At 42.7% G+C, this 576716-nt stretch overlaps 11 protein-coding genes and 7 long non-coding RNA genes across 36 annotated transcripts in view; 9 read left to right on the top strand and 9 right to left on the bottom strand.

The window, feature by feature from the left end:
• Positions 1–16916: 16916 nt before the first annotated feature.
• On the bottom strand, positions 16917–20131 carry LOC309339390. Its single transcript, XR_014155285.1, has 3 exons — positions 18735–20131; positions 17502–17577; positions 16917–17026 (listed from the first exon to the last, which is right to left on the bottom strand). It is a non-coding gene; the product is annotated as an uncharacterized lncRNA (long non-coding RNA).
• Positions 20132–37262: 17131 nt separating this feature from the next.
• LOC309339420 lies at positions 37263–40469 on the top strand. Its single transcript, XR_014155326.1, has 2 exons — positions 37263–38133; positions 38228–40469. It is a non-coding gene; the product is annotated as an uncharacterized lncRNA (long non-coding RNA).
• Positions 40470–94181: 53712 nt separating this feature from the next.
• LOC309339354 lies at positions 94182–118148 on the bottom strand. Its single transcript, XR_014155224.1, has 4 exons — positions 117957–118148; positions 115409–115484; positions 99312–99435; positions 94182–94363 (listed from the first exon to the last, which is right to left on the bottom strand). It is a non-coding gene; the product is annotated as an uncharacterized lncRNA (long non-coding RNA).
• Positions 96058–103516, top strand: HPCAL1 (hippocalcin like 1). The gene is made up of 3 exons (XM_081857491.1): positions 96058–96738; positions 98405–98510; positions 102392–103516. The coding sequence occupies exons 1-3, from the start codon at positions 96361–96363 to the stop codon at positions 102487–102489; spliced, it is 582 nt and encodes a 193-aa protein (XP_081713617.1). The 5' UTR covers positions 96058–96360; the 3' UTR covers positions 102490–103516.
• Positions 118149–121079: 2931 nt separating the features above from the next.
• ODC1 (ornithine decarboxylase 1) lies at positions 121080–131755 on the bottom strand. Its single transcript, XM_081857244.1, has 11 exons — positions 131455–131755; positions 127263–127406; positions 126963–127136; positions 126647–126819; positions 126266–126400; positions 126076–126157; positions 125743–125826; positions 124123–124285; positions 123307–123419; positions 122518–122732; positions 121080–121557 (listed from the first exon to the last, which is right to left on the bottom strand). The coding sequence occupies exons 2-11, from the start codon at positions 127362–127364 to the stop codon at positions 121416–121418; spliced, it is 1383 nt and encodes a 460-aa protein (XP_081713370.1). The 5' UTR covers positions 127365–127406; positions 131455–131755; the 3' UTR covers positions 121080–121415.
• Positions 127413–129271, top strand: LOC309339469. The gene is made up of 2 exons (XR_014155385.1): positions 127413–128172; positions 129120–129271. It is a non-coding gene; the product is annotated as an uncharacterized lncRNA (long non-coding RNA).
• Positions 131756–163463: 31708 nt separating the features above from the next.
• On the bottom strand, positions 163464–204819 carry NOL10 (nucleolar protein 10). The gene is made up of 21 exons (XM_081857035.1): positions 204696–204819; positions 202314–202359; positions 201646–201744; positions 199987–200064; positions 197959–197996; positions 197048–197184; positions 196295–196360; positions 195655–195715; positions 194107–194192; positions 193850–193928; positions 191076–191225; positions 185389–185455; positions 182975–183027; positions 174668–174794; positions 173913–173992; positions 173728–173826; positions 172715–172801; positions 170544–170717; positions 168586–168833; positions 164743–164845; positions 163464–163824 (listed from the first exon to the last, which is right to left on the bottom strand). Exons 1-21 carry the CDS (start codon positions 204759–204761, stop codon positions 163705–163707), a joined length of 2064 nt encoding a protein of 687 aa, XP_081713161.1. The 5' UTR covers positions 204762–204819; the 3' UTR covers positions 163464–163704.
• A 3798-nt stretch (positions 204820–208617) lies between these two features.
• ATP6V1C2 (ATPase H+ transporting V1 subunit C2) lies at positions 208618–231219 on the top strand. Of its 4 annotated transcripts, XM_081857303.1 has the most exons (15): positions 208618–209237; positions 210839–210977; positions 211118–211290; positions 212812–212879; positions 216387–216472; positions 218454–218483; positions 221590–221684; positions 222327–222418; positions 223526–223624; positions 224811–224879; positions 226276–226368; positions 227778–227871; positions 229169–229266; positions 229833–229962; positions 230163–231219. In XM_081857303.1, the coding sequence occupies exons 3-15, from the start codon at positions 211162–211164 to the stop codon at positions 230256–230258; spliced, it is 1179 nt and encodes a 392-aa protein (XP_081713429.1). In that variant the 5' UTR covers positions 208618–209237; positions 210839–210977; positions 211118–211161; the 3' UTR covers positions 230259–231219. The 4 variants fall into 4 exon arrangements, with proteins under 4 accessions (XP_081713429.1, XP_081713428.1, XP_081713431.1 ...); XM_081857302.1 differs by lacking the exon at positions 210839–210977 and having other exon boundaries at positions 208619–209237; XM_081857305.1 differs by lacking the exons at positions 210839–210977; positions 218454–218483 and having other exon boundaries at positions 208623–209237.
• A 412-nt stretch (positions 231220–231631) lies between these two features.
• On the bottom strand, positions 231632–249513 carry PDIA6 (protein disulfide isomerase family A member 6). The gene is made up of 13 exons (XM_081857254.1): positions 249358–249513; positions 246271–246412; positions 244744–244801; positions 243166–243292; positions 242423–242529; positions 236949–237085; positions 236246–236360; positions 235451–235591; positions 235126–235210; positions 234941–235013; positions 234242–234400; positions 233749–233845; positions 231632–232140 (listed from the first exon to the last, which is right to left on the bottom strand). Exons 1-13 carry the CDS (start codon positions 249389–249391, stop codon positions 232066–232068), a joined length of 1350 nt encoding a protein of 449 aa, XP_081713380.1. The 5' UTR covers positions 249392–249513; the 3' UTR covers positions 231632–232065.
• On the bottom strand, positions 239397–241091 carry LOC309339436. The gene is made up of 2 exons (XR_014155347.1): positions 240175–241091; positions 239397–239918 (listed from the first exon to the last, which is right to left on the bottom strand). It is a non-coding gene; the product is annotated as an uncharacterized lncRNA (long non-coding RNA).
• A 106-nt stretch (positions 249514–249619) lies between the features above and the next one.
• Positions 249620–387513, bottom strand: LOC309339334. 3 transcript variants are annotated; one of them, XR_014155185.1, is made up of 4 exons: positions 387374–387513; positions 381016–381162; positions 260483–260613; positions 249620–249700 (listed from the first exon to the last, which is right to left on the bottom strand). It is a non-coding gene; the product is annotated as an uncharacterized lncRNA (long non-coding RNA). The 3 variants fall into 3 exon arrangements; XR_014155186.1 differs by lacking the exons at positions 249620–249700; positions 260483–260613 and adding an exon at positions 386649–386736 and having other exon boundaries at positions 380968–381162; positions 387374–387509; XR_014155187.1 differs by lacking the exons at positions 249620–249700; positions 260483–260613; positions 381016–381162 and adding exons at positions 385058–385741; positions 386649–386736 and having other exon boundaries at positions 387374–387506.
• Positions 283763–286704, top strand: KCNF1 (potassium voltage-gated channel modifier subfamily F member 1). 2 transcript variants are annotated; one of them, XM_081857203.1, is made up of 2 exons: positions 283763–284396; positions 284488–286704. In XM_081857203.1, the coding sequence occupies exons 1-2, from the start codon at positions 284309–284311 to the stop codon at positions 285984–285986; spliced, it is 1587 nt and encodes a 528-aa protein (XP_081713329.1). In that variant the 5' UTR covers positions 283763–284308; the 3' UTR covers positions 285987–286704. The 2 variants fall into 2 exon arrangements, with proteins under 2 accessions (XP_081713329.1, XP_081713328.1); XM_081857202.1 differs by having other exon boundaries at positions 284392–286704.
• On the top strand, positions 369989–380393 carry CIMIP5 (ciliary microtubule inner protein 5). Of its 2 annotated transcripts, XM_081857485.1 has the most exons (4): positions 369989–370192; positions 373558–373722; positions 376838–376877; positions 377971–380390. In XM_081857485.1, exons 1-4 carry the CDS (start codon positions 370131–370133, stop codon positions 378160–378162), a joined length of 459 nt encoding a protein of 152 aa, XP_081713611.1. In that variant the 5' UTR covers positions 369989–370130; the 3' UTR covers positions 378163–380390. The 2 variants fall into 2 exon arrangements, with proteins under 2 accessions (XP_081713611.1, XP_081713610.1); XM_081857484.1 differs by lacking the exon at positions 369989–370192 and having other exon boundaries at positions 372889–373722; positions 377971–380393.
• On the top strand, positions 387497–394198 carry SLC66A3 (solute carrier family 66 member 3). 2 transcript variants are annotated; one of them, XM_081857476.1, is made up of 7 exons: positions 387497–387725; positions 388946–389028; positions 389114–389183; positions 389987–390044; positions 391492–391612; positions 392272–392313; positions 393643–394198. In XM_081857476.1, exons 1-7 carry the CDS (start codon positions 387577–387579, stop codon positions 393732–393734), a joined length of 615 nt encoding a protein of 204 aa, XP_081713602.1. In that variant the 5' UTR covers positions 387497–387576; the 3' UTR covers positions 393735–394198. The 2 variants fall into 2 exon arrangements, with proteins under 2 accessions (XP_081713602.1, XP_081713603.1); XM_081857477.1 differs by lacking the exon at positions 387497–387725 and adding an exon at positions 387861–388027.
• A 3048-nt stretch (positions 394199–397246) lies between these two features.
• On the bottom strand, positions 397247–471150 carry ROCK2 (Rho associated coiled-coil containing protein kinase 2). 9 transcript variants are annotated; one of them, XM_081856764.1, is made up of 36 exons: positions 470864–471150; positions 463933–464004; positions 448025–448106; positions 446524–446624; positions 441193–441330; positions 438817–439077; positions 432560–432704; positions 431273–431411; positions 427394–427485; positions 426369–426528; positions 425806–425893; positions 425467–425478; positions 424491–424579; positions 423412–423460; positions 422034–422169; positions 421823–421914; positions 421391–421637; positions 421013–421119; positions 420039–420198; positions 418099–418259; positions 417088–417272; positions 414706–414775; positions 414027–414130; positions 413724–413910; positions 412260–412353; positions 412047–412141; positions 411467–411646; positions 410909–411059; positions 410446–410622; positions 407381–407451; positions 405322–405410; positions 404273–404351; positions 403274–403535; positions 402149–402386; positions 400545–400627; positions 397247–399444 (listed from the first exon to the last, which is right to left on the bottom strand). In XM_081856764.1, the coding sequence occupies exons 1-35, from the start codon at positions 471008–471010 to the stop codon at positions 400579–400581; spliced, it is 4509 nt and encodes a 1502-aa protein (XP_081712890.1). In that variant the 5' UTR covers positions 471011–471150; the 3' UTR covers positions 397247–399444; positions 400545–400578. The 9 variants fall into 9 exon arrangements, with proteins under 9 accessions (XP_081712890.1, XP_081712886.1, XP_081712888.1 ...); XM_081856760.1 differs by lacking the exon at positions 400545–400627 and adding an exon at positions 401089–401232; XM_081856762.1 differs by lacking the exons at positions 400545–400627; positions 463933–464004 and adding an exon at positions 401089–401232.
• Positions 471151–496652: 25502 nt separating this feature from the next.
• Positions 496653–503399, bottom strand: E2F6 (E2F transcription factor 6). Its single transcript, XM_081857427.1, has 7 exons — positions 503277–503399; positions 501808–501889; positions 500593–500809; positions 499242–499401; positions 498997–499110; positions 498070–498217; positions 496653–497519 (listed from the first exon to the last, which is right to left on the bottom strand). The coding sequence occupies exons 1-7, from the start codon at positions 503352–503354 to the stop codon at positions 497491–497493; spliced, it is 828 nt and encodes a 275-aa protein (XP_081713553.1). The 5' UTR covers positions 503355–503399; the 3' UTR covers positions 496653–497490.
• On the top strand, positions 498195–498686 carry LOC309339438. Its single transcript, XR_014155349.1, has 2 exons — positions 498195–498284; positions 498650–498686. It is a non-coding gene; the product is annotated as an uncharacterized lncRNA (long non-coding RNA).
• Positions 503400–503559: 160 nt separating the features above from the next.
• Positions 503560–576716, top strand: part of GREB1 (growth regulating estrogen receptor binding 1) — a 105221-nt gene continuing 32064 nt past the window's right edge. Inside the window, exons 1-14 of one of the 3 annotated variants that reach the window (XM_081856682.1) lie at positions 503560–503733; positions 511774–511897; positions 512451–512576; positions 513125–513187; positions 521539–521786; positions 523872–524000; positions 549758–549953; positions 554416–554544; positions 557410–557586; positions 569701–569883; positions 571176–571319; positions 572057–572170; positions 576068–576190; positions 576491–576652. In XM_081856682.1, the coding sequence (XP_081712808.1) occupies positions 549797–549953; positions 554416–554544; positions 557410–557586; positions 569701–569883; positions 571176–571319; positions 572057–572170; positions 576068–576190; positions 576491–576652 (1189 nt within the window). In that variant the 5' untranslated portion in view covers positions 503560–503733; positions 511774–511897; positions 512451–512576; ... (2 more) ...; positions 523872–524000; positions 549758–549796. Of the gene's footprint in view, positions 503734–511773; positions 511898–512450; positions 512577–513124; positions 513188–521538; positions 521787–523871; positions 524001–543594; positions 543786–545045; positions 545174–549757; positions 549954–554415; positions 554545–557409; positions 557587–569700; positions 569884–571175; positions 571320–572056; positions 572171–576067; positions 576191–576490; positions 576653–576716 lie in introns of those variants that run through there. The other 2 variants (XM_081856680.1, XM_081856681.1) reach the window with 2 other exon arrangements.

Raw genomic sequence — 576716 nt, forward strand, 5'->3', positions numbered from 1 at the left:
CAGGGAGATTATATTGGTTATGATATCCTCATCAGCGTAAGAGCTTACTTCACCTCCCCCTTTTTTGAAACTGGGTCTGGTTTCCTCCTCAAGATGGCATATTATGAGCATGTTTTCAGATATCCTTTTTTGTCATTTTAGATCAACTACTTAACAGAGCATGTTGTTTTTTCATGAACAAGGGAAATATCCAGCTAATAGATGCATTATCATATTATAGGGTAGTCGTTAGCAAAGTTTTACTCTGAGTAGACCCATTGAAATAAATAAACATGATTCATCTGGAACGCAGGTGGGGCTGTGGTCTAAACCACTGAGCCTCTTGGGCTTGCTGATCGGAAGGTTGGTGGTTCGAATCCCCGCGACGGGGTGAGCTCCTGTTGCTCTGTCCCAGCTACTGCCAACCTAGCAGTTCGACTTAACCATTCAGGGGTCCTTTACCCCCCCACACACCTTTTTAGTAATCCTGTCCTAAGTTTAATTGAAAAATGCAGATGTATTTTTGCAGCCTTAGTTTAACCTATAGACAGTGGCAGAGGAAGGGGGTGCGGGAGGTATGGTCCGCCCTGGGTATCATCACTGGGGTGTGTGTTACAAAATGACAAAAATATGTGTTTAAAAAAGAAAAGAGAAAAAAATGGGCTCAAAACTTTAGTTCAGTCAACAAACGCAACCAAATGTGGCTGGTATTGGGTGCCACACTGCGGGGGCCAGCACTTATCGCGGGGCCTACAGCGTGCCTGAGCCACGCGTCTCTCCTGGGAGTGACATGGGTGTTTGGGCGCCTGCAGGCTCGGCGCTGCCCCGCCCCTGGCTGCAGGACGTGTGTGCCGTACCGGGCACCCGAGCAGCTAGCTACACCTCTGCCTATAGATATCATCAGGCTGATATGTAGAGTAGGGTTGCCATATTTCAAAAAGTGAAGATCCTGACACAAAAGTTTCTGAACTTTTTTTTTTTTGCAAAATTTTGAGCGATTTTTAAGGAAATACACCCACACCCACAAAATCAACGCTTCCAACATTGGTTGCCATACAACCAGGTTCCCCCGGACATTACAACCGATTTTCAAAAATTCCTCCTGGATGCTATTTACGACAGAGAAATCCTGGGAATCTTGGATGTATGGCAGCCCTAAGTAGAGAGCCCTTCTGTTGTAGTGGCTAGAGTGTGGCCAATACTTAGACTGGGACATGGGTTCCAGTCCAGCCTACTCATCAGGACTGATTTGATTCCCTTTACCACCCTCAGCAACACAATCAAATCTTGAGGTGCTTCAAACTGAAGCTGAACATCAGTTGAAGACTGCTGGGAGTGAGGAATTATTATTTTAATTCACGCACCCCTGCCCTAAGGGTTTTCATTTTGATTACACACCTTGGCACAAATCTGCTCATGCAAAGGGCAAAGGGAAGCACAAGGGTGTTGTAATATAGGCTCCCCCCACCAAAAAAAAGCACTAAGAAACTTCCACACCGGCAGTGACTGCATATGTGTAACATCTTTACTTGATCGATTTTCCACAGTAATGGAAAATCTGAATTAAAGAGAGAAAAAGTCCAGCCTGCAATTTTGACTATGCTCTCATTATGTGGACGCTGTGGGTTTCTGAGCATGAGCATCAGTGAGTCCATAATAAATTACAGTGGTGCCTCGTAAGACGAAAATAATTCGTTCCGCGAGTTGCTTCATCTTGCGATTTTTTCGTCTTGCGGAGCGCGGATTCCCCGGGTATTAACGGTTTTACGAAAAAGGAAGCAAACCCGCAAGACGTTTTCGTCTTGCGAAGCAAGCCCATAGGGAAATTCGTCTTGCGAAGCACCTCGAAAAATGGAAAACCCTTTCGTCTAGCGAGTTTTTCGTCTTGCGAGGCGTTCGTCTTGCGGGGCACCACTGTATGTGTCAAGGCACTCTATTTAAAAAAGAGAGAGAGAGAGCAGGGGAGAAAAGAAAATATTTCATATACAGGATAAACATATCACCTGTCTTCAATCTTTCATATTTGCATTTCTGATATGCTGACCAGCATAGACTGGAGAGGTACTTTCCTGCCTCCCTGGATGGAGAATGACATGTTAATGGCTCTCAATAACACACACTGAGTCCTCCCTTTTATCTTGCAAGGTGCTAATATTGAAGACAATACATCAAAACTCACACTGACCTTTTGTCTTTATTAAAAAGGCATCTTTCCAGATGCTGGGCCAGATTTCTCAGCTGGGGCAAATTGGCACAAGGGCTATGTTAAGTCTGCAGTTTTGCAGCAAAAGCAACCGAAAATCTACCCTACTGACTTCTCTCTCTCTCTCTTTAATAAATCTAAGCGAAACGGAAATTAATAACTATTCAAGTAGATAATGGTCTTTTCCCTCCCAAGAGCTGTGAAATAGCTTTCCTACTTTCCCTTTTGATAAACTAAACAGGGTGGCCTTCTCAGACAAAGATTCAATTAAAATGCAAATACCTGATTTCAGAAGGCGGGGAGAGAATGTACTCACACTTCTGGTTCTTTGTGAATATCATTTGTAAAACATCACAAATTAAATGACTGGAGGAAAGGGGGTTGAAAAGCAGGTAATTGTAATTGGTGAGCACCTCTGAAGCTAGGAGTTTGATTTTTTTTTTAATGATAATAATCAGGGCACATCCTAGGGTAGGTAGGGGCTTTTCTCATACTTAGCTGAGGAAACAAAGATCTCCTGCTTTTCTCACAGTGTAGCCTCCAGCAGAGTCACCTCTGTCTTTCAGCCTAACCTGTTCTGAGGATACAATAGCAGAAACTCTTGGATACTGCCCTGACTTCCTTAGAAGACTGGCAGATTCAAATGCAATAAGCATAATAAAACTAAGTGAATAAGCCACATGAACTCAACCCTACCTGCTGGATTTATTGAATAAAAGCTTTGAACATCTTCCCACTAGAGTTGCACTCCTATGTTCCACTTACTTGGGAGCAAGCCCCATTGAAGTCAGTAGGACTCCCAGCATGTGTGCATAAAGTTGCATGCACATCTATGTATTTCTCAGGAAGCAATCCTATGAAATTACTGTTACCTGGAAGTAAGCTTCAGAGAACTCAGTGGGACTTAGACGTGCCTTGGATTTCACCGTTAAAGTGGTATTATCCACAGTAGGAAAAGAAAACTATATCTCGACTAATAATAGTGCTTTCCCTCACTGTCACAAATACAATGCTTTGCTTAAAGCAATCTAAAATACATCATTTGAGAAAAACCGTAGGTAATTTGTAGGCTTTTCTTGTTCTGTAATTTGTGCATTACATTTTCCTATCTGCGTTTCACTTTCTGGGATCTCTGTTTGCTTTACCTTTTATTCTACCCCAGCAGTACTCCCAATATTCCCCATACTCCACTTAAATTCTCAACCAAACTTACAAGCAGCTTTTTTTCCCCCTCCAGCTTTTGATTGGTTGGAAGTTGGAGAAGCGCATTCTCTAGTCCACCGTAAAATAAATTACTTTTCAACAACTCTCCAACCGATTATGCTTGTTTCTCTGCAGAAATAGCAAGTCATGGGTAAAAAGCGCTGCAGGCAACATCCCCTGTCTTATTGCAAATTCAGAGAACTCTGCCTTCTGTACTCTGAACTTCTGTATCTCTCAAACCTCAGTTGTAGCAAACTCATACATTCAGAATGTCCACATTATAGATATGGCAATAATGCTGGTTCCCTCGCTCCAGAAGCACTGTGATGATGCTTCCCTGGCTCCTGGTATCATCCTGGAGCTGTGATGCTTCCGCTGCAAACCCTGATGCCGATCTATTCATTACATTCTTCTGCTTTTTGTTTACTATCATGCCTCCGTTCCTTCTGGTATTCACAGTTCTGTTACTGAAACAATACCTGGCAGCTTCGGGTGGACTCTACAGGTGTGTGTGAGGATCTTTGTTAACCAACGGCCACGGTTCTCCCGCAGCTCTCAATAAAACGAAACATTTCTAGAAGAAATCCTGACAGCCATCCCACCCAAACACTTGTTCATGTAGGACTGGAAGGACCTGTCCAGCTCCCTTAATAGAGTATCCGGTACCAGGCAAAGTTTGAAGTACACAATGCCAGAGGTGTGATTGCACTGCAAATAATTTATGTTAGCAGGCCTGTGCCATTTATGTCCACCAAGTCAAAGACAAAATGCCATATTCACAATACTGTACACAGTTTTTATCTATGTATTCTTGATCTTCCCACCGCTATCCAACTAAGATAGTCAGTATTGCCATGGAATGGCTAAGATTATATACAGTCATATTTCTTTCAATCTAGGGGTTGCTTTCTCTAACTTAAGATCCCAGAAGTCTTATACAGTGGTACCTCTGGTTCCGAACGGGATGCGCTCCGGAGGCCCGTTCGCAACATGAGCAGAACACGCCCCGTGTCTGCATGTGCGCAGGTTGCAATTCACCGCTTCTGCGCATGCGCGTGACGTCATTTTGCACGTCTGCGCATCTGCGCATGCGCGAGCGGCAAAAGCCGGAAGTAACCCTTTTCGGTACTTCGGGGTCACCACGGGATACAACCTGAAAACGCTCAACTTGAAGCAAACGTAACATGAGGTATGTCTGTATTGTAAAAGCTTTAGTCCCTTTGAATGAACATCAGATCAGACTCCTGGTATTTACACCTTGTCTAACTAATCCAGATAAGGGAAGCAGGTGGCACTGTGGGTTAAACCTCAGAGCCTAGGACTTGCTGATCAGAAGGTCGGCGGTTCGAATCCCTGCGACGGGGTGAGCTCCCGTTGTTCGGTCCCTGCTCCTGCCAACCTAGCAGTTCAAAAGCACGTCAAAGTGCAAGTAGATAAATAGGTACCGCTCCGGTGGGAAAGTAAACAGCATTTCCGTGTGCTGCTTTGGTTCGCTAGAAGCGGCTTAGTCATGCTGGCCACATGACTCAGAAGTTGTCTGTGGACAAACGCCGGCTCCCTCGGCCTATAGAGCGAGATGAGCGCCGCAATCCCAGAGTCGGTCACGACTGGACCTAATGGTCAGGGGTCCCTTTACCTTTACCTATAACTAATCCAGAAGCTTCATGCTTCGATTGTTGTATTGCCCAGTTTAGAGGTTTTCAACTTTTTGAGTCCATGGCTCACTTGACCAACAACATTCTTTCTGTGGCACCCCTGTGGAGCCCAGGAGCCCAGTTATGCCACCCCTTGCCTGCAGAGCTGGCAGCCTCTCACCTTTTTTCAAACACCATCCCTTGTGCAGTGTTCCCTCAGCCTCCTCTCCTCTCTCCTACCTAGGGAGTCCACTGGGCAGCTGCAGCTGCCCTCCCCCCCCCCCCCCGGTCTCTGAGCTGCTCCTCCCCCCCCCCGTCCCAAAGAGAGGTGCCTCCTCAAACAGGGCCTGGGAAGCACCCCCTGGCCAACCCCAAAGGCATCATTTGCCTGGGAAGCTTGTAGTCAGGGCTGCTGCAACGAACAGCTGTGCAAGCCTTTGGGAGGCAGAGACACAAGAGAGCATCAGAAGAGGGAGGGAAGGAAAGGGGGCAGAGGCCAGTGTTGCCCGTGTTGAAAACCACTGGCCTAGTTGGTTGACTTTTGCCTGGACCACTAGTCATGCCACTTAGTGTCAGATGGTTAATATGAATGCTGTTTTTAAAAAATATTTATTTATTAAGTTCCTGGTTAGGTGAATTTGTCACTACCAACCTGCAAGGTCTGTCCTGTCTCTCTCCCCCCCACACACCCTCTTTCTCTCTCCCCCATGTGTACACACATACATACCAATTATCCTTTTATGAAAGCAACATTTTAGGCACAGAGATCTAACCAATATAGAAATGTGGCATTAAGAAGCGTTTGTTGCTGAGATTGAAGCTGTCTTTTGAGACAATAGACTTTCTTTTTTCAGTGACATGCATATAAAAAGACGTATTCATGGATCTCTTCATAAATGCATCTCTCCCAATTATGCAATATTGATGCACTGAGAATATTGGGATAAGTTATAGGTTCTTTTAAGAAGTCTATGTCTTTTCATCAGATACTCTTCACAGCTTTATGGGAGGGGGAGCTTACAGCCTCCTAATTGCATCTATTTTTTATATTTTGAGATATCTCATTTCCCCAAGTGAGGCAGCAATATCAGACCTTATTGTCATTCTTATATGAAAGAAGGAAAAACAATTTTAAGAAATTTAATATCTGACAATAAAAGGGGCAAGCGGTGAAACCCATTTGAAATGGTGATGATACTCATCAATATGGGAGAAAATTGAGTTAGCACAAACAATAGCTACATTGAATATAGCCTATCAAAATCCTGGGTCTTTGAAATTACTGAACAAAGGGAAAGTGAAGCTCTGGGGGGAAATTCAGTATTGTCAACAGAAAATAATGCTAAGGCCAGAAGCTGCACTGGCATCAGAGTAGATACCAGTGTTTGGCTTCTATTCTTTATGATACAAACATATTGTTGTATGCCATCCTAATCTCTAACTAGTGAGAGATTCCAGGAGTAACAGGTGCTTACCCAGGGTTCTGTTTCCTTGGAATGAGGGGCAGCAGAGGCTGTGCTGTCTCTATGATATATGGTTTATTTACAAATACATACAACCTGGTATAGGCAAACCTACAATGGAAGGGCTCGCAAGAGGTAGTGCTTCTCCTGTAGTCACAACCTTGGATTCAAGCAGAAATTGAGGATGGCTCTCTCACTTTCTGGCTTCTGCCAGCTTCTAGTCCAGCTGCATAGCTGGCCAGCCCATGAGGCAGGATGAAGCAGCTGCCTCAGACGGCACCCTGCAAGGAGTAGCATGCCTGTTCTGCTGTAAAGCTTTGCTGCCAGTCTCCGTGGCTTCTAGTGGCAGAGAGGGACTGGCAGCAAAGCTCTGCAAAATGTCTCTCCTCCTGCTGAGCCAGTGAGAGGGGAGGCATTCCACAACTCAGCTCTGCTGCTGGGCCAGGAGGAAGGCCTTTAAAGCCCTAAACGGCCTTGGCCCAGTATATCTGAAGTAGTGTCTGTCTCCACCCCCATCTTTCTACCCGGACACTGAGGTCCAGCACCGAGGGCCTTCTGGTGGTTCCCTCACTGCGAGAAGCCAAGTTATAGGGAACCAGGCAGAGGGCCTTCTCGGTAGTGGCGCCCGCCCTGTGGAATGCCCTTCCACCAGATGTCAAAGAGAACAACACCTACCAGACTTTTAGAAGACATCTGAAGGCAGCCCTGTTTAGGGAAGCTTTTAATGTTTGATGTATTACGGTATTTTAATATTTTGTTGGAAGCCCCGCAGAGCTGCCCAGATGAGTGGAGTATAAATAATAATAATAATTATTATTATTATTATTATTATTATTATTATATCATCATCATCATCATCATCATCATCATCACCCCTGGCAGTGTGGTGGGGCTTTGCAATGGCTTCTCCCTTCTAAGGGGGTATTGCAGAAAGGAGAAGCCTTTACAGAGTGTCCCCCCTGCCCCAATTGTGGGAGTGGCAGTGGGGTGTTTCACTTCTGTTCTGGATATTGGATCTGCCAACATTTCTGGTTCATGTGAACAAAGAGCAGATCGTAGAGAGCTATGATACCGCAAACTTCATTCCATTCAGTGTCACCTATAGTATCCTGGAAGTCCACTTCCCAACATTCCTTCAATTCCTGTATCATGGGCTAGCAGACTTCCTCACAGTTTGGAAACCAGACCTCTTTTGAGCCAGTGTGGTGTAGTGGTTAAGAGCGGTAGATTCGTAATCTGGGGAACCGGGTTTGCGTCTCCGCTCCTCCACATGCAGCTGCTGGGTGACCTTGGGCCAGTCACACTTCTCTGAAGTCTCTCAGCCCCACTCACCTCACAGAGTGTTTGTTGTGGGGGGCAAAGGGAAAGGAGAATGTTAGCCGCTTTGAGACTCCTGAAGGGGAGTGAAAGGCGGGATATCAAATCCAAACTCTTCTTCTTCTTCTTCTTCTTCTTCTTCATCTTCTTCTTTTGTTCACATTCACCAAGAGAAAAGAAGTTTCTCGAATTCCATGAGAGCCCTGGTTGTTCTGCTGTGAAAGAGGTGACCTGTCCGAAGAGCAACTAATTACTCCCAAGAGTTAAATTCCATAGCATCAAGCTAAATCATAGATTTAACTGAAATGTAGATGAAGCAACAAGGTGCCATCTAGAATGCCAGATATCTATATAAAGAAGCAATTTCGAATTAATTCTTATTTAGATTTATAGAAGTCAGTAATTACACCCAGAAAAGGTGTTAGTTACTTGTTGTTGTGACTAGGACCTATATTCCTTTCCTCAGAGGTGCAGTGCCTATTTCCATTTCTGGTACGAATTTTGTTTCTATAAAATCCCCCACAGTTACGATGACAATACAGCATTACTCACTCTCCATACTAAGTTGTTGCAGGAGGTCACTGTGTGCCACACAACAGATGCAGCTTTTCAGCAGCGTGCAAAGTTTTCCCTATAAATAGTTTGCAGGGAGCTCTGCGATCATTCAGAACAAAAAGCTCCTAAATATAACCACGCAAAGTAACAGTTTATACAGCATTTTTTATTTGCAGACCTCATATTCTTCAGTACACAAAATTATACTGAAGAATGCAAGTGTCATTCCATTTGCTTCCCCAAAAACCAAAATCTTTCAAGAGTTGCCATGAGGATGGATGATAACTATATTAATTTATATTTCCTGTTCGCACTATGACTTATATTTGTTTATATTCCACAGTCAATTCCATTACAATATTATTGCCACAGTAGTACTTCTTATCAGTTGGGCAGGGTGATCCTATGGTCCATCTATGCTAGGAGCAGATCTGTTTACTATCAGCAAACCACAATCTGAAGCGATGTTTGCTTACAGATCTTCATTTGTTTTAACAATTACATGTGAATGCAAAAATTGAGTTATGGGGACCTTATCCTTACCAGTGACCCACTGCAAATGTCCAAAGCAGCTAGACAAGGGCCAGTCCTACCATTAGACAGAGTGATCATCTCGGGCAACCAATATGGGGTTCCATAAAAGAGTGCCAAATTACTGTATTTTTACTCCTAGGAAGGGACATTGCCTCAGGTGCCAAAATAACTTGCCCAGCCATAGGCACTGTGTGCCTTGACTTGATGACAGGGGCCATGCTGTTCTGCCTCAGGCAGCAAAATATGTGTTATTGGCCCAAGTGTTATGGTGGAAGGCCTCCTGCTTAAACATGAAGGAAGCTGAGGAGACTAACAAGCAGAGTAAGGCTCCCACCCTGGATGTGGGTGGCACTGTTGTTTAAACCACTGTGCCGCTTGGACTTGCCGATCAGAAGGTCGGTGGTTTGAGGCCCTGCAACGGGGTGAGCTCCCGTTGTTCGGTCCCAGCTCCTGCCTACCTAGCAGTTTGAAAGCATGTCAAAATGCAAGTAGATAAATAGGTACCACTCCGGCGGGAAGGTAAACAGTGTTTCTGTGTGCTGCTCTGGCTTTGGCAGAAGCAGCTTAGTCATGATGGCCACATGAGCCAGAAAAACTGTCTGCTGAAGCGGACAAACGCCAGCTCCCTCAGTCTGTAAAGTGAGGTGAACGCTGCAACTCCAGAGTCATTTGCGACTGGACTTAACTGTCAGGGGTCCCTTTATCTTTACCTTTAAGGCTCCCACCCTATCTACTAACCATCATGGGACCAACCAGACACACTGCTGAAAGAGCCAAGGCTTCTCCTGACCCAAATCAGATGTGTGGCAATCCTGTTTCTCCCTCCTCCCTCCAATCACTGGGTAGAAAAACTATCATGCCCTAGGATTCCCCACCCCCCACTCCGTAGATAATTAAGTAGCGCCTCCCCTTCTAATTTCTTTTAAATTAAAAAATGAAGTTGGGAGACTGTTCCATACAGTTGTATTGTAACTTTTATCCTGGTCCTAAGGTAGGTCCTTATTTCCGAAAGAGGCATGTCTATTCCATTATGCTTTCTCTTTATGGGTAATATATCTTCCTTAGATCTGAGTGTTCTTCTGCCTCGTGCTATAATTATCGTAAAATTATACTTTCCCCCCTAACTCCATCCTCCGATAGGTTTTTTTAAAAATAGGTCTTTGAATAAATTATTCAGGCTGCTGAAGCTTGCTGCTGCTTTTTTTCCACTTGCTCTTATGGACTGCAGTGCTTTTAACTAATGTGAATTGATGTACGCTTGGCACACGCTTGGATTTTCCACACAGTAGAAAGAGAGTGAGCTACCTTTTGCTTCCCTCATCACCAGCACCTGCATGCTGCACTATTGCCTTTTGAGCCTCCTCACTCTCTAATGCTGGGAGCTGTTCCATTTTACTGTCCCAAGACCAAGAGATGTCCAATTTCTTTTACTTTGCCCTTTTTGAAATCATTGTCTCATTCTTCTGGTGAGGTTTTGGGTCTTAGTGAGAGGGAACAAGATGTATGGGGTGCTGTTAAGGGAGTACAATTCAGCTCGATCTAAAGACCCCCTTTTGCATATATTCAAGGTTCAACTATAAAAATTACAAAATGTTATAAAAAATATGTGTTGTGACTAGGAATGATGGAGGACGTCAATTAAGTTCACATTTAAAGCCAAATGTATCAAATTCACACATCCTGAAACAATATGAGAGCCTAAACACAGCCATCCTTTGAAATTTGCATGTCACCAAATTTTGAGATGCAATTCTCCAACCAACGAGTGTTTACAAAAATGCACATATTGCACACAGAAATGCATATGTTTCTGCAAATAACACAGAGAAATGCATTATATTAGGACAATTGTGTCCATTTGTCTAAACAACATACAAAATGAGTTTATTGGGAGAAATTCGCAGTAAAATGCTGAAGAATTTTCAGGAGGTGTTCTTTAAAAAATAATAATTGCAAATTGGTGCAGAAATGCAAAGAACTGAATTTAAGATTGAAAACATAAGAAACAGAGAGAACTGAATTGGCAACTCCTTTCTTCCCTAGTTGTGATTAATATATGTGTCATAATCATCTGAACATTTATAGCATCTCTGCAGTATAAGATTGCTAGAAATAATTACCTCACTGTCATTGATTTTTATGAAATCATCTTTCCAACTGAAGAACAACTCTAATAAAGTTTCTCAAGTCAATCTACTCTTTCCAGTCCAACCTATTCTGTTTGCAGCACCAAACGAAAACAGCTGCAGGAACACTTTTCATTGGAACTGTAGGTGGAAAGGTATGGTAGGCAAGGCCAAATCCATCTTCCAAGACAAGCTTATTTGGTCCCTAGGAACCCTACCATATTGAATCAAAAGAAGATATTTAAACCTATCCAGCATCCCATGAACTACGGTTATGTTTAAGGGGGCATGCGCAGTGCAGGAGAGACTGAGCCAGTGCAAACAGGAACAAAGCAGGAAGAGCAAACAGTCTCCCATGCATTTGCGGGGTAATTTACTGAGTTTTTGAGGTGTTATTTACTGAGGCCAAATCTTACCAGAAAATAGCAACAGCCTGAAAGCACCCAAAGTGGCTGAGCGTGACTTACAGAAGTGATTGAGAGCAGCGTAGAATGTAGCAGTGGGGAAAAAGAATGACCGCAGCTGAGATAATAAGACTGCAGCAATGATGTAAGATGGTGAGAGAACAGCTAAGTGGGTGGTCATGTGTATGACACAAACAGCAGTGGGACTTCTGTGCTATTTTGAGCACGGGATAAGCTTTAGAATTGGGCTGAGGGTGCAGTCCTGGTCAGGGCAAAATGGTGGGTGAATAGAGTGAGCGTTTGCTTTGGCACTAGTGGATTGTTCTCGCTCTCTCCCTCTCTCTGGTATTTGAGCTAGTAAACATTTTTATCCTATTTGCAAGGTTGAAGTATAAATGGCTACTTCATGCTTGCACAGTTATAAAAAAAATGATGCAACATGAGAATCAGTCAGCCATAACAGGATCTGTGTGAAAACAAGCAAAGGAACTCTTTCTGCCAAATGCTTTGATTCTTGGAATCTTATCGCTTCAGACTGTTTTTTTCCCTTCCTCTTTTCTTTTCTTGTTTTGATAATAAATAGGAAATTAATCTTGCTATCGGGAAAGCAGTTTCAGGCCAAACAGAGCTCAAGTAAAAGTGGACTTGTGCCTGAGCATTATACGAGCCTACAAAGCTCAGAATAACCTGGTCACACTAAATATTAAAGGAGCCAACAATTGCAAATGGAGCAGAGGAACTGGATGCACACTATACATTGAAAGCACATGGCTTCCCTCAAAGAATCCTGGGAACTGTGGTTTATTGACTACAGAGCTACCATTCCAGGCACTCTTAATAAACAGGATTCTTGATGAGGGGGAGGGGAGCCATATGCTATCAATGTATGATGTGTACACAGCCACATTCAACTTGAAGACAAAAGTGGTGTGTGGACAGAATGAACATCAGGCCAACTGAACTTGTTTATTATTTTTACAGTTCCTTTGATGAGAAGGGGATGCCGGTCACCCTGTCCTAAAAGTGGCCTTTGCAAAATTAGTCTCAGGTTATGGTCCTTGTGAATTACAGGCAGTCCAATTATATGCATGCCTACTCAGGAGGAAGCCCCTTTGAGTTCAGTGAGGCTTACTCCCAAAAAAGTAGATACAAGGATTACAGCCTGAAAGATTGCTATCCCATTTTTAGTGACACACCAGTTAAGTGAGCCGGTGGAAGTCATGCAGTAAGTCTTAGTTGGGAAGGCAAAACAGAACAATATCTATTTCATGCCTCATATTTATTTTTCATTTCAAAGATAACACTATTTTCTATCACGGTTGGTTTTTCTTTTTGCTGTCACTGTGGAATCTTTGCCGAATGCAAGCAAAATTGCATTCTGTGACGATACGCTTACATGGGAGAGATAACCAGAGTCTGCATTCTATTCAGATACTTTGGTGCCATGTTCATTAAATGGATACAAAACAGGTGTCACCCGGCACTTAATATGAAAGAGTAATGCAGCTAAGGATTTGGGAGATACCCATCTAGCAACTTTTTATTATTATTCTTTTCTTCCTGCCTGTCAGCCAACACAAACAGAGGGAAAACCATAGACGGTGCATAAAAGGCACTCGGCTATGTGAATATTATTTGATGTTAAATATGATACCTAGCATCACTCATGACACAATGGGATCTTTCAGCAGATTTGCATATAAGCTATGAGCTGGCCTGATGTTTTCTAATATTTGTGTGATACACGGTAAGGCAAGTCAACTGTGAATGAAACTGTTGTCTGTTGCCTGCCTGATCCTGTGTGGAAACCAGCTGAAACAGAGAACACTGCAACATGTTTTTGAGGTTTTGGCATGCTTTATTTTATTTGGGGTGTCCAAGGTTGCTTGGGTTAAGTGATCCATAAACACAGCAATGCAACCAGTTTGGTTTGATTGTGGTGAAGTGGCTGATCTGGTGTGTATTATTGAGACCTGGGGTTTCTGACCTTCCCAGTTGAACCCACCTGAGTATTCAGTGCAGCAGCAGTCAAGGTCAGAAGGAGAGGGAAGGGGCGTAGCAGTAATCCATAAAATTCCCATCGTTCTCACCAGGAGGCCAATCCATCAGGAAGCTGAATTCAAGAGTTTGTACTTGGTGTTGGGAAGCAGGGACAAAACCAAGATCTTGTTGGTGTACTGAGTCAGTCCCTGACTGAGTTGGCAGAGGAGGTCTCTGCTATGATGTTGGAGAATCCGAAGACTGAATTTGAAGAGATTCTTTATTCATTTCTACCTTTCTATTAGGCTGTAAGGGATGCCATATCTTCAACTGTATGAAACTACTATATGAAACTATATGTAACACTGCACCCCATGCGGCGCCGTCTCGCCTTGGTGCAACTCAGTGTGGGTGAACCAATCATGCGCCCCTAAATCCACCTCTGGGCTGGAGGAAGTCAAATTATTTTGCTGATGACGTCACAATGCTTTGTCTGGCTTGTTGAAGTCATGGACCAGAAGGTCCACAACTATCAATGAGGGAAAAGAAGTTGAAAAATGGCAGGATCCAAGGAAGCAAAAGGGCACTGACTGGCATTGGAACGAAGCAAATGTTCAGTGCTGTGGATGTCTTCTCATAATTTGTTAGGCTGCATCAAATATGCCACGTTTGAAGTGAAAGTCAAAACGGAAAAAAGATTGGCACAGCCTACAACCGGTAGATCTCACACAGCCCTCAGTTCAATTTCCTAATCTCTGTGTACCTTGCATTTCCTCTGCCCTCACATATTTGGCTCTTCATATCTCCTAACTTTCCATTACACGTTTGATTGTTTATGGTATTCACACGCTACTTTGCAGGCAAACCTCACAAAGTAGTTAACATAAGGTTATTATAACAATAAGCACTTTTTTAAAAAACAAGTTACAAGTTAAAATGAGAAAGACCACTGCAACCGATTCTTCTCCATCCCCTCAGAAAACCCTTGTGGTGACAGTTGGACAGTTGGAGGAGGAGGGAGCTGGAGCTGGACAGCAGCATCTAGCCGGGCTCTTTATTTTCTTCTCCATGCTTCAGGAGCCACACATAGAAATGTTGTAAAAGCTAAGTTGCCCTATAAAGCCCAGCAGCCATTGCCATAAGGCATATAAACAGGTCTCAAAAAATCCCAGGCATTTTGTCACTCAGCTCGTAAAAACAACAACAACCAATGCTGGAAGCTAAGGATGTTTACTCCCCTCCATCCACCTCACATGTCTGCACTGGGTTTCTGCTAGTTATGGATTCCTGTTACCCCTCCAAGTAGGCATGGCCTCAAGGCCTCCAGAAATAGGAGCAGCCATTTCAGGGAGAAGGGGCCAAAACTGGTATCTTCCCCCACCCCCCTGGTGGCATCTTTTTATGAAATGATTTAGAAGAGAAAGAAAGAGGAAGCTGCCTCCTACAAGCATTACTCTGGAAAAGGCACCCTCCAAACTCAAACCTTGGGACAAAAAACAAATGGCTAACCCAGTTTGCCACCTGCAAGCAGAGGCAGCCATTTCAGACGTGCAACTTGACAGAAATAATTTGGAAGGCAGGAGTTCTGAAGTAGTTGAAAACATCCACAGCTAAGCAAATAAAAACAGTTCTGCTTCTTTGCTTTCTCTAGCAACCTTATACATATCACCTTTGTGCCTTTCTTTCAACCATTCAAAACAGAAGCAATAAGCTTCTGCTGCTCAACAAAAAGGATTTTTGCTACCCATTTCCTGAGAGCCTCGTCGGCACTTTTGATTTCTTTCCTGCTGGGTTACTTTTGGCTTCTACTCTTGGCCGCCACTCAACCACCCCTCATAAAGCAGAGCTGGTCCTGCAGCAGCTTGAAGCTCCTCACCTGATCACCAAGAGCCAGCACAACTCCTTTGTTTATATCATTTGAACATTTGCAGAAGCAGCATCATTAGATCAGAAGCAGTGGCTTACATCTCAGCTCCTTGCTGGCCCAGGAAGGCTTTTCTCCAGAAAAGTACAAAGAGCCTATCTGGCACCTGCTCTCAATAGAAGTGGTCACAGAGCTCACTCTAAACCTCTTGTGGCTGGCTGTGAGTGTGTGTTATCTTAGGGTTAGCAGATGTCACCAGTTCCCGGGGACAGTCCCCGTATTTGCAAATCTGTCCCTGGGAAATGTGGCAGCGGCAGCCTCAGGAGCCCAGAGCCAGCTCGCTGCTGTGGTGCCCACCATTTTTCCTTGCCGGAACTTCTGGCGAGGAAAAATGGCGGACACCATGGCAGCGAGTAGTTCCTGAAGCCAGTCAGAGCCAACTGCACTACCAGGCTGACTCCAGGCTGCTGACTGCCGCTGCCACTGCCGAAGGGGAACCGGGGACGTCCGGCAGTACAGATCTCCTGCCCCCTGCCCCCTTTGTTTTGACTGAACAGGGGAGGCTTGCGAGTTGTGGGCGGGTGGCTGTTGCCCAGTTTTTTAAAAACTCTGTGCATTTATGTTTCAGAGGGTGCAAAGAAGGGCTTTGCACCTTTATACAATATGCATGTGTGCTTGGGCCCAGGGTCTTTTGCCTCACCATCCCCACTTACTGACTCCCTGTTGCTACTCAGCTTCAAAAAAAAATTTTAGAACATGTTCCTGGATTCATTGAAAAAAATCTGGCAACTGTAGTGTATCTCTGTGTTTATATATTATTCCAGTGAGGCAGGGCAGTTGCCCTCTGTTGCCCATTCCCCCTGCAGATACTCATGATGTCAGGTTAGCCCAAGTTTATACTGTACCTACAAATTGGAGAATGGAGCCCAGCCATGATATTTTGTTTCCAGACCAGCTTATGAGTGAATTGGATTCACTCAGCACTAAGCATTACTCAGCACTGATGGTTTTTATCAGAATGTGTTTGTTGTGTTATCTTACGAAAGCCCTTAGGGATGGGCATACTTTCTATTTTCGATACTGTCACAATTTCTTATCACTGAACTGAAAAGCATTTCTCTTTTTCTTTTTTGTGAGCAACTTTATGGCTTGGTCTTATCATATATTCATACTTCCGCATGACAGTGTCCCCCGGGGCACGTTCACACAAAAGTCGGGACTGAAATGCAACCTATTTTCTTTGTCTAGCTGTGCAAGTCTGTATCTCACGTGTGTCATGCTGGGTGCATGAAAAAATACACAACGGTGGCTATTCTGAGAACTTGGGGAGGGAAATGAGGCAGGCAGACATTCTCAGGAAGGCAACTGTGCACTATAAAGCATTACCACGAACACTGTATTTTCTGACTGACAATCTTTTACGTTGTGGATAATGTGGAGTTAACTAAAAACATTACAGCTTAACATGGATCTGTTAACATTTGGTGAATCCTCACAGAATCTTTGGGAGTTTGTAGAGATGTGCTTCAGGTATGATACGATAATAAGACCCATTGAGACTCTACCGTTAACTAATTCACTGTCATGCATATTTAACTTGCCGTGAGAAGCAGCTGGTTTTCTGGGGGAGGAGAAATAAACACAACACATCTGCTCCTGTAACCAGATCTTAAACATATTCAGTTGTAAGCAAGCCCCATTCATTTCAGTGGAATTTACATCCAAACAACATGCTTGTCTCTGCTTGCAGATGGAAATTTTGAGCTGAAGGGAAATAAAAATGAAAATCCCATTAGCTGTTTCTCATCTGCTGTCAAACAAATAACTATTCAGAAATCCCGCCTGCCTTTAGCTTAACTGATAAACTACAACTAGACACCAATTCTTCTTGCAATAAACTAACCTTTGCTGTCTGATCAAAAAATCCACATATGCAACTAGCATCTCAAAGACCTATTTATGTACACTCTAAGCCCAGGTTAGCAATCCGGAGGGATCAGGAAGTGCTGAAGAGCCGAACTGAAATGGGCAAAGGTTCAAGTATCAGCATCTGCCAGCAACAAATGTCAGGCATTTTGTTAATTTACAGTGAATACTCATCTAGTTCTATTATTCCAGGAAAATATTGTCCTGCAGAAGAAAATGGTGCTTTTAGGACAGACTTCCTTGAGATTTCCCCAAACACCACCATTAAAGATGAATGCTTTTGACTTCATTGCACTAAAAGTGGGTTGATTACCTCAGCTGGTGATGCTGCTTGGCATGCATTTGAAATCCCCCAGAGTATCTTCCTTTAAGAATTTTGCATGAGCAATCTGAAAGTAGGAAGAATGATCATTGCAGAATGTGATCAGACGGTAGTAGTGAAGATGTGATTAAAAAGTGGCACCCCCCCAAAAAAAACCCATTTCATTCTTTTTGAGGTCAAAACCCAGGTCTTCTGCTAACTGTACATTTGGCAGGAAACCACAGTCTACACCAGTTGCCAAATAATGTACAATACACGTGCTTGAAAATACATGTATGTTTTTACGTATACTGCACATTTCTTAAAAAGCAGCTTGGCTCTCTCATTTAAATGAAGCCTGCCTAGGATGACTGCTGCACTGTAATTATTTTGGTGAATATAGGAGGACCAGTTGGTTCACATGCGTGGAGTCAATGGACCAGTTCACACGAAGAGGTGGCTGGCTCAGTTAAACCATAGTGACTCCTTCAGTTCGCAACTGAATTAGCTGGTTAGTCAAATACAGTGGCACCTCGGGTTACATACGCTTCAGGTTACAGACTCTGCTAACCCAGAAATAGTACCTCGGGTTAAGAACTTTGCTTCAGGATGAGAACAGAAATCGTGCTCTGGCCACGCGGTGGCAGCAGGAGGCCCCATCAGCTAAAGTGGTGCTTCAGGTTAAGAGCAGTTTCAGGTTAAGAACGTACCTCCGGAACGAATTAAGTACCTAACCCAAGGTACCACTGTAAAAGGGGCAGGGCGCTATAGAGATTTGGAATTAGAGGGACTCCCCAAAACATTATTTCCTGCAATCTGTATAGCAATGCTCAAACAGAAACTGGATTATGTGTAACTCTTCTATATCTGTGGTTCATGCCATGTGTCGCCCCCATGAACACATACACTTCCACTTCATACTTTAGTGTTTACCATGGAAACAGTGGTTGACACATGATCAATGCATGCAGCATGTGGGTGTGATGGATCACCATCTATGGATTCAAGAAGAAATCCCTTTTCCTTGCACACATCAACTAGCCAGTGTGTGTGTTCTGTAAGAATTCAGAAAAGGACATGCAGGATCAAACAAACAAGAAGGAAAAGCCAAAAGACATGCATTTTACATTACTAATAACAAGAAGAACAAGCAATAGATCCAAGAGCCTTTAACCGAAAAGCATGCTCTTCTAGTGACTAAATCCAACCTCATTTGTTCATACAACAAAATTCTATTAATATTACCATTGTTGGGAAGCACACGGGCAAACAGCCATTCATGGAGAGGTCCCTGCTGGCTAATCTGTCCGATCTTATCCTGGCTTGCCAACAGCTTCAACTCACAACTCTAGAAGAAATATAACAAGAAGGTATTGGAACAAAACTTAGAGAAGGTGGCCAAGTTTCTTTTTCTCTGTAGCTACTACAATAAGGTTATATAATGATCTTCCCTTTTAAATACATGACTTTCCTCCGATTTGGTGTATACTTATTTTAAAATAAGTCCTAAAATAAGCCTAATGGGTTCAGTGGAGCTTACTCCATAGGATTAGGCTTCATTTCTGGTATCTCTCTTTTATACACTTTCCCAAAAAAATAATTAAAAAAAATCTGATGGTTACACAATAAAGAACCTAGAAATTCATTAAAATCAAACCAGGCTCCATAACCTCCATTTTCCCCCTTCCTCTGCCCTGGCTCTTGATGGTATACAGCCAAACAGTTCTCCTTTTCAAGATTAGTCTTGGCATAATTCCTAGGATCAGCTCTTAGCTATAGCTACTTCTGCCAAATAATCACAATATTAGTACTGAGTGCTCTTGATTATATACAACAGTTTAGATTGCTCTAATTTTAGAAAATGAGGGATAGTGCAGATGTTTGGCTTGTGTAGTTTGAAAATTATTCTCTCCGGTGATTCTTTGATAGTCGCATGTATGCTCCACATGCTAAATTATTTTACAAGAGGGCATTAATTTGCAAGAAGACACTTTTCAATTAAGGGTTGCATTCAGCTATTTTTTAAGAATTGCATTAACCTTAGTTGTGCCTATTAACTTTGTTGGGTCTACTCTGAGTGCCACTAGTATAGGATTTGTACAAAACGTTTTTGCACAAGATAATTTTCTGAGACTGGGATTATTGGGGTGCATATAAAGAACTGAAAGCAAACATCCCCTTCCGAGAAGTGGTCTTAACAAATGTCAGGTTTTATATAAAATTTGTTTCTGACAGAAGTTTCATTAGATGATTTCATGCCTTATATTTCAAGGTGCACCCGAAGCCCCGCAGACCTGTGCAAAGTCTCCTCATGTTATCTTTCTGTCCATACAACAGCTATAATAAATTGTAGGTTGTGCTGCCAGAGAGAAGAGCCAGCAATGTGTGCAGGGCGAAGGGGCACAAATCATACCATATTTCTTTCTGAGTGCTGCTTCCTAGATAAGTATAGAGAGGACTGCTACTGACCTGCCTTACAAGATTATTGCAATTCCAAAGCACAACTGAGGGCTGTGCGGCAAGGAAGTATGCAGGCCTTCACAACAAGCCTGCGTATATGAGGCTGAGTTAGCTTGTAGACAACCTGTTTATTGAGCATTCATCATTTGCACAAGTTTGTGGGAAGGTTAGACAATATTACCTGTTTAAAGGTAAAGATAAAGGTACCCCTGCCCGTACGGGCCAGTCGTGTCCGACTCTAGGGTTCTGCGCCCATCTCACTTAAGAGGCCGGGGGCCAGCGCTGTCCGGAGACACTTCCGGGTCACGTGGCCAGCGTGACGAAACTGCTCTGGCGAGCCGGCACCAGCGCAGCACACGGAAACGCCGTTTACCTTCCCGCTATAAAGCAGTACCGCTTTATCTACTTGCACTTAGATAAATAGGTGAAATATTTATCTACTTGCACTTAGGGGTGCTTTCGAACTGCTAGGTGGGCAGGAGCTGGGACCGAAAGACGGGAGCTCACCCCGCTGTGGGGATTCGAACCGCCGACCATGCGATCGGCAAGCCCTAGGTGCCACCCACAGCACCACCCACATCCCTGTTTAGTGAACATTTATTCTGATTTCTTTGTAGGGGAGCTATAGGACGCTGTATCAAGCAATTGTTATCCCACACTTTCCCGTCACTTTCCTTACTGCAAAAAGTCTGATTTTGACGGGGGGGGGGGAGTGGGTCTGTTATACAGGTGCACCAAATCCACTTTAATTAAGCAATGTGAATTTGCTAGTAGGTTAAGCTAAAAGGTAAATGACCCTGGACGGTTCAGTCCATTCAAAGGCGACTATGGGGTTGCGGCGCTTATTTCGCTTTCAGGCCAAGGGAGCTGGCGTTTGTCCACAGACAGCTTTCCAGGTCATGTGGCCAACATGACTAAACCGCTTCTGGTGCAACGGAACACCGTGATGGAAACCAGAGCACACAGAAACACTGTTTACCTTCCTGCTGCAGCGGTACTTATTTATCTACTTGAACTGACATTCTTTCGAACTGCTAGGTTAGCAGAAGCTGGGACAGAGAAATGGGAGCTCACTCTGTTGCCAGGATTCGAACCACGAACCTTTCAATTGGCAAGCCCAAGAGGCTCAGTGGTTTAACCCACAGCACCACCTGTGTTTGCTAGTATGTGAGTGGGAGACAGAGGAAATGTGTCACTGTTAATTCTCCTTGACCTCTCAGCAGCTTTTGATACAATTGCCTGAAGTGTCCTTCTGGTGTCCACCCCTAAAGTTAGGGGTGGTTGGCACCGCTTTGTGAAGGTTGCAGTCCTACCTGGATGGACATTTCCAAAGGGTGATGCTTGGGGGGTGCTCTGCAGCCTCATGGCACCTTCAATGTGGGGTTGCTCAGGGTGATAAGAGAAACATTTTTGCCTGGTGCCTAAAGATATGCTGGCTCCAGTGACTGAACTAGTCAAGCAGATCTATATATCTGTATCATCTATATATTTATCTATATAGTAAGGTGATCCTTCAAGTAAACTAGTTCCAAGCTGTTGAGAGCTTTTATATACTAATAGTAACACCTTAAATTTGGTCCTGTAACAAACTGTCAGCTAGTGCAGATCTCTGATTTATGCAGTCAGACGGTGTCTATTCTTTGATTCAGTGTTCTTAGCATCAAATTGCCAGCCTGCCTGCCCCCATAATTTAATCCAGATTTACCCTTTCCAGGAAAAATAGTTAGGGGTGCTTCCAGGTAACCTGTTTATTCATTCTGATTTGTTTGCAGGGAGCTTAAATGCTGTGGCTATTTAATTCCTTCCGATTCGTTTGCAGGATAATGTGTCAAAGCAGGTATTACCTCACACTTTCTAGTGCAGTTATAACAAGTCTGATCTGTTGAGAAAGCAAGTTCATTGTGCGAGACCTCCCTATCAGCTACAACTGCAGAACCTGACTCTGCCAGTATATTATCAAATCCCACTCAAAACGAGTGAGTCTGGAAGCACCCTAAGTTGAGAAAAAGACCTGTTGCCAACCACCCATTTTCAATAGCTGACCAACCCTTTACAATATTAAGCCCCCTTCTGGAAGCCACATAGGATATTGCTTAACAACTAGGGAGATCTGAGTTCTGATCCTCAGCTAAACTTAAGAGAGCTTTTGGACAGGAGCTTAATATTTTAAGGGAAGTCTGGATACCACAGGCAAGTGGTTGGCAACAGGTTTTGGGTTTTTTTAATTTATGAGATTTTCCCCAGGAAAGTTGTACGTCTAGGGATTAAGCTGGGTGGGCAGAAATACTGCTACAGTGGCAAAATAGGTCAGTGCACCTGACTGTTAACCAGTGGTTGGAGTCCACCCAGAGATGGCTGTGGACAGGATCCCTGTATCGCAGAATATTGGACTGGATGACCCTCAGGGTCCCTTCCAATTCTACGATTCTGCAAAAATATATAAAATAAAATGTGTATGCAGAAAGAACCCACACCCCACAATAAACACCCTGTAAACCCCAGCGTTCCAAGACTACCCACCATGCTAGTCTTCATCCTGATGTGTTTCCACTTAATGATTTCAGGGCCAACTCGCCCATGAAGTGGATGGAGGCAGCTGCTTCAGGCAGCGAAACCGCAAGAGGTGGCACGCAATCTGCCCTGTTGCTGGCAGAGAAGCGACAAGTGGCACCAGCGGCTTTCAGTGTGAGATCTTGCAAGATCTCCCTGAAATTTCATGAGATCTTATGCACTCCACAGGATCTCACCAGAACCTGTTGCCACCACTGTGCAACCCAGGTAATGGAGGCTTGGGCAGGGGTAGAGCAAGGCATGGCACTTTTCCTGATTTTCTTCAGGTAGCAAAACAGGACACGCTGCCCTTGCATAACTTATCATTTCCCTTTTGTTGTTTGGCTGCTTCTTTTTTTCAAAAAAGGAAGGTGAAACACGGTGGAGTGGAGTGGGAAGTAAACATGTAAACCAGGGATGGGGAACAATCCTCATCCACGATGTGTGTCATTGCCTGTGGTACCTTCCTCAACCTGGTGCCCTGCAGATGGTGTTAGACTACTACAGCTCCCATCATTCTTGACCTCTGGCCATGGTAGCTGGATCTGATGCGAGTGGAGAGTTAAAAACATGGAGAGAAGGGGAAGGAATGACGACAACAGATTTCCCATCCTTATCAACAACTGAGGGTGTGATGTTGCACGTGAGCGGCAATAGAAAGGCTAACCGCTGCACTGCAGAAGCGTTTCTGTTTTAATTGCCTTGCAGAATGTTAACTTGAAACCGTCGTCCTTCCACAGAACGGGCACTGCTCAATAAAGAAGCATCATTAATAAGGATTCAGGGGTAACAGGGTAACAGACTGACATAGAATCATAGAACAGTGGAAGGGACCCTAAGGATCATCCAGTCCGACCCCTGCAATGCAGGAGTAAGCGGCTATCCCATAATACGAGATCAAACCTGCAACCTCGGCGCTATCAGCACTGTGCTGTGCTCTAACCAACTGAGCTATCTAGCTGGCAACCTTAAGGAGCGAGGAAGCTACAGCCGTTTGCGCTGGGACTGCGAGGCAACGCAGCTGCCTCTGCACGGAGTCGAAAGCAGCCGGGCTTCTTCCTGGGCGCGAGCCGAGCTCCCGCTGCCGCCCCCTCCGCCCCTGCCCGGCCGCTTCCTTGCACACTTGTTTTCCCACGCGGGCAGCGCCGGCGCACCAACTCCCCTCCGCCCTCCACTCGAGCGGCGGCAGCGAGTCACTTTTGTTTTTCTCGGGACTTCCTCGCAACTTCCTCCCCGCCGTCGGGCTGGGCAGCGTGGTATCTGCGGGGCGTGGAGGGCGATACCAAGCGCGGCGCAGCGGCGGGAGGCGCCAACTCGCTCCGAGCCCCAGCCCGGCCGCTTGGCAGAGCCGCGCTGCCCGGTCCCTGCAGGCGAGCCCTCCCGCGGCGGAGGAGACCCGGAGGGCAGGTGAGGAGAAGGCGACGCGGAGCGGGCGCGCGGGAGCCGAGAGCCGCCTGGCTAAGCCGCTACCCCTCCCGGGCCGCGCGTGGTCCGCCCCCTAATCCAATATGAGCGCGGCTTCTTTTCCCCGTCGGGCGTAAACCAGCGCGGAGGCTGCGAGCGGCTCCCGAGGGCTTGGCTGTGCGCGCTATGGGGAAGTGAGCGCTGCTGGGCGCCCGGCCCTTTTTCCGCGCCTGGCAACTTCTGTCTCTCAGACGCACTTTTCTTTCTCTCTATCTTCCTCCGCTTGCTCCTCCCCTCCCTTCACTTGGGCCGCTCGTTTCCTTTCAGGCTGCATCTGCCGCCGCCGCTGCCTCCTCGCCCTTCCCGCTCTCCCTCCCTCGCTCGGCTCCCTTCCTCGCCGACGCCGAGGCGCGGCTGCAGCTGCGAGGGAGCAGAAGGCAGCCAGAAAGAGAGAAAGGCGGACTCGCCGGTCGCAAGCAACTCCCATCTTCCCGGTCGGTCTCGGGGCCCCACCGCGCCCTGCGAAGAGCGAGGAAGAAGAGTCCGGTAAGGGGGCTTTGGAGCGGGCTGGCGGGGTCTTCGTCCTCTCTCGGCTCTCTCCCTCGCCAAGGCGACTCTTTGAACCGAATGGGGAACTTTCCTTGGTTTTGCAGCCATGGCACGGGACTCGAACCGGAGGCATTGCGTTTTTGCAGGTATCCTCGCGCAAAAAAAAAGAGAGATGCCCAGACTCGTAAAACGAGGCGGGGTTGACCGCTATGGAGCGAGGTGTGTTCTCACAAGCCTCTGGGCCAACTTGAATTGATGTGACCAGTTCGGGGGAGAAAAGAGCTTTACACGCTTCTCAGGCTGCCTTCCAGGATTCCTGGCAGCAGCTTTTATTCCACCCCCACCCCGGTGTGTGCTTGGTTTCAATTCATTTTGCAACAACGCTGTGGTGTTTTTGGCTGCCGCTTTGTGATTCGTGGTTGTTGAGGCAAACTCCTACATTTCTCTCTTTCCTGAGAGAGACTTGGTTCGCTAGGGAGATGAACGGCTCTTCCAACTTCGTGCTGCACCCGGGGTGGTGGGGGAAACCTGTGGCCCTCCCGATGTTATTGGGACTACAACTCCCATCACTCCTGACCCTTGAAGGTGCTGGCTGGAGCGAGTTGGAGAGGCATATAGGTTCCCCACCCCTTTCCCTTATAGACGCCAGTACTTGGAGTACTTTCTCTACCCGTCCCCCATCTCCTGCTTTCTGAAAGGTGACAGTCCTTTGCTTTGGGCTGTAGGAAAAGGAAATGTGTGGTATTTTTGTGACTGTGAGCATGCAAGCTGTCCCGTGCCGCAAAAGAATACTAGCGTTAAAGTTATTCAGTACCCACAAGGCTTGTGTTAAGGGTAGTTAATATTTGACTGGTCAATGTACAAATGCATAAATATTAAGCTGCTACTAACTTCAAAACAAAGACTCCTAGCTGCTGTTCTCCAAACTGTCTTGTCAAAACCTCTTGGTCCCCCCCCTCCTCTTAAAACACAGATCTTGACTTCTTCCAGATGTGTATATTGATAAGAGACAGTTATAAATCTAGGGTTTGTGAAGGAAATTTCAAGGAACCCTTGTAAACTGTTTCTGCTTGAATTGGCTAGATAGTTTATGGAGACAACATACTTGAGCTTCTGAAAAGATCTTTGACATTTGGAGTTTCTTAGGGAATGACGTGTAAAATAATCCACTTGTCCTTTTCAAACAACTTTCCATACAAACAGATTTAACGACAGAATAAGCAGCAAAATGTAACCTGTCAGCATCTGAAATAACACTCTCCTCTCCTTGTGAGTTCGCATAACAGCTAGATGACTTTGCATCTCTCTTGAGGATATATCTCTAACTTAAACTCATCTGCTTCTTATAAGTAGCACTAATTTCAGTGGAAACTATTTGAATATATCTGTACTTAGGATCACAGCCATCAAGACTTGTTTGTTTGTTTGTTTGTTTGTTTGAAATGATTTCTATGCAGCTTTTTACTTACACACACACACAAAAGTGCCACGGTGCTTCACATCATTAAAAAAAAAGAAAACAACCCATCAGTAATTGAGTAATTGTACTCAGGTATTAAGCCCTGCTCAGATCAGTGGAGCCTGCTGGCAAGTCTGTGTTTATAGCATTGTTATCCATAATATGTGTTCATGAAATATTGGCAGCAGCAACAGAAAAGCTTCCAATGGGCATGTCAGGCAGTGCAAATGCTTCTTGCAATAAAAAGGACTGGGCAGCGCACTAGTCCAGTCCTTACATTAGCAACACATTCTGCAAGTTAAGGCACCATCTTGAGCTCGAACCTTCCAGTGTTTGAAATTAAGCTACAGTGTTGGGAGCACAGGGAATATCCTGTAAACCATTATTGTGATAAAGCTTGGCTTGCATGGGTTCTTGCCAATGTCCCGTCAGTGCTTCCTGCTGCCACTAAAAAAGAAAAGCCGTGACAACAGTTAATCTGCTATGACTTTGAAGTGCCCTGCCTATTGGTCTTTGAGAACTGCTTTCAGGCTTGTATGACTGACCCATGCCTGTTGCACACACATATATGTGCTTTTGCAAGCTCCAGACTGTCTGGGTGCAAGCCAATCCAAAAAAAGGCTTTAACTGACTGAGTAGTCAACATTCTCCTTTTATCAGGGAAAATCCATCCTAGGCTTGTCCCACCTGCCCCTCAGTTGTCTGGATGTCCCTCCTCATGGGGCCTGTTCCTCATAAATTCTCAGATCTTGGTCTAGTTCCAGTCTTGATGTAGATTGTGAAGTCTTCTGGGGAAGGGTCCCTGTCACGTGTGAGTTTTGTATAGTATAACTGGCACTAAACAATTCTTTTGCAGGAGAGACATGAAGAGGACCCTGAGATTCTCAATTTTTAGTGTGTTGATAATTCAGTATGTCAGTTGCCTTTTGCACTTAGTGGTTGTGGTGCTTCTGTGCATCTCATACAAGCAAATTTAAGAATGACGGAGTCCTCTTCTATCAAGGGGTACATGATTCAGTGGAAAGGGAATGTTCCAGAGAAGTAGACCTGAGCTATAAGAAAGAAATTAGTTTGCGTCACATTTCTTTTCTGGCAGAGGCAGAAATGCTAGTTAGAAGTATTTGACCCCTATTAATGTGATGCTGGTGAGCATTTCCAGTACTTTGAAAATTGTTTTTAACTGCAAGAAAGTAACCATTTGAGTTTAATGTGACAGAAGATCTCAGAGCATTGCTTATGGATTTGTAATTTACTTGCTAAAATAAGATGATTTATCCCAAAGCAAAGTCAGTTAAAGGAGAAAATAGTTTAGCATCAGTTCTTTCCAGCAAGGGAAACGCTTGCTGATTATAGCCCAACAAATTTGGAAAGTACCTATTTTGGGAGAGAATCAGTAGTTACATTGCCCATCCTTCCCCCCCACCCCCATTAAATCCTGTTGTAATTTTCTAATTTTGGAATACTTTGAAAAACTCTTTGTAATAGTGCAGTCCTATGCATGTCCACTCAGGAATAAGACCAAATAAGTTCAATGAGGCTTACTCCCAGGTGAATGTGCATTTGTAAGCATGTGTGCTCGGGAGCAAGTTGCATTGAATTCAATTCAATTTACTCCCAGGTAAGTAGAGTTAGTGTCTGTTTAATGTGTTTTTAATATCCCTATGATGTTGCTTAATTTTGCAAAGGCTATAAATGAAAGCCTTGCATTCTGCTCTGTTCACTTACTCCCACTGAAACCAGTTTGGGTTTCTGGTATATAACCGATTATAGAATTCCATCTGAAAACTAGCTTGCGGAAAATATTAATGCCTTAAGAAAGAAGATTTTGAATGTTCTGGGAAGTTGTGATGTATTATGGGTGTTAATTTGTAGTAATTGGAATTGTTTTTCGTTACTGGATTGAAAGATCAATTATTTTGTTGTTATTCGGCAAGCTTTTAAGTTTCTGATATTTAATAATACTTCATCTTGAGTCAAAAATATATATACCTTTAGGGCATATGAGGCAATGAGAAGCGAGGGAGCTTAACCCTCAGTAGAGTTAATTTCTGCTGGCAAGATGTCATTTATCTCTTGCTCAGGTTGACCGTATTAGTAAGGTAATGTTGGCTACCCCTGGTGGCTGAGCTATAAATTCTTTACCAATGCAAAAAGGCTTTTGCATGCAGAAACCCATCAATTAAACTTCAATGAGTATTGTATGTTTTAAGTTAATTCTGGATTTTTCAGTATTCTGCCTGTTTGCAATCGAACAAATGTGCAGGACAACAAATGATCTTCACTCTAGCAGCTTATTGCTAATTGCAAATCTCTGCTGGCATATTGATTTTACATGTGCTTGCTTGCTTTGATTGATGTAGTCCAAAGTCTTCCTCCAGTTGTCATCTTCCATACTACAGAGAAAAAGCGAAAGAAAAAAATTGTGAAAGAATATTAATGGGGTGGAATGCTTTCCTACCCTCCTTCCAAGAGTAAAGAAAAAAGCAAACTCTAAAAAGTAACGGGAGGGAGAACTATTGATTGATTTCTACACATGGGACATGGAACCTTCAGGTGCCTACTAATTTTGGCTGAACGTTCTTTGTGATCTCTGAATTCATTAGTGCTGCGGCATTCATGTCTGAAAACTAAGTAGCTTTTTCCATAGGGGAAGTGCATTAATTCCCCCAGAGTGCACTATCTAGGGCAGGTAGTTCCAGCTAAAATATTACGTATTACTCATAATTGGAATAATGAGGCCTATCAGTCTTACAGGAAGCCAAACTGCTTACCAAAACGTGGAATAGTTCAGTCGGTAGAGCAGAAGACTCTTAATCTCAGGGTCTTGTGTCCAAGCCCCATGTTGGGCAAAAGATTCCTGCATCACAGGGGGTTGGGCTGCTAGATGGCCCTTGTGATCCCCTCCAACTCTACAATTCTGTGATCTCTGATGTCTAACAAACAGAATACTTTATTGTCTAGACAAAAATGGGCACCTTCCTGGTCAATAGAGGCAGGGTAGGAAACCTGTGGTTATTCAGATTTTGCTGGATTAAAACTCCATCCATCACTGACCATTGACCATCCTGGCTGGGGGCTAATGGGAGTTGGAACATTTGAAACTTCCTTACAAATGAATTGTACTGAGGAAAACACATTCTCCCCCACGTTGTAACTTCAAATGACTATGATGGTGTTGGGAACCATTCTGGTTGACCAACAGACTCTCCAGTCATAGAACCACTTTAAAACCACAAGAGTATGAGTAACCAAATTTACTTGACCACTCAGTTCTAACTGCTTCACTCCAGTTATAATATACTTTATTTTAATTAAAGTAGCTTTAAGAAATAACACTAGGGTTTTATGCACATGTTCCTCAGTTATTCTACATGGCTTTCCAAATGACTTGAGCTGCGACCCTTTTTCTCTGTCATATTGGAAATAATACATAAGTACCGTATTTTTTGCTCTATAAGACACACTTCCCCCTCCTAAAAAGTAAGGGGAAATGTGTGTGCGTCTTATGGAGCAAATGCAGGCAGGAGGCTCTGCTCAGTGCTCCCTTTAAAGAGCCACATGGAGCATGTGTGGGGCTCTTTGGGGCTTTTCCCCGAGGAGGGAAAAGGGCTTTAAAGGGAGCGCAGTTCTTGGGGGAGCCTTAGCCGCACGCAGCCTCTCCCGGGCAGGGGGAGCCTTCATCCCCTGCCCGGGAGAGGCCGCGCAAAGCTATCCCATAAGCCAGGGCAGCAAGCGGGATCGCTGCTCAGTGATCCTGCTTGCTGTCCTGGCTTCTGAGATTCCAAATATGTTTTTTTCCTTGTTTTCCTCTTCCAAAAACTAGGTGCATCTTATGATCTGGTGCGTCCTATAGAGCGAAAAATACGGTAGCTCAAAAGGCAAATGTATACAAGCAACAGAAGACTTTGCAGGAATCTGAGTTCTGAATAACTCTGGGCCAAATTAAAAAATAAATAAATACTGGGGGAAAATATTTATTTCAGAAAACCAGGACACAAATTAAAGCATAGTTGAAAGTTTGAAACACACACACATATACACACATTCCTGCAGTTTCACACTGTCCTATTTTAGACATCAAAGGCTGGAAAATAAGGCAGACAAATACACAAGTTTGCAACATTCTTCCTTGGCTCACGATAAAAAGATCAGGGATTTGCCTTTGCTTTTCAAACTTAAGAGGTTTGGAAGTACATTCATCTGATGGGTGTAAAAAAAGCAACAATATTGACCAAAGCAGGAGCTGTGCATACCTCTGTGCTTAAGATAAAACGAGATTATAGGGGCTTCTTTAATCGTTGTGGTCTTGCATCCTAATTGGAGTCTATCCATCCACAAGAAATTGTTTGACAGTCTTCCTAATCACAACAAGTTACATCTTATTTAGACAAATTAGATAGGAGATTAGGTAGAAGAAGGTGCCGCCACTCTAATGGGCAGGAAGGCATACCACTGTATTTCATAAGAGGGAGGAAATCTTCCACTGTGGCTTTAAAGTGATTTCATAATCAATATAAATATTTTAAAGTAGTATAAGTGCATGCTGCAATTGTTTGCTGATAAAGAATTCAAATTAAAGCCAAATGCGTTGTGTACCAAGTGCAACATCCTTAGTTGCCAGAGCAACACACTGTAGTGTACTTTGTGAGTTGAAAAAAAATAAGCCAAGAAAGTTTGGGTAGAGGCACTTTTAATGGCGTATCCTATCTGTAGAACATCTGGGGCCTGGTTAGCCTTGAACTTCAGTCTTCCGTGTAAATATACAGCAAGCAGGCTAGAACATGAATTGGATTTGTCATCAAGATGGCAGTATAATACCAATATGTTTAGATATTCAATGTGTGTGTGAAGACTTCTGAGAGTGACTGATAGGAATTTTAACAGTAAGTTGAAATGTTGTGTGCAAAGAATAATCTGAGATTCAGTAGAAAAGTTGAAAAAATGGGAGACTTCTGTATCTAATGGTCAAAAATGCACAGCAGACTCCTAAGTAATAGTCCACGCCACACCAACAGTGAACGAACCAAACCACATGGAACACAAAATGCCTCAGACTTTAGCAGCAGTCACTCATATTTTCTAGTAGTTCTGTATATCAGTGCACACACTGTTGCAAGCACATCCTTTAAAAGGGGGGTGGGGAGCCGTATTATGAGCAGACCTGAATCAGATTCTCTTCACACATTACTCAGAGCTGTGAGGCCATGTGGCTCATCTCCCTCTTACCCATTACATGTTGAGTAATTTCTGAACTGAGGAGCATTTTCTATTCCTGTAGGCTCGCTGTGTGGTTTAGGGCCCTGTTTGAGGATTCTAAATATTTCACTGATAGAAAAAGCTTCCTACTTCAGAAGCTATCCTTCACCCCTGGAAGGGGATATTGAGTAACTGTGCAACCTCAGGGGCAGAACTAAATGTCCAGATTTATTGCCCCTTATAATCTGTGTTGCCCGTTCACTCAAATAACACACCAGGAAGGCTTTTGCACTGAGTCCAATGTGTAGACAACAGCATGGGAACGAAGAGAAAGGGAAATCTTGCTGGGAGGGGCGGGAGAGGGATTACCTGTATGATACACGGGGCCAGCCCTACTATTGGGTAGAGTGAGGCAGCTGACAATAGAGGAGAATGACGTGCATGTTCCATGCATAGCCTGGCCTGCATCTGATGCCATGAGATGTAGTAGATGTCTCTTTCCCATTAGCTGTGCTCTCTGCATCAAGACAAGGCCTGACTGGGGTGTTGGGACAAGGTTCCTTGCTGGAGGCAAGGTTGGGGTTCAGGCTGTGCTCTGGGGAAGCGAGGAACAAACTGAAACTGAACCCTGATACTGAGCGGTAGAAGTAACAGTAGCAGCAGTCACCTATTTGTTGGCAGCATTTATGCTGCAAGCTGCTGCTCTGTATATGAGGGACACAGCCTTCTTCTACTACAGGTCTTCCTGGGTTGCTGTCCCTGATTAAATTTAGCACACATTACAAGAGTTTTCATCTCGGCGGTGGTGCTCCTGCATTTGTATTGAATATAATGGGACATACGACCAGAGGAGGCTCTTGCAGTTTCAATGTACTGCTTCAGTGTTAAACTTGAGCAATGGGAAGCAATGCCTGTGAACAGGAAGGAGTATATGGGACGAGCGTTGCACAACCACCTTCTGTTTGAGGTGTGCCACCCATACTGCCCTGACAGTTTTTCTGGGCTGCTATATAGACGGGGAGATGGCATGTGTGAGTTGCATCAGATCTGCATGTCAGGTCCTGCTGAACCATCTGCAAATGAGCTGTAATGTTTAATCTCTTCTATGAAACAAAACAAAACAAAAAAAACCCTTTACTGCGAGCAAGCTTGGCAGCTAGATTTCTGTCAAAATAACAGATATTATTTTCCTTTTTTTTTTTTAGTCAGAGATCTAGGGAATGGCCAGGATAAGGAAATGCATTTTGCCGAGGTCATTCATTTTTGGCATGTATATTGTATAAACTTCATTTGGAGTTTTTGGTTGGGAATATGGGCAGAGGCAGGGAGGAGAGCATCTTCTTGAGCCACAAATCAGGTGTGTGGGTGGGGGGAAAGCAAAGTCAGCCTGGCTTTCCATGATTTTTAAGTTCATTTTGGGTATGAGCATTCATTCTGCTTTACTCCCTTTATTTCAGTTTTACATAAGTGTGTTAAATATAAATCCTTTGCTTACTGTTCGCATGTGTGAGAGAACCCCGGTTGGTTTCCAGCTGCTATAATATCTGCAATCAGTCTTAACTTTACTCAGCTGGCTATGTTGTTGTTGTTATTTTGTTCTTTTAAGTAACCTTTCTGTAATAGTGTATTATTAGAATTTGCTTCTGCATGTTGTTGTTGGCCTTGCATTTTATATCTCTGCACGGTAAAAAGCAGCTGTTTCCACTTGGTCTCCTTTGGAGGTTCAGTTCACTGTCTTGTGTATGTGTGAGGGATACCCACCATTTCACCCTCTTGTTCATTGCATCTTCTCTGGCCTTCTTCTGTAGCTACATCGTGGCAGCCTATCCCATCCACATAATCCCAGCTGATCAGTATAGTCTACCCGAAGCCTTTGTCAATACAGCTTTCCATTCCTCCTAGGGCTCTTAAGATGTGCGCTAAATTCACCGTAGCTTACAGAATGATTTGGAATGTGAGAGTGTATAGTAGAGCAGTCTTCAACCTTTTTATACCCAGGACCACCCAGTTTTAACCCAAAACTGTTTGGTTTTAACCTAGACATGCGTGTGTGTGTGGGGGGGGGGCTTTCTGAATCTTTCCCCATACAGTATATTTGCATTGTTGCAGCGCTCCTCTTGCAACCCACCTTAGATCAGGCCATGGCTTTAGCAGTGTATCCTGACCTACCAGTTGAAGACCAGTGAATTAATATAAAAAAAATTGTAATACGTTAAATCTATGAATGCACACCCACTTTCCCCACTGAGGATTCCATAGCGTTACAAAACCTTGCCGTGACACAGACAGCACAGAATAGAAAGAGAAGTGAAAGACGGATGGGAAATTGATAGGAGCAACCTCCTAGAACACTGCTTGCCCTGCAATCCCATGATATTTACTCATAAGCAAGTCTTCCTGGGTATAGTGGAGCTTACTTACAGATAAACGTGAAGAGGATTATAGCCCTGATAGATAAATAGGAAACAAAATGTGACATTCACCATTTTCATCTCTCCTGTTCTAATTTTCTGCGGTTGGAGCTTGTGCGTGCATTTTCAAAAAAAGGAGACAATGGAACACGAGCATATATTTTCCTAACAGCCACAAATTATTTGTAGTGTACACAGTATTTGGGGTTGTATGTAATGAAGATAATTAAGCAGTAGCACTCCTTTCTGGCACCCCCTTCTCTGATGGTGATAAAGCTGTTAAAGAGTGTGAATGGAAAGAGCACAAAAATCAACTGCCTTGCAAAACAGTCCATGTTGAACTGCTGAAAATGAGTGGATTGAGAACTCTGGACTTGGTATGCTGTGACTTCAACATAATGGCCTCCCCCACATACTCACGATGTTGAACAAAACACTCATTATAATGATATGGGCTCTCTTTGCTATTACCTCCTAAATGTGTAGGCATGTAAAATCTTATAAATGTCTACACTAGATGATTTACTTGTTGAAACAGTATTTTCTGAGCACTGTAGCCAAGAGCTAACTGCTTGGCTGTCTTCCACATGATATTTTTGCAGAGAAGCTGGTAAAATTTGGTCTGGGTGTGGTAACTGGTAGGTGTATTCGTAGCTCCTTCCTTTTTAACATGCAAGATGTACTTGCATGTAATCGTGAGGGGTGCATCCTTCTAGGCCAGTGATGGCCAAACTTGGCCCTCCAGCTGTTTTGGGACTACAGTTCCCATCATCCCTGACCACTGGTCCTGTTAGCTAGGGATGGTGGGAGTTGTAGTTCCAAAACAGCTGGAGGGCCAAGTTTGGCCATCACTGTTCTAGGCAGTTCAGGCAATTGCAACTCACATTGCAACTTCCCTAGGGGGAAGGGACAAATCTCAGTGTGGTTTGCATGCAAAAGGTATTGCATTCAGTCACTGGCCTCTCTGGGTAGGGTTGGGAAAGACCTTTCTCTGAAATCCCGGAGAGAGCTTTCCAGTCACTGTAAGCAATGCTAAGCTACAAAGACTACTGGTCTGACTTGGCTTAAGGGAAAGCTTCCTATGTTCCAAATATTGTTGGGGGGAAATGTGGCTGATAGGCCCATGTGTTTCCACAGCATATAAATTTTATTGTCGTGTGTAAAATGGCTCCATGGTTCAGTATCAGATTCATTTTCACCCCTTGTGCTATGCAGTGTTCTGCCTAGAACTACAATATGATGATTATTTCAAGCACTTCTCCTTATTTTTGGGTCTGTTCCTTATTTCAGAATGGCATCAGACATGTCTGTTCAAACTAAATTTGAAATCGTCAATTTCATAGGGCAACCTGAATTTTGGATAGGCGGCGAAGGATAGGGTTATGCAAAGCTAACCGGTTAAGCTGAAAACATAGCAATGGAAGCTGTTGAAATATTTAGTCTTTCTTGTTTTAAAGTTAGTTTCAGCCGCAACCTTAAGGGTCATGCTACTTGGCATCCTGGAGCAGAAACTGTCCCAGTGGCCTGGAACATTTTACAGCGGCTGAGTTAAGTGACGTGTAAATATTTCAGCATGTGAAAAGTTGGGAGGCTACTCCTGACCCAGTTAATGGCTGTTTCAGAAAAGTTCTTGGAATTGGCAGGCTGTTGCCGTCGATCCTCTGCCTCTTAGAAGCAAGCGCCATGTAAAATGGGATTTGCTCCTAATTAATAGTTGTTGCTTGGGATGAAAGCATTTTTAGTGCAGAAGCCAGAAAAGAAAACGTGGATGGAAAGGCGTGTGGGAATGTTTTCCCAAAAGAAAAAAGGCAGAGTCAGAAGAAAGCCAGAATCATTGTTTGGGGTGTCAATATTCATTTATTGTAATCTGACTTTGAAGACAGTACAAATGCTACTGTATTGCCAAGTAATAGTGAATTAAGTCAGACCTCAAAGAGGAAGAGTAAACCCTTTTTTATTGCCATTAATAGGAAAATTGTGGTACCAGAAGGTAATGAAATGTATTTATGCTTTAAATTAGGAACTAATTAATTCCTCCTTCCCTGGCCTTGGAGAAAAAATGTTTCTCCTCAGAGTGATTAAAAAACACACCCTGGACAACCATGACCTGCTTATTCACCTTATTCCAGCTCAGTACATTCGGTTGCAATAGAACAGGTATGGCAAGTGCTTGTGGCCTGCTCCCCGCCATCATCCCTGACCGTCAGCCATGTTGTCTGGGGTCGATGGGAGCTGGAGCACCTGTGAGGCCGCAGGTTTCCCCATCCCTTCCATAGAACTCTGTGGAGACTTTCTGGGACAGATGCAGTCCCTGCAATCCCTTTCCCCTCCTTGTTCCCTTGTTTGGGATTTACTGCACATACAGAGAAGAGAGGACTCCATTTCTGAAGTTTTTGACATGGCAACCCTAAGCATTGTGCTTCTACCTCTTCCCATGCCTCTTGCCATGCTTCATATATTATTCCCAGCTTGGGTAAAAGGTATAATCTATGTATGGAAAGCCTGCATGTGTTCTGCAGTGTAGATTTTGTATGGGAAGTGGCTTTTGCAATGCTGGTACGGACCAGCTATTGCACTCTGATTGAAAGCTGTTTTGCTGCATGCCTTCTTAACAGTATGTTTGGGTTTGCTTATTTCTCTTCTCTGCCCCATCCCATTTCATCTTCCATTTATCTTTCTCCTTCAACCTGCTTTTCTTCAGTGATAGACAAGTACCATCCGCTGTCAGAAATATCAGTTTTTGGAATTGGCTCGAGTATTTTAAAATGAAGACCTCTTATTTCAGAGCCTCTTGGGAATTTCATGGTCCTGTTTCTCCTAATTGATAGCAAGGCCTGTTTGATGAAAGGACGCGGCCCCATCAACCCAGTGCTTCTTCAGAGGGGCTGCACCGCTCTTTCCTTTCCCTTAAAACTTCCATGGCACTGAGGACAGCAGTCTCACAATAAGGAGGGCTGACCCAGAGCCTCCATTATGTCTTAGAATGCTGCTGCTGCTGAAGCAGCATCCCAAATGTTAGGACCCCTGGGAAGCATAATGAATTATATATTGTTTTAAATTGTGCTGTTTTCTGTAACCCTGCCCTCGGACCATTTGGCGAAGGGAGGATAGTAAGCATAACTTATATATAAAACAAAAGGCACCCTAACTTCTTTCCCAAAGGGCAAAGAGGAGGGGGGGGGGGAAGGACAGCTGTAGATTATACCTTAAAGGCTTATTATGATGAGCTTCTCAAAACAAATAACTCACTGCTTGGATCAGCCCCAATGTGGTTGGGTTTAATAGAGCCAAATAAAGCTGTTCAGCCAAATAAACTGGTCTGAAGGGTGTAGCACAAAGGGTTTTGGCTCCTATGCACTCAGGTTTGCCCAGAAGGCTGGTGCAATGTGATATTACAAATGCGGAATGAGAGTGCTACAGAAAGGTCAAGTCTTATATAGGCAGAAGCTGTGGGAACTTCCTCTAACAGAGCTCGCTGTTTCTAGCTCCTTTCTCCTTTCTTTGGTTTGTTTTTTTTTAAAAAAAAGATGTGCCCATAGCAGCTGCTGAACCTGCCACAGAGTATGACGGGGCATGCAGTCTGCTCTTCACTGAGCAATCCTGACCACGTCTTCACACACACACACACACACACACACACACAAACACACACACACACACACACACACACACACACACACACCCCAGTGTAATAATTTTATCCATTTCTTGGCTTTTCAGACCTCCCGTCGTCACTCTTGTCTGCTTTTGGTTTCCACAACAGTCTTAGAAGTTCAATTGTGTACATGAAATGCATGTTCCAACTAATTGTTGGAAGGAGTTGAGAGAAATAATTCTCACAGTGGAAGATTTGGGGTGCCTTTATGAACTGGTGCCCAAACAATTCCCTGAAACATTTTCTGCTTTGGAGCGGAAAATAGCAGTAGAGGCAGAGTTGCCCATTTGTACCATACACAAACCCTCCCTAGACAGTAGAGCATTGTTTCCCAAACTTGGGTCTCCGGCTGTTTCTGGACTACAGTTCCCATCATTCCTGACCACTGGTCCTGCTAACTAGGGATGTTGGAAGTTGTAGTCCAAAAACAGCCGGAGACCCAAGTTTGGAAAACGCTGCAGTAGAGGATCCACCTAACTGTGGAAGACCTGGTTTACAAATCCTCAAATATATTACAAATACACTTTCCTCCCTAAAAATTTCACTTGACGCCATAAAACCTTTAGTAATACTGTGTCCCCTTAGTACACCATCAGTGATACAGATATTGTGTGATAGCATTCTGCTGCTGCTTCCTCAGTCTCTTCCTTCCACAAAATGCCCCCACTAATCACACAGACCATGCTGACACCAAATTGTCCTTTTCTGCAATTTCAACCAGGACCCTCTGACCAGTGACCTCCATGTCTGTAGTTTCCAGATCGCTGGCCTATAGCTATGAGCCAAGGGAGTGTCCATTAAGTGGCCTATCAGCACTTGACCTTTGGAATTTTCCTGTCTAGAATATAAGCTGATAGGTTGGACTGTAAACCAGTAAGGCCTGCAACAGCTTCCTTATAACTGTAGCAACTGATCATTAGCAGGCTACATAACAAAGTAACAGCCAGGCTTCAGCTACAGGTAATGTTTTCGCCTCTCAATTTTGTCAACAATATCACATTTGTAACATTCATTATCATGCAGCTGCTGAGATTATTCTCACCCATCTCTGCAGGTTCAAGGTTCAGAGAGAACAAGAGTTCACAGAAATAGTTGATACACTTGAAATAAGCCGAACTGCACCTGCATTTCTACAGAGTTGGACGCTACTGTCTTACAGCCGTACAAATTTTAAGAGAATTCTGTGATAAAATCAAGATTGTAGAGTACAGCACCATTAATTGCAAAATCATTACAGTTAGCACTGTGGAGTACTTTAATATATGTTTATAAATGCATGCATACTGTACTATTATACTGCAGGTGAATAACATGCTACAAACATTTTCTAAAATCTTCTTCTGTTCAGCAGTTCTCATCTGAAATGTTCTCTCTGGTTATTTTTAAATCTGTCGCTTTCCAGATGTTCCAAACTATGAAATGGCTGGCTTTTTATGACTTTCCTATTCACGTTAACAGAAATTCATTTAGCCCTTTCAATCTAATTTTCAAATGTTATTTAATTGAGATTCTACTTGGAAAATTTTATGGTAGCCGATTAATTTCCTACTTTCCCTCAATTTCTTCCTCCCCACAAAGCTGTTATTACATTTTATCTGCTGAAGAAATAACTGTGGCAGTTAGGTTCCTGGGCAACTGGAATTGCAGTTGATAGGGAAATGATAAACTTCCTGAGTAATTAATGTGCATAGATATAATTGTGTTAACCTTATTGGAAACGCTTTAACATTAAAAAATGGAAAATCAAATTAATGGGCACAGTTCTATTGTATGCTGCCTATTTACTCTCCCCCATCGGCCCCCTTTCTTCCTTGGTAGTTGATCAATTTATTTAACAGAATTTGAATATTGCTTAAATAAAACGTCTGAATGGTTCACAAGGAACTACAGTATGCTGCCAACTGCCAACTAACAAATATATTGTAGCCTTAGTAGAGAAAGAAGGGAAATAATAAATCTCATGTGTGATCTTCAAAAGCTGAAGGATGTGACTAAATGAGATGTAACACAGCATTACAACATTTTACATGAACTGCTTCTGAAGAAAGTGGTTTGAGGGAAGTATCAAGTTCAGTATATTCTACTCGGTGTAGTAAGTGGCTTATACATTTATTTCATGTAAACCTCTTAGAAGTTTTGGTGATTAAGCGGTATAGAAACATTGTTAAATGCAAAAGTGGAGGGTTACCATAAAATATATTGAATCAGTTTTCACATAGTAAAACAGGCACAGAAAGGTTCTTGGTAGTTACTGCTAAATATTTAGAGACCAACGAGAAAAGCTGGTAGGAAATGAGGTTGTTGTTTTTTTGTTAGTGGTAATATTAGCATAGGTTTACTCCTTCTGTCGCTCTGCTTGACATATGAATATATGAAGTGGGCTTACTCCAAGTCAGACAATTGGTTCAGCAAGCCTCAGTGGTGTCTACTCTGACAGCAGCTCTCTGAGGTCTCATTCAGAGAGATCTTCCCCTGCACTGTTCCCTGAGATGCTAGGGATAGTACCTGCATTTATATATGCAATGCTTGTGCTCTACATCATTGAGCTAAGCGCCCAAGAAGAGCAGAAAGAGGTCCAAGCACCTGTTTCCCCAATGAACATGTTTGAAGACTATGATATCTATGTAATGCATTCCATTGGCCGAGTTTGCTAACCATGGTGGTATTGCACAATGTTAGAACCATGCCAGTTAATGTATATGCAAGTTCATGTTACGTGGAGGGCTCCTCATTCCCAAGGAGTTTACATTCTAAACAATAGGAAAACAAGAGGGGTTGGGAGGAAGAGATAGACAAGGACAGGGGCAGGAAAACGTCAGCAAATTCTGTTACATGTAATTGAAACATGTCCCGAAAGCTAATCCAAAAGTCACACAAAAAATGTGGTTTTGAGGAGGAATTTGAAGGAAGCGGGAGAGGTTGACAGAGTTGCTTCATCCTGAACCTCCTGAATATTTCATCTTGCTGTGATGATGGATTGAGTGGCACAGAATTTTATTACGTAATGCAAGGTTGAGGAAGCCATGGCCTTCAAATTCCCATCAGCGCTTGCTAGCATGACCAGTGGTCGGGGTGCTGATGCAGCCAAGCAACACCTAGAATGCATCAGGTTCCCCTCCTCGTCTTGTGGGGTAAGATCAGTTCCATGGTAAACAACAAGTCAGCCTACCCTTCTGAAGCATAAGAAAACTGTATCTGATGTCAGAGCATGTCTATTTAAAATGCTGCTGTGGAATGTCTGATTATACAATTCAACAGTCATGAGTTATGCAGTGAATAAAGCTTGCCTAAATCCACATGTCTGTCTTAAAGGATTTGTTGCTGTTTCTTATGGGAGTAGTTCCATAAAGCTGTGTAATCTTATGAACGCACTCTTCAAAGACAGCTCCAATAAATCCTTGGGCCATACTTCCAAATAAATGTTTGCCACAGGATTTTTGTAATTGGTAAACATTTTAATAACGTGCCTATTTAAAAATGGATGGTTTTTCCTAAGTATGTAATGTTAATTTTAGATTGAGGGCTAAATGCCCTGTACGAGAAATCTTTTCCCTGGGTGGCTGTAACACATTGAGCATAAAAGGGCGGTTATGTGCTAACCTTTTCTTCTTCTTAAAGCATTTGTTAGTAGTGTTGACTCAAGTTATCTTACAGTAGCTTAAAGAAGCAATCCTCCCCTTCTAACTTGAAGGGCTTCCTGCCCTAGTTCATGAAGCTAAATGTGGATAAGCATCAATAGGGCCTCCACTGCTTTGCTTCAACGCACTTAAAATTGAGCCTGACCAAGCAGGAATGTTGCTGGTACTTCTCTTTGAAGCCATCCATCTTTTCCTTGTAGCTGCATGTTATATGAACTTATCAAAGATGGGGGGAGGTTCTGTGTTTTTATAGCAGTATTTAGACGGTACAATTGAAAGCCAAGGATTGTTTAATATTTATCAATGTTTGATTGACCATTGATTTGCAGTATTTTATTGTTGTTAGCTAAGAAGACACCACAATGTCTTATTAGCAAAAATCGAAAGCTAGAGGCGAAATAAAATTGCAAATGGCCATGCAGTTAAGCTCCACAATCTCAGCGTGATCACCATAAAAATAACAGTGCCAGCAAATGGCCTCAAAGTTGCGGCAATAAAATCAACAATTAAATACCTGAGAGAAGATATTGATGCTGGTTCTGAGATGGTGGCAAAGATGGAGCCAGGCAGGCCTCTTTGGGAAAAACTTTCCACATCCAAGGAGCCCCCTCTTGTGTCCTCACTTCTGCTGGAGGGAACATTTTTGCAGAAAGGGTCTTAGTCTAATTATTAAACTTTCTGTGTAGTATGACTAGCTTTTGATATTTTCTTAGAGCCTCTGCAGCCTGGAGACAGTTCATGAATCATTATCAGAAGCTTTGGTTTAAAATTCATTAACACTGTACTTTTGCTTTCGAAGAGCAAACAGACTTGAAATGAGGTCTATTAGATGGGATATTTAATAACAAGATTTGGTGTTGCTGAAATACTGTGTGAATCATACTGTTGTCTGTCTTTCTTTAAGCATGTGCACACACAGAGAGAAACATAAAGTAGTCACATGCCTGATACCTTTTAGATTTCCTCTTCTACACAACTGTCAAAAACTACAGAAAAATTACTCTTTTGTTATGGGAATATTGTATATTCCAATGGTGCCATAGTAGACTCTGTACCCAAGCCTTAATAGCTGGTTTCTCTTACTGGAAGTCAGTGAAATACTAACACTACCCTTTTCAAGAAGTTTTGTTTTTCTATGGCATCTGCTCTGGAGAAATAACAAGCTGTTTCAATCCCATGCAAATTGGTACTGTCATCTGATGTTAACTAATCATTTTAAAGGAACAAATTATATCACTTGCATTATTTGTTGCATTATTTGGGAAGACTGTGTTTTCTTGATTTTATGTGCCCCTTGATGAATTGGTTAAAATTGTATTTCGCTTGTATACAAGAGATGTGTGTGTTGTGCCTTCATATCCCCCTGATTTCAAGAACAATATACTTAATTCATTGATATTGATATCTAAAGTAAAAGGTTTACCTTCCCACCACAGTAGTATGTTTTTATCTACTTGAACTGGTATGCTTTCAAATGCTAGGCTGGGACAGAGCAACGGGAGCACACCCTGTCACACGTGGATTCGAACTGCCAACCTTCCGATCGGCAAGCCCAAGAGGCTGAGTGGTTTAGACTAAGGTTACCAGACGTCCTCATTTCCCAGGGACAGTCACCTTAGTTTACACCACAGTGCCACCCGTGTCCCTATTGATGTCTATGTCCATGGAGGTGGGTTAAAAATACCAGAATTTATTTAATTCCCCAGCAGTGAAGTGTGTTAATAGGACACACTTTTCTGTGAAGGTTGTTGTTGTTCTGTTGTATTTATTCTGTGTATTTGATTTTAAATGGTTGGCACGTTGTGTGATATTTTATATATTTGTGTTGCTTTGAGGCGTGTTATGTAGAAAGCAATCACTAAATGCAATTAATAATAATTGGGGGTGGGGGTCAGTGAAACTGACAGGTGCACTGTTTTAATGTAACATGAATATGGCTTGTTAATTATTAGGTTATAGGAATTTAACAGCCTTACAGAGTTTTTAGCAAACCTATTTGTTTTGTTTATACTATTCATGTTTACACAGTCATGCCTGACAAATTGTTTTGTAGTGTCCTAGATTATTGCATTTTAAAATAATACATAATGAAGCTTTTGTGGCTAAGAGATTTCTTCCCTACATAGTTTTCTTTGCGGATTTTCTTTGTGTAGCTGGCTGCAAACAAGACGTGCAATTAGTGTGTGCCCTTTGGGTATTTGTAATGTGTTTCAGGGAAGCACTTTGTAGTGTCATTCATTCAGGTAGCACATAATAATGTTCAGCCATTGCAATAAGCAAGTAATGTGAAATGGTATGAGTAGATTGGAGAGAGGGGAATTTGAGGGGACCAGAACAAGCAGCATAAGGTAATGATAAAAACTGACAAGGGTTTTTTTAAAAAGTCTACAACATTTCAGTTGTCACTGTGATGAGAAATAAGTATCAAGATGGATTTTAAGCTGCTCTGCAGGTTTACGCTTGGCTCTTGAAATAGTTTGTATTTGAGACTACTGCTAACAGGGTAGATGAGGAGGCTGACAAGCAAAAACTAAAGTAAGTACCGTGTTAGAAATAAAAGAAATAACTTGGAAACTTGGGGTATGTGAACGAAGTTGAAGGCTTGGAAAAAAGAAGAGAGTTTGTTTGTTTTTTTCAAAAACCCTGAATAATTTCCATACATGGGAAATTGGACTGGCCGGGTTGTAGAAAGAGAAAGTCATTATAATGAGTATCAGTGTCTTACAAGTAACAAATGGCTGAAGAAACCCAAGGCCTGTTGTTTAAATGTGAGATAGAGCGTGTAATAATCTGAACTGTGTGAGATCCTCTGCATCAAAACAAGATTCTGTTTTGAACCAGGTGACTTCTTCTGGGTGTAGATAGTTTAGTATGTCAGAGATAAAGTGCTTAGGTGGGCACCATGTCTGTGAACATTATAGAGCCCAACTTAAGTAAGGCATTGGGTGTGGGGAATGCTGCACAGGTAAGATCTCTGCTGCCTTGGAACCTTGTATCTTGAGCTAGTTGTGACTTCACATTGCCTAAACTTCCTATAGAATTTTATATAGCAATGGAAAAGGGGGTGTAAAGTATGACAAACCATTGCACTGTCATTTAATGACTCCTTGGAGGTTACAGGATTTTAGGTAATTTTACTAGATTTTTATACAAGAATGAGACTTGAACTTTGAGTGCTCTTCCCACACTTTCTTCCATGCATATTCCATGTAAATTCCACTTTGCATTAATAATAGTTCCCTGTTGTATCTGAACTTGAACTTAGGGAATTTAGATGGTGGTTCTAACGATGGATAGTTTTAAAGAGACCTGGATATTAAACCAGAGGTTTCAGGAACATGAATGCAAAAAATAGGAAATATAAATAGGTTTTAAAAACCAGTCCACTCCATTCTTAATCTTTGTGAACCCTGCAAAGTTGTAGGGTTGTGTGTGTGTGTGTGTGTGTGTGTGTGTGTAGATGCTTGGAGAGGAGTTGGGGACATTACCACTAATTCTCCATCACTTTTTTTATTTTACTTTTCTAGCATTGTATTAGCATTCACAAGTATATTTATGACTGAGTACTTACACATTGTAGGGACGGGGTGGCGCTGTGGGTTAAACCATAGAGCCTAGGACTTGCTGATCAGAAGGTCTGGTTCATCAGAAGTGGCTTTGTCATGCTGGCCACATGACCCTGAAGCTGTACGCCGGCTCCCTCGGCCAATAAAGCGAGATGAGCGCCGCAACCCCAGAGTCCGTCATGTCCGTCAATGGCCCCTTTACCTTTACTTACGCATTGTAAAGAACAGGATGTGAAGGACAGTCTCTCCTGGTGATCCAGCAACTCATGAGATCTGGTGTGACCATCAGCCAAACAGGGGAGAGGGTGTGGAATTTAAGTTAGTTGCTGACGGTTCCACAGTGGGATAGGAACTTTGTCTGGGTGGGCAGACTATCTGAGTGCAATCAAATATGGACTTCCTGTCTTGAGGCAGTGCAGGCAGGGGTTGTTTGTGGGATCAGAAAGTGAATTGGCTCTGTTACAGATAAGGATTGTGGGCAGGCCAAGTTCTGTTTACCTGAGTGGGGTTAGCTAGGCAGGCCAACCAGATTTTGATTCCCAGTGGAGAGGTTAAATCCTAGAAGGGGCTGGCTAGGTGTTGCTGGTTAGAACACAGATAACCCGTGAGAAAAGTCTACCTGAGACTTGGTTTGATAAAGTGCACTGTTTAAAAACTTACCTGTTTTTAACAAAGTTTTGAGCCTTACTTACGAAACCATCAAACGTAATTAAATAAATATACAGTTCTGTTCCAGAAGTGCCTCCTCATATTTTGAACCTCTGACTGGGGAGTGGATGCTGGGCATCCTTCACAGAAGTTTATAATAATTCTGCTGTGAGATCGTAAATGCTACCACAAACAGTTAAATGAACTCTGCTTTTGAATACAAGGGAAGTTTTATCTATTCACACACCCAAAATATTGGCCAGCACCCATCTTCAGTGAGGGATGTTTGTCCCACAAGGGCTTATGTTGTAACAGGGAAGTATGGTGAGGAAAGACTGTGATGATGTGTCTTTGATTGCTATTCTACAGGATGATTTCTAGCTTTAATTTTAGCTTTTATACATATATATGTTTGGGGTCCTCAAGTGCATGCATAATGGCTGTTTCCTCACATTGCTGCATTAGGAATTGTGGCATAGAATCATAGAATTGCAAAGTTGAAAGGGACCCTGAGGGTCATCTCATTTAACCCCTGCTATGCAGGAATTGGCAGTTAGGGCACTTTTCTTTTATGTGCACTTTTTATTATTTAGAATTACCTGGCATTTTCAAAAAGGAAAAATTAAAATTCTTCGCTTTTCCAAAAGGAGTTTATGCGCTTCTTCATCAGACATAGACTTACCAAAAGAAATCTTGCCCAGTCAAAAAAATAATAGCAGATCTGAATTTCTCACACCCAAAAACATATTTTTAAAGACCCCTCCTCCCTGAAGAAATTTGTAAAAATTACATTTCGCCCCCCCCCCCCATCACACTCCTTACTGGAGTATTTAAGGTGACTCTCTGCAGCAAAGTTTGGAAGCCTGTGCTTTTTACACAACTCTCCTGTCGCAATTCTTGTTTGCTGCTCTACCCGTCTGTGTATCATTTATGCACAAGTTTCAGTGGTGGGTTTATGCCTGTAGAGCATTTTCATGGTTTATTATTAGTGAACACTGCTAACAGTACTTCTTAAAATAGGGCTGATATAGCAACTAAATATAGACCTTTGAAGACTTGAGAGAGTCTCCTTTCCACTTAACCCCAGTTACTCAAAGTTAGTTGCAAAAGAAAACATTGGACCATTCCACTTGCTAGAAATGCATGTCTGGTCTTTTCCCAGGTGGAAGCAATTCCATAGCTGCAAGTTTAGGAACGTGTATATTAAGAAGGGGCTCCTGGCACATTATGGAGATGGCAGCAAGCCATAGAGTAGATAGCAGTTTCTTAAGTCCTATAGGTTCTGAGCTATTCAGGGTGTCTGTAGAGCAAAGCTTGCACTTTCCCCAGCAGCCTTAGTCTTTATGGATCTCATGCATACCATACAATAAAGGATAGCTGATGCTCCAGTGCATTTATTATATTCAAACTTCCTGGAACAAACAGTTACGACCAATTCCATTGTGATTTTTCAGCCCCTCTGAGGTTTCAAAATAAAGTAATATAGTGGATAAATAGAGCAATTTGTACATGTTTTAATTGCAGCATCTTTTATATTGGTAGTTTTGTATTTACCCAGCTTGCTTTTTCGTGTGTGTTTAAATATTGCATCTTTTTATAGGCATTTTTGTACTTACCCAGATTGCTTTATTGTACTCCATAATTTTATTGACTTTTTCTGGTCTCTAAAGTTAATTGTGCAATAAATATATCACAAATTGCTTTGGAAAGTCTCCGACTTTCAAAAAGCAGTTTTCTATGTGAGAGGGGGAGCTACTGTTTCAGAATGTAGCCCAAAGTTCCCTTGTGGGCACAGAAATACTTGCGGGATTCTCAGGAACATTGTCATTACAAGGTTTATAAATATACTAAACAGAGCCTTTATTGTGCTTACAATGTATTTTGGGTTCTCTAATTTCTCTCCAAATCCCTCCCCCCCCCACCCAAAGACACTATTTTGTATGGCTTGAACATTTCTGAGGAAATTTTACATCTCTTGGACACTGGTGTTTTTCAGGAGACGTTTACAAGCAAAGGTGACAACTAAGGCTTTGGAATCTTTTAATCAACATATTTGTGTATATAGAAGGTTTCTATCTTAGTACCATTATCCTAAACTTGTCTACTTGAAAGCAGTTCCCATTGCTCCTCATGGGAATAGTTTAAAATAAAAATGAAGGCTGTTTAGAACATAAACTTCTGGTTGTTCACTCTTGTTATAAATGCTCTAAGTTTGGCTAAAACCAAATATATGGGATTCCTTTTTGCCATATACTGAACATTTTCAAAATTGAGCGTATGAGAAGGAAGAAAAGGATGAACTCTGTCCTCCTACAGGCCTGTGCTGCTGTTTCACTGCTATTACAATGCTCATCCTTTAATAGCATGGGATTACACAGTATTATCATCTTCAGATTGACTCAGGTGGCACTATTTTTATTTAATCTGTATTAAGGTATCGCTGGGCATCTTTGGTCTTGCAGTATAGTGGTAATGCGATTTGCTATTTTTATAAAAGTGAACATGGCTGAATAAATCCAGCCACTACCAAGAACTGAAAAGATTATAGGCATGAATTTAGGGTTTTCAGTTTCTTTCTATTGGTGAGAAGTTGCATTCTTTGATTTTTCTTTACAATTAAAACGCTGATGGACGGTCTCAGAACAGTCTAATCCAGGGGTCAGCAAACTTTTTCAGCAGGGGGCCGATCCACTCTCCCTCAGAACTTGTGGGAGGCTGGACTAGATTTTTTTTGGGGGGGGTGAACAAATTCCTATGCCCCACAAATAACCCAGAGATGCATTTTAAACAAAAGGGCACACATTCTACTCATGTCAAAACACGCTGATTCCCGGACCGTCTACTAGCCAGATTGAAAAGACAATTGGGCCGGATCCACCCCCCAGGCCTTAGTTTGCCTACCCATGTCTAATCCAGCCTTTCTCAACCTGTGGGCCCCCAGATGTTGTTGAATTACAACTCCCATCACCCCTAGCTAGCAAGGTCAGAGCTCAGGGATGATGGGAGTTGTAGTCCAACAACATCTGGGGACCCACAGCTTGAGAACCGCTGGATCCCCTTATGAAATTGTGGTGCAACATTTCCTCCTACCGGAAGTGAAAACTCCTTAAGATACCCAAACAAGTGTATTTAATTTTTGAAATTCATGAAAATGAACATTTTCTTACCATTGCATAGATATAAATGCATGATTTTTAGGCAGTGCAAAACTGCTTAACATCCATTGCAAGTATTCATTTATTTGCATTAAGTAAAGAGAGGTAAGTACTGTGCATGTCTTTGCAGCATGACAGCCTTAACTGACCTCTTGAACTGTATCCTTTAAGTATAGGTTTGCATTGTGTTAAATGTTCCATCAGTCTTTATTTCTTGCTTAAATGAACTCTGAGCAAGAAAAAAGGATAATATAAACCCTCTGGTTATAAGACTCCAAGGACTTTCCTACATGGATATCCTTTTCAGAGTATTAAAGTTTAAATTGTATGTACCCAAGATTGAAATGGATCTAAATAATCCATTTCACCCAAGAGAAATTGCAGTTGATCCACTTTATCACCTTGCTAGTGAATGAAATGTTTTGAGCCTAGCATTTAATTTCCAAGATTTTATAGAAAATCCAAGGGGGGTTTCTTCAAACTGGGTTTTTTGTCTGCTTCCACTACTGTTTATTTATAAGCCGCCTTTCCACCAAAAAGACCCCCAAGGCAGTTCACAAAGGATAAACACACACAATCAAATACAAATGATACAGATTATGAAAAAATTCAAACTAAGCTTCCTTAACTGTGGAACCCACCCCTTCACTGAGCCTTCTCTTGGCTTGTTATATTTGAAAGGTTTGTACAAGGGCCTAAAACAAAGATTGTGGATGGACAAGCTGCAACAGTTGAAACTCAAGTAGTTCTAATAGAATGATGCCATTGACATCCAGTTTGATGCTGCTTAATTTTTATAATGAAAATATAATAAGAACAAAGAAGAAGCAAGCTATTATTAATAAGCACAGTATCCAAGTCAGAATGGATTTTAACAATTTTATCCAGGTGTCCTAAAATGGAATGGAATCTGATGTCTGGCTGCCCCCAGTCCTACACTAAAATTTCCACTGAATTCTGGCCGAAAACTTTTATCATTCACAATAACTGAAGCTTGATGACATAGCATCACTCATCAGGCTACGGCAAAGAGGTATTTTCTGGAACAGAAACTGTCTACAAATTGGTGTCTTGAGTTTTGATTTTGTTTGTCCTCTTTCCTTGTTCCTTTTCCCTTGTGTGTTGTGGTTTTTAGATTGTAAGCCTGTGGGTAAGGAGTGGCTTGTTTTTATCTAATGTGAGCTGCTCTGAGACCCCTTTTGGCTGAAGACTGGGGTACGAATTCTGTCAGTAAGTAAATGTCTACCCTTAAGGAAGGCATAAATATAACAATGCTGCCTTTCTCCCATGGTACTAATGAAAGGGTCCTGGACCTGAGTTGATCCATGCTAGAGAGATTTCAACAACTTGATGCATATTTTAAAAAGTCTCTTCCAGCTTAAGTGGAAGCAGTATTTCATTAACAATTCAAAGGATGCTTGCACATTTGTCGCTAGTTATACTGAGCTATGCTCTGCCAAGTTGTCTGCCTTTGCACCTGCCGGTTCATAGGGTGCTCACTGCTCATCTGGTGTATGATAGTGGGAACAGCAGTGCCAACTGGATTTTAAGTTGCTCTCATAATTTATTCATTTTGTCTGTTAATGCTGTTCAACCACCCCAGTTAAAACAAAACAAATTCCGGACAACACCATTACTGGCCCCAACAACATCACACATACCATCTCGGGACTATTTAATTGCTCATCGTCTAACATTGTGTATGCCATAAAATGCCAACAGTGTCCTTCAGCTCTCTATATTGGACAAACAGGCCAGACCTTACGCCAAAGAATAAACGGACATAAATCGGACATCAGGAATCACAAGACAGAGAAACCAGTAGGAGAACATTTCAATCTCCCAGGACATTCTATACAAGATCTCAAAGTAGCTGTTTTACTACAAAGGAATTTCAGAAATAGACTGGAAAGAGAAGCTGCTGAATTACAACTTATCACCAAACTCAAAACCATGGAGAAACCTGGTCTGAACAAAGACCTTGGATTCTTATCTCATTATACATGACAAAGCCATTTTTCACCTTTTCACCCCTTGCTTTTTCCTGTAAGACCTATTGCAGTCGTTAAGAGTCGTCAACAGGCTCATCACAGCTATCTGCCAATCACCCATTCCCACCACCCTTCTGAGTAATACCCCTCCCCACCTTCTCACTATATAGAAGGGTCTGGAAACTTCTGTTTCAGTGTATCTGAAGAAGTGTGCATGCACACGAAAGCTCATACCAAGAACTGACTTAGTTGGTCTTTAAGGTGCTACTGGAAGGAATTTGTTTTGTTTTGACTATGGCAGACCAACATGGCTACCTATCTGTAACTGGAACTATGGAAGGCACCCCAGTTAAGATTGCTTTATGTTTGTATATTAAGTAAAAAATGCTGCTTTGGTCAGTTTATTCCCCCCCCTCCCCCATATTTTAAGTGTGGTGGAATAGTTAATTCACAAAGGAAACTCGGCTTTGAGAATTCTAATGAGAACTGAGTTGCTTTCAGCCAGTCACCTTGCAAGTGTTTGGGTTCCATTGTTCTTTAACAGCATTTAAGAAATGAAATGCACACTTGGTAAAACCAGGGAATAGTTTTTTGATAATATACCTGAGAATGGCCCATAGCTCATTAGAACATCTGCTTTGCACGCAGAATGTCTCTGACTCATCCCGTATATATCCAGGTAAGGCTGGGGAAAACTCCATCTGAAACCCTAGCAAGTCATTACCATTCAGTGTAGACAATCCTGAGCTAGATGAACCAATAACTTCACTCTATAAAGACAGCTTCCTGTGTTCCTATGCACAATGCTTTCATGCACAACAACGGCTTAGGAGTGGGTGGTAGTATGTCTGCAATCCATCTTGGATGTCCTACCATAATATGCCAGCTGAGATTCATGCTTCATTTTGCTAGGTAATAGACAGGGAATATGGATTAGAGAAGGGGCATTGTTGAGTGTCTTGGACTAGCTGGGCACAGAGGAATGGTGGGAGGCACCAGCTGGGCAACCTACAAAGGAAGAAGGCCCAGAGCCTGGGAATTAGTGGTGGGACAATGCTGAGTAGTCTGAGGGAGAAGGAGAAGCCTCGGAGGAGGAGGTGACAGAAGCTGAAGAGGTAACAGGCTTTAGTGAGGAGGGAGAGTCTATGGAACAGAAGTCCAGAATGAGAAGCAGAAGCAGGAGAGGAGAGGAGAGGATAGGAGAGAGGCCAAGAGGCAGATATGAGTCAGGCTGGTGAGGGTGTCTTCCCCTCCTGTCGTGACAAGCTCCCCTCCACCCTGGTCTCCCAGGACCAGGAGATGTATGAAGAGAGAGTAGCAGAGATCGACACGTTGGCATAGTCTCAGATTGCTTGAGAAGGACCCAAGGGAGAAGAAGATTTAGGCAACTGTGAAGGCAGGGATCTTCAGCCTCCACAACTATCTCATAGAGATTTTAGAGTAGGTTATATTGAAGATAGTGTAATGCTTCTGATAATGATTTTTGTCAGTGGTTCTTTCTCCTCTCTCCAAGTGATAAATGGAAAAGTACATCAGTATTGCAGCACTTGAATGAACACATGACAGGATTCATCCCAGTTATATGCCAACTATCTCACAAGCATTCTTCCAGTAATGCCCTATCGAAGCTTCATTTCAAATAATTTTTAGTCAATAAGTAAAACGGCAATAGAACAATCATTTAATTCCTCTACCACCGATGATTACCAGAAGGGACCACATTATAAGGAATGTCCCATGTGCAAGTTATGCTGGAATACAAATAATCCAGCTATGGGAACTTCCTCCTGCCACTCAGCACCCATTTCACAACATGCAGTTGGATCATGCAAGCGTTGCTCATGTAGACAACTTGGGGTGATACTCTTGATCTGCTGGTCAAGAAGAAATACTAAATATTATTTTTTTAAATAAAAAGTTCTCTTTCTTAGCTCAATAGACTCAGTCCTCCAGGACTCCTGAATTTCGCAGGAGTTGGAGGTATTGAACCTACAACTCTTGTGGGAGTTCGCTTTGAAGTGTTTGAAGTTTTGTGGCCTGGGACCTTGAGCGTGTTTCAAAGTCTTGTAGATAGGCTGATCAAATTCATAAAGTCTTGATAGTTGATAAGATTTGGTTGCGTCCTGAAACCCCTGGATGATGAAGGCAGTAATAATATATCTTACAACATTCCTCTTTCTCTCTCTTTCTTTCTTTCTTTCTTTCTTTCTTTCTTTCTTTCTTTCTTTCTTTTTTGCATTGATATTCTCTTCTCTGTCCTCCAAAAAATGTTCCCAAGACTATCTTACTTGGAAAGAGATGAGGAAATGTAATGTACTGTACTACTTAAAAAGGGAGAACACTGTATTAAGTCCTGATTCCCGTCTCACAATCTGAAGTTCTGCTTAAACTTTGCTCTGGTTCCCATACATTTTTAAACCTTTGTCTGTGCAGTGATGTGGGGCTGAGATACTTTATTTTATATGCTAGATTGTCTGCCCAAAATAAAACACATGCTTGTGCGCTACAACAGGGCAGAATGAACACGGCCATGGAAAAGACACTCAGTGTGATGATGTGCCAGAGTTCTATGAGCTCTCAACCATTGTAGAATGAAAATCATTCAAACAACCAAAACCTACACTGTTTTCTATTCATACTGGCATTGCCACACATCCAGCACTAGTAGCACAATTTCAAATTGCCATGGATGCAGTATATCTGGCATGTCCAACCAATCCATATTTTTTGTCCATCTTCCCCCCCCAAAGCGCAACAACTCTGGTCCACCCTTGCCCCAAAAAGCTGATAGGGGGAGGTGATACACTGAAGAATGCTCATTCTAAAAAATATTTAGAAGGGATCAAAGCATCGTCAGTCATGTTACAGGCGTTCAGTGGGAGGTGCCTGTGACATTCATGCAGCCACATTCTACATAGCACTCAAAAGTAATCTTCCCTCAAACAAAATATTGTGGTTTGGGTACTGGGGGAATATGATGTTGCCACAGCAGGAATATTTTTAGGGAAGGATGTTTCAATCATCCCCTCCTTGATGAATGAGTAACTGATGCACAATTATCACACAGCAAAGTTAACAGTGACAGGTATGTTTCAACAGATGGTTGATCTTTTGTGTTGAACTAGAATTTAATTTTAGCACATCTTGGAGGATGGTTGAGGCATGATCTGAAAAAGAATAGTCATCAATCTCATTTACTGTAAATATCCTGCTCTTTTGAGGACCTTGTTCTGGATTCTTCCATTGCCTTATTCATTTTGCCTGGAAACAACCCCACCACGTTGGCTTCTAGAAATCTTCAGTGAAAATAACTTGGATGTTTGTTGATGGTCCTGATAGCATGGATGAAGAAAACTTTAAAAAGGGAAGGTTTTTGTGTGTGGTTGTAATATCCTGTTGTTGGCATTCCATCTGCCTTGGGAGACAATGGAGGAGTCCATCTTTGGGGTGAAGTCAAACCACTGGAGACTTACAGCGCCTGCTGTGGCTGTAGAGGCTGATACAGGAGTGACATGTTTTGTTGAGCTGGGGCAGATGAAGGCATCCAGCCTTCATGTCATGTATGCAGACATGCACCATTCAGACACCACTTCCTTTTATCACCTATTCCTGCCATCTCATGTTGCCACCTTGCTGTGTTGACAGAGCCTGTCTGTTTCGATCTCTAAAGACTTTAAGAAACTATTTGACTGAAGCACCCATGGTTTTTCCAATCAGGAACAAGCTGCAGGAGCTCCCTCTCTTGCTCGGTGCCCTCCAATTGTTGCTGCTGTTGTTAGGTTTTAATTTCCATCTGCCCCAGTAAGCATGTCCAATAGCCAGGGGTCATGTTAGTTGTAGATCCACATAACATGTGGAGGGTACTAGGTTGGGAAAGGCTGGCATAAATTAACATATGCATCTAAATTCAGGTAGGTAGCCGTGTTGGTCTGACGCAGTAGAAATATATATATAAAAAAATATAAAAATTATCCAGTAGCACCTCAGAGACCAACTAAGTTTGTTCTTGGTATGACCTTTCGTGTGCATGCACACTTCTTCACATACCAAGCTTATACCAAGAACAAACTTAGTTGGTCTCTAAGGTGCTACTGGACAATTTTGTTTTTATTTATTTTTATTTCATATGCATCTAAAGACATCTTAGGGTCAGTTCCCCCATAGCTCAATTTGACATTGAGCAGTGACTCTTTTGTGAGTGAGCGAGCTTTCAGATCAAACACAGCAATCGGAGCTTTCAGAGCCTCCTGGGAATTCCTCAAGCACGTCATTTATTTATTTTATAAAATTTATACACCGCTTTATTGTAAAAAATATAATAAATACATCAAAGCACTTTACAGAAAGGTAAAACAACAAAACGCAGAAAAATTCACAACCTTACCTTAAAACATGCGAAAGTTAAAATGCTAAAACAAATTAAAATTACTTCAACTTTGTAAGCACCTGGGTAAACTTGTCTGAACAAGAATGCTTAAGCAGGCGCCAAAAAGAGTACAGTGAAGGTGCCTGCTTGATTTCAGCGGTTGGGGAATTCCGAAGTGCAAGTGCTGCCACAGTAAAAATCAAATTTTTACGAGTGCGGAATGGGTATTATTATGTGGCACCTGTAGTAGTGCCAATTCCGCTGATCAAAGTGGTTGAGTGGGCCCATGCAGGGTGGATAGCCACATTCCTTGAGCCTCGGAGGGCTAAGCTGGCTGGGGAGAGCACCAGGTGACTGCCAGACCTTCTCAGTGTGGCCTGGTCAAGACTCCTGCCTCAGGCCTCAGGCAAACTCTGCATGGGCCTGGATAAAGCAGTCTTATAGGTAAACTGGTCCCAAGTTGTCAAGGGCTTTACATGCTAATAGTAACACCTTGAACTTCGCCCAGCAGCAAATCGGCCACCAATGCAGATATCTGAGCACAGGTGTTATATGTTGACCAGGTCTCACTCCTGTCAGCAGTTGTGCTGCAGAATTCTGCACTAACTGCAGCTTCTGGATCAAGCACAAGGGAACCAGTTCACATGCCCATCTGCAAGTTTGCAGTTGCCAAGGTGCTGAGGGATGTTCACGTGTGTGTCAGTTTCAGGTTCCAAGACCCAACTGTTCCATTGTTAGGTGTACTTGATGCATTAAAAACAAATTAAAAACAAATGTCACATCTGTTTGTAATATATGGCTTAATGCCGCAAATAAAACAATACTAATTTGTTTACCTTCCTTCTCAGCCAAAGAAATAAGTTAATACACAACCATTAAATAGTTACTTTATAACATTTACGATTGCCAGTTCAGTCAACTTTCCAGTTGTGTGCAATAAGTCTCCATAAATGACTGTATTTTTCGCCCCATAGGACGCACTTTTCCCCCTCCAAAAATGAAGGGGAAATGTGTGTGCGTCCTATGGGGCGAATGCAGGCTTTCGCTGAAGCCTGGAGAGCGAGGGGCATCGGTGCGCACTGACCCCTCTCGCTCTCCAGGCTTCAGGAAGCTATCCGCAAGCCTTGAAAGCCCGGCGGGAGTTCCCGCGGGCTCACAAGGCTTGCGGGCAGCAGCCTGCAGCCTGAAGCACGGGGCGCCCTCCGGAGGGCTCCCCGTGCTTTGGGCGGGTGTGCGCAAGGCTTGGGGCGGCAGCCGCGGCTGGGGGGGGGAATATATTTTTTTTATTCATTTCCCCCCCAAAAAAAACAACCCCGAGGTGCGTCCTATGGGCCGGTGCGCCCTATAGGACGAAAAAAAGGTAAGTTTCCAGTCAGCAACTGGGAAGTCAGCAGGAGTTTAAAAAGAGAGATTATATGTATTTACATTTTTTTATCAGATAGCTAAAAGTGCACCTAAATAGCATCCTTCAGCATTGCTGTTTTAAGAAAAAAATCCTACCTTCTATGTTAAAATACACCCCTATTATTCTATAGGCTTGGAGGGAATTTAAATAGGATCAGACCCAATATCAAAGGAGAACCAATTCTCTCTCCAAGATGTGACCTTTATGGTATGAAATATATTTTCAGCATTTGTCAGTGTTGGAAGAACAAGTTGAGACAGCTAAGCCTACAGCATTATTACTTTCCATTGAAACTGAGATGCAAAATTCTAGTTCTACTTACTGTATATATACTTTGAGCATGCAGCGCATTACAGAAGTGCATAAAGCATGCAGCATATCTGAAAACAGGGTGTGGCACAATAATATCTACTGGTCTAGGTTATTCTTGCTATTTGTACACTATTTGGGCTAAAAGAATATTGTTAGAAAAAGAAATGCATTCAAAGTCTTCAGTTGTTTTGTTTGTTTGTGGGGAGGTACAGGTGACGTTGCATCTAATCTACCTATTTCATTGGTACAAATAAGAACATACTGAACAAAGGTATAATTTAAATTGAGAACCAGGAAAATTTGAAAATTTTGTAAGGAGAGGGGAAGAAAATGTTTTCTAAACTCTACAAAATAATAACAGAGGAAAAAATAATCTGCAGAGATTACAGAGAGAGTTCTTCCATTTATGGTATGGGTGAATTAAAGCAAAGTGTTTTAGAACTGTGTACAGTAGCTGAAATTATAAGAAAAAACTTGCAAATTGATCTCCTGTTAAGTCCCCTAGTCTGCTTATAAAATTTTGTAAAGAGACAGTCCCAATATTTATATAAGATCCAGAGTCTACATGTTTTGACTGTTGCAAGGCTGTTATATGCCAAAGCATGGCATACAACCAACAAAGCAGAATATCATCAAAAATATCTGGGAGCAGCTGAGCTTGATTAAATTGTCAGCAATGTTAAAGTACGCAGTTAATTAGCAAGAAGAATTAAATAAATGGAGTCAGCTAACTACTTATGTAAAAAGAGAATTGGGTATTTCCAGTGGTGGAGTGGACTACTTGATATTATAAAAAATATAGAGAGCAAGGCAAGGGTAGGAAAATACAAATAAAATGTTAGCATTTGAGATGTGTTTGAGAGTAACTTGTTGTATTATAAAAAAAGATTTTCCTCTTTTATTGTTGTATATATTTTATTTGTTAATAAAGTTTTAATTAAATGAGAGAGAAAGGATAAACTTGGTTTCCTTGAGTGAATGGGAATTGCGCTTCAGTGGAAGGGATTTGATGAAGTGTTTTTTTTTCCAGCCCTACAGAATTGACAGATGGGAGTCTGGTTTTCTGTATAGCTAATTAGCTTGAATTATGTTGAACTGCAGCTTGTTCACTCATATGTTTCTTTTTGTTTAGAAGCAAAATAGCTCCTAAGCACACATGGATGTGTTTAAAAATGAAAGAACCCTGTTGAGTTAAATATGCTTTGCAGTAACCATGCCAAAGATGCTTAAACCTGCAGTGTGTGGATTTAGCATATTGGTACGCCAGCTAATTATGAATAGAGATAATCTTTTCATTAAAGGAAATATTCTGTTGGATCTATATAATTCATTCACAGAGCCATTCACTGAAGACCAAACTTTGCTAAAAGTATTGTGATGTTCTTCATAAAGAACCTTACCAGGCTACAGAGCTGAAAAGGACAGGGCAGGGAACGTCTTTGCAGTACTACAATAAAAGCATGTATGCAACATGCTTAATTGTCTGAATTGTATTCTCTTCCAGCTGGTATTCTGTTCCAGTTAGTTTGTTTTATAAAATAATTGGCTAACGTACAGCCATGTATAGCTCTAGTGACAGAGGTTGCATGTCTTTTAAAGAGGCGATCAGTCATCATAGTAGACAGAGCATGTCTGCAAATAAAACTTTTAAACCCATGTGAAGGGATTACCACTGAAAAAAGCCCCCACAATAGTCCCAGGAAGGTGGTGTGGTGTAGAATTTCTCTGCAGTAGTGCCATTCAACTGGTTACCCTCTTAATATACAGTCAACGACCATTTCATATGGGAGTTCTGTTCCTGGCCCCTGCGTGCATCAGCAGAACACATATAAGTCTGCCCTGCCCTGTTACGCCCCCATTGCACCATTTTTGTGATGTGTTGAGTGACTTTTTGGTCACTTCCGAGTTTAGTGCCATTCGCACGTGCGTCATCAATTGTCTTTCAGACGTGCGTTAATTGGTCGTTGCCTGTAGGTCATGACACCTTGGGTGGAGGTGTTGCCATGCAGAAGTGTGTGTGTGTGTGTGTGTGTGTGTGTTGTAATGTATATACTACTACCACAGTGCATGAAGCAGCCTTAATTCTCCAACCACAATTCATTTAATATTTAATGGATATGTTATCACTAATGTTCTCTGTAGGGTGCTGATTTTATCTTGCCCTTTTGGTTTGTGTTGGAGTATTTATACCACACCTACTAACTAGAGCAGTGGTTGGCAAGGCTTACATTGCCTGGGCCAATTCACTGCCACAGAGCCCCCTCTGTGGGCCGGATTGTGGGTGTGTGTGAGCGTGCACGACCGCAATTTCCAGCGTCTGCGTTTGCGCAGGCACGATTTCCGGTGCTGCAAAAACAAGTCCCTGTGCTGCGCTGCGTTGCACTGGTTTAGTGCAGCGCGCAGAGACTCACTGAACGGGCAACTTGGTTCAGGGGTGGCTCATAGGCTGGTAAAACAACCCCCATGGGCCACTTATGGCCCATGGGCCTTAGGTTGCTGACCCCTGAACTAGAGTTCTTGAGTTGGCTTGCAATCTCTATAAAATGCAACAAAGCAGAGAACAGTTAATTGGGAAGGGGGAAATGTGATCACAGGTTTACCTCCAGTCCTTCGATATTCCCTGCTGCTGAATATCTAGTTCTGCAAGAAATATTCCCAGCCCAGAATTAGCTATCGATTTGACACTGTAATGTTGAGGGAGTGGAAATTTTTTTTTAAAAAAATAATTTTTATTAATTTTCATAAAACCAAAAAACACACAAATAAACAACACATGACTTCCCCACGCCTCCCCTTCACTGCACCCCTGTTTCAGAAATTTTTAGCAATCCTTCATTCCTTTTCAATATTTCGTTTCCCTCAAAATTTTCTTAACTTAACTATTTACAGCTATAGTTCTTTATTTCTTGACCCTTAACATTTTATCAGTCCGAAATTTTGCAACAGTTCTTAAGATATAGTTTAAATTTTTTCCAGTCTTCTTCCACCGTCTCTCTCCTTTGATCACGGATTCTGCCGGTCATCTCTGCCAGTCCCATAAATTCAGTCACCTTCGTCTGCCATTCTTCCAGAGTAGGTAATTCTTGCATCTTCCAATACTTTGCCAGGAGAATTCTTGCTGCTGTGGTTGCGTACATAAAAAAGGTTTTATCTTTCTTTGGTACCAATTGGCCGACCATGCCCAAGAGAAAAGCCTCCGGTTTCTTTGCAAATGTCCACTTAAGGACTTTCTTAATTTCATTATAGATCATTTCCCAGTAGGCTTTAACCTTTGGGCAGGTCCACCAAAGATGATAGAAAGTTCCTTCGCATTCATTACATTTCCAGCATTTATTATTGGGCAAATGATATATCTTTGCAAGCTTGACTGGAGTCATGTACCACCTATAGATCATTTTCATTATGTTTTCTTTCAAGGCACTACATGCCGTAAATTTAAGGCCTGTGGTCCATAACTGCTCCCAGTCAGCAAACATAATATCATGACCAACATCTTGTGCCCACTTAATCATAGCTGATTTAACTGTTTCATCCTGTGTATTCCATTTCAGCAACAAGTTATACATTTTAGACAAATTCTTAATATTGGTCTCTAACAGTTCTGTTTCCAATTTTGACCTCTCTTTCTGAAATCCTAATTTCTTGTCCTGCTTAAAAGTCTCATTTATCTGATAATAATGTAACCAGTCTCGAACTTTGGATTTTAATTTCTCAAAGCTCTGTAATTTGACTTTTTCACCATCATACTCTATAATTTCACTATATTTTGGCCAATTTGAATCCATATTAAGTTTTTTAACTGCTCTAGCTTCCATTGGTGACAACCATCTGGGTGTTTTATTTTCCAACAAATCCTTATATCGATTCCAAACATTATATAAAGCTTTCCTGACAATATGATTTTTAAAGCCTTTATAGATCTTTGCCTTGTCATACCATAAATATGCATGCCAGCCAAAATTGTTATCATACCCTTCCAAATCTAAAATATCTGTGTCTTCAAGAAGTAGCCATTGCTTCAGCCAGCAGAAAGCTGCTGCTTCATAATAGAGTCTTAAGTCCGGCAGCGCAAAACCCCCCCTTTCTTTTGCATCAGTTAAAATCTTAAATTTTATTCTGGGTTTTTTGCCCTGCCAGACAAATTTTGATATATCTTTCTGCCACTTCTTGAAACAATCCATCTTATCTATAATTTGTAGTGTCTGGAACAAAAACAACAATCTCGGCAATACATTCATCTTAATAACAGCAATTCGGCCTAACAAGGATAATCTCAATCTAGACCATGTGTCAAAATCTTTCTTCACTTCCGACCAACATTTCTCATAATTGTCTTTAAACAAATTCATATTTTTAGATGTTAGATTCACCCCTAGATATTTCACCTTTTTTGTTATCTCCAAGCCAGTTTCTCTTTGAAAACTATCTTTTCCCCCCATCGTTAGATTTTTTTCCAGTACCTTTGTCTTTTGTTTGTTTAATTTAAAACCAGCCACCTGACCAAATATTTCAATTAACTCTAAAACTCTTTTTGTGCTGGCTCCTGGCTGTTGTAAAGTCAAAACTAGATCATCTGCAAATGCTCTTAACTTATATTGTTTAGCTCCGAGGTGTATTCCTTCAACCAGCTGGTCCCTTCTAATCATATTCAACAACACCTCCAGGACCGATATAAACAATAGAGGGGATATTGGGCAACCCTGTCGTGTCCCTTTTTCTATTGGAATTTCATCCATGGCTACACCATTCACAATTAATTTAGCTTTTTGCTCTGAATATATTGCACCTATACCGTTTTCAAAGTTTTGGCCTACCCCCATCCCATGGAGATTCCTCTTCATAAAACTCCAAGAGATATTGTCAAAGGCTTTCTCCGCATCCACAAAAATTAAAACTGCTTTTCTATTTATATCAGTCTCCAGTAGTTCCAAAATATCTATAATATTCCTTACATTATCTGACATATGTCTCCCTGGGAGAAAGCCTGTTTGATCTTTATGAATCTCCTCTAACAACACTTTTTAAAATCTTTTTGCTAAAATGTCTGCAAAAATTTTATAATCCACATTTAAGAGTGATATAGGGCGGTAGTTCTTAACTTGATGTTTCTCAGTTTCTGTCTTCGGTATAAGTGAGATGAATGCTTCTTTCCACGATTCGGGAGCCTTTTTCCCCTCCAAAATTTGGTTACACACTTCTTTCAGTGGTTGTATTAACCATTCCTTCATTTCTTTATAATATCTTACCGTCAGTCCATCTGGCCCTGGTGATTTTCCTAATTGCATATTCTGGATGGCACCCTCGATTTCCTGATTCGTAATTTTTTCATTTAAACTCCTCTTATTTTTTTCCGAGATCTTTGATAGTCCATATTTTTTAATAAATTCTTCTATCTCTTGTTCATCTTTCGGCCCTTGTGCATATAATTTCTTAAAGAAACTTTGAAAACAATTACTAATTTCATTTGGTTTATTTATAAATTTTCCCTCTACTTCAAGGGACGTCACAGTGTTCAGCTTTTGTCTCTTTTTCAATTGCCATGACAGCAATTTCCCACATTTGTCAGCTGATTCAAAAGTTTTTTGCCTCATTTGTTTTATTTTCCATTCTATTTCTTGGTTCATCAGTTCCATGTATTGGGTCTGGTAGTATTTTATTTCTCTTAAAATCTCCTGAGATTTTGGTTTTGACCTCAGTTTCTTCTCTCCTTCTTTCATCTGATTCCAAATTTTTTCTTTCTTCTCATTCTGTTGTTTCCTTTTTATCGAATTTTGTTGAATTAGGAAACCACGCATGACAGCCTTACTTGCGTCCCATATTATTCTTCTTTCCAGGTCTGTTCCTAGATTTATTTCAAAGTAATCTTTCAGAGTCTTTTGGGCCTTTTTTACAATTGCTTCATCTCTAAAAAGGGTGTCATTCATTCTCCATCTAAAAGTTCCAGCTGTTGTCAATTTCATTTCCATCTTTACTGCGTTATGATCAGAGCAAGTTTTTGGGCAGATTTCTGTATTTTTAACCCTTGGTGCCAGATTACTAGAAATCCATATTTGGTCAATCCTGGTCCATGTCATTTTTGCTTCAGAGAAGAAGGTCCCCTCTCTTTCCAGAGGGAGGGAGTGGAAATTAGAGGAATAAAGAGTTGATGTAGTACTCCAGTTTTGCAAGGATTTTGTCTCTAGCATAAATTCACTCGATGGCCTTAAAAAGCTGCAGCTACCCGCCTGCAATATGGTGATGATAATGATGTTGACTTACTTCAGAGTTCTTTGGATTACTGTGATAATGCCTGGGAGGGAGTGCTTTGAACTTTCTAAAGCACTATATAATTCTCAATTTATTAATAAAATTGTTTTTTTAATTACTCTTAATTGTTTAGGCCATAGCTTCAGTCCATATTTTGCTCAAGTTTTCCCCTACAGTGGTACCTCGGGTTAAGAACTTAATTCGTTCTGGAGGTCCGTTCTTAACCTGAAACTGTTCTTAACATGAGGTACCACTTTAGCTAATGGGGCCTCCTGCTGCCGCCACACCGCCACCGCGATTTCTGTTCTCATCCTGAAGCAAAGTTCTTAACCCGAGGTACTATTTCTGGGTTAGCGGAGTCTGTAACCTGAAGTGTCTGTAACCTGAAGCGCCTGTATTTCTCTTTATGTGAAACTGTATGAGTAATATAAATGTTCCTAGCATGCAAGGTCCAAGGGACACTGGTTAGATTGTTTTGTTGTCTCAAGTCCTGAAGAAAAGTATGCTTAATAAGAAACAAATATTGGATCCTATTAGCCCATAGGGGAAAGAGGTTCCAAGAAAGCAATAAGGCTCAAGAGTTTCTGTTCCTTCTTTTATGTGCAAGAGTAGAGAACCTTATTGCTTCCTTGCAGCAGGCTGGAATCGAGGTGAGGCTTCTCACCATCATGCTATCCTTTACTGTACTGTTTTTTAAGGGTGTTTTATGTTTTGTTGAATGCACATTGTTGTGCACCACCTTGATATTTTATGACATGACAGTATATAAATACTTTTTAAGATAAACATTGAGCTTCTTGTGTCTCTTAATAGTCCCTAGTTGAAAGACTACTTAATTCCTGCACCTCTTTGTCTTATTTATAAAAAATACTTGTTTCGATGGGCGATATGACTCATTGGCCTTCCTGGAGCACGAATTCTCTTAGTGTACAATACAGATAATTTTATTATCAGTCAGGAAAGTGCTGCTGTGCTGAAGTGGCGTGTAAATGGTGTGGCATTCTATTGCCTTGTTTCCTTCCTTGAACAGAGGCCAACCTGAAATCTGCTGTAACTGGTTTGGGCTACCCAGCAAATCCTATTATGTCTGAAGCGTCTTTAATACAATGTGTATAAAACTTCAGTTCAGATGGGTCTATTTTTAGCCCTGGTTTTAAGAGTATTTCAGACACACAGCTTCCCCTTATATACGCCTACGCGGCCTAGGGCATTTGGAGTCTTGTCCTTTTAACAAGTCTGGGTTTTGGCTACCTCTAACGTGATTTGTGAACTATAATGAAGGTAGTGGATGTACTCTGCAAAAAAAAAATGGGGGAGGGGACCAATTGTTCTTACTAATTTTGAACTTCATAAATGTGTGCTTTGCATTTTAAAGCAGAAAACATAATATTTTGTATGGATTTTCAAAGAACATAGAGTATATATGGAAGAGCTAGTATAATAAAAAGTCAGGGAGAAGCTATAAATGGAAGGAGCCAATAAGCATTGATAGAACAGTAGGCACACCAGCTGAACTCAGGAAGCTCCTGCAGCCAATCGGAAGCCATAGAAGTTGCATCAGACGTTCGGGTTCCAAAGAATGTTCGCAAACCGAAACACTCACGTCCGGGTTTGCGGCATTCGGGAGCCAAAACATTTGACTCGCAAAGCATTTGGGATCCAAGGTACGACTGTACCGCACAAGAATCCATACTCACACAGCAGACTTACAGACAAGGAAACCATCATATCCCTAAATGGAAAAACCCTAGAAATGATCATTGAAAACAGATGTTAAGAGCCAAGTCCTTTGTCCTTCTCTTTGATATGTTGATATGAAGTATGGGGAGCCAGCATCTCTCATAGGTTGTGCATGTCCATGGAGCTGCAGTGGCGCTAACTTGGGGGGGGGGGCTCTTGCAGCCCAAGGGATGCATTCCCTTTTGTGCAACATTGTGAGCTCCACATGCCCGCAGTGGGTGGGGCTGGACACAGAAGTGGGCAGGGCAACAAATGTAAATTTTTACCTATGCGCGATAGGCCAGTTTCCATGCACACTCACACCCCCTTCAGTACCCTTTATCCAGACAATCAAAGAAACAGCCAGGCAACAAAACATGCAAGGAGGTTGCAAAGCAGGGCCAGGAATGACTGTGACCTAGAGAGGATCCCTAGGGCAAAAAAATTGACATCCAGGCCTGAGGTTCACTTATCTGGACCATCTTCCAAACGCCTCCTCTTCCACTGCTGTCACGAAGGTAGTACAGCAAAGCACCCAAATGATGCAGCAGATGGATCATCTGCTTCAGCTATAATAAGCTACAATAAAAATGGTAGTAGTGATGTAAATATAGTGCAAGTTTTATCGAAAGAGGATATAGAGACCAAAAGGAAACCTTTCTGAATGCCAGTGTTTAGCAGTCTTCCCACCAACACACAGAGTTCAACATAGAAGCAAGATGTGTGTAAACTCCCTGCTTCCACAGAATCTGCAGCATGCAGATAGTATGTCCATTTCCTCATTTTTGTAATCTCAATTCTGAAAGTCATGCCCTTTCTTTTTAAAAAAATTCAACTGTATATTGCCATCTGTGGCAGCAATTATCTTCTTCCTAAGGAGTTCACTTTTGGGTCAATAGCATAGCAGGAGCGGCTGAGAGAAGAGACACTTTCTATAAATTGCTTTCTGCCTAAAGGGCCTCCTTGCAGATTTTAAGTTTGTAGACATCTCTACAAACAATAGTTTTGTTCTTACTTTTGAAACACTGCTGGAAACTTGAGGAAATTACTGCTGTGATTGAATGGCGGGAACTTCTTTCTTTTCCTTCATGTTACTTCATTGTGATGAAAGGGGGAGGGAGATTTTCTTATGACAACCTTCTCAAACATTTGCTGAATTATCCAGAGTGTTCTGCTTCATGAAGAGACTTTGTACTACTGGTGGGCATGCCTAGTCAAAGTTCTAAAGCTTTATGGAGTCTTCCATAAAGCTTCTCCATGGGCAGTGGTGGAAGAGTAGCAGTCTATTCCATTGGGGCTGAATGTGAGGAAGACCCAGTCGGAACAGACGTGTTAGTTTCTCCAAATTTTGTGATTTTCGTTTTGAATTACTTCCCAGGAATTGACAGTTTAAACCCACTTTTGAGTTTTGATGGATGTAGAGTTCTGGCTTTTCTTAGCTTGGTTAAATAATATTGAAAGTAGTGAAAAAGTTTTTTTCTGACATTGACTTGCTACATGAAGAAGAAGAAGAAGAAGAGTTTGGATTTGATATCCCACCTTTCACTCGCTTTTTAAGGAGTCTCAAAGCGGCTAACATTCTCCTTTCCCTTCCTCCCCCACAACAAACACTCTGTGAGGTGAGTGGGGCTGAGAGACTTCAAAGAAGTGTGAATAGCCCAAGGTCACCCAGCAGCTGCATGTGGAGGAGCAGAGATTCGAACCCGGTTCACCAGATCACGAGTCCACCGCTCTTAACCACTACACCATACTGGCTCCATACATGTTGCCTGGGGCAAGTCGCTTTTTTTTCAGTGTCAATTCCTCATCTGTACATGAGAATAATAATTTCCAGGGTGTTTTTAGGGGGGCAGCATGACCGAAATTGGAGGGAGAACAATTTGGTTGTGAAGGCATTGCTTTTATTTTGAACACTGGGTTGTATGTAACACAGCGCTACAGCCAAGATTCTGTCAGGGTAAGGATTTCGCCTTGCACAACAGATCGTTTTTACATTGTCCTCACACACATGCCCCCTAAATCTGTTCTGGGGATTCCCCCAAACCTTGGGATCTGATTTGGAAATGGCACAGGGCACACACTGGGGGAGGAGAGGTGGGAAGCCTTTGGACTGGCCTGGGTGCTGCTTCTGTTTAGATAAAACCGAGTATAGTTAGGATTGCAGTCGTAAATATACTGATCAGAAAACCAGTCACTCTAAATTTGTTTGCACCCAGCAGTCAAAACTGGGAGTGTAGTCGGTGGTGGGGAGAGGGACTGTTTAATGCTTTTCCCCACCCATTGCCCTCCTCCAACATTTGGGGCTGAAGAAAGGGGGACTATCCACTTGGCAACAAAAAGCTGGTAGTCTGAAAATAGAGTTGCTGTTCCTCTTTCAGCTTAAAGCAGAATGATGAGTGGGTGTGGCTAAATCAGCCATGTATGGATGCATCCCCAGTGGGATATATTCCCAGGGCAAAATAATTAGGATCAAGGTTGTAGTAATGCTCACCCCCAACCGCTTGCCCCTCCCTGCTCCTGCCTCTGCTCTCCGGCCAGGCCAGGACGCCCAGGGCAAGGTTGGCAGGTGAGATTACCTTTTTTTGCATAACAGAACAAGTAAGACCCGGTAGGGCTGCCACCACTCCCTCTTGTCCAGGGGACTCCGAATCACAACCCAGGGAGCAGGCTGCGACCCATTTAACCTGGCTGTCCCCTTACTCCACAAGCTGCATCCACAGACTTGCAGGCAGAAGTTCTACGGTAGAGCGTAACAAAGCGTAAGGCTAGGACTTAGCTATTCCCTCCGGAAAGGCACACAAACTAAAACAGTTTCATTCTTAAAAGGTTTATTTTAAAATAACATAAGAAAACATGCTAGAATAGCAGGCACTCTTTTGGGCGTTACAGATAAGAAAAATAACAAAGTTACATAGTATAGCTAACTATACATACTCACAAGGTCTAACTCAAGATAGGATAGCTGAGGTCTTTAGGACTCTGCAAGTTGAAAGCTTTTGAAGATCTCCATTTCAAAAGACGAAACGACGGCCATTAGGATGGAACAATAGAGCCGGCATCTTTGCGGATTGCAGAGCAAAGGCAGAGAGCGCAGATCAGGATAATTCCCTGATCCTTTATTCACAATTTGCACAAGGCGTCGTAACTTTCAAACCAATCATAAGACTCAAATTATTTTTGAATACACCAATGACCGGTTTGCTGGTCAATTATTTTACTTCTTGACAGCTGGGCCAATTTGGCATCCAAACTTTAAATCAAAGGGTTCCTCCCTTCCGTGGAAATTAGCCAGAGACACATTCCCAAGCAATTCAAGGACAGATAGCATCACTGAGGGGGGATGTTTACACCCTCAAACTCAGGTGTTAGATCTTTTCATTAAATCAAGACTTCTTTGGGTTCAATAAAGCTTTCAGCTGAGGAGCCAACTAGTCTAGGGGTTAAAGATACACAACTTCTTTCCCAGGGCCCCTGTGGCTGATGAAACTCCCACAAGGCTTCACTCCTTTTACTTGACCAAAGAATAATTTCTAAATAATACTAACTTTACTACAAAGGTGTTAAGTGAGTTGCTTTACTGGTGTACAGTGGTACCTCGGGTTAAGTACTTAATTCATTCCGGAGGTCTGTTCTTAACCTGAAACTGTTCTTAACCTGAAGCACCACTTTAGCTAATGGGGCCTCCTGCTGCCGCCGCGCCACTGGAGCACGATTTCTGTTCTCATCCTGAAGCAAAGTTCTTAACCCGAGGTACTATTTCTGGGTTAGCAGAGTCTGTAACCTGAAGCATATGTAACCTGAGGCACCACTGTATTTGCCACGTCTGAATATTTGGAAGCATTTCTACTTATATAATTTGTTTACATGGTTTTTTCACTACAAAAATGTCAGAGAGTTGTGTGGAAATACGTTGGGAGCCAACTGTTCTTGCTGAAGGGCATTTTATGGTGCTTGGCATGCTCAATAGTAACACTGGATCATGTCCTCTTACAGGGTTTGCCTCCTGGGTAAAGATGTTCTTAACTGGCTATAAATATAAAAGTTAAATAGCATTACTTCTTTGAAGAACTGTATTAGCTCATATAAAGTTTACTGCTATGATAGTGTTACGTATTTCACTTTTTATATAAAAGATAGGATAGGACACATACAGAAACCCGATTAGTTCATGCATACAATTTGGTGTGAAGTGAATGGTGCTGGAGTCTGGAAGCTTCTTCCCACACCCACTTAGCCTAAATAGCCACATATGCCGATCTATCTCCCTCCTACCTTGCTTGTGGTCAAAACCAACTCTAGCTTCATATCTTAAAATGTTTCTGGCTGGCAATATCCCTTGCATTTTATTTCTGCTTCTAACACAGTGTCTAGATATTGTCTAGTGTCACTCTAAATATTGTTGGACTACAACTCCAGTCAATTGTAACCAGCATGACCAGTGGGAACTGCAGCACAGCAACCTTTTAAGAGCCACAGGCTCCCCATTCCCAGGCCAGGGTTTCTGAACACCAGGAGGTCCTAGTTGTGGGATGGGGGCAGGAATAGATAATATATCGCCCATGTGGGACAATAAAAGAACTGACTGGATCCCTAGATTCTAGTTGTTGTTGTTTAGTCGTTTAGTCGTGTCCGACTCTTCGTGACCCCATGGACCAGAGCACGCCAGGCACTTCTGTCTTCCACTGCCTCCCGCAGTTTGGTCAAACACATGTTCGTAGCTTTGAGAACACTATCCAACCATCTCGTCCTCTGTCGTCCCCTTCTCCTTGTGCCCTCCATCTTTCCCAACATCAGGGTCTTTTCCAGGGAGTCTTCTCTTCTCATGAAGTGGCCAAAATATGGGAGTCTCAGCTTCAGGATCTGTCCTTCCAGTGACTAAACATGCTCTTCACCCAGAGAGAAGCCCCCGGCAAAGTTTAAAAGTACAGAATCATGCAGCACAGTGAAGCCCAATATGGCTGTTAGACTTTTTAAATATCCCATTCTGGCAATGACCCCACCATCATAGCAGCAGCACTTTATGAACATTCTTGAGAAACCAGCTTTGCCAAATAATAGACACACCCTGTTTAGTTGGTGAACTGCTTCCATCCCTTCTCCTTGCTTTATAATATCTTAAGGTAGAGTAGAGGGTCTTTCAAAGACAAGACATCAGTTCATCCAGTTTCAAAATATTCAGGAGTGGCATGCACCTTAGTTGTTTACCTAGGAGAACACATCTCACTATCTTTTTCCGTCTTGTATTCAGGGAAAGTTCCATAATCCATGCTTCTCTGTCAGATTGCCGCATAAAGTTGTCACTAATTGACATCTGAAAAATCTAGATCCCCTCCATTTCAGAATTACGCCTATGATTTCGTTCCAGGAGGGCATAAGAATCAATCTGTCAGTCACCCAAGAAAAGGTTCCTGGGGTTGTGGTGGACAGCTCACTCGCATAAATGTTAATAACCAGTGGCAATGAAAAAGGCAAACTGCATGTCAGAAGTTATTAGGGAAAGGATTGATAATAAAATTTCCAGTATCATAATCCTTTTTCTATTACTTAGAGCACAGACACATTTGGAATACTGTGTACAATTCTGGTCACCTCATATCCAAAAGGATAAAAGGGGTACAGTAAAGAACAGAAAACAATTCATTGGTTGGAACATCTTCCCTTATGAGAAAAGGTTAAAGCTTTGGGAGACATGATGGAGTTTGATAAAATTATTAAAAGGATAGTTTTTTATATTAAAAAAATCTTCTCCTTATAAAGCTAGAAACTAAGAGTTATCCCATAAAATTGTTTGGCACTGGATTCACGACAGATAAAAATATAGAAGTGAGTCACACAACACATACTGTAATTAAAGATTATGTTTCCTGGTGGTATTGGTATGAGGAGCGAAGTATCTACTTGCAGCCCTGCATGACAGTAGATACGTTACAAAATAATCTGTTATAGCCAAACATGGAGCTTTCTGAGGAAGCTGTTTCTTTATTGCATTGAACGCTATTCTACCTACACACAACACACACACACATGAAAGAGAGAGAAATTGTGAGCCTGAAGCCCTGCAAGCTCCTATTGCATTGTTTTATTTCTTCTGCATATCTATCCTATGTTCTTTTACCTTTTACCTATTTAATTTTCTTTCTGCAGATCTAAAAAGACTTCCTGGCAGTTCATTCTGTAGTTAAAAGGGCAAATGGCTCAGGTATGAGAGATCACAAGAACTGCCCTTCTCATCCTTAACTGCATGCTTTTTCCTAGTAAACTAGCAATGACCTTTCCTGGCAGAGGACTCATCCAAAGCAGAGTTTAATGTGGATTTTGCAGCTGCTGGTTTCTCAAAATACACAAAATATTTCAGCCAGGTTGCTGACTTGGGGCTAGGTATCCAGAACATATTGCACCATTTTGCTCACTCCACACTGGCTGATAATTTGTGTCCAGGCTCAATTCAAGATGCTGGCTTTAAGTGTTAGGTCCTGAATGGTTGAGAGCTGTGTATTCAAAGGAGAAACATACGTTTCTCCCTGCATAATGTGTTCAGCATCTGAAGTCTTACTCCAGGTTCCACAGACTAACAAGATACAGTGGGTACCCACCATAAGTAGGATGGTTTGGGTAGTAGCCCTCACTTTAGTGGAATGCCCTCCTAATTGTTTTGCATATCTTGCCCAAACATGTCCGTATCAGAAGGCTTTTAGTTTATTGTTTTCTTGGCTTTGTTGTTCTAGTTTTGTTCCTCCATAATTCATATTTCGTTTGGGGTTTTTTGTAATGTTTCTGGGGTATGGCTTTATGTAGTTATGTTTATGCTATAAACCTTGTTGAGTTCACTTTTGAAAAAAAGGTAGGGTATTCAGTTTTTTAAACAAGTACTTTTACTATAAAGTAGCCAGGTGACTCATCTTTGGAAACTGATCGCTCAGTAGTCCCCATGTTATTAGTCTCTTTCAGGAGAGAGTGAGAAGGCAAGTTCAGTAATCTTGGTAAGCGGTTCAGTAATCTTTACTTTCCAGCTAATAATCGTGATTCACAGGGCTGATTACCAACTTTTATTATTAGTTGGCTTACTGACACTGGCTTCCTACTCGTTTGAGTGAAGAAGACTATAGAAGATGTAAAGAAAATGTATTAATCTGGGGATAGCCAACCTGGTGCCCTCCAGATGTTGTTGGACTACAACACCCACCCATCATCCATTGGTCATCCTGGCTGGGGCTGATGGGAGTTGTAGTGCACCAGCATCTGGAAAACACCACATTGGCTACCTCTATAAGAATCCAATAAAACAATTGGAGTCAAATAGTAACATGGGGGCTGTCTTAAAACTTTTGCAAGTCTCCCTGTGCTCCCCTTTTTAAACCTTGAATACCAGGAGCTTAAAGTTGGAGCAAGGGGTGGCTTGCAAGGCTGCACAAAGGTGGGCACCCCCTAACCACCTGCCATATTCATCCTGCAAGACTAATCTTGATAAGGATCTGTCCCATTGAGCCAGAATAATGATGCAAGTGAAGTGGGCACTGCTTCTCCATGTTTTCTTCTACTCCTGTAATGGGAGACTTGAATACAGGAAACTCTTGGGCAGGGCTGATCTGGTGGGACAGACTTCTGTAATCAGCCACTCCCCTTTGGTTGCTGTGTCCAGCTGTTCACCACTGTGGCACTAGATCTCAGTACAGGAGAGTCGCTCCCACATTGTTAGAGATAGTGTGAAACTGCTAGCCATAATGATAATTTGTTGAGGTGGGATAGATATGGACATTCAGATGATACCCACAAAATGTTTTGTCATTGCCCAGCACAAGCAGAGTGCACAGTTTGTGAAATTTGGTGCTTTAAGAATTATGTCCTTTTAGATTAAAGCAAGGGTTCCCAAACTGTCATCCGTGGATCACAACAGCACATAACAATTGCTACAACAGGCAAAAACATCAATAAGTGGTCCACCCAGACCCTCAGTAATTTTCCAGTGGTCCATAAGTTTCAAAGTTTGGGAATCAATGGACTAAAGTGGCTGAGAGCCACAAACCACTCATGCTGAGGCATGCCGGCCCTGCTTGTCTAACTAATAGTACAATAAAAAGTACAAAATTAAGACAAAGGATAGGGTCAGTTTGAAATTTTTACTTTGGGTGTTATTGCAAGCTAGATACCCTGTTCTGCTGTGTGTTGACTGAGCAAGGTATGAATGCTGAGGTAATGTTTCTCTTTTGTCATTCTGTTTGTAATATGACTCCAGTTAACGTCAATATCCAACTGCAATTTACCTGATATGTGTGTGTTTAGGATAGAATTCTGCATTTCATGCTTGAGCCTCAGCCATGACTTACCCATTTTCCAAGGTGGCCAGGAAAGATACTTTAAAAAACTCACAAAGTGCAATGCTGTATTTGCCTTGAAAAAAATAAAATATATAAATGAAACTTCTAGCCTGCTTTTGATTCTCCATTTGAAGTTTAAACACTAGCTTGATCTCTGTACCCATGCAAATAAGCAAAGTGGTATAATAATAGGGTATCCGCAACAAAATCTGTCAAATACTGTAGTCTGTGAAGGACAGTAACCACTTCCCTTCCGTTTGCAGTGACTGATTTAGCACTGTAGTTTGCTCTATGTGTCACTGCTGCTGCTGTTGCTGCTGAATTTGGCAGCTGGCCTCCCTAAGCCAGATGGGCTCTGTGTAATATGTGTCGTGTGCATAATTAACCTGGCAGAGTAAAATTTAAGACAAGTTGTTGTTAAACAGGGCCTAAATGAAAGAGGACTGAATCTATATTTTCTTCCCTCCTTCCCCTAAACAGAATCTTTATGTGAAATCTCAGTTAAAGCCGAACTGGAAGGGAACCTTTCATAAATAAATAAATCAGGTTAACTGCTCAGACTAAAAATTTCCCTGAAAATATGGGTGTGGTGGTATACTTAGTGGCTCCAGCTTGAATGAATCATGGACGTTGGCTCAAATTTTAATGAATCATGGACACACAAAGCAAAGATCTGAAAAGGGTTGAACTGCTTTTACTTTATCCAGGTTTTGGTACTTCATCATCTTCAGGAAGCAGACAGGATGGAAACCTGTTGTTTCAAGGCTATAATCCACCATAGGGGATTATGAAGGGGATTGTGAAGTTAAATGGCATTTGTGCCTTAAGAGTTCCTACCCAATGCCATAGTGCTCAATGAATAGCCTTGCTGGGACAATTGTATCTTACAAGTCAAGATGCAAGCAGGCCTTGTGTCGTATGAGCCAAGCCAAGAAACAGCCTCCCAAACGTGGCCACATCTCTGTAGCTGTTTTATTTCTAACTGGATAATGGTACCTGTGTGTCTTCACTTAGCAGTCTGCCAAGAAATAAAAGTACTGATGCAGATGTTAAGAGGTAGCTTTGTTTCTGGGTTTTTTGTTATATCGTTAGGCATCACAGACCATTGTTTTAATCTGGGTTAGTGGAATCAGGAAGATCAGGCTGCGATAGATCCTTCAGTGCACATTCCATTTGAAATAATTGGTCCTTATTTAAAAAACAATGAGATACTGCATTATCCGAGCATAACCTTTGGTTGAAAGACTGGCTGAAGAGAATAAAAAGGCAGACACAGCATTGCAGGAGCTAAAATGAAGCAGCCAGAGGAAGAATCTATGGCAGGGCTAGTGCTGAACGGTTACTGTTGTTGTTTCAATTTATATACCACCCTTTCTCAGAAGATCCCGGGGCGGTGTACAACATCAAAAACACATTGCAGAACATCAATGATAAAAACATAATAAAAAGCATAATAAAAAGCATACTGACAGACAGCCTAATAATAAAATAGTCATCATAATAGCAGTCCTTTCCCCCCAAACTTTCACAGGCCATAGATGATTTAATAGCCATAGGCATGGGTAAAGAAGAATGTTTTTGCCTGGCACCTAAAGACATGTAATGATGGTACCAGGCGAACCTCTCTGGGGAGAGCATTCCACAATCGGGGAGCCACCACAGAAAAGGCCGCGTTCTCTTGTTGCCACCCTCCAAACCTTTCCCTGGTGGGGGACAAAGAGAAGGGCCTCAGAAGACAAGTGCAGGGTCTGGGTCAGTTATAGTGGCAGCAGGTGGTGACTGTCCAAGAAATAAGAACTTTGCTCACCAGGGCTGAAATTGTATAAGGCTGAAGCTGAGACCGTCTGCAGGAAAGAAGGACTCCAGTGAGGCGGGTGTGTGGGTGTGTTGATATATATATATATATATATATATATATATATATATATATATATGCTTTCGTAGATTTTCACGGGTACAGGAATGCAGGTTTTGGTGTCCTCGGGTGTCTTCCCGTGTAAAAGTTGGGGTGTCTAGGCGACGTTTCGACGAGGTCTCACTCGTCATCTTCAGGCTGGTGCTTTCGGCTTCTTGTTACTGGAACAGAGCAGGATCTCAGTGTTTGAGTTCCTATAAATACTGTAGAGGGGGTGTGGTGTATAGCCTCCAATGTTCTGGGCAGAGAGGAAGTTCCCAGGCTAGTGTGCCTTTTCTTCTTTTGTTCCTTAATTACTTGAGAGATATCTTGAGTGATTTCTTGAGTGATATCCTGAGTACCACTTAGGTGGGTCATTAGGTGTGGATTAGTTGTTAAAGTCTTTGTGTCTTGACCTCTTGAACTTTGTGAAGAGTTTTCCTGAGAAGATGGCTGTACTGTACTTAGTTGTGCTCTGGCTTGGCTTCGTGTATAGGGGCGAGCTGTGGTTTTGTGGCTTGTGTCAGCCAGATCTGTGTAGGGATTGCAGGGGGGTGCAGCATCCGGAGGTGCCACCATGGATTGGCTACTGGATGGTGTCTGTAATTCATCTGTGGAGAGGGTCTGGGTTTGGGTCTGGTGTGGTTGATTGGTGTTGGCGTTCTGTGTGCCTCTGGATCTGGTGTCAGTTTTTGTGGGGAGGGCTAATTTCCAGATGTCTGGCAAGCGGGATGTGTCGTCACGCTTGTTCATGTTGTGAGGGTGTTTCTCTATCTCGATGGCTTCCATGATTATTCTCTTGTGGTGATGTTCCGTGTTAAAGAGCAATTTGGAATCTGCAAAATTAATTTCGTGTCCTGTTTCTTTCATGTGTTGGAAAAGAGAGGAAGTTTTTTCTTCTTTTTTGACGGCATTCTTGTGTTCTGCGATACGTGCATTTATTCGTCTGTTTGTTTGTCCAATGTACGTGGCTGGGCAGACTTTGCAGGGTATTTCATAGATCCCTTGGTTTTCCAACTGGATTTTATCCTTGGGGTTTCTGAGGATATTGGCTATTTTTTGGTTGGTGCAAAAGGTGCAAAAGGCTGTTTTGATATTGTGTTTATGGAGGATTTTGCTAATTTTATCTGTAGTGCCCTTGATATAAGGAAGGAGGGCCATGCCATTGTTTTCTTCTGTGTCTTGGTTTTTGGGAGGTGTTTCCTTTTGGATTAGCTTCGTAATCCTGTTTTGCTGGTATCCATTGGCAATTAACACGTTTGAGAGATTCTGTAACTCAGTTGTCAAGTGGTCTTTGTCAGCCAGGCGTTTGGTTCTGGAGATGAGAGTCTTGGCTACGGAGTTTATTTGTGCAGGGTGGTGGTGTGATTGTGCATGTAAGTAGCGGTTGGTGTGTGTTTTTTTCCGGTAGATAGTGTGTCCTAGGGAGCCATCAGGTTTTTTGTAGATTAGGACGTCAAGGAAGGGAAGTTGGTTGTTGGCTTCTATTTCCATAGTGAATTGTATTTTGGGGTGTAAGTTGTTGAGATGTGTGAGGAAGCTATCCCGTGAAAATCTACGAAAGCATATATATATATATATATATATATATATATATATATATATATCAACACACCCACACACCCGCCTCACTGGAGTCCTTCTTTCCTGCAGACGGTCTCAGCTTCAGCCTTATACAATTTCAGCCCTGGTGAGCAAAGTTCTTATTTCTTGGACAGTCACCACCTGCTGCCACTATAACTGACCCAGACCCTGCACTTGTCTTCTGAGGCCCTTCTCTTTGTCCCCCAGCAGGGAAAGGTTTGGAGGGTGGCAACAAGAGAACGCGGCCTTTTCTGTGGTGGCTCCCCGATTGTGGAATGCTCTCCCCAGAGAGGTTCGCCTGGTACCATCATTACATGTCTTTAGGTGCCAGGCAAACTCAAGAAATCACTCAAGATATCTCTCAAGTAATTAAGGAACAAAAGAAGAAAAGGCACACTAGCCTGGGAACTTCCTCTCTGCCCAGAACATTGGAGGCTATACACCACACCCCCTCTACAGTATTTATAGGAACTCAAACACTGAGATCCTGCTCTGTTCCAGTAACAAGAAGCCGAAAGCACCAGCCTGAAGATGACGAGTGAGACCTCGTCGAAACGTCGCCTAGACACCCCAACTTTTACACGGGAAGACACCCGAGGACACCAAAACCTGCATATATATATATATATATATATAATGTTAAGTTTTATCCAAGAAAAAGGTTACATAAAGAAAAACACAAAGTAATATAAACGTACAAAAAACATCAGAATACATTAAAAACAAGCAGTTGACATATAAAAATAAAAAGAAAAAAATCAAAAAGAAAAGAAAAGAGTTAAAACACTAAAAGAAAATTCAAAAAGTTAAAAAAGAAAATCCCTCTCTTTGCTTTCTTACCATTCATAAACCTATTTTCTTGACTTCCTCACACACCCCTTTCTTGTATTCCAATTTGAAATTAATTAGCAAATTCCTTCTTATTAAATTTATCCTTAATTATCTTTCTTTACATATTGTTTGTTCCTAATTTTCATCTAATATCTATCCCTTCTTTCATATTCTTATTTTACCTTTTTTACTAGAACCCATTCATTTGTGTGGGTGTGTTGTTGTCTGGGCAGCCCAGGACCTCCAAGCACACTGTCTTGGCTTGCGCCCTGGTGAGGTCACTTTGGTGCTACAAATGCAGCCAAAACAACTCAGGAGGCAGCAGTTATGAATTTATATGTACACTGGACCTATGACTATGTTGACACTGCATTCATGAGGTCCTACTACAAATACTTAATCATTTTCTGTGTGGAGGACTTAAAATAATGAGTAAAATCCATAATAGCAAAGCACAGAACAAACAGAAAAGCCTCTCCTATGTAACACATAGAATGAATACAGTATACAGCAAGCATGAGTGCACGCTGAGCATTTGAAAGTACACAACAACACTATATGCTGGCGGCTCCTAATAGTTTCATGTGTGAAAAGATAAGCCAAAGCCAGTTTTTGATGCTCTGTTATTTTAAGGCATTAATGTACTATTTGTACATTTGCCAGTAACCTTATCTCGCTCCTGCACATGATAATTACAGCAAGGTCCTCACCACCAGAGACCGTGAGCATGGCTTCACTTTCAGTCTTATTTTTGCAAGACTCCTCTGGTTCCAGTAAAAGCTCTTTATGAGCTTTTCGCAGCTCACACTTCAGCTGTTGTTCAGATATGTACTGTAGTGGTTCTCCTGCCCTTTCACCCTACAGCTTCTTAGTTACATAAGCGACTTAAGCCATGCATTGCATCAGCCGGAGACATTTTGCACTTGATCTCTTTATTTCATTGTTGTTGAATCAGTACTCTTGTCTGTGTGGATGTAATTAAAATACTGTTTTATGAGAATGAAGTTATGCACTTAAGGACAGGGCCCAGCATAGGCCTGTGCAGGGGGTACACCATACCGCTGCCTGGGGTCGAAAGGCGGCCAGGGAGCTGAAGGAGGGGAGGCAGAAGTTTTCTGGGACCTCAGAAAATGTTTGCATATATTGTGTCAAGACTAGCATTTGCATTTTGTGTAAGACTACATAAAGAGCCGGGGGACGCGGGTGGCGCTGTGGGTTAAACTACTGAGCCTAAACCACTTGCCAATCAGAAGGTCAGCGGTTTGAATCCCCATGACAGGGTGATCTCCCGTTGCTCGGTCCCAGATCCTGCCAACCTAGCAGTTCGAAAGCACCTCAAAGTGCAAGGGAAGGTAAACGGCGTTTCCGTGCGCTGCTCTGGTTCGCAGGAAGCAGCTTAGTCATGCTGGCCACATGACCTGGAAGCTGTACACTGGCTCCCTCGGCCAATAAAGTGAGATGAGCGCCACAACCCCAGAGTTGTCTGCGACTAGACCTAATGGTCAGGGATCCCTTTACCTTTACCTTTTACATAAAGAGCCATGACCCTTATTCCCCCATCACCTTCCTCTTCTGCCAATGTGCCGCCGCTTACTTCTCCCAGGCAATTCAGAGAGGCGGCAGGGAAATCCCAGGGAAAGAGAAAGCGAGTGAGCAAGGGAAGAAGGTGGGCTTGCCTTGTCTCTCACGCTCCACCTACGGAGGGGACTCCATCTGCCAGTGAAGGGCAGCAGGTGTTGGCTCCGACAGTGGCCCACCTTCAAGTAGAGGAGGGCAAAGCAGCTCATTGCCACCATTATCATCATAAACAGATGAAGAACTGACTACATCAGTAGAATTATCTTTTGCAGACAACTCTCCTAAGAATCCGGAGATTAAATTAAAATCAGGAGATGGGCGGGGTATAAATAATAAATTATTATTATTATATTTGCATTGATTCAAGTTATATTAGTTAAGGTATAATAAAAGGGGGTGGGGAGCCACTCAAGAAAAGAAAAGAAACTCACCCAGGATATTTCATAGTGCTCTGCTTCATTAATACTATGAATAGATGACTGGAATTATTCATCTCTATGTATTTTAATTTGGACTTTCTCTGACAAAAGGAGTAGTTAATTTGGAATTATTGGTTAAATTAAGAAACAGTGTTGCTCAGATATAATACACAAGGAAATGTAAAGTCTCTTTTACAGCTGAGCACAACTCAAGTTATTTCAAAGTTTGCAGGGGAGCTCTTGTTGCATTGTTGTCATTTTGATCAAACGAACACAGGAGCTGCAATTTTTACTTATATTTATAATATTGCTTCCAAATCTGAAACTGACTGAAAGAATGGTGAAGACTGGAGAACATTTTAAAAGCTGGAACAGAGGGAGATCAGATATAGCATGAGGTAAAGGGCAGTTTTAGACAGTCAGGATTAGGACCTCTGTGTCTAAGTCTGTACTGGTATCTGCTGAAGGTTGGGATTCTAATGGGAAGTGGCAGAAACTTCCCTACAGGATCCAAAAACATGAAAAAGGCAAGTCACAGAGAATGTTACCTAGCTTAATGAGTGCTAGAAAGGTGCCTGCTGTCTGAGACAGGAGTTTACATCATCTTAGAAGCAGCAATCAAAACTGAAATGGTAGAAACTTTTAAAGTGCATCATCAATGTTCTATTCTTGAGAGAACGTGGTCTAGCATTTACTGGTTTCATCCCCTAGAATTGGAGATTCAAACAATAGCAAATTTTTAGACTCATTAAACTGCTTTCTATGTGGGACCCATCCTTCAAGAAAACTTGCTAAGTGTAGAAGAGTCACAGAAAAGGAGCGAGCGGCTTGAAATTCATTATCTGTCCCCTGGCTCACAAAATGAACTTATTGCAGAATGCTTGAATCTTGTGAAACAACACATTTTGCTTGAGAGCCAATCAGCAAAGTACTTTGCAGTAATAGTATATTCCACACACCCATTTTGAACAAACAACATTTCTTTTCAGATATATACTTTTAAAAGAAACACAGTGTGAGATAGAAAAAAAAATTTCTCAAGTTTGCAGATTGTGGCAACAAACGCAGGGAAGAAATTGCTCAGTTGATAACTGATACATTGGAAGAACATGTCGTTCCTCTCAGTGATTGTAGAGCTCAAGCCTACAATAATGGGGCAAATATGGCCAGAAAATACAACAGAGCACAAGCAAGGATACAAGAACAATGCTCAACAGCATTTTTTTTAACCTTGCAGTTGTCTCACATTAAACTTATCTGGAAATGCTGATGCTGAAGACATACATGAAGCAAATGTTTTTTGGAACAATTCAAATTGTTCAGTTCTTTTCATTGTATGTCTGAAACATGTTGGCCAGATTGTGTTGAATGTGTAAAACCTTTTGCAACTCACTTGCTTGGCATGAAATTGGCACTGGAATACCCCCTAGAACTAAATTTGATGGACAAAACAATAAATGAAGTCCATGGAGTTTTATTATATGTGACATCTTTTGCCTGTGTGTTAATGTCAGCCGTGTGGTACAAAATATTAGCTGGCATAACAAAACACCCCCCCCAAAAAAATAAATTAGCTGGCATAAATGCAACAAGGTCATTCAAGCTAGAGATGCCACATTGGATGTTGAAGTAGCAAACATAGAAGCTCTTCTCACAGAGCTCTTGGAAACAAGAAATAAAACTCTACCGTATATCACAGCACACCTGATGCTCACTTGAAAGAAAGGAATGACACAGATGATACTCCAGAAGAGGCCTGCTTCCGAAAACGTGTGTTTGACATTTTGATAGACCATGTTATAGCAGGATTAACCATTCATTTCAATGCTGTTAAGCAGTTGACCAAAAAAATTGATTTCTTGTGGAAATGTCTCACAATGTCTGTAAATGATTTGGAGAGAAAAGCTCTATCACAGCAATATCCTGCTGACCTTAATGGAGATGATTTTGGAAAGAAAATGAAACATTTTACCCACAGCACATAACACACATTTGTAAATGCACAGTTAAAGCCATTAGATCTGTTGAACTTGTTAACAGAATATAGAACTTGCCGACCTGTTTCCAAATGTTTGTGTTATCTTAAGAATACTGTTAACAATTCCAGCAACAGTAGCTTCTGGAGAGAGGTCATTTAGCAAACTTAAGCTAATTAAGAATTATTTAAGGTCTGCAATGTCTCAGGAACATCTTGTGGATTTGGCCTGGCTAAGTATTAAATCAAACCTTGCCAGAACAATTAATTTTCATGCTTTGAATCATTTTTTTTTTTCACATGAAAGTCCAGAAAAGCTTTTTTTTTTTTAAGTAAATAGTAAGTTTATCCACCTTTTTAAAACTAATACTAATGTCTTCTGATAAAGTGCTCTGCATTGCAATATAAAAGGATGTTTCAGTGTAATTCTTTCTCCTTATCTGTATTGTAGCATAAACAAAGATGTTCAAATCAAATGTGCTTTCTTATCTCTGCTCTTCTTTTATTTTATATATATTTATTTGTGGTAACAAGTACTGTTGGTGCATCTGGTGCATATTTGCCAGAGGTAATTTAGAAAATTTCAATCAAGATTGGGTTGGGGGGGGGGAGATCTTGTTGCTTTTTAAATGGAATGTTTACCTTTAAATATTTTGTTGGATCTCATATCTGCCTGGCTTAAACTGAAATCAAGTATTGGTGGTTGTTCTGAGTGCCTCAAAAAATAATTCAGGTCTTTGAAGACTATTGAGTGTTGTATAAATTTACTTACGGTCAGGCAGCATTGCGGCCTGGTCAACGATCCAACAGCCGGCTGAGGAGGGCGGCAGGCCTGCTTGCAGATTGGCCTATGGCAGCAGGCCTGGGCCCGGGGGTCCATCCCCTGGGAAACAAATTGAGGCGAGCCCAGCACGGTTGTATTAGTGTTGCGGTGTTTGACAAGTGGTGCGCGTGTACATTTTTGTAATGAATTTGTTTCCAGGGCAGAACTAGACATTACAAACAAAACGACTGTGGAGAACAATGGTTGGGGCGGGGGACTTGCAGGGGAGGACTGGCAAGTCAGGAGGGGTGCTTCCCCTACTGCCTGTCAATTCTGTCCTGCAAATGCCCCTCCTGGCCGTGATCAGACTTTCTTTTCCGCCGTCGGCGCTCCAAAACCGAAAGAGAGCTTGGCCACATAGAGCACAAAGGGGAGAAACTGCTCGAGGCAAGAAGTTGTGGTGGAGGGAAAGGGTTGAGCATCTCTCTTTCCTGCCTGCTGACTCTCACCTGCAAGCATCTCCTATCCCGTTGCTGTTATCTCTGCAAACACAAGCTTACAAACATGTATTTGTCAAATTCCTGTACAGTGGTACCTCAGTTTACAGACGCTTCAGGTTACAGACTCCACTAACCCAGAAATAGTACCTTGGGTTAAGAACTTTGCTTCAGGATGAGAACAGAAATTGTGTGGCAGCAGCAGGAGGCCCCATTAGCTAAAGTGGTGCTTCAGGTTAAGAACAGTTTCAGGTTAAGAACAGACCTCTGGAACGAATTAAGTTCTTAACCCGAGGTACCACTGTATTGGGAAACATGTATGGACAATCAAACACATTTCAGTTCAAGGTAAAAATACATTAATTATTTCTAGGAACATGTTCCTTGCACCTTCACTTCCATTTAGGAAGAACGAACGAATTAAGTATGTAACCAGAGGTACCACTGTATACAGGTCTACCCAAAGATGTAAAATGGCTGTTCTTTTCCAAGAGAGCAGTTAGGCTGAATTGTGTTGAACATACTAATTGTAAGGCATAGCCCTCTCAACCTATTAGCATTTTTTCTATATCCCAACTGTAAACTTTTATATCTGTTAAAAGGAATTCTCTTTTTTTCCACCCGCCCCCCCCACCGACTTCTCCCCCGCCAGTCTCTCTATTTGTTTAAAAACAATCATTGTGAGATTGAGAACATTTGTCTTGGAGGCTGTGCTGTATTCCAGGTCGGTGTAACCTCAGGAAGCTGCCTAATAAAAGATGTCCTATGTCATCTGAGCCAAAGGATCTGTCAGCAGATCAGCTGGATCTCCCTGTATTGACAAGATCACAGATGACTGAGCATGGAGATATGTAAAGAAATACCCATGCCCTCTAGATACATCCAAGTGTGCCTCCCTTTCATAACACCATCTCTCTCATCGTCACCCTAACAAGGCACAGTGTCTATTGTGCTTTTCCACGCCATTTTAAGTGTTTTCTTGCTGCAAGTCTTTTCCAGTGATGCTCTTAGTAATCTTTATTTGCCTTCAGCAGGCTTTTTAGAAATTAGCTTCTTTTTAGAAAGCTGGCTGCCATATGGTCTCTTTTATATTTTAGCTTAATTTAATCTTGAGGTCATTACTATTGGAAAATATTCTCCTCTTTGTCAGTTTCGCCCCCTCTTCAGCAAGACAGCAGAATGATTTCACTGTCGGTACATAAACATGAATGGCAACTCACTGTGACTGCATACCCTCATCTGCTCTTCAGGACAACTTTGTGCACTAGGTTGTATACAGCTCCTATTAGTTAATTGCACAGGATTTTATGCTAATTGTCAGATATACAGTAAATGATTTCTTAGTTTTGCTTTATATTGCTTGCTTTGAAACACTCTCTGCGGAACTGGGTTGTAAATCATTGCAGAAAACTATTTAAGTTTTGATTTATTCAGATAAAAGAGGTGATGGCTAATTAACAATGACTTTATTGTAATGCATATACAGCATTTTTTATTCCCTTCAGCATACTCATTTCAGTACCAAGGGATGGTAGTTTTATGCATGTGTTGGAAAAAATGCTTAGAATATTGGAAAAAACCCAATATTAATATTGGAGGATGACGTATTTTGCAGCAAATGTGTGCCTGGCCTATTCCAGGTGACCTACATTTAGGCAAAACAACCTAAAGGGAGGTAAAGAGATGCACATTCGTTTGTTCTTGGATGCATATGAGTAACTCAAGATGAAACCGCATAATGTAGATATTTACAATGAAACAAAACCAAAGATGTGTTTTTAACTGGCTCTTTTCATCTTATAGTATTACTTACAGGTGTAATGGGTCGAAATAAATTAAAAAATTGTCCAGTAGCACCTTAGAGACCAGCTAAGTTAGTTCTGGGTATAAGCTTTCATGTGCATGGACACTTCTTCAGATACAGTGGTATCTCAGGTTAAGAACTTAATTCGTTCTGGCAGACTGTTCTTAACCTGAAACTGTTCTTAACCTGAGGTATCACTTTAGCTAATGGGGCCTCCCGCTGCCGCTGCGCAATTTCTGTTCTCATCCTGAAGCAAAGTTCTTAACCCAAGGTCCTATTTCTGCGTTAGTGGAGTCTGTAACCTGAAGGGTCTGTAACCCAAGGTACTAATGTACACTGAAACAGAAGTCACCAGACGTTATATATAGTCGGAGGGTGGTGTGGTGTAATGGGTATCGTTCACCATCCATGACCTTGTAGATCAGGCATAGGCAAACTCGGCCCTCCAGATGTTTTGGGACTACAACTCCCATCATCCCTAGCTAACAGGATCAGTGGTCAGGGATGATGGGACTTGTAGGAGCCACATCTGGAAGGCCAAGTTTGCCTATGCCTGTTGTAGATTATATTTGTTTCTTCAAATTCCTTTGTATGCTTCTGGCATAATAAAATCATGACTTCGTTCTCAGTGAGAAACTCTGGGCGTTGTGTGTGTTTGCTCTGTTAACTGTGAATAGAGTGCAGGAAAAGAAAAGATAGAGCTCAAAAGCCCTTGATTATGTGTGATGTATTACTGTTTTCCCTGCATAATGTAGAAATTGTGAGAATCTTCTTCTCCCCGCAACTTGTCAGAAAGTACCTGTATATCACATATCTTTCAAGGCAAAGCAATAGAAGGACATGGCGGCATAAAGCTCTGAAGATTGAGACTTATTTAAAATTCTTTATTCCATTCAAGTAACAAGGGAAGTATGAACTATTTCCTTCCAGCAGGTTTTTCTGCCCAAATTCCATTGATTCCCCCCCCCCTTTCCCTGCCTCCTCCAGCCCTGCTTGGAACTTTTCCAATCCCAGTCTCTACAGAAGTTCCAATGGGTACATAGATTCTCCTAAGATTTATATCTTCTCTTGTCTAAAGCAAAATGTTTTATAATGCCTATTGGAGCATTGGGCTTAGCTGTTTTGAACAACTGTGTAATTTCCACCCCGATTCTCTTGCTTCTTTCTTCCCTTTTGAAATTAAGGAGCTGCCACTCGTTTGGAATTTCCCTACATTACTTTGTGTTCATTGGAGTGCTGCCATTCTTGAAGGGAAATGTTCAGCTTCCGCAGAGTCTCTATTTCTGGTTCTTTGTTTTCTTTGCATGTTTTCTATAATAATAATAATGATAACAACAACAGTCATCAACATCAACCACCAGGCCATTGAACTCATATATTGTGATAACCAGTAATGGTTTCAGGCTGGTATTTAGGCTGCCTTTTCGGAGCTTCTTGTGGAATGTTTTTGGGAACCATGGGGATAGCTACAAGTTAGTATTTTTGTCAGCAAAATGTAGCAAGAATATATCTCATTACTTAATCTCCTTGAGAAGGCAATGGGTGCTATGATTTGCTGGTATTTTCATTTTAAAAGGAAATAATAACAAAAGAGGAGTTTTCCCCCATTGCAAATGGACTCACTGCAACTTGACTTATAGGAGTCTTGCTAACTAGAATGTCAGGTCTTATACACAAGACAAGATCTCTTAGCATTTGATCTAAAATGTCCAATTCACTTTTTCATTCTACTTGCACTGCTAAAAATTAGTATAAAGACCTGTTGAATATCTGGCTACATGTGAACACATATATGCATGAACCCCTCTAAAAACATCTACATGTGCATTATCATAAAATGTCTCAAGTATTCACTTGATTGCCCTCATTATTTTCTACTGAATTTGCTTTTTACATATTTGGATAATAAGGACAGCAGAGCCTGCCATTTTCAAAATGGTGTAAGTTCTACATTAGATCAAGTTCTGCCCTCTTCTAGACCTGTGTGTTGAACTAGCCTGAGGAATGAAGTGTGATTAATCTGCCTTTGATTCTAACCACCTTTGGGCCATCAATTTCCCCCATTTTCTCTGGATTTATTTTCTCTATTTATAACTAGCAATTTAAAGAGTTGAGATACAGTCAGACACACCACTAGTCATTTTGAACATTTTGAACCTTTTTTGGCCAGAAGGCTCAACCCCTGGCCCAACCTCTGGTGGACCAAGTTTGACAAGTGAGCAGGGCCATCCAGCTGTCATCTGATGTCATGATGACATTGGATGATGCTGCACATTGAAGCCCTGTTTGTTGGGACTAAATAGCACAAAGCACAGGGCAAGGCAGTTGCAACGTCCTTTTGCAAACAGCCCTGTGTTGCCTTTTGAGTGGTGTGGTTTGGGGGAAATGACCTCAAGGGCCAATTGTTACCCTGAGCAGGCCAAGTTTGGCCCATGAACCAGATATTCTGCCCCCCTGGACTACACAGTAAAGTTATTCTGTGCCTGAAGTTGGTAGAGAAGGTGATACTCATTTGACATGGGGAAAGCTCATTGGAGGTTGCTACTTGGTTTGTCATGTTTTTCCTAAATCCTTTTCAAGATGTTGTCACATTATGCAATGTGTTGTAGATGGAGCTGTTTTTGAAAATGATCTAGAAACTTCAGTTTGGGATATAGTGGCAACTGTTAACTGGGACTGGGTGATATAAGCACATCACGCCCGTGCTTTGCCACCTTCACTGGCTTCCAGCCCGTTTCCAATCCTAATGGAAGATTTTGCAAAGTTTTTATTGGTTGTTATACATAGGGTATAGTGCAAACGTAGCCATGCTCTGATGTGATCCAGGTGAATTCACCTGGGTGACTTTATGCCAGGGGTTGTCAACCTGGTTCCTGCCGCCCACTAGTGGGCGTTTCAGGATTCTAGGTGGGCGGTAGGGGGTTCTACGGCACAAGCTGAATCCTCCTTCCATCGAGCACTGGTGGGCGGTAAGGAAATTTTACGATCAAGAAAGATGCATTAGTGGGCGGTAGGTATAAAAAGGTTGACTACCCCTGCTTTATGCAATGAAACAAATGACTGTAAACAACCCTAAAAGTGTAACAACGTGCAACTTGGCTCCCTTAGCTAGGAAGATTCTCTTTTAAGACAGAGGAATTTTAAAAGGCAAGGGGAAAATGGTAACTGACGGCTGATGATAAGACTGTGTACACATGTAGCAAGTAGTTCTGGGGAGGAATGTGTCGTAGTTATTTTATCACAGTGAACACACTTGGAAGTCTTTAAATATAAAATATGAAATGTGCCTCTTAGAACAAAGCAGGGAGGAGAACTAATGCGTTTTATATATCTTCATGCTCCATGGTACTAGATGGCGTGGCACAGCACAGAAAATCTCTTACTAATGCACAGTGTATTTTGATGTGTGTTGCTGGCAACTCATAGATACAACATACACAGTGAGCAGAGCTCTTCCACTGACCCTGTACGCAAGAATGCTAAGCCCTAAAGAGGCTTTGGTTCTGACAGTTAAAGGACATCTGGCATGGAAAGAATATGAACACTGCTATGATCTAATGGGTAACTTGTATTGAAAATATCTGAGAAGCAAACAACAGAACTTTGATTTTGATTCACTTTCTTTTATTGTGCATTTACTTTTAGCTGATGCTCCTTTTCATGCTCTTTTCAATAACGTCAAAGGCAAACAAAAAAGCGATAGGAGGATCACATATTTCTGCCCAGTTCGTATTGTGAACTTGTCACTTTCTTGAAATCTTACAAACAAAATTATATATTTCTGAATGGCACTTTACAGTAAAAATGTTTAAATAAAAAGTGCAAAAGCTTGGGGCAAATCCTTGGCGTATTTGATTCTGTCCTCAAAATATACTCAGTGGTAAGCCTGCTCCCCCAGCTAACATGCATTTCTTTCCTTTTGGTAACTGTGTAGCTCACAAAATAAAACAGAAAACCTTAACCTTGTTTTTAAGTAAATGCAGTACATGAAAAATTGAAGTATTTTGCAATTTTCATGTATGTTCACCGAACATTTGTATAAATTGTACTTCAGGGCAGGGATAGGTGTGTTCTTCCAAGGGTTGCTATGGCAAAGAGAATGAGACTCTGGGAAGTGATTTGATAAAAGCCTTTTAGAGCTATTGAAGGAAATGTTAACTTGGATGCCAGCAGCAAGACTTCTTTTCTTCGTCACAATTAATGAGATTTAGGGGCATTTAATTTTGTAGGAACTATCTGAAGCACAAGTTATGCTCAAGGGCATGACATGTGCCTTAATAAATTAATTTAAATAACAGTTATGGGTTAATTTCTCTTAATAAATTGATTATACAACAGAAGGCTTATACTAAAGCCCATCACACTGAAAGAACCAGGGCTTTTTAAACAAAACACTGAGTACAAAGTTAACAACTGAAACAATTCAGTTGTTAGGCATTTTCCTCACCAGGGATGGGGAACCTGTGGCAACAGATGTTGTTGGGCTCCAGTTCCCATCAGCCCCAGCCAGCGTGGCAAACAGACAGGGATGATGGGAGCTGGAGTCCAGCATTATCTAAATGGCCATAGGCCCCTGAGCTAAACAATGAAAAGTATACTGGATGTTATTCCTGTTTCTTTAGATTACAGAGTCTTCCTGTGACCAATCAGGCACACAGGGAGCACTTTAAATATTCTGTAAGGTCATTGGAAGCATACTGCTCAGGTAAGGTTGCAAGAAGATGTTCTTAACAAGCTATGCAGAATTCTTCTTTTTTCCATTAACACAAACTGTGTCTGAACTTGTGACTGCAGCTGAGTCAATATTTAAAATGGGGAGCAGCCCTTTGATATTCAGGTAGTGGCTCTTACCTATTTCGTGAATTGATCGAAACGATCTAGCAGAGACACACTTCCATGTAAGGACTGACATTATTTTTGCCAGGTAGTGAGGTTTCTGAAAATGAAGCATTAGAAGTTGCCTTCTTGAACATGTGACTAAAATACGGCAGTGGGGGATGTTAGGTGTGCAACATCACACATGCACTGTGCATACTTAGTGCAGGTGTTGGAATTGCATGAGTGTGCCACACAGTGCCACAACCATTGCAAGAGATTAAAAATGATTACAAAAGCCAACTTGGAAAATGTTTGTATGTATGACCTATGAGGAATATCCTAAGTTATTTTGCCTAACCCCTGTGTTGGAAAAGGGAGCGTGGGAAAAGTAGATAATATAAGACCAATGCGCTTTAACAATGTGAGGCAAAATTGGAACAAAATAAAGGGGATATCCTGCAGCGGAAAAAGTCTTTCTCATAGACAGCTGCCCATTTCAGTTTCCATTGCTTCAGAGAACATTAAGCTGGGTGAGTTTCTTCTTCCTTTCCCATTTCAGTTTCATTGGACATGTAATATAGATACATAGATAGATGGATTAATTTCAATGTGGTTTACAAGTTGCTAATGCACACAGTGGACATCTTTCACAGAGTGTTGCTCTTTGGATCTAAAGATTTGTTTGGAGGCATGTCTTAAATGGCTTGTTCCACCATACTTGTGGAAAAACAAGCATGAGTTCTAGTGCCTCTTTTGCCATTGTTTCACCCCCAATTTGCCCTCCATTGGACCCTTCATGTGGCCCACACTCTTTGCCTCTGCCATGTCCCTTACAACCACATCCATATCCCATTGAATCGTATCCACAAAGACCTTTCCCTTCAGAAATGATGGGAGTATAGCCAAACAATGTCTGGAGAGCCCCAACTTCCCCATCTCTGACATAGGGCATTTTTGCTCTGAGCAGCTGACGGCCTCTGGGCCAAATCTGACCAGCCTAGTGTGGAAGTAAGTGGCACTGGTAGCAATAGAGCCTGTTGGCAGGCCATTGTGAGGTGTTGCTGTTGACTTTGCTGATCCAGGGTTTTATGCTGCATTAGGGACAAAGAAAAAAATGGCAGCTTTCTTCAGAAAGTAAATGGTGTGGGGTGTGTGTGTGGAAATACAAGATGCCCATTATTTGTCTTTTTAAAGTAGCCTCTCTGATAGTCCCATTCATGCAAAGTTTGTCCTTGTTTCCATAGTGAGGCTGGTAATTACAACTGCCCTTTAGCATACTCGAGAATGGAAAGGGTTTGGCTTCTTTCTTTCTTCTCCCCACCCTTTTGTGCAAGCAGTACATCTTATGTAGCATTCTGAAATAAGGATAGAGAGCCAGGTATTTGCCTAGATGTCAATGTGTGCAATTAGCTGGAGAGTTCCTCTGTGCTCTTTACATGGCTTATGGCTCTACCAGCTGGGAGCTTAGTTTAAACATTTCAACATTTGGGAAGCAAGCAGGGCTCCATTAGAGCAAACAGTGAATAGAAATAAAGCTAGGAGGCTGGGATGTTTATGGTTTCCTTCAGTGCAGAAGTAGCTAATGATATAAACACAGGTTTCTGTTTAAACCTGATGTGTTTTATTAATGAGCAGCTGGCTGCTTTTTCTTTTTCTTCTTTCTGTTTCTGAGCAGGATAAAGATTTTGTATTGCCAATGCTGGGTAGAAAATAAATGGAGTATTAATAGCATACCAGAGTGTGTCATTTCTGAGAACTCTGGTTATGTCACCATTTCTTGATAACAGTCCTGCCCCACCCCCAGCCCCCACTTTTGATGCTCATATGCAACTTGGCCTGAGAAACTACATGCATGTCTGTCTTGGGTTGCTTGTTTTGTTCGTGTTTGTGAGATTGTCAGGCCCATAGTCTGTTGTCAATCCCTCTGTTAGTCAAGAGAAACTCAGTAGGTGGCGAGGAAATCAGAAATAAAACCAGGAATGTGTTTCTGTATAGTAGAGAGCCCCAAACTGTACAAGCAAATTCACGTGATGTGTATGTAATCTAAAAACATTCTCTCTCTGCCCCCCCCCCCAAATCCCAGTGGAAGCACAGTAGCACTGCCAAAATGCTTCTTCCAAATGTTGGCAGCAGAAGAGCACACAGGTGCAAGCTTCAGATGGCTGAGAGTCAAGCAGAAGAGTGGCTGACTGCTTGCCAGCCTGGGAACCAAATACATGAGAAAGGTGCTTCTTCCAGACCATCCTGGCCATGTCTTAAGATCTTCTACAGGAAACCCGGTTGCCTTCCCTATCCAGACTATGTTATCCAGCCACAAAAGAGGGTTGTTGTTGTTTTGCAGTGACGACACTCTGGCTTTGCTAGCCGGGCACCCACACGACAATCCTTTGGCTGCCAGGTTAAAAGACTTTATTTACTCAGTTATGTTGTTTAAGACAGGAGCGACTAACCCAGTGGCCCTCCAGATGATGGATTCTGATTCCCATCATCCCTAGCTAGCATGGCCAGTAGTCGGGGATAAGGCAAGTTGTAGTCCATTAAAACCTAAAGAGCCACAGATTAGCCGCCTCTGGTCTAAGGTTTAGCTTACATAACAGTTTTAATTGCTGCCTTTTCTCATATTTGTTGTGGATAAATTATGTGTTATTAGTTTTTGTTGTACACTGTCATAGGGTGGATCTAGACCAGGGGTCAGCAACCTTTTTCAGCCGTGGGCTGTTCTATCGTCCTTCAGACCATGCAGTGGGCTGGACAATATTTTGAAAGAAAAGAAAAAATGAACGAATTCCTATGCCCCACAAATAACCCAGAGATGCATTTTAAATAAAAGCACACATTCTACTCGTGTAAAAACCAGACAGGCCCCACAAATAACCGAGAGATGCTTTTTAAATAAAAGGACACATTCTACTTATGTAAAAACACACTGATTCCCAGACCGTCCACGGGCTGGATTGAGAAGGCAATTGGGCTGCATCCAGCCCATGGACCTTAGGTTGCCTCATCTAGACAATGGAAAAATCTGCTAGAAATAAGTCAGAAATTAGATTGTTATAACAAAAGAAAAAATTCTCTATGGAAAATTGTGTTTTAACATTTTCTGCTCTCTGGCGCCATCTGGTGCTGCATGTTTTTAGCGCATTCAAATTGCTGTTTCTTTACTAATGTCCTTGGATTCTGAACCCAACAAAAAGTGGCATATAAATGTTTACAAATAAATATTTCAGTAGACTGCTTGGGCTCTGAAGTTTAAATGGAGAGTAGATTTTGTGGGAAATTGTGGAGAAATCATCAGTTCCTGGAAGCTCTGTGGAAGAGCTTTTTTAAAGCTGAAGCTGCATATTGCGTTCTGTTGTGTACAGAATTGTGGTATTTTTAATAGTGTAATTTAAGCTTGTGTTTTCTGTGGTGTTTATGATGAAAAGCTGTGTAGGATGGTTTTTAGAAAAGGTGCTAAAATAGTCTTTTGAATTGCATTAAACTGTATGTAAATAATGGTGTGGTAGTATGTGAGAGTGAGTTTGCATTCTTTTGCACTTGGGTGCTAGTGTTGCATTGATAACCCAGTTCTAACAATATCAATATCCATGGAGTGGTTATCTAGATTATTTTTTTATGATTTGGCTGTGATTTTAACAAAGAGCACACACTGGAGATAAGTGTTAGGGGAAGTGATTCTGTTCCATCAGGAGCAGACATGGACTGTTAAAAAGAGAGAGATCTCACTTCCCAATTTGCTTTTCCTGCTTTTAAGGCTTTTCTCGGGTTTCTAATTATTATTATTATATTTATTTATTTATACCCCACCCATCTGGCTGGGTTTCCCCAGCCACTCTGGGTGGCTTCCAACAAAGTATTAAAATACAGTAATACATCAAACATTAAAAGCTTCCCTAAACAGGGCTGCCTTCAGATGTCTTCTAAAAGTCTGGTAGTTGTTCTTCTCTTTGACATCTGGTGGGAGGGCATTCCACAGGGCAGGTGCCACTACCGAGAAGGTACAGTCATACCTTGGGTTGAAGTAGCTTCGGGATGAATATTTTAGGGTTGCGCTCCGCGGCGACCTGGAAGTAACGGAGCGCATTACTTCCGTGTTTCGCCGCATGTGCAGACGCTCAAAATGACGTCCCGCACATGCACAGATGCGCAGTCGCGTGTTATGTTCGCTTCAGGATGCGAACGGGGCTCCGGAACAGATCCCATTTGCATCCAGAGGTACCACTGTATATGTAATAGTTGGATGCTTTACAAGCATAATGTTGCACCAGGCACAATACATATTCCTTCTTGATAGCTGAATTACTTGCCCTGAAAAGTTCTTTGAAATAATGATAAACCTTCAAAAGAGATCCAGGTTAAAGGTATGTAATGTGTAATGTGTTTTCCGTACACTCCCCCCTCCCCCCATGGAATGGCGTATAAATCGAAATTTTGACTGCAGGAAAATAATTTACAGGCAGCTTGCTTTTGTTTAAAGACTTATTTCTCATGAGGCTTTATATTTCAAATATGATTGTACATGTGTTCACTTGTGTACATGAATTCTTATATCTGAAGAAAGGTATCCTTTGTTGTTGCTTGAGGCTCAGGTGGCCACAGTGTCACGAAGTGCCTTCCGTCAGCTTTGGCTAGTGTTCCAGCTGTGCCCCTATCTGGACAGGGACTGCTGTTGTTTATGCTCTGGTAACCTCTAGGTTAGATTACTGCAACGCGTTATACATAGAGCTGCCTCTGAAGATGGCTCAGAAACTTCAGCTGATTCAGAATTTGGTGGCCAGGTTGCTTTGAACCTATTCCCAGCCAGACTGCACTGGCTGCCATTATCTTATCATTAAAACATTCTACTTCACAGACAAACTAGCCCATTTGTACACATCACTTTTGAAATAAAGGGTTGCATTCAGATTGCAATGACTTATTATTGTTAATTATTTCTTCATGCAGGTAATGTTTCCCTAACATTCAGTTTGCATATTACCGTGGCTGCTTGCTAACGTATATGCAAACTTTATGTAATGTCTTTTTTCAAATCTCTGCTTGCATACACTGTAAATACAGTGGCTCTCGTGACATTGGGAAGAACAGTTGCTCTTAGCATCCTAAAGTATTTAGCTGCTTTGACAACTCATGACCAGAGTCCATACAGTCCATTCCGTCATTGTTTCCAATTATTCCAGTGTGTGCATTAAAGCTCTCTTTATTTTCCCCTCTCCAAATGTAGCTCAAGAGTACTGCACTCAGTGCTACTCCAATCGATATTTATCGGGGTTTTTAAACAAATGATTTGTGTATGATTCGTTTTGCCAATCACAAATCCCCTTGATGTTGCTGAATGAACTGGATTGGGGAATGAGAGGAACATAGCAAATTTCACAGCTAAGAGAGAAAGAGGTGTTTGTATCTATTTGTAATCCTGTTTAATGAGAGCGGCCTTTTCCTTTTGTAGATATATGTATGAATCATGTTAACCCTTAGGAAAAAAAATTGTTCAGTGTAGCAAGCTACTAAAAGTTTATTTTGCACTCTCAGTCTGTTGTTATGACTCTTCAGATTGGCCCACTGCCATGAACACCCCCCAAAACCTGGAAGCAGGCAGAGTTTGGTTTCCCACAGATCCCTTTCAGAGGGGTTTTGATGCATGGTCTTCGCAAATTGACACTGTCATCCTGCAATGAATGATAGTACAGAGAGTTACCGTTTCCTTTTCAAACTGTAAAGAATGCTTAGTGGTCGCATTGAAGCAGGATGGATAGATCAGGTCCTGGGCTTATTATCCTGGCTTGTTAAATACATGTTAAATCAGGTTAATCACTCTGTATGCTCACAAATGAATTTTCCTTGAGAACTTCTGTGTAATGTGATAGTGAGTGTGAGAGAAGTGCTCCTCTAGAGTAATCCCATTAAACGGGGTGGCTGTTAGCCCAGGCCTCCCAGTGAATTTATCATATTTCCTTCTGTTCTTCCTGTATCCTGCTTATTTGTTTTGGAATTCTTCAATCAACTTTCAAAACATTTCTAAAATCTTTGGCCTTCCAACTGTGTATGCTTGTTTAGCTAGAACAAAAGGTTGAGCGAAAAGAAAGCCCAACGTTCAATGTCTAAATTATACAATATTTTTATGATGGGAGGAAGAAACTTATATGCTAAAATGGCACCACATTGACAGTATTGGTTGATACCTTTGGGTATTAGAAATTCCTGTAAAATACTGTATATTGCCACTTTGTTCATACACCTGAGGTGATAAAGATGTACATGTAGATATGAAATTGTGCTTGAATATAATCATGACAAACATGGGAAATGATTTCAGAACAGATCTGATGAAGCTGCAGTAAGTATGTCTAGAAATATTGTCCTAAGAGTGTTAAAAGTAATAAGAATAATAGGTCTTCTTAGGAGGTGGCAAATGAAGTAGTAGCAGTAGGACTGCAATCATCATGATTGGGTACACAAAGTGTTGGGAGAACAAAATTCTATGCTTGAGGAATAGTTTGTTATAATGGTTTTTGTAACTTGTTACACAAAGAATAAGTTTGTATGTCCAATTGTGCTCTTCTGTTTGTGAAAAGACTTTTGACCCACTGAAGCCTTCCACAAGTGGAAGTTGTGGGAGGGTGATTTTTGCTGATTTCCCCCTCCTTCATTTAGACATGTGTTTCTCAAACTTGAATCTTCAGCTGTTTTTGGGCTAAAACTCTCATCATCCCTAGCTAGCAGTACCAGTGGTCAGGTATAATGGGAGTTGTAGTCCAACAACAGCTGGAGAAATACTCATAGCCCCCCCCCCCAAAAAAAAAACCTGCTCCAGAGTGTTTAGGAAACTTTCCAGAAAAGTGTGGGAGTGTGGAAAGTAGCAAAAAAGAACCTCACTAAATCAAAGTCGCAAAGTAGCAAAAAAAGAGCCGTCACTAAATCAAAAGAAGATTCTTTTATTTTTATGGAAGCAACTCACAATGGAGGGGTGGACTCAGAACTCTTTATGTTCAGTACAAGTAGGTAAAGGGACCCCTGACCATTAAGTCCAGACATGGACGACTCTGGGGTTGCGGTGCTCATCTCACTTTAAAGGATGAGGGAGCCAGCATCTGCAGACAGCTTCCGGGTCATGTGGCCAGCATGACTAAGCCGCTTTTGGCAAACCAGAGCAGCGCACGGAAATGCCGTACCTATTTATCTACTTGCACTTTGACGTGCTTTTGAACTGCTAGGTTGGCAGGAGCTGGGACCAAGCAACGGGAACTCACCCCTTCGCCGGGATTTGAACTGCCGACCTTCTTATTGGCAAGCCCTAGGCTCTGTGGTTTAGACCACAGCACCACCCACAATCAAAATGGAAGAGAAAGAAACTATTGCATAGTGATCCACATTGTGCCACTGTGGAATATGAAGGAGATACAGACAGCAAAAATAAACTTGGGCAAAAGTGGAAAAAGGATGTTGGCTGTTTATTCTGATTTTTTTTTTTTAATCAAACGTGCCCTCTCTTTGCATGAAATAATCCATTTTCTCTTAAATTCAGTATATATGCATCACCCTTTTCTGCCATCCCATATGTTTAATATCTGTGTTTAAAACACAGTGTTTTGTATGTCACCAGGGGCTTTAAGAATGACCGGATTTTTGTTGTTGTTGCAGCTCTTAGGCATTAACCAAGAACAAAATGGGGAAACAGAACAGTAAACTGAGACCCGAAGTGCTCCAGGACCTCCGAGAGAACACAGAATTCACAGACCATGAACTGCAAGAGTGGTACAAAGGCTTCCTAAAAGATTGCCCAACTGGCCATTTGACTGTTGAAGAGTTCAAAAAGATATATGCTAACTTCTTTCCCTACGGCGATGCCTCAAAATTTGCAGAGCACGTGTTCCGCACTTTTGATACCAATGGCGATGGGACGATTGACTTTCGGGAATTTATAATCGCATTGAGTGTCACTTCACGGGGGAAACTTGAGCAGAAGCTGAAATGGGCATTTAGCATGTATGACCTTGATGGCAATGGCTACATCAGCCGTGCAGAAATGCTTGAGATAGTGCAGGTAAGTAAATCGATACAGGAAGGGCACAGGAAGTTCACTCAGTACAGTATAATTCATTTACCGTATATACTCGAGTATAAGCTGACTTATCAGCACATTTTTTATGCTGAAAATGCCCCTCTCGGCTTATACTTGAGTGAGGCAGCGGCGGGACGAGCGGCCCAAAAGGAGCCCTTTCTCGCCGCTGGTCCCGCTGCTGTCACCCACCTCTCGCAAGGGCAGGCACAGGAAGCCGCGGTTGGAAGAAGGCGCTGCGCTGTGCCTCTCCCAATCACAGCTCCTATGCCTGCTCTTACGAGAGGCAGAGGCGGTGGCAGAGGGACGAGCAGCCCGAAAGCAGCCCTTTCGGGCTGCTCATTCCTCCTCCGTTGCCTTTGCCGCTGTCAGCAGCGGAGGAGGAGGAACAAGCAGCCGGCTTCCTCCGCCACTGTCGCCACCACCAGGTTTGTGGTGTGGTGAACCGGCTTATACTCGAGTCAATAAGTTTTCCCAGTTTTTTGTTCTAAAATTGGGTATCTTTTGTTAACAAACATGCATACTACCGTATTTTTCGTCCCATAGGACGCTCCGTGCTATATACTTTGGGGGGGGGGAATAAAGGAATTTCCCCCCCTTTATTTCCCCCCCAAAACCAGGTCGGGGAACAGTGGGATGGCGGCGCTGCGCCTCCCCGCTGTCCCCCGAGCTTGTGGGGCTGGCCGATGTCTGTCCGGCGCACGGGGCGCTCTGCTTCAGGGCGCCCCGGGCGGCAGGCTGCTATCCGCAGCGTGGGGAGCCCTGCAGGGAACTCCTACAGGGCTCCCCACGCTGCGGATGTTTGTCCGGCGCGCGGGGCGCTCTGCTTCAGGGCGCCCCGCCCCCCGGGCGGCAGGCTGCGGACACCTGCGCGAAGCATGGGGCGTCCTCCAAAGGGCGCCCCCGTGCTCCGCGCTGCCGGCTGCCGCCCGCAAGCCTTGCGCGCCCGGGGGGGAGTTTCCCCGGGCATGCAAGGCTTGCGGATAGCTTCCTGGAGCCTGGAGAGCGAGAGGTGTCGGTGCGCACCGACGCCTCTCGCTCTCCAGGCTTCAGCGAAAGCCTGCATTCGCCCCATAGGACGCACACAAATTTCCCCTTCATTTTTGGAGGGGGAAAAAGTGCGTCCTATGGGGCGAAAAATACGGTACATATTTTAACACTTAAAGGTGTGCATAATCCTGATCAGTGTGCCACATGCCTGGAGCACATTCCAGATTAAATTATTCTCATCTTGTACCAGACTACCAAACAGAAAATATTTAGGTACTTATTATATATTTTACAGACACAAATCTTAGACCCAGTTCCAAATGTGCAGCCCTCTGCATTCACGCATCATTCCTCCCAATGAGTAAACAAAACGCACACACAGTCTATCAAAATGATGGGCATTTTCTAGGAAAACATAAGGGCTGTGTATTTGTTATGCCTAAAAATGTAAGTTGGCATATAAACAAGCAAATGCAGTATCTGGAGAATACATTATGTATTATCATAGTGAGTGTCCTGATTTTTTTTGCAACAACATAAACAATGACCAACATGTTCTGCTTTTTGTTTATCACTTATTTCCCATAAACTTGCAAAATAAGCTTCCACTACTTCCTTCAAGGATGCAAAACTGACTTTCTGTATTTTGCTGGTCCTGTAGGCAATCTACAAAATGGTGTCTTCAGTAATGAAAATGCCAGAGGATGAATCAACTCCAGAGAAACGAACAGACAAAATATTCAGACAGATGGACACAAACAATGATGGTATGTTTTTTGCAGCAAGTTACTATAACAAACAAAATTGGAACACTGGTGCGTGTATCCATGTGCTCATCACTCCTTAATCTCTAGGGTCTAGAGATCTACATGGCCACAATCTGCGACAAATACATTTAAAAAACAAAAAGAAAAAACCTGAAAATCTTACATTTCCATTTTTTACAACCAAACCATGTTCTAGCCCTTTGGCTGCAGAAAAAGTAGTCTGCTGAAAGCAGCATTTGTGAGGAGTGACGCCTGGGCATGCATTTTTAACCCTTTCTCCTTGCCCTAACTTTTCTCCTCCAGGACCACAGTCCCTGCCAAGCAATGCTTTGCAACTGAAATAAATTTAGGGCATAAGTGCCAACCTAGCAGTTCAAAAGCACGTCAAAGTGCAAGGCGGGAAGGTAAACGGTGTTTCTGTGCGCTGCTCTGGTTTTGCCAGAAGCAGCTTAGTCATGCTGGCCACTTGACCCAGAAGCTGTACGCCGGCTCCCTCGGCCAATAAAGCGAGATGAGCGCCACAACCCCAGAGTCGTCCACAACTGGACCTAATGGTCAGGGGTCCCTTTACCTTTAGTACTTTTAACCTCATTTGTACAGTTTATTCTCACTGCAGTATTTTGAGCATTTTAGCACATATATTTAGTTAGCTACTCTTTTGCATAACACAGCACTTGTACAGGTTAAAATATTGTGTCAAATCCATTTTACCCAGTGCAGCACAGTTAAAACTGTCAGTGTGCTGCATCATATGAAAAGGGTAACAATTCAGTAATAACTTCGAGTCAAACGATACATTACCCAAGAGAGCCCAACTGCATCACCAAGTGTCTCTTTTTTTTCGCTTTTAAAAACTGCTGTGGTGGAGGACTCCAATTCTTATTAAGAAGTGGGAAAGTCTTCTTCCAGGTGTTTTGTTAATGTCCTGAAGAAAAGGGGGAAGGACCAAGATGTTATTTGACAGTTGCCACTTAGTTGGACTCTTACCCATCTATAAAGAAGTGAACTGAGATTTGATAGGACAGTGGGTGTGACTGCTCTGAGACCGTAGTTTGAGACCAGCCTAACCTCAGGGGAAATTTGGAGCTGGTATTTAATTACAGACATATCCCCAAATGGGGTTTCTCCAACCCATGACTCGTATCCCAAACTGTGGAGCCATTCTCAAATACTGATGGTGCCTTCAGGGAGATTGTGACCATCAAGAAAGACTTATTTGGGTATAAATCACCAGTGCAGCTCATAACATGAGCATGTGGCTAATACAGCAATCGCTGAATTATAACTGTTGCAGCAGAACTTAAGAATAGCTAAGATTTTCATTCCATGAAATGTTACCTCTCTAATGGCATAAGAGAATGCCTAAAAATATAGTAGTTATCAAAATAGGAAGTAATATTTATAAGGTAGGAAGAACATAAACCTAACTGTGATTATTTTGTTGGGGGCGGGTAAAATCCCACAAGGGTAGAAGTGTCCTAGCCTTGCAAAGATTTAACATCTCAGTTGATAACAATGGCATGAACAAAGCCCCTTTCATGCTAGGTATTACATGACTTCCAAAATTAATAACCTCCCCTCTGGCAAAATAAATGTGATGGAAGTTATTCTCATAATAGGAACAATCAAAACTGGGACAAAAATTGCCTTAAAATGGGTGGGTTTTTTTACTTAGTAGGTTTTTTTTTAAAAAAAAAAAAATTGTCTCCAAATGCAAATGTGCATCAATGATTCAAAGTGAATTTTTAAAATAAAATCTACCTATTAGTAAACACAGTGTTCAAACAGCTTTGGAAAAGGAAGAACCCTACCTTATGCAGTACGTAGACATTGTTAAGAAACAGTCATATTTCGAGAAAGGGTGAGAATATTAAACTGAGGCGCTCAACTATGAGACCACCCCTGCTCAAATCACTGTGAGCGGAATTAAAACCAGATACAACCTATCTCAAGCAGCGTCCCCAACTTTTCTGCTTCATCCCAATCCTCCCAGCTCCTACCCTGTTCCCCAACGACAACCCCCCCCCCCAACTTCAATTGGAAGGGGAGAATACAGTAGTAGTTATTGGAGGACTTCACCAAAATCAGGAGAGTAGTAATTATGCCTAGAATGTCATTTTTTTCCCTGCTAGGAAAATGATGGGAGGAATTACAGGCTCTATGATTTCCTGGCTGGCAGTTATGCTATACCTTTCATTTGCTGACTCCCCAGTTTTCACTGAAGTCCTCTGCTGGCTGGTACTCTTAGAAGAACATTTATCCTAGGAGAGGTGGGGTAACAGTTGTTGGATGTATTTGTACTCTTTGAATGCTCGGAGAGCTTCCTCAAGTTTTTACAAGCATTTCATTAACACTTCAGGCGCCAGTGCATTTTGGAGTAAGCACAATGCATCTGTCTCTCTCTAGTAGCATCAAGTTGTGGGAGAAATTAATTGAAGGGCAAGTATAACAATTTTAAGGCAGAGATCCTGCTACTTTTAATAGTGATTTTCTGAAAAGCTATAAAAGAGAAATAGATGCATGTTTCGATTGTGTAACTTCTGTCCTGCTGTATCCCTGGGATTCTAGGATGATTTGATCAAGCACAGATGGCCTCCACAGTATGTGATGTCTGTGGAGGTTATATCTGTGTTCAACCAAATCATCCTAGAAATATAACTGTATCACTTCTAGGGCTGTGAGATATATTGATATATCGTCCAAAACCAGTTTGAAGTTCACATCATGATAAGCTTCATAATATTTGACCTAGCAATATATCGTGAACCACAATGCATGTGAGGGTTAGGTGATACCTGGTTTTGTAATCTACCATAATGCCTGAAATAAGGATGGAACTATGCAGAGGCGAACAAGCTAATGTCCTGGCAACTGCTACTGCTTAGGGGTCTAAAACAGCTAAATGACAATATTATCAATCACCACACAATTTCATCAGCAGGCAAGCCAAAATGCATCCACAGGACTTTGGGTTTGGGGCTTGGCTACCAAATGGTGGTATTCAGGACAATCCAAAGTACGGCAATGAGTCATAGTGAATTCAAATAATCTGGGACTGCCAGCAAGGGTGTCACTTTCAGAGGTTGCCCTGTGTTTCTCATAATGTGTAGTTCTGCTCTAATTTGGAATTAATGTAAGCCATTTATTGAACCACAAATATTTCCATTGATGCAGATAGCCAAGCATGCAAATAAGCTAAACTAGAGTAGTTGGTTTTTATGTCTACTTAGTTACAAATAGATCAACATCACTGGTTTGTATGCCATAGTCCAAGAGCAAGGGAGGTGTTCTACATTTGTTTCAAAAACATATATGTCTGAGTGAGGTTCAGCTGCTGTCTGGATTTATTCAGGTTCACACCTCTACAAGGTGTCAGTTCAAGGAAGCAGTGAATCACTACTGAGATTAAATATGCTTTTCATGTCAGTTCCATTAAAAATATCTGCATTTGTCTTGAGTGTTTGGGATATGCAAACGGATGTGAAAGTCTTATCTGGTTCACACTCTTGATTATTGTTCTATTGTCTACATCATATCAAGATTTCCTTACACAGCCCATCCCAAGAACAGCCTGCTAGGATCTTTGGAATAAGGATTATTAGGAGGACCTAGAAGTATTGTTAGTACCGTCATTTGGAGTGCAAAGTTCACAATCCTATCTAAATGCACCCAGAACTGGAAATGTTAGATCTGTCGTAATAATTGCCTGGCTCATCTTTTCAAGATTATATATTTCATCTTTAAACTCATTGGCAACTAATTAGGTATATTAAAAGCCAATAATTGAGAGGCTAAGTTTATTTTTGTAAGTTACTTTTGGCTGCCATTTATTGGCAGAGAAAATGATTTGATTTTGTATCTTTCTCTTGTTTCCCTTCAAGGTAAACTATCTCTCGAAGAGTTTATTAAAGGTGCCAAGAGTGATCCCTCTATCGTGCGGTTGTTACAATGTGATCCAAGCAGTGCAAGTCAGTTCTAATTAAACTCTGGACAGTTTGCAAAGAAAATTACTGGCTTGTTCAAGCTTTACTCGTAAATGGATGCCTTCTCAACCATTCCTCAGTGGCTAGTGGATGAGATTCCACTGCCAGATTGTCTGTGTATCCAAGTGAAAAAGAGCCTCACTCCTCTCACCAACATTGATACAAATTCCTCCTTCCACTATCCCGTCCTTTGTTTCTTCCCCTTATGATTCACTCTACACATCTAACATAATTGAAGGGTATGTTTACAATGGCAGGTTAAAGAGAGGTTTATTGCACACCACTTGGTTAATATGAACAGATGACTTTCTAGTTAGCTCCGAAGAAAGAGATGCCATGTGTTCCTTTTGACCAACACAAATGGCAGGCATTTTAATTTGCTTCCCAGAAAATGGATATAAAATGTGGAATAAATTGAGTAGAATTTTCTTAAAGAGCATGATACCAGTTTCCTGCTATGAGGAAAATTGCTTGCACTTACTTAATGGTCTTTCCATTCATATATATATATATATATATATATATATATATATATATATATGGTGAAGTAAATTTTTTAATATTTAGGTCATATTTAATATATCAAGTAGAATCCATGCTTCATTTCTTCTAGTTGTCTGTGATTATTCAAATCTTTTTTTTTTTTAAGTGATATTTATGCATAGCAAGGTTGCCATTAAGGCACTGCATGACTAGCTGTTTGTGGATAATAACACTGTTTAATTACCAGTTGCAACACTTTGTTCATTTTTACTGTTGATTGTTCAAGCGATTTACTGTGTTAATGAAATTTAAAAGGAATATTTTTCCTTCTGTGTTTATCAGTGAAGTGCCACTTTACTGTGGCTGCAGCGTTTTTAAAATGGCATTTGAGTGAAGTGAGGTGATTTGACACACACTTGCTATGGCCGTCCTACCTTGTTGCGGTCCATCTCTGTTAATAGTCTTGTGCATTCCAGTGTTATTTAATATCTGCCTAATGCCAAGAAATGTTAATTGAAATAAAGACTTGATTTTCTTGTCTCTCTGTGTCATACTTCAATGTTTCAGGATTGTGCATGGCAAATCCTGAAAAGCAATAAAAGGGCCAGTTTTGAGGAGCTAAATGCTTGGTTTAAAATATCGTTCTCCCAGTTTAGGAAAAGTGTGGGGGATAGCTATAGTGCTCAGCAGAGACCTACATTTCAAAGCCACAATATTAAAAGACAAAGAAAGGCAGATTCATTTTTGCCAAGGAATCACTAGATGGAAAAAAATAAACTGACAATTGGTTCCGTATATGCCCCAAACTGAAAACAGATAGACTTCAGTTCCTTATCTGAAGGGAAGCAATTCTAGGAGGCAACCTCAACTTAGATGGGAGAGGCATCTCCCTGAGAGACATCCACTACACATCCCCATGGGCAACATTCCTCTGAGAACCCTGCCCAAATCAAAAAACCCTATAGACTACTAAAAATGCTTTTAAAAATAGAAGACCTATATGATATATGAGATCAAAGAACCCAGGCAACACCAGCCACACATTCCATTCTGGGCACCATAGCACAATGTCCAGACTGGATAGCATTTTGCTCACACCAGGTCTGATCCCCCTGGTTGAAGCAACAAACATCACTAAGGTTAAAATCACAGACCATGCCACAGTAGAAGCTACCCTCAAAATAGGGGAGGAAATACAAACCACCTCATCATGGTTCTTTAGCCCCATACTGCCCACAAATCAAGTAACAAGAGAGAGCCTCAAAGACCCTCCAAAACAATGGTGTAGCTAACATAACAACCCCCCTCTGGGATGCAATGAAAGCAGTTGCCAGAGGAGCTTGTATAAAAGAAAAGGCATCCCTTAAAAAACAAACAAACCTCCTGAGTAATTAGCAAGCTAGAACAGGGTATCACGGCTCTCTCAACATGCTACAAACAAACAGGAGAGAAAAAAAACCAACCTCATAGAACAAAAAAGAAGGGAGATTTGACTCATTAGAAATTAATAAAACAATGATCAACATCCTATACTTGAAACAACCCTTTTACGAATATGGAGGGGGAAACTCCAGACTATTAGCAAACAGGTGCAGGGGGGCAAATCACTCCAAGCATGAATACATTACCATCCTTTTTGGTGATGCAATGTAACATTCTCCTCCAAGAAATAATAGCAGGTTTTGCTAGATTCTCCTCTAACCTATATACCTCCCACAACCTGACCAAACAGGAAATGAAAAATTTCCTAACAGGACTGACCATCCTAACCCTAACTGCAGAGAAACAAGAATTATTGGACAGTCCTAATACCACAGAGGAAATGGAGACGGTCCTCAAAAACCTAAAGCCACACAAATCCCCAGGCACAGATGGCTTTACAACAGAATTCTACAAGAAATTCAAAGAAATCCTGATGCTCTACATGATCCGCATGTTTAACAACATCATAAAGGGGCCCCCAACCCTAAAACTTGCATGTCCTCCAAAACAGTCTCTATCCCAAAGCCATTCAAAGATAGTCTCAAAGTAGAATCATACTACCCAATCTCACTGATAAATCAAGACTATAAAATATTCTCATCAATCCTGGCCAACCATTTAAAATGCTTCCTACAGAAACTTAATAACCCCAGACCAGCCTGGCGTTGTCCCTAGTTGCAAATTAGGAAATTAGTGGATTTGCTTGAACACAGCAAAACAACCAAATCCCCACTGATGATTGTGTCCCTGGGCTTCCTTAAAGCCTTTGCTTGTTTGGAATGGAAATACCTATTGGAGGTATTAACCAATATGAAATTTGGCCCCAACTTACAAATCCCTAAACAATTTTACTCTAAAGCTTCAGCAAAAACCAGGATTAACAGAATGGACTCCAATACCATAGCAATCCAAAGAGGCACAAAACAGGAATGTCCACTATCTCCCTTTCTATTCATCCTAACCCTTGAACCCTTAGCATTCTGACTCTGAGCAGCCCCTGACATCAAGGGAGTGGGAATAAAAGACAAAACCTGATGGTCACAACAACAGACCCCATAAACACAGCAACCACCTTAACCAAAGAACTCAACATCTTCACAACGTTGTTGGGCCTACAAGTGAATTTCGCAAAATCTGAGGCTATGTGTTTCAACACCCTTCACCCGCATATCCCAAAAGAATTCACCGACACCAGAAAGATAAACTGTGCTGTTCCTAATTCAATACCTTGGGGTACAAATAACCAGAAACCTCATCAAACTATACCACTCCCTAGGGCAGGAAATCAACAAAGACTTAAATAAATGGAACAAAACCAACCTCTCAGACAAGATAGCCATGATCAAAATGATAATTTTCTCAAAAGTGACCTGCTTATAACAAACCCTTCCAATCTGGATTCTCCCAACCCAACTCTAGGTGGCAGAAAAAACATTTATATTCTCACACAAAAAGCTATGAATAAACTCCCTTAGAAGGAGGATGGGGAATTCCCAGTATGGAACTATACTACATCGCCAGCTAAGTGCACCCATTCCTCCCAAACAAACTAAGGAAAATTCCCACAACATTAAACAGGTTCACACAGTCCATGGACGGAAAAAGTAGAGAAAATGTCCCCAAAACTATTCCCAGTAATCCCCTCAGCCCACCACCCATTATTCCATCATGAAGCTCCCAAATAAAAACATGGCAAGCCAAAGGCTTACACCGCCTAACAGACTTCTACAAAAATGACAAACCCTTGCCGACACAAGAAATACAAGACAAACTAGAGGGCATCTAAATATTCTGGCTGATACATCACCAACTATATGCCTTCTTAAATAATCCAGCAATAAAAGCAGCAGCCACCAGACCCCCAACCACCTTAGAAAAACTTCTGACACAACAGAGGGACATAGTAAGGGGTTAGCATCAACAATATACAAAATACTACTCCAAGACCCCACAAACCCAATGGTCTAAACTCTGGCCTAAACCAGTGTTTCAAGACAACAATGCACACTCACACTATAAAGAACTCATGAGCCACCTACTCTCAGCTGCTAGAAGTGTCCTAACTAGACATTGGAGGGACCTGTCAAGAATGAACATAGACCACCGGTACCAAACTATATGGGAAACAGCCAGACTAGAAAAGCTAACCAAGCAATTGAAATTAGCACAGGGACAAGAGGATGCCTTTACCCTGGTGCGGCTTCCTTTTATTACATATACAACATAGCCCAGCAATACAACAGCATAACTCCCCTGGCAGTATACAGATTGATATGGCTAATTTGACCCAACAACTCCCACCCCCTTACACACAAACAAAATTTGCTGCAACCAACCAAATGCAACCAACCATGTTCTGGGCTCCCCAATTTCCCACAGAGCCAACAAAAATAAATGAATAGAGAACCTATCCATGCAATGCTGACAGAAAACTCTGTACATACATTATGCAAAAGATGGAAACAGCAATGACATTCTCAGCTGCTGTCAGACACATTTAGTGCAGACAACTGGTTTGCCTATATAGCAGCTTCCATGTGCAGGCACAGACAGAAACTGCTCAGAAACGGCTCATGCCAATGAAATTCCCTGTCACAAAATGTGTCTAGAACAATGGGAGTTTCGAAAACTGTTTGCATTGTATTTGTTTATAATCTGTTGTAAGCCGTTTAGAGACCGTTTGAGCAAAAAGGGTACACATTTTTAAACAGGCACTAATGTCTAGTTGAAAAAATCTAACAACATGCCTCTGAGTTGCTGCAAATGTGCAAATAACAGCAAAGGGGTTAAAAGGAAAAACAAAGCTGCTAATAATGCCAGTGAACTAGGAAGGACTAGGAAGACTTATTTGTTGTTTTGCCTCATTTCCCACACAGTGCAGTTGGAAATCCAAGAGACGCAACCACTGAAGTTGTATGAACAAAACTCACCACAATAAAATCTCTGCATAAATCATTGCAATTTCCCACAGGCAGAAGAGATGAAATATTTTTTAGGTAACTTCGTAGTACTCTCCTCCATACTTCATATTCCAAGGTCAACCTATTCTCTCCATTCTTGGGAGTGATGCTGAGGGCAGGAATCAGCTAGCTAGTCCTGCTAGTGGAAGCCCACACAAAGACTTAGGCTGGGGCAATGGGACTTCCCATTCGGTACCCGATCCCAATTTCCTCAGGGGGTAGGGAGACTTCCCAGAACAGGGGGAAGAGAAGGGCTCGTTCCATCTGGCAAGCTGAAAACTTGTGCAGATGGAACAATTGACATAGTGCTCCCTGTGCAAATATTGGCATTGAACAGGAGGACCACCTGCGGGCAAATGTTTTTGGTTGATATAAAAACTATTACAGATAGGTAGCCGTGTTGGTCTGCCATAGTCAAAACAAAAAAATTCCTTCCAGTAGCACCTTAAAGACCAGTTGGTCTTTAAGGTGCTACTATAAAAACTATTGTTCATAAGATGTCGGAAATACATGGGAGATGCAGCATACTGTATATTGAGATGAAATTGCTCACTTAGCTGTACTCTTTGAGCGTACATAATTGGATAAATGGCTCGGCCAGGAAGCATAAATAGGCCATGGTCCCAACATTATATACCATGGAAAACTAATGAGATGTGTGGACATACAGTTTGTTCAGGGTTAGGGTTTTTCACTAGGACTATTCTTACTAGCGTCGCACCAGGCGTTTATCAAATTGTGGGCTATCCATTCCAGCACAGGGTCCTGTTCTAGCTAGCAGGATCAGTGGTCAGGGTTGATGGGAACTGCAGTCCAAAAACAGGTGGAGACCCAAGTTTGGGAAATGCTGTTTTAGCCTGCTGTTTCCCCCAAATAGTGGGCTATGTAGGAAAGTAAGCTTGTTTTAGGAAAATGGTGGACACCACTGAATACTACAAATCAGGTCTTTAGAGTCTGATTTACTCATTCATGTCCAGATGGCTGCAGTATTGTGTGATGTGTGTGTGTTTGTGTGTGAAAGAGAGAATGAATGAATCAGCCATCTTAGAACAAAAGCAACAGAAAGAATCTTCATTTTGCCTCAAGTACAACGTTTTACAACTGAGCTGGGTCACACATTCATCATCCCTGAGTCACCAAGTGTGAACCAGCCTATAGTCATAAATAAACAGGTAATATTGCCATATAACGGCCCAGAAGGCACAGCGTGTTTGGGAACAACCAGAACATACTAAGTAATTAGGACTGTCTGCCCAAAGAGAAGGCTCACCCATAAGTGCCCAGGTTCTTTTTAGCATATAGGGTCTTGATTACAGAAGGAGCAGCACAATTAGAACTGGCAAAGCTTTGCCAGTTAAAATAGCAAAATCACAAACCCCACGTCACAACACTTGTAGCTTCCTCTGGCCGCATCCAACAAAGTCAGCCCACAGCCTGATACTGTATTTTTTATGCATTTGCCTCAGCATTTAATCACTTGCTGTGCCACTTTCTAGAACAGATCCTAGAGGTAGGCTGTGCTCCCAACTCCCATCCTGCAAAGTCTGGCCAGTAAGATACCATGGTCAACCATATCTAAATCATCAGAGAGAACTAGGAAAATCAATAGAGTCACAGTCTTTCTTCCACATAAGGTCCTCAGTTAGGACCTGTTTCTGTCACAAACCCAAGCCTGAAACCAGAATGGAATGAGACTAGATAATCCATTTCCTCCAAGAAACCAAGCTTTATGAGGAATGATTGAAGGAGCTTGATATGTTTAGCCTGGAAAAGAGGAGACTGAAAGGAGATATGATAGCCATCTTCACATATCTCAAGGGCTGCCCTATGGAAGAGGGAATAAGTTTGTTTTCCCCTGCTCTGGAGGGTAGGACTCAAAGTTACAAGAAATGAGATTCCAACAAAACAGCAGGAAAGGCTTTCTAACAGTAAGAGCTGTTTGACAATGGAATGGTCTCTTTTGGGAGGCTGTGGAATCTCTTTCCTTGGAGGTTTTAAGCAGAGGTTGGATGGCCATCTGTCAAGGATGCTTTAGTTGAGATTCCTGCATTGCAAGGGGTTGGAGTAGATGACCCTTGGGGTCCCTTCCAACTCTACAATCCTATGATTTTAAGGGGTTATTTGCAACTTAGTGGTAGTTGTCATGCACCTCTGGGTCCACTGTCTCTTTAAAGGCTGCACACTTTGGGCACCCCCCACCATGACGTAAGGAGAGTCAACCCCGTACCCTCTGCAACATCAACTAGTGTCAGATTATAGCCAATATTGTGAAATCCATTAAATTAAATTAAGTCCATATCATACAAAATCTACCAATGCTAACATTGCAAATAGGCCTATAAAAGTTACCGGCTTACTAAAATGTTATCTAGTTTTACTGCCAATGCAGTAAATTATAATCATATATGAACTGTGCTGCTTTGGTCAGAGGTAGATTTAGGGCAGCACAACAGGTTCCCAAGCCAAGGGACACGCTGCAGGGCATCACAACTATGACATAGTGCACATGCAGAACAGAAGGTGAGAGGCAGGGGCCCCTGAATTTTGGCCTTGCACAGGGTGCCGCTAAAATTTGAAATGCACCTGCATTGGTGGCCTTACATCTCTTTAATTAACAAAATCTTCCAAGCTCAGCAATACTTATTTGCCATAGACCACCAGGCAAGTTTCTCCCTGCAGATCTGTCCTATGCAATGCTGCATGGTTCACTAACAGAATATTTGTTTTGCACATGATATTACTAAGAATAAGATGACTGGTTGAGGTAGCCAAGTCCAGGAGCCCAAAATAGTGGGACCATTAACACATCACCCAAAAAAGGGAAATACAATACAAAAAATGGGGGGGGGGGGCAAAGGTGGATTCAGATTTGCATATGCTGATGTTTGTGCATAGCAGCAAATTGAAGGAGAAATACTCTAATTAAAACAGAAATATAATTCACTGCATACTGGGCAAGACAGTGCTCAGCTGATCTGTAAATCTACTCGGTCTGGTGTTTAGGTGCTAACTGTTGATGTGCAACTTCTAGGCCCCTATTCCTCACTGTTTTTATAGTTCCTTATCTTTAAGACTTGGCCTGGACAGCTCTTCAAGCAGAGGAGCTTTTCAAATAGAGAAGTATCCCCTTTAAAGTAGGACACAAGGACAACTTGACCATTGTAGTCCATGCATCAATAACCTCAACTGGATTGCTGCAATGTGTTCTTTGTTGGGCTGTCCTTGGGTCTGGTCCAGAGCTTTAGCTAGTGCAGAATACTGCAACTAGACCGGTGATGGCAACAGATTGCTTCCAACACATTACATCAGTGTTAAAAGACCTTCCCATCTGCTACCAGACTAGGTTTTTGTACTAGTCCAGAATATCTTAAGCTCTGAATACCTTAAGGAACACCTTACTCGTATGTCCCAGATCAATCCCTGAAATTATCAGGGAGAGGACTGTGAGTGGTCCCTCAAGACCAGAAACACAAGTGCCTTCAGTGCAGTGGGTGCAACTCTATGGAATTTATGGGTCAACGATGCAAAAAGCTCCATGAATGATTCAGCACAGGAGCCCTGTGTGTGTTGATCTGTGCCCAAATGCCTGGATACTATGGATTTTAAAATATTCATTGTCTGCATCTATAAAATACACAATGCATAATGTATCATTTAGATGGTTTTTTCCTGAACTCTTCCAACCAAAAGCTCATTCAGTAGCCACCTTTGCTCATCATGCTACAACAGGTCTTCTGCGGGGCAACATTTGAGGCCAGGTACAAGTGAAAAGGACACATATAATCCTGGCTCCAATATAAGTCTGGGAATGGAGAGATTTACATGTTCTAAGAACATAGAAGACACTTGCTCTCAGACCAAAGGTCCTTCTAGTCCGTAACAAATTGTGGTAACCAGAGTGCTATTCAACCTGAAACACACATCTTAACGTAGTGCCAGCTAGCATCCTTTTATAAGAGTAAGATATATATTATCTGGTTGAAATGCATATATTTAAATACTCTTGTTCCAGGTACCCTAGCCAAATTCTCCAGAATATATACTTAGTTCCTTGCTATGTAGCAGTATAGTGTCATTATACATGGTTAAATAATGAATGCTTTTTGCTCCAGTGCTGATTGCATTTCACTGGTCAGTGGGCTGTATAGTGCTTGCTCAGAGTTTTACGTTTACTCGTGGCCTGTGTATGCACGCACACATGTACGCCATTTCTAGCCCTGCCAGGCAATTCAAACATTGCAACTGGGTCTCTACTCTTCTTGTTGTTCTTTCACTAGTAAACCACTAACTTTAACCACCTCTTCACAGTGCCTTCAGTAAGAAGTGACTTTTTTTGTTTTTTGCAAATGTGAACGTATAGCACATAGTCTTCATTGTATTTTACCACTCTTTGCTTACCTGGTGGCCTTCAGCTCTTTTGTACTACAGCTCCCATCAGCTCCAGCTGTGTAGGCTGTGGCTGATGAGAGTTGTAGTCCAAACCACCAGGTTGTCAAAGGCAGTGCTAAACCATTCAGAGCACAGGTGGGAGGTCCTATGATTGAATGCTCACTCCTGTAAAAACGTTTTTATATATGATGTGTTTAACCCCATCTCAAAAATTCCAGGGAGTAAAATGCTGGCCTTCTTTTTGACACACTAAATATGAACACCTTGATGTACCCATGAAAAATTCTTTTTCCTGCTTCATATGTATGGAGTTGGGACAGGGGTGGCGCTGTGGGTTAAACCACAGAGCCTAGGACTTGCCGATCAGAAGGTCGGCGGTTCAAATCCCCACGACAGGCTGAGCTCCTGTTGCTCGGTCCCTGCTCCTGCCAACCTAGCAATTCGAAAGCATTTCAAAGTACATGTATATAAATAGGTACCGCTCTGGCAGGAAGGTAAACGGCGTTTCCGTGCGCTGCTCTGTTTCACCAGAAGCGACTTAGTTATGCTGGCCACATGACCCGGAAGCTGTACGCCGGCTGCCTCAGCCAATAAAGCGAGATGAGCACCGCAAGCCCAGAGTCAGTCACGACTGGACCTAATGGTCAGGGGTACCTTTACCTTTATATGTGTGGAGTTAGTGAGGCAGACGGAAAGGCCCCACAAAAGAACAGACTTTTCTGCCTGGCTCAGCGTGTACCTGGACAGATTAGCAAGAAAGGGCAAGAAAGAGGTTTAGGGATATGAGTGAGATGCTTCAGTTTGAACCTTCTAATATTGGGATAACCAATAGGGTGCTTTCCAGATGATCTTATTTTCATCAGCCATAGCCAGTATGGCCAATCATCAGGGATGACAACATCGGGACTACAATGAAAACGTAACACATAAAAAAGTAAGATGTCTGAATATTATCCATTAGCTCTGATGCAGAGCTATGGAATGTGCACTCCAGTATTTTGCTTAGGACAAAGCTAAGGCTTCCGTGTGAGATTGTGGAACAATGGAGCACACAACTTACGGCACCTTCTGCATTTTTTATATGCAACCACCACCACCCCTCAAAAAAAAACCCCAGCAAACAGCTTTCACCTTTACCAAACACAGGATGGTATATGCATTGCATATTAATGAGATCATTGCATCACGTGTGTTTCTGCATGAATGCAATTTTCTTTCTTTCTCACAGAATCACACTTTTACAGATGGATGGAACAGTCTCCAGACAAGCAGTTGGCAAACAACATATGAATCACTTGAAATGTTTAATGAATATACTTTCAATGCCTTAGGTTTAGGCTGGAATCTTAAAAGATTTAGAGCCTAATTGTCATCTCCCATGCGTGCACTTTATGCTACTGTTTACTACAGGGTTGGCTGACATGGTGCCTTCCAGATGTTGCTGAACTACAACCAGGGGTGTAGGAAAGGGGGGTCTGCCCCAGGTGCCATCATGGAGGGGGGTTACAAATTATCAAGGAACAATTGTTCCGAAGGTCTTATCTTACTACGCTAGGAATTATATAGCTATATATGAAATTTCACGCATATCAGTTAATATCTTGACCCTCCTCCACGAAAATAGCTGTTTACTTGGCCGTTTTCCTATGTCGTGAAGACTGAAATTTCAATTCAGTGGAGCAGGGTCAAGATATTAACTGATATGCATGAAATTTCAGATATAGCCATATAATCCCTAGTTTAGTAAGATAAGACCTTTGGAGCAGGCAAAAAGTTTTCAATGAACCACCCTACTGCCCTACCCGGGTCCTGGAAAGTTGGCCTATGTGAAGAAAATGAGACTAGGCCGAGTAGATTAGGCCTTGCCTTGCCTTGCCTTTGCCCCACCTTCTGCACGCAGCCGATTTTTCTTGATTTTACTGCTGTGGCATTTTTGTTTGTTTGTTTTGGTAAACCACTTTGCAGGTTGTTTTTTTTTAAAAAAAATTATTAAATAAACAAACAATAAATATAAATAAAATAACACAAGCCAAAACACAATCCATCCTGCAGATTTAAGCATCTGTCCATAGTCGCCTACTTATTATCTGAGGCCCCGAATCCACATTCCTTTGTAAGAAAATATGAAATAACGTAAAACCATTTTTGCAGGCAAAAAAATAAAAATAAAAATCAATGTGTGGGGAGGGGGGTGACAAGAAATTTTCTGCACCAGGTACCACCTGACCTTCCTACGCCTCTGACTACAACTCACCTCATTATTGGACATGCTGCCTGGGACTGATGTGAGCAGCATCTGGAGGGCACCACATTGGCTGCCCCTGGTTTACTACATCACATTCAGTGAACTGGACCTTCCATTTGAAACAGCAGCTTCCAATGAACTCTAGTAGGAGCTGGTGCTCTTACCCAGGACTGAAAGGATTTCTGCTTTAATATTAGGATTCAGCTGTGCATCTAGAAATCCTACTGTGGACTCCACATTCATTCTACAGATTATCTGGGGATTTGGATAATCTTGCATTGTTTTCTAAAAGTCCGACACACACGGACACACGGCTGCTATGAGCAGGCATGCTGGTGCCCTAAGGATGTGAGCCAATACATTTTGTTCTTCCTCCCTCTATGCAGCTTTGAGTTATGAGAGTTCAAGTGGTCCTCTGAATCTACCGCCTGCATTCTGACATGCTGAAGTGTAAGGGACATTTTGTTAGACAGTCTTGTTTTGCATTTGGTTTAGGTCTCAAAGGCCAGCTGGAAAGTAGCATTTTACAGTCTTGTTTCTCACAGGGGTTTAGGGAGCAGCTATAGTTCACTGGTAGGGTGCTTTATATGCCAGAGATCACAGGTTCAATCCCAAGCATCTCTATTTTGCCTAAAATAAAGGAAAGCTGTCGCTAGTCAGTTCAGACAATACTGAACTAGATAGACCAGTGGTCTGACTTCATATTGGACAGATTCCTAGGCTTCTGATCATTTTATTTGTTTGGAATCTGAGTATTTTCCCATTCTGGTTTGTAGAGGTGATGAGCCAAGCTAGAAATTCAGATAATACCACACATCTCTTTTAGTGGGTCAGCTTTTACTAATGTAATGCTAGTTCAATCTATATGCCATTACAGATGCAGAAAATTGGTCCCTTGAAAGGTGTCACCTTAGCTATTTTATCTCTTCGCAGTTTTCTGGGACTAACCTGGCAACAGTTTTTTGTATACGGTTATTTTGCTTATTGAATAGTGGACCAGAAACCAGTGCAGCTCCCTGACCTGAGAACAGGTGAGATATGCCCTGTACACTTGCTACTGTGTTTGGCACAAATTGTAGTTAATAAAAGGTCCTTAGCAACAGTCCTAAGTACAGCATGTTGTCCCAAGTGCAACACATTGTAATAATCTGAACAAGATTTACCACGGCATAGATAACTGGGACTAGGCTATCTCTATCTAAAAGGACCTGTTCTATGCAGACCTCTGAAAGATATTTTATGCTGCAGAAAAACCCACGAGTTTCTGTAGATAAGGCTGAAGTTAACAGGTGGTGTGCAAAGTCATCCAAAAACAGGTTGAATACTAGATGAACCACCAACCCACAGAACCTCTACCTTATCTGGTGTGGATTGAGCTTGTTTTCTGGTCTCCATGCTGATCACAGACAATTCAGAATTTCCACAGCTTCATCTGTATTTAATGAAAAAGAGAAAAAGAAGCAAGTGTCATTAGCATACTGATAATGCCTCACAATGAAACTTCCAACATAGAGCCAATGTTGCCATTCCACTTACACGACAGACTTTACTTTCTCCTCCGCCTCCTCCTTTGTAGCCCCATCCCCTCAAAATCACTGGAAAGTGTAGGCTAACACTTGCCCTCCAGCCCTGAAGGAGCAGCTCCAGAAGAAGAAGAACTGTGAGGGGAGAGAGACTTTCTGCTGCTCATTAGGCAATGGCTTTTTCCACCTGCCTTGCCCCACCCTCCAGGCCTAGGAACCTTTCTCATGCCATTACTTTGAGAACAGCAGAAACAGCTGGGAAGAGAGGAATGCAGGGACATAAAAAATAATAATTTTGTAAGTTGTGTGCCCTTGTTTCTGAATTTGATCCATTTACATGGTTTTGTATGCTTTGTGTTATTTTATGCACTGTGACTTGCTGTTATTTTTATTGATTATAGTTTAGTAATTCTTTATTGTCATTGATAAGTGTAAACTTTAATTATTTGCCAATATTTAATTTTACGTTTACTATTATATTCTAATGTATTATTGAATGTTGCTTTATTTGATATAAATTTAAAACTATGCCCTTTTAAAATGTGTTTTCGTGGGGGTGGCTATTGGGTTGTTGTTTTTATTTTTATTATGTATTTTGTGGTTTTATATCTTGGTTTTATTCTGTGAACCGCCCTGAGACCCCCGGGTATAGGGCAGTATATAAATTCAATAAACAAAATAATATAAATAAATAAATTGTTTATTTTAAAGCTATTGTGACTTTTTTTGTAATGGATCAGATTGTTATTACGTGTGTGAACTTGTTTCTTCAGCTTATAAACCACCTTGCATATAGTAATGTAGAAAGGCGGTATACAATTTAAAAGTGAAATGAAATAAAATGAAATGTCAGTTTATCTCCCTGCAAACCAATCAGAATGAATACTCAATAAACAGGTTGTCTGGAGGCATCATTATTGATTTACATCCTGAAAGGAGAAAATAGAAGAAAATACAAAGTGGCACTTTAATGACATCAGTGTCATGTAGATGCTGCAAAAAAACCTGTATGTGTAAGATAAAGCCATCTGACTTTGCAGGGAATTAGATTAGACGACCCACAGGTAAAAGATAAAGGACCCTTGGACAGTTAAATCCAGTCAAAGGCAACTATGGGGTTGCAATGCAGATCTCACTTTTCAGGCAGAGAGAGCCAGTGTTTGTCCACAGACAGGTTTCCAGGTCATGTGTCCAGCATGACTAAACCGCTTCTGGTGCAACAGGACACCGTGATGGAAGCCAGAGCACATGGAAACACCATTTACCTTCCTGCCACAGGGTACCTATTTATCTACTCGAACTGGCGTGCTTTTGAACTGCGAGGTTGGCAGGAGCTGGGACAGAACAACAGGAGCTCACCCCGTCGCGGGGGTTCAAACCACCGACCTTCTGATCGGCAAGCCCAAGAGGCCCAGTGGTTTAGACCACAGCACCACCCGCATCCCATAGTGTCCCATCCAACCCTACAATTCTATGATAAAAACACTCATCTGGAATCACCCAAAACTGAACTTCTTCAGCTATGTTAAAGCTCTTGCCTTCTCATCTCCCATCATTGGTGAGCTTATCTGGCTCAAGATATGAACCGTGGGAAAACATGTTTGTGATTCCAAAAATGTAGCTAAGCAAGGAGCAGACAGAAATAAGTACTGCATGTAGCACTGCTGCCACCTACTGGCAAATGACATCAAAACTGCATAAAATTTTAAATTCAAGGGTTCTCAATATTTTCCTGCCCTGACCAATTTTGTATGTTAAGTCTACTCTTCCTGGTGTTCACCCTCAGACCCAGATGTAACTTTTGAGCGTATCTAAAGTTTCTGGCCATGTAATAAAACCAACACAGATGAAATTAAGGATTTAATGATGGAGCCTGATATTGTTTATGGTTTTGTTTCTGAAATGTATACCCAGTCTTTAAATGGCCAATTACCATTCCTAGGACAGGTTTGGCAAAAAGAAAAAGAAAAGGTTATAAATACAAATATTACAAAACAGCTAACGCAACAACAAAACAATTGCTGAGGATAACAATTGCTCCACTCCCCACTCCACTTTAGCACTCCAGTATCCTTTCTCAATTTTTTCCGTTAGTGTGCTTCCTCCATCTCTCCTCCACTGGCTTTATTGCACCCTTCCTCTCAGGCGCCTACTTTATTATTATTATTTATTAAATTTATATACCGCCCTATACCCAGAGCTCTCAGGACGGTTCACAGACACCTTCCTCTGTCCCCTTTCCCTGCCCCATCTTCCCCTTCCTTTCCTACGTCCTCCTCCCGCCATCTTCCCACCTTTCCTAGTCTCCCCTGTCTCAGCCTGCACTTCTTTCCCTCAGGCCCTTGCTTATTTTATTTATTAATTTAATTTGTTTGCCTCACTCGCTTTTCTTTATCCCCATTGAGCGTTAACTACGGTCCATCCCAGTTTTCATACATAGTGGTATTTGTGAAGAAACCCTGTTTAGCTGAAACGGTTAATGGGCGTTGCCACGCATTCTGTCGTTTGTATTGTCATGTGTTTGATGGGGAAAGCCGAGTAAAATTCGGTTTAACTGCCGCTGAGGAACCTCAACTGACAACTGAGGCGGCGTTGGAGAGAGAACTCTCCGTATGCAAAAGAACAGAAGGCAAGACACATTCTGGTTGGTTAACGGCAGGTTTAGAATTTTCAGTTCGGCAGCGTGATTGGCTGAGGATAGACAATGAGAATCAGAAGAAGATACTAAAAGCCTGGGAGCAACTCAGTCCGGGGTCAGTCTGTGTTGGTTGGTGCTTGATATTTGTAATGGGTAGCCCAAAGTAGACGGCAGCAGAGGAAGGGGAATGAGGAAGCAGACCTGAAAGGGAGCAAGAGTGGCTTGGTGGCCAAAGACTTGCAAAGGTAGACAAATCGCTTGGCTCAGAAATAATGGGAGAACCAGCCTCCCAACACTGAAGGCTAGGCTTGTTGGGATCCTGAAAGCCAAGTTTGGGGCAAGAACTCTTTGGTGAGAGAACCACAACAGATATTTAACTTTGCAAAACATGCAGCAAAGAACAAAGTGTGGAAATATAGGCTGCAAAACCTTTAAAATGTGCCCTGGTACTGAGGTAGACCGCCCACTTGGTAAGTCAAAAAATGGTTTACTTACAAAACTCTTCCAAGGTCAGATCCATGTGTTTTTCCATACAGCTGTAATATGTTGCTTAGTTACAAAAGATAAGTTTCTAAACTATTGGTATAGAAAAAATACTAGTTTCAAGCTCCATTCTTGTCTGAAACAAAAGAAGCTGGTTGAAAAATAATTAAGGCTGGCTGCCTCAGACCTCCTCACATGTTGGAGTGGGATAAAAAAAGGCTTGATTACCTATTTCCTCCCAAGGTGAGGGGAAGTGACATAGGCTAAGCCTCACAGGGCAGCTTGCTCTATGGTTTTAACCCCTTCATGCACTAATTAAGAGTCAAGCATACTTGTTTTGAGGCGGTTTACCCTTTCTGGTGTCTAGTAGGAGAGCCAGAACAAGATTTCAGGATATTATAGCAGGAGACCTATGCTTCAATAGGTCAGTAGGGGTTGTAACAGATTTTAACCCAAGTCTTCAGTTATAGTGTTGGTGAGGCTTAACTGGGATGGGATAAGTCTGGCAACAGAGTTTTAATAAAGTTCTTCAAAACTGTCCAGACTTAGTAATAATATAAGCTTAGGGTATAAGTGATATTAAATGATAGCAGTGGTATGGTTTAGAAAAAACATTGGCATGGAAGTTGGGTTTTCTTAATAATTATGGAAATAGCCCCATTCCATCCACAACAGTAATTGTGCAAATCTAGCAGATAGAGCAAGGGAGAGAGCACCCATTGATATTTTTAATGTCTGCATATCTATAGCAGATAACACCTATGGAAGATGGAATGCATTTTTAATTAACCTTGTCCAGTGCAGAGCTCCAAATGTTTGGGTAACTGCAGTGCTGCATAAAGTAGGAAGCAACTGCTTTTGGCAGCTTGATATAGTTTTTGGATAATCATAGCTCACTTTGTAAGTCCAAGGAACAGAATGCACCATGTGGGACAATATGCTATTATGCTCCAAGTACTAATAAAGGTGTAGTGACTTTGACCCTTAATATCTCGTTTTAGGTTATCTGTCTGCTTTTCCTGTTCTGTTGTATTTTAAAACTTAAATAACCTCTTCTCGTATAATTTATACTCAGTTGACCAGCAAAGCTATGCATGTCTAACTATTGCAGAACTCCATTGCCCTAGAGATCCAAGGAAAATCAGAAATTGAATACTAGTGCCAGCTCTAGTGAGCTCTTTCCCTGCAGGACACCCAGCTCCTCGATACTGCCTGCTCATCCTCAGGATCCTGTACAGGTAAAACTACTTCTCTACCAGCTTAATAGCTGTCTTAAGTATGTTTTCTAAGTGCTTTTGGGCTTTAACCCATCATTCATAGCTGAAATTAAGGAAAAAATGTGTTGCAAATAGCTTGCTTATCAAAATGTTTGATTTACATGCTATAATTCACATCCTGGTTTTTAGAAAACATGCTTTAGTTATTTTGTTTTATAGCTATTATACACCATTCAGAACACCAGGAATCATAGAATCTGAATCAAGTATTAATTTGTAAGTTCCTGCTGATCAAGATGATGCTTGTGCAAAGCTCCCCTCCCCCCAGTTTTGTGGTGCTAACACCACTATGAAAGGGTGAGACATACAAGAAAATCCAGATTCTGATGTGGCAAAGGCAAAAGCAGCATTTCATTTACACTTAAGCGGTCAAAACCAAAACTCATTCTCATGAGGATTGCAAACATGCTGTTGTGCTTCCAAGTCTTACTTTGAAATCAAGATGCATTTACTTTCAAGCCTATGTTTTATAGTGGAATCCAATTCTGAGCTACAATTCATACTAAACTTTTTTTAAAAAAAAATACCTGCCTTGAAAAAGCAGTTCAGCAGATTCTTAAAGTGTTTTCATTAGCTAAATGCTACATACGGGCCATTTTCCCACACAAATGCTTTGCAGAGAACATTTTTATTGTTCAACAGAATAAACCAAAGAAACCATACAAGCTTATGTGCCTGGACAATTTACAAAAGTTCTGTATGCAAAGTATAGTTGACTGGCATTTCTGTAATTTGAGAGAAGCAGGCTTGTATTGGATTAAAATTTAGGTAGCCAAGAACTAAAAGATACTTCATATACTTTAAATAGGATGTTACAGGTATATACATAATTACAACATGCAAGCCTTATCTCAAGAGTCCCTTCCCTTCATTTTGTGTGTGTCTTATCATCAAGTATGATTTTAAAAAAAATCAAAGGCAGAAAACAAAAAGCAACACACAGTGAAAGCTAGCTTGAGGGGAACCACCTAGTTGTTTTCTGGGAAGGCCTAATTATGTAGAAATACCAAAATAATGTTCAAGCCCAGAGCTGGTGACAACGCAAGATCTTAAAATCTATTCAGCCCAGATTTTTGTTCATATATAGACAAGGAACAGCTACCCAGTTATTTCAATAGACTTTATTGTAAAACAGTCAGGTCACAATACTACGTCCAGACCATTCTGCCAGATATGCAAGCTACAATGCTTGACAGGCAGAAAGGATCAGTTTTAGTAGTATACTTGAGAAGTGAATAAAAATCCATATAAAACAATATTCAAATAGTTTCCATAGGAACACAGATAAATGTGACCTCCCCGTCTCCTAGTTGTCTATTCAAGTTACATTTACGCCACCCTAGCCATTCAAAAACATTTAAAAATTCTAGCAAGAATTAAGTTAATGGTCCCAAAAGCCCTAAAAATCCATTCCTAAACTTGCATGTTAGCCAAAACTGTATCTATACATTAATGCTAGCTGAAGCACAAGCTGCTGGATAGTGTTCAATGCCACTTTCCCAGGCACATGAGAGTGGCAAAGTGACATCTTGCTCTTCCACTTCAGCTTGAAAACCTTGCTCCTTTATCCGCTGCATCAATTGCCTAATAAGGGGGAGAGAAAGAAATAGAGTAAGTAACCTAGACGGCCTAGATAACCATGACTGTGTGTACCCTCTACTAATCTCTTGCTAGATTCTGCACCAAAAAGGATTGTGAACAGTACAAATCACTGCTCTTCCTAGCTATGGGAAAGTGAAAACTATGCACCACAAACCTTATTTTGAAAATGCTCTGCCTTCTGAGTTTTAGCCAAGCACTGCACTCGCACCCTTGAGGATTTTTTTTTAAGATTATGCTGAGTTTCTCAAACAGGTGAATTCTGCACTCAACGAGAGTTTCTGCACTTTCATAGAACTGTGACGAAGCCATAATGATAAAGCAAGCCTTCCAAACAGCAGCCCCCCTGAACTAGAGAAAACATGACAGCAAATTTGGCTGTCCAGATCTCTCACAACGTTAAACTATGGTTTAACATGCATGCTCCTGACTGCCATGTGTGGGAGGAAACAAACCTGTCTTGTCTATTGTGAGATATGAACCCAGGCTTGCGTTTAATTTTCTTCTACAAACAGGAATCAAGGTTTGTTCTTAGCTTACCCCTCATGCTGTTTGAAAGACACAAGCCCACAGTCACAACTCGTAACGAACCAAACTGGCTTGTTCCCTCCCCAAGGCAGTCAAGAGTGGGGGGGGGGGAGAGAATAATAATAATAAAAAAATTAATACCCCGCCCATCTGGCTGGGTTTCCCCAGCCACGACTGTTAAAATGAACTAAGGATTAAAACTGCATGCAAACCAGGCAACTAGCTAGTGAGGCAGGCTATTAAGTAAGTCAACCAAAGAATCTCAATGTGTTCTGTGCACTCAGGGTGGGATTATTAAGCCCCAGTCTATTTATATTCTATCCTATCATAATAATCTACATAACCTTTTTCAAACAAGTTTACTCACACTTAAGTCAAACTTAAGAGTGTACTTTCATTAAAAGCAGAACTACTAACCATGCTGGTCTTGACATTACATAGTGTATTGTTGGCCTCTGGAATCCATTGAAAGTAGAAGCAGCTGCCACTGTGTAGGCACCCATGTTTTCAAACAACATCCAGTCTCCAACCTGCAACTCTGGCAAGCCACAGCGCTCAACAATGCGATCTAGGCCATCACAGGTTGGTCCCCATATGCTGCAGGAATAGTACCTCTCATCTGGCTTAGGTCTCTGGAAAGAATTTAAAATTTAAGTAGTTATTGCATACTTACTGCCACAGCAATCAACAATAGGACAATCGCAAATAATATGGTATTTAGAATGTGCTCCCTTACTACATAATGCTGAGACGAATTAGAATAGGATTGCTCAAACTGTGGTTTGTGTCATCTGTGGATTTTTAGCTGAAGATGGGAAGAGGAACATCCATCACATTGAATAGTCATACTGATGTTTAAATTGTATTTTATTGCTTTTATTTCTTATATTGTATTTTATTGCATCACATTTTGAATTCTATGGAATTGCAGCTGTTACAACAGGCAGAACAACAACTGAGATCCACCAAGATCCATAGTAATTTTCAAAAGGTCCTGGGGGATGTGGGGAGTCAAAGTCGCTGAGTTAGATCTACATTATACCAGTCCTGCAAGAACTGATGCCCTTTTGTTTTTCCTGTTTCAAGTATCTGGCATAGATAAATGACAAGTAACAGTTACCTACAGCACAAATGGGCTTAAGTTTAACAGTATACTTTTATACAGAAATACACTATATAATAGAATATAAAATATACACATAGTACCTTTTGCAAAACTGGTTTGACATGTGCATGATCATACAGGATGCAGTTAAAAGAGCCATAAACCCCATCATTTACATAGTACATAAGAGTTTTGTCATTTGGTTCTTCTTCATCTATTTGGGGGAGAGGGGGAAAAAGAATATTAGAGCAATTGGCTAGATATTGAAAAGACAGTTTCCAACTTTGTCATGCTTTGCCATTACCAAGGAACAGAAACCTGGGATAGTGCTGTGCATGGTTACTGTCATCAGGAAAAATTGCCCGCCTAGCCCCTGCTTTTGAAATTCTTATGAAGAAAACAAAACACTGACCAACTTTCACTCCAACACTGGGTGGTCCAGCCCCCTCTAAGGACCTCTCCTCTGTTCCCACCATCAATTATGAGTATTTGCAAAACTAACAGAAAGACTTTGAGATAGACAATAGAGATTTTAAGGAGGACTGGGAACCATTTATGTTATATATACAGAATCAATGTAAAGAAATTGACTCACTTGCAGGGTTTGATTAAACACCTGCAATTTACAAAATAAATGTAGAACTAGCAACAAGATGTTAAAATGGTAAGTGAAGAATAATTAAGAGTTAACCAATAAGCAGGATGAGATAATATGGCAAAAGAATCAAAAAAGGAAGTTGAGGGAAGTCACAGGGGAGGGGGAAGCAGAGGATTTATAATGTATTTTGTTTTTGAAATAATGATTGTGGTGATGATAAAATTGTAAAGATCAATAATTTTTTTTTTTTTTTTAAAAAATCAATTGTATTTAGCCAGTTAACATGTAAGGTCCAGGATGTGATTTAAGTATTACATACCATCTGATCCAGTGTGTTCTTTTATTACTACTTTCTTTGCAATGATATTAACAGCAAGTGTAAAAGCTGATGCAACATAATATCTGCCAGGCTCTGCAATAATTCTCACTCCAGAATCAGAAGGAAAATACTTGTCCAAGGCAGGATTGATTACATTAGTTATCTTTTGTGAGAGAGAGAGAGAGAGAGAGAAATAGGTTTAATAGAGTTGTTAAGCAACATGGATATCCAATAAACAATTAGCTTGCACTACATTCTCAATGCAAGAGACTGATGGGTTGGAATCCAGCTACAAACTATTGGCTCTTTGCTGAATAATCTACTAAAAACTTGGATATGATTTAGAACAGAAACATAGAACTTCCACACTAGGGAAAGGAGGTTGCTTTGAATTTGATAAATCATTCACAACGGTGCTCTAAGAAAAATTATGACTTGGAAAATCAGTTCATGATTTCCCAAGCAATCTCAACTCGATTTAAAGCCAACAGAAAGCTTTTGTGAACTTTCAGCTATGCACATCTGGATTGCTCAAATGAACTAGAATGTGAAGGACTGACTTTGGTTGCAATCCAAACTCCCTTTGCACTGTTGGGGGGTGAGAATGGGACAGAGATGTCCCCTCTACCCAGAGCGACACCAGAATCACATTATTTTCAGTGGTTTGTACTGTGCCCCAGTGTCGGGTGTTTTGGTGGCAAGGACAGGGAGTCAGCCCCACTGTCTGCATCAGCTCCAGGCTAGCATAGCAATTTGCCTCCCCCTCGCTTCAGTGTGAACAATGGAGTTGAGAGATGTGGCAGCGGCTATCTCCTTCCATTGTTATCCCATCCCTCCATTCACCCTGCCCACTTCAGCTACTGTTAACTCATTCTAGAGTGTATTCACTTATACTAGCTGTCTAATTTAAGACTGAAGGTTCAATGTTTTACAGCAGAACTGAAACAGCCATATATGGACGAGTTCCTGTAAGCATTTTTTTCAAGCTTAACACAGTATGGAGGCTATGCAACATAGCAATTTCTACTATGCTGTAAGATGTATCACGGTGTAGCCCAGAAATTGATGTTGCTGTATAGCTAAGTATTTGAACTTGAAAATCACGATGCAGATTTCTCTTCCACAGAGGCAAGGTAAAAGTTATTCATGTAGCTAAAGCTATTACTTAGTACAAGTTGTTTTAGACTTGTAAACTGCCTATAAGCTACATCTATTAAGCAGTATAAGTAATGAAGTAAATATATATATTAGAAATAATTGAACTGGTGGCTTCACTCTAAGCAATACTCTTAAATTTAGGCTGACAAACCTTTTTAGACTCACAGGCACATTTGCAAACTGGAGAAGCTGTCATGGGCACCACACATGCTACAACCTGTTCTACTGGCTACAATAAAAGGCCTCTTTCAAGTCTCGTTTCAGTGGGAGAAGGAAACCTGCAGCCGCCATAGACTCATGTGCTTTTTGGTACTTCAAGAAACTTATACAAACATCTTTTGCCTATAATAGTGAAATCCCCTCCATGTCAATTGGAAGCAGATGCTGGAAGTTGTTTAATAAGATCTGGGGAGCAAAATCTGAAGAATGCTCTTCACAAACAAAGCACTTAAGGTTATGTACCTCTTCAAACTTAAGTTTCACATCTTCGGAGCCAGGAAAACCACCACCAATATCAAGCAGGTACATGTTGAAACCAAGCTCAACCTAAAAGGCAGAAATATTGAAATGTGATTCAAATCATGCTTTTATTGATAGTATTGATCAGTTTCACCATCTGAACTAATGAAGCAAACAAGAATTTTAACTAATCTGAATTAGCATCTTAGACCAACAGCACAAAAATGCAGGTTTCCCAAGTTTACTTTAAATATTTTGTATTTCAGACACATTCTGGCAATCTCACAGTACTACGACTAGTTAGTGCTATAGGAAATGCTCTTAAAATGTACTTACTCCCATATCAAAGACACAACGGGCATCAGAAATAGCTTGCACAAACGTCTCGGGATCTGTACAGCCACTTCCAACATGGAAACTAGAAAAGATGGGTTAAGTTAGTGGGAGTTTTGCCCATCCTTCTTAACAAAAGCAGAATTTGTAAGTAGCAAGTGTGCAATTTCTTCCACACAACCCTGCTGCTCACCTCACTCCAATTATGTTGATATCAAGTTCTTTTGCCCGTTCAAGCAGCAACCTGCTGGTTTTTAGTGTAGCTCCAAACTTAACACTTAGGCGACAAACAGCCTTTGAATCATCTGTTGCAATGCGCAAGACCAGCCTAGAAAACATTTTAGAACATATAAGTACATGCACGTGTATTTCAGAACACACATTTGTAATTGCTCTGAGAAAAAGTAGCTTAATAGTTGGGGGTGGGGAGCTACTTTTATTCTGTCAAAAACAGCAATGCCACCTGTTTTTTGCACAGATCTGCCTAAATGGTCAACATCTGTTATCTGGGGCCTCACATTTACCTAGAGAGAACATATAGATTGTACTAAAATAAATTGTAAATGTTTCTTACTTTGCTTTTGGATGGGCTCTTGTAACTTTCATCAGCTCAACTTCACTATCAAATGTCATCATCTGCACACCATTGTTTGCAGCATGCTTAATTTGAGAGACTTGCTTGCATGGATTTGCATATATTATACGCTCTGGAGGCACACCAGCACTCTGGACCAGCTGTATTTCAGTCTGGAAAAAAATCCATTTTTTAGTTTGCACATTAGTTACTAGAAATGGTTTCTCTGGAAATAAGACAATTTAAATCAAAGGCAGACATATTTTAATTTCTAATACACAGTATTTAATCTAAATATTTAAAAGCAGTCACTTACTTTACTGGCACAATCAAATCCTGCCCCAAGAGCAGCCAGAGTTTTCACTAGAGCTATGCTATCATTACATTTGACGGCATAGAAAGGAGATACCCTAGGGAGGGCCTTGTACCACCGCAAATGTTTTTTGAGAACATCCCCAAGGTCAGCAACATAGAATGCATCTTTATCATCCTGGAAACAAAGAAAACATTCATCTGTCAATATGCAGTTGCCTACTAGTGTATATTACAATAGCAACAACCCTACGTTTAGTATAAAACATTTTTAAAAAATATTCAATCTATCTACCATACTCACCGAGGAAGAAACTTCATTTATTTTTTGGTCTAGGATATCCTTTGCAGTAAAGCCTTCGTCAAGGAAAGAAAAATTGAATTCCTCACCACTGAAGTCATTCATCTTGCTTGATGTTGTTATACCAAAGTGATTTTCAGTGGAAAACTGCAAAGACATAGGAAAGAGTTTATTAGTTCTCCCACCCGTCATAGTGAGACAAGGGGAATGGAAAATACAGTGGTACGTCGGGTTAATAACTTAATTCATTCTGGAGGTCCGTTCTTAACCTGAAACTGTTCTTAACCTGAGGTACCACTTTAGCAAGTGGGGCTCCCCGCTGTCGCCATGCGATTTCTGTTCTTATCCTGAAGCAAGGTTCTTAACCCGAGGTACTATTTCTGGGTTAGCGGAGTCTTAACCTGAAGCATCTGTAACCCGAGGTATCACTGTACAGCAACTTAAAAAGCCATCTCTCACAGTTCAAGGTGCAATTTTGAAGGCAACTACTTTTAGTTGTGCTCCAAGGAAGTCTCTCCAGGAAAGGAAGATCCTGAAACAGGAAAGTAACCTTTATGCTCCCTAAGCAATTTTCATATGAGAGCTACATGAACTGTACTGGATTATAAAAGGCTTTTAGGCATCAACATTTATGCCAAAATGTGTCTTTTAAAGAAATTGGACCTAGGAGCTTCCTGAGTAAACCAGTACCAAAAGACAAACAAACTTTCTTGCAGTGAACATTGAGATTAGAAGAGGCAAACAATAGGAAGACAGACAGAGCTTCCTGTGTTTGTTTCTGTTTTACTCATAAAAGAAGAAGTCTGTCTACAGGTGCATGTAGTTGCTACAATTTAAGTGTCCATTTTCTTCCATAGCTTTCCGAAAACTCAAGTTCTCCATGGAATTTAATTAAGCTACTACAAAAAGTCAAGTGAGTTGTCACACTTGAGAATTTCATGTAGTATTGCTTTGACTCAACTAAAAGGGGGAGCCTAGAGTACGGAAAAAGCATAAGTGTTTGTGAGGAATTGCAAATACAACTGCCAAATACACAGTCCATGCTGGTCACTCAGAAGGAGTTTAAATATACTCCTGGCATGAGCCCAGACAAGAGAGGGGGGGGGGGGACTGGTTGGCAGAAAAATGGAGGAGAGAAGGCACTCTGTAGCTGGTAGCTACAGATTGAGGGTCAAGAACTAGCAGCTGTGTACACAAAATCTGTATAACATTAGAGAAAACAGCCTGTTTCTTTGCTCTAATATCACTACAGATTTAAGGCTGAAATCCTTGGAGTAAGTTCCATTAAAGACAGTGGGAACATGCTGCCTATACTGTAATTCTGCTGTCACTCCAAGTGAATAACAGCACACGTTTTCACACACCTGGTGATAAAAGCAATAAAAAGCTGAATTATGGCATTAAACAGATTGACCCACTCTGGTTTGGCTTGATGCCAGACTCCTGCACGAATGCCTGCAGGGCATAATGTCAAAACATTCCTGCCACCTCCAGGCCCTTAACAGTAAAACAACTGGAAGATGTAGAGATCCTAGGGGAATGAATGGCATAATTGGGGACAAAGCAGCTAATGCAACATAGAAACAATCTGCTGTTGTGCTAGCACAATCTCTGCAGTTCTGCAGTCCAACTTGCTTCAAAGACAGACAAGAAACAATTTGTGCTTGAATTCACTGGCACATTCCACCATGCCTTTTGTAAACAGCCACAGGAAACAGAGAACAGTGATGTAAAAGTTTTAGAGACTTAACAAATATAAATAAAATTCCCAAGGTGATATCAATTTTTATATTTAATAAGCATTTGATATGCATTGATTTTAATTATGTAATTAATAATCTTTTATTCTTTCATTGTAAGATGCTTAGGGAGGATCTACAATTCTGAAAAACAGCATAAAAATAATTTAAACAGAGCAAAATCTACAGGCCTGAAATTTAACTCAAATTTCAATTTATTATCAAGGAACAACAAGATGGATGCTATTAAAATGACTAATTGTGTTTGAATTCCTAATTTGCATTCAGTTCAGTCTACTTTCCATGTCTGAAATCACCATTAAAAGATTGGGAGGGAAAGAACAGATGAGAAAATGTCTGAGATGTCACTAATGTGGTACATTACAGCCTGCACAAATGATTTTAGAACACAAGATTTGAAAATACACTGTGCTTTTCCAATGTTTGACCCATATTTTGAAAGTGTATCTTAGCAACCAACCAAGTATGCTGAAAAGCAATAATTTCACTGAAGGAGCAAGGTAAGCAATTTTTTTTTAGTATGTCCCTACTGGCTCAATCTTTCTATGCCCTTTCATCAATTATACAGTATCTTTTATAGCCTTATGCTTATGCTCCACTAATAACATTGAACCTTGGGCATAAATGGAAGCTATTTCACTAATACCAATGGCCTTCCAATTGTATAACAATAGAATTTGAACTCTTAAATTCTTATGGTGGGCAAACCCATAGTAAACTGAACGTATCTTTTTGCTATAGATCCTGCTTAAGAAATATAAATCAACAGAAATTCAGGAGTACATGCTCACATGCCACTTCAAATTCCACAGAAGCAAACCCTGTGCATAAAACTTTCCAAATAAATCCATACATCATTTTATGGAGAATTCTTCCAAGTAACCCACACACAATAGTATCATTTATACTTATTCAACAGCTTTAAGTAACAGCATACACATTTTAGTTTAAACACTAACTGTTCCTAGGATTGTAGCAGTCACTATTTACCACCATCAAGATGGCAAAGAGTCCCTTCTTTGGAACAGAGGAGGAAGGCCAGCCCATAAGCTTTACTGGCTCACATTTGAAAAATGCTGTTTACTCTTAAGCACTAGACATAACAAGCCATCTCCTTTCCAGCACTCAACTTCAGCTGTATACCCGGCAGACAATTCCTACAACCCAAGCAACTCCTCCTCCCTCTTGCCTTAAACATATGTCCAGCTGTCACCACTTTGCCAGATCTCCTAGCAAATTCTGTTGAGGAAGGTCAGGCTTTGTCTTTTGTACATGTGGCCGCCAAGAATGACTAAGTGCTACCTCTCTCCTCCTCCCCTAACTGATAAGATAACTGTGGCAGGGTGAAGCACACACCAGCTCCAACATGTGAAGGGGGTGGAGCAGAGAGATCAAGAAGAATAGAGCCGCATCGGCAGTCGCCCTTTATATTGCAGGGGGGTGGGGAGAGAGAGAGAAATAGAATGAGAATGGGTTGGCCCAAGTCTGGGGCTCTGTAACCCAGTTCAAACTGACTTCTTGAAACCATGCCATCATTAATGCTAGCTTTCTGGACAGAAACATGCAAAAAAACCGGCTTCTCAACCTCCATCCCAGACCCCACCTGAACAGCAGCTGCTCAGGCTAGAACCTACCCCCATTAATATTTCCATTTCCAAAGGTTTCTCCCACCCCACCCCCTCATTATCCCCACTACCCCCTCGTACCAGTGCTGAACTATCTACTGCAGTGAGACCGAAGAGGAAAAAGCACTGCAGTATTTCCTTTCTCCCTCCCTACCCGGTACAAATAAGGAATAAAAGCCCGCAGTTCCGTATACACACCGTCTCCCCACAAGGCCAACCTCGGAATGGTAGTTACCCTACCAGGAACAGTAAGTCATCCTCTTTACCGCAACGACAATAAAGGATATTGGATCTTAGGGAGATGGGAGGGGGGGAGAGACGCGCAAAAAGGGGGGGGGGTTAAAGTGGAACTTCCAATACATTACTAATCTCACCGGGGGAGGGGCAAGTTAGAAAAAATATGGGGTGGGAGAGAAAAGAAATACTTTAAAGGCCAACTTAGAATCTCAACGGGACGAATCTGCTAATAAAGTTAATTAGGAGACGGCCATTATGTACCGAAATTGGGGGACCATAAACAATCGTTCTTAATTAAATGTGCGTGCGGGCAAGTATTAAGACCCATAACGAATACTACTACTACTACTAATAATAATAATAACAACTAATAATCATCCAAGCCCCTATTTATGGGAGCGCGGTGGGCCACGCCACGTTGTTTCGCAGGGCTCGCCAAAATCCTCCACATTCACCCCTCGATTCGGCCCCGCTTCCTCCGCCATCCACAGGGCGGCCCGGCCTGCTCGGCGGCTGCTCTTCCGCCCACCCCACCATCCACGTGGCCGGCTTGCCTGCTTAGGCCGGCCTTACCTCAGACTGCGGCGGCGGCGGCGGCGGTTTCTTGTCCTTCAGCAGCAGCAGCCTCTCCTACCCTGCGCGGCAGCCGGTGGCGGGGGGACGACGACGGGCGGGTCGAGTCTACCCAGTCGCACCCTGCGGGACTTGGGGGAAGAACCGGCCGCTGTGGAGGAGAGAAGGAGCCGGAGCCCGCTCGCCCGCCGCGCAGGATAGCGGCTGCTGCTGCTGCTTCTGTGGCCGCCTCACTGACAAAGCCTCGCCAGCCCCGCAGAGCCTGTATTTATAGGCCCGGCGGTGTCGCCATGACGACGCACCAGCTCAAACCAGCCGCGTTCGGCTGCGACCGGGCCAAAGGCATTCGCCAACCGCTATTATGACGTCAGGCGAGAGGTGGCGAAGGCGAGCGTGGCATGCTAGGAGACATGGGGCCGTCATCCCCGCCCATCTTCAAAGGGGAGGGGAAGTGTAGGCGAGGCGGGGGAGGAAAGCTTCACGTCCACGTTCACATTCTAATCCTTCATATGCGGTGCAAGAGTAGTGAGAGGATCAATATACAGTAGAAGGAGCAGTGTAGACGTTTAAATTAATGTATTAATGAAATGCTAATAATATTTTTCCACATACACACACTTTATGTTTCATTTATAGCCTACTTTTGTTACTGCCAGAAGCCCCCTGGGAGCTGTGTAAAGGAGGGCGGTCGAAATCTTTTAAATACAGTGCTGTCATTTCCTGGGCCCTTAAGTTCAACTAGGGTAAGTCATAGCTGGCAACCTTCCCTTTTTTTGTGGGAAATTCCCTTATTCCAGCGCCGTTTCCTGCTATCCCGGATTGTTAGATATCCCGTAGACTGTCCCCGGGACAGGTGAGGCTGCTGATCCTTTATTTTCGAGGCTGCTGATCCCTTATTTTCAAATCTGAAAGTTGACAGCTATGGGATAAGTAGTGTCCAGCTGGCAACATGATTAAAACAACACATCACTTCTTACTTGGGATTCTACTATTTGTAAGAGGGACAGTTACAGTGTTACCTTGGGTTAAGTACTTCATTCGTTCCGGAGGTCCGTTCTTAACCTGAAACTGTTTTTAACCTGAAGCACCACTTTAGCTAATGGGGCCTCCTGCTGCCACCGCGCGGCTGGAGCACGATTTCTGTTCTCATCCTGAAGTAAAGTTCTTAACCCGAGGAACTATTTCTGGGTTAGTGGAGTCTGTAACCTGAAGCGTATGTAACCTGAAGCATATGTAACCTGAGGTACCACTGTACAAAGGAGAAAGAATGGGGGTGGCGCTGTGGGTTAAACCACAGAGCCTAGGGCTTGCTGATCAGAAGGTCGGCGGTTCAAATCCCCGCAACGGGGTGAGCTCCTGCCCTGCTCAGTCCCTGCTCCTGCCAACCTAGCACTTCAAAAGCACGTCAAAGTGCAAGTAGATAAATAGGTACCGCTCCGGCAGGAAGGTAAACGGCGTTTCTGTGCACTGCTCTGGTTTGCCAGAAGCGGCTTCGTCATGCTGGCCACATGACCCGGAAGCTGCACACCGGTTCCCTCGGCCAATAAAGTGAGATGAGCATCGCAACCCCAGAGTTGGTCATGACTGGACCTAATAGTCAGGGATCCCTTTACCTTTACCTTTAGAAAAGGGGACTTAGCTGGATAATGGCAGAAGAGGCAGAAATTTGACTGGTAGCTGGGCTGCATGTGTTGCATTTTCTGACTAACATAATACACAGCCTAGAACAGCACAGAAGTCTGCCTCCTTCCCCCAATTTAAAGCCTATATAGTTTTTGTGGGGGGAAATATATGATCCTGTTTGTGGGGCAAATAACAAAAGAATTTGCTGGGTGCCTTCTGGAGCCACCCTACTCAATTCTACCACCGGCCTTTCTCCTCCTTAGTAATAATTCAAGCTGCTGCCAGCACCATATTTAGGGCGGTGTGGCAGTTCCCCACACAGGTAAAATGGTAAAGGACCCCTGGACTGTTAAGTCCAGTCAAAGGCAACTATGGGGTGTGGCACTCATCTTGCTTTCAGGCCGAGGGAGCCAGCACTTGTCCACAGACAGCTTTCCGGGTCATGTGACCAGCATGACTAAATTGCTACTGGCGCAAGGAGGACCGTGACGAGTGCCAGAGCGCATGGAAATGCCATTTACCTTCCCGCCGCAATGGTACCTACTAATCTGCTTGTGCTGGTATGATTTTGAACTGCTAGGTTGGCATAACCCTGTACAGGTCACCAAGCTGACAGGTGCAAAATTGAGAAGATCCATCACTGTGAAGATCCATTTGGGGGTGCAAAATTTTGGCCTCGCACAGGATTCCATATTACGAAAGATTACACAAGTCGACCCCTGCTGTTGCCCTTCCTGTGACTTTTACATTTCTACAATCCAAGAAGAATATAGTATTTCAACACAGTTTTGAATGTGTTTGTGCAACAGCCTCCTTTCAGCTTCCTCAGCTACAAGGTTAGTCATGCTCCAAATGCAGGAAACAGGGTCATTGGTTTGGGCCTAAAGCAAAGCCAACCACTTCAAGCTAAAATTGGCAGGAGGAGGAGTTGATGGACTTTGAAGAATCTGCGCTCTCTGTCTTTTTTAGACTTACTGTATATATAGCCTTGGCCTGAAGTCAGGCTTTGAACAAGAAATTCTCCAGATCATTGTGGACGATATACTATGTTTTATCGTCCTCATCTAAGATGCTGGTTGATTTCTAAGAATGCAAGTTGCATAGAATTCTTTTTTAAGAATAATTTTTTAAAAATTGTACCAGACAAAGCATTCTGTGCAAACATTGGTGTCACATTCCACAGAGTTACAAATAATAATTTCTTCAGACAGGAAATTTTAAAAGGCTTCTGTGTAACTTGAAAGCTCACAAGACTGCTAACATATTGTTTGTCTAAGCGCCAAGGTTGCAGGTTTGATCTCTGTATGGGACAGCTGCATATTCCTGCATTGCAGGGGGCTGGACTAGATGTTTCTCAGGGTCCTTTCCAATTCTACAGTTCTACAATTCAATGATTCTACAAAAGCAGCACTTTTTCTGGAGGTACTCAACGATATGCAGGCACCTCCCCACCGCCTATGCTAAAAGTGTGGCACTTACAGTAACAACTACAGTAACAACCTTTTTTTTCTTTTTTTATAAAAAGCACTGTATAAAAGTGCATCTGAAGCACTAGACAGAAATTTGTTATTGGGCCTTGCAGTATCTCCACCGACTTCCCAGAGGCAACGTGATCAGACAATACAGATCTGCTGTCTACCCACGACTCACATGCATACCCATGAAATTCAAGGCAAAAAAAGAAGAAGCATGGATCCAACATTTCATGATGCTTCTACCGTACGAAAACATAGATGGAGACGATTTCACCATGAAAATCAGATTCAGTGTTTCATGGTACTGTGGTGGATCAAAAATTAAGACCCGAGGCACAGAGCTTCATGGTTTTTATAGTCAAGCCAAACAAATCCAGTTTCTAATCATAGAACACATCAGATGTGGGCTTTCGCACCCACAGTACAGTGGGCCTCTTATTTTCACCAGGCAGTCTGGGGGCATGGATGTAAGTGATGACTAGATGATGCATTTGAAGCATCCAATTATAAGCGTGAGGATCTACATGCGTTTCCTACTTTAAATATATCTAGGTTTACGTGCCATGGCAGGCCACAATTTAATCTATCTGTGATTCCCATGAAGCAAGAGGAACTGCGATTAGCTGGCGAGTGTCCTTAGGGTTTGTGTTCTCCTAGTAGAGCTCAGTTCGTGTTCTCCTAGTAGAACTCAGCAAGTGGTAGGATTGAGATAAAACTTGAATGAATTGGCTCTACCTGTCATTCACTCTGGCCCATGCCTACTGTTGGTCTACCTGCCTTTCCGCCCTACCAGTCCCAAAGACACTAGCCACTGTGGAGCTCTCCCCCCATGAAACAATGTTTGTCAGCCATTTTTCTCCCCATGAGGCTGGGTGATCAGAAATAATTGCCACTGGCATGGGTGGAAAAGATTAGAAAATGAGTCCAGGTGGGTGGGTGAGTGTGGACTGAACTGCCTTCTACCCATTCTGCTTTACAATCCTGTCCACAGAGGTTGCCCACTTGCAGCCTGAATCAAGCCTTTTGAACTCTGTGACTGGAACCAAAACATCCTCTTTGAGGCAAGAAGCAAGTCCAGCTAATGAGAAAATTGGCACGGAGATCCAAATTTGATGAAGTTATCTTTCCTGTAAAATTGGCTCTTAGAAGTAGTCTAAGTAACACGAAATGCACAAATGCGGCCCAGTGTGTTTAATTCCCGTTTTACCATTTGTAGTGACTGGATTTCCCAGAAGTAGAATTAAAATGGGGGTCTGAGCAGGAGAGTGGTGCAGGTTGCATGGAGTCCTGGTTATCAGTTGCCCTTTGTGTGCATTTCCAGTGCTACCTGATCCTCCCCTTCTTTACAGAGGAGTTTCAGAGGACAGGCTGCTTCTTTGTTAGGCGAGACGAGAGGCAACGCAGGTGAGACACATATTACTGGCCCAGTTCCTTTGGCAAAAGTTGTGTCAAACATCCTCATGTGGAGCAGTCCGCACAGGAATTCAGTGTGTCACGTAACACTTTTGGAAAGAACTTTCTCACCAATTTATTCCTTTAGTCCATCTTTATCTGATCCCATCCATCTTCCGAGAATCTCACAGCAGCATACACTGATCCTCTCTCCCCAACCCACTGCCGATGCCTTGCTTTATCCTCACAACTCTGTGTGGTAGGTTAGGCTGAGAAATTGTACCAGCTTGCCCAGGGTTACTCAGTCATGGTTGGGGGGGTGGTGAACTTGAACTTAACTCTTGCTTTAACCTCTGCACCTCACAGGAACTGTTAGGTACAGAGTTGGTGTAGTGTAGGGACTAGGAGTATGAAGAATATCTCTGCTTCGAATCTCACTCAGCTATTGTTGGTTATGATTGGTTTGAAGAAGAATTCCCTGGATCCAGACGTGGGGCATGCACTCTCCAATAAGAGAACTCGAGCAGAGGTTTAAAATCACAAAAACATGCAGCAAAGTAAAGTGTGGAAATATATGAGTTTGACCAAACTGCAGGAGGCAGTGGAAGACAGGAGTGCCTGGCGTGCTCTGGTCCATGGGGTCAAAAAGAGTCGGACACGACTAAACGACTAAACAACAAATACCTTTAAAATACCCAGTTTTTAGAATCATAGAATCGTAGAGTGGGAAGGGACCTTGAGGGTCATCTAGTCCAACCCCCTGTAATGCAGGATTATGCAGCTGACCCCTATGGGGATCAAACCCATGACATTGACATTATCAGCACCACGCTCTAACCAACTGAGCCACCTTCTTTAAAGTCTCTTTCAAAGCAACTTTAGTATAGAAAAAACTACAGAGTTTGGTAAGTAAAAAAAAAAAAAAAGGTTTACTTTCAAACCATTCAAAGGTCACATTCATGTGCTTTTTCATATAGCAGCAAGAAAACACAGGCAAAAAAGGTTAGTCGTGCTTCTAAATACACAGTCTGGGCTTGGAGTGATTAGCCCAGATGTCTTCTCTGGTCAGATTCACATGGTGGAAGAGAGCACTGCTAATGCAGTGGTTTGACTTCACCCCTGGAGGAGCACTCCATTGTCTCTCAAGACAGATGGATGCCAGAAATGTCCTTAGGTAAGATCTCTCAGCCTGAGTTCTCTCCCTCATATCTGCAATAAGTCAATAATTCCAATCTGCTCCACAAGATTGTTGTTGCTGGGACAAAGTATGAGAAGAGCTTCAAACAAATTGCCATTGTCTGATATTTAGTTACTTCTTTTTTTTGAAAAGGAAATACCTGGCTCTGTGCATATTGCAGTGAGGAACGTCAGGCAGCTGCCAATTTAAATACACTCCCTATGAGAAGCGTGTCCATCAAACATAATGGGAGTTGCTTCTGACTAAACATGTATGGGGTTGCCCTTTCTGCTTTAAAGTGCTCAGATTCATTCAAAAACAAATATTTATTCCACTAACCTCATGTGCTTTCCACAAAGTTTTGAAACCTGGTTGTTGGGTTTTTTCCATTCCCTTTGAAACAAATGCAATTTTTGGTGTCTGAAAGTCAAAGCTGCCAGAGGGTGACTGGAAGTCTGCAAGAGATCAAATAACAGAGAGGTGACTGAATCTGAAGCAGAAATTTTCATTGATGGTGGGGGGAAATGTATCTTCTGAGTAAAGATGCACAGGTTTGACTTGGTATGATGAGGAGGAGGAGGAGGAGGAGGAAGAGAAAGGTAATAAACAGCTTTATGAAGTATGACACGCAACATTTTATGCAGCATCATGGAGACATGGATATAGATGTTCACTTGTTTGTTTTTCAAAAAACATTTTCACAGTGAGAACTCCCCTACCCCTAACTGGATTGGAGTTGTTTTGAACAGATGTACTTAATTACCCATCTTATTTATTCATCTTGTTTCAAACCAGTGGAGGTTTTGTGGGTGGGAAAACAAGGGTTCCTTGCCCATCTTAATTTGGTGATTTACTCATGTAGCTGCACAGCACACCTTGAAGCAAAACCCAGTAGCTGATCTTGGGTGGTTAACAACTACGAATGAATATTTGCATCTCTATAGTCTTCTAGGACACGGGTGGTGCTGTGGGTTAAACCACTGTGCTGCTTGGGCTTGCTGATCAAAAGGTCGGTGTTTCGAATCCCTGCAACAGGGTGAGCTCCCGTTGTTCGGTCCCAGCTCCTGCCAACCTAGCAGTTCAAAAGCACACAGTGCAAGTAGATAAATAGGTGCCGCTCTGGTGGGAAGGTAAACAGCATTTTCATGCACTGCTCTGGTTTTGCTAGAAGCGGCTTAGTCATACTGGCCACATGACCCGGAAAAAACTGTCTGTGGACAAACGCCGGCTCCCTCGGCCTTTAAAGCGAGATGAACGCCGCAACCCCAGAGTCGTTCACGACTGGACTTCATTGTCAGGGGTCCCTTTACCTTTATAGTCTTCTATTGTAGGAAGTTTTTTTTTTTAAAGTTGATTAAAAACATTGTAGTTCAGAGGACTTTATAAAATTCTGATTGATTCAACTCCCCCACACCTCTGCAAAGATGAATAAGTAGGGATTATTAAGGAGATACGTTTGAAGCTACTTTCTATAGCTTTGCATTTCCCTCTCCTTTATTTGTCAAGATTGATTCAGCACTTTACATTTCACATGCGTAGTCCTGTTGTAAGGCAGGCTCTTTCTCTTCATTTTAAAGCAAGCTTGAAAGATGCCCTGAAGGAGCTCAAGCTGCACATACCTGTTGATAAAGGGCTCTAGGTAGGTATGTTGCTGACATCATTTCCTATTATCACCATCAGGGGGTTCGCAATAGCACAAAGCTTTTGCCATGGCAACTGCCTTGCGATATGATGAACCTTTGTCTTGTGATGTAGGAAATTGTTGTCAACTGATTTTTTGTTTTGTTTTGTTCTGATGTTATAAGGAGGTGGCATGCATCAGATGCTAGAAGACTCTCGTATAGCAAAATAGATGAGGGGGGAAATCAAGGACAGAATAAATATGACTCCCAAGCTGTCCTGAAATCATACTGAATGCTGGGCAGGGTATAAATAAATTATTATTATTACTATTATTATTATTATTACTGTGTGTTGCTTGTATCATGAAGTACAGCATTATTCTAGAGCTTAAGCAACAGGTAACCTTGTGTCTAGAAACCCCAAAAGGGCATGTGGATCAGAATTAGATTTGATTCAGAATGTTATGGAACAGGGCTTTGAGCCTTCAGGCTCCATCCTGGATTGGAAGGGGCTGAAATGCCCTGATATTTTTCCCCAGAGAGGATTTTCCCACAAGATTTCTGTAAGTTTCTCTCAATGGGTGTCTTCTTCTTTGGCGAACACTTGTAGCCGAGAAAGACTGTCTTCCATAAACACGGTTTTAACAGTGAGTCTGTAAGTGACTGTGGAGGCCAATTCTGGAAGCTTCACAAGGTCGTTTTCGATAGTGAAGCCTACCCCATGTATTCGATGTTCTTGTTCAGATAGACCTTTCCAGAAGAATGTGTAGCCTCCTTTTTCTTCCTTCAGTTGTCCCTCGCCTGCTCTTCGAGTCTCTTGAAGCGCTGCAATATCGATGTTAAAACATCGCAGTTCTCTTGCAATGGGTGTATCACGTTTCCAGTCAGTGTGGTATTTTCCACACAGGACTTCCTTACCAGTGTCCAGTTTGTTGATGCTTATTAAATAGAATTTCCCCTACACTCAGTAATTCAATTTAACTCCCGCACCCCTCCACACACAAAAATAAGAGAATCAATTATGGTGCTGATATATACAACTGCAAGTTCAGAGCACTATGAAGCCTACAAAAAGGCCTTACACACTAGCAGACTAACTTCCCTCCCGGAAAAAGCAAAGGTTGTTTTTAGGCCCATGAGAATAATTGCAAAATCCACAGTTGGGCAATACTCAGACGTCTTGGGTGTTCTCACTTCCATTTCTTTAAATGAAAATCTTAGGCATTTTTGCACTACAAAACGTGGCAAAAAGAGAGAGAGAGCTTTGTGCTGACATCTGAAACTCCTGTAGGACAAGGCGTGAGCACAAGCATAAATATTTTGGCCACAAGGCCCTTGACAGTATACATCTCATCCACCGGAACACCCAAGGTTTGTTCTTAATTTCCTTAACAGTAATTCCCAGTGCTGACATATCAAATTACTTTTACTTTAAAAAGCAGGTCAATGGTTTAGTAGTGAGAGCAACTGAGGTGAACATTAGAAGGAAAGCAGGAGCAAGTTAGCACATGGCAAGCTATTGCTTATGCAACAGGCTTCTCCGGAACATATCTATGTACGTCAAAGTAAATATCACTAGTTTCAGTATAACTTGCTTCTTAGGAAAGGCTTGTCACATTACCAAAAGTCTACCATTCACACCCTAAACAGACAGGTGTGTGGTGGAAGTATCAGGGAATGAGGTTTCCAGTCAGTCAGTGTGCTAGATTCACTTCAGGTGATCCTGTGTAAAGGGTGATTTTTGTTCCAAGTGGATCACCCCAAACCCTATTTATTTTGTAGTCTGTGACTGTAGGTACACTTTCAACATTATCTGGGCATGAATTCACCATTACAGTGGTGCCCCGCAAGACGAACGCCTCGCAAGACGGAAAACCCGCTAGACGAAAGGGTTTTCCGTTTTGGAGGCGCTTCGCAAGACGAATTTCCCTATGGGCTTGCTTCGCAAGACGACAGCCCATAGGGAAATCTCCGGGACAGTGGGGAAGCGCAGCTCGTCTTCCCCGCTGTCCTCGGACCTCCTCCGAAGCCTGGCGGCGGGGCGGGGACACCTCCTCCCGCCGCCGGGCTTCGGAAGGATGCCCCGATGCCGGGCGGCGAGGCGGGAACGCCTCCCCCCGCCGCCCGGCATCGGAACGATGTCCCGAAGCCGAGCGGCGGGGCGGGAACGCCTCCCCCCGCCGCCCGGCTTCGGGGCGGGAAAGCCTCCCCCCGCCGCCCGGCTTCGGGGCGGGAAAGCCTCCCCCCGCCGCCCGGCTTCGGGGCATCGTCCCGATGCCGGGCGGCGGGGCGAGAAAGCCTCCCCCCGCCGCCTGGCATCGGAACGATGTCCCGAAGCCGGGCGGCGGGGCCGCGAAGCCTGGGCGCGCTGGCAACTCTCCGCAAGGAGCGCTCCCGCTGCTTGCGGAGAGGTCCGCGAAGCCTGTCCTGGACCTCTTCTGAAGGCAGGCGGGGGGCAAAAGTCTTTGTCCCCCCTGCTTGCCTTCCCAGGGGCTTTTAAATCGCCCGGACAGCGGAGAAGTCCTCCGCTGTCCTGGGCGATTTTAAAATGCCGCCCGCCAGAAGAGGTCGGGGGAAGGCGGTTTCCATAGGAACGCATTAATTGATTTTCAATGCATTCCTATGGAAAACCGTGCATCGCAAGACGAAAAACTCGCAAGACGAAGAGACTTGCGGAACGAATTAATTTCGTCTTGCGAGGCACCACTGTACTAGGTATTTATAATATTTATCTTGAAACGAGCTCATACTGCTAAAGTTCTAAATCGTATTGCCAGGGCTCCAAATCAATTTTTATTGCATAACCTGAGTTTTACCCATATATGAATGAATCCCACCCAAAAATAGCAACAATCTGGAACAACAACAACAACAACAACTTTTTTATTTATACCCTGCCCAACTGGCTGGGTTTCCGCAGCCACTCTGGGTGGCTCCCAACAGATTAAAAACAGATTAAAACATCAAACATTAAAAACTTCCCTAAACAGGGCTGCCTTCAGATGTCTTCTAAAATCTGATAGTTGTTTATTTCCTTGACATCTGAAGAGAGGGTGTTCCACAGGGAGGGCGCCACTACCAAGAAGGCCCTTTGCCTGGAGCAGCCATTACTTTCAAGTAAAGATTAGTTGCTTGTGCATTAAAAATGAGGTTCTTGTGGATAGTAGATAGCAATTTAATAACTTCACAACTGGTGGCAGTGGGTTTTCCTTTTGAACTACTTTGTTTCCAGAGCATTAATCAACAGTACTCCCATTTTGAAGGGGGGGGGGAATAACGAATTCCTATGCCCCACAAATAACACAAAATCAAATCAAATCAAATCAAATCACACATTCTACTCATGTAAAAACACCAGGCAGGCCCCACAAATAACCCAGAGATGCATTTTAAATAAAAGGACACATTCTACTCATATAAAAACACACTGATTCCCGGACCGTCCGTGGGCCGGATTTAGAAGGTGATTGGGCTGGATCTGGCTCCCGGGCCTTAGTTTGCCTACCCATGATATAGTTGTTCCCCATAAACCCACAGTTGTGTGCTTCAAGTTTGCATTCAAAGAGATGCACACTTTTTCCTCCTTACACCATTTGTTTTTGTTTTTAATTAAAGATTTTCTTGATTTACAAAAGTGTGTGCAATGTCTCTCTCTCGTATTCCCCCCCCCCCATGTAACATTTTTACAAATCAGTTTTATTTGTTGAGACATTAGGAAGAAGGGGGGGGAGATGGGGGTGGGGGCGGGGGGCGATGTTTCTATTTTACTTACTATATGTAAGGTTTGGTGTCAGCGTTGCTTGTGCAGGTTCTTTGTTGTTCACTTGTGTTCCTTTGGTGGTGAGAGAGGTTGGGGTTGGCCTGTGGTGTGGTTATTCATTTGTGGTTGGCTGTGGTGGTCTTTGTTTTCATGTGTGAGTGGGGTGGGTGGGTGTTTCGGATCAGGTTAGCCATATTGATTTGTATGCTGTTGATGGATTTTTCTCATTTTTTTCTCTCGGCTTTTTCTCTTGTTGGGCTGTGCATAAAGGGGAACCATAACTGGGTGAAGGTCTCTTCTTCTATTTGTCCCCGTGTCAGTTTCGGTTTACTTACACCATTTGTTAACTTACATTTAGCCACTCTTTTCCCTTTTTTAAATCTCTTCCTACACTTCCACAGACATGCCCCAATTTTTAATCGTGTAAAATGTTTGCGGGCACATTCTATGCAAGGGGAGCTACACCTTCCATGAAAGAAAATGAAGACGCACATGCACAGATTGCACAAAAGTTGAAGGCCATTACTGTTGGGAGAAGGGTGGTTTAATTGTGGCAGTGCTATACCAAATCCCATGTGCCTGCTATGACGGTGGACAGCAAAATGAGGACAGGTTTCGCTCAAGACAGAAAGATCTCACCTGGCACAGAAAGGTGAAAAATATACCTTGTCAGCAAGAAGTGCCCTTCAGCATGCATACGTCTGGAACTTAACACACCCAAGGTACGCATAGACCTGCTGAATGACACACACCCAAGAGCGTCAAACACAGCTTATTAACTTATTTAATGGTGCCCATAACTTTTGAAAATAGAAGACATTAACAGGCTATTAATTCATGCGAGCAAATGGTCATAAAATAAAAAGAGACTATAAATATAAAAGCCTGTCATTAAATGCAAATGAACTCATAAATAATAAAAGACAGAGATGCTGGTGAAATCTGAGCTCGGGTCAAGAGCCAACAGAGATTAGGTTTCTCTTTTCTTTAGATACCTAGTTTCACTTCACAGTGCGTGCAGTACCTATACTTGAATGACATAAGGATGAAAAAAGAGCTTCGCTAGATCAGCCCAACAATCTGTCTAGCACCGTCTCCTGTTTATAACAGTGGGCAGCCCAATTCACCTGGGAAATTTCACAAGCAGAGCATGAATAACAGTTGCATGAGCTAATTTGCTAGATGTGACTGCAATCCAACAAGGCATCCATATGTATGCGCAGGTAGGGCCTTCCCCTTTGCCTGCTATGGAAATGAAAAATGCCCGAGGACTCAAAAAGCTTTGGATGGCATAATTGCCCCTACTATCTCCATTATATGTGCAATCACTGATTTCCACCATCACCTCCGAGAGCATTCTAAATTGGAAGTGGTTATGATGTTTCCCGATCACTTCCACTCATTATTGACTTGTGAACGATCAAAGACATGCAAGATCATCCACATCACCTGTTGCTATAAATTATTTAGACGACAACTGGATTCATTCCATTGGCAGAAATCTAGCACTCTTCTCCTTCACTGGTTAAATGGGCAGAGCATCCTCATATGATTGGCTGGCGCTGTTCAGAAAATCATTGTCATATATCCATGAGCTGAACCAAGAGAAAGCTCAGCATACTTAAGGGCCAGTTCCTAACATCTCAAACGCGGAAATAACTGCACAAGAGATAGAACATTGGGTTTATGCATCTCCAGCGTACAGCTGACATAATGTGATATGACAGGTGGACCCTAGGGATTATCTGAAGTCAAAGGAACCTATCACTTTGCTAAAAGTTAACCAGGTTTGAGCTTGGTCAGTGCTTGGATGAGAGACCTCCTGGGACAGGATCCAATCCCATGGCAGAAGAAAGAAAATAAATAAATGTACAATATTTAGAATATCTGTAACGCCGCCATCCTCTTTTGAGAGGGAAGCATTGCTAAAGAGGTCTAGTCATTTGTACAAGCTTAGCCAGGCAAATTTGTTAGAAGTGAGGGGTTTGGCCATAGAAGATCCTTCCTTTGGGAAGGGAGCAGGCTTCCCGCAGACTACCGCGCTCCCTGGCTAGAGGTGATGTCATCAAGGTGGCTGTGGTTAAATAAATGATCCAGATAAAAAGCCACTGTAGCCACACCCCTATCCTACAGAATGACGTTTTAAATAATTTCTCCTCTTCTTGGCAATATTGCTAAAAATGCTGCTCCTTTTTTGTGGCCTGTGAAACTGAGCTGCAAAAGTGGGGCGGCATCTTTGACTCAACACTAAGTAGTTGGAACATTTCCACATTAAGGACATGGGAACTTAGGAACAGGGCCTTTTGGGGGATGGCCCCAGCACTGTGGATACGCCTCCTTTAGGAGCTGGAACCGTATACTGCAGTCCTGATTTTAGATGGCCATGGTCATTTAGGAGAGCCTTCAGGCACTGAATAATTTCAAGGGGGCGCAGGTAATGCTGGATGGTTTTATTGCTTCTGTTGTGTGTCATTTGAGGCTTTATAAGGGCTTGTTTTTAGTATTGTTCGTCATTCTTTTAATACATCTTGAGACACTAGGAAAAGCAGGGTAGAAATGTTTTAAAGAAATAAATAAATGAAAAACGAAAGGCCAACAAAAAGCCTCACAACAGCCACCTTTATTTTCTTAAACACATCATCCGCTGAAACGGAAATGCACAGCACTTTGGCACCTGGTAAAAGGAACTGAATTGGCTTTGACTGATCTCTTTGACAGAAAGAAGACCGTAAGCAAATGCAGACTAATAATATACTGGCAGGTGTATGTGGCTGTGTCTTTTTTTTTTTTTTAAGAGTGAGGCTTAGTGAATCATCAATGTCCTAGTTTTAAACTTTTGTAATCAACTGCAAGATCTCCAGTAATTTTGACTACAGGTGTATGACTCAACACTCCTTACTAACACACATTATGTAACTCTACACAACAAACTGTACCTTGCTAATCAGTCAGTGTGTATTCAGTGGGTGCCACTGAGATCCCCACAAGACCTACATCTGCTGGCTACTTTACTGCCTTTAGGAGTTCCAAAGGTTGCTTAAACACTAAGGCAGATACAATAAGTAAAATTGGCATTTTCAGATGCTAAGAAAACTGGTTCAGTCATGGATTCCAGAAACTGGCTCATGATCTAATGCTGCTATCAAGTTTTCCAGTCATCTTTTATCCTAATCATCCATTGTGTCCACTATTCATGCAATTGTATTTCATCCATTCTTCTGAAGTTTAGCTATCTGTTTTTGCAGTGTACCTACTGAATACATTTGTACACACAGATTTCTTGTTTTACTTTGTAGTTTTGTAAGCTGCCTTTCAAAAAAAAACCCCAAAATTCCTTACAAGGCAAGTCACCAAAAATTAACAGCAATATATGAGGCAACACAATTAAAGACACACAATAACACCGCAGTCAATAAATAACAGCACCCAGCACAATAAAACCATAAACACATGAAAGAATGAAGCACCACAATAACATTGGCTGCAATTCCTCATGCAGCTGGGTTTCAACTGTGATGCCATATGCTAGCTTCTGTATAAGTGTGTGTTTCTTATCTCAGCTTTCCTGTTGCAGTCTATGCTATATTAAATTACACACACACACCCCTGATCTCCGTTGTGCTTTTCTCCTCATCCTGTCATTTAGCGAGATCTCTGAGGGCTTCACTAGAGGTTGGAAGAGATACTCAGAGACGTCACCACACTGTGCCTCTCCCTTTCCTCTTCACTGAGGTAAACTCAGTGTGTGCTGCGATATCCGTATGCACAAACACATTCTTGTGTCTCCCTGTTGGCAGCAGGGATTGCACAGCAGCACACAGTGTGATGATGACACATCTAAAGTTTTCCTAGACGTCACTAGGTGCCAGGGACTGGGCAGAGGAGGAAGAGGAGTGGTATAGACTTGCCTCCCCATCCTGACACTTCCAGGGAGGAGGTGGAAGAAGAAAGTATAGATTTACAACAGTAGTCTGCGGGAGGTCACAACTCAGAGGGGGGAAATTGGAAAATAATGGGAGAGGAGGAGCAGGCAGAGCCAGAGCAGCAGCTGGCTGACATGTTGTCAATAGAAAGCATTCCAGGCCCACCATCTCCCAGAACCTGGCAAACCTTGAAAGTAGGAGAGCAAAGAACTTCAAGATAGAGGGCACTTAAAGGTAAAGGGACCCCTGACCATTAGGTCCAGTCGTGACCGACTCTGGGGTTGCGGCGCTCATCTTGCTTTATTGGCCGAGGGAGCCGGCGTTCAGCTTCCGGGTCATGTGGCCAGCATGACTAAGCCGCTTCTGGCAAACTAGAGTAGTGCACAGAAATGCCGTTTACCTTCCCGCCAGAGCGGTACCTATTTATCTACTTGCACTTTGACGTGCTTTCGAACTGCTAGGTTGGCAGGAGCTGGGACCGAGCAAAGAGAGCTCACCCTGTCACGGGGATTCGAACCGCCGACCTTCTGATCGGCATGTCCTAGGCTCTGTGGTTTAACCCACAGCGCTACCCACATCCCTAGAGGGCATTTAGGAGCATCCATATGATGATGAATGAGGAAGTGGGAGAAAAGGAGGGGTGGAGATTCACTTGGGAGAACGCCATTATCCAAGAGGCTGGGGACTATAGCCTCTCTCTGTAAAGTTTGAAATAAAAAGGGATTGTAAGACACTTTTCCCTGTCTTTATACTTTCCTGGGCAACTGGCCGGGAGCCACTGACAGTACCCTGACACTAGGGCGGGAAAAGGAGACAGTGTGGCTGGAGCTCCGTGCTTCTTGTAAAATCTACTCATGGCTAGTGTTACAGAGGGTTGCTCTTGGCATCACTGGCTGAGGCCCAAACTCCAACAAGGGGTCCATTGCTGACCTGACTGAGCTCTCTTTTTTGCTGTTGCCACCTGCCCTCTTGAAGTATGAGAGGAGCGAAGTAAATGAACATTTTTGACCACTGTGAGGACAAAGTGCTGGACTATATGGACCTTTGTTCTGATCCTGCAGGCCCTTCTTAAGTTCTCATGTAGAAGCTGCCGCCACTCGCTTTGCCCTCTCCTTCTAGGCAGTGGTCCAAATTGGGCCTATAGGGAGAAGGCATATGTATGGGGCATCGGTAAGTACATAAGCGTATATTCCAACTTTTCCAGAGCCAAAACTGGGAAGCACATCTTTAGTTGGGGGCATATATTTTTTCCCCGTGTGAGATCACAACCCCGAAAAAGTGCTTTTGGGAGGCAAGTGTACGGCAGAACAGCATGCGAGATCATGTCACCCAAAATGGCTGCCACAATCTCACAGAAAAAAAAATGGGATGTTTTTTCAGGCACTTGGGAGGTATGCATAAATAAAGCCATGCTGGATGAGGCCAGGTGATCACAGGAAGCCCACAAACAGCATTTCCCAAGTGCTCAGGTCTTGCTTTTGGGCTTCCCATAGAGCTTCTAGTTGGCCACTGTGAGATCAGGATTGCCAAGGAGAATGGTTTGTCAGTGCAAGGATTTCTACTTGCGCTACAAAACATTATTTCCTTCTCCTCCCACCCCGCCCTGGAAACCCCCTTAATGTCTTCTGGGCATGGCATGAGGCCTCTGTGGGGGCATGAGGAGATAAAGTCCTGTTGCACTAGTGCTAATCGTGGCAAAGATCCCCCATCTGTTACCTTAAATGCCCTCTGCCTCTGCCTCTCTCCTCCTCCCTTTCATGCCATTTGTTATGTACTGAGTTGAATAGGATCCAAAATGCAGCAGTCTGATTGGTCCTAGAACAATAGGATCCAAAATGCAGCAGTCTGATTGGTCCTAGAACAATGCAGCAGTATGATTGGTCCACAGGAGCCATCCAATCCAGCTCCAGGTGGAAGTGAATCCGCAACCTGATTGGCCTACAGGAGAATCCCGGAATTAGCCAATCACGTGCGGCCCATTGTGTAAATAATGTATATAAAGCAGATATTTTGGGGGAACTTTCATTCCTCACTGCTATGAGCTGAATAAAGAGCATGAAATCCACACTCGACTCCGAGTATATTTCACCATTAGTAGCAGTGCTCTTTCTCCTTGGCTTAATTAATGCTGTGCTTTGTGGATTCTCCACACAACTTACTTTATATTTCCTTACGCATGCCACTTCCGCTCTGCTTTGCTCTAAGGAAAGGAGGAGATAGAAAGCCTCACTTGGGTTGGTGGGATGTGGCAGGGCTGAAACAGAGCTGCTGACCATGGTGTCAGGCATGTCCCCCCCGCTTCCAAAGAAGGGCCTGAGGCAGTCACCACTATTCTACGCTCTCCCAGTGAAGGTGATTCTCTTTTATTGTACTTCTCCAACTTCCAGATTTATTGGAAGGAAGTGGTGATTGTGGTGGGTTCATAGAAGACAACGCTGAAGCTCTGACGCACAGACAGATACACGCAGACACACACAGACAAAAATCCGGATCTAACATTGAATTCGAGATAAACTACTACAGTGTTCTTTCTTTAGAATGAATGACAGAGAACCTAGCCTATGGTTCCTAGAAATAAGGAGCTTCCCGCAATACTCCACTTGAAAGAAGTTCAGTTTTACTGATCACATAGAACACACTCCAAGGTAGATAAAAACTACAAAACGCGGGAAAGGGCTTGATCATGGGCAAGAATATCATTGTAACAACAGAATTTGACAGAACAAAAAAAGCTGTCACTCCCTGCTTGCTGGCCAGTCTTTCTGGCGGACAACTTCACAGTTTGGATCACAAAAGATGGTTTCTGTGTACTGTAGGCACCTCTTTGATGTACCATAATTTGTATTAGAAAAGGGGGATCAAAAGCTTCCCAAGAAGTAAGTAAGCGGTCCCTATTTATCTACTTGCACTTAGGGGTACTTTCGAACTGCTAGGTGGGCAGGAGCTGGGACCGAATGGCGGGAGCTCACCCCGCTGCGGGGATTCGAACTGCCAACCTTACGATCAGCAAGTCCTAGGCACTGAGGTTTTACCCACAGCGCCACCCACGTCCCCTTAGATTGAGTAGTAAGGATAAATTAAGCACCCACTCCTGTTGAAACGATACAGAATGATACGGGAATACAATGAAACCTAAGAGTTCCATGTGCTGACAATTGGCTGATTCACCAAATCCCAATAATGCAGCACACAGTCGTACCTTGGTTCTTGAACGCCATGGTACTTGTACATTTTGAAATACCGTATTTTTTGCTCTATAAGACTCACTTTTTTCTTCCTAAAAAGTAAGGGGAAATGTGTGTGTGCTTCTTATGTAGCGAATGCAGGCTGCGCACCTATCCCAGAAGCCAGAACAGCAAGAGGGATTGCTGCTTTCAGTGCGCAGCGATCCCTCTTGCTGTTCTGTCTTCTGAGATTCAGAATATTTTTTTTCTTGTTTTCCTCCTCCAAAAACTAGGTGCGTCTTGTGGTCTGGTGCGTCTTATAGAGCGAAAAATACGGTAAGTGTTCCGGTTTTTGAACGTTCTTTGGAAGGCAAACATCCAACACGGCTTCCACGGCTTCAGACTGAGCACAGGAAGCTCCTGCAGCCAATCATAAGCAGCACCTTGGTTTTTGAATTATTCTGGTAATCGAATGGACTCCTAGAATGGGTTAAGTTCGACAGCCAAGATACCACTCTATTTGAGGGCATGTAATCTCCCCTCTCCCCTGCAGCTGGAATTATGGGGAAATGTGATTCTCCTCCCCATGCCCTTCAAGCAGAAATGTTATCTTACAGAAAGCCTGGATCCTGCACAATATCTCAGTAACAATTATGTAGTCATTGCATTTTAAAAAATACGGAATATGATTCAGCCAATGTTAGGTGCTTTTAAATCCTATGGTTTTATATGGGAGGAATTTAAACAGATACTTAACTCTTCCACCAAATTTAATTGGGCTTTAGAAACGTATAACTTGGCAGCATCAGGTCTACTGTCTAGGCATGGTTGGTACCAAACGCATACTCATATGATACTACGATAGTAGCACAGATCATGATTTTTATCTTCTTTATATTTATGGCCCTTGCAGCCATAGAACCTCCCTGAAATAAGTAATCGCCTTCTTATTAAAGTAGACAACATAGTCAGTGTATTCAGTATTCAGTTCGTTGCCTAACATAGAGAGCAAGCCCACTTAGGAAACTCTTCTGATTCATCCATGTTAATAACATTTAAATATTTTACAGCTTGCTGCTTTGCATGCATAAAATGAATCAGCCATCACTCTTGTAAAGTTAATTGGTGATGCAACCTGATTCGTTTAGAAGAGAAAGAAATGTGCTACCCCAAACCATTGTTATTAGGAGATCCTGTTTGTTTTTCCTGACTCCCTTGTGCGGTACCTGTTCCTGTCTTTAAACAAGGGAATCTTGAATGGCAGAACCAACAGTGAGTTTTGAGAGTCAGCTACTAGGACCCAACGGACCAAATCAGGCCCTGTGAAGTTAGTGTCTGCTCTGCCACACCACCCCTCCATTTTCCAGAAATGTCTGTTTCAGGCAGTAGAAGAAGGAGGGAAGTATAAAACAGGAAAACATGTTACGAGGACGAGCAAGGCATCTTTTTACACAGCCCATGCCTTTTCCTTTTCCTGCTTATACATGCCTGCTTTAATCTCTCTCACACACACATAAACTAGCGAGATGCAGACAGAGAGTGTGTAGGGCCATTGCTCAACTTCACAGATCTATGGTTGCCTATTACAGATGAGAAGGAGATATAATGCGCCCTAAGGCACCTCCATATTGACACATGTGCATTGCAGCAAAATCAGCATGTGTATAATTATCACACAACTCATGTGATGGAGGTTCTTTTTATTCAAGATTACTTTCACACCTGGGATTTCTTGTGTTGCTTAGGCAAACATCTGACCAGCGTCAGTGTGGAAGAGAAAGTGAAAGAGGGGCCATTTGTAAACGTATAGCATGTGTATACAGAATGCGGTAGCTAGACTGGTGACTGGGAGTGGCTGCTGGGACCACATAACACCGGTCCTGAGAGATCTGCATTGGCTCCCAGTACGTTTCCAAGCACAATTCAAAGGGTTGGTGCTGACCTTTAAAGCCCTAAATGGCCTCAGTCCTGTATACCTGAAGGAGCGTCTCCACCCACATCGTTCAGCCCGGAAACTGAGATCCCGCGCCGAGGGCCTTCTGGCGGTTCCCTCATTGCGAGAAGTGAGGTTACAGGGAACCAGGCAGAGGGCCTTCTCGGTAGTGGCGCCTGCCCTGTGGAACGCCCTCCCACCAGATGTCAAGGAAATAAGCAGCTACCCTATTTTTAAAGGACATCTGAAGGCAGCCCTGTTTAGGGAAGTTTTTAATGTTTAATGCTGTATTGTTTTTAACACACAATTGGGAGCTGCCCAGAGTGGCTGGGGAAACTCAGCCAGATGGGCGGGGTATAAATAAATTATTATTATTATTATTATCAGTGCAGCATTCATGTCTGAAGGAACATGAGCTTTCAACCTAATCAGTCAGCCTTGGGTGTCTCTGACGTAGAGAAGGCAGGCGTGTAGGGTATAGAAAGATTTCCTGAAAAACACTGGACCGCTGCATTAAGCTGGCTGCCAGTAAGAAAGCAGCAAATGTGGAACGTAAGATCTGCCTTTGAGAGATACTGCGAGAGAAAACAATCAGATGTGATGGCTTTCCACTCCCACAAGATGTATTATGTGAGTTTGTTGAGTCTTTCGGCTGGATGCTGAGAAAATATGCCCTTATCTTAAGCTGACTGGCTCTATAGCATCACCCACCAAATCTAGCCTGCTTCCACAGAAAGCGCAGCTCCAGCTCCAGCGCTGTATGTCTGCTGTGCCACTTACAATAAATCTATTTGCACACACACAGAGATTAGAACAGGAGCCAGCTTGGAGAGATCGGGGTCATTTGTTGGGTTACTAACCCTCAGAAAATACAAGGCAAGGTCAGCAATGGGAGCACAGCTTGGCTTTAGAGTTACTCACATCATTAAGTATCTCTTTGCTTCAAAGAACCTCTTTCTGATTATTCAACAGGCACAACAAACCCCAGGAGAGGACCCCAAAGAACATTAATTTATAAAACCCAAGCGAACAAGATTTTAAAACACAATATTGCTCCTGAAATTTGCTATGTGTGTGTGTGTGTTTTCATCATCATCATCATCATCATTTATTATTTATACCCCGCCCATCTGGCTGGGTTTCCCCAGCCACTCTGGGTGGCTCCCAACAGATTAAAAACAGATTAAAACATCAAATATTAAAAACTTCCCTAAACAGGGCTGCCTTCAGGTGTCTCCTAAAAGTCAGATAGTTGTTTATTTCCTTGACATGTGATGGGAGGGCATTCTACAGGGCGGGTGCCACCACCGAGAAGGCCCTCTCCCTGGTTCCCTGTAACCTCACATCTCACAGTAACTTGTAACTCAATCAACACTTGCTATCCCTCCCCCTTCCCCCCCATTTTTGCTTCAGTTTTCTCCATTTAATATGAATACCATCCCTGGGTCAGTGATATATTTATGAGCACTATTTCTAGGTTCTTTAAGAGCCCCTCCAGACTGCACAGTTTGTTTGTTTGTTTGTTTGTTTGTTTGTTTGTTTGTTTGTTTGTTTGTTTTGCCAGTGTATTGTCCAGCATGTCATTGATGCAATAATAATGTGATAATAGTGGATTTATACTAGACAGTGCATACATCATTCTGATTTATTAATTCGGTGGTGCTTCCTCAATATTATTGCCATCTGAACAAGCACTCTACAGTGCAACAACCACCAGGAACATTTGTGGTAAAAAAAAACTCTAGAAGCTATGGGGCATGCACTTAATGGAAACAAAGCAGCATGTCTAGCCCAAAAACAGTATTGACAGTGGGATCATGTGTAACACCACGAAACCATCATGAGCGCAAATAATCATGAATGTGCAATGAATGCGGAGGGGCCCCAAGGTTTTCCTAAGTGATGTAGAAGTCATATCTGGAGTAGAGAGAACCTCATCATAAAATAACTAAGTTGCTAATTTATAGTGTTCTCAACATAGCCATCCTCCATTGAAAAGTGGGATGCAGATCTGATAAAATAAATTTAAAATGTCAAGGTAGACACAGCCTTCATTATTGCTGTTGTTCTTCTAGTTTTTCTGGTCATCATTGATGGCATAATACCAGGATATGGTTTATACTTAGCCTACAAAATGAATTCTGCCTTTAACTCTACACAATGAAGTGAGGCATGCCATGTTAAGCTTATGACACACATCTGGATGCAATACAATACAGTGCACGTGAGCAAGTGCATAGTGCCTTTCCGAAACTGTTGAACAAACACAATCAGCAGCACCACATCTGGATTAGACAGAAGTGTTTCAGAATCAATGGGAACAACTTTCAAGCGGGGTTGAGTCCCTGTTCGTCCTGACCTAGCACTGGTTTCAGCAGGGAAATTTGCTTGGCAAACTTGTGTATTTTAATTAGGCAAACTTGAATTTTAAAACCGTTTATATGAGGAGAGATTTGTACTAAAATGCTGATGAATTTTCATGAGGACGTTGTTAAAAAAATGCAAACTGATGTGGAAATGTGGAGGAATGAACCCGAGACTGGAAAAATGAACCAAAACTGACATATTCAATTCATCCCCACACCAAAGGAGCTCTCTAAAAGCTTCCCATGAAACATTTCTAAATCAGTACTTAGGAGAGATCCAAAAGTTCTCCAAGAAGTGGCTGACAAGCACCAGCAGACCAGTGCAAAGAAGCCTCCATGGCTGCAGATTGCTTCTGTAAAGAAATCCTAATCTCTTGCTTTCATGAGCATCAAAAGGCATAAAAAGGCTCTCACCAAATTCACCGAAAAGAAAACAGTAAATTAAAACTGAAAAGGAGAAAGAGATCCTGAGGTTTGGCTCAACTCTGTACACTGTACATGTATTAGCTTTGATGCATTATTAGAACTGAAATAACTTTCACCCATTTCAAGGAAAAGGGTTTCTTTTTTCAGGCATGAGATCAAAGCGAAAGGGGCAAAAGGGTATTTTGGATCTCAAGCACAAGGAACTTTCAAACAAGTGAGTCATGATTGTTTATGTACCTAGAAATGTTGTGATAGAGAAAGCTCTTTTTATGGGGTGCAGTAACAACAGCGTAAATCAAGCATTAACCAGAAGTAGACAGCAAATTCTCTATATTTTTCAAAAGACCTCTACGGGAGCAGAATTTTAGGGAAGGCCCAAAGTAGTTCTGTTTTTAGTAGCATAAAGGCAGTCAGACAAGAGGCGCCACTGTATCTTTGTCCCAAAGCATAACAGTGTTTAATATAAAAGAATAACCAAAACAATACAAAGCAGCTGATCAAGCCACTTGCAGGGAAGTGGCCATGAAGGTTGAAGCTCACATCTGACGTTTATTGGCTCTTCAAGTCCTTGCATAAGGAAGTAATTGGGCTAAAAAATTAACACCCATATACTGAGCTGCATGGGACTTGTCCACAAAGCAAGTCAGAGTGCAAAATTAATGTGTTCCCGTTAGACCAACAATTCAATTTCCAACATACCCTTTGGTGACAAAACTTGCAGACCCATGAATCCATAGCAGTGTCCAGCTAAAAGTTCAGAGCCAATCAGTCTCTGACACCCAGCCGATTCTAAACACAACACTGTATGCCGAATGCCTCCACAATAAACTAATTGCCACTTTTCTTGAAAGGCCAGACTAAGTATTAATCATTTGTAAATTATCTTTTATTCTTAAGTATGCACATGTAAAACAACCAACTAACACCGAGACCATGCAAAGGGTAAAAAATATGGATGGCAAACTCATGATACATGGAGGGACTTTCTTAATGTACTGAACATGACAAAGCTTTAGATTTTCAGTTTCATTTTAAAATGAAGGACACATGGGGGGCGGAATGGCAGCTATTCCTTCGATATACTGGGAGCCATTCATCATATACAGACGAAACACAGAAACTGCTATGAGAGATCACCGTAATTGTCCACAGAAGCTTCCCCTCTTCTTTCTGCAATTTCGTTAACTTGTTTGCTTCATCCCATTCTATCTTCCCCTTTGCTTCTATCATTCATTTTGTTTTAGTTTCTTTAACTCATTGGTCTCTCACTTTCCAGGTGAATTTACTTCCATCTTTAAGCCTAAAACTCTCTCTTTATCCAGTTAGCACTGCGTTTCTTTTCCTTCATTTTTCCCTTGCATGTATTTTATTCCTGTTGTCTTGGATATCTTACTACTTTCTAATTGACTGATAAAAATATTTATATACAGCTATGTCATGAAAATATTTCAAAGTGATTTACAGCAATAAAACAAAAACAAAAAACTGCAATAAAAAATATTACAAAGTTTTTAAATTTCTTTAAAAATTGCTCTTCTTCTCTCCGATCTGGATTTTATTCTCTTCAGTCTAATAATATTGCCCTTACTAAATTATCTATCACACAAAAAAAGTCAAAACCCTCTTCCTTCTCCTCTTTATTCCTCCTTCCTCTTGATACTACTGTATTGACTGTTTTCTTTATAATTATCTTCTTAGCCTTCATTTCTGCTGTCTTGCACAGAAAGAAGTTAAAAAATACTAAGATCCCTCCAGACTGGTGCTTCATTGTGGGTGGATTCTGTAATTTGTTACAGCAGTTGTGCCCTAATGGTGGATTTGTGCTGGACTGCCAACACATCTTTCTACTTCATTAGTTATTCGGTGATGCTTCCCCAGTTTTACTACATTATTGTTTTCTGAAAGGTCACTCCTGCACTATAGTGCAACAAACGTGGGCCAATACCTCCCACCCCCCAACCTGGAATGTTTATGGTATTAAAAAAACCCACAGGATTTTGGCAGGAAGCTACAGTTCATTCACCAGCTGGAAATGAACCCTTGCTATGTTTAAAAGTGCAGTGAGATAATAGGTTTTGTTTTTTTCTTGAATGGGTCAGTAAATCTTTGACAAAAACAAAAGTCAAGGATGAGATGAGCTCTCGTTAGAAAAATGAGATTGCAGGAGAAAGTTTAAAAAAACACACCACACAATCCCAGGATACTCCCCTTAAGGTCATTAACTCAGGTTCATGAAGTGTGGCCACAGATTTTAAAAATACAAATTGCAAAAATACCTAGAACACGCACAAGCAAAATATACGATGTGAGCAAGTTCCCAAAATATAATCTGAGCGCATTCACAGCCCATGGGCTATATGTCACCCAAATCCACTACATATAAATATGGTAGGTTATAAGTGACCATGTATATTTTGGATTCAGCCAAGAGATCATAGGATGCAGCATAAGTAGAGAAAGACCTGATCTGCCATGAGATGGACCCGATGCCATTGGAGATCCACTGATACACCTGCAGAAAGCTCCTGTGGTGTAGACAGCAGTATTCCGTTCCTGGTGGGGGTCAGAATGGGGCAATTTGGGAGTGGAGGTAGCTGAGGTCCTCCTCCATGGGTCTTATGCTGGTTCCCTCACTGCAAGAAGCGAAGTTGCAGGCAGAGGGCCTTCTAGGTGGTGGCACCCGCCCTGTGGAACACCCTCCCTTCAGATGTCAAGGAGATAAAGAACTATACGACTTTTAGAAGACATCTGAAGGTGGCCCTGTATCAGGAAGTTTTTAATGTTTGTCATTTTATTATGTTTTTATATATGCTTTAAGCCACCCAGAGTGGCTGGGGAAATGCAGCCAGATGGGTGGAGTATGAATAATAAAATTAGTAGTAGTAGTAGTAGCTTTGGGAGTGCAGACTCCCAAGCTCCCACATTCTCTGACATATCCCTCCACACAAAATATACTAGTGAGGATCTGGGAATCATCACAATGCACAGATTTTCAGGGGATCCTAGTTGTTACCCCTCTTTTATTTGCATATTTATATCCTACTTGTAAAGATGAGCCTTCACAAAGCGTCTGGCAGTAACTTAATGAACACAAAGCAATAATAACCTGCTTTATTTTCCTTTATTTTCACGCCGCCACAGGCAGGTATGCTGATTCGGTTTCAGATGAATAAATGCTAGCAATGGTTTTAGGAAACATATGTCCTCTTCTTGGAAATCCCCATCCTCTAATACGGAATGCAGTTATCTTCCCTGGACACTTGGTATGTGGAAACATCTTGAGAAAGGAAGCGTGATCCCAGCTGAACTGATAAACAGCTCCCTTTACCTAATTTTTAAAATACACACACACTCACACAATCACACCGTCATCATCCCTTTCCGATAGGATTGCCAAATTTTAAGTTTCTTCCCTGATTTGTGTATCCTGCAGATGTGTCTCCTTGAATTCCCCACACTATTAAACTTTTGGCATTATATTAAAGGAAACAAGTATTTACCTGGACCAGAAAGCTAACCCCTTTTTTACATCAGTAAGAGCTGACCTAGTTTTTGCTGAGGAAGTAAGCCTGTGTCAGGGCTGCGCCACTTCAGACTGAAGGTGTGGCCTAGATCAGAGATACACAACCATTTCCTTGCCCCACATGCACCCTGCACATAGAAAAACGGGACGTCTGAGAGAAGGTTACACACTGGAACTTTCCTCCCGAACGTCTAGTTTATTATGTGCAGCAAAATGTTGCATGAAGGACGGTCCAGTGAGCCTCCGTAGGCAGCCTGAATTGGTACAACCCGCACATATTTGCTACCTCTCTGTGAAAGCTAGGCCACAACTGGAGGCATCAAATGGATCAAATGTCGCACGTGAAATGCCAGAAATGAGCAGGGCATGATTTAGCCAAAGCTAAGCACATTTATATCCCACTGCTTTCAGTCGGAGAAAGCGACATACAGTATGTGCTTAAAACTCCAATTGAAATTAATGGTGCTGAAAAAGCTTAACTTGGGACAGGATTTTGTCCGCTGTACCTGCAGCACTTCAGTTAAGCCTGTTAAAAGCTGGAACAAAGCCTAAAATATACATAATGATTATTGGCCCATGGTTATTTGCAGCACAGTCCTGTGTGTCCTGCTAAATTCAATAGGAATTACTTCTAGGTAAATGTGTATAGGATTGCCTGCCTTTTGGTGCCTCAACTGCCACTGTTTTGCTCTCTATTACAGGGAATGGGGAACTAAGTCATGTTATGTAAAAAGAAAAATGAAAACATTTTTCGCAATCCCATCTTTATTTTCACCTCTCTACTTAATTCTGAATGGAGCTCCATCAATTTGTTTTGTTTTGTTTAATTAAATTCTGGCCAGATCAGTGAAATTCAAGCTGATGGGCAATCATATTTCCACGCTGGGGTATGAACAAAAAAAAATTGATCACATGTTTGACTCACATATTCTGCATTTCCAGTACTGTTAAATTCCTTATCCACTTCTGATGTCACCACTAGGTATGCTTGGTAGGCAGGTGTTTACTATGTTATTCCCTGAATCCAGCGAGCCGCCTCTCAAAAGTGATTGTGGCTAGCACCCACTGAAACTGGTAGGCCAGAAGGTAGGAAGACCAACAGTAGGTGGCGATAGAGCCAATGAAAGGCAGACTCACTCCATGACTGATTGTAAATAAGAAGGCAGGAAGGTAGGGGTTGCTAAGGGCAAAGTTTGATCTGGCAGTGCCCCTTTCCTCTAAAGGATCAGCCCCCACTGCTCAATGGGTTGGTTGGTTTTTGTTTGTTTGCTTGTTTTTTAATGGTCCAGGGATACAACTACTGAAATAGGAGTGAGATACACTTTCTTCATACTGATCATCACAGAAGGAAGGGCAGGAAGAAGAGGGAGCAGTCTCCCTGAGCATAAAAGCCTCTATTCTTGCTCAAACTCTTCATTTGCAAACTAGCACCCAACCTCTTCACCCTCTTCTGTTGTCCTCTTAACCCTCTACAAAGGACAGTGAAAACTACCACAAGTTAATTTGTGACTTCACTGGAACACCATGCATTGAATTATTGAAGAACCACATCCAGTCTCCAAAGTGCTTTTCTATATGATGTGGTTGTGACACTTGTGATTTCCTTCCCTGCCATAAAAGCCGGGTTTCTCGTTTTTCAAAGAGTGGTGATCTGCAATTATGTGGCTTTAACTTCAGATAGATTCTCACATGCAATTTAGTGCTGGAAATTTCAAAATGGCTGACATTAAAAGTTAGCAAGTCTGACAAGTTGGTGGGGAAGAAAACAGAAAATGCCAGAGCTGGATATTGCTGGTGGGGCAAGTGCTACTGCACTCTGATCTTGCTTTTGAACTTCCCATGGACATCTGATTGGCTGGACTAGGATGCTGGACTAGGTGGGCCTTTGGCCTGATCCAGCTGGCTCTCTGTGTGTTCTTATGATGTGTGTATTGTTCTGGTGCAAACAAAGGCTAATCCCTGGAAATGGAAGCATGGAGGCATTATCTGGCATAAACTGTGAGCTAAGTGGCAGCTGGAAAGGAGTATTGCATCCCCTCACGTTAATCCAGCCTTTCTCAACCTGTGGGTCCCCAGATGTTGTTGAACTACAACTCCCATCACCCCCAGCTAGCAAGGCCAGAGCTCAGTGATGATGGGAGTTGTAGTCCAACAACATCTGGGGACCCACAGGTTGAGAACCGCTGCCGGTTAATCCAACATCTTCAGGTGTGTGTAACATAAAGGTGCCGTTTGGGTGGGGCAGAGGGGTGGAGAATTTTCTCCTCACATTGACTCTACATAGTAGGAATGGTCTATTATTGTTTGCTTCTCATGTTCGAACCACAATGGTGTCACCGTCACCACAGTTCTGGCCCTACCATTAGGCAAGGTGAGGCAGCCACTTCAGGGAGCGGCTGTTAGTCCCACCCTTCCTGAGTTGGTGCTCCACTTGTCTTGGTGCTTCTGTTTGCTTGTATCATGATTATATGTGAAATCTATGGATATATCTGGAAAAATGAAAACAGAATGGCACTGAGCTCCAAAGGTGGGGGTGGGGCTTATAAAGGAGACACCTACCCCCTTCCCCTTCTGTAGTGACTCACAGGAGACCCATTCTGCTCCCATTTGCAAAGGGGTCCCAGGGCCTAATTTGGCCTGGAACAAGGTTTCTTATTTACGACAACCTCAAGGAAGATGCAGCTCTCTCTTTCTACAAAAGAGCACAGCTCCTTCCTAGCCTGCCACTCTAAGCAGCTTACAAGAGTCATCACACTAAAGAGAGATCATGGCGCAAGGTGACAAAATAAGTGTCTTAAGTGGGCCAGGCTGGTGCCTGATGCTCCACTGGATAGCTGCCTCACGTGGGTGCTTATAACATCACACGGTCAACCAGCCCTGTGCTTTTCTAGGTTACGGAATCACTGTGACCAATTAATCATGACTTGGAATTAAAGCAGATAACGGGTGATAATCCACACTGAGGAAACCATTAGAAAAGGAAAAGAGGAGGGATAAAGAGAAGCGAAACATGGAAGGAGAAGTGAAGCAGCAACTTGCATGAAGATGTTAAACACAGAACGTGAGGGTTATAATTTTTGGGAAGTAACTTAAGCACAAAGCTCTAATTGCCCATCAACATGCACAAGAACCGCAAAGCTGCATCATGACCACTGATTTGACACAAGAGTTGGTGTTGGTTAATGCTCTGGTGGAAACAAATTCATTTATAAAAGGAACACTACCCAGAGTCTTGGGGCTATTTACAGCATCACCCAGAAGCATTGCAAACTGGAACTGAAAATAGTTTTAACGCCAGTCATTAACAATCCATCTCCCACATCACACTGCTCCCACATCACATAAAGGGGGCTTCATGCCCCTTTGTGGGAGGCTGATCTATGGGCCGTTAGTTCTTCCCACATAAACATATAATCATAGCCACATCAATCTGTTAGTCACAGATTGCCCATGGCAGCCAAGAATAAAAGCTATATTCATTGATACAAATCTGTGACAACTATGTTAAAACTCTTAAATGCATGCAGAAATAAGCATTATGACTATTCACAAGGCTAGTAACTGATGATATCACAAACATCCTAGCTTGTTAAGTTACCGGTAATTAACTCTGGTCATCAAGTAAAGCCCAATGAGAACTGATCACAGACACTTTGTAGTTTTCCTCTTTGGAGTTCGTGACACAACTACATTTTTTAAGTTGTTGATGCTCATTTTATTTCACCCCATGTCTTTTTTATTTACCTTCTTTTATTCATTTTTTTTGTCTTGTACACATTTGGATGATTTATTTTATGTGCTTCTTATTTTGTTTGCTTGGCGTTGGTCATTCACCATATCAATTAAATAAGATGTGATTTAATTTGAGTCACCCGCCAGCAGAGGGATAAAAACCCACTGGCACAATTCAACCCAGAGGTGATAAAATTGAACTTATCAACTGGTACAAAACCATTTAAATACAACTTGAGGCTACCTTTGAATTTCTTTTGATTTGAGAATGACCAGATTCAGGCCAGTGATCCGAGTGTTCTGGGCCGGCTGTGCTCTCCCTGCTGGTTTCTGATTATTGTTAGACAGTTACACTCTAAATAATGCTAACTCTGGTTTTCTATTTGCAAAGATTTGATTAAAAGTTTCTGATTGCAGTTAAGGGGGGAACCGAGATTTGTGTTAGCTGTGGCTAAGATAGTTACTATACCCTTTTTATTATTACCATAAATGTAGAACACACACAAGAAGCACATTATTTTAAGTGGCGAAAACAACACTGAGACCGTCATTGTCCCACAAGTTCTCATTTCAATGGTTTATGAAGAAAAATTTATCGCTCTGTAGATGTAACCAGTGACGTTACTTCTTTTATAACAGAAATAATGTACACACAGAATGGTGAACACACATTTTTGAAATGGCATGTTCCGTGTTCTGATTTTCAGTTTGAAATCTCTTGCCCAGGGGCAGGAATGCCTTCTGAAAGCATTCTGGTACTAAGTGTCACTAATAAATTCCAATAAATAATTCTCATAAATGTCTCAGCTAAAGGGGGAAAGTAGCAAAATGGAAGAAAAAGCACCCACTGCTTGATCAGCAACAATCCACACCGATGCACTATTTTTAAGGGAGCTATTTCATAATACCTTGCACTTTTAATAAAGAACATCTCTTGGCTCAAGGTGCCATAGGCGACTTCATGTGTGAAGTGGGCCTCTCTCCTCATGTGTGTGGGGCAGGAAATTGGTTCAGTGCCAAGGACTGCTCTGAAAACTTACCATGGTACAGATCGCTATAGCCTGTTTGATTACTTTAGCGTACCTCTTAAAATACCTTGTTTTCATTCAGACTTTTTGCAGATATACTTTGGTGGTGGTGGCACATCGTAAGCGTGCAGGAAACCATTCCTGACCTGTGGAATTGTCTTTTTTCTTTTTTTTATAAGAAGTCCTCCTGTTTGCTGACTCTGGGTCTAACATAAACATGGATCGCTTGCTATCCTTCACTAGGAATGGAAAGCTGATGGCTTTCCCAGCTGTTGGTGGGGCTGCAACTCCCATCATCTCTGACTCCTGGTTGGGGCTGATGGGAGCTAATTAGAATAATTTATTTTTTAATACAGTGCCATCTATATGCATGGAAGTTTTCAAAGATGAAATACAACAGGGTGAACTGGATGAGAGTGTACGTGACAAGAATGAACATGCAGAGAGGGAAAGCACTGTGAGGCCATGGAGGATTCTGAGGACAATAAGCTTGGTACAGGATCCAGGAGTAGCTAGGAAGCCATTGCAGGGATTTAAGGAGGAGTCACAAGACAAGAGTTTGAGAATTTGAGTTCTCTTCATAGAATCATAGAATTGTAGGGGGACCCTGAAGATTCATCTAGTCCAACACCCCTGCAATGCAGAAATATGCAGCTGTCCCATAGGGGGATCGAACAAGCAACCTTGGCGTTATCGGCACCATGCTCTCACACTGTCCAAGCTGACGATAATTAATGATCTTTGTTATCGACTTCAGAATTTCTTGTCATATAATCCCCATTCCTACCCCTCATCATCTTGTTAAAAGACTTGGCAGATCAAAGTTTTTCAGTCCTTGACAGCTGGAGTCTTTTGAAACAGCGCATTATTATTAAAATTTATTTTTTTTAAAGGTGAAGTCTACTCAGCACAGGAATGGTTGTATCTGAAACAAACACCAGGTCTACGATCAGCAGTTTAGAAACATAAGTGTCTCCATTCCAAATCAGCAGCTTTCCCTGGTTTTGTTCTTTCTTCGCCACCCAGTTGTGCCATGGACAGTTCTTCTCTGTCAAATGTAATTTGAAGAGTTTTGACTTGTGTCTATGAAAAGCAGAATTGTCCAATTAATGGAAGGGCCTCCCTCTTCCTCTTTTACTTTTGAGATGGCCAGCTGAACGCCTGAGTTTTTGCCTTTCTTGATGATGGTGTTTCTCTGCTTCCTGCTGCTTTTTCTGTTGTTCTGACTGAAAACAATGCAGAAAATACCCACGTGAATACAGCACTTCCAAACCATACTGATGTACCAAGAGAGATGGAGAAAATATTACTTTATTCTAGTCAAATCCAAAAAAACCACAATTTACTAAGTGGTCACCCAAGAATTCTTACTGCAACGTTGTCTTGGGTGTATCAACAAGCTATTAACTCTATCTTCTAGTTTCATGTACAAGCACATTTAATTATATTTAATCCTGTGTACCCCTCGTTTGTTCTGATTTTAAAATAGATAAATAAATAAATAAATAAAGTGCATTTTGGGGGAAATCTAATAAAAACAACCACAGATAGATCAATAGATCGAAAGATAGTACAAGCTCAATTAAGGGTGCAATCCTGTGCCCACTTATTTGGGAGTAAGCCTTATTGAACTGAGTAGACATGTACAAGATTATACTGCAAGGCACTTTGTTTAAAGACACCCATGTTTCCATCTGTTCCCAATTTCCTTCTCACCATCAGTGTGTAGTCATCAGTAGGTTGGGGATACTACTAGAAAAATATTTGATGCTGGGCGGAACATTCTTCCGCCCCCAACTTGTGCCTTCAGTTTGTGCTAGAGCTGTGCTGGGTTCAAACTAACCCCCCCCCCCTTCACCATCCCATATAAATGACTGAATAGAATTCCTAGCTTCCAAGGAGAGTCCTCCAGCAGCTTATGGAGATTCGGCAGCTTGCCTAGCTCACTGCTCATACCCACAGCCAGAAGCAACGAAATAAATTATATAAAGCAAGCAGAGGTATGCAAATCTGCTGAAGTTGCACAACACAAACACAGCCCAGCCCTTGAAACAATCCAAGTTGTACCAGAAGGCTGACTTAGCCCTTCTATTGCATTGCAATTAACACCGCATTAACGTGCACCATTAAGACTTTAAGCTTACCTTTTTTAATTTAAAGGTAACTTGTTTACTTCCTACTGTGGTGTCATGTACGCTAAGTGCACCAACTCTCTCTTCGAGCTGCAAACGATCTCCGAGTGTTTTTCTGCAGACAAGAGGGGGAAAGTCAGTTTCTTAGTATTTCTAGTCAGCATATTAAAAGCACATAGAGGGGAGAAATAACCACCTCTCTGTGCACAGAAGTTATTTCCAAATATGATCACTAAAAATTTTTCTGAACATTTCACTCTTATTTTCCCAAATATTACACACATACAAACACGAGATTTGTATGCTCCACACACACTGTATGTTTAAGATCCATTTCTACAGAATGCATAGGTGCTCCAGCAGAACTATTATATGCAAACAACAGTCTACAAAATACGCTTTAAAAACCCCAGAGCTCTACATAACCACATTTCTAATCGTTTATATGCCACATAAAATAAATCTCTTTTGTTTGGACAAAACACAAAGCAAATTTTAGGTGAAAGCGAAAAAAGCAGGTGAAGCAGCCTGAAGCGTAGTTTATATATCAACATTTGTACCTCAGATAAGAGGATACATTAGCACTAAGCAATTTTTGCACAAATCTTTTAACAGGGGCTCTCACATGTAATTTATAGGGTACAAGAAGCTAAGACACTGTAATCCTGCATTTCAAATCCAGATACAAAGTTTAATCTAGGAATACCCCTAGAATATGTACATTCCTGTTTCTCCAGATGAATGCAACCCTATCAAGAGCTGGCCATCTACACAATACCTAGATCCAAGAATCACCAAGAACACCCCCATGCTGCTATCTGAAAGCAGTGGAACCACAGTAACCCTGTGACCCTTACTCTTCACCCACAGAGCCAATTCAGTGAGATATTATAGCTGATGGTCTCAAAAGGTACTGAGAAGTCCAAGAGATTCGATAGGATCACACCTCCCAATTTTGCTCCTGAAGGAAGCCATTTGCCAGGGCGACCAAGGCGAATTCAGTTTCAAAATGGAGTCTAAAGCCAGGCTGTGTGTAGATAATCTGTCTTCTCTACGAGCATCTGAAGTTGGCTAACCACCAACCTCTTGAGCACTTTGCTCAATAAGGGCAATAGTTTTGCAAACTGCTGGAATACTGGATACTTTGCCATTGCCACTTTCCCCTCGTTTTCTCCCCCTCCGTACCGCTGTTTACTGTTCAGTGTGTGTGTGTTTTATGGTTGTTAAGGGAGAACTTAATACAGTATTAATATAAGCTTGGAGCAACACTGAGTCAGGAATATGATAAAGCAACACCCAGTCTTATATAAAAGAGTCATAAATCTCTTCAAAATGCCATAATAAAAAGCAAAATGTCTAGCCATTAGGTGGATTGGGGAGACATTAAGACAGTCACGATTCGGGGGGGGGGGACACTGAGCCCTGTTAGCACCTTAACAAATTTATTGTGCCATAAGCTTTTCTGGATCAGAGTCTACTTCATCAGATGTGAAACTTTATGCCACAATACATTAAATTAGTTACAGGACTTTTGTTGTTTTTGCTACAGCAACTAATATGGTGGCCCTTCTTGGAGATTGAGGAAGTTACGTTACATATGCTACAATGAAAAGAAGAAATATAGAAAGAGGCATATATATCTGGCATCAACTAGATATCTTGAAGATTACCACATTTTACCATTCAAGAGTGGCATCCTCAGCTGGAGTAACATGATTTTATACACCTGAAGATGGGACTTTACTCTCTGAAGGGACATTCCATGCAGCCACTAGGTAAAGGTGTTCTCATTTGGCTTCCACTGACTTTTTTAAAAACCACATGAAATTAATCTCCAGTTTTGCCAATACAGTGGTACCTCAGGTTAAGTACTAAATTCGTTCCGGAGGTCCGTTCTTAACCTGAAGCACCACTTTAGCTAATGGGGCCTCCTGCTGCTGCCGCGCCGCTGGAGCACAATTTCTGTTCTCATCCTGAAGCAAAGTTCTTAACCTGAAGCACTATTTCTGGGTTAGCGGAGTCTGTAACCTGAAGCGTATGTAACCTGAGGTACCACTGTATAAAAATTGCCATGTTTCTCTTTCTTGCTGGTTTTCAGCCACAAGAAACCTGTGTGTTTTGCTTAACTTTTGAGACAGATACAGAGAACTCTTTAGATTTTGTATGTTTTAAGAATGAGGAATCAGCCATTGTGTATTTCTTCATCCCAATATCCCTAGATGTAACTGGAAACCTGCACAGCTCGTAGCAATGCCTTAAGACTGATACTAAAATGCAGACTTTAATGGTTTCTAACACCAAGCCAGTTTTTCTACTTCCCTTAATAGCCAATTTGATGAAGAGTTATAGAACTTGAAAGCATTCTCACTATTTTGTTACATTATGGTTGGTCTAATAAAAGTATAGCCCTCTTGTGAATCCTGGAATTATGACTAACCAGAAATTCTTCTTTCTGTGTGACAGGTTTCATGGACAGCAGACCAACTAATTAGCATCTAGTTTTTGAGGTAATTATTTGGCTAGCATAAGTATCACTTTTCCGGGGGAGGGGGGAGAGAGAGAGAGAAGGAAAGGCCCATCCAAGTTCAGCATTTTGTCACCAACAGTGACCAGCTAGATGCTTCCTGGGATGTTCCCAAGCAGGGCGTGTTTGCTTCCAGAGTTTGTAATTACAGGAAAACTGTATATGGTGGTTCTGTTCTTGAGTACCATGGCTAACAGGCACTGAGACAGCTGTTTTGCCGTGAATTTGTCTAATCCCCAAGCTAATACTCACCATTACACCTTGCAGCAATTAATTCTATAACTACAGTAACCGCGATATTCCCTATTGTATCTTTGCTATTTAAAGCAACCATATTCAGAAGCTGTTTTCTAGAACAGCCTAAACCTGTTTCCCTCAAAACATGCAGGTGACCTGAAGAATACTAATAAAATCCTTTCACTTAAAAGATACAATTCTTAGGTTGATTCAAGGTGCTATTATGATAATATGAAACAGAGTAATGTAAGATATTACAATCATAGGTAATAAGTTGTGGGGTATACACACACACACACACACACACACACACCTTCTGTTAATAATGATTATACTCCAATATAAATAATTAAATCTACTGAACTTTCTTCAGGACAAACTTCAGTAAGAACTATTGTTTAATGCTAATAGCAAGTTCCTGCAGTAGACGAAACTAAGAGTGAAAATGGGGCATCTCAAAATGTGCTTGTCTTAACAACAAAGAAAAAAAAAACTACCAAGCCCATGAGGTGAAAGACTAAAAGTCAAGCCCTGTTCTAATAAATGTATAAGCAATTCTAATCTCCAAGGGTTTTCTGAGGGGCGGGGGGGCCAACACTGGTAAGCTTCTGGTGTAGAGAAATTAAATTAGCCACCGGTTCAAGCAAAAAATTGGATATGGATTGTAAAAATTTGATTGCCAGTTATAAACAGAACAATATGAAGTTGATTAATAAGCCAAGGGATGCAGCAAAGTTTGGAGATGTTCTTTAGACTGGTTCAGACAGGCTGACAGCTAACTGGAAACAGGTCTTGTGACCAATCAGCATGGGTGCACATTAGGGTTTAAGGGGCTGCAATCCATGCACAATTACACCACACACTGCTGAGTCTCTCTGAGTGTAGCCCTATGTTGTATTTTTAGACAGCGGACTGGTGTGTGTCCAAGAGGGGCACCTCCTTTGATCCTTCCCCAGCACCATGTCTGGCTGTAGAAACAACCATCCCCAGAAGAAATCAGTGCAACATCCAAATGAGCCTCTCAAACACAATTCAAGGGGAGAGGGTGGAATTAACTGCAAGCCCGGTGAATGAAACAGAGGTGTTAGCCTTACTTCATTAACTTTTGCCTTTTGGCGGTGTCCTTGAAACTTCTAAACTCTTCTCCAGCTTTAATCTCAAAGAACTTAGGTTCCAGGACTGTTTGCTGATCCTCCTTGAACCACTTCTGCTGTTTTAATTTTTCCTCTTGGCGTAGAAGTCTGCGCTGTTTCCTGACCTCTTCAACCCAACCTTTTTCATCATCTGAAGTCTCAGAACTTTCTGCATCACTTGGTTTTCCTTCTGGTTCTTCCTCTTCTTCCTGCAGACAAAAATAACTACTTTAAAAAAAGAAAGAAGAAAAACAGCAACAAGCCACCCCTCCCCACAACATACTAGTTAATGTTCCTTAGAAGAACAATTTATCCAATTAGAGTACGTGACACTCTACAGATGCACTATTTGGAGAGGGCTATAATTCTAACGGTGGGGGTCGGGGTGGTTAAATGGCATGGAACACAAGGAAACAGAATGCATTTGCAACAGTGTTCTTCATAAAACTATTGATGTTGATATGTTATTAAATAAACAGTTCTAGATCGGATATATACAACTCTCAGAAAGATAAGGAGCGGAATAAATTTAATAATTTGGATGCAATCTTCATAGAAGAGAGGAACACACAACAACAAAATCTATTTTTGTCTAATATTCACTGATCCCATCTCCAGTCTCACCCCCACACCCGTAGCATGTGATTTAGCCTGGCTCCATTTGAACATCTCACAACAACAACAACCATTACTACTGGGTTACAAAACCACTTAGATCACAGTTACACAACTACAGTACCTATTTGCCTGCTTATAAGAGGAAAGGGACACTGGCAACCAGCTGGTAATAATTAAGATCTTCTGAGTCCAGAGTAGGCTTCTTCAGGAACAAATGAACCACTGCCTCTTTTAAATTAAATGGAACTGCTCCCTTGCTCAAGGAGACACTGAACACTTCCTGGACCCAGCTGGTCAACCCCTCCCTGCTCACTGCAACGAGCCCAAGAAGGACAGGTAGCCACAAAGTGGGCAACACTTGGTCAAGCATATTTGTCCACATCCTCAGGCCTCAAAAGCTGGAATATATTTAAAGACACAAGACCAGATAGAAGTAATCCAAACATGAAAAAAGAGTTGGAGTAAAATCCCCAGCTTGACCATCATTCTCATGCATATTGAGAAAAACAAATCAAGAGTTGGTCCTGCTACATAGAGATTAGGTCAACAAAATGTTGGGCCAGCTTCCAGAGTCCTCAGCCTCCTCTGTCAAGGTAGCCTTGGTATGAATGCTGAGGTCTTTCAGGACCAACACCCTGCGGTCCTAAACATCAAATCAGAGAGAACCTCTATCACTTCAGGCTGAGAAAGGCAGAATCTCTTAGCGGGCCCAATTGCCCAACATACCACACACAGAGTGGAGACTGTGACCCATCTCAACAGGAAATCTGGAGAGGGAGAAGGGATTCTTATACATGACAGAAACACCACCTCCTAAGCTTATCCTGGTACTGAATGGAGCATCCAGGTGAACACAACTGAAAGATCAACTCCACCTAACTCATCCACCCAGGTTTGGGTGATCCAAGCTAGTTCAAGCTCATCATCCATAATTTATTGAAGCACAGAGTTTTTAGTATGTATAAATATTCTTGCATGCTCATAGACATTTTAAAGCAGGGCTGACTTGCACCCCAAATGCAGTGCCTCTCATATCTGTGCCTTGCATGTTATCTGTGCTCAGAGCATAACTATGGAACATTCCTCACATGTTATGTGAGGGAGGCAAATACTCCCCTTGTTGGATTGCCTGGATGTGTTCCTTAAGGCATGGTTAGGCTGAGAAAATAAGGCTATACGGAGTCCTATTGGGAATCCTCTGTATAAGGGCACTGAGCCCACAATGTGATTGGATGGTGTTCACATTCTTGCAAATGTATGTTAAAGAACAGAAGGCAAATCCTAAAACCTCACAGATTTACCTCTCCCAGGGTTTCTTGGTGCTCCAAGATCTTTAATTTCTGTTTCCTTTTCTCACTTATTTTGGAAACAAGTGGATTAAGCAGTCTGAACTCTTCACTCTTCTCATCCACCTGGAAATCTGGGTTCTCAAACATGACTTTGAAGCGATCGTCATTAAGAATGCTAGGCATTTTCTAGAAGGAAACAGAACAATAACAAAGTCAAGAGCTGGTTATAAAACTTACAATGTTCTAACAAACCTGGTTTTCCGTCGGGTTTCACAAAGCAAGAAGGCCTTCTGTGAAATAAAGGCTATATTTTCTTCACCAGAAGGGGAAAGGGAATAATTAAAATTGCCATTCTGCCAAGAGATTCCTTTGTCATTCAATGAGCAACACTGGACACCACACACTGAACTTCATATTGCATATAGCACATGTTTCATATACTGGACATAACTATTGAAGTTAAAACACCCCAAAAAAGTTTAAAAACATTGGATGGACACAAAATGTGACCAAGGATGACTCACCAACAGCATCTAAATACTTTTCACCTACCACAGAGCCAAGTCATGGGAAGGGTAGGAAATATTTTGGATGTCTAACTATTTTAAGCTGTTGTCTAGAAATGTGAAATCAAAATTTTCCAGACTTGCTTATGATATGATCACAAGCTACTAGAATAGGATGGCTACCAACACATGGAATACATCTGCCCCACAAAGGTTGTCTATTGTAACTCTTCATGTACCTGTCAAACACACATGTATCCATGCCTGTTTCTGCATATGTGCATTTCCGCATAACTCATCTTAAATATTTCAAAAGGAAATAACATTTGAAAAATCTACAGCAGGAAGAAGAATAGCTATGTAGAATATATCAGGTAGACATGGTGTTGGCAGCCTGCACAGACTTTTTTGAGGAACATGAAAAGGATGGAAGTCGATGCCCACCTGGTGCTTGGCAATATGTCTGTATGAACCATTAAACAGACATTACTGGAAAGTTTGGAACCAAATCTTTTAGTCACAGACACCATTAAATTAAGGAAGCCTAGTATGGGAAAACTTGGACAGCTGGAATGCCTCACTTACAAACTTCAGCAAGCGTGGCAGCTTCATCTTTAAAGTGAGCTACATTTTTAATTGAGATTATGACGCTTTAATGAGTAGCTTAGTAACAAATGCTCATTTTTTTATTAGTTAGGAAAATGCCATTTGACTGCTGCCGTTGGAAAAGTACTAACACCTGGGAATCGATCTGGTCCAACAGCATGTTTGTACAGCTGCCCAGAAAGGAAAATTCTTTGAGCAGCAATGGTAGGTCTAAAAATATGCAGAAAGAACAACTAAGAGGAATATTACTAAGGCCAGCTGCTTTATGGCCCATCGGGGAAACAGTCAGGTACTGACGCCATAATTTATTTTAAAGTGAGAAAGCTGTAAAGGCCAAGTTTAAAATATCAGACGAGCCAAGGATGTAATGCTTATGTGATAAAAGCTGTTGCTACTCCCACTCTGCCTATCACAGTCATGCTGCCTAGATTTTGACTTTCCCCTGCAGAGAAGTTGGGTTGGGGCTAATGGCGATGAAAGCAAACTCAGGCTATCATGCATGACAATTTGAGTTAACTTTTATCACAATATTAACTCCACACCAACTTCTGCATAGCGGGATGCTCTTGGTACTCTTGATAATTTCCTCAATTATACAAAATTTTGCCTTAGCTCAATGGTAATATGCTTAATAATAGGCTCAGATTATAAATATAGTAGAAACAGAGGCTTGTGAGCAATGTAACCTATTAGTACTATTCAAGTGCTGATTAACTGCAAACACGTTATGTTCCGCCAAGTCAAGTAAGCATATGAAGTGAACTTATACCTGTTCAAACTACTGGTTCATTAGTTCCAGTACTGTCTACCATGGCTGGGGCTAGGGCAAATATCTTTCCTAGCCCTGCCAGCAGAGACCCTTTAACCAGAGTTTGAACCAGGGGAAATGACTGCAAGGGACATTCTCTGTCATGGCTCTACAGCTCCCCACCCAACTGCATACAGAAACACGCTTACCCTGAAAATAGAAGCACTGATTCAGTTTGGCATGTCTTAATATCTGAAGGCCCCTCCCATTTTACTATTGCAGTACAAAAGCAATGGCAGAAACAGGGAAGGGTATCCTCTTACCTTTTGCTTCTTTTTTCTTGCATTTTGTGGCTCTTCTCCTTCCTCGATCAACTTCAGTGCAAGTTCTTTATTAACCTTGGGAAGTTTCTAGTGAATGAAAGAAATGTTAAAACTATGCGCTACTGAACAAACTGCATTTAAGCCAAAGGACATTCTGCAGCCATGGTTTGTTTCAGCTTACTCTGCTCCGCTTCCACCGCTCTCTCGTTACCCTTAAGACTTTACGGTGCCCAAATACTGGCACTGCCTTCCATGTCCCCGTTGCCCTTTTTGTTGCTGGCTGCAGGAGCAAGGGTGTGAAAAGCTTCTTGGCAGTCTTATAAGGCTATTGTCAAACAGCTACTCTCCCCTTCCATTCCTCCAGAAACACCCATACTCCTTTGCCACTTGATTCTTTCATCAATTCACAATCTGTCTTTACCATATATTTAGACTTGAGTTTAGTAAGTGTTGCTTAAGTTGGTACCACCTTCAACCTGTTTCCCCCTACGCTCTGTGCTGCCAGGGGCTTTTAATTTTAGTAATGCATTTTATTAATGCACACTTAAGCAGCTTCATCTGTTAGTTGTAATGGCTGTCAGAAACCGAACCTCTTTTAAATTAGATGCTTTGCTGTCTTTAGATGCTTTGCAAGTATTTACTCTGTTTATTTCTCCTCACTTAATCGGAGTTCCATATTCTGACAAGATCCGAGAGGGTGTTGATCACGTGTGACATCCAACAGCATCCTCCCACCAAGGTGAAAGATTTCTGCTTGGGCAATAGTAACCTCCTTTCTTCTTCTTCTTCTTCTTCCCCCTCCAAATCTGCTCTGGAGGTTTCGGGGACCCTTCCCAGAGGAGATATGTGAATGTGCATGGCAGGGAGAGGAAAGGGGTCTGTGGAACACTAAATATCACCCAGTGTATCTCAGGGTATCACAAATGTACAGGATTGTTAGGGTAGCTTCTCCCATCACTCCATAATGGACTGTTTATGGAAACTTCCATGAACAGTTAAAACTGCACCTTTACCTTAAGTTGCACTCTTTGTGCCCGCGTTTCTTCAATCTTCTGCCTAATTTTCTCTCTTCTGTATTCCTCGTAGGCAAAAGGATTCACCATCATTTTTACCTGCAAACACAAAACAGTTAAGTGGAGAAAAGGAAAGAACTCATAAGATGCCCTATTTCTAAGCAGCCTTATTTTGCCCAGTTTACCTTGTGATACAGTCGTATGTCCATGAAAAAGCCATGCATATATGCTCGGAGAAGTGGCGATCCAATCAGATGAGCCAGCCCTGAGGTGGAGGGGGTGGAGGGAAGAGAGAGAGAGAAAGAGACACAGACAGAAAATATTAATGTATCAGGAAATATTTTGGCTACATCACAGAGGTGTTTTTTTAAAAAAAAGTAAAATAAAATTGGGGTTGTAATTTTCTTGGGGGATGGTTGTACGTAATCATTTGCCAAAATTGTGAAAGTTCCTAGTTTGCAGCTTTCACATATGTTCAGAACCTGGCACACTGGACAGACATAATGGAATGTATTTACACCTTCACTGCATACAAAGGTTTGCCCATTTCTTCAACAACAATTATTGGGAGTGTGCCATGTGTGAAAGGACCCCTTTGAATGGGTTGCTTTTCCAACATGGGAATAGGGAGAAAATGTACACTTAATATACGTTGCCAGGTAAAAAGTTGCAAACTGTCACGTAAAATTTCTTGCTACCTTGATGTAGGCTTTGTAGACAAAAGGAAAAAGACAAGGAGTCGTGTGTTGTACCCACAACTCCATCACGTCAAAAAGAGATGGGCTAGGACAGGCAAACCATCACTGCTCCCTCTCTCAGCAGCAGGAGGCAGCAAATATAGCAGCATGTAAACAAAATAAGTAACTGAGAGCAGAATTAATGAAAAAGAACAAGAAAGAATAAAGAAATTCTTGCATCTTTCAAGGCAGCAATACTGTACCTAAATTGTCAAGGTCTTTTCTTGTTACGAACTTGTAGTCATCATATACAGTTGTCTCTGGGTTTTCCTCCAGCTCTTCTGTCAAGTTATCAAGAAACGAGCACCATTTTGGAGCAGGACCTAAAACCTGTAAATGCACCAAGGTTAGTCGTAAACACTGTTTCTGTGACATTCCAACAGCTGTTATTACATAATTTGTCATTACTTTAACCAGAACACTGAACTTCTAACTTTGCAGACAAGAGGACAGCCAGATGAGTAAGCCTGTTAAGACTGTACAAGTCCTGTTAAGATGCAAGTCTGAACGGTGTAAGTGACGTACAGTCAAACCATTAAAGTATAGTAATTGTGTGGTGAACTGTGGTTCAAAAACAAATACAGGGGATTCAGTCCACCCACTATATAATGGTGTTTCAATTTCTCCCCTAAAAAGAAAGAGAGAGATTGCAAAGTAATTAGTGAACCTAACGAAGCTGTTCCAGGATTTAAACATATGAAGGATCACGGAAAACTACAGCTTTGCTGGAGAAGTTGTTATAGTTGTAAGTGCACCCTGAACAGATACAAAAGTGCGTAGATACCATTTCTTAAGGCTAGGTGCATTAATGAAGGTATTTGCACAGACATGGAAAATTCATGCAAATGGCTTTGCCACATATTGCTAAAAGAGCAACACAATTAAATTAAAAATAAAATTGATTTGTAGGTTTGTTTTTCGGTCGTCTACTAGACTCATGTAAATCCATGTCAATCAGCACAATATTTATTGCAGCACTCCAAACCATTTATGGTGATGAAGCGTTTGCTGATTTAAACTCCTCCCCCCCTTGCTGGAATCAAATAGATTCCAGTATGTGCAAGATGTTGCAGGGGGTGGTAGGGAGGTCACAGAAGGTTTTCAGCTCCCTGATTTTAGAGGTCAGGGGGTCTTCCATAAAAAGTCTGCCATCGCAAGCCCACCCACCCCACAATACATATACAACTTTCTCGGGATCCCAGTCAAGCCTACATGCAAACATAGGCCCTGCTGGAACTAGGTCAGCAACTCTTTTTTTGGGTAAAACCTTCTGAAGGTTGTGTGTAGATATAGAGACGGATAAAAGTAGTGTACATAAAGATCCCATTCACCTGGTCAAATGCACTGCTTAATAAACAGATATGCATCAGCTTCAGACATCCACACATAACCAGTTTCTGCAAGCAAGTGAAAAACCCAGGAAACTGCAGGTAACCATAGCTTCCTGTTACACCCCAAACCGAGAAACTGTGATGAATGGCTTCTCAACAATCCAGAATATATTAAGCCATGGTTTTAAATTTGGTTTCAAGATTCTGGCTTGCTTGGAAGCCATTACTCATAGCTTCCCTGTTTGGATGCAAAAGGAAGCTACAATGTTAACTGCAATTTCCTGGCTTGTCTGAAGCTTGTGCATATCTTGACTGATTAAGCAAAGATTTGACCATGCAAACGTGAAGATTGTGGCACTAAATGCACATTTTCATTGTGCTGACCTTAAAGCTGATCCTCCATGTTTTGGAAATGCAATGTTTCATTCCCCTTTCCTCCACTTTTGAGACTGATGCTAATGACATTATATGCCGAAATACTCAAATTAAACACAGGGGGCAGGTTGAATACCACAATAATGCATGGAATATGGATGAAAACATTGTATGGATTCATATAGCCCGGGGGGGGGGGTCAGTTATGACCCCTGATGCCACACTACTGATGTATCTCAAAATTAGGTTTCCATTTCCTCCAAAATTCAGACCGACTGAACTCTTTTCCACTGTTGATATCAATCTCTCTCCCACTTCATGTGCACACAGTCACACCCAGTGAAGCTAGATTATTTGAGTAACCGGAGAATGCATCAAGGTAAACATCAAAAGCCCTCTCTCCAAGGGAAGGAAACAGGAAATAATGGCAAGTTCGGAATACCCAAAGCACCTACAAAATGGAACGTTAGAAGGTCTGCTTCCTTTTTTAAAATGTTATCAGTGGTGATAATTTAAGTGAAAACAAACAAGGAATTCTAAAAGGTCATGGTCACTATCCAAATGCACTACTTGATTAACCAAAAAAAGTATATGTATCTTTGCTGTGCTGTACATATATGCTCTGAGTACAATGACTGAGACAATGTCCACTTGAACTACTGTATACTATGCGAACAACTGTTCTACATTGGGAAGGGGTGTGGATTAACAAAAATGTCAATATTATAACACGTGGGAAAAACAGTAATCACAAAATATTACAGTACTTTAAAAACAAACATGGTTTCTGGATATTGAATGTCAGCTGTTTCTAGTGGACACATTTTCCAATTCCGAGCTGTTTAAAAATATTTCCTTGGCATCATTAACATTTATTTTGTGTATCCACACAATGTTTGGGGGAGAACTACCAATGACTAAAGATGAGTTGCATTTATACAACAGGCTGAGTTAAAAACTACTCATCCAAATATGCTATGTCTGTTAAATTTAACTGCTGACATTTCTTGCAAAGCAAGCTGTTGTATCTCAGTGGACCACAATTTATGGGATTTTTTTAGTGTGTCGTTGGTGCAATCTTAAAAGAAAAAGGTAACAGGGGGTACTTGCACCAGAGTTGCAGAAAACTGCCACAACGGAGAGCTACGCATATAATGAAATGGGAAGATTCAGACATATCTTTGTCCCTTTCAGAATGAGAAGAATCTTCAGCCACTAGCCATAGCAATAAAATAAAATAAAATAAATGTACTGAAGATAGAGATAAAACCCTAACTATGCAAAATACATTTTGGAGGTTTGCATCAATAATCAAATAATAGATCTTATCCTAATTGCCCCTGCTAAACACCTTTCAGTCTTTGTCCCTTTTTTCCCTTTGCTAAATATCCTTAACTGACTACACAAAAAACCCCTACTCCTCATTTTTCCATAACAACGTCCTTGACATTAAATCCACCCCACCCACAAATATCCTGCTATGAGAAAGTGCCTGAGCCAAGCATATTGTAGTTCTATTAAATTTATTTTTCAGCCTTATATGATAACCAGCACAATTAAAGCTGCCCATTCTAGCTTTATACTTTCTGGGTCACCCTTAGATCTCTTTGAGTTTGGTTGCATGTGTGTATTTTGTCCTCTTCCAGTCACTGCTAATTATCTAGAGATCAAACTTTTTTTTCTTTTACTTTTAAAGGATTATGGATGCATTGCTCATCGTCTGAGCAAGCTGCTCCAAAGAAGAGGATGCATTAACAATTTGTCAGAAGCTGACAAAGTAAATTGCTCCTTAGAACTCTAAACAACACATAAAGGTCTTCCATAGACAATTTCCACTCATTTCCTTCTTGCCGGGCATCTTTTATTTCCCTTCTCTACAGCTGTCCTAAATAACCATCTCTGGAAGCCCTTGAGTGTCCCCATTACAAGATTCCTGCCCACCCCCAGTCCAAACACTTAATAGGCATTGAGACATAAAGGTTTCAAAAGAGTACATATGGCCCACATCCAGCTTGCCAAGGTCTTTCTTCCCCTTCTTCATGATAACCTGCCTGCAAGTTGGTAGGTCTTGGTAGGTCTGAAATAGGCTACAAGCCATACATTGGCTCCCCAACCCAAGACTAAAGGGCGAAACCTTCTACAGACTCACCAGAACTCCTCAATATTTCACAGGCATGCTAGACTGGCTTATTTGGGTCTTAGGTTATTCACATCCATGCAGTGCAATATCACATGTTTACTCAGAATATAATAGGATTCATTGTGAATAAATAACTTGCCAGAGAAATTATACAGGCCATTACCGACCATAGGCCATTTACATGTGGGAAATGGCACTGGATTTTTTTTAAAAGGCAGTTTTGCTGAGCTTTGGGTGGTGGGTGGGGTGGAGATGAGAGAGGGATGTTTTGTTCATTATCTTATGCAGATGTCCCATAAAAAAAGGTGAGCGAACAAAAGTATAGTTATTCCACAGTAAAGGCGCGGGTGGCACTGTGGGTTAAACCAGAGCCTAGGACTTGCCAATCAGAAGGTCGGTGGTTCAAATCCCTGCGATGGGGTGAGCTCCCGTTGCTCCATCCCTGCTCCTGCCCACCTAGCAGTTCAAAAGCACATCAAAGTGCATGTAGATAAATAGATACAGCTCCAGCGGGAAGGTAAACGGCATTTCCACGCGCTGCTCTGGTTCGCCAGAAGCGGCTTAATCCTGCTGGCCACATGACCCGGAAGCTGTACGCTGGCTACCTCAGCCATTAAAGCGAGATGAGCGCCGAAACCCCAGAGTCGGTCACGACTGGACCTAATGGTCAGGGGTCCCTCTACCTTTACCTTTAAAGGCCCAGTTTGGAAGCATCTCAAATCTCCAATACCTTTGTAAACAGAACAAGACCTTTCACTTTAAAACATTTAAGTGGAACAAATGAATCCCATGGGCAGTATGTGGTCTGCCCCTGAATGAGGCTGTTTGGCATCCCTTGGAAGTAAGGCAATGTAGCGTTTTTAACACTCTGCAGGCATAAGCAACCCATTTCCTCTACTTCCCAAACTCTAGAGCAGGGATGGGGAACCTGTGGTCCTCCGGATTAAATGCTGGACTATGGTTCCCATCATCCTTGACTACTGTCCATGCTGGCTGGGGCTGATGGAGTCCAACAACATATGGAGGGCTAGAGTTTCCTCATCCCTGCTGTAGAGCTTTCTACTGTCATCTAGGCCAGAGTTGTTCTACTTGAGCCAAACTGTAGCAGCCATTTATGAACTGGATCGTATTCACTAATGCAGTGCCTCACTTCTAACAGCAGTATCTGCGCTTCACATCCGCTTATCGGGCGCACAGACACTTCCCAACGGAGCATCCAAATGTGTTAAGAGATTCTACCGGATGGCCCCCACAAAATTACTTCCCGAGTGTCACACATTGGATGGTTTCCGCACCTATGCCCACACGCGCGCATTTCCTTTGAGGCAACCTGTTTTGATGGGAAGTGGAGGATTTCCTTTGTTGTGAATAAGCCCAACGTGCTACTTTTGAGATTGAAAGTATTTATCTGAAAACAGATAGGAAACCCATGCTTCCTGTTTTGAGAAGGAAAAACAATCGTCCAACAGGTTACACTTAAAAATACTAGCAGAAAAACCACATCCTTTCACTTGAAATCCATACAGTATTACTCTATGCAGACACAGATGCAGAAGAGAGACAGAGACCTAATATTGTATGAGCGTAATTTACAACGTTCGTCATATTTTAAAATCTGTATGAAAATGCCCTTAGGATACACCCATTAAATGGCGCGTCCATTAAATCCCACATCTGTACCTCCTTTAATAGTTTATGCAAGAATTCATCTAAGTTGTGGGTGGAAAGACTAGGGTTTTAAACGGGGGGGGGGGGGAGGGAGAGACATCTTGTGAAAACAGAATTTAAACATTGACTGTTTTGTACTTCGCCACTATAGAAAAAGTACAACCAAACAATAACTGTTATCAAGCTTTCCATCAAGTGAAAAGAAGGAAGAGTTATTAACAAAGCCATCAGTGGCTGATACAACTTTTCCCCTGAACAAATTATTTTAAAAACAACCATGGTCCTTCTCAGCTTAGATCTTTTAAAAGCACAAAATAAAATGGTACAGTGGTACCTCAGGTTAAGTACTTAATTCGTTCCAGTGGTCCGTACTTAACCTGAAACTGTTCTTAACCTGAAGCAGCACTTCAGCTAATGGGGCCTCCCGCTGCTGTCGGAGCATGATTTCTGTTCTCATCCTGAAGCAAAGTTCTTAACCTGAGGTAATATTTCTAGGTTAGCAGAGTCTGTAACCTGAAGCGTATGTAACCCGAGGTACCACTGTAATGTCCTGCAATTCTCTTTCACTGCCCTATCATAGCCTTTTCCCATCCTTAATATGAGCTTCACTCAAGGCATTTGGCAGTTCAGTGCTCTTGCAATACTCAACAGATTCTTTCCAGAAGTTGCAGGGCTGTAATTCTGATCATTCATGACCATTAGCCATACTGCATAGAGCTAGTGGATATTGGGAGTCCAACAACATCCCGAGGGCCACAGGTTGGCAACCCCTGCCACACCTTCTGGAAGGCTGATTTCAGCCATTTTCCAGCATCCTGTTTATGGAAAACAATTCAGGTTTCCACAGCCAACATAACACAACACCAACCAGAGTTGTTCTCTAATTTTCAGATCATTACATCCCCATGTTGTGTCCCGGAATGAAGTCCAAGAAACAAGTTGACAAAACATGCAACTAATTTGTATTAGTTTGTCTGCGGTTTCTCCCTTTTAATTTATATAACTGTGATCTTAAATTATTGTAAGGCATGTACACAGGCACTAGATGGGTATGGCGGAAATTGAGCAATTCAAGGGAAAACCTTTCAGCTATGCAAATTAAAGTGGAGCTTTCTGCAACTTGAATCCACGAGTAAGCACCTTTATACTTTTGCACTTTCTAGCCGGGGTGCATAAATCAAAGTTTTGGGGGTTTTTTTGTATCTGGTGTAGGAGGTAGAAGACTGGATTAAGTTACAAACCTAGGAAAGCCAAGAAATGCAAGTACGGCTGCAGGCAAAATAAATGCAAACCTATCTTGTGGAATTTGGGGGATTTCACAGCACTCCTCTTCCTAATAATCCTAAAGGGAGGCTGTGATTGGCCGCACTAAATTCTATGATATGCTTTCAAGTTCTGTCGAAGTTCAGCAAAGTAAAAAAAAAAAACCAACCCAAGTCATTAACCATTTACGTTAATGTGAACTGGAAATAAAACAGCACCTTCTTCCCTTTCTGCACATGCCAATTTGCACTTACTGTGTGAAACCAAAACTGAACGTGGTCTTTATTTTATTTTTCCTCCCCTCCTCTGGCATATTTCATTAAGGCAAAAAACCTGTGCTTTAAAATATTACCTGGCCACAATTGCATGCCCTCAACCACGCTTTGGCCTTCTGCTTCTCAAACAAGACTCCCAATTTATGCCACGTGACAAACCACTTTTGAAACTAGGGTGGCTTTCAACACCAGTTTGTATTGTGGAATGGGAAAACTTGCAGCCTGGCCAGTGCAATGGATGATGGGAGTTGTAGTTCAAAACATCTGGAGGGCACCAAGTTGAGGGAAGGCTGCCTCAAGCCTTCTGGGATTAGTGTTTCTCAAGAACCACCTCCTGCAGCCCATATGAAATGCAGCAGGTGGGGGATCTGAGACAGGCCTTTTTGACTATGATGCTCAAATTCCGAAACTCCCTTCCAAAAACGGCCATTTTGTCATGCTTGCTGCTCGCACTGGCTGCATTTGAACACCATACTATGCCCATTTTATCTTGATGGGAGTTAGCCATAGCGAACCTTGGGCTCACCTGCTGTCCCCTCTCAGGCATGGTTGGGAGGAGAATGGAAGCTTCTGTGACCGTTTTTTATTAAATACATCTTAGTTTTATATTAAAACCTTAAGCTGTGGTTATAATCTTGATTATGGTTTGTTGAAACAATCCAGTTTCGTAATCAGTCATTTGAAGCTGGCTGGTTTCTAACAAATCATAATTAAGATTAACCAGAGTTTGATGGCTTCAGAGGAAGCAACAAATTGCAACTATATATGGACATTTAACCTCCTTAATGCCTTGTGGCACACCAGAGGAGAAGGGTTATCCATGGTTTACCATGTCATCTGAACACTGATATTTGAAGCTTTTGAAGAAAGTCTTTATTGTAAGGCTCATTAATAAATTGACCTTTATTGTAAGGCTCATTAATTAATTACTCTTTCATGAGCTTCTTTCTTTTAATTCTGTATACTGCTGGTTGCATTATCATTGTTTTAATGATATTTTCATTTTCTTGTTTTTAATTTGTGAGCTGTGTGTTTCAATAAACTATGATTAAAAAGTAACTCGCTTGATCCCAGAAGTAATATTTATGCAGGTTTTAGATGTGCTTCATTTTAACAGAAAACTGATACTTTCTCTCTCAGTAGTTTTTTCCAGTTCTGCTAATTCAAAACTAAATTGTAATGAGTAAGAGAAAAGCTTCAAGGTTAGTTCAAAGCAATTCTACTCTTTTAAAACCAATATAGTTGCATTATTACAAAAGGGTGAGTGTGAAATGTATCCAAGATAAATTTCTGGAATATACTTTTCAGTAGCAAGTTTACACCACAGACTCAAACATACATGTTAAAATGTACTGTACAGTACAAATACAGAATTGTATTACAATCGAAAACAAAGCACAGGGCTATTTCTCGGTGTCCAGAGATCATAATAGCAGAGAAAATGTTTGCTTTACTTACTGGTATGTAGTAGATGCTCATTTTGGGGGCTTCATTGGCCGTGAACAGCATTCCTAAAGATTATAAGAGAATCTTGTAAAAGACAGGACATCCCCTCCCATTTTTAACTTTCAGAAATTAGAACTAAACACACTTGGTGAGAACATGAATTCCAAAGCTATTACTAAAAAGAAATCAGAGAGTACTATAGACATACCAGCTCTGGGCTCAGTAAAAGCTCCACTCTTTTGAGTGCCCAGAGCTGTTCCCGTTTCCTCTTCTTCTCTTACCACATACACCCTCACCCAGTCAAATACCATTTTATTTTATTCAGAAAGTCACCTTTCCAGACCAATCCTCAATACCATCCAAGTATCTGAAAAATGGGGGTTAATTTTTGTTCTCCCTTGAAAGCAACAACAGATGCAGTCCTCCCATGAAATCAGTAGCAAAATGACCACAGATTTTAAGGGAGAAGGAATGAAAATGGTCAAATTTTCTGTTGCAGAGTTAATTATTAGTAGCTCCAGATGGTTTATATGAAATCTAGTCAGCTCTTATACAATCTAGCGGTATATAAATTTTATGAAATAAATAAATAAAATAGAAATGTAAGATAGGGCTACCATACATCCAGATTTTTTAAAAAACTCAATAACTTTTGGGGTGTCCTGGCTTTTACTTTTTGAAATATGGCAACCCTATGTAAGAACCCATATGTGCCCATCTGAATTGTTTCAGGAAACCTACCCAGGCATGTGATTTCAGTAAGTATAATTGTTTTAAAATTATTTGTTTTATATTTTTTTAAATGTAATGTAACTTGTTTTTAATGTTTGCTTTTATTGGTATTTTTAATGAACCAGATTGTGTTTTGTAACATATTTAGAGGTCTGTTGTTTGAATAAATGATATAGTAAGCAAATAAACTCTGCAGTTGGAGTCACTTTTCTCACCCTTCTGCTATGTCACAAGAGTGAACAGAAGACGAGTGGAAAAGCACCTTTGAAATCAAGCCATTTTCTTTCATCTTCTCACAGGAACAAATGATAATTTTTTTTCTCAGCAGTCAGTGAAGAGGAGGTGAAAGGGAGGATTCGGTTTAATAATAATTTCAAAAGTTTCTAATAGTTCTGTCAAGAAAAGGAAAACAACTTCCTAATGGAAGCAATATTCCCACAGACTGAAGGTGTGCACTCTTTGGGGGCAGGGGCTGGATGCAGATATACGATAGGGAGAAATCTGAGTTAAAGAGATTCCTAGAGCTCTTTTGTTTAAACACGCTAATCCTGATCACTGTTTACAGGAAGAGGGACACACCTATTAAACCACAGAGCAGACTAATCAGATTACATGAAGAAGCATTTCAGACTTGTTTGAATAACCTCCTCATTACTAAAATACTGACACCTGAAATTATGCTGAGGAATGAGATCTTGTAGGTGTTTCATGATGAAGCCAGAGGATAAAAGAATGAAACACCCAGTTTTGACAAGGATATGATTTTTATGAGAAACGAAGGATTTGGAATGTAGGAATGAGCTGAAGTGTGTAAGATAAAACATTGGAGACACAACTGACCGCTTGCTGTTTCTTGGATATAGATATTTATTCTGACAGGAAGAACCTTTTTAGACAGGCACTATTCTGCTTGTTCCATCACAAGCATTTCTGCTTGCTAAATGGAACGATCCCTGTTCTCCACCCCCCCATGCTGTTTTGTGGGTTCACCAGACCTGCCAGTCGATTTGGGGGTGTGGGATGTGAAGCCACATTGCACTAGCAAAAGCCCTTGTACTGACTTCCACTAGCATGCTGGCTCAGTTGAATCTAGCCCCTAGTCTCGTATAGGATTCCACAAACGGGCCTAGACATGGGATGACTTTCCACCTTTGGCTAATGTGGCTGGGAATTTTGAAGTCGCCATTTATCTCAAAACTTGCAAGGAGCAACCATACATACTAACATCACTCTCAGTTCTCTTGAGGGCTGGTCCTTATGTAGCTAAATCAACACAACGGGGCAGTGTCAGCTGGCCTGGAGAAACTCCGGAGGTTTGCTGACGTTAACTGGTAAGGGTGGAACACAGCCTGTGGAGAGGCAGTGTTGCCACACATGCACTCTATGCAACAACACAGTCTTGCCCTGGCTGTTGGAATGAGGGGCCCATCAGTAGCACATGAAGTCTGGTGCTGGCTCTGGAGAAACTGTTTGGGGTGGGGCTGGGAGCCAGAAAACAAGGGGAACGGAATGATTTCAGGAATCCTGAACAAAAGCCCTCCATACTGCAATATTATGTTGCAGGTCCCCCTTCTGATTATCTACAACCCATCAGAGGACCAAAATCAACCACACCCAGGTAGGAAAGTTACCAGATGCAATCATGTTTGGACCAGCATGGTTACCTATCACCTGGTGAAGAATTTTCCACATACCTGAATTAGGATATATGCAAACATCATTAATATCATGTTCAGGCTCCAAGGAAGTGAATACCTTCCCCTGAAACAAACAAAAAAAAGCAACATAAAGGATTAACCCAGCTCTTTTAAAAGAGCCAGTTGGGCAATATAATAACCTCTCCATTGCATGTAAAAAGCTCCAGGTTCGACTCCTGCCATCTTCATTTGGGCTGGAAAGGACTCCTGCCTATAACACTGGAGAGGTGCTGCTAATCAGTGTTGATGATACTGGGCAGCTTTCCTATGTCAATTAATTGGAGTGACCTTAATTAATTGGAAGAAAATGTTTTTAATCAACTGATTGATTAATCCATCAGAAGTGGTAGACCTAACATATTTCATGTCTCGCCTATCCAAACAGATTCTGAAGGCAGCTTACTCCAATTGAAAAATACATAGGACCCACCCCCTTTAAAAAACAAGGTTTCAACAACCAAGCAAATATAAACAGTCTGAATCACTCGCACTTTAGCCTGCCTTTACTGAAGACATTCTCAAAGGAATCTTACATAATTTTCACCTGCTAATATTCACTGTTTGTGAAAGTGGTCAGCTCACGTGAAAGTTTTATTTCCTGCACGGTAAGGACTGAACTGCAGAAGAGGAACTCTCCGGAGCAGAGCTTTCCAAACTGTGTGTCGCGACACGTTAGTGTGCTGGCTGCACTGTGTAGGTGTATCATGCGAATGCTCCCTGCACCGGGGCTGGAAAGAGGTTAGTTTAACCTCTGGCTTGCTAGTAAAACTGAATTACCGTGTCGCGAAACGATGCATGTCTAAAAAGTGTGCCGCCAACATGCAAAGTTTGAAAAGCTCTGCTCTGGACAGTTATAACTTTTGCAAATAAGGTGTCATCAGTGGGTCCCAGAAAAAGCAAAGTAGAACAGGAAGGAAGATGAGGACAAAAGAGGAAAGATGAGAAGGTGTGTGACTATCCGTCTGTCTGTGCTGGGAGGCCCTGGGGGAGGAAAGGAGCAGAAGAGAACAGGTTTGATAGGCCCTTCTTGCATTTTGCACCAGTTGCATTAGTGGCAGTTTGCTGCCTACTGAATAACATGGCCATTATGCATTGCTTTACACTGAAATTGAGAGAATTTGGGGGAGAACAGTAAAATTCAGTGGTAGAGTTTATCTGCTCTGCATGCAGAGGGTCCCAGGTTCCATCTTCAGCATCTCTAGGTAGGGATGAGAGAGACTCCCTCCCTGCCTGAAACCCTGGAGAGCCACTGCTAGTCATTGCAGACAAGACGGACTGAGCTAGATGCACCAAAGATCTGGCTCATTATAAGTCACCTTCTTGCACTTCCAAAATAGGAGACAAAACACTGATATTATTCAACTTGTACATTCATAATGTTCTCACTTAGAACACCTGAATGTTAAACACCATTGTAAAAACACAATATGACCAGAGCCCAAATTCCTGTAATGCAAAATGCGTACTACGGTCATAAGCATAAAACTTTATTGCAGGGCAGAGGATGTTAAAAGAAACACTCTTACACCCCATCCATTTCAGTGGGAGAGTGAAGCATATCAAACTTCTTCCAGTGAAAGCAGCAGGACTTGAGTGCTTAAGCTTTGGCTGGATCTTGACTGATAAGAGAGGACATTTTCGGCACCCAAGCTACAGAATAGCCTCTTCAGAAAGGCTTGTTGTTGTTTAGTCGTGTCCGACTCTTCATGACCCCATGGGCCAGAGCACACCAGGCCCTCCTGTCTTCCACTGCCTCCCGCAGTTTGGTCAAACTCATGCTGGTAGCTTCGAGAACACTGTCCAACCATCTCCTCCTCTGTCGTCCCCTTCTCCTTGTGCCCTCCACCTTTCCCAACATCAGGGTCTTTTCCAGGGAGTCTTCTCTCCTCATGCCTGCTACCATCTTCTTTATGGTCTTTTCAGCAGCAAATGGAAGATTGTTTTACTCTCCGAGACTTCAAAAACCCCTGCTCTCACAAATCCGATTTTCTAGTCCCACTGATATTGTGTGTGTGTGTGTGTGTGTGTGTGTGTGTGTGTGTGTGTGTGTGTATTGTGATCTGGCTCTACTGCTGCAAGGGTTTTTTTTCTATGCTACAACTGTTTTGAGAAATTTTTAATATTGTATTTTATCTTTTTGAGCTGCTAGGAGACCTAGACTATCGGGCAGCCAATAAAAATACAATCAATAAATCAATTAATAATTTCATGGGAGTGTATGGCTAACAATGGCTACTAGCCATGATGGTTATATTACCATCTGTGCTCAGCATCCCTTTGAATGCTAGTTGCTGAGGACCATGAACATTGAGAGTACTATTGTGCTCACTTCCTGCTTTTCAGCCTCCCACAGTGAGTGAGTCACTGTGAGCCTTTGGACCAGGCTTCCTCAAACTCGGCCCTCCAAATGTTTTGAGACTACAATTCCCATCATCCCTGACCACTGGTCCTGCTAGATAGGGATCATGGGAGTTGTAGGCCAAAAACATATAGAGGGCCGAGTTTGAGGAAGCCTGCTTTGGACTGATCCAGCACGGTTCCTCTTATGCTCTTAAGCATCCTTATTTGCTCTCTAATACTTTCAAGGTGTGGGCTACAGTCTTTTCCGTTCAGAAGGCAACAGTGCATGTTAAGACATGCAGTTCTTTAGCCCAGTACTCTGCAGTTAGGATGAAGCAGTCTGCAACAGGCTCCATTTTATTTTATATAAACTTGGGCGAGGCCACCCAAATCGCTTCAGGCAATTTCCCGCTATAGCCATTTGGGCAGAAACGCTGAACGTCCAAGTTCTATGCAGCCTCTTCGTTATATAAAAGAAGACTGATGAAAAATACAGACTTTATAAATGCTTACGACCTGCAGTATACCTACACTTTAAGAGGCGCAATAAATATGATCCAGTTGCAAGTAATTCAAGAACTGAGAACTATAAGTAAGCAGTTCTTAAAATACCAGGATATGTGTTGTGCTGTGCTCTGTGTGTGTGTTTAAGCACAGACATCCAAGACATACATACTGCACCACTGGCATAAAACTGCCTTCCACTGACAGCCAGGTCCTGTATATTAAAAAGAAGGCAATCGGCTGATTATGTTGTTGCATATGTGAAAGAAAGAATGGAAATCAGCTCCTTCATTGAGAAATGAAACAAGGCCCAAATGGTGCATGTTAGGTGGCTGGATTTGCAATGGAGTTGCAAATTGGGACATTTAAGAAACTTGTGTGTAATGGTGAGAGAAATGACTGCAAGGCTCCTAAAGTGGCCTCCTCCTTCTAACAGGTGCCAGTGAGGAGCCCCCCCCCCCATCGCAAACATGCAATCTTTTGCTGAGGTGGGACAAACTTCCTGCCTGTGGCGATAGGAATCGGCCTCATGCTTTTCGTGCCTTGTGTGGACACGGCCTTGCTGGACCGCTAAGGAAAAGACAAGTAATGGATTTTCCCCCCTTCCATGGGAAGTGTGTGGATTTCCCATTCCACTATAACATTTTCCACATATGTATCCCAGGGGGAAATCACTCACGTAGAAAGGAAAAGAAGTTTGGTCACAACCAGTCCTGATTCGCAAGTGGGGAGGGGGGCAGAAGGAGGAAGGAGAGCGGCTGCTTTGAAGCTAGCATCATGTCGCCTGACCCAGTCGTTCACTTCTAGGCATTAACTCCTCCTTAACTCGCTTCCACCGTCCGCAGCAATGATCTCCCATGTACCAGCAAAATGCAATGGCCTTTTAAGGCCTTTTTATTGTTTTATCACCTGTTGTTTGCTGCCACAGACTCCTTTGGGTAAATAATAAACTTGGTAAATAATAAGATAATGAATGCTAAATCAGGGCTGGGGAACTGGTGGCCTTTGAGATCCTGTTGTTCTCCCAACTCCCATCGGCCAGGGATGATGGGATTTTGGAGTGCAGCAACACCTGGAGGACCATAGGTTCTCCATCCCTTAGCTGAATCATGGCTGTTGCTTGCCTGCTGAGTGGCACATGCTGGGACAGCAGCAGGAAGGCCCGTATCCCTGGCTCAGACATGACATCAGGCCGATGCTGAGCCTCATTAGAGCAGAGGGAAAACCACACCAAAGTCCAGGGGTCAAACTAGCAAAGATTTATCATAACTGTGATAACCTATGTTGGAAATGTAAAGAAAAAGAAGGAACCTTTTATCACACGTGGTGGACTTGCCCCAAGGTGAAAGACTTCTGGGGAAAGATTTATAATGAATTGAAAAAAATGTTGAAATATACATTTGTAAAGAAACCAGAGGTCTTTCTCCTTGGAATAACAGGTTTGGATTTGCCCAAGAAAAATGTTAAATTATTTTTGTATGCCACAACTGCTGCTCGAATATTACTAGTTAAGAAGTGGAAAATGCAAGAACTACCAACTGTGGAAGGATGGCAGATGAAGATGATGGACATTTCGGAGCTAGCCGAACTGATCAGAATGAGGAGGAGTATCAGGAAGAATGGACAAAATTTAATGACTACTTAGTTAAATACATCAAGTTAGAATAATTGGAAAAAGCTTAGCTTAGGGTATAAATAAGTAATATGAGGATTTATTATGTATAATGCTGAATTGGGAAGAAAGACTGATGTTAAGTGATTAAGTTAAGATTTTAAGAACTTTGATTTGGAAAACTGTGAAAATGATATCCACTGAAATTCAACTAGGCGGATACGAGGAAGTCACTTAACAATGTTAAGGAGATTAGTTTTAATAAGGATATGATTTATGTTTGTCTGTTTATTTGTTAGTGTGTTTTTTAATTTTGTGAAAATCAATAAAACTTTTTGAAGAAAATAAAAAGTCAGGGGTGGACAGAGCAGCTAGGCTGTAGAAGCAAGAAAGTACAGACTTAAAGTGGCCATTGATTCGGAGTGGAAAGAGAGAGATCTGGCCTAAACCTGTTCAATGCTGAATCTTCAATGATTCAGCTAATTAAGCAGATAAAAGGGTACAAAGCAGTTTATTTCCTTTTGCACTCCTCCCTTTTTCCCCCTTGTGTGGTTGACAGCTTCACCTCCCTCCTGGGTGCTTCCTTTCCCGCCCTGTTTAATTTTGCCACCCCACCCACTTCTGCTGCCTTCCGCCTTGGTAATTAACAGGAGGAAGGGTCTTCCCCCACCTCCGCGCTTTTGGAAAACAAAAGAGCTGGATGCTCCCCCGCTGCAGGCAAGTCTCTGTAGGTCCTCTCTGCCACACACCCTTCCTCTTTTCGCCACTGATTTCCAGCCAGAGACAGTTAAAGGAACCAGCATCAGAGGAGAGGCCAGTGGGAACACATCACCTGCCAAGGAAGAACAACTGCATCTGCCTTGCAGCCAGAAATCTCCTCATTTGGCACTCCACAAGCCACTTTGAACTCTTGCAGGTGCAATTTGGAGAGACAAAATATATTGATTCTTGTTGCCTAGGACTGCAAGACGGTCACATTCGAATACAGAATTAAACACATCCGCACAAACATGCACTGGGCTGCAGTCTATGGGTTGGATCCAGATTAGAGTCACATGGAATGGGGTTGGCGGAAAGTGACTACCCTTCTCCCAGCCCCACAAAGGATTCTCCCAGGGAGACACAAGTTTTTTTGGAGTGATACTTCTGGAAATATTAGAAAAAATTTATAATGGAATGGGAAATCAAAGGAGAAACTCAAAAGAAAGACAAAAGGAATTTGACTTACTGTGTCCTTGTTCCATAGCTTTATGATTCTTGAATCAGCAGAAATAATTAAATCTAATGAATTGTGGAACTGGATTGATTTGATAGGCAGGCCATATTGGTGATCCTTCACTATTAATGGGCTGCTTGATCGGAGGTCATAAAAAAGAACCTGGAAACAAGTAAAGGTCACTGGATTACATGTTCAACATTCAAAAGGTCTAAAAATTACTGTATTTTTCGCTCTATAAGACGCACTTTTCCCCCTCCAAAAATGAAGGGGAAATGTGTGTGCGTCCTATGGAGCGAATGCAGGCTCCTTGGCTTCGCCCCGACGTGCCTGTCCTGGAAGCGGAGGAGGAACAGAAGGGTCTCCTGTTCCTCCTCCCACTTTGCAGTGACGCGCCTGTCCAGCGAAGCCCGAGGAGGAACAGAAGGGTCTCCTTCTGTTCCTTCTCCAGCTTCCCTGAAGGGCGCTGCCCCTTCTCCTTCTCTGCGCAACGCCTCTCCTGTGAAGGAGAGGCGCTGCGCAGAGAGAGAGAGAAGGCGCAGCGCCCCTTGAGCAACGCGCCTGTCCTGGAAGCCGGAGGAGGAACAGAAGGGTCTCCTTCTGTTCCTTCTCCAGCTTCGCTGAAGGGCGCTGCCCCTTCTCCCTCTCTGCGCAGCGCTGAAGGAGAGGCGCTGCGCAGAGAGAGAGAGAGAAGGAGCAGCGCCCCTTGAGCAACGCGCCTGTCCTGGAAGCCGGAGGAGGAACAGAAGGGTCTCCTTCTGTTCCTTCTCCAGCTTCCCTGAAGGGCGCTACCCCTTCTCCCTCTCTGCGCAGCGCCTCTCCTGTGAAGGAGGGGCGCTACGCAGAGAGAGAGAGAGAGAAGGCGCAGCGCCCCTTGAGCAACGCGTCTGTCCTGGCTTCTGCTTTAGCCCTGCGCAGCCTCTTTGGGCAGGGGGAGCCTTCATCCCGCTGCCCTGAAGAGGCTTGTCGCGCTTACCCCAGAAGCCAGAACAGCCACACGGTATCCCGGAAGCCAGATCCCTCTTGCTGTTCTGGCTTCTGGGGTTCAGAATAATTTTTTCTTGTTTTCCGTCTCCCAAAACTATGTGCGCCCTATGGTGCGAAAAATACGGTATGTTAAGTTTTCAATAGGTGAATAATTATCAGATAAATATAGAGGATTTCCACAGTATTTCTGAAGAGGAACGAATAACAGCGTCATAGAATCACGAGATGTGTTTATTCTGTAAGAATTAAGCATGAGCCTTCAAACACTGAGATCTATAAAAAGAAAAGATCTCTATAGATGAACAGAGCAGAGAAGCAGTTTTAAGCTTTGTCCTGGTTTGCACATCATGGTAAGACAGAGCAAAATGGGTGTGATCTCCTCTTCAGGAGCCAGTACATTCACACTAAGCCATAGTTTGGCTTGTGTGAGAACGCAACTTTTAGCTTTTCTTAAGCATAACTCATGTTTGAACTTAGCATAACTCACATTTTTCAGCCTGCAGGGCAGCAGAAAAGCTGTTGAACCCCCAGATCTGCCAAATTCTCATCCCACTGTATGCTTTACAAATCCCCCATTTGTATGTCGCGTGGTTGAAAAGAAGAGGTGTGTGTGGAATTGGTCAGGTTGTAACAAGCTAATCTTAGAATCATCCACTTATGAGTCTGGCCTTGCACTACTGTGCCTCCATATAAAAAACATTTATATTTCATTCACTCTTAAACATTTGAAGAAATAAATCCATCCTCCTCTGCAATTATTATTATTACTACTACTACTACAATTATTAACACTGATCCACAAAAACGCCTCAAAGCAACTTGCTATACAGAAATCAAGACAATGTTGCTATCAGTTCCCCATATGGGGAACCTTTGTAACACGAGCATATAGACAGCAAACCATCACCAAACTGGGCGTGCAACAGATTGCCATAGTTTTCCATGTATAACAAGACTCCTACTTTTGGGAGCCCAAAATTAAGGAAACAGTATTTTAAAGTTGTTCAGTTTTGGGGGGGAATTTGCCAAAAAAGTTGTTGAACTTTTTGGGGGCAATCCATGGTGGGGGAATCTACTGCTCCCCAGATGTTATTGAACTACAAGTCCCATCATCCCTGTTCATTGGCCATGCTTGCTAGAGCTAGTGGAAGTTGTAGTTTGGCAATTTCTGGAGAGCCACAGGTTCCCTATACCTGCCCTAAAGAAAAGCACAGCATGAAACAAATGAGCACTAGTTGCATTGGAACTGAAACTTCCTTGGGAAGGTGAGGCAGGAGGCAATTTCAACTGCAAAGCGTCAACAGGGTCCCCCATCACACAGTGTCTCCTACTTTGATCACATGCAGCTCAAGATCGATTTGACACATTCCACAGAACGTATGGCCCACAATTTATATGCCAATAGAAGACCTGGACACAGTCTTGCACACCAGCCCAGTTTGCACATAAAGGTAAACCATAGTTAATGGTTTACGATGAACACATTCAGTTGCTCTCTAGCCAGCAGCAGCAACAAACCACAATACCCGGCTTAGCATTATGCTCAAACAAGATTTTGTGGTTTGTTTCACTCAGATAAACTTTGGCTTAACCTCGTGGCTTGTTTGGAGTGAAACAAACCACAAAATTTGTTTGGATGTAGCACTAAGGCCCTTGCTAGAAAGAAGATCTCAACCATGTTCCGAGTAAACCATTATTTATTATTTACATGTGACATTTAAGAATCTGACAATGTGGCCCTAGCTCAGCACATAAATGTAGCACAAAGCCCATAGCAACTAAGCTGACAGCATAGCTACCTGTCCCGTGGATGTTCCAACAGCCATATTCAATGTTCCATCAAACTTCAGGGCCGAAATAGATGGCAGACCATCTATCCTGAAAGAATTTGAGAAAAACCTCATTCTAGTTAATTGCCATAATCATTAACTCTTAAGGCTCAGCACCAACCAAAGGATGGTACGTAATTCTGAAAAGCTGCAGCATGTAAAAAAAAAAAATGTTACTTAAGAAAATTTACTTAAGTTAAGAGGCAAGATAAATATATTTTCCATACTCCTTATCAGCTGTCACACTGCTTAAAGCGCAATCCAGCACCCCGACTCTGTTTCTTGTTCTAGGGTCCCAGCATTCCACCTTCCCCTGAGGAAAGCAAAGAAAATACCATTTAGTGCTTTCAAACAATTCACCATGCTTTCATCAGTTTACTCATCTGCCGTTTATTGAAGCCACTTATTTAGCATTCAGTCTCGAAAGACTGATTCCTAGGCTTTCAGTTTTTTTTGTTGCATTTAAAAACAATCTGATCTTCACATACTTGCAATGAGCAATTCCTTATGTAACCCGGGGCTGGGGCGGGCTGGGGTGAGTCAACAGCTGGGACTACAGACATGACACATGTTGCAGCATGTGAACCAGCTCTATTACATACCAGAGTTGGCAGAGTCTGCTGCTGGGCTCCATCCAGGTTAAAAATAGGGGACTCATAGAAAACATAGATTCCCAGCACAGCCTCAGCAACTCCCCACAACCATCCACTTGCTTTCTGCCTTTTTGTCACTTTAGAGAAGACGCCAATAGAAGGCTCTCCCAGCCCCGCTCCCAGTGTAAATAAGCACTTTGAAAAAGAAAACTTTGACCCTTGGGAAGATGGGGTGAAAGTGCCCTTGAATGGCACATATCCATGGCAGAAACATTGCTAGCATGGCAACGATTGCCTCGTTTTAAACAGGGCCCACGTTAAACCAAAGGACACAGACTGGCAGTAAACCATTATTTCACCCTGCAATTATGCCATGCCCACTCCTCAAAAGCATGCCTGAGCCTGCTGAAGCAGCATTGTCAATGGTGCACAATGCAAATGCATCACAACTCAACAGAAGGTTTATTCTCCTGTCTTTCGTCTCCATCGTCACAACAACTCCGCTGCTCCCTAGTGATATAGCACCTCAATGGAGCCTCACTGTTTTGACCTCCCAAAGAGCTATTCCTCTTCTTCAGTTGACATACCCGATGTCATGATGCCCAACACATCTTGTGTCCTTTGCACGCAGGATTGGTTTCCCTAAATTTACAGAGAAATCTGTGCATATCTGCTCAGAAGTCAGTCCCAAGCAAATAAGAAAAGAACTGCAACCTTAGTAAATGTGATGGAAATATATTCTGCTGCATTTTGGTGTATATTTTTTTGAATGCCTCCTGTAATAAATTGGCACAACAAAATGTTGCAGTGTGAGATCTTTCTATGTAGGATTGCTGTCAGCCAGCCATGCCTTTTCTACAACACACACTCCATTGCAGTACGGTTCCTTCCACAAGGTTTTCCATTTTCTTCCCTCCAAAAGTTAATCTATTTTGGAGTTCCTCCCTTGTTAGAGTCCCCAGCCTTGAAATATTCTCTGAACTACTCCAACGCTGATTGGGTTCTTCCAAGCCTGGTATTACCGCCTCCTTTTTCAGGGGAGGAACTACTTTGGCTTCATAATGAGCCACACTCAGAGAATGAATTTGCTATTAGTATACAGGATATTGCAGTCCTGTGTCAATGATCTTGTTTTTTAAACAGAAAATGGTGCTATATTTCTTAGTAAGGTGAAACATTTACCTCAACCGTGCCAGTGGCAAATAAACCATGTGCAGGATTTATGTCACAGACGTGATTCTCCCTAGAGGAGAAGGAAAAAGAAATTTAATGACTGACAGGGAGATAAAATATTAAAATAAGCAAGCTAATACCATCTGTGAAATGTTCTAAAATCAACTCAAACCTATAAGGCTACGAAGAGTAAATGCAATTTTACGTGCAGTGTTTCTTTGTTCAATCGCTATATTTTAATCACTATATTTTGGTTCTGTTAGGAAGTATAACTAAAAGCATAACTAACGGCTATGCAAATTTGAAACAAAGAACAATTCATCGCAGATAGCAGGTCTATTGGTTTATCGGTTGCACCTATTTAAAACTATTTGCCATCTTCTTCTAAGATACTTCAAAATATCCAATGAGGTATTTTCTCGACTGAGCAACTTAATGAATGGAAATATTAAAACCTTTGTTTATTAGAGTAATTAAAGTAGACATTATACTTTAAAATATAAACAGAGCACCCCCAATTTATAAGTGCAATCTGCAATGCATTTGGGATATTCAGATTACAGATCTTATGACAATTTTTTTAAAAAAAATCAATCCTGTGGCTCCACCTGCTGGAATAAGATGCACCTAGTGAACTGAAGATACTCACGAAGCGTCGGTCTGTAAGGAATTCAGGTACCTTCCTTGTTCCAGATTTAGCCTGTATATTTCAGAGCTGCAACAACAACAACAACTGTACTTACACATTTCCCTTTCGATAAGAGTAAGTGACAATAAGTGTATATATTTAACATTCATATAAATGTATGTATGTCTACATATGCCCAAGTCATAAATAAATCTACTCTTTTCTTACGTTGCAGCAGCAAGTAGTCAATTCCAACCCCTCCTTCTCCCTATTTTCATTTAGTGTACAGGCAACACCCATTTTAGGCACAAATGATATGTGTGTGATCACATATACATGTACAGCGCCAAACCTGGAAGTGACCTGGGAACGTCATAAAGACATCATTGAAACGTTACTAGAAGGATGGGGCAGAAAAAGGTGCTTGCAGGCTTTTTCAACGGGTTTTTGGTTTCACACAATTAAATGCTTTTCAAATGCCTTAAAATTCCTAAAATAAACTTAAAACCATCACTAAATTACAATAAAATTGAAATGGCCCACATATTTTTCAGAACTCAATTGCTTTTTAACAGAGCTTCTCAACAATTCAGCTTAACCACTTCCTACAAAATATTTCCAACAAAACTCATTTGTTTTGTGAACTACTCATTCAGAGTTCTCTCCCAATATATTTATGAATGTTTAGTAAATCTGCTTTTGTAGGATATTCATCATAAAAACTAAATAAAAATGTATGCACAGTTAAGGAAGGAATCAGCTCATCTTAAATACCTTGCTCCTACAAAGTATAAGTCACATGATGGATAATGATATGAGAAATCTCTACCAAACTTTGGTATTCTTGTCCTGTAGTAACGGCCATGTTGGGAATGAAATTCTACGTATCTGTCACACAGCAGAAAGACTATCTGAAAAATATAGAGCACAGGATTGAGATCTGGAGGGGAGTAACTCTCCCGCCTTGCTTAACCTTTAAAAGTGGGGAATGATTATTTTCCTAGAGGCATAATCAAGTGGGCTCAGATCTGGAACTGCTGTTCTGCAAATGTGTCCATTCTAGAGGAGGCTCCCACGCCTCAAACTAGATGCTTTCTGAGGCAGAAGTGAGAAGAGAGGCTATTTTCTCCAAAGCTCCCTCCACCAGACTTCTCAGTAGTGGCACCCTCCCTGTGGAACACCCTCCCTTCAGATGTCAAGGAATTAAACAACTAGCTGGCTTTTAGAAGATATCTGAAGGCAGCCCTGTTTAGGGAAGTTTTTTTCAGTCCATGGAAGTGCAACTTTGGATACATTTGACTGGTGTAAACAAAATAATGGCAGATTGATCATCCATGATACTAATTTAGCAACTATGTGAAGTCTGTTTCATGTGATCAATGACACATCAGGAGAGATATAACTTACACATTGGTAAGAATGTTTTAGTGCTACTTGAGTACTTTTTATTTTTTTAAAAATGTACCACACTATGGAGGATAATTTTAATTCCAGCTTTTCAACAAACAAACAAGACATTCAAAAGAATGTCAGCAGAGGATAAAGAGCAATTTTCCTTCAGGTTTCTGTTGCTCAAGGAAACGGCGGGTAATTGCACACTACAGCAGATGGATCCTTTTAAACATTTTGAAATGCAAATTCTTCTAAAGCTTCCTACATGATATAAACATTAAAAGGAGACTTACCTTTGAGTAATCATCTGACAAAATATCAAACGTAATGACTGTGGAGATGAAAAACAATTATAAATAGGAGTCACTAAGAAACTCTTAAATAAACCGCACAACCTCAATTTTCATCGCACAATGCTCCTGTCTGTCTGTCTCCCTTCTTCCCTTAAAACCAAAGACAGAGTGTGTAATGAAACAAGCAAAACCATTAGCAATGCTCTGTTTGCAGTCTGCTGCGAGAACAGCCACCTTAGTGCTGTTTCTGTCCATGCCACCATCTCACTGGGATCTGAGAGCCCACTGAAGGGGACAGTGACCAATTATTAAGTCCATCCTCCTGCCATAGGAGGAAGGTTTTCCGCTGTTACTCATTTTGGGGTTCAAAGGTCCAAGGGAAGTGTTGGCGAGCTCTTGCAACCTCCATGGCTAACTTCTATTTGCCTTACAGAATCAGTAGCATACAAATCAGGGATGACCTTCCAGATGTTGTATCCCTGGCTATCAACCATGCTAGCTAGGGCTGATGGGAGTCCAAAAACATCTGAATGGCTACAGATTCCCCATCCCTGTTAATAGCCAGGAAGGTGTTAGGTTTCTGTGTGTTGCCACTGTCCAGGTTTATCAGGATAACAAAGCATGTTTGGCTTTGCTGACTTCTGAAGGTTGTAAGCAAAGCACAAAGCACTTGCAATTGAAGCTGCAACATGCTAGAGAATGTGTTCAGAAAGGACTCGTAACGGTGACCTACATGCCAGGTAATGAAATTCCTGCTGATTTATTGTCCAAGGTTGTTCAAAGGGATCAAGACTGTACCTATGTACAGAAATTGGGTTTGTACTAAGATTGTACATGATACACTGCCCAGTGGTGTTCACAGAAAGGGGGAGGATGTTAGGTTTCTGTGTGTTGCCACTGTGCAGTGCTTGAAGTCACAAGACTCTGTTTTGCATTCCAGGCATTCCAGACTGTTGGAAGCCTCACGGAATACAGGAGCCGGATGTGATGTTACTAGTTTCCTGTTTCTTTGTTTTCCAGTTGCTCTCACAGAGAGAGGATGTTTCTTTTCTGACTGCGTAACTAGAAATAAAACTCTTTACATTGTAGCTCATATTTCTCGTCCTTCCCTGCTGCTGGATACTCTGTGTAATGAGGGAACTTGCTTGGAGCCTTATCAAAGGCTCAGGTCGTGGTTCTGGAGGACTCGACTGGAGGATGAGCTTTTCCAGCTCGGTCGTAGCGCAAGTTCCAACAGAAGGAAGCAGAGCCACATGCATGAATTAACATGATGGCAGCTGCCGCTGGCTCCCATTTCAAGCAACACTAAACATGTGACAGTGTACTCTTGGCAGGTACCATAGCTTACCACCATCCATGCTACTTGCTCCAGATAAGCAACAAACACAAGCCAATATAGTAGCACAATATCCTGCCAAGGACTGATCATTATCTCGATTTCACAAAAATACAACCTCCAATACACTCTCAAATTTCTTTAGACTATACATACTAATGTATAACTTTTTGCATTAATGTGTATACTAACATACTTTCCAAAGAAAGGCAAATGGCACGTGCTCTACTCAAAAAAACCACCACCCTGATCTACATGGAAAGCACAATTGGGGCAAGTAGCAACACAGGATCTAGTAACTTAGCAAGCAATTCTGTACATCAGTCTTCTCCCGCCTGGTGCCTTCCAGCCCTTTTGGACTACAAATCCCATCAGTCTCAGTAAGCATGGTCAATGGCTAAGGATGGTGGGAACTGTAATCAAAAAGATCTGGAGGGCATCAGGTTGTAGAAGAATGATACACACACTTATCTGTGAATAAGTCCAGCTATAATACTACTGAGTTATCGTTTGTTATGTTCGTTGGTTGCTTTTTATTTTTTTTAGAGTCACAAAGCAACTTAGCTCAATATTATAACATTGTACGAAGTGGGATTTCCCTCCTAATAAAGATGCATAGGATTGTACTGTTTTCTACTGCCCTGTTGATATGTTTTATATATTAGTTTCCATCATAATTAGGGTTTACTTACCATCAGCGTCTATGCATCTTTCAAATTTCATCGATAACTGGTAAGTATCGTAACATCGAATCCTTGGTTTGTACGTCCCTGTTCAAAACACAAAATAAAATAGTGTTTTTGACATGTGAGAAATTTTGCTTTAATACTCTTGAATTGATTTGTCTCACAGAGAAAATATGATTCGGGTCTTGGAAAAGTTTCTTACCTGGACATGAATGGTTGTTCAAAAAGAGCTGCAACTCTGCCCCTATAAGTGTGTTTTTTTGTTCCTTCGTGACAATAACACCAATCAACCAATATAACTTATTTTTAGGAGTGTGGCACAATTTATTTTTAGGATCCTGATTGAGCAGGGAGATCCTCTATTGCGCAGCAAGCCTCTACAAGCAGAGGTTACCCACTGAAAACCTTCACTCTTGGATTCATGGAAGACTCTCTAAACCAGGCATGTCTAAAGTCTGTTTCAGGGGCCTAATCTGGCCTGCCGGTTGGTTTAATCCAGCCCCTGTAGCAGTTTATTTCCTGGGGTAAAATCCCAAAAAAAGCTCAACAACTTCAGTTGGCCCTTACGCATGTTCACTACATTAAATTTGGCCCTCTTTGAAAAAAGTTTGGGCACCCCTGCCTAAACCATGGGTAGGCAAACTACGGCCGGGGGCTAGATCTAGCCCAATTGCCCTCTAAATCCAGCCCGCGGACGGTCCAGGAATCAGCGTGTTTTTACATGTGTAGAATGTGTCCTTTTATTTAAAATGCATCTCTGGGTTATTTGTGGGGCATAGGAATTCGTTCATTTCCCCCCCTCTAAAATACAGTCCGGCCCACCACAAGGTCTGAGGGACAGTGGACTGGCCCCCTGCTGAAAAAGTTTGCTGACCCCTGCTCTAAACTATGGAGAGATGATACTCTGGAGGGATGTGATTGCAACACGCAAGTGTTGTAAATGAGCAGAAGGGACTAGAAGGTAAGTGAGATATGATATTGAGTCCAGACTCAGTTAGCTGTGCTTTGTTCCAATTGTAATCAATCCAAATTGAGTCATAACTAACTTGTACCACTGAACTGAAGGACATCTGAGTGCAACTAACCAAACAATCCAATAGCTCCCAGCCTTATGCTGAGTTTGGGAGGGGATCGCCCCCTGCCAGCTGCCAAACATGTTGAAAGGAAGCCCACTGCTGGGATTCCTGTCAGTAGGAGCCAGCAGAAACCCCAAAATGTGGTTGGATCCTGAGGCAATCTCACTACCATTACATGATGGCACTAGGCCCAATTTGGGGCTGATCATCCTGTCCCCACACCCTCTGTTGCTGTGAACAGTGGGCCTGTGGATGCTGCGGTAACACCATAAAGCCTTATCACTGGGAGGGGTGAACTTGGATTGAGACATACCTTTTCTGAATCTAACTCATTGTTTGCAGGTCCCCAAAGTCCCATTTTAATACTACAAAAGGAAATTTTAAGCCCTCAAACAAAGATATGCTTCCTGCCATGCTATCCTTTGCCAGCTACTAGCTTTGCTGTCCAACAGAAGTTTCAATCTCAGAGCCCAGTCTTCCTCAACCATAATATATCCAATGCGAGAGTTACTAGTGCTTTACAACTCAGTGCAGACACACTGTTACAGCTAGCAGCAGACTGAAAAAACCTGAATGTTCGCATACTCACCAGCTGCCATCACGTACTGCCCATCCCGTGATACCTTGATCTTGGAGCTAACAGCAGGCATGTCAAAATCTTGGATAAGTTCAATTCTCCTAGAAATACCTTTAAAATAAAAAAGTTAAATGAAACATTGCCTAATCAACACATCACAATAAAAAGTTTTCAATTCCAAAAGTACTGCCAAAAGTACTTAAGGGGAAAAAAGCTGAACGTAGGGATGGGGGAAAGGGGTGCCCTAATGCTCTTGGACTCCATCTTCCTGTTGGGATTCCATTCCACCTTTTGCTGCAGACATGGGATTGTTGCGTGCCACATGTCTGTTTACATTCCAGCACAGATTGCTGGCGTGAGCCGAACTTCCGCTCTGTATTGCTTTTGCTTTTCAGTCCGAGAAGATGGCAAGAAGAGATGCCATGTTTTCTTTTTCCTGATTTATGCCGGAATAGGCAATAGTCGGAGAGAATCAAAGCTGTAGTCCAGCACCATTCAGCGTGTCACTAGTTTCCCATGCCTGGCTTAAAGTTTAGCATAAAACAAACTGTTCCAGCTTTAAGGCAAGATCCAAGCAACCCCCTTCCAGCTAAGCACCATCAGATGACTCTTTGAAAACAGTAATGGCACCCAAGCTAATCTTGCAGTGCCCTTTACATTGTACAATGAGGGTAACTCACCAACATCTTTCTTTTGCAGTGCTCTCTTCTTTCTATCAGAAAGCCACTGTAAGAAAAAGAAAAGAACATAGAGGGTTAGTGTTAAATGGGCAAAAATATAAATAGCTGAGCCTGGTGAGTACAAAGGTTCCCAGACCCCATAGTCATAATTTACGAGTTGCCTTCTAATCTTATTTGATTTTTATCCGATCTTAAGCTGTATTTCAGTCGATTGCTGAATTGTATGTTATAATGTATTTATATTTTGATGTTAGCCCGGTTATGGCTGGGGAGGGCGGGATATAAATAAAATTTATTACTATATTATTAAAAACTCTGTTTATTAAAAACAGAGATGGTACTATATAGCCTTCAAAATAAGATTGATAATCAAACTATTATGCTCTATAAGCCCTATTTCACATATATTTAAGGAAGTTCAGCCAAAGAGCTCCCATGCAGTCCATATGAGGTTAAAAACAAAATGCAATAAATGCAAGCAAACAAACAATTATGCAGCAGGGTAGTTAAAAGTTCCAGTACTAAATCAATATAAAACAGAGAAAATCACTTTGAAGATGTGATAGGAATTTTGAGGTCTTAGATATATGGTAATGTTCATAAGTGTACCAACTAAGCACGTACAGGAAGACTGACCTGAAACCATTTTGATTCCCAAACTGACCAAATGTTTTCCCTGCAAGGGGGGGGGAGGTCAGGGAGCCTTCCCATTGACTCAGGAATTGAGAAATCAGCATTTTCATGGGTGACAGACTATTAAGAAAGGCAATCAGATAATGGGTGACAGACTATCAGGGAAGGCAATCAGGAAAGGCAATCAGATAACCTGGCAAACAGGAAAAACATTCAAATTTCTGTTTTAGACCGCCTTTTCTGTGATGTAGGTATGATGTATCTGGGGGTGGTCTTAGTTTACACCCCTTCTGTGATGTATGTATGATGTTTCTGGGGGTGGTCTTGATTTACAGGGTGGCAATTTCAAAAGTCATAAAGGCCTTGCACACCATTGTTCTGGGTTCCTCCTCCTTTCCTGTGTGAGGGGAGCACCCTGTTGCAGCAGATCAATAAATATCAAGCTTACTAGCTGCTTTGCTTCTCAATATGCTCTAGTTGGCCTCTGTTATTTTCTCCTACCAATAAGGAACCTACATAAGGACTCTATATGGGCTCATGGATACCCCGTAAGGGAAAAAGGGCAGAGATTTTGTTTACAACAAAGATCACTGTGCTGTAGCAGAGACCAAAAGACACATTTCATGGGCATGGTTTTGAATACGGAAAGGTGGCATGGCAAATCAAACGATGATGATGATCTGTGAAATGTGTCTTAGATTGAGCATTCAAATGTACTGCTGAACAGCCACTGACCTAGGCACCCAGGCACACCACTAAAATTCCACAATATTTTAGAATAAATATGTATAGCAACCTGCTACAAACAGACACTCCCACTGGTAATGAAACTTTAAGCTCCCCAGCTGTTTTGCTCAGAAAAATGAAAGCAAGCGAACAAGCAACTGTTCCGAGCTTAGAAGCTTGTGCACACTAGGCAAATGCAAATTTTTAATTATTATTTTTTTCAGCCAGCAGACCCAGCAAACTGAGTAGCCAATGCAGGAAGGAGCTGTTTAAAATAAAATAAATGACTGTCCGTCCAACATTAAGAAAAGAAAAAACCTTGCAGGATTCTTTTCGCGAGGAGGACGGGGAACCCACGTGCTTTAAAATTTGGTGTTATGGATGTGACTTGTGCCTCTTTAAAAGGGTGCAGAAAACAGAATTGGACAAAATGACAGGAAGGATTTGAAACCTGCGGGACTAGAGATTTACAGAAGATTGGAAGAAGTATATGAATTATTTGAAGAGCAACTGTAATCAAGAAATTACGCTAGTAGGACTACAATAAGTTTTGTAAGGAGAAATATACGAAGTGTTACAAAGTAGAAAAAGATAGAGATATTGGCTATGAGTTTGAAATGTAATAGGGAAGATAATAAATGCATACTGAGAGATTAGATTGGGAATTTTTCAGACAGTATTGATGGAAGTCAAAAATTTGAATAAGATGTAAAAGTACGTTTAATTACTGTTGAAAATATGTTTTAAAAAAACCTAATAAAAAATTATATATAAAAAATAAAAGGGTGCAGAAAGCAAGAGATGCTTAGCAGTCGCTCGGGATCATTTACAGACCCCTGTTGGTACCTATGTACTTTCTGCGCATCCATCGGGAACTGAAAAAGGGGTGGAGGAAGAGAAGGGAGAGAGAAGGGAAGGCACGGGGCGCGTGGGAAGGAGCTCGCTCGTGGGTAGAGGAAGGAGGCGCGCGAGGGGGAACCGACGGGGGGGAGAGAGAGGCAGGCGGGGCTCCGGTGTTCTCACCTCAGGCAGGCTCCGTCCGGCGCTCAAGCTGTAGATCTTCACCTCGTTGAGGCTGGAGACCTGCATGCTTCTTTTTCCTCCTGAGCGACGGCAAGAGGGCTTCACTTCCGGGGTCAGAGAGGAACACATCCGGTCATAGAATTCAGAGGCAGGAAAAAAAAAAAACCCTAGATAAGCAGGAAGTTACACACTGGCAGTCCTTCCCTCCCACACATTTACTCCAGAGGAAATAGGGACTGCTCCTTTCTGTAATGGTCATTTTACTGTTTATGCTCTACGCATCTGACTGGGTGGCCTGGGCAGCCTCCAACATATATAAAAACATAATAATACATTAAACATTTAAAAAAACCATCCCTATGAATCAGTCCTTTTTTCCCGGGAGTATACCCTTAAACATTTTGTGAATCTTTGCACTTTTGTCCATTGTACTGTATTTATTGCCTTCAGATAGCTTGGGGGTCGGATAACTCCATACCCTCCAGCATTTCTGCAATGAATATAGGGACATCCTAAGGAAAAATGGGACATTCCAGGATCAAATCTGAAACTGGGGTGCCTTCTCTAAATTAGGGACGTCCCTGGAAAATACAGACACTTGGAGGGTCTGCTATCACTATCACTATAATTGTATTATTATTATTAAATTTCATCCATCTGAGGATCACAGGGCAGTTTACAGTATAAAAACACAAAAATACATAATATACTAATGAAACAATAACACCACACTTTTTAAAAGGTCATAGATTTGTTTAATTAGCCAAAGGCCTGAGGGAAGATGAAACCTTTTTGCCTGACTCCTAAAGATACATAAGGAAGGCACTAAGTGAGCCTCCCTAGGGAGAACATTCCACAAGCGGGGAGCTACCACAGAAAAGGCCCCTTACACGTGTTGCGGCCCTCTGGACCTCTTGCAGAGGAGGCACGTGAATAAGGATCTCATACAGAATCAGAATTGTAGAGAGTTGGAAGGGACCTTTTCCGACCCCCTGCCTACAGCCGTGCCTGGAAGGAGGGGGGAGCTCAAACCACCAACCTTCGGGTTAACAGATGATGATTGCAGGGTCAAGGTCAGTTCATATGGGGAGAGGCAGTCCTATAGGCATAATAAGGTAAAAAATGGGAGCAGGTGGTGCTGTGGTTTAAACTACTGAGCCTCTTGGGCTTGCCGATCGGTTGGCAGTTCGAATCTGTGCAATGGGGTGAACTCCCATTGCTCTGTCCCAGCTCCTGCCAACCTAGCGGTTCAAAAGCACACCAGTGCAAGTAGATAAATAGGTACCACTGCGGCAGGAAGGTAAACTCTGTTTCCATGCGCTTTGGCTTCTGTCACTGTGTCCTGTTGCACCAGAAGTAGTTTAGTCATGCTGGCCACATGACCCGGAAAGCTGTCTGTGCACAAACGCAAGCTCCCTCAGCCTGAAAGCAAGATGAGCACCACAACCCCATAGTCACCTTTGACTGGACTTAACTCGAAGCTACCAGCATGAGTTTGACCAAACTGTGGGAGGCTGTGGAAGACTCTGGCATGCTCTGGTCCATGGGGTCACGAAGAGTTGGACACGACTAAACGACTAAACAAGAACAACAAAACCGTCCAGGGGTCCTTTACCTTTACCTTATAGGCATAATAATTTAATTGGCCTGCTGACCTGCCTTATATATGGAGACAGACACTACAGCATCTCCCCACCTAAGCCCCACATGACCACAGGATTAGGATTTTCATCAAGGGAGCTTCTCTGGGTTCATATAAAGAAAATATTTGGAGTCACACAAAGCTGTATTTTTAGCTCCCTCCCTTGTACTCCCCCTCCTTTGCAGTCCCTTCTTTCAAATAAATATGTGTGGAGTAACATTATATAATAAACAAATGCACTGCTGAGCATGTAAGGGGTGCCTTTTCTTGCCTGCTGAGTGGAGTTACTGATTTCTTGAAATAAACCTCTAAAGAATTGGTCAGAAGCTGGGGCTGACACTCCAATGGTGGAGGCAGGGGACATAGCCAAGTGATATTTTGCTGGGTCTGGGGTGGGGGAGGCCTGTGGTTTTGGGTGGGTCTGAGAGTGGACCTCAACTCCATAGCCATTCATATTGGAAATTTCTACCAAATCAGTCCATTGTTCCATTAAGCCCAATGCGGTTGACAGTTTCAGGCAAGGGCCCTCCCAGTCCCAGCCCTGTTTGGAGAAAACAGGGATGCAGCCTGGGTCCTCTAACGTAAAAAATATGTGGTCTCCTTCTAAACGATGGCTCTTAAAGTGCACAGCTTACATAAAACAAAAACCAGCCGTGCTCTTAATCGACTGTAGACCACAAAAGCTTGTGCGGTAATAAACTGGTTAATCTTTGAGGTGCCACAAGTCCTTTGGTTTTTTTCACTGCAGTACACTAACCTCCACTGGAAATCGCCATTTTGTTAACTGTTATTCTCTGTACTGTTTCCAGCCAGTGGACAGTGTGACAAGCTAGGACGTGGGAGTACAGGCTTCTAGTCCCCATTTGACTATGACTTTGGGCCACTCAGTGTCTGTCAGCCTAACCTACATCACAGGATTTTGCAGTGATAACATGCAGGCTTGGAAGAAAAGGTCAGATATAAATGTAATAAATGGTTGGCATCTGTTTGTCTTGGGAGACAATGGAAGAGTGTGCCTGCAGGGGTGTTGTCAAACCGTTGGAGAGTTACAGCGCCTGCTGTGGCTGTAGAGACTGGTATGGGAGAGATACGTTTTATTGCAGCTGGGGCAGATGAAGGTGTCCGGTTGTGCTGCTGCAGATGGACCATTGCATTTTTTCTCTCTGCGCTCCTCCCAGCGATCATTCCTTCTTTGGTCACTTGTGGTCACAGCCTGACTGGCTGTCTGTCTGTCTCCAAGCGTTGCAGTCGTCTGCAAGGGATTCCCACATGCGGAGGTCAATGTTGCCAGCCTTCATGTTTCGTTTGCAGACTTCTTTGTAATGCAGAGTTGGTCTGCCAATGGGCCTAGTGCCTGAAGCCAGCTCCACGTCCTTGGGGATCCGGCCATCTTCCATTCTGTGGACATGACCAAGCCAGGGCAGATGTCGCTGAGACAGGAGTGCAAACGTGTTGGAAAAGTGGGCTTGGGAGAGCACATCTTTGTTTGAGACTCTGTCCTGCCATGTGATGCCCAAAATGTTCCTGACACAGCACACATGGAAGGCATTGAGGCGTTAATAAATAAATATTGTGTTGTGTCAAGTGCACTAGGCGTTTGGGGGTCCTTCCTGTGTGGAACCCAAAATGCATCCCTGTAAATAGCCATGTACAGTGGTACCTCGGGTTACATACGCTTCAGGTTACAGACGCTTCAGTTTACAGACTCTGCTAACCCAGAAATAGTACCTCGGGTTAAGAACTTTGCTTCAGGATGAGAACAGAAATCGTGCTCCGGCGGTGCGGCGGCAGTGGGAGGCCCCATTAGCTAAAGTGGTCTTCAGGTTAAGAACAGTTTCAGGTTGATAACGGACCTCCAGAACAAATTAAGTACTTAATCCGAGGTACCACTGTATAGCTAACCACACTTCCATACGTGGTATTAAGTTCAGGAAACGTTTTTAGTGTGTGATGTCGTATTGTGCTTTTACTATTTTTTGTTGAGAGCCCCCAGAGTGGCTGGGGCAACCCAGTCAGGTGGGCGGCATATAAATAATAATTTGTTGTTGTTGTTGTCGTCATCATTAGAGTCACCCACAGTTTTGCTTCCTTGAATAAGTTTGGACACCATCCACATTTGTGTGTGCCCACCACACACCTGAAACCTGACGATGGGACAGTTGGGGGGGGGGGTAGAGTTAACCCGTGGCAAATGCCCCTTAAATTGATACGCCAGTTAGGGGGATGGGGAGGCGGGAAAGCTGCGGAAGGGGGCGGGGCGTCCAGGTAGCACCTCCTGGGTGCAAAATAACCCCCGAGGCTGCTCAAGACATGCAGAGCTCGGAGCAGAAAGAAGCCCCGCCGGCGACTATTGCACGCGAGGAGGTGGAGGAGAAGGCGCCTCCGAGCTCCGCCCGCTGCGGGGGGCTCAGCGGGCCGGCCGTTGGCCGGGAAGGGGAGCCGCCAGCCCGTGCAAATACCCGAAGGTCTTCTTCGGTGGCTAAGGCAGCAGAAAACTTTATCCGCGGCTCTTCGCCGCCGCCGCCGCCCTTTAAGGTGGTTTGGACGCCTTTGCGCAAAAGCCTCTGCGTTTCGCTCGGCTGAAGAATCCTATTGGGAAAAGGCTCCGGTGGGCTCAGCTTTGGATAATCTTCGAGGGGGGCGAGCCGTCGTGGGTGGACTCCCCCCCCCGCCCTGCACCTCCGTCTGTTAAGTTAAAACAAAATATTCGTGTTTAAGATAGCTGCTTAATGAGAATAGATTAATAGAATGCTCTAATTATCGGACGTTGGGCGCTTGTGTGTGGCTTTGGTCGTTCTCTGGCTCTTTTCCTGAAAACAGCCGAGGTGGTGATGATGGGAGACAAACTGAGCTCCAGCCTTTCCGAGTTTGAAGAGCCACAATGAAAAGCGAAATGTAATGTAAGTTGCAGCTGGTGAAACGGTAGCCAAGAATCCATATAAAAAGTTATTAGGTAGGGTCTTAAGGTTTGGAGGGGAGGGTGGGGTTCACAGAGCTCCTAAATGGTGAAGTTGAGAGGCAATGTGCAGTTTATAATGCCAAACGGGAGATGAAAAGGGTCAAGGTTTAATAATAATAATAATAATAATAATAAAATAATTGTTTTATTATTATTTATACGCCACCCATCTGGCTAGGTTTCCCCAGTCACTCGTGTGACGCTTCCAGCAGAATCTAAAAAACATAGGTAACATTTGTTTAGGTAACAAAATGCAAAATTCAAAGGCTATACAAGGGTGTCCTTGGGGGAGGGGGTTCAGAACAGGAATCCTTACCAGGATAAATTGAATATTGAATTGTTGAAAGCAACACTGTTTAAAGAGTATTTGTAGTAGTATGTTTATGTCCATTAAAATTAAGTCATTCTCCCCTCCTTTTTAGTGCCTTTGATATGTATTCCTAGAGCAGAAGCTAATTTGTCTGCTAATGTAATATTTGGTGTGTCAAACGAGTAAGTTGGCTACAGGTGTGTTCCTGATGAAAAACCACCTGATGAATGAGCTGAAACCTGATGGAAGGAGAAAACTCTCTGCTCTATCCTTCCTAATGGTACGTTAGTGGTGTTGTATGCATGTCGTTAGCTTGATTTTGCTACAGTTAACAGGAACAGGTTTAGAAATGAGTGCTGGGCATGCCCGCTTGGTGACAAGCGTCATGTATTATTTGCCTGCCATTTATTCCGAACTTTTAAAGATGGAATTCATTTTTATTCTTGGCTGACTTGGGCACTTCTAGTGAAAAGATGGGATAGAAATGTTGCTAATAAAAAATACCTTGTTTGATCACACACCAGCCCTGTGAGATGGATTACCATCATACCTGTTTTGCAGTTTGGGCAAGTAGGCAGCAGGGCTTCTGATCCAGAGTTAGGGATACAGGTATGGAAGCCTTACTTGCACACAAGGAGACTGAGGCAAGAACATACTATTTTTCATTTTTACTGTACAGTATTGTTTTATTGTGTTTCATTTTTCATTCTTATTGTATTATTGAGAAGTTAGCCACTGAGTTCTAAATCTGGGACAGAAGAGCGGGCTCCTTTAGTTTTTAATTACTAAATAGATCCCCCCCCTTTTAAGATATCTATTGGTTACATTATGTACATTTTTTGCTCACTTTTTTGCCATTTTCAGTTTCCAGTGCCTAGCCTTCACTAACCTCCTGCCTGAGATGAACAGTAATAGAGTGTCAGTGACCTAGCAGCAGGTATCTTTTTTCCCAAGAGTAAAGATTGGTTTACACTTACATTTTCTCACAGTGAAGTTTTAAATGTCCTAAAATATGATTTGTATTTTAACTTGAAGAAAAGTCTATAAGGTTTTCCAATTTTCAATGCCATTTTTGAGAAGGTTTCCCTCCCCCTTTTCTTACTCTAATCAAAATCCTTTAGCTTGCAGTCCATGATAGGTTTATTTTAGAATAGTTGTACAGTACTCCAATCAATGTGACAGGACTTAGAATTTGGTTTTATTACTTTTGCAAATGTTGTGGATTGCTTCAGGCATCGGTGACCTTGTGACTGCAGACTCCTCCCCATGGACCAGATGAAACAACCCAGAGCAGGAAAAAAAGGAACCACTGTACTGCCCTATGATAACATTCAGGGAAAGGTCACATTTAGTCAAGATCTGGATTGAAAGGTGACTAGGCAGAAATACTAATCGTCTTGCTGCTTTTGAAAAACTTACTCTACATCGAAGATAATTTCCTCTGACCTGATCTATTGTGGGGGCTTTTTTGCTCCAGGGTGATTTTCTTTTTCTTTTTCTGGTTACCTTAGTTTTTGGCTACAGTGATTTAAGAGTGAAGGGAACTGCTTGCACCATGTCAGAATTCTGGTTAATTTCGGCACCTGGAGATAAGGCAAACCTAATAGCCTGGGACAGGATGAACACAGTGACTGCCAAAGCCAACCTGTCCTGCAACAGCAAGTTCATCATCCCTGACCTCAAGGTAAAGATGGGAGAATGGGGCGGGGGGGACGGATGGACGGACTCAGAACAACAACATGAAGAAAGGGGCAGGGATGAGGCAGATTTTTCTTCGTGAGGTGGCTCTGCTGCAATATTAAAATGACTATAAAGGGTCAAGCAAAGATTATATACTTTGTTTTTGAGGTGTCTTGAGATCAGGAATGAAAATAGGAAGCCATTTTTGTACAGCTAATCAATGGATTAATTCTTCATAGGGGGGAAAAGATTTTAAACTTTCCATCAGAGCTGTCATCTCTGGGAAGGCTTGAAATCCTTTTTGTAAATAATGAAGTTTATGGGTAACTTTTGACTGGTCAAAGCCCTGAGATGAGCAATGTGCAGCCCTCATATATGTTTGGAAAATTGACTTCCATGAGGGTTTACTCCCAGGTAAGTGTTGCAGCACAAACACTTGCATAACAGTAAATGCCGCCAAACTCAGTTGAACTTACTTCCAGTAAGATTGGTTTGCAAAAGGTCTGTTGCAAAAGGTTTCTATACATGTTGAGATTAAGTCCCATTTAATTCAATGGGAGGCTTCTTCTAAGTTAAGCTTGTTAGCTTTTGTTACATTAATATAGCTGAAGCCAGTTTGAATCTCCTGAATGTTTGAGCTCAACTATTTGCTCTTTTAGAAAGAGGATTGCCTAATTTGCAGAAGTATTCAAATATCAATTGGTGGTTAAAATTGGCTATGTTCCTGACAGAGAAGTCTGATCTCACCATTCAATATGAGCTATGACCTTGCTGTCCAGATGGTCTCAAATTCATGTGTGGATTTTTCTGTCAATTGGCAAGCTGCTTTCGTTTGATGAGCATTCATCGATTTTCACTTTCCTTGCAGACGTAGACATATTAGAAGGCTATAATGTAAGCATGCAACTATGACAGAAATGCTTGTTCATATCTTAAAAACAGCTGTTCTGTTTGTAACAGGTATTTTTAATATAAAAAAATAGAAATCATCAATTTAATTGAAAGAATTGCTCCCCCACAAGTAAGGATCATTCATCTCTAAGGATGAGAATTCTGACTATAATGCTATACATACTCTCTCACCTTGAAGCAAGGCCCATTGAATTTAGTGGGATTTTCTTCTGAGTAGATATGTATAAGACTTGGCAGTAAAGTCAGTGGCAAAACTTGTACTGACTTTAGTGGCTCAGGGAGACAGTGTTTTACATGATGAGCAAGAAGGTTTTAAGGAACTTAAAAACTGGGAAGAATTCCACTGTGGCTTTTGATCATGAGACTTCAGCATAGAATCTTTTCCTGACTTAGAACAGGCTTTTAAAAACTTCTTTAAAAGTTGGTTTTGAACCATTGCAACCATTTTCCACTGGAGGAAAACGTTCCCTTGAACTTCCCATGAATTTACTTATTTGATAGCAAGAAGTTCTCATTTGCTAAAGAAAGGTCACTTTGAAAAATTAAATGTCTGGTAAAATATGCCCTGCGGCTGGCTAGCTTAAGCTTAATGTGTTTGTACTCCCTTCTCCAGGTGGGGACCCTGGATGCTCTCGTTGGCCTCTCAGATGAGTTGGGGAAACTTGATAGCTTTGCTGAAAGGTAAAATAGAACTTATTTACTACACACAAAGAGCAAATGGGTGTTGTTTTTACAAGACACAGTGTTCCTGTGTCAACCTAACACAGGCATCTTTAACCTTAGCCTTAGGATTCAGCCAGGGTGAGTAGGTGTGACTTTATTTTCTTTAGAAAAGGATTACCCCTAAATAAGGCTTCGTCCAACAGTTATACAGGAAATGTCAGGGATTAGTGCAGGTGGTGGACTTCACATTGGGAGTAGGTGGGCAAATACCTGTGAAACTTGGTACTTTCCCTCCTATATTCTGTGTTCTTTGCAGTGGCATGGAACTGGGACACTTCTGCACAGGCTGGCTCTGGGCAAGGAAACAGCATTTTCCAGCCACATGGGCAGGGAAACCCAGCCAGATGGGTGGGGTATAAATAATAAAGTTGTTGTTGTTGCATTTTGCAATATAATCAGCCCAGTGGTTACAGCAATAATCCTCTTCTTCTTTCACCTCCTATTTTGTTTAAAGACGGTATCCACTGGCAGGTCTTACCTCCCAGAAAACATCCTCACATTCAGACTCTACATGTCTGTAGGGCTGCCACTTCTTGTTGGGCCCTGAGGGGCGGAAATATTTTGTCAACCCAGAACCTGAGACGGATTGGTGTATTCCAGATACCAAGGTTGGCTTTGCCAGTGAGCAGCCACTAGCCAAATCCAGTTCTTTGGCAGTGTGTGTGTGTGTGTGTGTGTGCTGCCCGACCCCTTTCCTGTTTCCAGTTGAAAAGTGTGAAAGGAGGAGTCAAGTAAGCAGGATGAATGAATGAATGGAAAACCCTGACTCTACTTGCTTGCTCCTTTGTGCGTCACTGTTTCCCTTCCCTCTTCTCTCCTTGTTAGCCTATTTAGTGGAAAGTATACTATAGCCTGCCATTTTTCTCCAGGCTTTCAGGCTATCCTGAAGAAGTAATGGAGCATTCGGAGCCTGTTGCTAGGCAACGAGCCCCGATTCCCCCCCCCCCCAGGAAGGAGAGCCTCCACACTAGAGAGTGAAGAAAAGAGGCTTGGGTGTGGTCATGGAGCCTTGAGGAGCCACAAAGAAAAAAATGAGGCACCTTACCCACAGCTGCCACCTTCTCATTGTGGCTCTGTAGCAAAACTATTTTCTGACTGGGATCCTAATACTGTTAGGTGCCAAATTTGGATTACAAATCAACGACATTTAGATGCCTTTTTGAAGGCAATTATTCCAGCAGGTCTTTGGCCTGCTTGCCTTATGATTTTATCATCTCCCATGATGGCAGTTGATCTGAAGCTATGCAAATGAGCGAGGCCATGCATTTACATTTTTGCTCCGCTGAAACACCCTGCTGCCAGAGCTGTTATTGGATCAACACACCGAGAGAGTAAACCTAGCTAGGCAGCAGAAACCTGTCAGCACTGCTTCTGGCCAGGACAGCAGAGAAGGGGCAAGAGTTTTCAGGGTCTATTGTTTCCATGTACTTTTATTACTTATTTACATAGGGAGACTGGGTAATTTTCCATGTCACTATAAAGCAGCATTTGGCATTCAGATGCCTTTCTGCCTGGTCATTCTTGATTTATTTCCTTATCAAGTGGCACATTCCTTTTTAAACCCATTTTAAAAATTGCTGGGGAAAGATGTGGGCGAAAGCCAAGGGTTATGGGACACCTGGCAATCAACATAAATCTTCAGAAGGAAGGCTAAAATGAACTCTTGACCTTGGGGTTCCATTTATTTATTGGAGACCCATTTATTTATTACATTCTGTCTTTCATTCAGAGATCTCGGTATATTTTATTCTAGCTTCAAAATGACCTTGCCGAGGGATACTGATTGGCCCAAAGTCTCGTTTTGCCCATTGTAAAAACAAAAACATGATAACTAAGGCTGGCAAGAATCTTGTGCACTTCTGGGATTTTTTTCTTTTCAAACAAGATATTCATGCACAGGTACAGAAATACCTGTGGTCTTGACCAGAACAGAAAAAGGTACATGAGTATAGGGGAGGGACCATGGGCATAGCCAGGATTTATGTTAGAGGGGGCAGGACTTTTGTTGTGGGGGGCAGAACTGAGCTATCTGTGACTCGATTGGTCAGTTAAATATTTTTATTTACTTGATGGGGGGAGCTGCCCCCTGCAGCCCTGGCTAGGCCCATGGCCGAGGGACGGACAAATACACCTCAGGTGATGATGTTGGGGGCTGGACTGAGGAGGAATGATGGGGGCCGTCCCCTCCCTTCTCCTGAACCTTCCCTAGAACAGGAGGACAGTATAGATTTAGAACAGTGGTTTGCAGAAGGGCATAGTTCAGAGGCTGCAGTGGGGAGAAGCTGGGAAATATTGGGAGAGGAGCAGCAGGAAGAAACACCAGGGAAGAGACAGCGGACAGACTCAGTATCTTTGGAAAGCATTCCTGACCCTCCCCCTCCCAGGACCAGGCGAGCACTGAGGGTAATAGAACAGAAAGCTCAGAGGCAGAAAGCTCAGATTAGCTGACACAGGGTGACGTAGAATAGGAGAGACGTAGTGGGAGGGGGACTTTACTTGCAGCAACACCATTATCTAGGAGAGACTGCATTCCTTCATCTTTCTCTGTGAATATGTAATAAATTACTTGATAAGAACTTTTATTGTTTATCTGCTTCTTGGCCGCCACTGTGAGAGGGATCGGATTCTCCGAAGCCTGAGAGGTAAATTCTGTCACACTGCACCCACTGGTGTGGATGGCAAGTAGTGAATATTCATAACAGGGGTGGGGACGGGAGCAGGAATGTGTGGGGGCCAACATGCCAAACAGCAGAGAAAAATCAAAATCTTTATGACCTGTTTGCAGTATAAGGTGCCGCCTAGAACTTCTGCTAGAGCACAGGTTACAAGTACAGTGGTACCTCTGGTTACGTACTTAATTTATTCCAGAGATCCATTCTTAACCTGAAACTGTTCTTAACCTGAAGACCACTTTAGCTAATGGGGCCTCCCACAGCTGCCGCACCACCAGAGCACGATTTCTGCTCTCATCCTGAAGCAAAGTTCTTAACCCAAGGTACTGTTTCTGGGTTAGCGGAGTCTATAACCTGAAGCGTATGTAACCCGAGGTACCACTGTAACTCAGACTCAAGCCCCAGCTGTGCTTTCCTTATCATGATCCTGCACTGATGGGACAAGTCAGGCCTTGTATAGTTCTGTGTGCAACTCTACCTACTATGAAAAGGAGCTGAAGAATTGGGTACTTGGAGCCATCTGAGGATATGGACCTGGTGACTCTAAAAACATTCGCATTGAGCATCCTGCTGTAAGTTTTTTTTTTTTAAATAATGTATTTTTTTTTTAAAATAACTTATTTGACTTATCTTAAAGGCTTCTACAGACTTGTTCATCTGACGGACCTCCTTTTGCCTGCTCTTTTCTTCTTTTTATTCTTATTTTTATTTTTAATTCTTGTATAGCTGTGGCCTGTTGGCTTTGCTAATAAAGTTTTGATCTGATCTTAAAGGCTTCTCTCCTTGCCTTTAGTGTAATAAAGAAAATTGCCCAGTATATTGGAGAGGTTATGGAAGACTCAAAAGACAAAGTTCAGGAAAACCTCTTGGCAAATGGAGGTAGGTCCTGCAAAGTATTTAGATGTGGGGTTTTTTGTTTTTTGTTTAATTGCTGCCGGTTTTCATCCAGTTTCCAATGGGAAAAGCTGGACTTAATACATCCATATGCTTACAAATTGGGTTGCTACTCCAGTTTTAGAAAAGAACCCTTTCAGATAGTCAGCAGCCTCTGTTTCTGCCGGCATCAGGGAACACAATTTTTGCTCCTTGGTGAGATGTAGGTGGCGTGGTTTGGTTTTCTTCCTCCTCTGGTTGCTTGACAAAGGGATCTTGTGACTATTCCATCATGAGTTCAGATTTTCAGAGGTGGCTGTTAATCACTTCCTCCCATCATCTACTTCTTGTTAATGGCATGGAGAAATATGCCACAATCACTCTGCATCAGAAGTGGGGGGGAACTGCTAATCCACAGGCCAGCCAAGGCCTACCACTGGTCCCATTTTGGTCCAGGAGGCCATTTTTTCTCTCAAAATCACAGCCACTCGTCATTCAGCTGATATCACACTGATGGGTGGGTGACATGAGCTGTTGGCCCGTGGGCTCATTTCTGTGTTGGCTGTACATGCCAGTGCCCTGCAGGGAAAGGGGCACATGCAGCCAGTGCAGCAGGATTTAACCCACTTCTCACGAGTTCAGGGTTAAATCCTGCTCAATTTGACATAATCCGTTGCTAATCCCTTACTCATCAGAAAGGGGTTTGGGTTGAATGTTTTTACCCCCACTTCAGAACTTTGAAGTGACAGAGCTCCTGACATAATTGCGCTGTCAGGTGATTGCCCACTCTTCAGATTTGGCCCGTGAGACCAATCCTGGGAAGATCTGGTCTATGTAGCCCAGTAGAGCAGGGGTGGGGAACCGATGTGCTTTTATTGTGCTGTATTATATTAGATTATATCTGGCAACTGGCAGCATTTGAGGCTTGATGAGGAAAATCGGCCTGGGTGTGCAATAAACCCCGAAGATGCAGTATTGAGAGCCATGTAATCAGGTAGAAGATCTGCAAGACTCATAACAGGAAGTTAATTGCATCTTACGCGATTTTGGTTGGTGCTTGTGAGCGGAAGCCTTTAATGCCTAATCTATTCAGTTTCCATTTTATTTCGCTTAAAACATTAAAAGGTGCTAAGGAAAAGAAGGAAACAGGGTTGAATTATCTAGGCTTAATAATGCTTAAAGCAGACCTACTGAAATAGTGGTGACTAACTTTAGTCGCATTCAGCGCCATTTTTATAGATAAAGAGGCACCGGAACTCACTGTGAACACCTCCCCCTTAGAATGGCAATGGTGCCCAACTGAGAGGTGCCAGAACTGAGTTTCGGCTGAAAAAGAAGCCCTGGTTGCATTGGTTTTGATGGATCTAATCTCAGCATGATGGGAATATAGATCCAAGCCAAGATCTTTAGTCTGTTAATAGACAATGGATGGAGCAAGCAGATCTGTCTTCTGTAGCTTCCTTTCCCCACTGGCTAACCAGTTATTTGGTGGGAACAGAAGAAGTACTAATTCCAAAACACTTTCCCCCATCCCAAACAAAAGCTGTTTCTAGGGATCAGGACTGGTGTTGGCCCCTGGCATTCTTGGTCACACTGCTGTCTTGTCCCCCCTTAATTTCCCCCCATGGCCTGGCACCCTAAAACAGACTAGATGGTTGGATCAAAAGCACCTTTTAATTTTCCTTGATGACCCTGACCTAACACCCACTTGCCTTCCCACATCACAGTAGGGGAAATTAAGAGAGTTGACTAGACCTGGTTGCCTGGTTTTGCTTATAGCATGACTACCATAACCAGGTAAGCCTGCCAGGGACCAGTTTGTTCAGGGCCAGCTGAGACCTAGAGTTGCCCCCAAGTGGGATTTCAGCTTTTAAAGACTAGAACATAATCCCACTCTTTTGACATCCATCTTGTTGTATGCAATAGACTTAATTTTAAATCTAACCTGTCTTTTTCATGTTTAATAATCACAATTACTATATTTCAGGAGCGAAGGCTAAACTGCAATTACTAAAGAGTATGTTGAGCATGGGTGATTGTTGTGTTCTTGCAAGCATGTGCTGGTGTGTTTAATGAAAGAGTTGCCTCCACATCTGGTTGTAGGGGTACAGTGATCAGGTTACGATGGATTTCTCTAGTAACAACCTCGTAGCTCGATCACCATCTCCCTATGACTCAGATAACAGCAGGTTTGACATCCTCCCCTTTTCACACTTTCCCTGGATATATTTTTCTTTCTTTCCTTCTTAACCAGTCGCTGCATGTAAAACAAGAGGATGTAGGGACTATTGGATTGTGTGAAAACTTCCTATGCATGTCTGTTTTCAGGGGCGTTGTTAGGGTGGGGCCCGAGCCCCAGGACCTGGATCTTCTAGCCCATTAGTCTTCAACTTTTGCAAATCTGGGACCTACCTTTTACTCAAACAATACGTTTCAGGGAACCCCCTCCCAACTTTTTAACCATCTATTTGTATGGTGGCAGTGCTGCTGTTGGGACCCACCTTAGATCACGCCACAACCTGGTAGTGGACCCCAACTCACCAGCTGAAGACCCAGTTCCTAGCCTTTCCTGTTCCTGTCCCCACCCCCTTGCTTCGCTTACAAAGTGGGTGTGATGCAAAGCACGGGGCAAATGAGACTCTAGCTGCCACCATCTTAATTGCCCCAGAGGCAAATTAAGCATTGTCAGAAAGAGTCAGAGTTGGGTTTCCTGCCCCACCTGGAAGTGGGATAAATTTGCATTGCTGCATGAAAATTAGCATATGCAAATTTATGCCATAGGCCTGTGCTCCAAGTCTTTTAGATTCCTAGCAACGCCTCTGTTTGTACTCGTTGGTCCTGTGCTGAAGACTTCAAATGTTTATCCTCCCAAGACTATTTTGTCTTAGCCTGATTTTTCCCGCTCAATAGACTAGTTAATTAGGCAGTCACCACTAACTGGGGGCCAAACTAGGCATGGCAGTGGCTGCAAGAAATGGCTGTGGGGTGTGTGTGTGTGCACACACCTTATCCCCGCCCTGGGTAGCATACAGAGTAGATGTCACAAAATTTTGTGTCTTTTCCTTTTATTGGCTACCATTGGCCCAGGGCAGGCAATGTGGGCCATTGTCATGTGACCTGGGGTAAGTTCAACTTGGTATTACAAGGGGAAGAGGAATTAAACGCGCAGCTGTTGTTTTTGATGGCAGCTACACATTTAACATCATGCCTAGTTTGGCCCTGCATTTGTGGCAATAAAATCCAGATAGGAGCTTACCTGGTAGGAGTTTTGCTGTTGACTTTAAAGGGCTATACCACAACTTTGCTCTCAGGGTGTGAGTCCAGGTTCTCTCCACCATCGAATTGCCTCTTGTATTCCTTTTGCATTTTTTTTTAAAAAAAAAATCCCCTGTGCATCAAATTCATTCCTTGCCTGCAAAAATGGCCAAGGTTGTGTGCTACATTATAGGTGCCAGCCAATCAGCACCGTGCAGGGCGAGCATCTCTGGTGAGCATCGTGAGTGCACTTACAGAGCCTAACAAACCCTACTTCTTTTGTATGGGCCGCTGTTTGTTCTCTTATGCTTGTATTGGCCGTCTCATATATACTTTATGGAACTGTGGTAAAGATGGCAGCTGCTGACTCCAGAACATTCTGCATGCTCTTTCTGTGTGCATGCTATACTTTCCATACCCATGAAACCTAAAACTGTAAGGTGACTCTTTCGAAGACGAGAGAAACTCTAGGGAAGGAAATTCAGATCCTCCGGAGGGAACAAGTTTCACGTCATGAAAGAGGAAGCTGCTGAAATGTGCCGGCTCTGACTGTTAGAAAGAAACGGCATTCTCGCGGCGGAAGCACAGCCAAAAAACTAGACTTCCGTTAAAGATGTGCTTTTAAAAAAACATCCTCTCCTAAGATCAGCAGGCTTTATATCAGTTTTGCATTACTTCACTAAGGTGCAAATTTTAGTAAACATGCAAGCCAAGCTCAGCATCAGTGCAGGATATCCGGTTAAAAGTCTGACCCACATTCATGTTGAGTTGGGTGTATGGGACGGGGGGAAGGGAAGCTGAGGAGAGTATTACCGGTAGGCATTCAAGCGAGTCAGATAAAAATAAAAAAGCTGAACAGCAATAGACTATTCCCCATCCCCAAGCACTTAAGCATAAGTCACAACCAATAGGTGACCATTGGAAGTTTTTCACACCAGAGCCCCATCACATGCCCATTTTTTTCCAGATGCAGTCTAGATTGTTTTTGGGCGAAGGCTGAACATTTTGACAGCAAACAGGAGTGTAAAAAAAGCAGTAAAAATAAAGCATCGGCGAGGTTTCCCATCACACATTATTAGTGCAGTTAGATGATCAAAACCTGCTTTCCAGTGTACTCTCCCCTGTCAAAAAACCCCACAATTGCACAAAATATAGAAAATTGCTTGACAGATTATGTTTCGAGGACTTAATCTCAAAGCAAAGTTTCAAAGGATTAATGAACAGAGGAGTTGTTATATTTTGCTGGGGGGAGGGGAAACACCCCTCAATATCCACATATTTTACTTTTCAAACCAAGTAAGTTTTGAAACAAAAGACCATTCACACAATTGCCTGAATGGTGGTCACATTTAGTTTGGCCTGTAGGCAAGTCTCTTTCGGGAGGGAGTTCCAAAACTCTAGGTGCCACAACTGAAAAGTCCCTACTTCAAGCCTTTGCTGATGGTACCCATTTAGGATACAATCCATGCCATCACAAAGTCAGCAGCAAAACTCCTATATAGTTAAAGTTTAAAGACTTAAGTTCCCTTGGATTGGAAGCCATCTGTGATGAGAACACTTTAGCAGCTGTGGCAGGTGTTACAGGATAGTTATTCTGAGCATTGCTTTTTTAATTCATGCAGAACTTTTATTTGAATAGCTAATCTACACAGCGTGTCTGAAAATGATCAAGTGAGTTGAAGATGGATTTTAAAACCATCCACTTTTATATGGTGCCTATAATAGCATTGAAAATATGGAAATGATAGCAAAAGCCAGGTGTCAGATGGAAACTGTTAATATTAGATCAGCCCCTGAATGGAGAACAATGCATCCTGGTGGTTCTTCTTCTTCTCCTCAACTCATTGGAGGTACTCATATCTTTTCAGTTGACTTGATCAGTTATCTGACGAGGTTTGAGTGGGACATGGCTAAGTATCCTATCAAACAGCCACTGAAGAACATTTCAGAAGCATTAGCAAAGGTAATATGATCTCTTTTGGAAAAGCACCCTCATGAAAGCTAGTTTTCAGGACTTACAATAGATATGATTATTTTCTTATTGGAAGCAGTGAGAGTTTTGTGGATTATTTCTGCAGAAAGAAATCTGGGCAACATATACCGGTATATATATATGGGCTATGAGTTTGATATTAAATCAGGCTATCATACTATATACAGCACAAAATCCAAAGCAATGGCTTTTTCAGATGGGCAAATTGCAGGAATCAAATAATCTTTCCCCTGCATGTTTTCTTCCTGAGAGGAGAGAGGGGTACTTCCTTCTTAAGACATACATTTGGACCTAAGAAATCTCATAAAATCATGAGTATGTTTTGGGCCTAGGTGGTAGTTTTAAGCAAATAGCTGTTTTATTCTGTCATTTGTAAAATTAATAATTATCTGCTCCATAAAGTTTTGAGAATGACTGAAATACTGTTTGAAACACACTTGCCAAGGTGCTGTGTGTGCTGAAAGCTTGATGGTGGAATCTAGCCATATTGGTGAATTTAGCAATAAAATCCACATTTTGTTGTAGTATTTTGCATTTGTGATATGTAAAACTGTTAACATGTGCAGAGTCAGTTTTGCTCAGTTGGATTTCTCCCCCTCCTTTTATATTTAGCAAATTACGCAAATAGAAACAGACATGAAAAACCGAGCAGCTGTGTACAACAACATCAAAGGAAACCTTCAGAATCTGGAAAGGAAAACTGTGTATGTATAGTATTTACATATATATACTTATGCATATGTATAGTGTGTGTGTGTGTGTGTGTGTGTGTGTGTGTGTGTGTGTATGCATGCATGCATGTGTGCACTGCTTCTAAATATGTATTGGGCAATATTTACTTGCCATGATGATGCCCCAACACGTCAGTGGATTTAGCTGTACTAGAACATAGCCTTACAGACAGGTGTGGCTCTGACAGTGGATGTGGCGATCACACAGGGTCCCCAGACGTTTAACGGTCTATTGATCCCTGTGCCGCCACTGTGCTCGCTTCCCCGCTGCCACCAACCAGTTACTCTCTGGTAAAACACTGAGTCCAGACAGTTGTTAAAAGTGAACCAAAAAAACCCCATTTTATTTTACAAACATTAACAAGTTTATGGTTTCTCCGATAATATTCCTGTCAGTACCTTAACTTTAATTTCTTTACCGGCCTATACCTTCCTAATACCTTCTGACTGATTATCTCAACTGTTTGACTGACTCCTCTTAACAAATTCTCTCTCTCTCTCACACCAGACTAGCCCAACCCACAGACTTGACTTATCTGTCTCTTCTAACTCCAGACTGTCTTCTCAACCACCCTAACTCTCTCTCCAAAAAAACCCCCTGTGCTTAAACCTTATACACAGTTAACTCTGCCCCCTGGGTTCCCGTTGGTTAGTCATTTTACAATTAGTTAACCCTTTCCTTATGAACCCAGTATGATGTCACACACCTAGGAGGGCAAACGCCACGGTGGGAAAGCAGGATACAAATTGGATAGATAATACAAAACCATCTAGACTCAGGTTAAATACATTTCAAGGAATGGTGAACAGCAAGAGTAAATGCAAGCTTTGGGGAAGTTGAAGGGAGCCCAATTTTTTACAAACCTACAAAGCAACCATAATTTGATCTTAAGTTGTGGGGAGGCATGGGGGCACAGTGTGTTCTGAAGTCAGGAAAACATTTCCTTCCCCAAAACTCAAACCAGTGGCTCCTTTTCTAGTTCTGATACAACGAACACCACTGTCACTAGTAAACATTTGTAAAGAGTGAGCAGTAAATGCACGAATCTCATCATTTTTGGCTTTTGTGTCTTCTCTTAGGGGAAATCTTTTGACACGTACGCTAACGGATATCGTGAACAAAGAAGACTTTGTGTTGAATTCAGAGTATCTCATCACTCTCCTTGTTGTAGTTCCCAAGTAAGATAAATTAAGTCCATCCGCAGCAGGCTCAAGTGTCTTAACACTTAGCATGTTTATAGAGAAATTAAAGTACGTACGATATTGCATTATCTCAGCAGCCCTCACAAGGAAGGCCACTATGACTGCCATCCTCATTTTGCAGATATGAAGTTGAGAGAAGAAAGTAGAAACTAGCCACCTAGAGAGTTCATGACAAAGACATGTTTGAACCAGGGTTGTATGGTTCACTGCTCAGTCTCAGAGCCACTGCCCTGAACTAATTCACGTAAGCATTTTGGATACAAAATGTGAATGCAGTGAGAGAGAGGGAGACCCTGAGCAGATGGAAACCAGGGTTTGTTTGTTTCTATGTTTTAATTATTGAAGATAAAAGGTGGTTGTAGAATTTAAACTCAAAGCAGCAAACATACAATGCTCCCACATGCATGTAAAACGGTGAAGGTGTTGCTAAAAAATGAGAAAGAGAACTGGGTTTTGTCAGTATATCAGCCCGTATTTCCAGACACCTTTACTCAACGGTTTCATGTAGGTGTTGAAAAGCGGTGGGTGATGGGTGGGCAGATATCAATTGGGAAAAGCCCATGGATGTCACATGGTCTATTAAATCTGGTATCGCTCAAGATAAAGGGGCACCTGTGCGAATGGCAATGCCCCATCCCCTAAGACAATAAATGTTGGGGTTTCTAACAGCTCTTCAGACCAACTCCTGTCAGCTTAGGCAGAGATACTGTTTAGGCAGTGGGGTGGACAGCACACCTGCAGAATCCCTAAACAAAATGATATGACCTCTGGACCCTGGAAAAGGAGACGGAATTGTGATGGACTGTGGCAATGCTCCCTTCCTGCTTTTTCTGCTTATGGCAAAAGCTGGACCTCACTATCCTGATCCTCCCTGGTTTTGGAGTTGTAAGCCAGGCCAGCGTGTTCACTCCAGGTCTAACCCCAGATGGTAGCTGGTTTCCCATTCATCAGTCTTGCATGAAAGTGTTAACACTCAATGAATTCCAAGCATGCTAACCATAAGGACCCTGTCTTGAATTTGGACCCAATATATAATACTAGGTAAGATACATAAGGCTTGAGGTTCCAATGTTGTTACTATGAGCAAGGCAGTCAGCCATACAATTTTGTACTAAAAGTCATACAGATGCTACCGTATAAAATTTAATCTTTCTCGTTTCAGATCAAGCTATGTACAATGGCAAAAAACGTATGAATCACTCTCTGATATGGTGGTTCCTCGCTCTACGAAGTAAGTGAGATTTCTGGCTCATTTCTCTGGTCAGCTTTATCTTAAGCCTTCTCCTCATATTGTAGATTCTGACATATAAGGCAACTTTTAACCCCGGAAAATCCTCTAAAAAGTCAGGGGTTGTCTTATATGCCGAATATGGGTTCGCTGGGCAGCGGCAGTGGGTGGCAGGCTCTGCGCAGAGAGGAAGCGATGCTAAGGCGGTTTTGCTGGGCGGCTTCCTCCCGGCACGGAGCGGAGCACACTCTGATCTTGGGAGGGTACTTCCCTGGCACAAACAAAAGAAAAATAGTGAGGGGTTTGTAGATGAGTGACTGTCTTTGGATTTTTCCGGTGGGTGTGTTATTTCTTGTACGTATCCCTTCTCCTGTGGGACGTGGGTTGCGCTGTGGGTTTAACCACAGAGCCTAGGGCTTGCCGATTGGAAGGTTGGCGGTTCGAATCCCCGCGACGGGGTGAGCTCCCGTTCCTCGGTCCCTGCTTCTGCCAACCTAGCAGTTCGAAAGCACATCAAAGTGCAAGTAGATAAATAGGTACCGCTCTGGCGGGAAGGTAAACAGCGTTTCCGTGTGCTGCTCTGGTTCGCCAGAAGTGGCTTAGTCATGCTGGCCACGTGACCCAGAATCTGTACGCCGGCTTCCTCGGCCAATAAAGCGAGACGAGTGCTGCAACTCCAGAGTCGGTCACGACTGGACCTAATGGTCAGGGGCCCCTTTACCTTTTTATCCCTTCTCCTATAGGCTCTAGGAAACCAGTCAGTAGGAGCCCCTCCCCTACTTGTTTTATTTATCCTGATTTGCTTGTGCTGTGTTTTCACACCTTCTCATTAATCAAATTAATTCACTTCTCCCACTTGGTTCAATGCATTTCTGCATCACTTTCCAAACCACAAAAGTCTGCTGGTGCTTGCTTGCTTGCTTGCTTGTTTGTTTTTTTGAAGTGGGTTTGTTGTACTAGGATGGCAGTTTTCTTTAATCCACTTTAAATGGCAAAACCTCAAGTTCTGGTATACTCGAATCGCTCTGCAAAATACACAGACTGGAGGCACCCTCAGTTCACTCGTGAAGATAAGACTGGAATTAGGTGGCAATAGGGCATTGTGCTCTCACCTCCTCCAAGGCCTTTGACAGCTGCTTGTTTTTCTCTTATTAGTGTCCCTTGCTCTAGTGATGCTTTGCTTAATGTGATACATGTCTTTTTAGTATGCTCCTGATCTCAAGAATGAAAGCTGAAATCGACATATAAATAACATAAAATGCCTGTAGTGTGCCCTAATTAAGAGCCAGCTCTGCTCATAATTAGATATTTTTGTTGTTATTGGCTCTCCTGGGTGCAGAGTGTAAAATGGCAGAATATTTTTTTCAACCAAGAAATGAACGTTTTCTTTTTTGTACAGGATGATTACTGAAGATGCAGAGGGAGGACTCTTCACAGTAACACTGTTCCGAAAAGTGATTGATGACTTTAAAGCCAAAGCAAGAGAGAACAAGTACTGACCACTTTTCATTCGTAATGCCATGTCAGAATGCTTAGCCTTATTGGACAGAAGCTAGGAACATGCATGCTTAATAATTACATGAGTCCTTCTGAATTCTTTGCTTAACTAGTTTCAAATCTGTTTAATTGCGTTTTCATACATGGTATTATTTGTATGTATGTACAAATAATGATTGGGGGTAGAAAGGAGAAAAACCTAATGCATTCTAACCAAGTATATTTGTATTGCATAAATAGGAAGTTAGTAACAAATGTGTTTAGGCTAACACGTGAAAGTGTATTAAAATGCTATAGCTCGCAATCAAGGAACATTGGGAGCTGTAGCTCTGCAAGGGGGTAAAGATGTTGATCAAAACATTTTCAGCATTTACACAGATTTACGGAATTTCTGGAAAGGCAAGAAATCATGGAGTAAAACTGTTTCTGTATCATTTCCAAGTACTGTACAATCAATGTCTCCTATGGCAATTTACCAGCCGAATTTTATATGAGACTGTACAATCAGTGACTCCATTCTAAGTTACATTGGAACCAATGGGAAAAAATCAGTTGTACCTAACCAGGGTCTTATTTTGTTAAAAGTACTTTTCGCCCCACTCTTTTAAGCCAAAAATGGCTTCCAGAGCGTGCTACAATAAATTAGAAAACATTCCCCATCCAAAAAACAGGCCACTAAAGGAAAATCACTTGGAAAGGCGGGGAGAAGGCAGGTTGCTCCTCCTTTGGTCAGAACTAGGGTGGTTTCCACCCTTATCATGCTGTCCTTCCTGAAAGCAGGGGTCAGTTGCCTTTGGTCCCCCTGATGGCAGAGGCCACTGTATATTACATTTATTCGTTTCAGTTCTAGTTACAATGCAATCCTATGTGTGCCTGCTCAGAATTAAGTCCCACTGTGTTCAGTGGAGTGTACTCTCTAGTGAGGTGTGTTATAGAATTGTACCTAAAGGGTGCAATTAGAACCCCACGTACCTGGCTGTGAGCCCCACTGAATTCAAGGCAAGTTATTTCTGAGTACATGTGGTCAGGAACTTAGTAGAGCGTGACCACTATCTCTCAACAAACCTCACAGAGCCGTTGTGAAGTTAAAGCCATGCTGAGTTTTCTGAAGGAGTCAGTTTCCCCTCTGCTGATGCATCCTTGTGGGTGTACAGACCCATTAGAGAAAGAAATGCACGCTAATTGCAAGAGCTCCTGGAAAGCTTTTATGATAGGTCTGACGTGACTTGCCTGCTTAAGAGGACCTGCTGTGCCAACATGGCCTGGCATAGCTTTTTAATTTGTAATTTTTGACATGTTGCACAGCTGAATAACGCAGGCAAGGCAGGCAAACAGAATGCAGAGGTTTCAATAAGACACAGCCTTCTGAATCCCAATCTATTCTCATTTGCTTTTTGCTTCAAGGTTCATGGTGCGGGAATTTTATTACGATGAGAAAGAGCTGAAATGTGAAAAGGAAGAAATGAGGAAGTTGGCTTCTGATAAGAAGCAACAGTATGTGAGTACACAAATTAAGTTCATGCCCCTGTCTTTTCTCTTAAGTATTGGTTTCTAGGCCGTAGGTTAGAGCAGGTCTAAGTAAGAGATACAATGATTCAAGAGACCTTCCTATATTACCCAAGGATGACAACTCTCATGTCAATTGAATACCCTAAGGGTATGGTGGTGGTATTTTCAGTGAAACAACTGTGCAGTTAACTGGATGTCTTTCCACAATATAATGTTTTTGACAGCACATTTCCCACAACTCTCTGAGCTGTGTTCTGGTTCCCTCCTTTTCCTTCACTAGTTCATCAGTTACTGTCTTAAGCACTGTGTGTGATGTTGGTTCCACAAGCATCACACCTACTTGTTGGTAGTTCCTGTGAATTCACTGGTGATAGATGACACAGTTCCTCCCGCCCATCATGACTATGCTGGAGCTGAGCTAAAATTTCTCAGTTTTTCGTTGTTGTTGAGAAAATGTGAAATTTAGGGTAAAATGAGAACCTATGCTACTGCTAATCCTGGGCAGATATTTCCTCAGGAGAAATTTGGTGAAATGATTCTTCCCTCTGCCCACAAATAGGCTGAATAATACTGAGAGGCCATTTGTACCCAAGGTCTGACATAGGTTATTTCATTCCCGTTGGTTGTTGCTGAAAGGCTTCCTAACATTCCAGCATAGGAGCACTTACTTAATTTAAAGCAGGAGCAAGACAGTGCCTCCATCATTATATTCAATTGATTCAAGGCCAGGTACTTCTCCTTCCTAGAAGAGGAACAAATACCTCCAAGTGAAGCCCTGCTCTTGCAACAATACATGGAGAAGGTTGCTAGCATTCAGAAGCCGTCCAATATATGTTTAGGCCAGGGCAGAGAAATTTGTGGCCCTGCAGTTGTTAAGATGCCAACTCTCATGCCAGTGGACAGGAATGATGGGAGCTTCTAGTTCAACACCTAAAGGCCACAGCCTCCCCACACGTTTTAGGAAGCAAATACATACCACCACCACCCCCCCCGCAATCATGATAAACTAAATTCATGACAGATTGCTACCATTTAATGGTATTTCACATTCTTCCATTTTACCTGACCTAGTTATAGAACAAGAGCATTTTCAGGGACGAGAGGACTGTCCCCTATTAGGTATATCAATATATTGCATAAAGAACTACAATTTCTATGGACAGTAATGTGGTGACTTAAGCCATACAGATCCCCATAGCAGAGTTTGGTGGGTGTCTTAAAAATATTACAGTGTGCCTCTAAACAAATCTAAGCACGGTGTGCCGCTTTTGTTTTTCCTCTCAAAGGGTCCACTATTACGTTGGTTAAAGGTGAACTTCAGTGAATCATTTGTGGCCTGGATTCACATAAAGGCTCTTAGAGTTTTCTCAGAATCTGTCCTCAGGTAGGTTGCACTTGAAAACTTTCTGCATTGAAACAGGTAGCGCTCTCAGGGACTCTACCCATAACACAAAAAGGACTACGCCTACAAAACTAGAAACAGGTAGCTTGTTCCATAATCAGTAATAATATTTTTATTTATACCTTGCCCATTTGGCCGGGTTGCTCCAGCCAGTAAGAGAAATGTCAACAGAAATAGCGGAACTAGACCAGATTTGTGGCATCTCATTATTATTATTATTAAAGCCTTCAGATGCCATTGGCTGAAGCCAAGTGAAAACCAGTGGCTCTGGGGAGCCAAGACAGACTTAAGGAACAGAGAGGGAATTGAACACTCAGTCCTTTTATGGAAATATTAACTCCTCGTTTCCCCCCAGGCTTTTAATTTGGAAAGGGTCATCCCCCCCCCATATTTATTGCTGTTACGCAACAACTGATAACCATAAACCCTTACTGATCTACTGGTGGATCACTGCATGATTTGCAGTTAGCTACCGTCCCCCACTTTTTTAAATAGTTGTATCAAGTTATCTGCTTGACAGTTTACCACATTACTTTCCATTTATAAAGGTATGGCCTACCAGTGAATTTCCAAGCAATGCTAATTCAGCCCAACAAGAAGTCCACAAAGAGACTGAGAGACGTCCTTAATGCAGTCTTCAAACATCTGGATGAAGTAGCAGCAGCCAGTATAATGGATGTAAGTGTCTACTGAATGAAAAGTGCCATTTCTGCTCTGTGAGCGAATCACAAAAACCGGGGGGTGGGGGTGGGGGGTTGGACTAGATGACCCTTAGGATCCCTCCCAACTTGCAGTATATAATCTTACTCTCACCTAACCCCTAATGTACCTACCTGGGCAGTTTGGCACTAGTTACATTGTTGAATCTTTCTCCCCAGACTTCTATGGACATTCCTGGCTTGCAACTAGGCAATCAAGACTACTATCCTTATGTCTACTTCAAGATTGACCTCAGTATTCTTGAGTGCAGCTAATAATTGCCTGACTTGGGAGCATCATTTGTCCTCTAGCATTTTAGGATTCGGTTGTTCACGAGCAATGAAACTGATGTGGCAAGCACCTCTACTCCACGCTGCTTTTTTAAGAACCCAAGTTCTGAGGGGACCATGCGATAGGCGCCTTTTTTCATGCAGGAGGATTAAATAACTGTAAGCAAGTATTCATTTGTAGTTCCCAGGCTTTACAGATACAGTAATTTTCCCCTCTTCCATTTTGAAAGTATTAAGATTCTGGAGCCTCTTCTGATCATGTTAGAAAACATGCTTCACAAGGCAGTTGTGTTACAGTTGTATTTATTCTTCTTTTTTTTGTAAATTGAAGTTCTGAACCAGAATTTTAAATAAAAATCAAGCACTATCCGATGGTTAAGATGATAAAAGTACTCCTTAAATCTGTAACATTTGGAATCAGTCAAAGGTACAAACTCTTGCATGAAAGTAAATCAGATTCTTAATTTTGGGGATGGGTGAGCTGTTTCAATGTAGGACTTGCAAATAAATAAGATACTTAATCCCTCCACTAATCTAATGTGTGGTGAAAAGGAGAAACTTGGCTGGCAATAGATTAATAAAATACAGTGCTGGAAAATCTAATCCATTTTGACAGTTTGGTGGAAGTAGTTTCTCTGACAAGGGCAGAGTATATGTGTCCCCCCTTACAGCCAAGTTCAAGATTAATCCCTAAGTCGAAGTAAATTTGTAACACATATTATAGCAACCTCAATGTAACAATTAAGTCTGTACAGAATTTAAGACTGGCAATATTGACATTAGTAAACTTCTCAAAGGGTAATTGGCAGAAAAAATACACAAAAGAGATAGCTCTCTATAGAAAGGCTGTCAAGTATTTCTTACCGGGAAGTTCTCTACTTCTTGCGGAAGAAAACATTGGTTTAATACTGGAAACCTAGATTCCTTTGCACAACCCCTCTGAGGGGGGAAAAAAGCCAAACACTGTACATCAAATCAACCTGGATTACCTGGTTCTGTATCAGACAATAGGAACGATGTATTAGGAAACCTTTTCTTCCTGTGAAATAACCGCTAAGCAGTCACTGCAGATCAGCCTTTTCCGTATCGCCAGCATCAATGCAACATTACTCCTAGAAGATTCCAACTCCAAATAACATCCATTTAAGAGTTATGCCTGCAACAGACATTCCCCCAGGACACCTTCAAGCAATATGGTGCTTCTGTAAACCTGTAAGGCTCCAAAAAGGTGAGATGAAACGGAAGTATCCTAAGTAAAATAGCTCCTCTGGTGCTGTTAAGCACTTACCGAGTGACACCAGAAACACTGTGCTGCTTATCAAAAGATAGTGCTGCATACAATGTACAACACTGACACGGTGTGTCAAAAATATTTGTTTTATTCTTTCATTGAAACGAAGGCTGGCAAAACCTAGATTTGGGAGGGGGAGAGAATTAGATCACGTTTTAAAACTAGTTAAACAAAGTCTTGAGTCACGGTCAACCACATACCAGCTGGAGAAAAGCTAAACAGGAGTATTTCAATGAAAGATCAGCGTCCCGTCCCCCCCTGCAAATATCTGTTGCACAGGATACAATCAATTTTACTCGATACCAAAAAAAAATAATTCACAGAATTTTAAAGATGGGCTTTCTTGAGAGGCACACAGTTCACTTGCAACAGTGCTTACGGGTAGCTGGCCGAGGGGGCTTCTCTCGGCAAAAAGGCCACTGGAGTATCCGTGGGATGCAAAGAGATGTTCCGTCAAACTACTGCTCAAAGTCTCTCAAGAAATAAAGTGTCTTCCTGCTCTCACAATTCGTCCTTCTGGGTATCCCAGTCATCGAGATCTACATCACTGAGATCGATATCCTCTTCGACTGGCAGCTATAAGAAGAAGAAGAAGAGTTTGGATTTGATATCCCGCCTTTCACTCCCTTTAAGGAGTCTCAAAGCGGCTAACATTCTCCTTTCCCTTCCTCCCCCACAACAAACACTCTGTGAGGTGAGTGGGGCTGAGAGACTTCAAAGAAGTGTGACTGGCCCAAGGTCACCCAGCAGCTGCATGTGGAGGAGCGGAGACGCGAACCCAGTTCCCCAGATTACGAGACTACCGCTCTTAACCACCACACCACACTGGCAACCAAGCAGAGTGTGAATCAAGTTTACAGGTATCCAGATGCGTCAACTGGTGTCTCCATGTGCTTCTTTGAACGAATTCAGAAACCGTGTGCTTGAACCATGACAGGAAGCTCAAACACTCATGGCCAACACAAATAAGACTCTTAGCTCTGCCAGCCATTGTTGCAGGAGACTGCTTTGCTTTAAAACAAAGCTTTAGCTACCTTTCAGTTTGTGCACCTCGACCAACACCCTTTTTAAATGTGTCCTCAAATTAGAGGATATACTTATGCAATTTAACTAGAGCAAGAAGAGCCAAAGTGGTGCCTTTATGGCATTGTGGGCTACAACTCCAACCATCCACTTGCCCTTGACTATACTGCCTGAGGCTGATGGGAGCTGTACTCCTAAACAGCTGAACTGCACCACGTTGGCAGCCCTTGAACAGACAACTCTCACTCATACACAAAGATGTATGCAGCTCATTAAAACTTTGATATTGGAAGGTGGTTCAGTCTTCCTGTGAACTTGCTTCACTCTCAATGCCATCAGCAAGTAGAAAACACTAACCAGAGAAATTTATAAACTGAAGTTAGCAGGTATACGGTATATTGAGAGAGTACTCTTTTATTTAGCACAGTGGTTTGTTGCAAGAGTTTTGTTAATAGAGCATCAAACGCAGGGAAGTTGCCAAAACCATCTATAGCAGTATATAAGACCAAAAAACGGGTGGAAAGTTTTAAAAGAGAACTGCAATCAAAGAAATATGAAATAGACTGACTTCAAGCGGGGGGGAAAAAAGAGGTTTTCTGATGAGCTAAACAGCAGGAGATGTGGCAATACTATAGATCAGGCATGTCCAACAGGTCGATCGTGGTATTAAGTAAAGTGATCGCTTGTGTGGTCCTCAACAATTTCTGGCAATGACAATGGGTAGATCACAGCCAGGTTTTTTTTATACTGGGAGTAGATTGCAGTCTCTTGGAAGTTGGATATGCCTGCTATAGATGAATAATGAGAATTGGGATTTTAGCAAAGTCTATGACAGACAATGTAGTACTCCTTCAGATGTTGTGGACAACAACTCCATCAGCTGCAGACAGCATGGTCAATAGTGACAGATGGCTCGAGTTGTAGTCCGGCAACAAAAGGGGGGCACCAGGTTGGCTATCCATAGTCTACGTGAAGACACTACAGATGTTTACAATGCTATTAAATCTGATCTGGTAACAGGCAGCCTGGGGGAAGACACCCCAAAACGCCCCATCCAAAATCACAAGCTATGGAGTGGATTCCAAAAGAGTACAGTTTATCCCCAAACAAGCACTAAAACAAAATGCTCTGATGCGCACAGTTCAATAAGGCACTTCTTACCTCGCCATCTTTGCCGTCCCATGGCTCTACTGTGTTAACTTTTGGGAAAGCCCCTCCACCTACAGGTGCTGTGGACCCTCGACCAACGGAGAGTTCCCTAAAAGGAGAAGGTTCCGTCATGTTTAGAATTTGCTTTTGTTCTTTTGAGTGGGTGAAAAAATACCAAACCATTAGCAAGTCTGAGATGGCATAATTGTTTTCCACCACCCAGTGGGCAATATATGGTCTCCTTGTTTCATTTGCTACACCTAAAAAACGGTTACCTAACACACTCAGAAGGTTTACACAAAACCAAGCACACATAACCTTTAAAGGGTTCATGTAAAAATTAGCTCCGATATAATGAGAAAATAAAAAGCAACTCTAAGAATGATTTTCAAGCATTCTTCTACCAATGCAAAAGAACAACTTGTGTCCAAAACTCGAGGGGAAAATGGTTCTTGCTATTTGGATACCATCAAATGGAGCAAAACGTACGCAGATATTTCCGTACCTTAGGAACTCGTTAATTCCTTGCTCACTGAAAGATCCTTTCAGCAGTGCAAATTTCATCTTCCGAGCGTTCACGGCTGCCATAGCTGGGTAGCCAAACCCTCCAATTCCAAAGGAGTTTTCAAGATCAGACTGAGCTCCAGCTTCCGTCCACAACCACCTGGGGGGGCAAAAAAACCCACATCACCACCACTGTATATGAAGGTCAGTTCACATCTGTATGCCTTAAAAAAACAAGTTTTTCCTTCCTTTGCTTCGACACCTTGGTTAATGCTCGTGAAATGGAACACCAAAGCAGGACAAGGGTGAGGGAGGGAGAGAGAGAAAGCTGGCTGGAGTGTGCAGTCATACAATCCACTCCTAATCCCTGATTCCCTGAACATAGGAAGTTGCCTTATCCTGAGTCAGAGCATTGCTCTATCTTGCAGTGTACTGACTAGCAACAGGTTCTGCTGGGTTTCAGGCAGGGAACTTTCCTAGCTCTAACTGGAGAGGCCAGGGATTGAACTAGGACCTTCCACATGCAAGGCAAATACACTATCACTGAGTTACTGCCTTTCCCACGTGTTACATTCATAATAGCTGCCTTTGCATGTCTGAATGGGGCACGTTCTTTTGCAGAATACAAATGACCTGTCCACTAAAAAAGTAACAGGTCTGGCAGCATTTCTTCCCTTCTTTGCGTTTTGATGTGACTTACCCCCACATCTTCTTTTTGTATTTATCTGCCAATTTCAGCATGACTTCCAGGTAGGAGTTTCTACCTGCGGCTCCTGTTATGACAAGACAGGGAAGGGCAAAAGTGTTTGAGGCACTTATTACAAACATGATTGGGGGGGGGAGGGGAGGGGAGAGACGACAAGTTTTTTTCTCGCTTTTATTTACCTGTGTCAAGAATATGGGGCAAGACGGAAATGATGCATAGCTGGTGAGCATCGCAAGTTTGTTTCAGAACATCTTCATTGATGATCTGAGAGAGAGAGAAACACACACATGCCTCATCACCCATGAAATTACTAATGGTTAAAGCAGGCGTGGGGAAACCTGTGTCACAGGCCTGATCTGGCCAAGCGCACTTCTTTATCTAGCTCCATCACTCTCCCCAAGACATGCTCCCTTGTCCCATCCCATTCTACAATGAGTTGGCCGTGCAGATGAGATCTACATGGCCCGTTTGCTTCATTTCATCAGATTATCAGGACAAGAATACCTCCAGCAGTTCAGGTGGTGGAGCATTATCTGAGAACAGGTCTAGAGCGCGAGCAACAATATCCGATTTTGTCCTTCCACCTTCGTAATCGACGGGCTCTTCTCCCTTCTGGAAGACCTTTATTGTCGGGAACCCACGGATCTGGGAGGTTTCAAATAGTAACAAATCAGAGCCACAAACCTGACAAAGCAGCGATAGCCACTGGGAGGCTACACACTTTCTACATAAAGCTGCTTTCCTGCATAGCAGGAGCGACATCCGAGCACATATAGGTAAAGGGACCCCTGACCATTAGGTCCAGTCGTGGCCGACTGGGGTTGCGGTGCTCATCTCGCTTTACTGGCCGAGGGAGCCGGCATACAGCTTCCGGGTCATGTGGCCAGCATGACTAAGCCACTTCTGGCGAACCAGAGCAGCACACAGAAACGCCGTTTACCTTCCCGCCGGAGTGGTACCTATTTATCTACTTGCACTTTGATGTGCTTTTGAACTGCTAGGTTGGCAGGAGCAGGGACCGCCAACCTTCCAATCGGCAGGTCCTAGGCTCTGTGGTTTAACCCACAGCGCCACCCACGTCCCCCCCGAGCACATATACCTGCATTTAAAAAATACTAATTCCTGGCATGGGATGTAAAAAACTGGCTGTGCTCTCACTGCTTGTTTTAAAATGCAGTACATTAACTCGCTGAAGCAAAGTGCTTATCAATAATGTATCTTTTAAACTCCCCCGCAAAACCCTAATCGAGACAACTTTCACATATTTTGAGGAAAAGAACACTGCTCTGCTCAACTCACCCCATAGCGGCTTGCTAACATCTGGTTCACTGTAGCATCTACAGCAGCCAATTTCACTTTTCCCTTTGTCTGCTCCTTCACTTCTGTTGCAGCTGCTGCCCATTCTGGCTCTAAACTGTGGGAAGAAAGGTGGGGTTTTTGCGTGTTTGTTCCTTTTATTTTATTTTAAAGATCACTACTAATTAGCAGTGGCATCCAAAATCTTACTATTTTAAATCACCTTTTGTCACAACTGCAAAAAGAGTGCAATTAAACCAGGGGTAAAAGCAAGGGGGGTCCCCTCAGGAGGTTGTCAGACTCCACCTCTACAAGTCCCAGCCAGCATGGCAAATGGTCAGGAATGAGGAAGAGTTGTAGTTCATAAATGTCTAAGGGCCTGCTCTGTAAGATATGAGCTTTCCAGATTTGTTTGTGAAGAACATGAGGGTAACTGGCACCAAGGGGACCGCACTGAAATCAAGAGAGAAAACCCCAGCATAAGGGAAGCAGAAGATGTTCATCATTTTCAGCTCTCACAAGGCTGCAATCCTTTACACTGTCCATGCGTTCAGTTCCACTGCAGTGGGGTTCACTTCTGAGCAGATGTGATACATAGGATTGTGCTTGCACCGGAGTACTAAATAAACATTTCAGACACCCGCCGAGAAATTTTGACTCTTACTTTGCACCTGTAGCAAGTAAACGGTGCCTTCAATCCACTTACTTTTTGCAATGCCCGCACCAAGGAGCATAAAACTCTACCAGCCAGATATCTTCGCTGTTCAAGACGTTCTTATCAAAGGTGTCGTCCGTCAGGTCAATCACATCCTTTTTGCCTGAGCCACCGCTTTCCCGGCTGCTCTGTAGTTCAAAACACAAAAGGCCTCAAATTTAGTTTGAACGCCGTTGCCACAGTCTAGCAGTAGTCACTCCACATGGGCACATGGGAGTTGCAATTGTAAGCTACAAGTCTGTGGAGCGCTCTCTGCATGTGTCTATGCCAGGGCAGCCAATGTGGGGCCTTCCAAGTGTTGCTGAACTACAGCTCCCATCATCCTTGGCCACTGGTCATGCTGGCCAGGGCTGATGGGAACTGTAATCTTATCATCTGGCAGGTGCCATGTTCGCTATCCTTGGTCTATACAGTGGTACCTCGGGTTAAGTACTTAATTTGTTCCGGAGGTCCGTACTTAACCTGAAACTGTTCTTAACCTGAAGCACCACTTTAGCTAATGGGGCCTCCTGCTGCTGCTGCGCCGCGGGAGCACGATTTCTGTTTTCATCCTGAGGTAAAGTTCTTAACCTGAAGCCCTATTTCTGGGTTAGTGGAGTCTGTAACCTGAAGCATATGTAACGCGAGGTACCACTGTACTCTATGGCAGACACGTCCAACGCGTAGATAGTGAGATGGATTTTGGTCGATCGCACTACGGTGGTATTTTGTGTGTGTCCTCTTTCCTCCTCAGAAAGAGAACTTTTGCCTCCCCCCCCCACCTTAAAGTCTCTCATTGGCTCTTAGTCCCGGCACTGCCATCCCCGCTCATATTCCCCATTAGTTGGCAGCCGTGCCAAGCTATGCAGCCTTCCTTTAATTTGCTGCCATCCCCATTGGAGGAGCTCTGGCTCAGAGGAAAACAATTCGGCTTTGTTCCTGGCGTATAGGTCTTCGATGTCTGTCGATCAAGCGCCACTGATGCTTATCACTGGAGAATATACGTATGGTTAAGGCTGACCTGCTTTAATAACTTGTGTTTTATTTCTCTGGGCTGACTGCTAGGGCGACCAAGTGCTGCCAACGATTGGCTGAAAATGAGCCTCTTCTAGCTGCCTAGCAGGTTAGGTTGCGAGGCCTCCATCCGCCTCCTTTTCTACGCTTATTTATTTATTTATTTATTTAACTTGAATGACCTCGGAGGGGTGAGAGAAGGGAACGCTTCCTGAAGTCTAATGCCCAATAGCAGATCGGCCATGGAAGGAGTCACGAGAGGCATTGACCAATGGCACTGGAGTACAGTTAGCAATCTGCCAGCCAATCAAATTCTGCTGCGTTAATCGCTGTCTGGATTTGGCAAAGGAACTGGACTGTACTATTCACAGATAAGGGGGTTCTAGGCAGCGGGAGCAGTGGACTGATCCATTCTCAAATTAAGGGGAATGAATTTAAGCACAAGCGAAAAAAGAAGATCCCGCAGAAGCAAATGAAGGATGGAAAAGCTGAATTGGTTTTCCTTCTTGTCTGGGTGCCTGGTAGCTCAAAGGCTGTCACACTTTCCAAAGCAGGTAGCATTCTGTCTTGCTGAGTTAAGACAATAAAGCTATATATGCCATTATTATATTATCATCACCAGTATTACTATTAATAATGATTTGCTAGTCGCTGACTGCAAACAGGTCTCTTAAGAAATTTACCAGATATGAAAAACCATAAACAGCAATTGCTTGGCTTGGGAACCAATACATGCCATTCTCATTTCCGAAACCTGGAAAGGGAAGACGTGATTCCTTGCGCTTTAAACTGAGGCGTAGTCTTTGCACAGTCATAGTTTTTAAATCAATTATTTCAGAAGGCCTAGGCCCTATTGTAAAAAAAATTAGTGCCCAAAAGAAGTCCAAAACTTATCATTTTCACGACAAATGGGAAATTGAGTATTCCTTTGTGATGGTGAAAGACAAGTGTTGTTGTTTAATTTGTAACACCTCAGTGTCCTTACCCAAAAAAAAGGTAACTTGGAATGCCACTATAATGCTCTCCACTGTAGTAAATTGCCTGTTGATTTTCCACTCAAAAGTGAAATACGTAAACTTAAGCTCAAAGCACTTAAATCAAAATTAGCTGCTCAGCAACAATTACTAGCTAAATCCAGCTCACATTCTAACAATGCAACCATTTCATCCTTCAAGGTGAGCAATCTGATTGCTAAAAATTGCAAACCTTTCACCGAAGGGAGTGCTTGTGAAAGTGTTTTCTTGCAATAGCTGATAATCATTTTGAAGGTTTTAAATATAAAAAAGGAGATCACAGCTGCTATCCAAGATCATCGAGAAACACGGTTGTGCGCTTAATGGGGAAAAAATGTGTAAAAATATAAATGAACAGCCGTTGAAAGATGTGTCCAATTGTGTTGCTTTCTTTACTCCAAGTGGATGAATCTACAGAGATCAGCGACACGGCTCAGATGCTAGTTTTTATTCATATTATTTTTTAAGATTTCGGCACCAAAGAAGAACTACTTGGGATGGTTTCTTTAAGAGAAAGAACTACAGGTCAGCAAATATTTAATTCTTTCTATTCCTTCATCCTTGCTGCCATCACTACTGATGGAGTAGAAGGCATGACAGGTCAGGTTAATGGATTTATTGCCTTTTGTCAACAGCATGGCGATTTCCCTGACTTCCTTGCATATCACTGTATCATTCACCAGCAAGTTCTGGCGAGCAAAAGGCTGAACGCAAAGAATGTCATGGACATAGCTTTTAAATTTTAAATTCAATTTGTGGAAAATCACTTCAAAGGCACCTTTTCAATCTCTCTCTTGAGGAAGGGCAACCACAAGTAATTTTACACACAGGCGGCTCAGTAGGCACAAATTTTTGCTAAGATTTCGCAGTTTGTTCAAAGAAATAATATCCTTTTTGAAGGAGAGGGGGGATGAGTACGCTCAGTTAGAAGTTGAAGAGTGTTTGTTTGATCTGGCTTTCCTTGCAGATTTCAAGGAGCCAGTGTGGTGTAGTGGTTAAGAGCGGTAGTCTTGTAATCTGGGGAACCGGGTTCGCGTCTCCGCTCCTCCACATGCAGCTGCTGGGTGACCTTGGGCCAGTCACACTTCTTTGAAGTCTCTCAGCCCCAGTCACCTCACAGAGCGTTTGTTGTGGGGGAGGAAGGGAAAGGAGATTGTTAGCCGCTTTGAGACTCCTTAAAGCGAGTGAAAGGCGGGATATCAAATCCAAACTCTTCTTCTTCTTCTTCACAGGTAAACTTAGTGATATGAACCTAGTACTACAAGGTAAAGATAAACGCATTGGAGAGTTTATGAACATAGTTTCATCCTACAGAACCAAATTTAAGCTAATGATGGCTGACCTTACAATCAATACCTCTGATCACTTTTCCTAACATGCAAGACCACCTGAGGAAAAAATCCTGCCTTTGTTTTTCAAACAGAGAAGGTATGTGATCAAAATTGGTTCTGTTATTCAGGAGTTCAAAAAGAGATTTGGTGACTTCCAAAAAATTCAATTAATTGTAGAGTACATGTCGTTTCCATTCAAATCCGATTTGGACATTAAAAGAAACTGCAGTCACTATCAGTAAAAATTACTCATTGCGCAAACTAGCTCTTGAAAATGAGATACTAAGTCTGAAAAACGACATTTTTCTGAAGGCCCGTGCAAGAGAAAAATGATTTTGGAGGTTTGTGCCTAGACAAAAATTTCCTAATTTGAGAAGATGCAGTGAAATTCTACACTCATGTTTTGGTTCAACTTATTTGCATGAATCTGCATTTTCATATCTAAAAATGATGAAGAGTAAGCAACATTCCAACATGACAGATAAACACCTTAAGGATTCTCTGAAGCTGGCTCTCACCCAGGATTTGCCTGATATCTAACAGATGGTTAACGAAATGCAAACCCAGGCCAGGTGTCACACTAACAACGGAGGCAAGCATGTATTTTAAAATATATATTGATTTATAATGAACTTTTCAGGTTTCATAGAAGCTGCTATCATTTCTTATTATTTTTTTATCATAGGTAAAGGTAAAGGGACCCCTGACCATTAGGTCCAGTCGTGGCCGACTCTGGGGTTGCGGCGCTCATCTTGCTTTACTGGCCAAGGGAGCCGGCATACAGCTTCCGGGTCATGTGGCCAGCATGACTAAGCCACTTCTGGTGAACCAGAGCAGCACACAGAAACGCCGTTTACCTTCCCGCCAGAGTGGTACCTATTTATCTACTTGCACTTTGACATACTTTCAAACTGCTAAGTTGTCAGGAGCAGGGACCGAGCAATGGGAGCTCACCTGGTCGCGGGATTCGAACCGCCAACCTTCTGATCGGCAAGTCCTAGGCTCTGTGGTTTAACCCACAGCGCCACCGCTCAGCCAAATATTATGTGTTTAAGTTGAGGAATAACAATGGGAGAGTGTGGTAGATCACTGCCAGTTTTTTTATACTGGGTAGTAGATCGCAGCCTACTTGGACATGCCTGCTCTATGGCATCTTTACAATTTAATTGATTTACAAATCTGCTTTCGTTCTTGTCTATTTTAACTACGTTTATATGGCCACCCAACAGACCGTGTTATCTAGGCGGCTCACTTAAGACAAAAACAGCAGTATCAGAACTGTAGAAAGTGGCACAAAATGGTTCTTTTTGATAGAAAAAAATAAAAATAAATGGATGCAAAATAAAACAAAAACAACATAAACGATAAGCCTAGGTCGCAAAACATGTGAGTTATTTGAAAGGTATAGGTTAGAGGTAGCCAATGTGGTGCCACTCCACACACCCCTCCCGGCCATGTCGTTGGGACTCCCAACACCAACCAGCCCCGGCCAGATTGGCCGAGGGTCAGGGATGATGGGGAGCTGTGATCCACCAACACCTGGTGAGTACGATTTTGGCCACCTGGCCCAGGTGAATAACTGGTTTTGGAAAGTCCATAAAGATGACCACTGATGGGACTTTTTACCTTGCAAGCCTTGAATGGGCGATGCCACTAAGATCCAGAAGCATTTCAATTCCATTCCCCCCCCCCCCGTCTGCTATTTCATTCTTTGCCAGCCATTGATCCCAAAACACACTTTTATTTCCCCCACTTAACCTTCTGCTGTCGCTACTTCCCACCAAACTTTATTTTGATACTTATACAATATGCCACAAATACTTCACAGGCAAAGACCAATCCTGCTAGTTACTCAACGTGCATTAAGTTTGCCACATGTGCTTATGTTCTAGTTTTAAATGGGCAAACACACTGCACTGCTTTGCACTTTACAACAGCTTACCTTCCCAGACTTATTTTTTTAAAATTCTTTTTAAACCTATAATTAAAATCCTTATACACTAAGCATTTTTTTTTTAATGCAGACCAATCCTCACCAAACTGCTCTCCAATTATAGCTTGAGGGATGTGCCTAGAAAACACATTCACGAAAGGAAACCATCTGTTGCTTCTTTCTGCCTGGACGTACCTGTTTTCCGTAGCTTTGGCCACCTCCTCTGCCACTAAGACGATCTTTCACCATTGACTGGATGGCACTTAAAGCAACATCAACGATCGCGTCGCTTGTCCTGCCCCCTAAGAACGTAAGGGAAAGACGGCAGAATGTTTAGACTGGCTCCAGGTCAGATTCTGTCAGCATTGTCTTGTGATGCGATGGAGCCTTCCAACAGGCAGGCTCCTCTGATCACTGCAGTGCTGCACTGGGAGAAAGCACAGATGCCAGAAAGAATGAGTCACAGATGAGATGCAGTGGAACATCCTGCCTCCTTGCAAGTAGGCTTGAAAACAGCCTTCTCTCAAGCCCAGTTACAATAAAGGAGGGTCAAAAGAACACAGTTGGGGAGGGAACAGTTACCCCTTCCTCTCTCAGCTGTGACTCCCTAACTACCACGCCCACTTCTGGCAATTTTAGTATAAGAAAATAAGAAGGTGTGATGATTACCTTTACAATACATGGCCTGATTAGTTAGGAAACAAGACGGGGCTGTAAGAAGTTTCATTTAATATGCTCATCAGTGAATCAGTGTTTCCCAAACTTGGGTTTGGTTTTTTTTGAACTACAATTCCCATCATCCCTGACCACTGGCCCTGCTAACTGGGGTGATGGGAGTTGTAGTCCAAAAACAGCTGGAGACCCGAGTTTGGGAAATACCGAGTGAAGTGTATAAGACTCAACAATCCTAGTAAAAACCACCACTTTTACAGAAGTACCTTTGTAATCTTCTGGTCTGTTCTTGTTGGCACCAAATATCTTGATAGTGGGGAATCCTCTGACACCATACTGACCACCTATGGAATTATGTTTATCTGCATCCACCGCCCCAACTTTCACAATACCCTGCAAGAAAGAGACTTTCAGATGAGGTAGGATTGATCCATTTGAGAATGAAAACTAAGCACCACCTTTAAAATGGGGTTGAGAGGGGTTAATAGGGTTCTATGTAGGATGTCACTGCTCATGAACACAGAGTATGTGCTTGCCTTGAACATTAATAAAGCTGATTTCAATTAAGGGCTATTTCTAGTTCCTAAGAGAGTAACTTTTTCCGAGTTCCAAAAATGAGAAATAAAGCTGTATGAAACTGATTCTCCATTTAAATGTAATCAGAGGAATGATGCATTGATGGGGACAGTCTTGAAAGGATTTGTATTCTGAAACACAGGGTCAAATTTTAGTGTTAACCATCCTGATCACAGGATAACATGATGGAGAAGATCTAGAACAGGCTTCCTCAAACTTGGCCCTCCAGATATTTTGAGACTACAATTCCCATCATCCCTGACCACTGGTCCTGCTAGCTAGGGATCATGGGAGTTGTAGGCCAAAAAAAACATCTGGAGGGCAGAGCCTGAGGAAGCTTCATCTACAATAATATAGGTATTGCTACAATGATGCCATTAAGGTAAGAAGAATTTAAGATGAAATAAAAGTACAATGGACACTCGGGTTGCGAACGTGATCCATGCAGGATGGATCCCACATCTGCACATGCACGGGTTGCGATTCAGTGCTTCTGTGCATGTGCAAAGCGCGATTTAGCGCATCAGTGCATGCACGACCGCCGAAACCCGAAAGTAACCCATTCGGGTACTTCTGGGTTTTGGTGGTCTGCAACCTGAAAAAACGCAACCTGAAGCGTTTGTAACCCAAGGTATGACTGCACTGCTTAGTAGCATATAGTCTTGGGGGTGGCCCACTTCAGACAATGTAACAACTCTAAGGAATTATGGTTTATTGTAGCAAGAACAAGCAACAAGCTAAAGCACTCCCTTCGCTTCTCTTTGCACACCCAGCAGCAAAGGGGACTTCCTAGTTTTGTTGAGCTGCATCTGACTCGGGAAACTGTGGTTTGAATGCTCCTTTACAAACCAGGGAGATCTTCTTTATGAAACGGGACATCGCACACGCCACTTTTGCAATCGCAAAACTGTCAAGTTAAGGCTCCCGAGTGTTTAAAATGAAGATTTCAAAAAAATATGCTTGTTCAAAGCAAATAAGAAACGCGTGTTACAAAAGGCAGCCACCTTCCAAACACAAAGAGAGAAAAAGGCCACTGCAGTGCCATAGGGCACGTGCTTTTCCAGGTCCATGCCCCGGCAGGGCTGCAAACACTCCTGTCCAAAACCCTGGAGAGTAGCTGCCAGTCAACACAGACTGGCCTCTCCCAATCTCCAAATGCCTTGGACTACAACCCACATCATCCCATGCTAGCATGGCCAATGGAATCAGGGACAATGCCACCAGGTTACAGAAGGCTGCGCCAGAAATGTCATGTTGCGGTTACTCACTTTCAGTGCTGTTGCAGCTTTCTTCCATTCAGGTGCCAGTCTTTGGCAGTGGCCACACCTTAAAGGGGAAGAAGAAAACACACACACAGATTTAAGAACTCTTTTGAATCCAAGGTGCACAGGAATCCAGCCACTTAGAATATTTTGCAGGAACAGGGAACACAAAGAACATTCATTGAATTTCAAGCAACACCACAGGTTTCCATTTGTTTTATAGTTTGGTATCAGTGCGTCCGTGGCAAGTGGAGACACGGAGTTTGGGTGCAGCAGGAGCTGATGTGGCAGGCTGGTTTTTGTGTCTGTCTTTAGTGTTGATAAAGGGGGGGGGGAGCAAACAAAACAGCAGAGGCAGCTGGGATGGCGCCATTTACAACCACCTTATAAATCAGGTGTGTTGCAAAGGTTGAGAGGAGAGATGGCAGCAGGGCCAGCTCTATGAAAAGCAGCCAGTTGAAGGGGATGCCAAGCCAGATGGTAAAGGAGGGGTAAGAATGAGGAGGCTTGATGGCTACAGAAACAGAGAGAGAAAGAGAGAGAATGAAACCCAGGCTCCGTCTGGCCTCACTATTATAGTCAGCATGACCTTGACAGAAAGAGACAACAGAACCAGTTTAAACCAGCTGTACTCAGCTTCTCAGAAGGAATAACCCAAACATCAGTAACCTTCTGCTTGCTTCTTTCACACAGAGAACATTGTCGAATGCGGAAACAAGTTTGCTGTAGCGCTGCGTGCGATAGTCAGTGTTTTTATTCACCCCCCCATAAAATGCTCAACATCTCAGGTCAGGCCCCCCTAAAAAAAGCTCAACAAGTCTTGCCCCCCCCCCTGAAAGCTCAACAACTCTGGCCAACGCCCCTGCCTAAAAAATGCACTCTCCTCCCTCCAAAGACAATGGGTAGATCGCAGTCTCTTGGGTGTTGGACATTCCTGGTCTAGAATGACCAGAACCCTCCCTGCCATGATGGAGAATGCAGATCAAACCCTCCTGGCTCATCAGGTGAGTGAGGAAGAGGCAATGCAGGGATCAGCTGAGGAAGGGGGTGCTCTGTGCTTTATGTGTGGGTGATGTCATGTATTCATGGGGTGCCCCACCCATTGCGAATATGCAGCCTCCAGAGGAGTGGGCTAAGGGTGATTATAGCTGTCATTCTCGGAGGAGGGGAAACCAACTGTTGACCTATACATATGCTCAACGTTTGTGGAGGAAAAATGACAACACCACTGGCCACACCCTGCAAATATGATGCACTGGCTGTATGCAACTAAGAACTCTAAACAGACAAGGTCCCCACACACCATCTCTCACTTTTTATTGGTGTGCAAGTGGCCACTGAGGGAACATGGGCAGCAAGAAAATGAAGACTGAAAGTTGCAGCCCTGCTCCTCACTCACACGTAAGAGCTTGATGCCCTTCAGACATTTTGGACTACAACTTCCATCGGCACCAAGCTGGTGAATGTTGGTGCAGACAGAACACACCCCAACAGTAATTATTCGCCAGAAGATGTGGCTCAATCGTTACTCACCATGGTGCATAGAACTCTACGAGCCACAAACTGTCGCTGTTGATGACCTCTTTGTGGAAGTTTGTAGGTGTCAGCTCTATAACATCGTCGCTGGGAGAATATAAGCCGTTGACAGCAAGGAAGAACGAGCAGCTTACCATTCCTAAAATGCAAAATTTGAACAAAAGTTAATATCCTTTCAGAGAGACAAGCATCACCGTTGCTGCTTTTATGGCAAAGAGAATTCATGCGTGTTAAAGCAAGGGGGAAAAGTGATGCCAGAGAGCACCACCAATCCCAACAGAAGAATTGTTATTAGGCTACGTGGCACACCCATGCCCCACCTTTGCCATTAATTTGGTGCTGCCTCTCTCTTCACACAACCACAGTCACCAGAGCTCAAAGCACAAGGGGGGCTTCCAACTGGTTTGTGTCACATACATTGTGTGCCCTTTTACAGGTTAGCAGGTATTGTACGCGGCCTGACAACACATCATTCTATAGTTGGTGCTGTACAGAGATAATTCTCCTGATGGCTTATTCTTTCATGGAGTCCAAGTCAGGGTTCTGTAAAGACTGGATTCACTGCAGCTCAGGCTGCAATCCTCTTAAGACACAACAGACATGCACAGATGTGTGTTGTATCTCAAGCTTCTTGGAACTCAAGGCACTAAGCACTTCTGCTTCCAGTGTTGACTGCACCAACCGGCACAATTTATCACACCACATATCATTTCACCAGTATGCATTTGCAGTGGCTTTATTCCAATAAAAATGGCTGTTAATTAAAAAACTGTAGTTCATTACTAGAATAATATGCCTAACATGCCTTCCTGCCTTTCTTTCTTTTTTAAAAAAAGGACAGCAATAAAACTACCTCTGACTTAAGCAATAAAACTCCTAGCCCTTTTGCAAAGCTAAGCAAGGTCTGGTATGGTTTCAAATTGGATGGAGAACCATGTGTTGAGATTCCTGCACAGCAAGGTATTATCCCTTGGGGGTCCCTTCCAACCCTACAATTCTATGTTCAGCACCACATCCCATTTGAAAAAATCCAGTCTTTAGTACGTATGTATTAGTAGAGCCCAGGGTAATTGTTTGCAGCCCAATAATTCTGCTCATCAGCAGTTGTAGTTGGCCCCATGAGCACGATTCCAGGATAAAACAGTTAATGGGTTTCACATGAGTGAGCTACAGGGACAAATCATTCCAACATATACCAACCAACCGGACATTTTATGAAGACCTAAAAGAACTTTGCCTGCTAGCATTAATCTCTTCCAAAACCTGAGTCCAGAAGACAAGAGTGGGGTGTGGGTGTGTTTAAACATGTAGCTGTTATCCACAGCAAAGCAGACTGACCATCCTTGTTCTTTCTATTCTTAAAACTAGCAAAGGGTCTGCTTTAACATGTGAAAAGAGATGCCTTTGCAAAAGCCGGTAGCATCAAGCCATTTTGACCTCACCCCCCTTTTTAACAAGATCTCATCACAGAAAATTGGAATGTCTGCTCTATGCGTTGCATTTTTAGGAGTATTTGCCTAGCTTGGCATACCTAAGAGGGATCACCGCACTGGATAGGCTGACGACTTGAGATGACACACCTTCCACCTCATAATGTTTACGTTTGCTTAGGAGTAGGGAGACTACTTGCACTGTGCTAACAATGAATATACTCAAGAGCAGAGGTAGGCAACCTAAGGCCCAGGGGCCGGATCCGGCCCACGGACGGTCCAGGAGTCAATGTGTTTTTACATGAGTAGAATGTGTCCTTTTATTTAAAATGCATCTCTGTGTTATTTGTGGGGCCTGCCTGGTGTTTTGACATGAGTTTTGACATGTGCTTTTATTTAAAATGCATCTCTGTGTTAATTGTGGGGCATAGGAATTTGTTCATCCCCCCCCCCAAAAAAAATATAGTCCGGCCCACCACATGGTCTGAGGGACAGTAGACTGGCCCACAGCTGAAAAAGCTTGCTGCTCAAGAGGCTCACAGAGGTTGAGAGGACTTATATCAAAATAAGAAAGTGCAAGCAGGACCAAAGCAACAATTATGTGGTATGCGTCTTGCCTACTGGCTAGAGCACCCTTTCTCAACCATCTGGGTCCCCGGATGTTGTTGGACTACAGTTCCCATCATCCCTGACCCCCCACTAGCTAGCAATGATGGGAGTTGTAGTCCAACATCTGGGGATCCAAGGTTGAGAAAGGCTGGGCTGAAGTATTGTCCTAGGGAGGACCAGGTTCAAAACCCTGTTCAGCCATGAAGCTCACTCTAGACCACCCATCAGCCAAAGTCACCTCACAGGGTTGTTGCAAGAATGAACAGGTATGGGGAGAAATCATGTACGCAACCCTGAGAGCTCCTGGGAGGAAGGGTGGGACAAAAAAATGCATATAATACAGTACACTCATGATCTTTCACAGCAAAGCCCTAAATCAGGCATCCCCAAACTCCACCCTCCAGGTGTTTTGGGACTACAATTCCCATCACCCCTGACCACTGGACCTATTAGCTAGGGATGATGGGAGTTGTAGTCCCAAAACACCTGGAGGGCTGAGTTTGGGGATGCCTGCACTAGACGGACCATTGGTTTGACTCTGTATTAGGCTGCTTCCTAGGTTCCTGCTCTAAGGAAACCCCCAACCAGCAGCAAAAATTGAGAAAGATGCAACGTCTCTCTTCTTCTAAAGGGATACTTGAGCTTTATTTTAAAACGTAGTTCAAAAGAAAGCAATTTGGCGCACCCACTCCCATGATCCAAAATATTGAGCACTCCCATGATCTAAGATATTGATCACTCCCATGATCCAAAATATTGATCACTCCCACGATCCAAAATATTGATCACTCCCATGATCCAAAATATTGATCACTCCCATGATCCAAAATATTGATTCTGGCCAGGTATAGAAACCACGACCCGTTTTCAGCCTGGACAATAGAGCTGGCTTCTTCCACCCACCCAAACCACAGCCGCCCAAGAGGCCTGGACTTCCCCCATATGCTATTAATAAGCTTGCAAATACCCCCATCCTCCCCGACCTTACAATTAATTAAAGCCCCTGCACCTCTTTCCTACCCCACCACCCGCGCGCGCCCCTTACCAAGCAGAAACCGCCTCATGCCGAACGCGCCCATGTTGCACTCTTAACAAGCTCCTGCGCTCTCTCTCCACGCTCCTGCGACTTCCCCTCCGGTTAAGGGCACCCAAAGCTTCGCCGATTCCAGCCGTGGCCGCCGCTCATTGGCGCTCCCGACGTTCCCTCTTTTGCATAGCCAATAGGAATCGGACGGATCAACGCCGCCGAGAGAAGGTTCGGCAGGGAGGAGCTAACCCCGTTCGGGAGAAAGAAAGAAAAGAAGAGCCGCGAGGGGGAGGAGCCGGCGCGAAGATCCGCTTCCTCTAAGCCATAGAGTTAAGGGAAGGAGGAAGGCGCCCGCCGCCACCTGCAAGCGCAGGGTTCTTTTCAATGGTGGTGGTGGGGTCCCCCCTACGCTGTGGGTTTCTGGATCCCGCGACAGCCCCTATCTACATCACTGTTGGCATCAGTATGTTAAAGGACGCCTCCTTGGTCTGTTTTTGTTTGGGGTCGGCTCCAAGTGCAGCTGCAAGATCTCTTAATCATGAGGCTAAATCCCATTATAGTGGTAGTTACAGGTAGGTAGCCGTCTTGGTCTGTCGTAGTCGAAACAAAATGAAAAGATTCCTTCCAGTAGCACCTTAGAGACCAACTAAGTTTGTTATTGGTATGAGCTTTCGTGTGCATGCACACGTATCTGAAGAAGTGTGCATGCACATGAAAGCTTATACCAATAACAAACTTAGTTGGTCTCTAAGGTGCTACTGGAAGGAATTTTTTCATTTTGTTTCCATTATAGTGGAAATCTCCTTTTCTAGATGAGGTCACACTCCCTTAAGGAAGGAGGGTTACTCCTTGGCCCACCGCCTTACGTTTTGGGCATCGGGTGGCAGTGGTGCATTTTCACACTACTTGTCACATTTGCACCAGATACTGGCTTCCTCGCCTCCAAGAAGCATGGGAACTTTCAAAGTGTGAGATGGCCCTGGGTCTTATATACCTTAGGTGCCTTAATACATATACAGTGGTACCTCGGGTTAAGTACTTAATTTGTTCCAGAGGTCCGTTCTTAACCTGAAACTATTCTTAAGTACCACTTTAGCTAATGGGGCCTCCTGCTGCCACCGCGTTGCCGGAGCACAATTTCTGTTCTCACCCTGAAGCAAAGTTCTTAACCCGAGGTATTATTTCTGGGTTAGCGAAGTCTGTAACATGAAGCGTATGTGACCCGAGGTACCACTGTACTGTACAGGGTGTTCGAAAAGTAAGTATTACACCTTTGGCCAATGTAATACATATGGTAGGTGTATAGTTCCTTTTCGAACACCCTGTTTATCTTCTAACACCTTATGACGTTCCAGTGGGGCTCTCTGCTTGTGGTTCTGTTTGCTCAGCCCAGTTCTCAAGCAATACACACCAAAGCCTTTTCAGTGGTGGCTCCTTCTGTCTTGAACTTACTTTCTAGGGCACTCGCAAATACTCCTTCCTTATATGCCTTCCATCGCATGGGCGTAACCAGAATTTTTGTTAGGGGGCAGCATTTTGTTGGGGGGGGGGGAAGAACTTTTGTTAGGGGGCAGAATCGACGTGGTTGGTCAGTTAGTTAAGTATTTCTATCGTTTTACTTGATCAGGGGGCAGCTGCCCCCCTCCGGCTATGCCCATGTTCCATCGTAATCCTATATACTTCTTACAGAGGCATTTGTTACCTGATGGCATCTTACTTGATGGATTCCTAGTTTTTTCTTCAGATCTATTAAACATGTTTTATGTTTACATTTTAGGGTTTTTTTGCAGTTTTCTTTTAATTCTGTTTTCTCTGTATGTTGCTTTGAGCACAGTTTCTATGGGAAAGCAATAGATAAACTTAATCAATGGGTGGTTTCCAAGCCTAGCAATGAAATGGCACTGAACTGGGCTTTAATTTTGCAAATGTACAATGAGCCTTACTTTATTTTTAGTCGCAAAGTGTTACAGCACTAAACAAAAAGCAAAACAAAAAACCACGGGGTGGATAAATCTATTTACCGTATTTTTCGCTCTATAAGATGCACCAGACCACAAGATGCAACTAGTTTTTGGAGGAGGAAAACAAGAAAAAAAATATTCTGAATGTCAGAAGCCAGAACAGCAAGAGGGATCACTGCACAACGATCCCTCTTGCTGTTCTGGCTTCAGTGATAGCTGCGCAGCCTGCATTCGCTCCATAAGATGCACACACATTTCCCCTTACTTTTTAGGAGGGAAAAAGTGAGTCTTATAGAGCAAAAAATACGGTATTTGTTTTTAATGTATGCAATTGCAAAAGCTAAATGCATCCCAGCATTCAGTGTGCTCTGCAGCAGAAAGTCGTATTTTGCCTGAATTGACACGTCATCCCTAACAGATTTGCTTCTGTACTAGAGGGAAAAGGTAATTGCTCTTTGGTTAACTGCAAATGGTGGGTGGGCAGTTCAAAAGCTGCAAGTGGGTGGGCAGTTCAAAAGTGCAAGTGGTGGGTGGGCAGTTCAAAAGCCTGGAGCAGCAAACAAAGAACGCCAAAAGAGTAGGAACTGGTTCTTCGCATTTCTCCTGTAAAACTGCCAGAATTGAAGGTGATTGAGAGGTTAGATCAAGTCTTAACAATTTATGAGCAACAGGTGGCAGTCTTGATTCCCATAAATACTATTCTAAAGCATTTGAACCACATGAAACGATCAAGTCAAACATTTGTTTCATTAAGCTTGTTTGTTCTGACCATGGCTTGGATGGCACATAATGCTAAACCAGGGTTAAGATTAACCATAGTTAAACCTAAGTTGTCAGACAATCACTTGGTTTATTACATCATAGAATAGTTAAAAGTACCAGTGACAGCAGATGAATCTTGAGAGCAGTTTGTAAAAATTTTTGCTGCTCTCCACTTGTGGATCTATAGCTATTGAGTGATGATGGTTCCTTAACCATAGTTAAGAAGGAGCTTCAGGTTTTAACATAACACTAAGCTATGGCTAACGTTAACTAAGGTTTGTAAACCAACTGCGATTCTTGGTCAACAAGTGACAATTAACCATATTTAATAAACCATAGTTAAGCTGCTGCACTGGGTTCACATGTGGGCACGTGGAATGCTATGTTATAGTTCAACAAACCTAAGTTTAATAAACTGGTTTGGTGTCATGCGTGAACTTTCTCAGACCTCCCATCTCCCTAGCTGGAGGGGCTGGGGGCTGGACTTTCAGCCTTATGAATGCAAGATAAGTGCTCTGCCACTGAGCTATGAGCCTTCTATTGCCATCAAAGCGATTAACACACTGTGGCCACCAGAAACAGCTGCATGAGCTTTGCAACCCACAAATCCCACTTCAAAAGAAAATACTTATCTTGAAATTGAGAAAAAAAAAATGAGGAAGTGCTGCTCAAGAACAATCCATTACTGGTGGCAGTGGGCATGTGGAATAATTTAAAATAGTCTCTTTTCCACATGGCCATATACTGTATTTTTTGCTCTATAAGACTCACTTTTTCCCTCCTAAAAAGTAAGGGGAAACGTGTGTCCGTCTTATGGAGTGAATGCAGGCTGCGCAGCTATCACAGAAGCCAGAACAGCAAGAGGGATTGCTGCTTTCACTGCACAGCGATCCCTCTTGCTGTTCTGGCTTCTGAGATTCAGAATATTTTTTTTCTTGTTTTTCTTCTCCAAAAACTAGGTGCGTCTTGTGGTCTGGTGCATCTTATAGACCAAAAAATACGTGTGTGTGTGTATATATCTATCTATCTGAGAGATTGGTTCTGTACAATTTCGGAATGTTAAGATGTCGAGGGATTGGATATAAAGAATTACAGCTGTAAAAATTGAAATTTTTTAAAAAAAAGCCTTAAAGAGAATTAAATATAAAAAGGGATGAAGGATTGCTAAAAAAATTTAAAATAAGGATGCAGTGAAGGGGAGGTTTGGGGAAGTCGTGTTATGTTTTGTCTGTTTTTTTTGTTTATGTTGTAAAATTAATAAAAATTATTTAAAAAAAAAAAAGAGAGAGATTGGTTCTGTACAACACACCCAATGTTTATTGCTTATAGCCATAAGTTATTGTGTACAATACAGATAAAAGAAAAATGTCTGAAAACACATGCAATTAAGTTTCTAATTAACGGCACACAAACCATGATAAAGGTAACTCCTGGTTGACAACGTCTTACTTGTTAAGGGTGGAGGATACAAATGCAGTTCACTGCCACATTATTCAAGAAACCTGTATGAGTTTTCTTTGGGGAAGCTGAAACAGTGCGAATTGGCAAGATCTGTGTTCAGATTCATCTGGGAGTAGACAAACCATTATATCTTGTGTAGACCAGTGCATTGGGACACATGGTGAAATGACAGTTTAATTGTAGCATAGGCACAAAGTAGAGAAAACAGTAAATAATTTACATAAATGAAGCCAGTTCCACAGATGCATTATCTCTATGTCACGGCAGTATGCATACATTCTAAAGAGGTAGTGGTAATCTGCTGAAATCTTAAGTTCAGCTGTGAGAAAATAATGTTCCATAGGTACCTTCTGACTTGATGATCTTTTTATTGGTAGCACACCACTAAGAAGAATATTATGCTGTTAATTTGCTTTCCTTCCTGTAACTGTATGGAAGTTGGTAATCTGCTCACATAGTCTCTAGTCTGAAGACCATGAACAGCTACATACACTCCCAGATTTGAATACAGCTGCATTTTATCTTGACAGATCTGTGCCGATTGCCCTGATCTTATTTTTCCATAGAAGCGTTTCTTCAGAACTCCTTGAGTCAGCCGTTTCATTTAATTTGCACCAATACAGAATTGTACTCTTGTTCATTCTTGATTCGGTTGAGCAGGTGTGGGCAACCTGTGGCCATCCATATGTTGCTAGACTACAGTTCTTTCCATACCTGACCATTGGTCAGGCCGACTGGGGCTGATGGACACAGTTGTCCAACAATCCAGCTGAAGAAAGGTGTGTGGAGGGAGAAAGGTGTGTGGAGTCATAGGACCTACCAGCAAACCATTATACGGAGAACAATTCTGTAGGAACGTAAGAACGTAAAACCTCAAGCAGGACTCAAGCATGAGAGCCCTCTCCCCTCCTTCACTACTCCACCCACTCCTCAAAAAAGGCATTCAGGAAAAAAAACTAGTTGTTGACAAAGTGCTGTAGGCTCATCTCATTTTTTATCTACAGCAGAATGTAAGTTATTAACAGTCATTAGACTTCTGCACTCTCCAGATTAAAAAAAATCATTGTTTTTCTCATCACTGTTATTGCTACAATCATTTTTTTTGAAAGATTTTTTAAATTTATCATGTTGCCATTTCTTTAAAAGCAGGTATCTGGTATCCTTTTGATGAGGTGGAATGAACCTCTTTCAATCCTTATTGGACACTCTCGTAAAGTGCCTTACCAATTGCCGAAAGCCAGCTCTTCACGTTTTAATTGCTAACTCACGAAAGCCAAATGACACAAATTGGCACATATCCTAAGATGTATTAAGTTTGTCCCGGTGCAAGCCAGTAATATTTCATCACAGGTAGCATTGTGCAACATCCAAATAGGTTCGAGGTCACAACTACTGGCTCAGCATTAACCTGTAAGAAGTTTGGTGGTTTTTTTAACCCCCATTTGGGCGATATTTGGACCATGAACAAGCATGGTTTATCTTCACCCAGCAGCTGGGACTGTGCTGTTAGTTACTAATATGAAAGCATACAAGCATGAAATACATTTTTGGTTGTGATAATGCTGTTCTTTCAGAAGATTGGAATTTTTAAGACCCCAAGGTACTATTTCTTTCCATTTCCAATTCCATGCACCAAGTAGGTCCCAATGACTTACTTTCTGGCTCCACATCTCTGTAGTAAACACACAACACAGGCCTGGCTTTGATGCAAGAGGAGCCTGCAGTATTATTCATTCATAAACCTGTACATCTGATTCAAGCAAAATATTGCATTTGTTTGTGATCTTCCATTTCTCTGCTTCCAGGGACAGCTCCAGAGACAGGTTTGGACTTGCAGCATCAATTTTCCCCTGCAGGGGTGGGAGATCAGTTAGGTTGATCCTCTCCCAGAAACTGATAGAATCTGATAGATTTCTGACTGCTCTGGGGTTTTACCCCCCAGTGGATAGAGCTGGTTGAGGTTGTGGTTTCACTATGGAATTGCGAGGCTTGTAGGGTCATTGACACGATTGCTGCTGGTGCCATAGATCCCACTTTACTCCTTGGTATACTGAGGAGCTGAGGTCGATGAAAATGACCAATTGAGGGCTGCAGCAGAAGTGGTATCGATCTTGCTCCAGAGCCAACTGAGCACATGTTCAGGCTTGTAAACAGGCCTATCACAAGGCTGTGGGTTTAGCGTCCATTGTGTTTTCAAGAAACCACCAAGAAGATTGGCTCTCTGTCATCCAAAGAATGGTCATTCCTTACCAGGGGTGTGGAGCTCTGGAGCACACAGCGTCTGCCTGTAATTGGATGGCTAAACGCTTCAAGAAAGAAGTTACTCAACTCTGCAATTAATTTCAATGCTAATATTGTGGCAGCGGCAGCCATGGAATTCTACTCAGTATTGATCCAGAGTAGATTCCAATGTATAGTTAGCAGAGCAAAAACTTAAACATATTACATATTACCTTGGTTTACAGACACTTCAGGTTACAGACTCCCCTAACCCAGAAATAGTACCTCAAGTCAAGAACTTTGCTTCAGGATGAGAACAGAAATCGCATGGCGGCAGCAGCAGGAGGCCCCATTAGCTAAAGTGGTACCTCAGGTTAAGAACAGTTTCAGGTTAAGAACGGACCTCCAGAATGAATTAAGTTCTTAACCCAAGGTACCACTGTACAAGATTCCCCAAAAATAGACCAGAGGCAATTATATTTCATCCAGCAGATCTTTACTGCTACTGAAGGCAAATGAGCTTAATGGTCACAAATCGAATACATTCAGGATTGACACTGTCCATAAGTATGCTGCAACTGGATTTCTTAACTTATAGTTACAATAACTTATAAGTCTAAACCTTAGCACTAAGCATACTATGTACAGAACACCACACCAGAAGGAAAAGAGATAGGAAGAGAGAGAGAGAGAATGAAACCCAGGCTCCTTCTGACCTCACTATGATAGTCAGCATGACCTTGACAGAAAGAGATACAGTGGTGCCCCGCAAGACGAACGCCTCGCAAGACGGAAAACCCGCTAGACGAAAGGGTTTTCCGTTTTGGAGGCGCTTCGCAAAACAAATTTCCCTATGGGCTTGCTTCGCAAGACGAAAATGTCTTGCGAGTTCCTGCGGGTTTTTCCCCTCCCCCCCCTTTCCTAAGCCGCTAAGCCGCTTATCAGCTGATCCGCTAAAAGCCGCTAAACCGCTAATAGCGCTAATCCGCTAAGCTGTCAATGGGCTTGCTTCGCAAGACGAAAAAACCGCTATACGAAGAGCCTCACGGAACGGATTAATTTCGTCTTGCGAGACACCACTGTAACAGAACCTGCTGTACTCAGCTTCTCAGAAGGAATAACCCACACATCAGTAATCTTCTGCTTGCTTCTTTCACACAGAGCAGCTTTCAGAACTCTCTTGAATTAATTAGAATAGGAAAGACCTCTACACATCAATCAATACTTGATCTGAGCACAATTTAAAGTGTTGGTGCTGACCTTTAAAGCCCTAAACAGCCTCAACCCAGCATACCTGAAGAAGCGTCTCCACCCCCATCGTTCAACCCAGACATTGAGGTCGAACGCGAGGGCCTTCTGGCCGTTCCCTCACTGCGAGAAGTGAGGTTACAGGAAACCAGGTAGAGGGCCTTCTCGGTAGTGGTGTCTGCCCTGTGGAACACCCACCAGATGTCAAAGAAATAAACAACTATCTGACGTTTAGAAGACATCTGAAGGCAGCTCTGTTTAGGGAAGCTTTTAATGACTGATGTTTTAATGTATTTTTAATTTTTTGTTGGAAGCCTCCCAGAGTGGCTGGGGAAACCCAGCCAGATGCGGGGTATAAATAAATTATTATTATTATTATTATTATTATTATTACTACTACTCAACCCATCTCTCAACCTAACCTACCTCACAGGGTTGTTGTGACCATGTACCTTGAGCTTCTTGGAGGAAAGGTGGGGGTATAAATGCAATAAAAAATAAATGAAAAGCGGTGCACAGTTGCATCTTGCCATATGATGGAGAGGATGCCAAAGTCTTTTACACGCACTTTTTCGCTAACACACCCAGTAATGTTAGAGAGCAACTATTGTGAAAACGCAGCCATTTCCCATAGCAAAAAGGACACACACACGGACGGGGACACACACACACACACGTGTTGTTTTTTGTTGTTTTTTGTGTGTGTGTGTGTTTTGTTGCCATTTCCAGAGGCTCAGTGCAAGGGGTCACAACGCCAGCAGGTGGTGCTGTTTGCTTTGATTCGGCAATGCATAGGGCACACAGATGTTGACGATGAATATTACAGGAAGGAATAATTCATATGTTACTGATGAAGAGTGTTTGCTGGAAAACTGCCCCCCTGCCAGCCACATTTCCTAAAGTGCCCATTGGAAGACATCACAATTCAAGCATTCCAGGAAGCGCAGGAAGCTGTGGAATCACCAGAGACCTGTGGAATTTTTAAAGCTAAAAGCAAGAGCACTGCATGACCATCTCATAATGTTATTAGCACCAAAGCAAAAAAAGTCAACCTCTTTGCAAAATTTCACTGAGTTTCTCTCTCATCCCCTTACCATTTTGGGGAGGCAATTTATTTCTTCCCCCTTGAATGGTCAAGAAAAATAAATAAATCAACCAACAAGATCAGTTCAGTCCTACTATTTAATGTTTTAGATAATGTAGTGTAATAACCCCATGCCATTATTTATTTATTTATAACCCACCAACTGACTGAAAATAATAGTAGTAATAACGGTAGTGTCCAATAAAATCATTCAAAATTGTAATGCCACAAAAATGAAGAACCAGAGACCAATAACAACAATAAAATTAATTCTCAAAATGACAAAACAGGAACATAAGCAGGCGACCAAATATAAAAATTATAGGTGCCTATCTGATTTCAAAAGCATTCCACTATGCTAAAAGCCTTAGCCTACGCAGAAAATAACAGATACGTGTTGTAATATTAGCACTGTGTCTGTCAAAAACCTGACACACAAACTTACCAAGCCATGTGCTGACATCCAACAGTTCTGAGCTCATGGGGGGCTCAGACAATATAGCAGAAGTAAGCAGCCACCTTTCCCAGCCCACAGAAGTCCAAGAAAGTAAGCCTCAGAACAAAGCACTATCAAACCAGGCTTATGTCTCAGAACAGTAGGAGGAAATACAAAACACAAAAAAGGGACAAGTCTTGTTTCATTAGTTATCCATGGGAATGAAAAGGAAGCTATACAGTACAGTCCTAGGCATGTCTAAGGTAAAGGGTCCAGTTGCGAATGACTCTGGGGTTGCGGCGCTCATCTCGCTTTATTGGCCGAGGGAGCCGGCATACAGCTTCCGGGTCATGTGGCCAGCATGACTAAGTCGCTTCTGGTGAACCAGAGCAGCACACGGAAACGCCGTTTACCTTCCCGCCAGAGCGGTACCTATTTATCTACTTGCACTTTGACGTGCTTTTGAACTGCTAAGTTGGCAGGAGCAGGGACCGAGCAACGGGAGCTCACCCTGTCGTGGGGATTCGAACCGCCAATCTTCTGATCGGTAAGTCCTAGGTTCTGTGGTTTAACCCACAGTGCCATCCGCATCCCTGACACGTCTACTCAGAAGTAAATCCCAATAAATTTCACAGGGCTTACTCCTAGGTAAGTGGGTATAAGGATTGCACTTCTTAAAACTTAATGCGGCAAGTTGCTGTTGAGAGTATTTTGGGGAAGTGTTTTGCAAAGCAGTAGAATTAAGATTAGGACAGGGTGGTTGATCAACCACGTGGCGTTTAATGGCTTCCACTTAAATGATTGATTAGATTATTATTATTTTTAAAGTACATATTACCAAAAGCTCAGTAAATGCGCCTTTGTGAATAATTCTGGATAAGTATTATATAACTTACTTTGAATGAGCTGTTCTGCATAGTTGTAATGACTGCATTTAACAAATCCTTATTACAACAATATCCCAGATCCAGACTTGTTCATTTCTCTTTAAAAACTGCAGTGGGTTGTGAACGAAAGCTGCTTTTGTGAACGTTTAAGGCTCTTGATGCTTAGTTTAGAGGGACGGTCTGTCCTTTTCTCTTTGGCTAAAATACCACCCTCTGATGTGGCTTTAAACGAATTCTAACCTTTCTCTAGTCACCTGAGAAACAATTGCTTCCACATAGACTGTGAAGTTCTCACAATTCCCTTAGGAGGAAAGGTGCCAAGAACAGTGTCTTGCAAATGGCACTAAATTGTACCTTTGGGACTTGTAAGAGGGCAGAAATCCCCTCAGACGACCTCTAAACAAATGCTTTGAGTTTGAATCTCCCAGAGCATTCTTTTTGCAGGAACCAGCCTCACATCAGTCTTGCTGAGGGCATTTATGGCACTACAAAGCTCCACCCACACTGCAAATGTACAATTTAGTCAACATTTTGGTAAATTATGGCCAGGTCTCAGGAGTTTCGGAATACAGCCGTGCTCATGGGCTTATCTCTTCAACCCTAATTCCTGGTCTGTTTGGTAACATAGAAAGCTGCCTTGTATCAGGGTCACACCATTGGGTCCACCTAGCTAAGTATTGTCTATACTGATTGGCAGAAGCTTTCCAGGTTTTCCAAGAAGGAATATTCCTGTATCAGAATGCAGCAGTCTGATTGGTCCTAGAACAATAGGATCCAGAATGCACCAGTCTGATTGGTCCTCAGGAGCCACCCAATCCAGCTCCAGGTGGAAGGGAATCCGCAACCTGATTGGCCTACAGGAGAATCCCGGAATTAGCCAATCATGTGGGGCCCATTGTGTAAATAATGTATATAAAGCAGACATTCTGGGGGAACTTCCATTCCTCCTCACCACTATGAGCTGAATAAAGAGCATGAAATCCACTCGCCACTCCGAGTATATTTCATGGATGCAAAGCAGATGCTCTACCACTGAACGACAGCCCTTGCCCTTGATACAGCCATCAGTATGATACAGTCGTACCTTCAATCCCGAATGCCTTGCGAGTCGAACGTTTTGACTCCCAAATGTCGCAAACCCAAAGTGAGTGTTCCGGTTTGTGAACGTTCTTTGGCACCCAAACGTCTGACGTGGCTTCTGCAGCTTCCGATGGGCTGCAGTTAAAAAACAAAACAAAACAAAACCTTAAACATTTCAAAAGAAAACATTGCTAAGTGAAGCCAAATATAAAATGCACATTTAAAACAGCATAATTAACAAGAGAATAAAATATTATAAGCATGACACGGCTGTTTGGCAGGCACAAAAAGATGGGGCAAAAGAATCCAATAATTAGGATTTGTTGTCAGGCATAGCGATGTCCCTCCGTCTTCCCCAGGCCTTTGGGGAATATACTCCCTGGGGGCGATCTGCTCTGAGTGAGCTGGGATTTATGGGAATTGGAGTAAGGTTACCAGACATCCCTGTTTCCTGGGGACAGTTCCCAGATTTACAAATCAGTCCCCTGACAAAATCCTATCATTTCTACTGAAGTTGAAAAGTGTCCCCGGATGCATTGAAAAAAATCTGGCAACCTTAAATTGGAGCCCAACAATAAATGGAGGGCACCATGTTGGTTGTCCCTAGATAATAAAACTCAGCTACCAAAATGAGAGCTGGAGAGAGCGGCAACATCGCTGTTACCATTCCATTTGTGCAATCTTTCCACTCCCCCCCCTTTTTTTTGAGGACCAGCTTTCTGCCAAGTCTACCATGCAACTAGCTGCTCATGGTGGAATACTCAATTCCTAGTAGACATTTGCCAAATGGCTGATGGGAAGAGGGTACCAAGGCCACTTCTCCACCATGTGAGGACTATACCAGCCCTGACTAATGTATGGAGAAACGTATTATGGATAAACCTCCTGACATTCTGCAGACTTCTGGGATAGCTCAGTTGGCAGAGCCTGAGACTTATAATCTCAGGGTCAGGAGTTCTAGCCCCATATTGGGCTAAACCATTGCAAGGGCTTGGACCCTTGTGGTCCTTTCCAACTCTACAATTCTATGATTATGTCCCTTCTAAGGTCTGCAAGTGCAAATCCCAGCCATTTCAGTGAGGAATTATTTGCACAGGAGAGGAGATGGACTGAGTCTTTAGTCATGAACACTGTGGTCATATTCATACCATAAATTCAAAACACTCCAATACCACTTTTACAATCCTGGCTTCCCCCAAAGAATCCTGGGAACTGTTTGTGAAGGCTGCCAGGAGTTGTTAGGAGATCCCTCACAGAGCTATAGTTTCCAGCAACCTTAACAAACTACAGTTCCCAGGATTATTATTTTTGGGGGGGAGGGGAGTCATGATTGTCAAAGTGGTGTAACATAAAAGTGCTTTAAATGTATGATGTGGATTTGACCAAAGTGTTGACGTCAATTAAACTGCTCCACTGTGAGGGAGGATCTGCTGTTATTCATTTGCAACTGAAGGAAGCTATAGTTCTGGATCCAGAAAGCTGGAAAAGCAGAGAGTGAAAAGTAAAAAGAAAAGAAGATAAGATAAGATAAAATGCTAACGGAAAGGGCAAAGCAATTTTTAACTTTCAGCCAGAGTAAAAATAGGGGGCCAATTAGCCGTCTGTCTCCAAGGGGAACATCTTCAGCACTTGGGGGGGGGGGGGAATCCATTATTAGACGTTATTCAAATCATCTGAAGGCTAACTGGGAAAATTACTTATCGTATTATAGATTCCAAGGAGAGGCACTGGTACTACTGGGGCAAACTGGTTAGCACACCCTATTCGTTATGGGCCTTATAGCTTTGTCCTCATGTTTATGAATTAATATCTGGGTTTTGTAATCACAAAGTTGCCTCAACTAGATCGCACTTAGTGTTATTACACCTCACCTGCCCATAGCAGTCACCCTCTTCCCCCTGTTCAAGCCGCGCTAGGGAAATATAAGAAATCCGATTCAGTTCACATTTAAAGGCACTTCTGCACCTTCCGAAACTTGCGTGACTTTGCAATTCCATATACCTTGCAGCTGAGGTAGTTGAATATATTTTTGTATTCTTGAGTTTTGTCATGGCTTAAGGCCAACACAAATGCACAGGAACTGAACTGATTTTTATTTTAGCACATTCAGTATTGAAAGAAATGCTCTCCAACTGAAGCCTAGCTCTCACTGAGTCAGCATAAATGGGTTTGGATCACACCTGACTGCATACACCTTCCATACCAAAAAATAAAAAGGAATCCTTGCATATAGAAAACTAGCACATCAGGGAGATGGATTCTAGCTTACCCCTCTCCTTGGCAGTGTACTGTTTTTGTGTGTGCCGATGGTGCTGTATTTTTCCAAAGAGACTCTTCATGCTTTAAAAATACCATGGAAAAGCCCAGAGTACATCTACCACTCTGTAAAAAGACTGACTTGTGTTGGATATGCTGAACTGATCTTTGCCTTGAGACCTAAGACCTTCTTATTTTGCAACAAATTATTCCCCTTATATGTTCTCGAATCATGTAGTGTTTGCTGAAGGAAAAAAACCCCTCCTACTTTCCCCCTGAGAAATGATGAACTTCATTCAAGCCCATTAAGTGAAGCGAAAATACGGTAGATACACTGTATTGAACTGTAAAGGACAGGAATCAAAACTCCTATATGCTTCCAATACAGTGCAATCTGCTCAGATAGCAAACAGCATATGAGCCCTATTTGTAACAGAGGAAACTGTGAAAGGGTTGTCACCATCTCATTTCTTTCCAATATACACTTAACTCTCCTTTGGCAGTTGCCTGACATAGCCCTCAGCTCATTTTTGAGCAACGTCTTTGGGAGGCAGGAGTGTCAGAAGTATTTTCTAAAGTTCCCCCATAATAATTATTTCATTAACCACCTTTCAAGACCCATTAGTGGAAAGCCAGGCTAGCAATATTTCAAAGTACAGTAATGCATACTTTTAAATCCCATTTATTTCACTATTAACAACAAGTTAGATGCCTGTAAAAATTCTCTAGGTGACATGCTCCTCTATAACAAAATCCGAAGTGGAAAAGGACATACATATAGCAAATGTGAAATCAGCAGAGATATCAGGAATGGTTTAGGTGATGTTTTGTTTTTAAAGATCTGAAAGGGAAAGTCATCGGCGTGTACATTGTGCCAAACAGATAATGCATAAAGTGGCCCTCATTTTGAGCCTGTCTTGTTTGAGTTTGGAAGTAAGTAAGTTTGATCTCAAATCTGACCTATTTGTTACTAATATGCACAGTCCTTCAACTTCAAAAAAATATTTTTTTAATAGCAGCATGCAATTCAGAAATACAGCTGTACGTCAGAGGATAGAAAATGAAAAGGCATTTAATGGTTCTTTCTTGACATATTCCTGATTGTGTGCAATGTGGTTATTTTAACTGCTTTTTTTTCTTTTTTTGCAAAAACCTCCCCAAGAACAATGTACTATTGGTATCCATGCCCTGACTAACTTTGGAGTTGGCTGTCTTCAGTATGCTGTCCCTCTCCCTCCCTAATATATCCTACAAATGTCAGCATTCTTCCACTCTGGGACCTCGGATATCATTAGATGACAAACCCCCTCATCCCCAGACAGCTTAGCCAATGGTCATGGGTGATACGACTGACCCAAAATTGAAAAAAAACCTCTGCAATACAGGAAAGGGTTTATGGCCTAAACATGTCCAGAGTTCTCTGCATCACGGAGCAGCTCCCTTATAGAGCTGAAGTGGTACTCTTGTCAGCGTCATAGATGTGAAAAGGATTCCCTGAAGGAAGGCAGAAAGTCTGAAAACACTGTTTTAGGATGAAGTTTCTCTAGACACTATTGCTCTCCAGAAAAATATTGCTCTGAGTAGGAATGGGCAGATGATAAGAAGCTGGTGCCTTTTGGGGTGCTGCTGCTGTGAGCCTCTCCATAAGTAGGCTCAGGTTGTATATATGTTCAAATAAACCATACATCATAAAGACACTGTAGTCTCCGTTGTGCCTCATTCCTGAAGGAAAGACAAACCCGGGTTAAATGCCAAGACCCTGGAATCTCCTGTACCGCTCATTGGAGACAAGAGATTGGACTGTACTGTTAGGACACTGTCCTATAAAGGGGCCTAAAAACCTTATAAATAAATATAATGAATTAGTTAATTAATTCACAGGGTTGTTGGGAATTGTTGTATGCCTGGCTTTTTTTTAAGGATATAAATATGTTAATTTATATAATACTATAAATAGTTTGATTGCCTGGTACCCACCAAGCCATGCAGAATATGCCATCCTTCTTATTTATTTTTTTAAATCACCAAGTACATATGTAATAGCTTGCCTTTATATGAATATAAGGGGTTGGATGGTACAGAGTAGACTGTGAACCTAGTTGTCAACATAGTTGTCTCTGGTAAAAAGTTACCAAATTTAAGAAGCTATCTCTAGTAAAATATGCACAGTGGGTTTAGAAAGTTTACAACCCGCCACAGTGCATGCTCTCTCTCTTTGCCTCTGTTGATCACTTCAGAACTTTTTTGGGTAGAAAATGATAATGGAGAGTATAAATTTAATAATTCTAACCAAACCAGCCATGTATGGTGACCCACCGGGGCCAACTTCTGCTCTTAACGTTTCCTCAACGAAGCGTCCCAAGGTGGGCACCCCCCCCGCCCCGGTCATAGATGGACCTTTTCCTTTAAAAAAGGAACACAGCCATTTTGATTTCCCAAAAAGCCCTGGAGCAATGATGTGGGCACCATCTGCTCTGGTTGCTTCTCTCTCCCACTCTCCCGACATAAAGAGAGAGGGGAAAAAACATTCACAGAGTATATTCAAGTTATGTCTTCATAACAAACCAGAAAAAAAAAACGGATTGCTGGTTAGTTGGTGTTATCAACAGTGGCCTTGAAAGATCCGTCAAACAAGGCACTGCAGGATACAGCAAAGCTATAATTCTTATGTTGCCTGGTGTTTAACTGCTCTGAGGAGAGATGGTTTTAATCCTCCAGAGTTGACTCATTTCTATTTCATATTTTTTTAAAAAGGAAAAACAAAACCCAGACAAATCCAGAGTGATCTGAAGAGACGCAAGATTTTTCTGGTGACCGATGGGAATCTTTTGCACACTCAAAATGATTGCTCAATCCATTCTGTTGTAAACTGTCCAGTTCTAGGGAGATGACAGGCTATGTTATGCAGCTCCCATTAAATCTATAATCAGAGGCCAGGCCAAGCAGCTCCTAGAGATCATAAAACCATTAGCAAAGATTGACTGCCGTTGCTACTGTGGAATTCTTAAATAACCCCAAGCATGCAAGAGAGGGGCACCACTGCTTCCAGGTATATAGATACAGATATATATATTAAAAAACACAAAAACACCAGAGTAATCTACATTAAATATTCTACCTACATTGCATATCACTGAATACTAGCTGCTGGAAATAGCTGCTGAGTAGAGTTGTTACACTTAGGTCTTGCTTGTAGGGTTGCCCTATGCCCTATGTCCAGAATTTCCCTGACATAGTCATCGGAAACAGTGTCCAGGTGAAAATAGCTAAAAAAGGCATATTCCTAGCTAACAGGACCAGTGGTCAGGGATGATGGGAGTTGTAGTCTCAAAACATCTGGAGGGCCGGAGTTTGCCTATGCCTGAAGTAAAATGTCAAGGAAAATCCGGATGTATGGCAACGCATGTCAGCAGTGTAATTTTTGGCGATTTTCTTTAAAAATAGCTCAACAACTACTTCTTTTTCACTTACAGGCTTCCCATAGGCATCTGATTGGCCACTGTGACAACAGGATTCTGGAATAGATAAGCCTTTGCTCTCAGCTCATACAGCAGGGCTCTTCTACTGTTTTTATACTCCAGAACATTGTCTCTACTTTCCTTGTCTTTTATTGGGGAGGATTGTCCCATTTTGCAATTTAAAAATAAAATAAAAATTCCATGAGAAGTAATTTATTACAACAGAAATGTGTGGTAATAAAACACACACACACACACACGCCAGGAAAAGAAACTGACATGGGGCAATTCAAAGAGTGGCTATTCAAGGGGGAATTGCTCACTAATTCCCCAGTGTGGATAAAACCTTCAAATAAAGTTTAAAACGCATGGGAGCCCTCAGCCCTAAAGATCCTTAATAGCAACTTGCATGTCCACATCAGAAAGGCTGAAACTAAATTTTATCCCCACCCACAAAAAAGTCACCACAATCAGGTCCAAAAACACACACACACACAAAAAAAACTTGGAAAGTGAACTGTTAAATTCATGTTGTGCAAGTGCTATAGCCTAAAATTAACAAGGATCCTGACATACTCAGGAGTAGGAAGATGCCAGGTTTATTTTAAAATTTATCTTTTGATTTTAAGTGTCAAGACACATTTGTCTCATATTTTTGTTATGAAAAATAAATCTTTGCAATCACCAAGAAAGTGAAATGAATTGCTTGAAATGAACCTTGTGTTATTCACTGCCTGGGGAGAAAGGCCTTTCGTATAAACAGGCTTTGGATAACATTGGCAGAATGTTGCCATGGTGCAATTGCTGGGTCTGTTTTCTCCTGATATCAAGCTGCCGTCCTGATGAGGGGAGCTGATTCTCTTCATCACTGTAACAGCTCTGAGGGCCATCTGCAGTTCAGCAGGGTTAGGAGCAGCTAATGGCTTGTTTGACCCTCCCTTGGTGAATCAAAGGCTACACTCTGTTCCTCTCGTAAGCCAGAGGGAGGATAATTTCAGAAGAGTGTGATGCACTTTAACAGGAAGGTTGCCTTCTCTTGGCCTCTGGAAATTACACCAAGAAAATGAGAGACATTTATTTCCCCACTTTCTAAAAATAAAAGCCGGCTGGTTTCAAGTAAGAAAAAACAAGTCTGTTTCAAAACTCTTTGACATTACAACTGCCTGTCATTTTTACCCCATTTTCTGATTATCTGCGTTGTGCGTTTCCTCCTCCCCTCATGAATCGAACACATATAGATCTTTCATCAGCCTGGTGCCCCCCAGAGTTTTTGGACTACAACTCCCATCAGCCCACAGGTCGCCGAAGGCCCCATATTGAATGCAATATGTTCCATTGGCATTACAATGGCATAATCTCCCGGTTGTAATGTTAGTCGATTGCTCAAGTAGAATCCTTCGTTATAAAACATGTCTAACGAAAGCCTATCTCTATATTTTTATTCGGCGGATGCTTTCATAATAGCTTGCCTCCTGACTTTGACTGCATGATTAAATTCAGCATGTAAGGTATGGCATTTAAATAAAAAGGGACTTAACTCTAAATGTCAGCTGGATTCAGAACATCCTAGATCCTAAGGGAGCATGTAAATTTGTGGTCCTCAACTGTTGACTGATACCCAATTATCTTAATGGAATGCAACTGTGGAATTCTGAGTTTGTACCATCACCTTCCTTGGGACCAACCCAGACATAATGCAGAATTATATCAAATGTGCTTTTTAGTCCATTGTCCCACGGGAGCCCCAACCAGGAGTTTCCCTCCATAGGCAAATTCCTTTGGGAGTGCGGTAATCTTCACCGGGACCACAGAAAGGGGGAAAGGGCTAAATTCACCCTGCTTGCACAGTATGGTTCTGATCCCACCTACCTATGCACATTAAATGCAATCCAGTATTTAACCCATCAAGCTCAGTATTTCTCTAAACGGAATAGACAGGACCCTCCAGGGTTTCACACAAGGGGTCTCTCCAAACCCTACCTGAATCTTTTACTTGCATGATGTGCTGCACCACTAAGCTATGTGTACAGCACCCTACCCTCTTATCCTCAATACTGGCCTTTTAAGGTATACTGCTTCTGGAAATTGAAGTTGTATTTCAGTCTGGTGTCGAGAGCCAGTGTGGTGTAGTGGTTAAGAGCGATAGACTCGTAATCTGGGGAACCGGGTTCGCATCTCCGCTCCTCCACATGCAGCTGCTGGGTGACCTTGGGCTAGTCACACTTCTTTGAAGTCTCTCAGCCCCACTCACCTCACAGAGTGTTTGTTGTGGGGGAGGAAGGGAAAGGAGAATGTTAGCCGCTTTGAGACTCCTTAGGGTAGTGATAAAGCAGGATATCAAATCCAAACTCCTCCTCCTCCTGTCTAATAGCTGCTGATAGAACTAACCTCTCTAAATTTCTTTGTCCCCCCCCCCCTTTTAAAGCCAACTAACAGAGGCCACCAGCACATTTTGTGGCAGTGAGTTCCATAAGTTGGGTAACATTTTCCTGCCCAAGAGATGTAAATAGAATAGTTACTGAGGACCTCACTAGTAACTGTATCTGAGAAATATTCCATATTTCTGATGTTTACATTTACATCATAGACTGGCCATGTGCTGGATTTTTTTCCAGCTCAAGAGTCAAAGAAAGTTGTTAGACTGAGGCAGGAGATGAGGGAAGACAACCATATCTGAAACACCTTTCCCCTGAAACATATAATCTTGCTATTTAGGACAATGTTGTTTTTTCCTGGCTGATTCATACGGCTCTCCTGTGAACTGATTGCAAGGTTATCAGTAATTACTGTCAAATTAATGTATCCAGCTGGCTCTTTTAACCTCCATTAACTATATAAATATGATGGCAAAGCAGGAGCCTAGCAGCTTATAAAGAGATGAGAATTGTGAGGATGGCAAAATAAAGGTTTTATAAGGTCCTTTTGAGAGAAAAAAATCAAAATCTAATACACAGTAGATTGCAGGCATCACACTGGCTCCCTGCAGACTTGCACATCAGGCATCACTTACTGGAATAACTTATTATTCCGGTTTCCCCTTTTCTCCAGAGCAATTTCCCATTGTTTCACTTCTCGCCACTAGCCATGATTTCACAGGGCATGTGCAGCAGCAAAACTATGGTTCATGGAAATGAGATTCCCTTTGAATCATGGTTTGCAAACTCAGATTAAACCATGGTTTCAAATCAGATTTATGAGAAAATCATGGTTTGCACTAACCATGAGTTTTGGCAGTACATTTCTAATATGAAACGATAATGCACAGCAAGGATAGAGAGAGGGAGAGAGAACAAACACTTCCAAGGTTGGCTCACAATCTGCAAACCTGGGTTTGCAGGGAACCAACATTAGATTTGTCCCAGGTTTATGTATGAAAAGCTTACTATCAGTTCTATTATAAAATTGTTCACACATTCCATTTCACGATGGTTGCACCCCATCCCATCTGTTGTCAGATTCCCAATACCAATCCACAGAGGATATTTAAAACCACGAATCTTCTTTTAAAATAAACCGAGGAGCTTTTGCCTAATGAAAAGTAAGGACTGGAACACAAAAGGCAGAGTGAACACAGCTGTTTCCACCAAGGTTATGTATGTACACGTTAGTGCAGCAAAGTCATGGATTTTGTTTTCAAAATGGTCCAAGGTGTTTTGACTAGTTACCAATTAATGAGAACGAGGGATAAATCCTACAGAGATCTCTGAAGGCTGTTTTTTTTCCAGTCTATCCTCTGAAGGCGGCCTTTAAACAATAATTTACTCAACATGTGTTGGGCTGTTTAGAAAATAAAATTCATTTTTTCCCAGCATATTGAGACATATCCTCTTTTGTTTTGGAGTTCACTTTGGGTACTCTTTGGGTTTTGCATTTTCTACTGTTTTTTAATGGTGACAGAAAAAGAAGAACATCTACATGGCAGAAGCATTGGCAGTTCAGCAGACACCTTGTGGCTTGCAGGGAAATGTGCCCCAAGGGATCACACCAGAAGAAGTCTGTCCTCCAGCATTGCCAATATGTTCGTAGATGTGTAACATCCCCCCTCCCATTGTTACCTGGTTCTTTGTGATGTAATCACGTCCGCATTCTTCCTGATGACACAGGCATTTCTTTTAAGTTTTGCTTGTGGAAATAAGGAACAGGATAGCACAGGAATCGCAGCCTGAGCATAAACATTTTAGAAGTGCAAAAATTAAAGCATGGCGGCATGGCATCATCGTGCAACTAACCTTACACTTGAGGGGGGGAGGGCGGATTTGGGATGACGAAAGCACAGAAAGCAGAACAATGGTCATGATGTTTCACTTTCTTCAACTTTAGCTTCCACCCCTTATTTCAAACATCTGCCTGTCATTTACACACCAGCACTGCCGCATAATATGTAATGGGTGCTCTTTATTACCCAGAACATTCCTCATAACATAAATGTTGATTGGGCATGCCTACACTGAAATCAGCTTTTGCTAAATATTTTTTTTAAAGAAACCTACCGGTACTTTTAGTCTTTCTCTCCAGAGTTGCACCGTTCCATTTGGAACTGAACTGAAATTACACTGTTTCCATGACAGATTACTTCATAGCGCTCTCACAGCACAAGCCACGCTGAACTAAACAATGTTTGTGCCTTAGGCTGTAATATTTGAAGTAATTACTGTTGTTTAGCATCAGTGGAACTAATCTAGAAAATAGATACACGGACGATTGTCTACTTCCACTGCAGCCCAAAAAAGGGCTGTGTAGAATTCCCCTTAAATTGTTCCAGTTTGTGGGAGGCAAAAACTTCAGCAGTGTAGGAGGTGCTACTCCTTATTTTCCGCTACACATATTTGGCTTGGGCATGGCAGCTGGAATGCCCACTAAAAGGAAATGATATTGGCCTCCACAGATATGGAAATGGCACTTGAACACTATGCAGAACCCTACGAACTTGAAATATTTGCATCCTCCTTGCCAACAATTCTGTTCTTCCCCGAAAGCTTTGGTTTACAAACTGGAATAGATCCAAGAAACTTGCAGCTGCTGAAAATGGGCATTTCTTCTTCAGTATTGAATTACACCACTATTAATCATTTGCAATATAAGTTGGATCCATCTTAAAAGTGACTTCATTAATACAGTATGTTCTGACTTGCTCATATTTATAACTCACCATACCACAAGGGAGCCTAAGGACAGTATATAGACACACCGGGATTATTAGCTAATCTGCTTTTCCAGGTTTAGAGGGAGTGGCAGGGGCAAAGTCACCCAGGCCACATTCACAACATATTGTCGTACACCACCCCAATCTATGAGCGGTGTGAGATTCCAGGGGTTCCAGATGTTTACCCAGCGTTTGTGTTTTCTTTTGGAATAAGGCACAAATATCTTTATGATATATTGCTTATTTACACACACACACACACACACACACACACACAATCTGAGCCTACAATGGAGGGGTTCAAATCATTAGCAAATGTGAGTGGGGAACGTGTTCAATCCACCTGAGCAGCCACTGGGGTGGGGAATGTATGAGTAACCCTTTAAAAGAAAAAGATTTATTAAGTGCTAAGCACATGTTTAAGAATGATTGCACACCTATGTCACCCATGTCACAATGCCTTTGACATAAGCAAAATGCTTAACATCTGTATTGGATCGGGATGTAGATTGGAAGTGTTTAATTAGGGGGAGTGATAGAGTCCTAGAATGGCAATGACTGGAAAGGTGTTTTCTCATATCTTTTTTTAAAATTAGCATTATAGTGTGATAGCACTGTAACACTTCGGTTTAAGCAGCATTTTGCTAATACTGAAGATTGGATTAGAAGTGTTCAATTAGGTGAAACACCCTAATGTTGCTGAGGCAGCAATGACCAGGTGGGATTTTATAACACTAAAACATTGTTTCATTTATGAGGCGGTGTTTCCCTAACATATTAGAAGAAGAAGAAAGAGGAGAAGCTAGAAAAGCATTCCACTGCTAAGCACTTAGTTTAGATGTATCGCTAACGCACAACCGCTGTGGATCGTTTTCTCTTACCTATGCCATATCCTAACAAAACTGCACAGTATTTGAAACAACCCCCTTCAAAATGAAAGGGAGAGCAATGTGTTTCAAGGTCGCTGATTATAGTGTTTTATTTCTCAACAGTTTTCAGCAATACAGTCTTCAGTACTTGTTTTCATGGCCTAACAGATGCTGCTTCTGTGTAATAATTATACCTTTGTTAACGAATGGGAAGAAGATTTTAAATGTCTGTTGCTTTTTATTCTGAAAGCATTTATTTAAAAGTGCCATTGATTCTGCTTATTTTTTAAGCTACATGATCAGCAGGATTACATGGTTTAGTTGGAAATAGGGTAGGGTTTTGGTTCGCCATGCAATTTGGAGCAACCCTCCCCATTTGGCACCTGCTGGATCATGCTCAGATAGGAATATACAGTGGTGCCCCGCAAGACGAATGCCTCGCAAGACGGAAAACCCGCTAGACGAAAGAGTTTTCCATTTTGGAGGCGCTTCGCAAAACGAATTTCCTATGGGCTTGCTTCGCAAGACGAAAATGTCTTGCGAGTTCCTGCACGTTTTTTCCCCTTCCCCCCCTTTTTCTAAGCCGCTAAGCCGCTTATCCACTAAGCCGATAAGCCACTAAAAGCCGCTAAACCACTAATAGCGCTAATCCGCTAAACCGTCAATGGGCTTGCTTCGCAAGACAAAAAAACCGCTAGACGAAGAGACTCGCGGAACGGATTCTTTTCGTCTTGCGAGGCACCACTGTAGACATGTGGATTAGATTGGAGCACAGTTTGTCACGATTTACATTTACGTGAGGGGGTCCAAAGGCTTCCCAGATTCTTTCTTTCCTTTAAACAACAGAGGCAGCTGGAAAGCGACTCCAAAGCACCTGGAAGCAGCAGTGTGTTATGACATGCAACCCCTTCCTGGGTAACTGTACAGAGCAAAAGAGGTCTGCTCCCAATTTCTGATGGGAGTCACTATCTTTCTTTCCTCCTGTAGGAGGCTTACAGGCCACTTTGTAAGTTCTTCAAATCAGCTTAAATCTCCTTAAAGTGTGCAGAATTTTAAGGACCTTTCTGAAAAAATATATGCATGGAATAGACTTGCCTGGCTACTCGTATGTTTAGTCCATCCCTAGGTGTAGCTCTTGCTGGACTGTACCACCTCAACTGGTGGTGGTGGGCTCATGTATTTTCCTTCTCCCTGCCACACTAATTTTCTGCGTGGGAGAAGGTTTTCCTATGGGATCAAAATTGAACTGGCAACCCTTAGGGATGGGGAGCAATGTGATTCACTTCACATTTAAAGGAGAACTTACTTGCTAACCCCAACCTCTCTCACTACCAAAGGAACACAGGTCAATAGCAGAGAACCTGCACAAGCGACGCTGACACAAAAACCCACATATAGTAAGTAAAATAGAAACATCGCCACGTGACCCCACCCTCACTCACCTTTCCCCCACTCCACCTCTTTCTCCCTTTTCTTCCTAATGTCTCAACAAATGAAACTGATCCATAGAAAATGTTATTTGGGGAGAGAGAGAAAAGAGAGAGAGGGAGAGAGAGATTGCACATACTTTTGTAAACAAATAAAATCTTTAATAAAAATACATTTTTTTAAAAAAAGGAGAACTTACCAAATCCACTTTCTGAAACACAGCCATCTTTCAAAATTTACACTTCGCTGAATTTTGCAATGTAGTTGGGTCCAGTCAAGCAACGTGTACTAAAAATGCATATACTAGGGTGTCAGGGACTATCTGGATGAGGAAGAGTAAGAGTGGTGGCTGTTGCCCACCCAAGAGGCCCCCAGGGATGACACAGATGATAATGACTTAGACCCTGGATAGCGGTGGTGGGACACTGGGGACTAGTTTGTGGAAGGGAAGAGCTGGGAGGTGCTAGAAGCAGGTGGTTTGAGTGATAAATGGGGTCAGGAGAAGGAGGGCCTTCCAGGACAGGACTGGGTGCTGAGAGTCTCAGTGTGAGTGTAGACTTAGGAAGAGAGGAGTCAAGAGGTTGCCCCTGCTGCCTGGCAGCTGGATAGTCCCAGTCCTGCTGGGTCTCTTCCTCTCCTGACACCCCACTCAAGGAGAGTCCTGCACGTTACTGAGCAACAGGCCAGACAAACCCAGAGGAAAAGTTCAGCCCCTCGCCACAGTCTACGTTTACTTGGGAGGGATCCAGAGTGAGAGGCTAGAGGGGGAAGGCGGGCCAGTGGTCAGTTCCAACAACATCTTCAGTGAGGTAAGATGAGCAAGAGAAACTCTGCTGTGTTGTTTACTTTCTATGAATAAAAGCTTAATTGCATTCAGTGTCTCAAGTTCTTTCCTGCCCTATGGATGACCTGTACTCAGCTGACAGCTCCTTGACAAAGTGTGCATAAAAATGCATTTATTAAGTGAAAACAACATATAGAAAAGCATTATACATGGGGGAATTGCTCTGCAAAGATGCATTTATATTAGACAAAAGTGCATTTGAAAATGTGTATGTAAGGAGAAATTTGCACACAAAAATGCTGTTGAATTTTCATGGGGACTTTTTTTAAAAAAAATTGCAAACAGTAAGTGGAATTGTGAATAACTGAACTGAATACTGTGTAAGATGAAGAAGTTGCTTTGCGGGCTGAATGTCCAACTCAAGAGCTTCATGGTACAGGACTGAGTGAGCATACTTGAAAGAACTAAGTGCTTATATTTGTTGATCCAAGTTTACCCAAATACCACAGCAGTTATTACTAATAATGCCTACAACATTTGCTCATGTAAATGCTTGACAAAAAGCAGTTGCTGTTTCTATGAGTGTCTAAAAGTGCAAAGTGAGACTGTAGGTGGAGAATGCAGTAATGCATCTGACAGAACAATGAAGAAGTCAATATCTAAACAACTAATTTGGCCTAGTATGAAGGACCTTCCGACTCTGTCGTCTGTGCTATATAAATCTAGCCTGGAATGACAGAGATTTTGAGGTGGAATTCAAATGCTCCTCTGCTTTTATAGCAAGGTCACATTGTTGGGGTGTGATGTTGGCCGGCCGTAAATGAATCAGCTGTTGCCTGGGCAAAAAGCCTCAAGCCCTGAAGCCAGTGGATGTACCATGCAATGATGACAGGAGAAACCAGGCAGGGTCGGTGTAACTCAATCTGGATGCTCATTCAAAATGTTAAATTATCTTTGCAAAGGGATAGAAGGCTTAGAAGGATTTGCAAGAGGCTCCCCTGGGCTGTGACCTTTCTTTTTCCTGAAGATAGGGGCAGCAGCTGGCTCCTGCTTTGGGGAAGGGGGCTGGGAATGAACCTGAAGATGAACTAGAAAACTAGAAACCATTCTACATTCTGCCGCCCAAATGAACTTTTTTTGCGTTTAGCTCACCCAGCAATTATGGAGAATATTTTCAGGTGTAGTTCAGAGATTTTTGAACTTCATTCAAATGAACTAGTTCGTTTCAAGCACTGGACCTGACTAGCAACCACATGGGGGCGGTGTTTCTTTAAATTAACTATCAGATGTGGGGGTCGAATAGTCATTGGCACCATTGCATATCCAGCAGGGAGGTCTAAGCCGCCCTTCCTAACTGTGATATCAGTACAGTGGTACCTTGGGTTACATACGCTTCAGGTTACAGACTCCGCTAACCCAGAAATAGTACCTCGGGTTAAGAACTTTGCTTCAGGATGAGAACAGAATTCATGCTCTGGCGGCGTGGCAGCAGAAGGCCTCATTAGCTAAAGTGGTGCTTTCAGGTTAAGAACGGACCTCCGGAACGAATTAAGTACTTAACCCAAGGTACCACTGTAAATTCCCCCTGTCGTGGCACAGCAGTCTCCTCCATGCTATCTGTGGCATGGTGGCAATGATTTTTTTTTTTACGAAGATCATCGCTCAACCCTCCCTGCCCTATGTGCCACAGTGCTATTGACTACCCCGCAACACATTTAAATAATGTTATTGGTGTCATGTTTAGTCAGGCCTGAGACTATCCCTGACTTGGCTGATAGTATGTGAGAGTCACATACTGCTTTCAGTCCTTTTTGAGAGAAATGGGAAATCACCCTAGGGAGAAGTGAGCACCCTGCTCTCTCTCGCTCTCTCTTTTTTGAAGAGGGTTGTTTGCAAGGTAATGTAAAGAGCTGTTTCCTATATCCACTCTTTTTCTTTTTTTAAAAAAAGAAAATATTAAAAATTTCCAATCAAACCTAATGATATATTCCAAATTATACAAATTATCCAATAATCAAATATTGTGCCTAATTATCAATTATTAATGTTTTTTAGCTAACTTCTCATGCTTCCAGATCGAATGAATCCTTATCATCAAACTGCATTTCAAAATATTACAATAATTCCCTTAATATCCACTTTTTTTTAAACCTTTGAAGGACTCTGAGCAGCAGCAGAGCCATACTCTAATAAAGGGAGTGGGAATTTTCTTCACCAACCAGGGCTCCCCCCCCCCCCAGTCAGAACTCGCTGAAACTCAGTTCTGGCACCTCTCAGGTGGATGCCACTGCCATTATAAGGGAACAAGGGAGGTGTTCTTGGTGAGTTCTGGCACCTCTTTTTTCTAGAAAAAATAGCACTTCCGAGACCCACATTCCCTCCCTGGAGAATCTTCTAGGGACTGCATGCTAGGAGCAGTGGGCGGGGCCAGAAACGAAAGTGGGTGGAGCAATGGATGTGATGTTTACCTTTGTACTGAAGACTGTGTTCCAGCACCACAAATGTCAAGCATTTCTACATAGACACACACATACATCTCTGCATCCTCCCATCCAGGCAAACAAGGAAGCCAAATATGGCAGCGCCTACAAATCATCCCATAAGGCAGTGTTTCCCAACCTTGGGCCTCCAGCTGTTTTTGGACTACAACTCCCATCATCCCTAGCTAGCAAGACCAGTGGTCAGGGATGATGGGAATTGTAGTTCAAAAACAGCTGGAGGCCCAAGGTTGGGAAACATTGCCATAAGGTATAGCTGGGCTTGAAAAGGCCTCTTGGAGCAAACATAAAGGTTACAGCACTCAAGTGCAACCATCTAGCATGGGTCCACGTGAACATTCTCGCAAACCAGCCTTCGGTCAGTAGCACTATCTCCTTGCTGCCTGGTTGCGAACATGGCCTCGGGGGAGATGTCGGCAAATAACAGCTCTGCCTAATTAGATACTTATCTGAAGATAGACAGCTCTTTCATATCAACCATCACGTCACAGAGAACATCAACTTTACGTTTCCCAAGAGAGTAAATTTCCAGCATCTGCCTAGGGCACGGCTAGAGATGCTTTTGTTTGTTGAATTAATCTTCTAATGATGACATTCGTAATTGCTTCATGGTAAAACAGAGGAAAACCATCACACGCTATGTATTCATTAGCAGAAATTGCCGGCCTGTAGATAGGATATCCGCTTGATGGGGCAAAATGTTAATGGAGAGAAAGGCGGCAGCAAAGGGAACGTTAAAAGGCAAAAATAAAAATGCAGGTGGTCCAATTAGTAGCAAAGTAGCCTTTGCCAAACTTGTGCCCTCCTAATTTGCATCAGCCCAAGTCAGTAGGTCTTTGGGCTCATGATGACACTTTCCACCAGCTGCTATAAATTGTCAGGGGTACGCACCACCAAAATCCTCAATACTATCACGTGGCTGCAACTGACATGTGAATGGTGTACATTATTCAGCAGTAAAAAGGACAAAAGGAGAGCCCTGATGGATCAGAGCCCATCTAGTCCAACATCCTGTTCCATAGTGCGTAGCCCACCAGATGCTTCTTGAGAGGTTGACAGGTAGGAACACGGGCATCAAAGTGCTCTTCAGTTCATGTTCCCCAGTTAAGTTTACACGTGTGATGTTTAGAAATACAGTCCAGGTTCCCTATTAGTTTCACCATATCAATAGCTGAAGTAGTTCTGTCTCAGGTTCTGCTGACAACAGGCTAGGTCTCCCTCTAAATACTTGTTTGCTCTAAAGTTGTTATAATCAAACAAGATTTTGCTTCAAACTCCTGCCTATATTTTTCACGGCCCATGAAGAACCTTAACATGTGAAATCCGAGCTTTGTAGTAAAACTTCTACAGACCTCAGTGGTGGCATTCAGGCTCTCAAATTTCAGTGGTGCCTGGGCGACGCTAAAATTCGGTGCCTCCTTTGCCGCCTCTCACGCTTCGTTCTACAGTATTGTTTTGGCACCCCGTGCATTGCGGCGTCTGGTGGAGCCACACTGAAACTGCCTCTGCAGATGTAAGCAGCAACTGTCAGGTTGCTATTGCAAAAGCCTCGCTCACCACGTGGCAATGACAAGACGAAGCCACCACATTGGTGAGGATGCGAGGTTGGGTCGTTTGCTGCCCTGATTGCATTCAGTCCTTTAGAAATGAAATTCCATTTCACCACGACCAACAAATCCCTTCATGGGGTGCGGTTTTGTTATCGGAGGGACAACAGCAAACCCAGCAAAAGGGAAGTAGATTGTTAACAAGTACAAAGTTGGGGGTTACAAACCTCAGAAACTGAAATCTCGAGGCACACAGCTCAGGCCAAACAAAAATTCAGAAACGTCAGCTATGTCAAGTTTGCTGGGGAGGGATGAACTGGAACTTCCTGGTTGATAGTACATTTTTTTGTAATCAACTTAACTTCCCCAGTGTCTCATGAGGGTAAAAGGGTTGTAGAGGGGTGGGGTCACTCACACAAGCCCTGTCCCTAATAGCACCTCCCAAGCACATCCCCACCCCCAATTCCACTACCCTGATTCCAATCCCTTTCCCCAGTAGTTTTTAAAGAAGAACATAAATGTCAGGATATCTGACTGCAGCTCTCTGTCTCTATCTAGTTTTGCCCACTCTTTAACTCCAGAGTTGGGGGTTCGAACCCCACGTTGGGTGAAAGATTCCTGCATTGCATGGGGTTGGACTAGATGACCCTCAAGGCCCCTTCCAACTCTACGATTCTGATAACTACCCTGGGTGGCAAATTATCAACCAGCACCTGCCTTTGTTACAAAATCCAGTCTTAAGACAGTGAGTCCATTTTAATTTTGTTTATTTCCTGAAGAATGATACTGACAGCTCAGGATTGGATGTCAATTCTCATTTGGCTAGCAAACACTGAATCAGTAATTCTAAAGCTTTGGTTTTAAAATGCTAGTTGTGTTCTACAAAGTGCTTCAGGTTTGTCTATTCTGGGGTTATAATTATTCCCTCCACTAGCCATGGCCAATTGCATATGAAATGCCATGAAATCAGAGAAACCTTAAGGCGCATACATAAAGGAACTTGTGCTGCCTGCTAATGTGTGATATTTTTGGTCCAGTACTTTGGATTTAAAGTGTTATGAGGAAACTAACCCTGAAGCTGGAGGAAATTCAGCCTATGTGAGAAATGCAGCAACCGACTTAAAATTCTTTCTAGAAATGTATGCGAATAAATACATATAATGTAATGAATATATAGATAACCAACTAACAATTAAAAACATAGGAACAATATATAGTGGCAGGCCTTCTGCACACAATACAGTGGTACCTCAGGTTTCAGACGCTTCAGGTTACAGACGCTTCAGATTACAGAGTCTGCTAACCCAGAAATAGTACCTCGGGTTAAGAACTTTGCTTCAGGATGAGAACAGAAATCGTGCTCTGGTGGCGCGGTGGCAGCGGGAGGCCCCATTAGCTAAAGTGGTACCTCAGGTTAAGAACAGTTTCAGGTTAAGAACGGACCTCCGGAATGAATTAAGTTCTCAACCCGAGGTACCACTGTAATATACAGTGGTACCTCTAGTTGCGGTCACAATCTGTTCCGGGGTGCTGTTCGCACCCCGAAAAGTCTGCAACTAGAGCGGCACTCCTGTGCAAGCACGGAGCACGATAGAGAGCTTCTGTGCATGTGCGAAGTGCGCTGAATGCCTCTGCGCGTGCAGCAAAACCCGGAAGTATACACATCCGGGTATGCCGCGTTTGCAACCCGAAAATCTGCAACGCGAAGGGAACGTAACAAGAGGTATGACTGTACATTATGTGCATTCTGGCTGTATACACACCACATATTTAAAGCACATGACATACCTCAAAGAATTCTGGGAATGGTAGTTTAAGGGTACTGGGGATTGTAACTCTGAGGGGCAAACTAGTTTACCCAGAATTCTTGGGTGGAAGTCAATGGAGGAAATAAGATCCCTGATTGACACAAAGCTTACTGGGCAACCTTGCCTGTTTGTTTCAACCTTATTTACCCCACAGGGATCTTGTGAGGATAAAGTGAGAGGGACCATGTATGAATGCTCTGGATGAAAAGTGAGGCAAATGTATTAGATTGACAGACAGAATAATATATATCTGCCAAGAAGAAGATTAATTTGCCCTGGGGAAGAAAAAAGAACATTTTTTTAAAAAAATCCATAATTACAGCACATTTTCTTTATACATCTATTTCTACCTATAGCTATGTATCTTTGCAAATAACTGGTACTTCCAGATGAAATTGTACATTTAATGGTATGAGTAAGATGCAGAAATGTTTTAGGAAGTATGCACCATATGTTTCATGCCTTGCTTTTTGCTTGATTTATGGAATTATTTATAGGACCATGCCATAATTAATTATTTTGTTCAGAGCATCCCACAAGTGACAGTAATTATCCAGCAGTCTAGCTTTTTCTTTTACATTTTTTCAATCCCCCACACTGGTAAATTTGATATAAAAAAAGAGGAAAGGGGGGGTTAGATCTCTCCTGTGCAAGGAAAATTATGGGTGCGTGGGCACAGCATTGCTTTAGTTTTTTGTTTTGGTACCTTGTTATGCCAATGTCCTCAGAGACTTTGCAGAGAAATTGAAGGCAGGGGAATGAATAAATAAATGAATAAGTGACACAGAAAATACAAACTGTATTGAACTTGGCTTGTGTTATGTGATAATTAACTCCTAATTCAGGTCACATCCATGCCATGCATTTATAGCACACAGCTTCCCCACAAAGAATCCCAGGGACTGTATTTTACCCCCACAGAGCAACAATTCTCACCACCCTTGGGGGAAAAACACTACAGTTCCCAAGATTCTTTGGGGGAAGCCATGTGCTTTAAAAGAAGTTTGAAAGCAAGTTTGCTAGTGGGACACTGCATGCTCATTGCACAAATGGCAAGGGAGACTTTGCATTGGTGTGAAGAATTTACAATGTGTTGATTTTAACTGGTCACACTTAGAATGTTGACTTTGCAAATACCGCTTCTTGGCTTATCAAGTGCAGCTCCTCAACATCCACTGGACTTTGCAAACGTGTTACATCTGTCATGCATTCAGCATTCCTTCGAATGAGCTTATATGCTTAAATTAGCCCAGCAAAACCTTTTGCGTGGTTATTTTAGAACCATCTATCATTAACATGTCAGATAGGAATCAGAAGAGCTTTCTGTAGGCCATGGGCTTTTTAAAAAGGGAAGACATTTACAGTGGGGAGGGAAGGCCATTGCAGAGGGAGTAAAGGACCCCTGGACAGTTAGGTAAAGGTAAAGGGACCCCTAACCATTAGGTCCAGTCGTGACCGACTCTGGGGTTGCGCGCTCATCTCGCTCTACAGGCCGAGGGAGCCGGCGTTTTGTCCGCAGACAGCTTCTGGGTCATGTGGCCAGCATGACTAAGCCGCTTCTGGCGAACCAGAGCAGCACACGGAAACACCGTTTACCTTCCCGCCGGAGCAGTACCCATTTATCTACTTGCACTTTGACGTGCTTTCGAACTGCTAGGTTGGCAGGAGCAGGGACCAAGCAACGGGAGCTCACCTCGTTGCGGGGAGTCGAACCGCCGACCTTCTGATCGGCAAGTCCTAGGCTCTGTGGTTTAACCCACAGCACCACCCGCGTCCCTAAGCGCCACCCGCGTCCCTGGACAGTTAAGTTCAGTCAAATTTGACTATGGGGTGTGGCGCTCATCTCGCTTTCAGGCCGAGGGAGCTGGCGTTTGTCAGCAGACAGCTTTCCGGGTCATGTGGCCAGCATGACCAAACCGCTTCTGGCACAACGGGACACCGTGATGGAAGCCAGAGTGCACGGAAACACTGTTTACTTTCCCGCCACAGCGGTACTTATTTATCTACTCACGCCAATATGATTTTGAACTGCTAGGTTGGCAAGAAGGCAGGTCAGTCCAACATCAGCATGGACCACCCCTGGATCGCTTCTGGGGTCTCCGCAGCCTGGCATGCCCTGCTGCTAACACTTCTCCGGCCCACAGTGCAAACACCTTCTTATTTCCAACCAGAAGCACTGCATCAAACTGGGGGCAAAACCAGATGAGATAAAACATGCCTGCCTCATTCACATGTGAAGCACAGAAATGGGAGGCCTTCAAGAGAGATTGCCACGGGCTTGTGTGAATTAGCAGTCTCCAAGCTACACTTGAGTAGATCAACCACGTGAGCCACCTTTTTTTTAGGGCAAGTTGGCCCTGGTGAATCTCTGGGACTGACTCAGAGCAAACTAGGCATCACATCCTTCACACAATTAGGAATGGCCAGATTTTTTATTTTTTAATTAGTGAATAGCAGGAGCAGAGGCCTCCAGACCAGATCAGGCCCATGGCAGGGAGGGAAGGTGGGATATAACCCTTTGTCCGACTGTGGTCCTGGATTCCCTCTGCAACTGCCATTTGAATTTGGGGTGCGTAATGGCATAATAAAAATGAGTAACCAAATTATACCATGCTATTAAGGATGCCCAAACTATAGGGCCAACATGCCTGAAAAATGTGGTTGCTTTGGCTTCTTTTTTGTTTGTTTACCTACACTGGCCTGGAGCAGAGGATGTTGTTGTTTTAACCACCAACTGCAAGGAATTTATTTGTGTGGCTCTCTTGACTGGTCATTGAAAACAAGCCCCAGAATTTAGCAAAACAGGCTCATTTAACATCACAAAGGGAATGATTAAAACCCACTGCGTTATTATGAGCCTTTCATGTACCCTGCGTGAAATAACTTGGAGAGCACAACAAACAGAGGAAGTGCTGTTTCCCGTGAAAGCATGAAAACTTCTGCAGCTGAATTTTTGCTCAGTGTGTCTTGGACCAGCTATTGGCACCCAAGTTCTGTTCACTCATTTTATTTATTTCATAAAACTTATACATAAGCTTGATTATGTAAAAACAAAGAACCAAACCAAACCAAAAACCTAAAAGCAAGCTCCCTGTCAAAGACCGGTAAAATTGCCCACTTGACTGAGGTATTGCAAGAGACAGCAAAATATGAATTCAGTTTGATATAGAAAAAAATTAACCATTAGTGTAACTGATCTCTGCAAGGGTCGCAGCAACCCAAAGGCGGAAACTCAACTGCGCTCACATGGTGGAAGGTTGTTCTGAAAACTTGCCCACTGCCAAATTCTCACTGTAGCTAAGAACAGAATGCCTCATAACTTATACTCTTGCACTGAAATGAATCTGTTCCTCCATCTAGTTGGCTTGAGTTGGACGTAGATTCTTCTTCAGAGAAACAGGACTGGTGCTGGTAAAAAGGAGGAAGCAACAACATTTTGGCATCCCATGATGTAAATTCCTCTTCAAAAGCAAAAAAAAAAAAAAAACCCACCTTGCAGTACTGCTCCTGTTTTTACTGCATTTCACCAGAAGAGGGTAGAGTTTGGAAAGCACTTGACGGCAGCCTGGAAGTCCTATTGTGCTTGTAAACAGCAAGGGGGATAACAAGCACAACTTTATCCTTCGCACACTTCAAGCCCTTGTGTGAGGGAGCTGCTGCAAAACTCCAGAATACCTTTGTAGCAAAAGACACACAATAGAATTCCCTCTGTGAGCCTCTCTGAAGCCAAGACATCACAAAAGCAGCTGATGGGACTTGTCTCTTTTTTTCCTCTCTTTCTCTCTCAGAACTGTTTCGTTCACTTTTGTTGTTATTTAGGCATAAGGGACTTATTGTAGGAACCAGAATCTCCGATGGCAAATCAATGCCATTTCAGGAAATAAAGAAAAGCTGAAAACAGCAATGGGTGAGTTTCCTTAAGTGTTCCTCTGTCTCCCTGTCTGTCTGTCTCTCTCTCTCTCCCCGACTCCTCGTTCAAATCTATTGGAGCAACTGCTGCTACTCAAACAACCGCGCTCTCTCACTCGCAAGCAGACAGATGACTTGCCTCTCCACTGCAGCTTGTTGCAGACTTCGCAAGGTTTCGCAGCCTGCAGGTTTTCCTTTTGCAGTCTATTTTTCCCCCAGTCCTGTTCAAAGTCGTTGCCACTTAAGGTTTTGCTAATGAACAGCTGACTTGATTTATCGCAAAGCTTCTCCCGTAATAACCTGTGGGAGGAGAAGGCTGTTGGAAACAAGGCAATAACGTTAAAATGGCAGATGACATTAGTTTTCAAGAGCTGGAAAGTGACGGGTCAGAGAACAGTGAAGAAACAGAGATTGTCGTCAATGTCGGTGGGGTGAGGCAGGTGCTGTACGGAGACCACCTCAATCAGTACCCAAAAACGAGACTAGCAGAGCTTGTGAACTGTTTATCAGGGGGATATGACACCATTTTCTCACTTTGCGATGACTATGATCCTGGGAAGAGAGAATTTTACTTCGACAGAGATCCGGATGCTTTTAAATGCATAATTGATCTGTATTATTTCGGGGAGGTTCACATGAAGAAAGGGATATGTCCCATTTGTTTTAAGAACGAAATGGAGTTTTGGAAAGTGGATCTCAAATTCCTGGATGACTGCTGCAAAACTCACCTCAGTGAAAAAAAGGAAGAGCTAGAAGAGATTGCCCGCAGGGTCCAGCTGATTTTGGACGACTTGGGACTGGACACCTCCGAAAACCGCTGGAAAAAATGTCAAAAGTACATTTGGAAATTCATGGAAAAACCAGAATCTTCGTACCCAGCTAGAGTAATAGCAGTTGTGTCTTTTCTACTCATCCTAACCTCATCGGTAGTGATGTGTGTGGGGACCATCCCAGAATTGCAGGTGGAGGACTCTGAAGGAAAATCTGTTGAGCACCCAGTGCTGGATAAGATTGAGACAGCTTGCATAGTCTGGTTTACTCTCGAGTACATCCTCAGACTCATCTCATCCCCTAACAAATTACACTTTGCTCTTTCTTTCATGAACACTGTCGACATATTTGCAATACTTCCCTTCTATGTCAGCCTGATATTGACCCACTTAGGTGCCAAACTGATGGAGCTAACGAACGTGCAACAAGCCATCCAAGCGCTTCGGATCATGAGGATCGCAAGGATTTTCAAGCTGGCACGGCACTCCTCGGGTCTACAGACTTTGACCTACGCTCTTAAAAGAAGCTTTAAGGAGTTGGGGCTCCTCCTGATGTATTTGGCTGTTGGGATATTTGTGTTTTCTGCCCTCGGTTATACGGTAGAGCAAAGCCACCCCGAGACGATGTTTAAGAGCATCCCCCAGTCCTTTTGGTGGGCCATCATAACCATGACCACGGTGGGTTACGGGGACATTTACCCAAAGACCACATTGGGCAAGCTCAACGCTGCCATCAGTTTCCTTTGCGGGGTCATAGCCATTGCACTACCGATCCACCCTATCATTAATAACTTTGTCAGATACTATAACAAGCAGAGAGTGTTGGAGACAGCTGCCAAGCATGAACTGGAACTGATGGAGCTAAATGCAGGCGATAACAAGAAAGGTGGAAGCCCCAGGTGTGAAGCTGCATCTCTTCTGGAGACAGAAAAGGAAGATCCCCGATGGAGCAGCCATCTCAGATTCTCCAACAGTGATACCGTCATTCACCTCCTGTCAGATAACCACCACCGAACCAGACTTCAGAGCTGTAAGTAGGCTGTGAGTTTGCCTCCATTTGGTGGAAATCTGGAATACAAGTGACAATCTCGTCTTGAAATAAGAATAAAAGGGACTCCTTTGAGGTCAGCCGCTCTGTTTCATGTGCATATATTTATACATAGGCAGACATATATGTATATATATGTGTGTGTGTATAGACACACACACACACACACACCTCAACAACTCCATCTCAGCTTAGTAAGCCATTGTTTATAAAACACAAGAACACAATGAATGTATGGCCAGATATAATGACTGCATCCTGACTCATCCCTTTGTAAACATTTCAGAGGGGTAAAAAAAAAGCATACCAGTCAGTATATATAAAACGGATGTAAATTCTTACAGAGTCAGAAAAAAATGTATGTATAATAATAAAGGGGGGTGGGAAGAGAACAACGCTGAAAAAGCAAGTTCTGTCAAATGTTTCTCTAGTTGGGAAGTGCTGTTTGAAAGAAAAATTAAACTGAACTGTCACTTTAAACCACGTGTTCTGCCTAGCAAAATGCTACTAGAGAGATATGATGCTCTGGGAGATAAAGCAAATGTAAAGAAGCCTCTGAACCTTAATGTTTGGAGAATTCCACCTTCGTTTTTAATAGAGAAAAATGTTTATCGTTCTAGCCAGATTTTTGAAAGAGAAAAGTATGCAGAGCCAATGTGTTAATGATAGAAATATAACAGCAAATAAAAAAGTCTTGATTAAAATGCAGTGGGCATGATTTTCTTTAAGTAACTTCCTTCAGTTCTTCACAGGGAAGTTGCATACTATATGTATATATATCCCAAAGCTGAACACTTACCAAAACCTGTGAGCATTCTAAATCTTTCAAAATAAATATTAAGTAACTGCAATGTATATTCTACTTATAATGATCAACTATTAGTACAGCAACACAGCACATGTTTTCTTAAGATGAGGAAAGGAATTTTGTGTGCCTGATGTCCTGTGTTTCATCGGCACAGCACATAAATTGCCCATTGTATATCAATGGGCAATTTATGATGTGATGTATTTGGATAGCTAAGTAAAGAATCTTAGAAAATCAACAGGATTTTAAACTGCCCAGGCTATCCCTGCTTTATGTTGGAAAGGCTTTATGATGCTTAGAACTTCCTGGCTCGAATGCAGTGGTGCAATTGCTGTACAAAATGCCAGCGGCTGGCTTTCCCCCTATGGGAGGGCACAATCAAGGGGGCAAAAAGCATAAAAGCCTGCCAATCCAAATGGGTGGGGAGAAACCCATGCCAAATTATGTGTTTGTTGCCATACGTCTGGAATTTCCTGGAAATAGCTGGGATTCAGCCGTGAATTTCCATAAAAATAGCTCAAACAACTTCTTTTTTAAAAAGAAAAATAGCTCAACAACTTTGGCCAAAAAAAACCGCTCAACTAGTTTTGTGTCCGGACTTCTACTTTTTGAAAATATGGCAACCCTAATCAACATTTTCATCATTGTGGGAGTGGATTGGGCATTGGGTGCCCTGAAAACAAATGCATAAGAAAGAAGGCAGCAAATGTATGTGCGCACCACTTCCCACCACACTTTAACATGTTATGCCATTGTGTTCACCTGAAGAATGTCTCTGTGGTTTCAATGTAATTGTTTGGAACTGGGGGTTTGAAAGCACTTATTTGAATAACCTCATTCACATTTTCTTGGAACTTTTTCCCACAAAGGAGCCATGTTAGTCTTTTTGAGGATCTAGACCATTGGTCGGCAAACTAAGGCCCGGAGGCCAGATCCGGCCCAATTAACTTCTGGATGCGGCCTGTGGATGCTGATTGTTTGGGCTGCACCATTTCCCCCCTCCCTCCCACACACTGTGGCGGCACCTCCTCCCTCCCTCCTCCTGGCTTCTCCCCGCCCTGCCTAGAGGAGGAAGGGGGTTGGGCTTTGTTGAGCCGCGGTTGGCTGAGCGCCATTTTAAGCAGCCCCTCCCCAGAGCCAGCCCTTTCATGCCACTCATTATCCCTCCGCCGCCACTGCCGCCAGCCCCCGCCGCTTGCAAGGCACAGGTAAGCAGCCACTGGGGCTCATCCAGTGCTGTGGAGAAGGGAGGGGAGAGTCGTGGGAGGGGATTCCCCCCCAAAAAAATATAGTCCAGCCCCTCACAAGGTGTGAGGGACAGTGGACCGCCCCCTGTAGAAACAGTTTGCTGACCCCTGATCTAGACCAACATCCCACAAACTTCTAAGAGCTGAGGCACACCTTTGTTTCTGAATTACAACAGGAGGCACATTTCGGCTTTGTGCCTGAATCTATAGCCCTCTACTGTCCAGATAAAACAGGGAAATCCCATTTTGTGTGTGTGAGAGCACGGCAGCCATGTTGGGTGCCGTGATCTCACCCTGAAAAAAGTGCATCCTTTGATGCCACGATCTTGTGTGGGTCACATGATTCGCACAGGAGTATGGCCCCAGAAGACGGGCGTTTTTCGCCCGAGTGTGTTGGAGAGTACCTGAGAGTGCTTAGTTTCAGAGTATGTAAGACTAAGAATTTTGGTCTCTTGTGCCCTCAGTGTTTTGCCTTAGCATTTCTGAAAGAAAACCCAGAGCCCAATTTTATTTGGGATGAAACAGGAAGTTTCTTCTGGAGCACAAAGAGGAGACTGTAGTCATACTGGCAGACCCATGACTCCTCTGCCCCCCTCCCCCACTGGCCATATGTTTATTTTATTGTATATAATTACATACTTATGGGGCAGTTTCCAACTAACATATCCCACCAGTGCAGGGATTTTCGCTTGCGCAGTGGAATTTCTCCTCCTTCTCTTCGCCCTACATGCACCCAAAACCTTCCCTAAATCTGCTCTGGAGAGTTGGGGAAGATATTTTTTTGAGGGGGCAGGCAGGGCTCAAAGGAAAAGTCCCATTGCACAAGCAGAATTTCCCCCCCAATGGAACATGACAGCTGGAGACTGCCCATAGGCTGGACACTGTGATAGCGACCAAAGAGTTGGAATTCATAGAATTGTAGAGTTGGAAGGGACCACGATGGGTCATCTAGTCCAACCCCTGCAATGCCCAGAGTGGGCCTCAAACCCACAACCCTGAGTTTAACAGTCCCGTGCACTACCAAACTAAGTTATCTCTTTAAAATTGTTATTATAATCATTTTCTGTTCTCCTGTATTTGTACACTAGGCCTCACTATTACAGGATAAAAACAAGCAACAATTAGAGGGACAAATGCCCAAATCATGATGCAATACTTAAACCCATTGTTTTATTTTGGCTGTTGTTAATTACATTTTTATCCCACACTTTCGCCAAAGATTTTAGGGTGGCATAGATGAGTCTTCCCCTCTTCGGAATGGCAAACCCAAGGTCCGCCGTCCCCCAACATTTGAGCTGCATGGTTGAGTGGGGATTTCAGCCCTAGTACAGCAAGGGACGCGAGTGGCGCTGTGGGTTAAACCACAGAGCCTAGGACTTGCTGATCAGAAAGTCGGTGGTTCGAATCCCTGCGACAGGGTGAGCTCCCGTTGCTCGGTCCCTGCTCCTGCCCACCTAGCAGTTCAAAAGCACGTCAAAGTGCAAGTAGCGAAATAGGTACCGCTCCGGCGGGAACGGCGTTTCCATGCGCTGCTCTGGTTCGCCAGAAGTGGCTTAGTCATTCTGGCCACATGACCTGAAAGTTGTACGCCTGCTCCCTCGGCCAGTAAAGCGAGATGAGTGCCGCAACCCCAGAGTCGGTCACAACTGGACCTAATGGTCAGTTTACCTTTACCTTTACAGCAATCTAAGCACTGCTCCACATAGTGCGTGGCTGCCACATATAGGGACAAATAATTACGACCAACTTTATTACAGTATATGAAGGTGGTGGGGAGATGCTAAATAAAACTGTCAAATGCTCACTGCTATAGTCTCTAGGCCCAACAGTTCTTATTAAACATGACATTCAACATGGCAATGACTCATTTTATTAATGGTAATTATTTCTTTAGTTAGACACAGCCTGGAGCAAGAAGGGATGTGTAAATTATGCCACTTTGGAAAGAGATTAGGAAGGCAGGTAGCTCAGAGGCACACTGCTTCTCTAGAAACAGAGATAGTAGTAGCTCCAGAGTCTTTGAAAGGCATCCTTTCCCCCACCCTGCAGGGGATCTGGGTCCAGGACAAGGACAAAAAGATGGAGCAAAGTCTGTATAGCTCAATTGGTTAGAGCGTGGTGCTGATAACACCAAGGCTGCAGGTTCGATCCCTGTATGGGACAGCTGCCTATTCCTGCATTGCGGGGGGGTTGGACTAGATGAATCCTCAGGGTCCCTTCCAACTCTACAATTCTATGAAAGTCTCAAGGGATGCTATAAGCAAAACCGATAATGGAAACAGAATTGCAAAGTTGGAAGGGACCACAAGGGTCATCTAGTCCAACCCCCTGCAATGCAGCAATCTTTTTGCCCAATGTGAAGCTCAAACCCACAACTCTCAGATTAAGAGTCACAGGCTCTCCCAATGGAGGATTGGTTTTCTTGAGGAAAGAATACTGGTTTGTGCTCTTTTTTTCAGATTGATTATTGGCTCTTCAGATCTTAAAGGAATACAATGTTTTTTTGCTTTGCTATTCATTTGTTATAATCACATTTGTTTCACTGTGCATTTATTTTCAGTACATTCGTTTTCACTACCCACTTTTAAAAAGTGTCTTTATCTTAACTTCTTCTACCACTCCTTTTTTTGCCATAGCCTGGTTTGGTGGCAGCAGTGGAACTGACTCTGGCAATTGTCTTGTGGTACCCACCATTTTCTCTTCTTGGAATACAACAGATGTGGCATTATTCCAGAACATTCTGAGAGAAATATGTTTGCCCTGTCATATCTAAGCTCGGTGAAAGCATAATTCTAAACAATTTTCTGAGAGAAAATGGCGGCCACCACACACAAAAAAGCAATACCCATTGATGGTTTTCATTTCCCTCTAAGAATGACCTCCATGTTGCAATGTTCTGGGGCATGCTGTGGGTGATGGCAGGCACCATTTTTGTGTGTGCGCTGGCCACTAATTCCCCCTCAGAATGTTCTGGAACAATGCGACATTACAGGTTAGCAGGAATGGTGGCTGCCTAGAGGGGAAAAACCCAAAGGTAAATCAAATACATGATGGATGGAATAACATAAAGGAACCTAGGTGTAGCAGTTGTGATGTGATGCAAGTACAGGGTGAGGATGTACAAAACTATGGTCACATTCATAGCCTACCTTTAAAGCACTCATACTACTGTCATGGCTTTTCTCTGTTAATCCTTGGATCTGCAGTTTGTTAAGGTTCTCCTTAAATCCTCAGCAGCTTTTACAAACTACAATTCCCAGGCTTCTTTGAGGGGTTCCATGACAGTTAAAGTGATATAACAGTGTTTCAAACAAATGCTGTAGGTGTGAACAGTATTTTAATCCACTTTCACATCCTCTTCAGCATACTGTCTGAAACACTGTTTTGTCTTAATATGCAGACCTGGGAATCGAAGGGTCGTATGATCACACCTCCTCTGTGCCCTTAAAGCCTCCCTCCCACTAGATCCCTACAACTGAAAGAGGCAAGTAGTTCAAATTCATGACAGTGCAGGCAAGTTTCCCCGGTTATCCTTGCATTCCAGCTCTACTCTCTCTGCTACGAATTTAGACCACAAGCAAAAGGCAGGTGCAGTAACAGAAGGGCAATTATGGAGCAAATAGCTCGAATTGACATCTGCAAGCAGAAGTCATTTCACTTTGCTGCAGGGGAAGGCAAAAAATAACCCCACTGAGGGTTACTGGCCAATCTGACCTAAGGCAAAAACTCCTTGCCAACTCCAGACACGGGGATCAGTAAGACTTTGAGCAGGAGCCAATCCCAGCCAAGAGAAAGGCTGTGAATGCGTCTTTATGTCATGCAACAATTAATGCCTAGTTTTAGCTAGCTGCTATTTTAAATTCACATAAAAAGCAGCATCAGCATCTCAGCTTTAGGACCAAAAAGTGCAGTATGTGCTGGCCAAACCTCACACAAATTCAATGAAGGTGGGGAGTCCACCTGCAGAATGGGAGACGGCCAACAATGGCAGATGATGACACACCGCAGCTGAAGAGCCTGCTAAGAAGTTTAAATATGAACTACATAAGTCCAACCATGCCTAAAGGTAAAGGGACCCCTGACCATTAGGTCCAGTCGCAGACAACTCTGGGGTTGTGGCGCTCATCTCGCTTTATTGGCCGAGGGAGCTGGCGTACAGCTTCCGGGTGATGTAGCCAGCATGACTAAGCCGCTTCTGGTGAACCAGAGCAGTGCACGAAAACGCCCTTTACCTTCCCGCCAGAGTGGTACCTATTTATCTACTTGCACTTTGACGTGATTTCGAACTGATGGGTTGGCAGGAGCAGGGACCGAGCAACTGGAGGTCACCCCGTCGCGGGGATTCGAATGCCGACCTTCTGATCAGCATGTCCTAGGCTCTGTGGTTTAACCCACAGCGCCACCCGCATCCCACTGAAGTCAATGGGATTAACTCTAAGGTAAGTGGAGCTAGGATTTCAGCCAGAGTCTGTCTGTACCCTATGGGAGACAACTTATGAAAACGCACATGCTCACTAAGCTCTGTTTATACTGTATATCCAAGTTGCACATGGAAGGAAGGATATAGGATCATGTTTACTGTCCCCATGACCAAACCTCCGCATGTGCATCAGGTCTTCTGTGCAGAGGCTACACAGGTACACGTTCAACATGTGTAGGTTCTGCACAGATGAGCTGAACGCACAGAGGTTGGAGACTGGCGATAGAAGACATGTCCGATTCCTGTCCTTCACCCTGGCTTCACCTCTTCCTTGCACTCACCTGAACAGGGCTCAAAACACTGCAAACTCTGAGTGGAACAGAATCAGCCCACTGCCTGCAACGGTGCTGTGCAAGAGCAACAGACTTCTGAAGAATTCAGCTTCAGGTGCAGGGAACCAATTACGGAAGTACCCTACTTAAGGAAGGAGACGCACAATCTTTCTTGGAATGCTGCTGTTCCATCAAGCTGTATTGATTACTAGAGTCATTCTCACTGTGAGCAAAGCATGCTCTAGCCCCTTGGATGATCCGTAGTCTTTCATCAAGCACATAACAACAACAACAGTGCCTTACATTGTATTTTAAGCAACCAGCACAATATTCTTATGGGAATGAGATTAAAAACAGATGGGTTCAGAATTTGTGGGAGAGTGGTATTAAAATCATGGAGGAACAATCAGCCTGCAAAACGAAGAAAAATGAAAACTTGCAGCACAATGCTTTGCATTTTTACTCATCCCTCATCTACAAAGATGCTTACTCTCAGGAAAGCATGCATCAAACAACAGCCGTATAGCCCAATCCTATAAACACGCCCAATGGCTACATCCTATCAGCGTCCATGGAACTTACTCCAAGGTAAGCGTGTATTGGGTCGCCAACGCTGTCTTAGGGACCAATTCAGGCTATATGGATGTGACATACATACTCATTTAACACATCTAGTCCCTTTTATCCAGCTGCCCTGGGAGCTTCAGACCACCCAGGTTGACCCCCCCACCCTCCTCACCATCTCCATGGCTGATGGCGAGAGTGGTAGGGCTACTACAAACCTGCACTCTGCAGAATAAATCATTATCATTTTATTCGTGTGTAGTTTTATTGCTTACTTCCTTTGTTTTGTTTTAGATTTTGCAATATTCATCTAAAAATTTGGGACTTAATTTTATAAAATGAAGCAAAGTAAGACTACCCTACCAGTGTTAGCATTGGAGTTCCCCCTTGTGGAGAAAGGCACTCAGATTTGCTTTTATTTTCATGGCATCCAATTAGCAAGTGTGGCAATCTTAAGTTTATACAATCAGCATGCAATCAGGAAAAGGTTCTCAGTCCTTGGTAGCAGTGTGGGACCAGTTCTGCCATACATTGCATTTTATAAAACACCTCAGCTTCTCCTGCAACATGCTCTACTATTTGATAACATATTAGAAACAGCGTGATCCCTTATATACTGGGAAAAAAAAGAGAGTAACAGTATGGACAAAATGAATGTTGACTTTAAACCACTTTTCAGAAGTTCAGGGCAATGACCGTACATGAGCCATTATGTTTTCTTACTGAGAATAAGGGGTTAGGTGATAAGGGCATACCATTATTTAATTTTGACACATTGTGAGGGAATCCACTATTGGTCCACAAGATATCGGCCCTAAAGCTTCTGTGTCATTTCACAGAATCATCGTAGAGTTGGAAGAGACCCTGAGGACCATCTAGTCCAACCCCCCTGCAACGCAGGAATAAACAGCTGACCCTGAACTTGCAACCTTGGTGTTATCAGCACCACACTCTAGCCAACTGAGCTATCCAGCTGTAGCATTCATTGCTCTCTAGTTCATATTGCTCTGATTCATCCTTGCATGTAAAGCATATTAGCTGGAGCTCATTCCATGTTCTTGTGTCTTACCTCTGCATGGCAGGATCCTAATCCTAGGCAGAATCTCTGGGCATTGTCTAGGTAACCCTCCCTTCAAGAGGGATGCATGACCATGTAGGAGAGCCCCACTCCTAACACCTTGAGGCTATGCTTCACACCATGCTTGCTTTTGCTGTATTTGAGAAGGAGCTCTGTGCATGCTGTGTGTGGAATCACTCCATTCCAGGATGGAGGTTCAGATGGGTCCAGTATCTACCTCCCCCAAAACAATATGGAGTTGTTCTACATACATATGTCGTCAGATGCACAGAGCTGCTTCTCCTGTATGTTGGAGATGCATGGATGGCAGAGCACCTACTTGGCAGGCAGATTGGGAGCAGCCCACTCCCCACTTCAAAGCATGGGGGGGGGGATGTGCAACATCCTAGCCTTTTACCCACAAAATCTAGATACTGGTCACACAGACCTAGCTGAACGGTTTGTTATCACATCACATAGGCCCAAGGGTCTGTTGCCGCTGTCACACGACTACCAGATCATGGTGGAAATGCAAACATGTGAAAACCACGTGGGTCGTTCATGTCATGCAGAAACTTCCCATAGCAACACCTGCAGATGGTGCTGCAGCTCAGTAGCAGAGAATGCATGAAGTCCCAAATTTTAATCTCTGGCTTCTCCCATTTAAAACAGTCTTGGGTAACAGAGTTGGGGGGGAAATATCTGCTTGAGGCCCTGGAGAGCTGCTGCCAGTTGCAATACATAGTGCTACACGAGATGTACCAATGGTTTGGCTCGGTATACTGCAGAGTACATGCGAGGGCTGTGCAGCTATCTATGGTCTCATCGTGGCACTGCTGCGTTCCACAGGCAAGCTACCACAGAGGGTATTGGAACGGCTACTCTCTCCAGTCAAATACCACAAGCACATTTGCGCAGGAACAAAGCACCAACACCCCTTGCCAACAGAGTTTTTTGTTTCTACTGTTTTTCGTCAAGTATAATAAATCAGAACGAAACTGCAGTTCCTAGACGACTCTTTTGAGGGGCAAATATAAACTAACTGGCAAATGGCCTTTCAGATTTGAGCGTTGTGCCAATTAGCCATTTGTACAGGGGATAGAAATGCTTTCCAGGGGTGGGGGTGGGGAATGCACACACACACAAACCCACCTGCAGCTGTGGAGATGGAGTGTTTACCCTCAAGAGCAAATTAATCCCCCCCAGCACGCCATTTATTCCTGCTTCCTTCTATACCCCTTCAGCAAAAGAAATACAAACCAGGACAGTCCTGCAAATTGTGTTCAGCTAATGTCCAAAAAAGGCAGCGTGCGCTAAGGACAGTGGCAGGCATCCAGGAAGAAAGCAGTCCGTTTCCAGGTCTTTAAATCTCCTCCAAGCACTGCAAAAGCAGTAAGCCTCCTTTCTCTCTCTCCCCCCAAGTTGACTGAGGTGGGAGTGAGAAGAACAGCATGGACTAGCCTGTGGACACATATTCCAAAGCTTCTGGAATATGTGTCCCCCCAAACTCCCTCTCTCATCACAGCTTGCCCCATTCCCAAGATCCCACTGCTGCCACCACCTGCAGAGCAGGGGAGCATGAAGAGTACAAAGAATCTTGCCCTGTGTCACCACCACACCATACATTCCCTGCCCCCCAAATCCTGGAAAATATAGGTTACCCCCCCCCAACACAAAGCTACAATTCCCAGCACACTTAAATAACAACTCCTAGGATTATTGGGTGGGTGTGCGTGCGCATGTGCTTTAAATATATGGTGTGTACATGCCCACTGCTGGTATTCAGGAGGGCAGAGAAGGAAGTGTACTACAGACATTTACTGCTCCTCTTTTGGAGATGAGATAAAACCATGTTTCCTCCCTGTTGTCGATATCTGTACTTGTTTTCCAAAGCCTGAAAGCACTAAATAATTATGATGCCTTAAGGCCATAAAGTGTTTAAAAAACAACAGCCTATTTAACTTGGCTTTTCAAAGGGAGTTATGGTTTTAATAGCTTGATCTCATGAGGATAACCCAGCAGGTGCTATTTTTTTTATAACAATAAGTTTATGATCTTTTTTTATGAGGAGCTGTCCAGCTCTTTCATCTTGGGACCTTTTATGCTGCCTTCTTTATGAAGGTGGCTTATTTTCGTGTGAAGCCTACTGAGCACCAAGCTCACTTTTCCATCTGGGTTTTATCCCAGAGCCACTAGCTCAACTATATGGTGAAGTCCAGAGCTCAGGAGGCAACTTGAACTTAAACCTCAGCTGTTGCAGCGTGGACAAATTGACAGCGAGGGATGCAGTGGCAGAGCAGGAGATCTACTTCGTAAGAGCAAATGCAATATGAAGGAGAACAAAAGTCAAAGGTGGGTCTCCCACCTGGAGCAGAATTTCCCACACTATGTTGGTGACATGTTTGAGGGAAGAACTGTATCTTATTGGTTTGCATGCAGAAGGTCCCATGTTCCACCCTTGGAATCCAGCTAGGAATGGGAACATCTCCAGTCTAAAACCCTGGATGGCACTGCCCAATCAGTGTAGACAATGTTGAACGAGATAGACCAATGGTCTGACTTGGTATAAGGCAACTTTCTATGTTCCTTGCGAAGGCGTGTACAACAAAGGCTTCTGCAACAATCTGCCAAGCGCTCAGAAACAAGTCATCAGCCATATTGTTTAGCTGGTGGTGAGAGAAGACGTGTTGTTTTCATCTCTCAGCGTAAACACCAAACGGTGGGAAATGTTGCTTGAAAGCAGCGCCATATCCAAAGGCCCAGAACATCCTGAACTCAAAAAACTTTTATTTTTAAAATAAAATATTATTATTTTTGCTTCGCCTTCACTATGATGGATATATCCAGAATTTCACTTATTTTTATCCTGAATGTGGGCAGCTCTGCACGTCAGAGAAGCTGCAGGTGAAACATCTGCCCCTCATTTCAGAAGCACCAGGTGGGAATTTGTGCTCAGGTGGCTTGTTTTTCAATACGCCCATACACAAGAGAGAAAGAGAGAGAGAAAATGCTTGACACTTATCTTATGGCCCACCTCAGACAACCCTGTTCTGTTTAGGAACACAGCAGGCCTTGCTTGATTTTGTTCCAACGCTAGGCACCAAGGCTAATTTACAATGTTTTAATCGCTTTCTTTCACTCTTCTCAGTTGGCAGACCACTCCGCACCTCAGTGTTCATGTTTGACATTTGTGTTCCTGAGACCTGCGGCAGAGCTACATAATGCTGTTTTATTCCTATGATCTCTGCAGGTCACAAATCAGGTCTACTAATCATTATTTACTTCCCTCAACGCCCTCCTCTAAACTTTCCACTGCTGCCAGAGATTAGCATCTACTTATGTCAATTGTGCCTGCTTGTATTCTGCCTAGTTCTAAGTCATTTCCTTTAAAAGCTGATCCTTACAAAATGATGGAGTCACACACACACACACACACACACACACACACACACACACAGGTGCGGGGACAGACACAGGCAGAGATGTTACACATATCACCTACTTTTGCCTCTGCTCACACCCACAGCTGGCATGTGGTGCCCAACACAACACCCTCCCACAAAATGCGGCCTTCAGCAGGAGAAAAAAGAGAGAGGTCCTCACCTTGTCATAAAATCTTGGCCATAGATGTTGCAGATTTGGGATAGTGGAGATAACATTTAGTAGTGATAGGACATAACAAGACTATCCACCCACCCGCTTCTTGAGGCTCTAGCATTAGATGTCCCTCTGATATAGAGAACCTCTGGACAATTTTCCTATGCTTTTCCTCTCTCTAGCTCAGGCTTCCTCAAACTCGGCCCTCATCTGGAGGCTACAATTCCCATCATCCCTGACCACTGGTCCTGCTAGCTAGGGATCATGGGAGTTGTAGGCCAAAAAACATCTGGAAGGCTGAGTTTGAGGAAGTCTGCTCTAGCTAGTGAAGGGGAAGACAAGGAGTCTCTCTGGACGGGTGCTCCTTTTGCAGGTATATTCTGCAACATTTAAATGGTGCAATAATAGTGAATTCCTGGTGGATTTGTACAGGAATGGCCACATGTTTTTTTCTGTTGTTCTATAATATATGTATTTATTTTCCACAAACAAAAAAAATCATCAAAACAATACAAGATATCAAAAACACACCAAAAAACAGAAGAAAAAATTAAAAATAAAAACTCCAATTTTTAAACACATGTTTTCAAAGCTTTCTTTCTTGACTTCCTCACGCCTCCCTTTTTTGTGTTCCTCTTTGTCCAATCAGATACAGCAAATCCTTACCCTCCTTCAAAACTCATTTCTAGTTATTGTATTTACTTCTATTATGTCTCCGATCTTTCCTCCTTATGGTTAAACACCTTTAACATATTGTTTACTTTTTGACTTTCTGTTGTTCTATTGGGTGTTTTGAGATGCTTCCCCACACGACTGCTGTGCTGAGAGGCTACAGCGCAACAGGACATGTACAGCCCAACAACACAACAACAGAAACCCTCTGATAGCATTTGAATCAATATGGTTGACCCAACAACCCCCTCACACAAACACAACTCACTGCAGCCAACTGAAGGCAACCCATCATGTCCCCGCCCCCCGCACCAAATCTCTCTCACTGCCAGCAAAAACTAAAAAATGAATAGAAAAAGAACCTGTCCACATGATGCTGACACAAAAGCCCTGTGCAAGCACTATGTAAAAGGATGAAAGTTTACTACCCCCCCTTTCTCTCTTCCACTCCTCACACTGTTCCATGACATTATTGTCTCACATCAAATGTAACTGATCTGTAGAAAGGTCTGAAAGCAGAGGCACTGCGTGTACTTTTGTTACCCAAGAAAATCTTTAATAAAAATAATTTGAAAACAACAAGGAAGAAACTGGACATCTGTGGTATGAAAAGGGCTGTATCTGGAAGTTACAGGAGATGTCAAATCTATCTATCTATCTATCTATCTATCTATCTATCTATCTATCTATCTATAGATATAGATATTTAGATAGGTAGAAACAAAACAAATTCCTTCCAGTAGCACCTTAAAGACCAACTAAGTCAGTTCTTGGTATGAGCTTTCGTGTGCATGCACACTTCTTCAGATACCACTTCTTCAGTGTGCATGCACACGAAAGCTCATACCAAGAACTGACTTAGTTGGTCTTTAAGGTGCTACTGGAAGGAATTTGTTTTGTTTTGACTATGGCAGACCAACACGGCTACCTATCTGTAACTAGATAGGTAGAGATATATTTGACATCTTTCCGCAGGGCCTGCAAGACGGAGCTGTTCCACCAGGCCTTTGGCCAAGGTACAGTCTGACCCCCTCTCTCCTTCTGCAATCCTCATAGAACTTTAGCCCAATGGTTGCCATTAATTTGATTTTAGAATGTATTTTAATTAATTGACTGTGATTTTATGTACACTGTGCTATTTTTACATGTTGTTAGCTGCTCTGCCCCCGCCTTTGGCCGGGGAGGGCAGGATATAAATAAAAATTTATTATTATTATAATTATTATACACACACGCGCAAAATGAAATAGTATGACTGGACCCAAAACCGTATTAAAAGGATTGCATATGACCGCCTCACCCCCATGGCATCAGATAAATGTTTGTGGTTAAGCAACGTATAAATGCCTTGTATAATATAATTAATAAAATGATGATCATGAATGAACACTAAAAAGGACACATGGAAGATCACTAGTCTCTAGTACAGCCTTCCCCAACATGATGCCCAACATATGAGGCTGATGGGAATTGTAGTCCAAAAACAAAGGCACCAGGTTGGGGGGGTCTCCTCCTGCAGTATTTGTTCTGCGATTGCCGCAAACTGCAAACATGTCTCCTGCGGTAGACATGTTTATCAGCAGAGCCCACAAAGCTTTGTTCATATGGAAGATGTACTGACTCTGTTTTTGTTTTCTTTTTCCTGATGGATTCATAAAAGCTGTATGGATGAGTCAAAACTCGAGGAAAACATTTTTGGTGTTAAATAGCCTTCATCTGAACAAACACTTGGCTGCTCAAATCCATATGGATGATGCTCTTCAGCACGTAGAGAAAAAGAAATTGAAAGCAAAATAAATTGCAGGCAGAGGCACAAATAATTCATAGGGTGGAGATGAACACATACTTCTGAGATAGCACTGACTCCATTCTGTCCTCATGAGAAATGCATGAGAAGAAAAACCTCTCAACTAGACTGTCACGCTGATACAGTCACAGCCAGCCAGATGTCATCATAACAACTTTTTGAAACCGCAGCACATTAATTGATAAACAAGATGCTCCATTTGTATCAACTGAACTCAACACGGTTAGCAAAATATTTTTATTTATTTGTATTGTTGAAAATGAGTCTGCTACTGTGCCTAGTCCAAACTTTTTATTTCTTTCTCACATGCATATTCTTCCCATCACTCAATCATCCATCCTTTTAGGATCAGGACCACAAACACATCTGAAGTGGATCGCAACTACTTTTAACGAAGCCTAAATTAGAAACCTTAAAATCAAACTCTCCAGAACACAGTTTCTCTAAGTGGTTGATATTGACCTCCTGGGGTCGATGGGGCTGTGCATGGGGTGAATTAAAGACCATGGGGTTGAAAAGGGCCTACAGGTGGAATACAAGTTTACTAGGTATTGTGCAAAAAATAATAATTACAAAATATGAGCCTTAGAAATGCACAGATTCAACAAACCCCTTCTCGCCCATTGCCAGCAAGAAACCTCTGTATTTAACAAGGTGATTCCACAATATATGAGTATTTTTACACTTCATTATTCCCAGTAATGTTGACTGATGATCAGTAACTACTGAATACAAATTGATATTTCCCGACTTTAATTTCAGTTACATTTGCAAGAGTTTGGGTTGGGGTCGACGACAACTTTAAAAGCTCACCAGAGGCTCATTGAACTCAGAGGTTTGCTGCAGGGGTGTCCCGGACAGAGTTCCTTCTCTTCTCAAGCTATCTGATCAATCAAATTGAAGATGCCAATAACTGAACCTGGGAATGGCCCCACCCTTATGGTCTACTCTAACCAGCGGTGCCCCCCAAGGTCTCAGGCCTAGGTCTTACATGACAACCCCCCTCCCCAGTGCCTACTGTTCTATGTGGTCGTTTTAATGGTAAACATCATTAGAAGAAGAGCTATGGATTAAGTCATTTGTTTGCCATCCTGTCTGATTTAGTTGAGATTTCTGCATCACAGGCGGTTGGACTAGATAACCCTACGGATCCCTTCCAACTCTACAATTCTATGGTTCTACACCTATCTATATAGGTATGTTGTTTACTATTCTTATAAAAGGGCCCAGAGTGGTATACAGTGATCATGCCCTTTGGTTAGTGGGTGGAGTTGTATTATTTGGGCTGATGATTACCCCGTGACAGAAGCTCTCAAGAGTCCTATTCACAAATTTTGTATGGACGAATGGGAGTGTGAGGAGCTTGACCGTGTGTGTCCCACCTCCATGAATTCATAACAATGCTACACGCTCTCACCCAGTAGCTCATATGTGGAAGCAAACAGCTTCCATGCTTCAGGTGGGGGGAGAGATTGGCTACCCACATGACATCTCCAAAGAGACAAACTGGCTGTTGTCCATCTGTCAGCTAGCTGTCTCCCTCAGTTTTTCCCTGACTCAAAGTTAATTTCATGCTCCACACACAGACCTCTGCCCCTTCCCTTCACCTTTTCCAAAGCCATGGCTCTCTCCATTCAGAACATGCCAGAGCAATTAGCCAGCAGTTGCTCTAATAATTAACGCCACCATCCTATTCAGATGCTTTCTCCTAACACCCTAGGCCATTCATTACCAAGCAATTTGCCTCACAAAAGGTACGGTCAGGCTAGCATTATTCATGACATTAGGTCTGAAGGGAGAAAAAAGTGTACAACCAGGGCTTTTTTTTCAGCTGGAACTTGCCGGAACTGAGTTCTGGCATCCCTCAGGTGGGCGCCACTGCCATTATAACAGAACAAGGGAGGAGTTCATGGTGAGCTCTGGTGCTTCTTTTTTCAAGAAAAATAGCACAGTGTACAACTGTTTGAAGAATGCAGCCAGCACAGTCATTCACACAGTTGTTTTCCTGAGCCACCGGACTAGACAAGCATACACAGGCCCAGGTCTGCTGTGTCTGCTCATTCTGGAACAGCTAACACCACATCCTTAGCAATGGGGCAGAGTTGACATGGCTGCATCACTGTCTGTTCTAGCCTCAGAAGCCGCACCGAAGGAGGGGAGCACTTCGCTGACAGGAAGTCGTGGCAAGTCATGAGGCTCTACTGTATTGGTTAGAGTTTCCAATGTCCCTGGGACAGTCCTCTCCTCTGACAACCTGTTTGAACTTTCCCAAGCATCTAGATAATTGCCTCCCAAGCCCCTCCTGCCCCATTCTTCCTTTCCCTCTGACCAGCCCTGCTAAGACATTTCCATGGCGCTCACATCAAAAAGAGAAATCACTTTCTGGCAAATGAATTGTCCCGTGTTCATGGACTTCAGGGAGTGAGCTTGCAGTCCTCTACATGCGATTTAAGAAGAAGAAGAAGAAGAGTTTGGATTTGATATCCCGCCTTTCACTCCCTTTCAGGAGTCTCAAAGCGGCTAACATTCTCCTTTCCCTTCCTCCCCCACAACAAACACTCTGTGAGGTGAGTGGGGCTGAGAGACTTCAAAGAAGTGTGACTGGCCCAAGGTCACCCAGCAGCTGCATGTGGAGGAGCGGAGACGCGAACCCAGTTCCCCAGATTAGGAGACTACCACTCTTAACCACTACACCACACTGGCTCTCGCCACATTAAGCTTCCCCAGAGACAAAGGGTGAAGGAAAATGTCTGCAGCGAGAGACCTCCTGCAAATAAATATTCACTCTCTTCCATAGAAACATCACATTCATAAGTCGCAGAAAGTGTTGCCTACCTTTCTGTAGCCAGAAATCAATTATTACAGTGCTCTTGAGCTAGATTTCAAATTAGGGGTTGGCTGCAGACAGATAAGTTAGCTGAACTTGGGTCCCATTGACGTTGACAACAACCAACAACAACATTATTTATATACCACCCATCTGCTGTGGCCTACCTGGCAGCAGGTCAATCAATCAATTTTCCTTTATTCGACCGATAGTCAGAAATAAAACACAATACAGAATTATAAACTAAAACATCATAGGGGTACATAAATAAGGTAGGGCCACAGTACTAAACCTCTCACAGATAACCCGCATCAAGGCATTCAATTATACGTTTCCGACACTTGAGTGCCAGGAAAAGGAATTTAGCCACTGACAAAAGTTGTTTTCCCAGAAGACTTATTTAGCAGATATGCTGTCTGCTTTCCTCTTTGTCGGGGACTAAGCTGGGGTAAGTATGGGGTTATAAGATACTGTCTTAAATCGTTGTAGAAGGGACAGCTCAGTAAAATGTGCTCTGTGGATTCTACCTCACCCAACGCACAATGGCATAATCTCTGGTCATATGGGACTCCTCCATATCTTCCCTTCAGAACCGCCGAGTCAAGAACATTCAGCCTAGCCGCGGTAAATAGTCTGCGGTATTCCACGTAGTGGATATCCGCCAGGTAGCGAGCTGGAGCAGCTCGGTACATCTGCTCCCCCAGAAACAACCCAGGTTTCACACGGGCTATGTCCTCCTGTCTGGCAATATCCCTTAATCTTTGGGCGATCACCGCCTTTGCGTGGCTATACGTCATGGACTCTATATAAAGGGAGGACAACCCGCACTTCTGCACTATTATTTATATACCACCCATCTGCTGTGGCCTACCTGGCAGCAGGTCAGTATGTCAAGTCCAAAGTCCAAAGACCAGGGGTCAGTCAACGCAACCGAAGTCCAAAGGTCGGGAAACACAATCCTGGGTCAATCCAAGTAAGCTAAGTCAGGTTTCAGTCCAGAATCAAACCCAAAGCACAGTCCTATAGAGATCCAATCCAAGGTCCATCAACGTGGACAGTTGAGCAAACACAGCCCCTCAACTCTGCTTCCCTTTTGGACTTTGCATGCTGATTGCAGCACCTGGGCCTGATGAGGCAGGTGACCCTCACCTGTTCTAAGCCTACTCCAGCTGAGGAATCACACACCTCCTCCCAGAGCTAGCAAGCTTCCTACGCTTCAGAGCCCATCGTATTTGAGGAGACAGGGGCCCCTATGGTTCTGGTGATGGGTCCTGCTGCTCTGACCCCCCTCTCCTCCCCATCCCCTGTCATACTGTATTTCCCAGCTTGCCCCAGCGTGTCCCAGTTCTGGCCACATCCATCACTGGAATCCTCTTCCCTGTGTTGTCCTGTCAGTTCATGACACCATCTGACTGGGTTGGCCCAGCCACTTTGGGACTCTTTCAACAAATTAAAACATCAAGCACAGTACAGCATCAAACATTAAGAGCTTCCCTATACAGGGCTGCCTTCAGATGTCTTCTAAAAGTCAGATAGTTGTTTATTTCCTTGACATCTGATTGGAGGGCATTCCACAGGGTGGGTGCCACTACCGAGAAGGCCCCTCTGCCTGGTTCCCTGAGACCTCACTTTGTGCAGTGAGGGAACCACCAGAAGGCCTTCAAAGCTGGATCTCAGAACAGGTAAGCCAACTGAGCCCTGGATCCAGGAGTTCTTTCCCTGGACAATCCCCTCCATTGCACCAAAAGTTGATATGGGGTTGCAGCTGGGGAAAAGTTACCGTACTTTATGAACATATTTGACTATTCCCAGAAAAGCAGAGGACAATTTGTCAGCAATGCTTATTTTTAAAATGTGTGGTTTTTCTTCTCAGAAAAGTAGATAGCATAATCTTGATTCTGATGTAAAAATACTTTCCAGCAATTTCAAACTAGCAATTTATTCTCTAGAGCCTAAAGCTCAAATGACATGCTACACATAAATACGTGTAATAATAACCTGATGGCCTGTTCTGGAGGGAGAAAAAACTTCTTTTTCCAGCAGGGGACAATCAGAAGCAGAGAAGTACTTAACCCTTTCTGTACCTATCATTTCCCAAGTCACCTCTCAATAGCTTTTCACCATGACATTTAAAAACTGTGTTGTTGTTTTTTAAAAAAATGAGAGCGAAAGCCACAGGGGAATGGGGAGGAATTGAAATGGGAAAATAGTTGGTGGGGAAAAGGTGAAAATCAGGTTCCTTCCACCATCAGCCTCCACCAAAAGTGGCCCTTCCAACAAAACATTGTACTACTGTTCCTTTTTTTTATATTTTTATTTTTTTACAAACACGTAGTTTGGCCCTAATTAATCTGAAACAACCAAAAGGCGTTTTTAAATCCAAATTGGGAGCCTGGAATAAATTGTCAGCAGTAAAACAGATATTAAAGTGTGGTCTAATTGGTTATTTGTTATTTACTGTAAAACACTTTTAATCTCCAGGAAGAGCTCTTCAAAATCCTTTTTCTTATCCACATTTTGGAAATGAAGACCAAGATTACGTCTTTCCCCCCAGAATTCTACAGAGTCTTCAAAAGTATGAATTCCCTGTGATAGCTACCCACATTCAGGTTGGAAAGAGCCTTTTATAAGAGGTTCAAGAAAACTGTATATTCTTCCACAGCTGGATGGGACCAGGCTCTTATCTTAGGCTGTGTACACACACTATACCAGTGGTGGCGAACCTTGGCACTCCAGATGTTTTGGAACTATCATCCCTAGCTAATAGGACCAGTGGTCAGGGATGATGGGAGTTGTAGTTCCAAAACATCTGGAGCACCAAGTTTCGCCACCACTGCACTATACTTTTAAGGCACATTCTTTCCCTCAGAGAATTGTGGGTACTGTAGTTCGTTCAGGGTTGCTGGCAGTGATATTTTTCTAGGAAAAGAGGTGCCGGAACTCACCATGAACGCCTCTCCTTTTCTCTTATAATGGCAAAGGTATCCACCTGAGAGGGGCTGGAACTGAGTTTCGGTGAGTTCCAGGTGGAAAAAACCCAGGCTGCTGTAACTCTGTGAGGGGTAAACGACAGTACCCAGAATTCTTTGAGGGGGGAAATGTACTTCAAATGTGCTTTAGAAGGATACAGGGCAGTTAATATTTAATACAGGATTTCTGTTCTATCCTCAACAGCCTCACACTACAGCTAAGGTTAGCTCCCAAGAGGTATTATGTCAATCTGCCCTTCTCCAACTTGGTGACTTTTAGACTATAACTCCCATCAGGCTGATACAGCAAGGCCATTGGTCAGGAACTATGGAAGCTGCAGTCCAACAACATCATGAAAGTGCCCGGCAGGGGATGCCTTGTGGCATTTTAAAAAGACTAACTGGTTTATTGTTGGCTTGAGTGTTCATAGACTAAAGACCTCAGGGATTTCTCCTATTATAACTGCATCAACAACGTCCACAAAGGGGTGAGAAACAAGAATTGCTGCTGCAGGCATTAGATTGAAAACACCCTTCATTTGCTGACATTTTTATGACACCACTGCTCAGTTACTCCATTACTCTAATGCTGATCAGTCTCCAGGCTATTTAGACTGAAGCCACATCTGCACCGCATATTTAAAGCACTATTATAGCAGTCATGGATTCTCCTAAAGAATTCTGGGAGTCGTAGTTCGTTAAGGATGCTGAGAGTTGTTAGAATTCCATTCCCCTCATGAGGCTACAATTCCCAGAGTTCCTTGATTGTTAATCCCTCTAGGAATTTTAGCTTTTGGGGGAAATGGGAGTCTCCTAACAACTCTGTTAAAGTGGTATAATAGTGCTTGAAACTTATGGCACAGATGGGCTCTGAGTGACAATGGGGCTAAGTAGGTGTAGATATTTTCATTAGCAGCTGCAAGAGTTGAGTGATGGTGTCATAATCTTGTCAGCCAACAAGAGGGTGCTTTCAGTCTCTCTCTGGGACTGCAGGATTCCTGTGTCTTGAATAGCTGCAAGGAAGGGGGGAGGGGAGAAGACAAAACAGAATTTCAGCAGTTGAAGCCTTTCCCTGTATGGAGATGCAGCAACAGAAAAACCTTCCCCCGTTTATTTTCTGCTTGTTGCCATGAAGCTGCTAAAGGCAGGCAATCTCTTTTAAGGAAGAGAAGAAGGTGGCAACCCTAATTACAATATATGCTGCTGAGCCTAGTATAGCATCTGACAGATTTCACTAGAAAAATGTCAGCAGGAAACAAGAATTCCATTTGAGCTCCATAATTAAACCTGGAAACAGCTTTCTAAGTGTTCTGATGTGTGGAAAACTCACTTGCTTCTGTTCTTGGCTTAAAAAAAACCCCAGAGCCTTGTTGGCATGACAAAAAAACATTGGTCCAGTTGGCATGCAGCTCTTGATGAGGGAAGGGTCAGCACTGCATCTGTCTGCTAGTCACACCATGTTGATATTCTATGTGCAGGTGGGAGCTTACCTGTAACTACAGTGGTACCTCGGGTTACAAACGCTTCAGGTTACAAACACTTTGGGTTACAGACTCCGCTAACCCAGAAATAGTACCTCAGCTTAAGAATTTTACCTCAGGATGAGAATAGAAATAGCACGGCAGCAGCAATAGGCCCCATTAGCTAAAGTGGTACCTCAGGTTAAGAACGGTTTCAGGTTAAGAACAGACCTCCGGAATGAATTAAGTTTGTAACCAGAGGTACTACTTTATTTCCCTCTTCCAGCCCTGACCCTAGTGGAAGGCCTGGACTCCTAACTTACATTTTCTAAAAGAACATCAATCTGTTATCTCGCAAGAAAATTAGAAAGCAAAATGTTGAGGCAACATTCTAAGACTTATTATGCAGCTAAGGAGGAATTGCTGTTGCTAAAGATGCTTAGTCACTTAATCACTGTTGCTAAGCAGTCAGACCCCCTTCATGGATCACTGCCTTGCCGTGGCAAAGGGGCTTAAATAACTCGGAGAAGCTATGAGCTATGCCGTGCAGGCCATCCAAGATGGACAGGTCATAGTGGAGAGTTTTGACCAAATGTGATCCACCTGGAGCAGGAACCGGCAAGCCACTCCAGTATCCCTGCCAAGAAAACTCCATGGACAAAGACAAAAGGCATATAAAAGTTATGACGCTGGAAGATGAGCCCCTCAGGTCGGAAGGCGTCCAACATGCTACTGAGGAAGAGCGGAGGACAAGTACAAGTAGATTCAGAGCTGATGAAGCGGCTGGGCCAAAGCCGAAAGGACGCTCAGTTGCGGATATGCCTGGAAGCAAAAGGAAAGTCCAATGCTGTAAAGAAAAATATTGCATAGGAACCTGGAATGTAAGAACCATGAACCTTGGTAAGTTGGATGTGGTCAAAAATGAGATGGCAAGAATAAATATTGACATCCTGGGCATCAGTGAACTAAAATGGACGGGAATGGGCGAATTCAGTTCGGATGACCATCATATCTACTATTGTGGGCAAGAATCCCGTATAAGAAATGGAGTGGCCCTCATAGTCAACAAAAAAGTGGCGAAAGCTGTTCTGGGATGCAATCTCAAAAATGATAGAATGATCTTGATACGAATCCAAGGCAGACCTTTTAACATCACAGTAATCCAAGTTAATGCACCAACCACTGGTGCTGAAGAAACTGAAAATGACCAATTCTATGAAGACTTACAACACCTTATAGAATTGACACCAAAGAATGATCTTCTTCTCATTATAGGGGATTGGAATGCTAAAGTAGGGAGTCAAGAGATAAAAGGAACAACTGGCAAGTTTGGCCTTGGAGTTCAAAACGATGCAGGGCAAAGGCTAATAGAGTTCTGCCAAGAGAACAAGCTGGTCATCACAAACACTCTATTCAAACAACACAAGAGACGACTCTACACATGGACATCACCAGATGGGCAGCATCGAAATCAGATTGATTATATTCTCTGCAGCCAAAGATGGAAAAGCTCTATACAGTCAGCAAAAACAAGACCTGGAGCTGACTGTGGCTCAGATCATCAGCTGCTTATAGCAAAATTCAAGCTTAAACTGAAGAAAGTAGGAAAAACCACTGGGCCGGTAAGATACAATCTAAGTCAAATCCCTTATGAATACACAGTGGAAGTGAGGAACAGGTTTAAGGATTTAGATTTGGTGGACAGAGTGCCTGAAGAACTATGGATGGAGGCTCGCAACATTATACAAGAGGCAGCAACCAAAACCATCCCAACGAAAAGGAAATGCAAGAAAGCAAAGTGGCTGTCCAATGAGGCCTTACAAATAGCAGGGGAGAGAAGGCAAGCAAAGTGCGAGGGAGATAGTGAAAGATACAGGAAATTGAATGCAGATTTCCAAAGAATATCAAAGAGAGACAAGAAGGCCTTCTTAAACGAGCAATGCAAAGAAATAGAGGAAAACAACAGAATGGGAAGAACCAGAGATCTGTTCAAAAAAATTGGAGATATGAAAGGGACATTTCGTACAAAGATTACCATAATAAAGGACAAAAGTGGTAAGGACCTAACAGAAGCAGAAGACATCAAGAAGAGGTGGCAAGAATACACAGAGGAATTATACCAGAAAGATATGGATGGCTCATGCACCCCAGGTAGTGTGGTTGCTGACCTTGAGCCAGACATCCTGGAGAGTGAAGTCAAATGGGCCTTAGAAAGCACTGCTAATAACAAGGCCAGTGGAAGTGATGATATTCCAGCTGAACAACTTAAAATTTTAAAAGATGATGCTGTTAAGGTGCTACACTCAATATGCCAGCAAGTTTGGAAAACTCAGCAATGGCCAGAGGATTGGAGAAGATCAGTCTACATCCCAATCCCAAAGAAGGGCAGTGCCAAAGAATGCTCCAACTACCACACAATTGCACTCATTTCACACGCTAGCAAGGTTATGCTTAAAATTCTACAAGGTAGGCTCAAGCAGTATATGGACCGAGAACTCCCAGAAGTGCAAGCTGGATTTAGAAGAGGCAGAGGAACCAGAGACCAAATTGCAAACATGTGCTGGATTATGGAGAAAGCTAGAGAGTTCCAGAAAGACATCTACTTTTGCTTCATTGACTATGCAAAAGCCTTTGACTGTGTCGACCACAGCAAACTATGGCAAGTTCTTAAAGAAATGGGAGTGCCTGATCACCTCATCTGTCTCCTGAGAAATCTCTATGTGGGACAAGAAGCTACAGTTAGAACTGGATATGGAACAACTGATTGGTTCAAAATTGGGAAAGGAGTACGACAAGGCTGCATATTGTCTCCCTGCTTATTTAACTTATATGCAGAATTCATCATGCGAAAGGCTGGGCTGGATGAATCCCAAGCCGGAATTAAGATTGCCGGAAGAAATATCAACAACCTCAGATATGCAGATGACACAACCTTGATGGCAGAAAGTGAGGAGGAATTAAAGAACCTTTTAATGAGGGTGAAAGAGGAGAGCGCAAAATATGGTCTGAAGCTGAACAAAAAAACGAAGATCATGGCCACTGGTCCCATCACCTCCTGGCAAATAGAAGGGGAAGAAATGGAGGCAGTGAGAGATTTTACTTTCTTGGGCTCCATGATGGTGACAGCAGATGGTGACAGCAGTCACAAAATTAAAAGATGCCTGCTCCTTGGGAGAAAGGCGATGGCAAACCTAGACAGCGTCTTTAAAAGCAGAGACAAAGGTCCGTATAGTTAAAGCCATGGTTTTCCCAGTAGTGAGAGCTGGACCATAAAGAAGGCTGATCGCCGAAGAATTGATGCTTTTGAATTATGGTGCTGGAGGAGACTCTTGAGAGTCCCATGGACTGCAAGAAGATCAAATGCATCCATTCTTAAGGAAATCAGCCCTGAGTGCTCACTGGAAGGGCAGATCGTGACGCTGAGGCTCCAATACTTTGGCCACCTCATGAGAAGAGACGACTCCCTGGAAAAGACCCTGATGTTGGGAAAGATTGAGGGCACAAGAAGAAGGGGACGACAGAGGACGAGATGGTTGGACAGTGTTCTCGAAGCTACAAACATGAGTCTGACCAAACTGCGGGAGACAGTGGAAGACAGGAGTGCCTGCGTGCTCTGGTCCATGGGGTCACGACTAAACGACTAAACAACAACAACAAAGCAGTCAGAAGGAAGGGATGTGAGGCATTTCTTGCATCTTCCCTGCTGAAGAGATGTGCTCTCTGCCAACAGGAGCAGCTTGCAGAGAGAACAGTCAGACAATGCATGAATCACTTTTGGGTGGTGTTTACCCATATGCATTCACCACCCAATCATTACTGTATATTATTATTTTTTATGGTTGGTTGATTAATAATCTGGTATGCTTCTGCATAAATTTTTACTGCTTATTTTTGCTTTCATATAATTATGCATGTTTTCCATGTCTTTTTGATGCTCTGAGGACCCCCCTTTAAGCCTGACTCCACAGAGTTTAAATTACTACAGGCAGCAACCATTTTAGGTGCGTCCAATTGACACCCGATCACCGGGGCGTGGGTCCTTTTGGACCTGTAAGAGGGAGGAGCATGGGGTGGAACGGGGTGGGGCATGCTCCGCTGATGCGCACGGGGGCCAGGAACAAAACCTCCACACGAAATAGTCTCTGCCTGTATTTCTGTGACGTTGGACCCAGCAATTCACTGGTAGAAGGGGGAAAAAGGCTGGGGATATTTCTGCTCCATCTTCCATGAGCTGATGAGTAAACATTTTCAACAGACTGTTCAGTGCTCAAACCACCTTGAATTGCACAGATGTATGAATGGCTGTGGCACAGTGAATTATATAGACTGCTGTGGGCGTTCCTTTAATGCTAAGTGGAGAGAAGAAGAGTTTGATTTTGATATCTCGCTTTATCACTACCCTAAGGAGTCTCAAAGTGGCTAACATTCTCCTTTCCCTTCCTCCCCCACAACTAACACTCTGTGAGGTGAGCGAGGCTGAGAGACTTCAGAGAAGTGTGACTAGCCCAAGGTCACCAAGCAGCTGCATGTGGAGGAGTGGGGAAGCGAACCCGGTTCACCAGATTACGAGGCCACTGCTCTTAACCACTACACCACACTGGCTCTCAGTGCTGCTGTTCTGTGTGGTGAGGCACTGCGGTAGGCACTTTGATCGTAGGGCAGAAAGCAATGAGCTCAACAATAAGTGGACAGGCAGAGCTAACTAAATCCAGCATTGGAGGAGAAAGCTGATAAGCAGTGCAGAGACAGATTTAGGGGTGCATGGACACAGTTGCGGAGGAAGGGGCTTTGGTACCCGGAGTGACGGGGGTGTGGCACATCGCACATGCGAGCGTCCCAATGGGGCAGTGCCCACCCGTAGCGATGTCACCCCAGGCTGGCACCCAGGGCGGCCCACCTCCTTCCTCCGCCACTGCATGGACAGTTTGCCCACACTGGGCCCTGAGCCGAGAGGATGTCACAGGGGGAGCCACAAGGATGACCTAGAACAGAAAGCAAGAGGGGAGGGGGCACCAAATTTTGGTATCACACAGGGCGCAGCTGAAATTTGAAAGCCCAAAGTTCGCCACTGAGCAGTGCCACTTCCTGGACTGTTTGTGAGCAAGGAGGCAGGCAGGTGGGAGCTAGTTGAGGGTACACTGAGGGTGGTAGGGCAGTGTCCTGTTTGCCCTTATGCAGCAGCCTCCATTGTTTGAAAGTGTACTGGTCAGTTTTAATGTTTTTAATTTGCGTGAACTGACTGTTTTACTTTACAGCAAGATTACAATGGAGATCTCTTTCCTTTAATAAGCTCCGGAAGATTATGGCACAGACATAGCCAGGATGGGGGACATGGGGCCTGGGTACAGCTTACTCGACATGTTGCTGGCTGCCCAAGACTCATGCAAGGTATGTGGACTCAGGATCGCGCTACCTGCTGAATGCAACAACAATAACACAAGGAACAGATGCAGCAGCTGCAGAATACTCTCTTAGTGGGAAAACCACAAGGGCCACAACCGATAATGAAAGAAACACTTTAGGAGAAGCATTATACGAGTCCCAAGAAATGCTGCCCCCTTTTCTTTTAATAGTAAAAAGCAGCAAATGATGCTTTTGCTAGCATGGAGACAAGAAGTGAGTAAAACATCCCCTGCTACATATCCTGTGTTTAGGCTGCTGATAAAGGTGTAGAAGAAAGATTTTAAAAAGGAGACAGCTACCCTACCATTCCACAAAACAACACCATGTTGGCTACTGGATGATTGATCTGTGATCCATAGGGGCAGTTTGAAATTGCAGGCTTGATTTGTTGTCATCGACTTCCAAACTTGCAGTTCCTAAATAATACCTCCAGTACATCCCTTTCTGCCGACAAAATATACACTGTTGCATACGCACCTATCACTTCTATTTTTGTTGAGCTACATATTCAGTGTTGGGAACCAAAGTCTTTCTTAACTGAGCAATCCCGCAAAAGCCTGCTGAAATTCCCTCTGCTACACAACTGTGAAAGGCGCAGGAGTCCTGCTGTCTTGCGCAATTGAACACCCCACTGCTGAGATTCCTACCACCTGACACATTTCTGTTCCAGTGATGAGGTCACATCCATACTAAATATTTGAAGCACACAGTTTTCCAAAAAGAATTCTGGGGAACTATAGTTTACGCCTCCCAGAGCTACAATTTCCAGCACCTTTAACAAACAATTAGATTCTTTGTCTAAAAAAAATAAAAGAAAAATGTCTAAAATAATGTTTTATGGTGAAATCCTGTGCATGTTTAATTGTGTGCGTTTTTTTAAATGACTCCTTTTTTAAAAAAATATGTTTTTAGCTGTTTTCAGGGGGAAAGGAGGGATAGAAATAATTATGAATTAATTATATATCAGCTACTCGAGCAGTTTGTCTTGACTGTTTGTTACACCTTGCCACAATTGCCTACAAGTTATACCACATTAGCTAATTGCAAACAGTGCCATCTTAAGCATGTTTGCAATTTGTCATGAAAAAGGAATTGCTAACACCTTTGTATCTTGTTCCAAATATTGCTTTTAGGAATAGAGACTGCCTTATGCCCTTGGTCCATTTAGAACAGTACTGTCTGCAAGAGGAGTACTGAGCATGGCTCCTTCTAGAAATAAAGGTAAAGGTAAAGGGACCCCTGACAGTTAAGTCCAGTTGTGGCCGACTCTGGGGTTGCGTGCTCATCTCACTTTATTGGCCAAGGGAGCCGACAGTACAGCTTCCGGGTCATGTGGCCAGCATGACTAAGCCACTTCTGGCAAACCAGAGCAGCGCACGGAAACGGCGTTTACCTTCCTGCCGGAGTGGTACCTATTTATCTACTTGCACTTTGATGTGCTTTTGAACTGCTAGGTTGGCAGGAGCAGGGACTGAGCAACGGGAGCTCACCCCGTCGCAGGGATTCGAACTGCCAACCTTCTGATCAGCAAGTCCTAGGCTCTGTGGTTTAACCCACAGCACCACCCGCACCCTAGTAGATACAGATGTAGCTGGACTACAAATTCTATGTGCCAAATCCAGGAGTGTAAGTAAGCCCCCTTGTGCCCTTGGTAAGGAGATGTGCCTGTTCAGCCCTCCCGTCGCCAGAAAAAAACCATGATGTAATTCAGTAATCACAAATGACTCTTAAACTGAGTGTTTAGCATCACAATCCTATAAATGTCTAGTCAAATGTAATTCCCAGCAAGTTCAAAGGGGCTTACTCCCAGGAAACTGGGTCCACAGCCTAAATCCAACAAGTCAGAGGCAGGAACTTCTGACAATATCTTGTTTGCCTTTTCATTACTTCCACCAAGGTGCAAGCAGAAAGACCCTAACTTGGAGGTTGTGCCCCAGTGCACACTTTACTCAAAAGTAAGCCTCATTTAAGCCAATGGTCTCTGGGGCAATTGGCCAGGGACCCTTGGGATAACCACATAGTTATGGGGTGGGGCAGATTTCCCCACCTCCAGCTAGTTCTGGGAAGCCAGTGTTTTGCACCCCATGGAAGTTAATAGAGAAGCCCCTCTCTCCTTTAATCTGCACTATCTATCAGTGCGCCAGTGCTGGTATTCATGCATGAAGCTATCATAGAATCACAGAACTTGAATAAAAGAAAGAAGAAATGACCTTTAAAGCAGAACCCTTTTAACTCAGAATTGCAATGTTGTCTGTGAAGATGCTCGCACTTTCATTGCACTTTACAGTGGTGTGCAGTGCTGAATGGAACCATAAACAAGCGATATACACAGTGTTGTATTCTGTACATGTAATTTTTAGCCTTTTGGCCTTTTAACTAACGAACGAACAAAAAACAAAAAACGGATAGCATCAGAATTAGCAGCATTGTCTGGGAGGGAAATGTGTTTTACACCAGTTGTCTAGCCTGATTTCCATAGAAGCTTATTTCCAGCTTCCCAGACTTGAAAGAAATGCTAAATACGTCGGCAGTTCGCACATTTCAGCTGCCTCTGCCAAAGGGAATCTAACACTTCCCTTTAAAAAGAGAACTGTTTGCTTTGAGCAGAATGGGAGTAAATAGACCTGATTATCATGATTTCACTGGAGCCTTGCATCAGATGGATTTCATCACAGAGCCAGAAAAACAGCACCTCTAGTTCTGGAAATATACACTGAAAGGAGCAAGTACTTGGGGGGGGATTTGTTTGCAAAGAATCATTTGATGGTGTAAGCATTATCTTACTGCAAATGGGATTGGTTGGCAAAGAAAACAGCCACAAAATATGCAATATAGAGAATTTTATGGCGATTTCTAGTATCTGCCACCATTTTCAGACTCTTGTATAAATGATCTTTGTACTGACATACAAAGAGTACATGGGATGCAGGTGGCGCTGTGGTCTAAACCACAGAGCCTAGGGCTTGCCAATCAGAAGGTCGGTAGTTCGAATCCCCACAACGGGGTGAGCTCCCGTTGCTCGGTCCCTGCTCCTGCCAACCTAGCAGTTCGAAAGCATGTCAAAGTGCAAGTAGATAAATAGGTACCACTCCGGCGGGAAGGTAAACGGCGTTTCTGTGCGCTGCTCTGGTTCGCCAGAAACGGCTTAGTCATGCTGGTCACATACGCCAGAAGCTGTCTGCGGACAAACACCAGCTCCCTCGGTCTGTAAAGCGAGATGAGCACTGCAACGCCAGAGTCGTCCATGACTGGACTTAACAGTCAGGGGTCCCTTTACCTTTACCTTTAACAAGAGTACATTACTCTCCCTGGGACCATCCTTCAATACAAAAATGTGGGTATTTTAAAGTTGCATTATGTTGTATGTCTGTACAGTGGTACCTCGGGTTACATACGCGTCAGGTTACATACGCTTCAGGTTACAGACTCCGCTAACCCAGAAATAGTACCTCAGGTTAAGAACTTTGCTTCAGGATGAGAACAGAAATCGTGCTCCGGAGGCGCGGCGGCAGCGGGAGGCCCCATTAGCTAAAGTGGTACCTCAGGTTAAGAACAGTTTCAGGTTAAGAACGGACCTCCGGAATGAATTAAGTATGTAACCAGAGATACCACTGTACTTTCCTGAATGAGAACACTCAGGTGTCGTCATCCTGCTCCAAAGTACCACTCCAAGTGGAGAATGTGGTCGCTTAAGCTGTGAGAGCAGTGACATCTTGTGTGATCAATGCATTTTGTACTGCTGGGTATAGGAAGACGAGATGCTGCTGCTTTTGACCAATTTTGTTATTTAACACCATTCTCGTTTACTAGGCTTTCTGTTTGCCTGTCCTGTTAATGCCTTCAATTTATTTGGAAATTACTACATAGTGGTCCACCTTTCTGACACACGAACAGAAGTGTACCTCTGCAACCACTCACCTGGTAAAGTGTACATCTATGCTTGTGATCTCAGGGAGACAGTGTCCTAAGACAGTACAGTCAGTTTGGTCATAGATATCAGTTTTATTATGTTTCCATAAATGTACTTCCATTTTAACATGTGGAATTAGTTTATGGAAATCATATTCCCTTTGGATGAATCTAATAAAGCGACTCGTCTGCCTTGAAGGATTTCACTAAAGAAAAAGTAAACAAAAGACAGCCATCTCAAATTACATGTAATTTTCGAAATATGCTCAAGGCTCACTAACAGCCGGAGAAACCTTTCCCAGAACACAATTTATTTTAATGAATAAGGAATCCTAGTTATGCCTTTCTAATATGTCACCCCTAATGAACAAATAAAAAATAGCATATCTCATTTTCTGCCTTTAAGATTGAAATGTACGTACAATCCACCACAAAAGCGGCTATACTTTTAATAACTCATTTGCCTGTTTTTTCCCCATTGTCTTCAAGGCATGCAGATGATGTGATACACGAAACAGTAGCTAAAATATAAAGTTGAATATATAAAGCTGATGCTTTCTTTAATAAGGCATTATTAAAACTGCCAAATGCTTTGCATTTTTTATAAGAATAGCTATCTTACATAAGACTTATTTTATTTCAGAACTGCTGTATATAACCTGCCTTTGCTTTATGTACTTACCGCTAAAACCCTTCACATGAAATTCTAGCTGGCTGGCTTTCTCTTTTGCTATCGCTTCCATCTCCAGACCATTCACCCCAGATTGAGTGCTCAAAGTGTAGTGGGATGGTGATTTCACTTCTTTTCCAGTGCACTGAAAAATATACCACTTTTTTTCATCCTATCCATTTATTTTATTCTATTTCCTGTCTACAGTTGTACCTCAGAAATCGAACAGAATCCGTTCAACTTCTGAAACGTTCGACTTCCAAAGTGCGGCTTCTGATTGCTTCCTGCAGCCAATCGGAAGCCACGGAACCCTGTCAGACGTTCTGCTTCCAAAAGAACGTTCGAAAACCGGAATACTCACTTCCGGTTTTCGATCGTTTGGGGAGCTGAAACATTCTACTCCCAAGGCGTTTGGGAGCTAAGGTACGACTGTACTTTGAAACCATGCAAAGAGGAATGAGTCGGGCCTCTGTAATATAGGTCACCATTATATATCTGTACACGATATTCCCCTGTTGTGCTATGCTTCAACTTCCAAGGCCATAGTCCTTCTTTCTAAAACCATTCTCTGTTCTGCCACATCCCTTACTTTTTTCCTTACAGAAATACACTTCCACCATTTACAAAAGCTCATTTAACTGCGGAGGCAAGCCTACGTGCTACCTGAAGGATGTGAAACCATGTTCATAATAATGGCTTCCCTGACATCACATGTGCAAAACCTTCCAACTTCTTTTCTGCATATATTTTTGCCTTCCCAAATATTAGCACTGCATGTCTGGGGCAATCTTTGCAGACAGGCGATTTTAGTTTTTGCTCTTGGTTTCCAAAAGCACCAGCTGGCTACTGAATGCACTTCTTGCAGGGCCATTGCTCAAATTCCCCACTGAAGACACTTACCTGGCTGGCTATTCCTCATCATTAATTCCCTGTTCAAAGCACCAATTACCTATTGCGTTCAAAAGTGAATGCTTAGTTGCAGAAGCATTTCTGCAGCAAGTTGCTACGTCTATTCTTTTTATGGCTTTCCTTGTGTTTTTTCCTATAACCTGTCAGCCCTAAATTCTTGAAATCTGAGGATTAATATTTTTACATGGGGACACCCCAGTTTGCTCTCTCCACACGTCCTAGTATCATGTCTCCCACAGATTGCGAGTTGATTCCAAATCCACAAACACTTGTTCTCAAGGAAAATCCATGTCTGTGTGACCAGACATATGAGCTACGGCAGCCAGCTAGGCTTCGATTTGGAGAGCTGTATGAAGTTCAGAATCAGCCAATCAGAATCCGAGGCACCAGAAAGATTGTCTACTGCCGTCATGGCACAGGGTGACATTTCTGATGTGAAAAAAGTTACCAGAGGCTTTGGAATAGGAAAATATAAATGAAGCCACATATTTACTGCTAGGTAGATTTCAGAAACATCCATACAAGAAATAATATATATTTTTAAAGGTCCGTAAAACTGGCTATTATAAAAATCAGATTCACATTCCTTCGGTGAGGTAATTTGGCCAGTCTGTAAATAAGACTAATTAGCCATCTGTACAAACCTTCCTAGCGTCATTAAGGAACTCTCTCTCTCCTAGTGCTGATGGATAAAACAAAATTAGCCAGGAAATGAAGCGATCAAATCGTTCATGTTGATTGGAATGGTTACAGGTGCCATGTTTATTAGGTTTTTGGGAACTGCAAGTAATTTTTATATCTTCCATTGCTCTATAATTTTAAATTTGATTCACAGTATTAGCTAGACAAAGAATGCCTGCCACTTTTTAATTTTTCTTTTACTTCTAGATGAAAGCAAACATGTTTGAAGTGAAGCTCAGCTCTGACACTGTACACAGGTGATGAGCGCCGGAACATATGAGTTGAGTAAGAACAAAAAGAACCTGCCTGAGCATACACAGAGTGCATTTCTTTCTGGGTAACCCACAGGCAGCCCCTAAACATGTGGAACTTCAGAAAGATCTCTGTTTTGAGAAAGCCATTTCCATTGAACATAGCTCAGTCAGTAGAGCATGAGACTCTTAATCTCAGGGTTGTGGGTTCGAGCCCAAGGCAGGGCGAAAGATTCCCTTGTGGGGCTAGATGTCTCTTGTGCTCCCTTCTATCTCTACAATTCCATGATTCTACTTACCGTAACCTTCAATACTGTATACTGTATATATGTTCACTGCTGAGGTTGTGCTGATGCAGTCAGAGGGTACAAACAGATGTTGCTTTATGAAAACCAGACTTTATTTTGTCTGGGTTTTTTTGCTTCCACAAAAGTGAGAATGCAGCAAGCACTTTTCTCTCTGTTCTGGATGTAGATAGATATATAAAATGTGAAAAACTATTCTGCTGTGCTCTTGAGAATGATGAGTTTGTTTGGTTGATGTGAAATAAGTGAATGATCTTCATCCTCCTTAGTCTTCTATCCGACTGCTGACTGAGCTAACAAGACTAAGGCATTTCCAAGATTAATGAAACTTGGCTCTTTCATTCTGTTCATAACAAATTCATAATATCATTGGGTACTCTCCCTATCTTTTTAAGCCTGAAGCAGTGATTGAATAGATGCTTGACGTGGTGCAGCCCCTCTAAGTGTTTGGACCACATCAGTCTAAATCACCCAGTGGGTATATTATTCATGGAAATCATAGAATTGTAGAGTTGGAAGGGATCCTGTGGATCATCCAGTCCAAACCCTTGAAATGCAAGAATATGCAGTTGTACCATACCGTGGTACCTTGGTTCTCAAACAACTTTGAACCCAAACACTGCAAACCCGGAAGTGTTCCGGTTTGCGAACTTTCTTTGGATGTCGAATGTGCTCCATTTTGTGTGTGTGTGACTGTTTGGAACCCAGCTACTGATTGATTGTGTGACTGTAGTACATTGTTTACGGCTTTCATTTTATGGATTAATGGTCACGTTAGATAGTAAAATTCATGTTAAATTGCTGTTTTGGGGATTGCTATTAAAAGTCTGGAACGGATTAATCCATTTTGCACAACTTTCTATGGGAAAGCGCGCCTTGGTTTTGGAACGGACTTCCAGAATGGATTAAGTTTGAGAACCAACGTACCACTGTACAGGGATCAATCCTGCATCCTTGGCATTATCAGCACCATGCTGTAAACAACTGAGCTATCAAGGACGATCATGTCCATTATTTCCAGTGGGGTTTACTCTTGAGTAGAATCAATCCCTTCTTCTGTAAAATAATTTTTTAATGTAAACTTAACAATGAGGCTTGTGATCCCTTAGAAAACTCTGAAGAGATTTATTGAGCGTAAGCGTTCAAGGGCGAAAGTTTACTTTAGTGGATGCATGGAGTGTTATTCCACAGATGCACACGCAAGCACCATCATATATGTGATCCATCCTGCATAATAGCCACATGGACATGTCCACAAGAGAGCTGTCCATGTTTCCAGTTGAACACAATCTTATAATTGTAAAATATGTCATCCCCCTCCAATCCTGGCTCTGCTCTCCTTACTCCAGAATCAGTCCCTCTAAGAGTTGCTTCACACATCATGCTTGTAAAGTACAGTGTACATGCATGGAGAAACAGATGAACTGTCAGGCTTCAGGAATCAGCTTCCTCCCCGTAACAGTAAATAAGATCAAATGAAAGGAACATCTTACTAGTTAGATTCTTTAATAATCACAGTGAGAGACAAAGAACATATCTCCTTTAGAAATGGCGGTGCTCCCAATTAAGGCTCACACCCCCTCCGTCCCTATTAGTCTACATCACTTCTTTGTTTGAGCTTGTACCCGCTGCGCTTTCTGTTCTGAGACTTTCTGAGCTCTTCGTGACTTTGGGGAGGGCGGTGGAGGAATGCTGTCCAACGACTGTGAATCTGTTAACCCTCTCTCTTCCAGTGTGTCTTCTCCTAACTGTTCCCCATCCAGTATTTCCCAGCTTTTGCCTTTTGAACTATGCCCCTCTGCAAGCCACTGTTCCAAATCTATACTGTCTTCCTGCTGCTGGGAAGATTCAGAATTGGGGGGGGGGATGGGGGCTCCCACCATTCCTCCTCAGTGCAGTCCCTGACACGAATACAGTCACTTCAGATGTGATGGTATTGCATACATTTTGAGTTTTAAAATGTGTAAAATAGCCCTAGAGGGATGTGTGTGGATAAAATGTACATTATCACATGTGAAGATTGCATATGCCTGTTTGCTGCATGTATGACCTGGGAGTATGCTACCAACCATAACTTCCCACCTGTACACATCTGTGGACAATCCTGCCCCCTCTGCAGCAAATTTCATAGAAGCCCTAACTTGTATTTACTAGGAATGGTGCTCAATTTAAGAGTCAGTTTCGCTCTAAAACTAAACACTTTCCCTCTGGTATTAGCTATGCATGCATTGGGCCTCCAAAGGAATAGAGGGGGAAGCGTCAAAAGAAGGTGGAGGGGATGTTATGAGGTTAGTAATACTGCAGGAAATGACACAGAACAAGACAGGGCACTGAAATGAGTTTTATTGGATTGGATATGTGAAATGACTTGCCGTTGTCCCTTTTATGGAAGGTTATTTGGTTCGCTGATCTCCTGAATGCGCACAGCCAAGTCGTTTAAGGTGAAACATTTAAGAGCAGAAATGCAGAGGGATGTGTGATGCATCTCACATGGCTACATCAGCAACCAGCTGCTATCTCAGACTGATCTGTTAGCTAGAGCAGTTCAGAACATTTGCTTTGACCTCTCTAAAGAAGGGATGGGGAATCTGTGGCCCTGCAGATACTGTTGGACCCCCAATTCCTATCAGCCCCCACCTAGCACAACCAGTGGCCCTGCTAGGAGTTGTTTCTTTTTGTTTTCCAATGTATTTCTTATATATTAAAAAATTGGGGTTGCGCAATTATTCTGAAAGTGTGGCCCAAATAAAAAAGTTTGAGAACCACTGTCCTAGCTAGAATGGAGTGACCAACCCACTGTTTTGGGACTACAATTCCCATCATCCCTGACTACTGGTCCTGTTAGCTAGGGATGATGGGAGTTGTAGTCCCAAAACAGCTGGAGGGCCAAGTTTGGGTATGCCTGCTCTTGATGGTTGCATGGACCAGACACCGCTTTTTTTGCACCTCTGTGCTACTTGAAATAATAGTCCTCACATCTGTCTTTTATATTGCCAGTTTTACTTTTTGGCTTATGGCCAGCCTGAGCAATGGTGTCTCTTTAAAAGGTTACTGAGGAGGAGCAGAGAGAAAGCACCAACGTTTATAATTCACATGAGCCAGTTGTCTATACCAAATAAAGTATTTACTGTAGCCTTTGCGTAGAGAGACATGGAACATGGAACTAATCACATTTAATCTGAAAGTCCATATACAAACGCTCTCCCTTTTTTTTGGCTTACAGTTTGGAGCAATGGTTTCATGGCAACTGTTTGGAACAGAACTTGTCTTCCCCTGCTTGATGGGGCCAATGGAAATCCAAACTGGGAGCTGTGAGGGTAGCCAAAAAAGAAAGGGGCTGCTTTCGCAATGTTGTTTAAATGGGTTTTTTTACAAAAATAAAAACACCTGAACTTAGAACTGTTAACGTACAGTGGTACCTCAGGTTACATACACTTCAGGTTACATACGCTTCAGGTTACAGACTCCACTAACCCAGAAATAGTGCTTCAGGTTAAGAACTTTGCTTCAGGATGAGAACAGAAATCGCGCAGCAGCGGCGCGGCGGCAGCAGGAGGCCCCATTAGCTAAAGTGGTGCTTCAGGTTAAGAACAGTGTCAGATTAAGAACGGACCTCCGGAACGAATTAAGTACTTAACCTGAGGTACCACTGTACTTGGATGTTTACCACCTGGCACCAGTAAAATAATTTCATTTTCCTTACTGAGGGCAAACAGCAGGGTCCTTCCCCATCACCCCCCCCCCCCCGGTCTTGACAGTAGCTTGAAAGAGGGACCACTGCTCTTAGTGTGTACCTTCATTGTGCTGTTGCCTCTGGCCAAAGAGGATTTGCAGCTAGTTGTGGAATTTCATAAGCTTGTACAACAGTGCGGCAAAGGAAATGTGTATATGTAACATGGGAAGGGAAACTTCAGCTTCCTCAGTAACCGTGCCTTGCATCCAGAGTTACCTTTCTGCAAACAAGCTCCTTCAATTCCACAGAATGGCCTTTGTTCCAGCAATGGTTCCCATTGGAAGATGTGGAAGTGATGTTGATTATTCTTTTTGCCCACGACAGCCTCTGTGTCACCACCCAGCCATTTCTGGATATTCCCCCAACGTTCTGAAGCAGATTGGGCAGGGTGTAAGGAGATGTAAGTAAAAATTGCTTCCTCTGTCTTCCACCAGGAGGTAGAGTTCCACTAACATCATCTTAGGAGCCAATCTTATGGCCTGGTTCTTTCATATTATTAAGCCACAGTTAAGAGCTACACGTACATGCCTCGGGCATATAAATTCACCTTTCCTTCTCCTCTTAGCGTAGTCACCAGGAGGAGACTAGGATCTTCTGCCTCCATTTTCAGCTAGTTGCAGTTTCTCATTATGAATGAACCAGAACCAATGAACCAGTTCGTATTAACCATGGTTTACTGAAACAAGCCACAATCCCATTGAAGCTGGGTCTTTTCAATAATCTATTGTTAACGCTAATCACCATTTGTTCTAGTACATACCTAATGAGATTCCCCAGTTAGCTGAAAATAGAAGCAAAAATTTCCATTCTCCTCCTCTTGGCTGCACAAATAAAACCTATGCTTCCATCCAAAAGTGTTTACATTCACGTTTTTTTCCTAGGATGATCTTGTCATTGGAAAGTGTAAGATTACATTTGAATATTTATCGTAGGTCTTTAAAACCAATTTGGCCCTGGCGTAAAGTGGGAGGGGGTGGGGTGGGGAATGGGCTGGAAGAACTTAAAAATGAGTAAAGCAGCCCAGCTATGGTCAAAGAGAAGGACGAATAGCCGAAGAGAGAATGTAGTCTGGGAGTAATGCCAGTAAGAGGTACCACTGAGCGGAATAACACTTAAGACATTTTTGGCCCATGGATTCTAGGTTTGCTGCTTTTAATAGGCAGAAAACCTGTTCCTTTAAGAAAAAGGAAGGGCCGTAGCTCAGTGGTAGAAGACATGCTTGGTAGGAAGACAATCTTGGGTTCAATTCCTAGGATTTCCTGGTGGGGCTGGTAGAGATCCCTGTCTGAGATCCTGGTCAGTACCAGTCAATGTAGACTAACATTGATGTGACTTGGAATAGATGGCTTCCTAATCTCATGTCGGGTAGAAGTGAACTAAGTGTGGCCCCCATCCTTGCATCCCCATGCTACAAAAAGCTGCATGTTCAGTTTCTGCACACATTTTGTGTATATGCAGCAATTCAAGACTTGCTCGTGTTACATGCTTATGAGAAAAGGATAGAGTGAGCAGGAAAATTAGGGCACGGTGACAAAGACACATTGTTTTGCTCATGGGCTGGTTTTAAAACCATTATTTTAAAAAGGGTCTAGCATCTGAGTGGAGACCTCTCTGCAGGCTTGTTAATGCCTGTTACGCAGATGATTTCTCTCATATTAACAGTCAGGAACAAAAGCAAACAGATGATTAAACTTATTTGTTCAGTATAATTAAAAGACATACTCTAGGTAACACCATCATATTTTTAGCCCGCTACCTTGAGGATAATGTCCAAACACCAAATGTGCTACACTTTGGGGGGAAGAATTCAGATTAATTAAAGCAACACCTGTGATCAGGTAGACAGATATTAACAGCTGGCATTGTTCTGCATTTAAAGAAACCCAATAGGTAATAATTTTCGAGAAAATCCTAAATGTACTTTGTACCAAAGTAATTATCCCATGTACATTTTTTGTTTAAGATTGGTTTTCCAAATCAATTCATACATTTTGAATTAGATTAAAAATGTTTTCTGGATGAATGTCAGTGTACAATGTAGGATTGCAGTCTTTAAAGTAAATTAGGAATAAATAGCTTAAGGGGCCAGAAAGGATTATTTTTGAAACAGGCGACAGACATGGAAAACAGAAAATTATTTATAAAGGTGAAAAGGACACACAGAATTTAAATGACTTACCTGAGAGCAATCTCTGGGAGAGAGAGAAAAACAACTCCAGTGCTACCAAGCCCTCTTTCATATATTGCATAAATCAAAAAGTAATTTTCTCCCTCTGTTAAACGGATTCTGTTCTCAGTATGAAGAGGCAAACCAAATAATGTTTTCCAGCTGTATACTACATACAGTATTAGAAGGAAGCCGTTGCATCACTGAGCCTAATCATCTGAAATATTCAAATCCCATAAAATGGTATTAGGGCCCTGCTAGCATGCAAACTGAAACGGAGCCCCCAGAATCCTTTGCAGGAACCTTTCCAAGGGTTGTGGGGCACACTCCCAGATTTGCAATAGGCACCGCTCATACCCAAACCACCATAAAAGCCAGATTCTCATGCTGCTTTGTGGATATCTACCCCGAGAACTTTGTTGCAAGGTGGCCTATTAATATTTCGGGTAGTATTCAACTAATTAGGGGTCAGCAAACTTTTTCAGCAGGGGGCCAGTCCACTGTCCCTCAGATCTTGGGGGGGGGGGGGGGCGGACTATATTTTGAAAAAAATAATGAATGAATTCCTATGCCCCACAAATAACCCAGAGATGCATTTTAAATAAAAGGACACATTCTACTCAAGTAAAAACACGCTGATTCCCGGACCATCTGCGGGCCAGATTGAGAAGGCAATTGGGCTGGATCCGGCACCCTGGCCTTAGTTTGCCTACCCATGAACTAAGTGTTACTCATACTCATTGAAAGTAATGGGCATTGCCTAGTCGTATTTATTAATTTCAGTGTGTCTGTTCTGGGTCAAACATAGTTGAGTACCGCCCTGTATCTTTTACTTACAGTGTTTTATTATAGGTCACTCTGCAATAAAACATTCTAAATAAGCAGCAATTATGGGGAAATCAGTACCTGGTGCAAATATGCATTTATGCAGTTTATATTCTCCCCTCCCCACCTTTTCACCCACACCCTGCAGTAGTGGACTTTGGGCTCTCAAATTCCAGCGGTGCCCTGTGCTGTTGCTAACATTTGGCAATATCACACCTCTCGCACTGCATCGTGCAGCATTGTTGTGCTGCTCCCTGCAACACGATGCCCAGTACGGCCGAACCGGTTGCACTCCCCGAAACCGCCTCTGTACACTGTACAGTGGTGCCTCGCAAGACGAAAAGAATCCGTTCTGCGAGTCTCTTCGTCTAGCGGTTTTTCGTCTTGCGAAGCAAGCCCATTGACGGATTAGCGGATTAGCGCTATTAGCACTATTAGCGGCTTTTAGCGGCTTATCGGCTTAGCAGATAAGCAGATAAGTGGCTTAGAAAAAGGGGGGGAGGAAAAAACCCCCGCAGGAACTCGCAAGACATTTTCGTCTTGCAAAGCAAGCCCATAGGAAATTCGTTTTGCGAAGCACCTCCAAAACGGAAAACCCTTTCGGCTAGCGGGTTTTTCGTCTTGAGAGGCATTCGTCTTGCGGGGCACCACTGTATATGGACATAAGAAGAGCCCTGCTGGATGAGAGGAAAAGCTCATCCAGCGCAGCATTCTGTTCTCACAGTGGTCCACCGAAATGCCTCTTGGGAAACCCACAAGCAGACATCAGTGTAATGTCCCTCACCCTCTGTTCTGCAGCACATGCTGTTCTGTAAGCAGACTGCCTCTGATTATACTGTTAGGTTTCTGTTTATTGCCACTGTGCAGTGCTTGGAGTCTCAAGATTCTGTTTACATTCCAGAGTTTCCGGACTGTTGGAAGTCTCGCGGGAGACGGATGTTGATATTACTGGTTTCCTGTTCCTTTGTTCAAGTTGCCTCTCTGCTTTCACAGAGAGAGGATGTATGTTTTATTTCTGTCTGCGCAGTTAGAAATAAAACTCTTAGCATGTAGCTCATATTTCTCGCCCTTCCCTGCTGCTGTATACTCTGCGTAATGAGGGAACGTGCCTGGAGCCTCATCAAAGGCTCAGGTCGTTAATCTCGTCAGAGGACTTGACCGGAGGAGTAGCTCGGTCGAACGCAAGTCCGACATATACAAGTAGCATATTGCCATCCAAATATAATCATATGTATAATATTATATTTAGTACCATCATTATATTGCATTCAAATATGTCCTTGGTCTATCAGGTTAAGAGATATTCCTACTGCTATGTTACACCGTCACTGATACTGCCATTAGCATACTTAAAATTTGAGAAACAAGAAGGGTTCATACTCTGCTCCTTGTCAACTCTGCACCATTTGCACTTAGCAAGCAGCTGTGGTCCCTGAAAATATGCTGGTTAGCAGCATTGACATGACATGTTATTCCTAGTTTCTTAATGCACTCCTCTGTGATATTCTTGCTTGCCAGTCTCACTGTCTTGATTATATATCCTTCAGCTTTTTTCTTTTATTTTTTTAAGGTAAGAGTAAGAAAAATCAGGGCAGCACTGCTGGTATACAGAATGTGTATCATTTCACAAGAGAGAAGTCTGATGAAAATGTTTAGTTGAAAGCATAGCCGCTGAATATTTATCGTGGCCCAGGATCTCGTTTTAATTGAAAACTGTAATTAATTTAGTTTTTGCCATCTCACTTGAATCCTTAGGAGATCTATATCTCTGTTTCTATCATTTCAGGAAGAAAAAGTTAAGCTGCTATTTCTGATTGGTGGCTGATTTGAGGGAGAACCTCGTATTGCAACTGCAGCTGCCCTGAGGCCAAAACAAATGTTGGCACCCTAGATTTAAATCTGAAATGAGATTTCTGCTTTATTCGCTTTGTTTTGAATTGGTCGTTCTAAGGCGCCAGCCCTAGAACTTCACTAATAATTCGTGAATTTCCCTTCATCAATCGCAGTTTAGGCCAAATTGCCCAATTGTTGTGTCCATTCATTTTACCACTCAGCAGTTAGGCATGCTGGGAGGGGGGACTCTGAGGCCGGGCATGCAAATAGAAAATATTAGGGAATAAATTTTGTGAATTACATAGCTGCCTTCACTTGCCCTAAAGGCAGGGACCTGCAAGCTTTCACTGAAAGGCAGGAATCAGGTTTCTAGGAAAGTGAAATTTTCAACTTTATCAAATGATTAAAATTCACATATAGGGGCCTGAGTTTTCAGAAATGGAAAAAACGCACCTTTTGAAGTGAACCAGATAAAGAATGAAGTTGTGTTGTGCAGTTCCTCTTCAAAGCTTTCCTTCTTTTATACACTCAGCCTCATAGAAAAGAGAGCAAAAGAATAATGAAATCGGAATCCACTCACTTTCCCCTCTTGGAGGTATTGCTTCAATCATATTGTTACGCTTTCCTTGCCGGAGAATAGTTCCAGATAAATGCATTTTCTTTCAAATCAGCCTGTCAGGCTTTTTTAATGCTGCAATTTAGATGTTGTCTGATTAGCACAACAGCCAGTCATGTAGTGCAAGATCTCTATGACCGATAAGTGTGTCAAGGAATAAAAATGGTACACATAGGTGATTCTTATAAATCACGCCTGCTCTCATGCTGACAGAACTACAGATATTTGCTCCCATAGATAGCAAGCGTTAGGATGAGCTTCTTTAGTTGTTTGGAATTGTTATTGTTCACTTGTATACATTGTGAGTAACCTTGAGCACAATTTTGTGGGAAAGTGGTATGCAAATAAACAGACGTTGAGGGATTACTTTCCTTACAGCAACTAAATCATATCTCTCTTTTCCTGTCATGTCATTTTATTGTATTTTGCCCTTAAATTATATTTCTAGGAGCTCTGAGGTGCTTGATCTGTGATAATATATTTACTTGGGTAAGAGCACCCCAGATACTGTTGAGGGGCATTTGTTAAAGCAAGCTTTAATACTCTTTAAATTGTGTTGTTTTATCATGTCCTATAGTTTTCAGAAAATCAAATGAATTCCTTAGGGAAACACTGGTCTGCTTTACTTGACTTACAGCCTGCTCCCATGAAATCTACAATCTTATGCAGACTTACAGACTCTGAATTCAGTGGAAGGCCGGCCCTAACGTTAGGCAAAGTGAGATGTCCGCCTCAGGGAGCTGAACTTGGGTGTCATGAAAGGGCAAATTATTAGTTGCTTAATTCATTACTATTGTATGTTTAACTGCCAGGAAAAGAGGGCAGATCTTGTGGGATTTTCTGTCTCAGGTGCTGGAATAACTTGGCGCATGCATCTTGACTTTGCAAGGGGGCAGACTTTGCTTCTGGCAGCAAAATTCCTTAAGCCAGCACCAGGTTTTGCTTATTATGGTGAATGTCCCATTAGCACAAACACTGCAGTTTGTCAGATGGAACACTTCTCGTTTTCTTCTTCCTTTGTGCTGTTTGCAGAGCTTTGGAGAGTGCTATGAGTGGAGCAGGAGAGAGGGAAATCCCCCTTGCACAAGCAGAAGACCTCAGATAAGGCTTGTACTGACAGGGCTGTTGGATGAATCCTGCCCTAAATTTAAAGTTTAGAGCAGATATTGTTAGGACTGAACTGTAACCATTTTCATCAATAGATCATCCCTCCCAGCCATTGTCATCAGAAGCAGGTAACATCCTTATGCTAGCTGGGGAATGATACTTTTCCAAATGAACCAGGCCTTTTCTTTACTTGTGAAAATTATTAGCAGCCACCCCCCCACCCACGGTTTTACAAAACAGCCAATCCTTACAGTTCTGTTGGGCTGCTTCCCTCAAGCCCAGCCTTCCCAAGTAATTACCGTTTCAGAAGATAAGATTGCCAACTCTTTAGACCTGTAAATGGAAAGCAGGAGGTTTCAAAGAAACTGCGGCTGGCACCCAAGTTTATCTAAGCTGTCTAGGGGGTACTTTTCCCTTCTTGTGAGCATTTAGTTAGATAAGCCATATTTGAATATTAAGCTGCTGTATCTCAAGCAAGCATTTGAAATGCATTTGCCCTATCTACTTTTTTATATACAATGTGTAGTGTCTACTTTTTAAACTAACAGCTGTTCAAAATGAAGGATGCAAAATGACTTACGCAGTGAGAGTAAGGGATAAATCGTTGCATTATAATGGTGCAAGAGAAATTATATTCATTTGTATTCTTTAGTCTAGTTGACTGTGTGGCTTTAGTATCATTCTATTAGAATGCACTGAAAATCATTATTCAGCAGTGGGGGTATCACATCTAACAATGTATAGAAAGCCCAAGGCACCCAGATTTAAAACACATTGAAGGAGAGAAGAAGAAAAAACTGAATAACCACCTTGGGTGGTTGTCGCCAATGGAAGCAAAGGCTTTGAAAAGACTCAATATGGAGTCCAAATGGCCGAAATATTGGGAAATATTGGAACAAGAAGGAGACAAATTGAAATTGCAGAGTTATGAGAAACTAAAAGATAAAGTGCGAGACTGGCTTCATTATTACCAGATAATGGAGGCTTTTAAATTGGATAGGAAAATCGGCTTCCAGATGGAAAAATCAAAATTGGAAACAGAATTGTTAGATCCTAAAACTAAGAATTAGTCAAGGATGTATAACTTGCTGTTGAAATGGAATACTCAAGATGAAACGGTGAAGTCTGCTATGATTAAATGGGCACAAGATGTTGGACATAACATTATGTTTGCTGACTGGGAACAGTTGTGGACCACAGGTATGAAATTTACGGCATGTAATGCCTTAAGAGAGAATATTATGAAAATGATATACAGGTGGTACATAACCCCAGTCAAGCTTGCAAAAATTTATCACTTGCCCGATAATAAATGTTGGAAATGTAAAGAAACTGATGGAACATTCTTTCACCTTTGGTGGACGTGCCCAAGGATTAAGGCTTTCTGGGAAATGATCTATAATGAACTGAAAAAGGTATTTAAATATACCTTCCTGAAGAAACCAGAGGCCTTTCTCCTGGGCATGGTCGGCCAACTGGTGTTAAAGAAAGATAGAACTTTTTTTATGTATGCAACAGCAGCAGCAAGAATACTCATTGCGAAGTATTGGAAGAAACAAGAACTACCCACTCTGGAAGAATGGCAGATGAAGGTGATAGACTATATGGGACTAGCAGAAATGACCGGCAGAATCCGAGACCAGGGAAAAGAGTTGGCGGAAGAAGACTGGAAGAGATTTATAGATTACTTACAGAAGCATTGTAAAATTAATGGATGTTAGAATGATGTTGGACAGAAATTAAGTGGTTACCAGCTGTAATGTAAAGGCTGAGAAATAAGTTATAATAAGTTATAATAAGTTATAAGTTACAATAAGGATTTGCTGAGCTAATAATTTGAACTGGAATACAAAAAGGGGAGGTGAGAGGAGGTCTGGGAAATAAGTTAATAGAAAATAAGTAATGGAAATTGTATCTGTTTTTAATTGTTTTCAATTTTGTATTTTTGTATCTCTGTTATTTTTTGTGTGTTTTTTTTCGTTTTTGTATTATTTTGGAAATGTTAATAAATATTCTTTAAAAAATAAAGAAAAAAACTGAATAAATCCAGGGGCGCCATTTCTTATTTCAGTAGAGTACCAGAGAATCTGCTTATGCTCTTACACTCCTCTAATGTGTCTCTTTTATATGGTGAGCCCATTGCAAAGTCCCTCCTGTTCTTAAATGGTATGCAGTGTGTATTTTTTAAAATCACTGTATACAGAATGTATATCATACTATCACTAATCTTGATCAAACCAATATTGAAATCTAGTTTTCAATGCCGTTACTTGTTTGGAAAGTTTCTCCATTAGAGCAACTGTCCATACTTTTTGCCTCCAGTTATGCGCCGGCAAATTGTCTGTGGTTTTCTAGTGTCAAGCTATTAATTGCCATTCTGAAACCAAAAGAAAAGTTATCAGCTCCTTGTGAGGAAGATTATATTGTTCTCTAAGGAAGATTATTAATAAAGCAAGCCGAGGAGTACTTTGTATGTCTAGTGATGTTAGTAGGCTTAGTTCCTTAAATACATTTGTCCAGAAAGCTTTAATCCATATCACATGCCAACCAGTAAGGAAACAGTACTGTTATGAGAGAGAGAAACGTGTGTATGCGTATTATATATATATATAATAAAAACCAATTGATTGAAAAGTTACTGTCAGGGAACTGCCATCGGTTCAGGAGGGAGAGAGGAAAAGCCGGATGGATTACAGAGAGCTCCCAAAGATCGTGGGAAGCAGCTCCTCCTCAGCGGAGGAGAGTAACCACACCTCCAGTGGAGAGGAACTGCAGGGCTCGGAGGAGGCGAGGCGGTGCCAGACACCCTGCCTGGGCAAAGCGGGGAGGAGAGAGGTCCTCCGTTACCCATGCCCTCCTTGCGCAGTAAGCTTTTGCGCCGAGAGGGGAGGCGCAGACTGGGCGTCAAGAAATTACTTTGCTGGGGAAGGTTTAAGGACCGCCCACTCACAGATTCTGCCAGTGAACGGGCCAGCCACGGGAGAGTGGCACTCTGGACAGATAAAGTTTATTTTGGCATCAAAAGCAAGGCTTCACAGCCAAGCAGGGAGGTATTTGCCTGCTTGCTCTCGAGCAACCCCTTGGAACCCTAACAGTTACCTAACCAAAGGAGCAACTATTTGCCATTGGGTTATGGCTTGCTTGGTGCTCACACCAACATACTGTGCTGACAAATTTGGATACAGAGACAAGTTCATTTTAAATTAAATACTCCATGTACAGCATTTTTCAGAAGCTGATGCTCTTATACCTAACTATAATTTCTGATATGGACTCCTGGTAATATTTTGTAATGTATGCTGTGTTCCTTGACACTAAAGGCGCAGGGCAAGGTCTGAAGCCACGTAAAACACAATGATCTTGCTTTCAGCTCCATGGAAGAAAGGCAGAGGATAAATGCAAATTATAACATGCAATCTGTTACGATGGCATGAAAATGCTTTCTATCAGTAGCCTCTTGGCTTTTCAGTATGTTAGAGCTCTAGGGGCACGTCCAGATGATGTGTGCATTCGTTCTTATTTGTTTTCAGGGAGGTTAGATGCTGCTGTATCAAAAAGTGTCCTTTTGGGCAACTAGGTTTTTTTTGACAAACCTGGTATGAGATTGAATCCCTCTTGAAAACAGCGATAGTGTGATGGGATGATGAGCTGCTTGTGCGTAAAAGCTTAGTCCCTCAGAGCTTGGGCATGGTTCTCAAACTCTGTCTTTAGCAGAGCCCCTTAAACATGACTCCCTTAATCGCTGGCAGAATCCGACAGTGGGCGTTTACGGAATCTACTCCAGCATAAAAGCTCCTTAACGGAAACGCGTCTTCGGGATTCTCGGCGCAACAGTTTCCGGCGAGGAGTGGGTGTACCTATAGGAGGTCCTGAGACTTCTCCACTGTTTTCGCTGGAAGACTCCCTGAGCCATCCCTTCGCCTCCCTTTCTCTCTGATCTCCCTCTCTCCCCCTGCTGGCACCTTCCTCCGCTGCTGAGTCTCTCCTAGCTTCCGAGAGCCCCTCCACCACCTGCCTTTCCGATGGCAGTTCCCTGACAGATAGCTTCGGAGAGCTCAGCTGCTTTGAAGTGATTGCATTGATCTGATTGCTTGAGTGAGAAAGAGAGGACAAACTGGTGATACTTTCCCTTAATTTGCCGTCATCTTTTAAACGAGAGCAAATTATTCCTCTGGCATTCTCTTTTTGTCTTCAAAGCATAATCTACAAGCCATCATTTTCACATAAATAGAAACTCAACTAAAAATAACTCTTAAATGTTTTATCAGACATCTGGTTTTGTCTGCTGACACCTGTTTTTTTGAAACTCAAGCGCACCTGTCCTTTGCTGCATGCATTTCTGTGTAGTCTTTAATTAAAAAAAAGCTAATGGGATTTAAAAGGACAAAGTTGAAGTCTCAGGGATAGTCCAACCATCTCACTAAATTACTGTTTTTTGCTTGAAGGTAGGTGTCAGAGAGAGAGAGAGAGAGAGAGAGAGAGAGAGAGAGAGAGAACAACAAAATATCTCAGAATATTTATTGTGGAAAAGAGCCTTTTGCTAACATAACATGCAGCCTGGATTTGGGCATTGAGCAGTGCTGAATGGGACGTTGTTGTGGACAGCCTGAGAAAGCTCCATCAGGCCTGCCAACAACCCTTAGAGTGAAATGAAGCTTAGTTACAAAGTAGTAAAAGTTCCTAGATTATTGGTATAGGAACTCATGAGTGGTTGTTGAGAGCCATGCGGTTGAGCTGGATCAAGCAGCTCAAACCTCTTCACATGCTGAGCTGCTCAGGTAGACTGGGTACAACAACAGGCTTGACTACCTATTTCCTCCCAACGTAAGGGAAGTGACATAGCTCAGCCCAGCAGGACAACTTACTCTATGGAGTGGTACCTCGGGTTAAGAACTTAATTCGTTCTGGAGGTCTGTTCTTAAGCTGAAACTGTTCTTAAACTGAGGTACCACTTTAGCTAATGGGGCCTATTGCTGCTGCCGTGCGATTTCTGTTCTCATCCTGAAGCAAAGTTCTTAACCCGAGGTACTATTTCTGGGTTAGTGGAGTCTGTAACCTGAAGTTTCTGTAACCTGAAGCGTCTGTAACCCGAGGTACCACTGTATTAACCCCTTCATGTATTTATTAGACTTCAGCATGTTGCCTAAATGAGGCTGGTTATCTCACACTAATGTCCTCACACGGTGCCGATTTCATCTGCACAGCTGTTCCACTGAAATGAATGGGAAAGTTGTTGAGGGCAGGGGAACTGTAAGCATGCACTGCAATTCCTGACACTGGAACAAACTGCAGTTATCACAATAGCCATGTACAGGAGCCCCCCGTTACTTTGTGATGTTCAAAGTATATTTCAACAGAGAGGAGAATGTAGGAGGTTTGTCTGAATATAGAAGGCCCCTCTTGGGAGAACTCCAATTAGTGGTGTTCAACGCACACTTTTACCTGTAAGCTCTATTGATGGCAACAAGATCAGAGCTATGCTTTTTTACTACTGTGCAGGTACCACTGAGAAAATGTGTTTTTTTCAGTGCTGAACAATATCAGCATGCTTTTAGATATATATTAAAGCTGTCAGAAGACTTCTTTTTACCTGCTGTATATCTTGTGATGTGACTGTATGAACACAGCAGTAAGAAAAAAGGCCATTTTAAGTCTCCTTTCATGCATTATCTTCTTCCTTTCCATATTTATAATTTTATTTTCTTTTGTTCTGCTTTGTGGGTGTACAAAGTCACGGATGAGATAATAACTAATTAATGTTTGTAACATGCCTTTTAAAACCTGGGATAGAAAGCGTTACACATGCTTTTATTAGTGTTTGGTACAGCCTCCAGGGTAGTTATTTCTGGCTCGTTAATTTGCAATCTAATCTGAAATTTCTATGGGTAATTTGAAAAGGCATTTGAAGTAACTACAAGCTGTTTGTTTTAAAGCATATTATTCCCCAATTTTTTGAAAGAAAGAAGGCAGAACAAAGCAAGACCATTAGAATGTTAACATTGCTGCATTAAAGAAAACCAACTGTGGTACAGAGAAGTTGCCTTGGGGGAAAAAGGCATTTGGAAACAGAAAGATATTAAGGTCGGTCATTAAACAACCCTTTGTGAAACCAAGCAGCCAGAGCCGGCCCACTCATGAGGCAAGGTGACCACGGGGCAGCAGATCCTGATATAAATCTTTATCCCATCCCACCCCACTGCCGTTCTTGATGTAGATCTCCACTTACCCCTCCTTCCCTGGTGGAGAGGTGGGGCGCCATTTTGTGCTTTGCCTCAGGTGCCAAAGTGTCTTGGGCCAACCCTGCCAGCAGCATTTAATAAATTGCACTCTTTTATGACACTTACTCTAAATTGCTATATTCGCCCTATTAGTCAAATGTGACTTTGTACAAGGATAATTATGGCTACAAACAAATAAAAATACCATACTTTTCCGTCTATAAGACACCCCCATGTATAAGACGCCCCCTTTTGGGGGGACTCAAATTTAAGAAAATGGGGGGGGGGGGAGCTGGCACAGAGTTGTTGAGCATGCATCCAAATATCCGCTTCTCATCTGTCCCCTCGCCAGCAGAAGCTGCCAATCGCCTGCCCAATTGCCACAGCGTCACCCAATCAACACCAGCCATTCACGCAGTGACCAATAACGCGCCCAATAGCCTCTGACAGCCATGGCAGCAACCAATCAAATGTCCACCCTATGCACTATCCCTGTATAAGATGACACACCCTTTTTAGCATAATTTTAAAAGAAAAAAACCTAGTCTTATACACCGAAAAGTACGGTAAGTCCCTCTGCCACTGCCCAAGGATTGAAGGTGATGCTATGGGGCAGCCTTTGCCTATCATGTGCATACCGTATTTTTCACTCTATAAGACGCACTTTTCCCCTCCTAAAAAGTAAGGGGAAATGTGTGTGCGTCTTATAAAGCAAATGCAGGTGGGAGGCTCTGTTAGCGCTCCCTTTAAAGAGCCGTGTGAAGCGTGTGTGCGGCTCTTGGGGGCTTTTCCAGAGGAGGGAGAAGGGCTGCCCTTCTTCCTCCTCGGGAAAAGCCCCCAAGAGCTGTACACACACTACACATGCTCTTTAAAAGGAGTGCAGCTCTTGGGGGAGCCTTAGCCATGCACAGCCTCTCCTGGGCAGCGGGATGAAGGCTCCCCTTGCCCGGGAGAGGTTGCGCGCGGCTAAAGAGGAAGCCAGGACAGCAAGCGGGATGCGCAACCTATCCGGCCGTGAGAATTATCTTGGAGGCATAGGGCTGGCAAAAACCGCCACAGAATGTAATGGGACAGTAGAAATTAAATACTGGTATTCAAACCATGGGCAACAATGCCTCCATCCAATACAATTACCAAACTTCACACAAACGAAAGTCACAGCTAGTTTGGTCCTTAACTGTATGATGTGGAGTCCTGTGGCATTTTGAAGTCTGGTCATTTACAGAAGCATAACTTTTCGTAAACACAACATGTACTTGAGGGCATGAGGAGATAGTTTTGCCTCCCTCATCAGTGTCCCTAAATTCCTCTGCTGATGTAGAAGTGTCAGGGGCCATGACACTTTCTGAGCCAACTTGGGCTCTTATTACATTTTTGAAAGATGTGCTGTTTCTTACTGGCCCCGGACTTCCTTCTCTTATCCTTTCCCCTTCTAAATAGCACATGCGCACAATCCCGCACCAAAAAGGGAATTTGTAAGCTGCACAACAATGTTCTCATTGGCAACTGCCTGCTCTTGGCAGCCTTTATTTTTTAACATTTCTTTGACTGCCTTTTTGTCGATTTGAACAGGGAGTCTGATGAAGCTTGTCACATAACCACTACGCTAGGATAATAAAAGAGAGAAAGAAAATAAAACTGAGCTGTTCTAATGAAAACAGCAAATACCTTCAGATTTACATCAGCATCATCATTCTACTGCAAAATGGCAAATAATGCATTGTCCCCCAATGCTGCTCTATTGGGGGCTCTTCCACAGGTAGAATTGCACCAGCATCCTGGTTATGTGTTCCAATGCTTGCGTGTTTCCCCACAGTCATATAGGCTTGGAATCCACCAAAGTCCAGTCAAAGGCGACTGTAGGGTTGCAACGCTCACCTCGCTTTCAGGCTGTGGGAGCTGGCATTTGTCCACAGACAGCTTTCCAGGTCATGTGGCCAGCATGACTAAATGGCTTCTGGCACAACGGAACACTGTGACGAAAACCAGAGCACATGGAAATGCTGTTTACCTTCCCGCCACAGCAGTACCTATTTATCTACTTGCCCTGGTGTGCTTTCGAACTGCCAGGTTGGCAGGAGCTGGGACAGAGCAACGGGTGCTCACCCTGTCACGGGGATTCAAACCACCAACCTTCCGATCAGCAAGCCCAAGAGGCTCAGTGGTTTAGACCACAGCGCCACCCGTGTCCTTTTTAATATTCTACAGAGGGCTGGGAACCCTGTCTGAAACCCTGGACAACCACTGCAAGTCAGTGTAGATCTTACTGAGCTAGACAATTAAGTGAGAGGTTCCCAAACCTATTTTGCCTACTGCCCCCTTTTCAGAAAAAAATAAATACTCAGCACACCCCTGGGAATCTATCTTCTTTAACCAAAGGGGAGGGGCTGGCGTCGCAGCAAGCTTGTAACTGGCCAAATAGGCAGGCAAGCTGCCATCCACTTTCCAGGCCTGGGTGAAGCCAAAAAGGGTTCCACCCAAGCCTGGGTAAACCCTTCACGACCGCCAGATCCAGGGGAGGTTGTTGTTGCCATCCTGCAACAGCACCCAACATGGCGGTAAGTGTCATTACACAACAGATGCAACCTGTACAAATGGTTTTCCAAAATTTTCTTTTCTTCCTTCTTTATGCTCGCACCGCCCCCCGCCCCCCAAATTGCACCTGAGGCCACTACTGCACTGCACTCTGAATCGTTCCAGCGCCACCCAGGGGGCGTTATTGCTCACTTTGGGAAACACTGGGCTACGTATAAAGCTGCCACCTATGTACTTAGGATCCATGTGAATGTCAGCATAGAGAGGTAAGTTGTTGTTTAGTCATTTAGTCGTGTCTGACTCTTCGTGACCCCATGGACCAGAGCACGCCAGGCACTTCTGTCTTCCACTGCCTCCCACAGTTTGGTCAAACTCATGCTGGTAGCTTCAAGAACACTGTCCAACCATCTCGTCCTCTGTCGTCCCCTTCTCCTTGTGCCCTCCATCTTTCCCAACATCAGGGTCTTTTCCAGGGATTATTCTCTTCTCATGAGGTGGCCAAAGTATTGGAGCCTCAGCTTCACGCTCTGTCCTTCCAGTGAGCACTCAGGGCTGATTTCTTTCAGAATGGAGAGGTTTGATTTCTTGCAGTCCATGGGACTCTCAAGAGTCTCCTCCAACACCATAATTCAAAAGCATCAATTCTTCGGCGATCAGCCTTCTTTATGGTCCAGCTCTCACTTCCGTAAGTTAAGTAACAGCTTGTATATCTGCATTCCACCTATGTTCTTACTGTTTGGTAGGATTCCCACCAGTATCAAATGATTTGCCATCCCTGAATTTTCCAACCTGAATTAATTACAATTCCCAGCTTCATTTTTTTAGTTCACATAATATCAAGAGGGTCTGGTTATTTTCGGAGGGGTGGGGTGGGGTGGAACCAACTTTTAAAAGGACGATCTTCCAATATGCATCTCTCAGGAAATTCAATTTCACTCTGTGCCAAAGGACTTTGTAACAAGCCCCCATGGGCATCTGAATCAGTCATATTGCATAATATCGAAACTGATGTGATGGAGGCATTCTTTTAGTACAGAGAAAATAAGTTGGCACTTATAGACGTTTTACCATGGAAGACTGACAGTGCTGCAGACTTGCAAGAAGGAATTATTTGTATGTTAGTTCTGTGACGGGCACCATGGCTCAGCCTAGTGACAAGGAGAAAAGCTAAAAGCTTTCATTAGAAGAGAAGCTGTTGCAGACGTCTGGGCAAAACGAGGCACGAAGTATAAATAGCTCGTTCAGTTGCTAACCAGTGCCAAGTTTCTGTTAAGGTAAACATCTTATTGGCTGGAATGCCCTAGCAATTGCCTCCCATTGCAATGTTGCATAGGTTACCAATGCATTGGAAGGAGGGCCACCAAAGGCGGAAAACCTACCATGTCTCAAGAGAAGGGATGTAAGAAGGCAGAGGTTTCTGTTCCAACCTGTATTCATCGCAATCAGCGCCCTTTCCATTCTGCTGCTGTTCGGGTTCCGCTACATTATTAGTGTTGGATTGAGGCACAGCTGATGTGCAGTTCAACACTGGAAGGTTCAGCAAGTCTGATCCTAGCTACTTGAGCAGCTCCGCAATTACCAGTCCTGGTTCACTGCAGAGAGCAGAATCTGATACAAACACTTGGACTTTTTAGCAGCATCACTCCCTTGACAAATTAAAACAAAAACAAAAACTTTCCCCAGTATACTATACTGGCCATGACTTTAAGAACAGCAGAATTAGCAGTTGGGAAGGGAGAAGATGAGTTCATGCGGGGGCGTGGGGTTAGATGTCTTTGTTTCTCAGTTTGATCCTTTTACGTAGTTTTGTAGGCATTGTGGTATTTCGTGCATTGCAGTTATTTTTATTGATCAAATTTTAGTAATTATTTATTGTAATTATTAAGAGAGAATTTCTGTATTGTTTGCTGATGTTTTGAGAGTCAATTTTACTGTGCACTGTTACATTCTAATAGATTATTGAGTATTACTTTATTTGATGTAAGTTCTTCCATTTTAAAGTTATGTTTCATTATGGCTTTTTTGTATTGGATCAGAGTATTATAAGGCACATGTTCTTTGTTGTATATCCTGTTGCTGTAAACCGCCTTGTGCGTAGCAATGTAGGAAGGCAGTATAGAAATTAAAAGTGAAATGAAATGGGGGAAGAGCTTCCTTTGGCTAATGTTCTTTTTGCAAGGTCAAATGACCAGCGCCTGTACCCACTCACACTTATGGAATTAGAGGAAGAACAAGCAGAGCATTTCACTGAGGACACAAGCTGGGCTGTTTGCAAAGAGCATAACAAACAAGGTATTTTTGGAATCCGTGAAGAATGTCACAAACTTTGCAGGAAAGGTAGAAATTTTCTAATCGCTTCATGTTTAATTTATGCTGTCAACTTCTAGAAGCTACAAAATGCAATTAGTCGGCAACTTCTTGCTGCTGTTCCCGTTTCAACTAGAGAACCCATGAACGCAAAATACAAAACGTCCTATTAGTAAGACAGAGCTAAGAATTTTCAAGTCCAATTGATTTCAGTGCGAGGGAGTTAATACATGTGCAGAGTGATTCCTTCTGTATTTTTAAATTAGAAGGGGTGTCCCACCATGTTCTATGGACATTACTCACAAGAAAGCAGGTACAGGACTGCAACCTCTTATAAGACTTTCGCTGGATCGTATCCATACTCATGCTGTCAGTATGTTTTTCTTGTCGCTGACTATCTTCAGCCAGTCTACTTTATGCTTGTCTCAGATACTGGCTGCCAATGTCAAGGGTCTTCTGCTGGTTCCCTCACTGTGAGAAGCGAGGTTACAGGGAATCAGGCAGAGGGCCTTCTTGGTGGTGGCGCCCACCCTGTGGAACGCCCTCCCATCAGATGTCAAAGAAATAAACAACTATCTGACTTTTAGAAGACATCTGAAGGCAGCCCTGTTTAGGGAAGTTTTTAACGTTTGATGTTTTATCATGTTTTTAATATTCCGCTAGGAGCCGCACAGAGTGCCTAGGGAAACCCAGCCAGATGGGCAGGGTATATATTTATTATTATTATTAGGTCTATTTTAGTGATCCCCCCTGAGCACTGCATCCAACTAAGTTAAACTCAGAGGAGACCCATTAAATCAGCAAATTTCCGTTGACCCACTGCAATCCTAACACATGTTAAGTTTGTTAGGGAAATGTAGCTCCGTGAGGGGAAAATAACCTTCACAAAAACAGGAGGACAGTATAGATTTAGAACAGTGGTTTGCAGAAGGACAGAGGGGGAAAGCTGGGAAATATTGGGAGAGGAACAGCAGGAAGAAGAAACACCGGGGGAGAGACAGCTGACAGTGTCTTTGGAGAGCATTCCTGAGCCCCCCTCTCCAAGGACTAGGCGTGCATTGAGAGTAGCCAAACAGAAAGCTAGAGGCAGAAAACCCCAATCAGCCGGTGCAGGGATGACATAGGATAAGAGAGACAGATGGGGTTGGGCTTTACTCGGAGCAACGCCATTATTGAATAGGGACTACATTTCTTTCTCTCTCTTTCTGTGAACACTGAATAAATCACGTGGTAAGGGCTCTTTGTGTTTATCTGCTTCTTTTGGCTGCCACCGGGGGGAGGGATAGGATTCCCTGAACCTTGACAAGAGGGGGCAGATTCATTCATTGATCTATCTCCACTTCCATCTTCTCTTCTACCATCTCTGCTCCCCTCCCTCCTTATAGGTGTCGTGTGGCAAGCTGCATTTTAAGCATCCCATAATTAAAACAAAAACAAAAACAGCTTCTGATGTTGACCAAAAGGAAAGTGGGCAGCTAGGTATTTCAGAGCAGGAAAAGCCCAGAGGCAGATTCAGGGGAGCGCGGCCGATTCAGTCACATTGTGTGCCAAGCTTCGGGGGGGGGGGGCACAGACTTAGAACAGAGCAAAAGAGTCAGGGGGTGGGCGAATTTTGGTGTCGCACAGGGCGCCACTGAAATTTGAGACCCCAAGATACGTCACTGACACAAACCCATGCTTACGGAGAAGCTTCAATTAGGCTCATTTATATACACCATGAAGGGACGCGGGTGGCGCTGTGGGTTAAACCACAGAGCCTAGGACTTGCCGATCAGAAGGTTGGCGGTTTGAATCCCGGCGACGGGGTGAGCTCCCGTCGCTCGGTCCCTGCTCCTGCCAACCTAGCAGTTCGAAAGCACGTTAAAGTGCAAGTAGATAAATAGGTACCGCTCCGGCAGGAAGGTAAACGGATTTCTGTGCGCTGCTGTGGTTTGCCAGAAGCGGCTTAGTCATGCTGGCCACATGACCCGGAAGCTGTACGCCGGCTCCCTCGACCAATAAAGCGAGATGAGCACCGCAATCCCAGAGTAATCCACGACTGGACCTAATGGTCAGGGGTCCCTTTACCTTTATATACACCATGCTGACTGCTTATTGATTCAAAAACCCAGGGGAAACAGAGATATATTATATATACCATTTACCTAGCAAGAACTGGAAGCTGTAAGGTGCCGATGGGCTGCCAGTACCTCTGAGGAGAGACTCTGGAATGCCTGCTGCACCAAATGCCTGTTTCACCTCCTACTGGTTGAGCCAGTTGCAGAAGCTCTGCCAATACTGCCAGCTATGTCTCTTCCATTTAAGGCGTTAGTGAACTCATCCTGGAAACTTGAACAATAATAATTGCAAAGTAAGGTTTAGTCAAAACAAAGGAATTCATTTGAGGGAGCTTTTCTCTTTTGTTATGTAGGAGAACAGGAGGCATAAAGGAATAATTAATTACTCCGTAACCATTACTACTCAAAGCAATTCTCTCTTTGGTACTTTGGGAAAGTGTGGGGAGGCTAATGAGGAGGTCACAGAATACTGCACACGTCCACTGACTTCTTATTATTGCTGTTGTTGTTGCTGTTATTGTTACTATTCATTTCTGTAGCGCAAACTCAGAAAAAATAAATCTATGAAATATACAGAACCTCAGTTAAAACCAAAACAGTGCAACGATGAAATTGAAGTAAAATTCAAAGAAACAGAAGTACAGAATGGTAAATCTGACAGGAAGTTGTAAGAAGAGTGAAGTTTCCGTCTACACACTTTGGTTTTGGCTCAACACAGAATTAAGTATGCTTAAGGCCACCGTTTTCCTCTAACACTAGTGCAGCCTTTGTTTTTAACACTGGCACTGGAGTAGCCAGTGCGATGGGGGGGGGTGTGCCACAGAATCACCCTCCACTGCCACATACCTGGGCTGTGCTTACCCTGCTAGTGAGCCTCTGCAGACTCAACCTTGCCCCTGCAGCAATGCCGGTGTGGGGATGGTGGTTCTGCGGCACTGCCCCATCAGACTGACTTCTCCTGGCCTAGTAGAAGGAATTTGATGCAGGTAATTGGCAAAGGAGGCATGGCTTCAAAAAACAGAAAGCAAGATTCAGGTTGTAAATGAATTCTGTGCCTGGCACCAAGCTCTAAGCCAGTTTGTAAAAAAAATAATAGAAATCACACATGTAACCCTTCTGTGACGAGGAGAAACCAAAACATTTCCCCCTGCCCATCTGTCCTGAGCAAGGTGCAGCTTCACCTGCATGGACCCACAAAGACTACCCCTCTCTGCATTCCATTCTGCTTTGTTGCATTCATGGCACTATACAGTGGTACCTCGGGTTACAGACGCTTCAGGTTACAGACTCCGCTAACCCAGAAGTAGTACCTCGGGTTAAGAACTTTGCTTCAGGATGAGAACAGAAATCATGCACCGGTGACGCAGCAGCAGTGGGAGGCCCCATTAGCTAAAGCGGTACCTCATGTTAAGAACAGTTTCAGGTTAAGAACGGACCTCCAGAACGAATTAAGTTCTTAACGTGAGGTACCACTGTATTACAGAGCATTTTGAGGTTAGTGACCGTGTCATTTCCCTCAAACTCCAGCTGTTCTGCATATTTATTTACATTGCATTGTGTTCCTTGGCTACTTTGATTCTTCTTTGCCTCAAGGCACCTCCTGCAAAGGCGCACCTTACGCAGTTTGCTCATGGCACGCTATGCGTGAGCAAGTAACGAAAAGGGCATCTGAGCACAGTGCAGAACCTTCAGTCCAGAGCAGCTCCAAGCTGTGGGTGGCCCTGGGGGAGTTGCCCTTGGAGGGTCTGTCCAGCGGCACCAATGAATCTTCTCTCAGGGCTCAGCCACACTTCCATTTGCTCCACCACTTTCCCCCTGGGGAATCTCGTGGTTGAATCGGAACAAACAGCAGTCGGATTTCCATTTGTTCCGATTTAGAGCTAAAGAGCAGGAAGGATTGGGGGAGGAAACAGCAGAGCAAAGGCAAAACCACTTGGACCCAGGCTTTCTAGGGACGATACAAGCATAAGTGTGGACGAGCCCTCAGTGGCCCTTGCTCCTGCTACTTACTAGCTGCCTGCCTGCTTCCCTCTGATGATGTTAGCACCAGGTAGAGCTTCAGGCCCATATTACCACATGCCTGTAACCATCTTCAGTACAGTATCTGTCATGTTCATAGTGCACATAAAATACCTTAGGCATACATCTTTAAAATGTAACCAAGACTAGTGGTTTAAAAGACTAACAACGTTATTATTAGGACAGGGTGATATACTGATATATATACTGATATATATCTCACAATGTCTGAAATAAGGATGGAAGTATGTAGAGGCGAACAGTAGGGCTGGTTTTCTACTTTGTGATATATCATAGGCTTGCCATACATCAGGAAAATTCCTGACACGTCCTGGTTTTTAAGTGTTAAAAATGGCATCGGGAATTTTGTTGAATTGGCGAAATGTCAGTGGAAACCTGGATGTTTGGCAACGCGATAGAAAAAGCAGCGGAATCAGCTCAACAAGCTTAAAATCACTATTTTGGGGTTAGGTTTATCCCCACAAAAAACTCAACAACTTTGCAGGTGTCAGGAATTTTACTTTCTGAAATATGGCAACCCAGCTAAACATCGCAATATACTGATATATCGCAATGTCAAAAATAAGGATGAAACTATGTAGAGGCCTTAGCTGGCTTCCTGGTTTTTCCTGCAGCGTGATTTTTGCATAGCACACACACACACATCATGATTCGCTCCAAGATATTGCCAGGTCAAAAACAATGAAATCCATATCGCGATATAGACTTCAAACAGGTTTTGGACGATATACAGTGATACCTCTGGTTACGAACTTAATTCATTCCAGAGGTCTGTTCTTAACCTGAAACCGTTCTTAACCTGAGGTACCACTTCAGATAATGGGGCCTCCCACTGCCGCCACACGATTTCTGTTCTCATCCTGAGGTAAAGTTCTCAACCTGAGGTACTACTTCCGGGTTAGCGGAGTCTGTAACCCGAGGTGTTTGTATATCAATATATTGTCCATCCCTGGTTATAGTGTAAACTTTCATGGACTGACCTTTGAAAGCTCATGCCACAATAAATGTATTTAAGGTGCCACCAGGTTCTTGTTTTTGCTACAACAGACTAACAGAACTTAAAGAACTGTAATGCTTGAAGTTGCATTAAGGGGAGGAAGAGACAGGAATGATGTTCCAGAAAAGCATTAGTGCTTGAACGAAACATCAACTGGTGTGTTGTTGTTGTTTTTACTTTGATCTGCTATAACATTTCCTACGAAAAATAAAATCCATGTCCCAGAAAAGAATGTTGAAGCAGAAAACACCAAACCCATTTCCATCACTAGAACATATCATCCATTTCTAAAACAGCCTTGATGACTTAGGTGCTTTGTTCAGAGTTTTATACTAGCGAAACTGAACAAACAAAATGGACATGGGGGTTCAAGTCGGCAGCGCAATGTTCTATGGGGGAGGCGGGAGCGAGTTCAGCCTTTTGTGTCTATCCCTTTCCCTTCTACTTTCTGAATACACTGATACAATCAATGTCAACCTTAATTGAGGCTCCTGCCATTCCACACAATGCCAGCTGAAATAGAAAGGCTTTTATGTCATAATTGCTGGCTTCCCAAAGTCCTTGAGGGGAGGGCTAGCTGTGCTCCTGCGCCCGCTGTTGTGCTGCTTTGCTCAGTTTTTAGTGCACCATGGAAGGAAGGAGCAACGTGGTGCAGAAATCTGAAAGCGGTCGGTCGTAGCCAGGTTTATTGTGCTAAGTATGAGAGACATCTGAAGGGGTAAAAAACATTGGGCCAGCCATGGGAGGCATGTGAGAGCTAATGGAGGCAGCTCTGTTTGGACAAAAGGAGCACTGCTCCACCAACCTCATTCTGCACTCTCCTCAACCCACCTCCCTTTTCCCCGTTGTCTTACAACCAGCCCAGGATGGGATAAACTGCCTGCCACCTTCCTCCTCCTTAATCTCAGTGTTGCCCCTTTTAGAACTCATCAGGTAGGGAAAATGGGACAAAACCAGCGTTCCCAAGAGCCAGTGTGGTGTAGTGGTTAAGAGCGATAGACTCATAATCTGGTGAACCGGGTTCGCGTCTCCGCTCCTCCACATGCAGCTGCTGGGTGACCTTGGGCCAGTCACACTTCTCTGACATCTCTCAGCCCCACTCACCTCACAGAGTGTTTGTTGTGGGGGAGGAAGGGAAAGGAGAATGTTAGCCGCTTTGAGACTCCTCCGGGTAGTGATAAAGCGGAATATCAAATCCAAATCCAAACTCCTCAACACACCAGCCACCGGTGGTGAGAACTGGCTCGGGCAGCTGCTAAGCCTGGTTGCAAACCAGGAGGGCCAGTGTACGTACACACTACAGTATGTATGTGAACAGAAGAGCTACAGCAAAGATGCATATGCACACCTGCACACACATTCCTGAAAGGAGGGGTGCATCTGCCCCCCACTTTCCTCGCAAGCATTCCTGAATCAGGATGGGTCTTACCAGAAGGAAGTGGTCCGTTTCCACCTCCCTCCCCCTGATATTGTACGAACCAGTCTCTAGTTCTAGATTTGGAGCTAGGGGGCATTAAGATTGCTCTCTGATGAAAGAGAAACATTCTGCATGCACACTGCCCAAGGTTACTTCCGGCCTGTCTCTTAACAGAATTTTCAACACCCTCACTAAACTACCATTAGCAAGATTCTTTGGGAGAAACTAAACATACTCCCCCTATACCCCAATATAAACTGAAAAACAATATTTCTTCAGAGTGGTTCTGGCTGTTACAGCACAGACAGCCACCTCGATTCACCAAGTCCCTGTATGCAGCAGGGTTTCAAGAGGAACTTGAATAGGAAACATCTGCAGCCTGGGTGCCTGTTCATGATACAGCACTATAGGTGTTGGCTTTGCTAATCCCTTGAGGAAGTGAAGGAAGCAAAGGAAGGAGGAATATTAAGATGGAAAGTTATTTCTATCCTTGCAAGAAATCCTAATGTCTGCCCATGTGGGCAGCATGTAGAGATGGAAATCAGTCAATTGCAGCCACCCACTCACTTTCCCAAATTTTACTCAAAGCTGCTTTTTTTTTTTTTTTTTAAAGTAATTCAAGAGCAATTCTGAGAGTTCATAAATGGATTTTGACATTTCAAACAAACTGGGGGGGGGCAGAGGCAGACACACAGCACTCTGCTGTTAAAAACAAGTGACATAAGAAACTAGTGGAAATACTTTAAAGGTAAAGGGACACCTGACCGTTAGGTCCAGTCGTGACCGACTCTGGGGTTGCGGCGCTCATCTCGCTTTATTAGCCAAGGGAGCTGGCGTTCAGCTTCCGGGTCATGTGGCCAGCATGACGAAGCCGCTTCTGGCGAACCAGAGCAGCGCACGGAAACACCGTTTACCTTCCCATCGGAGCAGTACCTATTTATCTACTTGCACTTCGATGTGCTTTTGAACTGCTAGGTAGCCAGAAGCAGGGACCAAGCAACGGGAGCTCACCCCGCCGCGTGGATTCGAACCGCTGACCTTCTGATCAGCAAGTTTTAGGCTCTATGGTTTAACCCACAGCACCACCCACGTCCCTGGAAATACTTTATAACCTGATAAAAGAGAAGCTTTGTCCTGGATGGCATTCAAAGACAACTATTAACAGTGCTACGTCACGATATGAAAAAATAAAATACAATGAGCAACAAAAAACTTGCTCACACTGCAAAAGAAAATGTCACGGGCCAATTCACAGATAGGCTACTCGAGGTTAAAATATTTCCTCAGACCTCAGCTATGATCAATAGGAAGCAATAAAGCCAAAAGCAACACCCTTTTATTGGCAACTGCTAGGGATTTTTGCTGAACATAACTACATTCACATCATACATTTATAGCTCATGCCTTCCCCCAAAGAAAACTGTAGTTTCCTCCTCACAGAGCTACAGCGCCCAAGATTATCTGAGGGAACCATGTGCTTTAATTGCGTTTTAAATGTGTAGTATGGCTGTGACTTTTGAGTAGACTGAGCAGATCTTAGCCACGGGGAAGGGGAATGCTAGTCAACCACAGATGATTGCTGTGTGGAAACATCCTGTTTTGATTCTGCTTCCGGTTGTGTGTGTGTGGCGGGGGAATGTCTGTCTGCAGTGCTAAAGGCTTCCAACGTGGAAGTAACTTGGTGCTGCTCTACAGAGGCTCCTCACCCGTTTTGCCCAAGCTTGCAGGGAGTTTGGCCTGACCGTCAGCCTGACAAAGACCAACGTCCTGAGTCAGGGATGTCACCAGCACTCCACACACTTGAGGTGGTAGATGATTTTGTCAACCTGGGTTCCACCATTAACGTGCAACCTCTCCATTGATGCTGAGCTGGACAGGCATAACTGGCAAGGCAGCTACGGCAGTGGCTCACCTCTCCCAAAGAGTATGGAAAAATGTGATGCTAACAACCAATACCAAGATGGAAGCCTACCAGGCTTGCGTGCTGAGAACGCTGCTTTGTGGAAGGGAGTTGTGGACAACTTACAACCGCCAGGAACAATGCCTCAATGCCTCCCACATGCATACTGGTCTACATGGTCACAGCAGGCGCCGTAACTCTCCAATAGTTTGACTTCACCCCCAAAAGGCGCACTACTCCACTGTTTCCCAAGACAAGGCGGATTCCAAAACCAAATGGCAGTATTACATGTATACTCTTTTGGTTAAGCGTTTACCTATAAGTACAAACTGCAAGTATGGAAAACTGTTACAGTAGACCCTTTTCTACTGTATTCTTCACAGTAGACCTGCATGTTGTAAGGCATATGTAGAATGGCACCACATGTTTAGTTCTGCCTCCTATGTCGCATGTTTTCCGATAACCATATATCGCACCTTCTTGTGTGCAAAGAAAGTCAAGCGTGCAAGCTCCTGCTCATGAGTAACGCCCTGCACAATCAGGACACCTTCCATATCAGGTGTTTTGATGACCTGGAGCCCATACGCACAAGCAAGAGCTCACAGGTTGAGCTTTCCTTACAAACAACAGCACACAACGTATCCTTTGTTGAAAGAAAAAGACACAACTCCAGGGGCCTAAGGCTAAACCCACCTGCCCTACACACAAGTAACATGTAAACAGGGCAAGAGAGTCTTGCTTACTCACATCTCTATTTTTAAGAATATACTCTGTGGGAAATCCAGGTTTGCAGCTGTGTATCATGTGAAATTATCCTTTATTTTATAGGCTGTAATGGGAGCTCAAAGATAGTATTTGCTAAGTGTTTCAAAAGTTGTTTTTATAAGCTATCAAGAAAATGGAAGCAGGGAGCACAGATGTGCTTAATTTGAATATCCCTTAATGTCAGGGAACTCCCATCAGAGCCAGAGGGAGAGGGAGGGCTCCAGAGGGATTCCAGAGAGCGTACCGGGAGGGAGAGAAGCAGCCCATCTTCTGGGGAAGGAAATCAGCGTAACACTAGTGGAGAAGGGGGGGGCAGATGGGGGAATCGGCGAGGTGGCTCCATGACTCCTCGCCGGAGACCAGCGGGGAGAGCACGGGTCCTCCGCTGCCCACACCCTCCCTGAGCAGAAGGCTTCCGCGCAGGGAGAGTAGGCGGAGACTAGGTGTCAAAGAGCTTCTTTGCTGGAAGAAGTTCAAGAAACGCCCACTGACGGATTCTGCCAGCGACTGAGACAGCCACGGGTGAGTGGTTGTCCGGACAGAAAGGGTTCACCCAGGTAACTCAGCCAAGCGTGGCACCGATTTACGCACGAGCAACCCCTAGAACCATTACACTTAACTTAACAGGAATGACAGTTTGAAGGGCAGCTTGGCAAACACCAATTACCGCCAAACATTTGTGAAGGCATGATAAGATTCAGAAAACATCCATTCTTTACCAACATATTGGTAATTTGTATGCTCCTTTTCTCAGCTACTGACAGACTAACAATAGTTTCTCCCTCATCCATTCCAAATAAATGGATCATGTCTTTTTTTAATAAAAAAGAAGCAACCCAAACAGTAAATTCTCTGGCCTGGAACACATGCTGAGAGAAATATTAGATAATGGGGAAATATTTTTTTTCTGCTCAGTCACTGAATGAGAATAAGCAACCATACATTTAATGAATTAGAAGATGCATGTACCTAGGCACGGGAGAGTCAGACAAGCCCAGTTTTTCTCAATTTCTATTTTTTCCAGTCTTCTGTTCACTTCTCCACATTTCCACAACACTTGGTGGAATTAATTTTTTTTTTTGGGGGGGGAGGGTTTCCCATGAAAATTCATCAGCATTTCAGAGCAAATTTCTCCTGATATACACATTTTTGCACACCAATTTTCTGTGACATAATGCATGCTTGTTTCCCTTGTATATGCATTTTTGAACACATTACAGTGGTACCTCGGTTCTTGAACAAAATCTGTTCCAGAAGCACGTTTGACTTCCAAAACGTTCGAAAACTGAGGCGCGGCTTCCCATTGGTTGCAAGAGCTTCTTGTACTTAGAGGAAGTTGCATCACACATTCGGGTTCCAAAAAATGTTTGAAAACGGAAGCATTTACTTCCGGGTTTTCGGCGTTCGGTAACCGAAATGTACGACAACGGAGGCTTTTGGGAACTGAGGTTCCACTATACAGTGGTACCTCGGGTTAAGTACTTAATTTGTTCTGGAGGTCTGTTCTTAACCTGAAACTGTTCTTAACCTGAAGCACCACTTTAGCTAATGGGGCCTCCCGCTGCCACCACGCTGGAGCATGATTTCTGAAGCAAAGTTCTTAACCCAAGGTAAGCAAAGTTCTTAACCTGAAGCAAAGTTCTTAACTCGAGGTAATATTGCTGGGTTAGTGGAGTCTGTAACCTGAAGCGTATGTAACCTGAAGCGTGTGTAACCTGAGGTACCACTGTACTTGGCTGGAGAACTGCATTGCAAAATTCAGAGAAGTCTGCCTTTAAATGAGAACTGAATCAAAATTTCTCTCCCACCCACACAAGGAACAACCAATAATAATAATAATTTATTATTTGTACCCCGCCCATCTGACTGGGTTTCCCCAGCCACTCTGGGCGGCTTCCAACAAAGATGAAAAATACACTAAAATGTCACATATTAAAAACTTCCCTGAACAGGGCTGCCTTCAGATGTCTTCTGAATGTAAGGTAGTTGTTTATCTCTTTGACATCTGATGGGAGGGCGTTCCACAGGGTGGGTGCCACTACCGAGAAGGCCCTCTGCCTGGTTCCCTGTAACTTGGCCTCTCGCAGTGAGGGAACTGCCTGAAGGCCCTCGGAGCTGGACCTCAGTGTCTGGGCAAAACTGGGGGAGGAGACGCTCCTTCAGATATACTGGACCGAGGCCATTTAGGGCTTTAAAAGTCAGCACCAACACTTTGAATTGTGCTCGGAAACGTACTGGGAGCCAATGTAGGTCTTTCAAGAACGGTGTTATATGGTCTCGGTGGCCGCTCCCAGTCACCAGTCTAGCTGCCGCATTCTGGATTAGTTGTAGTTTCCGAGTCACCTTCAAAGGTAGCCCCACGTAGAGCGCATTGCAGTAGTCCAAGCGGGAGATAACCAGAGCATGCACCACTCTGGCGAGACAGTCTGCAGGCAGATAGGGTCTCAGCCTACGTACCAGATGGAGCTGGTAAACAGCTGCCCTGGATAGAGATTTGACCTGTGCCTCCATGGACAGCTGTGAGTCCAAAATGACTCCCAGGCTGCGCACCTGGTCCTTCAGGGGCACAGGTACCCCATTCAGGACCAGGGAATCCTCCACACCTGCCCGCCTCCTGTCCCCCAAAAACAGTACTTCTGTCTTGTCAGGATTCAACCTCAATCTGTTAGCCGCCATCCATCCTCCAATCGCCTCCAGACACTCACACAGGACCTTCACCGCCTTCACTGGTTCTGATTTAAAAGAGAGGTAGAGCTGGGTATCATCCGCATACTGATGAACACCCAGCCCAAACCTCCTGATGATCTCTCCCAGTGGCTGCATGTAAATGTTGAAAAGCATGGGGGAGAGGACAGAACCCTGAGGCACCCCACAAGTGAGAGCCCAGGGGTCTGAACACTCATCCCCCACCACCACTTTCTGAACACGGCCCAGGAGGAAGGAGCAGAACCACTGTATGACAGTGCCCCCAGCTCCTCAAGACGGTCCAGAAGGATGTTATGGTCGATGGTATCAAACGCCACTGAGAGATCCAGCAGAACTAGGAAACAGCTCTCACCTTTGTCCCTAGCCCGCCGGAGATCATCAACCAGTGCGACCAAGGCAGTTTCAGTCCCATGATGAGGCCTGAATCCCGACTGGAAGGTATCCAAATGGCCCGCTTCTTCCAGGCGTGCCTGGAGTTGTTCAGCAACCACTCGCACAATCACCTTACCCAAGAATGGAAGATTTGAGACTGGGCGATAATTGGCCATCGTGGCCGCATCTAAAGATGGTTTTTTAAGAAGCGGTTTAATAACCGCCCCTTTCAGTGGGTCTGGGAAGGCTCCCTCACGGAGGGAAGCATTCACCACCCCACGAAGCCCATCGCCCAGTCCTTCCCGGCTAGCTTTTATAAGCCAGGATGGGCAAGGATCCAGGAGACAGGTGGTTGGCTTCACTCGTCCAAGCAGCCTGTCCACATCCTCGGAAGTAACAGATTGGAATTGATCCCACACAACTTGACTAGACAGGACTCTAGCACTCTCCCGCCCTGGCCCTGCTCCCACGGTGGAGCCTACTTCTTCCCGAATCTGAGCGATTTTATCAGCAAAAAGCTTTGCAAAATCATTGCAGGAGATCATGTGGCCCGTACTGGGCCCCGATGTCGCAGGTGGTTCCGCTAAATTGTGAACCACCTGAAAAAGTCTCCTGCTGCTGTTTTCTGCAGATGCAATAGAGGCGGCGAAGAAAGTCTTCTTCGCCATCGCTATCGCCACTTGGTAGGCTCGACGTTGAGCTCTAACCTGTGTCCGGTCAGATTTGGAATGAGTTATCCGCCACCGGCGCTCTAGCCGTCTCAACGATTAGCTATGGGGGGGGGGCAATGGGTGTCCCATTCCAACCCAAACTCTTGTGGTCGCCATTGTAAGAATCCCTTCCAGGTGAAATTCTTTAGTCTTGGTGAACTAGAACTATTTCCATGGAGATTTCCATGGAAGACACCTATTGTGACCAGGGCCTATTAAACTAAGAATATATGAAACCACTAGATCTTAAAAGTTTTACACATGATGGCAGATGCTACAGAAACCCCATAAAGACAATAGTGGCAACACGATGTTCCAAATCACATAAACACACTGCAAGCACACATTTGAACAAGCAACTAAAGACACCTGTGTCCACCTCCTCCTGCCATGTGTGCATTCATCGTACAAAACGGGATGGCTGAACAGGGATTCTAGTGTGCCGTCATCTGCAGAAAACAACCCTGGAATGAGAAGAACTCCAAGAAATGGAAACTATTCAACTCCTGTGCCTTGAAGAAGACAGCAGTGCCCCCTGAAAGGGTGATTCCTTGGGGAGCCGCAAGGCAATAAATCCTTCTGTAAAAACCCAAACATTATGGCTCAACATTTCTTAGCTGACATTTACAGCTAATCCATTTCCTGCAGTTCTAATTTCCTCTTCTTGGAAGAGATCAAGATGGTAGCACATGTGGACGATACGGCTGGACGGAATGAGATGGAATGGAAGAAAATAAGTAAGATTTCCTCCACTCATTCCCTCCTCAAAAAGGGGGGGGGAGCACTTGAGCTAGTTTCACGACACTCTGCCTTAGCCTCGGGTAATGCAGATAGAGCTTATGGATAATTGAAAACATTACTAAATAATGACTTTATCCTTTGCCGAGTTCCTTGGGCTAAATCAAATGCAACTGCATTCTTTATAGGTTCCTAATATAAGGTAGTGTGATTAGGATTACTATGGCTCTCCTTGATATCAGTGAGTTATGAGGACATAATTTTACCTCTCCCCTCAACTGGAGAGTCCAGTCCACCCCGCGAGGCAGTCAGGAGTACAACCAGAGCAGAAAAGGGAACATTTCTCTCCTAAGTTCAGGGTTCAAGCAGACAATGATGAATTATTGATGGGAAGCCCCATGGCCCCTACATCAAACCCCTTCACATTCAGATTTATGGGGGGCAGCTTCTCTTTAGCATGGGTGAGGAATTACAGGCCCAGGGACCAATTTGGGTCTAATTTGGGGTGAACTTAGTAGGATATGATAAGGGCTGCCCCTCCAAGCCGCAACTCACCAGAGTTCAATTCCGGCACCTCTCAGGTGAGTGCTATTGCCATTATAAGAGAACAAGGGAGGCGTTCATGGTGAGTTCTGCCACCTTTTTTTCTGGAAAAACAGCACTGGATTCGGCCACAGATCTCAGAAAGTATGCCCAGGAAAGGAAAGAGAATAATTTTAATTTAAAAGATGAGTCACACCAGCATAGTACTTTTGGTTGGCACCCTCCTAGTTGCTTCCTGAGACGTTACGTGAAAATGGTGCCCGTTTACAAAATTTAAAAAAAACCAGACAACAACTGTCAGTTTTAAAGAACGTATAAACTCTCTCAGACAGAGAAGTACATGAACAGTTTAATATTTTTAAAACCGTATTATTTCAGTTGTGCTGCCAGGCAACTAACATCATGGAGCTTTGCTGGTATAAACATTGGCTCCCAGTGCCACAGCTAAAGGGCCACTGTGAAATCATGCATGCTTCAGCTAAGATTCCTGCAATGCAGTGGGGTTGGACTAGATGACCCACAGGATCCCTTCGAACTCTACAAATCTATGACGGCCAAGGTACTACTGTCTGTGACGTCCTAAGCCATTTCGCTGCCTGAAGTGGGAGCACCAAATGCCCCCCCATATCCCTCCAAGCCAGGCCCAAGACTTGAAGTAGTTTGCTGCATCAGTGAAGCACCTATTCCTGCCTTCATCTTGGCCTCACAACCTTGTTCAACTTGTTGTGTGGTAGGCCCGAGCCTTGCTGCTGTACAAAGCATAGAATCATAGAATCATAGAGTTGGAAGAGACCACAAGGGCCATCGAGTCCAACCCCCTGCCAAGCAGGAAACACCATCAGAGCACTCCTGACATATGGTTGTCAAGCCTCTGCTTAAAGACCTCCAAAGAAGGAGACTCCACCACACTCCTTGGCAGCAAATTCCACTGTCGAACAGCTCTTACTGTCAGGAAGTTCTTCCTAATGTTTAGGTGGAATCTTCTTTCTTGTAGTTTGGAGCCATTGCTCCGTGTCCGCTTCTCTGGAGCAGCAGAAAACAACCTTTCTCCCTCCTCTATGTGACATCCTTTTATGTATTTGAACATGGCTATCATATCACCCCTTAACCTCCTCTTCTCCAGGCTAAACATGCCCAGCTCCCTTAGCCGTTCCTCATAAGGCATCGTTTCCAGGCTTCTGACCATTTTGGTTGCCCTCCTCTGGACACGTTCCAGTTTGTCAGTGTCCTTCTTGAACTGTGGTGCCCAGAACGGGACACAGTACTCCAGGTGAGGTCTGACCAGAGCAGAATGGAGGATTTCATTTCAGGATAAAGTGCAAAAGGCCTCTAGAAGGTCATGTTATCGCCAAATACCCCATTCTTGTAGTTCCCTGTTAAGTGCACAGGAAGAAACAGTGAAGCAGTGATGATGGGAGTGATTTCACAGTTGCACCCTTGAGTCAGTGCCAGGTCAGCTTCTTGGAAAGTACAACAACAACAACCAAAGGACCTACTCTTGCCCACCCTCAGTAGGCTTGGATATGAAGGAAGACCTAGGAGCTAGCTGAGTAGCAAAACTTGCTGCAAACTTGCTGCCTGCTTTTCAAAGATATTCAGAAGTTCTGCTGCTGCCTGGATTTTCATTCCCTATCAGCACCAAACACAAGGCAGATTTCCTTCAGATTAGGCTTTTATCTACAAACACCAAGTCATCCCCCAAAGCACTGCTAACAGTTTTATCTCTTTTTTTGCTCTATACTTGCAGAACATAATTTAATTCATGAAAAACTTTCATGCCTCTGGAACGCAGAGATGTTTCCTTACAAAAAAAAGGGGGGGAGGGAAGTCTCAATTATCTTACCAAATATCCTTGAGCTTCTCTCTCAACGTATTAAAAAGAAAAAAAGGGGGGGAAAGATTGTTATTTACAAACGTGGCCAGCAACAGGATTCTGCTTAGGCACTGTGCAGTTTTTTAAATGGAGGGGGGGGGGATATTGGCACTTCAAATCAGTCATGATGAGCAGTTTAGGGAGCCTGTGAACACATTTATCAGGGTTAATTGAGATGGTAGCACCTAAAGAGAATCCTCATTTTCTCACCAGTTTTAAAATATTTTAAATGGTTCCCCCTCCCTCGCTTTATTCGTTTCATTTCACAAAAATGGGGGTCTTGGCCTTAATTAACCAGCTGGAAATGTTGTTAAAATCAACTCTCTGGATATTTGCTAATCTCTCTTTAACAGAAATGCCTCAGTATTTTTTTGGCAACTGGGCATTCCTGCTTTAGGCCCCAGACGAACTGAAGCAGCCTCAGAGCTATCATCCCATAAAACACAACAGTCCTGTTTGAATGCCATAGTTCAGATTTACAGTACCACATGATAATTGAATGCTGGGGTACCATCACCATGGGTTTTCTGGAAATATGCATTAACGCATCACTAACTCTCTCCACTGAGGTCCCTGAGGAACCCGTCACCAGTTAATAGTTTAAGTAGCCACAAAGGATCAGAAGAGATAGGGACCAGGAGATTTTCCCCTGGCTCACTACTACATAGAACATCACTTGACTTTGGGCTGCTGCTGTTCGTGTTGCGTGATCTGATTTGTCCCCTGCCATCAAGAAACACCATTCGCACATAGCGAAGAATTGGAAGAGACAAGATTTACCAACTATTGAAGAATGGCAGATGAAGATGATGGACTATATGGAACTTGCCAAACTGACAGGGAGACTCTGAGACCAGAGAGAAGAGACGGTGGAAGAAGATTGGAAGTTTAAAGAATATTTGAAAAAATATGTTAATATTTAAATCTTAGAATAGCTTTTGAAGTGGATATAGGCTGTAGGGTTAGAAGTAGAAGATAGTGTATTTCAAAATAGTATTATCTGTAAGTGATAAAATGTGAAGTGTTTTATGGTAAAAGCGTGATAAAAAAAAATGGCTAGAAATTAATGATATATGTAAACTGCTAAAGATGAGGTAAAATGAAAATCAGATAGGGGGGACTTGGGGAAGCTCTCGTAACAATGTTTAGAAAAAAGAAGGATAAGACAAGAATTTGTTTGTATTGTTTGTTTTTCTGTTTGTGTTGTTTAGTTGTGTTATAAAATGAATTTTAAAAATGGGGGGGGGGACACCATTCACACATAGTATTGGACTCGTGTTAGGGACTGGGAGGCCGCCGAGGAGTGGATGGGCTGAGGGCACAGGGCCTGAGGCTGATCCAGGAGAAGGGGACAGTGATTTATGAAGTTTTGTGCCTCCTGCAAGGCAGAAGCCAGAACTGGAAGGAGGGGAAGGGTCAGAGCAGGAAGAGCTGGGGAAGGGGCCGCAGGAAGTGGGGCAGGAGTCTCTTCCCCCCTAATTCCATTGTGAAAGCTGGTGAGATACATGTGTCATTATTTCACATTTAATTGTGCATGTTTGCAGCAACACGCTAGTGAAATAGCAGGTCACAAGGCATGATTTATCAACATTGCCCGTTGTTTCTCATTGTGCCATTACAACACACAGTTATTTCTTGAATAGTCATTGCCTTATGGGGGGGGGATGGTTTCCTTAGCAACAGAAAATGGATAGTGAAGAGAAGACTCCTGTTAAGAGCATGTAATAGCAGTGGCGTAGCGTGGGGGTGCAGGGGGGGCCGGCCGCACCGGGCGCAACATCTGGGGGTTAGGGTTAGGGGGTGCAAATCCACGGGTTAGGGGGCGCAAATCCACGGGTTAGGGGGCGCAAATTACTTACCTTGCCCCGGGTGCTGACAACCCACACTACACCACTGTGTAATAGTCATAGTCAATTATTAATAACTGTTGTTGTTGTTTGACCAAATATTTCAGAAAAGAGGAAAGGTTGCAAGCAACTTTAGGAACAACTTCAATGACATCCAGATTCAATGGAGAGGTACCCCATCCACCACTGGATTTATCTGAAGCAGGATTTTTTTTTTTTTTTAAGTAATAAGCCTGCATATATTCATGGAGGTGTGTTTACACAATAGCCACTAAAAGGCATGCATTGAAGGACTGCATCCCCTTTGTATGGTGGGGAAGGTTGTGGTACCTTACTAGAAATTTGTACAGTGGTACCTCGGGTTAAGTACTTAATTCGTTCCAGAGGTCCGTACTTAACCTGAAACTGTTCTTAACCTGAAGCACCACTTTAGCTAATGGGGCCTCCCGCTGCTGCCGTGCCGCCAGAGCACAATTTCTGTTCTCATCCTGAAGCAAAGTTATTAACCTGAAGCACTCTTTCTGGGTTAGCGGAGTCTGTAACCTGAAGCGTATGTAACCCGAGGTACCACTGTACAGCCCTATAATTTTACAGTCTTCCCCAAGCAAGAATGCAAATGTGAAATTCCTAGGGGGACATTAAAATTAAAATTAATATCATGGGTGTCAAAGGGGGCAGGGAATGAACCATAATCCCTTGATTCCCGGCTTTTTAAAAAAAGAAAAGAAAAGACACAGTTTGTAGTGCTTGCAGAACCTGAGATGCGAGACAAAATGCACAGGTGTTTTGCTTCTCACTTTTTGTGAGAAACTAGCTGGCTTCACCTTTTCAGTGTTTCACTTTGAACACAGGTCCTGTAGACGCCCATGCTTCCGAGTCCCCTTTTAGTGTCTTTTCCAGAGAAAAGTACAAATGTGAAATCTACAAGCTTGCTAAAAAGAGACTGCAAGCCCCTTCCATGCAGCTGGTCTCCATGCAATTAAAAAGATTAAGATCACGTAGGGGCAGGGACGTAGGGATGTGGGTGGCGCTGTGGTCTAAATCATAGAGCCTAGGGCTTGCTGATCAGAAGGTTGGTGGTTCAAATCCCCGCGACGGGTTGAGCTCCCGTTGCTTGGTCCCTGCTCCTGTCAAACTAGCAGTTTGAAAGCACGTCAAGGTGCAAGTAGATAAATAGGTACTGCTCTGGCGGGAAGGTAAATAGCATATCCGTGCACTGTTATGGTTCGCCAGAATTGGCTTAGTCATGCTGGCCACATGACCTGGAAGTTGTACGCTGGCTTCCTTGGCCAGTAAAGCGAGATGAGTGCCGCAACCCCAGAGTCGTCCGTGATTGGACCTGATATAAAACCCAAGACTCCTTGCCTACAAACAGCTGCCTCTTATGACTAACATTGTAATTAATTTATATGTATAGAACTCCCATGTTTTCTTAGGTTGTCTTTTAAAAGCTTGGCAACCGTAATTGCCATTTTGATTTAACAATGTTATGTGATCAAAAAAGGGACCATCTAATCTCACACAGGTCAGAATCTAATCTCCACTTGACATGTGAGTGTTAAGATTAGAATTGCAAACTTGTGATCCTAACCACAGCCAAATAAAGCCATAATTACACTGTCTGAATCACTTCTGCATTCATTTCCATAAGATCTCCTCACACTCTGCTGGCGATAGAAAGTTAACTGTGACCCAAAATCACCCCAATGAAAATAGGAGCAAAGTTTGATTGCAATTATCATTACCATTTGACATTATCATTTGTTGTTAATGATTCTTCTAGGTATCTCATTCCCCACCCCCTTTGCTAGTCTCAAATTTCTGTTTTATAACGTCCTACATTCTCTCGTCACGCTATTTGAAGAGACCTCACTAGTGTAGCTTGGGGGGGGGGTGCACGCATTGGATGGCCACTTACCACAGCGGCGGCACTTACAGTGGTGCCTGTTGTGCGTCTGAGCCACATGTCTCTCCTGGGAGTGATGCGATGGCTTGGGCACCTGCAGGCACCACACTGCCTGAAAAGGCAACGTGGAGCTCATGTCCGGCCACCACCTCCCCCTCAGCTGAAAGGTGGCTGAGGGGGAGGCAGGGGACAGATGCGAGCCCCACAATGCCTTTTCGGGCGGTACGGTGCCTGCAACTGAGGGGGAGGCATAGCGGACTGCATGCAGGCCCCGGCTCTGTGCAGCACGCCCTACCCCGGGGTACCCAAGCAGCTAGCTATGCCACTGAGAGTCCTGATTCCTTAGACTCAGCTCAGGCCAATAAACTTTCCACATCCTCTACTGTATAAGGGGCACAGGTTGGGAATACTGTACACATAGCTCAGATTTGGGGAGGGGGACCCTTTGTTTTGCTGTGCGAGATAATACAGCTAACATGCCCTGGCTTCTTGGTGTGAGGAGACAGTGCTCCATACACAGAGTTGTTGCCTGGCTGAAATGTCTCCTCCAGCTGGTGCATCAACTGTTTAGATTGCTGATTTTTAGTGGTGGAGTTCTGCTCAATGTTTCTCTCTTGCAGAAGCGAGCATTTTTGAAAACAAGCCAGAGAAACAAGAGTGTTTGCACCGAGATACTGATAGGGTTCCACTTGGTTTGAACAATCACACACACACATACAGCATTGGAATCACAACTAGTTATGGTGCCACCAGAGAATGGTATGATCTGGTGATCTTTTACTTTGGCATAAAACAATCCATAAAATGTTTAGACACAGGACTATAGTGTTGGTCTCAAAGAGCCACTACAAAACCAACTGGCTGCTGGCTGCTATTTTAATGACGCTATCTAAACACAAGCTACCTATTCCAGAAAGTCTACCCACAGAGCCTACAAAATATCAGTATTACAATGTCAAGCTGTGCCATGCTGCCAACTTCACTGCCAAAGCGAGCAGCCCTAGTGAGGTTTTGATGTCTTGTCTTGTCTAACGTGATAGGTTAATTAACAGCCTGTCTTGGATAAAAGACAACAAGGAAACCTCAAGGCTTTGCTCAAAATGCACAAACTCCTGGCAACGAAACAAAAGCCAAAAGGAAGGAAGCTCAAAACTGAAGGATCATAAGGATTTGGGCCAATTTAGGCATCGTTCCAGACGGCCTCCAACATGCAGGCCTTGATCCAAGTAGGATTAGCCAATGATCAGTGACGAGGGCAAGCAGGGAGGGTAAACCCAGAGAGTAAATTTTGTTTGTTTGTTTACCTTAACTGTTTTCTCATGAAGCTAAGCGGGTCTGGGTCTCGTCAGTGCTTGGCACGTTGACTGCTGTGGAACCATGGGCACCCTGCCTTGAATTCCATAATGAAAGAAAGGAGGGATATTAATGTCAGAAAATAAATTCGCCTGAATAAAAATGTCAGATTACAATCTGGGACATGACTGCACGTTCTGACATCCTAAGGAACCAGCCTCCCCAAATATACCAATCTCTTGTTCAAACTACACCCTATGTTAAGAGAAGGGTAAGAGTTAAATCACAGAGCCTAGGACTTGCTGATCAGAAGGTCGGCGGTTCAAATCCCTGCGACGGGATGAGCACCCGTTGCTCGGTCCCTGCTCCTGCCAACCTACCAGTTCAATAGCATGTCAAAGTGCAAGTAGATAAATAGGTACCGCTCTGGCGGGAAGGTAAATGGTGTTTCCGTGCGCTGCTCTGGTTTGCCAGAAGTGGCATAGTCATGATGGCCACATGATGGTCACAACTGGACCTAATGGTCAGGGGTCCCTTTACCTTTACCTTTTATATTACTCATTGTAATATAATGTCCCTTTACTTTTATCTATGCCACCCATACCACCTGTCTTGTGGTTTTGCCCATTAAAACTTTTAAATATTTCAAAGGTGGTAACAACAACAACAGCTGCATGCATGAGATCTAGAACTTTGTTGTTGAATTGATGCTGAATACCCAATTCTCTACTTTTTTCTGCTAAATCATGAAATATGCAGCGACTCAGTACATTGCAGTGCAGGAGAAGCAATGATAACTGTGTGGTTTTTCCCACCCCACCCTTTTCCTTTTGTGCTGAACTTTCGCTTGCCAGAAATTAAATCTGCCTACAATTCAGTAACTAACAGGAATGTAATTAACAAAATAAATGAAATGTGAAACATTTCTCCTTGTATGGCAATGCCTAGAAATAGATGGAACAACTCAAGTGGTATATAGAAAACCAGATTTGATTGTTAATTTTAATCATGCCAGCATGCCTGGAACAATCTTACTGACTGTTTAATTTGTGCGAGTATGCCGGATCCTTCGTCTCATTAATTTATAGTTGCTATAAATTGCACACCACTTACTTGCCATAATGGAATTGCTGTGAGAGTAGATGCTTTGTAAACATTTGAACTCCCGAGCCATCAAGTTGGGGGACATGAAATCAATAATTAGCTGTCTTTTAACCTGATATTGATATGGCTGGGAAATGTAATTTACTTCCTCGTCTTTGCCCGAGAGGGCAGAGGCTGGGATAACTCAAGGACTCCTGACAAAATGAGTCACTTCAAGCAAGATGTCATGATAACATCTGAGACTGCAGCTAGAATGCCAGAGGCAGTGATTCAGCTACCGGTCAGCCACCATGTCAGTGATGGAAACACAAATTTAAAGGGCATACAGGCTTACTGGAGTACACCTAAGATGAATCTGGAAATGGTGTTTGGACAAAAGGGTATCATACAGCTACATTTGCCAGGGAACCATGATTGGCTGGTCTGGATAAGCACTCAACAGGAAACAGGGGTGACACAGAAATCAGAAGGAAACAGAAGAAGGAATTGTTGCTATTTCCTTGTAAGTCCCATGTTCAGAATGGAATTCAATCCAGTGAATGCAATCGGTATTTGCTGCTGCTGCTCTTGTTTTCAGTCTGCAAACAATACGTAATTGATTGTATGCCCTTCACCCTTTTACTTTGCTTTGCACTGAAATGAATGCAATGTGACGTAATTAATTATGTAAATTCCGCCAATGACACAACTGACCAACAGCCTAAGGGGCAGTTCAAGACAAGAATTTTCACAAAAATGGGATAAATACAAGATATATGTACAAAAATATACCAATGGTTTTTCATCTATGGCAGCATTTGGATAACCCTGGATAAAGAAATATAGGAGAAATAAGATCAACGGTAAAAATTGTTGTAAGAATGTATTAGAGAACATATAAAGAATAGATTAATAATGGTAGGTACATTCACTATTAGAATAAAAGCATACAACGGGAATTGACAGGAAGTCCAAAGTTTTTATGATATTTTTTGTTAATAATTTTTGTTAAAAACCACATAAAAAGTAGCATAGACACAGCTGAAGCTTAAGGTTTATAACTATGTAAGAAAAGACAAGTAGATTTTGTGTGTGAGAGAGTGTGCGTGTATATGATTGAAATCCCAATTTACTTTACGAGATGTACTATATATATATATATATGTAATGTATTGTAAGACTATTAATAAAGCTTGTTCCATTGCAAAAAATAAATAAATGTAAATTTCCCCCATGGCAGATAGTGAGACAAATAAGTTTTTTGTCAGAAGCAGAAAAAAAATCCAAAGAAGCCTACCCCTTACTCATCTCTCCACCTTTCATGAATAAAAGTGACAGCACACTGAAATCAAGGGCAAAAACTCCTGTTGATTTCAAGCATCTGGTTTGAATATCCTCCTCCCACAATACACATAGCAATGCCTGTCTTAAAATATTTAGGCCAGTATCCAGAGAAATACTTCTACTAGGAGAACTTCTAAAGACCACAGAGCAAATGAGGCTGGAGTACTCCTCTATCAAATGGCCATCCGCTTAAATCTGGTCCCCTTAAATGGCACATGTCTCCCTGACATTCCTGGGGATTTTACCCACCTGAGCGTTAAATCAAACAGCGTCCTCGATTACCTGTTGGTCTCCAGGGATCTACTTAAGTGTATTTCTACCTTTAAGATCGAGAATGTACAATCTAGTGATCATCTTCCCCTTGTAGCCAAGCTCTCCCTGAACTGGCAGTCGGAGGCTCATAGACATGCGACCCAGATGGTAACCAACGAATCTCTCCAAGTAAGAGGAATCAAATGGTCGGAGACCCAGGCTCAACGGTACCAGGAATTCTTTCAAAAAGTAATCCTCGGGCCCCATCCCAACATAGGCTCTGCCTCAGACGAGCATAGCATAGTGCTGAAATGCTTCCACCATCATACGACTGATCTTACGTCCTTCTTCAGGTTACCACCCAAAATATTAAATCGAAATGAATATACTTACGGTGCCCCCTGGTACAATTCTCAGTGTAAACAAGCAAGACAGCGCCTCCGTGCTATATATAATGTATATAAGACCTCCGATGCAGCTACTCTGCCAGCTAGTTATGCACAAGCCAAGCTAGTTTACAAACGCACGCAGAAAATTGCCAAACGTGAGTGGCAACACAATCGCTGGCAGGCTTTGATTACTGCTTCAAAATCACACAGATCCAGGGAATTCTGGTCTTTGATCAACAGAAGGGTGAGGAAATACCCAAGGGCAGTCATCCCTGCACCGACATGGGAATTGTTCCTGAAGAAATGCTTCTCACAGGCAGATGCTCCCTCCGACCACCTGACGCATCTGTTTACCCACCTACCTATTTGGCCTTCCACCGATCCTGACGAAATAGCCAAGCTAATAGCTCAGCTGAAACCGGGTAAAGCCCCAGGGCCCGATCTGATCCCTGCTGAAGCCATTAAACTACACCCAAAATGGTGGGCTGGCATCTTGGCCAAAACCTTCGATGCAATCAACGCTTCTGGCCTCATCCCCAAAATATGGAAGGAGGCCATTATAGTACCAATTCATAAAAAAGGTTCTCCAATGGAGCCGGAAAACTACCGTAACATCAGCCTCCTTTCGATCATAGGGAAAATTTATGCCAGCTTTTTGCTGACTAAACTACTGCGATGGGTAGATGAGACTAATCAGATTGGCCACGAACAAGCAGGGTTCAGAATTAAACACTCTACAACCGATCATGCGATAGTTCTTTACCATCTGGCACGAAAGTACTCCTGTCCTGAGACATAGATTCTCAAAGGGCCAAGCCCCCGCCACGTGCGAATGTGATAAGGAGACGCCGGAGTCGCTCCAGCACATCATGTTCACTTGCCCCCTGTTCAATGTGCCACGGGCAAATTTGTTGGGATCAATCATACAGAAACTAGAGGGTACCCCACCAAAATTCCACCTTGCCCAAATCTTGCAGGATAAGGATACTCATACGACCCTGAATGTGGCAAGGTTCCTGGTCGCTGTCCTTACCCAAAAGCGACGCCAAGGAGCACTACAAGCTAACTAAGGCGTAGTATGCCATTCTATTTTATAGTATTTTATTGTTATTGTGGTGTTTTAGCGGCTGTTTTTTTTTTTTTTCCCCCACGTGCACAAGCTGTTATTTATGTGTTGTTTTTACCTGTATGGGCCTATGGCCGTAATAAATATTGTTTGTTTGTTTGTTTGTTTGTACTTCTACTAGCACAAGAACGTTTGGGTGTGCAATCGAACTTCCCCTCCCTCTCTTCTTCCAGTGTGCCCCCTTGTGCCCCCCCCAAAATATGATCTGGGTTTACCCCCATCCCTCTGGAGCAGATCTGAGGAGAGCATGGGCATGCATGGGGAGAGGAGAGGAAGGGCAAGTCCTGTTGGGCAAAATGTAAATCCTTGAGCTAATGCAACAATGCAATGTTGAATTCCACCACATGAGTCTGTACAAAATTAGATGTACAGATGCAAACTGATGTGGGGAGTGGACACTTATTTCTTTTGAGAAGCTACTGAACTTAGATGAAAAACACATTGCAAGGTGCCACCATGCAGCGAGAGCTTCAGTCAAGCTACCATGGAGTAACTTCTGTTATGTGGTGCATAGCATAGTTCCTAAGAGTCCAGACTCAGGGTGCTTCCAAGAAGCTGGTTTAAGCTGATATAGCACATTTGACATGCACGGCAGACACATGTGACCCCCCCCGATGCTTTTACTCCTAAATCCAAACCACTCCAGTTTGCTATTCCAATCCCTTGAAAGATGGGGGATTAGTGAGATGGTACAATCCAAACAGGGGGGCGCTGTGGGTTAAACCACAGAGCCTAGGACTTGCTGATCAGAAGGTCGGCGGTTCAAATCTCCGTGACAGGGTGAGCTCCTGTTGCTCGGTCCCTGCTCCTGCCAACCTAGCAGTTTGAAAGCACGAAGTGCAAGTAGATAAATAGGTACCGCTCCGGCGGGAAGATGAACGGTGTTTCCGTGCGCTGCTCTGGTTCGCCAGAAGCGGCTTAGTCATGCTGGCCACATGACCCAGAAGCTGTACGCCGGCTCCCTTGGCCAATAAAGCGAGATGAGCGCCGCAACCCCAGAGTTGGTCACGACTGGACCTAATGGTCAGGGGTCCCTTTACTTTTACAATCCAAACAATGGATTGGCTAGATGTTGTTGCACAACTTTGCCTTCTATGTTGCTCTTTCCTACACTTCTTATGCAGTGCAACGTCAACAATGAGCAATGTCTGTTTAGTCTGATTCACTGATATTCCTGCCTTCAAAAACTATAGAGTCCTCTCACTGCTCCTCTTGTTTCTAATGATAAGATCCTTGGAATAAGAATTCCTGTTTTTTCAGTTTTTTTTAAAAAAATTGCAGGGGAGCTGAGGCCCTGATCCAACTCTTCTTATGCTTTGTTACATATGTCTAGCAGTCTGAGATGAAAACTGAACATCTCCATTGACATCTGAGGATCTCAGGTTGGCTGGGGAATAGATGTGTCTCTTGGAAGTACATGAAAAGCACCTGTGCATATTGCTAAACAGAGGACGACAATAGCTAAAAATAATTATAAAATTGCTTGTTGATGTTTCTTTGTTCACTGGGCAAACATAACAGCGCAGAAGAAAAAAAGGGGGGTGTTTTAGTAAAGGTGATGAGTTTAATTTGAACTTAGATTCAAACCTTCATTGCTTTAGGGTGCCCTCTACTGACAACTACATTAACTTTAAAGGATTGATTTAAAAAAACCAACAACTTTCAAATAGTTGTTGAAGTGAGGTTCACCCTCTAAAGGAACATTTTTTAAAAAAGCTCTTTTATGATTATGCTCAGCATTTTTTCCCTCCCCTTGAAACACTGCTAATTTCCTAACTATCCTGTCAACAGTAATAGTGAGCAGCTGGATCCTGAGCACTACAGATTACGAGGAAGGCCTTTCATAGGAAGAGCTGAGCTGCCAGCTTCTTTTGGCAAAGAGGCAACAGAATTTCACCTGTCCAGCAGCTTAGTTTTCTGCCTTTGAAGAGCTTAGTGGTGGCGATGGATATGTGCCACCCCACTGAGAGTTATAGTACCCATGAGATCACCACCAGACAGATAATCCAAGCCAGAGCTTCCTTTCACTCTGTGGCAGTCCAAATAGCTATTTCGGATCAGATCCAAAGCGGAAGACCTTATGATGGATAGCCCTGTCTCGTTTCCCAAGGCTGCGAAGGTCACTGATTTGTTTGCTTCAACCTGCCTACTCTCAGAAAAGTATGCTTCCTTGCGATACTCCATCACAGCAGACCTAAATCATAGGCTGTATGCACATTACCTGCTTAAAAGGCAGCTGGGTTATTCTTTTTCTCGATTTGGATCAAACCAAGCCTTATGAGGAATGGTTGAAGGAGCTGGAAAAGAGGAGATATAATGTGATGTCACATAGAAGAGGGAAGCTTGATTTCTCCAGCTCTGGAGGGTAGGACTCAAACAGATGGCTTCAGGTGACAGGAAAGGAGATTCTATCTAAACATTGGGGGGGGGGGGACAACGACTTTCTGACAGTAAGAGCTGTTCAACAGTGGAAAGGACTCCCCCGGGAGGTTTTTAAGCAGACATTGGATGGACATCTGTCACGAGATGTTTTAGCTGAAATTCCTGCATCGCAGGCAGCCTGGACTTGAGGACCCTTGAGGCGGCTTCCAACTCTACAATTCTATGATTCTGTGAGCTATGATTCTATGAACGCTGATTTGTGGGTAAAACAGATCAACATGCAGCATTCCACCAGAAACAACAGGATAGGTACAGTTTGTGGCTAAAGACATGTACACAACGCTTTCCAAACCAGAAGTGAAAGCCCAATGGATGCAGAGCAAACACGAACATGTATGATCAGCTTCTGGAGGCAAAGTGTGTTTCGATGCGTCACAGGGGAAAGAGAGTTCACCATGCCAACAAAGAACAAGTTCCCTTCTGGAGGGACAGGGCACTTCAGCAGATAAAGGAACAAATAGAGATATGCCTTTGAAGAGGAGTCAGTTACTTGGTTTTTTGTACACCTGGAGGGCCACCACAGGCTCCCCCATTCCCATGTTAAAGTCAGCTCCCTCTGTGTGTGGAAGGGAGGACAACCAAGGCTTTGGCTCTGAGAGTGGGGTCCTCACCCTCCCTTCCATGAAGATTTTTCCTGTTTTAATTCACAAGCACGCAAGTTGTTACCTGCCCTATGAAGGAAAATATACAAGCACCAATAAATGTTTGACACGCAATCGCAAACTTCTTTTCTCTCTGAAGGATATTGCCCTGCAGATGGCAAAGCTCTGCTGGGAAAAGAGAGACGGCTTGTTGAGAAAGAGGCATAGCCCTAATCATAACCCATCTGTTGCCAAAGCAATCAGAAAAGCCACTTGCAAACCTTCTGCAAGTTCTTCAGCCAATGGGAATTTATTTGAACTGTAAATTGAAGCCAAAGTTGCCATGGTGCGCTCTTTTGCCAACAGGACAGTTGGCTTACGCTAGCAATGTCCATGTGCATACTGTCAGTCACAAAGTTGAAATCAGACAAGCAAAGTAACTTGGCCTGAGCTACCTGCATTGCAGGGGGCTGAACTAGATTACCCTCAGGGTCCTCTCCAACTCTGCGATTCTGTGATTCACTATGGCTCTTCAAAGTCCTTTTTCTAAGAAAACGGGTTTGGAACGTCAGTTTCAACCAAAGAGGTATGTAGAACTGTGGATTTTGCAGAAATGTTGTTGGTGACACTGCTAAAAAAACACACACTGTGAGGTGATGTTCAAAGACGTAAGATGGAGCCTAGATCTTCCATCGTTAACCTTCCAGTTCTGGTGAAGAACTGGAACACATGTGGATGGTTCTCACAGTGAAGCTGTCAAAACCATCACCTCTTGAGGGATTGTTTCTCTATTTCTCAAATGTGGTTCATAGAATATATTATTGCAGGGATTTCTGCCATCACATGGAGAATAACCATGCCCGCATGGATATTCCTGGTGGCTAGTGGCAGGGCTTTGGAGAGTCTCCAGCATTGTCCCATGCTGTATGTGCACTTTAGGTTCCAGCTCGCTGTTTCCACGCAAAATAGTGCCCCAAGTAAGGCTAACCTATGGATCCGCTTGGAATAAAAACTTATGACAGTGCAGCAACACGAAGAGGATTCTGGCTACAGCAAGCTAACGGAATTTTCTCTTGAAGAGGATTAAGTGAGCAGGTTTCACTTCCGATATTCCTGGTCTATTTGGAAGTGGAGAAATGAATGGCATATTAGGGCTGTCTTCTGAGTTTCACTAAATGTGTTTTCCACATGTAGGCCACAAACATTGCCGGATCCCCCAACTCCCACCAGTTGCCGTCAGATGATTTAGTAAGAGGTCAGGGATGAAGGGAGAGAAGCCCAGCAAGGGTTAAGAGAGCCACAAGTTAGCTACTACTTGCTATAGAGCTATTCCTGCCAAATTCAATGGGGCTGCTGCTGTAGAGGAAGTGTTCAGTATTGTATTAATTGCAACAGAACAGGTAAAACAACTGGTAGAACAGTCCCCAAAGAAGGCAGGACAAATTTCTGTTGTGCAAAGTTTTGCTGACTGGTTGCCAAAGTAAAAGTGTGAGAATAATTTCCCCATTTAGACAGGTTTGTGTTTTGAAGAGAAGAAAGCTTTTTCTTTTTTTTCTTTTCTTTTGTTAGTTTTAAAAATGGATTTATATATGCTTGCAAATGTTTTGTTCAGTTTCCATTTGCCATGGATAAGAAAGAGAAATCAAATCAGTGTGGTGGCGGCGGCGGCTTTTCCCCATTGTATACTTTGCCCTATAGCACCCTCTTGTGGTTTATATTTGTTTTGTCAGATACATCCCCTCCTGCCTCAGTAAAATAATAGGAAACCCTGCGAATTTCCATTCTGCTTTTGGTATTGGTCTTCATTGACCTTCTGAGGAACATGCTATGTGCATTCATGCTTCCGCTCATAAATTAGTTCCGTTCTGTTTAGTGGTTAACCAAAAAGGTTTTAAGCACTCATTCATAAATCACTGAAAACAAATATCGAAGCCATGATGTTCTTTCCTATAGGACCCATCCGTCACCAGCCCTTTGCTGAACCACCTTTGCTGCACCAGAATTCATGTTATATGAAATCCCTGGTAGCTTCAAACAACAGCCATATAAGGACACCAGATTTAAAAGCAACATACAGAAAGAAGCAAGGAGTTGAATTGGTGCCCCTATCCGGTCCCTTACACCCTTGGAAATGAGATGTTGGCTGCTCAAAGCAGCACAGGAGTGGTCTGGGGGGTGAACGAGCTCCTAGCCACTCTGAGCCAGAGTGGAGAGGCGCCATTTTTGTGCCCCCTCCCGGGCTTGCACCCTTGGTGGGGGTCAACCTAGCTAACCCCTAGGTACACCCCTGTAGAAGTGTTAGGGGAGCCATATTTTCAGATGCATTGTCCCTATGCCTTCAGCACCATCTGACCACGCAGAAATCTGGCCAGGTGAAACATCTCCTGGCATGAAGGCAGTAATGGGAAAGGTCTGATCTGCTTAACTGCTGTGCGTAGAAGTTGGGCCAATAAAAATGGGCTGGAGGTTTGCGTTGGGTTTATTCAATTTATACATTGCTTCCCACTAAAAATCTCCCGCAGCAAATTACACCCAAAGTAAAACATAGAATAAAAATCGTGTAAGCATTATTTAAAAATAGACTTTGCAGCACAATATCATATTGCTGTCCAAATGTCCCTGTGGGGGCAGGATACCTTTGGCAGACACAAACACAAGTAAAATTCACTCTTGTTCAAGAAGATCTGATATTGGTCAAAAAGTAAACACCTTTGCTCTGCATTAGCTTTGCTTTTCGCCTCCAAGGGAACAGAGAGGGAAGCATCAAAGGCAAGGGGGATTTGCTATGTTTTGTTTCTTAGTTTGATCTTTCTACCTAGTACATCTTTTATACTAGAGGTGGGGAACCTGTGACCCAGATGTCATTGGTCTCCAGTTCCTAACTTCTCCAGTCAGCAAAGCCAATGTTCAGGGATAATGGGAAGTTGGGAGTCCAACACACCTGCAGGGTCACAAGTTCCCCAACGTTGCTTTAGACAAAGCATTTAGCAGTCGCTCATCACCTTGTCCAAAAAGCAGCAAATATACAAATCTCACCTACCCAAAGCAGAAGATCGTTTGTGCACATGTGTGACCCCAGGACTGATATTTTTGTTTCCAGCCAGGTCTTAAAATACATACCTTTGCAAAACAAACAGATAACAGAAGCAGAGGATTGAATACCACTACAGCTAAAAGGGAAATTCCTAACCCACAAATGTCTAGCCAAGCCCTCGAGCAGACAAAAGGTACATGCCCTTTTGTCTGTGATGAATATTCATGACAAAGCCAGTCTGGTTTCCAATGGAGACAGTAAACACACTGGGAAAACCCAAGGCTCTTGGGGTGTTTGGTTTCAGCTGCACCACCAGAACAAAAGCTACCGTAGTACTAAGCTACAACAACAGGCTCTCCTTACACAATCAGTGGGCATTCTGGGGATTCCTGAAGCAATGAGGGTGTTAGAAAGGGCACATCAGTGTGGCTTGAGTTCCAGGAACAAAAGCTTGCTACCGACAACTGATAACTCAGAGCTTCCAATAGCAGCATCTTTAGCTTAGAAAAATATTATCGTACGGAATCTTGCCTCCATGCAGTGCACAGATCCAGCTTTGCAACACAACACTGTTAGGCCATCCAGTAAGTGTGCACAAACCCAAACAGGAAACCTGCAGAACCTCTTCAGACATGTTGCGTGCTGGACACCAGGGTTTCGATTTGTTTCGCTTACCTAATCAAATGCCTAAAGGAAAATGCTGGGTAAGGAAAACTACGAATGTTTAGGGACTTGCTAGCACTTGCCCAAGCTTCTTGGGGGCTGGTGACCCAGAATTGCTTGGCAGAGAAAAGCTCATATAGGATGGGGAGCAGAGCAAATGGACTCAGGAGGACGACGTCGGCAGGCTTCCGGTCACCGGCTACCAGCCCTGCAGATGTGAATTTAGCCTCATCCTCGTCTCCTTCGCTCAGCAGCAGCCAATCTGCAAGGACTCTACTGGCTAACACACAGAGCTCTGTGAAACAATCAAGCAAAACCCGTGGTGGAGAGGAGCAAGAAGCCCTGAAAGCAGACCAGGTCCGGCAGGACACAGTCTGGAGAGAGTTTGTGGAGGCCGAAAGAAGGGCGACGAGATATTGGTGAGTAACATAACAACAACAACAACAACAACAACAACAACAACAACAACAACAACAATAATAATAATAATTTATTTGTACCCTGCTCATCTGGCTGGGCTTCCCCAGCCACTCTGGCCAGCTTCCAACAAAGATTAAAAATACATTAAAATGTCACACGTTAAAAACTTCCCTGAACAGGGCTGCCTTCAGATGTCTAATAATAATAATAATAATAATAATAATAATAATAATAATAATAATAATGTAGTATTATTTATACCCCGTCCATCTGACTGGGCTTCCCCAGCCACTCTGGGCGGCTTCCAACAAAATATTAAAATACCATATCAGACATTAAAAGCTTCCCTAAATAGGCCTGCCTTCAGATGTCTTCTAAATGTCAGGTAGTTGATTTTCTCTTTGACATCTAAAGGGAGGGTGTTCCACAGGGCGGCCGCCACTACAGAGAAGGCCCTCTGCCTGGTTCCTAATTCCCTGTAACTTCGCTTCTTGCAATGAGGGAACTGCCAGAAGGCCCTCAGCGTTGGACCTCAGCATCCGGGCAGAACCATGGGGGTGGAGACGCTCATTCAGGTATACTGGGCCGAGGCCGTTTAGGCACAACCGTACTACCAACTCATATCTGACCTCGGGCAGGCATCCTGGACTGCCACAACAGATGGGGAGTTCGTCCAGACTTCGGCTCATCCCACAGCTTTCTCCTGAGGAAAACCCACCGTTTCCCCCTGAATCAGAATGAAACATCAGTTGGTTTTTCTGCAGATTAATGTTTTCTCCTGCTCCAGAGAAGCGGACACGGAGCAATGGATCCAAACTACAAGAAAGAAGATTCCACCTAAACATTAGGAAGAACTTCCTGACAGTAAGAGCTGTTCGACAGTGGAATTTGCTGCCAAGGAGTGTGGTGGAGTCTCCTTCTTTGGAGGTCTTTAAGCAGAGGCTTGACAACCATATGTCAGGAGTGCTCTGATGGTGTTTCCTGCTTGGCAGGGGGTTGGACTCGATGGCCCTTGTGGTCTCTTCCAACTCTATGATTCTATGATTGTTCTGATTCAGCGGTAAACAGTGGGTTTTCCCCAGGGGAAAGTAGGAGAGACAAGGAAAAACACACTCAGAAAGCATGAGATAATTGGGAAATGTCGAGGACTCATGCTTTCTAGGCACAGGACAAGCAGAATTGCGGATGGGTCATGAGGCTGCAGTCCAACCCCCCTTTGTGCCAGGCCAGGGGCAGGGGTTGGATTGGACAGAGGTGCCTCTTTGCCCAGTCCAGCCTGTTTGCTGGCCAGCGTGTCTGCAGATGAAGTGGTGGCACAGCTGTTTTGTCACAGCCTCCCACTGCCCAGCTGGCATTTGGACTGTCCTATATTACTCATTGGGATGCAGGTGGCGCTGTGGGTTAAACTACAAAGCCTAGGACTTGCTGATCAAAAGGTCGGCGGTTCGAATCCCTGCAACGGGGTGAGCTCCTGTTGCTCAGTCCCCACTCCTGCCAACCTAGCAGTTCAAAAGCACGTCAAAGTGCAAGTAGATGAATAGGTACCACTCTGGCGGGAAGGTAAACGGTGTTTCCGTGCGCTGCTCTGGTTCGCCAGAAGTGGCTTAGTCATGCTGGCCACATGAGCTGGAAGCTGTACGCCGGCTCCCTCGGCCAGTAAAGCGAGATGAGCGCCGCAACCCCAGAGTCGGCCACGACTGGACCTAATGGTTAGGGGTCCCTTTACCTTGACCTTTTATATTACTCATTGTGGGTGCCACTGTTATAATTTCCATCTAGGTGCATTTGCCTGTTGTCTTGTTTCTTAGGGCTGTTGCTTTGCACAAAACATCTTTGAAACATATCTCTGTAAGAAAAGAAAAAGCAAAGATAGGGGCCAAATGGTTGTATGCACTTTGCCTCATGTGAAGAATATTTTCTTGTTTGGGGGAAATTCAGCACAGGAAAGGCCCCTTTTTATTTGTATCGTGAGCACTCTGGTAGAGGAAGCACGGATCTTCTTTTTTCCAACGGTATGTTTGCACCACGGCCAGCAGGATTCTAGAGCTTCTCACGCAATGGTAAATTCCATTTCATGGCAAATGAAAGCTCTCCGGGGGAAAAAACTTTCTTGTTTTGCAGGCTTTTAAGAACTGGGGTTACTGATTGCTCCAGCCGCTTAAGCCTTACGCCAATGCTGTGCTGCCTTCAAAAAAACATGCAGTAACAGCATCAGTAATAATAGCATAGTAATAGTTTAATAGAACATAGGCATCTGGGCCAGTGGTTTTCCCACCCACCCCTCTTCAAACTCTGCTCTAATTGAAAGGTTTATCCCTGAGAGACAGTGTGACCACAATTACACACATGTTCATGCAATATGAAGAAGAACATCTAAGGCAGGAGAGAGTGGAAAGAAGATTGGGATCCATTAGGAGATAGGTGGATGGTTTTGCAGTAGCTCACCAACCATTTCTGACTTCCTTGCTTTTTTTTTTTAACCAAGTGCAGCAGCAAAAGGGCTGCCCCCACAACCAAATTGGCTACTCAATTTGCATCAGTCAGATGTAAATGTGTACTTGTATAGCAGGTCATTCCATGTATGGTCCGTGAGGTGCAACAGGCAAGCGGCTCTGCCCCACGAACCACCATTTTGCACGTGGTTCTGGTTAGTAGACCTTGGGATAGTAGTAAAAAAAAAGCGGAAACCCAGCCAAATAGGCAGGGTATAAATATTATATTATTATTATTATTATTATTATTATTATTATTATTATTATTAACCCCACACATACATTAAGTAAAATAGAAACATCGCCACCAGACCCCATCCCCACTCACCATGCCCCCCTCCACCTCTTCCCCCCTTTTCTTCCTAATGTAACACTAATGTCTCAACAAATGAAACTGATCTGTAGAAAATGTAACTTGGAAAAAGAGACATTGCACATACTTTTGTAAACCAAGAAATATTTAGTAAAAAATACGTTAAAAGAAGAAGAAACCATTGCCATAGCCAGCCCTATAACCATATCTTTATTCTAGTCCTTTTAATGCCATCTTTAATTTCGGAACATCTGGCATTGCTATGCTTGGCTAACAAAACTAAAGCACTCTCTCTTTATTATTCCAAAGGTACCGGAACTGGAGTTTCTTAAAGGACTACGATCCATTGGTAAGTCAAAGGCGAACACCCCTGTTACAAAAGGGATGAGGAACTTTAGGGTGGTATAATTAAGATATTCTTGCCTTAATTATGCTTGTTCATTCTGTCTTCTGCCCCCGCCACACACACAGACACACACATGCAACAATGGACCCTAGCAGGGGTCCACAAACTTTGGAAGTTTTTGGTAGCCAGGCAAACCTTTGCACACCAATGCTCTTTCCCGCAAAAGGTTGGGGAGTGATATGTTCTCATGTTAAGCTTGGGAGATGCTCTGCCTAAGTGCTGGCAGAGTGCAGCAGCAATGCCTCCTTCCCAGAAACATGCTGGGATTGCATGCTGAGTACAAGGTCTCAGATTTTCTTGCCCTTCTCCATGTTTGGATCATGGCTGGAGGAATCACCCAGATGTTTTGTTAGCTTATAGTTCCCAGGCTCCCATCCAAGGGAGATAAGAGGCTGCTTTATAAAATGACAGACCTACTTAACTTCAGCAGAAAAAAAAACTGCCTACAAGTCTCTATCACTGAGCAATTCTCCTTTCTCTTAAAAAGAGTTTGTTTTACTCTTGTTTGTCTAGGTTTCTTAATTCATACTCATTTTAAATATTATTCAAATTCTATGCAAGGTGCCTTGCTGTCGGAAGAACATCAAAATCTCACTGCTTTCTGAGATGAGGCTGATGAGATTCCTCCACCCTTCTTCCAAGCACAAAAAAAGATATGACTGCAAAGGAAGAATTGTGGTCACACTTAAGAGGGTGCTACCAATTCTCTCCTTTGCAGCATGGTGACACCAGGTGACTGACAGGTGAGGAGCCCCACTCACACCTGTTCATGTGGCCTGCAGGATGGTGAGAGCAGAAGAAAGAGAATTCTAGATCTGGACCACTAGATGAATTCAGCTGCCCACCCCTGCCTTATTTCTGGGAACTGTAGTACTACAGGATATAGACGCCATGTTAACAGTTATCCAATTTTAGTTCATATGTTGAAAACCGGTCTGTAAATACTTGGAAATAAAGGAAGTAAATGCAGTATTTACAGAAGCATTTTCTGTTTGTTTGAGGCAAGCTCACATAACTTGATGTTTCTTTTACCCAGGGCAGGATAAAAGAACCTGAGCAGCTTCCTGAATACATGTCAGTTTTCTCAGACAAAATTCCCAACACCAGTGGACATGTTATTGGCAGCAGAATGAACACAGATCTCGGCAAAACACTAGTAAAAATGGATTACTTCCTCAACTATGGCAGAAGAAAAAATAAACTTGGGCAGGAACTCCAGGCTTCCTAGAATCAGAAAAAAGAATTCTACTCCCCTCTTTTAAAAGAGGAACTACTGCTCTAACTACAACCACCTACAACCAAAAACAATAACATGCTTTCTCTGTCTCTCTAGATGCCATATTTCCAAAGGCTAGTTGAAATTCTATCCAAATAAGGCATTTAGTGATTTCAAAGTGGACACCTGAGAACATACGGATCACATTTAATATTTTTAGTTTCAACGTTTTAAGAAGTTTATAGAGCTGAATCACATTCCAAAATATTATTCTGTGCAGAGTTATGTTAGAGAACCAGGAGGTCTGTCTTTACCAAATCTGTCATATTTGGGCAGCTTATATTTGCTCTACAAAAAACTAAGAGCCGTCTACATTATCTGCCCACAGGCAGTTGCCATCATTATATTATATTCATTGCATCAAAGAGAACCAAAATAACTTTCACAGTGATATAGTGACCCGTGAAAGGACATGAAATTTAACAGCTATGCAAGTGAGAAATGGTTTCATTCAAGGTTACAGTTTGTTCCAGATTTGACCTTGCATTCTGCATAAGTTGTTGTGGGGAACAAAAAGCAGTCGTGACCTCCTAGCAGACAGTGCTGGCCAGAAGGCTGGCTGGCAGCTTCTGAGCAGATTGTTAAGAAAGCAATTTGCAACAATTTTGTACAAGATCTTCAGAGCAGGGAGAACCAAAGCTGTGCTTTCCCGATGTTTGCTGGACCCCAAATCCCATCAGCCCCAGGCAGCAAGAATAATGGGAACTGGAGTCAAACATCATTTGGAAGGGACCCTGATCTAGAGTCCTAGGAAATTATTTGAAGGTCCATGAGGCCACCGCTTTGCTGCAGGTAAGCGGATCCGGATCAGCCCAATGCCTGGATGGGAGACTGACTGGGAAATAAGAGTCATGGAAGATTGGCTGTCTGTACAATGAAAGGTGAGTTTCTCTCAAATGAAGACTGCATGGACTGCTTCTACGTATCTGCAGCCTTCAGCACCTATTGACTACAACTTCTCTTTACCCTATAGTTATAGCTCCTTTATGAACTATCACCAGTTCACCATCTTTCTTATGCAAAGTGGTCCAGAACATTACATAGTAAAGATCTGGTGGTGCCAAACAGGGGGTGCTTTGAGTGTACAAAGGCAATCCCTCTCACTGAGAAAAACGTTTCAGGACAGGTCTGTGGATGGCCATACCCAATCAAAAACTAGGACAGTCCCTGTTGTGTCCAGTGCTGGACGTGGGTGTTTAAGACTGAGCTGAAGGCCTGATGCACAATGGCAGAAGAAACTGACCTGTTGCCCAGATAAGGACAGAAAGTGAAGATCCTGGAATCGATAATGTCAAATTAAGGAGCTTAAGAACTCTGCCCTAAGCAACTTAAAGGAAGCTGTGTTGGTCTGTGAAGTGGGTGGGGGAATAATACACCATCTTGAAAATGAATCTAAAAGCTGGCCTTATAGCTATAAAACCCAACTTAACTTCTTGTACTTTTTTTTATTTCTCCTCATCCCTGCCCTGAACTTTGTGTAATGTCTTGATGGATGAAGAGTACAGGAGAACTTGAAAGCTTGCCGCTATGTTACGGCATTTTGGTTGGTCCCAATAAAGGTAACGCCCAACTGTGGGTTTTGAATTCCATTCTCATTCATCCATTTCTGTTCACACACATGAAAAAGAAGCCAGGGATTCCCCCCCCCCAAGTATCTAATTGCTGGTAAACTACACAAATTATTGCCTAGGAAACTACTGGAAAGCAGAGGAAAACAGAGAGTCCTAAGGGATCGTTCGGCAGAGGTTTTACATCCACCCAGTCCCAGCTGACTGAACGGATTGGACCCACTAGGAAATAATTGCCACTGGCTTCCTGTTGCTGAAGCCCTTTGGGGGGAACCAATGGTCCCTTATTTTAAATGCTTTTTAAAAGCACTCATTTACAGCTGGTCATGTACACTACTACTGATAGGATTCAGCATGTGACGGACCATACTTGTCAAAAGAGTAATAGTACGAGAGTGACTCATTCAATTCAAGCTGGATGCTACCATATTGCAACTAGAGAAATCACTGAACTGTTAGGCTGGGGAAACTTGTCTCCTTCTACATCCACCTTTGTAGGTTAGGCTCAAAAGTACACGGTACAGTGGTACCTCGGGTTAAGTACTTAATTCATTCCGGAGGTCCGTTCTTAACCTGAAACTGTTCTTAACCTGAAGCACCACTTTAGCTAATGGGGCCTCCTGCTGCTGCCGCACTGCTGCTGTGCAATTTCTGTTCTCATCCTGAAGCAAAGTTCTTAACCCGAGGTAATATTTCTGGGTTAACGGAGTTTGTAACCTGAAGCGGATGTAACCTGAAGCGTATGTAACCTGAGGTACCACTGTACTGAGTTAGCACTGAAGGAAAGTCACCATTGTTATTTACAGTGTGTTTCCCATGAAACAGTAAACCTGAATGAAAACCCAGAGCAGATGAACTAAGGTATTTACTCTAGAATAAGCAGGTTGGTGTTTTGTTTTGTTTTGTTTTGTTTTGTTTTGTTTTGTTTTGTTTTGTTTTGTTAACCAGGGTATTGATGTCTGAATGAAGACATCAAATGGCTTCCTGTGATGAGGAACATCTACATTTGCAATGTGTTGGAAATCCTGGAAACCAGCATTGAAATAAATTTTTTCCAGCATCAACTGGCTCTGCCTTCTCTTTATCACTTTGCTGTGGGGTGCAAACCACTTTCCAGTTGTACCCGTGTTGATCACATCACTAGCCTGGAAAGCCAAGTACTGCCTACCTGACTAAGGGTAGCTCTCCAAGATCTTGGGGGGGGGATGCCTTTCGCAGCCCTGATAAGCCCTATTACCTGGGGTCCTTGTAAGGGATATGACAGCGGTTGAACCTGTGATTGAAGCTCTGTGTCTCTTATAATGGCTTCATCCTTTTCTGCCAGCCAGGATCTCAGAAAATCCTGAAAATAGTTTTCTATTGGACTCGAAGGCTTGGTGAGACTCTGTGAAGAAGAACAAAACACTTTGGAGGATACACAATGTTGATGTTTTCTTCCTGACTAATTGAATACAGAATAAATAACACTTTGTTCACAATCCTAAAACCACTTAAGATAATCACACAGAATTCAGTGATGTTGCTACTGAATGCAGAGACTACAACACAAAATACTTAGCGACCTGCAGATGGCACTCAAGGCTGACTTATTAGAAAATGTAGAGATTTTCCATGCAACACATAGGTAGCAATATAGAGAGCGTTCAGGATTTTCTTTCTGTTTTCATCTTATAGTCCGGAGGAAATCAATTGTGCTGATAGGTCTTTGAACCTAATCACCTTTGATAACAACACTACTTACGATTTCTGTTCAGTGAACAGGTGCTAAGAAGCATCAAGCAAAATTATTCAGAAGCAAATAAGAAACCTTGTCTGTAGTGTAAACGTTCTTCTAAGTACCTTTTGGTTCTTCTCCCCACCCCCAAAATAGTTTAAAGAGCAATCCTATACATGACTTCTCAGAAATAAGTCCCATTGAATGGGGTTTACTCCCAGGTAGACAGGCACAAGACTGCACCCTTAGGCACATTTATAGTCAGTTTTTGTTAATATGCAGTTGAATTCGCACCTCTGCACCCCAGTGAGTAAAGCATAACCAGTAACAAGGACCAAGAGCTCAAGACTGAGTTGAAATTAATTGACAGGTTTTCTGACAAAATACAGAACCATCAAAAAAATAACAGCATGAACCTGTATTGCTTGTTTCCTACACAGTGCGTTTCCTTGATTGGTTTTCCAATATGCTTCTGTGCTATCATAATTTAAGTTCAAGCTGTTATTTGTTTGATAATTTTGCATTCTTCACTGTATGTCCAAAAGCCCATCAATTCATTTCAATATCAATTTATTATGTCAGGCAACAGCTCCCCCCCCCCCCATGGCGCTTGGGCCACGCTAGCTAGGGCTGATGGGTCATAGGGTCCCCCACTGCTATTCATGTTATGTACTGAAGTTCTCACCCTGGGCCAGCAGGGGGATACCGTAGATAGTTTTCACTCAGGTCCACGTCAGTTATTTTAGGCGGGAAACCCTGGGTTGTTGTTGCTACAATGTTGACAGCCGGCTGCCTATAAAAGCAGGCCGGCTGAGCTGTTTGCTGTTCAGTTCTGTCCAGCATACAAATAAAGAGCTGCTCTGGAGAAATTGCTGTGTCGTCTGCTATGTTCGCCCACAACCTAACACTAGGGCGGAGTCCTGCTGAACTGCTTATGGGCCGCCGCCTCAGGTCACCGCTCGACTGGCTGCACCCGGACTTTGCCGTGGTCGAACCCCCAGGCTGTGCCAACGCGCCATGGTCATTTGTTCCAGAAAACCAGGTCTTTGCCCGGAACTATGTGGGGGACATTCCTTGGGTGCCAGCCACAGTAGTGGGAGTCACTGGACCTCGCTCGTACCAGGTGGCACTCGAAGACCGACGCTTGTGGTGCCGGCACATAGACCAGCTTAGGCGCAGGGTTGGGGACTTGGACACTACCGTGGTGCCCCCAACTGCGCTTGTGGCTCCAGAACAGACACTTACAGATGGCGAGGCTCCACCTACACCTCCCTCGCAAACTGCCAGCGTGGATCCGAACCAAGCCGCTTCAGAGGGTCTGCCAGACTTACCACAGACTCAGACCACTCCACTTGTGGGGGCTCCACCCACAGCAGCGGATCCAGGGGATTTGGTTTCAACGCCACCTAGGGTCGCACCACAGCTTCAGCAAGAATTGTGTGGCCCCCCAGACTTGGCTACCAGTCCCCAGCGGTCTGGCAGAGTTTCCAAGCGCCCAACTTATTTAAAGGACTATGTTGTTGGTCTAAGTATGGGAAATGTAACCGATATGCTTTTGTGCCTAATTGAACCATTACGTGTAGTGCTGTATATAAGGAAACCATTACGATTGTAAATAACGCCTTATCTCGGTGGGGAGGGGTGTTATGTACTGAAGTTCTCACCCTGGGCCAGCAGGGGGATACTGTAGATAGTTTTCACTCAGGTCCACGTCAGTTATTTTAGGTGGGAAACCCTGAGTTGTTGTTGCTACAATGTTGACAGACGGCTGCCTATAAAAGCAGGCCAGCTGAGCTGTTTGCTGTTCAGTTCTGTCCAGCGTACAAATAAAGAGCTGCTCTGGAGAAATCGCTGTGTCGTCTGCTATGTTCGCCCACAACTTAACAATTCGGATACAAAATAAGCTATGGAATATGAAGTTGTTAATTTCTTTAGGAAAATAAATGTGACACATTGGTATAATTACTGTGCTACACAGGCTGAGGACTGTTCTTGGTAATCTTCCGAAGACAAATGTAAGTGTACCGAACTATTCCATCAGTTATTGGTTTAGGCATTTTTTTTAAAAAAGGATATTTTCATTTTAAGTATACTACAGACATGCTCACGCAAGCAGGCAATATAAAGCTTGTGGAGAAAGAACAGACTAATCTGAATGAAGATCTTTTCGTTCAAAGGATATAGCTCTTAGCTGTAAAGTATTGCGTGGGGGAATCAACAGCAGCAGGAAGTGAAGATTAAATGATGCTAAGGAAAAGCTTTCACTGCTCTAGCTTTTAAATTACATATAATGTTAGCAGTAATCCAGCTCTGTGACTAATGTGCTTTTAAGTACTGCTGGCTAAAGATCAGCAAGGAAGGGAAAAAGCACAGAGTACCACCACTGTGCACATATAATAAAGGCAACAATCTGTATATTGTTTTCCTCAATTGCTATTTGGCCAGTCACATGGCTTGTGAGTTGCAAGCTGCTGCGTCTTCTTCTTTGGAGATCAGTGTTAGATTGTGGAGGCCAATTCTGGATCCATACATCCTTCCACAGTGGTGACATAGGTTTCCAGGCAGGAGTTGATCACGGTGAGGGTTTGCCAAAGACTCTCCTCCCTGAAAGAGAGGGGAGTGGTTGTGGACGGGAGCCTGAACTCCGCTCCTGCAGGGGGTGTTGCCCCCTGCCTCCAGCTCACCTGGCTGGCGCTCACGCCCCCCCAGGTGGCCATCCAACCAGGTGCCTCGGGGGGGGGGTGTCCAGCAGCCTTTCTGCTGCAGTGCCAGCCTCTCACCGGCCTCATTTCTCCTCCTCGTCCTATGCAAGCTGCTGCGTCTTCTTCTTTGGAGATCAGTGTTAGATTGTGGAGGCCAATTCTGGATCCATACATCCTTCCACAGTGGTGACATAGGTTTCCAGGCAGGAGTTGATCACGGTGAGGGTTTGCCAAACATGCCTTCCTCTTAGCTCATTTCTCTTTTTCGTCATGAGTTCGTGCTTCTTCAAAGTCCACAACACCTTTTGGTAGAGGCTATTCTCCAATTGGATCGCTTGCAGGCCAATGTTTCCCAGTTGTCGGTATTTATACTACATTTTTAAAGATTTGCCTTGAGAGCACCTTCGGATGATAATAATCAGGCCTCTAAACAACATGACCTGCCAAAAAAAGGTTGATGTTGAAGAATCATTGCTTCGAGACAATGCCATGTTCAAATATATAAAAGGATGTCACATAGAGGGAGACAGGTTGTTTTCTGCTGCTCCAGAGAAGCGGACACGGAGCAATGGCTCCAAACTACAAGAAAGAAGATTCCACCTAAACATTAGGAAGAACTTCCTGACAGTAAGAGCTGTTTGACAGTGGAATTTGCTGCCAAGGAGTGTGGTGGAGTCTCCTTCTTTGGAGGTCTTTAAGCAGAGGCTTGACAACCATATGTCAGGAGTGCTCTGATGGTGTTTCCTGCTTGGCAGGGGGTTGGACTCGATGGCCCTTGTGGTCTCTTCCAACTCTATGATTCTATGATTCTATTCTATGATTCTATGAGACTGGCGATCTTTGCTGAACTAGCACACTAGAAACCTGGCTGCAACTGACCGCCATTTGTAATCAAAGGTGGCATCAGGCTGCCCTTCCATTTCAACAAACACATCCATGTCCCACTAGCTGCTTTAGCAAACATATGTAATCTAAAGCTAAATCTTATGTTTCAAGCCAAGCAAAATGAGATTGGGTAATTGAAACTATGGGAACATCACAACCGTGAGTGCTTAGAAGTCCACTAAATTCAATGGGGCTTACTTACAGATCAAGCAGGGTTAGGATCTACAGTCAGATTTGGGGAAAGTGCAGGGCTTAAGTGGGGGCAGTGCAGAGTCACACAATCCTGAGGTTTTGAATTCCAGTCCTAGCACACGCAAATAAGGGTGGGCTTCTAAGCATGTGAAGTCTACAGTTCTCTCAACCAGCCTCCCCTGTTTCCTGAACGTTCCAAATCAGACAGTGAGGATTCCAGACATACTTGAGTCCCAATAAAGCTATGGCGAATGGGAATGCAAATGGGAATGTGTCTGGAATGTAGAGTTGCTAAATAACAAGGTGAAAATACAAGCCCAGTATATTCCCGTCTTCAACAGCAAGGGGGAAGAACCTGTGACCTTTCAGATGCGCTGGTCTATGATTCCTACCATCCTTGACCATGGGCTGTACTGAGTGGGGCTGATGGGAGTTGTAGTCCACCAACATCTGAAGAACCACAGGATTACCTGGGAAACAAATCAGAGATAGCCAATGTGGCACTCTCTGTAACATTTTTTTGGCCTACAACCCCCATAATTCCTGACCATTAGCTAAGCTGGCTGGCAAGGATGGTAGCTGGAGTCCAACAATATATGGGGGGGCCACACCACTGGCTATTTGACAGACAGTGTTAGGTGGAGGCCCTTCACAGTGCAGAAATATAAAACACTGCAAGCTAGCATATACTCATCAAGCTGTTGTTAAACGCTTGAGCTTACAGTGACTAGTTGAGTACCGTGGTACCTCGGGTTAAATACTTAATTCATTCTGGAGGTCCGTTCTTAACCTGAAAAGGTTCTTAACTTGAAGCACCACTTTAGCTAATGGGGCCTCCCGCTGCCGCTGCTGCGTGATTTCTGTTCTCATCCTGAAGCAAAGTTCTTAACCTGAGGTAATATTTCTGGGTTAGTGGAGTCTGTAACCAGAAGCGTATGTAACCTGAAGCGTATGTAACCTGAGGTACCACTGTACTCAGTGTTTCTCCTCAGACTTGAGTTGTCTGATCCTATGCAACATGTTCATTTGGGGATTTGAACCCTGAACTCCCAGGTCCTAGTCCGGCACTCTAACCACTACACCACACTGACCTCTTAGTGCACTTCTGCTAAACAAATGTGAGAAAAGCAAAATGTCACTTAGAGAAAGATCTGAAATATTTTCCTTGAAGCTTGAATTTGTTTTATTCTGGGTTGTTTTATTTGAAGTTTTAATGTGTTGTAAACCACTTTGAGATTGTTTCTTTAAAATATAAAGTGGTATAGAAATGAAATTATTATTATGAATAATAATAATAAATGCACATAATAGGCTTGCAACCCAAGTCTGCAACGCCATGCACACTTTCCAAAGCAGTAAGATCACACTGGGACTGACTTCTGCATAAACATACAAATAATTCTGCGAGTTGTGCGTAACTTCCAAAGTTGCCTTCTTCCCCCCCCCCCCAGAACTCCTCTGCTGACTGGCAAAAAAGAAAGAAATTCAACAGGTGCAGCTTAACAGGACAATTGGAAAAACATAACTGGTTGGATATTTGATTTGCCGTGAAACACATAAGGGGGGGGGGGCACGCCCTACCTGTGAGGTGGGGGAAGGAGTAATGCAACTGAAAGAGGGGAAGCCCTGCTTTGCAGCAGGTGATGTTGACAACAGTTGTTCCCAGTGCTTTTCTTTATAACGATACTAAGAACGAACCTCTTTTCTTTTGCAACCATTTTGCGCCGCCACACACGGCGCTTTGATCAAGCACGGCACCTCATTAAAACAACAACAAAATGGACTTTAAAAAAAAAATAAAAATCACTGGGTTTTGCCAACTGAATAACAAACAGCCTGCCTTTTTTGCGGCAGAGCGATGCGAAGGAGTTAACTCGTGAGACTTCCCCCCTCATCCTATTGTGGGCGCGGCCTTTGAATCTCGGAATAGGATTTTTCGTTTCCATCTGCGCCCTCGCCAGAATTCATTAAAAACAAAAACTAGGAATACCTCTCGGGGGGAGGTTCACTACTACTGCACTACGATCACTACAACAACTACCCCTAGTAATAATAGTGAGGGGGAAAGGGATGGCGGGGGTGTCTGTGCGGAAGATTAATACCTTTTTGCAATCCGCGCGCGCCATGCAAGCGGAGAAACAGGCGCCCAGGGCGCGCCGCCTTTCCCCTCCTCTCTCCTCCCACTGGGCGTTTTCCTCCCCTCGCTCCAGGGCGGCGGAAGCAGGAGGGAGACGAGCCCGCGGCGGGGCTGCTGCATCAGCAGCATCTTTTGGGGGGGCGGGGGCGGAGGCAAAGGGGCATCGCCATGGGGCCGGCGTCGCTGCTGCTGGACGTGGCCAACTGGAGCACGATCCTGGTTTGCGGGGTGCTCAAAGTGCCGCAGGGAGCCGCCTTGCTGGCTGCCAAGTCCGCCCGGGGAGTCAGCCTGGAGAGTTTGGTGCTGGAGCTGAGTGGGCAAGTAAAGGGATCTTTTAAAGTTCTGGGCTTCGTTTTTCTCTTGGCTTTCGGAAGAGGGAGAACTCCCGTTTCCTTCTTGAGAGTTGCCTGGCGCTAAAGCACGCGAGGTCTTTCCCAACTTAGTGTTGGGAGGGGGAAAGCACTCTGAACACGCCCAGAGGCAAGGCACTCCCCGTTATGTTTTCATTTCCTGAGCTGCTTTCAACTCAAGCTGGCATAGGTCGGGTTCCCGGGCGGGTCTCGCCTTCAGGCGCTGGCTGCTCTCAGGATTACTCAACTGCATTCTTGCATTTTACGGGGTCAGACTAGATGACCGTCGGGGTCCCTTCCAACTCCACAATTCTATAATTGCTGTATCATGTGTGGCCTGCCTCCTACCAGATGATTCAAAAGTTCTAGGGCTGAGCCCGTTTCTGAAAACGGAAGAGAAATGTGAGCCTTGGCTCGTTTTCAAGAGACGTAAACATAGCTTTAATTTGCATGATGGCCCCCAAACTTTTCTTTTCCCTTCTTTGGGCAACTTTGAAAAAATAAATAAATGAAGTAACAAGTAGTATCGCTGAGCATGTGCCCATTTCATTCCCTGTATCGCAGACTGGCTCCAGGTAGCCTCTTCTATATCGGTTGAGCTCCCTGGAGCAGAAGGTGTGGTTTTCCCACAAGCCCTAATGTATTTTATTTTACGTACAGTATTTAAAATATATAGTCTGTTTTATAAATCTCTTCTTTTAAGGTTGGGTGGGTACTTCTAAGGTTGTTTTGCACAGAATAGTCACCTTATTCCAGTGCTGTGGGCTTTACAACCACAGTCATGCTAATAAAACACAGAAAGCAGAAACAGCAATAATAAATCATTAGCTGTGTGTGTGTACACACTGTACCTATTAACCACATGCGAAACATTCTTCTTCTCAAAGAATTCTGGGTGCTGTAGTTTAAGGGTTGCTGGGAAATAGAACTCTGAAGGTTGGACTACAGTGCCCAGAATTCTTTGAGGGAACAAATGTGCTTTAAAGATATAGCTTGTACCACACAGCCCTTCTGTGCTCCAGTGCAGTTGTGCTTCGTAACCCACAGATATTACTAGGTTTATTCATGCCCTGTGTTATTAAGGGCTACGTCATGTCTTGCCCTCTGTAACTGACCCCTATCAGAGGTGGATTTAGAAGATCACGAGCGGTTAAGGTGCAAATTGAAATTGTACCTTTCCCTTTCAGCTTCCTCGTATGCCTGCGATATATGAGTTACTACAATTATCCTCTGCCGACGTATATAGAATATCCTATCATCATTGTGCAAGGTAGTACATTGCTCCTACCCACCAGTATTGCAGCATCATTTGTTTCTCTCGCTCACGATCAACGTTTTCATTTGTTGTGTTTCAGATGTCATTCTTTTGCTATTTGTTCTTCATTACGGTGGCAAAATGAAGCATGCTTTGCCTTACACAGCCATGTATCCTTTTAACTATCTGTTTGCTCATTTCCATTTATATAGCATTTCTGCTGGTTCTTTTTGTATTCCATCTTCTTGAATAAAGCAACTATTTTCCAGCACACATTCCTGATTTGATGTGCACATTTTCCAGGATCTTATTCAGGTGTTTTCTGGTGGATTAAGGTGCAAAATTTGCAATTGATTCACTGTAATGGAATATAAGGACTTTGTGGGAAAAGTTCAGGTTCATCATGAACAGCCTTTCTTTTAACTCCTGGGATTCTTTTATTTTTAGCTTATGTGCCGTGCTTATAATTAAAATCAAAACTCTGTACCAGGGTAGAGCAACCTGTATACATTGCACATAAGAATATTTACATAATTTGCTTATTTTGCATAAGGGGTAATTAAACCCCATCCCCTCAAATGAGCACCCTGTCCAAATTCCCCTCTGGGTTCTGGCATGATGAGGCATTGCCTGTCTTTTACAGCATGATCTCCATCCTTTTTGGGCCTATGGGCACATTGGAAATTTGAGTGTGTTTTGGGGACCAGCGCAAAATGGCTGCCTGGGAGGCGTAGCTCACAAGATGGCTGCCAGAGAGTGGTGTATCCAATCACAAAATTTACAGCCTTGGGGCTAGAAACCCTATGTGGTGATTTTTACAGGCTACCTTTGCAATTTAGTAATTCCTTAATTGGCTTTTAATTCATTCCTTAAGCTACCTTGAGAAGATAGGGTGTAAATGCATTTAACCCAGTGAACTACCAAGTGTCCACCTGATTGCCATCATCCTTATGCAACTTAACCTCAAGATTAGATTTGTGGCAGGATGGTACATGCTAACCCTGCAGAAATGGATAGTGGACCTGGCTATGGTAAGTAGTTGGAAGGAACGCGCCTATTGCCTGGTTTGCACATCACGGTAAGCCAAACTTTGGCTCACCCAGATTGCGTGAATGCGCAGGCTTCCAGAGGAAAGCTTGCAGCCACTTTTGACTTTTTAAAATCCTGCACCACACTGAGCTAACCCAGGTTGGTTAAGCTCTTTCCTTACTAACCACAAGCTGAATAATAAACAGTGGCTACAGCTCATGGTTAGCAAGGAAAGAGCTGGAACATAAGCCCAGGTTCGGATGACACACTAAGCCAAAGCATGGCACAGCTCAGTGTGGCAGGAAGTAAAAAGAACAGGGAGGGGCAAAGTAGCTTTGAATTTCTTGCTGCCAGCCCACAAGCTTCTCATGGGCCAGTTGAGTCATAAGCTTGGCATGCACATCATGCTCAGCAAAGTCTCTCTTGTTTAATGCAGTGTTTCCCAAACTTGGGTCTCCAGCTGTTTTTGGACTACAACTCCCATCATCCCTAGCTAGCAAGACCAGTGGTCGGGGATGATTGGGAATTGTAGTCTGAAAACAGACCCCAAATTTGGGAAACAATTGTTGAATGGTTCCAGTTCTTGGTGTAAAGTTTTCGTGTGTACTGTGGGAAGGTGGTGGATTGGAAAGCCAGAACCCAGTGACCTGGCTGTTGAATGCCCTTCCCCCCCCTTCACCCGGATTAAGATATACCATATTTTTCCGTCTATAAGATGTCCCCATGTATAAGATGCCCCCTATTTTGGGGGACTCAAAAATACACAGTCCACCCTCAGCAATATCTGTATATAAGATGTCCCTTAATTTTTGACATTATTTTTTAGGGAAAAAGCCTAGTCTTATACATGGGGAAATATGGTATATTATAAAACATTTATGCATAGCTGCAGCGTTTCTTACTCCTGAAAATCACTCATAGGCTCATTCTCCTGCTGCTTATGGAAAACGAGGAGGAGCTTAAACTATGACAAGTGAAACCTTTGCTGAGCCAAGCCATTTTAACAAATTCTTTATTCCATTTCTTGCCTCTCTGAGTGTTGAAAGAGCCATTCGGATTGCAGCTGGCTTTCCTAAATTACATTTTTTTTTTAAATTTTAAATAAAGAGTGCTGAATCTGTACTACTATAAAGTTATAGGTAGACTTCACAAGATTGGAGAGGGGCTGAGATTGACTATGTTTGTATTTTAAATGTTTGGGATTAAGCAAAATATGCACTCCTGGGTTTGCAATCCTAGCCCCATTTACCTGGGAGTTAGCACCACCGAATTCAGTACAACTTACTTCTGAGTGGATGTGGTTGTGATTGAGCTGTCAAGTCTTCAGGAGTTTAGACTTAAATCTCAGCTCAGAGTTAAAACTCTCCAAAGCAGCTGATTTATCCTGAATTGGGGCAGTTTTCCACCACACCCACTACTTCCCACTCTATCCCTTTTCCTTCCCTGCAGAACTTAAGCACTGTAATCAGTGCTGCAAGTAAACTTGTGCAGCTTCGATATCTTTGGCGGACGAGAGATTCCGGGCAAGTGAGTGCCACGACTTGGAGTCTAGCCACATATACCTGTGCAAGTAAGCAGCTTCTCAAACTTTTAGCTTTGTTTACTAAATACAAATAAAACAAGGATGCCAGCATCAGAACATTTTCTAATGCAAATTACCCTGTGCAAACTCCCGCTTTAGTCCCTGCACACCACACCCCCCGAAAACACACATCCTTGTTTTGATGGGAGCAGCTCATGCCTGAAATAGAATTGCCTCCAAAAATTGTGTAATGCAAACTTCTGAGTTTCCTACTCAAAGGAATTCCAAGTGAAATTAAAAGTTTGTCGGCCTAATAACATTTTGGAGATGGTTCCTTATATCCTTATACAAAGAGAAAATGAATGGAAGTTGTGGGCGCCATCTGTAGTGTGAGTGCTGTCTGCACTGGAAATTCTGCTGGGAGTGGTGTAAACTACACACAGTGAACGAAGTTTACTTAAACGGGCTGGATTTGCTTGCAGTTTTAATCTGAAGCAAAATTTTTGAATCGCACATGGAAGGAGAAACATCAGAGGAATGCAGAATTATCAGCGAAACATCTTGCGTAGGGGGTAAAAGTGGTTCTAAACTGAGCCATTTCACTTATCTTGGGGAAACCACAGGTTTCAAAAGCCCAGTATGTTTGCTTGATGACTCTCCCCTTTTGCCTGTTTAAAGTGTGCTAATATGCTCTCTTTCAATTGCAGCCAGAATATTTACAACAGTAATGACAACAAAGGATGTTACAGGTAATATTGTAATGCCGGGTGATTTGTGTGTGTGTCAATTTAAAATTTGTTTCGCTGAGAACAATAAAATAAGGGGTCCTTAACTGGTCAGCAAATACACTGACACATTTCCATCAATAGCAGTAGTGCAGATGGTTTTATGCTACCTGGTTACATAATTTTTGTTTCACTGGCATATAATAAAGCAAAGACATGGTTTTTTTTTGGGGGGGGACGACACAGACTCTTGCAAATATCTGGTTTATGCTGTATCTCTTTAGGGGGAAATGCTTGAATTGTTTTCGACAAGTCAGTCTCTTCAGACCTGTTCTTTGCATTTTAAACGAAAGGATTAGAAGCATCTACTGTGGGAATTTGACTTAAAATCCTCTGCATATAAATTCTGCAATTCAAGTGATTTATATTAATATTGTACTTTCAATATTGATATTGACAAGGCAGGTGGAAATGTACATTCCAATCAATCTGCCACTTTGCAGGCGTGGATGGCAACCGTGTGCTTTGCATCCAGCAGTGTATCTCACAACCGGCACTGCGCATTATGTTGCAGTTAAGGGGATCTGTAGACAGAAGTCGCCTTCCGTGTGTCAATTTTGCCTTGTGGGATGCATGCAAATTAACACAGTTGTCAGGTATTTCAGTAGCTACTGTGAGGTCAGCTTGGCATAGCTGTGATTATACCTGGAAGTTTCTTTTAGCTTCTGGGCTCAAATATTGGCCTTTTAAAACCTTAAAGCGGGGGTAGTTAACCTGCAGACCTATGTTGCTGAATTAAAACCCGCATCAATCCCAGCCTGTATGGCCCATGGTCAGGGTAATGATGGGAGTCGTAATTCAGCAGCTTCGAGAAGGCCATGTATTAGCCACACCTGCCCTTAAATGCTTTGGGGCCAGGCTATATGAAAGACTACCATTTCCCAGGATTGAAGAATTAGCATTCAAAGCCTTGCGCTCTGGTCCGCAAGTAAAAGTGGTTAGGTTAGCATCAAGGACAGGGCCTTCTCCATGGTGGCTCTTTATTTCTGGAATGCCCTCTACAGGGCAAATTGTATGGCACAGAGCTTTAAGAAAATGCTTTGGGGCTTTTAAAAATATTGTGCGTGTTGTTGTTGTTTTTAGAACTGTTATCTGTAACTGTTTTTAATACTGACAGTTTTTACTGCTTTAAATCGTAGAATGTTAATGTTGTCTTCTATTGATCGATCGTAAGCTGTATCGAGAGTGTGTATCCTATGAGAGACTAAATAGAAATATAGTAAATTAAGTTACATACAGTAAAATGGAGGAAAACAAAGCAGTTTTTAACTAAACACTTCCCCCCTCCCACAGTTCTGGTCCGTTTCATAGTCATGATGGCTCTGAATATATGGGTCACAGCAACTATACTGCACTACAGGAAGCCAGCAAAGAAGAGTGATTAAGATGATGTTCTGTCTATTTTAAGTGGCCTGGACCAAAAGGAAGAATGAAACCAATATATGAGACGGTAAATTAGGACCAAAGTTATCACCAAGCTTCAGTAAACCAGCAATCCATTTAATGGGAAACTGCTGATGTTTCACACACTAAAGGAAGTTGCCACTATGAATTCATTAAAAGTTTTGATGTTTGTTGGCATGCATACACTTTGATGTATTTTATAAGAAAATTTTAATGGATTGCCAAATGTGTGCCCATATACAATTATTGAAATACTAAAGCAACTTATGCCTCTCACTCTCCCATCAAATATCTGTTGCCCAACTTAAATGCAGCTGTGGTGTCCCTTTTTGTCAAATTCTAGTTACGTATGATACAAGCGTTGTTCCAGGGTATGAGGTTGTAGCACCCTTAAATGTATTAGTTGCTCTTCTATCAGCCCCTTACCATAAAACTTAATTTCATAGCCGAAGCTTATGTTTCTGAGGTTACAGTGTGCTCTTTCTCACACACAACTGGAGTCTTAACTCCTCTACTTGCTCAGTAAACCTGGTTCTCAAGTTTCATGGACTGCAATAATAGTTTATAAAAGCTAAGTTTCTTTGGATTGGGGTCTTATTTTTTTACACATCCAACTTCCTATTGGTTAGCTGGTTCTCAATATCTAATGGGTGCCTGTAAAAGAAACAACAACCTACATAAATGCTTTAAGCATTTCCAAAATAACTGCAAGAATGGGTTTGTTTCGGTTGAAATACACATTAAACTCCAGGAGTATAAACCCCCATTATAAACTTGCCTGAGCTGGGAAAAACAGCTGCTTAGGCTGGCTACCTAGGATTCAGTGGCATTTTTGAAGTACAGTTGGAAAAGAGCGGCAATGCTTTGTCACAGTTCAGAAAGCATAAATATACAACCCTTTATTTTGAAAGGCACTTTCGGAAATGCTTCCAAATATGTGAAAGCAAGCAGCCATTCTCTACTTCCCTGTGGAGCAAGGAAAAGGCAAAAATGGTGTTTTGAGCTGAATCTGTACAATGCAAATCTATACACCTTTTTGAGCAAGCCAAGCCATGAAAACTTTGTAAGATTAGAACCTATTTTAAGTCAATAAAAGCTTTATATTAAACACAATGCTTCTTACATGGTTTAAATCTATGCTTGGGGAAAATAAACCTTCTATGGCTTTATCTGCTGTAGCAGTTGTACATTACCGAGGAATGAGTAACATCAATTTAGTCTTAGCACAAAGGTAAAGGTACCAGATAGATAGGTCCAGTCACAGACGACTCTGGGGTTGTGCGCTCATCTCGCTCTATAGGCTGAGGGAGCTGGTGTTTGTCCACAGACAGCTTACGGGTCATGTGGCCAGTATGAGTAAAGCCACTTCTGGCGAACCAGAACAGCGCACAGAAACACCGTTTACCTTCCCGCTGGAGCGGTACCTATTTATCTACTTGCACTTTGACGTGCTTTCAAACTGCTTGGTGGGCAGGAGCTGGGACCGAACAATGGGAGCTCACCCCGTTGTGGGGATTTGAACTGCCAACCTTCCAATTGGCAAGCCCTAGGCTCTGTGGTTTAGAACACAGCACCAGCCCCGTCCCTTAGCACCAAGGTAGAAGACGGTATTTCAAGGTGTCATTCCTTGGCAAAGTGCCCTGCACTGCGTTATGGGGTAAATGCTACCTAGGAATTCCCATTGTGTGGAAAGCTTTACAGTGTTTAACGTGAAGAGAGAAGACTTACTACAAGCTGGTGTGTGGATGGGGGCTGTTGCCAAGTAGTGCAAATTAAAGAACCAAAGCAATTATAAAACCAATGCATGCTTGCATGATCCAGTCCAAAATGCATACATTATCAATGACTTGTCAATTTGCCTCAAAGGGTTTTCCCAATTATACAGGCAGGGAATCCTCCTGGATTGGTGTAGCAAACAAGCCACTCTGGATATTAAGAAAATTCCTAACTAGCATGGCCAATGGGGATGATACGAGTTGGGAGTCCAGCAATATCTGGAGCTGGTCATTCTTGTTCTGAAGATGCTTCAGTACCTCATGCCACATTTCCAGCTAGTTCAAGTGCAAAACCTAGTAGTGCCAATGTTTACTCCCTTGAACCAGGTACAATGTGGAAATTGCGTCTTAAGCAGCAGCCTGTTCTCAGAACAGTGGGATACAGAAAACTACAAGCTAGGAGCACATATGGCTGTTATCAACTGCATGACAAACTACCTTTTAGTTTGGAGAAAACCAAGCAGAGGGGGACACAAGTGGCATATGAAATTATGCATTGTGTGAAGAAGGCAGACAGATGAGTTGGCAGACTTCCTGTGGCTACTGGATGATGGGCCTTGGGTAGCAGGGGCTCTTAAGGAAGGTATTGCCAGGTACCTTCCTATATGAACATCAATCTATTTCTGCCAAACTTGCAGGGAAATTTCCAACAACTTGCTCAATTTGTGGCTTTTTCTCCAGAACTATTGGACAGATACTGCATCTCTAAACCAGGAATGGGAAATCTCTGGCCTGGACTGGCCTGACCTCACCTTAACCAATGAAGAATTTAAAAATTTGGAAAATCCAATGGTCTTTCTCTTAAAAAATGCATCCATTCAGGGGACTCTGGTACCATAGGCAGCTTTGGGAAATTGGATTTAAGAATATGATCCCACTGCTAAGAGTCTGAGACTGATTTCCAACTACCATCTTCTGCCAAGAGGAAGCTGGTCCTGGGTCCACCCATTTTCCTTACCTAAGAGTGAGTCCCTGTGAATTAGTCAGATCCAAAACGTGATGGTGGCAAAGGATGGTCTACATAGGCAAGAGACAAACAGAACAATCCTGCCAATGTTTACTAAGACCAAAGCTCCATTGTGCTCAATGGGGTTTACTTCCAACAAAATATGCAACAGAATTGTTGTCCAATGCTGTTTTAGGGAACTGATTTGATCTCTTGCTCATGAGGAAATAGGACATGGCCTCCCCTTCTCACCACCACCACCCTTTCCTCAGTGGTCAAATTTGATAGCTGTCCCTTCAACCTTTGGATGTCCCATTATCTTCTGACAGATTGGCTCATACCAACACAAGTCCTGAATGTACCTGCTATTCTTCTGCCAAGCTTCAGTGCTTATGCTATTCTCTGGAAAGGACGTGAATTAATGCTTCACTCTCCTTTTAATCAGGCACAGAACATCATCTGATCTTTCAAAAGGTGTTACACAAAGCTACTTTTAAACACAGGGAACATTTTGTCCAGCATTGGTTAGCTGATTCCAAGAACTGTTAAAAATGCATTTCCCTATAAATGTATGTAAGCAACATTTTGTCCTTCAGAATTCTAAAATAACATTTCTATGCAAGATGTTCCATTTGCATACTTCAATTTATAAAAATCAACTTACCAACATCAGGAATTATTTAGTCTTACTCAAATAGTTTATTTAAAAATATATATATATTTCTTCCAATTCAGAACTTCCCACAAATAACAATTTTATATAAAATATGTATGCCTTCAGTGAATAGAAACAATTTTTATTGTATACATGTTTTAAAAATAAGTTTTGTATGCAAAATATGCATTTTTAAAAATATGCTATACTCTCACTATTCAAAACAAGCAGGTAAAATGATAAACTCCTGCTGTGCCATTGGGGCTTAAAGATAACTGAAATGATAAAGGTATATTTTAAATTATGGGATGCACAGCTTCTCATACCTAGTGTGTGTATAAACAGTATAACTGAATATATGGTTGGTGAGTCACAGTGGTTTAGTGGAAAGATGTACTTATAGGCCCATGCCAGTGGATCTTCTTTCCATGCGTGACTCAGTAAAACAAATTCTTACTTATTTCAAGGGGGTTTGAATGAGAGAAGATCCCAGTTTGTAGTGAGCTCAAACTTACTGCATTCTACTGCACAAGCCCTCCTGAAGCAACTGAAAACTAAAGGGGAGTGGGGTCCTGTTTGGTGAATTGTACCTTGTGGGTGTCTATTGGGTGGAAATCCAATTTTTTTGGTTGAGATGTTAAATAAATCTTGGTTCTCTCCTTTCAAATATCTACTAAGGAAAACAACCTAGTGAAATGTCTCATTTCCTTCATTCAAATGTTAATTCTGTATTTCATTAGCACTAGCACACAACATATATATGCAAATATATGTAAACATATGGAAAAAAAGAGAGAGAGACCAAGGAGGAGGCTACAATAGTTCTTTTTTCTTTTCCTTTTTTTACTGCCATCATGTTTTAACATTATAGCATACTGTAGTTGTATAAAACATGCATTTTTCTGGATAAATTATGGACACGGCATTAAAAATCTCACATAAATTATATTTTGTACAAAATCAAATTTTTTTATTTAAAAAAATCTGATTAAGTGCCTCTAAGGCCCTTTCCTCACATATGTTCTCAAAAACACACAACTGAAATTATTTTCCTATTCCAAATGCTATGTGCTAAGAGAACAGGATTCAAGAAGTTTAAAATACATCTACAGTATGTTTCAATCGTTAAGGATTGGTGACAGTCCTTAGATATTGTGTGGTGAAAATGTAAAAATAGATAGTATGCAAAAAACAAACAAAGGCAAAACGATGTTTTGCAGCACTTAGTAAGGGTAATATAAAACCAATGACTAATACTGAGGTTCGTACAAAGGGTGGATGGGAAGTTATGCCTAAGCATGAAAGCTATATATTAGTTCTAATACTACCAGATCATTGTTTTTGAAACCATTACTCAACTGACCCCTCCCTCCCCTCCCCTCCCTATTTAGATATATATTCAGAATAGACTGACATTGATATAAACTATTATATTGTAAACATAGTGCACTATATTGTTCTGCCACAAAGCAAAATTGCATCCTAAGAGCTGGCAAACCTCTGCATCCTTTATCTCTCTTAAATATCTAGAATGGGCACAGACTTTAAGGAAATGACATTAATTTAAGGCATTCAAGACTGGTAAAAGAGGACTGCCCATTAAGTAGTAACTGGATATATACTTGGAAGTTATTATTATATGTCGGTGCTGAACACAGACATGCAGCCTTTGATATACAGATAATGAATGGCAAAATTCAACAGTATGGCTTTATACATGTGCATAGTTGCAACTGCAGGTAATGGTATATGAATAATATGTATAAAAAATAAAGTGGAAAGGTTTTTTTTAACCCTCTTGCAGCATTACAGTACAATATACATATTTACACACCAAAACACATACACACACAGTATAATGGTCACTTCTTTAAGATGCCATCTTCATCAGTGTGTCAGACCCTCCTTATCGCCCTTTTTTTCTGGCAAAATTGCTGGTTGCATTTCTCTATAAAAAAAACTGAGCAAGAGATGGGTTCATCGCGTTTCCCCACTCCTTTTATTCCTCTTGTGACATTAGTGCGAGTCTTTCCCAGAAAGAATTTGTTGAACAGAATCTGAGAGTATCCTTGTACTATTCACCAACCATTCCTAACTTGCTCAGTCATCCAGAGGGATTACATTAAAAAAACAACACGGGAATTATTAGTATGTTGTATTGCAGCAAAAAACACACACACCTCTGTAAACTTCTTATCTATTTATAGTTGAACTGTCTTTCAGAAACACCTATATATATATATTCGTAACCCCAGGAATATGATGGTTCAGTCTTATCGACTCCAATAGTGATAGTATTCATAGGAGGCAGTTAGCTGAAAAAGAATAAAAAATGGATCTGGTCAGTAAAATCTAGAAAACATATTTGAAAACAGTGAAATTAATTCTATGGCCTGCAGGCTCCCAAACAAGATCCAAGCCAAAAGCAGCATTGGGAAATTGCTGGACCTCCCACCAGCCTGGGACAGCCTAACAAGTCAAGGGTGTCTTCCAACCTGCTTTGAAATCGTTTGATAGGACATCTGTTTGATCTCCTGTTCCCTTCCTGTCTTAGAAGAAGGATGAAGACTCTTTGTTTCTTTCTTCCCTTTAAACAGTGGGCACCAGGCAAAATAAGTTTTCCAAACAGCTCAAGGGCAGCAGGCTTACACAGCCCTCCTCTTCCTGGTTTTAAGGTGATTTTGACCACCATTACCCCCTTAAAGGGTTCAAGACGAGACTTCTGTATCTCTTAGTTTTGAGCCCCATTTTGCTTCCAATGTGAATGCAGCTGCTGAGTTGTGCTTTTAGCAGTTCCTATTTTTGTATTTAAAAAACTACTAAAGTAAAGAAAAATACAGGTATTTCACCAAAAAGAAACTCTGGGTTGAAAGTCTTAGCATTTCTTGGCTGACCAGGGTGGAGGAGTGTTCCAACATCCTCCTCAGGGATGGCCATATTTGCTTTGGGGAAACAGTTTCCAACATGGGTGCTCCAATGCAAAGCAACTTAGAGGGCAATCCTATAGCAAGATCTGCTGGGATGAGTGTGGGTATCCAACTGAGCCAGGAGATTCTGGATGAAGCCAAGGTATGCCAGCTTAACTTCTTCATATGTGTCTTGGTCAGAAATAAGTTAGCGTATGTCTCTCTTCTTGGCTCAGCTGGGACCCAGCCAGCTAAGCCAAGTCTGGTTGACCGGAAAACAGGTGTAAACTCTGAAATTGGGGGGGGGGGGGTTGTCCCACGGGCATATAGCAGCAGGACCAGAGAAGGGGTACTTTGGCTAGATCATAAAACTCTCCAGCTTGGTCACATGATCTTAGAGGCCAGCATAGGTTTGGCCAGCAAAAAGGGTGATGCAACCCAAACAGTATTTTAAAGGCTTGTTTTCCCTCTGCAAGGCTTGGGGCAGCTTGGCCAGCACTTTACGCTACCTTAACTCACGCTGGGGCTTGCTCTATGCTTGCTCTATGCTAGCTTCTTGTACCGAGGTTTGGTCCCTTCTATCACGAATGAGCTGTTATAAAAATAAAAATGGCACACCGATGCAAAAAAAAAGCATATCAAGTTCTCACGGCACTACCAAAGAATGCAATACGTATGCAAGTCATCAGCTAAAATAAAAGCTGCACCACACTTCAAAACATATATATGTTGCTGCCCACATTTGAGCCTGGAGCAACATATAAAAAACTTAAACATACATTTTTTAAAATCAAAAACGTTTTTTGCAGAAAGTTAGTAATACACAGTTGAAGAGCATCTTACAACACAGATGGCCATGTGGGTTTTGAGAACTACATTTTCAAAATACTTCAGAAGTTAGATGCATGCATCGTTGAATATTTTTTGCATTTGTCGTAAAATTGCTTTTGGGAGTTTTTAAGCTGGCACACTTTGACTGCTGAGAGAAATCCAAACAGCATGCTTTGTTTTAAGAAAGCCAATCCATTCTCCTACAGATAGTCACCCATTTACCTCTTCAGAACAAACACATCGTTATCATCATCATCGCTATCATCAAGATCGTGATCGTTCCCAGCATCATCAATATTAAAATCAATATCAAAATCAATATCATCAAATGACCAATCCCAGTCTCTACATGCCACATCAATTAATCTGTAAAATGAGGTTTTAAAGTTTATGAACCACAGTCCACTAAAAACAATTCTTAATATGGCAATTAGTGCAACTTTCTCCTGATGCAGCAATGGTGACATATTGGCTGCAGTCTAGAATCCATATACACCATTCCTGTGTGCTTTCTTAGCCCTGTCTCATCAATAAAGAATATGCAACTAACAAAGCATAGCTTTGATCTCAAGAGTATGTCCTGGAGTATGTCATGTGGTGCTTTCCCCTCCTAAGAGTGGATTAGTAGTATTCTGACACAACATAACAATTGGGTGAACAATATTCACCTTAAAACCTGGGCTTTAAGTAAAAACTATGGGCCCTGATCAAGAAAGCCAGACTTAAAACACACACACAATGGATTTATGAGCTGCGTGGATTGTAGCTAACTTTATCTAGACTGGATTACAGCAGCTCTTGTACGTTTTATATTTGGCATTTCAATAGCCTTTTTGACATGAATATTCCCCATAAAACTGAAATGTTATTTTATATAGGGCACAGCTGACAAACAAGGCTGAGCATGAAATGCACAAACACTGCATTTCATGCCATTCTAACAAAACAATATTTATTTATCATTAAATGACTTTTTATTTTTCTGCAAATCAATGCTGTAATGAAATATGGAATAAAAGATAAAATAGCAGTGTAAACCAATACAAAAGCATTTAAATGTTAAGGAAGTGCCTGTTATTGTTTACATCAATTTATTTCCCATACTTCACAAGAACCTAAATAAATTGTGGGCGAAGTAATAAAATGCTGCCAGGATGTCGTGCTTTAGAGACCATCAAAGAAAAAACTAAAATTGTCTTATGTGAAGTGTCCAGTGTAGTAATCTAAAAAGCAAAAAGGGAAAACCAAGGATATTAACAATTTCCCACATGCCACTTTTTACCTGGTAGGAAAATCTTTCTTTTCGCTCGGAGGGGAGAGCTGGATTGGTTTAATTGGCCGTCTTAATGATTGGTTTGGCTGTATTTTCATGGAAGTTCTTGGTGATGATCGTGCAAACGGATCTGGTGCTGGAGCCTTTTTGGGAATCTTTTTCCCTAGGCGGCTCACCCATTTCTTCTGTTCCACTGTGGAACTGGCTAACAGTAGTAGATTCTTTGCAGTTGAAATATCATAATTTACTGAAACACATTAAAATCAGCAAAATCAGAATACATACATATGTACTTAAGATCCTCAACTCCCCTGCTGAAATCAGGAGACTCAACTTTGGCTTAACTCTAAAAAGATGAAAAGCTTTGTTGAGCAGTGGTCAAATGAGCGGACAGAGCTAAATTTCCATCTAGAACAAGTCTAAACACATAGGGCACCTTGTTTGATTCCTTGAAGACAAAGTTTTAAAGCCAAGGGGCACAGAAGTCATGTTAGCATTTATCCATGTATTCAGAACATCACAACACATCCTTTTCTCTCAATTATATTTCAGAAGCAAAAGGCTTTGAGTTGTGAAAGACAAAACAGTTCAAAATTACAGAGAAACTTGGTTTATACACAATGCTAAGCCAGTTTAGTAAGATAATTTAATAAGAATAACCATGATTCCTTTGATCTTCTGAACCCTCCCTAGCCACTTACTATGATTTGTTTAGTATCAACAAATCATAACCTGAGCTCATGGTTTGTTGTTCATTTACAAACCTTGATTTGTTTTAACTATGGTTTCAGTGTTAGGTGAAAACCTAGCACTCTTCTTTAAACCATGTTTTTTTGGTCTTCTCACCCTGGTTGCTCACTAAGCTGCAAAAGACACGAGACAAGAACAACTAGAAAACAAACTGAACTTTGAAGAAACAAGCCATGGTTTGTATGCTCAGCTGTGATTTGTTAAACAGACCATAGCTTAGAGTTGTATGTGAACCAGGTCACAAACCATCCACACATCCCAAATGCATAAAGCTGACTAAACTCACTTTTATAAGCAACCTTGTTAGCATTTCACAAGACAGAAGAGTTACATCTGACTTTTCTAACAGACCAATCCATTTTATACTATAGTCTTGCTAGGTACCTTTGCAAGGTGCAATAATCTCTTCCTTTTTATCCATGTGATCCTTATGACATTTAATGTGGCAGCGGCGGCATTCCAAAGCAGCAGGAGGCTTGAACATGTGCCATAATGGCTTCATACATGCCTCACAATTTGTTGGGAAATGATAGAGTGTTGGTATAAATTCATGGCCTTTGTGGCAAATATAGTTTGACTTCTCCCCTGTGGAATCCACAGGAAATTCTTGCTCCTTTTTGCTTTCCCCTTCATTATCATACAGGATCTGGAATAAAAAATGGAAAGAACTGTATCAGTAATACTTGGTACACATGAGCCATGTTTTACAAAGGGGAAAAAATTGGTTGCACTGCAGCACAAACAAAGACAGCAAAAAAACAATGAAAAAGAAAGTGAAATGCTGTCAGATGGGCAACACAGTTTGAAGCATCCTGTCTATTATCCACATGGTGGATGTGATGGGCTGGATGCAGAGTGTTCCTTCCGCAAACAGGAGGGCTGCCTCTACAAGAAGAAGGGACTGAGATCCAGCAGAAGATCTCACTGGAGGGAGGCATGCTGTGTTCTGGAAGGTCCCTAACCCTCCAGAGCAGCATTTCAAGGAGGGCAGGGAACAAGGACGACTGGGTGAAAATCACCTCCCTGATCCTCTCTTCCATGAAAGCATCCTGTTGAGGTAGACATACTCCCCTTTCCAACTTGGGAGCTCACCTGAACCAGCCCAGAGATACATAAACGGGAATGACATTAATTACAGAAAGGAGCCTCTTGTGGGGCACTCTGATCTCCACCCATTTAGTAATACAAGACTTAACTTTTCTGCCATCCAACTCCACAGTTGAAGAAAAATAGCAACTCCCAGTCCCTTTATTTGGTTACACTTCAGAATATATTTCAAGTGAAACCATACCATGTCAGGTGTATTCAGACTATTTAAGGAATGCATGATATCTTCTACTACCCTCTCCCCCCTTTGTTGTTCATAATTTTTAAAAGGCATACCTGGAATATCCTAGGAATATCTTTGGCATCTGCTCTGTATACATCTGTTTGTGTGACAGGCCGAACATGGAATAATTTGCTGTAGAAGCACACATGCAGAAAGTCAACGGAAATGTAAGTGAGATAGGAAACAGTAATGTAAACAATACTAATCTATGAAAGTCTATGGAAGCTCTCCCTGCAGTAGAGTTCAGTTTGGACATGAAATAATAATTTAAAATTAAGATGCACCTGTGTTAATAATACAGTATTTTAAAGACTTAGTAGTACAAATGCTACAATCAGTTCATTTTTTTAAACTGGCAAACAAATATTACTCCAAGTAATATTTAAACTCATTGCCTATGTATTCTTTAAACAAACAGCAATCAAGTCAAAATAAGAAGAAATGGATGTCATACTGTATGTGTGCCCTCTTTAATTAGAACAAAGGATCGGTTAAGTCTTGACCATTACAAATTTACATAATAAACCTCTGTGATTAGATGGCATGAGGACAGAATTTTATTAATTATTTCTTCATTATAATTATTAAAAAGTCTGGCCTGGCCCACCTTTCTATCACCTGACAGTAAAATGATGTCAGGTGGCCCATTTTTCCTTTGTAGTTATTCAAATTGCAATACAAAGCAAAAAGCAAATCAGGCAGGGCTTGAAGTTTCTGCCCATCAGCTGATAGGCAGTGACCAAGCCCTGCTTTGGGCAGGGGTCAGTTGTGCCATGGGGAACTCTACCATGCAGCCAAGGACCTCTGTAAACCAGCCAACCCTTGTAGGCCTGCTCTATTGCCAATCACTTGACCAGCAGCTACAGGAAGCCTTCCTTGTCAATGAACAACTAGGAGGGCACTTTAAGGGGCAATCTTTGGGAGAAATTATCTCATGGGCCAAACTGGGACCCTTGGGGTCTAATTAGGCCCATAGGTATAAAACATTACAAAAAATCAGCGAGGAAAGAATTTTAAAAACACAGCAAAAGCTATGCAATAACCCATAGGAAAGATCCTGTAAAATAGAAGCAAAAAAATAGTGTCACAAAACAATACTTACTCTATGTCCAACACCATGTAAGGATTTGATTGTTCTTTCTCTTGTTCATTGTGATAGAATAGTATTTTCTTGCTGCTCACAATTATATACTGTTTTTTAAATAAAAAAAAATGTAAGTAAACACACAGGTTGGGCAACAAATTTTTACTTTGATATACACATGCCATATTTTTCCCATGACAATACTTTCATAGGATTAAACCACATCACAAAACAAATTACTTAAAAAGTTTGATAACGAAAGCTACTTGCCCAAAGTCATCTAACCCTTTAAATGCATTGTTACGATTTATATTGCAATAGTCACATCAAAAACAATGGACAAAACATCATCAAAACTAAATAAGCAAAAGAACAAACTCTTCAAGATATGATGCAGCAAGCATGATAAAAGCTCAACTAAGTTACAGAAACAAAATCCCAATGTACTAAAGCGTCTAGTCTGAGTCAAGTCGTTCATTAGCTTTAAGATTGTAATTGGATTTCATGCTGATGGATAGCCAAAATGTGGATATACAACCCTTCCTCTCTCAACCCACACCCAAATCTGTAGTGGCCTCTACTATATACTAGTGTATGCCTAGTATATAGTACATACCCCAGTGGAAATTTGTCTTATTGTGAATTTCTGTTTGAGGATCCAGGTGGAAGACATTCTAGAGTGGGGTGACACCTCCTACTGGAGGGATCTGGCAGGGTCCTCTCAAGCCTTTTGTCTCTTTTCCGGGGACGACGACACAGAAGGCCATCCAGTCCAACCCCCTGCAATGCAGGGATCTCAAGAGGTAGTCCCCCATCCAATTTGAAACCATACCGCACCCTGCTTAGCTCTGCAAATGTGCTTGCAGTTTTATTGCTACAACACCAGGAGTGGGATAACTCCTCGAGACCAAATCAAATATTGGGCCACTCAACTCACAGGAAGAACATGGGCAACTGAAACGTAAAGAACATAAAACTAAACTGACAGAAGAAAATACAGAACTACCCCTCCCCCGCCCCAAAGCGACAGGTGATGTCTGAAGATGGGAAAGGAAGCAATGGGGGGGGGGAGAGGCTAGATGAAGAGGTACTCACCTCAGCAGATGCAACCACAGCCATAGGGAACCAGTCAGCCATGGAGGAACTAGAGTCAGACAGATGTCCACAGAGCAACCACCATGGCATGGAGGCACAGACAGAGGACAGGACACTATTAAGTCAGCCTCTCCTCACAGGCCCAACAAAAAAGAGAGGGGCAGCCACAGTTGTGCACCAAAGCCCAAAGGCTGTCTGAAGAGGCATGGGGGTCTACCCACACCAATGAAGCTGGGGCTGCATGCTCAAGCCCTCACATGGGCTACAAGAAAGCAACGGGGAGGGTGGGGAGTAATGCAGGCAGGTCCCACTGGGTGCTTCTTGCACACACACACCCCACCATCAAAGGAAGCTGGACAAGCCACAGCAATGGATGTGCTCAAGATTAAAAGGTGATTGCATTTATAAGGCTCTTTGTAGGATGTGCCTGGAGTTCTAGCAGTCACCAAGGCCCCCAAACAAAAAGTCCCCACTGAGACTGGGGGTGGGGAGACACTGGGGAGGGAACACACAGACTCAACTGAGCAGACTGAAAGAGGGATGACTCCTCTCCCTGATGAAGAGGCTAAAGACTTGAGGGGATCCTGCACATTCCTTCCAGTAGGAGGTGTAAGCTCACTCTGGGAATGTCTTCCACCTGGATCTGGCAAATTCCCATTTCCCCTGCTGCTCCTACTTCTAACACTTAAAAGAAAACTATCCACTAAGGAGGAGATATAGGATGATAAGCAGCCAATGACCCATCTTCCACTGTGTGTGTGATTCCTATCCCACTCAGCTTTCTCTTCCTGTTGGTAGAAAAGCCTTCAAAATCCTCAAAAGAAAGTGCTCTTGCATCCCAGACAGGCTCATAATCAATCTCTAGAAAAGCAGCAATGTATCAAAAACTGTAGCGCTCTGTTTTCACGTGCTGAACAGAGCATTAAAATAACTGCATATCACGCCCCAAGCAATAGCTCTAAGAATTGCATGCATTTCTTACCTTTCTAACCCATCCATATTTTTTTGTATTGTTTCGGGCAGGCAATGATAGCCAGCCCTCTAGCCGTGACTCTGAAAAGTATTAAAGTGAGCAAACATCAAAACAATTAATATTGAATAGGTATTGTGCTACTTTTTAAAGTCATGTCAAGTTAAGAAAAATGTTTTCTTGAAAGCTGTGTCATCTGCAAGCAAATACCATATTTCAAAACAGCTGAAATTTAGAAGCAAACACGAGCAAAGCTCTAGTCATAAAATTGTGTCACCACACATTCCTATTAGTAAATGTTTTATGTTCCACAGCAGAAACATATCTAAAGCATTTATTACTATTTAAGGAAATGTCTGTGCCATCCATTCTGATTCCTTTTGGAAAACATTAACAAAGCACACACAGCAAATTCTCCTATTTCTAAACCTCCAGAGTATTAAACACAGAAGTTGTACAATGTACTCAAGGGTTCCTGCTCTCGGTGCAGAATTTGGACCCTCTGTACTGCCTTAAACAGCTTCCCTTGTGTAAAGAAATTCTGTTGCTTTAGACTGTTTTTTCATGAGTATTATGTAATGCATTCTTTTATTTATATTGTAATGTATGTTGCAATGTGCTTGTTAGGGAGACAGCAGATGAAGAAGACTGTGGAAGAAGAAATGACCTGAAAGGGAGGCAGTGTGGCTTGAAGGTGGAGGTAGCCAAATCACATGGCTTAGGCAAAAGAGATGAGGGAGGCAAGTCAGTATTCAACCCACTAGATTTCACAAAATAGAATGCGAATGTTTGCAAAACTTCTAGCAAGAACAAAAGTTTGAAGTATATTGATGCATAGGGAAAACAAAGATTAACAAAATAGGTTTTGTATTGTAGTCTTTACACTGAGACATGCTTTGTTTAACTTTTGGTGGAAAGTCCTTTGAAAAATATAGAAGGTTCCCCCTCATTTTCAGTTCCCCTTCCTATAAAATCTAATGTGCTTCCACTGTCAATATCCTGATACACTCTGTACACATGCATGTGTGCGCACACACAAACAAACACACCCTGATTAATTGAACACAGCACTGCAGCAGTTTCTCTATTGTCTTTCCTACTAGCACTGAAAATATATTAGCAGCACCGAGCCACCAATGATTCAACCAACTTCACCTCTTTTAGATTTTAGGAGAAAGGAATGGAGGGAAGGTGTATGCTACATTGTATGTCCCTATTTCCCTAATAAGAAAATGATACAATGACAAGAACAAATGCCATTTCCCCCTCTATAAACTTCTTATCCTAATAGCTTTTCATTGTTTCAGCAAAAGTCAGTTAATTATTCTTAAACACTGTAATCTGTGGGATCTGAATACTTCTGAATTCTTCCAGTCCACACACCTGAGTGCCATTTAAATATATTTAGTACAGCTTTCTCAGCTTTGTGTTACCAGTAGTCCCTGCTCTTCCCATAGAAGATATCTGCCTAAGGAAAGTTTTACAAAAAAACAAAACAAAAAATGTCATGTTTCAGATCAGAGTTTTCAGATGTTCAACGTGTAAGGCAGTTGTGACAAGAGGATGGACCAACCCAAAGGTATCTATTACTTTGCTCTCATAATGTTAGAGAATGTATTGTTCCATCACCTCTAGTTGATTACCTTTCTGATTTATTGTACCATTACATGGGAGCTAGGAAGCCCTCGCCTAACATATCATAGAAGAAAGCAGGCTACCAAAACTGAGTGAGAGAAGCAGTGCCAAAGCAGCAGCAAGTACTCAGCTTAGTGTCTTTTGTGTAGAAAGTTGGCAGTGAGACTGTGAATGTATGCTCACATACCTGCACAGTCAGTACGTGAATTTAGAGCAACAGCAAGCCAAAGGTTGGGGCACTGATTTCTGAAATGGGCCTAAGTCACCTAGTTATTTCACTGGCTGATGAGCCCTTTTGAATGTGTAACTTAAGATACCTAGATTTGGCATTGTAGATGATCTGGAAGCACACACCCTTTTAAGATCTTCCATATCATTTTTCTTCCTAAATAAAAAAAAAATTCCAGTGCACTTTCACTAGAGTGATTAATTCAGGATTGATTCATCATTTGTCTTTTAGTAGATAATAATTAAATATAATTGATAACAGTCAATTTCTCAATGTAAGCATCTTCTTTTTTTTTAGCTTACTGAAGGGAGGAATATATGTGCAATTTGATAAACAGAAGCCACAATTTTCAAAAGTGCCATTTGAGAAACAAAATCCACAAATGAAAAGAATGTCACTCAACTTCCACTTTTAACTAACAATTCCTGTCAATGAATCAACTTAAGTTTGCAAGTGTGGCTTTTGCCTCCTAGGATGGGTCAAGGAAAGGGTTAAAATGGGTGTGATGTGATTGGCCAGTGAGAATGCAAGGGGGGAGTAAAAGAGTGGGAGGTTTTGAAAGTCAGTTGAGGTTTGGGAGTTGGGAGTTGAGGCTTGGGTGTTGGAGAAGGAAGAGGGAGGCTTAGGTGTGGGTTGGCAGAGTTGTATTGTGAGAGGGTGAGAGGAATTGTTAGGTTGAGTCAGATAGATAGTTGGGAATAATTCACTTTGAAGTTGTTAGGAACTAAGATTAGGAAACTGACAAGTGAAAAATAAACTGTAACCATACGCTTGTTCCTGCATTTAAAAATAAACTTGATTATTTATGTTCACAACTGTCTGGACTCCGTGTGTCCCTGTGAGCAGCAGGGTGGTGGCAGCGAAGAAAGCTAACCGCAGTGGTGGCACAGGGTCAATAGACCATGAAACGTCTGGGGGCCCTGTGTGATCGCCACAGCAAGCCCTAATTTTCTTAGCAGCAACTTGGAGAAAGGTGGAAGGGGCTGTTGCTAAAGGGAAAGATGCATACTGCATGCATATGCCTCTAGAGTATACTTAATTAGGAATACAATCAGTGGCTACTTTAGATTAAAAGGGCCACTTTATTCTTCACTTAGCAACTTCATTCTTCATGCAGCACAACTATATTTGATTTCAACTGCTTGCAATGTTAGTAATGAAAGTTCAGAGGAGCAGCAGCATTCCATCACTAAATGGTTTGTAGGAATGTCACCTGGGCTGTCAGGTTCTGAAGGGACTTCTACAGAAGACGCCGATTCCTCCTCTGAGTCAGAATCAGAGTTGATAAACACACGAGAACTGGAAGGCTTAGTGGCAATACTGACAGAGGTAGAAGAGCGTTCGTAGGTAAAAGACATTGACTCCATAGTGTGGGATTGAGTAATATGAACTGAGAACCCAGCATGATAGGGATAAAGTGCACAAAAAGTTAATGACAAAAGAGCTTTAAAAACATTTACTTCTTCAGTTATAATGGAACGGAATAGCTTTAGGGGGGTAATAATAACTATATTCTTCACATTTCAGAAGGTGCTAAAAGGTCAAAATGTTAGTGGCAAGAAGGTAGGTGAGAAAATTACATTGCTAGCAACTTTTGGAAACTATGGAAAGGAATCAGTTTAAACACTGGATTTTTGTGACAAAAGATAAGTGTGCTAATGAAGAATGAATCTTACCATCAGCATCTGCTTCCCCTGAGCCACATGGCATACTGGTACTGTCAATGCGTATTGACTGCAGCTGTGAGCGAAGCTGTTCAATGTCACTATCTTTGCTGTCCAGAGCCATCTGCAATTCTATTCGTATCTGGCTCTCTTCCGCTATTTGCTATAAAAGATTCAAGGAGCACAAATCAAACCTCATCTTATTATTAAATATTTCCCACCTTATATAATCTGGCTTACAGGATTTTCTTGGCATGCTTATTGGAAGAGCATTCTTTTAATTTTAATCCCCCTGGATGATGGCAGGGGGAGAATATGTAACCTTATGAAATAGCACATTTGGGCTACAAAAGCTCATGCAATGAGAAGAGGAACAAGAGACTAAGGGCAGTAGGACTGCTGCAAAGGTTTTAGGAATACAAAGGTAGATTCAACGATTGGAAATATTTACAAACTCTACAAGGTCTGTCAACTTTTGAAACATTCTTTCAGATCAAATTCTCTTTCAGCAATTTATTAATCCATTAAGCAATTTATTGTTGCCAGATACATCTGTGTACAGGTACTTACCGCTTGCATCTCATTGATCTCCTTCTGATATTTGATCATCATCTGGGATAAATTTTCACGTTCAGACTTCAGCTCCATGTGCAGTTTCCTGTTCTCCTTTTCTTTTCTTCTAACATCAGTGTCTGCTCCTCGCTGGATAGGATTCTTACGGTTCATCACTTCAGCTAACTTATTTACAGCCTGGTGGAGGGAGATGCACAAGAAGAATAAACAGTTACCTTAGGATTACAGAATCAGATGTTTCTGCAACCCACAATTACAGCACTTTGTTTTGAGTTTTCTACTTGATGAAAATATAATACATTCTACACTGAGCTTGGAAGCTGTCATTACCAAAAGGTTCAAAGATTTTAAAAATGCTTGTCCTAAGTTTTGATCCACAAAGCCAAATAAACTATAGTTCACCAATAAAGTTTTGAATAGTTTGAACAAGGAAGGGATCAGAGAAATGATATTATATTAGAGTCTAGTGCTATAAACATTTACAGGGCTTATTTTATTTGCATTACCTGTAGTATTTTCTCTCATATATAATGTACAGTGATAACAAAACTCCTTCTCCCACAGTTTCATACTTTACCTGTGTTTTCATTGTTCGTTCATAAGCTAGCTGTTTCTCATATTGACTCTTAAGCACCCCTATATCATTTTCCTCTGCGTTCATTTGGGACATTCCTGCAAATGAAAACAGACTCACTAATATTTGCAAAGTGAAAAAATAATAGACTCTGATAAGAAGTTTATAACTTTATAAGAAGTTACTTATAAAAAACAACAACCCCACAACACTCACGTTCTAGGACTTCTTTGAGCTTGTTGTTAAGTTCTTCTTTTTCATTTGCAAGATTTGCGACATCACTTGTGAGCGTCCTATTAGCCTCTTCAAGCTAAAATGAAGTAGAAATTTGTTACTCTTTGGCTTGAAAAATAAACCAGAAACCTGTTCAATTATGAGTTGATACTGCTGGGATTAGGAGTTTGTAGCTACTAGAAGAGCACATGAAGGAAGTTGCGTAGAAGGAGACAAATATGTTTAAGAATAAAATAGTGAAAAAATCTAGTAAAGGGAGCTTTACACTACAGGAAAAAAAGGCCAAAAAGCTGCAGAAAGTTTAAAAACAATCAAGGCAAGGTTCAAAAGCAAGACAAATAATAGGTTGGGTTCACAGATGAACACAATTTGCAGTAGTTGAATACTGGTCACCATTCATGAGCCAGAAGAGGAAGAGTATTAGACCAGAAGAATCTTTAAATCTTTAATTCCTATACAATGTAGCTACAATTATGTATTGGGCTACAGAAGAACTGAAAACCAATGTGAGTTGTTTGGTTCAGTTTTTATGTAATGTAAGCCAAAACATTGTACAAACACATGGGCTTCTGAAAGGGAAAATTTGCTCTCCCTCTCATCTTGCTGCTGAGATGGACTTGGTGTTTTGTCCAAACCTGAGCTTATCCTTTTCACACTCTTCATTAACCACAAGCTGTAATCAATGTTTGTTCTATGGGCTTACAGCGGGAAGAACCACATGCCTGGGTTTGGACGGCATGCTAAACCAGGGGTGGGGAACCTTATGCCTCACCATACGGCCTGCAAGGCTGCTTTGGCAAAGCTAATATGGTCAGTTGTGGTGCAAGTAAAAATCTGGCTCAGCCAAAAGGGAGCAACTGTTTTGCAGGCACAAACTGTTCAGCTGATTGCCAAGCACAGCCACAGGGCCAGAGGAAGAACAAATCAATTGCACGTTTGCCCTAAGTCATGTTTTGCTTTAGCGTTACAAGCAAACTGGATCTTATGTAACAAGGTTCAGGACTGCTTATTGGAGCTCATTTTACTATCTTTTATAGCAGCAACCAATACTCCTTAGGAGAGAGAAATCAAGCTACTGACTAGTCAAATTACACCTTCAAAATATTCAGTACTGAAGTATCCATGATTGCAACATGACAAAATTATACTCTGTGTAATTAGTGGGTACTGTCTGAATAGATTTACTTCTCAGGAAGCTGAAATGAACTGTGGTAACTGCACTTTTCCACCCAGGTGGAAAATCTTATTCTGAGAAACATTTTCTCTGAGCAGTAAACATTTGTTATCTTCATTGTGGAACACATATTGCCCAAGAAATTTCCAAGTTACTTACTGATGTTTTCTGCATCAACTCAATATGGCTTTGGTTTGCAGGGACTAAATCATCATGCTGAATGAGTTTGTGTCCAAAATCAAGAACTCTTGCGGAAACATCAAACTACTTACTGATCCTATTGTGGCATCTTTCTCAGCAAGTTCTTGCTTGTGCCTTGCCATCATCTCTTTAATCTCTAACTCTTTCATGATCTTCTCCTTCTCTAAATCAGAGTATTGCTCTTCGGCGATGGAGCGAGCCAACTGTTCTGAGTCAGCTTTTGTTAATGTTATCTCCAGTTGTGCGGCCAAAGAGTCTCTACAAAGAAATGATAAACTATTATTGTGGTTGAAGAAATTATTTCTATCATTTTTGAATTTCAAATAGTTGTATTCTATTGCGCATGGCCAAGAATCAAACAGCCAAATTCTCACCTTTCATCCTGCAACTCTTGCATTTTTTGTTGTATATCTTTACCAAGTTTGGCCTTCTCCTCACACTCTTCTTTTAATTCCCGAACTTGCGTTTTATAGAGAGTCTGAAATTTTAAGAAGGGAAACTGATGTAAATGCTGTGGGATGGGTTCAGTCACCTGAACGGAAAAAGTCCTGTTAGAAGGTTCATTTTGCCTTAACATCTACAGTATTCAAGATGTGGAATCTTGCAAGAACAGGAGCAAGTGTTCATAATGAACAGACACTAATCAGTTGCTGGCATTATCAGGAGTGAGGGCTACGAAAAAGCCCTACTCAAACTAGAGCTCTAAATGTAACCAACAAATATTGTAGGTCATATCCCTCTCTCATAATTGCCTTGTCCCTCTAAGGTAGCAGCTCACAATGTGCTATCTCTGCAGTTCACTCAGGGTACAAAGATAAGGCAATTTACTTTGATTCCACAGAAATTGCATAGTGTTAATATGCTACTATGAAGCATATTTAAAATGCAAACCATGTTAAGTAATAAGAAAACTACCCTCATGATTGCAAACCTACTAATTTCCATTGGGGAAATGTGATATTTACACCTCAGTGAGATGGCTACAAACCCCTAGAAAAATGCCTATGCTACACTTAATGAATGGAATAATAACAATTGCAATGCAGTACATACCGAAAAATACTGTTCTGCTTCAAGTTGATCCTGAAGCTCTTTCATCTGTGCATCCGCATCTTGTCGTTCCCTGTTAGAATAACATGTACTTATTTTAAAAATAATATGGTTCTTCTGATTAACGGTGCTCGCACACATGATTAAATTGGATTTTCTACTGCCAGACTGTTCGCCTTTCCTTGTAGTCCATAATGACAGCAGGGCAGAAGAGAACTGTTAAGAAATCCTGTTTATTTGAATTCAGCTTTAATGATCATTCTGTAATGTGCACTACAACGTATCTGATGTGAGAAGCTTTCTGTCTTGTCTACTGAAAGTTGATTTAGTTTTCTTCAGGTTAAGAACAGTTTCAGGTTAAGAACAGACCTCCAGAACAAGTTAAGTTCTTAACCCGAGGTACCACTGTATATATAATACAAGCCAGTAGAAAGCTTGTGTGTACCTTGGATACAGTGTATCCAAAACTGCTCCAAAGGGCATCAAAATTCCCTGGCACTAGTGCACACTCCACCTCAGGTTGGAGGCCATCCTAAATTTGCCTAGCATCGCTTTTCTACAATTATCTCACTCGCTAATAAAAAACACCCAAAAGCAGGAAGAAGCTGGCAGGGAGAAGCAGGAGGGACTAAAGCACAAACCCTGTAGCAAATATCCTTCTCTCAAGAATGAGCTCACTATGAAAAGGTGAAGAGTTCACAGCAGCTCACCTGTCACTATGGTAAGCAGGCCTACCATCATTTCTTTCTGGAGCCTTTCATCTTTTCCAGAACATTAGAAAATTTATAATTAAAAATAAATTAATTTTCCTTTAGAATGGACAAAATGTTTAAGGCAAGGTGTCCATATATTTACTCCCCCAACATAACTTCCTAAAACTGTTAACAGGAAGATTTTAATGGAAGACTATGTACAGAATTAGCTTATTAGAATTCTTGTACACTGAAGGCTAGCAAGTTCTGAGCTGTACATTGGGAGTACAACTCTCAAACACAAGCGAGATGCATTTCTGCCTCTTGGAAGGCCCTGCCATTGTCACAAGAGAAGGAAGGATTCAGTGCCTTATTTGCTTGTGGCCATCCTCTTGTTGGCAGATCAGCAGAATATAAGTTGTTAGTATTTAAAGTAACAATAACAAGTTAATAGAACATGTACTCATTTAAAGATACAGTACTATTTTAAAGTAATCTGATAAGCCTGTGCCTTTAATGATATTGTAATAAACTTAAATACCTTTATTAAATATCTGTATCTGAAGTGGCTTTGTACTACACCTTTACCCCACAGTAACCAGGTGATTAAATTAAAGAGGAGAGATAAAGTGGTACCTCTGGATGCGAATGGGATCCGTTCTGGAGCCCCGTTCGCAACCTGAGCAGAACACAACCCGCATCTGCACTTGAGAAGGTCACAATTCGCCATTCTGTGCGTGTATGTGACGTCATTTTGAGCGTCTGCGCATGCGCAAGCAGCAAAACCCAGAAGTAACCCGTTCCGTTACTTCCTGGTCGCTGTGGGACGCAACCTGAAAAGATTTAACCTGAAGCGTCTTTAACCCGAGGTATGAATGTATGCAAGACTGAATGGTGCAGCGCAGCAGGTTTATAAGTACCACTGGAGTGGGAATTGAGTTTATATTATTATAAATACTCTCCCACAAGGACCTTGCTCTATTTCATAAACAATATATCAGGGAGATTATGCCCCATTCATATGCACCCATAGCAGTGTGGCCACTGCTGACAACTGCTTTTACAAGGTAAGATCTCCATACTGAAGTGGTTTCTGCAGCAACTAAGCTGCTGCATGTACATTCAAAATGGAGAATAAATGAAATGGGGAAAATCTGAATACTAATGCATGTTCTGGTACTTCTTAATCTTTCAGGGTGACCTGAAGAACAACAAGATTACCTGCCTTATTGTATCCTCAACTCTTTACCAGCCCTTTGTCAGTTTAGAATCAAGTCTTTGTTACACATTTGATCATGTTATGTGTGGCCCCAAACTCTCCAGTTTAGCCATGTTCATGAAAGTTGTGAATCCTCAGCAACTACAATGGAACAGATCACTAAGATCATCAAGAGGATGACTGTTAGTTGCCTCCCGTGTTTCAGAGGTCTGACTGGTCTCAACTAGAAGTTGGCAGCCATCGTTGCTTCTGCAGTTCAGGCATCTCCTGAATGCATTTATAAGCCACCAGGCCTATGAACCAGCTTAATTTTTCTTCTTTTTTAATGGCATTTGAACCACCCTGATATTTCATAAATTAGTATAGAAATACTCTTATAAATAACATTAAGTAAATATCTGTCTGTCTACCTACCTACCTATCTATCTATCTAAAGTGGAAAGAATAAACATTCCAAATGTAGAATTTGCTTACTTTCTAAGTTCATTATTTTGCTTCTCCAAGTTGAGTTTGATTTCCAACAGATGATTGTTTTCCTGCTTTAGTTGTTTTTCCGACATTTTCAGTGCATTGACATTCTGTGTTTGCATCTTCAAGTCATTTTGTGTCAGAGAACGCTTTTGTGTTTCCTGTTCTATTTTTAGTGTCAGGTTTTCAACCTACAAAACAAATGGATTCCTTTTATACATAAGTATGTTTTATGTACAAATATTCATAAAAGTAACAATTTTAACAATTTTAATCACATTCACACGGCAGTGAATTCTACAGGTGAATGGGACTTGCAACGAACACTCTTACTTGTGTCACTGTTTATACCAACACATCTTTACATGGGGTAAATGAGACTGCAATAAATGCCCCAAATATATTTCAAGTAACCTACACAAGGGATTAAGAGGTAGATTCAGTACAGTACTTGGTTTGGATAAGGCCAGTGCTTTCCCCCCCCCCAAAAAAATGTTTAGGGGTACTCTCATTTTGACTCAAGAAAATCACCATTTTATAGTTCAAATTGGGAAAAATAAATACAGTAAATGAACAAAAGTATAAAGATTCATGTTTAGGGGTATGCGTACCCATGTCCCCCCAGAAAAAAGCACTGGATAAGGCACTTCTAAACATACACTGAGGTGTAAGCCTTCCTGCATCCCTGATTTTTAGTCTTCTCCCAATGCAGCACAACATCTACCCCAGCTTTTCCATGGAGTTCCCTGATCCTCAGGAATGGCTTCTCAGGGCACAATGTTTCATTGGGCAGGAGAGCCAAAGTGAGGGCATATAACAATGCATGTTAATTATTTGAGTTTAAGCAAGCTATTTGGTTACTATACCTCATCTCACACTTGTTTGTGATAAAGAACTAAGGTAAAGAAGCTAAACAGAAACTTGGTACAAAATACCACTGATGGGTGGGGAGTCTTATGTAGACCTAACCAGGAACAACACTTACAATATATTGCAAGTTTCTTCTTTAATACTTACGTTCTCACTTAATCTATCCTTTTCCTTTAGCAACTCATTTATTTTCTGTTGCGACTGCTTCAAGTCACAATCCAACATGGAGCACCGCTTCTCTACTTCTAATAAGCAGTTTTCCACTTTTAATTTTAAAACTCTTTCTTCCGAAAGCTTCTTTTCCATTTCTGTGAAGCAAAAGAGAAACAAATGCATCACCGCCATTTAATGTAAGAAAGTTAATATACAGTTTGACACTGAAAATACAGCTGACAGTGAAGGACCAGCATAACTAAAATCCTCTTAAATTAGACAAAAAAATACTCTGAAGAGCCTATTTGTCAAACACTTTTCAGTTCTACGCAGCCAGCTTGAACAAGAAATTTAAGTTACATAAGCAGATCTCAGCTTCAATTTACTGTCAAATTTCTGCTTCCTACTCAAAGACACGTTCATTTACTGTCTACCCATATTCACTTTTGTGAAAGTGAGATACACTTTTTGATGCATGACTGCCCACCAGTTTTATCTATCTTTTATCTTTGACTAGACAGTTCTGGAAACTTCTGTACATTCCAGTAAAACATCAAATAAATTCATTAGTATTGTTAAGAGCATGAGATTTATTTCTAGCAAAATTTACATGCAAAAAAGTTTTTTCTTTCTTTCCCAAGCTATTCAATGCCTGTCTTAAAAGTGGCAAGATGACCTAAATTATCTGGGTACGACTGACCTCAATTCTGTCAAAAATATTTTAAATGCCACCTTTGCTCATCCTTTTGTTGTTGTTGTTGTTGTTGACAAAACATAAAACGTCAGACGCATTCAGAGGCACCATTATGCAATTTGTAAGACCCTTAACAGCAAATTCTGTGATTGCCTGCTCAGAACTTAAGTCCCATTGGGTCGAATCCAACCAAGTCACTGCATGAGCAAATTACTTCTGCATGTGCCACAGAACTTCCCTCCCGTTTCTCCACCCACACCTACCTATCTGCCCCAGAGGGTTGGAGGAATCCAGAGAGGAAGTTCCATTGTGCAGGCGTTAGTTGTTCCACTCACACAATGATTTCACGGAATACAACCCATTGGGTTCAATGGAGGCTACTCTCAGGGATGCGATCACAGAACTGCACACTAAGACGTATGGATTGCTGAACATATGTACAGTGGTACCTCCGTTAAGAACTTAATTCGTTCCGGAGGTCCGTTCTTAACCAGGAACTGTTGTTAACATGAGGCACGCTTTCATTAATGGGGCCTCCCGCTGCTGCCGCGCCGCAGGCGCATGACTTCCGCTCGCATCCCGGGGCAAAGTTTGCAACCAGGAGACCTACTTCCAGGTTAGCAGAGCTTATTACCCAAAGCATTCCTAAGAAGGACGGTACGTAACCTGAAATTCCACTGTAAATATGACAGCCACAGTGCCCATGTTGTCGCTGCCTCTGACCAAACCCCCATCACCAAATAGGAGTTCTGAAGCTAAACTGTCTTTGTTTATACTATGCCAACACAACTAACTTGTTCTAATGAAGTTTTAAATTCAGATTAGCCATTGTGGATGGTGGCTAGAGAATTGGACTTATACGGGAAAAATCCAGTTCCATCTCCACTCAAGTATGAAGCTGGCTGGGTAATTATCTCTCAGTCTAAGCCAAAGTACAGAATTACTGTGAGGCGAAAATGCTGCTGTGATTTCCTTGAAGAAAGGATGTGATATGAATATAATAAATAAATGAAGTTATGAGTGTGCGACATTAAATGAAATAAAAAAATTCCTTCCAGTAGCACCTTAAAGACCAACTGTTAGTTCTAGGTATGAGCTTTCGTGTGCATGCACACTTCTTCAGATACCTAGAACTAACTTAGTTGGTCTTTAAGGTGCTACTGGAAGGAATTTTTTTATTTTGTTTTGACTATGGCAGACCAACACGGCTACCTATCGGTAACTGACATTAAATGCTTACCTTTCATGGCTTCAGATTTGGCTTCCTCAATGGACTTATAGCTATTATTTTTGTCTGCTAGTCGGGCTTTAGTTGCCTTATGTTCATTTTCTTCCTGCTCCAAGTTCTGCTGCATGACCTTAAGCTTGTACGTCATATCTATCTCCATGTTGCTCTTCTCCTGTTAAGTAAACACACAAAAATGTAATTGCTTGACTATAATCCCACTAGTGCCATAAACCAAAAATATGCAATCTGATTGCAATGCCTGTTCAGTCATTACAAGAAAAATATAAGCTTCGATTCAAATTTCTGACTTTGTCTTGGTCTTTGCCCAATAAAAGACTAACCTTATGGCACACATTCATTTGGAAACAGGATGTTTATTAGAAGTGCTGTACATCACCCACCCCCATCACAGACCAATAGAAACTAGTGTTGCAGCATGAGGAAGATCTTCTGAGATAAAAACTTTCTGATTCTTCAGCATCGCTAACTGGCTAGCAAGATTAGCTGACATTCTTGGAACAGAAGCAACATGACAATCTCAACACTCTTCACACATCCCAAACTCCATATCCCCCATTCCCTCCATTTCTCAGCTTTCATCAAATAATTATTTACATAAAATATATTACAGCGGCCCTAACCTAAAGTTATCATCAACTATTACCACTAGAAGACAAAAGCTGCAAGAGATGGTCCTTAGCAATTGCTTCAGACTTAAAGCCAGCATAAAGGTCACAAACTAAACAGGATATGGTGAAAACAGGGCATGATACATTCACAGAAAAACACTGCCCCACTCTCACTGGGGAAACCCAGCCAGATGGGTGGGTTATAAATAAATAATTATTTATTTAAATAAAATAATTATTACTATTATTACTACTATTGCTGCTGCTATAAAAGGAATTATGAAGATCAGAATGCCACAAGTACTATATTTGCTGCATTAAATCAATAAACAACATTCAAATATCTGAGTTGTTTACCTTTTCCAGATCTGTGAATCTGTCTTGTAATTGTCTTTTCTCTGTCTCCATTTTAGTTAATATAGTCTTTCCATTTTTTACTTCTTCCTCCAAACTAGATACTCGGCCTAAAAAATGTTGGAAGAGGTCAACAAGAAAAAGAACGTTAGCCATGTGTGGCATTAAAATGCAAGGTTTTATGAACTGTGATTTAAACAAGAAAATCTATCTTCCAGATGCTTTGGTGGTGTCGGAATAATTAGCAAGAAAATGTTACCACTTCTTGATCAATTAAATGGAGAGACAATAGAAATTTTTACTGAGCATGTCAATGAAACCCGAATTAAAACAAGGGCAGTTATGCAACACTGAATATTTCTAGCACACTGGTTCTCATACCCTGTAGATCACTGATAATCTCCGAGCCATGTGTTCGGTCTCTTCTTTCAGATTCTAGAGCTGACTGGAGATTGAGGAAGTCCTTCTCAAGTCTCAGCTTAGTATTCTCCAGCACACAGTTCTTATCCTGCAAATCTCTGTTATTAGCTTCCAGCTGCTGAATCTGCTTTGTACTTTCGGTCTGGTTTTTTCTTAGCCTGGCTGCTGTATCAGACTCAGTGCGGAGCAAAGCATTGGCTTCATCCAGCTATTGAACCATGAAGAAATTTCAGAGTTAACTCACCAACCAAAAACGGTCAGCCTTTAACCATGTTCAAGATAGTATTACTGCAGCAAAGCATTTCATCATCCATTTTTTAAAAAATAAATATGACAATTCTAACTTAAGCCCTCAGATTTTGGGCTTAATTTACAAATAGAAATGTAATTTACCTGTCTTTGTAGTTGAATGATTTTTTCATTGGATATTTGAGAGTTCTGATTCCTCTTTTTCAAATCTTCAAGTTGATCCTTTAAACTGTTAACTGTAATAAAGACAGTAAGTAAGTTAAACACAAAAGCCTTTTACAAATTCCAAGCACCAATAACACAGTGTTGTTCAACATTGTTCAGCAATGGCTCTTCAAGATTCTGGTTCACATACCATCATTTTCTAGATTACGTTTTTTATCTGCCTCATGTTCTGCTTTCCGCTGATATTCTGCATTCTTGTGCTGGAGAAGAGCTCTCTCTCTTTCCAACTGTCTTAAGGCAGATTCTAGGTTTTTTCTTGAGGTTACCTGGTAAGAATAGATGGAATATTTCTCTTTTAAGAAATTGGCTGAAGGATGAAGGCACTTTTCTGAAGTTACAACACAGAGGCTATCAAATCTAATTAATGCTCTAACAACTCAAAATGTTTCTCATTTGGCTACAGTAAATATACTACATAATGTTCAGCAGATGTGTGCACACAAATTCACTAACAACCACAAAATTTCCAAACAGCAAAACAGTCATGCAGTTTTGGATCTACAGTGTGGATCCAAAGGCCCCTCAGGCAATCAGAAGGGAAATACCCACAGTAGCCTCTACATCCCTACCATTTCATGGATAGTTCTTCAGGTGGCACAGTGAGCTCAAATGGGGAAAAGGGACTAGGAAAGCCCAACTCTACTGTTACAACTCCATGCTTCAAAACTCTAGTACAAAGTCTATATATCTGGCCCTAAGGAGTCCAAATTTAAAATGCGATTCATATCATATTGAAACCAGCAACAAAATTCCCAAGTCTCTATACCAAATTAAGGTTTGGTATAGGCCCCTTTATACATGAATTAGATATAACTGATTACCAGAAATTAAGAGCTACACTGCGGGTCACATTACTTCTTCACTATCACCATTCCCCAATGTCCACACATTAAGCATAGATTTCTGCAAGCTGGTGGAAATGCACATCCTCCAGGAATAAATGGATACTCCTCTGAGACTGGAGATAATATTTATACTGGTTGAATGCACATCCACTCCAAATGAATTGTGATTTCAGACCTCCCCAAAATGCGTATCAGACTCTGAGGAGCACCAAAATGGACTTGTGTGTTGTATTGGCAAGGCTGTTGGGTTCATATGTTGGGTTCAGCCATGAAGCTCCGTAAAAGGCCTTAGGCAAAACACTCTTCTTTCAGTATAAGTAACCTCAAAGGTAAGGCATGTAAGCTGCGCTAAGTTCCTTAGAGGAAGTGTAAGATGTAAATATGGTGAACACAAAAAGAAAACTCTAATCATCTCCTCTGGAAACTATCTGCAATGTAATACAATAACTGATTACATATTAACCCGCTTATTAATATAGCATATGGGTGCGAGAAATGTTATCTCCTCTTTTATTCTACTAAATACTGTTGGGGTAGCAACTGCCACCTCTATAGCACAATTCCACTAATTTGTCCAATGGTATACCCTCATCACCTAACAAAAAAGATTGGCTAAAACATTCAGAGACACAATGGAAAAATATAAAATAGACAATACTTTACCTCTTCATCCAATTCCTTCATTATCTTCTCTACGCGAATAGTAATAGCTCTGGGAAAGTGTTAAAATAACTATTAAATGGAAAGCACAGAATAACTGACAGGAAACAGAATAATTTCCCATTTGCTACTGTAAATCTTCTATACAGGAAAGGTATTCCACCAGTGAGATTGTATGTAACTTAACAGCAACCAAGTCAAAATTATATATTGTCCTGGTGCCTCCAAAATTGCACATTGACCAGCTTCATTTACAAGGTTAAGCCATGATTTATTAAACCATGGTTTTACTGTCTGAGCCTTGGCCAGTGGTTTAACTATGGTTTGCTTATTGATAACAAACCATACTGAAGTTTTTGCTTCTTATTAGCTTATGTATCTTGGTTTCTTTTAATTATGCCTAGGTGCTACATGCAAATCTTTCCTTAACCATGGTTTGTTTGACCATCCCATTCCAATCTTTTGCCAAAGACAAAGGCATAAGGAGGTAGACAAAGGCATAAGGAGGTGGAACATTTCATCTGTTAAAACAAATCATGGCATAGTATTATATGTGAATGATGCCACTAGATTAATAAACTATGGGACATGGTAGTCATGCAAAAACTAACCAAGCAAGGTCAGGTAGCAAGAGGCCTACAAAATAACAGCTGCTTTTTGGTATACGTTTATACAACCATTCAGCCAGAACTATATAAATGAACATGTGTTATAAAACAAAGTGGGGGAAAGACAAAAAAGAACCAATGCATGGTGTGATTCATTTGTTAGTTTTTTTGTTAAATTGAAAGGATTAGGGTGGTTTGTAGAGACAAGAGGGATGGCAGGCTGTTGATATGGAAGGCAACCACTGCCTTCACCCTGCCCCCACAAACAGGGATCTGCAGGGCCCTATGGGAATCCTGCACCCTGCAAGCGAACTGAGCCCTCAGAAATACCAAAGTACCAGGATAAATTAAATGTGTCAGATACAGACTGCTTTTTGATATTATGGTTCTTTATACAAATAATACTCTTCAAACTGATTTCCCATTAACATTTTTGAAGACCATATTTCTGCATAAAACGGGGTGGAATTCTACCTGTATTTCTGCTCAAGTTCATCTTTGGCTTGTATTTCATTACGAATTCGATCTTCCAATTTGCTTACTTTTTCCTGAAATTGTGCAAACTGAAAGGAAAAAAACCCTGGTCTTTAAATGTACACAACTTGAAAAAATGGCTCACATAAGTAAATATTGAAAGCACCATCAGCCATTTGATTGGACATCAGATATTTATTTACTATGACATACCCGCAGCTGGAACTAAACTGTGTTTATGAAGATACTCAGTAGTTCATGGAAATATCTAGAGAGCCACTCTTCATTATGGGAAAAGTAAATTCAACTATCTGTGATGCATTTAATAAAACAAAATCTACAGAAACCTCATAATCGTGATCTTAACACACCCTCCTATCTTACACTGCACATTTCAAAATCCAACTTCAGCAATTGCAAATTTCACAAATATTGTAAGTTGCCATAACAATTTCCAACATGTGAAGTTTCATATTCTAGATGTAAAAACTGCAGCCCATAGGTAAACTGTGCAAATTCAAATTAGCTTATCATAGTCCACACTTTTAGGATTTTCTCTGTAGTTAAAATTCTGGACTGCCCAACTTACTGGGAAGTGGGGGTAGATACCCTCCAAATTTTCAAAGTGCCCTGTAAGTATAAACATATTCTCTATAGTCTTAGGTCTACAAACAAAGGCTGCTAAGTGGCACCCAGGACACCCATGGCAAGGGAAAATAACCATCTATCACAGTTATTTTCATGCACTCACATTTTTTAAAAAATCAAATAAAAATGACTGGCCATTCACAGAACATTTCTTATCTAATGGGGCTCCCTTCACCATGGACATATGAAATAAATTTATTCTCATCTGTAGCCAACTAACTGGATAATTAATGACACATTCAATCAATGATAGCTACTGCCTAAAAAACTATAACTTTTTTGAAATATTACATATTGAAAGAAAAACAATTTAAAATAATGTACTTACCTCTTCACTGTCCTGTAAAAACAAACAAAAAAAATCCAATGTGATTTTTTTAAAAAAACAAGCCTCTCCCGTCTGTATTTTCCAACAGTCTCTAAAGCTTCACAATCTTGATTTTGAATAGTTACTTTAATTTTCTTTTAACAACTCTTGCTTTAAAACTTAAACCATGTATTTTAGTCAACAGCTCTTTTCACAAAAGCAAGACTACTCACAAGTAGTTTCAGATCTGTGCAATTAACGCTAACTACTGAAAAGCAAGTCTACATCGCAAGTATTATTTATCATGCATAACAAACACTTTACATATGTTTAGCCCTTATTAAAAAGAAGAGTACTTGCCTCATTTTTCTTTGCCTCTTTTTTCCTTGCCCCATTGTTCTTGCAGGGTTCAACTTCCCTACAGAGCTCAGAAAAGTCACTTAGCAACCTGTTGAAAACAACTCAAGTTTTCAAAAACTCCACAACTATGCCAATCAACTCATTTTAATCAATTCTCTCAAGTCTTAATCCCCACTAGACTGCTCTCTGAATGAAGGCAGCTTTATTCAGCACCACTTCTCTTCCTTTTAATTTTAATTGACTCAAAGGCGGAAAAGATGGGGTGCTTTTCTCAAACCCATACAAATGTTCTAATTTTTCAAGTACCTATGCAAGTTAAATATATTTATGTGCAGTAATATATTGGTATGCAGAAACTTATTGCAATACCCTAAGATTATTCAGATTCTGCATGCACTGTTTGCTCCCTACCCACCCTGCAAAGAGCCTGTGCTGAATACAGTATTGATGGATACTAGAAAATGCACAGTACAATGCTTAACTTTGAAAACGAATTAAACAATTCTATTATGAAAAGAAGCAAGCATTATTGTTATGTGTATCATTAAAAGTATATTACATACAGGTTCTCTCTAAAGTAAGTAAATCCTATGAAAGGCAACTGGTTTCCAACAAAGGCTTTGGGGACTGGAAAGGTTTCAACATCCCCTTTGTCGTCTTCGATATCGTCAAAATTGCTGCTGTCTATGTCACTACTCAGCTCAGGTACAACCGGTGCTGCAGCTAAAAAAAATGGAAAATAGTTATTTAAATCAAAATTCTTTTTTTCCACTTCCACAAAAGCAATTTGCATGGTATAACTTGCTAGCTATCTTCTGCAATGAGCCAGGGTCTTGAAAAGCCCTGTTTTACAAGTCTTGAGAAACAAAAACACAGAAGCTTAGCTTCTGAGAACTGCAAATGAAAGGGAACTGCCGCTTTGCTAAAGCTTCTCTGGAAGGCTGGGGGATGCTCCTGAACAGCATGAGCTGGGGCATTACCCAAAGATGAGAAGTAGCTTGCAAAAGCAGAGCTGCAGGAAGGCTTTTCAGGAAGTGCAGGGGACTGCTTGAAAGGGCAGAGAAAGAGATACTCTTTTGTGAGCTTCATTCTGCTCCCCGTACTTAGGACCCAAGCTAGGGAGTTTGGTGGACCACAATGAACAGCTGCACTGATGTTTTTTAATAATCTGGTTGTTTATAAATAAGTAATACCGCAAATAAGAATTTTCAAGAATATTTTCCCAACCACAGAAACATTTTTCTCAGATGGAAGCAGAACCAGAGCCATTATTTATACATTTCTATTGAACCAAAACATAATTCAGGCTACATATTTAGAGTAGTTGTTTGACTAAACAAGCATGATGTGGTGGGTGTTAGCAAAACAGAATGAAATTTTTACCCATTCGCACTCAATAAAGTAGTGCAGCTGGAAAAAAAAAAACTATTGTAAAAGCCTAGACACTTACAGAAAAATGTAACTTACAAATATAAATGCCCATAGAAACCATTTTAGAACCCCTGCATTTTAAATTCGACACTAACCCAAAGTAAGTTTTTTTAAGCAAGAAAGAACATATTTTTCATATTTTAAAAATGATACTTACTGTCTCGAATATTATCCCAATCCCATTGGTCATGCTTAAAGAACGGATGAGATTTAATTTCCTCTACTCCACTCCTTCCAAGACGTACCTCCCTAAACATAACAATTAAATCAATTCTTGTATTATCATCGATAATTACAAGCTAAAAAATACATTAAGTGCCAAAGATACCTAAACATTCTTGGCATTTCCTCCCATTATAATTAAATGCAATTTGAATCCTCCCATTTTGTAAGCAGTTAGGTTTCTCAGCACTCTCAACATATGCAGAATGAAATGGTTAGAAATCTCAGCCTGCCATGTGTGGAATAAAACATATTTCCAACTGGACTGTGTAGAAAAGGAATGCAGGAAAAAGTTCTTTAAAAAAAAAAAAAAGCAAACCTACGAAGTTTGCCAAACCACTGTACAAACATTTGGACGTAAATGACGGAAGACCTGGTTTCCAAACACAGAACAGTTATTCAAACCCTACTGAAATGAATATTTCAAAAACTGTATCCTTTGCCTCCAATTTAAAAACACCCGTACACATATGCACATTTTTTCCTAAAATGTATAATGAAGCCACTATATACAAAGCAAACTCATTTCTTTTCAAAACAATTTTTGTGTTGTTAAAGGCTCACGTAAGAACATACTTTCGTACGAGAACTAATAAGGCACAGGATAGATACTTGCCCCTTGTCACTTTAAGTGCTTCAGTGGCAATTGTATATATAATAAGATGCTCTGTTTTAAATAAATACACTGAGCACCATGTTTAATATGAACAGGAAAGCACACACAAAAATTGGGGTGGAGGAGAAAAGAAAGCCAGAGTATTCTTAAATAATCCAAAAGCTCTTCTTATATACCGTATTTTCGCGAGAGCGAGAGGGGTCGGCATGGACCCCTCTCGCTCTCCAGGATTCAGGAAGCTATCCGCAAGCCTTGGGAGCTCCGCGGGAGTTCCCGTCAGGCTCCCCAGGCTTGCGGATAGCAGCCTGCATCCTGAAGCCTGGGGTGCGCTGCACAGCGCGCCCTGGGCTTCGTGCAGATATCGGGCAGCCCCACGAGCTCGGGGGACAGCGGGGAGGTGGAGCGCTGCCATCCCGCTATTCCCCGACCTGGTTTGGAGGCTGGCAGTGGGGAAGAGCAAGCTTCTCCCCACCGCCAGCCCCACAAGCTCGGGGGACAGCGGGGCAGGCCGCTGCCCCACGGAGGCTAGGGAGGCTGTCCCTGAAGGCAGAAGAGGGAGACGGAGCGCTCCGTCTCCCTCTTCTAGCTTGGGGATGGCTGTGCAAAGCCTCTGCAGGGCAGCGGGGTGCTTTTGTTCTCCTCTAAAAACTACGGTAGGTGTGTTTTTTAAAGCTCGGGCTTCCCCTGCCCGAGCTTTAATAATAAATTTTTTCCCCTTGATTTCCCCCCCAAAAAACTAGGTGCGCCCTATGGGTCGGTGGGCCCTATGGGGCGAAAAATACTGTATATCCTTTCCCAATCTTTGGCTTTTCCTTGCATTTAAAACGGGGGGTGGGGACTAATGTACCCCCACCCACCCAAATCCTCTTGAGCTGCCTGCATGATTACTCAGTAGATGGAATCCTTTTTGGAACACTGCTGAGGCCAATAGACAGATATTTATTTCACTTCTATTTCATTTTGTGTTTTTCGTGTTTGGTTTTTTACATCTCTTACGATTTAAGAAAATTACAAGGTGCAAATAATTAAATTTAATATTGACTTGACTGTCAAGAATAGTCCAGAAGAGGGCAACAGAAAGTGAGTTTGTTTGGTTTTCAAATTTTGCATCTTGGTCTGCTTCTGCATGAATGCCTAATAATGCAAACTGGTTGGCCAGAAGGGGAAAGGGAAACTAACTTTCCCAACAGGGGAAAGAAAGCCATAAAGAACAGCCACAGTGATCTCCTCCTGACCCTCCCCTAATTTAACAGGCCACAGAAAGCAGCTGTGGCCAAGGTATGGTGGGCTGATCTGATCAGCCTTCAGCAAATAATGCTTAGGGAACTGTAGAATCAGAGTAATAAGAGAAGCCAAAGGTCACCTAGTCCAACTCCCTGCCGATTCAGGAAAATTATGACTACAGGTTTCCTAGCCAGCCAGCCTCTGCTTAAAAATCTCACATGTAGTACAGTCCACCACCTTCTGAGATAAACAGTGGGACAGAATAATACCTCATACAATCAAGAAATTCTTCATGATGTTGAGTCTAAATCCTTTTTCTTACAGATTTGCACCCCATGTCTTTGGTCCTAATCCCTGGGAGCAACCGAAAACAAACCCAAGCCAAGCTATCGCCTTCTCCAACCCCCTACAAAAGCCAGGCAATGTGATGGAGCACGGCAGAGATTATGGCGCAAATTTGTTTTCTGTTAGAAAGTGGAGGGTAGCTGACTATACTCACCTGAATGCTGCTATCAAACCTAGTTTAAGGACTTTACTCCCAACACTATGCCACCCATTTCTTTAAATGAGCAAATGAAGGAGAGAAGAACGGATATTCCTCCCTCTCCCCAGCCCTTGAGAGATATGGGGAAGGGATGTGTGGATTCCACTGATCTGTCCCTTTCAAAAGGAAGGGGGCAAGAGAATTATGATCATGGGGTGTAGGGGAGATGTAAGATGCTCAGTAACCCCAATATAATTTCTCAGAGCTTGTATGTGTATGCTAGGCAATAGGTGACTTGCTAAGGTCAAGGATACAGAACATGCTCCCACACTTCACAAAATGTCAAAGATTTCTTCTCTTCAAGGGGTAGCAGCGTTCGAAACTCCCACTGTTCTAGGTGCATCTTGTGACAGGGAATTTCATTAGTGCGAGCAGTTTCTGAGCTCTGGGCACAGTACTGCTTCTAAGATTTCAGTTAAAAACTGCAGTGGAAGGAAAGAGGACCTTTTTCTGCCTCCCCACTTCCAGCTGCTTTCTTAAGACTGGAGAAGAAACGCTCCTAGGAATATTAGGGCGGTGGGCAGGGGAAGGACTAGACCATGTGAAAAATGAACATAATCTTCAAGCTGCAGTTCATTCATTTTCGGCTTTGTATTCTTGTTATAAAAAAGTGTGCCTAGACATTCTGTTGTTGCACCCATAACCTAGGTTTAAGGTGCCATTTAGATCCTAGTTTTCATATCTCTGTTTCTAACACTGAGGGACAGAGAAACCTTCAATATAACTGACCAAGAAAAGTCATGAGCTCTATCTGCTATACATCAGTGGTCAATGCTGAGGGTGAAAGGAGAACAGTCCTGAAAAGGAAGGAACATTCTAGCCCTGTAAGAACCAAAAAAGCAGGGGAAGCACTTGCAACCCATCTGTCTTTAAACTATCTGAATCCCATGCAGGTCTTTCAGACAGGAAGGCCCTCTATTGAAGAGCAGCTTTATGTTTATGATTCATTTAATGCTCTATGTATATGGTAAAGGGTAATGGACCCCTGGACAGTTAAGCCTAGTCGACTTTGACTATGGGGTGTGGCACTCATCTCCACTTTCATGCTGAAGGAGCCGGCATTTGTTTGCAGACAGCTTTTCCAGGTCATGTAGCCAGCATGACTAAACTACTTCTGGTGCAACAGGACACTGTGACAGAAGATGAGAGCATGAAAACGTTGTTCACATCCCTGCCACGGGAATATGTATGTATATGATTTATGATTATCTCCTCACTCAAAATTTGGCTATGGAAGTTGAATATAGTAAGTGCTGCTTGAACTTCAGAAATTTTTGTTTTTAACATTTTAGTCTGACTTTGGGTAAGGCATGAAATCAGATTGGTTGCACTCACTGTACTGGACCTCAAGAAAATTCTTCTGAAAACATATTCTGTTACAGTAATTTAGTGAAAGGATTTTATGGCGAGAAAAATCGATGTTTACATACCTGTCTGTTAAAAAGGCACAAATAAGGTCCTTTGCTTGCTTTGAGATTTCAACATCTTCTGGGAAATGTAATGAATTCTTGTGATCCATTATTTTACTATATGTTCCCACCAATGAATCAGCATAAAATGGAGTATCTCCTGAAATTAAATATGCATAAACATTAGCTAATGCAAGTTGATTACTAAAGGCAAAAACAGTTAAATAAAAATAACTTGAGACAAAAACAGAGACTCCTATGTACAAAGGTTCAAAACAAACACCTACAGCCATACTAAAACTATGGTTTAGAATTATAGGCTCATGTGCTCCAACCCTCCCCACACAAGAGGAGACTGCTTCTGCTTTTAAATGAAGCAGAGTTCCCTGTTAAAGTCTGAAATCAGAACAACTCTGTATACTCTTTTGTTAGTTCAAACAAGCCAAACTCAACCTATGCTATATGATACTGGCTTGTTCACCAACCATAACTTCCCTGAGTTTGGGCACAAGAAGGAAACCTGATTAATGTAAAAGCAGAAAATGTGATTCTATTTTCGTTCTCACAGCTGCAGAAAAGAAGGGGAGGGGAGGGAGAAGAGTAAGTTCAATGTTCATGCAATGCTTTTGCATATAATGCTAACCATAATTTAGTGTTTTGTGCAAAGGAATGTTCTTATATATTCCTGATAAGCACAAAATATATCTCCTGGTTCTACAGCTTTCTGTACATACAAAATATAAATACAAACTCAACACACCCAACACATAAAAAATTATATCAATTATTTGATGGGTCTTTCTTCAATTGCACATAGAACTTAATTTTTGGTCTCAGAAACATGTGATTTTTGTTAGAGGTGGGCCTGCTATACAGAAAATGGCTCCAGAGCATGTCCTTCCCTGTAATTATGCTTCTTAACCCAAGGAAAGAATATATGTGGGGCATAACCATGAATATTCCCAAGGTACCATCATTCAATATCCCTCAAGAAACGTAACAACCGGGATGGTAAATGGCTGACCATGTTACCACAACTGATTTGGGGAGCAGCATCACTTTCCATTGCAATAGCAGTTACAAAACTGGAAAGTTGGACGCCAGGTAGTCTCCATAGCAACTCTCCATGTCTTCCATGGGAGGCCCACCTCATGTTGTGGGAACTCAGGCTCTGATATGGGAAGTGTAACCAGAACTAGATTCACTCAGGGGCCACCGAGCTCTTACTGAATCAATAACCTACGTGGTGGTGCACAAACTTTTGAAATCAATGTACTAGAGGGAATACAAGAGGAAATCACTACTTACCAACTAGCATTTCATAGAGAAAAACTCCTACAGACCACCAGTCGCATTCTCTTCCATAATAACCATCACCACCTTGTGATTTTAATACTTCAGGTGATATGTAGTCTGGTGTTCCGACAGCTGTATCACAGCGCACCATCCCTGTCTATATAACCAGATAAAATGCAACAATTAAACAGAACAGCCGCTAGATTTAGGCAAGAATGCTAACTTAATCTATTTTTAAAATATAGTTCTTAAGCAGCTATGAATTTAAGGCTGCTAACTGCACTTACTCTACAACACTGTCATTACCCATTTATAAGTTCTCTTATGAAATTCATGCCACAAGTATAAAGAAAGCTTGTTGAGGGAGCTGAAGGAGTTAATCTTGGAGCCAGACAAAGTAAGCAAAAGCTGGGAATGTATGTTATGTCCGATTCATGGGCACAGAATCTACTGGAAGTCTCTGCAATAAATTGCAAGAGAGATTTGGAGCTGGTCCTAAATCAGCAGAAGACAATATATAGGCACACCTCTGTTTAGACTGAATAACATAGTCCAGTTTTTATTGCTTTTTCTGTGCTCCAGCAAAGCAGGTCTTAGAAGTTCGCAAGATAAACTATGCAGCAAATATAGAACTTGAAAGCAAGCATGTCTTTCTATATGATTTAATACTTCAGTAATATTTCTGTTCAATGCTACTGTTATGTAGTGGCTAAGAGCTTCAGTTGTGAACCAGAAATCCTGGGTTTAGTTCTTACCTCTGCCATCAACTCAGCATCTCTCAGCTTCAGCCCCACATATGCAATGGGTGTTTGTTTTTTTAATTACTAGCCCACCTTGGAAATATTTTTCTAATATTTTCTGATAATGATAATATCTTCAAATACTAGATACAAAGTGTTTTGGAACTGTGATATAAATTCTAATTAACAGCACTACGAAGTATTTGCATATTCATCAAAGTTAAACTTCATGGATCTTCCCCGCTTCCAGTCTCCTTATGCTCTTTACCCCCTATATTGGCCTAGTTCAGATGCAGCACTAAACCAGGAATCTCCATTCTTTTTTGGAGGTGAATGTCACGGAGACTGCACTGGCCTCCTCAAAATACCAATTTCACGGCAGAAAAACTTGCAATGCTCCAAAATACCCCCACTCCCAAACTACAGGCAACACTCACCCTCACACCCCAAAATGAAAGATAAGCAAAACAAACATTCAACACACCTCTAAAAACAGGCAACAAAACTCACACATACCCAAAAAACAACCACCAAACACAAGCAAAGACACACACATCCCAAACAAAAACAACAAAAACAAAAGCAACAGGCAAAAGAAGGCAAACAATAAGCTATGCTTCATCATTATGGGCACAAGTTTGTGCAAGCTTCAGGCTCCTGTGCTAACACCTTCTCAGTATATTTGCAAGAGTAGAGTGGAAGCTTTTGCTTCTGTTTTCAATTAACCACAGCAAGTAGAAGCAGCATTAAGTAATTTGCAAGGCATAGGGAAGAAAGGATTCATGGGAACACAGGAGGTTCGCACACACCATACTCCCGCATGCAGGTATCATCATGCTGCCTGTATATACATACAAGTGGAGAGAGTGAGGAACAGGTGAAGAAAATGAGGAAGCAGGATCTTCTGAGCAATGCAAGTGGATTGTGCTCATACTTATTTTATGAAATGCTTTTCTGTTCATAAATGCTAATACTAATACACAGCAAAAGCTCACTTCATTGCCCCAGGGGTAGCAAATAATGAAGTTTTTTACTGTTTAGCGTTTGAGGAGATCTGGGTCATACAAACAGTGCTATCTTAAGACATGGGTAGGGAACTTGTCATTCTGCGAATGCTGCTGGACTGTAATTTCCATCATCCCTAACCACTGGCCAAGTTGGCTGGAATTGATTTTGTTCAAACCCAGCAATGTTTGAAGGGTCAAAAGTGTGGTTCCAATCTGAAGAAAAATGGGAAAATCCACCTTTCAACAGCCTTAGCTCCTTATTTTTTAGTACCACACTTTGTAGAGAAAATAAAGCATTTAATTTAAGGTTCTAATTCTTTACTTATTTTTCTCCCAGTTCCTCAGTCAATCTGAACTCCCTACTCCTAAGCATGTAAAGTTAGACACCTCCTGGTTCTAGAATTCTTTACTAGAGTCAGCCATGTTTCATGTTACACTATATAGCAGGATGACTTATTACAAGATGGTTAAGCGGCTACGCTGGGACAAATACTTATAGGGCAACCCAGCAAGTAGATCCATGTACTGAAACCTAATACAAATACTCACCAGTAAGGTGGTTCAGTAAGATATTCCCTTAGTTATGCAACCCCCAAAATAAAGGGTGCTATGTTGGCGTTGTGTAACTCAAGTAAGTTGTTCTCACAAAATGGCTTATCATGTTGCACTCCACTGATATGGTTACACTTATTTATTTATTAAATTTCTATACTGCCCTTCATCCGAGAATCACAGGGTGGTTTACAAAACATTAGGAATGGCCATCTACTTGTGAGGCTGCAACTATGAAGCAGGCTCAATGTAAGGGTGTATGAGTGAAATCAAGGGTTTCAAAGGTTTGCTGACCAATAACACAATGTAAGAGCAAATATGCAGTAGTCAAAATTTGTTTCTGAACTGCAGTAACCACTAGAGGTGCTGTTTTTTATTCTTTTAGCAGACAGATCATTTTGGGCAAGAAAATAAATGTATTTAAGATGTCAGTGATAAAGGCATACTAATAAGTAACATGTAGTTACAAAAATATTAGACACTAAAAAGAATGTTTTATGGGGAACATCTCATCAAAAGTATTGTATTTACACAGCTGTGATGCTTCCCTGTTGTTCAAGAAAACTACACATGATCTGGAGGTGCTCCAGATTCTTAGTAGCAGGGTGTCCAATTCTATGCAAAATAAAGTAATTGAATAGGCTGAATTGCTACATCAATTGCATCTTTAGAAGTCATCAATAATGGGATTACAAAATTGGCATGCCACTGTTAACTATGTGTAATTAAGTTTCTTTTCCATATTTAACCCAAGAAAAACAAAATTTGAACACTCCAGACACAGATTCAGAGAAAGAGGTGCGATGCTGTAGTGCAGACAAAGGGTTTGGTGTGTCTCCATCAAGGTTGTGAGTCTACCCAGTTGACAGATTGATCACAGATTTTGTACCATAAGAAATGCAAAGTAAGCTAGTTTTTGCGCCGTTAGAAGCAAAGCGATGCCTGGAACCGTAGGCCATCTAATGTTTAGCCTAATTTTACCAAGATAGTTGGTAAACAGTTCTTTTATTTAAGTATCATGTTGATTATCATCAAGATTTACCAAAGCAACCATTTTATGCATATATTATTGATATTTATTGCTATAATGTCATTTATTGCTATAATGTCATTAAAGAGATATGAGGCTTGAATTATTACACTGAAACAATGGAATAAAGGAACCATCATGTAGTTATGGTTCTCAGAAAAGCACAAAGTATGCCACATGACATAGTTATATTGCTGGTGCTGAGCAGGGGTGGCTCAGGAAACTGATTCAATAGGAGGCTGCCTGAAAAACATTTATAAACCACTCTGAGCAATTCTACAGAAGAACAGGGCATAGGTCTAATTAAGCAGAGGCTGGATGCCCATCTGTTTTGGATGCTTTAGATGAGTTTCCTGCATAGCAAAGGGTTGGACTAGATGACCCTTGGGGTCCCTTCCAACACTACAGTTCTGTGATTCCATAACTTTCCACATAGCAAGAACAGTAGTAAAACTCAAAAATTACAGGGGTGGGAGTAGGGTGGGTGCAAGACCCACTCAGCATCACAAATACTGGTACTGGCCTAATCCACAGATCCAAGTAGACAGTGATTGTTTGATTTTCCATCTGCACCAGTACCTCATCCCACAATAAGCCAAAATGTCAACTGTATTTTAGATAGACATAAGGAATTTTCACAGAACTTTGTGGACTGCGTGTGGACTGCTAAAGTGCATTAGTAAGTAAAAAATATCTTGTTTGCATGTTAAGAAATCTGTTATGTCTATTAGCTTTATCCATACTTTAAAAATATTTATTTGGTGCATTAGTCATAAAAGCATTGCCCTAGCCCACATCCACATTTTTAGAACTGGCTCAAATTTTGCAAATGCCGTTTTGTCAGATTTTTCTCCCCTACTAGCCTTTTGTTGATGATTGCTAATGTCTGATTAAGACACAGCTGAATAGCATGAAATAAGTAGAATATATTTTGAAATTTATTCCAAATTAGAATCAATGGGAATACACTGGAATAAGCGTGTAAGTGCTTACAAATTAAATGGTGAAAATGTTTTATTTCAAATAAGTATGCTTGATTTATTTGATCTTAAATTTTAAAGTAAGTCATCTGAAGACCACTAGAGGATGCTATGGGTTTGATTATTATAAGCAGTAAATACATGCAAGTTATTGTGCTCATTAGGAAGCAAACATTAACACAAGAGATAGACACTGAACTCAGGTGCTTTCTCGGTTGCTCAATTTTGTACATGTTTGCTACTGAGTTCACACCCTCCCTAATAGGCACACTTATTTAGAAGTTAGGTTCCACTATAAAAAAAGCTCATTTCCAAATCAAGCACTTAAAATTCAGTTGTAACCTGACTCCATACAGCAAGAATAATAAAATATTTTCCATTTCACTAGATAAACAGATCACTCTGCTGAAACATTTTCCTTTTCTTTCACCAGCAACAGTTTTAATCCATTCATGGTCACTATTAAAGCACTAATAGTTAATGAATGAAAATTTATTTCAAAGTGGTTAGCAGGGCTTTAATTGTAAGCATTCCTGAACCTGTAACTCATGAAGTAGAGCAAATTATAGAGAGGTACTTTCTACTCCATTCTATGTGGTGCTGTAGAACTTGAAAGAGTGCTTTTTCCTGCACTGACCTGTTCATCTACTTAGATCAGAAAAGTAGTCCCTCCTAATGGTTCCAGCACGGGTTGATACACAAGGAGTGCCTTAGGAAGAACCTATTTGAATGGTGGCTCCACATATTTGCAACTCTCCTCTCACTGAGGTGCATCCTGTCATTTCATTCCATTCTTTTAGATGACAGCTAAAGAACCACCTCTTCTGCCAACTTTTTGGATGTAGATGGGGTGGGTTTTGATTACCGGTAATCTCCCCTGCTTTACTGTGGTGTTAGGATGTTGCTGCTGTTGTAATTTTAATTTGGTATAATTTTTATTATAAGTTTGTTTTCTTTATTTATGTGCACCCCCTGTGATGTAGTCAAATAAATATGCTTCCTTGCAGCCTCTCCAGGTGGCTACCCCTAACTATGTTCTATTAAGGAGATGTCTTGTTCATGCATTTAAAAACCAAAAACTCACAAAGATTAGCAAAGCAGCCAGGGAAAGAGAAAAAGAAAAGCTGAAGCAGCAATTGTTTGCAAAGAGGGCAGGCAAGCAAAACAAGAGATTGCTGCTTCTAAAACGGGGTGGGTGGGAAAAAGGAGTGCCTATTATGAAAAGCATCCTATTCTCCTTTCTATACAACTCACACATAGAAGGAAGAATTCCCTGTGTGTAGTTTGTACCATAACTGTGATGGTAAAGAGCTGCACATTGTGAGAGTTTCTAATGCACAATTACTCAGAAATTTATATACCACTTAACACCATTGTTTCTAAAAAGTGCCCAATGAGATTACAAAAGAGATACCAGAGATAAAATCTGTTAAAATTAACAGATTTTTCTGAAAAGTCATGACCTATGTAAGACAACCTGTTGGAAAGATAGGTGCCACACCCACATAATCCCTTACTTTCCCTAAGCCAGTCTCTGGGCCTGTCATCAGACAGCCTTCTATTTTGTAATTAATGTTCCCTAAGGTATTATGAAAACTATCAGCAAATGGTAAAGCAATAGGTCTTTCCTCACAAAGAGTCATTTATAATTTTCTTGCCTTTCTTAAAAAGAGATGGAGGTTTAGACCTGGAGTTCAAACCTGAAAAATAAAACCATATCCTGAATGTGCACACCAACATGCCTTCTTTCTCAATCTTCAAGGTAGATACTACTGAGAGATAGTAGCTTGGCTGAGGTTACCTTGTGAGTTGACAGCAAAGGTTAAGAACTAAACAGGAGACTCAGCACAAATTATCTTAGCCACAGCACCATGCTGTGTCTGTGTCTATGGCACAGTTAAAATTACCTCGATATAGTGCATATTATTTTAGAAGCACACATAATGAACCACATACTTACTTCATCCATTTTCATACAAGTACCAAAATCTGCAAGCTTCAGGTGTCCATATTTATCCAAAAGCATGTTGTCAGGTTTCACGTCTCTATGTATCAAGCCCATGGAATGAATTGCATCAAGAGCAAGGACGACTTCAGCAGTGTAAAATTTGGCCCACTTCTCAGGCACATCGTAATTGCTCATGAGGTTGACAAGATCTCCACCTGGCATGTATTCCATGACCATGTAAAGGTATCGGTCATCTTGAAAGGCACTAAAAAGCTGCACCCAGAAAGATGGACAGATATAAAGACTTCACAAAACCGGGCAATTTGCCACAATCTGTTGAATTCCAGTGAATTTATGGCAACTAGAGCAGCTTTTCCCCCTGCCTTTTAAGAATAGTTTTGGTATGATACAATAATTGTAGCAGATCTTTAAGGAGTTCCAGAATAATTCAGTTTACCCATCATGTCACTGATGAAACACATCTCTTGTGGCTCACCAAAATATTTCAAGAGAAAGTCAAGGACAGTACTGTTGAGAAACAAGTAAGTATCCTTCCTCTGACAAGGCAGCATCAGAACTGACATCTATTCACAGGCACATTAGGAAAGGGCCAACACCATACTTGCAACTCTTTGGTTCACATACAAGATTTTCTTTTCCACAAGCCCAATTCCCATCCTCTTCCTCCTCCACTTCCATTTCCCACTGCCTCCACTACGTTGGTAGATACAATAGCAAATCCATACAGCAGGAGGGAGAATGCAAGCAATAGTATTCCCTCAAGTTTACCTTCTGACTGCCTCCAATAGTGTAATAATACAAAATGTATGATTGGACAAATATGTTTCTCTAGTTCAAAAATCAATCAGAGGTAATTTAGGGAGTTGCGGCCTTTGGGTACACTACCTGCTGATAAAACCCTACAGTAAAAGATGTGCAAAGTACACCCACTATTGGAAAGTGTAGGAAGCTTTGCAAGCTCTCCACGCACCTTATATGGCAAGTGGTGATTAAAATCACAAAGACACTTCAATCCTTATAATAAGCAAAACTGTAACATCACTGAGCCTTGATTGTAGTTTACATGCTTTGTTTTGACAATAAACAAGAGAAGCTTCATATGATAGTCTGCCGGTTGTACTATGACTCATTACAAAGGCTTGATTTTTTAAAATTACACTTCCTAACAATATACAGTGGTACCTTGGAAGTCAAATGGAATCCATTCCACAAGTCCGTTCAACTTCCAAAACGTTCGGAAACCAAGGCGCAGCTTCTGATTGGCTGCAGGAAGCTCCTGCAGCCAATCGGAAGCCGCGGAAGCAGCGTCGGACGTTCAGGTTCCAAAGAACATTCACAGACTGGAACACTCACTTCCGGATTTGCGGCATTCGGGAGCCAAAACGTTCAACTCGCAAGGTATTTGGGAGCCAAGGTACGACTGTATACCATTTAGTTAGCCTCAAGTGAAGAGAAAGCAGAACCCATTTCCATGGAAGTAGCAAGAGCACTGAGGCTCAAGCACCTGGGAAGAGCCTTCTTTTGCCCAGCAAAAAGTTGCTAATGCCAGTAATTGAATTATATTCCTGAAACCACAACTTTTCTGTGTAGTAGCCTGTTGATACCAATGGGTGCTTTACTTCCCCAGAGAAAACTGTTAAATGGTACTCTTCCTGCACACCCACTGAAGGTCAATGGTATATACACTGTTGTAACAAAAATTGCCCCTTCCAGTTTAAATTTATACCTTCTAACAACTTCACATCTGTAACTACAAGCCAATTTCATATATTCCTGTCAGCTTCTACCCAACAAAAACACATATAAGCAATTTTACACTGTGCTGCACATATGACAGAATTAAACTTTCTGATGGGAGGGTGAACCATTTTCAACGCAACATAATTTGTTTGAACATCACATTGAACACTGATAGTAGCAGGTATGTTTAAAATCAAAATCAAGTACAGTGGAACCTCAAGTTGCAAATGTGATCTGTGCAGGAGGCACATTCACAACCTGCAGCATTCGCAACCCACAGCGTCTGTGCACATGTGGGTCGCAATTTGGTGCTTCTGCACATGCACGAGCGCCAAAATCCAGAAGTAACCCGTTCCAGTACTTCTGGGTTCAGCACGGTACGCAACCTGAAAACGCGTAACTTGAAGCGTCTGTAACTCGAGGTACCACTGTAATTAAATCTGAAAGAGTCTCGCATTAGCAGTTAATCTTTAAGATGGAGAAAAGAATAAAGTTCTTAAGATTCTAAACTACAAATCCAAAATGTGAAATCAACATAAAGGACACAACACTACCAATTTAAAACCTCAATGCTTATTTAAACGTCACCTCAAACTACCACAGAATTTTAATCACAAAAAACCTTACCTGAACTACCCATGGACTGTTGGCAAAGGCCATTATATCTCTCTCCTCCCAGAAAAAGGCTGAATCTGATCTTTTGAGCATTTCAAATTTACTAAGAAGTTTCATTGCATAAGCCTTCTGAGTTACTTTATGGCGAACCTGTTGATCAAAGAAAAATAAGTTACTTACTTTATCAAGACCTTACAGGATTTAAATGAAATCCTTTGTATTTTTGTCTGTGTGACTTGGTATCCATGATATAGAAATCTGAATCCACTTCGATCAATAATAAAAATCAGAGTATAACTATTTCTACTTCTTTGACCATTTATTTCATATATGAGTTGCCTAATAGAAACATTTCACTAAGCAGCATACAAAAATTTTAAAAACAACTATCAGCAATATATTCTGGCTGCATTTGCACCCTGGTTACCATAATGTGCTCAAGCAGGAAAGAGCCACAGTGAGCCACATAGGATGAAGGGAGTCAGAAGCTTTCTGCAAAAATCAAATCCATTATATTTATTTTAAAATGCTAAAACTCATCTCTTTGCACTGTAACCATGGCAGCTCATATTATATAGGACTGCAATTTTCTGATTTACCATGGCTGCTTTTTAAAAATAGAGGTCTCTGCCTTACAATCCTTTGCTAAGGCACTGGTTTTAAGTTGTAAGTTGCATTAAGACACTGGGATGAATGCTATCTGCCCTGGTGACTTGAGACAGGGGTCATTCCCAGCCTTACTTGGAGATGTGGGGGATTTTCTGCACGGAAAGCAGATGCTCTGTCACTGAGCTATGGTCCTTCCCCTTGCCCTGGTGACTTGCCACCTCCTTTTGACAAAGGCAAGTAGTAAGAGGAAATTTTGAAAAAGACCTCAAACTCACTGCCCAAAAATTAATGGCTCTCTCTCTCTCTCCAACCTTTTCTGCTAGTGAAAAATAATGTAAGGGTTATTAGTTTATCAATTAGTTATTCATACTCCTCTTTGCTTGGCTTGCTGTAGGCTTTATGTTTGTTAAAGACTTTTTATTCATTTATTAATTTCAGCAAAAATGTTCCTTTTAAAGGGATTTTTTTTCTTGCCTTTTACAGCCTCCTTGTTTTTAAGACCCTTTTGGACTTTTCCACACCTTTTCTCATGCATGATATACATGAAATACATTACAAAGAAAGTTCGCAGTGACATTTGCTGAGAATTGTATGGGATTGCAATCTAATCATGCAGAACCAACATAGATACTAGGTGAAGCTCTCTTTTGCACTGTTGAAGTCTGAATTAAACCTTTCTGGAAAACCAGAACTGGTCCCTTGAGATGAACTGATTAAATAAAAACCCTGAAGTAGTTTCTATTCACATGCATCATCCAATATTCAGTCGCTTGATTAAGTAGTTGATTGATTCATCAATAACACTCTACGCAAAAAGGAAATGACATTAATTCATTTCATGAAAGCAGCCTAGTTGACTGTGATAGCATTTTTTAAGGTATTACAAGGCAAGCGGCCAAGAGTGTGAATGTTTGTTAAGTGCTTTGAACAACTGAAATGCCGCTATCTGGTGATGATAATTATGATTTATTAAACTCTCCTAAAAAGCAAACTTATACTGGGAGGAAGTCCCATTGAAAACAAACAGGATTGTGCTGTTAATATCCACAAGTGCTTTATGCACTATTAATGGAATTTTCAATTCATGCAACATGTTAAAACAACACTTCATTTTTAAGTGAAAGGGCAATTTTTTTACAAAGCACATTTGAGATGTTAACTGGTTCTAGAGTGCCTATTCTGCTGTACCATTAAGTATTGTACTTAAACAAGTTAGAAGCTCTTGCTCAAATGGGATAGAAGAACTCTTTAAAGTTCTTCCACCAGCTTTTTTAAAAGCTTGTTCTCCCCTTCCAACAACCCATCCTGTTCCATGCCAGATCACTCCTATAAAATTAATTACAAAGTCACCTCAAATGGAAATAATGGTTAATTGCTTACTGATTCCTACCCCACACATACGAACAAGTAATACAGACTGACAGAACTTCAAAGTTGCACAATGCTATGAAGATGCTATAAGAGCCACAAATCCCTACAGATCATCTCCACATCTCCACTATCACTCCTGGAATATTCACAGTGACAACTATATTAATATCGTTGCAAAGTGTCAAGAAATTAGATTAATTGCTTAACTGGTTGGCATTAGGCAAGCCACTGTCTTTCAGCTAAATCTACCTAAGTGGGTGATTGTGCTAAAAATGCCACTTTGCACCTGTTTGGAAGAAGGCAGGATATGAAAATAACTATTCTCATAGGGGATAATCAGTTTTCAATGTTTTTCATTTATTTCCCAACCCCCAATTAAACCAAATTGGTGTTTGATGACACTAGTAGTACAAGAGTGGGGAAGCTTGTTGTTCCAGTGGACGAAATAGTTATCTGTCCCCACCCTATTGGCCAACTCTTGACAGGTGAGAAGGACAACCCGCCTGTCAATTACCTGATCTCATTATTATGTCACATGATGAACGGTTGGTTGTTCCACCCAATTGTCAAAGTCCCAAGCACCTGACAGCCAACTAGTTACCAGGAACTTGGGAATTGTAGCACTGAGCAAGGGGCTTTGCTTGTCCCATTACTAGTGACTAGTAAATTCTAATTATTGTAGGGAATTGTTATTGTGGACACATTCAGAATAAATATTCTAGATGGGTGGCAACTAAGAATTGTTCCTCAGTTGCAGCTTAAGCAGCCTTGTATATTGGAAAAGACAAACTGTTAAATATCTTACAAAAGACATACACTGAGAAATATACTATAGATAAGAGATTGTTTTAAGTTTTTCAACATTAGACATATATGGATTAAAGTATTTTGTAACCTACCCAGGAAAGGACCAATACCTTTGCAATTTGTTTGTTTAACCTTCTCCTGAAGGCGTATTTCCTCATTTGTTTACCTGCAGAGAGGCATTGCTGAGCTACAGCATTGTACAACTGTATAAGCAACAAGGTATTATAACCATGTACACTGCACAGAAGAAGAAGAAAAGATCTGCACCTCAGAAGCTGATGTGTGAGTAACTGGGCAAACTTGCTCAATTTACATTAAGCAGCAATCACCAAGTTTTTGAAGACTTTGGGTTATTTTGGAAAGGTTATCAAGTAAAAAGAAGAACAGAGGCACAGTCTTGCATGGTCAGTGGTCTGCTAGCAGGGCAGTGGAAGTACTTGCAACAAATATATTGGCAGTTCTTAGCAAGGAGGAGGAATATGCAGGAGTAACACACATGTTCACTTCTTTAAACTGTTTCAATTTCAATTAACTTGTTTCTTAGTAAACACTTTTGAGATTATACAAAGGACCTTCACTGCATGGTTTTCAAGAAAATGTTTGACTTTCCCCTGACATGACTAGTCGGATGTTAACTTTGAATATTCAACAGAGAGACATACCCAGACAACAGCAAAATAAAAATGCTATTTTTTTGAACCAGTTAAAAGGGCTTTTTTTCGATTTCCCTACTACACTAATGGAACAATTGGTGAAACAAAATGTGGGGAGAATCACAAAATTGCATGGGTATCAGTGAGCAGCTTTTGCCATGTACAGAACAATCCTGTGCATGCCTACTGAGAAGTAAGACTCACTGAGTTAAATGGGACATTCCCATGCTTGTACATCACTGGAGACTGTTCAATAATTGTCCCACACCAGCTAGTGCACATATGCAGGAGTTCATTTCCTAGTCTCCTCTTGAAAATGCTACTTTGCTTAACATGCTCTTGGCTGCAACAACCCTTGATACAAGGAAAAAGTACTCATGTAGCCAACTTGTGAAGGTGCCAGCATACATTTGCTGATTTGGAAGCACTGCTGGATTGAGAGGGTGATCTGGGGAAAGACATATTGCAGATGTACATTTGTTAGGTCTTAATGTAAGTCAAAATTTTAAGTAGGACTCAAGATTAATGGTGACACACCATGTATACACAGGGTCACTTAATACTGTTTATATTATTAAGGCTACAACTTTCAGGTGATTAGTTAGACTGACTGAGACTGTGGGAAGCTCTCAGTTTATTATTATTCTCCATGAAGTTAAAACAAACAAGCTATTACAACTAAGTAAATGCCCAGGAATGGGTAGGGGTTTACCCCCTACTATCAAGAGACAATGAAATATCATTTAACTAATATCTGGGATTGGATTAGATTGTCTGGTCTTGGGTGGGTGGGTGGGTGTGGGTGTGGGTGTGTATCCCACTTCATGCTTTTGAAAAGAACATTCTCCACTTCCTTGCGGAATTATATATATGTATCCAAATATCATGGTTTCATATCAAAGAAGACCAACATTTAAGAAAAATCCAGTTGTCCAGGCAATCTACCAACCCAAACTGGATAAAATGTAAGAGAATATGAAGGACAGCAACATTTCCATGATGCAATGATAATGAACCAATTTGTAAGAGAGAGAGAGCTTGGGGGACCTGACTCCTTAGGCTAAAGAAAGGGATGCATAATTGCAATGTTTTTATACTGTAAGCCCATATCTTACTTTGTGGTTATGTTCCATGGATCATGCCTAGAACCAAAAACACATACTCAAAATTCAGTAGGTTCAATGGCGGATGGGACTGCCAACGTCATTTTCCCTGGAACCCCACCGCCATTCTAATTTGTATTTATTTATTGCCACACACATAAAGTTGAATGTGCACAAGTTAAATGCACATAACTTGAAGGGCCATTGAGACATATGAACAAGCAATAGTTGTTCAAGTTGACAGCATACACCCCTAAACTTTCTATTGGATACACCTTGGTTGCCCTTGGATAGAAGGAAACTGAGTGAAATAGAAGCGCTTTTACTATTGCTGTCTAGTGAAATTATTAGTGAGTAAATTGTGGAAATTTTTGCTGAATATCTTTTTAATATTAATTCCTGGTAACGTATATGATATTGAAATAAATAATTCAAATAAAATAAAATAAAGCAGTTAATTATTCAACTCCCTCATCATGTCCATACAGTTGGGCAGGGGGGATAGGACTTTGAGCTACCAATAAACAGGATGCAAAAGCCCTGTCATTTGATCACTGGAAATCCACTCACCATGCAAACAGAAGATAGAGTGGGGGGGGGGGAGAATATCAGGAAGCTAGAATCTGCACACAAAAAAATCATATTGTATACTCTATGACAACTGTAGTTGAACAAAACATGTTCTTAAATGGTGTGTTCAATAAATATAAAGGAGACTGAGCCTAACTATACCAAGGTATTTCAAACAAGTTAAACTTGAATGCAAATTCAAAGGTCTTATAAGGACTGTAAATTCTTACCAGCTGTACTTCACCAAATGCACCTCTTCCAATCACTTTAACAACATCGTAATCTTCTGCTTTCATTTGAAGACCACGGATATTTTCCACAACTTTCTCATCTAACAATTTTAAAGAAGGCATTACAGTGCACACAAACAGTTTATACAAATACAATCAGTCATGTGTTTTGAAAAAGTTGACAAAAGGTTCTGCCCATTTTAAGCCTTTTGTACAGAATAATTACAGGATTCTAGCCAGCTAACTTTTACTTAGAGCAGACCCACTGAAAATGATGTACCTTAGTTAATCATAGTTATTAACCTCCAGAACAATTTTCAGAGGGCACTGGGGGCTGCCAGGGACAATGGCAATCAGCCACCCCCATCCACAAACAGACACTGTCCACCAGATAACCAAGTGGATATCATCCTCTCTCTCCTCCCCTCTGTCTACATGAAATAGGAAGTATCTGCATGGGTTGTATCCAGTGCCGCAGTCTCATTTGCACAACATACTTCTGTATGCCCAGCAGAGTTCTTCCTTCTCCTCTGCCACCTGCAGCCTCTTGCATGCCCTCAAAATTTGCTCCAGAGGGTTGGAAAGCACTCTAGAGCAGATGGAGGGCACACAGGGGAGGAAAGGGAAGGGAAGTCCAGTTGAGCAAGTGGCAATCCAATTGCTCAGTGTTGGATACAACCTAGATGATATCTACCTAAAATATAAAACTGTTAAGAATGTCATGACACTGCAGGTTGTGTGGCCACAGACTGGTGGTACTAGAAATTTATTGGGTGGCAATAAACTAGTGGTACTAGATATTTATTGGGTGGCCGACTGGGCAGCAGAGGCCAATAAGGGAGAGAGCAGGAGGCCACGTGACAGAGGTCAGCACTGGAGAGGCTGGCAGAGGCCACAATGACTGGCACAACCCTATTGTTGACTGGCACAACTACTCTCTGAACCAGCATCTACCCCTCTTTAATCATCGCTGGAGTGATGTTAAGGGGGGTGGGGCAGGCACCATTTCAGAGAGCAGTTTGGCTGGAATCTCCCCTGCTGTTGCTGCCACCAGTGCTGCCGTTTTCAGAAGTGGCAATGGTGGCAGAGTTGGGCTGGGAAGAGGAACAAAGCAGAGAGAAAGTTTTCAACACTTCTGAGCACTTCCTGAATGAGAAACATGAGGTGGGGGCATCTGATGGCACGCTCCCACCCTATCAACTGAAGGGCACACCTTTCTCAAGGCTTTCAAAAGCTTCAAAGGTCCTGCTCCTAGATGTGCGGGAAGAGGAGAGGGAGAGTACAGTGAATCAAAGACTCAGTCCACCTCATTCATGTTTGTGTGGGTTATACTAAACTATAATTTGGTAAATTGAAGTTGGCAGATTGTATTGTCAAATATGGTTAACAGCACAACTCCTGTTTCAAAATTTTAATATAGCTTGGGCAGACAGGTGAATAAAAAACAGTTTCACCTAACATTAAAAAACAATGACAAGTATTGTATATAAGGGAAACTTACATCTGTTTAAGAAGTTGTCTATGTTCTTGTTCTTCCTCAATGCTGGGTAATCCAAATCAAGAACTAAGGAATTCAAACTATCCTATAAAAAAACACACACATACACATATATAAGGTTAATTGTAATTATATTTTAGAGTAGTTATCCTTTTCCACTCCACACTTACTTGAACAGATATAGCATCATGGAATGTCAAGTACATACTACAAATAGACCTGAATAAATTATACATAAATTCTTGCAGCATCTACATTGCAAATATAACCTCCTTGGGGCAAAGACATCTCACACTTTTCAAAAGCAGACCAGGATATGTAATAATAACTCCTAATTTTACAAGTCATTTAAAAACAAAACTGCAAAGCCAGACAGAGAATGGAAAAGTGAACATAAAATTAAATAATCTTTGGATTAATTTGTAATATTCCTAACAGAACTACACCAGATTAAGCATACACTGAAACACCATCTAAGTGGAAGAACCACTCTGGCAAAATTGAAACAGGGATGGCATGTTCTTTTGTTTTTCAGTATTGCTAACTGATGACCTCTGAATTGGGAGAGATGGCTGATCTTTATATTTGAATGCGATAAATATTTATCTTTACAAGGTAGGTATCAAAAAGTCCCTATAGATGAGCTGAATTGGAGTAATAAACACTTTACACCCTACTTCTGACCATAGAGAAATTGCAGAATTCTGTATTAGGTGCAGCTGTCAATAAAAGGCAGCCCTGCCTGCAACCCAGTGTAGAAGCTTAGATGTGAAGCTGCCAACACATAGACAACAACTGAAAAGTCTGATATACGGTTGATTCAGGTCTCACAATGCAATTCATAATGTAACACACACAGTTAACATGAGGTGACTAACCGGAGCCTTCACATAAAAGGAGCAACATGGTTCTGAGTAAAAGTTACTAGGAACACGACATGGGAATAAAAAAGACAGAGGAACAGTAAAGTGACTATAAGCTCCTCTCTGGGGTCCCACACATTTGCTTGTTCTCTCTATTATGTCATACTTAAATTCTATTTAAATACATACTGCCATAAATATTGCACACATGTGTTAACATTAATTTTTAAAAAATCCAATGTTAACTATTGATGTGATATTCTTGTCTTCTGTTGTACAGGGGGAAATTAGGGATTGAAAAATTGAATTATTTCAGATGTAGGTCCCAAAGTTTTGAGTAAATATATATACTGGCCTCATTTCAAAACATTTGAGGAGCATGGCTTCAGCCATATAACTGTTGCTGAGGAATCTCCAAATAAACACATCCACATCTCAATCCTAAACGTATTTATTTAAAGGTCACAGATTTAAGCGGGCAATTAGCAAGCAAAGGTTTTTAAAATTACTCCCTGCTTCTGTACTATAGATATAAACCCTGATGAATGTTTGGGGGGGGGGGTCAAGAGATTATGTAGTACAGCAGGCCATCTATACTAAAGATAAGTAATCCAGGAAATGACATATCCTCTGTCTAGGCCTCATAGATAAAAAAAAACAACAGCACTTCAAACAGGAAGTATGTTATTATAGTGATTTCACTGTTCACTTCCGGTCTTCCCTTTTTGTCAAAGTTTGAAGTCAACCAAACTAAAAATAGCATTATCTAACAAAACACACCCAAGGCAAAAGCAAGTACAGCACAAGTATATGTACAAATATGCATTCATAATAGTTTTCTTTTTTCAATAATTTCTGAACTAGAGTGTACTCCTCCTTACTACGGTTGTACTTCAGGCTGATACATTAATGGAAGCCAGTTACACCAATTTAATTGTCTTCACTACTGACATAACAAAACAGGTGGATGACCTAGCTTAGCCATCAAGGCATCCTCCGCAAAAGTCCATCGTTACTCAGAAAGCTCAGCTAGAAATCAGCCAGAAGTCCTGAACCGGCTTTCTAGCAAGCTCTCTCAGGATGTAAGTAAAGAATAATAATATGGAAGCATTACTGATCTCTGGCATGTTGTGAATTTTACAAATATGCTATTAATTAGTAAGTTTATGAAAAATGTGAATTTTGGGTTAAATGGGATGTGACAAGAGACAAGAGATCTGAAATCTCAATCATTGTCAATTAAAAATGTTAATATCCAAATATCTCATTTAGAGAATAATCATTTCAGAACCTGATCTCTTAGAGACAGAAAAGCTAGAAGTTTTAAACCATATTTTAATATTTTTGTTTATAGCAAATTGAACTCTAGTCAAGTTCTTTTTTAAAAATCAGATTCTTATAAAAGAACTAAGTTACTAATGAAGACTCAAACTTTGCATGTAAGCAGAAATAGTTTCCAACTTTTCATTTTTCTTCATTTGTCACTTCCCACACAGTTCATCTGCTGCTTTTTTCTTCTCACAGTCAAGGAGCGTATCACAAAATCTTCTATTTCTGTTGTGGCACTGTAGTCACGAAGACTCAATTATCTAATGTAATATGTTCTGAGCAGATGCCAATATTCACTTATGGATTCTTCAGTTGGTTTTAGTTTTGAGTTAGCTTACAAGTCAGAAATTGAGGAAAGGAATAAATCCCAAAAGAAAACCACCACCAGTATCCTGAAGTTTAGAATTCGGTAAATTCAACAACACAGATAATAGAAATTCATTATGCTGTTTATGGAGAGTTTGGGCTCCCAGATATTTATTAAGTCTCAAGAGATAACACAAACATCACTCTACTCCCCCCACTGTCAAGGCACATCTCCACAAGGATGCATTTCCTGGTACTCTGGAGCTCTATCTTACTAGACAGTAAAGAAAGTCCTGTGTAGACCATGTTTGCACTCCCTCCTTCAATAAAGCAAGATGGACCAAGTGGTTAAGACCTTGGAATAAGGGGGAAATGTGAAACCAACCCAATATTGATGGTTTTCTGCCTACCGTTAGGTGAAGGAGTAGAGATGTTTGGGAGAAAATCCCATGTATACTCTGTATCATCATATCCTCTCTATAGGAGTTGTGCTAAAGTGGTTTTACACCCCTGCTTTTGAGCTGAACTGAATTCCCACAGGTTCATTCATTCCCTTTCATTTTCTGAGAACACATCTAAAAGCACTTTGTTAATTTTAGCTTCAAGGTTTCCCTCAACATTTGAAGCTTATTCCCATTCCCATCAGCAGGTCAATACCGGGAAAGGTACTTCTTTAAAAAAATAGAATTGCTGCTTCATAACTTGCTTCATAACTTGTAACCTTCTATTACTATTACTATAAATAAGGAACACAAAATAAACATAAAGAAGACTGAATATGCTTTGAAGAGGTTATGTATTTATGAAACATCTGGAGAGGAATAGCAGAGCACATCATTTTCCTCACACCTTACCAAGATGGGAAATGCAGTCCTACAATATCTGAGGAGCCACAAGTTCCCCAGACCCCTATTGAATAGCGAGACAAGTTACTCACTGGCTTTCATAGTTGTCGGTGATGAACTACAAGAAGAGTTAGGAGGGAGAAAACGAGCTATATAATAATATAGTAGACGCTAAAATATCTAAAACACCCCTAAATAGAATAGAAAATGACAGTGCTGCCAACTTAAATACTATGACTAATCACCAATTTTATAAATGGCTTGATGTAGTCCTAATTTTAAAATATCAGTCCAAACAGGGACCCACAAGGCAGTCATTGGGAGGTGGGAGGAAGAACAGGGATATTATTACAAAGTCCTCTTGTTTCAGGTAAGGAGACACTAAGGCAAAGGGAAAAGGTAATGGGCTGAAAAGCAGGAACCCAAGGAAGCAAATGGAGATAGAATATGACTGCTGGGAACTGTGGGCCAGGAATCCAATGGGATTTAGAGTTGAAGAGAGAGAGAGAAAAGGAGTCAGAGAAGTCCAACAATATCTCCACTATGCTTTTCTCACACAGTTGTCACTTTATTTTAAGGAAAGTAAATAATTCAAGAAATGAAGGAACACAGAGAGAGCTTGTGTATGAGAACATGGCTACAGTTCATTTGAAAGGTTGTGGAAGCGGCATCATTGTATACTTTAAGCATTCTGGGCACGAGGATGAAGGCATCTGCATTGTCAGCCAGAAACATATCTATGCTTGCAGAATTAAAATAGAGTTTACTACTATATATAAAGTTAATGTACTCATCATTAGCTAAAAATATAAGAGCTGGTACCTTGCAGCATACCTTGATGCTTGAGAGGTCACAGCATATATAGCTGCATTACTTCCAGCTAAGTACATATTCAATCCTGCATGTTTGACCTAACTGGAAATCCTTTCACTGGATACTTAAATAGGATTTCTAGAAATATTAATCTTTCTTTGAATTGACTCATGATCTGAAAATACAACCCATGCTACTTTGTGTGCACATATCTAACTCTATCACAGTTGCTCATGGTTGAAGACTTTGATTCTGATGAAGCATAAAGGAGCAGAATATATTTAACACATACACCCCCCATATCTCCAGCTATCAATATATATAAGGCAATTATAATATCTGAAGGAGTTCCACCAAATTTGACAATAATAAGCAATGTACTTGTTATATATTCTTATGGAGTTATTTTGAAGAACAAATATTGCTATATTCTACCATATAAATGCCCCAATCAATTCTAAAGAACAAGTAATGCAGAGGTCCCCAAACTGGCATCCCTGGGTGCCATAGTACCCATGAAGGCTTCCAGTGGTGCCCCTGGGCAGGTGCCCCAGACTTTGAGTTTTCATGGATACCAGAAGACTGATGTATCCTCAAGAGCATATTATGGGGTTGTGCAGGGGAGTGAAGGGAGACGAGAGAAAGGAGAATCCCCATAGGCCAAGTAGTTTTCTGTAGTGAAAGTCTGAATAGCAACACAGAAGAACAGCACACAAATATGATGCTATCCTTCCACAAGGTTCCTGTCCTATCTGGGTAGACAGCTGCTTGCCCCGTCACTCTTTCGAAGTATGCAAGTCATGCATTCTGACCTCCTGGGATTTGGTGGCAGAAAAACACCACTGGTAAGGTAAGCACCTAATGAAGAAAACCCAGGTCTGGACACAAGGCAACCTTATACAAAAAATGGGACATTAATTATACCACAAAGCACAAAACTCACAATAATGCCTGCCAGACCTTATGCTAGAGAGGCCATTATGAATGATAGGGAATAGGTTGTCATGAGCTTGCACATTAAAGCAGACAGTGTCATAAAAAAGTTGCGCAAACAGACCTGGGGCTTTATGGAAGTTTATATAGAGAACTCAATGAGACAACACGAGACACCCCTTGATACATGCACATATGCTCCATCTCTCTCTCTCTCTCTCTTTTCTTTTTAATTGTTTTGATTAAAGATTTTCTCCATGTCTCTTCTTAAAGAAGTTTATAAACACCAACTTTCACTGGTCTTCAGTAGGTAGATTTAAGTTCAGGACCCATTACTGGACTGCTGTCTGACATAAGGTTGGTTGCAACAGCAACAGTAAAATCATACAAACATGTAGTAAAAGATTAAGAAGTAGGTCCTCAAAATGCATGCTTGAGCTAAAGGTGGGTTCTGGATTGTAAAAAGCTGAAGTTCTATAATATTCCTAGAGCAGGAAGACAAATGCAGAATGGATACCCGGGACTGGACAAGGACCCCAAAAAGGAGCCCTATGCTGAACATATTGCTGCTTATGGCAAAGCAATGGAGTTTACTTTTTAGCACTTTTCCTTATGAGCAGATAAGTAAAGAAGAGTGTGTATGCATGCGGTTACATGCTAATTTGAAGTTATTATTACAGCATCTTGGGAATCTACAAATTAGATCCTGCGGTGTGTGAGAAGTTGTTTGCTCTTGCAATGGGTCTATTGTCATCATAGCTTGATCAATTGGTAGAGCATGAGACTCTTAATCTCAGGGAAGTGGGTTCAAGCCCAATGTTGGGCAAAAGATTCCTTGATGAAGCCACTGGACTATGTGGGATGAAAAACAGAGAGCTGCAGTAAGAGGTGAAATCACAGAACCAAAGAAAAGCTATGCTGGATCTGACCAGCAAAGGTCGATTTAGTTCAGAATCCTCTTTTCTCCAGTGGCAAATCAGATGCCTTTTGCGAAACTCACTCTCCTGCTGTTATTCCCCAGCAACTGGAATTTAGGGAAATGCTGCCTCTGATAATGGAGGTAACATATAGCAATCATGATTACTAGCCATTGATAGCGTGGGGAAGGGTCACTTTGCAAAAAAAAATTTCAAAAGCAAGCCTACTGGTATATACTTGCTCAGGAATGAACCGTTAGCATGCCAAGTAAAAACGTCTGATGCAAGAATCTCACATACAGTGAGATCTTAACATTAAAAAAAAATCAAACATGTAACCCTGCATGTGAATCTCTGGTGTTTTACAATGCTACCAAGGATAGCATGTGCCCTACTGAACATCTGCATCAGCTCTCAGAACCTAGTCTTCAAAAAAAAGTCTAGGGGAGGTCAACTGACATATTTGCAAATAATCACTGAAAACTTTTCTGAACTGAAGGTCTTTTCCCTGGGAGGAGATAGCATGGTGGTTATTGCTTTCATTAGTAAATGTTTTCTTTATTTTAGACATAGTAAGTGATATCACTTTTTTATTTATTTGTTAATGTATATCCCTCCTTTCTGTACATACTTAAAACTTGAGGCAGCGTATAAAACTAATACACAGTGCAAAAATTAAATACAAATTCCTAAAACATTCAGCAACGAACAGCAGAAATAAAAGCACATAATCGTCAACATAATAGAAGAGGGTGGAGCTCTAGCCTTGAGTGTGCTGAAGGCGGTAGTGATAGGAATATTAGGATTGCTCAATGTTTTATTTATTCAAAACATTTTACCACCCTTCATCCTGTTTAGTACTTCAGGGCAGTGTACAATCAATTCTTTCACAGTGCAAATACAAAGACAGAATAGATAAAAATCTTTAAGACAACTAAAATTACAAGCTAAAATGAAAAAGACCACTTTTGCCTAGTGCCAATAAAGACTGTAATTTTGAAGTAAGGTGATCCACTTTAGGGAGGGCATTCCATAACCAAATTTCCATTGCCAGGAACCCCCCCTTTTTTTTGCCCCTTCTTATTCAATAATACACCTCTGAAAAAAGAGACAACTGGAGAGGGCCTCACCAGATCATAAAGCCCCAGATTTATTTTCTTGGCTTTTAACTTGATGGATTTTAAACTTGTTGCAAAGGAAGGGGTGCTCTGGGCACATAGGTATGACAAGAGGAGATCCCTCAGGTATTTGGGTCCCAAGCAATTTAGAGCTTCAAAGTTAAATACCAGCAGCTTAACTTCCTTCTGGAAGTTATTTTAAAATTGGCAAGATATACATAAATCCAGCTATACCAGTTAAGATTCTGGTTGCTTCCAAATCACCTTCAGGAACAGTCCCACATAAAACGCACCAGAGCTTTAATCACTGTAGTCGAACTGTCCCTGTCCAGAAATGACCACAACTAGTAAATCAGCTGGTGCTTTGTGCCAACAAGGGCAGGTGGGCCTCTAGAAACAAAGCTGGATCTAAGACTATTCTACATGCCCACCTGCTTTTTCAGGGGAAGGAAGAGCAGCTACATCCAAAACAGACCAAATGCCAATTCCTCAGCCCAAAAACCACCTACCCACACCACTGTATTATTAGTATTCATTTTCAGTTAACTGCTGAATTCAAATGGCAGCAGTCAGGCTTGATATCATACTGCTTACCTCTGTGCAAAAATATGACCCCTGGAATGAATATTTTAAGAAGCGGCTTAAGATATTATTTTTAAAGTCTAGACAACACATCTATCTATGGAGAGAACTTGAACTCAAGATCCATGTCTTAAGAGGCTTTAAAATTTACAAAAATATGGTGTGGAAGCACAGAGAGGGGGACTATGAGGGTTTATCTGTTAAACCAGCTTTGCAATTCATCTCACAAGGAAGGCTCTTTGCTCCGAATCTCTCTAGGACCAAAACAAATTAGGATCCACTCTGAAGTCTTTATAGCACATTCTTAAGATAAAATGTAGCATCTATCAGCAATGTGACAGCAGATGAACATTTTCAGAATCTTCAGAATAAATATTTTTCTGAATAAAGCTTTTAATATCCACTTTCAGAAATAGAATCATATATGGAGCGCCTTTAAAGAACTAAACTACCAACTGTTTTCAAAGTCAAGGCAACGATGAATTCCCCCACCTCCCCCCCCCCAAAAAAGTACTTTAGTGGGAATAAAGTTTGAAGTTCTCTGCTTTTCAGTAATAGATGTAATGGAAAATATTTTTTGAATTAGACACTGAACAAAGTGAACTCATGCTCCAAATTCCAAAAAGGAAGTTTGTCATACCAACACTTTTGACACAAGTTAATAGTTTTGTTTTTTTTAAGAGGCAAACTAATCCTTTTCCATCTTGTTGTTTTTACAGTTACATTTGTGGTTGTGAAAATAAACTCTCTAAGCTTTCATGCTAAGTCTTCAGAAGCCTACATTCAAATCCTAACTAGTATTCTCTGAATTCTGCCTCAATGACTCCAATGGCTCTTTCTATCAAGGATATATGTTTATAACAGCATTTAAGCTTCCTTACAGCATATATACACAATAAACCCATACCTTTTTCTTGTTCTAGAGCTGCCTTCTCCAGCCTGGTGCCCTCCCTGATAATCACAACTCTCCTCCCTAACCCCTTCAAATCTAGGAGTTACTCCAATCCCCTGGAGGAGAATGTGGAGACAGGGCATGGGGGGGATTCTGCTATGCTCCTGGAAGTTGTTCCATATGCACGGTTATTTAGTTGAATACAATCTCCTAAGAGATTTTATCTACACTGGTATTAGTCTACCAACCTGAGATAAAATTCCTTGCAACAAATACAAATGAAAGGGGGGGATTCTCTACAAAATATTCTACAGTGCTGAGCTGTGTAATTAGTTTGCACAAAAGTCCTTCACGGCATAGTATTGCATTTCCTGACTAGGCTCAAACTGAAAAGGGTTACATAAACATTGTATTGCTTTTCAACTGGCTTGCTGTCTGTGTCATCCACTCAGCAAAAATTTACATGCAACCCAGGAACCTCTTTAGCTACCTATTAACAGAACATGCAAAGCACTGTTGAAATCTCACAACACAAGAATTTGATCCCTGTCTTGCAGCCTGTGTATGTCAATAAAATGCTAGTCATTTCACTATGGGAATGCTGACAATATCAGTACTATCTCCTATTTCCAAGCCAAAGAATACTAACTGATGTTTTGTGGCCATTGCTAACTTAACAAAGCTATAAGTTTGCTATTAAAATGAAGAGGCCCATTTTATACAGCTTCTAAATTAAACAGTCAGGGAGGTCCAGCCATCAAGATATGTGTCAAAAGCATTAAGTACCTCCATGAAAAGTGCTATGGGAAGTATCTTCAGGCACAGGATGTCAGAAACAAGGACTGAACATAGGACCACGATTCCCCAGAACTGTTATACATTAAGACAGCCTTCTTACTCTCCACTCATTCAATATTATCATGAAAGCAGATGTTAATACATCTACTATAGAAAAATGACTCCATTTACCTATAGTTTGTGTTCCATGTAAACATCCCCCTTAATCACTGGCCAAAACTTCTGCCAAATACAGAAGTAAAGGGGGCAATGTCAAACTCATATACACTGTGAAGGAGACACACTGCAGGTGCAAAAGCAAGAGTGAGCAATAGCCAGAAGATTCCTTGCTTTTATGTAGCCCAGCCTACTGTGGAGACAGAACTAGAGGAAATGGAGTAGCTTAAAAAAGGAACTAAAATGTATCTCTGTATTTCCACAATGTTCATTCATAAAATTAAACAGTCTCCCTAAACACAAAACAAATTCCTTCCAGTAGCACCTTAAAGACCAACTAAGTCAGTTCTTGGTATGAGCTTTCGTGTGCATGCACACTTCTTCAGATACCCTAAACACAGTAAAGTTGTAAACTATTTTCTTTTTAAACTCTGAACCTTGCAACATATTCACACTCCATGTTAAGTTTGGCAAAACCTGGTGCTTTATGGGAGTGTCCATTACTATTCAATAACTGGTCCCAACTACCTAGGATAAATAGCCCTCTGAACCAGTCCTGCTTTCTGTTTATTTGAACAAACATTTCTAACTCAAACTAACTGCAAACTAACAAACTAATTAAACTTTGAGCCCATATTTCCCCCCAAATGCACACAGAAGAATGCAACTGCACAGAAGAACTCAACAGCATGATCATGGCAGCCAACCTGCCCACATATCTCCAGTTCACACAATGCTTCTCTAGGGTAACTGCATGCAGGGCTGGAGGAGGGGAGTCAAAAGAATGTCTGAGAACTGTCCTTTAGACAAGAACAAATGTATACCCCTAACTTGGAATCTCAATTTATAGTACAAAGTGCAACACACATTTGATACTGCTTTTAAATGAACTGCGTATTTTAAATAGCCCAGAACTGAAAATTATTTTCACTAAAACTGTCACATATTTTCAGTACACATCTCAAGTAACAATCTAGTATCACTAGAAGTGGTATTATTGTCTCATATAAATATAGCATAATTTGCTGAGTTGCTTAAAAAGAATTCATACAGCATCACCATCACATATCAATAGTTCAGTTTACATAAATTCAAGAGTTATTTTTTTTCCATGGGGAAACAGACTGCAAGAAGTTTATTTTTGCATTTTCCTGCCATAAGAATCAGGAACAAGCACAAGGGAGAGAGAAAGGGCGGGGAGTCACATCCTGATGCAAAATGAACAAATAAGGCTTTCTGGTCCTCTCAGACTTCCTCAGATCACAACTGGAAACAGTCCCATAGTTTGCACATAATCTGAAAGCCAATATCCTTTCCCACACAACACAGCCAGAGTTAACTAGAATAAACAGATGCTTAATTCATACATTTTTTATTGGGGAGGAATCAATACTCTGTATTTAACTTAAAAGAAACATCTAATTTACCTAATGCTAAGGACTGCACCACACAAGACATTTTGCAGTACTGTACATGCAAAACAGTCATTCCATATTGCTTGCACAGACAACTATTACATGTGAATCTGCTAATCAGAGTTAACAACAGTGATTTCTGCAATCATAGCAGCACTTTTTCAAACTACCACAACACTCATTGAAATTCTTGCCAATTATATTCATGATTGATTTACACCTTACATTGACAACAAAATGTATTCTTAAGGCAGTAGAGACCACTTGTGTGGGAAGAAAGAGAATATGAGAACTGATTTAACCAATACTGCTTGAAGTTTACAGTAAACTTTAAGACAAATATACAATAAACTGTTTGACTAGGTACGGTAATTCAGTCAAGAACTGCAAAACTAAGGTGGACCAAGAGTTTCTGAATATGTGAGTTCTCAGTTTGTATTCTGAGACAAGAGCTATTTGCTCAGTTGTGCAGCAACATGTTCCATTAAAATAAGGATAAATCCCTTCAAAAGTGGAACAGCCGTTAATCATAGACTCCTCTCAATAACCTATGGCTTCTTTAGAAAAATTAACTTTTTGCAGTGTTTTTTTAAAAACATAAATAAAAGCATCCAAACACAATAAAACTGTAGCCACAATTAAACTGGTTAATGAAAAGTGAAAAATTGACAGGACACTTCAAAATTAAGGCTCTGCACATTAACACTTCCTACAGAAGGTGGCATTTGTGACATTTAACTATATATTAATTTTAATGTGTGAGCTGTCAAAGTGCCAGTGTTCAAGAAAGTGAGTAACCATGTTCCTTGTGACTCCCTACAAGTATGGTGTGTTTTCAAGTGTACGGAACACTGGTGAGGGTATAGCTCAAACTTTATGTTTCACAATCACCCATAGTTCCCAGGAGAAAAGAAGTAGCATGAGCTATTTAAATAACCACATCAAGATGATACAAGAACAAACTGTCAGCACCTCTCTGCTTTCACAGGAGAATATATGTTATTTTCATTCACCCATTGCACAAACAGTAGGAGAGAAAGAGTCAATAAATTACAAATCTTGTTGATGTGTGAGCAAACCATACTATAACACTGCCTTAGTTAACTAAGTCAGTGTACTGGAAGAAGCAAAGATCACCAGTTTCGAAGCAATGATTCTTCAACATCAACTCTGTTGGGCTGTCATGTTGTTCAGATGCCTGATTGTAATACCAAGTATTCTATTCCCAACTTAAGAATGGAAAGTGAAATATTGATGGACAACAAAGGAAAATCAAAGGCTCTCTCAATGCAAATCTTAAAAAATGAACTGATAACTGGGAAACACTGGCTTGTGTGCTCCAATTGGAGAACAGCCTTTACCAAAGGCATTCTGGACTTTGAAGAAGCACAAACTCGGCAAAAAGTAGAAACGAGCTAAGAGGAAGGCACATTTGGCAAACCCTCACCATGATCAACTCTCATCCAGAAACCTATGTCCCCACTGTGGAAGGATGTGTGAATTCAGAATTGGCCTCCAGTCACTTACAGACTCACTGTTAAGACCATACTTAAGGAAGACAATCTTATCCGGCTACAAGTGATTGCCAAAGTCAGTTAACAATTGACTGCAACAGTGCACCATCAAGTGAACCCTGTTTTAGAATCGGTGCCCAATAACACCCAATAACACTCTCCCTTAAATCAAAACACGACCAAATAGTCTCTTACCTAGTACTTACACAAAAGCACAACATTAAGAAAGCAATACTGGGCAAATTGGGTTTGGCAGAAGAGAACAGCAAGTGGCAGGGGACACTCATGACCCTAACAGGTTCCCTAACAGGAACACATTGAAGAGGGCAAAGTTGCTGTCCGAAAAGTTGCTTAAAAATGTGATTTTGCATCAAGGATTTATTTTGTGTGCATCTGCTGAAGGACGTAAGCTGTATTTTTGCACAGAGACAGAGAAATGTGAAGTGTAAATCAACCAGATAACACAAAGGAACCACCTGAAAGCAGTCAATTATGCATTTTATATGTATGTTATCTGCTTGATTGCTTCACAACTTTTTTGTGGGGGTTTTATTGGTTTGCACAGCACAAGGATATTTATAGAAGCATTTGTTTGCATACTGCTTTTAATCACTAGAGAAGATGGTTCTTTAATAACACATTAACTACAAGGAGACAGGTGAATTAATAGGTTATTATCATACTGTATTCCTAGCTCAAGGCAAGATCATTCTCCTTTGGCAGCATAGAATGCAACTGAATCTCAGCTTATCACAAGTTATATCTTCATCAGAATCTAGTGGAAAAGTTGTACTCCACACTACAGATAAGGAATCTTTCAACTCTTTGCCACAAAAAATAAACTTCCCTCTACATGTTGAAAACTAAGTATCAGAGAGAAATAACCAGCTACTGTAGTTTCTTCCAAATTTGCTACTTGTTTTCAGGGTGGTGGTGTGGCTGTTTTGTATGCAACTAAGTTTTACTCAAAACAGATCCAGTGAAATTAACAGATCTATGTTACATCATATCTATTCATTTAAATGGGTGTACTCTATGACTAACACTGGATACAACCCATAGGTGCTGTTGAATGAATGACAGCTCCACAATTTTTATATTACAAGGCCAAAGACACTTTGAGACCAATTAAAGCATTTGTCTGGATATGTGAGGGTTTAAATCTGAACGCAGCCCTGTTTAGGGAAGCGTTTAATGTTTAACAGACTATTGTATTTTTAATATTTTGTTGAAAGCCGCCCAGAGTGGCTGGGGAAACCCAGCCAGATATACGGGGTATAAATTATTATTGTTGTTGTTAAATGTGTAGTGGAAATCTCACCTCAACTTTCCCAAGTGTGTAGGTTTCCTTTCAGACCTTTCTGTGTTTAGCATGAAGAGCTGAAGATTTCTATGGGATTTCAGTGAACATGCTTAGAAAACATCCCATAATCAGGAGCCCAGATAAGACAAACATGTTAATGTCTGAAGAGCAGCCTGTGCAATCAAGGATCCTTAGGGTGGGAGAGCACTTCTTTTTAAGCCTTCTCACATCTTGATAAAAATCTGAATACAGCTTTGTACAAAACAAAATCTGGCTGACAGAAATGCCTTTCATTCTAGCCCTATTTGAGCAATCTGCTCAGCTGCAAACCTACACACAACTAGGAAGAATGAGGGCAAGCCCACTTAAGGCCCTTGACTTATGGAGGTTAAAGGTATGATTTTGAAGCTTCCTTTACTCATGGAGGCCCCCTGTTTCAGACTCTTGCTCTACATGCATTGGAAGGAGACAGAGATGGCCTGGGGGAAGCAGAGCTTAACACACCCTTCCATGCTTCCATGTAAATTTAAACATGAGCAGAACACCCAAATAGCATGTGGACTACATGTAAATATAAGAGCCAAGTAGGACTTCTGTTATAGTGACACACCTGACGCTAGATGTGTAGCTTCTGGGCAACAATACATTGAAAAGCCAGAATTCTCTAACTCAGTCTTTCTATATATAGTCACCAGCTCTCACCTCAGGGAGCAACTGTCTCCAAGCAAATTTCCAAACGAGAAATGGTATTTGCCCAAGTTTCAGGAAGAGAACCATGTGTATTGCTTCCACAATGTTATGCTGTATTTACAACAGACACAAACTCTTAAAGTCGAATATGTGGTATTTCTCCATACAGCAGATTGCAACATGTGCAATCACCACATTGCAACTCCGTATTTTGCACTGGAAGGCTGTACACAGAGCACTCTCTCCTGCGGCATTAAACAGCTACTAATCCTGACGGGGAAAGTGGAAGCTACACTGGGGGACCTATGCCAACAACAGCCTCATCCACGACTGCTGCCTGTCTTGACTGAAGTTTGGATACTATGGAATTCTGAGCAGCACTATGATTATCAGGACAGCTTTGTAGCACAGACAGTATTTGGGTGGCCTGGGCAAGTCTTAGGTGGAACACCTGAGGATGGGAGAAGAGTAAGACATTGGGCCAATTAATTACTACCACTGTTTGCCTCAGCTTCAGAGAAAAGCCACCTGGATGCACTTCACCTGTGATGTTCTCTTCTCAAACAGTAGAATATCAGATTTCCATTTTTTCTATAGCCAGGATAGGTAGTAGAAGGGGAAGAGTGAACAGTCATCCTTCAACCTGTCTCCCATACAGCAGTATGAGAGATTCAGCCCCCAAAGTCCCTATTAGCAATAAACTTGGTGTTGCACTGAGTGTTGCTGTCTTTCTTGCCGCTATCCTGGCATTAAAGGATCGTGGCTAGTCAGTGGAGAGTGAGAAGAAGAGAAAAAATGCTTGTGCATTCTAGCTTTAAAAGCTCATAGTGAGGAGAAAATGAAGATTTATAGATATGGATCACTAGCCAATAGATTATTAGACCAAGCTTGTACACCAGTGGTTTTCAACCAGTGTGCCGTGTCATCCTGGGGTGCCTTGAATGGGCAGGGGTGCCGTGGGCAACACTGGCCTCTGTCCCTCTTTCCTTCTCTCCCTCCTCTGATGCCCTCTCATGTCTCTGCCTCCCAAAGGCTTATGTGGCTGTTTGTTGCAGCAGTCCTAGCTACAAGCTACCCAGGCGAATGGTGCCTCTGGGGCTGGCAAGAGAGGAGGCAGCTCTCACTGGGGTGGGGGGAGGCAGCTCAAGAGACCAGGGCAGTGGTGACCAGGGGAGAGGAGAGGAGGCTGAGGACACACTCCACTAGGGAGTGCGGGGCTGCCGGCTCTACAGGCAAGGGGTGACATAGCTTGGCTTCTGAGGCTTAGAGCATGTTTCCCCACAGGGGAGTCCCAGAAATAATGTAGTTGGTCAAGGGAGCCGTGGACTCAAAAAGGTTGAAAACCTCTGTTGTACACTATTGTCGCATTTGTTCTTAGCTAATCCTTAATCAAATCAATTCTATTCAGAGTGGCTTTTTATGAAAATGTCTACTTGCCTTACTCTCCGTCAGCTCAAGAGATTGTGACGGGACTATAGGCCCTTTACTCTCAAATCCATACGGATGAACCTTCAACAAAAGGTAAATGCACTTATTAGCTCCAATCTGCATACGAAAAAACTTTGTGTTACTAAACCTCACCTAATTTCTGTGGCACACGCTATGCAAATTTCCCACTCTATTGGCAACACCCTCAATTACTTTAATACATTCTTACTATTACCATCATTTGCATTAGCCCATGTTCTCCTTATATTTTATTTAACAAGTTACCTCTGCTCCGGCCATGAGAGGGAAAGGAAGAATTCCCACCTCTCAATGCAGCTGCATTCCATTCTCATAAGCACCAAGGGGCTTTCTGAACCCCAATCTAAGGCCTTGCATACCACTGATATTAAATGTAAATATTTGTAGATTCCCAAGTAATATAAAAATATGTCAGGAAGTTACCAATCACGATTTCTGTGAGTTTTGTTTGAGTGCCAAGTTTTATGAGCTGGGTCCTTCAATCTTCTCAACAGGAAGTACATGGAAGGCATATAGAAATTCACAGAGTGGACTTAGGCTTGCGCTCTTATTTCATAGACACCATGCTCTTGGGCATGTTACTCTCTCACCCTTGGCCTGTCTGCACAATAGGAGTAGGGATTCCTATTATCTTTCATAAAGAGATAACTTTTTTCTATTAAAAAAAATAATCAGATCCAGAATAGTATTTATTGAGTATCAGTTTGGGAATGCATTTCCCCATCTACCACAACAAATAATGCCTTTAGATCAAACCCTATCGTCAAGAGGAGGCATTGTGCAGCAGGTCAGACCTTGCATTAAATTCCCCTGGCACCAGGAGCATTTTGTGACTGGCACAGGTCTAACTGTGGCCCCGTGGAGATCGCCAAATGCCAGGTTGGTGACTGACATTTCCACCTGGCTAGCCCCTCCAGCTTTTTAAAGCAGGAAAGCAGAAGAGCTTATTTATTGCATTTATATCCCACCTTTTCCTCCAAGGAGCACATGATTAATCCCCCTCCTCAATAAATCCCTACAACAACCCTGTAAGGTAGGTTAAGAAGATGTGACTGACTCAAGGTCTCCCAGTGAGCTTCGTGACTGAGTGGGGATTTGAACCCTGATTTCCCAGGTCTTAGTCAGACACTTTAACCACTAATTGAAGCAATTAAATGCACAAATTGTCATCTCATCTGTCCTCCTAGTTGAACAACGTGGCCCAGGGAGAGAGGGAAAAATAGTGGAAGTGAACAGCTGGCTTCGCAAATGGTGTAAACAGGAACGGTTTGGATTCTTAGATCACGGACTGCAGTTTCTTGAAGATGGACTTCTGGCAAGCGATGGCTGCACCTCACAACGGTTGGGAGGAATGTTTTTGCCAAAAATCTCAGAAACCTCATCAGGAGGGCTTTAAACTGACTAATGTGGGGGAGGGAGACAGTGCTCCTGAAGGTAGGAGTCTATCAGTTGATGAAGATGATCATCCAAATGTCATAGACCAAATGGAGCAAACAGCACGCAGACCTAGTGGTGGGAGGAAAAAATCCTTAAATAAGAGACACGGGGGAATGATTAATGGACTTCAATGTCTGTACACTAATGCACAAAGCATGGGAAATAAACAAGATGAGCTTGAGCTCTTGGTACAGCAAACTAAATATGACATAACAGGCATCACTGAAACCTGGTGGGATAAGTCCCACGATTGGAATGTAATAATGGAGGGATACAATCTATTTCAGAGAAACAGACCAGACAAGAAAGGAGGAGGAGTGGCGTTATATGTCAGGGATGTGTATACCTGTGAGGAGATCCAAGATTTAGAACCTCAAAGCCAAAGTGAGAGCATTTGGGTCAAAATTAAGGGAGAGAAGAATAGCAGTGACCTCATTGTGGGAGTTTACTATAGATCCCCAAGCCAAACGGAGGACATAGATGATGCCTTCCTGGAACAGATGGCCAAGCATGCAAAAGGAAGGGAGATAGTAGTAATGGGGGACTTCAATTACCCGGATATTTGTTGGATGTCAAACTCAGCCAAGAGCATAAGGTCAAACAGATTCCTCACTGGCCTTGCAGACAACTTCCTTGTCCAGAAAGTGGGAGAAGCAACAAGAGGAACAGCCATTTTAGATCTGGTCCTAACCAATGTGGATGACCTGGTTAGTGGGGTAGAAGTGGAAGGATCATTAGGCGCAAGTGATCATGCTCTTCTGAAGTTTACTATACAGCGGAAAGGAGCAGCCAAGCATACTATGACTCAATTTCTTGACTTTAAGAAAGCCGACTTCATAAAACTTAGGGAAGTGCTGGGTGAGATCCCATGGACAGTAATACTAAAAGGAAAGGGAGTTCATGATGGCTGGGAGTTTGTTAAGAGGGAGATAGTAAAAGCACAACTTCAGGCAATACCAATGAGACGGAAACATGGAAGTTGCCTAAAGAAGCCAGGGTGGCTATCTAAAGAACTTTTAACTGAGTTAAGATTAAAAAAGGATGTGTACAAAAAATGGAAAAGGGGGGAAACCACCAAAGAGGAATTCAAACAAATAGCCAGCACGTGTAGACACAAAGTCAGAAAAGCTAAAGCACAGAATGAACTCAGGCTTGCTAGAGAGGTTAAAAGCAACAAAAAAGGCTTTTATGGGTATGTTCGTAGCAAAAGGAAGAACAAAGAAACAGTGGGGTCACTCAGAGGAGAAGATGGTGAAATGCAAACAGGGGACACAGAAAGGGCTGAACTCCTCAATGCCTTCTTTGCCTCAGTCTTCTCCGATAAAGAAAACAATGCCCAACCTGAAGAATTTGGAGCAAATGATTCAGCAGAGGAAACACAGCCCAGAATAACTAAGGAGATAGTACAAGAATACTTGGCTAGTCTAGATGTATTCAAGTCTCCAGGGCCAGATGAACTGCATCCAAGAGTATTAAAAGAACTGGCAGGTGTGATCTCAGAACCACTGGCAGTCATCGTTGAGAATTCCTGGAGAACAGGCGAAGTTCCGGCAGACTGAAGGAGGGCAAATGTTGTCCCTATTTTCAAAAAGGGGAAAAGAGAGGACCCAAATAATTACCGCCCAGTCAGTCTGACATCAATACCAGGGAAGATTCTGGAGCAGATCATGAAGCAAACAGTTTGTGAGCACCTAGAAAGGAATGCTGTGATCACCAATAGTCAGCATGGATTTCTGAAAAATAAGTCATGTCAGACTAACCTGATCTCGTTTTTTGACAGAATTACAAGCCTGGTAGATGAAGGGAACGCAGTGGATGTAGCCTACCTTGATTTCAGCAAGGCATTTGACAAGGTGCCCCATGATATTCTTGTAAAGAAGCTGGTAAAATGCGGTCTTGACTATGCTACCACTCAGTGGATTTGTAACTGGCTGACTGACCGAACCCAAAGGGTGCTCATCAATGGTTCCTCTTCATCCTGGAGAAGAGTGACTAGTGGGGTGCCACAGGGTTCTGTCTTGGGCCCGGTCTTATTCAACATCTTTATCAACGACTTGGATGATGGACTCAAGGGCATCCTGATCAAATTTGCAGATGACACCAAACTGGGAGGGGTGGCTAACACCCCAGAGGACAGGATCACACTTCAAAACGACCTTGACAGATTTGAATACTGGGCCAAACAAACAAGATGAATTTTAACAGGGAGAAATGTAAAGTATTGCACTTGGGCAAAAAAAAAATGAGAGGCACAAATACAAGATGGGTGACACCTGGCTTGAGAGCAGTACATGTGAAAAGGATCTAGGAGTCTTGGTTGACCACAAACTTGACATGAGCCAACAGTGTGACGCGGCAGCTAAAAAAGCCAATGCAATTCTGGGCTGCATCAATAGGAGTATAGGATCTAGATCAAGGGAAGTAATAGTGCCACTGTATTCTGCTCTGGTCAGACCTCACCTGGAGTACTGTGTCCAGTTCTGGGCACCACAGTTCAAGAAGGACACTGACAAACTGGAACGTGTCCAGAGGAGGGCAACCAAAATGGTTAAAGGCCTGGAAACGATGCCTTATGAGGAACGGCTAAGGAAGCTGGGCATGTTTAGCCTGGAAAAGAGGAGGTTAAGGGGTGATATGATAGCCATGTTCAAATATAGAAAAGGATGTCACATAGAGGAGGGAGAAAGGTTGTTTTCTGCTGCTCCAGAGAAGCGGACACGGAGCAATGGTTCCAAACTACAAGAAAGAAGATTCCACCTAAACATTAGGAAGAACTTCCTGACAGTAAGAGCTGTTCGACAGTGGAATTTGCTGCCAAGGAGTGTGGTGGAGTCTCCTTCTTTGGAGGTCTTTAAGCAGAGGCTTGACAACCATATGTCAGGAGTGCTCTGATGGTGTTTCCTGCTTGGCAGGGGGTTGGACTCGATGGCCCTGTGGTCTCTTCCAACTCTATGATTCGATGATACACTACACTGGCTTCCTAGAGTACTTCTGCTATGGGGTAGCTATATTAAATTAATGTTAGAGAAGGATCTGAAATATTTTCCTTGAAGCTTGAATTTGTTTTCTTCTGGATTGTTTTTTAGATGTTTTAATGTGTTGTAAACCGCTTTGAGTTTTTTCCTTTAAAATATAAGAGTATAGTAATGAAATTGATAACAATAATGGCGATAAACGTCACTGCAAAAAAGGTGCCTAGACTGCCCATGGCAACTAGAACAAGACTTCTTTCCCCTTATACTTAGCCAAAGTGCAATAAAAAACTTAGAAAGGTATGAACTTCGTTAGGATCAAGAGGGCGGTATACCGTAACATCTTGTGTGGCACTGACTATAAAAATTCCTATAAAAGGGGGTTACAACTCTTGTACAAGTCTTTGCTTTTCCTGAGTATTACAGTTTATATTGAGAATTAATACACCTTGAAAATGCAACCTCTCCACACAAATAGCACAGTTGGGAGTTTATTCATTTGCTAAATACGTCAAAGTCTAAACCATAGATATCAACAAACAATGCCATACACAGAAAAAGGCTATACTGACAAATTACATATAATAAAAGGAAACAAACAACCATTCTTTCTACTACTAGAGTTACTAGATGAAAACTGACACAGGTGCAGATGAAAAGCAGCTATACATGTACAAACAAATGGCAATTTATAAATGTACATGTATGAAGAAAGTTTACTTGAAATGACTTACTTTGATTATATAAGGTCCTACTCATACAACAATCCAACAGTTAACAACAGTAAAAGATTGAATTGCTGAGGAGGGAAGGAAGAGTCATCCCAAAATTAAGTATTTATTTGAAATTTATGTTATCTACTCTCATAACTGCTTCTGCTTCTGTAGCCAGAAGGCTCACTAAATGAAGAGGAAAATAAGCACATGGAGACTGGATGCTGAGAAGCAGCATTCTTTGCTGAACACAAGCATAGCCTACTGAAACATTCTGCAATACTTTTCAAGTGTCATGAATACCATCAGTACACCCTGAAGTGGTCTGTAACAAGCATAGATCCCTACTGCCTCCGGCATAGACAGACACACACACAGTTTAGTCAGTTCCTGTACTTTGGCCAAGCAGGACTGAGTCATTTTTGCAAATGACTCCAGCTGCTTCTCCCTGCCCCCCCCAAAAAAAAATGTCTGCAGAGAAAAACTCTTGGAACAGAAACAAAAATCCCATTCCTCTTTCTCCAAGAGGAGGGATAAAGTATGTAATATCCCAAAAGCTATTTTCTTATATAGGGAACTTGCTTATTGTACCGCTCACACCACATGTTTAGAAATGGAAAAATCTCAGACCTATATTTCTTCCTTAATGGGCTTTCCAATGGAAATGAAAGGGTTTTGTTTTTTGCAAAAACATAAGGCTAAAGAGAAATGCTTATGTTTATGTAGCTAATGAAGTTAATAGCTCCTACTAAACAACCTTCCCAAAATAGATATTCCCAAAGTACGTCCATAATTTTTTGAGTACTCTGCACAGTGCTTGGAAGCGGAATGTCAACAATGGTTTCCCATTAACGAAGTTTATTGGAAAGCCAAAGACAAAGGGATCAAAGATGACACTGACATGAAACATGGACTAACATCTCAACACAGGCAGATTTACACCAAACTATTTGCAAATCATTGAATGAAACATCCAACATGAAAGTTTAGAATCAAAGTGAACCCCTGCATCCCTAACCAACACTGAGAAGCAAGCTCAGCTGCGACTTCACCCTCCAAATAAATACATTCAGGAATGATGTGAGAATCATTCCTAACCACACCAGACTGAGTAAACAAAAAGTTACTCTGCGACACATAAACGTTTCTCTCCCCACAACCCTTGCCTGCACCCTCAATGGCATGTTTCTTCTTTATTTCTCTCCCACCCATCCCCCTTCCCAGCTTTCTAAGGTGGGGGGGAAAGAGCTTTCATCAGGCCAAACTGAACGCGACTGCCAGCACCCTTCCCCGCCTTCACTCCTCCCTGAAGAAGAAAAGAATGTTCATTAGAACTGCACCGTCCATCCAATCAAGTATCTCAACCAAAAATCCCTCACTGCCGCTAGATTTTGGGGTGTGTGGAGAGGGGCGGGAGGAAGAGGACAGAGACAGCGATTATTAACCCTTGCTTTATCTAAACAGGACCCTTTCCCAGGCCAGCCCGTAGCGAAAAAGCTGTGCCTCTTTACATCCTCTCTCCCCCACCCAACTCTTCCCTTCCAAAGCAAAAGTGGGATCCAGGCTCCCATACACCCAAGGCGGCTAGCCTCTTTCTTCAGTCACTTAAAACGCGGGGGTCGAACTCAAGGCACCCCCACCCAATAAAATCCTCTCCTTTCCCCCCCCCCAAACAACAACAACCCAACCCACAAGTTTCTCTCCCATCCCTGCCCTTCCCTCCAATATGAAGCTACCCCTCCAAAACCTCGCATCTCTTTCTCCCGCCGGCGAACTCACCAACAAACTTTCCACATTGACTGGAGACCTGGGGTCCCGGATCATGGACTCCAGCTTCCTCTGGCGCCCCGAGATCCCTCCTCCGGATTCGGGCGGCGGCGGCGGCGGCGAAGCGGACATTTTCACCGCTTGTTGCTGGTGGTTCATTCTCCCGCTCCCCGAGGGTCCCTCGTTGCCGCCGCCTTCTTTCTCCTCTCCCTCCCCGGGCGCTTAGGGAAGCCCGGCGACGGCTGTCCGGCAGCGGGAAGAGAGGGCGGCGGCGGCAGCAGCAGCAAGCGAGGAGCGCCTTCCGCCGCCAGCGCCGCCGGTAGGTATCTGCTTCGGGGCCTAAGGAGCGGCCCAAGGGGACCCGGCGGGGCCGCTCAGTCCCGGCCCGCTCCGGCCAGGCCTGCCTGCCTCAGGAGCAAGAGAGAGCGGGGCGCCCGCGGCCACCCTCGCCCTCCTCCACCAGCACCGCCGCCGCCTCCTCGTCGTCCCCCGATTGGGGCGGGCGCTGCCGCCGCCGCTGCTCCACCCGCCCGCTTGGCGTCCCCCGCCGCCACCTCCGCTTCCCAGGCATGAACGGCCCGCCGAGGGGGGAAGGTGGGCGGCGGAGGGGAGGGGAGGGCCGGTTCCCGCGGGAAACTGCCGCCGCCTCCCTCGCCCCCCGACTAGGCGGGAAAACCAGTCACGGCCGGGCCCCCCACGCCGCCTCGGCCATTTTGCACCAGGTCAATACCCGACGGGGAGAAGGCGAGAGGAGGGAGGGTAGGAGGGAAAGAGGGAAGCCAGCAGCGGAGGAGCGAGCCCGGCTTCCTCCCCCCTCCTCCTCCGTTGGAGGGAGGGAGGGAGGGCTAGGCCCGCCTCGCTGGGATCGGGCTCCTCTCTTTCTCTCCGCTTCTGTCACTCAAGGGGTCCCTTTCCAAGTTCCTGCCCCTTCACTGGAGCCACCGCGCCACCATTTCCCTCCTTCCCCCGCTCCCGCCTCAGGGAACTTATTCCTATCGCTGCTCCGGCTATGGCCTCCTCGTTACCCACAAGCCTCCGCTCCTCGCCCGAGCCCCGCTCGCAGGCAGGCAGGCAGGCAGGCAGGCGAGCGAACGAGGGAGGCGAGGAAATGGCCAGGAGGGGTTTCCCACCCACCCTTCTCCTCCTCCTCCCTCGCCCTTCGCATAGCTGGGCAGCCAGTCACCGGCTCTAACTATGGACTTTTTACCTCAGGCGGGGAAATGGGGTGGGGGTGGGGGGGGGTCGGTTGGCGGCGAGGGAGGGAGGGAGGGGGCGGGAGAAATCTGAGGGGCTGCTGACGCGCATCTTGCCCCTGCCGCGCAAAGCGGGCTGGGGATGCGCGCCCGTCTGAGGCGCAGGCATGGGTGGGTGGGGGGGAGGAAGCAGCAAACGTGCCCTCAGGCGATCCGAAATAGCAGGGTGACTCCCTTGCCTGCCTGCCTGACTCAATCAACTCAGCAAAACCACCTCCGCTCCCCAACTCACTGCCCGGTGTGGGAGCGAAAGGACATACACACGCGCAACGGGACGGAACGCGCAACTGTACACGCAAAACGCGATAGCAGGGGTAGCGCAAGAGCGGTGAGCCTCCGGGAGGCGGCCCCTCGCGCCACGGCGGCACGCAAGACCATAGAAAGCTCCCGAGGGCGAGGCGGGAGGGGGCAGAAATTAAATCCGCCGGCCGCTCTCGTGCCCGCCAACGGTTTGCCCCGCTTTGCCCAACGGCCAAGCGAAACTTATGCTGCCAGGTTAAAGCGAGGCGGCTCTCCTCAGACGAGGCTGGTCTGGAGTGTCGTGAGAGGGCGGCAAGCGGCTACCGTATTCGGTTTCGTTCCTAGAAGGTGGTTCTGGTGGGGTTTTTCTGCATCAGCAGGTGCCAAAATAACTTGGGGTCAGACTAGGCACCTTGATTTGAGGGGAGGAGGGTCACCACGCCTCAGATTGCAGGGTGAGGCCTAGGACTACTGTCTTAAATCCAATAAATAATAATAATAAATACAATTTATAATTTCAATACTTCTGCTTAGAGGTTTTATGACAACCGGGAGGTACCGTATTTTTCGCTCTATAAGACACACCAAACCACAAGACGCACCTAGTTTTTGGAGGAGGAAAACAAGAGAGAAAAAAATCTGAATCTCAGAAGCCAGAACAGCAAGAGGGATCCCTGTGCAGTGAAAGCGGCAATCCCTCTTGCTGTTCTGGCTTCTGGGATAGCTGCACATCCTGCATTCGCTCCATAAGACGCACACACATTTCCCCTTACTTTTTAGGAGTGCAAAAGTGAGTCTTATAGAGCAAAAAATACAGTACTTAAATTTATTAAATAAATACAGTGGTGGGCAGATAAGAAGTCGTAAATAATTCAAGCTACCTCCAGTGATCGCAAGCGTTAGATCTCAAAGACAGGGCAAGGTGCTGACGGGTTTGGATCTGTTGGGTTCAAAGCCCTGCATCTCTCTCAAGGGGCCTCATCACACAGTAAAAAAAAGGAAATAATGAATGTCCCCACCCAATTTCTACACTGGCCAGTACAAGCAATTAGAGCTTGGGATGCAGTGGTAAATCCACAATGCCGCTCCACTGTGGCCCCTCATTAGGGTTGTCTTTTAGGACTCAGCTCTGGTATTGGAAGGAAAATTCCGCTCAGCTCTGGCACAGATTCAGACTTGCCCATAGGAAAGCTCAACAAATGGGGTCTTAAAAGAATTCCCAGTTGCATTAAGGTAGGTTCAATAATAATGATGATGATGTGTAGGAACTGTAGGACTAAATCGGCAAAGGGTACTAAGAGATAGCTTGCTAATTCCTAAATCTCCAATAAGTTGCATTGGTTTCCCATTGAGCACCCAGACCCACTAATTACTATTCCACTACCCATGTAGCACCAAAATGATATTGCTGTTTAAGCATAGGTTTCTTCCATTATTTCATTTATTAATATTTTTATTATAGCAGATTCCGTGGGCAAGCTTACCTCTAGTGAACACAACTTCTAAAGTTACTTTATATACATAGGCTGAAATGTTCCAGTATAATCCTGAGCACACTTACTTTCAAGTAAGTCCCTGTGAAGTTAATAAACTCACTGTGAAGTATTTGTGTTTATTAGGTTATTCTTCTACTTTCTCCTGCAGCTATCACAGCATCTCCAGAATCCCAACTCTGCTCAAAGCCTCACATGCACCCTCTCAGCACATCTAGTTGCCTCAAGTGCCCGAAGAAGAGGTGGGGGGTGGGGGCAATGAACAACAGGACAAGAACTGAGAATATCTTTGATATCTCTGGATCATCCCTATACCTGGTGTGCATTTATTTGCATTACTAAGTTAAAAGCTTACCCAGTTCTTCCAGAGCTTGTAATTCTGCAGAGCAGCAAGGCATCTCTGGATAGAACATGTAGCATTCTTCTTTATTTTCTGAGGAAACAAAAAAAAAAGTCTTCAGAGATATGATTTCATCTACTTACCTTTGCCCTGGAATTTCTTTATCAATCCCTGGATGAAGATCTGTCACACACAATGAAAAAGACAGCTATGAGTATATAGATAGAATCTCTGATATTTCTAATAACTGAGTCTTGGGACCAACTGGCTTGCTCCGTTGATGGGAAGCCTATCTTTTACCATATGCTGCTGAAAGCGGCTGGGGAGCGCGGGCCGCCAACCAGCTGGGAGGTGAACGTGCAGCTCCCCCTGCCACCGCCAAGACTGGAAAGGTTTCAGCATCCCCGTTATCATCTTCACTGTCATCCAAAACACTGTGTCACTACTCAGCTCAGGTACAACTGGTAACTGGTGCTACAGCTTAGAAAAATGGAAAAATAGTTATTTTAGATCAAAATTCTTTTTTTCCACTTCCACAAAACCAATTTGCACAGTATATGCTTGGCAGTGGCTGGGGGAGCTGCACGCTCGCCTCCCAGCTAGTTGGTGGCCCGCTCTTCAGCCGCTTTCAGCAGTATATGGTACTCCTGCGGCTCCTGCGGACTTTTCTACGAGGAGGGAGAAGGGACTGACTTGCTGCTTCAGTCCCTTCTCCCACCTGGGGAAAAGCCCGCAGTAGCCACGCGGAGCTTGTGTGCGGCTCTTGGGGGCTTTTCCTGCTTGCCTCCCCCTGTTTCGCTCCATAAGACGCACACACATTTCCCCTTTTTAGGAGGGAAAAGGTGTGTCTTATGGAGTGAAAAATACGGTAATTAATTCTAGTTAGTTTAGGTTTAGGGTTTTAGTTACCGGTATATTGAAATGATTGTAGAGAGCTGCACACACGGCCAACCAGTTAAGAGATGGGCGCGCAGCTCCCTAGCCTCCAAACTGGTTAGTAGCCCGCACTCCCCAGCCACTTTCAGCAGTATATGGTAAAATGTTGTGAATATAAGCCGCACTTTAACTTTTCAGGGTCTGAAATTGGAAAACAGTGCAGCTTATATTCGGGGGTACTTCCTTTTATTTATCACTTACCTCCAAGAGAGCTATCAGCATAGAAAAGATAAAAATAAAGAAGACGACAATCACTTTTATAATGTTGATACTGGTACCCTCAAGCACCAGTAGTCAACTGCCGGTTGTCATCTGTTGAGCAAGCTTCAAATCATAAGGGGATAGAGAGAAGAAAGGTGATTGGCTGAGTAGATGATGATATCATAGGTGGATTCTGTTAAGTCATTATATATTGGGGGTGGCTGGGGGAACAGCACACCCATCTCCCAGCTGGTTGGTGGCGTGCGCTCCCTAGCTGCTTGGCAGTGGGGGTGGGGTGGCACATGTCCAACCAGCTGGGAGGCGGGCACACAGCTTCCCCAGCCACCGGCAATATACAATGCCTCAACACAATCCACCTATGACATCATCTACTCAGCCAATCACCTTTCTCTCCGGTTATGATTTGAAACTTGCTCAACAGATGACAACTTGAGATTTTTTTATTGGCGAGACCCAGGAGTTAAAGCAGGCTTCATCAACCTCAGCCCTCCAGATGTTTTGAAACTACAATTCCCATCATCCCTGACCCCTGGTCCTGCTAGCTAAGGATCGTGGGAGTTGTAGGCCAAAAACATCTGGAGGGCCAAGGTTGAAGAAGCCTGAGCTAAGGCATTTTTGCCTGCAACACTATTGGCTAAGGATCTGTTTTATCTGCTTATTAGTTACCGTATTTTTCGCTCCATAAGGCACACCTGGTTTTAGAGGGGGAAATCAAGAAAAAAAGCCTGTCCGCTTCTCCCAGAGCTTCTCGGGGCTGCCAGGGGAAGCCCGGGTCCCCCCCAGCCCCAAAGAGCAAAGAAGTCAAGACAGCGAGCAAGATCCATCCCGCTGGCTGTCTTGGCTTGTGCCAAAGCCGCGCAGCCTCTCCCGGCCGGAGGGGCTGCGCACGGCTATGGCAATTCCCCCACCTCCCGCAAAAGCCCACAGCAGCCGCACACCCTTTAAGGAGCGTGCGGCTCCTCCGGGCTTTTCTACGAGGAGGGAGAAGAGACTGACTGGCCTCCTCAGCTCCCGCCGGGCTCCCAAGGCTTGCGGAGAGCTGGCCGAAGCCCGGGGTGCACAGCGTCGCGCTCCCTAGGCTTCGGGCTGCAGGCAGCTGTGCGCAAGCCTGCAGAGCCTGTCGGGAACTCCCGCCGCCGAAGCCCGGGGTGTGCTCCGCTGCGCTCCCCGGGTTTCGGGCTGCAGGCTGCTGTCCACAAGCCTTGGGAGCCCGATTGGAACTCCTGCTGGGCTCCCAAGGCTTGCAGATAGCTTCCTGAAGCCTGCATTCGCCCCATAGGACGCACACACATTTCCCCTTCATTTTTGGAGGGGAAAAAGTGTGTCCTATAGGGCAAAAAATACGGTACTTTAGGTTTAGGGTTTTAGTTACCGGTATATTGAAATGATTGTAGAGAGCTGCACACACGGCCAACCAGCTGGGAGATGGGCGCGCAGCTCCCTAGCCTCCAAACTGGTTGGCAGCCCACATTCTCCAGCCGCTTTCAGCAGCATATGGTAAAAGGTCACGAATATAAGCCACACTTTAACTTTTCAGGGTCTGAAATTGGAAAACAGTGCAGCTTATATTCGGGGGTACTTCTTTTTATTTATCACTTACCTCCAAGAGGGCTATCAGCATAGAAAAGATAAAAATAAAGAAGACGACAATCATTTTTATAACGTTGATACTGGTACCCTCAAGCACCAGTAGTCAACTGCCGGTTGTCATCTGTTGAGCAAGCTTCAAATCATAAGGGGATAGAGAGAAGAAAGGTGATTGGCTGAGTAGATGATGATGCCATAGATGGGTTCCGTTGAGTCATTGTATATTCATATCTCAACATCTTCAGAGAGTCAGCAGAAATTGTAGTTTGAAAAAGAGTCAGGGTTGCCAACTGACCATATCTTGGCCTCCTTTTGTGCCTTTCAAAAAGGACCAGCCTGTGGAGATGTACCAGTGAAATACCGGTACGTTATTTGCATGGATTTAAACATGATAATGTACTCATTACTGGAGATCAAACTACTGTTAAGAGTTATATCTACAAGGCCCCTAGTTCAAAATATGGCAACCCTAGGAACGGTTCTTTGTAACTACATACCACATTGTGAATTTTGGCCCTAATAAAGTTTTTAAGTTGCAATTTCTCTACTGTGGTGACTGCCTCCTATTTTTGGTTTTGGTTTCTATGCCTCAAACACATGCATGAAATACAGAAATGCAAAAAAGAAGCTTTTTCCAAGCATCAGGCGGGTGAAGAAGCTGTATCTGTTGAATTTCTTGGGGTTGTTTTTTCTCCCCTTCTTTCCTGAAACATTCCAATACAGTGCCACAAGGGGAGATTTTAAACCTCCTGTTATGTGTTCCTTCAATTTGTAATCCTAATCTCCAGAATACAATAAATGGAGGCTCAAACAATCCCATTCTCTCCACCTTTGCACAGCAGAATCCACTTCTGACTTTGAATTACGTATGTACAATGTTAGAGTTAATTGTTTTTTGTTTCATTCCACCCTGTGTACTGAGTAGAAAACTTGCCAAAATGGTTTGAGGCATATGTACATCCATGTGTACATACTCGGATCTCATGTCATTGTGTGGAGATTCTCACATAATGTGTGATGCAGTCGACTGCTACATGCAAGAATCTTCCGTTTTAAGATGATTAAATATTAAAAGGTATTGACATGAAGGGCAGACATTAAATAGTTTATTTCTTTACATAGTTGTTGCTGGCCACAAAGAATATCCCCAGTGCCTTTTTATGTTCTCACAGCAGTGAATCATTTCTCCCCTATGTTTCAGGGTTCCTGGCCCATAATTTGAACCCCTGGGCATTAATCTTCTTTTCAAGCAATCATGCAATCTAGTTGTGCTTTGTAGCAATCACAGTAACTTCACAGTTTGTAATGTGACCCTGGAGAGGTCATTTCAGTACTGCTAACACACGGTTTGAGTTCATCCCTGGAGGTGCATTCCATTGTCTCTCAAGACAGACAGATGCCAACAGCATTCGTTGTCACTTAGTAGTAGAATCATAGAACTGTAGAGATGGAAGGGACCGCGAGGGTCATCTAAGTCCACCCCCTTGCAATGCAGGAATCTTTTGCCCAACATGAGGCTCTAACCCACAACCCTGAGTTTACCTCTCCTAGTATTGTATGAGTTTAGCTTGGCAGTTAATTTTATTGTTTACTTTTTAAAATTCCTTATTTAAAGCATTTATACCCTGGTCTTCAGTTAGAAAAGTTCCCACAGCAACTCACAAACCAATAAAAATAACATAGTCCCTATCTTCAGGTTTACAATCAAAAGGACATGCAAGAAAATAAGAATGGGGAAGGAAAAGGAAAACAATAAAACTTAGGCACAACATTCTAATTTAGAAAGAATTTATAAGGACCACCTTGGATGGAAATGGGCTGATCATATTTTTTTAAAAACACATCCACAAATAGGCCTTAGCAGCCTCTGAGAAAAAAATCATGGTGTCATAGCTCCTGGAACTGCTGTAATACAGCCAGTTGTTGTTGCACTTACAGGGCATGTCTGAGACCTAGGCAGAATCTGCCACTTTGTTGTGGCAGGTAGGCTAATGTGGCCCAAATTGATACCATCACACCCAAAGCAAATGGGGTTCATCCTCACAAGGCAGTTGGTAATAATTGTCTCAGGAGAGGGGCCTATCCCAAATGTTGAAAGTAGCCGTGAGGGGAGATGGCAGTTCCTCACTGCCTGCTTCCTTAATACGTCTTTCTTGTTACACAGATAGTTACGTAAGGAAGATTTTGTAAGCAATAGTTACTGTTTCTGGATGTAAATTGTAAGCAGTTACTGACTGGCATACTACATTATTAGTTGAATGCCAGGGAATAGGATGAAATCATGTCTTATAATATATATAAACTTGAAAAGATCTGGATTGAAGCCCACTTTTGAAACGATGCAGTCTCAGTTTAACTGGCTTGGTGCAGGGATACAGAATGACTGCCCTGGGCTTTGGAAGTACACAAGGGCAGGAGGCAAAAACAGTAGCTGACAAGTTTTGCATTAACTCGGATAGTTTGGGGAGCCTGGCAAATACACAGTAATGTGTTTGCTTTGTGAATGGCGTCTGGTCTAGCACAATTACAGATTAATTAATTTGCCACTTTTCTAATGAGTCAAACTGCAGAACTGAGAAGCAGATGGAAATTTAATTAGTAGGCCTCACAATGGTTCTGATCAAAAGATTCATGCAATTGTCCCTAATTTACATGTTCTTTGCAGGGAATCAGTTACCACCTGATTTGCTCAAGGTCACACAGGACAGCCAGTAGACTATAATTCTGTTCCAGATAAACATTTAAAAAACAAACCTTGGCAGTAAAGCTAGAAAAAGCAATCAAACTAGTACCCAAGCCAAATAATTTGCCTTGAAAGCTGCCAACATTAAGCTGCGTCCATCACACTTGCAGGGACAAAAATATCCCCAGGCTAGAGTGTTAAGAATGCTTTCCTGCTATCCCTGAAGGGTTCTTTTCCTAAGTTTTTGGGTGTATCTGCACACCAACTTCTTCATGCCTCTGGTGCTAAAGCATATCTAAAAGAAAAGTTGCCCCAAGCAGGTGCAGAACTTAAGAACCTTGCATCCATTTCTGCAAGCACTACACCATCAGGGCATTCTTAGCAGCAGAGCCCATTGCACCTAATTTCCTAAACCACTGAGTTATTGGCCTAATCTTTGCTATGCTGCAGCCCAGCTGCACCAGAAGACCTGAGTAGCGGCTTGGCAGACCCTATATAAATGTTACTTCAGGCTTGCTTGGTGTATAAGTCTGAGCAACTTAATGCTAAGGCTCCTTGTGACTTGCTTCATATTGCTGTTTTCTCTGGAACTCAACCTTCAGCCTAGCTCTTTACTGTGGCTCTTGGAACCCTGATCCCCTTGCTCAGTCCGAGCCACCAAATGCCAAGAGGAGAACTCTGCAGGAGCATAAGAACATCAAACACATAGTTGTGTCTATTCCGTGATTCCTCATAAATACATATAAGCTGCAGGCATGATACTGACTTTCAGTGAAAAAGAACAGTACAGCAGAGCACTTGCAGTTGCAGATATATTTTGGGAAATATGTGGGCACATGCTGAAAGTTCAGAAGCAGTCAGTTGTTGGCATCCGTTTGTCTCAAGAGACAATGGAGTGCGCCTCCAAGGGTGAAATCAAACCAGTATGTTAGCAGCACCAAAGTGACCTCCCCAGGCCTGGGCAGTGTGCATGGAGGTCCTGGGCTGCCCAGACAACAGCCATCCTCCCAGCCTTGTTGATGTGGTCCAAAGGAAAGCATAGCAATACGCGTGGCAGCAGTTTGTCTGCTGGAGTTGCTGGAAGAAGGCATAAAAGGCACCATCCAACTGTCTTAGGCACTCCACTTGGGATTTTTGTAGGGTTTGCTCCCAAGCCTTTTCTTCTCCTGCAGATATTCTGCAAAGCAGCAGAGGTTTAGCATCAGTTTCCCTTCTCTAGATGGGCTACCTTCCCAGGTTGATGAGCCCCAGCTGGCCCTCACATCCCTCTACAGCTGATGCACAAACCCCCTTATTGACTCTTGGACCCACTATTGGTCTCGTCCACTCATTGTGGCTACCCTCACCTGGTTGATCTGGCCAGTTGAAGACGTTCCCAGGGTGTGGCTGCTGCCGCATGCTGACAGATTCTAGGAGTCAAAGATGAGAGCCCAGTGCCAGGTAGGGACCAAAGGTGGACAAACTACCCCAAAGAAGAACAATGTTCAACTATATATACAAAAACTATACAGTGGTACCTCGGGTTACAAATGCTTCGGGTTACAAACTCCACTAACCCGGAAGTGGTACCTTGAGTTACAAGGTTTGTATGTCAAATGTTTATCTGGAATGGAATGATAGTCTACTGGCCGTCCTGTGTGACCTTGAGCAAATCAGGTGGTAACTGATTCCCTGCAGAGAACATGTAAATTAGGGACAATTGCATGGATCTTTTGATCAGAACCATTGTTTGCCCCAGATGAGAACAGAAATTGTGTGCTGCTAACACGGTGGCAGCGGGAGGCCCCATGAATGAAAGCACGCTTCAGGTTAAGAACGGTTTCGGGTTAAGAATGGACCTCCGGAACGAATTAAGTTCATAACCTGAACAATGAGTTATGGGGCTGCAGTAGAAGGGAGATCACAAAACGTAAGAACAACCCTGCAGAATCAGACTTATACAGTTCAGCGTTGTGTTTCGCACCAGTGCAGGAAGCCTGCAAGTAGAACCTGAACACAATAACCTTCTATTGTTTCCCAGCAAAAAGTTTTCAGGGGAATAATGTGTCAGATTCTGGAAGTAGTATGCAGTCTTAATGGCCAGTAGACATTAAGAGCCTTATCCTCCATGATCTTGATACCCCTTTTTAAAACCACCCAAGTTGGTGGACATCACTACATTCGGTGGTTGCAAATTCCATAGTTTAAACAATGTGCTGTGCAATGAAATACTTCTCTTTTTTTAAAGTAATATTTTATTAAAGCTTTTTCATAAGGCAATAAGATAAAATAAACTAATCTAAGTAAAAACACAGAAAGGAAGAGAAAAGAAAGTGCTGTAAGCTCAAACTCTTTCAAAGATTGCTCTTAACCCTTGTCTCAGCCAGAAATTGATGGACCCTCCTAGATCTCACCTGGGAGCTTTTCTTTCTTCTCCCAGTCTCTCACCCTGGGAGGCCTTCCCTGCCTCTCACTCAAGGTGAAATAAATACTTTAGTGTCGCCTGAAACACCCCCCCCCATCAACAGAATGACTGCAGGTCCTAGGGTTATGAGAGAGAGACTTATTTCTTCACAGCATTAATGACTTTACACACCTCTTTCACACACCCTCTTACTTGACTGTTTTGTAAAGTAAAAAGTCCCATATATTCCATAACCTTTCCTCACAGCACTGCTTTTTAGCCCCTGGTCATTTGGGTGGCATCTTTGCCAGCTCTAGAGTATCCCTTTTGAGGTGCAACCAGAGATACAGTATTCTAAGCACCAAATATTTTTATAAAGGGATTATTACAATGTCAGCATTTTTATTTTAAATCCCTTTCCTAGTTATCGCTGGCATGAAATTTGCCTTATACACAGCCACACACTGCGTTGTTGATGTTTTCATGGAGCTATCCACCACGACGCCAAGATTTATTTATTTACAGCATTTTTACCCAGTTCTTTAGCCAAAAAACTTGCATAGCTGTTTGCAAAAGGTCACTAATAGGACAGTTGCTGTCCTCAGCCTTTTCCTGAACAATTACTGCCAGCGCAGATCCCATCAGCATATCTATATGTGGTAGGATTTATTGCCCCCCTCTCATTTTACACTTAATAGCATTAGGCATGTTAATACCCATTGACTTGGTTTGGAGAAATACTTTAGGGGCACCTCACAATCCCATTTTGTTTTTCATACCCCTGCATAATATGGGCTTATCTGTAGCTTTGGCTTACCCATCTCTCCAGGCCATTTGTGAACAAGTTAAAAAGCATAGGCCTGGTACCTTCCCCCAGAATAGATACCTGCTGCTTACATCCCTCCATTGTGAGAGCTGTCTCTGTATTCCTCCCTTCACCTTCCTGTTTTTTAACCAGTTGCCAATCCATAAGAATACCTCTTCTCTTATCACATGACTGCTAAATTTACAAGGGAGCCTTGGGTGAGGAATTTTGTCAAAAGCTTTTCAAAAGGCCAAGTACACAATGTGCTGGATCACCTTATCCACTTGCTTGTCGATACTATATATATATATGTACAGTGGTACCTCAGGTTAAGTACTTAATTCGTTCCGGAGGTCCGTACTTAACTTGAAACTGTTCTTAACCTGAGTCACCACTTTAGCTAATGGGGCCTCCTGCTGCTGCCGCGCCGCCGGAGCACGATTTCTGTTCTCATCCTGAAGCAAAGTTCTTAACCTGAAGCACTATTTCTGGGTTAGCGGAGTCTGTAACCTGAAGCGTATGTAACCTGAAGCATCTGTAACCCGAGGTACCACTGTATATGGATTCTACTATGCTGTGTGTGTGTGTGTGTGTGTGTGTGTGTGTGTGTGTGTTTGGCTGAAAACGGCACTGTTAATTTTGCAGATGAATACAAAAATCCCATCTTAGCTCACATCACTCCAGCTTGATTTATACTTTTGAGATAATCAACTACTCATTGCTGCTGTAGAGACAGCAGAGGGAACAAAACAAAAAGCAAAACACATACCTTCAGCCGAGCTATAGGCAAGCAGTTTGTGTTGTCATTTGTTGATTTCCAAGCAACTACATTTCCAGAAAGTTTGATATATTTAGAATTCAGAGAACATTTGGACATCTCTGTGTTGCCTTCCAGCTGCATTCTTACAATCTGAGACACCATAGCTGAAATCTTAAACCGAAACTGTGCTGTAAAAATGTAACCTACAAACAGGAGGTTGAATTTGGGGCACTTAAATCTTTCATTCACATCAAATGACCATTTTAAAGGCTTAAACTTTTTATTGTCTCCCTCACTGCCCCCAGCTATTATAAACAGAGGAAATGGTAATTATATAGCTACCCAGCCTCAGTAGCATTTTCTTGAACATGCACTTGAATTGCAGTCCACACATCATCAGCCTGCCAAATGTTCAGAGGACTGCTGCTAAAATTTATTCACTGTGGTTGTCCTTAGCTAAAACAAAACCTCTTTCCTTAGAGAGGATATTCACATATATTATACAGTGCAACGAAAACTTTTGCATAATTATTATACAACCTAAGAATTGCAGTACAAAATACAGAGGCCCAAAACACAGTATCTTGCTTGCATTATAGATTTGTATGAAATTAATTTTTAAAGTGTGGCTTAGATATAGAACTAAGGAGTTTCACTGAGTAAATGGGTACTATCGGGAAAAAGTTACATGCAACTTAATTTGGTCCTGGTCCAAGCACACAGCTCATTGCATCATAAACTTATTCTTGGAATGTACCAATTCAGACTACAGATACAGGACAAGGGAACTTCTCTACAGTGAGAAAGTAGCCTATTAGGGAGACGATTTCCAGCCTATCATTCTCCTTACTGATCATCTAGTTTTCTATGCACAACAAGTTTTTAAATGGTCAGGGCAGCCATTCATGAGATTCCCCCACCTGCTGTCTGAATTGGTATAGCCCAGACACAGTTTATGACAAACTATCTAAGCATGACATTGGTCGTCGTGACTGACAAATCCCTCACATTTCAGCAGGACTTAGGCACATCCCATCTTTGTGCCCAGGGTATTTAGGAATTATTGTTCTGCAGATCCGAGTACTTGTGACAAAAAACTCACAGAAAACATGTGACAGAGATGCTCAATATGCGAATAAATTCCTAATATCTCAATTCTCATGATAAAGGACAATCTAGAAAAATACACACAAACACTGGTTTGGTTGCAGTTTGCTCTCTAAATAAAGATTCAAGATGCTTCCATTCACCTTTTTTTGGGACGGGGTGTTGCTGCTGCTGGCTAGTTCTTTTACCCCAAATGTTAGGTTAATGTGGTTCTACCCAGTTATTTTAGATGACTGTGACTTCAAATATAAACAATGTCTGATCTGCATGAGTAATGGAGTCCCAGGGCTCTTTGCAACTAAAGCCGTAGCAAATGCTTGTTGATATATTTCTCCTTGTCATTCAAGTCAGCTGATGTTGTGGAAGGGCTGAATCAGTGTCTGGATTTGGTAATGGACCTGAAGGGGGTCAACAAACTGAGGCTTTATCCTGATAAATCAGAGGCCCAGTGTCATGTATGGAGCTGCAGGTGTCCTTGGAGCATGGAGTGTCTTTCACCTGTTTTGAGTGGTACATTAGCAGCATCCATTGTCCAGCCATGGTTATCCATGCTCTTTTGGACTACTGCAACGCATTATGCATGGGGTTGTCTTTCAGACTTGTTCAGAAGCTTCAGCTTGTGGGAAGTGTGGCAGGTAGACTTTGGGTTAGTGCTCCCCTTATATCACTTGTTTAGAGAGACTTTATGGGCTGACTATTTGTTTCTGGGCCCAGTTCAAAGTTCTGGCATTTACCTTTAAATCCCTAAATGGCTTGGCACTGCGGTGAAGGAAGAAGGGTATTCCTATTAAAAAAAAAACCCCCACAACTTCCCCTCCAGTGGTTCTTCAAACCATGTTGCTGCCACCATTTAAAATCACTTATACCCATTGCACCCTTATCCTGCAATTAACCCCAGAGTAACTGTGGGATATAGGCGTGGTACAAAGCTCGTAAGATATAATTACTATAGTCAACAAATATATCAGTGCTTATTTATTACAAGATTAGGTAGGGCACAAGCTTATGTGGTTACTTTAATATAGCACTGTCTCTTTAAATGGGTCAACTTGCTACTGTCACTTTAAATACAAAAGCTTTATTTTACACCACTACTAAAACAAGAGTTTTGAGGAACCTTATTAAAACTCCTTTCCCATTTGCACTTGCATTTCCTCCACCCCACTTTAGCCTCACCAACACTATATAATTACTAGGATATTTTGTTGAAGCCTCTGTTTCAGCCACTGCCATCAACCTACTGAAGCGCAGATCTGTTTTTGCTGTCCCATCATGGAATCCACAGTACCTCTAGCTTTCCTACCAGAGCCTAGATTTGCAGACTGACTCGCTCACTACTTCTCCCCACTCAGCTCTGTAAACATGTTTTGCCCTCTTCAGCTAGCCTTTGGCCACCAGCAAGCCTTGGGCCACCAAGCTCCTCAGCCTTCCTTTCAAGTCTCTTCTCCCTTGATCCTCTTCCTCTTCTTATTCTAGGTGTCACCAAACACTAGCCAAGCTTGATTGATCAGGGCTAACTAGCACCCAGCCATATTCACTTCTTCTGGCACCCCTAGTTTAGCGCCAGTCGATCGCTTAAAATTCTAAACCTGCAGCAGTCAACCAGAATGTGCGTATTCTTCTGTTCTTCTGCATACTTCAGCCTCTGCTTAGCTGTTAATTAAGGTCCCCCAGTGACAGTTAAACCAGCGTTCACATCCCTAGGGCTGCATATGGGAAGATGGTTGAGATCACCAATACCAGGGGCACGGAATGCGCTTCACCCTTATGCAAAGCGCAGCTTTTTTACTGTCTCCGGTAGAAGTTGTACCCGTTTTGCCTTTTAAAATAGGAAGTAATAACCACTTGACTACACAGATTTATCAATGTGTCATCAAAATAATCCGTTCGCGCTGAAAACAAACATTTGGCTATCTCGACACCACAGAAGCACTGCCGGAATCATCATAATGCATAGAAAGGGAGAGTCTGATTTATCTCAAAAGCACAAGACTGCCACCTGGAGTAAGAAAGCAGTTTGTTACATGACAACTGTGATTTTGTACAATGATTTATATAGCAGAGTCAGTCAATGAGCCACACTGGCTGCCAAGGCAAGTCTTGCACTCTTCAGAAAGACATGGCCACAACAGCCCCGAGTTTCTCACAGGGCGACATTCCAGGATTTGGGAGTAACTGCAGTAAAGGCCCTTGCAGCTGATGTCCCTTTCAACTTTGAAGTTCTACAGTTCTACAATTCTACCGCTGTGAAGTAACAGGGCCTGGGCAGCTGACTGAAACTGCTGTAAGGACTAAACTAGAAAGCTGTGTCTCTTAAAGTGTGTGAGTATCAGACCAGGAAGGGATTTAAAAGGTAAGTACTGGTACAGTGGTACCTCGGGTTACAGACGCTTCAGGTTACAGATGCTTCAGGTTACAGACTCCGCTAACCCAGAAATAGTACCTCGGGTTAAGAACTTTGCTTCAGGATGAGAACAGAAATCGCGTGGCGGCAGTGGGAGGCCCCATTAGCTAAAGTGGTACCTCAGGTTAAGAACAGTTTCAGGTTAAGAACGGACCTCCAGAACGAATCAAGTTCTTAACCCGAGGTACCACTGTACCTTGAATTCAACCCAATATAATATGCAATTATGAAAGTTGAAGTCTCCAGAGCAACAGCAGTAGATGAGAGACTAATATTTATGTCCAAACTTCCTCAGGAAGTACAGTAAGAAATCCTCACTTTAAACACACAAGATATTACAGCACCATATTTTCCATACATTTCCTAGCTGGAAGCCCTCCTAGCTTCTGATGAAATTCCAACCAAAAACATGCATATATGTCTATGTTGTATGTCTCTAGTGAGCTTCTCCTTAGGCTGTTTTACTCGAGTCGCTCCACAAACATGATATAAAACACAATGTTGTGGGATCTAGAGAGTCTTATCACCTCAACGATCTGCAGAAGTTTGGCTTCTGTTCCTCCATCTTTTTTTATTTCGAAGGCTTATCACTCATAACGTTTGGTAACGTTCAGTTAAAATGTTTTATGTTGTACTATGAAGGTTTATTGTATACTTTAAATTGGCTGGCTGAATTCAGCCAGGAAGCAAACTAGCAACTGATGTATTTGTTCAAAAACAGACTGCAATATATAACTGAGCACCCAACATCAGCCAGGAGGTGAGAGCAGCTCCACGTACAGCACATTCCAGTAGCAAATTGGGTACAAGGTATGGATAAGCATGACAAGGTGTGGCGTTTGCCCTCCTAGGTGTGTGACATCATACTGGGTTCATAAGGAAAGGGTTAACTAATTGTGAAATGACTAACCAATGGGAACACAAGGGGAGGAGTTAGAGTTAGAGTTAGAGAAGAGATGGAGAGGACAAGTCTGTGGGTTGGGCTAGTCTGATGTGAGAGAGTGAGAGAATCTGTTAAGAGGAGTCAAACAGTTGATATACAGTGGTGCCTCGCAAGACGAAATTACCGGTAATCCGTTCTGTGAGGCTCTTTGTATAGCGGTTTTCTCGTCTTGCGAAGCAAGCCCATTGACAGCTTAGCGGATTAGCGCTATTAGAGGTTTAGCGGCTTTTAGCGATCAGCTGTTAAGCGGCTTATCAGCGGATCAGCTGATAAGCGGCTTAGCGGCTTAGGAAAAGGGGGGGAAAAGGGAAAAAACCCCGCAGGAACTCGCAAGACATTTTCGTCTTGCGAAGCAAGCTGTGATGGCCTGGGATTCCGAGTCTGAGAGTGATCCGGAGGAATCCCAGCCGGCGCAGGAGTCCCCGCCTCCAGGGCCGGCTGAACTGGGGCAAGGCCTAGTTGCTGAGGAAACTCAAGAGCAGGCACCAGGTGAAATCATTCAGGCCCCAGAGGTGCTGGAAGACTCAGTGGCTACAGGTGAGCCTCCCCCGGGGCCCAGTAACCCTTCGGCCTCTCCTGATCTGCAGAGGCTTAGGGCAGAGAGGCGAAGGGAACTGGTGTCTCCCAGGAGGAGTGCTCGCCTTAAGGCCAAGAGAGGCGGGGCTTCTGGGGGCCGGGACCGCCCCCGGCCTTAGAAGAAGATAAAGGTCAGGCAGCCCGGTCCCAGGTTGCGGGAGCAACGTCGTTGTGAAGTATCTGCTTTACCCAGTTCTTGTTCGGCACTCCCAGTGTGCCTGTTCCTCGCCCGGCTTCCTGCTTCTGCCTTACCAGTGTTCCTGTTCCCCGCCTGGACTCCTGCTTCTGCCTTACCAGTGTTCCTGTTCCCCGCCTGGACTCCTGCTTCTGCCTTACCAGTGTTCCTGTTCCCCGCCTGGACTCCTGCTTCTACCCTACCAGTGTTCCGGTTCCTCGCCTGGCTTCCTGCTTCTGCCCTACCATCGTTCCTGCTACCCCGTCCGGCTCCCTGTTGATCTTGGCCTACGGTAATAGTACCTCATCCCCCCTGGGACCAGCACAGTTTGCTCCCGCCATACCCGCACTCCCCCTTCGTAGGGGTGCGTTCGGGAAGAGCCAGAGGCCATGGCTGACCAGGCGGCTGCACTGGTGGATTTGGCCCAGAGGAACCAGACCTTGACTCACACCGTGCAGCAGCTCAGTGACGCGGTTGTGGCACTTCAGCAACGCTTGGAGGCCCTACCGGCTCCTGGGGCCGACGCCCCGGCTCCTGGCAAGTACCCAGTGGCTTTGCCTGAGAAATTTGATGGAGCCCCGGCCAGCTTTCCCATGTTCCTGGCCCAGGCCAAGCTGTATATTCAGGGGCGAGCCCGGAACTTTCCTGACGACCGCACCAAGGTGCACTTTTTGATTAGTTTGTTAAAGGACCAGGCGGCCAAGTGGGCGTTGCCGCTACTCAGGCAAGACTCCCCCTTGCTGGCAGACTATACGGGGTTTTGCAATCATTTGGAGGCCGCGTTCGGCAATCCCCAGAAAGGGAGTCAAGCCAACCGGGCGATTCGGCGTTTGAAACAGGGCAAGTCCACGGTGGCCGCATATACCACGGAGTTTCGGCTGCTGGCACAGGACTTGACCTGGAATGATTCGGCACTGCGGGACCAGTATCTCGAGGGGCTTTCAGACGAGGTACTGGACCAGTTGGCCACAATGGAACGCCCCACCACGCTAGACACTCTCATTCAACGGTGTCTACAAATAGACGATCGGTTGGAGGATCGTCGTCAGGCCCGGGGTCGCCGACACTTCCAGTTCACGGCACCAGCTTTTTCCAGCAGCCCCACGGTCATAACTGATTTAACGGAGGAGCCTATGCAGCTCGGGGCAGTGCGGCCACGCCTTTCCCCTGCAGAGAAGGCGCGGCGTCGGGAGGGAAATCTCTGTCTTTACTGTGGCGGAAGTGGACACTTCGCTCGGTCTTGTCCAGAGAAACCGCCAACCCCAGTAGCTGATGGCCCTAGCTACCGGGGGTCCCAAACAGCACAGAATGGGGCCGCACCAATTGAATTACAACACCTTATGGTTCCGGTACATCTATACCCTCCAGGAGGGCCATGGATTCTTACCCATGCTCTGGTGGATTCAGGGGCAACCCGCTCTTATATGGACGCTGCTTTTGCTGCCCAGCGTCGGGTGCCACTTCGGAACAAGCCAGAACCGGTACAGGTGGAGGCAATCGACGGACGGCCACTGCGTTCGGGCGCCGTCACTCAAGAGACCCAGCCCCTGGTCCTGTGCCTCCAGCAGCACCGTGAGATACGAACTCTGGATATTGCTTCCATGCCCCGGTTCCCCCTGGTGCTTGGGATGGACTGGCTAGAGGCTCACAATGTGCAGATTGACTGGGTCAAACGGACTGTACACTTCCCAGACCCCAATTCTCCTGCTGAGACTGAGATGCTAGCAGCTGCGCCCACTGAGGAGGCGGCTGCGACGCTCCCCGCTGAGTACCGGGACTATCACGACGTGTTCGAGGAACGGGGGGCAGACCAGCTGCCGCCGCATCGGTCCTTTGACTGCGGCATAGACCTCCAGCCCGGAGCGCCTCTACCGGTGAGTCGCTTATACTCGTTAACAGAGCCAGAGCGCGAGGCTTTGCAGGACTTCTTGCGCAAGAACCTGGAGCGTGGGTTCATTAGATCCTCTACCTCGCCCACTGCTGCACCAGTGCTCTTTGTTAAAAAGAAATGTGGGGAGCTCCGCCTTTGCCATGATTACCGGGCCCTGAACAAAATTACCATCCCGGACCGGTACCCCTTGCCCCTTATTTCGGAGTTACTGGAGCGGGTGCAAGGGGCGCAGGTGTTCACCAAGCTAGACCTCCGGGGAGCCTACAATTTGATTCGGATCCGCGCCGGGGATGAGTGGAAGACAGCATTCGGGACCCGGTACGGACAGTTTGAATACCTGGTTATGCCCTTTGGTTTGTGCAACGCGCCTGCTGTGTTCCAACGGTACATCAACCACGTGTTCCAGGACTTGCTAGACAAGTACGTGGTGGTGTACTTGGATGACATTCTGGTTTACTCCCGTGACCCGGCGTGCCACGAGGGCCATGTCCGGACCGTGCTGCAGCGCTTGCGCGAGCATCGTCTGTATGCAAAGCTCAGCAAGTGCGAGTTCCATCAGCAGTCAGTGGACTTCCTGGGTCATCGACTCTCACCAGGTGGGGTGCAAATGGATCCTGGGAAGGTGGCAGCGGTTCGAGAATGGGCGGCACCTCGGAACCGCAAGGACCTACAGCGTTTCCTGGGGTTCGCCAACTATTACCGGACCTTCATTGCGGATTATGCTCACCGCACCACCCCGTTGACCCGGCTTCTGCGCCCCAAGACGCCGTTTTCCTGGGACAAGGAGGCGGAGGAGGCATTTCAAGGGTTGAAGGCCTGTTTCCAGAGAGCGCCAATCTTGCAACATCCGGATCCTTCTCGACCCTTTGTGGTAGAGACTGACGCCTCCAGTACGGCTCTCGGTGCCGTCTTGTCTCAGCAGCACGGACCGGAAGCGCCACTCTTACCCTGCGCCTTCTATTCCCGCCAGCTCCTTCCAGCGGAGCGTAACTATACCGTGTGGGAGCGGGAACTGCTGGCCATCAAGGTGGCCTTTGAGGTTTGGCGCCACCATCTTGAAGGAGCAAGACACCCGGTGGAGGTGAGAACCGACCACCGGAACCTGGAATACCTCCAGACCACCCGCAAGCTGAACCAAAGGCAGATCCGGTGGGCGTTGTTCTTTTCCCGGTTCCAGTTCCGGATCCGCTACATCCCTAGCTCCCAAAACCAGAAGGCGGATGCCCTGTCCCGGAAACCTGAAGACAACGCAGACACGGTTCAGCAAGCAGCACCCACCACGATCCTACCACCAGCTGCGTTCCTGGCCACCCAGGAGGTCGAGCCACTGCAGGCTCGGGTGCGGGAACAGCAGCGGGTCGACGCTTGGGCCCAGGAACGACTCCGGGAACTGGCCGAAGGATCATGCCCTCAGTATCCAGGGCTGGTCTCGCATCAGGGTCTTCTGCTGCACTACGGGCGCCTGTACATCCCACCAGGGCCGCTGCGGGCTGAGGTTCTCCGGATGACCCATGACGCTCCAGCGGCGGGGCACTTTGGGCGGTATCGGACCACCCATCTGGTAAGCCGTGAGTTTTGGTGGCCCCGTTTAAAGGCTGACGTGGCTCGCTACGTCGCTGGTTGTGACGTCTGCAGGCGGGCCAAGGGGCCTACCGGGCGACCCCCCGGCCTCCTTCAGCCGTTGCCGGTTCCACCACGTCCTTGGCACACAGTTTCTCTAGACTTTGTAGTGGAGTTACCCCCGTCTCGTGGCTGCACCTGCCTTCTAGTTTTCTCCGACCACTTCACGAAGATGGTGCACTGTGCCCCCTGCCCATCCATACCCTCAGCTAAGGAAACCGCGCAGCTGTACCTTCAGCATGTCTTCCGCCTGCATGGCCTACCTGAGCGTGTAGTATCCGACCGCGGCGTTCAGTTCACGTCCCGGTTTTGGCGTGCTTTGCACCAGGCCCTCGGAACAGAGGTCTGTCTCTCATCTGCTTACCACCCACAGACTGATGGCCAGACGGAACGGGCGAACGCGGTACTGGAACAGTACCTCCGGTGTTACTGCAGCTACCAGCAGGACGACTGGGTCGACCACCTAGCATTGGCGGAGTTCGCTTATAACAACGTGGTGAATGCGTCCACCCAGCAGACCCCGTTCCAAGCCAGTTATGGCCTTCATCCACGGTTGTTTCCGGATGTGCTGCCGGCATCTACGGTCCCTGCGGTGACAGAGTGGCTTCAGGAGCTCCAGTCCCAGCAACAGCTGTTGATGGAGCAGCTGCACCAGGCCAAGGAGGCGTACAAGGTCCAGGCCGACCGCCACCGCCAGGTGGGGCCGGAACTTCACGTCGGTGACTTGGTATGGCTTTCCACTCGCCACCTCCACCCTTCTCGACCTTCGCGGAAGCTGGACGCCCGGTTCACCGGCCCGTTCCCTATCGTGGACCAGGTCTCGCCTGTGGCATTCCGTCTCCGGTTGCCAGCAAACCTGAAGGTTCACCCGGTATTCCACAGGTCCCTTCTGAGTCCGGTGGCCCCACCCGACGAGTTCCACCCGGACCGTCCCCGACCGCAGCCAGTCTTGGTGCAGGGAGAGCCTGAGTACGAGGTGGAACGCATTCTGGACTCCCGATACCGCAGGGAAAGGCTGCAGTATCTCATTGACTGGAAGGGGTATGGGCCAGAGGACCGTTCCTGGGAACCAGCGGTCAACGTCCACGCACCTGCCTGCATCCGGGAGTTTCATGCAGCGTATCCCAGCAAGCCGGGTCCGGGCCCTCAAGTGAGGGGGGGGCCTGGGAGGGGGGATGGTGTGATGGCCTGGGATTCCGAGTCTGAGAGTGATCCGGAGGAATCCCAGCCGGCGCAGGAGTCCCCGCCTCCAGGGCCGGCTGAACTGGGGCAAGGCCTAGTTGCTGAGGAAACTCAAGAGCAGGCACCAGGTGAAATCATTCAGGCCCCAGAGGTGCTGGAAGACTCAGTGGCTACAGGTGAGCCTCCCCCGGGGCCCAGTAACCCTTCGGCCTCTCCTGATCTGCAGAGGCTTAGGGCAGAGAGGCGAAGGGAACTGGTGTCTCCCAGGAGGAGTGCTCGCCTTAAGGCCAAGAGAGGCGGGGCTTCTGGGGGCCGGGACCGCCCCCGGCCTTAGAAGAAGATAAAGGTCAGGCAGCCCGGTCCCAGGTTGCGGGAGCAACGTCGTTGTGAAGTATCTGCTTTACCCAGTTCTTGTTCGGCACTCCCAGTGTGCCTGTTCCTCGCCCGGCTTCCTGCTTCTGCCTTACCAGTGTTCCTGTTCCCCGCCTGGACTCCTGCTTCTGCCTTACCAGTGTTCCTGTTCCCCGCCTGGACTCCTGCTTCTGCCTTACCAGTGTTCCTGTTCCCCGCCTGGACTCCTGCTTCTACCCTACCAGTGTTCCGGTTCCTCGCCTGGCTTCCTGCTTCTGCCCTACCATCGTTCCTGCTACCCCGTCCGGCTCCCTGTTGATCTTGGCCTACGGTAATAGTACCTCATCCCCCCTGGGACCAGCACACAAGCCCATAGGGAAATTCGTTTTGCGAAGCGCCTCCAAAAAGGAAAACCCTTTCGTCTAGCGGGTTTTCCGTCTTGCGAGGCGTTCGTCTTGCAGGGCACCACTGTAATCAGTCAGAAGGTATTAGGAAGGTATAGGCTGGTAAAGAAACTAAAGTTAAGAAACTGACAGGAATATTATCTGAGAAACCGTAAACTTGTTAATGCTTATGAAATAAACTTGTTTATTTGGTTCAATTTTAACAACTGTCTGGACACCGTGTTTTACCTGAGAGTAACGGGTTGGTGGCAGCGGGGAAGCGAGCACAGTGGGGGCACAGGGATCAACAGACCATTAAACATCTGGGGACCTTGTGTGATCGCCACACAAGGTTTCTCTGTTCTGGAGCCTCCACAAGAACTGCTTTTGGCAAGATCCTCCGGCTACTGCCACCGCCTGCTTATGTAGGACTCATGAATGCTCCCCATATGCCATTCAGATGTTCCATTGCAGAACACCATGGGTACTCACTAGCAACATCTCAGGCTTGAATAGATTCGATTTCTGGTTGTTTAACTGGCATCACATATGGTGGATCAACGAAACACGCAACACAGTTTCTCTTCTTCAGCAACAATTTAACTTCAAGCCGTATGAACTGTAATAGGAACAGGGTGGAGGGATGGAACGGAGAAATTTAAGCTAACGAAACCTCTATTGCAAGCAGAACCAAGGCACTGTGAGATGTCATGATAGTGAAATCTGGGAATGACTAGAGGAGGTGCCAAGGTAATTTCTCTTAGATATTCTTGTCCCTTTTTCTCAAATGAACTCATGGGTGTCAAGTCCAGGATACTCCCAAATGGAAACATAGGCTGCGGAAGTCCTCTTCTACATACAACCAACCTATGAAAATGCAGCCCCCGGGAAACTTGATTGCTCCAGTTTGTCTGCATAGGAGAGCTGAGTAAGGAGGGAGAATTCCAACCATTACTTCTTAAGCACACAAATCATGGCATAGTCCATAATCTGCACTTCTATTAACCTTATTTATGGAAGGAATTACTGGGCTACAACCCAGAGAATTTTTATTACTAGTTATGAAACTATAAGGTAGTGCAGTCCATGTGTTCTTTGGACCTGCTCGTTGACTTCCCTTGGAACTAGAGTGATCAGGACCAATGCCACCAGTAGTGACAATGGAGCCATCTCAGAGTCTAACAGAGCTGAAGCTAGCTCAGCCTTGCCTCCCATTTTGGCACGTCTGCTGATGGCAGGCACTTCCACTCGCCCACACATTTGACGGACTGATGGGAGAGCGCCACGTCAGTGAATGGATACGCAACCCAAACCCTCTTTTCCAGCCCAGGGCAAACTGGGATTAGACTGCTCAGGTACCCAATTTGTAGTACTCCTACATTTCTGAAATTTGAGACAAGATGAAATATGTTAATTCTGCACAAGTTAGAAAAACAAAACACTGTTGTACAGCAGTTATGTTTTGATACTGCGTGCAACAGGAGAAACCGCAATCTCATGTACACTTAACTCCCTTGAACACAGTAAGACTTGCTTCTAAGTAGCTAGACCGGTGACTGGGAATGGCCACCGGGACCATAGAACACCGGTCCTAAAGGACCTTCACTGGCTCCCACTGCTGACCTTTAAAGCCCTAAACGGCTTCAGCCCAATATACCTGAAGAAGGGTCTCCACCCCCATCGCTCAGCCTGGACACTGAGGTCCACCTCCAAGGGTCTTCTGGTGGTTCCCTCACTGCGAGAAGTGAAGTTACAGAGAACCAGGCAGAGGGCCTTCTCGGGAGTGGCACCCTCCCTGTGGAATGCCCTCCCATCAGACATCAAGGAGATAAAGAATGACACAACTTTCAGAAGACATCAGAAAGCAGCCCTGTGTTGGGAGGTTTTTAATGCTTGATGTTTTTATTAGTTTTTAAGATATGCTGTAAGCCACCCAGAGTTGCTAGGGAAACCCAGCCAGAAAGGCAGGGTACGAATAATAAAATTATTATTATTATTATTATTATTAGTAGTAGTAGTAGTAGTAGTAGTAGTAAACATGTATAAGACTTTGCTTCATTTATGAAAAGAAACATCCCTGTTGTAATGTATGTTTTAGTTTAGGAGAGGGCAGATTTCAAGTGTATAGGATCCATGTTGTTTTTCCTAGAAACTCGAGATCCATGAGCTGCTGCCAAGTGCAGAATAGTGGTGGATGCTTTGAATTTGGGAATGAAGATGGTGCTTTCACGTAAAACCATTCCAGGTCTCTCCTTTTCCCCTCCCCATTTCCTTCATTTCTGCAGCCTAATTAGGCAGGGCTGGGGGAAGAGTCACCCAAAACTCACCTGATAGACCTCAATCTACCTTCTGACTGCTCCTGCAATTTATAGTTCACAAACTATAAATTCATACATGAAAGGTTTGAAACAACTGTAAATCAATGGAGCTTCAAAGTCAAACAAAAATGACAAATACTTTGTATATGTAGTATTTATCAGTTAGTGTTTATTTGTATTTTACTGTACAGAGGCAGCCCAAATTTCCACTGATAACCATTTAAACATGATATACATATATACACATGAACCAAGCAATTTCAGCTTCTTGAGGACTTCAAGCCAGTTTCATACAGAGTTCAAGGCATATCACATGAACAACATCCATGAAATGAAAACAAAAATCACCTTGTTTTCTGTAGTCTTGTTCTTGTGTGAAACATTTCCTTTTCCAAATCTTTACAGTGGTTTAACAATTCCACTGGGCAACAGTGCAACTTCAGAACTAAAGTGCATTTCTTCACAAATGGTCCCTTAACTGAGCATGTTTTGTTCCAGGGTCAGTCAGTTCTGAAGAGCTAATTTTTTTTAAATTAAGGAGTTAATTACAACTTCATGTTCAATGCCACTTCCATGTATGAAGATGAAAGAGAGGCCCTTTAATGACACATGAAACGGTTTAGGGTAGCTATAATATGCGGCACACAAGACCTGTATAAAATCACAACCCTAATCCACGTTTTCAGATTTTTAATTTAAGGATATATTTTTTTAGCATGACAGCACAGTATAACTTCGTCATTTAGTTATGAACACATTATTCCAGATCAAAACCAGCATGAAAAGGGGAAGGCAAGATGCGACTTTACCCTCAACTTCTGAAAGGTTAGGGGAAAAATATTAGCTCAAGGTAGAGAGTCCGCAAATCCAGTGCCTGCTCTTGTTCTCTTAACTGGAGTTGAGACAGAAATTTGTGGTGCTTGCACTGGCCCTCCATGAAACACATCCAGGGAAGTCCATGAAGTGGAAGTTCAGTAATCAAATGCCTCAGTTCTTCGTATCTCTGATATTGCTCACTGTAGAGGTGGACACAAAAGACAAGCCATTTGAAGAAAAGGAATATACTGGAATAGCAAACCACATTCAGGTAATCTGCTGAACATATTTAGGTATGGGGGTAAAATCCAAAAACAACTTGTGCTTTAAATCACATTGAAACCAGTGGGGTGTACTTGAGCAGTAAAAACTCAGAAATGTAACAGATATTAATGTAACCTAAGCGTTTCGCAATGTTCAAGACTAAAACTTTAGATAAGGGGTGGCTCTTTCTAACCCAGCTTCTGTCTGCCAACTGAGGTTTTTTCCTAGTCAATACTGAGCTTCTATTTTATTCCCAGATTTTGAACTGTCACCTACCCTAAACTCCTTAATCAGTTTATTAATTATATTGAAATAATTAAAATAAAAAAGTAAGATTCCTTATCACACATCTGAGACTAGGTGTATCTGTAGATTAGCAGACAACATGCATTTATGCCGATACAGGTTTTAACCACGTTTCCAAGGAGCAGGAAACTTGTAATTGCATGTCATTTTTATAAGCATCCATACCATTACCATATTTACCTCCATAATCATCCACTGCCTGTCTACTTTCACGCGAAATGTTATCCATATTTTTCAAAACATCAGTATTTGGATCGTCCAACGGCACTTCACATAAATAAACATCAATGGGTCCCTTTGTGCTTTTGATGCGTACTTCTATGCAGTCCTGCAAGACAACAACACTGGCTGAGAGCAGGGTTGGACCCATGCTGTAGTAAACATTCCCATAAAAGGTAAAGGTAAAGAGACCCCTGACCACTAGGTCTAGTCGTGGCTGACTCTGGGGTTGCGGCGCTCATCTTGGTTTATTGGCCGAGGGAGCTGGCGTACAGCTTCCGGGTCATGTGGCCAGCATGACTAAGCCGCTTCTGGCGAACCAGAGCAGCGCATGGAAATGCCGTTTACCTTCCAGCCGGAAGGTCTACTTGTCTACTTGCACTTTGATGTGCTTTCAAACTGCTAGGTTGGCAGGAGCAGGGACCGAGCAACGGGAGCTCACCCCGTCGCGGGGATTCAAACCGCCGACCTTGATTGGCAAGTCCTAGGCTCTGTGGTTTAGACCACAGCACCACCTGCATCCCTCCCATAAAAGGTAGAGGTAGAGATGTTGTAAAACTCAAGGCCTTGACATATTTTTTGGGGAAAAAAGAATTAAGGTCCTGGGCAGTAAATTGTTTTTTTTTTCACACAGAAAGTTTGAGAAGGGTCCCCAATCCTATTTGATATAGATGCTGCTCATCTATAACCTTACTTTACTTCTGAGGCTGGCAGGTTGGCGGGTGGGTGGGCGGGGTGGGAGAGGAACATGATACCACTCAGGGAGGAGATCTGGTTCAAGTGCCTGCCCCCTACCTTAGGTTTGACCTTAAAACATGTGTAGATAAGTCTGTTAAACTGCCATCCAACCCCACCCAGGTGATTTAAAACATGCCAGGATGCACTTACTTGTTTAGGAGCTGGTACCTCCATTTTGGTTTCTTCTGGAGCCTTGATTGCAATAACAATCTGTTCTTGAAAAGTCTGAATGCTACGGATATCTTGGTAGGTTACATAAGCTAGTGTACGTGATTGTCAAGGAATTTCAATAGCAGTAGAATGTATCTTTTCATATGAAGTACTAGAACTATTTTAATCGCAGTTGCTCAACACCAGCAAGTGAAAACTCTGACAAATGCTTCAGAAAAAGGATATCTTGCCTTTTCTTTGTCATCTGTTAAATCATACAATTGATGAGCACTGTCCTTGATTAATTCATCTAATGCTTCTTCCATTTCTGTTAAGTCATAAAGTTCATCTCTTAACTTTTGATGCTCTGGTGTCCTGATAGTAATATGCTTAATATCTGATCCACTAAAATAGAATATGAAGTTTTTTAGACTTTCACACACCCTCTAAAGAAAGAAGCAACATTGCATGACATACCAATATCTAGAAGAGCTTTTGGTAAGAACATGGTCAACTATTGGAAATGAACATTTATCAATTGGCAGCTACATGTTTCATAAAATGAGGCCAAGCCCTAGAGAATACTTACTAATAGCCTAGTTCTCTGCAGAGTTTGCCACACCTAAGCTCATGAACATCTGCAAAAGATCAGACTATGTATTTGTGTGTTATATGTTATATTTGTGTATTACCGTATTTTTCGCCCTATACGGTGCACCGGCCCATAGGGCTCACCTAGTTTTTTTTTTGGGGGGGGGGAATAAAGAATTTTTTTTTAATTTCCCACCCAGTCGCAGGGCTGGGGCGGGGGAAGTGGGGGGGGCAGTTTCGGGCTGCAGGCTGCTGTCCGCAAGCCTTGGGAGCCCGGCAGGAAGTCGCGCCAGGCTCCCAAGGCTTGCGGAGAGCTGCCCGAAGCCCGGGGCGCGCTCTGCTGCGCTCCCCGGGTTTTGGGCTGCAGGCTGCTGTCCGCAAGCCTTGGGAGCCCGGCGGGAAGTCGGGCCGGGCTCCCAAGGCTTGCGGATAGATTCCTGAAGCCTGGAGAGCGAGAGGGGTTGGTACGCACCAACCCCTCTCGCTCTCCAGGCTTCAGAGAAAGCCTGCATTCGCCCCATAGGATGCACACACATTTCCCCTTCATTTTTGGAGGGGAAAAAGTGTGTCCTATAGGGTGAAAAATACGGTATATACTGAATCTACCTTTGTTTAATAATATGAGTTGCATAACGTAGTGCCATTAAGGCTACAATCAAATACCCATGTACAAACAAGTGCCATTTTACTCAATTAAGATTATTTATATCATTTCTGAATTGCTTCTCATAAAACATCCCAAAGTGATTCAACTATAAAAACAGAAACAATGAAACATGTATAAAAATAAAGTCCAGTATATAATCAGACTGGGATAAAAATCTTTACTTGGGCTTATTGGGAAAGGAAGTTCTTTGATAGGCACCAAAAAGATAATAGAGGGAGCAGAAGAGTAGGCATTGCTCTAGTACGTGTCCAATCCATAAAAAGTACAGAGTAATGCTGCTCTTAATTAACAGAAGATCTCAGTTCTTGTTTTAAAGCCATCAAGGAAAATCAACTTACACCCACTGGATAAGGTTCTTGGACCTTTTCTGAATAAGATGTATTCCATCCAGCACATTTGTGATATCATACACTCTTCGCTTCCGCACTCCTAGTGTCCGAGATACCTCATTTAAATCAAGAACACCTTCTGGTGAGACTTTGACAAGGTCCATGAATCTCCTGGTCAGATGAACCAATGATCCATCATAGCGGGGCTTTCTGCTGTTTATAGACTCTGTACAGGGTTAAAAAGTAGTTTGTTAGCCTATGACAAAAGAGTTCTCACGTGTATCAAGTGCTGATCAACATGGTGATGAATTAAACCATCCTGCCTGAGATCAGTCACTTCAACAATGAAGCAAGTTGGAATTTGGTTGCCTTCAGATTGCAAGACCTTTACAGGAGGGGCCTAATTGTTATAAAACAGAAAATTAAATGGATACTATATTTCATTTCATTCATTCATTTAAGAAAATTTCTATACCACTTGTTTGTAAAAAAACAAACAAACCCTCAAAGCAGTTATAAACGGTCATAGTTATCAGCCAGTATACATTTGGCTTTTATGCACAGCCATAAATTTGCTCAGGCCCTTTTCGTTGTGCCAATTCATATGTAATGGGGAATCATTCTTTCCTGTCACATGAATGAGCCTGCATGAACCCTGGGTTAATTTTCTCCCCATATCCTGCGTGGTTACAAAGATAACACGTCTACTGTTAAACGAACAACATTTCCCTGTGGTGCCAAACCTGAGGAATGGTGGATTGTTAAACAAAACCCAGTAATAACCTGGTTTGGATGCAATTATAATCAATGGATTGCTTTTGCCCGGCATGGCCCATGATTAGTGAACACTGGTGGTGGTGTTCCATTCTGTGTTCTTCAGAGTAGTGGGTTTTCCTTTTCCCATTCAGTGATGACAGAATATGGTTATCATTGAGTATGGTGGTTGCCTTTACGCCAGTCCCTTACCCCACAGTATAGCTCATTCAGTTAAAAATGAATAGGCAAGTTTTTACAACAATACCTAACTGTGCCATTTGTATAAACTTATCATTACTTTCACATGGACTAAACTTTAGAATAGAAAGTTGCAGGGCAGCAGCTTCCTACTCAAGATTCTCCGAATTTTAATCACAAACATACTTAGATGTAGATTGCAGTATATGAAATGAGTTTCTCTTGTACGAAATTCCATCAGGTGTTAATGGGAAAAAAGAAAGAACTTACTTTTAACTTTCACAAAGGGTGCTTCTTTGCGATTAAAAGACACAAAGTGTACATCATCTTCATTTTCAACTTTAATGTGTGCCTATAAGAAATATATAGTTAATTAAATATTATTTCTTCTTAGGGAAACACATGACCAGTTCACATAATAAACGAACTTTCATCATAGGTATTTGGTGATAGCTATACAACCAAGTTATATGCTGCTGACAATACATTCAGTCTCCAAAGCGTACTGAAAGAAGCTTCAAGGTTTCTCAGTATCTTACTAGTAATGATGGTCAATATGTCCTTAAACACACTTACTTGTCCAACCATTACCCATCTTCTTTGTAATTCACAGCCGAAGGGGAATGTTGCTGTATTGTTTTTGTTTGTCACTATGTTATGCATTTATGAGTTTTTACATTGTAAGCTCTTTTCTGGGTTTTTCTTTATTGGGTTGTTGTTTTTGTTTTGATTTTATGTATTTGATATTTTATATGAACCGCACTGAGACCTTCAGGTATAGGGCGGTATAGAAAGAAAAAAAGAAATAAAGATCGCCCTATTATCCTTGGATGAACAGCAGAACAGAAATTCAATAAATATTATTATTATTACTTTATCCATTAAATATAAAAAACACAATTTGCATAGGGCCATGACTTAGTGGGATATGAGAAATGGAGCAATGAGAAAATGCTTCATTCAGCGCCATCTCACGGAACACTATTTTTATATATTTTACATATTTATTAATTTTGTGTTACACCCTTCACCCAAGGACCACAGGGCGGTTCGAAATACAAAAACGCGTGGACACGAATGACTTGTGAAACAAGCAACCGAACCAAAAAACGTGCATGCCTCAACACAGAAGAATGCGCGAGACACCAAACACTCTTTTGAAAAATCACAAAAGGAAAAAAAATAGAGGACCAAACCCTTTAAAGGTTCGGCTTAGTAATGATACGGCTGGGGTTCAGGATGCAGTCACAGACCAAGTAGTAAACGCAGCAGCAGCAGCAGCAGCAGCAGCATGGTTTTAACTTGAGGGAAGACAGGGGAAGAAGACACTTGCGTGCGTGTGTTTGTGTGAATGTGACCGAGGGAGACACGTGCACCATTCTACTAATGGTCCTAAACCTATTCCTTTTTTCTTTCTTTCTCTCGAACTTGTTCTTTCACACAATCCCATCCCGTCCCCACCCAAACAGCGACCCCAGTCCCCTTCGCAGCGCAGGCCATCCCGCCCGCTCCCCGACCTGGAGTCCCAACGTCAGCCCGCGCTCGCTGCCCCGGGCTGAGGTGAGGGGACGACGACGAGGATTACCCGCCGGGGGCTCCTCAGGACCCCCATCTCTCGCCTTCCCGCCTTCCCCCGCCGCAGCCCGAGAGAGAGCCCCGTTTCCCGAGCTGACAAACAGCCGACGGAGCCGGGCCTGGAGAAAGCGGCGCACGAAGCCGCCCCCTCCGCGTTCACTCACTTGCAGCAGGTCCATGGAGAGCTGCGGGAGCAGCACCGACGGCTGCTCGGGGCTGTGCCCCACAGCGGGAGCGGCCATCTTGGGCGCCCTCTCTCCCCAGAGGCGGAGTCTCCGGCGGGGCCTGAAGGGCGGAGGGAGAAACCGCCGGGCGGCCTTGCGGTGAGGAAAGCGGAAGAAGGGCCGGCCTTTCCCCGGCGCCTCTGCCGAACAGGCCCGCCCTCACAGCCGCCGCGCCTCCCGACCGCCTCACGGGGGCCGCTCCCTGGGAAAGGCGCCCCCCCAAACGCCCCTAAAAGAGCCACCCTTGTGGGGTTGCGCCGCCGCATTAAAGCCCACAATGGCCTTTTCCTTTCACCGGTGCCTCACGAACAGTTATCCTTATATCCGCCCCCTACCCCCGGTCGTAAGAGGATACATTGAAAGGGATGGCAAGAATTGGCCCACTTAATAGGACAAGGTGAGGACCAGAGAAGAGGTTCGCCGCCAAAATGCAGGGAGCGGCGCTTTTTTGTCCGCCCCCCCCCGCCCCGCTCTGGAGGTGCAGGACTCGAACCCATGGCTTCAAGTGACGAGAAAGGAGGTTTCCGAATAAACGTTCAGGGGGAAGTTTCTGAGGTGGAATCTACACAACAAACACACACACACACACAAAGTCCTTTTTAAAAAAGCATTTTTCAATTAAAAAAAATACTGTACATTGAATTTCCCATAAGGCTCCCCACCGCCCTCTGGTGTATATAGCACTTAAAACACGCTTAAAATGGCTGTATAGCTGACAGTTAAGAGTTGGTGGACTCTCCTTCCTTGGAAGTTTTAAAAAGCAGAGATTGGATGGTCATCTTTCAGGGTGTTTCCTGCATTACAAGGGGGTTGGCCTGATGACCCTTGGCGATCCCTTCCAACTCTACAGTTTCTACGATTCCATATACCGCTTGATTGTGAAAACAAACAAACCCTCCAAGCACCCCCCCCACATATCATCATGTACCTCATGGCATATTTTAGAAACGCCGCTTATAACCACCAATGGCACATAAATGTCGATTTTCCAACTGTGGATTATTTTCCATGTCGTTCGCCCTCTTCACCCAAGTGCTACTTTTGACATTAAAGCAGTATAACAGCCTCTGTATGGTATTGGTGCCAGCAGAGAGGGATGGGGCCACTTCCCCAACAGATTCTGTTTCTATAAATTAGGATTCTCTGATACCCACCTGCCCCCAGCTAGACAGCAGCATGAGACCTTTGTCACTTCAGGCAAATAAAGTAGTTCTTCACACAGCACACAGTTGTTAAGGAATATGTACCCACAAGATGCAATGGCAGCTAGCTAGGGTGGCTTGAAAAGAGGATCAGGAAAATTCATGACAGATAGGACTTCCAATGACTACTAGTGTCAGAAGTAGTATTCCTCTGAATAACCGGTGCTGGAAATCAAAAGCGGGAAGCGAACCTGAGAGCAGGATGCTGAGATAGCTGTTCCTTTAGTCTGATTCAGTATGGCTCATCTTAAAAGACAGGAGAGTATTCCTAGCAATAGGCCTGGAACCAGCAAATAGCATGCTTTGGTTTTAATAAATTATTATTAAAGTTACTAAATTTTTATACTGATCTATATCCCTAGATTGCAGAGTGGTCGACAGCACAAAACTACAATATAAAAAATACAAAATACATAATGGAGCAGGTCATCCTGCATTGAAGGATGGGTCACGTCACTTTAGTTCAAATAATTTGCTTCCTTTTCCACCAGAGGGCGGTAATTTCACTCCTGAAAAATACTGTGCATTTTATTCTTTGGCTACCCCAGTCATGAACCCCATTCCCAGTACAATCTTTGTGTGTTTACTCAGATGTAAGTCTGAACTTAATGGGTCTTGCTCCAAGTAAGCCTATATAGAACTGCCGCTTTAGTACACTTCCAAACACAAATGTATCCCTATTCTATGTATATTTATTCAGAAGTATATCCCATTTAGTTCAGTGGGACTGTGTGCACAGGAGGTTTTCAACTTTTTGGGGTCCATGGCTCCCTTGACCAACTGCATTATTTCTGTGGCACCCTTGTGGGGCTCAGGAGCCCAGTTATGTAACCCCTTGCCAGCAGAACTGGCAACCCCTCACCCCTTTTCGAACACACTCACTTGTGAAGTGTTCCCTCAGCCCCCTCTTTTCTCCCCTCTCCTTGGGAGTCCTCTGGGCAGCTGTAACTACTGTCCCTGGTCTGAGCTGCCCCCCCCCCGGCCTCAAAGAGAGGTGCCTCCTCACACTGCCCCACAGGGGCCTGGGAAGCACCCTTGGGCCAGCCCCAGAGGCACCATTCGCCTGGGGAGCTTGTAGCCAGAGCTGTTGCAACAAACAGCTGTGTAAGCCTTTGGGAGGCAGAGGCACAAGAGAGCATCAGAGGAGGGAGGGAAGGAAAGAGGGGCAGAGGCCAGTGTTGCCCGCCACACCCCTGACTATCATTCAAGGCACTCCAGGGTGCCACGGCACACTGGTTGAAAACCACTGGCATAGGGCCTTGCTGGAACGTGTGCTTTCACATCCTATGTTTAGGAAAAACACATGTTATTTAGAAGGTATGTGTGGGTGTGTGAGAGGTGTTAACTCAAGGCAGTTAACAAAGAGTTTAAGAAAAAGAAAGATAATTAAAATACCATACTCCCTGTAAGAATAATAATTTGCCATTAGTGAATTTATGAAAAACTCAATTTGCTAAAATAAAAATGCTAATATGTAATATCTATTATTTCTGTTTTAAGAATTTTTATTCACATTGCATGAGTTTGTTTCACCTTAAAAGCTGAACTCTTCCCAATGCTAGTTTTCTACGCATAGTGATATTTTTGGTTGGGGACACATTCATAGATGCATTTCCAGAAAGAAGCATATGCCCCACCACCCCTTTATTTTGAAGTGGGATCGTCCATTAGAAGCTTTGCCCCCTCCTCAATTTTGCTCAACCAAAACTTACAACCAGTGCTAATTTTTCTAGTAAAAGAGGTGCCAGAATGAACACCTCCCTTGTTTTCTTAGAATGGCAATGATTCACACCGACAAGGGTCCCTGTGAGTTCCCCCTGAAAAAAGGCCTGCTTGTGATGTTCCTTTTATCCCTTGACAGGATTACATATGAAAAGGGCTTATAGCATACTGACATGCATTCGTTTTCAAGACTGGGTGCATAGCTGGCAACTTGATCCTTCCCTGTTGCTTAATGGTTACTTTTCCTAAGCGCTTAGCTATAACCACTCTCTATTACAGGGGTACCTCGGGTTACATACGCTTCAGGTTACAGACTCTGCTAACCCAGAAATAGTGCTTCAGGTTAAGAACTTTGCTTCAGGTTGAGAACAGAAATTGTGCTCCGACGGCGTGGCGGCAGCGGGAGGCCCCATTAGCTAAAGTGGTGCTTCAGGTTAAGAACAGTTTCAGGTTAAGTACAGACCTCCAGAACGAATTAAGTACTTAACCCGAGGTACCACTGTACTTGTTATACAGCTTTCTGTAATGTTTCATTGCATCTGAGCAACCATTTGTGATTTTTTAAATGTTTCACTCTAACCCAGTGTGTTTCTAGCATTGGATGGGAAAGTGGAATATAAACATCATAAATAAATAAGCCATACATTCTGCAGAAACACATGATTGCTAACATTTCTTCTGCCACGTTAAAACGGCACACAATTTGCTTTCTAAATTATTGCAAACTGTTAGATATTTGTGGCAATTATCTATGAATTGGAAAGCACACAAAAGGCTTCAGGGCCGACTGCTTACCATCAATAATGCAAAATAAATATTGATTTAGGAATGGGTAAAGAATACAGTATTTCTTATTGCACCATGTCAGATGATAAAGGAACTGAGCAAAATACTCACCCCATTCCCGAAATAGAAAACCATAGCAGTTTGAAAGCAGATGTTACATAGACTGAACTGCGATTCAGAAAGTTCCTGATGATTAAAATGTTGCGCTTGCTACAGATTTGCTGAGAGACCATCAGCAAGCTGCTGGCACTCAGCCCTGCCTGCCTGTAAGATGGAGAAATAGTCCTGGCTGACCTTACACGGTTCTTGGAAGTAATTTCTGAGAGACTGTATGTAAAGCCCAGGGAGCCCAGGCGAATACTAGAGAATCCATGGCAATGTCTAAGTTTCAGGATTTGCTGATTAAAAGCCATACAAATACACACACAAGTTCCTTTTTTAATCACTCTAGATCGGGGTAGGCAACCTAAGGCCCGGGGGGCTGGATGCGGCCCAATCGCCTTCTCAATCTGGCCCGCGGACGGTCCGTGAATCAGTGTGTTTTTACATGAGTAGAATGTGTCCTTTTATTTAAAACGCATCTCTGGATGATTTGTGGGGCCTGCCTGGTATTTTTACCTGAGTTGAATGTGTGCTTTTATTTAAAACACATCTCTGGGTTATTTGTGGGGCATAGGAATTCATTTATTGATTTATTTTCAAAATATAGTCCGGCCCATCACATGGTCTGAGGGAAGGTGGACCAGCCCACGGCTGAAAAAGGTTGGTGACGCCTGCTCTAGATGTACATTCATGTACACACACACACACTGATTGGAATGAGAGCCGCCTTAAGGACAGTTGCACTCCAGTGATAAAAAAGAAAAGTTCATTAACAGATGTGTGCATCTGATTTCACTATCTTAATTTCCAAACTCTTGTCATGCTTGTGGAGAAATTCATATAATTCATCTCCCTGCACAATATTTCTGAGGAGAGTAACCATGTGCTGCAACCTGGTGGGGGGCTGGTGGAATCCTTTTAAATAGAGTTGTCAGGATGTAAAACAGCTCTTCATTTTGAAAGGCATCTGGCATGGAAGCTTGGTAGATGAAAAATAACTTCTCACAGGAGTGGTTTCTTTCTTTCTTTCTTTCTTTCTTTCTTTCTTTCTTTCTTTCTTAAGTGTATCTGTTATCCTTCCTTTTGATGCAATTTACAACAAGACGTATTGATCCTCAGAATTCTCTTCCCCTTAAGATTCATCCAATCCTGAGTTTGTGTATCTTGAGTAGTTTGTTAAAGGTGTTGAGAATTATAACCCTGCAAGGGTTAAACCACGGTTCCCAGGATTCTTTGGCTTTGGAGGTGCTTTATATATGTGATGTAGACATGACCACAGAGGCATGTCTGGCATCTGCATTAGACAGCTTTCAGCAAATGCAGAAGAAGATACACCTCTTTACCCTGATTTTTGACACCTGAGATGTATAATTTTTAGGCCCCACCTTATTTGTTTGAAACTCTTCAGAATAATGTGTTTTAGTGGTTATAACTTGCCCTGGGACCTTAGGGCAGGAAATTGCTACGACTACTACTACTGCTACTGCTACTACTAGCTTTAAATATATTGCAAGGATAGCAAATGGGGTGCACTCTATATATTGCTGGACTGCAACTCCCATCCAGTAGCAGATGGAGTGGTGGCACTCAGCTGACCTTCTGCCTGGTGCTTACTAGGAGATAGAGGAGACACGGCAGCAGTCACTGCATAGCAACTGCCCTGGTGGAGCCATTCCAGAGCTCCCACTGGTAAACTTTCACTACCCCAACCTCACCACCACCTCACCCTTCCCTCTAAGTTAGCAGCAGTGATGCAACTGACTGGAGGTCAGGTGAGACCACTACCCCACCCTAACCATCCACTGCTGCTCCCATCACCCCTCACTACTTGCCATGTTGGCTAGGGGTAGTGGGAGTGGTGTATTTTCCTCCTAGGGAACTAAGGGTTGACCCCCATCTTTGTCTAGTTTTGGACAGGCTGCAAAAGCTGTTTTGTTTGGCTTTGTGAAATTGTGAATTCCACTCTCTTGCTGTGCTGTAATGATGTTTCTACTTTGTGTATGTGTGTGTTGTTTTTAATTATTGTATATTACTATACATAACATTGCAGGCAAAGGCAATTCATTAGTATTTTAAATAAACAGTAAATTATAATATCTGCTCCACCCATTGACATTGAAAGGGTCTTAGCAGGAAGTCCCTGGTCCAATCCCTTGCATCTCCATTTAGGACTGAGAATGTCTCCAGTCTCAAACCCTGAAGGGCGGTTGGAGGTCAATTTGAATGATACAGACCCTGATGGCCTGATTCTGTATAAGGCAGCTTCCTGTGCTCCTAAGGCCAAGAAATACCTCTTCTTCAACTGTTGGGAGCACTGCTGCCATTTGGTATAGACAGCATTTATGCTAGGTTGACCAATCTGCAATGTAAGGCGGGTTCATATGTTCATATACAGTGGTACCTCAGGTTACACACGCTTCAGGTTACATATGCTTCAGGTTACAGACTCTGCTAACCCAGAAATAGTACCTTGGGTTAAGAACTTTGCTTCAGGATGAGAACAGAAATTGTGCTCCGGCGGCAGGGCAGCAGCGGGAGGCCTCATTAGCTAAAGTGGTGCTTCAGGTTAAGAACAGTTTCAGGTTAAGAACGGACCTCCGGAACGAATTAAGTACATAACCAGAGGTACCACTGTACTCCATAAGGTGCAAATAGTTCCAAGTTACAACACAGTATTGAAGCAGGCTAAATTCAGTAACACAATACTGAAAGCGGTGTTGCACAGCAAATGTGTGGATGAACTTTTTATGAACTAAAATGTTCATTTGGATGATGTGAGCTGGACTACTTTATTTTGTAAGATGACAAACTGGAACTGGAGCTAGATCCTTTTTGGACAGGGCGTCTTGAACTAGAATTAGTTCAGTTTTAAAACGAACTTCCCAAGCACTGCACGGGGATTGTGAAATAAAAATCCAAGAAACTGAACTAGCTAGCAGCAGTACAGCAGCAGATAGAATAACATATTTAAAAATATAGCTTTAAAACAACACTGCAGTATGCAAGAGTCCAGCAGATTAAAACCAACTATGATTTCAGCTGAAGGCAAATGTCAAGATCAGCAGCAGTCCAACTCATAACCTGGGTAAACAAGCAAGTGTTTTACCTAGTGCCAGAAATTCAGCAATGTAGTTACTAGATGTGTTGTAGCCAGGAAGGCATTCCAGGGACAAGAAAGCCACTGCAGAACAGATCCATTCCTCTCATGTCAGCAGGTGGGGGCCCCATAAACAGAGCTTGAAGCCCATGCAGGTTTCTATTGAGTTAGGTGTTCCTTGAGGTATATTGGTCCCCAACTATATAGGATTTTTGTAGCTCAATGGCACCTGAAATGGTACTTGGAAAGACATGGGAAGCCAGTGGAAATATTTCAACATCAGTGAGATATCCATATAACCCAAGTTTTCCAAAAGCCCACTTGATATTTCTAAGAAGTCTTCCAGGGTAGTGCCTCTGTTATGTTACTAGGCCATTCATTTCTGTTCAGGAGGGGTTGCAGTTGGTGTACCAGCCTAAGCAAATGAGAAGTGGTTTATACCACCAATACCATTTGCATGGTCCAAACCTGATCCTTAAGGAAGTCTGGGGCGGGGGTGGGGAATGCAACCCCATCCAGAACAGAACTCTTATCTTCTCAGCCCAATCCCCTGTTGGTTCACAAATAGGAACCCCATTTTGTCTGTCAGTTGATTCAGCCACACAAAGTAGTTTGTGCCATGGTGCTATCAGGCAAGGAATGTCCAGTGTGAGGAATTACCGCATTTTTCGCTCTATAAGACGTACATTCCCTTCCTAAAAAGTAAGGGAAAATGTGTGTGCATCTTATGGAGCGGATGCAGGCTGCTCTCCTGGCTTCAGGGAAAGCCGCCCGAAGCCTCCTGGAAGGCGCTCCGTTTCTCCTCCCGCTTTGCTGGAGAAGCGCTGAGCAGAGAGGGAGAGAATATTATTTTTCTTGTTCTCCTCCTCTAAAACTAGGTGCGTCTTATGGTTGGGTACGTCTTATAGAGCAAAAAATACGATAACTCTATATTGTCAAAAGTGCACTTGCAAGTTAGGGAAAGGCACGTCCATCAGTCCTGTGTCTCTCAGCTACTGCTAGGTGTGCATCCGATGAGACAGTTGCCTCGACAGAGAAGGTTTGTCCCCACCCTTATCTTATGTATCTCCTCCACCTGAGCAGGCAAAGACTGCGTCTGTGTGTAGCTTACTTCAGCTCCTCCCCTTTAATCCTCTTTTGGTCCTGGGAGAGAGTGGAGCAGGAGAGGTAGGAGCAGGAGGAGGTGTGGAAGCCCTTGACTCTACGCCAGCCTGACTTACCTCTCCACCCTCCTGTACCTGTTCTTCATTCTCCAATCCTTCAGCTCCTCCTGCCTCTGACACTCATCTCCTACCTGTTACAGGCTCCCCCAGAGCACAGATCCCTTCAAGTCCGTCTCCATCCCTCTCCTCTTCTCCCAGTGCCCACTCATCAGAATCTAACCACCACTCCCCAGTGTCCAGCCAGTTAAGTCGGAGCCATAGTCAGAAAACAAGTCGTGAACTTACTGGGGAATGGAATAGATTCACAGAACCAAGCTGTTCATCTGTTTCAAGCCAAGCTGACTTTATCCATGTGGATTGCATAGGCAAATGGAGTGAGATCCAGCTGGTGTCCACTGAATGAACGGAATGAGTTTCATCTCATGGCACATGTATCTGGTGGTGAATGCCCATGGCTGTATTGGAACAGGAGCAGTCAGTTTGCACAAGGTGAGTGGTGGGTTAGAAAAGAATCCATCAATCGATAAAGAATTGCACACACTGGTATAAGTTCTAAAAGTGGTTATGTGAATACAGTGGTGCCTCGCAAGACGAAAAGAATCCGTTCCGCGATTCTCTTCGTCTAGCGGTTTTTTCGTCTTGCGAAGCAAGCCCATTGACGGCTTAGCGGATTAGCGCTATTAGCGGCTTTTAGCGGCTTTTAGCGGCTTAGCGGATCAGCTGATAAGCGGCTTAGCGGCTTAGAAAAAGGGGGGGGGGAAAGGAAAAAAAAAAACCCACAGGAACTCGCAAGACATTTTTGTCTTGCAAAGCAAGCCCATAGGGAAATTCGTTTTGCGAAGCGCCTCCAAAACGGAAAACCCTTTCGTCTAGCGGGTTTTCCGTCTTGCGGGGCACCACTGTAAACAACCCAGGATAGACATGCTTAGATTGTGGTGTGCGTTGCCCTTCCAGTGGTGGTGCAGAAGAGGTGTGGGCAGGCTTTAGGCTTGTGGGATCTACTTTGTTATTTTTTATTAAAACTACTTCGTTATTTTACTAGGTTTGCCAACCAGAGCCAGGTGCAAGATAGCAGCGCGGCTGGGGAGATAATACACTAAGAATGAAGGAACGGGGTGCCTCCGAGCACATGCTGCACCCAGGAATTTCTGATCGGTATCGGAACCAGGTATCACAAGGGCTTCTGCACACAAAATCCACTTCTGTCCCCCTCCTCTTGCTCTATTTCCCAGTAGCCTAATTATTGAGAGTAAGAAACTGTGCCTGTCTACTGCGTCTCTCCCAGAAATCTCCCAGTAGCTCCAGATCTGCCTCTTGTCCTGTGCTGTATAACATAGGGAGACAGAAAGTGAGCGAGCTAGGAGCTGCAACTTCAACAGGCAAGAGAGGAGAGGAAAGGAGACTTTGATGCAGGAGGTCAATGGTGAAAAGTGACTTGAAGCAGGAGGTCAACGAGAGCTGTCTTTCAGGCTATGGATGGGAGGGAGCATGAGAGGAGGAGGAGGAGGAGGAGGAGGAGGAGGAGGAGGAGGGTGGGACAGGGAGGAGAGGGAGGAGACACAGAGCAGCATCCCTATCCTTTTCTTTAGAGCACGCTGCTAGCAGTAAAAGGAGGTGAATGCTTCCCTAATTGTCATTCCTGCCTGCTTCCAAGCAACAAAGGGAGCCTCAGAGGTAAGATTTCTTTTTCTCCCCTCCCACCTTCTCCCCTTTCAGAATTCTTTTCCACTTTGCAAATCTTAAGGAAGGAAAGGAAAAGCAAGAGTCACTAAGTGGAAGGTAGGAACCACTCAGAATACCCAGGAAGGAGAGAAGGTTGAATTCCAGTCCCTTGAACAGAACTGGGGGTGGGTGGGTGGGGGGTGGGTGGGCAGGGGGAGGGAGATAGAGACATGAGCAGAAGCCATGTAAGAAGGGAGGGGGGGCATCCAGGTCAGAAACCAGCATCAAAAGAGGGTAGGGTTAGCATCTGAAGCACTGCTCCAGAGAGAGAGAGAGAAAAGACTATTGCTATCCAGTGATTTCGGACCCACAGAAGGAAAATGAGTATCTTAGCTGTATGGTAGAACCTTGACTTTTACAATGGGTTTTGTTTGCTCATGTTGTGTTGCCATATATTTAGTGTAAGCTCTTTGGGGCAGAGAGCCAGTGTTTCTGGATGCCTGTGCACATTTATTTTGTGTGTATGTGTAGATTTTATACTCTGCAACCTAGAAAGAATAAGGGGTGGGGGGAGAGATTGTAAAATGAACTAGACGAACCTTTCTTGTCTTACAAAGTGGTCCTTGCACTTTTATTGATGAAATTGAAGTGCGTAATCTCGGGAACCTGGAACATAAAGCTATGTTCCCTTTTGTAGTGTTTTTCTTTTTCTTTGAATGAACTGAGTTCTCCTCTCTCAGCCCAGATTCCAACCTGCCCCCATCCCCCTCCTGAAACAAAACTTTAAGGAAATGGTGGGGAAATCAAACCTTCCAAGGTAATTGAGCGCAGTAAAGTGGTAAACGGCTGCTGAGTTTTAGGGAACAGATTGCTGGAGACCCTGCGCTGAGTAGCTCTGGGTGTAGATAAAGGGGCTGATTCTTTCCACTCCACCCCCCCACTTTTGCGTTTTTTTGTTATAAAGGAGAAGGAAATCCACAGCAACTGCTGTTAATGCGTGTGTGTAATTAGTGTCAGATTGGATGTTGGTCTATTTCACTGTCACTCCTTTCCATTCATCTGTGAACATTCCTAGAATAGGGAAACCACTTAATTTGTGACAAGTCCACACTCACACACCCAGACTTTTACATTTCTTGATTGCATTAATATTAACTGCAGTGTGTAACTGCACTACCCCTTTGGACTTTTGCGCCCCCCCCTCATTTTGCTGAAACCAATGGGAGTTTTGAATGCATGTGGGGCAAGAGCAAATCCTCTATCTTACAACTAAGGCAAGGCACTCTTACTCTTTGTTTACTCAGAGTTAATAGAGGTGTGTGTGTGTGGGAGTTTCTCTGACACCCTCCCCTGGCTTGAGCTTTGTAATCAGTGCAAGAAATTCAAGGGCATTCTCAGAATCCTGATTTATTTTCCTGACTCCCATTCTAACTTGCTTTACTTAGAATCATGCATATTGTTTTAATAATAAAGCAGAGTGAGAAACAGAGAATGGAATAATTTAAGATATCCTTCAACAGTTAACAATGTGGTTTTCTGTTACTTTTCTGCTTTCATACAGAGTGTTCCATGAACACAGACACAGAAAAAGCTCACATTGAGAGTAACCTGGTTTGTACAGTTGTTCACTTGTAATACTGCCTTGCAGTCAGGTCAGATATAAAGGGAGCTCCATTAATGAAGGCTGAATCCTCAGTCTTATTGCCATTGTCCTATTGTTTCAAGGTGCCTGCTTGTAATTATTTATTACACATGATGGTATAAGCCTTATTTTATAAGGGAACTTGGGCTAAGAGATGCTGACAGATTGAAACTGAGTATTATGACTAAACAGAGATTTAGATTTAGATATGTCCAGCCCAAAACTGATAGTAAACTACTTTGGCTCACATTGGAAGTGCATTTAGATTGGACATTTTATCATTATTGTTTAAATCCAAACACTCCAACTTAAGGCTGTATTCACATTTGAGTCTAGCATTCTTGCATCAGATGGGCACAATTCACTGTTGTTGGTTTCCTATAAGCTCTTATTTTTGTTTTATTATGTGATTCTGTATTTAGACATACAGGCTTGAAAATAAAGTATCTGCAGTCCACTTGATACTTTAAAATACTTTTCCTTATTTTATTTTTTACAATAAGGACCATTTCTACCCTATTAGTGTTTGTGATACTACATGTTCTTTGCTTTTGTGCAATTATGCACTAAGTGGCATTCAAACAGCAGTACCTTGTTCTAAAACGAAGACAGATGCACTTTAAGAAAAAATACCATCTAAAATTATAAAAGCAAACAAGAATAGAACCTGACTGAGCCACTTTTTAGTGATTAAAAACTCTCTGAAGGGAAAATATATTCTCCTGATGGAAAGAAGAGCTAACAGAGAAACATTTCCCTAGTCATGGTTTCTATAATATAGGTGTAGCAGAAGGAAATGTCCTACTTTGTATCTAGGGATGGGGGTGACATTTCGCAATTAAAGGTGAGTCTACCTAATTTGCACTTTCTGAAGCAACACGTGTGAAACATAGCCATCCTTTGAAATTTGCAAATCTCTGAATTTTGCAATGCAGTTCTCTAGCTAAGTAAGGTACATGCCAGGATAAAATGTACATAAATTGGCATATACTAGTGAAAATAGAATACAAAGATGTGTTATATTGGAGGGAAATGCTTTGCAAAAATGTGTATATTAGTCAAACATCCAGATATTAGGAGAAATTCACAGCAAAATACTGATGAATTTTCATGAGGACCTTAAAAGAAGTTGCAGATTGATGTAGAAATGTGAAGAACTGAATCTAAGATTAGAAAATGAGAAACTGAGAAAAACAAAATGGACAGGTCCACCCATCTGAATCTGCACTGCACCCTAATCTAATATACATAAATAAAAATGGGTGCATAGAACAAGGTTGTATTCACATATCTTAGGACCTTTCTATGTTATGTAAGGGCTTAGGGCCGGCTCACTAAAAAGGGGGTGCATAGAGCAAGGTTGTATTCACATATCTTAAGACCTTTCTATGTTATGTAGGGGCTTAGGGCCGGCTCACTTGTGAGGCAAGGTGAGGCTACTGCCTCAGGCGGCAGGATGCACCGGGCAGCAGATCCTGATGTAGATCTTTATTTCTCTCTTGTTCCTGGTGTAGGTCTTCACTCACACCTACCTCCCTGGTTGGAGAGGAGACGCCATTTTGTGGTTCACCTCAGGTGCCAAAATGTTATGGGCCGGCCCTGCAGGGGCTATACTGCAATTCTGTGCACACTTATCTGCAGGTGTGTCCTTTTAAGTCAGTGGAACTTAGTAGCAGATGACTACACCATAAAAGATATTAACCGGCACCTTGAATTAGGCTCACAGGCTAATAGCTAGAAAGTACAGAAGGCTCAGATGTGGAATGATATGGCCCATGTCACCCATTTTAAACTGATTTCTCAAGCCACTTGACTTATTGAGAGAACTTGGAAATTCTGATGGTTTTCATTATTCCTAAACTAAGAAACCACTTGCTGCCATGCTATTGTCCAGTCAATGGCTTCAAGAGGCAAGTAAAATTAATGTCCAGTATTGTTACATTTCAAAAGTTGTGCTTCTAAAACAGACAAAATACCTTTGAATCTGGGAGCCCAATTCACCAGGACGTTTCTCTGTGGAATCCCCATAGTGTGAATGAAACCTACACAAGGTGTTATTCTTCAGTTCATTTCAGTAGGGCTTTCATAAGAGAAACTCTGAGTGGATCTTTCCCTTCATTTTTGATCAGCTGATCAGTTTTCTCCTTAGCATATGATTGGCTATTCCAGCTTTTCATTAAGGAACATTATTCTGAAAACATTTTTTTTGAATGGTAGTGTAGAATTAACCGTATGCCCTTTCCCACTAGTGTGTTCCCAGTTTCTTCCTTGAGATTACAGGCCCCTTCAGACATCCTTTTTATTGGGCATTCATGATTATTTGTGCTCATGGTTTTATGATCTCCTTTTCAAAACACTTTGTGCCTCCAGATTTTTGGAGTGGACTTATAGTGTTTTAAAATGTTCTAATTTTGATCACTCTGTTTCATTTTTGTTGGATTGGTGCTGGCTAAATCTTTAGTTGGGGTTGAAGGTTACGTTAATTTGGGCATAACTGTAAACTATTATTATTGTTGTTATTGTTACTGGTTTTTATTGATTTATTGGTTTATTTGTTGCTTGTATAAGATATCTTGTTTTTTAATGTTCGATGTTTTGTTGTGTTTTTATGTTGTAAGCCACCCAGAGTGGATGGGAAAACTCAGCCAGATGGGCGGGATATAAATGTAAAAAATATTATTATTATTTAGTACATGCCCTGTAACTTCCTCCTGAAATCCTATAACCTTTTATACCACAAATGTTCTGGGTTTGTTTTTTGGTCCTGCTTTTACTGTGCTGTGGTGCAGGAGTGCCCCTCTAGATGGCAATAATGAGGTAAATTGTGGAAGCATTGCCGAACAACTAATAAAGCGAAATGACTTGTAATTTCACCAGTGCTCCTCCACCACTGGAATGAGCCTGCTATAGTCTGGTAGTTGATATTCAGTATCCACTATCAGCATGGTGTAAAAGAAAGCAAAACACTCAAACACAACACGATAGACAGTCAAAGTGCAATCGGAGCAAAATGAAAGCATATTAACAGTGTGTTGCTAAGACGTAAAGTAGGGATCAGCAACCTTTTTCAGCCGTGGGCTGGTCCACCGTCCCTCAGACCATGTGGTGAGCAGGACTATATTTTGGGGGGGGGGGGAAATGAACGAAGTCCTATGCTCCACAAATAACCCAGAGATACATTTTAAATAAAATCACACATTCTACTCATGTAAAAACATGCTGATTCCCGGACCGTCCGTGGGCTGGATTGAGAAGGCGATTGGGCCACATCCGGCCCACGGACCTTAGGTTGCCTACCCCGATGTAAAGCCTACTGGTTTCAATGGGGCTTCCTTCCAGGTCATTGTGTTTAGAATTTCATCCCCTTGTCCTTATCTTACACAAGGTTCCTTTAAAAAAAAAAGTGTGGTGGTGTTACAACCCAACAAGTCAGGAGACTTGTGACACTTTAAAGACTAGCATATTTATTGTAGCAAGCCTTTTTTTAGCGAAAGGGCCTGATGCATTGGTTGAACTGGACTATGAGATCACAAAAGCTTATGCCACAGTAATTTTCTTTGTTCTGAAGGTGCCACAAGATTCTTTGCTTCTTTCATTCTGCAACAGTGGAACCCCTCTGATGACTTGTTTCTTCATATGCACAGTTGTCTTCAAGATGCCACAAGCCTTTATTTGTTGGGTTTGCTGCAGCGGATTAAAGTGGTTGCTCTTCAAGAATTTAGTGTGCCCAAAGTATAGAAATACTTCCAAACCATCAGTGTTGGTGAGATGAGCAAAAACAGTGATTGGGGCTACAATGAAGGGGTTAAAAGACCTGTCTTCATAGCCTGGGAAGGAAACAGGCAGGAACCCAGGGCTCAGTAATATGTGCTTAATCCTTGGGGCTTAAGTGTGCATAACTTTGCAATGGATTGAAGCCATTGTCTTCAAGAAACTCTAAATCTTTGTCAGCCCAAAGATGTGAAGTGATTTAGTCCAAAGGCTTCTAAACCACAGAGAAGCTCTAAAATATGCCCCCTTTCCTTTTGACCTGGAAGAGCATTCTTTCAAACACAAGACTGTGGTTGGCCAGTATTATTTGTACAGGCTGGCAGTCAGTAAATAGTCAGCTTAAAGTAATGCCAGATCATTGGAGAAATACACAGGAATGACGTAAACATCTGCACAGAGTGGCTGTCTATTCTCAATGCCAGAAAATGGCTGAATGGCGGCAATACCTTATGATCATTGCTGATTGCGTATTCTAACTTTATTTATGTGTACGCAAACTCAAAATTGCCCGCTTGCTAAGACAGAAGGTGATTTAAGTTAAACTCATGGGAAGCAATGCAGCCAGGTATTGCTGAGCCCAGCAGACTTCAGGTGGCTTAGTGAGAAAGGAATGACTCAATAGTAGGTTATATGCTTTCCATGCATAGTAATCCAAGAAGAGTTTGGATTTGATATCCCGCTTTATCACTACCCGAAGGAGTCTCAAAGCGGCTAACAATCTCCTTTCCCTTCCTCCCCCACAACAAACACTCTGTGAGGTGAGTGGGGCTGAGAGACTTCAGAGAAGTGTGACTAGCCCAAGGTCACCCAGCAGCTGCATGCGGAGGAGTGGAGACCCGAACCCAGTTCACCAGATTACAAGTCTACTGCTCTTAACCACTACACCACATTGGTCAACCCACTCTCTCTAGTTAAATAATTTCAAGTAGTAGAGCTTAGAGAGACTTCTGCTTGAACCACTGGAGAGCTGTTATAAATTCATGACCTTGACTTTCTTTCCGTGGTCTTTATGGAAAATGTTTCAGAATTGCTATATTACCCACAACTCCTTAATCCAGTTCTAGGAATGGAAATGGACCAGCCTGTTGTAATTTAGCAAAACCATTCTGCTTCTTACAGTTACCTCATGTCCTTTGCTAAAATAAGCAGAACATCTCCCAGTATTTTCGAACTCCAAACTTGTTTTTGTTTGTTATTATGTCATTTATTTTTGTGTACTGTTCATATTGTAAGCCACCCGTAGACCTTCAGATGAAGGGCGGTATAGAAGTTTAATAAATAATAATAATAATAATAAATCTCAGATGTTACCACATGGGGGTGCATTTGATTAAATTATCACTGAACCAGGAGAAGAGATTTAATTGTGATGACTTTACCATGCTGAAATCTAAAGTGTGTGTGTTTGTGTGTGTGTAATTTATTTATTTATTTAAAATGCTACAATATAATACAAAAATCTCCACACAGTTTACATAACCCCCCCCAAATATAACAAATTAACAGCCAAACAATTGTGTATCACAAACAAAACTCACCAGTATACAAAACCAAAAGAAATGTAAAATTAAGAATCCAAGAAAACTTGGGCAAATATATGTATTTCTAAGAGCATTTTAGAGGTCATTACTGTCTCTGCCTTACACATTACCCTAGGAAGGGAGGGCATTCCAGGAGGTGGGTGTTATCACTGAAAAAGGCCTCTTCCCTTTTGTAACTAAGCTACAAGTCACTGGTTGATAAACTACCAGCAGGGCTTCCTTGGAATTTATTGAAACTCATCTTAGTCTGCACAGGAGAAGGCAGTTTGCTACGAGTTGCTGGTATTTAACACTTTTAAAAAAATGAAGAACTTTGGAGATGCAAACTTTATGAACTGCAGAGTTAAAGCATAAAGCCATAAAATGGAATAAATGAGGAATTGAGTAACTCTTTTCCTTATTGTCCCCCCAAACCATATTAGACCAATGAACAGGATCTCTCATGTTTTTGTTTTTTGAAAAAAATATGTATACCAGCTATGAGATCGGGATTCAGATCAGGTCTATTTTATTGGCTAACCATTTCCATATGTGCTATTTTCCTTACTGAGCATCTCTCCCTAGACCGCAGCTGCTGTTTTCTTGAATCAGTCTCTCCAGATCCTGGTAACTTGGGTGGAAGGGATGGCAGACTCTTTTTTGTTTTTTTTTATAGCAGGGCCAGGGAATCTGCAGCCTTCTGGATGTTGCTGGACTCCAACTCCCATCATCCCCAGCCAGCATTGTCAGGAATGATGAGAGCTGTAGTCTAGCAACATCCCTGATTTCGACAAGGAGCTCAAAGCAGCTTGCATGAGCTGATACCTTTTTAACTATGCAACAACCATGTGAAATAGCTCAGGCTGCATTTTAGCGCCTAGTCCAAGGTCAGCAGAGGAGCCAAGGGGAGATTTGAACTCAAGTCTCTCTGCTCCAAGTTCAAACACATGCTCCAGCATACCACACTGCCTCTCAGAGTCAAGTTTAATTGGATCTTCCTCTCCTTTTGTCTCCCCAAGACATCCTTCAGGGAGAGTCTTGAAGAGCCATAGTCCAGTTCCTTGTCATTTAAGTCTCTTCTCAAGACTAGCTGTGGCCCCCACCCCAACCTCAGATTTATAAATAGGAGTGGTCAGTTGTCACAGATGGGAAACTGCAACAATGTTTTAGGGATAAATGACTGGAACTCCTTTCAGCCCCCACCTCATGGGTCAGCATGCCTTCCTCCCCAAGGCTATCGCTCTGGTAATTTATCCTCTGAGGATTACACAACAGCTGCAGATATTATTCTCATCTTTGAGACCCCCCTCCCCCTGCGGGTGAATTAAAGCAGATGTATGGAGCAATCGAGAAATGTATCCCAGGAAGTTAGAATGCATAATGTGAGTATGGCGATGGTGGTCTCTCGCAGAGAAGAAAGACATAATGAATGCATGTGTCAGTGAGAAAAGAAATCCTGCATAAATTAGAAACTCTTAAACCAAGCATCCATCAATGGTTTACTGTGTGTCCAAAACAGGTTCTCTCCCTTGTAGGAAGGAAGGTGCATTTTGAGTCTTGAGGAGTACATTAAAAGAGAATGGCATGATGGGAAAAGTAAAGAAATCATTTGCTGAATAGCTGAATTTGGAAAGAATTTTTGACACGGCTGACAACTCTTCCAATGAGATCTTTGTGAGGGAGAGCAAAGGTCAGGGTATGGGACCCTTTGGGATATCAAAAGGTGCTGAGAAGAATAGCTGGGAGTTGCAGCAGCCCAGAGAGTCCTCTTTTGTTTTCATTGGTCAGTCGCTGAGGATGATGCCTGTGGACATCAAAGCAACAGCGAAACGCTGTTATCTAACTCCATCCTTTGCCCCCCCCTTTGCCAGGGTGGGGGTGGGGGAGAAGAAACAATGGTGGGGGAAGCTGTGAAAGTATTGTGTGCTGGAGAAAGAACAGATAAAGAACATTTGTATCAGCCAGCAAAACTAGCTCTGCATTTGTGAAAATAGAAGCTGGGGGAACAGCGTATAGCTTTTGTGGCATTCAGTGACCAGAGTTTTCAGAAAAAGCAAAGGTTCTCCATTTGTAAATGGTTTAGCAGAGGTCTGCACCGCTCCAGCGAAGGTGGCATGCTGAGAAGGCAGCACACAGCTATATCCCACCCCACCCCACACTTTGCATTTCAACTATGTATTTATTTTAAACTAGTCAGGAATTACGGGACTGATCTGAAGGTAGTTTGGCTCTCGCTCAAGAGCTAACAGCTATTGCAAGCTGCATTTCCTCATACTCTACTCCCTTCCCTGAGGCCAGAAATGCCTCTTTCAGGTCACAGATACAGATGGTGCTGCTCTGACCCAGTGATATTAAAGTTGGGTTTGGCCTGGGAATCCTCTGATAGATCTTTCAAGTTGTTGCCTCAAGCACAGTTACTTTTGGCAATGTGATTATCATGAGTTGCACTGTTTGCTGGCAGCATGGCACTGCAAAAATGCAATGTTATGCTAGTGTTGTCAGTAGTGTAAAAATGATGGGGGGGGTTCCACCATCTTCTGTCCAAGAGATGGCTCATCTCTCAGCTTTGTGAGGTATTGCCCCAGGTGTTGCCAAACTTTGGGGGCCTGTGGGCGCATTCAGGAACTTGAAAGAGAGCCATGAGCACCACCCCAGCTTCCCTCCCCTGGGACACCCTGACCTCATCCACACTCTGCAAGGCAGATAGAAAGATTCACAGCATGTGCACACATGCCAGTACACACACAAACACCCGCATGCTCTTCTTTTCTATGGGAAGTGAGTAAAAGTCAGATCCAGCAAAATTAATTCATAGAATCATAGAATCATAGAGTTGGAAGAGACCACAAGGGCCATCGAGTCCAACCCCCTGCCAAGCAGGAAACACCATCAGAGCACTCCTGACATATGGTTGTCAAGCCTCTGCTTAAAGACCTCCAAAGAAGGAGACTCCACCACACTCCTTGGCAGCAAGTTCCACTGTCGAACAGCTCTTACTGTCAGGAAGTTCTTCCTAATGTTTGGGTGGAATCTTCTTTCTTGTAGTTTGGATCCATTGCTCCGTGCCCGCTTCTCTGGAGCAGCAGAAAACAACCTTTCTCCCTCCTCTATGTGACATCCTTTTATATATTTGAACATGGCTATCATATCACCCCTTAACCTCCTCTTTTCCAGGCTAAACATGCCCAGCTTCCTTAGCCGTTCTTCATAAGGCATCGTTTCCAGGCCTTTGACCATTTTGGTTGCCCTCCCCTGGACACGTTCCAGTTTGTCAGTGTCCTTCTTGAACTGTGGTGCCCAGAACGGGACACAGTACTCCAGGTGAGGTCTGACCAGAGCAGAATACAGTGGCACTATTACTTCCCTTGATCTAGATGCAATACTCCTATTGATGCAGCCCAGAATTGCATTGGCTTTTTTAGCTGCCGCGTCACACTGTTGGCAATTCATCCTTTTGATTTTGCTATTGGGTCAAAGAGAGCCAGTGTGGTGTAGTGGTTGAGAGCGGTAGTCTTGTAATCTGGGGAACCGGGTTCCCGTCTCCGCTCCTCCACATGCAGCTGCTGGGTGACCTTGGGCCAGTCACACTTCCTTGAAGTCTCTCAGCCCCACTCACCTCACAGAGTGTTTGTTGTGGGGGAGGAAGGGAAAGGAGAATGTTAGCCGCTTTGAGACTCCTTAAAGGGAGTGAAAGGCGGGATATCAAATCCAAACTCTTCTTCTTCTTCGTCTCCCCAAACCACCATCTAATTCAAGCTTACATTGATAGACTGCACAGTGGATCTGGTACTTGTCAGCACCATGAAAGCATTAACCCAAGGTACAGATCCTCATAGATCCTCATGGTTTTTTTGTTTTTTTTACATAGGATAACAACAAAAGCATCAACAAATTGCGGAACATATCTGTGGACAGATGATTTTGTGGTGGATTTAATGGAGTCCCTTGTAAAAATAAGGAGGATCTATAAGGAACTGTGCCTCAATTCCATGTTCAGGTATGAAAAGTTGCTAACTTTGGTATTCTGATGATGATTTCATCTTTGTTGCCTTTCATTATATGTGATGGATTTCAAATATTGTACTTGGCACAAAAAACCGGCAGTGTAAAACTGCAGTTCATTCACCATGAATGAATAGTTAATCATTAAAGATAAACGTAAGGCACTTAATCTTTAACGCAGGCTCAAACTATAGCAGGTTGGCACTGATTCATGGAGTGATTTTCTTTAGGCGCCTGCTCTGTAATCACCCCCTTCAGACTGTATTTTCTTGCTGTGTTTGGTACTAGAACTCTCTGGCCAGTTCTTCTGCTAATGGACAACACAAGCTGCTGAGCTGTGGTCTGTGAGGCAACAAGTTGTGCTGTACATGCTGTCTCTCCAGAATGCTGTTTCGTTCTTTCCTCTGTTTATGTAATTTTTGTCCTCTCTCTTTCATTCTCTCTCTCTCGCCCCCCGTTTAAAGCTCATTTCTTATACCCATGAGGCTGTTCTTCCCTAACATGTCTCTTGGTTGCTAAAAAGGCTTCCCTAGGAAGCAGCAGTGAATTTGGAGGACTTATAGTGGATTTTTTGCTTAATTAATAAGAGAGGCTCTGGCCTTGGGGCCTCTGGTTATTTTCATAACCCAAGAACGTAACTAAGGTTACATTTAACACCATGCATTTTAATCACTATGGCACCACTTTCAAAAGTCACAGCTTCCCCCAGAACATTCTGGAAACCCTTATCCCCTCCTAGAACTACAATTCTCAGAGTGATTTAGCAATCCCTTATCACAGGGAACTTTGGGGATGGCAGCTGCATGAGGGGAATGGAGGGGGGGGGGTGTCTCCTAACAACTCTCAGCACGCATAGTGGCATTCCTGTATCAGGAAATTTTTAATGTCGGATGTTTTACAATTTTTTATATATGCTGTAAGCCACCCAGAGTAGCTGGGGAAACCCAGCCAGATGGGTAGGGCATAAATAATAAAAGTATTAGTATTATTATTACAGTGGTACCTCAGGTTACATACGCTTCAGGTTACATACACTTCAGGTTACAGACTCCGCTAACCCAGAAATAGTGCTTCAGGTTAAGAACTTTGCTTCAGGATGAGAACAGAAATTGTGCTCCGGCGGTGTGGCGGCAGAAGGAGGCCCCATTAGCTAAAGTGGTGCTTCAGGTTAAGAAAAGTTTCAGGTTAAGAACAGACCTCCGGAACGAATTAAGTTCTTAACCCGAGGTACCACTGTGTTATCACTATTACTATTACTACTACTACTACAGCTTCCATAATTCTTTGGGGAGAAAGTCATGACTGTTTAAAGTAGTATCAGTGCTTTAAATGCATGGTGTGGATGTTTTCTCCTGCTCTCGAGGATAAGACTTGAACCATTGGCTTCAAGTTACGAGAAAGGAGATTCTGACTAAATATCAGGAAAAACTTTCTGACAGTAAGAGCTCTTTGACAGTGGAACAGTCTGCCTCAGGAGGTTGTGGACTCTCCTTCCTTGCAGGTTTTTAAGCAGAGGTTGGATGGCCATCTGTCATGGTTGCTTTAGCTGAGATTCCTGCGTTGCAGGGGGTTGGACTAGGTGACCCTTGGGGTCCTTTCCAGCTCTACAGTTCTATGATCATATTTGGCCGAAGACAATAGACACCTTTGGTAGGCAGAACAAAAAGAAAAAGCAACCTCCAGCATGTTGCTTAGGGCTCAGGGAACACAATGGCTGCTTACCGTCCTTCCTGGTGAATGGCAGTCTGACCCTCCCGGATGTGCTGTGCCATCTTTGCTTGTTCTCCATCCCCCTCGGCCCCCCTCGCCAAACCCATCCATTCAAATTGGCCAATCCATGGCGGCCGGGAGGAGGGGGAGGCATGACAAGCCGACCTGAGGGCAGCAGGCCCTCCCTCCATCTTTTTAGCCTAGCCGGCTCCTGAGCCCAGCATCCAGTCGGCTGGGAGCGTACAATTCAAGTAGTTAGTCCCAGTCCCTTGCCAGACTGTGCGTAATTCATTCAACGCGCTGTGCTGTTCACACATTTTCAACCATGGCTGCCATGCTATACAAAAGCTGGCTAACCTCTTAGTGGTACATATGGCCTGTTAAACCATCACAGTCACCTCAAACCTTTAAAGCAGGGCTGTCACCCAGCTGAAGTACTTGTAGTTCACTGGTGACTGGTGAGAGAATTATGCACTCCAACTCCCATCAGCCTCATCCAGCAAGGATGGTTGTCAGGGACAATTGGAATACACAGTCCAGCAACATCTGCAAGGCCCCGGGTTTCCCGCCACTGTCTCGATTCATTAACCTTGTGGATCTAATTAATTAGCCAATTGTGTTTGTGAGTGAAAACAATAGCTCAGAAGAAAACATCATGCTTTCTTTTGCTTTCACAACACGAGCAGGCCATCCTTTCCTTTTAAAAAGATAAATGCTAAGGCTACAATCCAATATGCACTTACCTAGGAGTAAGATCCACTGAATGCAGTGGGACCTACTTCTGAGTAAGCACACATACAATTGTGCTGTAAAATTTCCATCTCTGTTTTGTTTAGAAGAGATGCTGCACATAAATTAAAATGGACATGTTGGCGCTTCGATTAATTAAAATTAGCATGTTGCTGCCTGCTGCTGCAGCTTCAAAACCTTAATATTCACGTTGAATGTAATTGCTAGGAGTGCCTGTTGGAGTGGGGGGTGGTTTTGTCCAGTAGAGAGCTATAGGAGACTTGGATGCAGGAGAATTGGTGTCAAATCTCAGTCTTGGGCTCCTTTCTGGCTTTGGGCAAATTGCAGATTCTCTTTCACCCTTAGTTAATAAACTGCATATCCTATTACAGGGGTTCCCAAACAGTTGTCCATTGACCACCAGTAGTTTGTAAGCTAAATATTGTACCTATTATTAATTCTATTCTTGTTGCTTCTTTTATTTCTTATGTTGTGTTCTGCAATTTGGATTCTGTGGAATTATAATTGCTGCAACAGGCAGGAAAGTCATTAAGGGGGTCCATCAAGACCCTCTGTCAATTAGCTTCCGGACCCAATTCAAAGTGCTGGTTTTGACATATAAAGCCTTAAACAGCTCAGGACCACAATACCTGCCTTTGCCGGTGTAAACCATCCCATACTCTGCGTTCATCATAGAAGCATAGAGTTGCAAGGGACCCTGAGGATCATTGACCCCCTGCAATGCAGGAATATGCAGCTGTCCCATATGGGGATTGAACCTGCAGCCTTGGTGTTCTCAGCAACATGATCTAACCAACTGAGCTGTTCAGTGCTCTAATCATCTGAGGCCCTTCTTCGTGTGTCCCGTCCTTGTGAAGTGCCAACACGTGCATGAGCCTTCTCTGTGGTGGCCCCCCGTTTGTGCAATGCCCTAGGGAGGTTCTCCTGGTACTTTCATTATACATTTTTAGGCACCAGGCAAAAACATTCCTCTTCAACCAGGCCTCTGGCTTATTAATATTCCACAGCGTTTTAAATGTGTCTGCGGGTCTTGTTTTGCTGTTTTGTTTTACTTACTTACTTTTTTTTTAAAAAAAATTAATTTATTGCTTTAAAATCAAAACTTACACAACAAAAGCTTGGAAAAAGGAAAAAAGAAAAGAAAAAGAAACCAAAGAAACACAGTACATCTCTTACAAACAAAAAAACCCAATAGAACAATACATCACAAATTTACAAAAATGTTCCATCAACTTCCGACTTCCTTGATATGGGTTCTTTGTTTTCTTAATTACTTGCCTCTCTTTTTCAATAAACTTTATCCTTATTAAATCTTGTTTGACTTTATTATACCTTAATCAGTTCCGAGAGTTATTCGAAGCATTCTAAAGTTTTTATATGGGGACACTGTTCTTTTAAATACTTTCTATAGCTTTCCCATTCCCTTTTGAACTTTTGGGTTGAACGATCTGTGATCTTTTCCATCATATATGCTAGTTCCATGTATTCAAGCGTTTTCCCTTGCCATTCCTCTTTTGGTGGAGTTTTATCTCCTTTCCATCCCCTGGCAATCAGCATCCTCGCTGCTGTTGTTGCATACAAAAAGATCCTTCTTTTCTCCCTTGGGATGTTTGATGCCATTATACCTAATAGGAAGGCTTCAGTTTTTTTAAAATTAAACTTTATTTTGAACAGTTTTTTTTAAAATTCATTGTGTATAAGTTCCCAAAAGGTCTTAATTCTTTTGCACCCCACCCACCTGTATTTTAGTCTGTGAACTGCCCAGAGATCTGACAATGAAGGTTGGAATATAAATCTAATAAATAAAATAAATTATTTTCAAGTGGTCCTTGTGGAGGTGGGGGGAGTTTGGGAACTTTGGTTCCAAGTACAGGGGCAGAATAACATGCAGTACGGTCTGCCATGATCATGAATAAAATAAGGGCTGTGGTCTTACTTTTAGAACTTTTGGCACATGCTGGTGAGAGAGTCCAGTCCTTCCTAAACTACCCTCTTAACCTCTCCCCTCAGAAACTTTCCTTCATCAAGTTATTCTCTGCAGCCAATCTTACTTCTGAGGAGAAAAGGGACTCACTGAGAGCAGACTGCAAGTAGGGTAGCCACAGGCAGGGGAAGATTTAGTGAACCCCATCTGTGTGCCCTTTTGGCTCTAAAATTAGGTTGTACCCAGTGCTATTTTTCTATAAAAAGAGATGTTTGGCTCTCACCATGAACACCTCCCTTGTTCTCTTATAATGGCAATGATGCCCACCTAAGAGGTGCCAGAACATTCTGGTGAGTTCCGGCTGGCAAAAACCCACCCTGCTTTATATGTGATTTGGGCAGATCAGCTGCTGTCATGTCTAAATTTGCCCTTAGCTCAATCTCACACTTGGTGGGTGGCCTTAGGCTAGCCAGTAACCTGCAGCTTCCGGCTCAGCCTAACTATCACACAATTTACCCTTGCGGCAAGAGTCAAGCTAATTTTCCAGGGTCATTATAAAGATTGCTATCTAGGTGAAACACAGCATTGATATAGAGCTTTTTTGTCCCACCCCAGGGTATTATTTAGGGATGAGGCATTTTGTGGGTTAAGTTTTTTTTTATTTTTTTTTTTTGCCTTGGATGATTTTTGTGTGTGCATTCATCAGAAGTTTTAATAAGTAGGCTGGCAACCTCAGGCATACCTCAAAACCCACAGCCAGTTTTCTAAGCCATTACAGGTCAAGAAGTCCTTTCCACAAACAGAACGGTATGTCCTTTACCATTTTTACAAAAATATATTTATCCTGTGGGGTTGTTGGTTGGTGTTTTCTCCCCTCCCCACCCCAGTTTAAATCTTATTTCTTTCTGTTCTTTTTTGCAGGGGAGGGGGATGATTCAGGGTGGAGAATGAATCACGAGGCCTCTCAACCACTGGGGCTTTATGTAGTATCCTGGGGCACTAGGCTCTACAGCTCTAGCTGTTTATGCCCTACCTCCCTAGAAGATGGTCTCTCCCCCTGTATCCTGTTGTGGCATGGCCAAGAATGCCACACAAGTGCTAACTTTCTACCACAAAGCCACACACACACACACACACACACATCCCAACACAGAGAGGGAGAGAATCTCAGCGACCTCTCATGACTACGGAAGGGTGTAGTTCTGGAGAAATGAACGTCTAGTCCCATCTTGTTCCACAGTTGGGGTCCAGGGCCACTAGCTACAACAGATACCAAACTTGCTTGTACGTTATGTACGTCAGAAAACTGGCATTTAAGCGGATGCACTTGTTGAATGGTTTCTTTAAATGTAAAGGTTCATCATTGTTCCACCTAATGTGTATGTCTTTAAGGGGCCAGAGCAAGGGCCAGAGCAAGATAACGAGACCCAGCTTTACAGCTGTGAAACATAGCAGGTGCTGCTGAGTTGCATTGATTAAAGGTGTGTCAGCATTTGCATGTAGTATATAAGGAGCAGCACCTAGCTCTCCCATTACCCTGGGGGTTGGGTTGGTGGTTGGGTCTGGTTTGTTGTTAATGTATTTAGTGTATAAGGAGTTTTTGTTTTCTTGTAATTAAAACCTTGTTTAAGTTATTTTTGAGTCCCTTTCTTTTTAATGCATGATCTCCCCAGCAAGCTCTCTGCAGCGCTACCATACTGCAAATAGCCAACATCTTTGGTTATGGGCCCAGCTGCTGAGTGGATGACTGCATATTTTTGGACTCTGAGAAAGGTTTGAAAACTCCTTCTCCTGTTAGTGTAGTTTTTGTGGGTCTGGAAGATTTCCAGAATGGTTGACCGGGTTCCTGAAGCTGAGAAGTCTCTGGTCTTCCCACAGCTAACAGATGAGAACTATAGTTTATGGTCCTTTCGGGTGGAGGCGCTTTTGACCTCTAGGGAAGTATGGACCTATGTAACTGAAGACCCTCCTGACCCTGTAACTAATGCTTGGTCCAAAGGAGATGCAAAAGCCAGGGCGATAATTAATTTGGCAGTCAGCGACCAGCAAGTAGTCTATATAAGGAATAAGAAAACTGCCAAAGAAATGTGGGACAGTCTTGCAGCAGTGCATGTTAGAAAAGAGTCAGCGTCTGCATTGACGTTTTTCAAGCAGCTGTACCAGACGAAGTTGCAGCCTGGTGGTGATTTGGCAGCACACTTGAGACGTCTGGAGGCAATACGCGGCGAATTAATTCGAAGGGACATGGACATACCTGATATTCAGTATGTTTTTATCATTCTTTGTTCCCTTAACGAGGACTTTGATGGTGTAGCTAGCCAGATATCTGCCGTCCCACCAGCACAATTAACTGTGGAAGGGGTAACGGTAAGATTAATGGGCGAGTTGGATAGAAGGGAGGCTTGTGCCATAAGCACTCCTATTTCCAGAAGTAATGAGGAACGCCATATGCAAACTTGTGGTGATGCGACTGCATTTAAAGCTGCAAAGCGTTGTTGGTTCTGCAATAAGCAAGGACATTTTGCAAAGGACTGCAGAGCCAAAAGAAAGCAAAGTACTCCCAAGCCTGTTTCTGCTCGTCAGTCACGGTTGTCATCTCAGCAGCCAACATCGCACCGTAAAGACAGAAACGAGCCGCGAGCTTTTCACGCTCGGACTGCAGATCATAAAAGAATTAAAGGTACCAAGTGGAATTCTTTTATTGTGGACTCAGGACCTTCTCACCACGTTTGCAACAATCGAAGCTTGTTTATTTCTTTCGAAGAGGAAATTGGTAATGTACATTTAGCCAATTCACAAGTCTTGCAGTCACTTGGCAGAGGTACTGTTAAACTTGACTCTTTAAACATTACAATAGCGAACTGCATTTACTGCCCATCAGTGGACAACTTATTATCAGTAAGGTGTTTTGCTCGTCAAGGCATAAGTGTGCGTTTCTTAAATTCAATGTGTGAGTTTTTTGAGGGGAACAAACGTCTATTGTATGCCCGGGACTCTGATGGTTTATATAGACTGTATTTTCGCACCTACTCCCAATTGCCTATAAATTGCAGAGCAGCACAGTCAAGCCAGGGGTTGAGGAATGCAAGGCCTCATTCCGGGTGTCTCCACGAGGCGCACAGAATTCTGGGACACTTGAATTTTGCTGATGTAATTAGGACGAAGAATATTGTTAATGGCCTCAACTTAAAGCCATGTAAATTCTTTATGCAATGTTTATCCTGTTGCAAGAATAAGATTAAGGTTGCACGCAAGGGTAGGTGCTCAGATAGGAAAGTAACTGAGCCATTTGAGCGTGTACATTGTGATTTAGTTGGGCCACTCCCACCATCATTAGGAGGTTCTAAGTACTGGCTTACCCTGATAGACCAGTATAGTAGATACTGTTGGACTTATGCAATAGCTGAAAAGTCACAAGCATTTGAGAAGTACAAAGTTTTTTGCAACTGGGTAAAAACGCACTTTAACAAACCAATTAAGAACCTGTTTTCTGACCGGGGCGGGGAATTTGTTTCTGAGGATTTTGAGAAATTCCTGGAAGCGCAGGGGACTACTCATGAGTTATCTTGCCCCCGAAGTCCCTGGCAAAATGGGCTTGTTGAAGTTGTGCAGCGTGACCTGCAGGCAGGGGTTAAAACGTATCTGCACGATGCTAATCTGCCCAAAGACTTTTGGGCTGAAGCGCTTAATGCATTTTGTTATGTTAGAAATCGCAGTTATCATTCTGGTTTAGATGTCACCCCCTATGAGAAGCTGTTTAAAAAACGCCCTAATCTGAAATACCTACGCATTTGGGGTTCAGATGTAATTATGCATTATCCCGCTAAGCAGAAATTGGGTGAGCGTAGTGTCCAGGGTAAATTAATGGGCTACCAGCAGGGGGCGTACAGAATTTACATACCAGCAACTGGCAAATTTCATATTACCAGAAGCATGATACAAACTGTAAATTGGAATGGAGTTGCTGTTTTCCAAGATACTGATGGTATAGATAATACTGAGGAAGAAGAGGAAGAAGCAGCAGCAGCAGCAGGGAATAATGGTGCTTCTGAATTAATGGAAAAAGACAAAAAGCCTGTTGAATCTGATAATTTGTTTGATGATTTAAAGTCACAGGCACCCAAGGATAGGTTAGATTCTCTTGAGTTTTCTGATCGTGAGCTTAGCCTACAGGCACCTCTTCAGTCCAACAATGATGATTTACAACCTGAAACTAGTAGTTCACTTAGTCCCATTAAGTCTGAGGAGTCTGACTCCCCTTCTGGACTAAGACGTTCAGATAGAAAGAGGCAGAAGCCACAACGATTTGCAGATGAACATTTTAATACTGTGTATGCCAATAAGGTGGTTTTTGAGCCAAAAAGCTACAGTGACGTTCAGAATTTACCTAAGCACCAAGCTGCAAATTGGTATAAAGCTATGAACTCTGAGATAGCTTCTTTAAAAGAGCATAACACTTGGTCTCTTGTACCACAAACCCCAGATATGAGACTTATTGATTCAAAATGGGTTTATAGAGTTAAAATGAATGACAAAAATGAAGTTGTAAGGTACAAAGCAAGATTAGTTGCTAGGGGTTTTCAACAAATTCCAGGCGAAGATTATGATTTGTGTTATTCACCAAGTGTAAAATATGAAACAGTTAAACTTTTGTTAAAAGATGCATCACAACGTGGACATTCTGTTTATCACCTAGATATAAAAACTGCATATTTGTTTGCCGATTTAAAAGAACAAATTTTTATGCGTGTTCCTGAAGGCATAGACGCTGCTGAAGGTTTGGTATGCAAATTAAATAAATCCCTTTATGGTCTGCACCAAAGTGGAAAGAATTGGCACCAAACTTTAGCAAAAGAATTGCTGAATATTGGTTTTTCACAAGGAAAGGCAGACAATTGTGTGTTTATAAAGGAAAGGGCAAACTCTGTAACAAAGATATGTATGTAGATGACGTGTTAATTTCTACAAAAACTAAAAATGAATATGTCCCAGGTGATAATCAAATTGCGGACATTTTTACAAAAGCACTTCCAAAGGTTACACATGAAAAACATGTACAAAGTATGCTTTATGTTTTTGTTCCACAATGATGAACCGCAGGGGAAATGTTGAATGGTTTCTTTAAATGTAAAGGTTCATCATTGTTCCACCTAATGTGTATGTCTTTAAGGGGCCAGAGCAAGGGCCAGAGCAAGATAACGAGACCCAGCTTTACAGCTGTGAAACATAGCAGGTGCTGCTGAGTTGCATTGATTAAAGGTGTGTCAGCATTTGCATGTAGTATATAAGGAGCAGCACCTAGCTCTCCCATTACCCTGGGGGTTGGGTTGGTGGTTGGGTCTGGTTTGTTGTTAATGTATTTAGTGTATAAGGAGTTTTTGTTTTCTTGTAATTAAAACCTTGTTTAAGTTATTTTTGAGTCCCTTTCTTTTTAATGCATGATCTCCCCAGCAAGCTCTCTGCAGCGCTACCATACTGCAAATAGCCAACAGCACTATGTGTCACTCTTGGAAAGCAAAATGACTGAGCGTTAGGCCTGCTTGCTTGGTGGTTCTTCTTATAAGATAATTAAACAGGTTCATGAAGGATAAGTCTATCATTGGTTGTATTCTTCCTACACAGTTGGGAATTGTCGGTGCTGTGGCACTCATGTCCCGCATGTGGACTTCCCAAGGCCAACTGGCTGAAGTTGTGAGGTAAAATTAAACTTCTTCACTGCCCACTGTGAGAATGGGATGCTGGACTGACCCAGCAGACTTTTACCTTCTTATGGTATTGTGTTGATTTGAAAGGGTTTGAAATTATGACCCTAAATTTTGCTTCATCGAAAGGCTGGACTTTTAGTGATTATTTTTTTTTTAAAGCAATGGGGGAAATGCATTGTAAAGTGTGGGGTAATTCTTGCTTCAGTGCAGTGTCATCTAACCTCCCCACTTACATTGACAAAGAAAAAGAAATGTGTGTGTTGCAGGGGGGTGGGGGTGGGGAAGCAGGGAAAAACTAGGGAAGAAACATAAGTAACTAAGTTCCAGACTGGATCAGTCACCAATGGGGGTTTCCCTTGAAATGCAAACAGCAGCTTCATGGGTCTTGGAAGGGGAATACACTGGTACCTCGGGTTACATACGCTTCAGGTTACAGACTCCATTAACCCAGAAATAGTACCTCGGGTTAAGAACTTTGCTTCAGGATGAGGGGGCTTCCGGGTTGGCGCCATCGCCGAATGGCGGACTCCCTCCGAGCTCCGGAGGGAGCCTGCTCGGCAGGGGCTGGGTTCTACCGCGTCGGCGTCGCGGGGACCCTCAAAAACCATGGGCGCTGAAACCCATGGGCATGGTGACTCGGCGGGCACCGTTTGCGCCCCCCGACCCGCGAAGGAGCCTTTTTAAAGGCTACGGAGCGGGTGCCGGGGGGTGTGTGTGGTGCTATGAGTCCTCCGCTTCCCCTACCGAGCGAAGCCGCATGCCATTTGGCGGAGAGCGCTGACTTCTTCCATTGAAAATTCGGATTAAAAAGAACAACCCGTGAGTAATTGGAAACTGGACTTAAAAAGGGGGAAAAAATTTAAATTCGGAGCGAGCGGGGGAGGTGCAAAAAGGAAGTCAGTCTCCCCCCTGTTGTAGAGGATTTAAAGCAAAGGATTTAACAACTAAGATCGAGTGCTACCTTATTTTGATAAAGTCACTAATTTCACGATGGAAAATTATAAGACTGGGCTGGAGGAGAAAAGTAGAACGTGAGCTAAAATGCAACCCCCCCCCCGGGAACCGGGAGCGATCCGCGAGAGCGCCGGGAGAGGAGAAACAGAGGCTTTGACAGCTGTCAAAGGAGCTGTCAAAGCTGAAGAATAAAAAGAGAACTTTGTTATGAGGACTTTGCCGGTTACATTTGTTACAAATTAGATATAAATTGTTTAAAACAAGGAATAACAAGTTACTTTGACTGTTGGGTGCGATCTGGAAGGAAACTGAGTTACTATAATCCCTCTAGAGGCGCTGTGGGACACTACAAGTATTGCTGGCATGGAATTTGAATTGGACTTTTTATCTCCTGGGAAACTGCAGAAATGGAACACTATTTTGTCTACAGAGGTCTCTACACTAAAGGAGACAATAGATTTATCTATTGAAGAATGGAAGGGACTTGACGTAAAGTTTTGTTCCTGAATAACAAAGCCTCTGTAGGGGATTTAGAAGCTTTTGGAATTAGAACATTTTTGCAGGAGAGCAGGAAAAGAAACTAGAGGAAAGTGAGGAGAGAGAATAATAAGAACAACATGAACAACAAGAATTGGACAAAGCTGGAAGTGGGAACATTTGGGACATCCAGATTTGAAAGGTCTAAAGAAACAAAATTGGAGTTTTTACTCTTAAATACAGAGATCTGGATGGAAAAAATGGACCTTTTTGAGATAGAGCTTTTCCAAGATTGGACGCTTGAAACTAAAGATGATCAAAAAGACGGCAAAGACTATTAAAAAGACGGCAAAGTGGACTTGTGAAGGATTTCGGCCTAGATGTGGGATCTCCAGGATGACAACAGGCATTGATGGACATTGAGGAACGCAACCGGGAAAGGGGGGAGGGAAATTTGGAATCCAAAGGGTGTTAAATTATATTTTATTCTTTGTTCCATTTTCTTTTATTTTAATCTGTTCTGTACATTAAAGAGGGGAACTCGTGGAAGGGAGCGGGGTCGATTTTAGGGGATGGAAAAACATTCTTAACATTGGGTTAACTATAATAAGTTTAAAATTTGGGGTAAGAACTTGCTGAATCTATTTGAAGGAATTGGAATACAAGAGGGGGTGGGGTGGGGAAGTCCTGGCAAGATGCTAATGAAAATAAGGTTATAAAATGGATGTTTTATTTTTTTCTTTTTTCTTTTTTCTGTTATATTTGAAAATGTTCAATAAATATTATTAAAAAAAAAAAAAAGAACTTTGCTTCAGGATGAGAACAGAAATTGTTCTCCGGCGGCAGTGGCGCAGCAGCAGGAGGCCCCATTAGCTAAAGTGGTGCTTCAGGTTAAGAATGGACCTCCGGAACGAATTAAGTACTTAACCCAAGGTACCACTGTATGGCAAGGAGAGCACAAATTCCCCAGCCAGTCCTCTAGATGCTCAGGCTTCCCTGGGGGTAAACCACACACACACACACACATTAATTACAGTCATGCAATTAACGTCATGTTTCCTTTGGCCCCGAGGGCAATTTGTTAGTCATTGTAAACAGGGAAGGGCATAGCTCCATGGTAGAGAAAATTGGCATTTATTTTTTTTGCACTCTATTGCACAGGTGTTGGGTATGGAAAAAAGGAATGTGTCAGATAATTGGAATGTATGTCCACTGAAAAGATGTTAGACTATTGATTTGTGTGTAGTGTAAGCTGCTGGTGGTGTGAGCTTACATCCCACCTTTTTACAAATTTATGGGCTTCTTCAGATGTATATTGGGGTCTGTTGTCAGATATTAATTCATCACAAATGCCATGCCTTGACAGTACTATCTTTGGGTGGGTTATTATAGCTCCGGATGAGATGTTTTTCAATTCTGTTACTTCAATTTGACTTTAAGTTTGTTACGTTTTCCTTCCAGTTCAAATAAATCTTTAACCAGTTGCTGCCAGGCTCTGCTGGGTACCTCCCTAGTTATCATGTGTTCTTTTTTTGTGTTTTTGATGTTTTGCACAAGTGTTACAGGTTCAGACCATCTCCTCTCTTTGTACATTAGGTCAGTAGAAGGTGTGCCTTGGCCTTCATTTTCACAATACCATCTCAAGGTCTTCTTCATGTTCCAGTATCTCTGGACACATTGCCTTTGAGGTCACAATCTTTTACCCTTTCAGAATCAGACCATTTTCTACTGTTAGCTCTATCTTATCATTCCAGAAATACAATAGACCACCCCACACTTATGGTTTCTTTAAGGCAGACAATATCCTGCCTCTCTCTGCTTTGTGCCTAGTTTCTTCCAGTTTGTTTGTGATTGCAGTGAGGTCTTTCAATAGCATGTACACCTGCTCTTCTAAGTCTTTTTTCTCTTTGGCATTTCTGTGGGTGGCATTTCTCTTAAAGGGGCCACATGCCAGATATTTAATTGATAATGCATATGTTACAAATAGTATATTTCTGGAACATTTGTGCTCCTCTGACATGGTAACCCTCAGGACTGCAAACTCATACATTTAAAGCACCCTGCTCCCAAGAATCCTGGGAACTGTGCTTTACCTGCCATGGAGCTACAATTTCCCATACTCTTAGAAAACTACAGTTCCCAGGATTCTATGGGAGCAGGGAATATGCTTTAAATGTAAGGTGTTTATGCAGTATTTCAAGAGTTGAACCTGACAAAAAGTCAGCAGGGCACTGCATCATATGCTTCCTTCTTTGTTTCCTGAAAATTGTCCAAGGGAAATTGGAGTTCTTGTACAAGTGTTCCAAAGTTGTTTTTGTCGCTGTTTCTGATTGCATCCCACCCAGCCCCATAAAACAGTGCACTTGGCACATTCGAACAATAAACAAACATTCAATTGCACGGAAGACCTTTGGTTTGAAACAACAGACTGGAGACAAATAAAGTGGCTTGTTATATTTGATACTTGATAACATGCTGATAACATGCTGTAGCTTAACATTACGTGCCTGATCAAAATTTATTCTGACCTGACCCTAGACATTCATTTGGAACTAATTTCTGTTGGCTTCCCATAAATGTGCTAGCCTGCCGCCTTAATATATTAATACAGCAGATCACATTGCCAGCAACCATGGAAAAGCTTGTTAGTACAAGGTCCACAACTTCATGACTACATAGTTATGATTCAGTGTTTGCTTAAATTGCAAATAAAAGTAGTTTTGAATATACTGCTTTTCCCACTGGAACTTTTGGGGTTAGGGTTGTGATTTAGCACAGAATTCTGTGCTCTATGTATGAACCAATCAGCCAAATTTTGTTGAATTATCCAAGCTATATACTTTATTCATCATCACTTATTTGAATGTGGGGAGGGGCAAGCATTCATTCAAGGGACCTTGAAGCTGCCTATCTATTGTTAAGTACATGGGCAGCAAACTGAGCAGAAAGACATGGCTCCTGATCACAATCTTCCCCCATTAGAGTGCATTGTATTTCTATTTAAATTATGGCACTGTTTTGTCCACATATGTAGAAATCAGCAGATGCATTTTTATGCAAATCTACTTCACATTGGGTCTTCATATTTTCTGGAGAAGCATAAAGAACCATCTTAACCAAAAGCTGCTTTGAGGATATTTTTCTTTCTTTCTTCCTCTCCCACCCTAGCTATTAAATCTTTTTATCTTGTGATATCAGAGGCAAGACCTGGGACCTGAAGCAGGTCCTCTAATACTGATGCTGATTATTCTTCTCCTAACTGTGGGGCTAGGAAAGGTAGAAGCTTCAAAACCTGGACTGATCCCAAAACAGCATTAAGGCAGTTCGCCATCCCAGGAGAAAACCAAAAGCTAGAAAAATCCTGGCCGTCCTGAAGTTGCCAGAACCCACCTGTCAGCTCCATGTCCACCACCAGAAGTGATGCTGGACTCAGGTTCTAGGCAGCTTCCAGCAGTTGCTAGCAGATGCTCCTATGTTCTCCCAAGGAGAGGGTTTGGAACTGGGTAGAAAGGGTGAAATGAATCTGGAATCTTTCTCAACAGATCCAGGCTGTAATCATATTATGGCCTGTGCTAATTAATTGGGCAATTTTTCATTGCTCAGAAAGGCTTTGTGGTACAGGTGACTTGGTGAAAGGTGGTCATCCTAATGCTAATGATGATTTGAAATTACTTGTGGATTAGACAGCGTTATTGATGCTCTTTGGAAAGTTTCCAGTCCCAAATCAGTTGATGTGGCTTGTACAAGGAATGCATGGGGCAACCCAGCCAAATGGGTAAGGTATTATTATTATTATTATTATTATTATTATTATTATTATTATCATTATCATTATCCACTAGCCTCACTCCCAACTTCCTGTGGTCATTAGAACATCTGAGCAGAGCATGCAAATTGTATGGGTATAGGCTTTTCCTGCTATACTCTAGTTCACCAGATGCCAATCATATGTCTCAATATGAAAACAAGCTCTACTTTCTTGGCAAAGGCTGCATCATTTGTAAAATAATCTGTCTGTTTAATAATGCATTCTATTGAAAAGGAATGGGAGGATTTGCTTAGGCATGATTCATCACCGTCTGTTACAATAATTATAAGGGTTTTTTTCCTTGCTTCCCCGGTCAAAACGACCTTATTTTTATAGGGTTTTTTCAGTGCTTGTATGCTTTGCTTTAGGGTTTTGAAAATAAGTTTAGCAACAGAGACACACCTAATTCATTTGCAAGAGGCACTAATAGCCTGTCTTGTTTTCTTCCACATTTCTGTTTGCCATGGTGCCAGAACAGAAACTTTTGTACAACTAAGTTTGATAGGTGACGCAATTGCAAGTCCAACTCACATTTTGATTGCTCAGTGAAATTTCCCATCATTTATGAGTGGGGTGCAAAGTGGGGGCTGTGATTCATGGTAATAATTATTAGCATTTATGTCACTCTTACATGGGACGCGGGTGGCGCTGTGGGTTAAACCACAGAGCCTAGGGCTTGCCAATCAGAAAGTTGGCGGTTCAAATCCTTGCGATGGGGTGAGCTCCTGTTGCTTGGTCCCTGCTCCTGCCAACCTAGCAGTTTGAAAGCATGTCAAAGTGCAAGTAGATAAATAGGTACCACTCCAGCGGGAAGGTAAACGGTGTTTCCGTGCACTGCTCTGGTTCGCCAGAAGCGGCTTAGTCATGCTGGTCACATGACCCGGAAGCTGTACGCCTTCTCCCTCGGCCAATAAAGCGAGATGAGCGCCGCAACCCCAGAGTCGTCTGTGACTGGACCTAATGGTCAGGGGTCCCTTTACTTTTACCTGTGTCACTCTTATAGCAGGAGGCAGGAACCTGTGGCCCTGCAGATGTTCCTGGATTCCAACTCCCACCAACTCCAGTGAAATCCTGTACCTGTTCTATTAAGAAACAAACACCTGGGACTTACTCCCAGGTAAATGTGTACAGTATGGCAACCTTAAGCAACCCATTATTTCTCATTCCCGTCCCACTCCCCAGTCCTCTATCTTCAATAGTGGGATGATATAGGTCTACCTCCTTGGCTCCCAACTGCAACATTTTCAAAAGTATGTGTTCCATGGTTTGGCTATTGAAAAACGGGGTTCGCAGTAGCTAATTGGGAACTACTGGCTTACTTTACAGGGTTGTTGTAAAATTTGCCTAGTTAATGTATGCATTTTTAATCCCTAACCATTGGACAAGCTTATGACTAGCAATGAATGGATGCCAATTGCATATACAATATTAGGCAAACCTGACAGTCTCAAAGTTGAAATTTGTTTTTCATCTTTTGATTTTTGTGTTGTGAACTGCCCTGAGATCTACGGATGTAGGGATGTAGGGTGGTATACAAATTTAAATAACAATAACAGCAGCAGCAACAACAACAATATTATATTTAATTTTCTACAAGTAGCCCAGTAAAAATGTCTAAATAATACAACATTTCATTCCTGTTAAGGCTGCAAAGTACTGTAATTTGCATAAGAATATTTATGGAAAACCTACATAACTAGAAACAGCATGAAGAAACTTGCATATATATTTTTAGACAATAGACTACCCCAAGCCAAATTCCAATGTATGTCATAGTAGTAAAATATCCCAAAGCAAATTCATGCATGTGATGTCAGAAGGACTCTAAAACTGTCTTTTTGGATTAGTTTTGTTTGAAAAACTCCATCAGACCTTTTTTTTTTACCTCAATACTTTCCATTGGTTGTGACAAAAAAGCACTTCAGTAGCAACAATATTGTGATATTTTGTGTCTAAGCAGTTTCGCTTATATGATAGAAAGAAAACGATAAATAAAAAGTGACTGAAATTGGAGAACATTGTTTATTATTGCACAGGTGGCAATGTCCCAGAAGGACTATATTAATAGGTCAACTTGTGTGTAAATTCTGCAATGAAAGGTGCACCTGGAGTTGAATTTTGTCCCAAATTACCAGCCACATCCGTTACAGGGGGTTACACTATTTTTTTAAACAATTCATTACTACTACTACTACCGTTATGAAAACTGCCTATAATTACCAATCAAAATTCCAAATCAGTAACTAAGATTATTTTATTTATTTAAGCAACACATTGATATACAGCCTTCATAACTGCTTATCCCAGGTGGCTTACAAAAGCAACAAAGAATGCAAATAATAATTAAAACAATAAAATTGGTAGCAAAAATAAAATCCATTGGAACAGCAGAGCGACAAAGTCCCTTTGTAGTGTTTAAAATACAGTGGTACCTCACAAGACGAATGCCTCGTAAGACGAAAAACTCGCAAGACGAAAGAGTTTTTCGTTTTTTGAGTTGCTTCGCAAGACGGATTTCCCTATGGGCTTGCTTCGCAAGACAAAAACGTCTTGCAAGTTTGTTTCCTTTGTCTTGCAAGTTTGTTTCCTTTTTCTTAAAACCGTGCATTCAGGGGATGCAGTTGCGACTTGACTTCGAGGAGCAACTCATAGCACACGGTGTGGTAGCCTTTTTTGAGGTTTTTGAAGACTTTGGTGATTTTTGAAGCTTTTCCAAAATCCGTGCTTTGCAAGACGAAAAAAATCGCAAGACGAAAAAAACTCGCAGAATGAATTAATTTCGTATACTTTTCCTTACAGTGCTTAATATCCAGTTCATTAAAATCCCCGTAATTACAAACAGAAGGTGTAGCCGCCTCTAGGAACATTCTCGTGTGTGGGTTGGCCGCTTCACTCAGACTATGAGCTCAGCTTAGTTCAGGAAGAGAGCAGTTACAGAAAGCATTTGTGGTATGAAAAGTTATGACATTTCTGTAGGAAGTAACGGTTTCCTTGGTAACCTCTAGGTTAGATTACTGCAAAATGTTATATGTGGGGCTGCCTCTGAAGACGCTCTGAAAACTTTAGCTGGTGCAGAATTCAGCAGCCTGCTTGTTCAATGGGACAAGATGTTTTGAGCATATAGCACCAAACCTGGCCCAGCTGCACTGGCTGCTAATTAATTTCTGGGCCCAATTCAAAGTCCTGGTTTTGATCTGTAAAGCCATAAATGGCTCAAGAACCGCAGTCCCTCAAGGAGCACCTCTCCCCATATGAACTGACCTGGAGCCTGCTATCATCATGTGAGGCCCTTCTTTGTGTTTGCCCCTCCACAAGAGGCCGGGAGGGTGGCAACACGAGAACGAGCCTTTTCTGTGGTGGCTCCCTGTGTGTGGAATGCTCTCCCCAGGGAGGCTCGGCTGGCACCTTCATTGCATACCTTTGGGTGCCAGGTAAAAACACCCCTCTTCTCCCAGGCCTTTGTCAAATCAAACTGGCCTTTAAAACTGGGGTGTGTGCCTGTGTGTGTGTTTGTGTTTTACTATTTTGTTTGCTTTGCACGCTGTGCATTTTTGTGCTTTTTATACTGGAAACTGCCCTATGATCCTCGGATGAAGGGTGGTACATAAATTTAATAAAGCAAATTAGGTTTTTCTTTTATGTGAGTGTCAGGTCTGGTTCTTCCATGTTCACATCCCCAGGTAAGGCTGAGAAAACACAGAGGTCTGATTTGGTGTAAGATAGCTTCCTAGGTTCTCTCACACCAGATACTCACTATATATCAGATCCACACGTCAGCTGGCTCGAGAGCCCTTTCCTTCCATGTTATAAGAAGAGAGCACTTTAAACAAACACTCGCATCAATGAAGTTTTAGTTTTTTGAAACCGTACAGTGCAAAGTCCAGCCCTCTGCCTTCCAAAAGGGAATAGCGGCTGTGTTGGGGAGGGGGGTGGGGTGGGGAGAGCTGTTGACGTTAATAGTACCTCAGACTGACAGACTGATAAGTACTTGACTGGGAGCAACATGACCTAGCAAAACACTTCAGTGTTAATAAGACATTAGGGGGGGTGGATGCTTCCATTTATCATCTAGCCCATTGGACCCACAAGATTCTGGAACAGCTTGCTGGGTTATGGTGTAGCCCTTATTTTGTTTCCGTCGTGGCCACAGAACATAACAGAGATAGCTTTGAATCCTTCCTCTGTTCTGCTGTCACAGAAGAATGTTTGTGTCATGATGACCTGACCAAGTGTTCAGTTGCACACACACTGTACTGTTTCCAGAGGGTTACTCAGTCAGGCTGACAGGCTCTCTCTTCTGAATCAAAGGGAGGCAAACTCCAGCAGAGCTGGAGTTGGCAGCTATCAGCCACCTTTGCAAGTGCTCTGGCAGTGCTCAGTTCACGATGATTCAAATCACGAGGCTGACTTAGGGACATAATTTTGGGAGCCTGAACACCTCAGCTGTGTAAGGTATAGTGTATGTTTTTTTTGTTTTGTTTTCTTATGTTGGGAACATTTGCTTATTTCTTCCTCTTGTGTCACTGAGATTTTTCCCCCCAGGTGAGATTTACTGTGAAGAGCTACATTATCTAGCCCTGGTGTGGGCTGACTCCCAATTTTCTGTGGCCTCTCTTTTTTCCTTTACTCGGATCCCTGTGGTCCAACAGTGTGTTCTAAAATCACAAAGTAAGAGAGTGCCTAATTGGTATTTCTCAGTGGTTGAACATAACTGCTTTATTTTAAGTGGTCCTGAATGGGCACTCTTGACTTGAGAATATAAGTGCTTGTCACTTAAACCAAGGACTATGTAGTTCTACATTATTTTCAGGAATCCCATCTACCAGCAAGCTTTAGGTAGCCTACTGAGGAAATGTCCTATAGTCTACCTGCGGATACCTCTGCCCATCCTTAACTTAATTACATGGGCTATTGAAGTTCATAATGCCATCATCTTTTTTCCCCAGAATTACGATTATACTCACACTTCTGCCTTGTTATAATGGCAAAGAGACATTGTTTCAAATATGCTTTCCTATAACATCTCTTTAACCGTTGCTCGCAGAAGTGTTCCTTGCTTTCTAGCTCTGCTTCATGTCATAGGAAAGAAACGCAGGCTTTTCAAAGGACAGAATGCTTGAGGGGAATTTTCATTTCACAATACACATGTTCAGAAAGTAATGCCTTGATTGGATTTTATTTACTTTTTTTAAGCTCCCTTCTTTTGCACCAACAATTTTCTAGAGTTAGATTTGTATGAGACGAGATGAAAGCTGACATAGAGGAAATTGTTTCCAAGCTCCAACTTTGTCCTTGTACAATTTTGGTTTCAGGTTTCCAAGAGCAATTGGCTCTATAAAAGGAATGTTTTCCCAGTTTCAAAAACCTGGGTATTTTTTGCTGCTTTAAAAACTTTATTTTTAGGGAAGGTGTGACCATCTACTTCTTGGTCCTGATGCTTTGAGAAGATGGCCCTGGAGGTCCCTCCCAATTGTACAATTCTGTGATTCTATAATTCTATGATTCTATGTCTAAACTGCAGAAGCAAACTATTTTAGTTGCTGTTTCCCATCCCTGCCAATGGGAGTCTTGTCAGGGGGTTGGGGACCTCTTAGCCTAGAAATCTCTACACTCTCTCAGTGAAACAGTTCCCAGGATTATTGGAGAGGTGTGTAGGGGTGGAGTTTGAAATGGCTAAATCAGTTTCAAATAGGAATCCTTACAGTATCAATGTACCTTGTGGATGCGGAAGGCGCTTGTCGGAGGAACTAATACCTCAAGGTCACCTTTGCTTTGCTTAGAAGTAGGATTACTTGGATTTCAGTACACCGGCTGCCACTAAAAGCATACGCAGTCATAAGGTAAGTGCTAGAAATTATGGGAGTGATGTGTTTAAATCGAGCTAGTATCAGCATGGTCCTCATCTTGAATTTGTATGCAAGTTATTAATAGAAAACTAAGAACAGAAGGAAGGCAGAAAGGCAGACAATTCAGTGCTCCTTAAGGAAGATGTATTTGTTTTTAACAGGTGTAGATTATGCTCTGTCCCCCCCCCATAAAGACCTGCCTGCCACAATGCTAATTTTCAGAGTCTCCCTCTCTTCCTGCCTCCAGACCTTTATTAAAAGTCTAGTCTACACTGCTATAGGAAAGGTCTAAAGTTATTATTATGTGCCTATTAGCTTATAAACTAAAACACATGTTTAATATTTCAGGTCCCCCCCCCCCAACTCATGCATTCCCAGTTGCTACCTTGTAGTTGACTGAGAATTCAACCCTGTATAGCTTTCTACTCAGAAGTAAGCCCTGCTGAGTTCAGTGGGACTTCCCAGCTCACTTTCCCTCTGCCTCTTGAGCCTGTGTTTTATCTCAGTGTGGATCACATCTCGGTGGGGCTTCGTGCTCTGAGGCAGGTCATCGTTATTCCCTCATCCTTTTTTAAAGGCGTCTAGACCGAGGGCGACTTTCCAGAAGCCACTGTTAAAGCCTAGATGAAATTTGACCTTATGTTTTAAGCCTGCATAAGCAAACACTCTGCACTGAAGTTGCTCTACCAACTGCCCAGTGAAGAAGCGTAACACCCAGGAACCTGGGATGCTGTTTCCAGAGGCAGAGGATCTGTGCCTTTGTGTGGGTTGGAAGAATAACAGGCTCCTTGGATTGGTAACACTGGAGTTACAGATCCTCAGCATCACAATATCAAGATGTAGTGGGATCCAAAGTACGTTTAATTAGTAGTAAGTCGTACTGTATTGAGTCCAGGCTTACTAGTCCATTTTAGCATTATATAGTCTTAAGGTCATGAAGAGGCACCGTGACATTGAAAGTTTAAAATAAAGAGCTAGTGGGCACCATTCGCCCAAAGCTATGCACACTTAAATCCAGTTGGGTTCAATGCACGGTTAAAACCCGTGGGATGTGAAAATGTCACCCTGTCCATGGAGTGTGACCCATGTTTTCCAGTGCCACTGGGGCATTTTTGCAAGTGGTATAATAAAACCCACACCTTGCAGTCAAGCTTGATAGTGTGCAACTGGAGGTTATAAATAGTGGGGGGGGGGGGGGAGAGATATTAACCTGAGCACACATTCTCCAGCTAATGCTCATTTTACATTCACCTCGCAGATGCGGGGAATGCCAAAACCAATTTAGGAAAACTGCCTCGGATCCAAGCTCTGGGAAATTGGAGTCTCAAAGCTAGTATACACAGGAGATAACTGAGGAAGTGAGTCCTCCTCTTCTCCTTGGGACTATAACTGCAGTGATTCCCTCCTTATTTTTATTTGCTAACACCGCCTCCTTCGCTTTCCCCTCGTGCCTAACAAACTCCACTTATTTAAAGTTTGCCATTCTTTCAAACGCAACTTGATTGTGGTCTGTTAACTCAGAGGCACTAAGTTCTTCCAAAATATGCAGACGAAGCAAGGGAATGGAGGGGGCAGAAACAAGCTCCAGGATGGCAGCCAAACTCTGGGATCTGAGCTAGGCATTAAAACTCTGGGATCTGAGCTAGGCATTAAAAGACACTGCCTGGAGAACTGCAAGCTAGAGACACTTAACAGAGTTATTTTATTTCCAAAGTAACACCTGCAGCGTTTATGAGATCCTGTTAAGAAGCAGAAGAAATCTGCATTAGAATACAGTGTTTCCTGTAGGAGAGGAAGAAAAAGACACTTACAGGATGCAGCTCGGTTGCCTAATGTATTTATTGCCATATCATATATTAGGCGTTAGCCTGCAGTGTTGTTTCTGTTCCAGACTTGCAGCCAATTGATTAGGGAGCTGTTCTCCGCGACTCAAGGGACAAAATAAAGAGTAAACACAATGGCTGGGTGTCTGGGAACTGACAGTCCTCACTTCAAGGCAAAAGATGGCTCACCCTGCATTAGTAACGCTTCCACTTTGAAAATTCACAGTGTCTGATGCTGGGTGCTTTTGAAGCATTGCTGCTATTTTGGTGTGTGTTTGTGTGCATAAGAGGAGGTATTTTCTGTTATTTAGGCTTCCTGGTATAATTTGACAAAACATACTTTGTATTTCAAGGGACATTTATCAGAAATGCAAGGAGACGTGTCCCCTAATTAAGGACATTACATATGACCAGAATGTTCCTTCAGTCTGAGATTCTAAGCTGTGAACTCTGGTTTTTAGCATTACGTATGTTACAACTGCACTGTAAGGCTGCAAATATGCCATACACTGAAAGGATGTGATTTCCACCAAAGAATCCAGGGAACTGTAGTTAATCCACCACAGACCTACAATTCACAGCGCCCTTAATAAACTACAGTTCCCAGGGTTATTCGGGGAAAGTCATTGCTTGAGGAGGTGGCCCAAAACGGCAATCCAATTTACCTTTAAAAATGTGGATGAGGGGGTGACCAAAATTGGTGATGAATGAACTTGAATTTGGCTTCCATGCCTGCTAGGAACAGCATAGAGACTTCCGTTCAAAATCTGATTTGAACTTCAGTTCAAAACCCCTTTCTTCGCCTTGCAAAATCTCGTTCTTCACTTACTCTGCCAGTTGCTTTCATGCCTGCAAAATAAAATTGTGTGATCTCTGGTGTATTATCCTAAACTGCTTTTTTGAAGGGTAGATTTATTCTTTGAGTTGCTGATGAGCTCCAGTGCGGTTTTCGTTTCCTATCCCCTTCACTAAGTCATAGAATTGTAGAACTGGAAGGGAACCCAAGGGTCATCTAGCCCAACCTCATGCAATGCAGGAATCAAATTAAATTGCTCTTCAAGCTCTCTCTTACTTCCCTTTGTAGAATTCTTTTTTTAAAAATGCAGCAAATAGCATCATGATAGGGTTCTGTCATCAGACGTTAGGTTGCAGAGCTGACCACCCTCCCTTCTCCACTTCCTGTTAACATGGAGCCTCTTGAACAGAGCCTGCCAGTATTTTTTCTGATCATTGTTTGGAATTTCACAGACATTTGAAACCTGTGCCACCCCCTTGTGTTTGTGAGCGACTGAAAGGCATCAGTCTGCGCATCAGCAGATCTAGAAGAGTTCAATAGCACAAGAAAACGAGGCCCAGCACGTCAAGCTTCCTGTTGCCCATTTTATTACTCACTTAGCACATTCAGGGTCACCAGCTTGTAGCTGTCACCCAATACTGGTGACAAGAGATTTGCAAGGGCTTTCGAGACCTTAGCTTCCACAGTATAAAAGCAAGCAACCATCTCGTATGGTTAGAAATAGGGATTTTTTTGTTTTTTATTTGCTCCGCTGTGCTGCTCATTTTTCCAAACAGCAAAATAATATATCAGATAATCAGATGCTTGGGTGCACTATATTTTGTTTTTATTGTTAGGAACCCCCTAAGCCTGAAGAAAGTGCAACAGGAAATTAAAGGCAGCAGGCACTAATCTGTCTCAGGGTGCTCTGCACAAACATATGTGCACGCCAGCCAATTGCTCATCGTTCAATCATTCATCACCTGTGAACTCTGTGTATGAATGGGTGGGCCAGTTTCATTGGCAAGCCTTATGTTTTGAGCTGATGTGAGGCAGCATGACAAGTCTTGCCTGTGGGGTTCAATATTGGAATGGCTCCTTCAGAGATGTGAGTCATCCCTTGATATATGGCTGTCATCAGACGATGCCTTGAGAGAGGTGGGATATATAGTCCACAAAGAAACTGGACACAATTAAATGATGCCTCTCCACATGGGAACTCCGCTGAAGTCTGACTTTAAGCCAGTGTTTCCCCAAACTTGGATCTCCAGCTGTTTCCAAACTGCAGCTCCCATCATGCCTGACCACTGGTCCTGCTAGCTAGGGATGATGTCGTCCAAAAGCAGCTGGAGACCCAAGTTTGGGAAACACAGCTTTAAGCAACGGGAGGTTAAATCTGGCATCTGGATTCACCCAGAATTAAATACCCGCTGAATTCAGTGGAACTGACTCCGACATCAGCCTGCATTTTTTCCTGAGATACTTCTACGAGTACTCTCACCCTCTGAGGTAAGGCAGGAGGTGATCAGAGAGAGGGCATTATTTGTGGTAGCCTCCTTTCTTTGGCATTGCTTTCCTAGGGAAGTTTACCTGGTCCGGTGCATGCGTTGATATCTTTTTGGCACCAGACAAAAGTCCTTTTACAAATCTGTTTCAGTTTAAATGTTTTGATTGCTGCTGTTATGCCCTTTTGAGCCTGTCAGAGTAATTACATTTACATCTTCCATTAGTATTTTTTTTTTTTAATGATGTTGTGCTTCTTATTTTTATGTAAGCTATAAGTTATGTAACTTCTTGTCATTTACCTGCAGGATCTGCTCAGTGAGTGCTGCCAACTGCCCATCATCTTTGCCCTGTCAAGAACAATGTCAAACTCATGGATAGATGCCTCTTTGGCATTCTGAATGGTTTCCTTAGTTTGTGAGGACAAGACTTGATTTTCCTCTCTTCTCTTTCTCTTTCTTGTTTCATGTGGAATAGTAAATAAATAAAACAAGCCCTCCTCAAACTGCAAAGAAGATGGGGAATTCTTATGCTGGGCAGCTCAAGACCACGCGCTTTGAAGAAGTGCTGCATAATTCCATCGAGGCTTCTCTTCGGTCCAATAATTTAGTTCCTAGGCCGGTTTTTTCACAGCTGTATTTAGAAGCCGAACAGCACCTTTCCTCTCTAGAAGGTAAGAAATGTTGATTTGACATTTTTATTCAAGTAGAAATTGAGCTTGTTTTGTTTTTAATGATCAAGAGATCATCCTGAATATTCAGTCCACAACCAACACAAAGTTGGCAGAGCTGCCACTGGGTGCTGCCTGGTTGGTGTTGACCTGCAACAGAGCCTCGTTGGGGGTGGTTTCCCATTTATGGTATGTCCTCTTTGGTTAGGGGCATCTTTCTCCCTCATTATTAACACTGGAATTTTAAATAAAAAACATTCCTGTTCACCTAGGCATTTGATGGCTGGAAAATAACTGTTTCTGGCAATCTTGAAATGATATTTGATGGTTTGTAATTTTTTTAATTATTATTTGTTGCGGTGGTTGCTGTTTTATTGTTTGCTGTCCTTGGCTGCTTTGGGAGGAAGGGTGGAACAGAAAGTTGATTAAATGATGAATAAATAAGCGTTCAAACATGATATTCCGATCCCCCAAGCAAAGTCACCGGAATCACTTCACCACCCACCAAGCCAACTTGTTTTACTGCTAAACTTCAGGAACTTCTGTGGATCTGACAGTATGCAGGCATCATTATTCTTCTGGTGCAACTATTTCCTCCTGTTAATTGCTGGTCTCTCTTTATTGGCTTGAAGGGCATTTCCTTTGTATCTTCTTTTCATGAGCACACTTCCTTTCAAAGCAGTCTAATTACGGCGTGGAAAGAATAATTATCAATACAATATGGCGGGGTCTTTAGGCAATTGGATTGAAACATAATTGAAATATTACTCAAATAGTTTTGAATGATATAGCTACTCACCACCTATGGAAAAATCCTATTTAGGAACAAATCTGTGGCCATTGCACACATATTTCCCTCTCTCCTTCCTTTCTTCCAAGCTGAACAAGGACTTTTTCATTTGCATGGGAAAAAAATTACCATTGTTTAAGTATCCATCTGCTCCCACTGCTTGCTCCCCACGTGGAAAACCTTAGATTTCATGAACCTTAGATTTCAACAAAGTCTGATGTCACAAAAGTGGGTTATGACATCAACTGGGAGAAGATGCTGCCAGAACATGGCCTTTGTTTTAAAACAAAAGAACTCTTTTCACACTTGTTAATGGATTTAACAAATCACTGGGTCCTAATCCTGGTGTTCTTTGTGTGTGTGTGTTTATATATATATAATTAGCAAGAACTAAGTGCATTTATCCAGATTATTATTATTATTATTATTATTATTATTATTACTATTTTATTATTTTAAAAAGCATGCACGCAGACAGGGCAGAAAAAATATTTAATTATTTCATTTAAAATATGTATAAACTGCCCATTAGCTTTAATACTGCCTAATTGCTATTGTGTGGCTGGAGAATGATAGCCTATTGAGGTGCAATATGGGAATAGCCTTGCTCCCAAGGGGTAGGCTGTTTGCCATATCTTTTACAAAAATAACAAGGGGGTTGCAAAATGTGCCCTTCCATGAGAGGGGGGAAGGAAGTGTTCATACTTCACAAATAGTTTTTAAAATTATAAAATAAAATGTCCACAAAATGCCAGGGCGGAATATGCGGAATAGTGTAGTGGACTTCCTAGTCCCGCCTTATCATCTTCTCATTATTAAAGGGCCAGAAGACAGTTAACGCTTGTAGCTAGGAGTGCTCAACGTTGAGCAAAAATAATAATGAGAACAACCCAGCCATAAAAGTAATTTAGAAAACCATTGATTTCATTGGAAAGGATTTAAGCACATGTTTAATTCTTATTGAAATCAGTTGGACTTAAAATACTGCCAATTCTTGAAATGAAAACTTCTGGTAGATGGGCCGAGTCTAGGGGCAATCACAGAAGAGTTTCAGGAACGGAGTTTGGGCGTATCCAACATTTTTAAAAAGCAGATAGCTGGGTGAGATAGCTCAGTTGGTTAGAGCATGGTGCCGATAACACCAAGGTTGCAGGTTCAGTCCCCATATGGAACAGCTCCATAGCCCAGGGGGTTGGACTAGATGATCCTCAAGGTCCCTTCCAACTCTACTGTTGGATTCTAGTGCTTTTGAGAGGTCCACACTGTAGCCAGGTGATTTTTGGTGTGCCTGTATAAGCAGCCTAACACAAAAATCAATATCTGGACCGATTTTATTCTCATTAGCTAACCATTTATTTCATTGGCCGAGAGGGGATGTGTTCTTGCCCTCTTGAAAACAGACACAATAAATTAAAAATTGCGTAGTTAACAGAGAGGCAGTATTTGTTTATATTTTCCCAACAATTTCCTCTGTAGTCTGCCTCTTTTATTTATATGATTGCAGGCTGAAAGTACAATAATAAAATAGACTAGTGCTTGTCATCGTTGTTTGCCATGAAGTCTGCTTCTGAGCCTTTTCAGGCAAAACCGTTGGAACAAAAGGGCACTCCTAGACTTCAGACCGCAGGCAATGTCTTTCTTTTGCATTACGCTGCTCAGCAAAACAACTGATGTTCAGAGTGGTTGTGATCTTTGCTTGGATGCTTTTGCTGGACAGCTGTGTTATTTTCATAGATTTTCCTGCCATTTTCCTTTCGGCATGTAGTCAAAATTTATGTGATTGCTTCGTACCAAGTTAACTAAATTCTCTGTGGCTTATATCGAACCTGTGCTTTATTCATGCTTAATGTATGCCTTATGTTTAATTCAAACACTTAGCACATCAATAGCTGTAACCTAACTGAATATATTAAGCAAGGTTTTATTTGTCATCTGAATCTGGCCCAGTTTGCTCAGTGCCTCAAAGCATGTAGAGCTTAATGCAGCTCTGGACAAAAATAATCATGCTTTTATAATGACCGCCCTTTAAAGGGTTGTGTATGTATATTAAAGTTTTGAAGAGCTGATCTACAAATATTGGTTTACGCTGGTACTATGAATACACCAAAGGCATCTCAAAATCATAGTTTGCATACATCTTGAGTATTTGAGGGCCTGGATCCAGTGCTGTGCAATTGTTCTCATCCCTCATATCCCCCAATGTGAGTGTAAGCAGTGCAAGCATTCATTATAGTGAATGGGAACTTCACAATCGTTTAATGTTGCAGCACCTAGACTTTTGTAACTCCCTGCCTATTGATATCAAGCAGGCACCTTCACGGCACTCTTTTCAGTGCCTGCTAAAAACATTTACATTTAGACAAGCCTAACTAGCATGCTTAAAGAGACGCAGGTGGAGCTGTGGGTTAAACCACAGGGCCTAGGACTTGCCGATCAGAAGGTTGGCGGTTCGAATCCCCGCGACGGGGTGAGCTCCCGTTGCTCGGTCCCTGCTCCTGCCAACCTAGCAGTTCGAAAGCACGTCAGAGTGCAAGTAGATAAATAGGTACCGCTCCGGCAGGAAGGTAAACGGCGTTTCCGTGCGCTGCTCTGGTTCACCAGAAGCAGCTTAGTCATGCTGGCCACATGACCTGGAAGCTGTACGCCAGCTCCCTCGGCCAATAAAGCAAGATGAGCGCCGCAACCCCAGAGTCGGTCACGACTGGACCTAATGGTCAGGGGTCCCTTTATCTTTACTTTAACTAGCATGCTTGGGAAGTTGAGATGTTTTTTAATCTGATTTAGCATTTCAACTATTGCATGTTTTAAAGGACTGTTGTAAATTTTTCTTGAGTTTCTTGTTTTAGCTTTTCCCCCTAAACCGCTAGAAGGTTTTCTTCCTTTAAAAAAACAACAACAATCACACGGTGTGTCACTTTTATGAAATAAATAATAAAATAATACCCCCAGACAGTCCTCCTCTCTCAGTGCCATGGAATTGCACAAGCAACTTGCGTGGCGAATTGAGGACAGAGCTGGAAGCGGATATGAGAAACACACCAAAGATCTCCCATTCCTTTCGGCACCCCCTCATTCTGCCCGCGCATGTACCTATGATCTTGCACTGGTGTGGAGATGAGGGAAGCAGGGTTCTATTGGACTCTGTGTTCTTAGTCATGCTCCACTGGATCAGGTAAATCATACAGGACAAGATATAGTGGACTAGTTCACAAGAACCTTAGGTGGGAAGTTGGTGGATTCACTCCACAACTGCAGCTTGACTTGATTCCTTGCGTCTGTGAGACGCACCATGGTTCAAAAATCGCAGGCCACTTTCATATCACATGAACATGCTGTGTCTCTTGATGGAGGCAGTTCACATGTCGTTTATTGTGAGTTGAGTGACTTATTATTCTGGAAAGTGCTATGGGTGCATTTCTTCTCTTACACCAAACTCACACCTGTCCCCTTTATTTACCTGCCTTTCTGTAAAGTCGGAAGCTGCCCTAAGATTTTTTTCAAGCTACTGTTTAGCTCATTAACTCAGTGCAGTCCTCACTGCCGTATTTGAAGCTTGGTACCTGCGGCTGCAATTGCGAAACAGCTCTCCCTGATAAAGGGGGAGAAACGTTATTTCCTCTCATCTGAATGACCATTTACCTGACCTCTGGTGACTGTGCTCACGATACCTTTTAGCAGGCAACAGAGTGGATAATGAGGAAGAGGAGGAGGAAGAAGAGGAAGAGGAGGAAAGTTCAGAATCAAGCAGCCCCCCTATCACTTATCAGATGAAGCCGCCTCCTGAAGGTGGTTGCACTACTGACGGTAAGAAATTCATACAGCTGGGTGGCACGTTTAGAGGTGCACGCGGATGAAGCGGCTTCTTCACACCGATGACTGAGAGAACATGCGCCGAGTTGCACCCAGCATTGCGTGTGCACATGACGACTGTTGCATCAGGAGAGGCGGTCAGGTTGCGCCAGGCTGCGCTGGTCGACCCGGGCCGACATCCCGCCAGGCCACACCGCATCCAGGTGACCTTCCCTCAGGCCTTCTCTGCTCCCTCAAGATTGGGGATGCTGAGTCTTCTCCCAGTGGACATGGCGGAGGGCTGTAGAGGCTTCAGCCCCACAGAGTTGGCACGCCTGACTAAGAGTTGTTCCTTTCACACAGAATGAAACCCGAGAGTTCAATCCAGCAAGCCTTAGGCATGGCTACATTCAGTCGTGGACTTAAACTAATCAGGACTGCGTCATTTCTGCTGCTTTCACTGGGATCCATGCTTAATTCTGAGGCCCAGTTGAGGTTCAGGTTGCGCTATTTGGGACTGCAAGTGGAAGCTCCCATGATTGAATGTCTTGCTGTGCATTTATTTCTCCACATACCAAAGTCAGAGAGAGTGGTTCTAGTCTAATCTTCTCCCCGGGATTATCAGTGTTTACACCCTGATTTTCACTTAACAGAGTAGCACTTAGAGTTTTATTTATGAAGGAACATTCTGTTATGTGAGCCCCCACCTGAAGTCTGAAATGGTACTGCTCAGAATTCTTCAGTGAAAAATAGGCTGTCACAATGAACTTTTTGCAGATTGAATTTTCCATGAAAAATTACCTTTAGGATAATAAGATTTTGGGGGAAATCATAATAATTGTGGATTGCTTTTAATCTGTTTGAGTCGGCTTGTTTTAAAACGTTTGGTATTATTACAACTTCTAAAGAAAGTATTATTCCGAACAGAGATTTTTACAGTTTGAGAATGGAGATACTATTGTATAATTGTTAGCAAAACATGACTCAGAATGGCACATTCCAGAACATCTATGGATGATGTACAGAGAAATTTAGGGTATTTTGAATGGTAAGCTCAGATATCCGTTTTTAATGAGCATTTGCATACCAGAGTTGTTTTCTATAGAGTGAAAGAGTAGTCTTTACTTCCAATTAATTCAGTGTCCACTTTTTTGACTTGAAAATTACTTAGCTCCTTCTGGACTGGATGCCACATGTACACTGCAAAAAGTAGAAGCTCTGAGCCGCATATAAAATTGCACATTTTAATTTATATGCACAGATGCAAATTTAGAAATAATTACTTTAAACAATTTAAATAGAAATACAACACATCTCACCACAGTGAAGAAGACTGAGCAGGTAACCTATGCGCCTGATTGGTTTGCTGCCCAGGGGCTCCCTTTTGATGGGCAATTCCTGGTTCTCTCTACTTATGGTTCTTCATCTTTAAACTGGAATTAGACCTGACAGCTCTTCAGTTAAGAGGACTGTAAAATAGGATACATTGCCACCTTAGACTGAGTCCTGAGACTGGCTAGCCTACTGAAGTCCCATGTTTATGTTGTCACTTGCACTTTGCTATTTATTGAGAGATCTAGTATCCATGTGTACTAATTTCTTTTCTTTCTTTCTTTTTTTTTAAAAAAGGATGTGCTTCAGGGCATGTCTGTAGCACCTCCTTTTTTGTGCAATCTGGCGCCGAAAAGAGCACATGCCGTTGGTTTGGCCTCTGCCTCATTCCAATGTCTCGCCAATTATTGTCTCTCGGTTGTTGCTCCATTTCCTGGTTTCTCTGTGTGAAATTTAGGACCTCATTAACTGGGTACTAACTTTCCTGTGATGGCCCTTGCATATGTTTGGACAAATGCCGCTCAGTGTGTCCCTCATCCTTGCCATTGTCCTTCCCATGTGCTTTCACCACTGCAGCATTTTACCCGCTTTAGAATGCTGAATTTGCTTATATTAACTGGATTACCACTTCCTGCGTACTGTTTTGCAAAAGGTGATGCACAAATCTTCAGACAATATGATCCAGAATTTCCCTCGTAGCGACTGTCCACCTGTCTCTCTGGGTGACCAGAGTCAATAATAATAATAATAATAATAATAATAATAATAATAATAATAATACCACTCCACCCATCTGGCTGGGTTTCTATTCCCACATCACACACACTTCATTATTGGAGTCATTTTCCTTTAAAAATGCATATGCAAATATTCCCCTCTCATTTGTTAATTTATTCCGCTGTGTTACATTGAAAGGAAAGAATGGGATTGTTTCTGAACTTGTACAGCTTAGGCAGTTTTGCTGTCCGTACTTCTGCATCAATCCTTCACCCCTTTACACATTTGAATCAAAATACAGTGGTGCCTCTGGATGCGAACCGGATCTGTTCCGGAGCCCTGTTTGCATCCTGAAGCGAACATAAGATGCGACTGCGTGGCTGCGTGTGCCGTGTTTCGCTGCTTCCACACATGCGTGTGATGTCACTTTGAGCGTCTGCGCATGCGCGAGGAGCGAAACACGGAAGTAACGTGCTCCGTTACTTCCGGGTCGCCGCGGAGTGCAACCTGAAAATATTCATCCTGAAGCTACTTCAACCCGAGGTATGACTGTAATGAGAGATATGTAGATGCAACCATGCATATTCAGTGGGGATTTATTAATTTTATCCTGGACCCATGGTTCTGAGAGGAATTAATTTCTTTAAAACACCTTGACTATTGTCTTTTCTTTTCTTTTCTTTTCTTTTCTTTTCTTTTCTTTTCTTTTCTTTTCTTTTCTTTTCTTTTCTTTTCTTTTCTTTTCAAAAGAGTATAATTTTTTCCACAGCTCATACATAACCTACGGTATATAATTTGATTAAAATAGTGTTGTTGTTTTTCCTCCTCCAGGTTTCTGCCAGGCTGGTAAAGATTTGAGATTAGCATCGGTTTCAAACGACCCAATTGAAGTGCCTTCAGGGTTCCTGCTGGTTGGCGCCAAGTCACCAAACTTACCGGATCAGCTTTTAGTGTGTGCCGTAGATAAGAGATTTCTGCCAGATGACCAAGGGCGCAATGCCTTGCTAGGTAGGTGGGCAGCTGGGATCACAGCATTGCTGTAAGTCAAGGACCCTGTGGCCCTGTAAGATTTTGTGGGACTATGACTGCCATCGTCCTTGACTACCGCCATGTTGACTGGAACTGATGGGAGTTGGAGATAAACCATTTTTGGAGGGCCAAGGTTTCCAGTTTCTGTTGTCAGGGAGAAGTGACAAGATTAGCCCCATCTCATTTTGATTCCTGGTATTCGTCCTTGTTTTTGAACGATTTAACCTTCTGTGCAGGTGGCTGAGCTTAAGGAAAGGTACGGAGTGAACCTCTATTTTGCAGATGCCGCGTTACCTTTAATCCAGCCCAAGGTTACACTCATTGTCAGATCAGTTTGCATTTACAGTTACTCAGGCGACACCTTGAATTACTAGGCCATTTATGGATATTTCCAATGCCAGCTGTCTTTGATCTCATCTTGTGTTGATATACAACCTGTTCCTCTTCTCTTTTTGAGATGTGGTTTGTGATAGCAACCCATTAGTGAAGCTGGCTGCACAAAAATAAAGGCTCCCTAGGGTTGTCATATTTCTAAAAGTGAAAAACTGGACACAAATGTTTTTTTTTTCTGACATGGGTTTCCATATGCCTAGGTTTCCCTGAACATCTTAACCGATCCTCAGAAATTCTGTCCGGACGCTGTTTTTGACGGACAAATCCAGGATATGCCTGGGAAATTCCGGACATATAGCAACATTACTCCCTGCTGCTTTCTCAGTCTCATCACCTTCTTTAATATATATATATATATATATATATATATATATGCAGGTTTTGGTGTCCTCGGGTGTCTTCCCGTGTAAAAGTTGGGGTGTCTAGGCGACGTTTCGACGAGGTCTCACTCGTCATCTTCAGGCTGGTGCTTTCGGCTTCTTGTTACTGGAACAGAGCAGGATCTCAGTGTTTGAGTTCCTATAAATACTGTAGAGGGGGTGTGGTGTATAGCCTCCAATGTTCTGGGCAGAGAGGAAGTTCCCAGGCTAGTGTATACATATATATATATGTATAGATATATATATATATATGTAAAGGGGACCCCTGACCATTAGGTCCAGTCGTGGCCGACTCTGGGGTTGCGGCGCTCATCTCGCTTTATTGGCTGAGGGAGCCGGTGTATAGCTTCCGGGTCATGTGGCCAGCATGACTAAGCCGCTTCTGGCAAACCAGAGCAGTACACGGAAATGCCGTTTACCTTCCTGCCAGAGAGGTACCTATTTATCTACTTGCACTTTGACGTGCTTTCGAACTGCTAGGTTGGCAGGAGCAGGGACCGAGCAATGGGAGCTCACCCCGTCGCGGGGATTCGAACCGCCGTCCTTCTGATTGGCAAGTCCTTGGCTCTGTGGTTTAACCCACAGCGCCACCTGCGTCCATATATATATATATATATATATATATATATATATATATATATATATATAATGTTTGTTTATCTAAAACCCCTATCCAGTGGGTTGTAGTGGTTAGAGTGTGGGATAGGACCAGGGAAACTCGGGTTCAAATTCCCACTCACCCTCTCCCTGAGTAGTTCTACTGAGAGAGAGCCTCTGAGCTGCGGCTCCCTGAGGTCCAGTCCTAGCTGCACCAACTATTCAACACTCATGCCCCATAACTGCAATTCTAAGCATAGTACCTTGGAAATATGGCAGACCTGTTTAGGGCCTTTGTGGAGTAGATTGAATCTAGGGCTGTGTGCATGCCCTAAATTTAAAGCACATCCCCACACAAGAGAAAGAGTTATGGGAACTGGTTTATTAAGGGTGCTGGAAATCGTAGCTCCATGAGGCATAAGCTACAGTTTCCAGCCTTCTTTGGGGGCAGAATATATGCCTTCAAATGTGTGGTGTGGTTGCAGCCTTGCTCTTGGACTTGAACTAGTTGTGAAGGGTGACTTTGGGTCAGCCTCTCACTCTCTTTTACCCACTGTTCTTTACTGATCTGTGAGGAGAAGAGACTGCGTTAATCTTACATAGGCTGCTCTAAGCAGCTGGAAGGAAAAGTGAGATACACTTGTGACGGATGGAAAGATGATTGTCTACTATGTTAGAATTAGTGTGAGTGGGTTAGGATCTTGGTACAAAACAAACTCTGGGGAGGAAAAAAAGTGCGATGAGCGCTAAACGAGGCAATTAAATAACATTTTCCCAAGCTATTAGTTAGGCCTGGTGTTTAACTTTGAAGAAACTCTAATTACTTGGTGCTCTGTCACACACAGTTCTTGAAAGCTTCAGATATGGTGTTCCGCACCATATTGAATTCTTATGTATTTGAGGGTAAATGCATTTGCTGTTAGGGTTGCTCCTAACAATATTGCCAGGCAACAAGGAGCTACAAAGTGATGCCAATAAAAATCAAAAGGATGCAATGTGAGCCCAGTATAAATAAATTTGGGATCTGAGTTTACAACCAGCTTTGTGAGAAGCTGTGGAGTATATAACTTCATCTGGCAATAATGTGTCTTGCCATGAGATCTTGCTGACTTTGATGGGTCACAGTACAATTGGCCTGCGACCGTAAAGGAATTAAAAGGGCTGTAAATTTGTGGTGTGTTGTCATTTTAAAGATACAAGCAGTAATGTTGAACCACTCAGCCCATTCATGGCCAGCGCTATTAACAGCCTAAGGTTCCTAAGGCTGTTAACACAGAGGAAGTAGTATATGTGTTAATTGCACGCTAAACCAGAAGAGGGGGAAAAAGTAGTAAGAAACATTTGGTAATAATAACGCTAAGGCTACAATCTTGTGCACACTCACTTGGGAGTAAGCTCTGTTGAACACAGTGGTGTGTCTTCTAAGTCAACACACAAAAGGATGAGGTTTAGCAGTTGTTTGCAATGCTTTTGTGTGCAGCTAATACGTTGGATTATTGCCCTTCAAGTTATTTCTGTGTTCATTTCTAAACATTTAAAATTATGTTTCAGCACCAACTGAAGCAGAAGTTCCCCTTGTGCTGGCAGAATTTCTGGTGGCAAGTTTGTTGTGCTTTGCTTTCTGCTTTTAAAATGCATGACTCTGTCTAGTAGCAAATCTTCAAAGTCAGTTCTGTATAAAACATCTGAAGCTGCATCTTTACATGTTTCCTTGATAATGTGTACCTTCTTCATCAAGGTGCATATATAATATTTGTGGCTAGGATATTTCAGTTGTCCTTAGGGGACCAAGCAATGATGTTATGATGACACAAGCATTTCCTTCTGGCAGTCTGACCGCACACAAGAGAACAATGCCATATCAGATGCATAGCAGCAGGGATGGAACAGTCAGTCTATTTCCATCTGTGACATTTTCACACGTGCTCATCCATAACTCTGTTCCAGCTTAAAACAAAACAAATTCCTTCCAGTAGCACCTTAAAGACCAACTAAGTCAGTTCTTGGTATGAGCTTTCGTGTGCATGCACACTTCTTCAGATACCTTCAGGATGACTAAGTTTCAGTCCACATATCTTTCTGGGGAGTTCAGATCTCAGCAACTTGTGACTGAATTTTCAAAGCTCAACAACTTCAAGGATTCCTAATTTCTCTTGCTTCCTCTTGTTGCTGCAGACCACAGTGACATGCACTACATAAGGATGGTCACATGGGATATAATAATGCCTGCCTTGAGGGATGTATGTTTGTGTGTGTGAACTGACCCACATCTCAAATTGCTTGCACAACACAACAAGAAATGTCTGTATTATTGAAATCGGTGATGCACAGCAAGGTGTACTTTGGTCTCTGTCACTCTCTGATTGTGTTGCTCTGGAATCTGGACAGTGGCAGGCCTTGGCATCTCCGATTTCAGTGGTGCCCTGTGTGATGCCATAATCCAGTGGTGAATTTTGCCTTCCATTGGATGTCATGGTTTTGGCACCTTCTGCAGCACCCCAGAAGCCCCGCGCCCAGTGCAACCGAACTGGTTGCACCCCTCTAGATCCACCTTTGATCTGGATGGTAGGAATTCATTTCACAGTCCATCCAGCCTGCTAAAGCAGTGTGGAATAAGTAAAGTGGATTAATAAACTGGGCCATGCTGCTTTAGAGTAGAGTAGAGTAGAGTAGAGTAGAGGAACAGAATCTGGTTGTTGGGTGGGATCCTTGTTTCTCTACTCTTATTGGGCCATTTTGACCGGTGGGCTTTGGTCTGCCCACCTCTCAATCGTCTGACATCACTACGATGGCAGATGACCCGTTTTCCCTTTGTAGCACCGCAAGCTGCACTAAAAAGAAGAATCCAATCCCAGCCAAGTGGGGTTGGGATTGCCTGTGCTGTGGAGTACCCCAGGCGAAACTCCATAGCATAGGCAATCCCAGCTGGCTTGCCTCACTACCAGTTAGCTGATTGGCAGTGATAGCGAGCCTCCCTTGTCAATGCATAGTCAAGAGTGCACTTCAAGGCTCCCTGTTGTGCAATGGTAGCTGAGTCTTTACCTGTCTGCCACCTGATGTTGCAGATGACATCAGGTGTTTGTAGCTTGGGGGATCTGGCCTCATGGGTCATATTGGGACCTATCCCAGGCCTGATTACGCCCACAGACCAGAATTTTCCCAACCCTGGCTTATAGGTTAGGGCAGACTATAATATGCTTCCAGATGGGCACTTCATATTGAAAATAGGTTTTTTTTTTAGCTACTGCAAACAGATAGATTTATTACGGTAACTTATTGATTTTTCCTTAGGGAGGTTAAATCTTGATTAAATTGGGGTGGAGACAGTGACATTTTAATGCCGAGGACATTGTGCAGACTCTGCAAAGAAACTTGCATGCAAGAGCAGCACTAATCCCATAATAAACATCTACCTGGAAGCACCCAGAGTATTGATAACAATAAAAAATGCTGCTGAATTTTGGCATTTGAAGGAAGATGCTAGGAAGCAAACTGTTGCATACATCCTTTGTTCTCACAGCCACCTTTTTACATAATTTTACATAACTGAGACTAAGAGACAATGAATTCTGCCCAATCCATGAATGATTTGGAATTGGAATGGAGATTTCAAAAATTCAAATTCTAAATGAAAAGCATTTTCTAGTCGAAGCCAAAACACCTGATATTTCGAGACTTCCGGGTTAGCGCGAACGGCTAATGGCGGATTCCCTCCGAGCTCCGGAGGGAATCGGCTCTGCTGAGGACGGGTCTTGCCGTGCCGGCGACACGGGGACCCTCAGAAACCGCAGGCGCGGAAGCCTGCGGACTTGGTGACTCGGTGGGCACCTTAAGCGCCCTCCCCGACCCACGAAGAGCCTTTTTAAAGGCTGCGGAGAGGGTACGGAGAGTGGCGTGGTGCTGAGAGTAGACCGCTACCTCAGTAGAGCGAAGCCGCAAGCCATGGCCGGAGAGCGCTGACTTTCTTCCCAAAATTTGGACTGGATAACAAAGGACCCGTGAGTAGTGGAATTTGGACTTTAAAAATTTTATCCTGTGAATTCGGCACGATCGGGGGATGTGTTAAAGGGAAGTCCGCACCCCCTCTACTTATAGACGTTTCAAAGCAAGGAACGGAGAATTAAGGCGGAATGAATACTGTTTTGATGATTTAAAAGTTTCTCACAAATTTGATAGAACAAGATTTTTGTGCTGGAGAGAAAGGGAATTTGGAACTTTGTGTGTATCCCCCCCAAAAAACCCGGGAGTGTCCTATTTGGGTCCCGGAGGAAGAAGTGAAAGGAGTTTGACAGCTGTCAAAGAAGCTGTCAAACGGGCGGACAAAGTAAAGAATTTTGCTATTTAATAACTCTTGGAATTAAAGCTGATACATTTGGACTGAGGAGATTGGAAACAAAGTATTGATAATAACAAAGTAACAGATTATTGGAAAAGGACTATTAAATAACTGAAAGCCCCCTAGGGGGAATTAGTGACATTACAATGGCTGCAGAGGGAAAATTACTGGCGGAGATAGAAAAAATGTTTTTTCTCGTGGGAATCCTGCAGGAGCAGAGTATGGCTCTGAGTAAAGTTTTTATGACCTTGAATCCTGAAACAAACAACTCTGCTGAATGCACAAAGGAGATGTACGATAAAAATTCTGCAGCTGAGCAGGAAGAGATGCCTTTGGAATTGACAGAGAAAAAAGAAGGAGTTCAGACACTACAAGTGGAAAATATCAACCAGAAATCTGCAGCGTTAGAGTATGAGCAAGAAGACCTCTGGATTACAGACCTGCGAAAGATGAGAAAGAAGAAGAGAGAAGCCCCTGGAGTACTTGGAATATTAAAACTAGAAAGAACAAAGCAATATGATTGGGACTTTTCTCTTGAGTATGGAAAACTAGATGGTCTTTCGCAGCAAACACTCTTCAACATTCTGAATGAAAGAAAATATGATCTGACTCTGACTGAACTCCTTCGGGGTCTTAGGACCATCAAAGAGGACTACCAATATAGCTGGCAGAGAGGGACTGACAGAGAATCAGACGCCTCGGACGTGAGGAATCCGGGCTAGAAATATTTTTTGTTTGTTTTCTGGACATTTGTCTAGGAAGGGACAGAAACCGGGGCAGGGGGGGGAGAGAATAGAATTATAAAATGTTATGTTTTGTTTTACTTGGTCAATGTGACTTATAATTAATATAATAAAGGGAAAATTTGTGAAGGGGAAGTTAGATCGACCTTAAAAAAAAAAAGAAATTAATGATTATAAGAGAATTGGATAGTTGAATATAGATAAACAAAAGATTTTAATTTTTAAAAGCAATGTGAATATCTTTAAGAGGTTAGGTAAGAACTTGCTGAATTAATTTTGGAATTGGGATGTAAGAGGAGGGGGTGGGGGGAAGTCAATGAAAGTGGGTAAAGAAACTTAGGGTATGTAATTGTATTTGTGTGTTTGTTTTGTCTTTGTCTTTGTGTGTGTGTCTGTTGTTATAAAATGTAAAAACCCAATAAAAATTATTTTTTAAAAAACAAAAAAACAAAACACCTGATATTTCCTAGCTGTCGTTTTTGAAAGGAGGAAATGACAAGTATCAGACCCGACTTGAATGTCCAGTCATTCCACCCCTGCACTTTGGTGATAGTCATAGATAATAGAACCATAGAACCGTAGAGCTTGAAGGGACCCAAAGGGTCATCTAGTTGTGACCCCCTGGAATTCAGTGAAGTGGGAGATAAATGTAATCAAATCAATAAATGGGTGAGGAAATAAGTTCTGCAGATATTCAGAGATGCTCTTTAAAACCCCCACAACCCTTTATACATCTCAGGGCAGAGCTCTTGCAGTGGAACAACTCAGCTCATTGACTCCTATATAGCCCCTAACAGGTACTGCTGGGCCAACTCAGGAGTTACCTGGATTCTCTTTAAGACACCCTCAAGCTGGAATAGGCTTGGTAAGCTTGGCTTCAGATCAACCCTGCCTGCAAATAAGCTCAATATTTTTAAATTGATGGAATGAAATTTTATTTATCTACTTTGGTATGGCTCTCTCTCTCTCTCTCTCTTTCCATCCATTTGTTCTCATAAAGCAGGGGACCCAGCTTCTTCCTTATTCTCGTTTGATAACCTTGAAGGAAACTGTTCACAAAAGGGAAATGCACCCCACCCAAAAGTGTCTTAAATGGTTTCCTGAGCATTTCTGAGCTGGCTCCGCCACTGTCTGTGGAGATGCCCACAGGGCATATATAGGCTCGGAAGGAAACATATCTGTGCATTTAGTAATTTCCTGAGTAGCCTCTTTGACTTCCGTTTCATATTCATGTCAAGCTAGTGAAATGCCTGTGGGGCATAAATCAAGTCCGTTTATTGATTTTGGTTAGAAGGTTGCTTTGGTGGTTCCAGCTTGCTGCCTCCATGACTTACTTGCGTTGGTCATATTGGAGGTTTCTTCTTCTTCGTCTTCTTTTAAAAAACACCATTCTGTCTAGCCTTCTTATGCAAAATATTGGCACCCTCTCCCTGCGAGGTGCAAGTATTCTAGCTATTAAGTGGTCTTTGTTTATCAGTGTGAGAGAACTTGCTCTCAGAAGCTTTTCACGGTACTTTTAGGAAACACATGTCCTATGTATCTCAAAATCAGTGCCATACATTAAGACAGAAAATATTGCCGCTCTCTGCATGGGGCGTTGAGACCCCTTTCCTGCTTGTTTTGTTGCCTTTCACTCTAACAGCCTCCCAAGCTTTTTGCAACAATAACATTCATAAACATCTAAATCTTGCAAACCTATTAATACAGTTCTTTAGAATGAAAGAAAGGCAAGGGCCAACAAGGGATACTATTTTTCAGTAATGGCCGACCAAAATTAGAAATTAAAACAGGGATGGGTAACCTGTGGCCCTCCATATGTTGTTGGATTTCACCTTCCATCATGCCCAACCAGCATGACCAATGGTCAGGGATGGTGGGAGTTGTAGTCCAACAACATCCCGGAGGATCACGGGTTTGCCACTCAGTGTTAGAATATTGAAAAGTCTTGATGAAAACAGTGGTTTCTTAACCTAGTGGGTACATCCCTATCTTGCCAAGAGGAAATTCTGTGGAGTCGGTTGCAGCGTCCTGTGGCACTTTGAAGATCATAGGTGCCACCTGAGGATTACATTTTATGTATCTGATGAAGTGAGTGCCCATTCACAAAGGTTTATGCTGTAGTAAACTTCTTAATCTTTAAGGTGCCATAAGACTGCTTGTTGTTGTTTCTCCAGGGACGGTGCTCTATAAACTGGGCACCCTCCTCCTGCCATTGTTTCCCTTCCCTTCTCCTCCAGAAGGCCTCCTTATTTTTCCTTTTTTTTTACTTCTACTCTCTTGAGGAAAGTCCTGACGTATAAACAGCGCAGCTCTTGTCTCTTATCATCTTCCTCCCTTTTGCCAGAGAGCTGCGTTTGCATGATTTATCTCCAAGCTCACTTGTAGGAAGGCTTGGTAAAATTCTCCGGGGGGAAATGAAGAACCAGGGTGGGAAAATATCAAGGATTCATTCTCTCTTCCTGCTAGAAGAGCATTAGGGCCTTTTTGCCTGCCATGCAGAACCAAGCACTTTCCTAGTATTCCAAGGGTGGCCCTATATGCTATCTAAGGAGAAACAGGAATGTGCCTCCCCCCTTCTGCCCCCTGCCACCTCACCACTTCTGCAGCTGCCAGAAGGACCCCCCTCTTGCTGAAACTTGGTGACGCATGGTGTTTCTCTTCATCTTCCCCATCCCTAGGGAATATGGGATAGTACTTGGTTCTGCCCGGCAAGCTGAAAACTTATAACACTCTTTTGGTGGGAAAAGAGAATCCTCAATTTCCCCCACCCTGCTTCTTGATTGAGAGTGGGGGCAGCATTCTGCAAGGCTGTTCTGTTTGTCTTCTTTGCCCCCGAGGCTACAGATCCAATCCCTGTTAAAGGTACAGAAACTGGAATGACCATCCCATACCCTCCCAGCCTTTCTCCCATGAAAATAGGGACATCCTATTCAATAATATCCTGCCAACCTAGCAGTTCAAAAGCACGTCAAAGTGCAAGTAGATAAATAGGTACCACTCCGGTGGGAAGGTAAACAATGTTTCCATGTGCTGCTCTGGTTCGCCAGAAGTGGCTTAGTCATGCTGGCCACATGACCCGGAAGCTGTCTGCAGACAAACACTGGCTCCTTCGGCCTATAGAGTGAGATGAGCGCACAACCCCAGTCGGTCACGACTGGACCTAATGGTCAGGGGTCCCTTAACTTTTACCTTTATTCAGTAATAATAATTAATAATAATAATGCCCTGTCCATCTGACTAGGTTGCCGCAGCTATTCCGAGCAGCTTCCAATATATATAAATGCATAATAAAACATTAAACATTTTAAAACTTTCCTATACTGTACAAGGCTGCCTTCAGATGTCTTCTAAAAGTTGTAATTTACTTATCTCCTTGGCTCGGGGGTCCCATAACTCCATACCCACCCCCAGCACTTCTCTGATGAAAATAGGCACATCCTAAGGAAAAGCGGAGCATTCTAGGATCAAATCAGAAACTGGGAAGGCTTCTGTAAATCCGGGACAGTCCCTGGAAAATAGGGACACTTGGAGGGTCTGCCATGTTAAGATTCAATACCCAGAAAACGGCTAACATCACACACATCTTTGTAATGTCCAGAAGCCAGGGCAACTATGAAATGTGGTCCTTCCATTTTGAATGTGTATGGCCATTAAGAATATAAGAGGAACCCTGCTAGAGCAAACCAAAGGCCTATAGAGTCCAGCGCCATTTCCCCCCACAGTGACTAAAAATAGATGCCCCTAAAAATCCTATAAGTAGGATATGAGGGCAACTGCCATCTCCTGCTGTTATTTCCAGCAACTAGTACATGCTCTGTCTGATCCTGGAGCCAACATATAGCCATTGTGACTGGTAGGCATTGATAGTCTTATCCTCCACGAATTTGTCTCGTTGTTGTGTAGGTTGATGGCCATTACCACATCCTGGCATTATATCTTCAGACGTTTATAAAGCCTGAACAGGGAAATGGAACATTGGAAGCTGACATAGAGGGACCAGATGTAAAATAGAGGGCTCAGTTGTTCTCCCTCCCCGTAGTTCTCCCTGCCCCCCACCTGCCCTTGGCCTCCCTCCTCCAAATGTCACAGCACCCAAGAGGGATGCTAGTCTCTCAGATGAGGTCTGGTGGAGTCAGCCAAATGTAATTAACATAGACCACTGAACACCGATCAGATTGTAACAGCCTTCGGTCACTCTTGATGCTGGCTGGTTTTGAACTGATGACCTAGAGGTGAAAGGGCTTTATCTGTCAGACTACAAATATTGATCTCTAGCCATCTTCCAGGCTCAGCCTTGTGACATAGATAAATTGGAACGCATACTGGATAGCTCAGCTCTCCTGACCTTTGCCATATCTACAATGTATATGGAAAATCTGCTTTATTTAGCTTGCTTACAGAATGAGCAGCCCTCTCCTATTATGTGCTAGGTCCAGATGTTTGTGTATAACCGAGGCATTACATACAATGAGCATCCCATTTATTGAGTTGCTGGTAAGATTAGTGTTGTGTTTTGACCCCTGTGCATGCTGTAATATCATAGTATAGTAAGGCTGCCCCAAACTCACCCATGAAAATATTTCAAGGTGAAAGGATGCGTTTCACAACCCCCTGCTTTCACATACTGTTCACTGCTTGTTACCCCTTGATATACAGATTTCAGTGCAAGTTTATTTGAAAACCAGAGGTTTCTACGTCAGACAATCCTACTACTACTACTACTCTTCATCCATAGATCTCAGGCTCACAACATAAAATTCACAACATTAAATTGCTATCATGATTGATAGTCATTGATAGTCAGCCACACAATGACATCGGATTATGCCAGATCCGAGTGAGGAGAGAAAGCATGACGCTTACTCCGAATAGGTTTCCTGACTATACTATGTAGTCAATCAGATTTGGCTATAGGGTGATGTCACAAAACCCAATCAAATTCTATGTTGTGTTTCCTGCTCTTATTTTGAATGCAGGCGTCCCCAAACAATTGCCAAACTAAGGAGGGTATGTGTGTTTCATTAGGGTGATGTTTTTCATGAAATGTGCTTCCCTACCTGACTTTGACTCAGTCCTGAATAAGATGCCTACAAAATAGAGGCAATGTTTGGAATTTGAAATATGGCAGCAGATGTCTGAAAAGCCTAATCCTAGTGGAAGCATAGGACAAGTACCCTGAAAGGCTAGAAATCAACGTGAGAACAAATTTTCCCCAAGTTACTCACATGCTAAAAGAGTCCTGTGAATAGGTCTTTAATTGTTCTGGTCACTACTGTTAAAAACTAAAATGTGTAACCAAGTTTTGTAGCCATCCCATGACATCAATTTGTCATTCTTTCCCATTTCCACCACTCTATTGATTGGTCTGTTTGGCATTCTTAACAAAGAGAAATGGGATTTCCATCCCTCTCCAAGATGTCATTAAAACTACAAATTAAAGAGATTGGGGAGTTATTAAATGCAGGCATTTATTTAGAAACAGTTGACACCCTTGCAACATTTATGTGTCTCTTTGTATGTGTGTGTGCGCGTGCGAGGAAAAAATAAATAAATTCCCAACAGCCACGCCAAACAACTTGGAAGTGCATTATCTGTACTATGTCGCTTATCTCTCTCCCATCTTTGTGTATGTTTATTTCATCAGGTTTCTCTGGCAATTGTATCGGCTGCGGCAAGAAAGGCTTCTGCTACTTTACTGAGTTTTCCATTCACATCAATCTTAAGCTGACCACTCAGCCCAAGAAACAGAAACACTTAAAGTATTATCTGGTGAGGAATGCACAGGGAACTCTTACCAAAGGATCTGCAATCTGCTGGAAGGGGGCAGGTGAGATAATGAACCTGTCCCGTTGGAGCTCTGGAATTCCTCCAGAGGTTTAGATATGTGACTCCTTAGAAATAAATCTGAATCAATGAAAATTCTTTAAAAGCCTAATAAAAATACTTAAAAGAAATGTACGCATTTACTCTGAACCAACTAGCCTGATAAACCTAACCAGCCCCTTGGTTTATGGGGCAGGGAGTGGAAGCCATTGTGCTTCCATATGCCTGCAGTAGAATGTGTCCATATGCACGGGTGAGTTTTTCAATCTTCCTCCCTTTTATTTTTGAGAAGGAAGTATTGGGCAAATCAGACTGACAAGCCCACTCACTTAGGCACTTAGGTAAATGCCTAAATCAGGTCACTGTGGTTGGATTTTGATGTTGGCAGTGCAGGTTCCAGTGTTTGTGCTGCTGCAAATCTCATGTCCAATTTGCACTTTTTGGGGTGAGCAAATCTGCTGTTTGTACATTTACTAGCTGCCTTGTGCCTGGCATTGCTCAGGAATTCCAAGAAACTGAAAATTCAGTCTAGTTTCGAAAGGTGCAGTCTGCCATCTTGATTCAAAATGGTGTTCAATTTTATCCAAGCATAAACGAAAAAGTCTGCTCCCTGACCTTAAGAACTATCATGCAGCATTTGGCTAGAATATTAACAGATGTCCAAAGGCAGAGTGAACAAACAGCTTCTCGAAATATGCTGTAGATTCGTGCTTACAGTGGCAAACATTGCAGGGAATGAGACAGAGATACATGTGTGGCAACCCATAGGGACATGTTGTACAAGCACATCAAGGGGCAGCTATTGCACTGTGGTACACACCTGCTGTCGATTTCCAGATGCGCATATTTATTTTATGCTTCGTAGAGTTTACAACTGCAAGCAGTATCCAACAATTGTTCTACTCGGTGTTAGCCTATTAAAATTAATGGGCATGACAAAATTAGATCCATTTATTTTAGTGGGATCATTCTGAGTAAAACCTTGTTAGATACAACCCAGATGTTTATACGTAAGAAATATGAATTGACCTTTGTTGGCTCACTGAATTGTCATGGAGCTAAAATGTTGCTTTGAACTCTTTGGGCAAAAGTGAAATACTTACAAACGACCAGATTGATGTAAATATCGATTATCAGATATGAACAAAAATTGTCATCCCCCCCCCCCACTTTGAACTAATAATATATGTGAATCTGCCTTGTGCTAAAAGTTCAACTTTTGTAAAAGGTTTACAGATTTAAAGTGAGTAGTTCTCACTGAATAAGCAGCATCTTGTTTGTTTTTTGCTTTGATAGAGTTCAGAAGCCGGCAGCCCTCATCCAGCACTTTTTCCAACCTGTTGTTCCAACCTCCAGAGAATACAGGCTCCTCAGCACCTGTCATGAACGAGCCACTTATAGCCGCACATCCCATAGTTCAACCAGGGATGCAACAGATGGGTAACTGAATCTTCTCTAGCATGTCGCAGTCTCCCATTTTCTTTCCATGCATGCAAGAACCATTTGGATTGGTCTGTCCCAGCTTGGTACCCTCCAGATATTTTAGAAGGCTGAAGGGAGTTGTAGCCCAGAACATCTGGGGGGCACCGGTTTGGGGAAGACTGGCTTGGATAGCTGCTGGTGGAGATACAACAAGATGTCTTTGTGGATTGCAATCGGCTGCCATTCTATGTGTCAGCATGAGCAGCATGGTGGAGTTCAGTTATATGTGGTACATATGCAGCCCTTGAGAAAGCCTCTTTCTGTGTGGGCAAGCCCTAAAATATACTCACTGTGAGATAATGTAGGATGGGCTGGTGGCTTGTGACTGCCTTTTTGGCTACGTTAGAAAGCAACTGAAGTTCCTCTTGTCGCTGGAGCCATTTCTGTTGACGAGAGCATGAAGACCTTTTCTGGATAATATCCATTAGGTTTTTTAAAAAACCAAATTAGCATTTCAAGACGGCATTCCTGTGCATGATTACTTGGGAGCAAATCACTTGAATCCAACGGGATTTACTTCTGAGTAGACAAATGCAAGATTGCAGGATGCTTGTCAGTGTTCAGTCCTCGGCATTCTTTTCCAGCACAGAACTGTTAAGGCAAGTAAGGGCTTGCTCTGTTGGATTATTGAAAGCCATGCATTTTTACCTGGATGAAGAAAGCCCCTCTAAAATTACTCTTTCTCATTGACCTAGCACCTGACCACCTGCCAACAACAGCAAGCCTCCCAGTTTACAATGGCAAAGACTCTCCCCAGCAACACTCGATGAAAAGCAATGTCTCTTCCATGACGAGACCAACAGTATTAGGTACCTTTGCTTATGCATTTAATATATTCCCACCCCACCCTTTAGGGCAAGGCAGTTTAACAATAAACACGTTAAAAACAAAATGGTTGAATAAATATAATAAAATGTGAGATTTAAAACACATACAGGGCCCAACAATAAGATCAATTAAAAAACTTGGTGGTGTAAAACGAATCTTTGGGAACTACTTAAAGGCAAGGTGGTGTTTGTTCTCAAGGGAGAAACACGGCAACACTGCAACGGCCCTGTCCCTGGTACTGATTTGTCCATAGAATTGCTTCGTACCTTAACAGCAGGTAAAACACCTGCATGGCCTATGCCTATGGCGCTATGGGTGGCCTTTTACACTGCACATATGAGCCTCAGCTGAGCTTGGTCTTGAGCCTCTTTGTAATATATGCAGGGATATAGTTTGTGGGTGGGCAGTGTTTACCTGGAGAACTGATTCCAGAAGGTGTTTCTTGAAGACTACTGCTCAGCCCCATGGCATTTGTGGTGTGGCACATTCCTAGGGGCCAAATTTGTTTCTGGGCAATCTTCAGGGGCCACATTCTCTGGGTGGAACCAGAGACCAGAGCAATGGATGTTCCTCACTGTTGGAAAGCTGGCCTTTGAGAGGCTTGCTTAGCCCCTACTCTGATGTCTTTTCAACACCAGGCAAAGACCTGTCACTTGCAGCTATCATTTTATTGTTTGATGTATTTTGTACAATTCCCTCTTTTATTGTTTATTTTGTTGTAAAAGTCTTACAAAGCGCACAAATATAGACATTCTTGCGTTATTAGTTGATTGGAGGACTAAATGTATACAAAACTTGTTTTAAAAATAATGTACAGTTTCTTCTAGGCGTCAGGAAAAGCAACTATGCCACTTGGCCACCAGATATTCCTAATTTCTTTATTACATAGCTGGTTAATAAACTTCATTTACCTTCTTCATATTGTTCTCTATTCTTTAACATTGCTGTTACATTAGTTTTTCCAAAGTATTTCTAGCTTATTTGGTTGGTGGGTGTTCATTGAAGCTCTAACACAGGGTTTCCCAAACTCGGGTCTCCAGCTGTTTTTGGACTACAATTCCCATCATCCTTGATCATTGGTCCTGCTAGCTAGGGATTATGGGAGTTGTAGTCAAACAACAACAACAACAACAAAAACCAGCTGGAGACCCAAGTTTGGGAAACCCCACTCTAGCAACATGAAAGTTTTGCTCTTTTATTGTGACATGCTCTGGAAATACTTCTACTGAAGGGAGGTGTATGAGTCCTTTAAAATAAAATGCAGTTCTTTGATCTCATGATGTGCATTAATTCAGCAAGAAATATTACAGTGGGGATTTCAGCCACTGTCCCTACTGTTATAATGCCGCCTGAAATAATAGGTATATTTTGCAACCATTATTTGTACGGCAGCCCCATTGAAACAGATGAGACTTAATTTCTAAATAGATGGCTTTAAGGTCAGCTGAATCTTTCTGAAATGGATTGCCCTCCCTGCTCTGAGAATTATTTTAAATCAGTACATGTGCCAATTCTGAACAAACTTAACAAGGACACAATTTAATGTTCCGGGCTGCTGGAATTAAATCTAGCACTTTCGGTGAAGAGCAACACTTCTCGTGCTGTAACTGTTCCACGAACATAGTACAAAGTGCCAGGAATCAAAGTCTCCTATTTATAGAACAAGTACAGGACAATAAACATTAGTGCAATCTTTACTAGACAGCTCTGGCAAGCTGCTTCATTTCTTCATCTGCTTAGCCAGGGGTTAACTTTGCTTTGTGGACAGAACCAAATCACTTGCTCATTGGGGTAATTGATTTCAGTCCTTTTTAAAAAGAAGATAGCTATCAAATTTGCTTACATACTGACAGGGGATTTACAGTACTCGTGTTTGATTGACCCTGGGGTTTTTCCCTGTGGCTTTGCTAGAGAAAGATAAATGAATGGCTGAAAGTGTTTGTGCTGCCATCGTGTGGTAGAATTTTAATATAAATAAAAGAGCCCTCCCTCCCAATGTTTAGCATAAGGTTCTAAACCTGCATTCGTTAAAGGCCAAACTAGTCATGGAAGATTTTTTGGTTTTGCTGGAGTTTTAACAGCTGCATGTGACTTCTTTGAAGATTGGAGAACAGGTGTTTCACCACTTCTGCAATCTAAATACAGTGGTACCTCAGGTCACACACCCTTCAGGTTACAAACTCCGCTAACCTAAAAATAGTACCTCGGGTTAAGAACTTTGCTTCAGGATGAGAACAGAAATCATGTGGCGTGGCAGCAGCAGGAAACCCTATTAGCTAAAGTGGTACCTCAGGTTAAGAACAGTTTCAGGTTAAGAACGGACCTCCAGAACGAATTAAGTTCTTAACCCGAGGCACCACTGTAGTCCCCTGCCTTGAGGATAGTCCGGGGAGGACATAACAGTTACCTGCAATGCAATGGGAACAGGGAAACTCAATACCCAGTGATAGCACATTATACTTTATTGCAAAAAAGTAGCATCATGCTGTTGTGGCGGCTGAAGGAGGAGTTATTTCAGAAAGTATTCTGGTATATCATAATTATTATGATATATTTATTTACATTTCACCTTTTTCTCTGAGGGGACTCAAGGCATCTTACAGATAAAAACAAGAACTGCTAAGACATAGTAAGTCAGTCATTAAAATGCAATTAAACATTAAATATTTATACATATATATGCTTAATATATTCCAATAATTATACTAGAAACAGCATGGTGCCAGGCCTTTAATTAAAAGCAGCCTGTTCCCAAAGCCCTGTTGAAACAGGAAAGTCTTTGCCTGTCAGCGGAAGGACAACCAGGAGGGAGCTGCTCTAGGGAGGGAGTTCCAGAGTCTGGGAGCAGCCACCGAGAAGGCCCTCTTCCATGTCCCCATCAAACGTGTGTGTGAGGATGGTGAGACAGAGAAAGGGGCCTCCTTCAAAGATCTCAAAACCCAGGCAGATTTGTATGAGGGAATATGGTATTTCAGACAGCTTGGACCTAAGCCATGCTTTACTCAAATAGCCATCAAATAAGGTTGAATATTCACAATGTAAGCCATTCCCTTGCCCAAGAGGTAAGGCAGGTTATATGAGTGTGCAGCAGACACCTGATCTTAAAATAATTGTGTTGCTATCTGGTGTACTGTGTTTCTTTTTCAAATGCTACTGTCCTCACTTTGAAGGCAGAAACGGACAGTATAAACAATGGAGGTCTGCCAGTGAAAATGGTAGATCCAGGTCTTGTTCTCCTTCATATTGTCTATGATACTGTTTAATATCATTGTGCATTCTTTGTAACCAATAGCAGGCAGTGTGGAGGCGGGGGGGGGGAAGGTGTTTACCTGCCCTCCTGGCAGGGGAGTTGCTGCTGTTTTCCTGGGAAGAAGAGGAGTGAGGTGGCAGGGAGGGTGGTGTGGTGAAAATGCACTGGCAGGAGCAACAGATTGTCTTGGCTGATGAGTTTGCACCAAACTAACCACCCAGCCGCCGCCTTCCTCTCCTCCTCCCTCCCAATAAACAGCAGGGACTCACTTGCTGGGAGGTCAGGTAAGCATCTCCATCCTCTATTGTTTGTATCTTCTAGTACTTCTCTAGGAGTTGCTGTGCATCTATGCTCTTCTCTGCTGTTATTTGCTAGTGATGCAATGTGCCATTTCTAACTTTTGAAAATCTGCTTCAAGGTTTGTTGAATGAACTTGGTTGAGTACAATTGATATTGGCTGGGGTTTTATTTTTTGGATGTGTTTAGTTTTTGCATACTGCCTTGGGCCTGTGCAGAGCAATTTTAAAAATATATATAAAGAAACTATTTCTGTGTTCAGGCATGTGCTTTTCCCGAAAGATGTGTGTCCTTTTAAAATAGTAGTTTCTGGATTGTTTATGTTATCTAGGCACTTTAGCAAACCCAGGGCCTCCTAAAAAACGCCACAAAGGATGGTCACCTGAGTCTCCATCATCCAATGAAGCCTGGAATTTGCAGCCCAATCCACCACTCACAACTAGAAGCAAAAATGGTAAGTGAGGATGATGATGATGATGATGATGATGATGGAGATGATGATTTAAATGCCTCTGGGCGCATGTCTGCTTGTAAATTAGCAGACCTAAGAACTCTGACAGCTGATATATTAAGTTGTTGGGTTAGGAAGGACAGCATTGACAGGAGCAATCGGTGCTTAAGTTTTATTTTTGGCTGTGACTGGGTTTGAAAGTGGAAGTGGATTGTTGCCCTTCCCCCTTCATCCAGCACATTTTAACAGGTATCTATGCTGCAGTCATTTATTTCTGGTTAATCTCTCTAAATTGATTCATAGATGGAGGAGGAGGAGGAGGAGCAGGAGGAGGAGGGCTGTCCTGCTTACCTCACACTGCCGTGGCAGGACCAGTGTCTTCTCCAATGGTGGCCTCCGGAGAGCCAGTTTCAGTTCCTGATAACTTGCTTAAAATATTTAAAGCAAAGCCCGTCATATTTAAAGGTAACATGTCACATAGTGCATACAATAAGCACTTCAAAACAAGTGTGGCCTACTTTTTTCTTTT

This window comes from Podarcis erhardii (assembly GCF_964252035.2).
Source record: "Podarcis erhardii genome assembly, chromosome: 3".
Taxonomy (NCBI): Eukaryota; Metazoa; Chordata; class Lepidosauria; order Squamata; family Lacertidae; genus Podarcis; species Podarcis erhardii.

What these genes read in the sequence shown, in the direction of transcription:
- HPCAL1 (XM_081857491.1), top strand. Translation starts at nt 96,361, where the DNA reads ATGGGGAAACAGAACAGTAAACTGAGACCCGAAGTGCTCCAGGACCTC. An exon ending in AAATGCTTGAGATAGTGCAG is followed by an intron (nt 96,739 to 98,404) that starts GTAAGTAAATCG and finishes CTGGTCCTGTAG; the next exon opens with GCAATCTACAAAATGGTGTC. An exon ending in GATGGACACAAACAATGATG is followed by an intron (nt 98,511 to 102,391) that starts GTATGTTTTTTG and finishes TTTCCCTTCAAG; the next exon opens with GTAAACTATCTCTCGAAGAG.
- ODC1 (XM_081857244.1), bottom strand. Translation starts at nt 127,364, where the DNA reads ATGAATGACTTCAGTGGTGAGGAATTCAATTTTTCTTTCCTTGACGAA. An exon ending in GTTGTGTCTTTGATATGGGA is followed by an intron (nt 125,827 to 126,075) that starts GTAAGTACATTT and finishes TCTGCCTTTTAG; the next exon opens with GTTGAGCTTGGTTTCAACAT. An exon ending in TCAAACCAGTTTTGCAAAAG is followed by an intron (nt 122,733 to 123,306) that starts GTACTATGTGTA and finishes AATTCTTTCCAG; the next exon opens with AGACCTAAGCCAGATGAGAG.
- NOL10 (XM_081857035.1), bottom strand. Translation starts at nt 204,761, where the DNA reads ATGCAGGTCTCCAGCCTCAACGAGGTGAAGATCTACAGCTTGAGCGCC. An exon ending in AAGATGCATAGACGCTGATG is followed by an intron (nt 197,997 to 199,986) that starts GTAAGTAAACCC and finishes TCATCTCCACAG; the next exon opens with TCATTACGTTTGATATTTTG. An exon ending in AAAAGGCAAAAGTTAATGAA is followed by an intron (nt 164,846 to 168,585) that starts GTAAGGCTAACA and finishes TCTTGTCTGCAG; the next exon opens with AAAAACACTCGGAGATCGTT.
- ATP6V1C2 (XM_081857303.1), top strand. Translation starts at nt 211,162, where the DNA reads ATGTCAGAATTCTGGTTAATTTCGGCACCTGGAGATAAGGCAAACCTA. An exon ending in AAACCTCTTGGCAAATGGAG is followed by an intron (nt 216,473 to 218,453) that starts GTAGGTCCTGCA and finishes ACTATATTTCAG; the next exon opens with GAGCGAAGGCTAAACTGCAA. An exon ending in GCCAAAGCAAGAGAGAACAA is followed by an intron (nt 226,369 to 227,777) that starts GTACTGACCACT and finishes TTTTGCTTCAAG; the next exon opens with GTTCATGGTGCGGGAATTTT.
- PDIA6 (XM_081857254.1), bottom strand. Translation starts at nt 249,391, where the DNA reads ATGGGCGCGTTCGGCATGAGGCGGTTTCTGCTTG. An exon ending in CATGAGGCGGTTTCTGCTTG is followed by an intron (nt 246,413 to 249,357) that starts GTAAGGGGCGCG and finishes TTTGCATTTTAG; the next exon opens with GAATGGTAAGCTGCTCGTTC. An exon ending in GCCAAAGCTACGGAAAACAG is followed by an intron (nt 237,086 to 242,422) that starts GTACGTCCAGGC and finishes TTTGAACTACAG; the next exon opens with AGCAGCCGGGAAAGCGGTGG.
- KCNF1 (XM_081857203.1), top strand. Translation starts at nt 284,309, where the DNA reads ATGACTTGCCTCTCCACTGCAGCTTGTTGCAGACTTCGCAAGGTTTCG. An exon ending in TGCAGTCTATTTTTCCCCCA is followed by an intron (nt 284,397 to 284,487) that starts GTCCTGTTCAAA and finishes AACCTGTGGGAG; the next exon opens with GAGAAGGCTGTTGGAAACAA.
- CIMIP5 (XM_081857484.1), top strand. Translation starts at nt 373,361, where the DNA reads ATGTTTAGGGACTTGCTAGCACTTGCCCAAGCTTCTTGGGGGCTGGTG. An exon ending in AGAAGGGCGACGAGATATTG is followed by an intron (nt 373,723 to 376,837) that starts GTGAGTAACATA and finishes ATTATTCCAAAG; the next exon opens with GTACCGGAACTGGAGTTTCT. An exon ending in TAAAGGACTACGATCCATTG is followed by an intron (nt 376,878 to 377,970) that starts GTAAGTCAAAGG and finishes TCTTTTACCCAG; the next exon opens with GGCAGGATAAAAGAACCTGA.
- SLC66A3 (XM_081857476.1), top strand. Translation starts at nt 387,577, where the DNA reads ATGGGGCCGGCGTCGCTGCTGCTGGACGTGGCCAACTGGAGCACGATC. An exon ending in TTGGTGCTGGAGCTGAGTGG is followed by an intron (nt 387,726 to 388,945) that starts GCAAGTAAAGGG and finishes TTTCCCTTTCAG; the next exon opens with CTTCCTCGTATGCCTGCGAT. An exon ending in GGATAGTGGACCTGGCTATG is followed by an intron (nt 390,045 to 391,491) that starts GTAAGTAGTTGG and finishes CCTTCCCTGCAG; the next exon opens with AACTTAAGCACTGTAATCAG.
- ROCK2 (XM_081856760.1), bottom strand. Translation starts at nt 471,010, where the DNA reads ATGAACCACCAGCAACAAGCGGTGAAAATGTCCGCTTCGCCGCCGCCG. An exon ending in AAGATGCCACAATAGGATCA is followed by an intron (nt 412,354 to 413,723) that starts GTAAGTAGTTTG and finishes ACTTCATTTTAG; the next exon opens with CTTGAAGAGGCTAATAGGAC. An exon ending in AGGGGAAGCAGATGCTGATG is followed by an intron (nt 410,623 to 410,908) that starts GTAAGATTCATT and finishes CTGGGTTCTCAG; the next exon opens with TTCATATTACTCAATCCCAC.
- E2F6 (XM_081857427.1), bottom strand. Translation starts at nt 503,354, where the DNA reads ATGGCCGCTCCCGCTGTGGGGCACAGCCCCGAGCAGCCGTCGGTGCTG. An exon ending in AAGAACCTTATCCAGTGGGT is followed by an intron (nt 499,402 to 500,592) that starts GTAAGTTGATTT and finishes ATTCTATTTTAG; the next exon opens with TGGATCAGATATTAAGCATA. An exon ending in GGCAGTGGATGATTATGGAG is followed by an intron (nt 497,520 to 498,069) that starts GTAAATATGGTA and finishes CCACCTCTACAG; the next exon opens with TGAGCAATATCAGAGATACG.